General features: G+C 45.9%; 3 protein-coding genes and 1 non-coding gene across 9 annotated transcripts; 1 reads left to right on the top strand and 3 right to left on the bottom strand.

The window, feature by feature from the left end:
* Positions 1 to 36,616: 36,616 nt before the first annotated feature.
* Positions 36,617 to 36,726, bottom strand: TRNAL-CAA (transfer RNA leucine (anticodon CAA)). Its single transcript has 2 exons — positions 36,689 to 36,726; positions 36,617 to 36,662 (listed from the first exon to the last, which is right to left on the bottom strand). It is a non-coding gene; the product is annotated as a tRNA-Leu (tRNA).
* Positions 36,727 to 104,624: 67,898 nt separating this feature from the next.
* Positions 104,625 to 374,334, top strand: LOC147717608 (butyrophilin subfamily 1 member A1-like). Of its 4 annotated transcripts, none has more exons than XM_086924390.1 (8): positions 104,625 to 104,930; positions 257,598 to 257,678; positions 260,675 to 261,022; positions 321,823 to 322,107; positions 345,100 to 345,216; positions 358,115 to 358,135; positions 358,259 to 358,285; positions 373,354 to 374,334. In XM_086924390.1, the coding sequence occupies exons 1-8, from the start codon at positions 104,825 to 104,827 to the stop codon at positions 373,863 to 373,865; spliced, it is 1,497 nt and encodes a 498-aa protein (XP_086780516.1). In that variant the 5' UTR covers positions 104,625 to 104,824; the 3' UTR covers positions 373,866 to 374,334. The 4 variants fall into 4 exon arrangements, with proteins under 4 accessions (XP_086780516.1, XP_086780519.1, XP_086780518.1 ...); XM_086924392.1 differs by lacking the exon at positions 104,625 to 104,930 and adding an exon at positions 239,094 to 239,164; XM_086924391.1 differs by lacking the exon at positions 104,625 to 104,930 and adding an exon at positions 239,106 to 239,282 and having other exon boundaries at positions 257,599 to 257,678.
* Positions 374,335 to 432,739: 58,405 nt separating this feature from the next.
* On the bottom strand, positions 432,740 to 495,590 carry PYHIN1 (pyrin and HIN domain family member 1). Its single transcript, XM_086919867.1, has 5 exons — positions 495,362 to 495,590; positions 442,452 to 442,495; positions 434,518 to 434,955; positions 433,082 to 433,297; positions 432,740 to 433,003 (listed from the first exon to the last, which is right to left on the bottom strand). Exons 1-5 carry the CDS (start codon positions 495,588 to 495,590, stop codon positions 432,740 to 432,742), a joined length of 1,191 nt encoding a protein of 396 aa, XP_086775993.1.
* An 8,678-nt stretch (positions 495,591 to 504,268) lies between these two features.
* LOC147717606 (uncharacterized) lies at positions 504,269 to 575,472 on the bottom strand. Of its 3 annotated transcripts, XM_086924387.1 has the most exons (10): positions 574,517 to 575,470; positions 561,079 to 561,402; positions 558,278 to 558,361; positions 546,204 to 546,395; positions 543,805 to 543,870; positions 543,212 to 543,265; positions 525,459 to 525,524; positions 524,643 to 524,696; positions 508,148 to 508,170; positions 504,990 to 505,397 (listed from the first exon to the last, which is right to left on the bottom strand). In XM_086924387.1, the coding sequence occupies exons 1-10, from the start codon at positions 574,916 to 574,918 to the stop codon at positions 505,127 to 505,129; spliced, it is 1,536 nt and encodes a 511-aa protein (XP_086780513.1). In that variant the 5' UTR covers positions 574,919 to 575,470; the 3' UTR covers positions 504,990 to 505,126. The 3 variants fall into 3 exon arrangements, with proteins under 3 accessions (XP_086780514.1, XP_086780513.1, XP_086780515.1); XM_086924389.1 differs by lacking the exon at positions 508,148 to 508,170 and having other exon boundaries at positions 505,119 to 505,397; XM_086924388.1 differs by lacking the exons at positions 525,459 to 525,524; positions 543,212 to 543,265 and having other exon boundaries at positions 504,269 to 505,397; positions 574,517 to 575,472.
* Between the last annotated feature and the right edge of the window lie 1,244 nt (positions 575,473 to 576,716).

The raw sequence follows: 576,716 nt of genomic DNA, 5'->3' as shown, positions 1-576,716 counted from the left end.
GCTCAAAATCGGTAGAATTCACTCGGTATTTACCATGGATTGCAATCAGGTGGTAACCAACTCCAACCCATATAAACAGTCCCAAAATGCATTGCAACTTGCAGGATGGCAGCTTTCTATGTCATTGCGAGGCGGCTACGGCTACAGCAGGAAGGACAGAGGGAATGGCTAAGAAATGAACAGGTCTACAGACAGAGGATAACCCTGTTCATGCTCACTGAGGCTGAGATCCTACAGAGATACAGGCTGGACTCTGACACCATACTTGAGCTCATCAGGGACCTTAAGCCATACTTGGACCACCACACCCCAAGGGCACACGCCATCCCTGCGCACGTCCAGGTGCTATGCAGCCTACACCTGGTAGCGTCTGGTAGCTATCAAAGTGGAGCAGCAGCAGCAGGAGGGGTGAGCCAGAGCAGCCTGTCAAGGTTCTTCCACATATTCCTTGACGCCATGATAGACAGGATGGACCAATACATCTCATTCCCTGCAACCCACGCAGAACTGCTACAAACCAAAGCGGACTTCTACCAGATGGCACACTTTCCCCAAGTCATCGGTTGCATAGATGGCACGCATATTCCGATTTGCCCACCAGCGGACACCGAATACATATACCGCAATCGGAAATCGACACACACCATCAACGTGCAGGTGATCTGCAATGCCAAGTGCACCATCACAGACCTGGTAGCAAAATTTCCAGGGAGTACCCATGACTCCTATATATTCCAACAGAGCGGCATATATGCACGGCTGATGGCTGGCGATTTTGGAGAAGGATACCTCCTAGGTGAGCCACATCATCAGACCCCCATAACACATAGTAGGTAGGTGTAATACATGTATGCATGTGTCTAATGTGACCCCTTTCTCTTCCAGGCGACAGTGCATATGCCCTCCGCTCATTCATACTCACCCCCTACCTCAACCCCTCCACACCCAGCCAAAGGAGGTATAACCGGGCCCACATACGCACCAGGAATGTTGTTGAACGGACCTTTGGCATCTGGATTAGTAGATTCAGATGCCTGCACAAGAGTGGAGGTGCAAGGCAGTATACCCCCATCACCTGCTGCAAGATCATAGCTGTATGTGCAATGTTACACAACCTTGCGGTCAAGAAGGGCACTGAGGTGGAGTTGTCTGACTACGAGGACTATGACGACGACGAAGCTGTGCCACTGACACAGCCAGCTGGGGTGTGTACGCCATGTGATGGCAGATACAGACGTGAGGAGATCACTGAGAACTATTTCTGACTGAGTACAGATGCAAAGACAGCTAAATGTTGCTTGGAAAATAAAATTTTTAATAGTGATGCACCACAGTTACATCACTGAAGTGCATCAAAAAATGGAGTCTGTCAAAACAAATAAAGTCCAGGGTCCTGGTATGATCATCCCCCCTTGCCAGCCTATTTTTTGGCCCGCTTTCCAGACCCACTGGGGTGTCCCCCGGCCCCCTCCGAATGGCCTGCAGCATCAGCGGATCGCCTGGTGCTCCTCCTTGGCTCTGATGCAGCGCTGGCCGGGCTGCTGCGGCTGCTGCTGTCTCCAGCATCACCCAGGTCCAGGGCAGGATTGGAGGCGGCGTTTGAAATTAACATGGCCTCCATGGCCGTGGTGATCCTGGCCATCCCCCTGGTCAGCTCAGCCGTTTGCTGACTCTGCACCGACTCCTGATTTGCGCTTCGAATGCACAGCTGGGCGGTCGCCGCTGCAAGGCGGGCCATGGCCCGGTTGAGCACCCGGGCATCCCTCCTGCGCGCAACCTCATGCTCCTCCTGCCTGGCAGAGGAGTGGGTGATGGCAGTGGTCAGCCTGCCCAACCCTGCTGCCACCTCCTTGTTGCTGTCCACAACAGCCTGGAACCCCTTCACCAACTCCCCCATCTGCAGGTTGTGCTGCAGGAGCTGGCGTTGGCAGGCCATGGTGGATCTGGCCTGTTGGCGCTGGATTTTGACCATCTGGCCCTCCAGGCCCAGGAACACACTGCCCTCCCGTGCTGGTGCAGCAGTGGTGGTGGTGGTGGTGGTGGCACGGCGTCTGGCACTGCTGCCTCCGGCCTGCTGAGTGGGCTGGGGTGCCACTGGTGGTGGTGTGGTGCTGGCCGGTCCCGGAGCCCCTGCTCCCAGGACAGGTGGAACGGGTGGCAAGGCCACGGTTGTGGCAGGAGCTGTTGTCGGCGGAATGGTCTGCCTTGTTGGGGAGTTGTATGGTGAAAATTGCAAGGGGGGTGAGCTGGGCAGTACTGGGGAGTGCACTGCCTGGAAATCAATCACCAGGACTCCCTCCATTCCAAGCCCTGGGGTGTCTCCTTCCTCATCCTCTTCCTCCTCCTCCTGGCCAGGCTGGCTGGTGCTCGGCCCTGCCACTGCAGTATGTGATGTCGAAGCTCCCTCTGCTGCCACAGTGGTGCCGCCTGATGGTGCCCCTAGGTACAAAGAAGCATTTGTAAACTGAGTGCCGATGTATTACAGTCAGTACAATTATGGCATTCCACATGTCCTTGCATCTCCTTACACCGTGTCACACTGTTTCCTGTCTTGTGATTCTGCACTGACATATTTGGCTAACTTCTGCTGACTACATGTACCATGATGCTTGTCTCTTGTATGTTGGTGACAGTACAGTGCTGGTGTTTGCCTATGCATTGTGTCTAATGGGGAGGTGTCTGGTAGGGTGTGTCATGATGCACATGCTTCTTACCTGTAGCTGTGGCCATCGCAGTGCTGTCCAGGGTCCCGATCCCTACAATGCTCTCCCTCTCGATGGTGCTGGAGACAATTTCCTCCAGCTCGGTGAGGGGTGGCGCCGGGTTCTTGCCTCCTCCGGTGAGTCCAGCCTGCCTTTGGAGGTCGGCCAGCTTCCTCTTGGTGAGGCTGCGGAGGTCATAGAACCTTTTCTTAAGTTCCTCAATGGACCTGGGGGTGACTCCAGCAGCATTGACCTTCTGGGCGATGTCTGCCCACAATCGCCTCTTGGTGCTGTCTGGCACGTTGAGGGACAGCTTGCCAAAGAGCTGCCGGTGCACCCTCACCACCTCCTCAACCAGCACCTGTAGTTCTGTGGTGGTGAATTTGGGCTTCCTCTTTTGGGAGGACTTCTGGCTTCCTGCCTGATCTGCCATATTCTCTTGCTCCTGCTCAGTCTGCAACCTCCTTCTCCCACTGCTGCTAACTGTGTGTTGGGCTCAGGCAGGCTTTCCAGAAACTTCTAGAAACTTCTTAATTGGCTGCACCTGCCAGGGTTGCCGCTCCCTGTTTGGGTGGGGGAGGGGGAGCCACCTCATTGGCTGAATCGCCTATTGCCGAGTCTGCTTTTACCGATTCGGTAAAATCCGAATCGGTAAAATCCGATTCGGTATTATCCGATTCGGTAAAAGCCGAATCGGGTCATGCAATGCATTCCTATGGGCTTTTTCGCCATGGGTCTATGATTGCCGATTCGGTTTTTACCGAATCGGCTTTTACCGATTCGGTATTCGCCGAATCGGAAATATCCGATTCGGTGGTAGCCGATTCGGTATTTTCCGATTCGTTGTTGGCCGATTCGGTAATTTCCGATTCGGACCGAGCTGAATCGGAACGTACCGAATCTCATTACCGATGCCGACCGAATCGGTTTTCAGTCGGTATTTTTTTCCTACATCTCGTTTTCCGATTTCAGAATACCGATTCGGCCCGCCTCGGTATTTTGAAATCGGAAAATCCCGTTTACCTACATCGGGCCCCCTGCCACCTGTGTGGTCATATGTAACAACAACGGTGCCGCCACAGCTAAAAAATGTGCAAAATACTTTCCTTCCCACCCCCTCCCACGTCGCTTCCCCCAACTTTTGACATGACGACATAACCCCTCCCCTCAAAACTTAAACCCACTACAAAAATACAATATGATACCCTTTGGGGTGGTGGGTGCCCAACCAACTGAAATAACCTCAAACGCGGCTGCAGACATTATACTACTAATTTTACCCATCCATGGGTGTAGGCCCGATCCATCAGAAAAGTATTCTATACCAGTTTCTAAATATCACATCAACGACAGTGCATTTTACAACTCAGAGTGTGTGCCTCCCGCCCCCGCAACCCAGCCACCCAGTACGCTTACTGAACAAAATATCTACAAGAGTCTTACTCAGAGGTCATCAAGTCCCATTTTGCATTGTAGAGGAGAAGACTGAATAAATCGTTTTTCATTTGCTACGAATGTCTCCAGTCACTGAACCCCACGTTGCGAATGAGGATATGTCAGTCATTCTTAGCCAATGTACTCACAGAGTCAGTGTTCGCTTCAGGGCTTTCATTAGTTGGAGTATGAGTCTGTGCCTTCACATAGCCTTTCAGTGCCTTCTGGACGTTACCTGGGTCTAGATACACCTTTGATTTCCCATTTACAGTGACCTTGAGACGGGTGGGATAAAGGCATAGTTGATGTTAATTTACCTAAGCTTCCATTTGACAGGTGCAAAGCGCTTGTGTGCCTCCTGTACCTGGGGGGTTAAATCTGGGTACAGCGACAGAGTGGAGCCTTCATAGCTGAGAGACCCAAGCTCCTGCGCTCTCCGCAGAGCAGCATCTCTGTCCCGGTAGTGGAGTATGCAAGCAATAATGGAGCAAGAATGAGGGGCCCTCAGAGGGGGCTTGGTAGCCCGCGTTCGATGTGCCCATTCCACTACTAAGATCGCAGGAAAAGAGTCTCGACCCAGGAGTGTAATAAGTAGATTCTCCACAAAGAGCTCCATACTCCCCGCCGCAGTGGACTCTGGTAGTCCAACAATACGTATATTGTTGCGCCTCGAACGCGCTTCAAGGTCCACTGCTTTTGCCTGCAATAATTCCACCATTTTCAACACTTGCTTTTGAGAGCCAGATATCTCAAAGTTGTGATCCTTGATGTCTGATACATGCCTCTCCACCATGTCAATCCTTTCAGCATGTTTATCTAGCCACTCGGATATGCGATCCATCCGGTAGGAGAGGGAGTCTATTTTCCCATCAATGGTAGAGAGGCTCTGCTGCATGGCTTCTAGTATGTGTCGTAGGTCGCCTCCTGCCTCCAGACCAGTGGCGCCCTGTTCTCCCAAGTCAGAGTCTGCACCATCTTCTCTTATTCTAGTAGATTTACGCTGGTCAAAATGCAGTTTTGATTGGGTTGTGTCTGGCTTCCACATGATGCGCACCAAGCCCGTGGGAGGGATCCTCGTCTGACAGGCCACCAAGTGACACTCTCCTCCCCAGCAAAAGTGTGAGCATTAGATTTAAAATTGCCCCTTTATCAGTGTGCTCAGCGATGTGCCGCCACTTCTGTATAGGCGCAGGCAGCGCCAACTGTGAATGAGGAAGGAACACGCAGTGCCGTCGAGGCCCCCCTGAGAACTCGGAAACGCACCACGAAGCAGCAGGCACAAAGGGGCCATAGAACAAAATGGTGCCCCTCAATGCCGATCAGCACCTCCACGGACCGCGGTGTGGTAACAGCAAGGAGCGTCCATTAACATAAGCTATCCGACACACCTCAGGAAAGCCTGGCAGAGCAGACCCCACACTCCCCAGGATGACAGTCCGCCAGCACCAGTTCACTCATCTCTACTTTTCAGCAGAACGTGGCTTATTCCTCATCCGCCTATAAGCAGCACGGGCACCCACCCCCAGCAGCGCCACTCCTTTATGGGCATCAGTCGATCGCAGGAGGCGAATCCAGACACTCTTTGTTCCTTTGTTGGGCCCCTTAATATCAGCGTAGGCTGCAGGTCCTTCGCTCCGGCACCACCCCACAGCTAGGCCGGATTCCTTCATGACCCCTAGGGTACGCAGCACTCCTCTGCAGGCACTCCGCCACAGTCAGGCGCCACTTACTTATTGCAGTGGGGGAAGCGCCGGCACATCCTAAAAGTACAGTGTGCCCCAGCGGAGCCCGGCAGCACAGGCCCGCACAACCGCGACTCAACCGCCACCTTGCTGTGGCAGCATGCGGTGCAAAACTCAGTCCACGAATTAAAAGCCCGGGGCGATCACCCCCGGCCTTGCCACTTGTCGCAAGCCCAGCTCGACGGCAGGGAGCCGGTCCAGTGTTTCCGTCCTCTTCTCGCTGGGCTCTACAGAGTCAGCGAGAATCCCGAGGCCTCTCTCACCGGTGCCTCCACCACAGCAAGACCAGTTTCTTTCAGCAGCCTGCGCACCTGCAGAGCCACGCTACAGTAGTATCAGCGCGTAGCCAGCAACCAGCACTGCATTTTAGGCATAAATGCCGACGTCCACAGCCATAGATGAAGCTAATAATTGAAGGGTTGCAGCGGTGTGTATCGGAGCTCAGCTACTGCATGGCCATCTTGCGGCCAGGCAAGCTCCGCCCTCTTTAGTGACGAATATTTGTGGCTTTGCCATCCCTCAAACAGTTTCAAAAGCAAACTAACACCCCACAGAGTATTATACCTTGCACCTGAAGGTTTCTTCTAAACAAATACCCTTCATAATCCTGCAAACTAACTGTCCTTTGCCTACTGACACCCTCTCAACCAGGGAATGACTAGCAGCGACCGCCGACCTATAGCAGTTAATAGTCCTGTAACTCAAACTTTTCTTAAACTCTGCAAAAAAAGTTGCAATCATAATCAATCAATCATAATCTAATCTGCTAACAGCAGATATGGATCCTCTATGGCCAATTCCATCACTGACGGGTACCAAATCTGAGTTATCCAAAGCGGAGTCATAAGAACTAATTGCATTTCTGTCTCCTCACTTGCATTAATACTCTCTGTAGAAAACTGAGTGATTGCATACCCTTTCATACCCCTCCAATCCAGACTGAAAGCATCTACTGCTATCGCACCCAGATCCAGTCTCCAACTCGCATACACTCTCAACTGATTGGTCAACCATGACACAAACAAATCTACTTCCAAAGGACCCAACTTCTTTTCTACCATTTGAAATATCCTCCAGTTTAGTTCCCAGTCGCTGTAATCCTGAAAATATCTTGAATTCCAGTCTGCAGCCAAATTCTCCTTCCCTGGCAAACATTGCGCAGTCACATTCACTTTCAATTCCATGTAAAACTTCCAGAAGTCCTTCGCCGACTCCGACAACTTCCTCGACCTGCTCCCTCCTAGCTTGTTTACATACGTAACTACAGTTATATTGTCCATCTTCAAGAACACCGAACTTCTCAATATCTGATCCCTGAAACTCTGAACTGCCAACATTCCTGCCTTCAACTCTAAGCAATTTTTGTGCTCCTCCCTTACGCATATCTTCCATCTTTCTCCATCTGCTGTGTCTCCAATCTTGAGCCCCAACCTAAGTTGCTCGCCTCCATTTCCAACACAAAATCTGGACATGTCCCAAAAATTGCACGACCATTCCATGCCGGTAAATTCTCCAACCACCACTTCAATTCTTTCTTTGCTTCCACATCTAGCTTCACTCTGTCTTCATACCAAAGACCTTTGCTCAGTCCCATATGCTTGAACCTCTGCAAAGCCCTGTAGTGTAACGGGCCCGGAAACACTACCTGAATTAAGGAAGACAAAATGTCAATTATTCTCGCCAATTGCCGCAAACTCACTTCTTCTTTTCTCAACAATACTTCACTTCTCTCTTTATCAAAGTAATCTTTTTCTCCGGCAACTCTAATTTCCTTTTCACTGTGTCAACTACAAACCCCAAAAACTCCATCTTTTGGGTTGCTTTCATTATCGACTTCCCCATATTTATAACAAATCCTAGCTCTCTGAAAAGATCCTGTACCATCATCACATTCTCTTCCAATCTCATAACATTTTGATCCATCAACAAAATATCATCCAGGTAAACTATCAGCCGTAGCCCTATCTCTCTTAAATAACCTACAACTGGCCTCAGAACCTTCGAGAAGCACCATGGTACCGATGATAGACCAAATGGAAGCTGTGAACTGGTACCACTGACCTCTCCATCTGAATTGAAGATAACGCTGACTCTATTCTGCCTTTGGTGTTGAAAAATACGTATCTTTCAAATCTATTTTGGCCAGCCAATCGTTTTCCATTAAAATGTCTCTTAAAAGATGGATCCCTTCCATCTTGAAGTGTCTGTATATCACAAAAATATAAAATTCTCTCAGATTTATTACTGGTCTCCAACCCTTTTCTCTCCACTTAAAACAGGGTACTTACAAACCCTTTCTGATCTTTTGACACCTTTACTATAGCTTCCTTCTGTATCATCTCCTCTATCTCTTGTTCCACAACTTCCTTTATTTTTTCCTAAAAGATAATTTCTCTTGGTTCTTTCTTCTGAAAGGGCTCATACAAAATTCTATCATATACCCTTTCACAGTTTCCAGCACCCACATATCTCTTGTTAATTTCTCCCGTTCTTTTACAAAAACCTTAGTCTTCCTCCCGTATTTTTCTGGATAAAAACAGTTACACTCCTCTTACTCACTTTGTTGTCCTGCTTGAGTTCCTGTATGGGAACCTAACCTTCCCCGCCCTCCTCTGTTCCTCCCTGCTCTCCCCCGTTAAGCCTGAACCCCTGAATACTCCTCTTCCTGGGAATATCCTACCAGATAATACTGGCCATTGGCGTATGGGCAGCTGAAAGATTGACCCGTCTTCCGGCCCTGCCATATAAATTCCAATCTCCAAACACCTTCTTCATTGACACATGCGCCTTGTCTAATACAGTAAAAGTCGGCACATGTGTACCATATGACCTTATTAGTCCCTCGCCAACAACAGTGATTTTGATTCTTCACTAGACTCTTTTTTTAGCAAAATTGCCTAATTTCGGCTAATCCTAAATAGCACTGCCTTTTGCCTCTCAGCAATTAATGCCGCATTCACGTTCCCAATAAAATATATCGACCTTTGGCTCCCACCTCGCAACAAGTTAATGTCCATATCTGTCCCATTAAAATAGGATTCCTCCACCATATCAAAGATCCTGGCTACAGGTCCCAAAATATCTAGTAACTTATCCTCGTATTACTTTAAGGAACATTCTAATCACTTCCTAGGATCACGCCCCAATTAAAAAAGATAAGTGATGAGGGCAGGATCCAAGTTCAGGGTCATGGTTTCCTTCACGTCAATTACTGGCTTTGAACAATCTCTCCGTATGAGATTTCTCTCAGATCTCTCCAAGGGGCGTCTTATCCAATGTTATATGTACTCTGCCACGTGACCCAAAAGGCACCATTCAAAGTTTCTTGGATGACATATTTGTGCTCGGTTAAATAAATTATTACCTAACAGATCTTTTAATTCTCTTTATACAGATTTGTTTGAATTGTTAAAATCAGAGAACTCTTCCTCATTATAACCCAAATCCAAAATGTATTCATCTGCATCATTCTGCCCCTGATCTGACCAGGTGGGCTGTTCGCCCTTCTCTCTTGCAGGGTTTGCCTGCCTATCTTTTGTGCCGCTTGGGACACCTGAAACAGAAGCTCCTGCTTTTTTATTTAACATTTCACTTTTATTATATATCCTCTCACTGTGTTTTGTTTTTTCAAACATTTTCCTCCTGGTCCCCTAATGTGACCTACTTCTTTCTCAGACAAGGTCCAAAACTCCTCCTCTTCTACGGCCTCTATCCTTCTCTTATATTTCTTAATTATCTTCTCTACTGTTTCCTGAACTCTGTCTCCTATTTCCTTTGCTATTATTCTTCTAATGACATTCTCCTGACTCTCCTGACCTAAATCCCCATTTTCACTCATATTTGTTTATTATATTTAAATATAATTTTCCATAGCCGTTTTATGCTTTCTTAAATAACATTTTGTCTGTTTAACCTTTTTATTGACTCTGGCTGTCTCTTCAACTCTTATTCCTGGCAACAGTCAGTAAAAACTGTCACCATTTGCTAATTTGTCACGCCTTGCTAGGCATAGGCAACCTCTGTGCCTTCAATGCACAATGTCATCTGTAGGCTTAACAAGCCCAACCAACCTTTGAAACCGTACGCATCCCTGAGACGCTCTCTAAACAGGCTTATTCTACCTCTGAAGGCAGACCGAATGTTGAGCGTCCAGAACGCGTCTCAAACCTTTACTGAAACGCGCGGCTGACACCACGAGGAAGATCTGACACCGCGAGGAAGATCTAACACTGCAAGCTGATTTTAGAGGATGCCTTCTTGAGCTTGAACCTAACAGTAAAATTAAATTTAATCTGAATAATTCGCCCTCATTTTAATATTCTCCTATATTTTTGAAAAATTGGATATCCCTTCATTTTGAACAAGCATTTGCAAAGCAATAGGTCTCGCATTTCCAAGAGTTTAAGCTATTGGCATTGTAAATGATAATGCCTTTTATTTATCTTTTTAAAAACCAACACATGAATAAAAGGCATTGTCATTTACAATGCCAAGAGCTCAAACTGTTCCAGATACAAGACCTGTTGCATCGCAAATCCTTGTTAGGTGTGTTATTAGGGGTTACTTGCATCCACATAACCAAGAATATTAAAATCTGTTGATAGTACATTACACTAAATTGGTAAAGGATTAGGTATAGGGATGAGACAGTTGGGAAGATGAATAACTTTGTGGGACAATGTGAGAAAGTTTCATGGTTGTAAAAAAAAAGAAATCTGCTGTTATTATGCTAGGATTCTTCGAGTTGTTCTGGAATTATATGTAGACGACAGGCGCTAGGCAATGGGGGTAACTTGTTGGGTGCTTCTATTGCGTTTTAGACGTGGCAATCACTACTTCCGCCACGAGAGATAGAGAGATTTGATCACACAGAAGACCGTCCTAGCATGAAACATTACGAAATATAAAGTGAGGATGTGGTCTTATGACCAGAACCTACCAACTTTGGACCTGGGGAACAAGGTTTGGGCCTTAAAATCAGCAGATCTTTCGGTGATTACTTACAAATCACGTAATCACCCTGGGCTTAGCAATTACGAATGCAACCTTATATAATGTAACTGGTACTAACTTTTGTAAGGCGCTCCAGTTTTTTCAGGTCCAGTTTGCGTTGTATAAAAATAAACAAACTAGGAGTCCTTTTACCTTGTTCTCCTCGGTACTTTCCTCTACGGGCACCATGGTGTGCGCCAGGTGTTCCCAGGACTCTTGGCATACCAGGCAGAGGACCTGCTGGTCCTGTTGGCAGTAGAGCTGCAGCGATTTGTGGCGCTTACTGCAGCCACAAGCTTGGACATGTTAGCAAGGTGTCGGTTAGGTCGCAGTTTCTTCCAGCGGGACACCCTGCGGCACTACGGGCACGGGAAATTGCACTGCAGGCCCCGCCAGGCGTGGTTGATGCTGGACCGGCAGAAGCTGTTGCCGCACTCCATCAACACCAGGTCCCGGAAGGGGTCCAGGCAGACTGGACATGCAGCCTCCTCCTGCAGTCTGTGCAAGGAGTCCGGGATGGCGGTGGGAGCCATGACAAACAGAGCTCCTCCACTGTCAGCTCAAACAAGTGTAAACAAGAACATGAGTGAGAACCTCAGATGCAGCACGTAGACCACCCACTAATCCACAACCAACGTGGTGGCCATCTGGGAATTCCCAAAGTTAATGTTTATAGAAGAGGAATCCAAAGAACACCTTCGCTATGAGCTTGCTACCCTTGTAGTACATAAAAGAAGGAGAATAATCAACGGCATGTAAATAAGAAGCGATTCAGCTAAAATATGTATCGTGAATATTGTTACACACACGTCTGAAGTAATTACTATTTTCAGTGAGAAAACACTAGTAGAATTGAGACAGAGGCTAAGTGAATGCGCACAGAGCACGCCGCAAATAAAAACAAGAAGCAGCCACCATTGTTGAAGCCGGTGCACCAAGTGATGTGTGGGGCAGGATGTAGAAGAAAGTGAAAGTGAAAGCGCGACATGCGCGCGCTGCGCTTAATCCCAATGAGAAGAAATTGGATGCACGCCATTCGTGTGCACCGTAGACGTGCACATCTCCTGTCCGGGCAGACACGGCGCGCAGGAGACAGGGAGGCAACAAAACATGCCTCCCTTCCAATGAAAATCACGCATTTTGGACCCGCGCCAATCAGAAGCATGGGTGAAGCTTTCACCCTGCTTCCGAAGCTAAGACAACGACAATAGATCTCGCAAGCGGACAGCGAATGCGCTGCATCGCTAGGTGAGACCTAAAAACGTGTAATCCTATATTCCTAATATAACCAAACTCACTACAAGCCACAATCGCTCCTATGACCTGTAATTTGGGTTTAGATTCCTTAAATTCATATACATCCACACTAATTACACACCTCAATCAACTGTATTCAAACATTGGCTCTAATTCAATTTAAATCAATCTAAAATGTTAATATATAACTAAAACAGTAACAAGTAAAAAGAATACTTTTCTACTCAGAAGCAGCGAACAAAAGAGGATGACCCTGGAATGTTGGGTGTTTATGTTTTATTGGGAGTTCTGATTTATTGTGACTTCATGTTGTTCACTGGAAGATTTTAAAGTGCTTCTCTTAAGTGGTTAATAAAAGGTTATGCATAATGCTAGCCTTCTGTCTTGCCATAAAATATAGTATGGTTGCTTGGGAGATCATAGTAATAATGTTTGGGGTGAGCCAGGAGGTGTAGAGGACGGAGGAGTCTAGAACGGATTACTTTGGAGATCAGAGTAGTAGAAAGGGTTTGGGTTCAGAGAGAGTTAGGATAGAGGATACATTGATAGAGGTGTAGGGTGATGATAGGTGTAGGATGATAGTAGGATGGAGTAAAGCTTTTGAGAGAGTAATTCTTGTCTCTTGTACAATAGGATTAAAATAATAATATAGATACATGATTAAATAGTACAGGAATATATGTGTAAGGAATAGAATACATTGAGATTTATGTGTTTTGTTTTTGTGGAGCAGTGAGAGGAGATATTACTGTTGTTTTCTGTGAAAGATTTGTATATGCAGTACTGCTGGTGAGTGGTATTTGAATAGTACACGGGTGGTGATGTGTTTTGGAGAGGAGTATGTGGGGATGTACCATGTTACAACGCATACCATTACAACTACCTACCATTACAACGCTACCATTACAACGCATACCATTACAACGCATAGCGCTTAGAGGTGCTGGATAGTGGTAAGTATAATTTACTATTCCAACTCCAGTCCCCGTGGACACTAGGGAAGGTGTTGGATAGTAAATTAAACTTATTCCCTATCCTAGAGCGCCCCCCAGCGCAATGCGTTGTAATGGTATGCGTTGTAAAAGTTGCGTTGTAATAGTAGGTAGTTGTAAAAGTTGCGTTGTAACAGGTGTATACCGACTCGAACAGGCCCACGCAGGCATCTACCCATGACCTCTCCTCCTAGCCCAAACAGGCAACTACCCATGTCTGCACCGCCTAACCCAAACACGCAACTGCCCTTATCCATGAGCCCTAGTCTTAAAATTGCCCCATTGGCCAATGGAACCCCAGCCTTAATCCTAACCAATCTGAACCTTAACCCTAAATCCTAGAGCTAATGGGAGACCTGGCCCTATTAACGAATTACAGCCCTAGCCCTAACAGCCAATCAAACCTAAAGCCCTAATCCCTATGTCCAATAGAAAACCCTTGCCCTTGTAGCCAATCAGAACCCTAGTCCAAACAGCCTATGCAGCAACCCCTCTGACAATAACCACATTCAACAGCGGTCAGCACTTGTAGACCACTCAGCACCAAGCTTTTGGTTGACATCTACAAAATTATTGCACCACATCCATGTCATCTAAGCACTCATAAGCACAAAATACATCAGACCGGAAGTTGAATATTAGTAAAGTAATTACACTACTAGGACTTTTAGACCTGCTCTGCTACTTACCCAAAAGCATGAAAGATCATTAAGCGAGTCGATAATCTTTCACACGTCTTTTTTTGTGTTGGGCATCTCAAATGTTTAAGGACAAGACAACAGATAGATCTTTTTGTCACTTGCAGTTCATAAATTGCATTCCTTCTAATATAGCATAGTGAACTATGAAGGAGATATATGACTCCTACACCTTGTAAACCGCATTGTCTTATGTAACAATACTGTACATTAACCCCTTGCATGCTCATGATGGCACCCGACCATCATGCGTCACGGTGGGCGTGTACAGAGGATGGCTGGAGGCGTCCAAATCCTGCCCACTTTTAAAAACACCCACTCAGCGCATAAATTCACCACGCATGCAAGGGGTTAATTTACAAGCTTTTATGATTTATTGTCAATGTAAAATGTGTGTAAGTGCTGTAAAGGTCTCTGACATTCTATATTGAGTCGCGTAGTAGTGCAATCAAAGAAAAAAAAATCATCCATGTAAATACTTGTACAGACCATCACATCTGACATTCACACAGCGCAAGCATTTGTCTTATATACAAGGATTGAACAAAGTCAAAATCCTGCCTTCAAATTGTACTTTCCCTTAAGGACTTGTAAAGTGATAACGAACTGTGTGCCTTTGTTTCCCTCTATTGCATTGGAATCTTTGTGTGAGGCTTCAGATAGCTCCCTGACAGGATTTTACTGGAACAAAAGGAGGTCTGATGGCCATTTAGGCCAGGCCTTGTCTAGAGATGAAAAGCCCCCACATGCCTGCACGTACTTGTCAAAACAGAAAGCAGTTAGTTACTTGGCCAGAGACATAGAAGAAGTGACTCAACTCAAAACACAATTTGTAAGTCTATATAGAGGCAGTTTATGAGAGGTCTGATAATCAATAGGGAGAGGATGTGGCATAACGGCCACTGCCAACTTTGTCACTGGGGAACCAGGTTCGTGTCTTGGCGTCGGCTCAACATCCTGTGATTCTGGGCGAATAAATTAATCTCTCCGTGCCTACCAAAAATTAATGTGTCCTTGTGTGATGTAACTGGTGCTCATGTAAAGAGCTCCAATACATGCAGGTGGAGTTTGTGCTATATAAACCTGCAAACAAAAACTCCATCTATAATCAATGTAAACAGATACATAGTGAGGGCTTTGATTACCCACCATTCGCAGTAACGCCAACGCGACGTACCCTGGCGTGCTGTCAGCGTCTCTGGCGATTCACCCCGTCATACCGCTGCTGGAAAATTGTTGTTATTAGCGGTAAGACTTGGATGATTTACATTCACTCCCCCTATTATTCCCCTCTGCCCAGGCTCCTTCATTAAAACTGCCACATTTGTTTTTAGAACCATGTGGCTCAGTTATTGGTGAACGAGCGAACACGCTGCTTCAAGTTTACCCTTACGTGGCTACATTTCCAACTTCTCCACCTACCGCCTTATTCCGAGGTAAGCCAAGTACGCCTGTGGGGAGCATAACACCAACCTCTCCAATTTACACCAGATTGTCCCGCTCACCCGTGGTTCCTCTTTTCCAGGCATACAGTAAGTTTGGCGTAGGCTATTCTGGGCGTGTCAAGTCAATCCCCCAGTCCATAGGAACATTTGGTGGACTTTAGACCCGGGTGTTACCCCCTGTAGGTAAGCGCTCCTTGAGCTTGTGGAAAGGGGCGACCACTCGGTCCCCCCGAACGTATGGTGGAGTACCCCGATCCCCCGGGAAGCCATTTTGGGCGGGAGGCGCGTCTCGGCTGGTATGCCCGAAGCGGCGTAGCCGGGGCGCGCCTTTTCCCGCCCAAGAGTGGGTTGTCCTAGACACTGAAGCCGTTAGCCACGCCCCTGGAGGCGGGAGGAGGCGGGTTTACGCCCGCCCAAAGAAGAATAAAAGGAGCAACAATCCAAGGAAGCATCCTCTTGTTCCTGTGCTCAGAAGCTGCACCTCCTCGCTGCACGTGAGCTCGAGACGGAACGAAGAGCCAATTTTGAAATTTGTAATTTCTCTCTTTTCTTTTCCAGCACTGCAAATCGCGTCAGGACCTTTCACCTACGTGGGGAAAATGCCGGGCAAGAGAGTCGCAAAGAAGGTCAGCACCGACCAGATGCTCCGGATGTTGGTGAAAGACATGGCAGAGATGAAGAGAAAAATGGCGGCCAGGGACGGTGCGGGAAGGCCGAAAAGATCCAACCCGGCGGAGGCCCCGGCCGGAAGAAGGAAGAGGGCCAGGAAGGGGTCAAATGAGGACGAGGTCCCAGTTCCGGAGGCTCCCCCGGCGAGCCCTCCTAGACCAGCGGAGATTCCCGCGCCGGCTCCTGCCGAGGGCCAGCGGATCCCCGTTGTGGTTACCCCAGTGAACGAGGGGGACATGCCCCCGGAGTTGGCCGCCCAGCTGGCGGCATGGTTGGGTAATAGCAGCGGGGGTCCTGTGGCTCCGGGGGACACGGCCGAGGAGGCCAAGCAATTAATGAGGCAGTTGCGGCAGTCACGGGAGGCCGCGAAACCACCTTGTCCGTTTGTTTCCCCGCAGGCTCCAGTAGAGCAACCCGCAGCTGGCACGAGTTCGGCAGCAACGGCGGTTACAGCTTCTAGCTCAGGTAAGCAGCTAATGCCGATTGCGGGGAAGGGGTCAGTACCCTCGAGAAGGGAGAAATTGGCTCAGCATATCCCGATGGAAATCAAAGAACGGATATGGGCTGAGAAATATGTAAACATGTTCTCCTTGCTAACTGATCATTACGAGATTGAGCATGTGAAAGTCCAGAAAGAACTTATGCATCCGAGTGTTTGGCGCGCAAAAATGGCCGCCTTTAGAGTCGATGAGACGATAGGTAATTGGGGTAGAGCATTTGGCATATTCACTTCGATTATGGGGGAACGGAGACCTGATTTGTTGACCGAGTTACCTGTGTACCAGTCACGTATTATGGAATTTTCTCAGACATATGCGGGCAATGAGTGGTTTTGCTATGATAATATTTTTCGTAAGGCTAAAGAGTTCGATACGTGCCTGACGAGGGATTGTTACGACTCCATTTCTTGGCAAAAAATGGAGAACTCAGGCATGTTAAAGGCGCCATTGTTGGGGGGGGGGGGGCGGGGGTGAGTTTTCCCGCCAACCATCCGGGGCGCCCTTTCGGGCAGGGGCAAGTAATGAGCATCACCCAAGGCCGAACGGCAATACAGGTAAAAAAGGGGTATGCTGGAACTTTAACAGGGGAAAGTGTACGAGGCCCCAGGGGTCATGCAAGTTTAGGCATGACTGTGGGGGGTGTGGACAGTCCTCGCATCCCGAGACCATGTGCAGAGCCAAAACGGGTGATAACGGAAGTAGGGGAAGCGCCAAACAGGTCTGACATAGTCCGAGGGGCGGCTTTACCTACACCAGTTGATACCATGGCAATGATTCCTTGGCTCAGTGAATACCCTGATCATGTCTCCGCTGGGGTGTTGCGAGACGGTTTTTCCTATGGTTTCCGCATCCCGGTGGGGAATTTTCAGGGTAAAGCACAGTGTAGGAACCAACTATCGGTCCTACATAATACGGCAGTGGTGCAAGCGAAGATTGGGAAAGAGGTAGCCCGGGGTCGGGTTGCGGGACCATTCAACATGCCACCAGTTCCTAATTTTGTTTGTTCACCCTTGGGAGTGGTCCCCAAGAAGGACTCGGGTGAGTTTAGACTGATACATAATTTGTCAGCCCCGAGAGATTTGTCAGTTAATGATGCGATAGACCCAGAGCTTTGTTCGGTGCGGTACGCATCCTTCGATGATGCAGTCGCCATGTTGAATCGCCTGGGGCCCGGAGCGCTGATGGCCAAATCTGACATCGAGTCCGCGTTCCGGTTGCTCCCGGTACACCCGGACGATCAGCGTCTCCTGGGCTTCATGTTTCAGGGGCGCTATTACATGGATAAATGTATGCCAATGGGCTGTTCCATATCTTGTGCTTATTTTGAAAAATTCAGTTGTTTCCTGCAGTGGGCATTCACAAGAATGACGGGTTTTCAGCATGTTATGCATTATCTAGACGATTTTCTGTTTCTGGGGGCTGCCGGGGACACAGAATGTGCACAAGCTTTAAAAGAGTTTTGTGATCTGATGAGACAGTTTGGTGTGCCACTGGCGCCAGGCAAAACTGTGGGGCCATCAACTTCGCTCGAGTTTCTTGGAATAGAGCTCGATTCCGAAGAAGGTTGCTTCCGGTTGCCAGAAGAAAAGGTGCGGAAATTCAGGGCTTCGCTTGAGGCATGCATTAGAGAAACTAAGGTGAACTTGCATCAATTACAGCAGACTGTGGGTCAGTTGAATTTTGCCCTTAGGATAATGCCAATGGCCCGCCCCTTTTCCCGCTCGATTGCACAAGCCATGGTCGGTCTTAAAGAGGGGCACCACCGCACGAGGCTCTCGGCTGAGATTCGCCAGGACATGCGCATTTGGTTGGCATTCCTGGCGGATTTCAATGGTCGGGTTGTCTGGACCAAGCCGGCGGTGTCCTCCGAAGAGTTGGGGCTGTGGACAGATTCGGCGGGGAGTATAGGCTTTGGCGCCATATTTGGCAATCACTGGTCGGCGCAAACATGGCCGTCATGGTGGCACGAGTGTGGACTTACAAGTAACATTGCTTTTCTCAAACTGTTCCCTATTCTGGTGGCTTTGAAAACATGGCCTGAGGGGTTTAGGGATCACTCTGTGGTGTTCTGGTCTGATAACATGACTGTGGTTGAGTGTATCAATAGTCAGGCAGCACGATGTAAATGGATTCTGAGGTTGCTCAAAGAAATTGTTTTACTATGTATGCAATTGAACGTGCTCTTTAGAGCGAGGCATGTGCCAGGGGTGCTGAATCAGGCTGCTGATGCGCTTTCTCGTTTCCGTATGCAGGCCTTCTGGGGTTTTCTGCCCACAGCGGACCCGGTGGCGGCACCATTCCCCGAAGCTCTCTGGTCTCTCGGTGCCCCGAACTACAAAACCTCGTGGGAGAGAGTTTAGCACCCAGGACAAGGAAGGCATATGAAGGGGCGTTCCGTACCTATTGGTCCTTTTTGGGTTCTGCTAGGAGGGAGCTTTGGGGCCAGGAGGAATTGGTCATAGAGTTTTTACTGTCATTACGCAGGGCAGGCAAATCGGTGGCTACGGCCCAGAGGCATCGGGCCGCCATTTCCTTCATGGCGCGGGCCCATGGTATCCAGGATCCTACAGCGTCTTTCGTAGTACAGAAAGCGCTGCGTGGGTGGCAACGCCTTGAGGGTCGCAGAGTAGACGAAAGGCACCCGATAGGTCTGGATAGGTTGGCCCTGTTACTGTCCGTACTCCCTGCAACGTGTTCATCCCAGTCGGAAACAGTGTTATTCCGGGCCGCTTTTGCATTAGCATTCCATGGGGCTATGCGGGTAGGCGAACTGGTGGCAAGAAACAAGCAGGATACGGGGGGTGGTTTGTGCCGAGAGCACATTCAAGTAAAAGGGGAGACGATGATTGTCTTGTTTGTCAGGTCCAAGACCGATCAGGGGGCGATCGGGGACAGTGTAGTAGTCAGGCGGATTCCCGGATCTCCCATGTGCCCGGTGGCATGCGTTGAGGAGTATTTAGCGCAGAGGGCGGCATCATGGGGGGGGACATTGCTGAGGCACGCAGATGCCACCCCACTGACAAGGTTTCAGTTCCAGCGGGTGCTTGCAATGGCAATTTCGGCCGCGGGCTTGAACCCGGGCGAGTTTGGGACTCATTCCTTCCGGATAGGGGCTGCTACAGAGGCTACAGCCAGGGGTCTGAGTGTGGAAAAAGTGAAACAGTTGGGGCGTTGGTCCTCGAATTGTTACAAAAGGTATGTGCGGTTGCACATGTTGTGAAGCTGATATTATGTACTCACGCTTCTTGTTTTTGTTTGGTTACAGTTTCGCAAACCTACGAGGCGGGGCGGACTGTGCAGTCGACCCGACACCTGGGAACCAGCGGTCAGAGATCACCGGCTGAGGAAAGAGTGGTGTGGGTCGTGGGCCACTCATACGTGAGGCGTGCCGCGGACGTATTCAAAGCAGGTGACATGATTCACACGGCTGGGGAATACGGGTACAGGGTGACCTTCTACGGAAGGGGCGGGCTCTGTATTGACCAGTTTCAGCATTTTCTCGAGGGTTTGTTAGGGCGGACAAGGTCACCGCCATCTATACTCATAGTACATCTTGGGGGCAATGATTTGGTGACCACTGGTAGACGACTGCTTCTCGAGGCGATACTATCCACAGTAAGTTGGTTGGCGAGAAGAGTTCCAGGGTGCACGATTGCATGGTCCCATATGATTCCACGGAAAGTGTGGCGGGGGGCTAATTCAGTGTCTGCATTAAATCATTCTGTGAAAAAGGTGAATAACAAGCTGGGTAGACTGTTCCGTACCAGTACATTGCATTCGATTCCTCATGGTTGTATCAGGGGGGACAATATGTATCTAGAAGATGGGGTACATTTGTCCCAGGTGGGGAATTCCTTACTCATAGGAGACCTCGTAGCCTGGTTAAGGAGTTTACAGCATGACCTTTAGGTAGGAGTTTTGTGGGGGGTCCGGATAGCCGGTCAACTATCCGGCCTGTGGCGGTAAGGTTATGATCGGTGAGCAGTCATTGGAAGATCCCTAGGGGGGGGGCGTCACCCATTACGGATGGGAGCGCCCGGGGGGAGGTGGCCATTGGCCCCTCAACGGGGAGGCGGTCCCTTCTAAAGGACGGGACGCCTAAAGGAAAGGGAAGGCGGTCAAGGCCCCTCCCTGGATAGGAGGGGCTACGGGCCCCTCCTGGGAATTTCCCGGGGCCAGGACATCTGCGACGGCAGATGTGGTAAGTTGTGTGGGGTGGGGAGGGGGGTCTACGCTACCTTCTAGACACCTCACACGAGTCCTCGGACGACCACGTAGATGGCGTCGAGTTAACAGGGGCCCCCGTCAAGACAAGGGAAATTGGTATGGCACATGAGGTGCAGTCCTCTGTGCGGCCGCCCCTCACAAGTGAGGGGGGAGTTCTGGTTTAGGGATCTGACACCGGTTACGACCTTGCCGTTGGCCCTTAACGTTAGGATGTACAATTTCAATTTGAAATGCATTTTGTAAGGATGTTAGTATCGGCTAGGAGAACCTTTGTATTAGATATGTGTTAAGGTTAGCCAAACATCGTAATGTGGATATGAAATTGTACATGATATGAAACTGTTATTTTAATGTTTTGATTTTGTTTCATATTTTAATAAATACGGCCGGGAGGGTAACTCCCTCCCGCCTTCCAAAAGCTCAGAACTGTTTCCGGTTTCCCAATTCTTGGGGAGTTTGTTGAGAGGGGGTGGCGGGTATCTCAGCCATATGGAAAGGGGCGACCACTCGGTCCCCCCGAACGTATGGTGGAGTACCCCGATCCCCCCGGGAAGCCATTTTGGGCGGGAGGCGCGTCTCGGCTGGTATGCCCGAAGCGGCGTAGCCGGGGCGCGCCTTTTCCCGCCCAAGAGTGGGTTGTCCTAGACACTGAAGCCGTCAGCCACGCCCCTGGAGGCGGGAGGAGGCGGGTTTACGCCCGCCCAAAGAAGAATAAAAGGAGCAACAATCCAAGGAAGCATCCTCTTGTTCCTGTGCTCAGAAGCTGCACCTCCTCGCTGCACGTGAGCTCGAGACGGAACGAAGAGCCAATTTTGAACCCACCCACCATCCCCTGAAGACAGCAAGTTGTTGTGGTATAAAGTCTTTTTACGTAGTTGTTGTTTTCTTGCAGGTTGTTTCTGAATAAAGTTGGTGATTCGGTTGCAATAAAGTGGATAATTCTTTGCAGTATGCTTTATTAAAGACTTGCATCAGAGTGATTAGTAATGTTTTAGAGGGTTGATACTTGAGCTGTTTAAAGTAAGAATGTCTTTTTCTCTTTATTATTTAATTTTGTCGTATTTATTTGGTCGGGCGGTAAGGTCATGATCGGTGAGCAGTCATTGGAAGATCCCTAGGGGGGGCGTCACCCATTACGGATGGGAGCGCCCGGGGGGAGGTGGCCATTGGCCCCTCAACGTGGAGGCGGTCCCTTCTAAAGGACGGGACGCCTAAAGGAAAGGGAAGGCGGTCAAGGCCCCTCCCTGGATAGGAGGGGCTACTGGCCCCTCCTGGGAATTTCCCGGGGCCAGGACATCTGCGACGGCAGATGTGGTAAGTTGTGTGGGGTGGTGAGGGGGGTCTACGCTACCTTCTAGACACCTCACACGAGTCCTCGGACGACCACGTAGATGGCGTCGAGTTAACAGGGGCCCCCGTCAAGACAAGGGAAATTGGTATGGCACATGAGGTGCAGTCCTCTGTGCGGCCGCCCCTCACAAGTGAGGGGGGAGTTCTGGTTTAGGGATCTGACACCGGTTACGACCTTGCCGTTGGCCCTTAACGTTAGGATGTACAATTTCAATTTGAAATGCATTTTGTAAGGATGTTAGTATCGGCTAGGAGAACCTTTGTATTAGATATGTGTTAAGGTTAGCCAAACATCGTAATGTGGATATGAAATTGTACATGATATGAAACTGTTATTTTAATGTTTTGATTTTGTTTCATATTTTAATAAATACGGCCGGGAGGGTAACTCCCTCCCGCCTTCCAAAAGCTCAGAACTGTTTCCGGTTTCCCAATTCTTGGGGAGTTTGTTGAGAGGGGGTGGCGGGTATCTCAGCCATAAGCGCTCCTTGAGCTTGTAGTTTCCATGCATTCATAAGTTTTCTTAGCGGTTACACTCATGGTCTTTTTCTTCTCTCTTTTTCTTTTCTTTTCCATTTCTTTAGTTGTTTGGATCATGTTTTTGGAGTACTAGTTGTGGTGGCATTAATTAGATGAAAGTTTATCATCCTACACTGGTAAGCTGCAGCATATTTCGGGTGTAGTAGCGCTTCCAGTTTCTTGATCCCTGAAGAGCTAAAAGACATTTTTTACTTTTTTCACAGGCTTTGTTTTGGTCCTGAGGAGAATCCCTCAAGTTGAAGGTATTCGAAACGTGTAGACCCTCGGGTCTGCCATGTTGCTTGTTTTTGCTAATTAATGTGTTTGCAATTATTCTTGTGGCAACACCACACCTAAACTTGTTGTGTACAGTTTTTTCCTGAATGAATCTAAAACAGAAGAAAAAACAGAGGTAGTTATTTTTGGACCCCTCTCACCAGCTTGGTCATCATGCTGGTGGCCACCAGCCTTTGGAGCACCTCTCAGTCTGACAGATAAGGCCAGGAACTTGGGAGTCATTTTTGACGATGGTCTTAACTTCATGGATCACGCACACAAAGTAGCAACCACAGCCCACTACAAACTTAGAATGATTAGGAAAATCAGCCCGTTCCTGCCAGAGGCAACGACTAAAACACTGGTTACCTCTTTGGTCTTATCGTCCCTTGATTATTGTAACGGCCTATTCCTTAATGCTCAGGTTAGGGTCACGACGAAGTTACAGGCAATACAGAACGCCGCAGCACGTCTGCTCTCTGGAACACCTAAATTCGCTGCCATATCAGATACCATTAAAAAATACCACTGGTTGACGATCCGTAATAGAATTAAGTTTAAATCACTATGTATAGTGTACAAGGCACTCAACGATCAAGGACCTCACTTCCTGAAGGACCAATTAAAACCCTACAAACCTTGTAGACAGCTTCGTTCCACCACCCTTAACCAGCTAGTGATCCCACGGTCCAAAACATTGTCCTGGGGTGACCGACGCTTTTTAGTGGCTGCACCCAAATTATGGAACACTCTGCCTCAAAACATTAGGCTAAGCCCCTCACTTCTCCAGTTCCGCAAGCATTTAAAGACATGGCTTTTTGATCAATAACATTCACCAAATTCCTTTGGAGCTTTTAATACTGACCTGAATTTATGCGAATTGTTTAGCGCCGAGACGCCTGCGGGTATTCGTTCGCGCTTTATAAATGGCAAAAATAAAATAAATAAATAAATAAACATTGTTTTGATTTGAATATGGTGTATTTTAAATTTATTGTAATGTAGATAGTGTTGTTGGCAGACTCATTTCTCCTCATTTGGTTTATCCATTCCCCACTTGAGTGAGCTTTTGTTTGTATGGATGTGTGAGGTATGATTGTGAAACGCTTGATTAATGTGTTGTGAAGGTATGTGTGATTTTTGTCAATGTCTAGTGTCCACTTCCACTGTTGGTTTATAATCTAATTGTGATCCTTGTCTGATTTTCAAATGACTTTCTAGAGAATATTTGTTTAAAAAAAGAGCTACTAAATAGCATTTGGTTGCATTGTACAGTCGTCTTTGCAGTCCGGGAAACTTTGGTTTAAACTAAGATATCAGCACTGGCTGTTGTTCTATACAAAGAAGGCACAGGAAAGTCACATACCATGCTTAATTTGTAAAAGAGAAAGTTCGGGGATCCAAATTTCTCTTAAAACATGCTGATGACCCTGTCATATGTTTGGTTGCCGAATACAAAGGATGTTTACACTTAATTTCACCTCGTACCTCTTTAATCCCTGCCCCTTGTTCATCCCTGCATTACCCCTTTGTCGCTATTTTTCCATATTTCTGTTTCTCATTCTTTCCCTCTTTGCTTTCTTTTCCTTCCCTTTTCTGGGTCAGACTATGATTAATAAAAAGTATGTCCTGGTCCTCAAAAAAGAGTGCTGCGGGCCCCACGTGCAAGCACTGGCACACCTGCCAAGTGTCATGTTGGTGGGGGGAGGCGGTTTAGAATAACACTTTTGGACAATATATCCGCATCACCAGACTAAAGGAGTATTGTCACGTCAATCAGCTGAGCTAAAATAACAAGATGACAGCATGTTCGAGCTCTCTAGTTCTTAACACAATGTAAACTCACAGCCAATCACAAGCCTGTTTACAGATTGGCCCACCATTCTTAGAACCCGTCCTTGATAGGAGTCAGTGCTGCCTGGTCAGCTCCTCCCTCACACTGGTCTGCAAGGCTTAAAAAGTTACATATGGGTTGTGCTAACATGAATCAGTTCCAATCAATCAATCAATCAATCAAGGGTTTATAAAGCGCGCTACTCACCCATGAGGGTCTCAAAGCGCTGGGGGGGACGAGGGCGGGGTGAAGGGGCGACCCCAGATCAGTCAAAGAGCCAGGTCTTTAGGTCCTTCCTGAACGTGTTCAGTGTCGGAGAGCGTTTGATATTCACAGGGAGCTTGTTCCAGGTCTTACCTGCGATGTAGGAGAAGACTCTTTCACCTGTACCAGGAGCGGCTCCTCCATTAGGGCAGAGGAGCGTTGCCCCACTGCTTTCTCGCAGTGCTAAAAGCAGAAACATAAAATGGTAAAATGCACTGCGAGAAAGCAGAAGGGTATGCCTGGTTGGGGGCGGGCGGGTCAGGAATGTGTGACTTGCCCAATATTGCGGGCCTTGACTGTTTGGTTGGCCCTCCGGGGCCCTTCCGTTACTTTACTACGGCCCTTCCTTTACTCAGCCTACATGGAGAAAATGGTTTTCCCATAGGCGCCTGGCCGGGCGCCGTCCCCACCAATCATAACGCTGCCATTGCAGCTCCACTAATCATGATCCATCCGACCATATAAGACATCATGTGCCCTCAGTCATTCCTCTTTCTTCCGCTGCACAGCATCAGATAAGTCATAAATTCTCTATACTTTTACATTTTATGTGTATTTTTGATCACCTCTCACAGTTTGTATTTCAGGGGTAGGCGGTTAAACAAGGTCAATGCTTCCCTTTAGTTTACAGTAGTCCGAGTGGAGTGGGAGCGGGGCGCGATCAGAGTAAGCGTGGCACTCAGACACAGGGAACCATGTCCTCTTTGCTTGTCGAGCGCTGCGCGTGCGCGCTGTAGCGCACCTTTATTTATTTGCAGTCAGCCTCGAGCAAAGCACACATGCGGGCTGACCTCACTTGTGAACAATCATTTGCAATGCAATAGGTCTTGCATTTACGAGAGTTTAAGCTATTGTAATTTACAATGGCAATAGCTCAAACTCTTGGAAATGCAAGACCTATTTCACTTCAAAGAAGCGGCTGCCATTGTCCGGGAAGGCTTGAAAGTGAAATCACGCATGGTAAGGAAAGCACATCTTGCCTGCAGTAGAAGAAAACCATTAAAGAAACGAGGGCTTACAAACTAAATAAGGCATACTGTTTCGCAACAGAAGTAAAAGGGCCTATCGCCAGGGGAAGTTACAAATGCAGACAAGGCAATACCAAGGAGGGACCAACAAGCCTAATAATGACTCTCAGGCCAGCGTTTACGACGGACAATGAAACAAGCCAATAAAAAATATGGGTGGAGAGTGGGCGGGCTTCAAAGCCATACTCCAAAGCTGCATGATTCACAGCAGAGCATGCACTGCCCAGACTTGCCCTAAAAAGTAGACTCCGGTCCCATTTATGCCTGATGGGGTTGCCAGAGAGTTTTACCTGGGCCCTGCCTCAGGTGGGATTACAGGTGACTCCCTTCACCCTCTAATACCTGGCCTAGCAGTACTCACTACTTATATTTTACCTGTCTCTGGCTCTTTCACCCTGTCTTCCTTCAGATACCAAAACACACAAGATGATGGACGGAATGTTGCACATTGGCAAAACATTCACCCCCCGTCACAGATCTGGGTTTAATCCATCGTTATTTTGCTCACCACGCCACCCCAGTTCAGACATGGCCATATGCAAATCAGTCTTGACCCTGTGCCTCATAGGAACAGCCCAGCCTGAACTACCAAGCCATGTCTTCCCTGGACCAGAATCAAGCATCCTAGGACTGGTTCCTGGCTATCAGCCGTCATCAGCCAGGATAGCTTGACTCCAGTGGCATAGTGAGCACGGGACCCACATCTGGGCATACCCTTCCCACATAGGACGAACAGCAAAACACACAAGATGATGGACGGAATATTACACATTGGCAAAACATTCACCCCCAGTCACAGATCTGGGTTTAATCCATTGTTATTTTGCTCACCACGCCACCCCAGTTCAGACATGGACATATGCAAATCAGTCTTGATCCTTTGCCTCATGGGAACAGTCCAGCCCGGTGGATTTAGGCCCAGATCTCTGTACTGGGATGAATGTATGACATTGTTCTGCATTCTGTCCATCAACTGTTGTTTTTGCATTTGTCACCCCGAGTGGGACGGGCATGCTCAGACGTGAGTCCTGTGCTCTCCATGCCACTGGAATCAAGCTATCCTGGCTGATGAGGGCTGAAAGCCTGAAACCGGTCCAAGGATGCTTGTTTCCAGTCCAGGGAGGACCTGGCTTGGTAGTTCGGGTTGGACTGTTCCCATGGGGCACAGGGTCAAGACTGATTTGCATATGGCCTGGTTCAAACTGGAATGGCATGATGAGCAAAAAAACTGTGGATTTAGGCCCAGATCTCTGTACTGGGGTGAATTTATGACATTGTTCTGCATTCTGTCCACCAACTGTTGTTTTTGCATTCCTTCAGATATCACCTGCACATTCTTGGCCTCTTCTTGAGCTTGGTACCCAACAGAAATATGGCCCAATTTACCAATATGATGATTACTTTGCAGAATATGCAGATATACCTTATGAACATCACATGAAGGAAAGACTGGTGGGGGAACTGGACAACAATGTGCAAGACTCCGTTAAAATAAGCCTTAATTTGGGCTCTTCGTCCTTTTACCCAGCCACTCATACGTTATGGCAGGAGAGAACTGATAGCAGGCCCTTCCGGGAATCCCTCCCCTCAAGAGGTAAAGTCCAATGAACCTGGACATCTTCGAAAAGGGACAGCTAGATGGCCTCACACTGAGGGATTGCAGCAGATGGCCAATTCGGTACTTTTGGACCATGAGTATGGTGCTACTGGAACGCTTCTGACCTCTCCCAAGATAAAGACCACAGCACAGAGGACTCTTCCTCCCAATCCTCTGCTTTAGAACAATCCCAAGATAAATCCCTACCTGCTACCAAGCGGAAACGTAAAACCCATCACTCCACTGTAAACCCGGATGGACTCTGCAAAAAAATCTATTCTTCAATCTGGATGACATCATCCATCCACGGTCAACGGATTAAGTCCCCTGTCCTGAAGTGGTGGACTATGTCCAAACCTGCTTGCACAAAGGCTTAGATAGAGAGGTTTGCAACACATTGCGCTTACAATGCCCGGGCTCCTTCCTTCCTGTTAAGGTTGCGGACAACTCTGACCTAGATCCTAATTTGGTGAAAATCTTGAAAAAGTTTGCCAAAGATCCCAAAACAGAGATTGTCTGTGTATGTCGCGCTGCACGGACAAGTTCCTGGACCTTTTGGGCCCAATCACAAAGATTCTGGAAGTAGTTATTTAGGCCAAGGACTCAAAAACGACAGTAGACTCAGATTTCCTGCTAGAATTGTCCCAAAGGTGCAGTGTGTTTTCTTGGCCATGCGGATTGTGCTATTTCTGCCGAAAGGCGGATATCCTTTTTAATGAGAATCAATCCTAAAATTGCCTGATCAGCAACTTCCAAAGCAAGCTCTCTAGTGCATGGCCTGCTGTTTAGTGACAAATTTGTAAAAGATTTGGGCATATATGTGGCCACTTTCTCAGCATTAGATAAGGCACAGTCTTTGACTAAAAAAGTCTTTAACAGTGGCCTTCTTGCAAGTACCAGATGCTTCAGGGGCTGGGCGCCGTACCATGGTGTCACACAGCCCTCTCCCAGAGGTTACTTCAACAGAGGAAGCGGAGGGTCTTCCTATTCTGGCTCAAGCAACTTCTATCCCTCTCACACTCGAGGAGGCCGAGGCTGCTTCTACAGGATAGCTATCATGTAGGACCCGTAAAATCGGATCCCACATATACAGTTAAGGGTCATTCCATGTTCTGACATTGCTTTGGGGGCTGACTCAGATTTTTCCTTCACAATTGGAGGAAGATTACTCAGGACATTGGAGTTCTGGAATCAGTGTAATGTTTCAAGTTGAAATTCTATGCGACCCCCTCTCAGGAGGTTCCCCCACCTCCTCTCCTTTTTTCCCAGAAAGAGAGTATTTTTATAGACGCAGAGATCCAAGGGATGTTAAGAAAGGAAGCAATAAACCCCACTGTGCCTCATGCCAGGGGCTTTATCAGCACAATATTTCTTGTACAGAAAAAAGGACGGACTTCCGCCTAGTTCTCAATCTCAGACAATTAGAATTGAGTGGCCTATCACCACTTAAAAATGGAGGGCATCCATCTTCTCTGAGATCTCTAGCAGGAAGGGGATTGAATGGTATGCCTCCATCTGCAGGACGCTTATCTGACAGTTCCGATTTTCTCTCTGCACCAGAGATTTTTTTCAGTTTCATTAGCGTCACCTGTGGTACTAATTTACCACTAATTTATTTGATCTCGCCTCAGCCCCTTGGTACTTCATCAAGCTTCTATTCCCCGTGGTGCAGGTTTTCAGAGACAGGGAAATGTGTTTGATCGTCTACCAAGACGACATGCTCATCATGACTCAACATCAGGAAACTGTCCTTCTCCATGTCTCTTGGGCAATCAAACTTCTCCAAGACTTGGGCTTCATTATCAACAGCGAGTAGTCTCTTCTCACCCCATCACAGAATATAGAGTTCTTGGGATTCTAGGTGGACTCAGTATTATCCCACCTCAAGCTCCCTCCTCCAAAAATTATATCAATCAAGAGCGAATTGAGATGAGCTCTTGCCTCTCAGTCAATATCCTTGAGGATTTTAGCCAGACCCGTGGGACTTCTAGCATCTTCCATTCAGACTATCTTGCCGGGTACCCTTCATTATCGGGCTCTGCAACTCCTCAAAATTTTAAATCTCCAGAAAGAGTGGTCTTACTCGGATCACATACTTTTGTTGGATTAAGCCAGAACGGAGATCCTCTGGTGGCTAGACCCTATGGATGACAAGATCTGCAATGCCAATTTTGCCTCTGTTCCAGGAGTGATCATGGAGTCGGATGCCAGCAGATGGGAGTGTGGAGCGCCATGCGAACCAGTGGAGATGGGGTCCCGATGGTCTCTGAAGGAACTTCATTTTTATATCATTGCCTCAAGTTCCTGGCTGGTTCTTTTGCGGTGCGAACACTGAATCCCCACAGGGTGAAATGTTGCATCCTTCTTTGGATGGACAATATTATGGCAGTGAGATATGTTAACAAGCTTGGAGGTATGCAATCTCACCTCCTAGCGAAAATTGCCAAGGATTTTTGATACTATTGTCTGAAATGTCAAATTGCATGGACAACAGAGTACATTCCGGGTCGAACTAATATTATGACAGACTGAAACTCTCATTTTTTCTGTGACTCCAGCAACTGGGGGCTTCACACTCACATATTCAGTGCACTTAACCTATTATACGAGTTCCTGTATGGTGGATCTTTTTGCATCGCGTCTGAATACATGAACTTTTACAGTTGAATGACGGACCCTATGGCATCAAACTCACGGGTTTTCTCCAGTCATTGAAGGAGAGATATGCTGCAGTGTGACGTAGATGGGTACATTGGTGTAGTGGAAGGAGTGTCGATCCCTTGGGGTCGTGTGCAGATGATTGTCAATTTTTTACCCCAGTTGTTATCTCAAGGATTAGCCTATAGGAGGATCATCAACTATAGCTCCTCTATCTCGGCTGGTCACCCGTAGTTAGGGGGTAAACCTATGGGGGGAATTCCATTAGTATGCAAACTCCTTAGTGATATCAGGGTGGTTTCTCCCCTCAAACTGAAGTATTCGGTCCTGGGGGATGCTGATGTGGTTCTTCGGTTCTTAAGGACATGGCCAGCAAACGAAAATCTCACGAAACAGCTGTCAGCTAGACTAATTCTTCTTCTGTGCCAGTTTCATGTAGAAGAGTGTCCAATGTAAAAGCTTTGGATATAACAGGTAGAGTATTTCCTGCTATGGTGTCTCTTTTCAAATATCCAAGTGCACTAAGACTAATTTATGCTGGGTTAGTTATCCAGCATTTCCCGACAACCAGAAATTGTGCCTGGTGAAATGCCTTAGAACTTATGAAGATTGTACCTGTGAATTTCGCAGAGACCAATCGGAATAATTGCTTACTTCTATTCAAAAACCTTTTAGTTCATTTTTAGCTGCAACCCTAGCCCGTTGGGTCAAATGGTTGTGGGCTGAAGCAGAAATCAATGTGTCCCACTTTGAAGCACATTCGGTTCCAGGGTCCATGGCCTCTAAAGTGATCTCTGCAGGGCTGGAGGATATTCTGGGGGCTGCAGACTGGTCTTCGGATTCCATTTTTAAAATGTTTTATCACAAAAGTATTGTGGATGTGGCTTCGACTGTGGTGTCACAGCTTTCAACTAGCCTAATCCAAAGCCTCCGGTCCTGACACAGAATAATTTTCAATTCTATTAAGGACACGGAGGCGACGATTGTTCCACCTAAGCGCTTTTGAATATGTATGGCATAATGCTTATTGTTGATGATATATTTGACTATATTATCAATCTGATATTGATCTATTTTGACCGGTCCTATATTTTACTTTGTCTATGTCTGAGATGGAATTTTACGACTAAGGGCATGATTTAAATCTTGGCGGTAATGGTCCCACCGTCCCTTTTTTGACTGATTCATCGCCCCCCTACTTTATGGTCCACTTGCTCTATTTAGATGTTGGTGGGTCTATGGACAAAAGACATCCAGAATTCAGCCAACTCTGCCAGGAATTCTCACCCGTGTCGATGGCGTCATCAGCAGAAGTGGCTGTTGACGGGAGTCCAGCCAAGATGACCGGCAAACTAATCATGATTTGGCTTTCCATTGAGGCAACTGTGGTGGCAGTACCTCCTACTTTGATTTGGCAGAATCGAAGGAAATGAGGTAAGAATGTACATTTTTACTGTTTCCCTCTTCCATTTCCGTCTTGAAACCCATTGTTCACATCCCTTCTATGCTGCTCTGACTCCACCACGACACTAAATGACTCAGTTGTTGCCCCGGATCTAAGGTAAGCTACTTTTACAATTGTCTTGCTATGAATCATGTGTTGACAATTGTTGTAGCTTCGTGTATTTTTGCATTGCTCATAAATACAATTCTTTCTTATGTGTAATGCTGTAGTGTTTATTTTCCAATTCATTAATGTAAAATGAACACACCTGTATTGACACTTAAAAGATTATTGTTTTTGTGGTGCTCGGGGGATGTTGTGGTGTCTGTGGATGTACTTTCATTAGTTTGTGTATGTTGTTTGTATGGCATGCAATATGTAACAAAAAGGGGCATAACACATTACCTACATATGTTTTTGAGACAAACACAACATATATGTGTATTGACACGAAAATAAGTAGTACTCCACTACTCCAAGGACTCACTCCATCAGCAAAACGCTGCTAGGACAGCGCCAGCACAACAGGGACATCTACATAGGCTTGGCGCAATACCACCAGCCTGAAGGCAACTGAGCCAGATTAAGGGATATAGATCTCCTAGAAGTCTTTTTTCAAATCTCTATCACAACGTGCTGTTTGTGCTCAGACTCGCTTGGCACTTATCACGGTGCCTTGAAGGGCTCATACATGTTCCTGGTGATCATGCCACCACAATATAAATTGGAGTTCAGATTGACTCTATGAGGACCCTTGATACTACTTGGAGATATATATATATCCCATAATGGGACAGAGAGAAGACAAGAGAAGAGAAACAAGAACTTTACAATCTCCTTTCATGTTTTTTGATCTACGAGAAAACTGGCCCTGAAGAAGTTCATATTGTGAATGAAGCGCGTTGGCTGTCCTGTGTTGTCATCAAAGAAAAATTACGATTTTTGGAACACATATAACTGGTTGGACTGATACAAACATTGGACTTTTGATATTGCGGTGCATGCCACATGCTTGTGTTGGATTGTTCTGACTAACAGGTCATACCTTTGGCGCAACAGGTGCTGTGTTTGTGCATGTGACAATACACATTTGTTAGGAATATTGGGACAATGAGGGCGGTGCGATTTTGGTCCTTTAGCTCGCTGTTTTATCTTGTTTCATATCAGAAGGATTGAAGCAGTAGGCAACAAGGGGGTCGGTGGCTGCGGGGCATTGTAAAGATTCCTTACACCATCAGTTATTAGAAACCTATTAATTCAGTTCAAGAAACTTGTCCCTCCCTGGCCCTTGTACTTATAGGAGTTCACAAACAGGCAACACCCTCCTGTAGGGGACTAGTCTGTCATTTACACTATTACCTGCAGAGCATCATAACCAGGCCACAACTGCCTGTATTGCCACAGTCTGTACTGTACAGCAGTGATTCTTAACCTATTCACTTGTGTAGGCACCACTGAATCATTACTGGAACCCGGGGGCCCTACTGAATCATTACTGGAGCCCGGGGGCCCCACAGAATCATTACTGGAGCCCAGGGCCCCCACTGGATCATTACTGGAGCTCAGGGCCCCCACTGAATCATTACTGGAGCCCAGGGCCCCCACTGAATCATTACTGGAGCCCAGGGCCCCCACTGAATCATTACTGGTACCCAGGGCCCCCACGGAATCATTACAGAAATCCGGTGACCCCTGCCCTAAGCAATTTTTTGTGATTTGAACCACAGAACAAACAAAAACAAGTATACACCAAACAATTGCTCACATTTTGAAATATTTTGTTTAATTCACAATCACATATAGAAAAAGCTTTCGAATTTTCAATTTGGGTTCTTTATTTGTATACTTTATTAATGTTAATGTATTCATGTTCATATTATTTAACTTTGTAATACAGTCACAGAACTCCTGAATAGGTCTTGCGGACCCCAAGGGTACTCGGGCCACAGGTTAAGAACCTCTGCTGTACAGTATTCTCTGGGGGATCACCCCCTGAGTAGGTCTCGCGGACCCCAAGGGTACTCGGACCACAGGTAAAGAACTTCTGCTGTACAGTATTCTGTGGGGGAATCACCCCCTGAGTAGGTCTCGCGGACCCCAAGGGTACTCGGGCCACAGGTTAAGAACCTCTGCTGTACAGTATTCTCTGGGGGATCACCCCCTGAGTAGGTCTCGCTGACCCCAAGGGTACTCGGACCACAGGTTAAGAACCACTGCTGTATAGTATTCCCTGGGGGACATCAGAGCCAGTGTTGATGCGGTCTGTGTAATATTACCTGTAGCACAATCACACCCTGGCACAACCCCACTTTATTGGCCCAGCCTCTCCCTTAGAGTATTATGCGATGGATGTCAGATGCACGTCCCACACTCTATTGGGACAGTCTCCCATTTTCAGTATTACCTGTGTGATCTGACAGGCTCACCATGGCCGCCTGTATGAGCCTAGTCTCACTTGTTCAGTATCACCAGCGCTGTGTCTTGTTCCAGTGACTATGCCACCCACAGTCCCTCCCTGGTGACAGCACTGGCAGATTGTAGCACCCGCAGGTACTGGCCCAGTCTGCACTGCACATGCTGTACCCACCTGTCTACACTGCACATGCTATATCCACCGGTCTGCACTGCACATGTTGTACCCACCGGTCTGCACTGCACATGCTGTACCCACCAGTCTGCACAGCATATGTTGTTGTACCCACAGGTCTGCACTGCACATGCTGTACCCGCCGGTCTGCACTGCACATGATGTACCCACAGGTCTGCACTGCACATGCTGTACCCTACCGGTCTGCACTGCACATGTTGTACCCACCGGTCTGCACTGCACATGTAACCACCGGTCTGCACTGCACATGTACCCACCGGTCTGCACTGCACATGCTGTACCCACCGGTCTGCACTGCACATGCTGTACCGGTCTGCACTGCACATGTTGTACCCACCGGTCTGCACTGCACATGTTGTACCCACCAGTCTGCACTGCACATGATGTACCCACCGGTCTGCACTGCACATGCTGTACCCACCAGTCTGCACTGCACATGCTGTACCCACGGTCTGCACTGCACATACTGTACCCACCTTTCTGCACTGCACATGTAACCACCGGTCTTCACTGCACATGTTGTACCCACCGGTCTGCACTGCACATGTACCCACTGGTCTGCACAGCACATGTTGTGCCCACCGGTCCTTACAGCAGGACATAGGTCGCTGTTCTGCTCCAGTCTGTACTTTATCTGTAGTACCTTAGCGGCAGTGCCTGACTGAGCTTCCTGTCTTGTTCCAGTCCCCATGCCTCACACCGTCTGTACCTGGGGGCTGTACTGTGGGGTACGGTACCCCACGCCCTCCCAGCCTGCACTGCACACTCTCCTCCTGCAGGAACTTACAACAAGACCACAGCTTCCTGTGTCAGCACAGTCTGTACGAAACAGTAACTACCAGTGGGACGTCACATCCAGGCCACAGTGCCCTGTATTGGGCCAGGCAGTACTGAACAGTATTACCCGTGGCACACGTCATAGCCAGACCACAGTACCCTGTGTCAGCACAGTCTGTACGAAACAGTAACTACCAGTGGGACGTCACATCCAGGCCACAGTGCCCTGTATTGGGCCAGGCAGTACTGTACAGTATTTACGCGTGGCACACGTCATAGCCAGACCACAGTACCCTGTGTCAGCACAGTCTGTACCAAACAGTGTCTAGCCGTCTTACTACACTGCCATGCTGGCGCTCTGCGCACTGCGAGGCTTCACGTCTATCCTGTAGCACTGTTCGTTGTACCAGTCTGCCCTGTGCTGTTTATACTTTGATGCTTAACATCAATTCTCGAGCTCTCTGTTTTGCCCTGTCTGCCCTGTGTCACTCTGCCCCTTGGATACTTCTACATCTCCATGGGGCTGGTCTCTGCCATGTGCCAGTCTATTGTGCCAGTTTGTTCCGTGCCAGTCTGTACCTGTGATACTTTTACACCGCCTTGGTGTAGCTCTTTGCCCGGTGCCAGTCTGTACCTTTGATACTTCTACACCCTCATGGTGCAGCTCTTTACCCTGTGCCAGTCTGCCCTTCTGAGACATCCCCTGCCAGTCCCTCAGGCTCACACGCGCCCTTTAACTCGCTCTGTTACCCGGTGGTTCCTTCACTCTCTTCGGCTGTTGTAGCTCACTGTAGCCCGGCTGTAAGGCGCTATGTGCTCAGTCTGCCCTTCACAGTCTCTTTGCGGGAATCTGTGCTTCTCATGTCCCTGAATGCAGTGAAAGATGGAAATGAGATACAGAAAAACACTGTCTTGTTTTTTACAGCCACACATTCGTGCAGTGAAGCGCCCGCACAGGCGCACAACAATTTTACTTGCGAGGGGTGACAGGTTGCAGTAAGGACTAATAGTAGGTAGGGGCGCGCGACTTCAGAATATTTCTCTAGGAGTGTAGACACTAAGAAACCGCAGCTGGAAGCTGACAGACGTGCACCTAGAGTTAAGGCCATTAGGTAGAAGCAAAGTATGTGAAAAAAAATATTTACCCTTATTTCACCAAACAATAATTCCTCATACAGCCGATCAACAAAGGACCTGCAGCATGCACGAGAAAGACGCCCGGCTAGCTCAGTCGGTAGAGCATGAGACTCTTAATCTCAGGGTCGTGGGTTCGAGCCCCACGTTGGGCGTAAAGATTTTTTTTACAGTTTATTCACGAATTCACCCTTTCCCCTTTATCTGTGAGGCTAAAAAAAATATATATATAGTCTGCTCTTTTTTTTTGTTCTGACTCGCCCTGAGCACAAACCTTCATCCTTTAAGGCGCCTCGGAGTCGGGTTTAGCCACGCCTTCTCTTAGCGCGTATTTTATAACTAACATACAGAAATGGTCGTTTTTAGGGAGGATTCATTGGTCGTTCTTTCGCTGTAAGGAATTAAAGACTGGGGTCCACGAAAATTATAATTAAAATAGGTATTGAAAAAAAAAAAGAAAAAAGGATTGTGTCAGAAGTGGGATTTGAACCCACGCCTCCAATTGGAGACCAGAACACCCAGCTGGTGGGAAGAGTCAGCTCTTGAGTCTGGCGCCTTAGACCGCTCGGCCATCCTGACAGCTGGGTAGGAGGGAGGCCGGGTGATCTCATCACATCGTCGGGAGGGATACACGTGATGTTTTTGAGCTTCACTTCGCATTCAGACTCTCGCGCCTCAACAATGTCGGGTCACGCTGCGTTTTCAGTCGTCTTCTTCTGCGGCACGTGTACTGAATAGTATTCAGTGTTTAATAAATCTGTTAATTTAAAAACTGCTGCAGAGATTCCACGGATGCCTCCCCCCTTCGGTCGCTCGTGCAGTTCGTGACTGGATCCCAGATTTAGCAGTCGGACCCAGTGCTATAAAAGCAGTGGTCGAAGTGGGGAAAAAAAAGTAGGGGAACTGCGGGTGGAGAATCAGGGGGCGGGAACAACCGAAGATTGAATCAGTGGGCGGAGTCAGGGGTGTGGCTAGAAATAGCAAAACATACCAATTTTTTGTACGTTTAGCATTTCACTGACCAGTTACAGCTTATAACGTTATTTAATTAAAAGAATGGATATGTTTATTTGAGGTTTAATTCAGGAAAAAGCAAACACTCATAGGGAATACAGGTTTATGTAAAGCATGTGAAATATAAGCAGGAACAACATGTTACCTTAATGCTTTTACTCTCATTGTTCAGAAATCCATGATTATTTTTTGTCTCAAACATTGAGGTCATGAATGCAGGGCTCCTCCTATACACATGTGTTAAGCAGGGCTCAGAAGAGAAAGGGACTCTTCAGGAGAATCTAGACTCACGGAAACCCACAAAGGCTCCTTCATATTCATGTCAGCCAGCTAGCTGCTCAATCATAATATAGTAAAAAGAACAACTGGTGGACAGAATGCAGAGCAATATCATACATTCACCCCAGTGCAGAGAGATGGGCCTAAATCCATTGTTTATTTGCTCACATGCGATTCCAGTTTGGACCCAGCCATATGCAAATCAGTCTTGATCCTGTGCCCAATGAGAACAGTGTAGCCCGAACTGCCAGGCCAGGTCCTCCCTGGACTGGAAACAAGCATCCTAGGACCGGTTTCGGGATTTCAGCCCTCATCAGCCAGGATAGCTTGATTCCATTGGCATGGAGAGCACAGGACTCATGTCTGAGCATACCTGTCCCACTCGGGGTGACAAATGCAAAAAGAACAATTGATGGACAGAATGCAGAACAAGGTCATACATTCACCCCAGTTCAGAGATCGGGGCTTAAATCCATCGTTTTTTGCTCACCATGCCATTCCAGTTTGGACCCAGCCATATGCAAATCAGTCTGGATCCTGCGCCCAATGTGAACAGTCCAGCCCGAACTGCCAGGCCATATGTATTCAAGTGTCCTTTCATTGGGGAAGTGAACACAAAGCAGTACCCACTGAACTATACACATAACATATTGCTCTTTGATATGCATGGTACATGTTCTTTGCAGCAGGCATATTACCCCTCTGCACTTTGCACTACCTTAGATGAGTAAAATAGCCACTAGACAAAACCTGCTCCCATCTCCCTCCAGCAGGTACATTGATCACCAAAGTTATCTTGGCACTTGTATTGTTGACCGAAACCTGCTGAATATACAAATAACTTTGCAGTGTTTTAAAAACTCCTGCACTTGTACAAAACCGGTCCCACCAAACTAAACTGGCCCCCTACCCTTCCAGTCGCCCTGGGAAACGCCTACTCCTGCCCTTTCACTGCTCCTGTCCAGTCAGTACTCCTGCTCATGCTCGATCAACACTCCTGCTTCGTCAATTCCCCCAACCCCTCCCTTCTCCTGGCCCGTCACTTCTCCTGCCCTGTTCACCGCTCCTGTCCCGTTCACTGCTCCTGTTCTGTTCACTGCTCCTGTCCTGTTCACTGCTCCTGTCCTGTTCACTACTCCTGTCCTGTTCACTGCTCCTGTCCTGTTCACTGCTCCTGCCCCGTCACCTCTCCTGCCCGTCACCTCTCCTGCCCCGTCACCTCTCCTGCCCCGTCACCTCCCTGCCCCGTCACGTCACCTGCCTGTCCTGTCACCTGCCTGTCACTTCTTGTGCCCGGTCACCTCTCCTGCCCCGTTGCCTCTCCTTCCACGTCTCCTCTCCTGCCCTGTCGCCTCTCCTGCCCCATCACTGCTCCTGCCCCGTTCACTGCTCCTGCCCCGTTCACTGCTCCTGCCCGTTCACTGCTCCTGCCCGTTCACTGACCTGCCCCGTTCACTGCTCCTGCCCCGTTCACTGCTCCTGCCTCGTTCACTGCTCCTGTCCTTTCACCGCTCCTGTCCTTTCACCGCTCCTGTCCTTTCACCGCTCACATCCGGTTACTGCTCTAGCGCATGCCCCGTCACCTCTCCTGCCCCGTCACCTCTCCTGCCCCGTCACCTCTCCTGCCCCGTCACCTCACCTGCCCATCACCTCTCCTGCCCGTCATGTCACCTGCCTGTCATGTCACCTGCCTGTCATGTCACCTGCCTGTCATGTCACCTGCCCAGTCACCTCTCCTGCCCTGTTGCCTCTCCTTCCACGTCTCCTTTCCTGCCCTGTCGCCTCTCCTGCCCCATCACTGCTCCTGCTCCGACACTGCTCCTGCCCCGTTCGCACCTCCTGCCCCGTTCACTGCTCCTGTCCTTTCACTGCTCCTGCCCCGTTCGCTGCTCCTGCCCCTTTCGCACCTCCTGCCCCGTTCACTGCTCCTGTCCTTTCACTGCTCCTGTCCTTTCACTGCTCCTGTCCTTTCATTGCTCCTGTCCTTTTCACCGCTCACACCCGGTTACTGCTCTAGCTCATGCCCGTCACCTCTCCTGCCCCGTCACCTCTCCTGCCTGTCACCTCTCCTGCCCAGTCACTTCTCCTGCCCCGTCACCTCTCCTGCCCCGTCACCTCTCCTGCCCCGTCACCTCTCCTGCCCCATCACCTCTCCTGCCCAGTCACCTCTCCTGCCCATCACCTCACCTGCCCATTCCATCACCTGCCTGTCATGTCACCTGCCCATCACTTCTTGTGCCCGGTCACCTCTCCTGCCCTGTTGCCTCTCCTGCCCTGTCACTTCTCCTGCCCTGTCACTTCTCCTGCCCTGTCGCTTCTCCTGCCCTGTCACTGCTCCTGCCCTGTCGCTGCTCCTGCCCGTTCACTGCTCCTGCCCTGTTCACTGCTCCTGCCCCGTTCACTGCTCCTGCCCCGTTCACTTCTCCTGTCCTTTCACCGCTGCTGTCCTTTCACCGCTCACACCCGGTTACTGCTCTAGCTCATGCCCAGTCACCTCTCCTGCCCTGTTCACCGCTCCGGCCCCGCTCATCCCTCCTGCCCCGCTCACCGCTCCTGCCCCGCTCACCGCTCCTGCCCCGCTCACCGCTCCTGCCCCGCTCACCGCTCCTGCCCCGTTCACCGCTCCTGCCCCGTTCACTGCTCCTGCCCCGTTCACTGCTCCTGCCCCGTTCACTGCTCCTGTCCTGTTCACTGCTCCTGTCCTGTTCACTGCTCCTGCCCCGTCACCTCTCCTGCCCCGTCACCTCTCCTGCCCAGTCACCTCTCCTGTCCCGTCACCTCTCCTGCCCCGTCACCTCTCCTGCCCCGTCACCTCTCCTGCCCAGTCACCTCTCCTGCCCCGTCACCTCTCCTGCCCCGTCACCTCTCCTGTCCCGTCACCTCTCCTGCCCAGTCACCTCTCCTGCCCATCACCTCACCTGCCCATTCCATCACCTGCCTGTCATGTCACCTGCCCGTCACTTCTTGTGCCCGGTCACCTCTCCTGCCCTGTTGCCTCTCCTTCCACGTCTCCTCTCCTGCCCTGTCACTTCTCCTGCCCTGTCACTTCTCCTGCCCTGTCGCTAATCCTGCCCTGTCGCTGCTCCTGCCCGTTCACTGCTCCTGCCCGTTCACTGCTCCTGCCCCGTTCACTGCTCCTGCGCCGTTCACTGCTCCTGCCCCGTTCACTGCTCCTGCCCCGTTCATTTCTGCTGCCCCGTTCATTTCTGCTGCCCCGTTCACTGCTCCTGCCCCGTTCACTTCTCCTGTCCTTTCACCGCTGCTGTCCTTTCACCGCTCACACCCGGTTACTGCTCTAGCTCATGCCCTGTCACCTCTCCTGCCCTGTTCACCGCTCCTGCCCCGCTCACCGTTCCTGCCCCGCTCACCGCTCCTGCCCCGATCACCGCTCCTGCCCCGCTCACCGCTCCTGCCCCGTTCACCGCTCCTGCCTCGTTCACTGCTCCTGCCCCGTTCACTGCTCCTGTCCTGTTCACTGCTCCTGCCCCGTCACCTCTCCTGCTTCATCACCTCTCCTGCCCAGTCACCTCTCCTTCCCCGTCACCTCTCCTGCCCCGTCACCTCTCCTGCCCCGTCACCTCTCCTGCCCCGTCACCTCACCTGCCCCGTCACCTCACCTGCCCGTCATGTCACATGCCCATCACTTCTTGTGCACGGTCACCTCTCCTGCCCTGTTGCCTCTCCTTCCACGTCTCCTCTCCTGCCCTGTCGCTTCTCCTGCCTTGTCTCTTCTCCTGCCTTGTCGCTGCTCCTGCCCTATCACTGCTCCTGCCCTATCACTGCTCCTGCCCCGTTTACTGCTCTTGCCCCGTTCACTGCTCCTGCCCCGTTCATTTCTGCTGCCCGGTTCACTGCTCCTGCCCCGTTCACTGCTCCTGTCCTTTCACCGCTGCTGTCCTTTCACCGCTCACACCCGGTTACTGCTCTAGCTCAAGCCCCGTCACCTCTCCTGCCCCGTCACCTCTCCTGCCCCGTCACCTCTCCTGCCCCGTCACCTCACCTGCCCATCACCTCACCTGCCCGTCACATCACCTGCCCGTCACATCACCTGCCCGTCACTTCTTGTACCCGGTCACCTCTCCTGCCCTATTGCCTCTCGTTTCACATCTCCTCTCCTGCCCTGTCGCCTCTCCTGCCCCATCACTGCTCCTGCCCTTAATCATCCCCATAAGGTCACCAATCAGACTTCAGAACATTGGAATATTTTCTTAAATCACTAACAGACTCCTAAATACTGGGGTCAAACGCCGGGGCTGTCATTGCTTGAGTTGGAAAAGATTTGTCTGCACAGATGGCGTCATTATCAATGGGGCTTTGCAGGGGGGCGAATCTGTTAGTACATGCAATTATTAAATCTGCCAAATCATGTGCACATGGGTCAGGAGGTGGTGTAAATACTGCTTCCAAATATGAGCTTACTCGTTTGGTTATGGGTGCAAAACCACTCTTGCCCTTGGGTTTCTCAAACATCTTTGGAATGGTGTGTGTTACACCGGGGCCTGTATGTCAACAGAACTAGAAGTGGCGTGAGAACGGCCCCGGTGCACCTCCGGGCCGAGATTGCCGGGAAACAGTCTGGTAGGCATTGATGAACGTTGCTTCCGCAGGTAAACACTGTGAATATTACTGCCACAAAACCCAACTAATAGCAGCTTTAAATTGGCATGTAAATTTGCTGGCAGCGTCCTCACAAATGAGGTGTGATCACGGGCTCAGAGCAGCCGCAGGGCCATCAGAGTAGCCGTTTTCGCACTATGCTACACTGATGGCCCTTTCAGTCTCACTTTGCAGGCCCATTAGACCCAGCGGGGAAGGGGAGGAGGTCGGGCGCAGTGCAGAGGCCTTCTGAATATTCACGTTGCACCACTCATGCGTGAAAAAAAGGTGTACTTTTAAAGTATGGCAATTTTACAGTCCCCGGTACGCTCTTTCAAAACTAAGAAGTAGGGGAACGGACTAACATAATTTTAAGAAGTAGGGGCACGCCGTGCCCTTCCGTCCCCGCCCACTTCTAACGCTGTATAAAAGGGAAAAAATAAGTGCAGGTACTCGTTACATTGAGCTAGGGGCGTGGCTAGTAGGCGGAATTAGAGGCGAAGTGAGACATGATGATACAAAAACAATTCAATAGGGCTTGCATTGCAATGGATAATGGGCTCAAACTGTCCGTATGGGTAAATTAACAGCTAAACCCCCAAAAAAGCCAAGCCATCGACCCGACTTTTAGCACTTTCAGGCTAATAATCAGTGTGCTCTAGGAGGAGAGACACTCTGGCACTTACACTGGTTGCGAGACAGAACAAAACATGAGAAATTATAAATCTAAACAAAACGTGTTAGCTTGTTACACAAAATGAAGGCCAAACACCACACCAAATGTTCATGTTTCCTTGTTTAAAAAAATATATATTTGCAACTTCTTAATATCATAACAAATCTAATGTTCCTACTTGCTTGCATTTTGCGCAATCCTTAGATATTCAAGAGTGCACACATACAAACAAGCATTACACACATTTCTTTTCACATACCCCCTGATTCTGTTCCTCTCAAACATACACTCTCCTTTTCACATCTCTAACCTCGAAATTCTATGTCAGGACGGAGGCTCCGATTATGCTTATCTCAATTTCTTTACTGAAACACAGCAGCCCATCAAAACACAGTAAAGAAAACAAAAAAAACGACATTACCCATAAACCCTGGGCAACCTTAGAGTACATAAACAGTATATAAAGAGTCATAGAGGTCACAACTTCCTCTTTCTTTGCTGCTCCGCAGCCAGTTAAGTGCTTTTTCTCTACTATTACTATTTGTGCCTTTCTAATTGTTATAATCAAGCGCGCTTTGTTACTTGCATTTTGCGCTATCGTTATATGCAAATTGAACCATTCCGGTACCTGTGCTTGCGCTGTTGCTCTCTGCGCTTTGCCTTGTTGCCGTTTTTGCCTTACGCCGCTTCTCGGCGTGGCTTTGGGGGTATGTGCACCCCCCCCCGGTTGCAGGCTTGCTTGCTGCGCCTGTGGTTCTTTCTGTGGAGCGGGAGCGGGGCTGAGAGACGCGCGTCCTTCTCGCGCGTCTCCCATTTTCGGCAGGCACGCTCCGCGCATGCGCAGTAACACCGGTTGTTTTGCCTTAGCGGCCGACGGTGGAACTGCGCTTTCAGTCCTTGTGTGGAGACTTCTGACAGGACTTTCGAGCGCAACGAGCAAATCTCCGTCTGGAAGATAAGTTATTTTGGCTTTCAGCTTTTGCCGTCCTGCCTGTCCGTAGGCCCCTCACGCCCTGGTTTATTATAGAACTAGGGTTGTAAAATTGTGGAATAGGCTCTGCCTAGAGTGTGACAGCAAGCCCTCCCTCCACATTTTAAACTATTTTGTCAGGTTGCTTCCTGCTACATTTTGGCTTGCTTTGGGGTGTACACTCCCCTGCATTGCCCTTTGGGTGTTAATATTTTACTTCTCCTCCTTGGGCATATTTCCTTTACTAAAGGACGAAATGGCTGACTATTATGAGGATGAAGAGGATTATTATTACGCTGAGGAAGAGCCCGCAGGCTCTGAGGGTGCTGAGTATATGGATCAAGCCTTGTACCAGGCTATAGCCCCTCTCAAAAGGCATTTGTCTGAATATGCCACACAGCAAGGCTGGCTACCTAAGTCAGGACGTTCAAAGAAGTCACCTAAGAATCCTCATATGGCGGATTTTGTTAAATTGGCTAAGAATCTGTCCTCTTCCAAGACTTCTAAAAAATCTTCTACGTCTGTTAAGGCGCAACAAGTTTCTCCCATGACTGAAGATTCTTCTTCCACTGACACTTCTTCAGACCCTGTGGTTCCGCCTCCTAAGAAGAAGGCTCGCATGGAACATTTCGTAGATGCCCCTTCAATTCCTCAGGTGTTAACCTTTGACCCGGATGACATTATCCATCCCAATTCTTCTGCCTGGCTTCCCTCCCCTGAGGTAGCAGAATATGTGCAATCACACATTCGTCGGCCTTTTGATAAGGATGTTCGCGCACGCTTGCGCTCTGAGTGTTCCCGACCGGATCTTACAGACAAATTAGCGGATACTCCCAAAGTTGATCCAACTATGGTTACCTCCATGCTCAAGTATGCCAAAGACCCGAAAGAAGGTCTGGACAGATGATGTAGGTCCTGCCAGGACAAGTTATTGGATCTTTTGGGTCCTTTGACCAAAATTTCGGACTTGTCGTATTGTGCAAAAAAATCTAACACAATGATTGATCCAGAAGAATTAGTGGGATGGTCTCAGAGGGTCATCTGCATTCTGGGCAATGCAAATTGTGCCCTGTCCTGCGAGCGTCGCCTCTCCATTCTGATGAAGTTGGACCCTAAGTTGACGGATCTCGCCCCTTCAGAATCGGGTTCCATGGCGCAAGGGTTTCTCTTTGGTCCTCCTTTTCTGAAAGAATTAATTAACTTTGTGGTGACGTTCAGTGGCCTTGACAAGGAGCAATCCAATCTGCGTTGTGCCTTCCGTCCGGTTTTCAGACGGGCCGGACGAAGGGGACGTTCGTCCGGCCAGGGAGGTAATCAGCCTACCCAAAGAGGTGGTCAGTCCCAGAGAGGAGGCGGACAAGACAACTATGGCTCTGGCAAATCCAGATTCTATCCTTCACGCAAAGGCAGAAACAACTACAACAAGGGCGGCTACGGAGGTGCCCAAGGAGGACGTCAAGATTCCTCCAACTCAGGTGAGCTTGATTCTGGCTTCCGAGGTTGTTTTGGGGGGCAGACTGAAAGATTTTCTCCACAATTGGCGGCTAATCTCCAGCGATGCCTGGGTGTTGGAGATGGTGCAAGGCTTCAAACTAGAGTTTTACGAACGCCCTCTCCAACACCGCCTTCCGTTACCCCTTGTTTATTCCCAACTAGATCAGGACTTCATCTCAGAGGAAGTCGAATCTCTTCTGGCGAAAGAGGCCATCATTCCTTCTTCCCGTCATCCCGACGGCTTTGTCAGCAACATTTTTCTAGTGGAGAAAAAAGGGGGAGGTTCCCGTCTGGTCCTCAACCTCAAAGATTTCAACGGCGGAGTTGTATACCGTCATTTCAAGATGGAGGGTATCCATCTTCTTCGAGATCTTCTTCAAGAAGGGGACTGGATGGTCCGTCTGGACCTGAAAGTGCCGATTTATGTTTCTCACCGTCGCTTCCTTCAGTTTCAGTGGCTGGGGAAATGGTTCGAGTACACTGTCCTCCCTTTCGGTCTTTCTTCCGCTCTATGGTGCTTTACGAAGCTCATGCGTCCAGTGATAGAATCTTTGCGGGCCCGTGGAGTCCGTTTGATTGTCTATCTCGACGACATTCTTTTGATGGCTCATTGCCCTCTTCTTCTGCAACTTCATTTACAATGGTCCATAGAACTCTTACAATCTCTGGGATTTCTTGTCAATCCTCTGAAGTCAGACTTTCAACCCTCGCAGAAGATGGACTTTCTCGGGTTCCGTATCGATTCGGTAGCCTGTCTGCTCCTTCTTCCTGGTCAGAAGATCAGAGCGATCAAACGGGAGTTGCGCATGGTCTTGTCCAAACAGGTGGTCTCTTTGCGGTCAGTGGCTCGGATCGTGGGTCTGTTGTCCTCTTCAATCCAAGCCATATTTCCGGGTCCCTTACACTATCGCGCTCTTCAGCGCCTCAAGATCAAGCATCTTCAGAAGGGTCTTCGTTACTCCGATCTCATCCCTCTTTCAGAGGATGCTCGCTGGGAGATGTTGTGGTGGCTGGACCACATGGAGTCTTGGAACCGTTGTGCGCTGTTCGGGAAGACTCCAGACGTGGTTATCGAGTCAGATGTGAGTCTTTGGGGACGGGGAGCCCGGTGAGGTTCTCTGACGACGGGGGGGCCGTTGGTCCCAGGAGGAATTATCCCTCCACATCAATTGTCTAGAGCTTCTTGCGGGCTCTTTCGCGATACGTTGTCTTTCCCCTCAGGCGACGAACTGTTGCATTCTCCTCCCGTGGACAAAATCTCAGCGGTGAGGTATGTCAACAAGCTCGGGGGCACGAAGTCCAAACTCCTGTCAGAGATCGCGAAGGACTTTTCGCATCTATGCTTGCAACGCCAGATCACGATTATTGCAGAGTACATTCCTGGTCGCGACAATCGTATAGCGGATTGGAACTCTCGCCATCTGTGGGATTACAGCGACTGGCGACTTCACCCTCGGGTGTTTCGGACTTTGGCCCGGACTTGGGGACAATGCCACATGGATCTCTTTGCCTCTCGCCTTAACAGACAGCTTCCCCTGTTTTACAGCTGGCGTCCGGATCCGGACGCTCTCGCCACGGATTCCTTTCTCCAGTCTTGGCCGCCTCTCCTGTGCTATGCGTTTCCTCCCTTCATGATGATTCCCAGGGTTCTGGCCCTCACGAGGCGTTTTCTCTCGGAGATCATTCTCATCACTCCTCTTTGGAGGGCTCAGGCGTGGTTTCCAGTTCTTCTGGAGATGAGTTGCTTCCCGCCGCTCCTTCTCCCCAATAGGTGGAACCTTTTGCTGGACCCTCTGCTGAAGCCCCACCCCCTCATTCTTTCGGGACATCTCCGTCTTGTGGCGTGGCGGATTTCGGGGGACACTGGCAAGTCTCAGGCCTTTCTTCAGACGCTGCCCGATTTATCGGTGAAGCTTGGGCCCCCAACACACACGAACGTTATGCGTCAGCTTGGAAACGGTGGTGTGATTGGTGTACACAACGGTCAGTGGATCCCTCTTCTGCAGATGTCACTTGCTTCTCTGCTTCTTCTGGTTTGGCATACAGAACGGTAAATAACTTTCGTTCTGCTATTTCTGCTGGTCATGTTCCTGTGGACAGTAAACCTATTGGGGAGCATCCTTTGGTTTCCAAATTACTCAGAGGCATTCGGATGGTAAAACCTCCTTGCCCTAAGTATGTCGCATTATGGGATGTCTCCGTGGTTTTGCGTTTCTTGAATTCCTGGCCTGCTAATTCCTTGCTTTCTCGTAAGCAATTGTCGGCCAAATTGACTATTTTGCTATGCCTGTTGTCCTGCAAGCGCGTGTCAGATGTTCGTGCTCTGGATCTTGCCGGGCGCACTTTCTCTCCGGAAGGTGTTTCATTTACCATTTCTCGCCGTACTAAATGTAACACGCCTTCTGTGTCTTATCCTTCTTTTCCACACAATCCGAAGCTGTGTGTGGTACAATGCATTAAGGATTACGAGGCGAGTACTGCACTTTTTCAACATGATTTGCAGGGTCAACTGCTTATAGCTTTGCAAAAGCCTTTTAAGCCTGTCTCTCCCGCTACCTTGGCACGTTGGGTGCGCTGGCTCATGTTAGAGGCGGGCATTGACGTTTCCGTCTTTGGGGCCCATTCTGCTCGGGGAGCCATGGCTTCTAAGGCTTTTTCCTTGGGGGTTGGCCTCCAAGATATCATGAAGGCCGCTGATTGGTCTTCGGAATCTGTATTTAAAACGTTTTATTTCAAACCTATTGTTGATGTTGCTTCTGTTGTGGTGGCTAAGCTTTGAACAAGCATAATCGGAGCCTCCGTCCTGACATAGAATTTAAAATTCGTGCCAAGAATTTTCAATTCTATTAAGGACAGGAGGCGAGGATTATCCCACCCTTATTTACAGTCTTTATATTGTATTGATATATGCATTATTGCTATACCATTATGTTAATTATTCTATGACTTTTTTCCCGCCCTGTTTTGAACTTTGTACTTCTTCCTTTTGGAATGGCCTTTATGGCTCTGTTTTTATTTCCTCCAGGCTCGGACCTTAAATGAGATGTGTTGTGAGTTTCTCCTATTCGTTGGTCTACTGTTGTTCCTGTGGCTATGGGAGGTTCCTTCGCCCCTTCATCCGGATGATGACTTCTCCGTGGGACGTCCTTAATGGATTGCTGGACTTACCGTTGTTCTTCCTGTATGGTTCTGGACAAAGAAAGAGGAAGTTGTGACCTCTATGACTCTTTATATTCTGTTTATGTACTCTAAGGTTACCCAGGGTTTATGGGTAATGTCGTTTTTTTGTTTTCTTTACTGTGTTTTGATTGGCTGCTGTGTTTCAGTAAAGAAATTGAGATAAGCATAATCCTCGCCTCCTGTCCTTAATAGAATTGAAAATTCTTGGCACGAATGTTAGCAAATTTTAAATCTCTCCCGCGCTCACTTCTGTCTCATTCTGTCCAACTCTTTACCCCAATTGTATCCTATCATTCTCTCTCATCACTCTTTCTACTTCTAATCTGCCCTCTCCGCGCCTCTCTACCTCTTTCCATGGATCTCTTCCTTATCTCTATCTGTGCGTAGCCCTTCTGCCTCTCCTTTCTTTTTCTTCTTTAAACTCACTGCTCCTCCCCCTCACTCTTCACCTTCACTCACCCCCATTTTCCCTCGGCCAGGGCTGGAGAGCTTCACCACCATCAAGGACTGAATGTCCCACCAGGGGGGCTGGTGGGGTGCCAATTCACACGGGCAAGTGAGTCAGGTGAAAGACAGGCCGACCCCAGTGGGAGGCTAAGTGGTGAAAATCACTTTTTGTAACAGTGTTTCTCCATGGACACAGGATCGACGCCTGGCAGGGGGTGGTGAGGACAAAGCGAGCGTCCATCCGGGTAGTAAGGGAGCAGCGGCCCTCTTGCCCCTGCAGCAGGCCTCCAATAGGACGTTCAGGCCCACCAAGAAGCTTGCCACAACTGCATAATACAGACACAATTCAGAAAAGGGGGTGGTGATGAACAGAGTGTCTGAATTAAGCAGACCACTCTTACCCAGTCCAAAGATCAGGGCTTGATCCATCACCGTTATTTATCTCACTGCACCATCCCAGCTCAGAACCTGGCTATATGCAAATCAGTCTGTCCCTGGCCCAGTGCATCATGGGAACAGGGCAGACTAAACTACCAAGCCAATTCTTCACCAGAAAGGAGACAAGCTACCGGGGACCGGTTTCTGGCATTTCAGCCGTCTTCGGCCCGACTTGCTTGAATCCTGATGGTGCAGTGAGAAAGGGACTCATGTCTGAGTATACCCTGCCTCACCTATAGTGGCCAAAAACGATTCAGAAAAGGGGGTGGTGATGAGCTGGGATGGTGCAGTGAGCTAAAAAACGGTGATGGATCAAGCCCTGATCTTTGGACTGGGTAAGAGTGGTCTGCTTAATTCAGACACTCTGTTCATCACCACCCCCTTTTCTGAATCGTTTTTGTCCACCATAAGCGTGGAAGGGTATACTCAGATGTGAATCCCTTGCTCATTGCACCATCAGGATTCAAGCAAGCCGGGCCGAAGACGGCTGAAATGCCAGAAACCGGTCCCCGGAATCTTGTTTCCTTCCCAGTATAAGAATTGGCTTGGTAGTTTGGTCTGCCCTGTTCCCATGATGCACTGGGCCAGGGTCAGACTAATTTGCATGTAGCCAGGTTCTGAGCTGGGATGGTGCAGTGAGCTAAAAAACGGTGATGGATCAAGCCCTGATCCTTGGACTGGGTAAGAGTGGTCTGCTTAATTCAGACACTCTGTTCATCACCACCCCCTTTTCTGAATCGCATAATACAGACAGGCGGCAGCAATCAAAACGGCATGCACCAGTCCAGTGCCCACCTTATAAATCCGACCCGGAGTACCGCTACTCTCCTTGACAGCAGAGAAGTGCCGGTACTCGGCTCGGTAAATTTAAGAGGGGCCGGTACTCAGTACCGGTGAGTACCGGCCCATATAAAGCACTGGTCGGACCAAGTCCGGATCCCTACCCCGACTGCTACTTTGAGCACATTGAAGCCACGTGCTAGGCGCTACTCTCGGCAAGAGGACATTACGTGAGTGCCTGGGTGATGAAAAGGCATCCCTGGTGCTCCTGAAGGGGGCATCCAGCCCTGCAGCTGGTATTTATGGCTGCCATGAAGGCTGGGTTGAGCTACCCTGGTGAAAGGACCTCGAGCGTGCATGGGTGTTGGAAGGGCCCATGTAAAGTGGGCACCCAGCCCTGCAGCTGGTATTCACGGGAGCCTCGGGGTCAGGCAGGGGCTGCTCTCTGGAGGAGTGTCTACGGACACCTGTCCATGAGACGCTACCCATCAGCAAAACAATGTATCTCAATCAATCAATACATTTGTAGAGCGCGCTACTCACACGTGAGGGTATCAAGGTGCTGAAGGGAGGGGGGGTGCCGCTACTGCTCGAATAACCAGGTCTTGAGGTGTCTCCTGAAGGTGAGATGGTCCTGGGCAAATCGTAGGTGTGCGGGGAGGGAGTTTCATGTCTTGGCTGCCAGGTAGGAGAACGATCTTCCTCCGGTGGTGGCTCTGCGAATCTGTGGGACGGTGGCGAGGGCGAGGCTGGTGGAGCGGAGCTGGCGGGTGGGGGTGTAGAACGAGAGGCGGTTGTTGAGGTATTCTGGGCCCATGTTGTGGAGCGCTTTGTGTGCGTACGTGAGCAGCCTGAACGTGATCCTCTTGCTGACGGGGAGCCAGTGCAGGTTTCTGAGGTGGGCGGATATGTGGTTGTGGCGGGGGATGTCGAGGATGAGTCGTGCGGAGGCGTTCTGTATGCGCTGGAGCTGTTTCTGAGGTTTGGCCGTGGTTCCTGCATATAGGGAGTTCCCATAGTCCAGTCGGCTGGTGACGAGGGCCTGGGTGACCGTCTTTCTGGTTCTGGTGGGGATCCACCGCAAGATCTTTCGGAGCATGCGTAGGGTGTTGAAGCATGAGGACGAGACTGCGTTGACTTGCTTGGTCATCGTGAGGGAGGAGTCCAGGATGAATCCCAGGTTGCGTGCGTGGTCCGTGGGTGTAGGTTCGGTGCCCAGCGTCGTGGGCCACCAGGAGTCATCCCAGGCGGAAGGGAATTGTCCGAGGATGAGGACCTCTGTCTTGTCCGAGTTGTGCTTCATCCATTCTGCGACATCTTTCATTCCGTCCTGGAAGTTGGCTTTGGCCGTGAGAGGGTCTTTGGTGAGGGAGAGTATCAGTTGGGTGTCGTCGGCGTAGGAGATGATGTTGATGTTGTGTTTTCGTGCGATGGTGGCGAGGGGGCTCATGTAGATATTGAAGAGGGTTGGGCTGAGTGAGGAGCCCTGGCGTACACCGCAGATGATCTTAGTGGCCTCGGAGCGGAAGGGAGGGAGGCAGACTCTCTGGGTTCTGTCAGAGAGGAACAATGTGATCCAGTCCAGGGCCTTTCCTTGGATCCCAGTGTTGTTGAGGTGGGATATTAGAGTGCGGTGGCAGACGGTATCAAAGACTGCAGAGAGGTCCAGGAGGATGAGAGCGGCTGTCTCTCCGTTGTCCATCAGGGTCCTGTGTCATCGGTGGCTGCGATGAGGGCGGTTCCGGTGCTGTGGTTGGCCCGGAATCCGGACTGGGATGGGTCGAGCGAGTTGTTTGCTTCGAGGAATGCAGTCAGCTGTTTATTGACGGTCTTCTCGATGACTTTAGTCGGGAAGGGGAGAAGAGAGATGGGGCGAAAGTTCTTGAGGTGTTTGGGGTCCGCTGTTGGTTTCTTCAGAAGGGCGTTGATTTCTGCGTGTTTCCAACTTTCAGGGAAGGTGGCTGACGTGAAGGAGCTGTTAATGATGTTCCGGAGGTGGGGTGCGATGATGGTGTCGGCTTTGTTGAAGATATGATGAGGGCATGTGTCGGAGGGGGAGCCGGATTGGATGGTGTTCATGACGCGGGTGGTGTCTTCCGTGCTGATGGGCGTCCATGCACGGAGGCTGGTGGTGGGGGTCGTTGGTTTGGTGGCTGGAGGCGGAGTCTGGGGTCCAAAGCTGTCGTGTATGTCTGCGATCTTGTGGGGGAAGAATGCGGCAAGGGAGTTGCATTGGTCTTGCGACGATGTGATGTCGTTGCTGGCGCTGGGGTTGGAGAGCTCTTTGACGATGCTGAAGAGTCCCTTGCTGTTGTGAGAGTTGATGTCCAGCCGCTCTTTGCACGATGTCCTTTTGGTGTGCGGATCATCTGGTGGTATTCGCGGGTGGTGCTCTTGAGGGCTGTCATGTTTTCTGATGTCCGTTTGTGACGCCAAGCTTTATCGAGGGTTGGGCATGTTTTCTTTGCGATTTTGAGGGTGTCTGTAAACCATGAGGTTTTTCTGTTGCTAGTTTTGCCTGGGGATTTCTTCAGTGGGGAGAGGTCATCGGCGCAGTTGGTGATCCACTGTGCAAGATTGTCTGCTGCGTCATTGGTGTCAGGGGTGTCGACAGGTGGGTTCTGGCTCAGCGATGTGGTCAGCTGGTCTGTGGTGACTTTGCTCCAGCATCTGCAGGGGCTCTGTAGCGTGTGGTGGTGGGATGTGGTCTTCTTGAAGGCAGCAGCGGTGCGTCCATTGGGGCGTAGGGGCGTAGCCCCGCCAGCCACCATGGACCCGCATCGCGGCTGCCGTCCGCAATCCTATCCTGGTATTTTCTAAATTAAATATCGCATTATTGCAAGCAACAATCAGCCGCCGGCGGGAATTGCGCAGGGGAGGTGGCCTGCTGCAGCTTGAGTGACAGTCCACACTCAGGCTGCAGCAGACCGTCCCGCTGGGGAACTTACAGTGCGCATGCTTGAGAAAGTTGAAAACTTTCTCAAGCATGCGCACTGTAAGTTCCCCAGCGGGACCCAGGGGTGCTTGTTTGTTGCCACAGCCCGGGTTTTCAACAGCCGACAGGGCGAGCAGCAAATGTGCCGATTGGCTGGTCCACCGGCGCAGCATCCCGCTGCCATTGGATGCCGCGCGTGGGGGTGGCTCGGCATTTGTGTAGGTGCCTGGGTGGGTGGGGTACGGATGCCAGTGCGCCTGCAGCTCAAGGGCCCGGGAGCGATGTCTCCACTCAACGTTCGGGGTCTGGGACTGGCTCTGCGCTCGCCTCCGGTAAGTGTCATTATCAAGGTTCACATATGAACAGCGTCAGCTTTTCTTTTACATTCCTGGAATGTTTTCGATGACCGCTTCAGAATCAAGCCTTGGGTCGGATTCAGCAGTGGATGGACGCTGGTTTTGTATTTACCTGCCCCACCCCGCCCCATTCCACCGTCCATTACGTGTTTCTGGTGCAGGCAATATGCATTGAGTCTTTCTCCATTATGTTCATCATTATGAACATTTTCACGGGAGAGGTCGTGTCCTTCCCATGGAGCGCCTTCAATGCTTTGCCCCCTAATGAGCGTCATTTCTCTAGTTTGGACCTTCCTTTGTCATTCATGTCTTTGGCAGTTAACTTCCTAATGATGACGTTTGCAAAGAACAGCGCCGCAGAATCCCAGGAAAGTGCCAGAACGGTACAAGCACACCTGACAGTCGGACACAGATCTCACTTTGTGTCATGCAGAATTTAAGCGCTAATCCGGCTGAGGCAAGGCCTCACTCCTTTTGTCAGGAACCATCAGTCGCGCTCTACAAGGTGCTTATTAAAAGTTTAATTTATTCTGTACCTCTCGCCCAAAGATTGTAAAAACTCACGTTTATTCACGTGCAGGATTAGGTGTTATGTTGATGCAGCAACCTAAAGTGATTTTATTTTGCCATTGAATGAATTGAAGTTTTGAGGAATCGAATATTGTTTTTAAATTCCAGATTTTAGGCGGAGGGACGCTGCCATGATGGCAGGCCATGATTGGAGGGCAGCCTTCCGTAGATGCCAACTCTGTACTAAACACTGCAAACATGTGCAACCACTTAAGAGTTCCTTCGGTGGTTCACCGCGGATCTGCGGAAAACCACAGTGAACAAACTCCTCCTGTGGTGAAGAGAGTCCTTAAAGTCAGTCCTCCCCGAGCCAGCAGTGGTCTGCTCCATACCTCAGCAGTACTGCACCTTTCTTGGTTGTTAATGTTAAGCCATCTTATGCACTGCCGAGCTTGCTTTATTTTTTGCTCTGGTTTAACACTGGCGTGTGAATTTGCATTTTCACTACCTTTTAGGGATACATTTTCTGTTGCTATAATACTTTTAATATGTTCCTCGATCTCTCCCATCCCTGACTCGGTCAAAAAGTTAGTACCACTGTAGTCTTAATTCATTTTTCCCACAGAAGTCCGTTCCCTTTCATCTGCTGAGGGCTAGCTTCTACTGTGTTTTAGAGGTAATACTGATAGGCTTCCTTCCCACCTTTTTACTTTGGTTCAGGTCTTTTAATTTGTCCCACGTTGTACTTTTCAGCTGTCTCTCTTCTCTACCAATTGTAGCTTCCAATCCAGGCACAATACATTCTGCCCTTCTTTCGGTCACGACATGGGTAATATCAGTGTCGGGGAAAACGCTTTTTAAAAGCCAGGCACCATGTTGTTAATCTAATGTTGCATCAAATCTGTTACTTGCCTTTCTTAATGTTGAGAATTTTATGCTCACTTAACCTAAGAGTGAGTAGGCCATTTTGAGTTGTCAGATAAAATCTGGGTATCATTTACGGTATCAGTGACAGTATTTGTGAATACTTTACATCCTTTGTGCTGCATAATATGATTAGGACTTTAGTTTATTCTCGTTGGGGTCTGAGGCTCTTTTCTCACCCATAATATACATTTACCCCTTTAACAGCTTAGTATAATAAGTAGCTGTTTACTTTTGATGTTTCCCAGCAATCAGTGAGTTCCTTTTAATGGCAGCCTGTCTTCTCCGCTCTTTCTGAGAGGGTCACACTGGGATTATAAGAGATACACTCCAATCACATCTGCAGCACTATCACAAATCTTATCCCAGAATAAGGTGGGCCCTCATTTCTCCCTCTTAGGGCTTCCTCGGAGTCTGCCAGACCATGAGGCTTACCAGAACAGAAAACCACTCCGCACACACCTGCATCTTCCATCCCTTCCTCCCTCAAGCTCGGACCGCCCTTAAGCTCTACTAAGGCCATAGGCACGTGAAAGACATCAAGAAGGTAGTGATGGCGCCATGGTTCTTGATAGCTCTTGGCATTGAAAGCACAGCATAAAACACACGATAAGGTTTCTTGTAGGTAGAAGCCTATATTAAAAATCAGAATCTGCTTAACTCTACTCCACAGTGAAAAACATGGAGCCCTCTCCTACGCTGCCCACAAGTGTATCTTCCCTCATAGCATAAGATTACTACCCCAGCAAATAAGTCTTCCCTGGCCTGATGCTTTACAGCTGCCCTCGATAGGAAGCCGTAGAATCTTTAATGAGGGCAGTACGCTCTGGAATGGCTTGCTTACCAGAAGCTCTTCTTTCTGAGCATATATTGATCTGCTCAAGAGCACAAGAGCCCTGTTAATGTACTGAGACCTCTTCCCCTACCCTCTCATATGTCTCACTAGTCCAGCAGGATTCAGTGTCAGTGACCACACCTCTTTTCTAGAAAGTATATGCCCGAGCAGATCTGATTCCAAGGTGAATGTTTTACAACACTCCCATGCTTTCCAGCTAGGTCTGCACAACAGAAACACATTTGCGTACGTAAACCTATGTCACTGGACTCTTCAGGCTCCCCAAATGCCCAAGCCTAAACTGTAAAGGGCTAACTGCATGACTATTCTAGTCATTCTAGTGTCGTCATTATTCCTTAGGGGCTGCTATCTTTCAACATTGTAAAGTGCTTCGACTCAAAAGTTACATGTTTTAAAACGCCATTCTTACATATATATTATATTTCATCCATTTGTCTCCTGGGTAGAGCACGATCGCGCAAAGTATCAGTGTTTCACCCTTCTTTTTTTTCTGTGCGGCGTTTAGGTTGCACCGCCAAAGATCCACGGGATATCAGACAGACAGACCCCCTTTGCACAGGCTCGCTCCATGAAATATGTAGCGCTTTCCGTCTCTAGATTTAACTGTGGTTAATGCATGATATTTTTGAAACATAAACACACTGTTTACCCTGGAATGCTTCTTATCATATCCTATCGGTTTATTCTGCTGGCCAACTCTTAGACATTTTCCCACAAAGAATTGAAACGCCAGGTCTGAGACATTACAACTTAATTAAGCTTAGGAGGCCTTAGATTTACGCTTAGCAGCATATGGTAAATAAACAAAGTCTGTAGCTTAATGGCACTTGTGGGTGTGACTACATTAGGAGCCTTCTTGGAAATAAAGAGGGCGAGGAATCAGACGCATTTACACACAACAAGGGAACATGGCTTTCTAATTCCATAGCAGACTCGTAATAGATTTTGTTTTTAACTCTTCCATGCCAGCAATATGAAATACTCAATCTGAAAATGGTGCTATGATTGTGGTGTCGAGTTCAATGTGCTGCAACTCTAGGCCCATATATGATACTTTTATGATCATGCTGCATGCTCTGCCATGGTCTTGGGCGTGTGTGACCTGAGGTAAGAGGTAGGAGGGCCCAATTTGTGGTGTGAGGTGGGTCTAGATCTGTGTATGCTCAGAATAGTGATGAAACACAAACATTTCCCTCACTACAGGCACTGCTGTATTGCAGGTTTCTTGAATACCCAGGCAGGGATGCATATTAAGGGCAGTATCTGCCTTTGATTTATGAAGTGAGTTGATGACAGCATACCTTTCAATGTGGCATGCAGACCAGCCAGGTTTATCATTTATATCAATTTTGTCATGTTAGATGTTGTATTTACTACAGGTCCCGTATTGATTATATATTTCTCTCCCACCATATCTCCCAATCCCTTACCCAAGCGGAGATTGGTCCCATTGTTTTCTCTGATCACGCTCCTGTCCTGGTCAACATTGATTTTTTACCCAAATCCAGCGGTCCTAAAAGATGGCGCTTCAACAATACCCTCCTCACTGATCCCAAATTTACCACCTCCTTTATTGAATTCACCAATGAATTTTTTGTTATTAATGAGACCCCATCCTTGCCTGCTCACACTGTCTGGGACGCTTTCAAAGCAGCTGCTAGAGATTTTATCCTCAGACATGTTGCGGCAAAACGTAAAATTGCTCGTCAACGCACTAATGATCTTCTGTCTCAGATTAAACTCCTAGAGCACTCCTACTATACCTCTCATACTCAGGAGACTCTGACAGCTCTCATCACTGCAAAAATGAATTATAATAAACAATCCACTGATGATGCTTCCCTGTACCTCCTGAAATCCAGTTCGAAATTTTATGGTGGGAAAAATAAGGCGGGGAAAATTCTCGCCAATTATTTGAAAGTCAAACAAAATAAGTTGAATGTGGAGTCTGTTTTTGATATCAATTCAGTACTGCAACATAAAGATGCTGACATCCTGGAGGTATTTTCTCAATTCTACTCTGCACTTTATTCTTCTGGCACTCAACCCTCTGCTCACTCTATTTCCACTTTCTTATCCAGCATACACCCCCCTTCCACCTTTCCTGTTGATTTGACCTCCCTTGAGATTCCCCTTACCATTCCCGAACTCCGCACTGCACTTCATTCACTTAAAAAGGATAAGGCTCCCGGTCCAGATGGCTTCACCGTCGAATTTTACCAACACTTTGCAAACCTTCTTCTACCCAAATTATTCCACCTTCTTGATTCCTTCAAGACCAGCGATGCCTCCTCAGGCACCTTTTCAGATGCTTACATCTGCATCATACCGAAGGAGGGCAAGGATCATCAACATTGCAAGAACTATAGACCGATTTCCCTTGTCAACATTGACTATAAAATATATGCTAAATCTTTAGCCATTAGACTTGATCCTTTTCTCCCAGATCTCCTTGGTCCTGAACAATCGGGTTTTGTTAAGGGCCGTTTTATTTCCGACAATACCAGGCTCCTTTTTAATGTCTTATCTAAATCCCCACGATTCAATGGTTCCTTAGCTGCTATTGCCCTGGACGCCGAGAAGGCATTTGATAGGGTAGAATGGTCATTTCTTTTTTCCGTGTTAAAATGGTTTGGATTTGGCCCTAACTTCACTTCCCTTATATCCCTCCTTTATGCAAACCCTAGAGCAGCGGTGTGTGCCAATGGTCTCATTTCTTCATTTTTCCGTCTCAATAGAGGCGTCCGACAGGCTGTCCTCTCTCCCCATTTCTTTTTAATCTCGCCCTGGAACCTTTCTTATCCAGAATACGTCAAAATCCGAACATTCATGGCTTCCCTCTTGCTCAATCGCAAGTTAAACTAGCTGCCTATGCGGATGACATTTTACTTTTCCTTTCGGATCCGTCTGTCTCTATCCCCGCTTTCCTCGCTGAAGTCCACACTTACTCCCATCTCTCTGGTTATAAGCTCAATAGTGATAAGTGCGAAATCTTGCCTCTCACCAAATTCACCTTTAAACCCGATTTTGCTGCATCCACTTTCACTTGGAGTCCAGCTCATATCAAATATCTCGGTTTGTACATCACTCCTTCTGTCCCAGATACTATTTCATTATGCCTTACTAAATGCTCTCAAAAATTGTCTGACCTTACTTCTAGGTGGCACCCCCTATACCTTTCTTGGTGGGGTCGTCTCGACACTATTAAGATGATGTTGTCCCCAATTGTCCTTTACACCATTTCTAATTTACCGATTTCCATTCCTGCCAAATTTTTCACTAAAATAAATTCCATACTCTATGTATTTTTATGGTCTGGTAAGAAATCGCGTATGTCCTTATCGCGTCTCCGCCTCCCCAAATCGGAGGGTGGGGTTAACTTCCCAAATTTTCCTGCTTACCATAAAGCTTTCCTTCTGAAACAGGCAGCCGTTTGGCTTACAGACCCTGCGGACCCCCTTCCTCTATGGGCTGAACTTGAACGCCTTTCTCTTTCTCCTTTTACCTTTGCTGAATACTTATCCTTCTCGCGCAAGCCCCAATTCCTGTCCAGTCCAATTCATAAACATACCGCGAAACTACTTTTAGCCCTTACTCCGGCTCCTCCGTCTTCAACTACAGAACTTCTCGCCACCACGATTTGGTATAATAATAGCATTCTTATTAAATTGAAACCCTTTTACTGGAAAACTTGGCGGCAGCGTGGTTTAATCTGGGTCTCCCAACTTTTCACTGGATCTGCCTTCACCCCTTTTCCAACTCTTCGTCAACTCTTCTCTCTCCCTGCCTCCTTTGTTCATAAATACACCCTACTCAAAAATGCAGTTATGTCTGCCTATGACTCTCTCTCTACCTCTAATTCGACTACGCCCTCTATCACTCCCGTCTCTTCTCTGCACACTCAACTACGCTCTAACCCATCAGCTTCCTCCATATACCATTCCTTTTACGATCCTCCATCACCTAGGCCTAAATCCAAAGTTGAGGAGCAATGGGAATCTGATCTCGGTGTCTCGTGGCCCACATCCCTGTGGGACAAAATATGGACCAAACTTCGCAAATCTTCCAGGGCAGCCTCTCTCACGCAAACCCTTTTTTTCCTCTACAACCGCCTTCTTTACACGCCATCTCTCCTCCACAAACGTTTTCCCCTGACCTTAGACCTTTGCTGGTCTTGCTCTAACCCCAATGCCACACTCTTTCACATGCTTTTCACATGTCCTCCTACGCATGCTTTCTGGACTAAAGTCTGGAATCAAATCAATTCTATCTTCCATACCTCCATCCCCTTTTCTATCACTGACATTTTCCTTGGTTCACTTTCCTCTTCTTGGATTGATGTTGATGCAAATGTTCATATTGTTGATTTATTATTGGCTGTTGCGTTCCAGCAAATTACTGTTAATTGGAAAGACTCCAAGGGCATTACTTTTAAAGCTTGGTGGTTTAATGTATGTTATAACCACAGACTAGATACTGCATTTGTTTATCCCACTTCCCTGGCTCCGAAAAGGCTTGCATTATGGCTCCCCGTTACCCTTTACCTAGATGCATGTGCCAAGCGCTCCTTTCACCTATCCCCAGTTCAACAAGAAGTTTCGAAACCCCCTTGAATAACCTTTTGTTCCTTCTTATTCATTAATGATTATTTATCTGCATATTTGTGCATTGCCTCTAATGTTATGTAGTTTTAATGATTGTACTTTTTAAAGTTTTAGCCTCATTGTTATCTCCCTTTCTTTTTTCTCTTCCCTATCCTCCCTTTCTTTTTTATCCCTCCCCTCATTTTATTTCATCACACTTTTTATAATGCTCTCAGTTAATATTCATGCTATTCCTGTTGTTTTCTCTTTGTATATTATGTTGCCATTATTCAGTTATCTTAATACATTTTTCTTTGAACTAAAAAAAAAGATGTTGTATTTACTACAGGTTGTGATTCCTACATAATTGATTAGTGACGTATTGGTCTTGCTGAGGATGGAGCAATGGAGATTGGGCAAAAGATGATGGCTATGACAGCAAGTGTCCTATTATTTAATTTTGGCAATTCACCTTTGCATTTAGATCTCGCCATGCTTTTGGATGCATGAATGATGCAGCGATTGACAAGGCATATCTAATTGTCAAAAGACAAGGGATACATAAAGGGGAATTTAGAGACACCTTCGCAGATCCATTCTGCAATGGTTTTTTAGGATATACTTGACATAACTTTCATATTGTTCATATTCAACTTCTTACTGAAGTGCATATTGCTCCAAACTGTCATCCCTTTCTGGTCCATGGCTATGCATACACACAAATTAGAAGATGTAACACACTAGTCTAGCAATCAACAGTGAGGGACTAGCAATTTAAGAAATCAGCATGTTTTCCATCCAGTGGAGTTATGGTAGAGTCATTTACATGTTCACGACTGCTATACAATCAGCCAGTCTCTGATTCCTGTATCTAGCAGAAAGGGTATGAAACCAGCATGAAAACAGAGTACACATTACATTACCAAGGGTTCATTCCCTGCCCGTAAAGGCACATTGCCTGATCAGTCAATGTGTTTACTGTTACTGATCATCTGTTTTCCTCTCCATATTGTTGTGATGTTAATGCTATTGGTTTTACTGGAAATTGTGTTGTATTTACAGAAGTGATATAGTTGAAGTAAAAGGCACTTTACGCCCATTCCCAACCCCACCCATCCATGGGTTGCGGAAGCTAATTAGCAGACTGGGAGCATTGCTTTTATTTTCCTTTAGTGTAATAGGCTGGCTGGTGAAGTACACTTCCCATAGTGTGCAGTCACTTCAATTTGCCTTTAGGTGACTACCTGGCTTGATGGTGGTTTTCTATTTGATTTCATGTAACTCCTTGTCTTGATGAGTGCATTGGTTTTAGTTTGTTTGAGGTAACTGCTTCACATGCTGGTTTCATCACACAGCTGATACCCACCCTGAGAAAGCCAGAGCTGCCCTGTTAGTGGTATCAACACCAGTGCGCTTAGGTTCCTTACAGCTCCTTCACTTGAAGTGGGTTACCACCTACCCGTTACTTTTTGTATCCTGCTCGTACCAAGTCAGACCCAGACCAGTCCTCACAGTTGCTCCGGATTAATGGACATTGTCATGTCATCTCAGGCGCGATGTAAAGAGTGAGCTGAGGACTCTTTTGGCTCAAGAACCAACTAGCTGGTGACCCTTGTGGTTGTTTAAAGATTTAAGATCAGCCTGTAACTCAGTCTTGAGCTGGGTCGGTGACCTCGATTACAAAGTGGCTGTGCCAGATGTCCCATTATGACCCCTTTTGCCTGCCTCCCCTTCAGGCGCACAGGGCATAAAACTGGGGGGTTCTCAACCCTGCCAAAAAACTGAGGGGTGACCCTAAGAGCACAGCTGCCATCCTATCAGGGGTGGGATGCTTTGGTGTGCTGGTCTGGTTTTCTGGGTGCATTGGCTCAAGTTTTTTCCCATGTAATTGATTGGGTGTCTTGGTAAGTTGCTTTTATGTGAATGTCTGACTTATGACTGTGCATTCCTTTCAGTGTGCACTTGCTTCAGTTTACTTTTGAGTCACTGTCTAGTTTGCTGGATGTATTGCTTTCATTTTTCTTTCATTAAACTGTTTGACTTGCTTGGTGCTTTTATGTTGGTGCCAGCATGCTGAGGTGTACTCTTCTTCAGTTTAAATGTATGTGACTGGCCTGTTGACTAGCACCCTGCTTTCAAAGTGAAGGTTCACAGGTTCACACTTGCTTTAGTTTACTTTTGTATGGTTGACTGCATGCACTGTTTTGCTGGATGCATTGCTTTAAGTTACTACTTGATGCATTGCTTTCAGTTTGCTTTAAAGTAATTGCCTCTCATTTTCCCAAAGCTTTGTGAAGGCTGTTTCCCAACTGCGTGCAACTTCTTCTACTCTTAGAGCTGAGATTTTCATGAAAGTCTTATAGTCTGAATTCAGCACCTGAGCGTAATAGGACGAAATGTATGAAGCTCTGTGGTTATACTGAATAAGCAGCTACCTATGTTATGCCATCTATTAATGTAATAACCGCACTTTCACAATTGCTTTATTAACCTTCCTGCTTTCTCAAATTTGCTTGAAAATGCACGATTTTTCTTCTTTTTTTTCAAATTTTTCTTGGGGGGGGGGGGGGTTATCGCCCCAAACCGCCCTTTTGGGGTTCGGGCTCGCTCGCTACGCTCGCTCGCTACGGTGCTCGATGCAAATCGCTTTGCGCCCCACCACTTTGAAATGTCACCCACCACCCCTGCTTGAAGGTGAAGTGGATGCAGCTGTGGTCGGTCCAGTGTAGTCCGGTGGAGTGGCTGAAGGCAACGTGGCTGCTGGCAGAGAAGATGGGTCGAGCATGTGGCCGGCGTGGTGGGTGGGGGTGTTCACCAGTTGCTTGAGTCCGAGGTTGGCGAGGTTGTCGAGCAGGGTGGTGGTGTTGTTGTCGTTGTTTTTCTAGAGGTGGGAGTTTAGGTCCCCTAGGAGGATGCACTCTGGTGAGGCTGGGCTGATGAAGTCGGCGATGGTTTCGCTGAATTGTGTCCGTGGGCCCGGGGGTTTGTAGATGAGCATTCCTCTGAGTGTGGTCTGGGGGTCGGTGTGGATCTGGAAGTGGAGGTGTTCGGCGGCAGTGAGTGTGTCTTCGGCGTTGGTCGTGACGCTGATGGTGTTCCTGTAGATGATGGCGATTCCTCCTCCAGTTTTGTTGACGAGGTCCTTCCGGGTGATTTTGTAGCCGTCTGGGATGGCTATAGCGATGTCGGGGGCCGAGGAGGCGTTCATCCAGGTTTCCGTGAGGAAGGCGACGTCTGGTGCTGTTGTATCAAGGAGTTCCCAGAGTTCGACGGCGTGTTTGTGGACAGAGCGGGTGTTGAGGAGGATGCACTTGAGGTGGTTGTTGTTGTCGTTGCTGTGTTCGGTGGGCGGGGTGCAGGTTTGGAGGCAGGTGAATTTGCATGCTTGGCAGGTGAAGGGTCCGTGGGTGCGCTTCGGGGTGGCTTGGTGGCAGGCGGCAGGTCGTCCTGTGTTGAGTGCGGTAAGGGTGGTGGAGTCATACCTCAGTCGGGTGCCCTGGTGACGGCTGGGGCCAGAGGTTCTGGCGCTGGGCACAGTCCAGGCACAGACGGGCGCAGACGGGCTTGCCTTTGGCGAGCCAGCAGCGCGCCCGCTGCGCGGCCGCTGTGCGGCCTCCATATGAGGGGCTGTGGGAGGGAGGAGCAGCTGGGAGGCACAAAGGGCACAACAGTGGCAAAAACAGTACAACGGGCAAGCAATCCAAACAGGGATACGGTAACCAGAGGAGACAAAGGGCTTACACAGTCACAGACGCCGGCAGCGGCAAGAAAGAGGCGGCAGTACTCAGCGGGGGTAGCGTCACAGGAGGACAGTGTGGCGACCTACCTGAGGACAGGGTCAAAGGTCGCTCCCTTCACTGCCGCGCGGCCTCCATATGAGGGGCTGTGGGAGGGAGGAGCAGCTGGGAGGCGGGAGCGGGGCGGCGAATGGGACAGCGTGGGGCGGGGCCGCAGTGGCGCAGCGGCGGGAAAGCGGAACAGCGGGCAGAACGGGGGGCGACCTACCTGAGGACAGGGTCAAAGGTCGCTGAGACATTTCGGCGCTTCATCTTGTGTTGCACATGATTTTGTCACGTGAGCAGATAAAGTTTCCTCAAATAATTACAAGCCCCGCAGCAGGCTAGATCTTTCCTTAAGAAGTATTGTATAGATCTTATGGAAGAAGGCTGTATTTGTAATATTAATGCCACCTGTGGCGCGAAGAGCTTGCCATGCTCGTCACTAACCAAGTACAGCCCGTGCAAGAGACATGCTGAGATGTAGCATTTAAAAGTTATAACCCGAGCTGCCTAAGACCTTTCTGGGCAATGCCTATCAGAGGGCAGCTGGCTGGTTTGCTAACCACATCTTGGGGACATTCAGAAAGCTTCCCTGGCAATGCATTCCACCCATTACTTACCATTGGCTTTGTGATTTGTAACTTTACATTTACAACAGAAAGTAGCTCACATCCCTCCAGAAACAAAATTGACAAGCCCCACCGCTCTTACTCTCTCCCTGTCCCCAGAGACCGTGTGTTAGCAGCCAACCAACCCAACCCATATAGAAGTAGTCTGACCTCGCTAGCAGTTCCGTCCTTCACTACAACCCCGACCCCTGTGTTAACATAACACACCTAGCCCGAAAGGAACCTGTCCCACCGCCAACTTAGATGAAATGCCTTCTACCACGTCAACCTACCCCAACCCCCTCACCTCGCCCTACGTAAAACCCCACGGCCTGAACTCCTTCTCGATCAGTCTCCCCCTCAACCTTTCACCCAAAGCGAGAAAAAAAACTCAAACACAAACTGATCAGACAATACCCTAAATCACTATTTGCTGACATATATCATTGCTCCTCCAAAGGTCAAGTAAAAATGGACCTCATTTTTCACACGGAAGGGCCCGAAAAGTGGAATTCCATCCTTAGAGCACAACTCCACATTACCAAAACCACCAATTCTCCCCATAGCTGCAAACTATCATTCTCTATCCCTAACCGCACGTTGCATTGTGGGAACACCTCTGTGACCATTTACTCCAACGGCACAGTCCTGATTCAAGCCAACAATGTCAACCCTGAGTCATTTGATCTCCTCTTTCCCTCTCTGAGGACTAACGCCATTCACAAACAGTCCCCCCTCCCATCGCTCCCCTTCTACCCGGACAACCAGTCCCCCCAACAGAACACCCACACCATTCTTGCACCCGCTGTCACAAACCCTTATGATCCACCTCGAAACCATTTCCAACTCCTCTACCATCAAGAACAAGGCACCCCTTCCAGCACTGGTCCGTCCCCTCGAACAGCCCCTTGTGCATAACCTCCTTCAAGCATTACCAGTCGACCTCAATACTCACTCTAAGTTTCCCAATCACCCTCCTATACCCACCTGAAAAAGAAAACAACTACCACAACATGACCATCCTCACCCGCACCTAATCCCATAACCATAACTGACAAAAGAACAACTACCAGAAGAAAACACAACATTGTCAGATCTTCGCCCCTCCGAGAAGACCCCACCACAGAATCCTCCCACCTCCCCCCAAGAAGAGACCGGGCGCCGGCTCTCCCTGACTGATAGCCAAGTGGCTATTATAATACAGGGCCTGATCGACATCCTAAGCAACCTCCCATTCCATAAGCCCCCCTTAAACACCCACTATACTCCCATCATCTCCAACCACACACACCAAAGGCTCCCCAAGGCTCCGCGACCCAGCTGGACCTCATCCCCCCTCTCGAACCATACACCGAGACCTAATAGAACTATGGAACGTATGTCTTCTGATGAAGCGACCGAGCTGGCCTCCTCGTACACCACCCCCTCTACTCACATCCCCCAATCCTCGATTCAGGTAATCACTGGATTCAGAAGTGATCACTCCATTCCGAAACCCCCTAGATCCCCAGCCTCCCTCATCAACATCCCTACTGCTCCCCTAACAAAGGAACCAAAAAAAGGGACACCCTTTAGCAACTGCATGCTCATAAACTGCAGATCAGCCACTAAACATGCCACAGAGCTAGCTGAATCCATCCTCAACCATGACATTGAAATAGCCTTCATCACCGAGACCTGGCTAAATGATACCTCTCCTCCAATCATGTATATGCTGGTACCCTCGGGCTTCTCTATCATCAACAAAGATAGAAAAGACCACAAAGGGGTGGGGCGGGGGTTTAGAAATCATTCACAACAACAACCTGTCCGTGACCGAAATCGATACTTTCAACCATAACTCCTTCGAATGTTTAGCCGTCAACATTAACACCAGCAACAATAAACTACTACACTGTCCTCTCCTAAACCATCCTCCAGGCAACACGTTCACGGAACACCTTTCAGACCTGGTTGATCACTGCTCTCTCCGAGATAGCAACAACCTAATTCTGGGCGACCTCAACCTGCACTGGAATGATAAAACAGCGCACCAATATAAAACCTGAGCAAGCTATTACATTCCAACAACCGTACCCAGCACTGCTTAAAAGAAACTCATAACAAAGGAGCAATCCTGGATCCTGGATGCCATCATCGCCCAACATGATGCAATCACAATAGACAACATCCTACTGGTCGACTGGTCAGACCACCACTTAATCCTATTCCACATCTTCTAACCGATCATGTGTCAACCTCCCACCAAAGACCCCCCACATGGACAAGAAACCTAACACAGATCAACATAGTCGACTTAGAAGAAAAAATAAGCACCCTTCTGCCCATCTCCCCTGACGGTCTCTCAACAACAGAACTCACATCCCATTACAACACAACTATGTCCTCCATCCTAGACCAAGTAGCCCCCCTGAAACTGAAAAAATCCAGGCACATCCTCTCCAGATCCTGGTTCAACAAGGACCTTAACGACGAAAGGAGGGAACTTGGAGCCACAGAACATCTATGGAGAGAGAATCCCTCCTCTAGCCTCTGATAGAAACTCAAAACAGCAAGAAGAAAGTACAAAACACATATTAATAATGAAAAAAACAACTTTTTCTGCACCGCTCTTGATAATGTGAAAAACAAGCCAAAAGAACTCTTTAACATCATCAAGCAACAATCTTGCAAGTCCTCTGCAACCCCAGTCCTCCAAAGACCTATGTGACAACTTCGCCAACTTCTTCAACGACAAAATCATCAAGATCGAGCTATCACTTGACATCAACCTCAATATTGCCTTCAAAAACTTAGCCCCAGTAATAAGAATCACCTCTAGCTTGGGCCCCACAATAGCCTGGAGATCCTTCGACCCTGTACCTGAAGCTGAGATTCTCAAATGAATCTCTTCCTCCAAGCCCTCATCCCACATCCTCAACCCTGTACCCACCCAACTGCCCAAAAAGCTGAAACTCTCCCTTGCACCACTATGGTGTGAAATCATAAATTGCTCCTTAAAAACTGCCATCATACCAGACTGCCTCAAAGTCGGCCAAGCCACACCACTACTGAAAAAGCCAAGCCTAGATACCAATGACCTGAACAACTTCACACCTGTTTCCAATCTCCCCTTTCTAGCCATAATCCTAGAAAAATGCGTTCTCTGTCAACTGAATGAGCGCATTGACAATATCAACCTGCTAGACCACCAACAATCGGGCTTCAGAAAAGGCTGTAGCACCAAAACTGCGATCCTTAACATCGTGGATGGCATCCTCAAGTTCCTTGACACGGACCAATGCGGCCTACTCATCCTCCTAGACCTTTCGGCAGCCTTTGACACGGTGGATCACAATCTTCTAATCAAGGCTCTCAAATATCGAGTAGGTGAAGACGAGGTGGTCCATCAATGGTACTCCTCCTTCTTTCACAATCGTTCCCAAAGGATAAAAATCAAATCCTTTACGTCCGACCTACTCGCCGTCAACAGAGGTGTCCCCCAAGTATCAGTACTCTCTCCTCAACTGTTCAACATATACATGGAACCCCTCACCACCATTCTGACAAAAAGCCAACATCACCTTCCATCTGTATGCAGACGACACCCAGATATACTTGGAAACCTCCTCCATTAACAGCATTCTAAGACTCAATAACACTCTTAAAGAAGTTCAACGCGGGCTATCAATAAACCACCATAAACTCAATCAAGAAAAAAACAAAATCCTCCTCATCTCCAACAAAGAAGAAAACCCGCAAATCGTAGAGTGGCTGAAAGCAATCGATGCTCTCAACAGTAATCTCAATCTGGCTAACTCGGTAAAATCACTAGGAATCACCCTCGACCAAAAACTAAGCATGACCAAACGCATTAGGATCTCCGCGAAGAGTGCCTTCCTCGATCTGAAGCTTCTCCACAAAATTAAACCCTTCACCCCACCCATGGACCTCAAACGAGCCACCCAATCACTGGTGTTATCTAGACTGGACTATGGGAATGCAGTCCTCTCCGGTACAGCTCTCTCCCACTTAGCGCCACTCAAAACAACTCTCAATGCTGCTGCCAGAATGGTCACCGGAGTCAAAAAATATGACCACTTATCTTCCGCACTCAGAGAACTAAAATGGCTCCCAGTGGAACTGTGTGCCACCTTTAGAACTGCCTGCCTCACACAAAAGCCCTGCACACAGGGAAACCGGAATACCTGGCCTCCAAAGTCAAGAAAGCCGGCCAGTCAAGAAACTTCAGGAGCTCCAACACCCTCTTACTCATCCCTTGGAAAACAGGCAAACAAAAAAATTTGGCACGTTCTTTCGCAGGAAACACACCCAAAATCTGGAAATGCATCCCTGTTGTTATCAGGACTATCCCCTCCTTTATAAAATTCAAAAGACTCCTGAAAGACCTCTACCTCAACCGTGCCTTCCCGAAGTGAAATCCGAAACACACAAGCCTGCACTCTGCAGCCACCAGGCAATGCTCCACCACTCCCTACCTTATCCCGCTCCCTAACTCCCTCCTCGTGCATCGCCTCTCAGAGGAAGACTCAGCCCAAGTTTTGTGCACGCATCAAGACTACCTCTGGACCTCTCTACCTCAATGCGCACCTCGGACGCACAGCACACTGGAACTTTTGAACTCTTATGTTTACTTTTGTCTCGTTTATGTGATTTCTCTCCTATCTGCTGTAAAGCGCTCCGCTACCTTTCGGGTCTAGCCAGCGCTATATAAAACCTCTTAAATAAATAAATAAAATACTTGCTTTCTATTTGCTGGCTCTATTTGTTTTAGGCTGTCCAGCTTAAACTCATCCCTTTATTTGCTCAAACCCATTTACTGTATGCTTTCACCAGTGCTTGATTTCTGTAAACACAGCAATACCAAAGGGGATGATGGACGGAGCGTTTGAGCAAATCAAACACTCACCCCCAGTCAACTGATCTGGGTTTAATCCATCACCATTCTTTTGCTCACTCCACCACCCCTGTTCAGACATGTCCATATGCAAATCAGTCTGACCCTGTGCCTCATGGGAACAGTCTAGCCCGAACTGCCAAGCCATATCTTCCCTGGACCGGAAACAAGCATCCTGGGACCGGTTTCGAATTCATAATCCTCATCAGCCAGGCTATCTTGAATCCAGTGGTAGAGTGAGCAAGGGACCCACGTCTGGGCATACCCTGCCAACTTAGGGCAAACAAAGCGATACCAAAGGGGATGATGGACGGAGCGTTTGAGCAAATCAAACACTCACCCCAAGTCAACTGATCTGGGTTTAATCCATCACCATTCTTTAGCTCACTCCACCCCCCCAGTTCAGACATGGCCATATGTAAATCAGGCCGACCCTGTTTCTCATGGGAGCAGTCCAGCCCGAATTGCCAAGCCATGTCTTCCCTGGATCGAAAACAAGCATCCTGGGACCCATTTCGGTTTCATAATCCTCATCAGCCAGGCTATCTTGAATCCAGTGGTAGAGTGAGCAAGGGACCCACATCTGGGCATACCCTGCCAACTTAGGGCGAACAAAGCAATACCAAAGGGGATGATGGATGGAGCGTTTGAGCAAATCAAACACTCACCCCCAGTCAACTGATCTGGGTTTCATCCATCACCATTCTTTAGCTCACTCCACCACCCCAGTTCAGACATGGCCATATGCAAATAAGTCTGACCCTGTGCCTCATGGGAACAGTGCAGGCCGAACTGCCAAGCCATGTCTTCCCTGGACCGGAAACAAGCATCCTGGTACTGGTTTCGAATTCATAATCCTCATCAGCCAGGCTATCCTGAATCCAGTGGTAGAGTGAGCAAGGCCTTTAAATCTTGTTCCTATCTTGTCACATCTGCTGTGCAATCAAAGACAGACATCAAATGTCAGGCTCTCCCTTCCAGCGAGCTTGGTGTTTACTTTTCTTTCTCTGAATTGAAAGTGAGAGGATTAATATGACAATCATGCTGGCTACTGGGGGTGTGCGTGAGGAAGGCTGTACAATATTTTTTTCTAGTACACAACAAAATTTAAATATCTGTAAATGAACAGTGCAGATATTTCAGAATATATCAGAATTAGAAAAGCACAAATTAAGCAATTTTTTGGGTAATTCTGAAGTGTGGTGGAAACAAATATTTTAATATGGCCATCGCCTCCACAGACTATATTGGAGACATGAACTTTCACCTTGACAACCTCAGCGACGCCAACTCCACCGCCTTCCTGACAACCTCGCCAACATCAGACTGAAACAGCTTGTCACCACCCCTACCTACAAGGCAGGACACAACCTCGGCCCCATCTTCGCAGGTGGAAACATCAGTTTCAGCCACACCACACAGCTCTTCTGGACTGACCACTGCGTACAATTCTCTTTCAACACCGCCACTGCTCTCAAACCCACTCCTCGCCCTCCGTGAAGGAACTGGAGCAAGGTCACTGAGGAGCACCTCAACTCCACCTTCAGCCGCCACCCCCTGCCTCTTCCGACGCCAACTCTGCAGCCAAGGAACTATACCACTGGATCCCATCTGCGCAGATAAGATCGTACCCCTCCGCACCACTGACAGACAATGCCTTCTGAAGGCCACGTGGTTCACCACTGACCTCCAAGAAGTCAGACGCTCCTGCAGACGTCTCGAAAAATGATGGAGAAACAGTAAAACCACAGAAGACCTGACCACCTACAATAATGCCATGACAGACTACCACCAATGCATAAGATCCACAAAGAAGACCATCATTCAGAACAAAATCCTCACCAACTCCAGCAACTCAAAGGAACTCTTCAACATCATCCAGTAATTCACCAAGCTCCACAGCGAAGTAACAGACATCACTTCCTCCCAAGACCTCTGCAACAAGCTGGGCTCCTACTTCCACTTTAAAATCAAAGCCCTCTACGACAACTTCTTTGAACAGACTCCAGAAACCACTACCCGAAACACAGATGACTGCCGTGAGGAGTTGTTAGCACACAAGCTTAAGATTACCCTAAGGACACGATCGCAGCTTCACTCACGTTCCCCTCACGGCACCCTCTACATATGAAAACCACCACTACTGGTCCCCATAACAATACGTTGAGTGTGCCAATATCTTGGGACTTTTTACTAGCTAGCCTGTGAGATATTCACCAGCAGCTCGGTCTACTTTTATCTCTTTTGGCTACATTAAAGAATACCGCTTTGGCATGCCGGAGTACTACAGAACCGGCAGCCCGGCGTTCTTTCAAGAATAACAATACACGGATACCGCCCAAAGCCCAGCTGGGTTGCAATTATCACCGGCAGCGCGATTACAAAGATTTATTCGTCGATATTTAGCCCTGAAGAATGCGCAGAAGTACTTTCCACATGCGACGAAACACATGTCGGCTGGTTTCTGTTGTGGCTTAATGTAAATCGCATTAAAGATACAACAACACTACTGCAGCAGGATTATGGATCTTTCTTGATTGAATTAAATTGTTGTAACACTATTACATACTATCTATTATCTAGTTGTGTGCCTAGGTCTTGTTAGTAATTTGTTCATTGTTAGAGATTATTCCTCGCATAAATTGGTGGGTTATAGGGCTTATCCACTCTCCTAGTGGCACCAATCAACATCTCTTGTATTTTTATTTGCGTCATGTAGCAGAGCACCCGTATATCCTAGCGTCTAAAAACCCTGTGCTTAGAGGCTCATTTACAGACTCCAGAAACCGCCCATCCCTCCAGCAACGACAGCCGGCCCACCATCACCGCCGGTACCCTGGTCACCATCGAACATACCACTACTACCATGAAGAGCACCCACTGAGGAACCCCCATGGACTCCTGCCCTCCACAAATCTTCAACAAAGCTGCTGCCGCCATTGCGCCTCAGCTATGATGCACCATCAATGCTACTTTCAAATCTGGCACTTTCCCAGATGACTAGAAACGCAAAGAAGTCAAGCCCCTCCTCAAGAAACCCTCAGCAGACCCGACGGACCTGAAAAACTACTAACCCATCTCTCTCCTCCTCTTCGCAGCCAAAGTCACTAAGAAAATTGTCAATGCCCAGCTGACTAACTTCATTGAAGGGAATTCCATCCTCGACCCCTCCCAATCCGGATTCCACAGAAACCACACCACCGAGACCATCCTCCTCGCCACCACTGACGACATCTGCACGCTCCTCGACTAGGGCCACACCGCAGCCCTCATCCTACTCGACCTCTCCGCAGCCTTCGCCGCTGTCTCCCACCGCACACACGCAGCCAGACCCCACGACGCCGGAATACAGGGAACCACTCTCGACTGTCTCCGCTCCTACCTTGCCAGCAGAACCCAAATGATCAGACTCTTGTCTTTCCTCTCCCAACCCACAGAGATCAACTGTGGAGTACCACAAGGATCTTCTCTCAGTCCCACGCTCTTCAACATCTGTATGGCCCCCCTTGCCGCCATCATCCTGATGACACCCAGCACATCCTCTCCCTCATGAAGGACCCTGAAAACACCAGACTCGGCTTCCAAGAAGCAATGAAAGACGTTGCAGCTTGGATGAGCAGCAGCTGTATGAAACTTAACTCGGAGAAGACAGAAGTCCTAGTTCTTGGACCCTCCGTGTGGGAAAACAACTTGTGACCCTCCGCCATCAGCACCCCCAACCCCTACGGACCACGCCGGAATCCTCGGCATCATACTCGACTTCTGCCTCACCATGACCCGACAGATCAACGTTGTCGCGTCCACCTGTTTCTACACCCTCCGCATCCTTCGGAAGACCTTCAAGTGGATCTCCCCTGAGGCCAGAAAGACTGTCCCCCATGCACTCATAACAAACAGACTGGACTACGGAAATGCCCTCTGTGCTGTAATCAACAAATCCCTGCTACGCAAACTCCAGCCCATCCACAACACCGCGTCCAGACTCATCCTCGGCATCACACGGCATGAGCACATCACCCAACACCTGCAACAACTCCACTGGGTCCCCATCGAGAAGAGAGTCCCCTTCAGCTACTCACCCACACCTATAAATCCCTCCACAACAGCGGACCCACATACCTCAACGAAAGAGTCTCATTTCACGTACCCAAAAGGAACTTCTGTTCCACCGACCTGACCCTAGCAGAAACCCTGTGCATCTGCAGAACCAGAACGGGAGGTAGATCCTTCCTACATCGCAACCAAAGCCTGGAACGAGCTCCTAGTGAACATAAGACGCTCCCCCACTCTGCACACCTTCAGGAGTAGCCTCAATACCTGGCTGTTCTACTGAACCGGAGCTACACCTCCCCCTGCGCCTTGAGACCCTCAAGGGTGAGTAGCATGCTTTAAATCCCCTGATTGGTTGATTGATCAAAACAAGTCAATACACTAGGTGATGCAATTTCCACACATTATCATTTGTGCACTGTTAACTTTTATCAGTAATACTGTATGTCTGTGCAAATGTAATAGTAATTGTAATTGAAAATATTTTATCTGTAATGGCAGTGTACTACCACACTATGCATACTCCACCCTACGCCACTCCACTCTGTTCTGCACCACTCCACTTCATGCCACTACACTCTACTCTGTACCACTCCACCCCACTCCACACTGTGTCACTCTACCCAGTGCCATGCACTTTACTCTGCTGTGCACCATGTCACTTTACACCACTTCACTCTGTGCCACTCCACTGTATGCCACTCTACTCTGCAACACTGTACTATATGCCACTGCACTCTACGCCAATATACTCGACTCTGTACCACTACACTCTATGCCACTGCACTCTCTGCCAATCCAATCTACGGCACTTTAATCTACTTTGCACTCTACACAACTCTACTCTATGCCTCTGTACTGTACCACGCACAAATCTACTCTACTCTGCACCAGTCTACTCTATGCTACTGCATTCTACACCACTGGTCACTGCCACTACACTCTACTCTGCACCACTCCACTCTACCCCGCACCACTACACTGTATGCCACTGCTCTCTATGCCACACTACTCCACTCTGCGCCATTGTACTCTACGCCTCTGCACCGCTCTACTCTACACCAGTGCACTCTACGCCAGTGCATTCAATACCACTTTACTCAAACCCAATTCACTCTGCACCACTGCACTCTACTGCAACTACTCTGCACCACCACACTCTATGCAACTCTACTCTACAACACTCTACTCTGCACCACAGCAGAAGGATAAGGGTTTCACAAATGTACATTTCTTGCTATATATACAGTAGAGAACTTATAGAATGTGCCACCCAATGACGAGACTATAGGAGAGAGCCTACACAGCTGCTTGCTCTCTGAAAGCAGTTTGGTTTAACACACAGAGGTGTTGCAACTAGTGGGCAAGGGAAGCAAGCAAGGCTGGCTGACCACACGTTGATTTGCTTTTCAAAAGTGGAGCTAGATGATGCATTTGTTTTGCAGTCTATTCCAAACAAACCAGTAAGACTTCCTGTAAAAAGTTCTACTGGTGTAGCATGAACACCTAGCCCCTTGTTCCTTAAAATTAATGTAGCACCTGCCACAGACAGTTGATGCTGCTCAGGAAAAAATGAGAAATACAGTAACTTTTGGCATATAGGGTATATATGCAAACAAAATGATGCCACTCTTATACACATTGTGCATGGAATTGGGGTAGCATATTGTTGGACTTGGCCCTACTTGTAGGAACTGTTTCAGGATTCCCGGGGCAATCTGTGTACTATGCTCAAATTATAACAATACATTTTTTTTCAACTGGTGTCCTGGAGCTTTTTAGGCTACTGTTGAACCCCCAAATTGAGCACCAAGTGCACCTGTTTAGCATGTGATCTGCTGGACTGTGAATTCAGGCCGTTTAAGGTTTATTCCCAGCGGTAGTGTGAAGTAGAATCTTAGAAATTAAAGTATTCCATACCAATCAATAAATCATTGTTCAGCCCGTGCTTGACTTAAGAAAAGAAAGTATCTTAATCCGACATACATCAATTACTATTCAGGAAATAGCAAAGGGCCAAAGGAAAACAAGCATTGGCATTGCCAATTGGTCTCGCGTTGGTGACCGTATAAGTGTTTAGTTATCCAGCACAATATCCTTGGTGCAACAACATCAACTGTTGCATGGCTAAACACTTATAAGGTCCCAAAGGCTAGACCTATTGGCTATGCCAATGCTTGTTGTTGAAGTGTTTCACCAAAGTTGGTGCAGGTTAGTGCTGTTAATCTCTAGGCACATGTTTCTGGATATTATCTTTTATCAGTAGAGATAAAAACAAAATTCATCTGGGGTTGCTGAGAAAGCTATCATGGTCCTCTCAGGTCTCTGTATCTCTCCCTAGGGCACTGGTGCTTCTCCAAGAGCTCGTCATCTCAGTGGCTTATGGGAGCCATTTTAAACAGAAGGGGGATGGGAGCACACTGCTTTACCACAGCACTCTACGTCACTGCACACTATGCTACTGCATGCTACGCCACTGCACACTACGCCACTCTACACCAGTGGCAGTTCGCCCATTGAGGGTCCAAGGGCATCGACCCACAAACAAATGACCCAGGCTTACCTCATCTCCAACTTTTCCAGCGCGAGCGCTACACTTGCAGCGCATGCCTTGAGGCAGCTTCTGATTTTAAAAATACCCGTTTTTGTATTTTAGTTAAAAACTTCGTTTGTTAGTTATTCCCTGATTTTACCTGCCTGGCCTCGCATACCCCCACCTCTGCCATCTCACTTGCACTCTAATTGTGGTATCTCACCGTGCTTTGCGGGTCCCTCGCCCCTGACTCGTGGCGGCCATCTTGGGTGAGTGGGTTCCAGCGCGCCTGCAAGTCCTCTCTCCATTTCGGTAGGAGAGTACTTAGGTAGCCATGCTAACGCGCAGCGGGGACGCGCAGCGGGGACGCCGGACTAACGCCGGAGTTACGCCAGAGTTCAGCCCGTCTGTGCCCATCCGGGCCCAGACGGGCTCAGGGCTGGTTCTAATGCCCGATTCTGCGGAGCCACCTCACACTTGTATAAGGTACAGGCGGGAGGAACTCTTGTCTTGGCGGTCTTCCAAACTCACCACATGCAGGTTCGCCCAGGAGGGAGCTTTACCGTTCCTGCCCTGCAGGACTTGTACTGTGGGCCAGGCTACGGCTCTTGCTAAATCGGTGCTCTCCATAGCCTTGCTGAACTGCCGTTCCCTACCTTGTCACGCCACTGAAATCAACTCCCTCATTTTGGATCACGAGCTGGATGTGTTATTCTTAACTGAGACCTGGATTTCCTCCAGCTCGGGCCCCGACATGGTTAGAGCGCTCCCTCCAGGTTTCCTTATCTCTCATCTGGACAGGCCTGTGGGGCGGGGAGGAGGAATTGCCATCCTCTACAGGGACTCGCTTGTCTGTAAGGTTCAGGATGGAGGGATGAGCGACTGTGAGAGCTGTCAGTTCTCTCTACGCTTGTCACCCACTTCGTCCATGGCTGGACTTTTGGTTTATCGCCCACCTGGGACCCTGGGGAATTTTCTCAATTCCTTCCTAGAAACCACCGCACTCCTTGCCTCCTCTACTTGTAACCTTATAGTTCTAGGTGATCTTAATATCCACCTTGACGACCCCTCTAACTCTCTGGGAGTAGATCTGCAAGGCGATCTCAAAGCTTTCGGGATTAACTTGGCTAATTCGGGCGCCACACATGGGAAGGGCCACTTGTTAGACCCTATATTTTCTAATTCGGACTGCCTCAAAGCCCTACCAGCCTTGGATTTGCCTTGGACAGACCACTTTATGGTGCCCGCCCAGTGGCAGTTCGACGCCCCAGTCGCACCGACCCCCAGGGTATACACCGTGGAAAGAGCCTGGTCGAGACTCCCAGTGGACTCCTGGGTGGTACATCTGGAGGCGTCCCGGCCTCCCCCAGGGTCTAACCCGCTAATTGCAGATGAGAATCTTAACAACTGGCTTACCAACTCACTGGATGCTCTCCTCCCCAAAAAGAAACAACTCACTAGGGGTAAGAGAGTGGGATCTGCGCCCTGGTATACACCTGAGTTGAGGACACTGAGGAAGGGCTGTAAGAGGCTAGAGCGGACCTGGAGGAAAGATTGGAGCAAAACGAGTCGGACAGAATATCGGGCCGCTCTTAGTACCTACAAATCTGCTATTCGGGCAGCTAAATCTAGGTTCTTTGAGGAGAGAATAGGCTCTGCGGCCAACTCCTCGAAAGAATCGTTCAGGGTCATTAAAGAACTTCTGAAAACCCCCGAACCTCAGGTCATTCACGAGCACCCACGTGAGAAATGCTCTGAACTGGCCTCCTTCTTTAAAACCAAAATTGATAACATCTTGGCATCCCTCCCTCGGCTAGCCGAGGAGATCCCCTCAGGTGGTAACCCAGGGCCTCAGCCCAGAGTGCGATTAGTGGAGCTGGCCTCTCTTGGCCATGTCACCGTGGAAGATGTCCTCACGGTCTTGACGACCATGAAAAGTGGCTCTCCGAAAGACCCTGCACCTATGAAGTATTTGAAGCAGGTGGCCCCTACTATCGGTGGCCCAGTGACGGACCTCATAAATCTGTCCCTCACCCAAGGAGTGGTGCCTCCTAGTTGGAAAGGAGCGGTTGTTAAGGCTCTGTTGAAAAAGCCTAACTTGGACCCAGCCGACCTTGCCAACTTTAGGCCTATTTCCCTGCTCCCCGGACTTAGCAAGGTGGCGGAGAAGCTGGTGAACAGGCGCCTTTCAGACTTCCTGGAGTCCAACTCTCTTCTGGGCGACTCCCAAGCGGGCTTCCGGCCCGGTCAGGGGACCGATACTGCCTTGCTGGCAGTCGTGGAGAATGCCAGGAGCATTTTGGATTCAGGGGGATCGGTGGCAGTGATCCTCCTGGACCTCAGTGCGGCATTTGACACCGTAGACCATCAGGTGCTTCTCCAACGGCTGTCGGGGGTGGGAGTCTCCGGGATGGCCCTCGAGTGGTTTGCTTCCTTTTTGGAAGGCCGGACGTTTGAGGTGTGGGAAGGCCACGATAAATCAGCTTCGGTACCTCTCCAGTGTGGTGTGCCACAGGGCTCATCGTTGAGCCCTACCTTATTTAACATTTACATGGCCCCTCTGGAGAGTGTGGTACTGCCTCTGGGTATCAAGATCGTCAGCTACGCTGATGATACTCAGTTGGTGGTAGGGCTTTCCCAGTCGGCTTACCATCCCGACCGGCTGCACACGTGTTTGGATAAGATCTTCACGTGGATGTGTAGCTCAGCACTCAAGCTTAACGGCTCCAAAACGGAACTGATGCTGCTGGGGAACTCCTCTCCCTCTTTATCATCTAGCAGTTGGCCCAGCTGCCTGGGAGCAGCACCCACCGCCAAGCAGGAGATCAAGAGCTTGGGGGTCTGGTTGGAGCAGGACCTCTCCTTTAAGACACACGCTAAAAAGACTGCAGGCGTGTGTTTCGGTCTGCTCCGATCAGCCCGGAAGATCTTACCTCTCCTCCCAGTGGCCTCTAGGAGGTTACTCATTCAGGGGCTTATCATCTCGCGGCTAGACTTTAGTAACGCGTTGTTTCTGGGTGCTCCAGAAGCCACCCTAAACAAACTGCAGCAAGTGCAGAACGCGGCCGCTAGGCTCCTGACGGATCTTCCTAGGCGTCAGTCAGCTCGCCCCGCGTTGAAGGCGCTGCACTGGCTCCCTGTCAGAGAGAGGGTGAAATTTAAGGCACTGTGTATGGCCCACAAGATTCTGCAGGGGAAAGGCCCACCTATCCTTCGGGATATGGTTCAACCTTATAAGGCCTCCCGCTCTCTCCGTTCCGACCACCAACACCTGTTGCAGGTTATGAGGGTAAGGAAGGCACGAACTGGGGGCAGAAGATTCTCTATAAATGTGGCCACCCTGTGGAATTCTCTCCCTCTCTATCTGCGCGCGGAAACGAGCTTTTTACGCTTCCGCAAACTTTTAAAAACCCACCTGTTCCCTGCCTAATTTTTTTGTGCTTAAGGTTGTGGCATTTTGTCTCTGGATGAGCGCGGGGATGCCCAAGGGTAACCAGGCGCTATATAAAACTCTTTAATAATAATAATAATAATAATAATAATAATAATAACTAGCTGCTGACATGATGTGACACCTTTACAGTATGTGGTTGTTTCCAAATTAACGTGCAACATCATACCAGCAACAAAGAGGGCTTCACTGTCCCTTTGGAACTGCGCATGTGTAAGGTGTGGTTTTCTCCACCCCGCATCGAGCATTCATAATACATAACCGACTTGAAGCAGTTGCCTCTGGCAGTGCTGAATTTCTGCTAATGAGGCTTCGGTGGGGCTTGTCACTCTTCATCCCTATAGCCTATCAGAAGTCAGGATAGATGATGGGGGTCTTCCTCCAGCACTATACTGACATCTGATATGGCAGTAACTCATGTTCCAGGCCCTGCAAAGCTAAAGTCTCGGGGTGAACGACACATGCTTTGATGGGGGAATTTTGACAGTTCTACTTGAGAAAAGTTTATAAAAAGTAGTGGGAAAGTATTAGAACTCACCTCGGCCTTTGGCTTCCCTCAAAATCATACATCTATGCATGGACCTTAGAAGGGTGACATTATTTATCTGATGCCTGCCGTATTTCTCAATGAACCTTACATGCAGACCACGGCGGTGAAAGCGTAGTCCCAAATCAGTTCATCGGATGAGCGCATCTTAAAATGTGACATGGTGCATGTCAGCTTGCTAATAATGTAATCATGCACCTTGCAGGCATGAGCCGACTTCACGTGGTTAGCCAATGCAAAACTGCTGCTGGGCTTTTACACGATTTTCATGGCAAACATTCAGACAAGAAAAACTCCCAGGATAGCAACCATCTTTTAATCGGAATAACGTTCTAGCAAAATCATTTTACAGAAAAGGTTCCAGACAGAAAACCTACATGGGAGCGAGCCTTCCAGAGGGAAAAAATCAATCACAACAAGTACCTTCCAGAATATGTAGCCACCAGAGGGGCGAGCTGCTAGAAATAGATGCTTCCAGTGGGAGAAGGTAAGTGCACCTGAGCGCTGCAGAGATGCTTCAGATATATACCTATAGCAGAGGGGCTTGTGTTTTCACCATTGCTCCTTTCTCTGCACGTTGTGAGGGGTCAGTTTGTCTAACGTAGGTGAGAGGGCTGGATTCCTGTAACTCCACCGAATGGCACCAGAGCAATGAAGGGTTAATGGTGATGAGGTGCTAAAGAGCATGTTTCATTAATTTACAACTAATAGTGAGCAACACGAGGCATACGACGAAACAGTATCATACTCTCCTTCTTAATAGGAACCATCCACACCTTTTAGAAGTTTAACAACTTAAGAAGTACACCTCCAGCATGCTGTGTATTATGGACAATTAAGTATAAGCATTGTGTGCGTGGAATAGCATGAGAATTGCACTGAACTTAAATTGAGTTACATGTTCTGATATTTATTTGGTGCCGAACCATTGAGGATGTTATAAAAGGAGTCCGTTAATATCTTGAGTGATTTAATATGCAAGGGCAAAAGCAGGGCATGGCGAGGGTGCAAGTAATAGTTACTTTAGGGAGAATTTCAGTGGTTTTGTTAGTTTAAATTGGTATGTTTTATATGACTTTGTCACCTATGACATCCCTTCAACCTTTGTTTCCTTTTTTTTCCAGTGAATTTCTAACGTTTTGTTAATTTAAAGTTAGACAGTCTAGAATTCCTAACTATAACGTCACTTTAACCTTTGTTTTTTTTCAGTGAATTTCTAGGGTTTATGCAATGTAAAGTAAGATGTCTGTTGTAATGCATGGAAGGGGCTTGCCTGGCATTGTCTGTTGTGCTGCCCATGTCCAAGCTTGCTGCCCTAACCCCCCTCCTCCTTGCCCTTCATTGTCCAAGTTCATACCCTTTCCACCACGTCCAGCCCTGTGTGGCAGTTTCCACCACTTACAGCCTTGTGTGCAAGTTGTTCTGCCATTGCCCTTCCCGCCTGCCCTGCACAGTTAGCTTGCTGCCCCCTACCCACTGCCTCCCTGCCCTCTGTTGTCCGAGTCCATGCACCTGCCCTCTCCCTCCTGCCCTGCATGGTCCAATGTCCTGCCACTGGCCACCAGGTAGCTTGATGTCCCTGCCACTCCTCCTGCCCTCAGCTGCCCGAGCTATGCCCCTATCATTGCCCTCCTACTTCACCTCCGTGCTTAGCACACTGCCCCTATCCTCCTCCCCCCTGCCCTCTGATATATGTGTGCATGCCCCTGCTCCTTCTCTTTTGTCCATGTTCCATGGACCTGTCACTGCCCCTCCTGTCTACTTGAGTGCTCTGTTGAGATACCACTGCCCTTCCTGCCTGCCCAGTGAGAGCGTGGTCTGTGGGGATGTATGAAAATGTGTGCGTATGAATGGGATATATGTGTATGGGTTATTAGAATCTATGTCATATGTACTTGTAGAGCAGGACATACCTTTCAACATATGTGATACAGTTACATGTCTAACACAAACATACAACCACTTTTTTTTTAAATTCTTCATAAATGTTCATATTATTGAACATGTTTCTACACTTTAAATTTGTCCAACTTATATAATTGACTTTATTTTTCTGTTATATATATGACATTGTGTCTCCCAACCACTGGGAGCAAGAGTATTGCTGTGTGTAATGTGACACTTGAAATGGGAGAAAATTAAACTGAAGCGTTAACTTTATGTTCATGTGGATTCCATAAAACTCATCATTAACATTTTCTCCCATTTCAAAGTGTTGCATCTACAAAAAGCAGGCATCTTGGACCTAGTTGCCTATAGACATTTTATTTTGAACATCACAGTGTTGCGGGGATTCTGCACATTTACAGAACTATGCACAGGGAACCAGGACCTCGGTAGATAGTGGTGTACCTCAGTACCGATAATCCCCAAAACCGACTAGCAATAGCGTCTCATTCGTTCCCTGACTAACAGCGAAGCTACCAATGATTAGACAACCCAGAACATGACACTCCCGACTCTTTCAGGAATCTCGGGAGCAAGACAACTCTTTCGCTCACTGTTGCTAAGTCATCCTGTGCCCTGGGAACCCCCCAACTTTTTGCTGACTGGAACTGGTGGTAACTGACTCTGACTGACCCGGGGCTCTGTTTAACCAGGCCCAGGGCCAGTGCCAAACTAAAAGGAACACATTAGAATACAGTTAAGACACCCAACATACATTAGGGTACACTATGGTATGGTGGGGTACCCCTGTAATTGGCATGACCTACCCCATAAGCCCCTAGTATGTAATAGGGCAGGGGATTGAAACTACCTAGAAGTCTCCAGTATTCTGGGGCATGGCAGTTTAGAGGCCAGTAGATTTTCTGCACTAGCATGTGTGCAGTGCTGAAGCCTGAGGTCAGTTTAAAAGCAGCACTGGTGGCCAGGACATTTTTTAAACCTTAAATTGTGCCCAAACTCGACTTTGGGAGTAGGGGCCCTTAAAAATTAAAAACCTACCATGTTGATGCATATTAGGGACCCCCAGGGTCACCCCTAGGTATCCCAGGGGTGGGGGGTCAGTTATCTATAAGGAGCGCCCTTATAAAATGAGTTTGTATATGCCTGGTTAAAGTGAAATTTTACATTTCACTCCCCAAATTGTATTAAAGAGCTGCTCAAATTCGACTTTGATGCTAGAAGAATTGGGAATGGATGATCTGCAATATTTCTACAGATTCAGAACCCCTGAAGTCTCCCCTAGTTGCACAGGGGGTGGGGGTACTGTAGAAATTAGGGAAATACTTATCAAATATGTGTTTATAAGCCCTGTTGCTAGAAAACTGGCCAAAGTTATTTTCCCCATTGCAAACCCCATGACCTATAGGTTAACATGGTAAGAAGTTATTGATTAATAAATATTGATAGGAGAGGACTAGCCAGACCATTCAAAGACTTCCCAGAATGATAGTAGTAAATCCAACAATATTATATTGTTGAATTTCTCCTAAAGTATACATACAAGAAGTTTCTTGTTTGTAAGTCCAAATTCAGCCTTCAAGTGGTCTGCCCTGATTGGTCAGAGTTAAGTGGGTTAGCCAGGCTGCTTTGAAGAGTTGATAAGGAACCCCTCAGGTTAATCACTCTGCTGGCAGGGCAGTGTGCTGGTCTATAGGAATACTAGGCCAGGGGGTGGAGTCGTAAACCATCCTCTTCAAAGGCAGAGGGGAGGCCTGGGTTCCAGTTTCACTCTGACACTCTTGACCCAGAGTCAGGGCTAGGTTTAAGGAAGGTATGTGCAGATGGTAGGGGGATAGTCCATGGAAATAAGCCATCCCAGGCGGTGTGTTTAGCTAGCTCGTACCTACTTGCTGGAAAATCAGCCATTATGGATTTGGAAGAATGATGCACTCTGGGACAAAATAATGCCACACTCTACAGGATGTGGTCATAACTATGAGGAATCATCCTGCTCTCATTGGTCAGAAGTGACCTGGTGCTTGACCCAGAGAATTTTGAATAAGTATCTGAGAGGGGCAGAGCCCTCCAGATCTGCTGCTGAAGCAAGAAGTGCCCTGCTGAAAAGATTTTGCTGTGCAAGGAACTCTAAGACCTGACCTCTGAAGACTGCACCAAGTGAAACTGCAGCCCTGTGGATTACCTTGCTGCCAATAGACAAGAGTGGAACTCCCTGCAAGCTACAGGTTAGCAGAGCTCACATGGACAGCCCCACAAAGAATTCAAAGCCTGGAGTACCAGTGGATTTGTAAGGGTTTTGTTCAAGTGGATTGCGGAATTCAAGTTTCACACTTTCAAGGACCCTCTTGGAGATTCCAGAACCTTGGATTGTGTGTTGGATACTTTGGGACCCGCAAGCAGAAATCCAGGAAGGTGTTCTAACTGGATCCCCATTGCTGAAGAAGGCGGCCCACCACAGTGGTGAGAACATTCTTCAGAACAATTATAAAGGTGTGTCCCTGACAGAGAAAACAAAATGACTAAAAGGGGCACTGTTGATTTCTAAGCACTAGAAAGTGACTCGTTTTTAAAAATTAATATCTCTGGTTCCCTACAGTGGATTCTTTTTGTTTTGGTGTCATTTAAAAGATAAACATATTACCTATTTTTATAAATTGGTGATGGATTTTTATTTTGTGTTGTGTCTTAATTATTTACTGAAATGGTATTTTTAAATGCTTTACATACCTGTCTTTGAAGTTAAGCCTGTCTGCTCGAAGCCACGTTACCAAGGGTTGAGCAAAGGAATAATTTTCTAAGACCTATGCTGGGTCCTATCATGTGTTAGTGGCCTTATTTCCAGTGGCAGACCTACATTTCCCCTACCAATAACCCCCTTTCCAACACTCACTCACTCATACTTTCCCACAATCAGAGTAATCAGAGCCACTGTATAGTTTCAGATGCTTATTTTAACAAACGTGCTCTATGGTGCAGTACACTTGCCGTTACTAGCAGCAAAATTATCAGAACCAATATTGTCAGCATTGTCACAATTCCATAGAATACAAACGGGGATATAATTTTATAAAGACAGTGAAAAAGAACTACAATACCAAACCGCCCTCCCCGTGCTGAGATATAGTTTATTATAAAAAAGAAGACCTCTGGGCTTTGTCAGCAGACCCCACACCTCAAGGCAGAGGTCTTCAAACTTTTGGATGCTGAGACCCCCCTGTCAACATTTTGAGGCGCAAGGACCCCCTCCTGACAAAAATTTCTAAACCTGTAGGCAGGGCTACTAGAATTATGAGGCAGGTGAGGACCAAATTATGCGACAGGCTTGACTGAATTGTGTGGGAAGAAAATGTAAGTGATGTTATGTGATGCCGTGTATTTTGGGATAGCATTGCTTCATTATTTTGACATTTTTTACACACAGTAACACTGAGGAAAGATTTCACCCCATCAGTTCCCGTTTATAACCAAAATACAGCAAATAACATCAGAAAGATTTCTAGTCAACCTTTGAGAAGGGCCTTCCACTCCGCAGGAATATGTGCTGCCACATTAGAAGCTCACCTGGCCATGGCCAGGAGAAGCCAGGGTCCCTTAAAAACCTGGCGGTTTTGTGCAGAGTTAAGCAGTTTACCCAAGCAGCTTTCCTCTCACTCCCTCCCTTCCATCCCTCTCTCCTAACCCCCGATCCCTCTCTCACTTTGCAGGCCATTTTCTTTCACCCCTTTTTACAACTTCTGAACTCTCCCAATTCAACCTCTCACTTCACCTTTAATCACCTCTTGCCATTCTCTCTTTTCACTGCCCTCATCTCTAACAGTCTCTCGCATTTATCTCATGGCCTCTCTGGCCCTGTCACCTCCCGTGCTCCTCAGCACTTCTCATTCACCTCGTCTCTCCATTCAAATTTTTGTCTATTTGTATCTTACACCTCTCCAGTCCCCCCATTCAACTTTCACATCTCCCCTTTGTTCTAACAGAAGCCCTCACCTTTGGCTCACACTCACTTCTTGCATGTCCACACTTCTCTTCGGCAATTCACATTTCTCCTCATCCCTGACCTCTTCAATCGAATTCTCTCACTCCCTTGCTGTCCTCTCTCATCCTCTCATCTCTCCTCACCAAGCATACGGGTTGGACCCGTATGCTCCTCTCGGCCTGTGCCACTTTGCTTATTGTTCCCTAATTCAAGAAGGCATGAGTTGTCTGTCTCACTATTTTGGTGCAGGCCGCGCAGTTATGGAATTACACCCTCCTTTGTTTTGCTCCACCAAGAATCTATTATCCTTTAGGAAGATATAAAAACCTTTCTCTATGCTCTGTAGGTTACCCCATTTGGCTGGTTCTCCTTTTCCTTCTGTGTGTTTCTCATTTGCCTACAGGCAGCAGATGGTTATTAGCCCCAGGACATCTTTTGGTAACATTAGCGCACTACAAATGTAAATAATAATATAGCCAGAAGCAGGGGAGTCACTAGACCAGAAATTCAGAGAGGAGTAACACTCCCAGCCAGGGCTGGTGCTAACACTGGTCGCACACGGTGCAGCAGTCTTTTTTGGTGCCCCACCCCCGTTTCCTCCTTCTCCATGAATTCCTTCACTGCCACTCAACAACAATGCACCTCATCTCTCTATAGCACCTTTCTGACAAACATTTCATTTTTTGATAGCGCTACTCATAGTTTGCTCGCACTCAGTTCTGTGATCTGCATAGTACACGTTCTCTGTAGCAGGAAGATTAACCCTCTGCACACTGTGTGTGTGACAAGAGTGCCCATGTGAGTGCACGGTGAGCGATGCAACAGTGCGAGAGTAAGGTAAGAGGAGTGTGCAGGGTGAGTGAGGTGGCGTATGAATTTATGAATTTGGGCGCGAATGCAAGTTCAGAATGGGACAAATTAATGTATGATTACTGATGGGCTTGTTTGAGTAAGTTGCATATTGAGCAGTGAGGGGGACAGGTGAGTGAAGTGTCACATGAGTGCAGGATGAGTAGTGTACTTGTGTGACTGCAGGGTGAGGTATAGTGTGAACAGCGCAAGTGCATTGTGAGTGCAGAGGGATCACTGTGAGTGCAAGGTGAGTGGGTGAATGGTGTGAGTGCATGGTGATGAGTGTGAGTGCAGGGTGAGCGTGAAAGTGAAGGGCGAGAATGATGAGCGAGTTGTCTGAATGCAGGGCGCATTCCAGACACTTGAAGTAACTCATCATGTTATTGACGGCGGCGTAGGGTTTAAGATCTAAGTTAAACTATTGCGGCATTAATCGAGGATCCAGGGTGGAGGAAATAAATAATGTGCTTATCCTGCAACAAACTTACAGTCCTATAGTTAGGGTTGCCAGCGGATTATTTTGATGGCCCAGTCGGTACAAAAATAAACAGTCACCTAAAGCTGTATTTTCAGCATTTATCTGTGCATACTTCGAACAGCAAATATAAATAGAAAGCACTTTTAATTGTGTTCTAGGGCTGCCTCAATGATCCATGACTGATGAAGAGAAAAAAGACAGAAAAGTCACATAAGGAATGCATACATACTTTTGTATTTAAAGATCTATTTAGTGTCAAGAGGAGGTCTTTCCAGGCTCTTTAAACAAAATAGGCAGGCATTTTTCTTTTGGCAACCCTACTTTATATTCCTTTTCATTAAATGCATTCTCACAGTACAACAAAAAATTGTAAAATACAAATGTAAGGAACAGGCAGAGTGGGGGCCCAGGGGGTACTGGAACCAGGAAAAAACACTACGCCTCTGTAACAAGTTTACAAAGACATGTAAATATGCAAATGGTCTTTAAAGACCTGTGAAAAACTCAGTGTGCAGGAGAGGACTCCAGACACTGCCCAGCCAAGCCCCCAGCAGCTCGAGTTTCACTGCAGCAGCAGCCAGACTGAGACACACAATGAGGGAGGAGGAGGGCTGAAGCCCTTGGGCATCAGCAGAAGTGTGACTGTGAAGGCGCGACCCCCTTGGCATCACTCCACGCCCCCCCTGGGGGTCGCGCCCCACAGTTTGAAGACCCCTGCCTCAAGGCCTATATGAAAGGTTTACATCCCAGGACAAGCACAGCTATTCTCTCTGGAAAGGTTCCCCTCCAAGTGTGTGAACAACACGCTTAGCTAGCAATATTAAAGCATACGACTTTCAGTAGTGCAGCTGTGTGTCATGTTATGTCTAGGTGCGAGGGACTGACTAGAACAAAATAACAAGGGGCATTGTTGATCAACCTTGTACAGTCTGTGCAGACTAAACCTCAGAGCACAGCAGAGACCGTGAAAAGCAGACAGTTCTCATGTGAAAAGGGCACAAGCAAAGTCTTGCAAAATAAAGGCATATAGTGCCGTGCGCAAAAGCAGCCTAATGGCAGCGAAGCTCCTGCTAACTTAGCAATGTTGACAATGAACCCGCTGTCCATACTACAATTGGTCCATCAATCTTCCCATTTTATAAGTTATTTGATATTGATAATTGACTAATGTGTTCTCCATTGTTATACACCATTTGATTGGTTCTTAATGAATGCAGAGGTAGGTCCAGAGAGACAGATGCATGTATGTACCCAGAGGCAGGTACAGAGAGACAGGCTGCTGGATGCAGACAGACAGATGCATTTATGTAGCCAGATCGTTGCATGTATGTACCCAGAGGCAGGTCCAGAGAGAAAGATGGGTACATGAGACAGGGGCAGAGCAAGAGGTAGATAAAGAGAGAGAGGTGCATGAGTGGAGTCTGAGGCAGAGGCTGTGAAATTAAATTGACACTGAAACCTCCAGTCCCTGGTTCCTAAAGAGAAGGCATAGAACGGGCCAGCACAGAGTAAAATAACAGCCTGGCTAGCTCTGTCGGTAGAGCATGAGACTCTTAGTCGCAGGGATGTGGGTCAGCCCCATGTTGGGCGAAACGTTTCAGTACACTTTTCGTGAACACTCCTCTTTTTCACCTATATTAGTGAGACTTAAGAAATACCCTTCCTGCTCTTTGTCTCATGATCTCATGATCGCTCTCTTTTAGGACTCCTTCACACTGCGCTCTCCACCCTGGTTCAGAAAAGGGGGTGGTGATGAACAGAGTGTCTGAATTAAGCAGACCACTCTTACCCAGTCCAAAGATCAGGGCTTGATCCATCACCGTTATTTATCTCACTGCACCATCCCAGCTCAGAACCTGGCTATATGCAAATCAGTCTGTCCCTGGCCCAGTGCATCATGGGAACAGGGCAGACTAAACTACCAAGCCAATTCTTCACCAGAAAGGAGACAAGCTACCGGGGAGACACCAAAGTCGAGAAGGGCTCAACCCCATCTCATTTGGGCCCATTCTTAGCTAGACACAGACACCTATACTCAGGCGCACAACTACAGTTGGGTCGAGGGGGCTTTAACCCTCCCATCAGGTTCCCTGGGCTAGGCTGGCTGGGCTGGAGCTGTTGGCCTGACCTTCAGCCACAACAACAAGGTATCTTTGCCAGGACAGTTGCAGCCCTGACAGTCCTGTGTGCGCCTTTATTGCTTTGACAACCAAAATACGAATCCATGTTATCATTATATAACATGATTGCTTCTTTCCATAATAAAGAGTTGTGCCTTGCTATTTAAATTGAACGGGTGAGTCAAAGCTGCAATTATCACACCGCACACCCACCAACAAATAATAGGAGGGGAACCCAGAAACAATCTCACTCTAACAAAAGAACTAGAATAAATACCCATCAAATGGCAGCTAAAAGATAGACATTTTTTTGCCAGAGGCATTTTTCCTTCCATATAAGTCTATAAAGTTAGCCTTGCATATTAAAGTACAACACACATTTTAAAAGCATCTTGTCTCATGTTTTCTTGGTGCTGTGAAGACAGCGATATTGTGCAACACTAATTAAACATAAAGTGCCATTAAAGTGCACAAAGGATATATAGCTTTTTGACATCAAGGAAACAAGAACGCTCCATTGTTTGCAGACATCTACACACAACCTGCATAATTGTTGAATTCCATTAGGAGATTCTCAAACTTTCATCTTTCTGGGACTGATAACATAAACATGATTTAGTTAAGGTCAGCACACGTCACTTGCACGGATGCAAAATTGGAGCAGGACCAAAGCTGATTTGTATATCACTGTTTCCAGTCACAGGTCACATGGTGGGCAAAAAAACACTGGACTAGAATGCGGCTCCAAGCAGTTACCAGAGGGTGAGATTAATTCAAGGCATTCCATCCATCACTTTTTTGCTTTCTTCGGTGTGACACTCAAAGAGCGACGGGTGTGCCCAGACCTGGGTCCTATTTTCAAGGTGTTACACCAATCAAGCTGTACCTTACTGTTTAGGCCCAAATAGGCCAAAACTGGTTTAAGGTTACTTGTGTTCCCATTCATAGGGCTCCCGACCTGGTAATTTTGTCTAGGCTGCTCCTATCTCAGCAGGACCAAGAGTGATATGCATATTTTCTGTTCTGTTCTGAGATGACATGGTGGACAAACAACAACACAAATGGACTGGAACATGGGCCCAAGTAATTACAAGTGACTGATATATTTCAAGCATTCTACCAATCATTTGCTTGCTTTCTGTAAAATCTGATATATATTTGTGAAAATTAAAAGGCTACATGAATGTTGCTGGAGTTTGCACCCTGGCCTGTTCCACCAGCCAAAAAGCCATGCAGCTGTTAAAGGACTGGTCGCAGTAAATATGGTGACCATGTAGCGGCAAGTATTCCCTCCAGCAGGGTGGTTACTTTTCTGGCTTTGGGTGATCTACATTTGATGCAAATACCACTTGCATCCCACCCTGGGATCTCCTTTATCAGAATTTCTGGTGGCAAGCATTGCAAGCAGTGTGGTGGAGGACTGGGGAGATGGTAGATGAAAGATTGATGAAGAGAGCAAAAACGTTTCCCAGTGGAGAATATGGCTGAGGAAGGTCAAAAGAGATACTAGTACAAGGGACTGTAGGAGAGTAGGATCTGCTTTTTATAGTTACCCCCACTTTTTGCTGCTGTTTCACTGTTTTCGACTTAGATTGGCTGGGACCCTGTTATCCAGGACCCCAGCCTACCTGCTTTCTCCTCTAACTTGATTGCATGTACTTTAGGTACACTCCAGATTGGATAATGGGTACCCTTACAAGTCCCTATTATATGGTATACTATGTACCCAGGGCATTGGTACCCCAAAAGCCTCCCAGGGGCTGCAGCATGTATTATGCCACCTCTGGGAGACCATTCAAAATGCTACTGCAGCCTGTGTAAGGTGGTGCATGCACCCCTTACTTAGATATAGGTTCACTATATCTACCTTATATCACTGCACATATAAACCTATCAGTCACCCCTATGGCAAGCCTTATCAATCCTGAAGGCAGGGTGCTGAGTTTTATGTGAGAGGGTGCCCAAGCATGAGCAGAGTCCCTCTGCAGCCTTCGTAATCTATTATCCGGGGTTGTTCTGTGATGCAGTCAACCATATACTCTTAAATGCATTATAACCTCGTGGTAAATGCTAACTTTAAAACGACTGCAAGGAAACATTTCATGTTTGGTGTCAAAAACCTTGGAATCATATCTCCCCACCAGTAACTGGTAGGAGAGGTATGATTCCACTCTCCTAAAGGGACATATGCGACACACCGTTACACCTGGTACCAGCTTTCTCGACCATGGCTTCACACAATGGATGCTGCCAGCCACAGACACGAGTCTGCCCTCCTGCTGCTGAGCCAAGCTCGAGCAGAGGAAGGCTTGACAATAGGCTTCCTGTCACAGGGAGGTGTAACCACCTCCCAGACAGGCTTTAGTGTGTTGGGGGCCGGGTGGGTGCACTCTCAGAGTGCTTTGATGTCTGCACTGGGGGCACATTTAGTGTCCCCGTGCATAGTCCAGCTCGAACCGGTTGCAGGAACCATTTGCTCCTGCTCTGGCACGAAACTGGACAAATTACATGGGTATAGCCACCCCTTTGGCCTGAGTCTCCCATAGGTGGGTCCCCAGAGTTTGTCCCACCCCTTCCTTGGGTATAAAGTAATTACCTCTAACTACAGGACTTTAGAATTTTCCTGGACTAAACCCTGCTACAGAAACTAAGTACTTCGACGATCTGCATGATGCTGGACAACTGAAGAATCTCCCTTGGAGAAAAGGAGTTACTCCCCTGCTAAGCAGGTACCAAAACGCATCTGACCGGTTTGCATCTCTGAAGCTCCTGAGGACTCTGAAGATTTCTGCAACACAGGAGGTGGGTTCCCGAGGTCTCTGAGGTTGATCTGCGTTCTCAGCAATTCTGATGCCCATATCCCTCGTGGGGACCATGCAACCTGAACCCCTGTGCACCGTGCTTTTTTGCAGCAGCATATGCTTTCCGGTGACCCCTCAGGCTGTGCTTTGAACTAATTGTAGTCCTGACCCCGAGCAGTGTTTCCACTGAAGATTACCGGCCTACAGTCCACGAGTTTTCCGTGGGATGGTATTTCGTAATTCATCTCGAGGTCCCTTCTCGATCCCTGATCCATTGGCTTGTGAGTCCCTGTGAAGGTAACTTTAACTTTCCGTGGGCTTTGATGGTTGCTCCTGATGTGCCCTGACTCTCCATTGCTTGGAGAGTTCCCAGAACCTAGCTGATACTCAACGAAGCTGATTTCCTCTGACCACGTGGGTTACAGTTGCCAAGCCTTGCTGGTGTTCCATTCGAACAATGACCCCCCAGCACTCGACATCCTTCATGGGACAGCTCACCTCCAGACTTTGGTCATCCTCGACATCTCCTGGTCCCCGTGGCTGCAGAGTCAAACATCACGTCAACTCACTTGAAGCACCCGACATCGGTGGGCATTCGTCTACCATGCCCCTGGTTTTATTTATTTATTTATTTTATTTTTACCGTTTTGTATAGTGCTAGCTAGACCCGTAGGTATCAGAGCGCTTCACATACATATTGTGCAAAACTGAAGGGCCTTACATTACCTAGAAGGCTGACTGTAAGTAATCAAACCACGGATAAAGAACACAGCATGAACAATAAATAACTGTGCAACGGAGGTGGAGAGAAAAAAAGAAAACAAGGTGATTAGCATAGTCCATTCACCAACAATCCTTGAATGGGAGTCAACTGGGGATATTGAGGTCTAGGTTAGTTGACGTTCAGGAAAGTATTTGTTAAGGAGATGGAGTTTGAGGTCCCTTTTGAAACAGGAGAAGGAGGGGTTGCATCTGAGGACTCCAGGGAGGGCGTTCCATATCCTGGGAGCGTGCCAGAAAACGATCGGTATTGGGTGGTTTTCTTTTTCATTTTTGGTGGAATGAGAAGGAGTGAGTTGGAGCTTCTCAGTGTTCTGGCTTGACCTGATCTTACCAGTTTGTTGTTCAGGTAGTTGGGGGCCAGAGAGTGGAGGGTTTTGTGTGTGATGCAGGCCAGCTTGTAAATACATCTCCCTTCCATGGGAAGCCATTTGAGGGAGTTGAGAGCTGGAGTGATGTGATGAAATCTTTTTACTCCAGATACAAGTCGAGCGGCCATGTTCAGCACTGCCCATAGAGGGGCTAGGTGAGCTTTTGGAGTCCCTGTAAGGATGGCGTTCCCGTAGTCGATTTTAGAGAGAACCAGGGATTGAACTTGAACTTCCTTGAGGTCATCATGGGGAAGAAAAAGTTTCAATTTCTTGAGGTGTTTTAGAGAGAAAAGAGCACTTTTTGCAGAGTTTTTGATGTGGGCCTCCATTGATAGGTTCTTGTCAAGGGTGATGCCTAGAGACTTAGTCGGATAGAACGAGGGGGCAGTTTAGGGCAACCAGATTCTTGACCCACTTTAGGATAGGACAATGGTTGCTTTTTGGAGACAATAGGATCAGTTCCGTTTTATCTGGGTTGAGTTTTCAGTGATTGAAGTTGAACCAAGTTTGGATCTCCGTTAGAGTGGTATTGAGGTGTTGGATGTCATCGGAGGACTTGATTTTGAAATAGATTTGGTTGTCATCCACGTAAAGGTGGTAACTCACTCCAGGTTTTTTCAAGATGATGGTGTTGTGAGGGCCTCCATGAAGAGATTGAAGAGGTACGGGGAGAGGATTGACCCTTGTGGTACCTCAAGTGTGACTTTTGTTGGCTTCGAGAGACAGGAAGTCACCCTGAAGTGACCGACGCTCTGTCCCCTCTGCTTTCAGGTTCTTCCCATCTCCGATCCAGGCTTGGATCATACCGGACACTTTTCCTCTTCCCGGCAGCAGCACTTTTCAGCATCACGCCATTAAAAACTAAGAAGAATCTCAACATCACTTTACACCTATGCACCCGGCTTCCCTGGGTTAGGTAACACAAGTACTCCGGTGCTTACAGGGGTGCTGGCCTTAGAACCTTCTATGTTTGAAAGGGTTTGCTCAAAGTCTTCTCCAAAGTGTCCTTAATCTTTAAAATTCCAACAGTGACTTTCCCATTTAGTTGTACAGAGCTCGCGTCTGTGTTCTCACACTGCACCCGTCCTCCGTGGGTCCCCAGTGTCACTATTTTGGGTGGTTCCTTGGGGTCCCAGCGATTCTATGTCCTCTGGGCACTGTGTCTGGTCAGGTCGTGGTTGCTATACCACTTTCTTAGTATATGGTTTGATCTCCCCTTGGAGCCTGCTGTGTATTGTGCTATTTACTGTTGTTCTAGTGATTTAATATTGTGTACTTTGTTCTCTAATCTCAGAAAGAGGTTAGTAGACAGTGTTTAGTAATAGATACATATATTTTCTATATTTCTTGTGTGGTTCTCCTTTCATTTGGTCATTCAAGAGATTCCGATGTGGTAAAACAAGCTGCTTTACATTGCTTCGATACTTAGCCTGAAGGCTGCTCTCCATAGCTACCACTAGGATAGCTTTCAATAAAAGTTGTCTTTAACCTAATCATCAATAAGGGTTGTTTGGACTGGTACAAGGTGCCCACTATAATTAGTGGTCAACATATACCTGGCCAACTTCTTACAGGGACTGTAGGGGAAGTTGGAATCATTGTAAGAGTAAAGGAGGCAGCAAAAGGATGAACATTGCTAAACGGAGTCGAAGGAGGAAAATGTCGGTGGTAGAGTTGAAGGAGGAAGTATGAGTAGGCCAATCACTAAAGAGCTAGGTAAGGGGAGAAAACGTGCCAATCTGTTGTATGATGAAGAGCAGAGGAGTGACTCAGAAGGATGTGGAAGGGCTTGCTGCTCTGGGACAACTGGGTTGTGACTCATTGTCAGTGAAATTGCTCTCCCACCCTCACAGCTCCACCATTAAGTGAAGTGCCCCTGCCCCTGCACTTATTTCTGCCCATTTTCTCTTTCACTTCCTCTGCTCCTTCACTCGTTTTCACTCGTTTTTCTACCCTTTCCATCTTTCACCTTTCTGCCCTTTTCTGCATCTCTGCTCTTTTGTGCCTTATTTCTGCTTATTTTCCCTTTTTTCTTTATCCCTTCTTTCCTCCCTTTACCTTTCCCCGTCGCTGCTGCCCCCGCGCCCCCCCCCCCGCGCGACCGGCCCAATCCAGCTCCTCTCCCCGCTCCCGCCTCCCAGCTGTCCAGCCATCCCCGACCCCTACTTAATGGTGGCCGCGGGCTGCGGGTGCGCCGCCGGTGCGCATCAAAGGCAAGCACGTCTGCGCCCATCTGCGACCCGTCCGCGACCAGCACTAGGAACCCTGGACCTCCGCCCCGCCAACGCTACGACCCAGCAGCACTCCACGCCCTCAACCCAGGCTGCAACAACAACTGCAAGCTAGCATCACCAGCCGACACCCATGGACCCTTCAGCTGTCACCGCTGCCGGCACACCTGCAGCACCGCCAAAACACGGATCCAGCACAACCCGCCCACAAGAACACAACCGAACCGAAGACCCTGCAATGCATCCTCCTCAACGTCCGATCCCTCCACCAACACGCCACAGAAATCTGGGACCTCCTCGGCAGCACCACCCCGGACATAGCATTCTTCACCGAAACCTGGACCAACGCCACCTCAGGACCGGACATCGCCATCGCCATCCCCCAAGGATACAAGATCTACAGGAAGGACCGCCCCACCCACCCAGGATGAGGAATCGCCATCGTCCACAAATCCAGCCTCCGCCTGAGCACACTTCCTGACGAGTCCACAGAACTGATGGAACACCTTCACTTCAAGATACTGGCCAGCCCCACTGCCGCCCTCCGAGGAACCCTCATCTACCGACCCCCTGGACCCCGCGGACCCTTCGCCAACTCCATCACGGACATTATCTCCCCGCAGGCCATCGCATCCACCAACTACACCCTGCTGGGAGACCCCAACTTCCACCTCGACAATCAACTGAACCCCAACACCACATGCCTCCTGGACAACCTCCACAACATTGGCCAGATCGTGACCGAGCCCACACACTCAGCAGGACACACCCTCGACCCCTCTTCACTACAGGAAACTCCATCACCTTCAGCCACACCACCGAACTCCCATGGACAGACCATCGTTGCGTCCACTTCACCTTCAGAACACCCACCATCCACAGACACCAGCACCTGCTTCCACAAAGAAACTGGACCAAAATCACCGACGACCAGCTCATCTCCTCACTCGTCAACTCCACCCCAACCATCGCGGAAAACGACGACCCCAACACCGCAGCCCATACCCTGCATAGATGGATCTCGGACAGCACCAACACCATAGCCCCCCTCAAGAAAAACAACAATACCCGTGCCAAGAAAGCCAGATGGTTTACCACTGAACTTCGAGAGTCCAGGCGCACATGCCGCCGCCTCGAAAAGGCCTGGAGAAACACCAAATCCACAGAAGCCCACAACAACTTCAGAGCCGCCACCAATGCTCACCATCAACTCATCAGAGAAACGAGGAAAAAAGCAATTGAAGACAGAATCTCCACCCACGCACACAACAGCAAGGAACTCTTCAGCATCATCAAGGAGTTCGCCCAACCCACCAGCGAGTCTACCGACATCCCTCCCTCACAAGACCTCTGCGACAAACTCAGCACCTTTTTCCACCACAAAATCAAGAGCATCTACGACAACTTCGACGAAGACAACCAACACACTAAACCCTCACCACCCACCCCCGACACCCGGAAACCAGCGATTGATGACTGGACAGCCCTCACCACCAAAGACACACTGAATACAATGAAGTCAATCCACTCAGGGGCCCCCACGGACCACTGCCCCCACCACATCTTCAACAGAGCCGCTGACACCATCGCACCCATGCTCTGCCACACCACCAACGCTCCCTGGTGACCCCCTCGTTCCCCGACGACTGGAAACACGCCGAGGTCAACCCCCTCCTAAAGAAACCCTCAGCGGACCACACCGGCCTAAAAAACTACAGCCCCATCTCCCTGCTCCCTTTCCCAGCGAAAGTCATCGAGAAAGCCATCAACAGCCAACTCGTCACATTCATTATAGAACACAACATCCTTGACTCCTCCCAATCTGGCTTCAGAAAAAACCACAGTATGGAAACCACCCTCCTCGCCGCAACAGACGACATCCGCACCCTACTGGACAAAGGAGAAACAGTAGCCCTCATCCTCCTAGACCTATCAGCGGCGTTCGACACAGTCTCCCACCGCACCCTAATACGCAGACTCTACGACGCAGGAATCCAGGACAAGGCCCTCGACTGGATCTGCTTGTTCCTCTCCGGCAGGACGCAACGGGTCAGACTCCCCCCTTTCCTCTCAGACCCCACACCTACCACTTGCGGAGTCTATTAAAGGGCATAAAGTGCGTAAAGTGCAAGCTAAAGATTTATGTGTAAATGTGCAAAATGTCGATCCTTGCATATATATGATATATATGCTGCATTTTAACAATTACTCAATAACTGTCTTTTTTTTTAAATGATACAAATGTACTTTACAGTGATTGGTTTCTGTGATAGAGATTTTACATCAGCTATGTACCTTTTTAATAACTACAACAAATATGTATGTTCACAAAAATAAGGGCTTGGCATGTTCCGAGTAATTGACATCACAGTATACATGGAAAAAAATCCAAGAAAAAACCATGACAGTATACAACCAAAAATCTATGAGATTTACCTATGTTATACATAACACACCCTCTTTTTATTTTTTCCTTTGCTAACAACTTACACTTTAAAACAAATGAATTTTGAACGTTTTTTGAAATGAAGAAAGATGGATTATTGTATTTAGAAACTTTTTCATCAGGATTTTGTCTAGTCTGTTTTCTAAATTAACGTGTGTTTTGCACTAGCACTTTAAAAGAGACATTCTAGGCTCCAGGACTCTATCGTCCAGTAAAAGGCTCAGAGCCAAAATGCTTTGACCGTCCTCTATCGTTTATGATGACACTGTTTGAATAATGCACTTTCCATTTATTGGATAAGTGAAGAGATAGATCATATCCCAGGACTTTCAGCCAGCTATTAGATGCCAGTTTAATTGGACATTCGGTCTCCAAAGGCCAAAATATTTCATTCCAGAACCCCTGAACCAGAGGGCACTGAGTGATTATATGCATCCAATTAGCAGCCAGTTGATTTAAACAATGGAAGCAGCAACTGGACTGGTTAGGGTTAATCTGGGGGAGCAACTGGGGGGTTCTGTATGTAATGTAATGTAATGTAATAGGTTTTTGTATAGCGCTACTATCACCCTACGGGTATCCTGGCGCTCAGACAAACACGGAACAACTGTACCTGCGGCTCAAGTGATGATAACAGATTGACTAACTTCTAGGAAACAATAGGGTTTTCAAACCCTTTCTAAAATCCATCAAGGAATCAGCTAACCTAAGATTCAGTGGCAGCCCATTCCATAGGTGTGCAGCTGCTACACTGAAGGCTCTACCCCCCATTCTGGATTGTTTAAATCTGGGAACCCATATTAAGCCTGTGTTAGCAGACTCTAAGTGTCTGGAAGGCTCATACCAGTTGAATTTATCCTGCAGGGGTAATGGTCCATATCCACAAACCGCTCTGAAAACAATGCATAATGACTTGAAGCTTATCCGCTCTTTTATTGGCATCCAATGGAGATCCCTCAGTGCCATAGTTGTGAAGGAGCTCCATGACTTATTCAGAGCCACCTTAGCTGCTGCTGACTGCACCTATTGCAACCCCTGGATGATATATTGGGGAGCCCCCAGATATAGGGAGTTGCAATAATCTAGCCTGCGTAGCACTATACTTCTCACTACCATTGTTCGGGAATCATCTGGCAGTAAAGGGAGGGTCTTTCGCAGCATGCGGATTAGAACAAAACAGACTTGAATAGTTTTGTTAGCTTGGGACACCATTTGGAGGTCGGCGTCCATTAGTACTCTGAGGTTTCGTACGGTATTAGTCGGGCTTAGAGAGTCTTCCTCTGGAGTGAGCCTGAACTCAGTCGGGAGGTGCTTTGGAATTTTTGCAGCTGAGCAATACATCACCTCAGTTTTCCCCCATTAAGTTGAAGGGAGTTACCTCTGAGCCAGCCAGCCGTTTTCCGCATACACTCCTGGAAAACCTCAAGCGATGTCTCCTGTTTACCCTCTAGAGAGAAAATCAGTTGGGTATCATCCGCGTAGTTTATCACGCTGATACCAAAAGACTTAATGATGGACAATAAAGGTCTCAGATAAACGTTAAACAGGATGGGATTTACTGATGATCCCTTTGGAACTCCATAATGGACAGGAATGACTTTTGATGTAAACTGTCCTAAAGTCACTGTCTGTTGGCGACCCAGGAGGTATTGCAGCCACTCAAGAGCTCTTCCTCTCACCCCGTTGTTCCACAATCTTTGTATCAAAACGGCATGACTCACAGTGTCGAAAGCCGCCGACATATCAAGAAGGACAAGGATCAACGCGTCCCCTCTGTCGGCACGCAGTCGAAGGTTATCTATCCCTGTGGTCAGTCCGGTTCAGTACCATGTGCTGGTCGAAAACCAAACTGGAATTCGTCCAACAGCTGGTTATCCTCAAGATGTTTAGACAGGATGCTGCTAACTGTCTTTTCCAAAATATTTATTGGGAAGGGGAGAAGAGAGACTGGCCTAAAACTAGCTGGTAGTGTAGAGTCCAGCAATGTTTTTTTTAGCAGCGGAGAAACCGTTGCTTGCTTCCATACAGCTGGGACCACGCCTTCTTCCAAAGACTGGTTGCAGATTTTATGAAGCCATGGGAACAGGATTATACCAAATTGTTTCCAAATTCTGGGGAGACCAGGGTCTGACGGGGAGCCTGATGAAATACTGTGAGCTATGCTAGCAAAAGAGTCCTCCGTAAATAATTGAAAAGAAGTTATCAAGGAGTTGTCACTTAACTCAGTTACTGGCTCATCCAGTTCAGTGTCTATAGACTGAATATTATGAGGGGATAGATTCCCGACAATGTTAATAATCTTCTCCTGAAAATAGCACGAAATATCTTCACAAAGCTGTTGTGAGGCAGTTGTCTTGTTACATTGACTAATGGGCGAAGTAATGTCCTTACAAATCTTAAAAAGAGTTTTTGTGCTATTCTTGGAGTTCAGGATGGTAGTGGCATAAAAATTAGCTTTTGCTTTTGCAACGGCTATTTTATAGTTAAGCTGGACTAACTTAAAGTATTTTTTATCTGAATCTTCATACTGTCTTCTCCAGTTCCTTTCTGCCTTTCTACGGAGAAGTCGAAGTGCTTTTAGATCCGCATCAAACCAGGGGGCTGAAGTCTTTTCCTTATTTTTAATTTTACATGTTGGTAATAAGCGGTCTAAATTCCTAACTATAGTGCTGCAGTACTTTTGATAATTTTCCCCCACCGAATCAGTGGGGGTTAGATGGTCATGCTCTTCGACCAAAGCTTGCGCCACATTGTTATCCAGTCTAGCCCATTTCCTATCCAGTCTAAATGTTGTCGTGACCCTTTTTTCTTCCTGTCAAACATATATACTAGTGTTAAAAAGGACCAGTTAATGATCGGTCCATGTTTGTGGTAGAATGTCTTGTACTGATGTATCTACCTCATTGGCAAATATTAGGTCTAATATATGCCCCCCTTGATGGGTGGTCTGATGTCCCAACTGTTGAAGATTCAAATTAGCACAAGTCTGCTGTAAATCTCTCTGGTGATTCCCCGAATTCCCATTCTCCCGAAGATTAAAGTCCCCCAATATAATTAATCTGGCATGGGTCAGGGCTAAATTTGTGATGATCTCATAGAAATTCTGATAGTGTGTTAACTGTCCCAGGGGCCCACACTGCTCCTGACAATAGATTTCCTTTAGTTCCCTGTATAATAAATCCCAGCAGTTCGATTCCCCTAATTTCATCTAGAGCTAAAGGAACACAATTCCATTTCTCCTTGAAGATCATCCCCACACCACCACCTCTACCCGTCACTCTGGGGTTATGCATTGATTTATATCCAGTTGGGCACGCCAAGCCTAGTTCGACTGTGGAATTGTCATTAGTCCAAGTCTCTGTTAGAAACATCATGACAAGATCTAGATCTTCTACCACACAGGATATGTCAGAGTAATGTTTAATAAGTGACCTATAGTTAATTAGACCACAGCTTAGGTGCTTACCGTTAGCTGTTGTCATATTAAACGGCGTTGTCTCTCGGTTATCGATGGCCAGTAACTCTTCCCTAGAATAGGGGATCCGATGTTGGTGAGTTGTCGGGACCGAGTTAGGTCATTTTGGGCAGCATGGCCGGCGCTAGGCGCGGTCGAGTCGCGGTCGGGCGCAGACGGGCTTACCTCTGGCGCGCCTCCGGTGCGCCATCGTATAGTAGCCATTTGCTAAAAAATAGCATCCAACACCAATTAGCTCCACGTAACACGCTAAAATTAAGTTTATTAACCTCAGTCCACATTCTAGTTGTTAATTCCAACCCTTCATGTTTTTTCCCATTTTGTCATTGCTTTCTGAGTATGGTCTAGACCTATCTTAGAGGCCAAAAGTTTTTCTCATTCCCCGGGTCCCCTATCTACATCTGCTTCAAATAGCACAAGCACCATATTTTACTCTTGTTTATTTGAACCAGATCCAAATTACTGAGAATACAGCGATCTATAAGAGCCAAGGAGAAGGAAATCATTTTGGATTAAATAGCGATTTCAGAAATTTTGAGCCACCTTTCCACCACCAGAAAGTCAGATACTTTCCTAAACTCAGCTTTGACCCATTTTCAGAATATTTCAGATGAAACTTTAGTCCCTAATTCAGATGCGAGTTGGGATAAGAGGGTTGCAATGTTAAAAACAGGAATTGCTTATCTTCTAAAAAAATCCATGCGTTTATGAAGAAACCACTGCATGCTCTTATAACAGATTTTTGGGCGAGATTTAGTTATTTTTTGCAGATAGCATATCTGATGTACTGTTCAAATTAACAACATAAAGTAGTTCTCAAATCTTTCTGCATGCGGTTCTAGTTTGAACCTAGACATATATTGTGCAAAGTATGCAAAATAATAATCTCTAAGATTAGGGAGCACTAGCCCACTATTCTCCAAATCCTCATATAAAGTGCTTAGTGCAATTGAGGGAGGTTCTTTTTCTCCAAATAGAGGACGTAAACATAGATTTGATCTTTTTGAAGAAGGATGCAGAATAGCTGAAAATAAGAAATTGAACACCGGGAGTGCAGACATGTTAATCAGCGAAATGCTCCCCATAATGGTTAATGAAAGAGAGTTCCAGCGTGAAAATAAATCCTTTACTTTTAAAAGCAGGCGGGAGAAATTTAGATCATATAAATCTGCAATCTGGGGTGAATTCCTAAATAGCTCTTAGGACTGAGAACTCGAACATGGGGCAATATCCATGTGTAAAACATCTGGCTTACATCTACATAATATTATTTCACTTTTAATTTTATCAATTTTATACCCACTGAGACCTTCATAAAGTGTGAAAATCTCAAAAACCTTCGCCTTATCAGAGTTGAGAATTAACATTATATCATCTGCGTATAATTTTAATTTCCCCATGGATGGCAAAGGGTAACGAATATCAGGGTTATCTCGGATTGCAATGGCCAGTGGCTCGATAAAAATGGCAAATAAAATGGGGGACAGTGGGCATTCTTGTCTGGTGCCTCGCTTAACACTGATTTTCCCCACCTCACCAGAATTGACAATAATGCTGGCTTCTGCATTGTGGTACATTCTTCGTATCAACCCCATGATCTGGGGGGGGGGGAGAGGGGTATGCCAAATCTAGAAAAAATACAAAATAATGTCTCCCAGACCACAAGGTCAAATGCTTTCTCGGCTTCCAACAAGAGCACTAGGGCCGGTATAGTCTTGGTTTCAAAGTAATCCAGTGCTTCGGCTAAATAGTGTGTATTCGTCCCTAACTGTCTCCCTCCAATAAAGCTGTTTTGATCAGTGTTTGATGCTGTTGTGTTAAATCTGTTAGCTAAAAGTTTTGTGATAACTTTGTAATCCGAATTTAATAATGTGATTGGATGATATGAGTTGGGATTCTCGCCATCCTTCCCCTTTTTAGCAAAGCTTACCACATTCCCTTTAACTCCTTCAATGCTGGTGACAAAGCCAGCTCGTCATGGGTGTTACCTGCGCTGCGCGCATGACGAGCTGGCTTTGTCACGTAACGCGCGATTTTCGAATTTTCAGCGTGCAGCGGGAAAACCCGCTAGCGCGCATGCGGTTAAAATACGAAGCTTGAATCCTTTTGCATATAAGTGCAATTTAAGAATACCGATTTTAAATAATAAGCCTCGCTTAATGCCCGTTTATCCTGATCAAGGTTTTTTAGATTAGGAGCTGAAGGGCTTCTTAACCACATGGCTGCTGGTCATTTTCCCCCCCTGTGCTGGAAAATGCCATTTTGCTGGCACCATGACGAGCTCAGCTCGTCATCAGCACACGACACCCGTGGGTGATGACGAGCTGAGCTCGTCATCAGCATCGAAAGGGTTAATAAACTTTCCTAACATTGCTGCACGCTCTGTTCTAAGGTTTGCTTTAGTTCTTTCTTTTTATAAATGTCGCCATCTTTACCCTTTCTCAACCCCCAAATGTATGCTTTTAATGAATACCAGACAATATGAGGGGGAGTGGTTCCATGATCCGATTAATGGTAAACATCGTTTACCACGAAGTTTTCACCACGCAGTACCTTTAGCACGCATCCCTTACAACGCAAGTCGTTACCACGACTTGCGCTGGAGGGCGCTAAAGGTTTAAAAATAGTTAATTTACTATCCCAACACCTTCCCTAGGGTCCACGGGGACTGGTGTTAGAATAGTAAATTATACTATTCGAAATCGGCACCCCCAACGCAAGTCGTGGTAACGACTTGCGTTGTAAGGGATGCGTGCTAAAGGGATGCGTTGTGACGGTACGCGTTGTACCGTCATTTCTTCATCTCTGTTTTACAATATAAAACTCAATTTTCTTCCTGACAAACCTGTTTATTAAGAACCCATCGCCTAGGATATACTAAGAAGTGAAATTTGAACCCACGCCTCCATTCGGAGACCAGAACACCCAGCTGGTGGGAAGAGTCAGCTCTTGAGTCTGGCTCCATCCTGACAGCTGAGTCATGCCATTAGATCTGTGAAATGGATACACGTGATAGCGCTTTCTTCGGTGTTAATCGGCTGCCTTTCGCGCCCACAAACTTCCTCTCCCCAACGATGTGCAAGGAGCTGAGGCTGAACTTCCCTCTGGTTAACCCTAATCCTCGATTTGCACAGCAAGAAAGAACAGCACAGTCAAGCTGCGTTTCCATTGTCTTCTTCTGTTGCACGTGTACTCTGTGGTCTTCTGGGCGCTACGTCTGATATGGCGTTTACAGCTGAAGAGATTCCACGAATGACCTCCTCTGGCAGCATGTGGATTTAGTGATGGGATCCCAGATGTACAAGTCAGACCAAGAACGGATCCCTACCCCTGACTGTTATGCCTAGAGGCCGGGGCTACTGTCAGCAAGAAAAAGAGCAGGTGGGCGGGCAGGTGATGAAAGGCGCCCTGGTGTTCCTGGAGGGGGCACCCAGCACTGCAGCTGGTAAGTGAAGGCACACAGACGCAGAAGGAAGCAGGTGCGCAACGCCCATTGGGCTCAAAGAGCTTCACCCCCCCCCCCCCCCCCCTTGTGTTTGTCAGCCCGACTGAGACAGCTTCCTGGGCACACACACAGCTGCACCCGAGTATTTCACAGGTCTTTAAAATACCATTTGCTTGTTAATGAGGCTTTGTTGCTTTTCACCCCTTCTAGAGCATCTGCGTCTCCACTCTGCCTATTGCTGGAAGAATTAGCCCCCACCTCTGAAATTTGACTCTAGTTGAGCCTCTGGAAGGAAGCAAATAGACATGCGCGCAGCAGTGGGTCCGGACTGAGGCAGTGGGTCCAAAGGTGGGTCCATGAGACTGGGCCGAGAGAGATGAGAGGAAAAAGATTCGCACGAGTGGAGTCAGAAGCAGAGGCTGTGAAACAGAGGCGTAACGCACAGCCCCGTAGCCCCCCAGGTGTGGCGGCACCCAAAGGGCTCAAGGGCCCCACTCAGAGAGGAGGAAAAGAAAACTCTGTAAAGAGACATAATCTTTAACAATAATTTAAAAGAAGGCCAACTGGATGGGTCCCTTCACGCTGAGATATACTTTTCATGGGAACTATGGAAAGTGGGGCCCCTCCAAGGGGAGGCGCAGGAGCCCATCTCTGCTGCCAGAGATCGCCCCGCCCTCCTGTCTCATGCTCTCCAGCTACCAAGTTTCCCAGGTCCATGCGTGATGTGCTGCGTAGGCTCTGGTGTTCCTTCTTTGAATTCTGGGACTGGTAGCTCTGTTTAATAATGGAATAAGAGTCCCAGAATTCATTAAAAAATATATATTTTTATTAAGAATTTCTGGTGCGTTACAAAAGAGTAAAAAAAAAGAAACATATATAATTCATTATTCATAACACTCGATGTCAATCTGAGTTCAAGATTTTAAAAAGAGATATACAGTTGCAGGTTCAGCACAATTAGAATATCAATCACAGGATAAAACAATGTTAATAGTTAAGACGAAGCTCTACTGGTAATAACATTTTGACCATGGGAGGCTATATCAAAAATTAAAAATTACAATCTTTGCTTCCTCCATTCTGTAAGTGGGGCCCAAATGCGGCTTCCCAGCTCCCGCATTTTTTTGCCCTTCTGTTCATAAAGGCATGCCTCTATATTATGTATACCCAGTAATCTGTTAAGCCACATTTGGAATGAAGGGGCGGAGGTGTCTTTTCAGCCTGAAGAGATTAGGATCCGCATTACCGCTACTGATATAAAAACAAGGGCTTCCTCATCTTTCTCGAGCCTTAGCTTCTCATCTATGCCCAGTAACATCAGAGTTGGGGATAGATCGATCTTATGACCTAGCAGCCCCTCCATAAATTTTTCAATCTCGTCCCTTATTGGGGCTATTGCGCTACAATGGTAGAACATATGTAATAGGTCTGCTTGTCCCTCATTACATCTGGGACAGCAATCGTCCTCCCTAAACCCCCAAGAAAATGATTTTGCTGGTGTATAGTATAAATTAAATAATGTTTTATAATGCTGGGCTCTTAGATTTGAAGACCGAAAGATTTTTTTATTCAAATTTAAGGCCAAATCCAAATCTACATCAGGGTTGGACAATTTGCTTGCCAAAGCAGATTCAGTCTTCTCCAGATCATCTTGGATTCTCATCAGTAGAAGATTATAAACTACTTTTATTTTATTACATCCTTTGGCTAATTAGTCTAATAAGGGGAAGTTACCCGGATGTACCAGTTTGGGCCTTAATGCTTCCAAAATACATTCAATTTGGGCATATAAAAGCCAATGGGAAGATGGAACAGAAAACTCACATTGCAGGGCATCAAATCTCACTATTTCCTTGCCTTCCATGATATCACCTATAGTGTTGATACCTAGCCCTCTCCAGACCTGAAGGTTACCTTCTACGCACAAATGAGAAAAAAGGCTAGAATTGCAAAAGGGTAGAAATACATTGACCTTAGGAACATTAAAGAACTTCAAAACTGTCTTCCATATACTCCATGCCCCTTCCAGGATCTTTAGCCGTGCCCTCTTATAATACCTACGATCAACTTCGCATAATAATAGGCCTAATGCCTTCCTCCCTAGTAAAAGCTCGAAGATCGATGGAGGACTCTGAGTTTCAGTATCTAGAGGGTCCATTTTAGGCTGAAACAGGATTACCATTTGTGTAAGAAGACATGTCCAATGATATAATCTTAGGTTTGGTAAGCCCACCCCCCCCTTTCCATAGAAAGTGACATATAATTAGTGGAACGCCTGATCTTGCCGTACTGCCAAATAAATCTTATGAATACAGTTTCCAATTTCTTCATAAGTCCTTCTTCGATGTACAAGGGTATGGCCCGGAACAGGTATAACACTTTAGGAAACATTGTCATCTTCACCGCGTTTACTCTCCCGATTGATGAAAGATGAAGCACATCTATCCGTTTCAACTCTGTTTCTATTGATTTAATAAGAGGGAGATAGTTTTCATCCAATATTTTTTCAATTGAGGCATTTATTCTAACCCCTAGATATACTGCAGCCTCGACATATCTGGGGTCAGATTTAACAATATTTTTTGTACAAATTACCTGAGTTTTGGCTTCGTTCAATAGATAGCCTGAACGGCTGCCAAAAGCCTTAGCCAATTCAGCAAGAGTTGGCATTGCCTGCTGAGGATCGGTAGTGATGACAGCCAGATCATCAGCATATGCCAAGATTTTATTTACATGACCATTTAATATTACCGGGCTAATCCTTGGGCACCCTAACATTTTTTGTATAAACGGATCAATATAGAGTGAAAAGAGGATCGGGGAGCAGGGACACCCCTGACGTGTACCTCTCTGGATGGCAATCTTATCTGATCTTTCACCCATGACGACTACCCTGGCTTCGGGTTCTCTATACATAGCTTTGAGGGCGCCAATAATTTTATCCCCAAAGCCTCTACCTGCCAAAATAGACCAAAGAAACTTCCATACCATCCTATCAAAGACTTTTTCTGCATCGAGCAGGATCAAGGCCATCTCCCTCCCCGTAGCAGCATGAGTATCGAACAGAGCAATTGCTCTCCTTGTATGGTCCGTCATGCCACGACCAGGAATGAACCCATGCTGCCATGGGGAAACGAGTCCGCCTATGATCCTGCCCAACCTTTTAGCCCAGATCTTATAATACAATTTTGTATCCGCATTTATCAACGAGATAGGGCGTAGGTTTCCCTTTTTTATGAAAGATTACAATATTGGTCTCTCTCCAAGAATCTGGAATCTCACCAGAATAGGCTATACCATTAAATAGATCCACAAATAATGGGGTAATTAAGGTTTCAAGACATTTGCAGACCTCCAGGGGAATCCCATCGGGACCCGCAGCTTTACCCGAGGCCAGCTTCTGTAGTGCAGCAATAACCTCACCACTGGTAATGTCTCTATCCAGTTCTATTCTAGCTGAATCGTCTAATCGAGGGCCATTATCCCACCCCTCCTTCTCCTGTACTCCATCCCTATCTTGCTCCTGATGTAATTTTGGTAATAGTTCTTGAATACCTGTAAGATTTCTTTGGTCTCGGTAAATTCTTTGCCATTTTCTTCTATTCTGGCAATTGTATTTTTTGCTTTTTCCTGTCTGATCCTTAGTGCTAAGACTCTACCTGCCTGTTCGCCAGTTTCGTAACGTCTGGCTCTGGATGTTTGGTATTCTGCCGTAACCTTCTGTGTTACCACCCTCTGGAGTTCAGCTTTAACGCTTATCAGCTTCATTTGGCTCTCGTTTCCGGCTACCCCTGAGCTATATCTTTAATTTGCTGTTCTTCTGCCTCAGTTAATTTTGCCATTAGCCTCTCCATCTCCTCTCTATCCTCTCTTCTCAATCTAGCCGAACAGCTTATGGATTCGCCCCTTAAGGCCGCCTTAAATGCTTCCCAAACCCCGTTCCGTGAGGTGCTGTATCTGTTAGCAGCGAAAAATTCATCTGCCCATTTGGTAAGGTGCTCCACAAATCTCTTATCCCCCAGTAGCTTCCTTTCAAAGGTCCAGCTGGTCCTTTTCCTGACTAATTTATCAAATTCATAGGTTAAAATCAATGGATTGTGGTCTGAAATTAGTCTGGAAAGTTTTGTTTTCCCGACCTTTTTATTTTGGGAGAAGAGATGAAGAAGTAGTCCAATTTTGTATACCTTTTATGGGGACTTGAAAAATATGTTGCCCCTGGATCATGTGGTTTTTTAACCGCCCAGACATCCCTCAATCCATGAGAACTAATAAGAGCCTTTACTGCCCTAAAAACTCTTGGTTTCCGACCTAAATATGGCAAACTATTGTCCCAATCTGCTGAGATATTGAAGTCACCACAGATTATTGTGGGGGTGGACCAGCCAGCTAATTCTATTTCTAAAAAAATCGTAGATTTCGGGATCATCACTGTTTGAGCCGTAGACTGCACATAATGTGAGGCCCATTTCCAGTTCGACAATTACCCATCTACCCAGTCTATCTGTCTTCGCCCGTTTCATCCCTCCCAAAGATATACGTGCCAGGATTGCGACCCCCCTGATCGTCGAGGATTGTGTAGAACAGGCCAGTAGCTCAAAACCACTGAGGAACATTAAGTTCCTTTTGGCCCATGGGAGGTGAGTCTCTTGGAGGGTAAGAATGTCGATATTGTTGTATTTTACAAAATGAGCTAATCTTTGATGTTTCCTCCAGTCATTCAACCCCCCAATGTTAAGCGAGCATATTCTAATGTTCGCCATCCTAACAAATTAATTGACCAACTGCGGTACCCTGAACCTTGATCATACTGTTCTTAATAACTTTCTGAATTGTATAAGAGAAAAAACCAAAATCTAACCAAACGCACCATTTTTCTTAATTTTTCTGAGTTTCTCCCCAACCCCACCCAACCCTCCCTTGAACTCCAGCCCCTCCATCCCACCCGCTATTCCCCAAGGACCCCCTGAACACCCTCCCAGAAACCCACTCCGTGAAGCGCTCAGACCTAGTCTGTGCACGTGATGGTCATGCAGTGCGTGCAGTGAGGCCTAAAACTGAAAACAAAACTTGAGAATTCCTGTATGGCCCAACAAACCAATAATCATATTAAATCTTTCACAGCCAAATAGACCCGCCCCCCCTAGTTCTCGGCCTATGTCAGCAAGCTTTCCAATTTGAAAGACATTAAACCCAGCCTTCATTGTGCCTTGAGTCTCTTATCCGACAGAGTCTAAATACTCCTTAGCTGAAGGAAAATATAAAGTCCTCCCATCATGGATTACTTTTAGCTGAGCCGGGTTTATCAGATAGGTGTGAATCTTTTTGTCCTGAAAAGGCTTTATCATTTCCTCAGGCGCCACCTTCGCTCTACAGTTGAGTGGCAGTAATCCGGACGAACAAAGAAAGATACCCCCTCACTACTTCTCCTGGCGTCGGGTCTGGCCTTTTCCGCTATTGTCTGCCTTAAAATGAAATTACCAAGGAATATTAGAACTGCTCTAAGTTTGTCCCCTTCTTTTGCATTCCTTCGTATTTTGAAGGGTGTACAGTGTACTCTCTGCAGCTCAGTGGACCAGTTCCAGCTAGAGAGGTCAGGGAACGCTTTCTCGAAGAGCTTTATCATAAATGCCCTTATGTCCGAGCCCTCGATCACCTCGGGGATTCCCAGGACCCTTAAGTTGTTCCGGCGTTGCCTGTTTTCCATCTCCTCGAGCTTCCATTGAAGGTCTATACCTGGGCACAGTGGGCATCAACCTTACTTGTAGCAGCAGCTACCTCGGCCTCGGTTGAAACCACTCTCTCTTCCAGGTTGGAGATCCTGTCCCCGATGTTAGAACAGGCTTTAGATAGCTTCCTGACCACCCCTTGCATTTTTCTCATGGCGGCCTGAGATTTCTGATTGTCTTGCCTCGTTTCCTCCCTATGGGCCAGAATCTCCTGATGGATTGTCTCCATAAGAGACACATGGTGAAGTTCCTCACGGGCGCTTCCCTGCAGAGTCATGACCGAGGAATGATCCCAGCTCAACTCTTGTTGTGAATGGGCTTGGGGCTTCATAATCGCCTGAGTTTTAATCACAGTTGCAGGTAGATCCAGTTCTGGGTCACTCTCTGTATCTGGATAAGAGCTATGTTTCTCCTCCTCCTCCGACCAACTAGCGCCACCTGAGGCTGAATAGAAAGCTTTGCTTGGAACTTTCTCCTTTACATTACCACCTCGACCTGTAGCTTGGTCCACTTCTGCTCTCTGGAAATCATTCTGAATATCCGTATACTCTGTATTTTCTGTGACCTCCTGCTTTAACACTTCTACCATTTTTTTTAATTTTTTTTTTATTTATGTTATTTCTAAAGCGCGACATTCATCCCAAGGGATATCAAGGCGCTAAAAAAGAAAGAGAAGGCTGCTGAGGTTTATTCAGGAGGGCTTAGTCTTTGGGGAAGAGGTGCGTTTTAAGTTTTTTTCGGAATGAAAGAAGGTTTACGGTATGTCTCAGGTCAGTCGGTAATTCATTCCATCGTTTGGCCGCCAGGTGGGAGAAGGCCCGTCCTCCTGTCCTTGTTTTGTAGATGCGCTTAGGTTTTGCCAGGGCTGAGTTGGTGGAGCGCAGGTTCCTGTTTGGAGCATAAAATTCAATTTTCCCCTGTAGGATTGTAGGGCCTGTTTTGTGAAGGGCTTTGTGTGCATGACAGAGCAGTTTGAACGTGGCCCGCTGACGCATCGGCAGCCAGTGGAGTTGTTTTAGGCATGCCGATGCCGAGTCACGTTTGCCTTTGTTGCATACCAGTTTGGCAGCCTGGTTTTGCAGAACTTGTAGGCGGGAAAATAGCTGCTCGTTCATCCCCTCGAATAGAGCATTACCATAGTCCAGACGGCTGACTAGGAGGGCCTGGGTGATCGTACGACGACAGTCGAGTGGGATCCAGGTGAAAATCTTGGCGAGGAGTTTCAGGATTGCAAATCCCTTGCCCCACAATATCCGCACATGATCTTTCATGGATAGTGCGTCATCCATCATAATGCCTAGATTTCTGGCGTATTGTTTCGGGGTCGGGGCTGTTCCCAGTGACGATGGCCACCATGATGTGTTCCACGATAGTTTGGCACCTCCGAACAGCAGGATTTCCGATTTTCCAGCGTTGAGTTTGAGGCAGTGGTTACGCATCCAATCCGCCATTTCGGAGAGGCAGCTGTGGAGTTTATGTTTGGTTGTTTCGGATTTTTCAGATCTTTCATCCATGGTCACCATCAACTGCGTATCATCGGCGTATGAGCAGATGCCGATGCCCCACTTTCTTCCGATGTTGGCCAATGATGATACATAGGCATTAAAGAGAGTGGGGCTTAGGGAGGCCCCCTGTGGGACTCCGCAGCCAATGGGACGGGGTTTGGAATGGAATTGGCCCATGTGCACTGCTTGGGTGCGGTTGCTCAAAAAGGATTCAATCCATTGCAACGCAGTGTCCTGTATTCCTTTGCTCCGGAGAATGTTCAGAAGGCATTTGTGCGACACCGTGTCGAACGCTGCCGACAGGTCTAGCAGAATCAGAGCCACCGAGCCTCCTTGGTCGGTGATGCATCTGACACTGTCCGACACTGCCAGCAGCGTGGCCTCAGTGCTGTTGTTGGATCTGAATCCGGTCTGGGTGGGGTCCAAAAGTGCGTTTTCCTCCAGATATTTGGATAACTGTGAATTGACTATTTTTTCCAGTGCTTTGGAAAGATAGGGGAGTTGTGAGATAGGTCTATAGTTCTCAGGATTGAGAATATCGGACCCAGCTTTCTTCAGGAGGGGGGTTACAGATGCGTGCTTCCAGCAATTAGGGAAGGACGCGGAGGTGAGGGACTGATTGAATAGTTTGGTGATGAGTGGGCATAGAGTCGGAGCAATTTTGGAGAATACGAAGTGCGGGCAGGGGTCTGCGGGGGAGCCAGATTTTATTGCTCTGAGGACTGTTAACACCTCATCTTCGGAGAGTGGTTGGAAATTGGATAGACGAGGGGAGTTGTCTGAGTCTAGGCGATCATTGTCGTAGCCGGATACAGATGGGCATAAGTCCTTGCAAGGGGGGACAGGATGGGAAGGGGTGAAGGTTGAATAAATTTTATTGATTTTGTCGGAGAAGAAGGTGCTAATCCGTTCGCATGCTTCAGTGGAAGGGGTGAGGATTTGCGAGGTGCAAGATGGATTGCTGAGCTCTTTCACGATTTTAAATAACTCTTTTGCAGAGTTATGGTTTTCGTTTATTCGTTGCACGAAGAATGCCTTTTTTGCCTCACGGATGGCAAGGATGTATTGTTTCCTTTTGGCAGTATAGTTGGCTCTGGTTGTAGGGTCTTTCGCTTGTAGGGTCTTTCGCTTGCCCTCTACTGATTGTCTGCAAGGGAATCTGGTCATCACCAGCCAGTACTTGAGTTACAGAGCACGGAGAGGAAGTCAGAGCTCCTTTTTCCAGATTTGAGGCTGTTTCACCTTGAGAAATCATGACTGCTACAGCCTGCTGCTTCTCACCAACCCCCGGCGTATCCTCGATCAGAAGCGGGGCACGAATAAGGGGCAATTCATTGATTTCAATAGTCTGAGACTGATTCTCCCTGGATTGTTCACCCGCGTCTTTCACCTCTTTAACCTCTTTCCCCTCCTTCTCCTTACCCACTTTGGCAAACATGTCAGCAATGGCCGTCTGACGAGTCCTCCCTGCAGTTTGTTGCCTCTTTTTAGCCTGGTCTGCCGGGGGTGAAAGATCTCGCCGTGTCCCCTCGCTCTCTTCAGTCTCCTCCCGGGCGGCTTTTTTCTTTGAGTGTGCTGCATTCGATGCCGCGTTTGTTTTAGGAGCCATTGTCTCTTTCTCTTTCTCTTTCCGTGACTTCCTTCCCCTGCTGCTGCTACGGGCTATGATCAGAGCTCCCCGGCGTCCACCCGCCTCTCCAGTCCTTCCTCGCTACTCGCTCTACTCCGCCAGCTCCGCCAGCTCCGAGCTCGACTTCCCCCACTGCCTCTCGCAGCACGCCCGTGGCCGGGAGTGAAGACCGCCAATGTTGAAAGCAGCGCCCGCAATAATTGCCTGGCAGAACCCCGACAGGTAAGAGCTGCCAGCATGCCGGTTGTTTCGTAAAGGAGTGTATCCTTCGGTTGCGATAACGGGAGGGTTTCTTTGCCGTGAGAAGTTACATCTCCTGTGGGCTCGCTGACAACCTCACTGCACTGCTGCAACGGCCACGACTACGCAGCCGCCATCTTGCCGAGTCCCAGAATTCAAAGAAAAACCTGGACTGGTGTGGTAGAGTTGCGACAGACTGATTCTTGACGCTAGGCCTTTTTCAGGCACAGAAAAATTTCCCAATAGGCCAGTCCGACCCTGCCTCCCGCCAAGACTAGAAACACTAGATCAATACTGCTGGTTTATTTATTTAGTGCATTTTTATAAAGCGCAGACATTACTCGAAGGTGTCAGAGCGCTGTACAATAGAACCAGTTATGTTACAAGAGAACAGTGTTACACAATAAAACATTACAAAGATAAATAGGAGACTTAAAAGGAAGAGTACACAAACACAAAATCCAACACAGCACGCAAGGGTGTGGAATGCACAAGAAAAAATACAAATTTACAATGATGAGCGAACTTCCAAGAGGGGCCTGAGAATAAAAGTCTTAGTTCTGAAAGTGTCTTTGGAAGAAAAGAGATTTGAGGTCAGCTTTGAAGATCCGGGTAGAGGAGGTGGCACGGAACAATGGGGGAAGCGAGTTTCAGATTTTCACCGCATTGCCTGAGAAGGATTGCGCCATTGATCTTTCCCTTTTTAAGGGGGGGGGCTCAAGCAGAAGCTCTTCCGCATTGCGAGAAGGTTGAGAGCCTCCGGACAATTTCCGGACTGGTTTGTCAGCCAGTGCTACTATTAGAACATTGAAAAGATAAAAAATAGATAAATGATAATTAATATGTACATATTTTGTGCCAGATTTACTGAACTTTGATGCGACACAGCAAGGGAAGTTACTACGCGGTGTTGTGTCAAAGGGAGAGATCAGGGAAAGGTACATTTAAAGAAGAATGGCAGACATGTTTCTTAGAGTTCTACAAGACACAAACAGCTTCCAAGTGGCCCTGTCTTGCATGTGATGCTTTCAAACAATCGTAGCCTTTCATCCGACAACATTTTGCATTTTGGGACCCATATTTTTATTTTTACCATTTTGAGAAAGGGTTAAAATCCCAGCTTGCAAAGTGTTTTCTACAAACCACCAGGACTGGCTGGGGTGACTGAATGTGTCAGCTTGGCTGCTGTTCCCTTTGATAAGGTCTCATTTAGGTCAGGGGCTGTGTTATCAGTAGTCCAATAGGTGCAGTGGTACCAGGGACCAGGGTGAGAGATGCCATTTTCACCTTAATTCTAACAGTTTATTTGTAACAAGCCTCAGGATCAAGGGGCCATTTTCTTTGCTTGCATTGGGGCCTGTGGCAGTCTTGCTACTCCATCAATGTAGCTTGTGCCCCTGGTATTTCTTTTTCGTTGACTGCTCGATCTTCTGCGGCCCCCGCCGAACCTCTGCTGTGTTAGCTATGAACTTTTTAGGTCGAGACCTGCGTAGGCTGCGCTTGCGCAGTCTCGCAGGGGAGATCTTATGTTTAGAGTGTGAGGGCTTGAACCCGCCCCTCTTCTCCATTGGCTGGCTTCCTAAATGGAGGCCAGCCATTGGAGGAGAAGGGCATCACTCCGTTCAAGCCCGGATTCGGGGGGGTGTTTTTTACTTTCTTTCTCTTTTCTTTCTCCCCCAAATCCAAAAATGACGCTGCGTCTCTCCGAGGCATTCTTGCTTCGCCTCGGGGAAACGTGGTGGTGTCATGGCGGAGCTCTCTTGTTACTTCAGGGTTACACCGACGCTGCTAGCTGTCCGAGAGCCCGTCGCTCATCTGCTCAAAAACCCGCCACAGGGGCACAGACCCAGCCAGGGGCCTTCCAGTACGGAACCAAAATCAGCTTGCCCTCTTTTCCCGTTCCCATTATTTTACGTTTGACGGCCTTGGCTGTTGGTATGGGACGGGGCAACGGGTAATTTCTGTGGGAGATGTGGTCGGGTGAAGCGGTGCCACTCTGCGGACGGTGGCGAAGGGGTCCGTTACTACACCCGCCAAAGTCTCCCTAAGGAGCTTCCCCTGAACACTTGGCGACTCAAGTGCTGTGAGTGCAGGAGCAGTACTCGGCTCCTGCTGAGTGCACAACTCTGAGTGATCCATGGAGCCGGCCCGGCTAGGACCGGGTGCAGCTTGCGGTCCGCCCGGTGTGGCCCACACCGAGCACAGAGGGAGCTGCCCGCCAAAGGATGGTCAGCAGGAGCCATATGCAGGAGTCATGATGGCGGCTTCAAATCCAGGGACTTCTACCGGTATACTCATTTGCATCCCGCCTCCACAGCCTCAGCACAGCACGATACAGCAGACACCAGGAGGACATCATGAAGTGAGTGGTATCTGCTGATTCAGCACTTTTGTGTTGGTTGAATTGGGCTGAACTGAGTTGTTCACCCCATGTGGAGACAGGAGCTTTCTACTCTGAAGGACACAGAGTCGAGCACCATGAAAGATACCAGTGAGCATAAAATTCCAGCGTTCAAAAAACCGAGAACACTGGCAATTAGCGTATTAATATCAAGGTGGAAGGAAAGATTGATAGTTCTGCCTCAGGCAGATCTAGTGTTTAAAAAACAACTTTCTTTATGCTTACTGTACGGAAAGCGCAGCAAAAATGCTCAAAGTCCAGTGAAGTGTGTTTTTTCCCCCCAACCCTGCACTACACTTCAGTGGATTGTAAACAGCGTAGTGATTGCAGAATCAGTTTACGTTGACCATTTCCCTGAAGGCTACACCCGCTCCAAGCACCTGCGATTGCTTCCTCTGTTCTCCTGGCACATCTAGTGTTATTGTTGCACAATGCCAGTGAGAGTTACATTCTGATTTTTTTTCATGTACACATTTAATTTGAGAAATTACTCGCAAGGCACAGTTTAGAAAAATGTGATAGTTGCCCAAGACCCTGCAATATTCTCTGCACTGTTGGATTTGTTCAATTATCGAGCCTTCTTCTGTCATCAGCCACTAGACATTCACATATGCCTCTGCTTGACACGATAACATGGCCGGGGCTTGATGACACAATTTATGTGTCGCTTGACCCATGATGTGTTCCTGGGATTTCTGAAGCCTGTTTGAGCAAGACATAATTCTCATCCCTCAGCCCAGCGCAAAGCCCTTAAACGCCTCGTCAGGGGTAGTAAGAACTATATGAACACAATTGCAATGTTCTCCCACTTTTAACATGCAGTTCGATTTCCGGTCCAGGCTTTATTGCGGACCTTCTATAAGAAGTCGTTTTCGCTTTTCATTATGCACGCAGCACTACAACTCCCATAATGCAATGTGCAAAGCAGACATGGAAACTCTATTCATGCCTGACAGGAAATAACCTGAGATTTGTTTCCTATTACAAGTAGGGCCCTGAGTATCGTGGGGCTGACTGAGTGTGCCGGACAGACACACGCCCTTTAATAACACCGCAGCAGTCCGGACAGGAGCAAAACAGATAGTTTGTCTTCAGGCTCTGTAGCTATTCAACTAACAGAACGCATGGCTAGTTTTTACTGCAATAAGGGATCTAGATTTACATTGTAGCCTGGGATACTCTTTTTTTTGTTTACCCGGATCAGAACCTATCACAAGAGCCCCATGTATTTTATTTGCAAACGCCAAACCTTTTTTTTTCTTTTTGATATATTATCTGATTAGGGGTGTTTACACTGTAAAACACAAAGCAGTGGTTTAGTATAGGTAATTAGGCGCCACTTAGAGAGTCTCACAGTTTGATTTGGTGTAGGTATTATCTCTTACGGTGCTATAAGGCAGAAGGAACCACATATCCTTCCAAAATGAGCATAAGCCTCTAACAAAAACAACTCCTTAGCACACGTATATCACAATACAGTTATGTTTAGGCGTTGCCACCCCTTTGACACAATCACAATACGTAGTTCTTGGTTAGTGCACGTATTATATTTATTCTTGAGTTCTGGAAGTTCTCCACACAGACGACACGAGCTTCGTCGAGACTGGGAGTATAACCCAACGACTTTTTCAAGGCTATTTCCAGATCTGTTACACGCACTGCAGTTGTTACAGCCATAAAAGCCCTTCGTATGCTTATCCAGCCAAGTTTCTTGGGTTTTTACATTCGGGTAACTTAGGCTCAGTAAGTTTCTGATTGTCTTGCCCTTTCTGTATGTCAGTGTTGGTCTTTCAGATATGTGTCCCTTGAGGGCGTTATCTGTCTTTAGCAGATGCCAGTGTTTAGTTATGCATTTCATTAGTATCCCAGACCAATTATTATAACTGGTAACTAATCTTATTTTGTCATCTTTCTTTTTCTTCTTTGATTGTTCCTTCAACGTGTCTACTCTTTTAATCTTGTTTATCCTGAGTTCAGCTCGTTTAAGAGTGTTCATATTGTAGCCACGCTTCCTAAATCTATTCAGAACTCCTTTTTTGTTCAGTTCAAATTCCTCTTCTTTACTGCAGTTGCGTCTCGTCCGTATGAGTTCCCCATACGGAATTGCTCGTATTTGGTGTGCAGGATGAGCGCTAGACGCATGCAAGAGTGAGTTGCACGCTGTTGGTTTCCGATATAGTCTGCTGTGGATTTTATCATTTTCAGCAAAAAGTTCTATATCTAAGAATGGTATTCTTGTTCGACTAAATTCCATGGTGAATTTAATGTTAAATTAATTATTGTTCAGGTATGCATGAAATTCTAGTAGTTTTTCTGAGGTACCTGTCCAGATCATGATACAATCGTCTATGTACCTGCCCCAGAAAAGGATTGAGTCATTCCATTCCGTGCCCAATGAGCCCCAGACCCTCAGTTCCTCGAACCAACCCATCACTAGGTTCGCGTACGAGGGTGAAAATCTGGAGCCCATGGCCACCCCTTGAAGGACTGGGTTCTGTAGGACCCAGCGGTGCCAGGGCACAACACCTGAAACCTTCGTGGGTAACCTGCTCCGGCGTACGAATCACAGAGACACGGGACACTTCCTTCGGCGTCAAAGATTCAAGGTTTATTTACTGCAGGGAATACAGATATCACAGGAAGTACATCGAATGTAGTTCGGGGAGACTGCTTCAAATTGGTTCTGTAGATCGCTCCTTTTATACAGTTTTTACCCATAAGGTAACATGGCACACAAAAGTTTACAACCCGGTTCCCACCATCATCCCCCAGAGGGGTCGCTTTGGTCGCTTTGAAACACTCAAGGTCCGGAACATAAGTGCGGAAACATTTGGCGGTTCCCAACTGTAAAAACCCATCTTCTCAACATTAGTGCATTCCAATCGGTAATAAACAGATCGAAATAGGAACAAAGACAGGTGCAGAGGAAGACGGAGACAGTGGGGAGATCGGAAAGGGTGTAAAAGGGGAGGTATCGGGAAACACGAGATACAGGCATAAAAGGGACGTGCCTAATGAGATGCACGGCTGAGACAATAAGTCCGTGCAGCAAGATGAGCCTCGAGCGGCACCATCTGCCTTACAGTAACATCCCCCTTGTCATAAAGACACTTACAAAGGACATGTGTCTTCCGCAAATATCTTGGGAGTCCCAGGGTCGCGAAGCGGACAGCGTCCGTTCGCTGGCTACTTGAGGGCAAGAGACAAAATGGATGCCGTATCTAAGATGGAACCCGTGGGTACAGATAAAAAAACCCACATAACAAACGAACGGTTTAAGTTAGCACAGCGAAACTGCGCACACTTACTAAACTCGTCATTTGCGGTTCTTAGATACCAGACTCGACCATATTCGTACGAGTCGAAAACACCACTTACAATTGTCACGGAACCTCAGACGCTCCTTTTGCCCTCATGTAGGCAAGCACTAGTCGGAATCATATTCGATATTCATCAGACCATCGAGATGTTGCTATAGCATAGCTCTGTCCAATCGAGTCCCCTTGGTAACAGGTGGCTGTCTCATACACGTTGTAGCACAGAGACCACATAAGGCAGGACCACACTGCACACAAAGGCAACACGTGAACAGGAACACCACAACGACTCCGATGATCATCAGAATCTTCCAACCCCAAGTCGACATCAGGCCCCAAAACCATCCAAGCAACGTCCAATCCCCTACGTCCACGTGTATGGATTCGGAGATCTTATGTAACCTAGAGATGGCTTGATAAACAGTTGGAGCGTTATCCGGAATGAAAATGCAGCAGCTCGAATGGATCACCTTACATACCCCACCTCGATCTGCTAAAATGACATCAAAAACAATACGGTTTTGTAACGTCATAAGTCTCTCCGCCTGAAGTTCAGTGGTGATATTACCAAGGGCACTGGCAGTAATATTAGCTGTCGATTCTACCACTCGAGTCAACTGTCTCAGGTTCCTACTATTAACCATAGGTCCCCAAAACGGGAGGAAACCCTTGAAAAAGTCTCCTGCCTCTTGACCGGCAGTATCCTCTTCGCTAATTACGCCTCTCACGACTCTAGTCTTGTGATAATCGGCATCTACAGTGAACGTTGGAGGCAACAGATTTGCAATGAAGCATGAGCCCATGAAGTCAGCGGGCAACCATGCATATGCACGATCATAGCAGATAAAGTATGTACCCTTGGCAGCCAGAAACACAGGGGACGAGAACATTGGCAGAATGTAATTTTCAGTGCAAGCACTTGCTCCAAGTCGGGCTTGTGATCTTCGGCCACGACCCATAAGACAAAAATTACCAGTGTGGGGTACGACCCATATTGGAGGCGAGCTTTTAAGCTGTTTTTCGCTAGTGAACGCACTATATTCACCTCTACTTAGGACCCTATAGGCTTGTACCTCTTCTTCAGGAATAAGCGAGGGATCATAGATATCGCTATCTAAATCCTCTATTGCTATTGACAAAGGTTTTTGATACGAAGTAGGACCAGAGTAGGGAGAACGTGGTTCTCGAATGGGGTGGAAACCCAGTGCGCTTCGAAACATTGTCTGAAATGCTCGAGCAGACCCTTGGGAACTATAGGGTAACACCAGATATGGAATTCCCTTATCCGTAGTATGTGGCATCAATCCACACACCCAACAATTAGTAGTGTTAACCACTAACTGATGCTGATGAAGGAGCTGAATAAAGGAATTGTTGCGGAATTCTACACGTCTAGCCTGTTCGTGTTCCGGTAACATATGAAAGGAATGAGGAGAAACAGTAGAGGTAAGGTTAGGGTCAGAAGTAGGAGTAGGTGTAACAGAAGGTAAGAAGTAAAACATCATGTAATACACCCCACCCACCAATAATGCAGAAGCAGTCAAAAACAATACAAACAGTTGGAATATAAAACATTTGGTACGACTGAGTTGTTGCAGCTTGAATCTATAAGCTTGTGCTCCTTCCAAATCGTTCAGCTTCGAGAATGCCATTCCCTACGACCGTCCGCAACGTTTCTTGACGCACTTCGTTCCGTGTAGCAATAGTCAATCACCAGGAGTTCCCAGGAACCGACGGCCTTTAACCTAGCGTCAAGACCTACTATCCAGAAGGAAGTACGCGCGCGGCCCTACGGCCTTCAACGCATAATATGTATATATATATGCAAAAAACAAAGTCTCTCAGCTGTGGAAGCAAAAAGTATAAGGAATGAAGCTTAATATATATATAGGAATAATTTACAGTAATATGAATGTTCAAAACTGATCACGGAAAACGGGATAATGCAGTTGTCAATACAACAAAGCAGGATCTTTTTATTAGTTCTTAGTACGAGATCGCAGAAAGTATCGGGTTTTCCCAGGACGTGTCTGTTCGTCAAACAAAGGATCCGTTGAAGAGACAGCGTCCTGCTGATCAGTTGGGTGTTCTGGTCTTGAGTCCTTTGATGACAATTGTTCAACAGAGTCTTTCTGCTGCGCTGAGGATTCTCCAACAGGCTGCGCGTCGCTGAAAGGTACAAACGCTGGCAATGCTTCGGTTTCAGTTGATGCAATGCCTTTCCTTACCCACGGGTCTGCCGGCAAAGGGATAGGGACCTTTTTGGTATGGGTGGCATGCACCCAATTCTTACGTCCCTCGAGACGAACGGCAGTCCTCGTGGCCAAGAGCACCTGATAGGGTCCAGTAAACCTCGGGTCCAGGTTATTCTTGCGTGAAAAATTTCTCGTCACCACCCAATCTCCGGGCTGGAGCTGGTGGCCTGGACCCTCCGTCTGCGTCGGCAATGCGTCGTAAACCTGTTGGTGAATTAACCTCAGTTTAGCAGTCAAGTCATGTAGATAATCGATCAACATTGGATACTCAAGATCAGAAAACATTCCTGGCCTAGGAACCCCCCACACATTCGCAGGACGGCCGAACACTATTTCATAGGGACTAAGCCCTACTCGGGAGTGTACAGTCGCCCTAGTTGACAGTAATGCTAAAGGTAAAGCGTCAGGCCACGAAAGACCAGTCGTAGCCTGAATCTTCGCTAGCTTTAGTTTAAGGGTGCCGTTGTACCCTTCAACCAAACCAGCTGACTGGGGATGATTGGCGCTATGGAATTTCTGATTAATTCCAAGGCCCTTACACACACTCCTCATCACACTACCCACAAACTCACTTCCGTTATCTGAACACACGACTCTAGGCATTCCGTACCGAGGGAAATATTCCTTCAGTAAGATTTTCGCAGTAGACAAAGCGGTATTGTCTTTGAGAGGATAGGCCTCGATCCATCGGGAGAATGCGCAAACCACGACTAAAACGTATTTCAGGTTATTGCATCGCTCCATATGGATGAAGTCCAATTGTATCACCTCAAAGGGACATGAAGGGGGAGAAAAACTGCCAGGAGGAGTTGGGGTTCCTTTGCCAGGATTGTACATCATGCACACCATACAATTCTTCACCAGACGTTCAGCACATTTCGTGATACCATCATTCTTCCATACAGGAGACAACAACTTACAAATACCTTTCGCGCTAATATGTGCTAACCCATGCGCCATTGTCACAACGGCCAGCACATACGCATCGGGCAACAACCATCTTTTCTGATCCGACAAATCAATCCAACAACCATTCGCATCCAACTTTCCCGTACTTTCTTTCCACTTCGCCTTTTCAGTCTCGGTGGCCTCATTCTGAATTTCTTTCACACTCTCAATAGTGTCTTCACACATGCTCGATTCTGTAGGCCACCTAACCGAACTCGTCACATACATTCGAGTGCTAAGGTTCCGGGCAGTCTCCTTAGCAATCTCGTCTGCAAACGCATTACCACGACCAACATCGTCCGTCACCTTACGATGCGCACTACATTTAACAACCGCTACTTGCTTAGGCAACGTCAGTGCATCCAAAAGATCATTCACAAGCTGTCCATGCTGAATCTTCGTACCATGCGACGTCAAGAAACCTCTCTCTCTCCACAATCGTCCAAAACTGTGTGCGACGCCAAATGCGTATTGGCTGTCGGTAAACACACTCACACGTTTCCCTTTTGCTAACACACATGCTCTAGTGAGAGCAATCAATTCTGCAGCTTGGGCAGAATTCTGATTCAACCTTGCAGTCTCAACAACAGTATTCAACGTTACAATAGCATAAGCAGTAGTCACATCACCATTTGGCAACTTAAAACATGACCCATCCACATACAATGTACCATCCGGATCTTCCAATGGGGTGTTTTTAAGGTCCACTCGACCTTTTGTTTCCTCTTCAGTCCTCAAGTAGCAATCATGTTCTGCTACTTCATCTGACTCTGTGCTAATTGGTAACAAAGTTGCCGGGTTCAAAACATTACAACGTTTTATCTGAATGTGGCTTGCCAACAACGTCAACTCGTACCCAGACAACCTCGCACTCGTCAAGTGCTGAGTTTTCGTACGATTTAAAAGAGTATCGACCGCATGCGGAACCATCACCGTAAGCATATTATCCATGACCAATCCTGCTGATTGTCGGATGGAGACCGCAGCTGCCGCTGTTGCTCGTAAACAACTCGGCAATGCTCTAGCTACTGGGTCCAAGGTCGAGGAAAAATATGCACATGGACGTTGCTTACCACCAAAAGGTTGCGTTAAGACACTCAAAGCACAACCTTCCCTCTCGTGAACATATAATGTAAACGGCTTGCTATAGTCAGGAGTACCTAACACAGGAGCCGAACACAATGAATCACGCAATTCAGAAAAACTTTTCTGACATTCTTCCGTCCATGGTAAAGGAGTTGTAAGATCCTTACACGTAAGAGCCACCAATGGTTTCGCTAGCAATGAAAAATTAGGAATCCATTGCCTGCAGTATGACGTGATACCTAGAAAGGCACGCACATCTCTTTGGGTTTTTGGCACAGCCATTCGCGCAATCGCTGCAATCCTCTCTGGGGTCAACCTCCTTCCCTCCTTTGACAATAAGTGACCTAGATAGGTTACTTCTTGACAACAATATTGGAGTTTAGAAGGTGACACCTTGTGATTCAACTCACAGAGATGTTGCAGCAACGACACTGTAGCAATTTTGCAAATGTCCTGAGTATCGGCAGCCACCAATAAGTCGTCGACGTATTGGATTAAGGCCGCACCAACCGGCAACCTAAACGCATCCAGTTGACCCTTCAAGGCTTGACTGTAAATCGATGGACTTTCACAGTAGCCCTGAGGAGCGCGTTTGAACCGGAAGCTGCGTCCACCGAGAGAGAAACCGAAAAGGTCCCTGCTCTCTTCGGCAATCGGGATGCTGAAAAACGCATTTTTCAAGTCAATCACCGAAAACCACGATGCAGAAGCTGGAATCAGAGTCAGTAGCGCCGTGATGTCAGGCACAACAGGGAATTGAGGAACCACAATTTTATTCACTTCCCGTAAATCGATAACAAAACGATAAACAGGCGGTTTGGAAGGATCCGTACGTTTAAGAATGGGCAGCACAGGGCTGTTGCACACGTTTCCCCGAGTCTCTTCAATAACATCTTTCTCGATCAGATCATAAATGATCGCTAACAATGCTCGTTCACCATCAAGGGAGATCCGATATTGGGGAATACGTGGCAATCGCACATTAGATTTCAACTGAACAACATAGGGCGAGATATCAAGTAGGCCCACGTCATTCGGACCCGTTGCCCACAAAGACGCAGAAAGAGAACTCAATTCCGGTGGGAGCTTGTCGAGAGACAAGTACATGGGAGAGACAACCCTTTCTCCTAACGTAAGCTTTACACCCGCAGGAGAACAATACAGAGTTGCATACAAACGTTTAAGCAAATCCAGGCCCAAAAGATTTTCGCCACAACCAGTAGTCAAAATTAACGGAGCCTGAAGCTCACGTGGCCCAATTGTAAGGGGCAAAGGGCGCGAAACTGGATTGCTAACGGGGGCGCCAGAGAATCCAACGGAAACATTTGTTAAGCCAGACAAAGGTGCGCCAGGGAGTTTCGAATGTTGAATGGAACTTTTCGCTGCACCAGTGTCCAACAGAAAAGGCTCAACGACGCCCGATGTAGCAACTGCGACGTAAGGCCCTCTCTGATCAACCGGAACTGATACCACTCCCTCTCCTTGTCTTTGGCTGTCCTAGTAATTACTGTCGTCAGTTCCCTGATCGACGTAATAATCGTCTACATTGTACTGCGCAGATCGTCCTTGCGATGATCCACGTTGATCGAAACAATTATTATTATTAGAGGAGTTATCAGAACGATCATTCTGAGCACCACGACCTCTACCACGTGATGCCTGCTGCGAACCACCACGACCTCCTCTAGATGAGTTACCACTATTACGTTCATTCAAAACAGGGCAATTGAATTTAATGTGTCCCTCCTGTCTACAATAAGCACATTGATTGTACCCTAACGATGACCTTTGGGAGGAGGAATCATTACGTGGCTGCGATCGATTCGATTGCGACTGCGACCTATTCTGTTGGGATGCATTCTGATTTGAACGCGGAGGATATGCTTGCTGAAGCAACACTTTAGTTTTTAGTTCTTTCGTCTTTTTATCAGCACGGTCGTTCTCCTCTTTCTCTCTATTCTCATAATATTGTGCTGTAGCCAATATCTGAGCTGAAGTAGAAACGGCCCATGCACTTTCCGAATTCTTTAATTTACTGCTCAAATCGGGCAATAAGTTTGAAACAAATTTATCCACAAACAATCGCTGACCACCCTCAGTACCCATATCCTGTCCACTATGGTCAATGAATGCTTCCTCGAACCTCGTAAAGAAGTCGGAAACACTCTCGTCCTTCTTTTGCTTACAGGCTGACAATTTGTCCCAATTTACCCTCATGGCTGGCATAAGAGTTTTCATTAATGTTATTATTCGTTGAGGAAGATCAACAATCAGTTGGTCGGGTTTAGCAGCAGCCGTTTGTCCGGCATCTGCCGCTACAATGGCAGCCCAAGCACCACCTAATTCATTCGGATGGTTTTCATGACGAATCTTAGCCCATACCGGTTGCGGTACAACATTGCCGAACAACATGTCGATATCGGCGAGGTTCATTACCGTAGCATCCACGAGCTGCGATAATTCCTTGTAATACCCTGTAGGATTTTTGCGAGGGTCAGGCAAAGATTGCTTCACCTGTAACACTTCCGAGCGTTTCCATGGAAGATGTATCCATATTCTCTGAAAATGCCCCACTGTCGTCGGAGGTTGAGCATTAGGATTAGGTGGTATCCAAACCGGTGGGACTTCGCGCATGGGATATTGGCCAGACTCGTCCGGCTGTGGTTCAACATCCTCGACAAACAATGCATGAGGTATCGGAGCGGGGCGAAAAGATAGCAACCGCTCAATAGCACGTCGAACATTAGTATCCACTATCAGTCCATTTGAGAACTGAAGCTGAAGATCAGACAAAGCGGCCAGCACCTCGTCAGGCGCATCAGCCGATATCTGACCGCGAAGGAACTTACACATTTCATCAAACACGTATCTTTGGGTAGGTATATTGAATTGACAAAATGTTTCGAGTACAACACGGGGCGGATTTCTAAGAGGGTTTACTATCCAACCCATCGCCATATTATATAGCGCAACACGTTCTCTGTTTCCAGGAAGCTGACTACGTCTCTGAGGACCATCGGAGCTAGCGGACCCATGAACAGGTCCAAGCGAATGAAAGAAACTAGCCGCTAGAGGAGTAGTACGAGAACGAGTTGAGGGAGAAGTATAGGACACAGGACTAACAAGTGAAGGAGTAGAAACAGTAGCAACAGCAGGAGTTAACAAAACAGGAGCAGCAGCGGGAGCAGGAGTATGTGGAAGCGGAGGAGCAGTAGGGATAGAAACAGGCAAAGAAGCAGGAACAGTCGGAAGAGCGGGTGCAGGCTGAGGAACAGGCGGAGGAAGAATAGGCGGAATAATAGGTACGGCAGGAACCACAGGAACTGCAGCTGCGGTACCCTGTACGTACGGAGGTGGCGACTTCATGAGATAAGACATTAAAGGATCCTCAACTGGCTCTTCCTTCTCGTCCGACTCCGTAGGCAAAGCAGGATAACATTTATCTACGGCCATACGCTGTAATCTATCAAACACTTCCTTATCCTTATCCTCCTTATTACGCTGGAACTGCTCTGCTTTCTTCACTATGGTAGCAACATTATCTCGCTGATTACGTTTATTCTGTCTGATTTCCTTCTGTCGGGCTTCTTTGCGCCACAACCGAAAGGCATCAAACATGGCCGGCCTTGATTTTCTTTCGAACAATTTAATTTCTAAATTATCTAAGATCGGGGCCTCGAAGCTACCATGAGGTGGCCAACGAAGGTCACCATCTTTCTTCGTGTATTTAATCCAATAATCATTAAAGGTAATCGGGCCTAGCCCATGCTTACTATATAGTTCATAAGTGGGAGTTCCAACCGGAGGTATCGGACACGAGTCCTCCAGTCGGGAATCCGTACCACAAGGTCTGAAACAACTAAACAAAGTACTGCGACCAGGCATCTTGCACACTAGCCGAGTTTCACAAACTTCAAGGGTTACGGGATTTACCAAGTCCCAGCAAAGAAACAAAACCCTCGGTTTTTGGCGGCTGCAGTCGTCAAACAACACAACAAAGTACGCTAGCAAAGTGTCACCGACAAAAACACTCACACAGCGTTAACAACAAAAACACTCGCTAAAGTGTCAACAACCAAGAACTCTGGGAGCGACCCACAAATACTTAACTCAAAGATCAATGGCGTCACCAGGAAGGCCCGTCTATCGTCTCGCTCTACCAAGGTCTACGCCAGGCGCCAAAACAGGTCTACAGTCAGGGCAGCAGTCCGTCGCAGCCGTCAGGAGGCGGGAATCTTCGCGGGAAAAGTCTTCGGGCCACTTATTTCGACAACAGGATCGATGAAGCGGAGTGCACCTTCCCTCGGAGATTTCACACGAAGTTCCTCACGATCGTCGGGCTTGGACCGGTACCACTGATGCAGCCCCACGTTGGGCGCCAACTGAAGGACTGGGTTCTGTAGGACCCAGCGGTGCCAGGGCACAACACCTGAAACCTTCGTGGGTAACCTGCTCCGGCGTACGAATCACAGAGACACGGGACACTTCCTTCGGCGTCAAAGATTCAAGGTTTATTTACTGCAGGGAATACAGATATCACAGGAAGTACATCGAATGTAGTTCGGGGAGACTGCTTCAAATTGGTTCTGTAGATCGCTCCTTTTATACAGTTTTTACCCATAAGGTAACATGGCACACAAAAGTTTACAACCCGGTTCCCACCATCATCCCCCAGAGGGGTCGCTTTGGTCGCTTTGAAACACTCAAGGTCCGGAACATAAGTGCGGAAACATTTGGCGGTTCCCAACTGTAAAAACCCATCTTCTCAACATTAGTGCATTCCAATCGGTAATAAACAGATCGAAATAGGAACAAAGACAGGTGCAGAGGAAGACGGAGACAGTGGGGAGATCGGAAAGGGTGTAAAAGGGGAGGTATCGGGAAACACGAGATACAGGCATAAAAGGGACGTGCCTAATGAGATGCACGGCTGAGACAATAAGTCCGTGCAGCAAGATGAGCCTCGAGCGGCACCATCTGCCTTACAGTAACATCCCCCTTGTCATAAAGACACTTACAAAGGACATGTGTCTTCCGCAAATATCTTGGGAGTCCCAGGGTCGCGAAGCGGACAGCGTCCGTTCGCTGGCTACTTGAGGGCAAGAGACAAAATGGATGCCGTATCTAAGATGGAACCCGTGGGTACAGGTAAAAAAACCCACATAACAAACGAACGGTTTAAGTTAGCACAGCGAAACTGCGCACACTTACTAAACTCGTCATTTGCGGTTCTTAGATACCAGACTCGACCATATTCGTACGAGTCGAAAACACCACTTACAATTGTCATGGAACCTCACCCTTGTTTTTGTCTGTACCACTTGTCCTTGTATAAGAACACATTGTTATCCAAAATAAGCTCTATCATTTCCACAAGCATCTCGGTATGTAACCAGGAGCTAGCGGTTCTTTTACTTAGCATTTTTTTGATTGCAGTTAAACCTGTTTCCCGTTTCATACATGTGTATAGTGATACCACATCTAAGGTGACTAATGACATGGTATCATCCCAGGCTAAGTCGGCCGTTATACCCAGAATATGTTTTGAATCCCTGATGTGGGATGGGAGATTTCCAACCAGTGGTTTCAAAAAAAATTCCACATATTCAGATATCCTTTCGGTAGGTCCACCAATGCCCGAAATAATCGGTCTGCCTGGGGGAAAGTTGTCAGTTTTGTGGACTTTGGGAAGAGTATATATACATGGATATCTTGGACGATCAACTCTGAGATACATGTGTTCATTGTCGTCCAGGAGACCCAAGCCATGCCATTTTTTAAGATGTAGGTTGATATAATCAGTAAGCTTCCACATCGGGTTATGTAGTAATTCTTCATAGCATTCAGGGTTGGCTAGTTGTGATAAAATTTCCGTTTCATAGTCACTAGTTCTCATGACCACCATATTGCCCCCCTTGTCAGCTTCCCTGATTGTCAGTGCTTCATTATCGCTCAGTTCTTTGAGTGCCATTCGTTCCCTATGTGTCAAATTGTCTTTTTGTATGTGTGATGCTGTATCTCTAAAATCATGTTTGTCTAAGTCTGCAATTACGAGTTTATGAAATACATCAATGCTATTTCCCGCCGTTAAAGTCGGTGTCCACTTGGACTTATCTTTAAGATTGCTAGATATGTTATAGTCAATGTGTATTTCTAGGTCTCGCATTAACATATCCATTGTAACAGCCTCATCTTCACAATCAGTAATAGATATCAGTAATCTGGTATTCTATATATCCTCAATCGACTGTTCATTACATATCAATACACCATGGTCTGGTTGCAGATCTTTATTTATAGGCTTATTCAAATCAAATTTTTTTTTAGTTTAAGACGTCTTATAAATTTAAAAAGATCAATTTTCGTGGTACACACATTTCCAATATCATTGGGACAAAAACTCATACCTTTCTGTAATACAGAGATCATATCTTTAGACAAAACAGCATCACTTAGATTCATCACAGCTACATTATCTACTTCTTCTGATTCGCATTCCATGACCTGGTTCTCATTCCTCATTCCAGTTATTTAAAAAAAAATCTATACCTGTGAGTTTATAAACCTCCCATGTCCAGGGTGTGAAGGCGCCACCTTCAAAATTTTACCTTTTCCGGTGCACTCATTTATCGTCCACCTGGTGCAGCATCAAATTGGCTAAATAACATTTCGGAACTTCTAGGCCCTTTTATTATGAATACTACCAATTTTACAGTCATTGGTGATCTAAATCTTCATCTGGACAATGAGCACTGTACTAAGGCTACTGAACTTATTGATGACTTTATGTCCCTCAATCTAAGTCTCAAAAACTCTGGCTCTACTCATACTGCAGGTCATTTATTGGACCCAATTTTCTCAAATATTCATAATTTAAACACCTTTCCAGCTCTACCTATTCCCTGGTCAGACCACTTTCCCATCAAATTCTCTTTTCAAATACCAACTTCCAATAACTCTCTTACGGCTCAACCCCCCACGGTGAGAAAATGGAAAAAACTCGATATCAATATTCTCAATACCCTATTAGAAGATACGATTCCATGCACCAATTCAGGAGTACAAAATCTATCAGCTTCTGTCCAATCATGGATTTACAAAAGGGGGTGGTGATGAACAGAGTGTCTGAATTGAGCAGACCACTCTTACCCAGTCCAAAGATCAGGGCTTGATCCATCACCGTTATTTATCTCACTGACCCATCCCAGCTCAGAACCTGGCTATATGCAAATCAGCCTGTCCCTGGCCCAGTGCATCATGGGAACAGGGCAGACTAAACTACCAAGCCAATTCTTTACCAGAAAGGAGACAAGCTACCGGGGACCGGTTTCTGGCATTTCAGCCTCTTCGGCCCGGCTTGCTTGAATCCTGATGGAGCAGTGAGAAAGGGACTCATGTCTGAGTATACCCTGCCACACCTATAGTGGCCAAAATCGATTTACAAAAGGGGGTGGTGATGAACAGAGTGTCTGAATTGAGCAGACCACTCTTACCCAGTCCAAAGATCAGGGCTTGATCCATCACCGTTATTTATCTCACTGCCCCATCCCAGCTCAGAACCTGGCTATATGCAAATCAGTCTGTCCCTGGCCCAGTGCATCATGGGAACAGGGCAGACTAAACTACCAAGCCAATTCTTTACCAGAAAGGAGACACCCTAAGCGTGGAAGGGTATTCTCAGATGTGAGACCCTTGCTCATTGCACCACCAGGATTCAAGCAAACCGGGCCGAAGACGGCTGTAATGCCAGAAACCGGTCCCCGGGAGCTTGTTTCCTTCCCAGTGTAAGAATTGGCTTCTGTAGTTTGGTTTGTCCTGTTCCCATCATGCACTGGGACAGGAACAGACTAATTTGCATACAGTCAGGTTCTGAAACTGGGATGGTGCAGTGAGCTAAAAAACGGTGTTGGATCTAGCCCTGATCTTTTGACTGGGTGAGAGCTTTCTGCTTAATTCAGAGACTCTGTCCCTCACCACCCCTTTTTGTAAATATTTTTGTCCACCCTAAGCGTGGAAGGGTATTCTCAGATGTGAGACCCTTGCTCATTGCACCATCAGGATTCAAGCAAACCGGGCCGAAGACGGCTGTAATGCCAGAAACCGGTCCCCGGGAGCTTGTTTCCTTCCCAGTGTAAGAATTGGCTTCTGTAGTTTGGTTTGTCCTGTTCCCATCATGCACTGGGACAGGAACAGACTAATTTGCATACAGTCAGGTTCTGAAACTGGGATGGTGCAGTGAGCTAAAAAACGGTGTTGGATCTAGCCCTGATCTTTTGACTGGGTGAGAGCTTTCTGCTTAATTCAGAGACTCTGTCCCTCACCACCCCTTTTTGTAAATATTTTTGTCCACCCTAAGCGTGGAAGGGTATTCTCAGATGTGAGACCCTTGCTCATTGCACCATCAGGATTCAAGCAAACCGGGCCGAAGACGGCTGTAATGCCAGAAACCGGTCCCCGGGAGCTTGTTTCCTTCCCAGTGTAAGAATTGGCTTCTGTAGTTTGGTTTGTCCTGTTTCCATCATGCACTGGGACAGGAACAGACTAATTTGCATACAGTCAGGTTCTGAAACTGGGATGGTGCAGTGAGCTAAAAAACGGTGTTGGATCTAGCCCTGATCTTTTGACTGGGTGAGAGCTTTCTGCTTAATTCAGAGACTCTGTCCCTCACCACCCCTTTTTGTAAATATTTCTGTCCAATCATGGTTCTTAACAGCCATTGACTCTTGCCTCCCTAAGACCAAGCTAAAAGGCATAAACCAACGTCCACCCGCTCCATGGTTCAATGATTCTCTAAAGCTTGAAAAGACCAAATGTAAGAACGCTGAGTGTCAATGGAGAAAGTCCTACTCCATTGAAGCTAGAAATGAATACAAAAATCAATTAACACAATACCAAAAGTTGTGCAGTAGAGCAAAAGCTAATTTTGTCTGCACTAAAATTACTGCAGCCTTAAATCAAGCTAAAACGCTCTTTAAAACAGTTAAAGAGCTAGCCGGCTCAAATACCTCACCAACTCCACCTGATTTAAATAAAACTCAATGCAATCAACTAGCCGCATTTTTTGTCGACAAAGTTGATAAAATCTATCAGGCCATCCAACTTAATCAGAACAATCATGAGGAAGATCATTGTGACGTTAATAATCCTAACAGACCATGCATTCAAGGGACTACTTTTGCTACCCCTTCTGATAAAACTTCCACCCCCTCACTAAGTGCTTGGCCTATACTCAACGTTGACACTGTCACCGAACTTCTAAGCACGATAAAATCAGGCTCACCAAATGACCCTCTACCTTGCCCCATCTTAAAATTACTTAGTAGAAAAGCTTTATCCACCATTACAAATCTTCTAAATAGCTCCTTGCAAGAATAATGTGTTCCTCAGGAGTGGAAGCATGCAATGATCCATCCCCTTCTAAAAAAAAGCTGATGCTGACCCGAAGGTACCCGCAAATTTCCGACCAATATCTCTCCTACCTATTTTTGCCAAAATTTTAGAAAAACATGTCCACCGTTGTCTTTCAAATTATATAACGACACATGATCTGTTACCTCCCCATCAATCTGGCTTCCGAGCAGGTTTTTCAACAGAAACCACCCTCCTAGGTGCAACAGAAAACATTCGTTCAATGATAGATAAGGGTGAAACAGTGGCACTGGTGCTTCTAGACCTCAGTGCCGCATTTGACACTGTTTCACATGCGGTACTAATAAAAACTCTTCGCTCACTAGGCATCTGTGGCCCTGCTTTAAATTGGATTACATCCTTACTCGAAAACAGAACATTTCAAATATTTTCTAATTCTGTGTGCTCTGATATCCACACCTTCAAACATGGAGTCCCACAAGGCTCAATTTTAAGTCCACTACTTTTTAATCTATACATGAGCCCTCTTGCAAAAATAGCTAAGGAAACCGGACTAATAATGTTCTCCTATGCTGATGATTCTCAGCTTCTCTTTTCCCTTCCACCAACAGGCAATAATGATCCATCTACATTAAGAGTAGGACTTACGAAAATCGCTGGATGGATGAAAAAAAACTTCCTGAAATTAAACGGTGAAAAAAACGAATTTATAATCCTGGGAAGAAATAAAGAACTCTGGGGACCCCAACACTGGCCCCCGGAAATGGGCTCTCCTCCAATTCCAACTAACCAGGCCCGAAACCTAGGCTTTGTTGTTGATGACACACTCAGTATGCACCAGCAGGCCATTAAAACATCAGCCACCTGTTTCGTCATCCTGAAGTGGCTAAAGAAAATCTGCTGGATGCTACCGGATCATACTAAAAAAACTGTCATTAACGCCCTAATAACATCAAGATTAGACTACGCCAATGTGCTATACTTGGGGTCCAACAAAGCCACAGTCCGCAAACTGCAAACTGTGCAGAAGACAGCTGCAAGATTGTTAGGTAAAATTCCTATCCATGCACCCACTACCAAACTCATACGTGAATTGCACTGGTTAAAAATTGAGAACAGAATCAAATTCAAATCATTATGCTTCATGCATAAAATCTCAACAAACAAAGCTCCTAAATACCTACGAAATCTGGTACAATGTTACCTTCCATCTAGGACGCTGAGATCTGCAACAGCGAATACATTTGTTGTGCCCAAAATAAAACTATCACGCATGGGAGGCAAATCCTTCGCATACCTTGGTCCCTCCCTGTGGAACTCCAAGCCACAAGCTGTGCGCTCAGAGGCTAATTACATCAAATTCAGAAAAGCCATAAAAACCTGGCTATTTAACGTCTAAGTCAGCTGTCCAATTTCTCTTCACTGAATCACAAGCGCCAGGAAACCCTTTGTTGGGTAGCTGTTTGCGCTATACAAAATAAATAAATAAATAAATAAATGATCTGGACAGGTACCTCAGAAAAACTACTAGAATTTCATGCATACCTGAACAATAATGAATTTAACATTAAATTCACCATGGAATTTAGTCGAACAAGAATACCATTCTTAGATATAGAACTTTTTGCTGAAAATGATAAAATCCACAGCAGACTATATCGGAAACCAACAGCATGCAACTCACTCTTGCATGCGTCTAGCGCTCATCCTGCACACCAAATACGAGCAATTCCGTATGGGGAACTCATACGGACGAGACGCAACTGCAGTAAAGAAGAGGAATTTGAACTGAACAAAAAAGGAGTTCTGAATAGATTTAGGAAGCGTGGCTACAATATGAACACTCTTAAACGAGCTGAACTCAGGATAAACAAGATTAAAAGAGTAGACACGTTGAAGGAACAATCAAAGAAGAAAAAGAAAGATGACAAAATAAGATTAGTTACCAGTTATAATAATTGGTCTGGGATACTAATGAAATGCGTAACTAAACACTGGCATCTGCTAAAGACAGATAACGCCCTCAAGGGACACATATCTGAAAGACCAACACTGACATACAGAAAGGGCAAGACAATCAGAAACTTACTGAGCCCAAGTTACCCGAATGTAAAAACCCAAGAAACTTGGCTGGATAAGCATACGAAGGGCTTTTATGGCTGTAACAACTGCAGTGCGTGTAACAGATCTGGAAATAGCCTTGAAAAAGTCGTTGGGTTATACTCCCAGTCACGACGAAACACGTGTCGGCTGTGTGGAGAACTTCCAGAACTCAAGAATAAATATAATACGTGCACTAACCAAGAACTACGTATTGTGATTGTGTCAAAGGGGTGGCAACGCCTAAACATAACTGTATTGTGATATACGTGTGCTAAGGAGTTGTTTTTGTGTGTGCACACTGGAAGGAATCGCAGATGTTTACTTTAGCCCGGAGCAAAATAAACAGAATTAATTAAGCAACAATACACATAAGCTGTTAAAATGTCATATCACCATGAAATCCGGCAGCAGGCAAAGCCCAAAGCACCAGACCACCAACACCGTACTCGAAATAAGGACCAGAAAGTTGATTGAAACCAACAGCTAGTTAGTTTTGTGTGTTCTGCCTTGGAAGGAACCCCAAAGGGCAAAGGCAGATCAGGGATGCTCAAGAGAGCCCAGGACTGCCTGCTCGTGCCCGCGAGCCACCTATTACTTGGAGCATCGGAGGCTCCACAGGAGGGGGGAGTCCCGCAGGCAGCCACAGCGCGTACGAAGCTTTCAGGAATCCCAGCAGGAATCCCAGAGGCAGGGCTCCCGCAGCCGCGGTGCGAGCCCTGCGTGTCCAGTCGTCGAGGGACGCCTAAGAGCTCCAGTGAGTGGGGTTTGGTGGGGGCACAGTGCTGGTGATCGTGAGAATGAGCAGGAAACTGACGGCAAGAGTGTGGTGTACAGTGGCATTGAGCTCTGACAGCTTGAGACCAGGACCAGATGGTATTCAAGGCACTGTGTCAATACAAGGTGCTCCTGGGCACTTTTTTTTTTTTTTCACAACAATTTTATTGATAAAGATGAGCATATGAATTAGAGTGGCATCCCACATTCAGGACGATACCACCAGGCATTTTTGTTACAATTACAATATAGATCTGAGCGTTGAAGCAAGAAACCAATGTAATCAAGGATACAAGGAAACAGTAACCCCACCTTCACCTTCTTAGTTACCTACCCACCCAACTCCCAGAGCCCTCCCTGGAACCCGCCCTAACCCCATGCATGTGTGTACGAACTGTGTTGACGTAGGTTCTTGACGTGTCTATTGTGCGTGTGGGAATGGGCTTCGCCGGACCACCTGGGGCTAAAGGTCCTCCTCTTGTTCCGCCGGGGGGTCTAGTGTCAAACCTCTGTAGTCTGCCCATCTCTTCCATATTTTAAAATGTTTACGAGGGCATCCTCGTGCCTCAAAGATTGGTCTCTCCAGACCCATACAGAAGTCCATACCAGCCTTCCATGCACTCAGGGGGGGAGGCCTCACGTCCTTCCATGCTCGGGCCAGGTCTCTTTTGGCTACTACTAGCCCCAGGAGGAGGAGGAGTAGGTGTCGCTTATAGATATTACCACCAACCCCTTCCAGGATGTGCAATAGACCCAGACGGTGAGTACGGAGGAGGGTCCAGCCCAGCACCTCCGACAGGCAGCCCCATACACCCCTCCAGAAGCCAACCAGTTTGGAGCACGACCATACTGTGTGGAGCAACGTACCCACCTCTGCCCCACACCGCAGACACTCCGGGGACCCAATCAGGCCCGCCTTCCACAGACGCTCTCGGGTATAGTAGGCCCTATGAAGAATCTTGAATTGTATGAGCCGAAACCGTATCGCGATAGCCGAACCCCTCGGGGATTCTAAGGCCTCCCGCCAATCATCCTCATCTAACGGACCGATATCTGCCTCCCAGGTCGTCTTTAGTGGAAGAAGGGTGGAGGAACAGTGGGTGACCATAGTCTGGTAAATGCATGATACTTTCTTGTCCCCCAGGTCACCCATGAAGACCTTTGCTTCGATTGGGCTGAATTCAGGGAGTGAGTCAAGGTTGGTTATACTGGGCGTCAGTGCATGCCGGAATTGTAGATATCGAAAAAATTGAGATTGGGGCATATCGAATTCGGTACTGAGGGCTTGAAAGGACTTGAGAGTCGTCCCGGACATCACATGACCTAGCTGCGATATACCTATTGTGTCCCAGCCATCAAAGCCTGATAATTTAGACAGTTCGGGTAGTAAACCGTTGCGCCATAGTGGCGTTTCCGCGGTCAGTCTGCCCCACCAGCCCATGCGACGCAAGGCCTGTCGCCATATCGCAAAGACAAGTTTAGTAACCCTCGGCAACGACCGACGTAGTCGGGGTGAGTATAGGATGGTGTGGAGCGAGTTATCTCCCATCAATGCACGTTCTAGGGCATAGGCTGGATCCCCACCGTCACCATACCACCATTCATTTAGAACAAGGAGATGAGCGGCTTGGTAGTATGACTGTAGATCCGAGGTGGCCAAGCCCCCACAGTATGTGGACAAAAAGCACGTGCGCAGCGCCACTCTGGCGGCACCTCCAGCCCAAAGGAAGCGACCCAGCACTGAGTTGACCTGCCGAAACCACTGGGGTGGGATAGGATGTGGATGGTTCTGTAGTTGGTAGAGTAGGCGCGGGAGTGCAACCATCTTGAAAATAGCAGACCGGCCAAAGATTGATAGGGGCATTCGAGACCAAGTTTTGACATCCGCCTGGACCCGCTCCCAGACGGGCAGCAGATTACACTCCCAAGCAGTATCCGCCGAGTTGGATAGAAACACCCCGAGGTATTTCAGACCAGCTGTGGCCACTTGCAGTTCCGAGGCCCAGGGATCCGTCACCGTGCCTCCAGGTAGCACCCATAGGGTCGATTTACGCAGGTTTAGATATAAGCCTGAAACCTCCCCAAACAGTTGCATGACCTCCAGGACACGTGGGCCGGAGCGCTGCAGATCTGTAAGGAAGAAGAGGACATCGTCCGCGAATAGCGCAATCTTATCTGACAGGGTGGCATTCCACACAAAGCACCGTATCAGCGCATCATTGCGCACTCTGGCAGCCAGGGGCTCCATGGCCAAGGCAAATAGATATGGGGAAAGAGGGCACCCCTGCCTAGTCCCCCGGCCAATGCGGAACGTCTCCGACACCGCCCCAGCGACGCGCACCGAGGCTGTGATGTCTGTATATAGTAGCTTGATATATGATCGGAAGATTGGGCCTAGGTTGAGCCAAGATAGTAATGTAAATAGGTATGACCAGCTAACCGAGTCGAAGGCCTTGTTGATATCGGCCAATAAGAGCGCCACCTGGTCCCCCAAGGCTCCAACAGCGTCGATCGCCGCCTGTGCCCGTCCGATATTATGTTGCGTCGCCCTGTGGGGCATGAAACCTGCCTGGTCCGAATGGACCAGGTCTGTGATGTATGGAGCCAGACGGTTCGCCAGGGCCTTGGCCAATATTTTGGCCTCGATATTAATTAGGGAAATGGGTCTATATGAGTCATTGCTACCCGGGGGTCTACCAGGCTTCTGAAAGACTACTATTTCCGCATGGCGCCAGTCCGGGGGCAGTGTACCCCGTGCTCGTGCCACCTCAAGTACTCTGCGATAGTGTGGCCCCAGCTGTACATGAAATTTTTTAAAGAATTCACACGGGTAGCCATTCGGGCCAGGAGCCTTACCAGCATTGAGTTGCCCCAGAGCGTCTCCCAGGTCCTTCGCTGTGAGGGGTGCATCTAGGGCCTTCTTGGTCTCGTCCGACACCTGTATGGGCGGCAGTTCTGCGAGAAACTGGGTTAAGGCGCCCTCAGGCAACTGGTCACATGAGGCGTATTGGGCCTTAAAGTACGTGGCGAAGCTCGCGGCCAACTCGTTGGGGTCGGTCAGGACTTCCCCATTATTGTCTGTGAGACCCGGTAACATGAGGGGTTGGAAGTTGTGTTGGCATAATCTGTGGAGCATTGAGCACGACTTGTCCCCCCATTGATATACCCTACTTCTTGCGGCCAGCCACGCCTGTCTGGCTTCATCCATCAATAGGGACGCGTACGATTGCTGTGCCTGCAGAAGCAGCCGTAGTCCGATCTCATCGCCACCCTCGCAGTGTTCCTGTTCTAGGGTCACTACTCGCTCAGCCGCTTCCGCAGTCTGTTCTCGGCGTCGCCGACGGGCCTCCGAGCACCATGCAATATCTACTCCTCGTATTGTAGGTTTCATAGCCTCCCACACCACTTCTACATCAGCCCCCTCTATCAGGTTTTCCCGCCAGTAGTGGTCTATGTTTTCTCGCAAATGTTTAGTATATGCCGGTTGCAGGAGATGCCACGAGGACATCCTCCATCTGAACGGCTGTCGTTTCCTAAGGAGGTCCACGTTAACTGAAACTGGGGAGTGGTCGGATAGGCCTCTCGGCAAGATGTCAGCGCTCTTCACCCCACTCAAGCATTCTCGAGGCAGAAACACATAATCTAAGCGTGAGAATGACCCATGTACCGCTGAGACATAGGTATACTCACGGGTTGCAGGGTGCATATGTCGCCAAGCATCCACCCAGCCCAGCCCCTCACTCATTGCATGTAATCTGGTGGGTGGAAAGGAGGGGGGGGGGGTTTCGGTCACCTCCTGACGCCTCCGGCGATCTACACATACTTCCATCACGTCATTCCAATCTCCCCCAATTACTGCCAGGGACCCGGAGACGTCTTCCCACACTGCAAACAGCCTCTCAGCCAGGGCCCACTGCAGGGGGGGGGGCGTATACACTCCCAAACACCACCGGTTCCGTGCCCACCATGCCCTTAACAAACAAGTAGCGACCCTGGGGATCTACCCATTGCTTCTCATGGACGTATGCTATCCTGCGGTGTATCAATATGGCCACTCCCCTGGATCCCCTGGAAAACCCCGCATGGAAAACCTGCTGATAACCAAACCTCTGCAGGCCCAGCGCCTTTGTGCCCATCATGTGAGTTTCTTGAAGCAATAATACATCTGCCGCTTCCTTTTTCCCCCAGCGTAACACTGCCCCACGTTTAATTTTGTCTAGTAGACCCCTGACATTCCACGTAATCACCCGCATAGAGTCTTCAGGGAGTCTACGAGTCGATTCAGCCATAGTCTATTGGAGTCCACCATGCGAGCCCCCCATTCCAGCGCCACCCACCGCATGTCACACGGACCATCATTACGACACACACATGCATTTTACTACCTACCCCAGAAAAAGCCACCAATCCCACAGTCCCACAACCCCCAACAGTTCCCAACCCCAACTCAGCAGCCACATCCCTGACCGCCCATCCCCTGCCTCCCCCCACCCTATACCTCAAGTAACTATGAAGTACCTGTCGCGGCATGGGCAGTCCCGAGACCAAAACAGAGGGCTCGGGCCCACCCATACCAATGGATCCCAACATCCCAAAAAGGAACAGTGAACTCACCCCCCCTCCCTCAGTGTCCCTCTCTCGAATGGGAGAGTGGTAGCCTCTATGATGTAGTCCCCGAACCCCCACCCCATAACCCCATCTACGATCAGGAGACAGAAGCAGCATTGTCTCAAGGCTGCAATACAGCTAGTGATACAGCGGGTCTCAGGCGACCAGGTGCACCCATCCAGGATTCACAGCAGTAACAGCAGAAGAGGGAGCCGAGGCCCCGGAGTCTTTAATGATCCGTGCCAGATTGTTCTGAGTCCTCGGTTCTTCCAGTGTCCTGTGTGCCATCGGCCGAGGCTGCGCGCTTGCGTGATTTGGAGCGTTTGTTCCGTCCGTGTCTTGACGTCCGGTCTCTTTGTGCCTGTGGCGAACCCTCAGGAGAGCCCGGATTGAGCCCTGGTTGTGAATTCGGTCTGACCTGCACCGTTTCATCTGTCCATCTAAACAGGTCCTCCGGTGTATCAAAGAACAGTGTCCGTGACTGGAAGATCACCCTCAGGCGCGCCGGGTACAGCAGGGAGTATTGTAACTTGAGGCCTCTCAACTTTGCCTTGGCTGCCACGAAAGAATGACGCTGCTGCTGGACGAGTTTGGTATAATCAGGGAAGATTAAGATTTTTCGATTTTCATAGAGGAGGGTTTCCTTGTTTCTAGCTTCCCTCAGTATGGCGTCCCTGTCGTGATAGTTCAACAGCCGAGCGATTACCGCCCTAGGTCACTCGCCCTCAGGTGGTTTTTGCGTCAAGGCGCGGTGTGCTCTTTCAACAATGAAGCAGGCAGATAGCGACCCTGGGGGCATCCATGATTCTAGCCACTGTGTGAGGAATTGTTCCATGCTGCCCTTCCCACAGCGCTCCGGAAATCCAAAGAAGCGGAGGTTGTTGCGGCGTGCCCGCCCTTCGGCATCTTCCACACGGAGCGCTGTGATCCGCTGCGCAGTTTCCATCGCTGCCATTTTCTTTTTAAGGGTATTTACGTCTTCTTCCACCACTGACACCCTGGATTCGGCTTCCGTGATTCGCGCCACGGCGTTTCTCAGGTCCTAGCGCAGCAGGGTCACATCTGCGCCAACTGCCCCTATCTTGGCATCCAGCATGTCTCTTGACTGGGTTATGGCCGCCATAAGGGCTGCATTGTCCGGCCCCCCTCCAGGCGGGCCACCCCACGATGGTCCAGGGCCCCCACCGGGCCCCGTAAATTTGTCGATCGTCACTTGCTTAGTGGAGCCGCTACCTCCCCTGGTCATAATTGCAAGGTCGTTAGGACCACCTGATAGTCGCTGGCCCCTGGGAGGGGGGGGAGTCTCTGGCAAGTCACTTCGGTATGACCCAGTGTTGGGTATAGAGCAGGGCGAACTTCAGCCACTGCCCCCAAAAGCTGCCCCCCCCGCCGCCGATGGTCAGGGCTCTCTGTGACCAGTTTCGCTCTTCCAGATGGTGCGTGGCCCACTGCGTCTCGCTCCACCGCACCGGTGTCCCCTCTGGTCCGCGGGCCCGGGGGGGGGGAGGGGGGGGCCCGGGGAGGGCCACTACTCACTGTTGCTGCCAGCCGGTCTGAAGATTCACCTCGGTACGCCCACCGCCGATCAGGATCTCTATGGCGTCCGTCCCCCTCCGACGCCGCCGGCCCCGGGCAGACACCGGGCCGCGAAAATCGAGGTCCCGGCTGCGCCTGGGCCACCAGGCCGCCTCTGCTACTCCGGTCCGCTCGTCACGTCCACACCTCTTTCAGGCCCAGCCAGGCCCCGGGAGAACAATCGCCAGCAGTCACTCGGCCTCAGGGCAGGCGGACGCCGCGGCCGTCTCCGGGTCACAACGCTCTCCACAGCTGCACCCAAAATCGAGGCCCCGGCTGCTCCGCAGTCCACTAGGCCGCACCCCTCACCTCGCCGCCCAGCTCCGCCCGGGAGCGCAGGATCGCCACCGAACACACCGGATGGTCACTGGCGCCTCCGGTAATATTAGCCCCGTTTTGGTTGCGGGTCTCGGGCTTGGGGACCAGGATAAGTCGTCGGATTAATGGCGGGCCGGCGGGAGCTCTAGCAAGCTGCGACCGCCATCTCCGCTTGCGTAGCCACGCCCCCCCGGCACTTTTTTTTTTTAACATTAACTTTTTAATTGAGAGTGGAAAGTGCTTTTTTATGTCCTTTTTGTATGAATTGCAATGATTTTAATTAATTGTGCAAATAAACATATCTATCTATCTGCTGTCAGTACTGCACATGTCTCCTGTAAGAGAGACTTGCACTTCTTATTCTTAAGTATTTCACATTTTCTCCTGCTCTACCTTTACTTGCTAACACTTGCTGATTTAGGCAGTGTGCTACCCCTATTGACTACCAATTTGCTTTTGTGTAGTCTTGAAAGCATGTAAATGAGCACGGCTGGGCTTGATAGACCTAGCCTGAGAGTGGCAGAGGCACTAGGTTTCTTTTTTTTATTTCAGTAATTTTTTATTGAAAATTATATTTACATGGTGTGAGACATATACATGGTGAGTAATTTGAGTAACAGACAGGAGGGGAAAGAGAGAAAGAGAAAACGCCCAGGGGGGGGAGAGGTTCACAGTAATATAGGTCCATCCTTTTGGCATTTAATAGTTCTGACTCCGGCTGCTCCGTTCTGGCCGTCCCCTCCGATCATCGTTCAATTGTCTCTCGCCCGGTTGTCGGTTCCCAGCTCCCACAGTGGCTAAGAATGAGAGAGAGAGAGATAGTAGAGAAGCACAGGGTGGGGGGAGTAGGAAGTGTACTGTTCAGGTGCACTGTCTTGTTGTTATTCTGTGACAGAGTTGGGGCACATATGGTTCCTTTGGTTGCGTTGCTTGTTGCTACGGCTATGGCGGCTTGTGTGAGGACATGTAGTTGTCTAGCGAAAGCCACATTTCGCACTTCTTGTGTGTCAGTGGTGTATGTTTGGCTGTTATGGTGTCTGCTCCCCTTAGGAATGTGACCCAGTTGAACCATGCCTTGACTGTGGCTTTCGCTGTGTCCTTCCAATTGTTCAGTACTGTTTTGACTGCTGCCGTCAGTAGTAGGTCTAACACGTCCCTGTCCTCTTTGGTCTTGATTGTGGGGTCCATAAACCCTGTGGCCAGGCTTTGGAACTCAAGTTGAAATGAGGTGCCTGTTATGTCGTTTATCAGTGTGCCTATCGTTTTCCAGAACTTCTTGATTTTGGTGCAGTGTAATAGGAGGTGCGCTAGATCGCCTGTTTGTTTGTTACAGTTCCAGCAGGAATCGCTTTCTCGGATTCCCATAAGGCACTAGGTTTCTATAGGCTGATCTTGGCCATGTGCCCCGACACATGGCCAAGATCAGCCTATAGAAACCTATGTTCGTGGGGCTGAGCACCAATTACTGACTCTTGAGTGCGCTGTTCTGCCGTTTCTGAGCCAACACTAGGGCCGGCTTTAGCGCTGGTGGCACCCAGTACGACAATGTTTGTTGGTGCCCCCTAATGACTACCTCTGCCACGGATTACCACACTACCACCCTTTAACAGTGCCCCTCAGGTATCCATAACCACACTCTCTCTCAGACGCATTTAATTAGTTTTTAGAACCGCCACTACTCACACCAGTGTAGGGTGTCAGAGCACTTTACATCACACACACTGTTTGCTATTCTCTATATATTAGATACCCTTGTTTGTCAGCATTGTTTGCAGGTTATAATTTGAGTCAGAGTACAATGCTGTTCAGTATGTAATCCAGTGGATTACTCCAGTAGTTTGCTCCCAAGGGCTGGTACATGTTGCTAGTAGAGGATTGGATAGGCGCTTAATTGTCCAGGGTACTTCCCTATGGGGCACTTTTCTTCATGGTGTTTTGTTTTGTCTAGTGTATCGATGGGTGGTTTCCATTAACCCCTTTGCCGCGGCGCGAATTCCGCCGCGGTGCCGGGGGCTAGGTGGTGGGCGTGTCGCTGCGGTGCTCATGATGGCTCCCGGCCGTCATAAATCACGGTGGGCGTGTGCTCATGACGGCCTGGAGCCGTCCAAACTCCGCCCACTGATTAATTCTCCCGCACAGGCAGGGAATGAACACCATGTGGGCGGAGTGGCAACGTTCTGACGGCTCCCGGCCATGAGCACACACCTACCATGACTCATGACGGCTGGGAGCCATCATGAGAACCAAAGAGGTTGTAGGTGATGTGCATGTCTGCAGGTTCCTTGGCGATTCTTAACCTATACATCTTTGAATGGGTGCTTGCTTTGCATGGGTAAGGGTATATTTTAGGGTCTTTGTGATTAGAATTAGCATCATTTCCTTTGCAGAAATTTTGCGAAATGTCCACGAAATCATTGAAATTATGCAAAATCCTGGTTTTATCCTATTGCATTATTTTTTACAACAAAATGTGCCTTTGCATTTTTTTGGGCACAAGAACTCATATCACACTAAAAAAAGCAAAATTGCTCCTGGCACCAGTAGCTCACTTAGGTACATTCTCTCTTTTTACCCAACCAAAATTTAAGTTATGCGAGGTGGTGTAATCTCAGACCTTTTCGTTTAACAATCATAATGGAAAATGCAAGAAGTCACCTGAGATTATGCTAGTGTATGTGAAATTCCACCCTAGCCTAATTGAGATCCAATCATGGTGCTAGTCTAAATATTCTGATTTATGTTATCTTTTTAGGTTGTAGGTAAATATATTTTGTAGTTTATATGATTCTTTGTTGGTCTTTCTGCTGTGTGGCACTGTAGTGTTTAGATTGTCAGAGTACATTATTGCTTTTGTCTTTTAGTTTCTTTTTGTGAATGCCTAGGTGGGGGTGTGTCCTGAATTATCATAGTGTTTGTGATGCAAGTGTCTATGACAGAATAAAAATCATTGCCCACCTAAGTTATATTAGTTCAGTTAGGACAGAGTCAAATAGTTTTGCGAAGGGACTTTCTGGCTTTAGGATTACTGTAAATAAACTCTTTGGGAATTGTTCCTGGCTCTGGCATCTCACAAGTGAAACGTGCAGCCTGGTCAGTTCACTAGCCAACAAATAAGGCTCGGGTGTGAACAGGGGCTAAACTGCACTGGAGAGTTACGACCCAGGGGGTACAGAACACAGTGAACAAAACAAACAAAGCCTCCTTAACCAGTTTCAAAGGGATGTAAATGGCCTGTGAAAAAAATCACCCAGCGGAGACCACAGCATCTCAAGCTGCAGCACCTCAGGCTGAGACACACGGGGGAGTGGGGAGAGCTATGGGCGTTGCATGCATGATCACAGGTAACTGGAGGCAGGTCACAAGTGCAGGGCCATTATACATAGCGCTTTCGCACAAATGGCCCTGCGAATCACACAAGGGAGAGGGGAAATTGTTTTGTCCCCTCGTCCCCACACCGTTGTCCCCCGCACTACAAAATCTGGCATGATATATCCCCCGCATCCCCCACACTTCCTACGCCCATGCTCAAAGAAGTACACAAAACATGCTGACCAAGGCTTTTCAATATTTATTGAAGCTTTGTGATGTTTGCATTAAATATGTGGTTGTATGTCAGTACAACGCATGCTTTTACCCCGCATGCCATTACAACGCGGGGATTACAACGCAAATCGTTACAACAACTTGCGTTGGTGGGCGCTGAATAGTGGAATAGTTTAATTTTCTTTTCCAACTCCAGTCCCTGTGGATATTAGCGAAGGTTTTGGATAGAAAATTAAACTATTCCCTATTTAACAGCGCCCTCCAGCGAAAGTCGTTGTAACGAATTTCGTTGTAATCCCCGCGTTGTAATGGTAGTGCGGGGTAATAGTTGCATCGTAAAGGATGTTCCAAAAATATGTGCCCTGTGATAACCAGTAGAATGAAACAGATTGGTGTAATCAGCATTACAAGAACAAAGAAAGGCTGAACATTTCCACCATTGTGCTAAGACAGTGAATATATGCAGGCATAAAAGTACTGAGTATAGTTGTACTCCTTCCTAGCGCTCCCTAACCTAGTATTGCCTACAGTGGGTGATCTGCCAAATCCCTGCCAGTGTGGACTAACTCCTCGTTACATGTGGGTAAGTGTCATCAGGTTGTCTGTCTAGGTGTAGAGCTGGACATCCCGTTTGTTGGTATGCAAGAATCAGCTGAGCTGGAACTCCGACATATGTTAACCCCGCAGTGTCAGCTGAGTGCTCCTCTGCCAAATAAGGAAGTGGTTGTGTATTTATAACACTAGAACCCATGTGGCCATGTCGCAACCCCTGTCAGGCTGTAAGTGTTAATTCGAGTTGGATAGCGTTGTTGCCTTTTGAACAACAACATAAATAACATTTACGTAGTAAACTTCATCCCTTTACTAAATATTCAAGGTATCCTGATAGAGTGCCTACAAAGTGGAAATGTAATCAATTTGTATTTAGAGAATATTATTGTGCATGTTCACGCCCGCAAATGTATGTAAAAAGCCACTGTGTGTAAAAGAGAAGGCAACTTAACCTGTTTGCTGCTTCGAATATTCTGCGCCTGTGCGGTGTGTTCTATTAAGCGGGCGGGACCGCGTCGGCCAACGGACGTGCGCAGCACTACGGAAGTAGTACTCGCACTGGCCGTTGGCCGACAGAAGCAGCAAACAGGTTACGAAACGTGAGTGTGTAAAATGTCAACGTTTCTAACCAGGCCGATACTGACCATGTAACATTTGAAGCCTTGCAGCAGCTGGGTATCTTTGGAAGAAAGATAGGAATGCTTGACAGATTGCTACCCCTCTTCACTCAAAAATGTTTTTCAGGTCCTGGATTACCATCCTCAAGGTATGGAGATTGGCGGATGGCACTCCAGGAACCTGACTGAAAACGTGCTGGGTGTGCAGCCGAGCATACCTTGGACCATTTCTTCAGAGTCTCTCCCTTTGGCTCACTGCACCCCACTTATGTTTGCCCACCCAGGGTTGAACGCAGATGGAGTGCTTCAGGTTTGAGGTAGGGTCAGGTATTGGAGACTCCGTAAGCGTTAGGTGCCCAGAGTGTTTAATCTGACCACTACGGAAAAGGTAAATTTAGATCAGCGGGCAAAAGTAACCATTTCTGAGGGGAAGAACACAAGTTTGCTTGGTTGTAATGAGCATTGGGTGCTGATGCGTGTTTCCTGGCAGTGCTTTGGGAAAATTGTGAAAACTACAGTCAGCTGTTGTTCCAGCAAATTGAAGAGACACTGACTTTCTTTCTTGTTTGATGGTTGCTTTTTAGCCATTTTACCCAAGTGTCCGTATGAGGAGCTGGTCACAAAACAATAATTATGATAATTTCTGGTGTGAGGGACCAGGCCATATCTGATGTGTCTTGTGACTATTATATGTGAGTCCCAGTGCTGGAAACACATTTGTCAAAGTTTTTGATTTGAGCCCCCGGGTGGAATATTTGGTGATGTTATTGCTAGCAAACTAGCCAGAGGTTCTCCTCTGAAAGATACGTCTGCACAGCTGTGTGTCGAGAAGAGTTTTACAATATCAGGGGATTGTCCAGATTATATTAAGGTGCTCTGTCAGAGCTATCAGGCCCATCTCTGCACTGCTTTGTCAGACAGTGTCTGGAGATCCAGTTCTGAAACAACAGCAGTATGCGCAGGTCGAGAAAGAGGTAAAGGAAAGAGGTGCATTGTAAATGTCATTTGTGGAGCCGAGAGCACTGCAGTATCACTGGTGCTGCTGGTCAAGGCTCTAGTTACCTGTCTAACAGAGATCTCAGTGGAAAATGAGGGCCTCGTTTTTGAGGAGGTCACGCAGTCATCTTGCTGCACTGCACTGCGTGACAGGGAAATATCTAGAATGCGCCGTATTTCAGGCACTACAGCAAATTCTTGTCCTTTCCCTTGCTCTGGCGCCCTTTTGGCAGTCTAACGCCAATGCATGCACCCTTGCTCCATGGTACAAGGGTGCCTGGTTTGCATGCAGGATTGGTTTTGTGCAGGAAGGACCACCGTCCTGCACAAAACCTTCCTTGAAGGCATATTTCTCTTAGTATGTGTGCTGCAGATTGCTGCACACACAGAAAGAGGAAGAAATGAGGAGAACTTTCTCCTTGTTACACCTTCCATGAGAAGGTGTATATTTTTTGCACCATCCCCAGGTGTACAAGTTATTGTTAATCTGGGAATGCGTCAAATCCATGGGAGTTGCGTGGAAACACCCACTGGGGTACCAGTGACATTAGAATTGAGGAGTGTAAAGACAACGGGCTGGTGCCTTTACCATCTCTTCGTACGGAGCTGTGAGTGTTCTGGAAAACCACATACTCAATATAGTTGTTTATTCAGTAGACTACTGATTCATTTTTGGCAGTCCTACTGTACGTAGATGATTTTACTCTCCTTTTGTGAACCTATTGATTAAACCTGGTAAATGCCAGCTTCATGAGCTGGACATGAATAGCCACACAGAAGATCACACAGTGCTTTGAAACACACGCCTGACAACTGCTGTTAGAAATGTAGACAGGCACTGCGTTGGGAAGGTATGTCTGGCCAGTCACCCATAGGCTCATTTCTGTATTGTTAGTTGTTTCTTGTGTTGTCATCATGGTTGCAAGGCACGCAATCTTTTCCTCTGGTCAGGAGTCCATTTCATGTTATTTCCTGTAATATAATTGCCTGATTAAAGATCATGTGATATCATTTCAGGTGATGCTTTAACTTGGCTAATTAGTGCTGTATATGTTATCTATGAGGCAGTGGGATGGCTCTTCTCTGTGCTGCACATACTTTTTGGTGAAGGCCTGCACCGATGTCTAGCAAGAAGTATCAGCAGTATTTTGTGAAATGGAGACCTCCTGCGGCATATTTCTGGTTTGCATTCTCTGTTAAAGAGGGTGGCTAGCACAGCTCCTTTCCATGCTATATCGATTGAGAGTGGGGAAGACACTGCTACTACTCCTGGCCATATATGATTTGTCCAATGATTGTTTCTTTGCAAAATTACTTCTTTTGTCCTTTCTGTGTGGAGGAAGCTTACAGAACTCATTCATGTGCAGTGCCTGTTCTGGAAAGCATATTTCACTGATGATGCTAAAAGTGATCTGTGTGAAGGAATGTTTTACAAAACTCAAACCTAGCTATGAATCAACAGAGTACTGAACATTTGTTGAGGGTTTGCTATACGATTTATAAGAGTGTGTACAGTAAGTGGCGATTACACAATACATTTCATATTTTTAGGCAAAGGAGATTATGTGATTTGCCCAGACTCACATAATGTTGAGTCAAATGCCAATGCTGGGATTCCAACCTGGGGTCCCCAAGTTCCAAGGGTAGCAACCGAGCAGTGGAATTTTAAATAAACAAGGTAAACATCACAGTCTGTGTGGGTATATAATATATGTATAATATAGTTCAGGTATTCACATGCAGCCTTCCTGACCTTTAATTGTGGCCCCCTGGTGAACAGCAGCACTGGGATGCTGTTGACTTGACAAGGCAGCCACATTGAGAAAGCTGTGAAACAAACAGGCATGTTTTATTTACACATTAACTAAAGTAATCTTAAAGAAAAGGTGTCCTAGACAACTTATTTTTAGGAACACCTTTAGTTTGAAAGACATCCTGCACTAAACATGATAAACTCTCTGCAAATTTCAAAAAGTTTATTTTATTAACATGATTGAGCGTTTTTACCATAGTAGGTCAGATTATGTCACTGCATTGAGAGGCATTTATTAGCAATGATAGTTTTAAAAAATGATTGTGGAAACCTTTATGCCGCCCCCATTCTGATAACAATGCCATCAGTGTACGAAGTGGCAACTCATTTCGTCAGGTGCACCTTGTATGTAGCCTTGGTTGTTATATAATTGTAATAACATTATCGTTTATTAAATAAAACACAAGAGAAGGTTTTGTACAGCACACATCCTGAATTCATATACTTTAAGGAGCTCTCATATATCGTAAAGAAGAAATAGGAGGCAAAGGTAAATTAACCAATTGCCTAGGATCACACATTTTCGGCAAGTGCAGAAGCCAGGATGAATACAAGGTTTACAGGTTTCACATGTTAAATCCGGCCCCCGATGAGTATCGCTTTCTCTTTCACATTTTACATTAGAAGTTAATGGTTTGACTTTAATTCTTGGTGCATGAGAATAGAGCGTTGGTGGCAGACAAAAGTCATGTGAAGCCTCGGTTTGTTGCCCACACCGTGCATCTGCTTCGCGTCCCCCTATTCCCACCTTTCATCACCCTAACCCTCGCATTGCTGGCATCAGTTCGGCCCTCGGGCTTGCCACAGACAGTACTTGACAACCCAAGGGGAAATGTTTGCGAGTACCCCTGATATAGTGTAACATAACAAAGATATTTATTACTATGATTTTGTGTGCATGTATACAGTTTAAATATATATATATATATATATATATATATATATATATATATATATGTACACATATATATTCATATTAATACATTTAACATATTAAAAATCAATAAAATGTAAAATACATATTTTTTATTAATTATATATATACACACTAATGTTAATATCAAAAATTAATTTAAAATATTTGTATTATGTTACACTGTATACAAATATATATATATATATATATATATATATATATATATATATATATATATATATATATATATATATATATATATATATATATATTTGTTTTATTGGAACTTGTCCACCACAATGCCTTTCGACCAACTCAGCTGTCTTGATCACATGACATGCCCATGCTTACAACTCTGTTGATACACCCTTGCATTGTACACTAAGGTAAACAAAAAAGAAATTTCCTCACTCTGTTGCCGTGATTAAACATACATCTCATACCAGATATTCTCATAATGATTGAGGTTATTTATCAAATCAACTCATAATAATTCTGTAAATCATCATCATCACATGATTCTTGAGTCTTTCAAATTTACTCATGATTCAGGGATTACAATTCTTGTTCCTTTTGTTATATATCATTGCTGACAATAATTAATACGCTACAACAACAAAACCAATATTACACCATAGTGGCCTTGTTCATGGTTATTTACAACTCATTAATCCAATGCATTAATGTTAATTAAGCTTTATTACATATAACAGCCTCACGTGGTCACATTTATGCATAGTGCTTACTCTTATTTATCCCACATGAGAAATGTATTTAAAAGAATATTGATAGTTTTGCCCCTACACATGGATAATTAGAATATTTCTTTCAGAGATAAAATTAGATCAACAGCCAAAGGTTTGCTGAAACAATTATTTTTTTCCTTCCCTTCATTCAGCGCGTGGTCATGACGAATGGATAATATTCCAAATATTTAATAAAACTTCAAAACAGTACCCTGATCATCCCCAATTACACAAAACCAGAGCTACATATTCATTTGCAACCTTGAATGTAGCTCTTCCCCCATATTGAGGCTATTAGGGGCTTTGCAGTCCAATTTTATGATATATTTAATTTCTAGTACCCTCAATTGCTTTGCTCAGTCTCCTCTCCCATTTGGTCGTATTGCATCTATCACAAAATATTTGATACTTTTGGGGTCTTCATTATGATAGATCGCACAACGATGAGTCACCGGATAGCTTGGATCATTATTTATGATAGTACACACGTGCTGAAGAATTCTTATATGTGCACCGTCAATGTGGTGCTACCAATATATCTAAGCCCACACTTGCAAGTTAGAACATACACAGCATATTCTGTTCTACAATTGAATGATCCTTGATAGAGAAACATTTGTTTATGCAGCAGAGAGGTGTATGTCCAACTATTTAGACCTATGCTACATGCTTTGCATCTCAGAATTCTTTTTAAACTTGGTTTGGGTTTTAATCCCCCCACTCTCTCCACAATTTCTCGACTTCTACGTACAGATGTGTCTTTCAATGAGGGTGCTTGTCTAAAAGATGTTTCTGGACTTCTGAGTACAGGATCCGCCTTTACTATATGCCTATTTTTTTATAAGTATCGTATCCTTCCCATGAGTTCTGTATGTTGTTGTGAATTTTATCTCATTTTTGTTTGTGCCTGTGACTTTCTGCTCTTTAGTATGTATGGCAACATAATTGTCTCCCCATCCAAATTGTTTGCTGATGCCTGAGCTTTCTTGATTACATTGGAACTATAGGCCCCTGTAAGAACTTCTCTTTCATTAATTCTTGACAATGAATAGTCTCACTTTGTGTGCTACAATTGCTTCTAGCTTGGAGCATTTCCCCATATAAAATGCTTAATTTAGCGTGTTTTGGATGAAAACTCTTCACATGTAGTGTTGTGTTTCCAGTGTTTCCTCAGGCCATCCTCATGGCAAACGCTGGTATATAGCAATCTTACATCCAGAGCCATTAGAACAAAGTCATCCTCCCTTGTATATCATACATTTGGCGCAAAAAGTCACCACTAACTTTCACGTATGAGGGCAAGTTTCTCACGTGCTCTTGCAGGAAAAATCTATATATTTAGAAGAGTTTACAAGAGGCTACCTCGGGCTGAGATTATAGGGCGAACTGGTAGTGTGTTAGCATTCTTATGCATCCTCAGCGGCTCCCAGCCTGCAGCCAACAACCCACAGCTGCGCCTGGAGGTGCTAGAAATACAATGCAGCACTCCTGCAGCGCGGGAAGTTCTTTCTTTTTTTCTTCTGCCCGCACTGCCTGGGGGTCAGGACTATGGGTCCCAGCATCCTCAGCGGCTCCCAGCCTGCCGCCAACGACCCACAGCTGTGCCTGGGGGCGCTAGAAATACAACGCAGCTCTCCTGCAGCGTGGGACGTTCTTTCTTGTTTTCTTCTGCCAACACTGCCTTGGCCAGGACTGCGGGTCCCAGTATCCTGAGCGGCTCCCAGCCTGCTGCCAATGACCCACAGCTGCGCCCAGGGGCGTAGGAGACACAAACATTCTGGGGGGGGGACAGGGACAACCTTGTGGACTTTCCAGTGAACCTATACAAATCACTGCTCGTTAAACAAATACAATTGCATACTTTCTAAGTGAAATTTTGAGAAAAGCAGGCATGTTGTCACAGTTTTCATGTATGCTTTATTGTTATTTACATTCATATAGTAATCAGACAAAATGTTAAAGAACCATGTAAATGAATCTTGCTGCACCAAGCAAACATAGGTCGCTGACTTAGGGTGGGGGCGTTGTGTTTGCAAGTGCATTATGATTTCAAAAGTACCTGCTGCTGCATTCCTGGTCTCCAGCAATTTTCAGGCAACAATAAAAATGTGAAGATAACTTTGGTGATTAATGTTTTTTATTGAGAGAGATCGGAGGTTTGTCTAGTGAAAGTTTTGACTCTTGGTAAGGTAGACACAGTGGGTTAATATGCCTGCTGCAAAGAATGTGTAGCACGCAGATCACAAATTGCATATCATGTAAATTGGTCAGTGAGTTACTGCTTTTGTCTGAGAGATTATTTTGGTATTTGCAGTTTATAAGTTAAAATCCTAACATTGAACAGTGGGCTATTAACCGTCATCAAAGAACTGCAAGAAAACTTCAAGGTATAGATTAGAACATTATGATTTTTCCCCAGTCTTTCCTTATCATAAAGTTGGAAAATGGGTTCATTAGGATATAAATCATTTCTGATTATTAAAGAGAACCCCCCAACCATGGTGTTATGTTTTAAATTCTGAGTTTGTGCTTCTTTAGTGTTGCAAAGCCATCCTGTGCCTTCCCCAACGTTTTGCTGACTGGTACTGGTGGTACCTGACTCTGACTGACCCTGGCCTCTGCCTGAACAGACACAGGGCCAGTGCTATTCTGAAAGAGACACTTAAAGATACTGTGAAACACCTACATACACAAGGGTGCACTATGGATTAGGGTACCCCTATGATTGGCATGACCTCTCCTCTAAGGCCCTAGTTCATAATAGGGCAGGGAGATTAGAACTACCTTTAAGTCCCTAGAATATAATAGGGCATGGCAGTTTAGAGGCCAGCAGCCCTTTCTGTGTTTGCATGTGTGCACTGCTGAAGTCTGAGGTCAGTTTAAAAGTAGACCTGTGTTGTATGACTGCTTTTAAAATGCAAATTGTCCCCAAACTCGACTTTTGGGTTTGGGGAACTTATAAATTGATCAACTACAATGCTGGGTCAAAATTAAGTTAGGTAGAAAAATGTTTTCAACTTAACTATGGCTGTATCATATTTGCCACATAATACATCGTCTGCTGCATAATCTAACAATTTGACCCAAAACAATTTTGTAGCTCAAACGGATAAAAAATTACTAAAAGAAATGTGACTTATGTTTTGTGAAGTGCAGGGCCCTTTGCAAAGGTTGACTGGTCACCTTTCCCTCTGCTGCATTTGTATGTTACACAGGTACTAATGAGGCAAAAGCTTTGCAGAGGCTGTTAGTATGTATAAATATTTTAAAATAATAAAGTATCATAAAATGCACCGCATCACACTGCAGCCTTTTTATTGTTGCATCATTTAGTCAACACTGCAACATAATTTTGCCTCCATTGCTGCATAACTCCAGTGGCCTGAAAGAAGGCTGCACATGTTAAAAGTGTTTGTGCATGAAGCAGAGACCATGCAGTTTACAAACTTAGGGGCTGATTACGAAGGCAGGCGGACTTCAGTCCATCCGCCATCGAATCGGGGAATGGGACTGCCTGCCTTCAAGGTGGCGGCCCCACGATAGGCATTACAATGCGACCGCCACTATGGCGTTCGCCGTGCCTATCTTTTACATTGCAGCAGGTGCCGCTGGCTGCATAATCTGCTGCAATGTAAAAACTGACATGTTACATATATCACTGCACTACGTGCCAGGCACAATTCGGTGCCTGCCACATAGTGCAGTGATATGAAGGGGGGCTTCTTAGATGCCCCCCAGGTCCCATATCTGGAGGCTGGGGGAAAGGGGCCCGCTATGGGCCTCCAATGTCCCTTTCCACCAAAATGTCATGGTGGGTGAACTGCCATGGATAGGCTGGTGGGTAAGGGGTATCGTAATCCTTACTGTGGTGCCTGGTAGGTACCACCAGCATTGTAGGAACCACGAGCCCCTCCTCCGCACTGGCGGGCTCAAGGAGCCAGTCGGGTGCGTGGCGGTTGGTATTTCCGACCACCAGGGAACCCCCCTGCCATTGTAATATGGTTGGCATAGATGCAGTCACCGGTGGCGGTGGGACCGCCACTGACGGGGTGATGTGGCAGTTCCACCTCCATTATAATCTCCCCCTAAGTTTGGTGTGCATGCAAATTCTACTTTGCCAACCCCTGGTACGTTGCACCACTACTGCTGAAAAAGGCCAATGGAGGTACCAATGGATGCGGTGGACTGGCCTCAAGGATCTTGTGACCTCAGTGACAGTCACTCTCAATCTAGGGTATGCTTCTTCATATGCCTGCTCGCAAGACTGGAGGTGAACTGCAATATGGATTGTGGTGGACAGGCCTTCACACTTGCCACCATTAGGGTCCACCTGCGGGTGCTAAGACACCAGGGCTTCTAAGGTCTATCGGTCCTTCTAAGGTGTAGCATCGGAATGAGCTCAGTCAGGAGTGCGATCTGGTGGACTTGTCATGAAGGCTGAAAATGGTGCGCCAGTTCCAAATTCAGCAGCTCTGGCCAGAGTGCCACATCCTCTCCCACACTGAACACCATAGTGCCCCACTGAAAGAAACTTGCACTGCCTTCAGCTACAACCCAATTGTGCTGAAACTAAATTCAAATTATGCACTAGACAACAGTAAAATGCTGCCTGAAAAAAAATGAAGAACACCCTAAAAAAAGCAAACACTCATAAGGCATGCAAGAATAAGCAAATCATGTGAAGTGTATTCAGGAACAACATGGTTACCTTAACAGTTTTAAACTCATTATTCAGAAATGTAAGTGATTTTTCTTGAGAAATTCAGGACATGGCTACAGGACCAGGAAGGGACCCGTTTCAATGTCCATTGCTTATATCCTTTCAAAATGTAAGCAGTTTGTTTAAAAAAACATCACACCCCCGAACACAGAGCTGCAGTACACATTGTATAAGCTAAATTAATGAAAACAGTTGAAAACGATTGTATTAAACATTTCCACTTCAACCATCAACCAGGTATTGCAGTCCTTTTAGGAATGGTTCACTTCCCCACCCTGGGAAAACAATGTTGTTCAAAGAAGGAAGAAAAAAAGAAAGTGCTTTCACTGGCAAACTCTGTAAAGTGGTTTTAATATGTGTGGATGTAAATAATAATCTGCCTGTCTGCTGACCACTCTGTATTGCTTAATTTAGGTATTTCATTTTTTTTCTCTCCGTCCTGAGGTTTTTCTTTGGAATTATAAAACGGTCAGTAAATGAGGAAATATCCAGCCAAAGTGTCCGCCTATTTTGGATCCATTTTACAGAGAAACAAATGAAGAAAAGGAGCTGCAAGAGAGAGTAATAAGAGCTCTTGAAATCAGAACTTAAGCAGGAGCGAGACAGAGACAGAAATGGGTATGAAGGAAAAGAGACAGTTTTTCCCCCTTCTCGGACCGCCTAGCCTTCTTGCAGCCTAACAAAGGGTAGAGGGCGGGTGGCCTCTTTGACTCCAGGCAGGTCAAGTGCAGGGCCATTAGGTAGCGCTTTCACGCGCTAATGGCCCTGCCACAGACAGGAGAGAGAGGGGAAATTCTTTTGTCCCCTCGTCCCCCCATCCCTGTCCTCCGTGTCCCCCCCACTCCAAAATCTGGGGAGGATATATCCCCCGCGTCCCCCACACTTCCTACGCCCATGGCTGCGCCTGGAGATGCTAGAAATACAAGGCAGCACACCTGCAGCAGGGGATGCGTGTGGGCAGCGCCCGGGCAAAGCCTGGGTAAGGGCGGGCCCTGATCCTTGCCAGGAAGAGGCAGGGCAGGGCCACTCCCCTTGGCTAGGACTTTCTTTTGGAAACCACGGATAAGACTTTGCTGGTTTATTCTTCCCAGTGTGGGACGTTCTTTCTTGTTTTTGTCTGCCCGCACTGCCTTGGGGCTAGTACTACAGGTCCCAGCCGGCTGCCAATGACCCACAGCTGCACCTGGAGGTGCTCAAAATACAACGCAGCACACCTACAGCAGGAGATGCGTGTGGGCAGCGCACGGGCAAAGCCCGGTTAAGGGCGGGCCCGTCCTTGCCAGGAAGAGGCAGGGCAGGGCCATTCCCCTTGGCTAGGACTTTCTTTTGGAAACCGCGGATAAGACTTTGCTGGTTATTCTTCCCACATGCTGTCTGGTCCGTGCTGAACTGTGCTCAGTCACTTACTACTAACTGGCTCTACCTCAGCGGAGCACTAGGTGGTTCACAGGGAGGAGTTTCTGCAGAGGTGAGAAGGAGAGTGCCCCCTAATCACTCTGAGGGAAGAGTTTTGCCTATTACACCCTACAACAGTTAACTGGGTTGCTTTTGAGACATTTTTGACAATTTCTGTTGACTGTTGTACGATTAGTTTGTATTTACTTAACTCTATCTGGCACAGATCTTAAGGGGCGGGGATTAATTACTCGCTAGAACCACGAGTACACAGCTTGAAAGCTGCTTCCCGCTTCACCCGTTAATTCTACTCTCTGCATATCCTGTGGTTTGTTGATTATATTAATCCCAGGTGCTTGTTCTGTGGTTACTAGCTGGGAGGTTATACAGGGGGTCTGCTAAGGTTTAACAATGGGGAAACACACCTGCTCTGTTAAACAGCTTCAATCCCAAGCAACACCCTCATCCTCATTGCCCCCAACCTCAATCGATAAAATCTTAAAAAGGGCCATAGGTGCGGTAACATCAGAAATAGAACTCACCGAAAGGCGATTGTCACTCACCCCAGATCTTTGTCTCCTGCTGTTAGATCAATTTACTTCTAAAACAGCTACCCCACCTTCTACACCTAGGGCAACCGTGCCTCCGCCATCCCCACGACAAGAAGCCGCACCAAAAATTGCAACACGGAAGGGGGGTGCTGCTTCTAGTCTACCCAAGAATGGGAAGCGTAAGCAAGTAAGTGTGGGGAGGGGGGAGGCAGCCAAAAGCAAGAAAGTTAAAGATGGGCCTACAACCAGCGTGGAGCCTGTGGACAACCCTGATGTAACTGTAGATGACACTGTTAACATTCAAACTGATATGGGTTATCCACCTTAGATGCAGAACTTGTTAGCGAACTACCTGACCCAACTTAGAGCTATTGTGAAGGAAGAAGTTGCGCCCTAGCTGATCAAATACATAATTTGGTAACATGGAGGGAAACTAGGCAAGCACACATATGCACCAGTCTTGGGGGCCCTACTCGGGCCAATGATCACACTCAATTGAGAGGCAAAACCACCCTGGCGTCCACGCAAAGTTCAGGTGTACAGCAGGCACAAGATCACATTACCCACACAGCATCCAGGAATGTTAATTGCGAGGTTGGGTATGACAACACAACACACAACATGCGGGGCATAAGCAAAAACAATATTATTCCAATAGGGCCGAGAGTAGAGAAATGCCAGAAACCGGTCCCCGGAAGCTTGTCTCCTTTCTGGTGAAGAATTGGCTTGGTAGTTTAGTCTGCCCTGTTCCCATGATGCACTGGGCCAGGGACAGACTGATTTGCATATAGCCAGGTTCTGAGCTGGGATGGTGCAGTGAGCTAAATAACGGTGATGGATCAAGCCCTGATCTTTGGAGTGGGTAAGAGTGGTCTGGTTAATTCAGACACTCTGTTCATCACCACCCCCTTTTCTGAATCCTTTTTGGCCACTATAGGTGTGGCAGGGTATACTCAGACATGAGTCCCTTGCTCACTGCACCATCAGGATTCAAGCAAGCCGGGCCGACGACGGCTGAAATGCCAGAAACCGGTCCCCAGAAGCTTGTCTCCTTTCTGGTGAAGAATTGGCTTGGTAGTTTAGTCTGCCCTGTCCCATGAGGCACTGGGCAAGGGACAGACTGATTTGCATATAGCCAGGTTCTGAGCTGGGATGGTGCAGTGAGCTAAATAACGGTGATGGATCAAGCCCTGATCTTTGCACTGGGTAAGAGTGGTCTGCTTAATTCAGACACTCTGTTCATCACCACCCCCTTTTCTGAATCGTTTTTGGCCACTATAGGTGTGGCAGGGTATACTCAGACATGAGTCCCTTGCTCACTGCACCATCAGGATTCAAGCAAGCCGGGCCGACGACGGCTGAAATGCCAGAACCCGGTCCCCGGAAGCTTGTCTCCTTTCTGGTGAAGAATTGGCTTGGTAGTTTAGTCTGCCCTGTTCCCATGATGCACTGGGCCAGGGACAGACTGATTTGCATATAGCCAGGTTCTGAGCTGGGATGGTGCAGTGAGCTAAATAACGGTGATGGATCAAGCCCTGATCTTTGGACTGGGTAAGAGTGGTCTGCTTAATTCAGACACTCTGTTCATCACCACCCCCTTTTCTGAATCGTTTTTGGCCACTATAGGTGTGGCAGGGTATACTCAGACATGAGTCCCTTGCTCACTGCACCATCAGGATTCAAGCAAGCCGGGCCGACGACGGCTGAAATGCCAGAAACCGGTCCCCGGAAGCTTGTCTCCTTTCTGGTGAAGAATTGGCTTGGTAATTTAGTCTGCCCTGTTCCCATGATGCACTGGGCCAGGGACAGACTGATTTGCATATAGCCAGGTTCTGAGCTGGGATGGTGCAGTGAGCTAAATAACGGTCATGGATCAAGCCCTGATCTTTGGACTGGGTAAGAGTGGTCTGCTTAATTCAGACACTCTGTTCATCACCACCCCCTTTTCTGAATCTTTTTTGGCCACTATAGGTGTGGCAGGGTATACTCAGACATGAGTCCCTTGCTCACTGCACCATCAGGATTCAAGCAAGCCGGGCCGACGACGGCAGAAATGCCAGAAACCGGTCCCCGGAAGCTTGTCTCCTTTTTGGTGAAGAATTGGCTTGGTAGTTTAGTCTGCCCTGTTCCCATGATGCTCTGGGCCAGGGACAGACTGATTTGCATATAGCCAGGTTCTGAGCTGGGATGGTGCAGTGAGCTAAATAACGGTGATGGATCAAGCCCTGATCTTTTGACTGGGTAAGAGTGGTCTGCTTAATTCAGACACTCTGTTCATCACCACCCCCTTTTCTGAATCGTTTTTGGCCACTATAGGTGTGGCAGGCTATACTCAGACATGAGTCCCTTGCTCACTGAACCATCAGGATTCAAGCAAGCCGGGCCGATGACGGCTGAAATGCCAGAAACCGGTCCCCGGAAGATTGTCTCCTTTCTGGTGAAGAATTGGCTTGGTAGTTTAGTCTGCCCTGTTCCCATGATGCACTGGGCCAGGGACAGACTGATTTGCATATAGCCAGGTTCTGAGCTGGGAAGGTGCAGTGAGCTAAATAACGGTGATGGATCAAGCCCTGATCTTTGGACTGGGTAAGAGTGGTCTGCTTAATTCAGACACTCTGTTCATCACCACCCCCTTTTCTGAATCGTTTTTGGCCACTATAGGTGTGGCAGGGTATACTCAGACATGAGTACCTTGCTCACTGCACCATCAGGATTCAAGCAAGCCGGGCCGACGACGGCTGAAATGCCAGAAACCGGTCCCCGGAAGCTTTTCTCCTTTCTGGTGAAGAATTGGCTTGGTAGTTTAGTCTGCCCTGTTCCCATGATGCACTGGGCCAGGGACAGACTGATTTGCATATAGCCAGGTTCTGAGCTGGGATGGTGCAGTGAGCTAAATAACGGTGATGGATCAAGCCCTGATCTTTGGACTGGGTAAGAGTGGTCTGCTTAATTCAGACACTCTGTTCATCACCACCCCCTTTTCTGAATCGTTTTTGGCCACTATAGGTGTGGCAGGGTATACTCAGACATGAGTCCCTTGCTCACTGCACCATCAGGATTCAAGCAAGCCGGGCCGACGACGGCTGAAATGCCAGAAACCGGTCCCCAGAAGCTTGTCTCCTTTCTGGTGAAGAATTGGCTTGGTAGTTTAGTCTGCCCTGTCCCATGAGGCACTGGGCAAGGGACAGACTGATTTGCATATAGCCAGGTTCTGAGCTGGGATGGTGCAGTGAGCTAAATAACGGTGATGGATCAAGCCCTGATCTTTGCACTGGGTAAGAGTGGTCTGCTTAATTCAGACACTCTGTTCATCACCACCCCCTTTTCTGAATCGTTTTTGGCCACTATAGGTGTGGCAGGGTATACTCAGACATGAGTCCCTTGCTCACTGCACCATCAGGATTCAAGCAAGCCGGGCCGACGACGGCTGAAATGCCAGAACCCGGTCCCCGGAAGCTTGTCTCCTTTCTGGTGAAGAATTGGCTTGGTAGTTTAGTCTGCCCTGTTCCCATGATGCACTGGGCCAGGGACAGACTGATTTGCATATAGCCAGGTTCTGAGCTGGGATGGTGCAGTGAGCTAAATAACGGTGATGGATCAAGCCCTGATCTTTGGACTGGGTAAGAGTGGTCTGCTTAATTCAGACACTCTGTTCATCACCACCCCCTTTTCTGAATCGTTTTTGGCCACTATAGGTGTGGCAGGGTATACTCAGACATGAGTCCCTTGCTCACTGCACCATCAGGATTTAAGCAAGCCGGGCCGACGACGGCTGAAATGCCAGAAACTGGTCCCCGGAAGCTTGTCTCCTTTCTGGTGAAGAATTGGCTTGGTAATTTAGTCTGCCCTGTTCCCATGATGCACTGGGCCAGGGACAGACTGATTTGCATATAGCCAGGTTCTGAGCTGGGATGGTGCAGTGAGTTAAATAACGGTCATGGATCAAGCCCTGATCTTTGGACTGGGTAAGAGTGGTCTGCTTAATTCAGACACTCTGTTCATCACCACCCCCTTTTCTGAATCTTTTTTGGCCGCTATAGGTGTGGCAGGGTATACTCAGACATGAGTCCCTTGCTCACTGCACCATCAGGATTCAAGCAAGCCAGGCCGACAACGGCAGAAATGCCAGAAACCGGTCCCCGGAAGCTTGTCTCCTTTCTGGTGAAGAATTGGCTTGGTAGTTTAGTCTGCCCTGTTCCCATGATGCACTGGGCAAGGGACAGACTGATTTGCATATAGCCAGGTTCTGAGCTGGGATGGTGCAGTGAGCTAAATAACGGTGATGGATCAAGCCCTGATCTTTTGACTGGGTAAGAGTGGTCTGCTTAATTCAGACACTCTGTTCATCACCACCCCCTTTTCTGAATCGTTTTTGGCCACTATAGGTGTGGCAGGGTATACTCAGACATGAGTCCCTTGCTCACTGCACCATCAGGATTCAAGCAAGCCGGGCCGACGACGGCTGAAATGCCAGAAACCAGTCCCCGGAAGCTTGTCTCCTTACTGGTGAAGAATTGGCTTGGTAGTTTAGTCTGCCCTGTTCCCATGATGCACTGGGCCAGGGACAGACTGATTTGCATATAGCCAGGTTCTGAGCTGGGATGGTGCAGTGAGCTAAATAACGGTGATGGATCAAGCCCTGATCTTTGGACTAGGTAAGAGTGGTCTGCTTAATTCAGACACTCTGTTCATCACCACCCCCTTTTCTGAATCGTTTTTGGCCACTATAGGTGTGGCAGGGTATACTCAGACATGAGTCCCTTGCTCACTGCACCATCAGGATTCAAGCAAGCCGGGCCGACGACGGCTGAAATGCCAGAAACCGGTCCCCGGAAGCTTGTCTCCTTTCTGGTGAAGAATTGGCTTGGTAATTTAGTCTGCCCTGTTCCCATGATGCACTAGGCCAGGGACAGACTGATTTGCATATAGCCAGGTTCTGAGCTGGGATGGTGCAGTGAGCTAAATAACGGTCATGGATCAAGCCCTGAACTTTGGACTGGGTAAGAGTGGTCTGCTTAATTCAGACACTCTGTTCATCACCACCCCCTTTTCTGAATCTTTTTTGGCCACTATAGGTGTGGCAGGGTATACTCAGACATGAGTCCCTTGCTCACTGCACCATCAGGATTCAAGCAAGCCGGGCCGACGACGGCATAAATGCCAGAAACCGGTCCCCGGAAGCTTGTCTCCTTTTTGGTGAAGAATTGGCTTCGTAGTTTAGTCTGCCCTGTTCCCATGATGCTCTGGGCCAGGGACAGACTGATTTGCATATAGCCAGGTTCTGAGCTGGGATGGTGCAGTGAGCTAAATAACGGTGATGGATCAAGCCCTGATCTTTTGACTGGGTAAGAGTGGTCTGCTTAATTCAGACACTCTGTTCATCACCACCCCCTTTTCTGAATCGTTTTTGGCCACTATAGGTGTGGCAGGGTATACTCAGACATGAGTCCCTTGCTCACTGCACCATCAGGATTCAAGCAAGCCGGGCCGACGACGGCTAAAATGCCAGAAACCGGCCCCCGGAAGCTTGTCTCCTTTCTGGTGAAGAATTGGCTTGGTAGTTTAGTCTGCCCTGTTCCCATGATGCACTGAGCCATGGGTCAGCCTGATTTGCATATAGCCAGGTTCTGAGCTGGGATGGTGCAGTGAGCTAAATAACGGTGATCGATGAAGCCCTGATCTTTTTACTGGGTAAGAGTGATCTGCTTAATTCAGACACTCTGTTCATCACCACCCCCTTTTCTGAATCGTTTTTGGCCACTATAGGTGTGGCAGGGTATACTCAGACATGAGTCCCTTGCTCACTGCACCATCAGGATTCAAGCAAGCCGGGCCGATGACGGCTGAAATGCCAGAAACCGGTCTCCGGAAGCTTGTCTCCTTTCTGGTGAAGAATTGGCTTGGTAGTTTAATCTGCCCTGTTCCCATGATGCACTGGGCCAGGGACAGACTGATTTGCATATAGCCAGGTTCTGAGCTGGGATGGTACAGTGAGCTAAATAACGGTGATGGATCAAGCCCTGATCTTTGGACTGGGTAAGAGTGGTCTGCTTAATTCAGACACTCTGTTCATCACCACCCCCTTTTCTGAATCGTTTTTGGCCACTATAGGTGTGGCAGGGTATACTCAGACATGAGTCCCTTGCTCACTGCACCATCAGGATTCAAGCAAGCCGGGCCGACGACGGCTGAAATGCCAGAAACCGGTCCCCGGAAGCTTGTCTCCTTTCTGGTGAAGAATTGGCTTGGTAGTTTAGTCTGCCCTGTTCCCATGAGGCACTGGGCCAGGGACAGACTGATTTGCATATAGCCAGGTTCTGAGCTGGGATGGTGCAGTGAGCTAAATAACGGTGACGGATCAAGCCCTGATCTTTGGACTGGGTAAGAGTGGTCTGCTTAATTCAGACACTCTGTTCATCACCACCCCCTTTTCTGAATCGTTTTTGCCACTATAAGTGTGCCAGGGTATACACAGACATGAGTCCCGTGCTCACTGAACCATCAGGATTCAAGCAAGCCGGGCCGATGACGGCTGAAATGCCAGAAACCGGTCCCCGGAAGATTGTCTCCTTTCTGGTGAAGAATTGGCTTGGTAGTTTAGTCTGCCCTGTTCCCATGATGCACTGGGCCAGGGACAGACTGATTTGCATATAGCCAGGTTCTGAGCTGGGATGGTGCAGTGAGCTAAATAACGGTGATGGATCAAGCCCTGATCTTTGGACTGGGTAAGAGTGGTCTGCTTAATTCAGAGACTCTGTTCATCACCACCCCCTTTCTGAATCGTTTTTGGCCACTATAGTTGTGGCAGGGTATACTCAGACATGAGTCCCTTGCTCACTGCACCATCAGGATTCAAGCAAGCCGGGCCGACGACGGCTGAAATGCCAGAAACCGGTCCCCGGAAGCTTGTCTCCTTTCTGGTGAAGAATTGGCTTGGTAGTTTAGTCTGCCCTGTCCCATGAGGCACTGGGCCAGGGACAGACTGATTTGCATATAGCCAGGTTCTGAGCTGGGATGGTGCAGTGAGCTAAATAACGGTGATGGATCAAGCCCTGATCTTTGCACTGGGTAAGAGTGGTCTGCTTAATTCAGACACTCTGTTCATCACCACCCCCTTTTCTGAATCGTTTTTGGCCACTATAGGTGTGGCAGGGTATACTCAGACATGAGTCCCTTGCTCACTGCACCATCAGGATTCAAGCAAGCCGGGCCGACGACGGCTGAAATGCCAGAAACCGGTCCCCGGAAGCTTGTCTCCTTTCTGGTGAAGAATTGGCTTGGTAATTTAGTCTGCCCTGTTCCCATGATGCACTGGGCCAGGGACAGACTGATTTGCATATAGCCAGGTTCTGAGCTGGGATGGTGCAGTGAGCTAAATAACGGTCATGGATCAAGCCCTGATCTTTGGACTGGGTAAGAGTGGTCTGCTTAATTCAGACACTCTGTTCATCACCACCCCCTTTTCTGAATCTTTTTTGGCCACTATAGGTGTGGCAGGGTATACTCAGACATGAGTCCCTTGCTCACTGCACCATCAGGATTCAATCAAGCCGGGCCGACGACGGCAGAAATGCCAGAAACCGGTCCCCGGAAGCTTGTCTCCTTTTTGGTGAAGAATTGGCTTGGTAGTTTAGTCTGCCCTGTTTCCATGATGCTCTGGGCCAGGGACAGACTGATTTGCATATAGCCAGGTTCTGAGCTGGGATGGTGCAGTGAGCTAAATAACGGTGATGGATCAAGCCCTGATCTTTTGACTGGGTAAGAGTGGTCTGCTTAATTCAGACACTCTGTTCATCACCACCCCCTTTTCTGAATCGTTTTTGGCCACTATAGGTGTGGCAGGCTATACTCAGACATGAGTCCCTTGCTCACTGCACCATCAGGATTCAAGCAAGCCGGGACGACGACGGCTGAAATGCCAGAAACCAGTCCCCGGAAGCTTGTCTCCTTACTGGTGAAGAATTGGCTTGGTAGTTTAGTCTGCCCTGTTCCCATGAGGCACTGGGCCAGGGACAGACTGATTTGCATATAGCCAGGTTCTGAGCTGGGATGGTGCAGTGAGCTAAATAACAGTGATGGATCAAGCCCTGATCTTTGGACTGGGTAAGAGTGGTCTGCTTAATTCAGACACTCTGTTCATCACCACCCCCTTTTCTGAATCGTTTTTGCCACTATAAGTGTGCCAGGGTATACACAGACATGAGTCCCGTGCTCACTGAACCATCAGGATTCAAGCAAGCCGGGCCGATGACGGCTGAAATGCCAGAAACCGGTCCCCGGAAGATTGTCTCCTTTCTGGTGAAGAATTGGCTTGGTAGTTTAGTCTGCCCTGTTCCCATGATGCACTGGGCCAGGGACAGACTGATTTGCATATAGCCAGGTTCTGAGCTGGGATGGTGCAGTGAGCTAAATAACGGTGATGGATCAAGCCCTGATCTTTGGACTGGGTAAGAGTGGTCTGCTTAATTCAGACACTCTGTTCATCACCACCCCCTTTTCTGAATCGTTTTTGGCCACTATAGGTGTGGCAGGGTATACTCAGACATGAGTCCCGTGCTCACTGCACCATCAGGATTCAAGCAAGCCGGGCCGCCGACGGCTGAAATGCCAGACACCGGTCCCCGGAAGCTTTTCTCCTTTCTGGTGAAGAATTGGCTTGGTAGTTTAGTCTGCCCTGTTCCCATGATGCACTGGGCCAGGGACAGACTGATTTGCATATAGCCAGGTTCTGAGCTGGGATGGTGCAGTGAGCTAAATAACGGTGATGGATCAAGCCCTGATCTTTGGACTGGGTAAGAGTGGTCTGCTTAATTCAGACACTCTGTTCATCACCACCCCCTTTTCTGAATCGTTTTTGGCCACTATAGGTGTGGCAGGGTATACTCAGACATGAGTCCCTTGCTCACTGCACCATCAGGATTTAAGCAAGCCGGGCCGACGACGGCTGAAATGCCAGAAACCAGTCCCCGGAAGCTTGTCTCCTTTCTGGTGAAGAATTGGCTTGGTAATTTAGTCTGCCCTGTTCCCATGATGCACTGGGCCAGGGACAGACTGATTTGCATATAGCCAGGTTCTGAGCTGGGATGGTGCAGTGAGCTAAATAACGGTCATGGATCAAGCCCTGATCTTTGGACTGGGTAAGAGTGGTCTGCTTAATTCAGACACTCTGTTCATCACCACCCCCTTTTCTGAATCTTTTTTGGCCGCTATAGGTGTGGCAGGGTATACTCAGACATGAGTCCCTTGCTCACTGCACCATCAGGATTCAAGCAAGCCGGGCCGACGACGGCAGAAATGCCAGAAACCGGTCCCCGGAAGCTTGTCTCCTTTCTGGTGAAGTATTGGCTTGGTAGTTTAGTCTGCCCTGTTCCCATGATGCACTGGGCAAGGGACAGACTGATTTGCATATAGCCAGGTTCTGAGCTGGGATGGTGCAGTGAGCTAAATAACGGTGATGGATCAAGCCCTGATCTTTTGACTGGGTAAGAGTGGTCTGCTTAATTCAGACACTCTGTTCATCACCACCCCCTTTTCTGAATCGTTTTTGGCCACTATAGGTGTGGCAGGGTATACTCAGACATGAGTCCCTTGCTCACTGCACCATCAGGATTCAAGCAAGCCGGGCCGACGACGGCTGAAATGCCAGAAACCAGTCCCCGGAAGCTTGTCTCCTTACTGGTGAAGAATTGGCTTGGTAGTTTAGTCTGCCCTGTTCCCATGATGCACTGGGCCAGGGACAGACTGATTTGCATATAGCCAGGTTCTGAGCTGGGATGGTGCAGTGAACTAAATAACGGTGATGGATCAAGCCCTGATCTTTGGTCTAGGTAAGAGTGGTCTGCTTAATTCAGACACTCTGTTCATCACCACCCCCTTTTCTGAATCGTTTTTGGCCACTATAGGTGTGGCAGGGTATACTCAGACATGAGTCCCTTGCTCACTGCACCATCAGGATTCAAGCAAGCCGGGCCGACGACAGCTGAAATGCCAGAAACCGGTCCCCGGAAGCTTGTCTCCTTTCTGGTGAAGAATTGGCTTGGTAATTTAGTCTGCCCTGTTCCCATGATGCACTGGGCCAGGGACAGACTGATTTGCATATAGCCAGGTTCTGAGCTGGGATGGTGCAGTGAGCTAAATAACGGTCATGGATCAAGCCCTGATCTTTGGACTGGGTAAGAGTGGTCTGCTTAATTCAGACACTCTGTTCATCACCACCCCCTTTTCTGAATCTTTTTTGGCCACTATAGGTGTGGCAGGGTATACTCAGACATGAGTCCCTTGCTCACTGCACCATCAGGATTCAAGCAAGCCGGGCCGACGACGGCAGAAATGCCAGAAACCGGTACCCAGAAGCTTGTCTCCTTTCTGGTGAAGAATTGGCTTGGTAGTTTAATCTGCCCTGTTCCCATGATGCACTGGGCCAGGGACAGACTGATTTGCATATAGCCAGGTTCTGAGCTGGGATGGTGCAGTGAGCTAAATAACGGTGATGGATCAAGCCCTGATCTTTGGACTGGGTAAGAGTGGTCTGCTTAATTCAGACACTCTGTTCATCACCACCCCCTTTTCTTAATCGTTTTTGGCCACTATAGGTGTGGCAGGGTATACTCAGACATGAGTCCCTTGCTCACTGCACCATCAGGATTCAAGCAAGCCGGGCCGACGACGGCTGAAATGCCAGAAACCGGTCCCCGGAAGCTTGTCTCCTTTCTGGTGAAGAATTGGCTTGGTAATTTAGTCTGCCCTGTTCCCATGATGCACTAGGCCAGGGACAGACTGATTTGCATATAGCCAGGTTCTGAGCTGGGATGGTGCAGTGAGCTAAATAACGGTCATGGATCAAGCCCTGAACTTTGGACTGGGTAAGAGTGGTCTGCTTAATTCAGACACTCTGTTCATCACCACCCCCTTTTCTGAATCTTTTTTGGCCGCTATAGGTGTGGCAGGGTATACTCAGACATGAGTCCCTTGCTCACTGCACCATCAGGATTCAAGCAAGCCGGGCCGACGACGGCATAAATGCCAGAAACCGGTCCCCGGAAGCTTGTCTCCTTTTTGGTGAAGTATTGGCTTGGTAGTTTAGTCTGCCCTGTTCCCATGATGCTCTGGGCCAGGGACAGACTGATTTGCACATAGCCAGGTTCTGAGCTGGGATGGTGCAGTGAGCTAAATAACGGTGATGGATCAAGCCCTGATCTTTTGACTGGGTAAGAGTGGTCTGCTTAATTCAGACACTCTGTTCATCACCACCCCCTTTTCTGAATCGTTTTTGGCCACTATAGGTGTGGCAGGGTATACTCAGACATGAGTCCCTTGCTCACTGCACCATCAGGATTCAAGCAAGCCGGGCCGACGACGGCTAAAATGCCAGAAACCGGCCCCCGGAAGCTTGTCTCCTTTCTGGTGAAGAATTGGCTTGGTAGTTTAGTCTGCCCTGTTCCCATGATGCACTGAGCCATGGGTCAGCCTGATTTGCATATAGCCAGGTTCTGAGCTGGGATGGTGCAGTGAGCTAAATAACGGTGATCGATGAAGCCCTGATCTTTTTACTGGGTAAGAGTGATCTGCTTAATTCAGACACTCTGTTCATCACCACCCCCTTTTCTGAATCGTTTTTGGCCACTATAGGTGTGGCAGGGTATACTCAGACATGAGTCCCTTGCTCACTGCACCATCAGGATTCAAGCAAGCCGGGCCGATGACGGCTGAAATGCCAGAAACCGGTCTCCGGAAGCTTGTCTCCTTTCTGGTGAAGAATTGGCTTGGTAGTTTAATCTGCCCTGTTCCCATGATGCACTGGGCCAGGGACAGACTGATTTGCATATAGCCAGGTTCTGAGCTGGGATGGTACAGTGAGCTAAATAACGGTGATGGATCAAGCCCTGATCTTTGGACTGGGTAAGAGTGGTCTGCTTAATTCAGACACTCTGTTCATCACCACCCCCTTTTCTGAATCGTTTTTGGCCACTATAGGTGTGGCAGGGTATACTCAGACATGAGTCCCTTGCTCACTGCACCATCAGGATTCAAGCAAGCCGGGCCGACGACGGCTGAAATGCCAGAAACCGGTCCCCGGAAGCTTGTCTCCTTTCTGGTGAAGAATTGGCTTGGTAGTTTAGTCTGCCCTGTTCCCATGAGGCACTGGGCCAGGGACAGACTGATTTGCATATAGCCAGGTTCTGAGCTGGGATGGTGCAGTGAGCTAAATAACGGTGACGGATCAAGCCCTGATCTTTGGACTGGGTAAGAGTGGTCTGCTTAATTCAGACACTCTGTTCATCACCACCCCCTTTTCTGAATCGTTTTTGCCACTATAAGTGTGCCAGGGTATACACAGACATGAGTCCCATGCTCACTGAACCATCAGGATTCAAGCAAGCCGGGCCGATGACGGCTGAAATGCCAGAAACCGGTCCCCGGAAGATTGTCTCCTTTCTGGTGAAGAATTGGCTTGGTAGTTTAGTCTGCCCTGTTCCCATGATGCACTGGGCCAGGGACAGACTGATTTGCATATAGCCAGGTTCTGAGCTGGGATGGTGCAGTGAGCTAAATAACGGTGATGGATCAAGCCCTGATCTTTGGACTGGGTAAGAGTGGTCTGCTTAATTCAGAGACTCTGTTCATCACCACCCCCTTTCTGAATCGTTTTTGGCCACTATAGTTGTGGCAGGGTATACTCAGACATGAGTCCCTTGCTCACTGCACCATCAGGATTCAAGCAAGCCGGGCCGACGACGGCTGAAATGCCAGAAACCGGTCCCCGGAAGCTTGTCTCCTTTCTGGTGAAGAATTGGCTTGGTAGTTTAGTCTGCCCTGTCCCATGAGGCACTGGGCCAGGGACAGACTGATTTGCATATAGCCAGGTTCTGAGCTGGGATGGTGCAGTGAGCTAAATAACGGTGATGGATCAAGCCCTGATCTTTGCACTGGGTAAGAGTGGTCTGCTTAATTCAGACACTCTGTTCATCACCACCCCCTTTTCTGAATCGTTTTTGGCCACTATAGGTGTGGCAGGGTATACTCAGACATGAGTCCCTTGCTCACTGCACCATCAGGATTCAAGCAAGCCGGGCCGACGACGGCTGAAATGCCAGAAACCGGTCCCCGGAAGCTTGTCTCCTTTCTGGTGAAGAATTGGCTTGGTAATTTAGTGTGCCCTGTTCCCATGATGCACTGGGCCAGGGACAGACTGATTTGCATATAGCCAGGTTCTGAGCTGGGATGGTGCAGTGAGCTAAATAACGGTCATGGATCAAGCCCTGATCTTTGGACTGGGTAAGAGTGGTCTGCTTAATTCAGACACTCTGTTCATCACCACCCCCTTTTCTGAATCTTTTTTGGCCACTATAGGTGTGGCAGGGTATACTCAGACATGAGTCCCTTGCTCACTGCACCATCAGGATTCAATCAAGCCGGGCCGACGACGGCAGAAATGCCAGAAACCGGTCCCCGGAAGCTTGTCTCCTTTTTGGTGAAGAATTGGCTTGGTAGTTTAGTCTGCCCTGTTTCCATGATGCTCTGGGCCAGGGACAGACTGATTTGCATATAGCCAGGTTCTGAGCTGGGATGGTGCAGTGAGCTAAATAACGGTGATGGATCAAGCCCTGATCTTTTGACTGGGTAAGAGTGGTCTGCTTAATTCAGACACTCTGTTCATCACCACCCCCTTTTCTGAATCGTTTTTGGCCACTATAGGTGTGGCAGGCTATACTCAGACATGAGTCCCTTGCTCACTGCACCATCAGGATTCAAGCAAGCCGGGACGACGACGGCTGAAATGCCAGAAACCAGTCCCCGGAAGCTTGTCTCCTTACTGGTGAAGAATTGGCTTGGTAGTTTAGTCTGCCCTGTTCCCATGAGGCACTGGGCCAGGGACAGACTGATTTGCATATAGCCAGGTTCTGAGCTGGGATGGTGCAGTGAGCTAAATAACAGTGATGGATCAAGCCCTGATCTTTGGACTGGGTAAGAGTGGTCTGCTTAATTCAGACACTCTGTTCATCACCACCCCCTTTTCTGAATCGTTTTTGCCACTATAAGTGTGCCAGGGTATACACAGACATGAGTCCCGTGCTCACTGAACCATCAGGATTCAAGCAAGCCGGGCCGATGACGGCTGAAATGCCAGAAACCGGTCCCCGGAAGATTGTCTCCTTTCTGGTGAAGAATTGGCTTGGTAGTTTAGTCTGCCCTGTTCCCATGATGCACTGGGCCAGGGACAGACTGATTTGCATATAGCCAGGTTCTGAGCTGGGATGGTGCAGTGAGCTAAATAACGGTGATGGATCAAGCCCTGATCTTTGGACTGGGTAAGAGTGGTCTGCTTAATTCAGACACTCTGTTCATCACCACCCCCTTTTCTGAATCGTTTTTGGCCACTATAGGTGTGGCAGGGTATACTCAGACATGAGTCCCGTGCTCACTGCACCATCAGGATTCAAGCAAGCCGGGCCGCCGACGGCTGAAATGCCAGAAACCGGTCCCCGGAAGCTTTTCTCCTTTCTGGTGAAGAATTGGCTTGGTAGTTTAGTCTGCCCTGTTCCCATGATGCACTGGGCCAGGGACAGACTGATTTGCATATAGCCAGGTTCTGAGCTGGGATGGTGCAGTGAGCTAAATAACGGTGATGGATCAAGCCCTGATCTTTGGACTGGGTAAGAGTGGTCTGCTTAATTCAGACACTCTGTTCATCACCACCCCCTTTTCTGAATCGTTTTTGGCCACTATAGGTGTGGCAGGGTATACTCAGACATGAGTCCCTTGCTCACTGCACCATCAGGATTTAAGCAAGCCGGGCCGACGACGGCTGAAATGCCAGAAACCAGTCCCCGGAAGCTTGTCTCCTTTCTGGTGAAGAATTGGCTTGGTAATTTAGTCTGCCCTGTTCCCATGATGCACTGGGCCAGGGACAGACTGATTTGCATATAGCCAGGTTCTGAGCTGGGATGGTGCAGTGAGCTAAATAACGGTCATGGATCAAGCCCTGATCTTTGGACTGGGTAAGAGTGGTCTGCTTAATTCAGACACTCTGTTCATCACCACCCCCTTTTCTGAATCTTTTTTGGCCGCTATAGGTGTGGCAGGGTATACTCAGACATGAGTCCCTTGCTCACTGCACCATCAGGATTCAAGCAAGCCGGGCCGACGACGGCAGAAATGCCAGAAACCGGTCCCCGGAAGCTTGTCTCCTTTCTGGTGAAGTATTGGCTTGGTAGTTTAGTCTGCCCTGTTCCCATGATGCACTGGGCAAGGGACAGACTGATTTGCATATAGCCAGGTTCTGAGCTGGGATGGTGCAGTGAGCTAAATAACGGTGATGGATCAAGCCCTGATCTTTTGACTGGGTAAGAGTGGTCTGCTTAATTCAGACACTCTGTTCATCACCACCCCCTTTTCTGAATCGTTTTTGGCCACTATAGGTGTGGCAGGGTATACTCAGACATGAGTCCCTTGCTCACTGCACCATCAGGATTCAAGCAAGCCGGGCCGACGACGGCTGAAATGCCAGAAACCAGTCCCCGGAAGCTTGTCTCCTTACTGGTGAAGAATTGGCTTGGTAGTTTAGTCTGCCCTGTTCCCATGATGCACTGGGCCAGGGACAGACTGATTTGCATATAGCCAGGTTCTGAGCTGGGATGGTGCAGTGAACTAAATAACGGTGATGGATCAAGCCCTGATCTTTGGTCTAGGTAAGAGTGGTCTGCTTAATTCAGACACTCTGTTCATCACCACCCCCTTTTCTGAATCGTTTTTGGCCACTATAGGTGTGGCAGGGTATACTCAGACATGAGTCCCTTGCTCACTGCACCATCAGGATTCAAGCAAGCCGGGCCGACGACAGCTGAAATGCCAGAAACCGGTCCCCGGAAGCTTGTCTCCTTTCTGGTGAAGAATTGGCTTGGTAATTTAGTCTGCCCTGTTCCCATGATGCACTGGGCCAGGGACAGACTGATTTGCATATAGCCAGGTTCTGAGCTGGGATGGTGCAGTGAGCTAAATAACGGTCATGGATCAAGCCCTGATCTTTGGACTGGGTAAGAGTGGTCTGCTTAATTCAGACACTCTGTTCATCACCACCCTCTTTTCTGAATCTTTTTTGGCCACTATAGGTGTGGCAGGGTATACTCAGACATGAGTCCCTTGCTCACTGCACCATCAGGATTCAAGCAAGCCGGGCCGACGACGGCAGAAATGCCAGAAACCGGTACCCAGAAGCTTGTCTCCTTTCTGGTGAAGAATTGGCTTGGTAGTTTAATCTGCCCTGTTCCCATGATGCACTGGGCCAGGGACAGACTGATTTGCATATAGCCAGGTTCTGAGCTGGGATGGTGCAGTGAGCTAAATAACGGTGATGGATCAAGCCCTGATCTTTGGACTGGGTAAGAGTGGTCTGCTTAATTCAGACACTCTGTTCATCACCACCCCCTTTTCTTAATCGTTTTTGGCCACTATAGGTGTGGCAGGGTATACTCAGACATGAGTCCCTTGCTCACTGCACCATCAGGATTTAAGCAAGCCGGGCCGACGACGGCTGAAATGCCAGAAACCAGTCCCCGGAAGCTTGTCTCCTTTCTGGTGAAGAATTGGCTTGGTAATTTAGTCTGCCCTGTTCCCATGATGCACTGGGCCAGGGACAGACTGATTTGCATATAGCCAGGTTCTGAGCTGTGATGGTACAGTGAGCTAAATAACGGTCATGGATCAAGCCCTGATCTTTGGACTGGGTAAGAGTGGTCTGCTTAATTCAGACACTCTGTTCATCACTACCCCCTTTTCTGAATCTTTTTTGGCCGCTATAGGTGTGGCAGGGTATACTCAGACATGAGTCCCTTGCTCACTGCACCATCAGGATTCAAGCAAGCCGGGCCGACGACGGCAGAAATGCCAGAAACCGGTCCCCGGAAGCTTGTCTCCTTTCTGGTGAAGTATTGGCTTGGTAGTTTAGTCTGCCCTGTTCCCATGATGCACTGGGCAAGGGACAGACTGATTTGCATATAGCCAGGTTCTGAGCTGGGATGGTGCAGTGAGCTAAATAACGGTGATGGATCAAGCCCTGATCTTTTGACTGGGTAAGAGTGGTCTGCTTAATTCAGACACTCTGTTCATCACCACCCCCTTTTCTGAATCGTTTTTGGCCACTATAGGTGTGGCAGGGTATACTCAGACATGAGTCCCTTGCTCACTGCACCATCAGGATTCAAGCAAGCCGGGCCGACGACGGCTGAAATGCCAGAAACCAGTCCCCGGAAGCTTGTCTCCTTACTGGTGAAGAATTGGCTTGGTAGTTTAGTCTGCCCTGTTCCCATGATGCACTGGGCCAGGGACAGACTGATTTGCATATAGCCAGGTTCTGAGCTGGGATGGTGCAGTGAACTAAATAACGGTGATGGATCAAGCCCTGATCTTTGGTCTAGGTAAGAGTGGTCTGCTTAATTCAGACACTCTGTTCATCACCACCCCCTTTTCTGAATCGTTTTTGGCCACTATAGGTGTGGCAGGGTATACTCAGACATGAGTCCCTTGCTCACTGCACCATCAGGATTCAAGCAAGCCGGGCCGACGACGGCTGAAATGCCAGAAACCGGTCCCCGGAAGCTTGTCTCCTTTCTGGTGAAGAATTGGCTTGGTAGTTTAGTCTGCCCTGTTCCCATGATGCACTGGGCCAGGGACAGACTGATTTGCATATAGCCAGGTTCTGAGCTGGGATGGTGCAGTGAGCTAAATAACGGTGATGGATCAAGCCCTGATCTTTGGACTGGGTAAGAGTGGTCTGCTTAATTCAGACACTCTGTTCATCACCACCCCCTTTTCTGAATCGTTTTTGGCCACTATAGGTGTGGCAGGGTATACTCAGACATGAGTCCCGTGCTCACTGCACCATCAGGATTCAAGCAAGCCGGGCCGCCGACGGCTGAAATGCCAGAAACCGGTCCCCGGAAGCTTTTCTCCTTTCTGGTGAAGAATTGGCTTGGTAGTTTAGTCTGCCCTGTTCCCATGATGCACTGGGCCAGGGACAGACTGATTTGCATATAGCCAGGTTCTGAGCTGGGATGGTGCAGTGAGCTAAATAACGGTGATGGATCAAGCCCTGATCTTTGGACTGGGTAAGAGTGGTCTGCTTAATTCAGACACTCTGTTCATCACCACCCCCTTTTCTGAATCGTTTTTGGCCACTATAGGTGTGGCAGGGTATACTCAGACATGAGTCCCTTGCTCACTGCACCATCAGGATTTAAGCAAGCCGGGCCGACGACGGCTGAAATGCCAGAAACCAGTCCCCGGAAGCTTGTCTCCTTTCTGGTGAAGAATTGGCTTGGTAATTTAGTCTGCCCTGTTCCCATGATGCACTGGGCCAGGGACAGACTGATTTGCATATAGCCAGGTTCTGAGCTGGGATGGTGCAGTGAGCTAAATAACGGTCATGGATCAAGCCCTGATCTTTGGACTGGGTAAGAGTGGTCTGCTTAATTCAGACACTCTGTTCATCACCACCCCCTTTTCTGAATCTTTTTTGGCCGCTATAGGTGTGGCAGGGTATACTCAGACATGAGTCCCTTGCTCACTGCACCATCAGGATTCAAGCAAGCCGGGCCGACGACGGCAGAAATGCCAGAAACCGGTCCCCGGAAGCTTGTCTCCTTTCTGGTGAAGTATTGGCTTGGTAGTTTAGTCTGCCCTGTTCCCATGATGCACTGGGCAAGGGACAGACTGATTTGCATATAGCCAGGTTCTGAGCTGGGATGGTGCAGTGAGCTAAATAACGGTGATGGATCAAGCCCTGATCTTTTGACTGGGTAAGAGTGGTCTGCTTAATTCAGACACTCTGTTCATCACCACCCCCTTTTCTGAATCGTTTTTGGCCACTATAGGTGTGGCAGGGTATACTCAGACATGAGTCCCTTGCTCACTGCACCATCAGGATTCAAGCAAGCCGGGCCGACGACGGCTGAAATGCCAGAAACCAGTCCCCGGAAGCTTGTCTCCTTACTGGTGAAGAATTGGCTTGGTAGTTTAGTCTGCCCTGTTCCCATGATGCACTGGGCCAGGGACAGACTGATTTGCATATAGCCAGGTTCTGAGCTGGGATGGTGCAGTGAACTAAATAACGGTGATGGATCAAGCCCTGATCTTTGGTCTAGGTAAGAGTGGTCTGCTTAATTCAGACACTCTGTTCATCACCACCCCCTTTTCTGAATCGTTTTTGGCCACTATAGGTGTGGCAGGGTATACTCAGACATGAGTCCCTTGCTCACTGCACCATCAGGATTCAAGCAAGCCGGGCCGACGACAGCTGAAATGCCAGAAACCGGTCCCCGGAAGCTTGTCTCCTTTCTGGTGAAGAATTGGCTTGGTAATTTAGTCTGCCCTGTTCCCATGATGCACTGGGCCAGGGACAGACTGATTTGCATATAGCCAGGTTCTGAGCTGGGATGGTGCAGTGAGCTAAATAACGGTCATGGATCAAGCCCTGATCTTTGGACTGGGTAAGAGTGGTCTGCTTAATTCAGACACTCTGTTCATCACCACCCCCTTTTCTGAATCTTTTTTGGCCACTATAGGTGTGGCAGGGTATACTCAGACATGAGTCCCTTGCTCACTGCACCATCAGGATTCAAGCAAGCCGGGCCGACGACGGCAGAAATGCCAGAAACCGGTACCCAGAAGCTTGTCTCCTTTCTGGTGAAGAATTGGCTTGGTAGTTTAATCTGCCCTGTTCCCATGATGCACTGGGCCAGGGACAGACTGATTTGCATATAGCCAGGTTCTGAGCTGGGATGGTGCAGTGAGCTAAATAACGGTGATGGATCAAGCCCTGATCTTTGGACTGGGTAAGAGTGGTCTGCTTAATTCAGACACTCTGTTCATCACCACCCCCTTTTCTTAATCGTTTTTGGCCACTATAGGTGTGGCAGGGTATACTCAGACATGAGTCCCTTGCTCACTGCACCATCAGGATTTAAGCAAGCCGGGCCGACGACGGCTGAAATGCCAGAAACCAGTCCCCGGAAGCTTGTCTCCTTTCTGGTGAAGAATTGGCTTGGTAATTTAGTCTGCCCTGTTCCCATGATGCACTGGGCCAGGGACAGACTGATTTGCATATAGCCAGGTTCTGAGCTGTGATGGTACAGTGAGCTAAATAACGGTCATGGATCAAGCCCTGATCTTTGGACTGGGTAAGAGTGGTCTGCTTAATTCAGACACTCTGTTCATCACTACCCCCTTTTCTGAATCTTTTTTGGCCGCTATAGGTGTGGCAGGGTATACTCAGACATGAGTCCCTTGCTCACTGCACCATCAGGATTCAAGCAAGCCGGGCCGACGACGGCAGAAATGCCAGAAACCGGTCCCCGGAAGCTTGTCTCCTTTCTGGTGAAGTATTGGCTTGGTAGTTTAGTCTGCCCTGTTCCCATGATGCACTGGGCAAGGGACAGACTGATTTGCATATAGCCAGGTTCTGAGCTGGGATGGTGCAGTGAGCTAAATAACGGTGATGGATCAAGCCCTGATCTTTTGACTGGGTAAGAGTGGTCTGCTTAATTCAGACACTCTGTTCATCACCACCCCCTTTTCTGAATCGTTTTTGGCCACTATAGGTGTGGCAGGGTATACTCAGACATGAGTCCCTTGCTCACTGCACCATCAGGATTCAAGCAAGCCGGGCCGACGACGGCTGAAATGCCAGAAACCAGTCCCCGGAAGCTTGTCTCCTTACTGGTGAAGAATTGGCTTGGTAGTTTAGTCTGCCCTGTTCCCATGATGCACTGGGCCAGGGACAGACTGATTTGCATATAGCCAGGTTCTGAGCTGGGATGGTGCAGTGAACTAAATAACGGTGATGGATCAAGCCCTGATCTTTGGTCTAGGTAAGAGTGGTCTGCTTAATTCAGACACTCTGTTCATCACCACCCCCTTTTCTGAATCGTTTTTGGCCACTATAGGTGTGGCAGGGTATACTCAGACATGAGTCCCTTGCTCACTGCACCATCAGGATTCAAGCAAGCCGGGCCGACGACGGCTGAAATGCCAGAAACCGGTCCCCGGAAGCTTGTCTCCTTTCTGGTGAAGAATTGGCTTGGTAGTTTAGTCTGCCCTGTTCCCATGATGCACTGGGCCAGGGACAGCCTGATTTGCATATAGCCAGGTTCTGAGCTGGGATGGTGCAGTGAGCTAAATAACGGTGATGGATGAAGCCCTGATCTTTTGACTGGGTAAGAGTGGTCTGCTTAATTCAGACACTCTGTACATCACCACCCCCTTTTCTGAATCGTTTTTGGCCACTATAGGTGTGGCAGGGTATACTCAGACATGAGTCCCTTGCTCACTGCACCATCAGGATTCAAGCAAGCCGGGCCGATGACGGCTGAAATGCCAGAAACCGGTCTCCGGAAGCTTGTCTCCTTTCTGGTGAAGAATTGGCTTGGTAGTTTAATCTGCCCTGTTCCCATGATGCACTGGGCCAGGGACAGACTGATTTGCATATAGCCAGGTTCTGAGCTGGGATGGTACAGTGAGCTAAATAACGGTGATGGATCAAGCCCTGATCTTTGGACTGGGTAAGAGTGGTCTGCTTAATTCAGACACTCTGTTCATCACCACCCCCTTTTCTGAATCGTTTTTGGCCACTATAGGTGTGGCAGGGTATACTCAGACATGAGTCCCTTGCTCACTGCACCATCAGGATTCAAGCAAGCCGGGCCGACGACGGCTGAAATGCCAGAAACCGGTCCCCGGAAGCTTGTCTCCTTTCTGGTGAAGAATTGGCTTGGTAGTTTAGTCTGCCCTGTTCCCATGAGGCACTGGGCCAGGGACAGACTGATTTGCATATAGCCAGGTTCTGAGCTGGGATGGTGCAGTGAGCTAAATAACGGTGACGGATCAAGCCCTGATCTTTGGACTGGGTAAGAGTGGTCTGCTTAATTCAGACACTCTGTTCATCACCACCCCCTTTTCTGAACGTTTTTGCCACTATAAGTGTGCCAGGGTATACACAGACATGAGTCCCGTGCTCACTGAACCATCAGGATTCAAGCAAGCCGGGCCGATGACGGCTGAAATGCCAGAAACCGGTCCCCGGAAGATTGTCTCCTTTCTGGTGAAGAATTGGCTTGGTAGTTTAGTCTGCCCTGTTCCCATGATGCACTGGGACAGGGACAGACTGATTTGCATATAGCCAGGTTCTGAGCTGGGATGGTGCAGTGAGCTAAATAACGGTGATGGATCAAGCCCTGATCTTTGGACTGGGTAAGAGTGGTCTGCTTAATTCAGAGACTCTGTTCATCACCACCCCCTTTCTGAATCGTTTTTGGCCACTATAGTTGTGGCAGGGTATACTCAGACATGAGTCCCTTGCTCACTGCACCATCAGGATTCAAGCAAGCCGGGCCGACGACGGCTGAAATGCCAGAAACCGGTCCCTGGAAGCTTGTCTCCTTTCTGGTGAAGAATTGGCTTGGTAGTTTAGTCTGCCCTGTCCCATGAGGCACTGGGCCAGGGACAGACTGATTTGCATATAGCCAGGTTCTGAGCTGGGATGGTGCAGTGAGCTAAATAACGGTCATGGATCAAGCCCTGATCTTTGGACTGGGTAAGAGTGGTCTGCTTAATTCAGACACTCTGTTCATCACCACCCCCTTTTCTGAATCTTTTTTGGCCACTATAGGTGTGGCAGGGTATACTCAGACATGAGTCCCTTGCTCACTGCACCATCAGGATTCAAGCAAGCCGGGCCGACGACGGCAGAAATGCCAGAAACCGGTCCCCGGAAGCTTGTCTCCTTTTTGGTGAAGAATTGGCTTGGTAGTTTAGTCTGCCCTGTTCCCATGATGCTCTGGGCCAGGGACAGACTGATTTGCATATAGCCAGGTTCTGAGCTGGGATGGTGCAGTGAGCTAAATAACGGTGATGGATCAAGCCCTGATCTTTTGACTGGGTAAGAGTGGTCTGCTTAATTCAGACACTCTGTTCATCACCACCCCCTTTTCTGAATCGTTTTTGGCCACTATAGGTGTGGCAGGCTATACTCAGACATGAGTCCCTTGCTCACTGCACCATCAGGATTCAAGCAAGCCGGGACGACGACGGCTGAAATGCCAGAAACCAGTCCCCGGAAGCTTGTCTCCTTACTGGTGAAGAATTGGCTTGGTAGTTTAGTCTGCCCTGTTCCCATGAGGCATTGGGCCAGGGACAGACTGATTTGCATATAGCCAGGCTCTGAGCTGGGATGGTGCAGTGAGCTAAATAACAGTGATGGATCAAGCCCTGATCTTTGGACTGGGTAAGAGTGGTCTGCTTAATTCAGACACTCTGTTCATCACCACCCCCTTTTCTGAATCGTTTTTGCCACTATAAGTGTGCCAGGGTATACACAGACATGAGTCCCGTGCTCACTGAACCATCAGGATTCAAGCAAGCCGGGCCGATGACGGCTGAAATGCCAGAAACCGGTCCCCGGAAGATTGTCTCCTTTCTGGTGAAGAATTGGCTTGGTAGTTTAGTCTGCCCTGTTCCCATGATGCACTGGGCCAGGGACAGACTGATTTGCATATAGCCAGGTTCTGAGCTGGGATGGTACAGTGAGCTAAATAACGGTGATGGATCAAGCCCTGATCTTTGGACTGGGTAAGAGTGGTCTGCTTAATTCAGACACTCTGTTCATCACCACCCCCTTTTCTGAATCGTTTTTGGCCACTATAGGTGTGGCAGGGTATACTCAGACATGAGTCCCTTGCTCACTGCACCATCAGGATTCAAGCAAGCCGGGCCGACGACGGCTGAAATGCCAGAAACCGGTCCCCGGAAGCTTGTCTCCATTCTGGTGAAGAATTGGCTTGGTAGTTTAGTCTGCCCTGTTCCCATGAGGCACTGGGCCAGGGACAGACTGATTTGCATATAGCCAGGTTCTGAGCTGGGATGGTGCAGTGAGCTAAATAACGGTGACGGATCAAGCCCTGATCTTTGGACTGGGTAAGAGTGGTCTGCTTAATTCAGACACTCTGTTCATCACCACCCCCTTTTCTGAATCGTTTTTGCCACTATAAGTGTGCCAGGGTATACACAGACATGAGTCCCGTGCTCACTGAACCATCAGGATTCAAGCAAGCCGGGCCGATGACGGCTGAAATGCCAGAAACCGGTCCCCGGAAGATTGTCTCCTTTCTGGTGAAGAATTGGCTTGGTAGTTTAGTCTGCCCTGTTCCCATGATGCACTGGGACAGGGACAGACTGATTTGCATATAGCCAGGTTCTGAGCTGGGATGGTGCAGTGAGCTAAATAACGGTGATGGATCAAGCCCTGATCTTTGGACTGGGTAAGAGTGGTCTGCTTAATTCAGAGACTCTGTTCATCACCACCCCCTTTCTGAATCGTTTTTGGCCACTATAGTTGTGGCAGGGTATACTCAGACATGAGTCCCTTGCTCACTGCACCATCAGGATTCAAGCAAGCCGGGCCGACGACGGCTGAAATGCCAGAAACCGGTCCCTGGAAGCTTGTCTCCTTTCTGGTGAAGAATTGGCTTGGTAGTTTAGTCTGCCCTGTCCCATGAGGCACTGGGCCAGGGACAGACTGATTTGCATATAGCCAGGTTCTGAGCTGGGATGGTGCAGGGAGCTAAATAACGGTCATGGATCAAGCCCTGATCTTTGGACTGGGTAAGAGTGGTCTGCTTAATTCAGACACTCTGTTCATCACCACCCCCTTTTCTGAATCTTTTTTGGCCACTATAGGTGTGGCAGGGTATACTCAGACATGAGTCCCTTGCTCACTGCACCATCAGGATTCAAGCAAGCCGGGCCGACGACGGCAGAAATGCCAGAAACCGGTCCCCGGAAGCTTGTCTCCTTTTTGGTGAAGAATTGGCTTGGTAGTTTAGTCTGCCCTGTTCCCATGATGCTCTGGGCCAGGGACAGACTGATTTGCATATAGCCAGGTTCTGAGCTGGGATGGTGCAGTGAGCTAAATAACGGTGATGGATCAAGCCCTGATCTTTTGACTGGGTAAGAGTGGTCTGCTTAATTCAGACACTCTGTTCATCACCACCCCCTTTTCTGAATCGTTTTTGGCCACTATAGGTGTGGCAGGCTATACTCAGACATGAGTCCCTTGCTCACTGCACCATCAGGATTCAAGCAAGCCGGGACGACGACGGCTGAAATGCCAGAAACCAGTCCCCGGAAGCTTGTCTCCTTACTGGTGAAGAATTGGCTTGGTAGTTTAGTCTGCCCTGTTCCCATGAGGCACTGGGCCAGGGACAGACTGATTTGCATATAGCCAGGTTCTGAGCTGGGATGGTGCAGTGAGCTAAATAACAGTGATGGATCAAGCCCTGATCTTTGGACTGGGTAAGAGTGGTCTGCTTAATTCAGACACTCTGTTCATCACCACCCCCTTTTCTGAATCGTTTTTGCCACTATAAGTGTGCCAGGGTATACACAGACATGAGTCCCGTGCTCACTGAACCATCAGGATTCAAGCAAGCCGGGCCGATGACGGCTGAAATGCCAGAAACCGGTCCCCGGAAGATTGTCTCCTTTCTGGTGAAGAATTGGCTTGGTAGTTTAGTCTGCCCTGTTCCCATGATGCACTGGGCCAGGGACAGACTGATTTGCATATAGCCAAGTTCTGAGCTGGGATGGTGCAGTGAGCTAAATAACGGTGATGGATCAAGCCCTGATCTTTGGACTGGGTAAGAGTGGTCTGCTTAATTCAGACACTCTGTTCATCACCACCCACTTTTCTGAATCGTTTTTGGCCACTATAGGTGTGGCAGGGTATACTCAGACATGAGTCCCTTGCTCACTGCACCATCAGGATTCAAGCAAGCCGGGCCGACGACGGCTGAAATGCCAGAAACCGGTCCCCGGAAGCTTTTCTCCTTTCTGGTGAAGAATTGGCTTGGTAGTTTAGTCTGCCCTGTTCCCATGATGCACTGGGCCAGGGACAGACTGATTTGCATATAGCCAGGTTCTGAGCTGGGATGGTGCAGTGAGCTAAATAACGGTGATGGATCAAGCCCTGATCTTTGGACTGGGTAAGAGTGGTCTGCTTAATTCAGACACTCTGTTCATCACCACCCCCTTTTCTGAATCGTTTTTGGCCACTATAGGTGTGGCAGGGTATACTCAGACATGAGTCCCTTGCTCACTGCACCATCAGGATTTAAGCAAGCCGGGCCGACGACGGCTGAAATGCCAGAAACCAGTCCCCGGAAGCTTGTCTCCTTTCTGGTGAAGAATTGGCTTGGTAATTTAGTCTGCCCTGTTCCCATGATGCACTGGGCCAGGGACAGACTGATTTGCATATAGCCAGGTTCTGAGCTGGGATGGTGCAGTGAGCTAAATAACGGTCCTGGATCAAGCCCTGATCTTTGGACTGGGTAAGAGTGGTCTGCCTAATTCAGACACTCTGTTCATCACCACCCCCTTTTCTGAATCTTTTTTGGCCGCTATAGGTGTTGCAGGGTATACTCAGACATGAGTGCCTTGCTCACTGCACCATCAGGATTCAAGCAAGCCGGGCCGACGACGGCAGAAATGCCAGAAACCGGTCCCCGGAAGCTTGTCTCCTTTCTGGTGAAGTATTGGCTTGGTAGTTTAGTCTGCCCTGTTCCCATGATGCACTGGGCAAGGGACAGACTGATTTGCATATAGCCAGGTTCTGAGCTGGGATGGTGCAGTGAGCTAAATAACGGTGATGGATCAAGCCCTGATCTTTTGACTGGGTAAGAGTGGTCTGCTTAATTCAGACACTCTGTTCATCACCACCCCCTTTTCTGAATCGTTTTTGGCCACTATAGGTGTGGCAGGGTATACTCAGACATGAGTCCCTTGCTCACTGCACCATCAGGATTCAAGCAAGCCGGGCCGACGACGGCTGAAATGCCAGAAACCAGTCCCCGGAAGCTTGTCTCCTTACTGGTGAAGAATTGGCTTGGTAGTTTAGTCTGCCCTGTTCCCATGATGCACTGGGCCAGGGACAGACTGATTTGCATATAGCCAGGTTCTGAATTGGGATGGTGCAGTGAACTAAATAACGGTGATGGATCAAGCCCTGATCTTTGGTCTAGGTAAGAGTGGTCTGCTTAATTCAGACACTCTGTTCATCACCACCCCCTTTTCTGAATCGTTTTGGCCACTATAGGTGTGGCAGGGTATACTCAGACATGAGTCCCTTGCTCACTGCACCATCAGGATTCAAGCAAGCCGGGCCGACGACGGCTGAAATGCCAGAAACCGGTCCCCGGAAGCTTGTCTCCTTTCTGGTGAAGAATTGGCTTGGTAATTTAGTCTGCCCTGTTCCCATGATGCACTGGGCCAGGGACAGACTGATTTGCATATAGCCAGGTTCTGAGCTGGGATGGTGCAGTGAGCTAAATAACGGTCATGGATCAAGCCCTGATCTTTGGACTGGGTAAGAGTGGTCTGCTTAATTCAGACACTCTGTTCATCACCACCCCCTTTTCTGAATCTTTTTTGGCCACTATAGGTGTGGCAGGGTATACTCAGACATGAGTCCCTTGCTCACTGCACCATCAGGATTCAAGCAAGCCGGGCCGACGACGGCAGAAATGCCAGAAACCGGTACCCAGAAGCTTGTCTCCTTTCTGGTGAAGAATTGGCTTGGTAGTTTAATCTGCCCTGTTCCCATGATGCACTGGGCCAGGGACAGACTGATTTGCATATAGCCAGGTTCTGAGCTGGGATGGTGCAGTGAGCTAAAGAACGGTGATGGATCAAGCCCTGATCTTTGGACTGGGTAAGAGTGGTCTGCTTAATTCAGACACTCTGTTTATCACCACCCCCTTTTCTGAATCGTTTTTGGCCACTATAGGTGTGGCAGGGTATACTCAGACATGAGTCCCTTGCTCACTGCACCATCAGGATTTAAGCAAGCCGGGCCGACGACGGCTGAAATGCCAGAAACCAGTCCCCGGAAGCTTGTCTCCTTTCTGGTGAAGAATTGGCTTGGTAATTTAGTCTGCCCTGTTCCCATGATGCACTGGGCCAGGGACAGACTGATTTGCATATAGCCAGGTTCTGAGCTGGGATGGTGCAGTGAGCTAAATAACGGTCATGGATCAAGCCCTGATCTTTGGACTGGGTAAGAGTGGTCTGCTTAATTCAGACACTCTGTTCATCACCACCCCCTTCTCTGAATCTTTTTTGGCCGCTATAGGTGTGGCAGGGTATACTCAGACATGAGTCCCTTGCTCACTGCACCATCAGGATTCAAGCAAGCCGGGCCGACGACGGCTGAAATGCCAGAAACCGGTCCCCGGAAGCTTGTCTCCTTTCTGGTGAAGAATTGGCTTGGTAGTTTAGTCTGCCCTGTTCCCATGATGCACTGGGCCAGGGACAGCCTGATTTGCATATAGCCAGGTTCTGAGCTGGGATGGTGCAGTGAGCTAAATAACAGTGATGGATGAAGCCCTGATCTTTTGACTGGGTAAGAGTGGTCTGCTTAATTCAGACACTCTGTACATCACCACCCCCTTTTCTGAATCGTTTTTGGTCACTATAGGTGTGGCAGGGTATACTCAGACATGAGTCCCTTGCTCACTGCACCATCAGGATTCAAGCAAGCCGGGCCGATGACGGCTGAAATGCCAGAAACCGGTCTCCGGAAGCTTGTCTCCTTTCTGGTGAAGAATTGGCTTGGTAGTTTAATCTGCCCTGTTCCCATGATGCACTGGGCCAGGGACAGACTGATTTGCATATAGCCAGGTTCTGAGCTGGGATGGTGCAGTGAGCTAAATAACGGTGATGGATCAAGCCCTGATCTTTGGACTGGGTAAGAGTGGTCTGCTTAATTCAGACACTCTGTTCATCACCACCCCCTTTTCTGAATCGTTTTTGGCCACTATAGGTGTGGCAGGGTATACTCAGACATGAGTCCCTTGCTCACTGCACCATCAGGATTCAAGCAAGCCGGGACGACGACGGCTGAAATGCCAGAAACCGGTCCCCAGAAGCTTGTCTCCTTTCTGGTGAAGAATTGGCTTGGTAGTTTAGTCTGCCCTGTTCCCATGAGGCACTGGGCCAGGGACAGACTGATTTGCATATAGCCTGGTTCTGAGCTGGGATGGTGCAGTGAGCTAAATAACGGTGATGGATCAAGCCCTGATCTTTGGACTGGGTAAGAGTGGTCTGCTTAATTCAGACACTCTGTTCATCACCACCCCCTTTTCTGAATCGTTTTTGCTACTATAAGTGTGCCAGGGTATACACAGACATGAGTCCCGTGCTCACTGAACCATCAGGATTCAAGCAAGCCGGGCCGATGACGGCTGAAATGCCAGAAACCGGTCCCCGGAAGATTGTCTCCTTTCTGGTGAAGAATTGGCTTGGTAGTTTAGTCTGCCCTGTTCCCATGATGCACTGGGCCAGGGACAGGCTGATTTGCATATAGCTAGGTTCTGAGCTGGGATGGTGCAGTGAGCTAAATAACGGTGATGGATCAAGCCCTGATCTTTGGACTGGGTAAGAGTGGTCTGCTTAATTCAGACACTCTGTTCATCACCACCCCCTTTTCTGAATCGTTTTTGGCCACTATAGGTGTGGCAGGGTATACTCAGACATGAGTCCCTTGCTCACTGCACCATCAGGATTCAAGCAAGCCGGGCCGACGACGGCTGAAATGCCAGAAACCGGTCCCCGGAAGCTTGTCTCCTTTCTGGTGAAGAATTGGCTTGGTAGTTTAGTCTGCCCGGTTCCCATGATGCACTGGGCCAGGGACAGACTGATTTGCATATAGCCAGGTTCTGAGCTGGGATGGTGCAGTGAGCTAAATAACGGTCATGGATCAAGCCCTGATCTTTGGACTGGGTAAGAGTGGTCTGCTTAATTCAGACACTCTGTTCATCACCACCCCCTTTTCTGAATCTTTTTTGGCCGCTATAGGTGTGGCAGGGTATACTCAGACATGAGTCCCTTGCTCACTGCACCATCAGGATTCAAGCAAGCCGGGCCGACGACGGCAGAAATGCCAGAAACCGGTCCCCGGAAGCTTGTCTCCTTTCTGGTGAAGTATTGGCTTGGTAGTTTAGTCTGCCCTGTTCCCATGATGCACTGGGCAAGGGACAGACTGATTTGCATATAGCCAGGTTCTGAGCTGGGATGGTGCAGTGAGCTAAATAACGGTGATGGATCAAGCCCTGATCTTTTGACTGGGTAAGAGTGGTCTGCTTAATTCAGACACTCTGTTGATCACCACCCCCTTTTCTGAATCGTTTTTGGCCACTATAGGTGTGGCAGGGTATACTCAGACATGAGTCCCTTGCTCACTGCACCATCAGGATTCAAGCAAGCCGGGCCGACGACGGCTGAAATGCCAGAAACCAGTCCCCGGAAGCTTGTCTCCTTACTGGTGAAGAATTGGCTTGGTAGTTTAGTCTGCCCTGTTCCCATGATGCACTGGGCCAGGGACAGACTGATTTGCATATAGCCAGGTTCTGAGCTGGGATGGTGCAGTGAACTAAATAACGGTGATGGATCAAGCCCTGATCTTTGGTCTAGGTAAGAGTGGTCTGCTTAATTCAGACACTCTGTTCATCACCACCCCCTTTTCTGAATCGTTTTTGGCCACTATAGGTGTGGCAGGGTATACTCAGACATGAGTCCCTTGCTCACTGCACCATCAGGATTCAACCAAGCCGGGCCGACGACGGCTGAAATGCCAGAAACCGGTCCCCGGAAGCTTGTCTCCTTTCTGGTGAAGAATTGGCTTGGTAATTTAGTCTGCCCTGTTCCCATGATGCACTGGGCCAGGGACAGACTGATTTGCATATAGCCAGGTTCTGAGCTGGGATGGTGCAGTGAGCTAAATAACGGTCATGGATCAAGCCCTGATCTTTGGACTGGGTAAGAGTGGTCTGCTTAATTCAGACACTCTGTTCATCACCACCCCCTTTTCTGAATCTTTTTTGGCCACTATAGGTGTGGCAGGGTATACTCAGACATGAGTCCCTTGCTCACTGCACCATCAGGATTCAAGCAAGTGGGCCGACGACGGCAGAAATGCCAGAAACCGGTCCCCAGAAGCTTGTCTCCTTTTTGGTGAAGAATTGGCTTGGTAGTTTAATCTGCCCTGTTCCCATGATGCACTGGGCCAGGGACAGACTGATTTGCATATAGCCAGGTTCTGAGCTGGGATGGTGCAGTGAGCTAAATAACGGTGATGGATCAAGCCCTGATCTTTGGACTGGGTAAGAGTGGTCTGCTTAATTCAGACACTCTGTTCATCACCACCCCCTTTTCTGAATCGTTTTTGGCCACTATAGGTGTGGCAGGGTATACTCAGACATGAGTCCCTTGCTCACTGCACCATCAGGATTCAAGCAAGCCGGGCCGACGACGGCAGAAATGCCAGAAACCGGTCCCCGGAAGCTTGTCTCCTTTCTGGTGAAGTATTGGCTTGGTAGTTTAGTCTGCCCTGTTCCCATGATGCACTGGGCAAGGGACAGACTGATTTGCATATAGCCAGGTTCTGAGCTGGGATGGTGCAGTGAGCTAAATAACGGTGATGGATCAAGCCCTGATCTTTTGACTGGGTAAGAGTGGTCTGCTTAATTCAGACACTCTGTTCATCACCACCCCCTTTTCTGAATCGTTTTTGGCCACTATAGGTGTGGCAGGGTATACTCAGACATGAGTCCCTTGCTCACTGCACCATCAGGATTCAAGCAAGCCGGGCCGACGACGGCTGAAATGCCAGAAACCAGTCCCCGGAAGCTTGTCTCCTTACTGGTGAAGAATTGCCTTGGTAGTTTAGTCTGCCCTGTTCCCATTATGCTCTGGGCCAGGGACAGACTGATTTGCATATAGCCAGGTTCTGAGCTGGGATGGTGCAGTGAGCTAAATAACGGTGATGGATCAAGCCCTGATCTTTTGACTGGGTAAGAGTGGTCTGCTTAATTCAGACACTCTGTTCATCACCACCCCCTTTTCTGAATCGTTTTTGGCCACTATAGGTGTGGCAGGGTATACTCAGACATGAGTCCCTTGCTCACTGCACCATCAGGATTCAAGCAAGCCGTGCCGACGACGGCTGAAATGCCAGAAACCGGTCCCCGGAAGCTTGTCTCCTTTCTGGTGAAGAATTGGCTTGGTAGTTTAGTCTGCACTGTTCCCATGATGCACTGGGCCAGGGACAGCCTGATTTGCATATAGCCAGGTTCTGAGCTGGGATGGTGCAGTGAGCTAAATAACGGTGATGGATGAAGCCCTGATCTTTTGACTGGGTAAGAGTGGTCTGCTTAATTCAGACACTCTGTACATCACCACCCCCTTTTCTGAATCGTTTTTGGCCACTATAGGTGTGGCAGGGTATACTCAGACATGAGTCCCTTGCTCACTGCACCATCAGGATTCAAGCAAGCCGGGCCGATGACGGCTGAAATGCCAGAAACCGGTCTCCGGAAGCTTGTCTCCTTTCTGGTGAAGAATTGGCTTGGTAGTTTAATCTGCCCTGTTCCCATGATGCACTGGGCCAGGGACAGACTGATTTGCATATAGCCAGGTTCTGAGCTGGGATGGTGCAGTGAGCTAAATAACGGTGATGGATCAAGCCCTGATCTTTGGACTGGGTAAGAGTGGTCTGCTTAATTCAGACACTCTGTTCATCACCACCCCCTTTTCTGAATCGTTTTTGGCCACTATAGGTGTGGCAGGGTATACTCAGACATGAGTCCCTTGCTCACTGCACCATCAGGATTCAAGCAAGCCGGGACGACGACGGCTGAAATGCCAGAAACCGGTCCCCAGAAGCTTTTCTCCTTTCTGGTGAAGAATTGGCTTGGTAGTTTAGTCTGCCCTGTTCCCATGAGGCACTGGGCCAGGGACAGACTGATTTGCATATAGCCAGGTTCTGAGCTGGGATGGTGCAGTGAGCTAAATAACGGTGATGGATCAAGCCCTGATCTTTGGACTGGGTAAGAGTGGTCTGCTTAATTCAGACACTCTGTTCATCACCACCCCCTTTTCTGAATCGTTTTTGCTACTATAAGTGTGCCAGGGTATACACAGACATGAGTCCCGTTCTCACTGAACCATCAGGATTCAAGCAAGCCGGGCGGATGACGGCTGAAATGCCAGAAACCGGTCCCCGGAAGATTGTCTCCTTTCTGGTGAAGAATTGGCTTGGTAGTTTAGTCTGCCCTGTTCCCATGATGCACTGGGCCAGGGACAGGCTGATTTGCATATAGCCAGGTTCTGAGCTGGGATGGTGCAGTGAGCTAAATAACGGTGATGGATCAAGCCCTGATCTTTGGACTGGGTAAGAGTGGTCTGCTTAATTCAGACACTCTGTTCATCACCACCCCCTTTTCTGAATCGTTTTTGGCCACTATAGGTGTGGCAGGGTATACTCAGACATGAGTCCCTTGCTCACTGCACCATCAGGATTCAAGCAAGCCGGGCCGACGACGGCTGAAATGCCAGAAACCGGTCCCCGGAAGCTTGTCTCCTTTCTGGTGAAGAATTGGCTTGGTAGTTTAGTCTGCCCTGTTCCCATGATGCACTGGGCCAGGGACAGACTGATTTGCATATAGCCAGGTTCTGAGCTGGGATGGTGCAGTGAGCTAAATAACGGTGATGGATCAAGCCCTGATCTTTGGACTGGGTAAGAGTGGTCTGCTTAATTCAGACACTCTGTTCATCACCACCCCCTTTTCTGAATCGTTTTTGGCCACTATAGGTGTGGCAGGGTATACTCAGACATTAGTCCCTTGCTCACTGCACCATCAGGATTCAAGCAAGCCGGGCGGACGACGGCTGAAATGCCAGAAACCGGTCCCCGGAAGCTTGTCTCCTTTCTGGTGAAGAATTGCCTTGGTAATTTAGTCTGCCCTGTTCCCATGATGCACTGGGCCAGGGACAGACTGATTTGCATATAGCCAGGTTCTGAGCTGGGATGGTGCAGTGAGCTAAATAACGGTCATGGATCAAGCACTGATCTTTGGACTGGGTAAGAGTGGTCTGCTTAATTCAGACACTCTGTTCATCACCACCCCCTTTTCTGAATCGTTTTTGGCCACTATAGGTGTGGCAGGGTATACTCAGACATGAGTCCCTTGCTCACTGCACCATCAGGATTCAAGCAAGCCGGGCCGACGACGGCTGAAATGCCAGAAACCGGTCCCCGGAAGCTTGTCTCCTTTCTGGTGAAGAATTGGCTTGGTAATTTAGTCTGCCCTGTTCCCATGATGCACTGGGCCAGGGACAGACTGATTTGCATATAGCCAGGTTCTGAGCTGGGATGGTGCAGTGAGCTAAATAACGGTCATGGATCAAGCCCTGATCTTTGGACTGGGTAAGAGTGGTCTGCTTAATTCAGACACTCTGTTCATCACCACCCCCTTTTCTGAATCTTTTTGGCCACTATAGGTGTGGCAGGGTATACTTAGACATGAGTCCCTTGCTCACTGCACCATCAGGATTCAAGCAAGCCGGGCCGACGACGGCAGAAATGCCAGAAACCGGTCCCCGGAAGTTTGTCTCCTTTTTGGTGAAGAATTGGCTTGGTAGTTTAGTCTGCCCTGTTCCCATGATGCTCTGGGCCAGGGACAGACTGATTTGCATATAGCCAGGTTCTGAGCTGGGATGGTGCAGTGAGCTAAATAACGGTGATGGATCAAGCCCTGATCTTCTGACTGGGTAAGAGTGGTCTGCTTAATTCAGACACTCTGTTCATCACCACCCCCTTTTCTGAATCGTTTTTGGCCACTATAGGTGTGCCAGGGTATACTCAGACATGAGTCCCTTGCTCACTGCACCATCAGGATTCAAGCAAGCCAGGCCGACGACGGCTGAAATGCCAGAAACCGGTCCCCGGAAGCTTGTCTCCTTTCTGGTGAAGAATTGGCTTGGTAGTTTAGTCTGCCCTGTTCCCATGATGCACTTGACCAGGGACAGACTGATTTGCATATAGCCAGGTTCTGAGCTGGGATGGTGCAGTGAGCTAAATAACGGTGATGGATCAAGCCCTGATCTTTGGACTGGGTAAGAGTGGTCTGCTTAATTCAGACACTCTGTTCATCACCACCCCTTTTTCTGAATCGTTTTTGGCCACTATAGGTGTGGCAGGGTATACTCAGAGATGAGTCCCTTGCTCACTGCACCATCAGGATTCAAGCAAGCCGGGCCGACGATGGCTGAAATGCCAGAAACCGGTCCCCAGAAGCTTGTCTCCTTTCTGGTGAAGAATTGGCTTGGTAGTTTAGTCTGCCCTGTTCCCATGAGGCACTGGGCCAGGGACAGACTGATTTGCATATAGCCAGGTTCTGAGCTAGTATGGTGCAGTGAGCTAAATAACGGTGATGGACAAAGCCCTGATCTTTGGACTGGGTAAGAGTGGTCTGCTTAATTCAGACACTCTGTTCATCACCACCCCCTTTTCTGAATCGTTTTTGCCACTATAAGTGTGCCAGGGTATACACAGACATGAGTCCCATGCTCACTGAACCATCAGGATTCAAGCAAGCCGGGCCGATGACGGCTGAAATGCCAGAAACCGGTCCCCGGAAGATTGTCTCCTTTCTGGTGAAGAATTGGCTTGGTAGTTTAGTCTGCCCTGTTCCCATGATGCACTGGGCCAGGGACAGACTGATTTGCATATAGCCAGGTTCTGAGCTGGGATGGTGCAGTGAGCTAAATAATGGTGATGGATCAAGCCCTGATCTTTGGACTGGGTAAGAGTGGTCTGCTTAATTCAGACACTCTGTTCATCACCACCCCCTTTTCTGAATCGTTTTTGGCCACTATAGGTGTGGCAGGGTATACTCAGACATGAGTCCCTTGCTCACTGCACCATCAGGATTCAAGCAAGCCGGGCCGACGACGGCTGAAATGCCAGAAACCGGTCCCCGGAAGCTTGTCTCCTTTCTGGTGAAGAATTGGCTTGGTAGTTTAGTCTGCCCTGTTCCCATGATGCACTGGGCCAGGGAGAGACTGATTTGCATATAGCCAGGTTCTGAGCTGGGATGGTGCAGTGAGCTAAATAACGGTGATGGATCAAGCCCTGATCTTTGGACTGGGTAAGAGTGGTTTGCTTAATTCAGACACTCTGTTCATCACCACCCCCTTTTCTGAATCGTTTTTGGCCACTATAGGTGTGGCATAGTATACTCAGACATGAGTCCCTTGCTCACTGCACCATCAGGATTCAAGCAAGCCGGGCCGACGACTGCTGAAATGCCAGAAACCGGTCCCCGGAAGCTTGTCTCCTTTTTGGTGAAGAATTGGCTTGGTAGTTTAGTCTGCCCTGTTCCCATGATGCTCTGGGCCAGGGACAGACTGATTTGCATATAGCCAGGTTCTGAGCTGGGATGGTGCAGTGAGCTAAATAACGGTGATGGATCAAGCCCTGATCTTTTGACTGGGTAAGAGTGGTCTGCTTAATTCAGACACTCTGTTCATCACCACCCCCTTTTCTGAATCGTTTTTGGCCACTATAGGTGTGGCAGGGTATACTCAGACATGAGTCCCTTGCTCACTGCACCATCAGGATTCAAGCAAGCCGGGACGACGACTGCTGAAATGCCAGAAACCAGTCCCCGGAAGCTTGTCTCCTTACTGGTGAAGAATTGGCTTGGTAGTTTAGTCTGCCCTGTTCCCATGAGGCACTGGGCCAGGGACAGACTGATTTGCATATAGCCAGGTTCTGAGCTGGGATGGTGCAGTGAGCTAAATAACAGTGATGGATCAAGCCCTGATCTTTGGACTGGGTAAGAGTGGTCTGCTTAATTCAGACACTCTGTTCATCACCACCCCCTTTTCTGAATCGTTTTTGCCACTATAAGTGTGCCAGGGTATACACAGACATGAGTCCCGTGCTCACTGAACCATCAGGATTCAAGCAAGCCGGGCCGATGACGGCTGAAATGCCAGAAACCGGTCCCCGGAAGATTGTCTCCTTTCTGGTGAAGAATTGGCTTGGTAGTTTAGTCTGCCCTGTTCCCATGATGCACTGGGCCAGGGATAGACTGATTTGCATATAGCCAGGTTCTGAGCTGGGATGGTGCAGTGAGCTAAATAACGGTCATGGATCAAGCCCTGATCTTTGGACTGGGTAAGAGTGGTCTGCTTAATTCAGACACTCTGTTCATCACCACCCCCTTTTCTGAATCGTTTTTGGCCACTATAGGTGTGGCAGGGTATACTCAGACATGAGTCCCTTGCTCACTGCACCATCAGGATTCAAGCAAGAAGGGCCGACGACAGCTGAAATGCCAGAAACCGGTCCCCGGAAGCTTTTCTCCTTTCTGGTGAAGAATTGGCTTGGTAGTTTAGTCTGCCCTGTTCCCATGATGCACTGGGCCAGGGACAGACTGATTTGCATATAGCCAGGTTCTGAGCTGGGATGGTGCAGTGAGCTAAATAACGGTGATGGATCAAGCCCTGATCTTTGGACTGGGTAAGAGTGGTCTGCTTAATTCAGACACTCTGTTCATCACCACCCCCTTTTCTGAATCGTTTTTGGCCACTATAGGTGTGGCAGGGTATACTCAGACATGAGTCCCTTGCTCACTGCACCATCAGGATTTAAGCAAGCCGGGCCGACGACGGCTGAAATGCCAGAAACTGGTCCCCGGAAGCTTGTCTCCTTTCTGGTGAAGAATTGGCTTGGTAATTTAGTCTGCCCTGTTCCCATGATGCACTGGGCCAGGGACAGACTGATTTGCACATAGCCAGGTTCTGAGCTGGGATGGTGCAGTGAGTTAAATAACGGTCATGGATCAAGCCCTGATCTTTGGACTGGGTAAGAGTGGTCTGCTTAATTCAGACACTCTGTTCATCACCACCCCCTTTTCTGAATCTTTTTTGGCCGCTATAGGTGTGGCAGGGTATACTCAGACATGAGTCCCTTGCTCACTGCACCATCAGGATTCAAGCAAGCCGGGCCGACGACGGCAGAAATGCCAGAAACCGGTCCCCGGAAGCTTGTCTCCTTTCTGGTGAAGAATTGGCTTGGTAGTTTAGTCTGCCCTGTTCCCATGATGCACTGGGCAAGGGACAGACTGATTTGCATATAGCCAGGTTCTGAGCTGGGATGGTGCAGTGAGCTAAATAACGGTGATGGATCAAGCCCTGATCTTTTGACTGGGTAAGAGTGGTCTGCTTAATTCAGACACTCTGTTCATCACCACCCCCTTTTCTGAATCGTTTTTGGCCACTATAGGTGTGGCAGGGTATACTCAGACATGAGTCCCTTGCTCACTGCACCATCAGGATTCAAGCAAGCCGGGCCGACGACGGCTGAAATGCCAGAAACCAGTCCCCGGAAGCTTGTCTCCTTACTGGTGAAGAATTGGCTTGGTAGTTTAGTCTGCCCTGTTCCCATGATGCACTGGGCCAGGGACAGACTGATTTGCATATAGCCAGGTTCTGAGCTGGGATGGTGCAGTGAGCTAAATAACGGTGATGGATCAAGCCCTGATCTTTGGACTAGGTAAGAGTGGTCTGCTTAATTCAGACACTCTGTTCATCACCACCCCCTTTTCTGAATCGTTTTTGGCCACTATAGGTGTGGCAGGGTATACTCAGACATGAGTCCCTTGCTCACTGCACCATCAGGATTCAAGCAATCCGGGCCGACGACGGTTGAAATGCCAGAAACCGGTCCCCGGAAGCTTGTCTCCTTTCTGGTGAAGAATTGGCTTGGTAATTTAGTCTGCCCTGTTCCCATGATGCACTGGGCCAGGGACAGACTGATTTGCATATAGCCAGGTTCTGAGCTGGGATGGTGCAGTGAGCTAAATAACGGTGATGGATCAAGCCCTGATCTTTGGACTAGGTAAGAGTGGTCTGCTTAATTCAGACACTCTGTTCATCACCACCCCCTTTTCTGAATCGTTTTTGGCCACTATAGGTGTGGCAGGGTATACTCAGACATGAGTCCCTTGCTCACTGCACCATCAGGATTCAAGCAATCCGGGCCGACGACGGTTGAAATGCCAGAAACCGGTCCCCGGAAGCTTGTCTCCTTTCTGGTGAAGAATTGGCTTGGTAATTTAGTCTGCCCTGTTCCCATGATGCACTGGGCCAGGGACAGACTGATTTGCATATAGCCAGGTTCTGAGCTGGGATGGTGCAGTGAGCTAAATAATGGTCATGGATCAAGCCCTGAACTTTGGACTGGGTAAGAGTGGTCTTCTTAATTCAGACACTCTGTTCATCACCACCCCCTTTTCTGAATCTTTTTTTGGCCACTATAGGTGTGGCAGGGTATACTCAGACATGAGTCCCTTGCTCACTGCACCATCAGGATTCAAGCAAGCCGGGCCGACGACGGCATAAATGCCAGAAACCGGTCCCCGGAAGCTTGTCTCCTTTTTGGTGAAGAATTGGCTTCGTAGTTTAGTCTGCCCTGTTCCCATGATGCTCTGGGCCAGGGACAGACTGATTTGCATATAGCCAGGTTCTGAGCTGGGATGGTGCAGTGAGCTAAATAAAAGTGATGGATCAAGCCCTGATCTTTTGACTGGGTAAGAGTGGTCTGCTTAATTCAGACACTCTGTTCATCACCACCCCCTTTTCTGAATCGTTTTTGGCCACTATAGGTGTGGCAGGGTATACTCAGACATGAGTCCCTTGCTCACTGCACCATCAGGATTCAAGCAAGCCGGGCCGACGACGGCTAAAATGCCAGAAACCGGTCCCCGGAAGCTTGTCTCCTTTCTGGTGAAGAATTGGCTTGGTAGTTTAGTCTGCCCTGTTCCCATGATGCACTGGGCCATGGTCAGCCTGATTTGCATATAGCCAGGTTCTGAGCTGGGATGGTGCAGTGAGCTAAATAACGGTGATCGATGAAGCCCTGATCTTTTGACTGGGTAAGAGTGATCTGCTTAATTCAGACACTCTGTTCATCACCACCCCCTTTTCTGAATCGTTTTTGGCCACTATAGGTGTGGCAGGGTTTACTCAGACATGAGTCCCTTGCTCACTGCACCATCAGGATTCAAGCAAGCCGGGCCGCTGACGGCTGAAATGCCAGAAACCGGTCTCCGGAAGCTTGTCTCCTTTCTGGTGAAGAATTGGCTTGGTAGTTTAATCTGCCCTGTTCCCATGATGCACTGGGCCAGGGACAGACTGATTTGCATAAAGCCAGGTTCTGAGCTGGGATGGTACAGTGAGCTAAATAACGGTGATGGATCAAGCCCTGATCTTTGGACTGGGTAAGAGTGGTCTGCTTAATTCAGACACTCTGTTCATCACCACCCCCTTTTCTGAATCGTTTTTGGCCACTATAGGTGTGGCAGGGTATACTCAGACATGAGTCCCTTGCTCACTGCACCATCAGGATTCAAGCAAGCCGGGCCGACGACGGCTGAAATGCCAGAAACCGGTCCCCAGAAGCTTGTCTCCTTTCTGGTGAAGAATTGGCTTGGTAGGTTAGTCTGCCCTGTTCCCATGAGGCACTGGGCCAGGGACAGACTGATTTGCATATAGCCAGGTTCTGAGCTGGGATGGTGCAGTGAGCTAAATAACGGTGACGGATCAAGCCCTGATCTTTGGACTGGGTAAGAGTGGTCTGCTTAATTCAGACACTCTGTTCATCACCACCCCCTTTTCTGAATCGTTTTTGCCACTATAAGTGTGCCAGGGTATACACAGACATGAGTCCTGTGCTCACTGAACCATCAGGATTCAAGCAAGCCGGGCCGATGACGGCTGAAATGCCAGAAACCGGTCCCCGGAAGATTGTCTCCTTTCTGGTGAAGAATTGGCTTGGTAGTTTAGTCTGCCCTGTTCCCATGATGCACTGGGCTAGGGACAGACTGATTTGCATATAGCCAGGTTCTGAGCTGGGATGGAGCAGTGAGCTAAATAACGGTGATGGATCAAGCCCTGATCTTTGGACGGGTAAGAGTGGTCTGCTTAATTCAGAGACTCTGTTCATCACCACCCCCTTTCTGAATCGTTTTTGGCCACTATAGTTGTGGCAGGGTATACTCAGACATGAGTCCCTTGCACACTGCACCATCAGGATTCAAGCAAGGCGGGCCGACGACGGCTGAAATGCAAGAAACCGGTCCCCGGAAGCTTGTCTCCTTTCTGGTGAAGAATTGGCTTGGTAGTTTAGTCTGCCCTGTTCCCATGATGCACTGGGCCAGGGACAGACTGATTTGCATATAGCCAGGTTCTGAGCTGGGATGGTGCAGTGAGCTAAATAACGGTGATGGATCAAGCCCTGATCTTTGGACTGGGTAAGAGTGGTCTGCTTAATTCAGACACTCTGTTAATCACCACCCCCTTTTCTGAATCGTTTTTGGCCACTATAGGTGTGGCAGGGTATACTCAGACATGAGTCCCTTGCTCACTGCACCATCAGGATTCAAGCAAGCCGGGCCGACGACGGCTGAAATGCCAGAAACCGGTCCCCGGAAGCTTGTCTCCTTTCTGGTGAAGAATTGGCTTGGTAATTTAGTCTGCCCTGTTCCCAGGATGCACTGGGCCAGGGACAGACTGATTTGCATATAGCCAGGTTCTGAGCTGGGATGTTGCAGTGAGCTAAATAACGGTCATGGATCAAGCCCTGATCTTTGGACTGGGTAAGAGTGGTCTGCTTAATTCAGACACTCTGTTCATCACAACCCCCTTTTCTGAATCTTTTTTGGCCACTATAGGTGTGGCAGGGTATACTCAGACATGAGTCCCTTGCTCACTGCACCATCAGGATTCAAGCAAGCCGGGCCGACGACGGCAGAAATGCCAGAAACCGGTCCCCGGAAGCTTGTCTCCTTTTTGGTGAAGAATTGGCTTGGTAGTTTAGTCTGCCCTGTTCCCATGATGCTCTGGGCCAGGGACAGACTGATTTGCATATAGCCAGGTTCTGAGCTGGGATGGTGCAGTGAGCTGAATAACGGTGATGGATCAAGCCCTGATCTTTTGACTGGGTAAGAGTGGTCTGCTTAATTCAGACACTCTGTTCATCACCACCCCCTTTTCTGAATCGTTTTTGGCCACTATAGGTGTGGCAGGGTATACTCAGACATGAGTCCCTTGCTCACTGCACCATCAGGATTCAAGCAAGCCGGGACGACGACTGCTGAAATGCCAGAAACCAGTCCCCGGAAGCTTGTCTCCTTACTGGTGAAGAATTGGCTTGGTAGTTTAGTCTGCCCTGTTCCCATGAGGCACTGGGCCAGGGACAGACTGATTTGCATATAGCCAGGTTCTGAGCTGGGATGGTGCAGTGAGCTAAATAACAGTGATGGATCAAGCCCTGATCTTTGGACTGGGTAAGAGTGGTCTGCTTAATTCAGACACTCTGTTCATCACCACCCCCTTTTCTGAATCGTTTTTGCCACTATAAGTGTGCCAGGGTATACACAGACATGAGTCCCGTGCTCACTGAACCATCAGGATTCAAGCAAGCCGGGCCGATGACGGCTGAAATGCCAGAAACCGGTCCCCGGAAGATTGTCTCCTTTCTGGTGAAGAATTGGCTTGGTAGTTTAGTCTGCCCTGTTCCCATGATGCACTGGGCCAGGGATAGACTGATTTGCATATAGCCAGGTTCTGAGCTGGGATGGTGCAGTGAGCTAAATAACGGTCATGGATCAAGCCCTGATCTTTGGACTGGGTAAGAGTGGTCTGCTTAATTCAGACACTCTGTTCATCACCACCCCCTTTTCTGAATCGTTTTTGGCCACTATAGGTGTGGCAGGGTATACTCAGACATGAGTCCCTTGCTCACTGCACCATCAGGATTCAAGCAAGCCGGGCCGACGACAGCTGAAATGCCAGAAACCGGTCCCCGGAAGCTTTTCTCCTTTCTGGTGAAGAATTGGCTTGGTAGTTTAGTCTGCCCTGTTCCCATGATGCACTGGGCCAGGGACAGACTGATTTGCATATAGCCAGGTTCTGAGCTGGGATGGTGCAGTGAGCTAAATAACGGTGATGGATCAAGCCCTGATCTTTGGACTGGGTAAGAGTGGTCTGCTTAATTCAGACACTCTGTTCATCACCACCCCCTTTTCTGAATCGTTTTTGGCCACTATAGGTGTGGCAGGGTATACTCAGACATGAGTCCCTTGCTCACTGCACCATCAGGATTTAAGCAAGCCGGGCCGACGACGGCTGAAATGCCAGAAACTGGTCCCCGGAAGCTTGTCTCCTTTCTGGTGAAGAATTGGCTTGGTAATTTAGTCTGCCCTGCTCCCATGATGCACTGGGCCAGGGACAGACTGATTTGCATATAGCCAGGTTCTGAGCTGGGATGGTGCAGTGAGTTAAATAACGGTCATGGATCAAGCCCTGATCTTTGGACTGGGTAAGAGTGGTCTGCTTAATTCAGACACTCTGTTCATCACCACCCCCTTTTCTGAATCTTTTTTGGCCGCTATAGGTGTGGCAGGGTATACTCAGACATGAGTCCCTTGCTCACTGCACCATCAGGATTCAAGCAAGCCGGGCCGACGACGGCAGAAATGCCAGAAACCGGTCCCCGGAAGCTTGTCTCCTTTCTGGTGAAGAATTGGCTTGGTAGTTTAGTCTGCCCTGTTCCCATGATGCACTGGGCAAGGGACAGACTGATTTGCATATAGCCAGGTTCTGAGCTGGGATGGTGCAGTGAGCTAAATAACGGTGATGGATCAAGCCCTGATCTTTTGACTGGGTAAGAGTGGTCTGCTTAATTCAGACACTCTGTTCATCACCACCCCCTTTTCTGAATCGTTTTTGGCCACTATAGGTGTGGCAGGGTATACTCAGACATGAGTCCCTTGCTCACTGCACCATCAGGATTCAAGCAAGCCGGGCCGACGACGGCTGAAATGCCAGAAACCAGTCCCCGGAAGCTTGTCTCCTTACTGGTGAAGAATTGGCTTGGTAGTTTAGTCTGCCCTGTTCCCATGATGCACTGGGCCAGGGACAGACGGATTTGCATATAGCCAGGTTCTGAGCTGGGATGGTGCAGTGAGCTAAATAACGGTGATGGATCAAGCCCTGATCTTTGGACTAGGTAAGAGTGGTTTGCTTAATTCAGACACTCTGTTCATCACCACCCCCTTTTCTGAATCGTTTTTGGCCACTATAGGTATGGCAGGGTATACTCAGACATGAGTCCCTTGCTCACTGCACCATCAGGATTCAAGCAAGCCGGGCCGACGACGGTTGAAATGCCAGAAACCGGTCCCCGGAAGCTTGTCTCCTTTCTGGTGAAGAATTGGCTTGGTAATTTAGTCTGCCCTGTTCCCATGATGCACTGGGCCAGGGACAGACTGATTTGCATATAGCCAGGTTCTGAGCTGGGATGGTGCAGTGAGCTAAATAATGGTCATGGATCAAGCCCTGAACTTTGGACTGGGTAAGAGTGGTCTTCTTAATTCAGACACTCTGTTCATCACCACCCCCTTTTCTGAATCTTTTTTTGGCCACTATAGGTGTGGCAGGGTATACTCAGACATGAGTCCCTTGCTCACTGCACCATCAGGATTCAAGCAAGCCGGGCCGACGACGGCATAAATGCCAGAAACCGGTCCCCGGAAGCTTGTCTCCTTTTTGGTGAAGAATTGGCTTCGTAGTTTAGTCTGCCCTGTTCCCATGATGCTCTGGGCCAGGGACAGACTGATTTGCATATAGCCAGGTTCTGAGCTGGAATGGTGCAGTGAGCTAAATAACGGTGATGGATCAAGCCCTGATCTTTTGACTGGGTAAGAGTGGTCTGCTTAATTCAGACACTCTGTTCATCACCACCCCCTTTTCTGAATCGTTTTTGGCCACTATAGGTGTGGCAGGGTATACTCAGACATGAGTCCCTTGCTCACTGCACCATCAGGATTCAAGCAAGCCGGGCCGACGACGGCTAAAATGCCAGAAACCGGTCCCCGGAAGCTTGTCTCCTTTCTGGTGAAGAATTGGCTTGGTAGTTTAGTCTGCCCTGTTCCCATGATGCACTGGGCCATGGTCAGCCTGATTTGCATATAGCCAGGTTCTGAGCTGGGATGGTGCAGTGAGCTAAATAACGGTGATCGATGAAGCCCTGATCTTTTGACTGGGTAAGAGTGATCTGCTTAATTCAGACACTCTGTTCATCACCACCCCCTTTTCTGAATCGTTTTTGGCCACTATAGGTGTGGCAGGGTATACTCAGACATGAGTCCCTTGCTCACTGCACCATCAGGATTCAAGCAAGCCGGGCCGCTGACGGCTGAAATGCCAGAAACCGGTCTCCGGAAGCTTGTCTCCTTTCTGGTGAAGAATTGGCTTGGTAGTTTAATCTGCCCTGTTCCCATGATGCACTGGGCCAGGGACAGACTGATTTGCATAAAGCCAGGTTCTGAGCTGGGATGGTACAGTGAGCTAAATAACGGTGATGGATCAAGCCCTGATCTTTGGACTGGGTAAGAGTGGTCTGCTTAATTCAGACACTCTGTTCATCACCACCCCCTTTTCTGAATCGTTTTTGGCCACTATAGGTGTGGCAGGGTATACTCAGACATGAGTCCCTTGCTCACTGCACCATCAGGATTCAAGCAAGCCGGGCCGACGACGGCTGAAATGCCAGAAACCGGTCCCCAGAAGCTTGTCTCCTTTCTGGTGAAGAATTGGCTTGGTAGGTTAGTCTGCCCTGTTCCCATGAGGCACTGGGCCAGGGACAGACTGATTTGCATATAGCCAGGTTCTGAGCTGGGATGGTGCAGTGAGCTAAATAACGGTGACGGATCAAGCCCTGATCTTTGGACTGGGTAAGAGTGGTCTGCTTAATTCAGACACTCTGTTCATCACCACCCCCTTTTCTGAATCGTTTTTGCCACTATAAGTGTGCCAGGGTATACACAGACATGAGTCCTGTGCTCACTGAACCATCAGGATTCAAGCAAGCCGGGCCGATGACGGCTGAAATGCCAGAAACCGGTCCCCGGAAGATTGTCTCCTTTCTGGTGAAGAATTGGCTTGGTAGTTTAGTCTGCCCTGTTCCCATGATGCACTGGGCCAGGGACAGACTGATTTGCATATAGCCAGGTTCTGAGCTGGGATGGAGCAGTGAGCTAAATAACGGTGATGGATCAAGCCCTGATCTTTGGACGGGTAAGAGTGGTCTGCTTAATTCAGAGACTCTGTTCATCACCACCCCCTTTCTGAATCATTTTTGGCCACTATAGTTGTGGCAGGGTATACTCAGACATGAGTCCCTTGCTCACTGCACCATCAGGATTCAAGCAAGGCGGGCCGACGACGGCTGAAATGCCAGAAACCGGTCCCCGGAAGCTTGTCTCCTTTCTGGTGAAGAATTGGCTTGGTAGTTTAGTCTGCCCTGTTCCCATGATGCAATGGGCCAGGGACAGACTGATTTGCATATAGCCAGGTTCTGAGCTGGGATGGTGCAGTGAGCTAAATAACGGTGATGGATCAAGCCCTGATCTTTGGACTGGGTAAGAGTGGTCTGCTTAATTCAGACACTCTGTTCATCACCACCCCCTTTTCTGAATCGTTTTTGCCACTATAAGTGTGCCAGGGTATACACAGACATGAGTCCCGTGCTCACTGAACCATCAGGATTCAAGCAAGCCGGGCCGATGACGGCTGAAATGCCAGAAACCGGTCCCCGGAAGATTGTCTCCTTTCTGGTGAAGAATTGGCTTGGTAGTTTAGTCTGCCCTGTTCCCATGATGCACTGGGCCAGGGATAGACTGATTTGCATATAGCCAGGTTCTGAGCTGGGATGGTGCAGTGAGCTAAATAACGGTCATGGATCAAGCCCTGATCTTTGGACTGGGTAAGAGTGGTCTGCTTAATTCAGACACTCTGTTCATCACCACCCCCTTTTCTGAATCGTTTTTGGCCACTATAGGTGTGGCAGGGTATACTCAGACATGAGTCCCTTGCTCACTGCACCATCAGGATTCAAGCAAGCCGGGCCGACGACAGCTGAAATGCCAGAAACCGGTCCCCGGAAGCTTTTCTCCTTTCTGGTGAAGAATTGGCTTGGTAGTTTAGTCTGCCCTGTTCCCATGATGCACTGGGCCAGGGACAGACTGATTTGCATATAGCCAGGTTCTGAGCTGGGATGGTGCAGTGAGCTAAATAACGGTGATGGATCAAGCCCTGATCTTTGGACTGGGTAAGAGTGGTCTGCTTAATTCAGACACTCTGTTCATCACCACCCCCTTTTCTGAATCGTTTTTGGCCACTATAGGTGTGGCAGGGTATACTCAGACATGAGTCCCTTGCTCACTGCACCATCAGGATTTAAGCAAGCCGGGCCGACGACGGCTGAAATGCCAGAAACTGGTCCCCGGAAGCTTGTCTCCTTTCTGGTGAAGAATTGGCTTGGTAATTTAGTCTGCCCTGTTCCCATGATGCACTGGGCCAGGGACAGACTGATTTGCATATAGCCAGGTTCTGAGCTGGGATGGTGCAGTGAGTTAAATAACGGTCATGGATCAAGCCCTGATCTTTGGACTGGGTAAGAGTGGTCTGCTTAATTCAGACACTCTGTTCATCACCACCCCCTTTTCTGAATCTTTTTTGGCCGCTATAGGTGTGGCAGGGTATACTCAGACATGAGTCCCTTGCTCACTGCACCATCAGGATTCAAGCAAGCCGGGCCGACGACGGCAGAAATGCCAGAAACCGGTCCCCGGAAGCTTGTCTCCTTTCTGGTGAAGAATTGGCTTGGTAGTTTAGTCTGCCCTGTTCCCATGATGCACTGGGCAAGGGACAGACTGATTTGCATATAGCCAGGTTCTGAGCTGGGATGGTGCAGTGAGCTAAATAACGGTGATGGATCAAGCCCTGATCTTTTGACTGGGTAAGAGTGGTCTGCTTAATTCAGACACTCTGTTCATCACCACCCCCTTTTCTGAATCGTTTTTGGCCACTATAGGTGTGGCAGGGTATACTCAGACATGAGTCCCTTGCTCACTGCACCATCAGGATTCAAGCAAGCCGGGCCGACGACGGCTGAAATGCCAGAAACCAGTCCCCGGAAGCTTGTCTCCTTACTGGTGAAGAATTGGCTTGGTAGTTTAGTCTGCCCTGTTCCCATGATGCACTGGGCCAGGGACAGACTGATTTGCATATAGCCAGGTTCTGAGCTGGGATGGTGCAGTGAGCTAAATAACGGTGATGGATCAAGCCCTGATCTTTGGACTAGGTAAGAGTGGTCTGCTTAATTCAGACACTCTGTTCATCACCACCCCCTTTTCTGAATCGTTTTTGGCCACTATAGGTGTGGCAGGGTATACTCAGACATGAGTCCCTTGCTCACTGCACCATAAGGATTCAAGCAAGCCGGGCCGACGACGGTTGAAATGCCAGAAACCGGTCCCCGGAAGCTTGTCTCCTTTCTGGTGAAGAATTGGCTTGGTAATTTAGTCTGCCCTGTTCCCATGATGCACTGGGCCAGGGACAGACTGATTTGCATATAGCCAGGTTCTGAGCTGGGATGGTGCAGTGAGCTAAATAATGGTCATGGATCAAGCCCTGAACTTTGGACTGGGTAAGAGTGGTCTTCTTAATTCAGACACTCTGTTCATCACCACCCCCTTTTCTGAATCTTTTTTTGGCCACTATAGGTGTGGCAGGGTATACTCAGACATGAGTCCCTTGCTCACTGCACCATCAGGATTCAAGCAAGCCGGGCCGACGACGGCATAAATGCCAGAAAACGGTCCCCGGAAGCTTGTCTCCTTTTTGGTGAAGAATTGGCTTCGTAGTTTAGTCTGCCCTGTTCCCATGATGCTCTGGGCCAGGGACAGACTGATTTGCATATAGCCAGGTTCTGAGCTGGGATGGTGCAGTGAGCTAAATAACGGTGATGGATCAAGCCCTGATCTTTTGACTGGGTAAGAGTGGTCTGCTTAATTCAGACACTCTGTTCATCACCACCCCCTTTTCTGAATCGTTTTTGGCCACTATAGGTGTGGCAGGGTATACTCAGACATGAGTCCCTTGCTCACTGCACCATCAGGATTCAAGCAAGCCGGGCCGACGACGGCTAAAATGCCAGAAACCGGTCCCCGGAAGCTTGTCTCCTTTCTGGTGAAGAATTGGCTTGGTAGTTTAGTCTGCCCTGTTCCCATGATGCACTGGGCCATGGTCAGCCTGATTTGCATATAGCCAGGTTCTGAGCTGGGATGGTGCAGTGAGCTAAATAACGGTGATCGATGAAGCCCTGATCTTTTGACTGGGTAAGAGTGATCTGCTTAATTCAGACACTCTGTTCATCACCACCCCCTTTTCTGAATCGTTTTTGGCCACTATAGGTGTGGCAGGGTATACTCAGACATGAGTCCCTTGCTCACTGCACCATCAGGATTCAAGCAAGCCGGGCCGCTGACGGCTGAAATGCCAGAAACCGGTCTCCGGAAGCTTGTCTCCTTTCTGGTGAAGAATTGGCTTGGTAGTTTAATCTGCCCTGTTCCCATGATGCACTGGGCCAGGGACAGACTGATTTGCATAAAGCCAGGTTCTGAGCTGGGATGGTACAGTGAGCTAAATAACGGTGATGGATCAAGCCCTGATCTTTGGACTGGGTAAGAGTGGTCTGCTTAATTCAGACACTCTGTTCATCACCACCCCCTATTCTGAATCGTTTTTGGCCACTATAGGTGTGGCAGGGTATACTCAGACATGAGTCCCTTGCTCACTGCACCATCAGGATTCAAGCAAGCCGGGCCGACGACGGCTGAAATGCCAGAAACCGGTCCCCAGAAGCTTGTCTCCTTTCTGGTGAAGAATTGGCTTGGTAGGTTAGTCTGCCCTGTTCCCATGAGGCACTGGGCCAGGGACAGACTGATTTGCATATAGCCAGGTTCTGAGCTGGGATGGTGCAGTGAGCTAAATAACGGTGACGGATCAAGCCCTGATCTTTGGACTGGGTAAGAGTGGTCTGCTTAATTCAGACACTCTGTTCATCACCACCCCCTTTTCTGAATCGTTTTTGCCACTATAAGTGTGCCAGGGTATACACAGACATGAGTCCTGTGCTCACTGAACCATCAGGATTCAAGCAAGCCGGGCCGATGACGGCTGAAATGCCAGAAACCGGTCCCCGGAAGATTGTCTCCTTTCTGGTGAAGAATTGGCTTGGTAGTTTAGTCTGCCCTGTTCCCATGATGCACTGGGCCAGGGACAGACTGATTTGCATATAGCCAGGTTCTGAGCTGGGATGGAGCAGTGAGCTAAATAACGGTGATGGATCAAGCCCTGATCTTTGGACGGGTAAGAGTGGTCTGCTTAATTCAGAGACTCTGTTCATCACCACCCCCTTTCTGAATCGTTTTTGGCCACTATAGTTGTGGCAGGGTATACTCAGACATGAGTCCCCTGCTCACTGCACCATCAGGATTCAAGCAAGGCGGGCCGACGACGGCTGAAATGCCAGAAACCGGTCCCCGGAAGCTTGTCTCCTTTCTGGTGAAGAATTGGCTTGGTAGTTTAGTCTGCCCTGTTCCCATGATGCACTGGGCCAGGGACAGACTGATTTGCATATAGCCAGGTTCTGAGCTGGGATGGTGCAGTGAGCTAAATAACGGTGATGGATCAAGCCCTGATCTTTGGACTGGGTAAGAGTGGTCTGCTTAATTCAGACACTCTGTTCATCACCACCCCCTTTTCTGAATCGTTTTTGGCCACTATAGGTGTGGCAGGGTATACTCAGACATGAGTCCCTTGCTCACTGCACCATCAGGATTCAAGCAAGCCGGGCCGACGACGGCTGAAATGCCAGAAACCGGTCCCCGGAAGCTTGTCTCCTTTCTGGTGAAGAATTGGCTTGGTAATTTAGTCTGCCCTGTTCCCAGGATGCACTGGGCCAGGGACAGACTGATTTGCATATAGCCAGGTTCTGAGCTGGGATGTTGCAGTGAGCTAAATAACGGTCATGGATCAAGCCCTGATCTTTGGACTGGGTAAGAGTGGTCTGCTTAATTCAGACACTCTGTTCATCACAACCCCCTTTTCTGAATCTTTTTTGGCCACTATAGGTGTGGCAGGGTATACTCAGACATGAGTCCCTTGCTCACTGCACCATCAGGATTCAAGCAAGCCGGGCCGACGACGGCAGAAATGCCAGAAACCGGTCCCCGGAAGCTTGTCTCCTTTTTGGTGAAGAATTGGCTTGGTAGTTTAGTCTGCCCTGTTCCCATGATGCTCTGGGCCAGGGACAGACTGATTTGCATATAGCCAGGTTCTGAGCTGGGATGGTGCAGTGAGCTAAATAACGGTGATGGATCAAGCCCTGATCTTTTGACTGGGTAAGAGTGGTCTGCTTAATTCAGACACTCTGTTCATCACCACCCCCTTTTCTGAATCGTTTTTGGCCACTATAGGTGTGGCAGGGTATACTCAGACATGAGTCCCTTGCTCACTGCACCATCAGGATTCAAGCAAGCCGGGACGACGACTGCTGAAATGCCAGAAACCAGTCCCCGGAAGCTTGTCTCCTTACTGGTGAAGAATTGGCTTGGTAGTTTAGTCTGCCCTGTTCCCATGAGGCACTGGGCCAGGGACAGACTGATTTGCATATAGCCAGGTTCTGAGCTGGGATGGTGCAGTGAGCTAAATAACAGTGATGGATCAAGCCCTGATCTTTGGACTGGGTAAGAGTGGTCTGCTTAATTCAGACACTCTGTTCATCACCACCCCCTTTTCTGAATCGTTTTTGCCACTATAAGTGTGCCAGGGTATACACAGACATGAGTCCCGTGCTCACTGAACCATCAGGATTCAAGCAAGCCGGGCCGATGACGGCTGAAATGCCAGAAACCGGTCCCCGAAGATTGTCTCCTTTCTGGTGAAGAATTGGCTTGGTAGTTTAGTCTGCCCTGTTCCCATGATGCACTGGGCCAGGGATAGACTGATTTGCATATAGCCAGGTTCTGAGCTGGGATGGTGCAGTGAGCTAAATAACGGTCATGGATCAAGCCCTGATCTTTGGACTGGGTAAGAGTGGTCTACTTAATTCAGACACTCTGTTCATCACCACCCCCTTTTCTGAATCGTTTTTGGCCACTATAGGTGTGGCAGGGTATACTCAGACATGAGTCCCTTGCTCACTGCACCATCAGGATTCAAGCAAGCCGGGCCGACGACAGCTGAAATGCCAGAAACCGGTCCCCGGAAGCTTTTCTCCTTTCTGGTGAAGAATTGGCTTGGTAGTTTAGTCTGCCCTGTTCCCATGATGCACTGGGCCAGGGACAGACTGATTTGCATATAGCCAGGTTCTGAGCTGGGATGGTGCAGTGAGCTAAATAACGTTGATGGATCAAGCCCTGATCTTTGGACTGGGTAAGAGTGGTCTGCTTAATTCAGACACTCTGTTCATCACCACCCCCTTTTCTGAATCGTTTTTGGCCACTATAGGTGTGGCAGGGTATACTCAGACATGAGTCCCTTGCTCACTGCACCATCAGGATTTAAGCAAGCCGGGCCGACGACGGCTGAAATGCCAGAAACTGGTCCCCGGAAGCTTGTCTCCTTTCTGGTGAAGAATTGGCTTGGTAATTTAGTCTGCCCTGTTCCCATGATGCACTGGGCCAGGGACAGACTGATTTGCATATAGCCAGGTTCTGAGCTGGGATGGTGCAGTGAGTTAAATAACGGTCATGGATCAAGCCCTGATCTTTGGACTGGGTAAGAGTGGTCTGCTTAATTCAGACACTCTGTTCATCACCACCCCCTTTTCTGAATCTTTTTTGGCCGCTATAGGTGTGGCAGGGTATACTCAGACATGAGTCCCTTGCTCACTGCACCATCAGGATTCAAGCAAGCCGGGTCGACGACGGCAGAAATGCCAGAAACCGGTCCCCGGAAGCTTGTCTCCTTTCTGGTGTAGAATTGGCTTGGTAGTTTAGTCTGCCCTGTTCCCATGATGCACTGGGCAAGGGACAGACTGATTTGCATATAGCCAGGTTCTGAGCTGGGATGGTGCAGTGAGCTAAATAACGGTGATGGATCAAGCCCTGATCTTTTGACTGGGTAAGAGTGGTCTGCTTAATTCAGACACTCTGTTCATCACCACCCCCTTTTCTGAATCGTTTTTGGCCACTATAGGTGTGGCAGGGTATACTCAGACATGAGTCCCTTGCTCACTGCACCATCAGGATTCAAGCAAGCCGGGCCGACGACGGCTGAAATGCCAGAAACCAGTCCCCGGAAGCTTGTCTCCTTACTGGTGAAGAATTGGCTTGGTAGTTTAGTCTGCCCTGTTCCCATGATGCACTGGGCCAGGGACAGACTGATTTGCATATAGCCAGGTTCTGAGCTGGGATGGTGCAGTGAGCTAAATAACGGTGATGGATCAAGCCCTGATCTTTGGACTAGGTAAGAGTGGTCTGCTTAATTCAGACACTCTGTTCATCACCACCCCCTTTTCTGAATCGTTTTTGGCCACTATAGGTATGGCAGGGTATACTCAGACATGAGTCCCTTGCTCACTGCACCATCAGGATTCAAGCAAGCCGGGCCGACGACGGTTGAAATGCCAGAAACCGGTCCCCGGAAGCTTGTCTCCTTTCTGGTGAAGAATTGGCTTGGTAATTTAGTCTGCCCTGTTCCCATGATGCACTGGGCCAGGGACAGACTGATTTGCATATAGCCAGGTTCTGAGCTGGGATGGTGCAGTGAGCTAAATAATGGTCATGGATCAAGCCCTGAACTTTGGACTGGGTAAGAGTGGTCTTCTTAATTCAGACACTCTGTTCATCACCACCCCCTTTTCTGAATCTTTTTTTGGCCACTATAGGTGTGGCAGGGTATACTCAGACATGAGTCCCTTGCTCACTGCACCATCAGGATTCAAGCAAGCCGGGCCGACGACGGCATAAATGCCAGAAACCGGTCCCCGGAAGCTTGTCTCCTTTTTGGTGAAGAATTGGCTTCGTAGTTTAGTCTGCCTTGTTCCCATGATGCTCTGGGCCAGGGACAGACTGATTTGCATATAGCCAGGTTCTGAGCTGGGATGGTGCAGTGAGCTAAATAACGGTGATGGATCAAGCCCTGATCTTTTGACTGGGTAAGAGTGGTCTGCTTAATTCAGACACTCTGTTCATCACCACCCCCTTTTCTGAATCGTTTTTGGCCACTATAGGTGTGGCAGGGTATACTCAGACATGAGTCCCTTGCTCACTGCACCATCAGGATTCAAGCAAGCCGGGCCGACGACGGCTAAAATGCCAGAAACCGGTCCCCGGAAGCTTGTCTCCTTTCTGGTGAAGAATTGGCTTGGTAGTTTAGTCTGCCCTGTTCCCATGATGCACTGGGCCATGGTCAGCCTGATTTGCATATAGCCAGGTTCTGAGCTGGGATGGTGCAGTGAGCTAAATAACGGTGATCGATGAAGCCCTGATCTTTTGACTGGGTAAGAGTGATCTGCTTAATTCAGACACTCTGTTCATCACCACCCCCTTTTCTGAATCGTTTTTGGCCACTATAGGTGTGGCAGGGTATACTCAGACATGAGTCCCTTGCTCACTGCACCATCAGGATTCAAGCAAGCCGGGCCGCTGACGGCTGAAATGCCAGAAACCGGTCTCCGGAAGCTTGTCTCCTTTCTGGTGAAGAATTGGCTTGGTAGTTTAATCTGCCCTGTTCCCATGATGCACTGGGCCAGGGACAGACTGATTTGCATAAAGCCAGGTTCTGAGCTGGGATGGTACAGTGAGCTAAATAACGGTGATGGATCAAGCCCTGATCTTTGGACTGGGTAAGAGTGGTCTGCTTAATTCAGACACTCTGTTCATCACCACCCCCTTTTCTGAATCGTTTTTGGCCACTATAGGTGTGGCAGGGTATACTCAGACATGAGTCCCTTGCTCACTGCACCATCAGGATTCAAGCAAGCCGGGCCGACGACGGCTGAAATGCCAGAAACCGGTCCCCAGAAGCTTGTCTCCTTTCTGGTGAAGAATTGGCTTGGTAGGTTAGTCTGCCCTGTTCCCATGAGGCACTGGGCCAGGGACAGACTGATTTGCATATAGCCAGGTTCTGAGCTGGGATGGTGCAGTGAGCTAAATAACGGTGACGGATCAAGCCCTGATCTTTGGACTGGGTAAGAGTGGTCTGCTTAATTCAGACACTCTGTTCATCACCACCCCCTTTTCTGAATCGTTTTTGCCACTATAAGTGTGCCAGGGTATACACAGACATGAGTCCTGTGCTCACTGAACCATCAGGATTCAAGCAAGCCGGGCCGATGACGGCTGAAATGCCAGAAACCGGTCCGCGGAAGATTGTCTCCTTTCTGGTGAAGAATTGGCTTGGTAGTTTAGTCTGCCCTGTTCCCATGATGCACTGGGCCAGGGACAGACTGATTTGCATATAGCCAGGTTCTGAGCTGGGATGGAGCAGTGAGCTAAATAACGGTGATGGATCAAGCCCTGATCTTTGGACGGGTAAGAGTGGTCTGCTTAATTCAGAGACTCTGTTCATCACCACCCCCTTTCTGAATCGTTTTTGGCCACTATAGTTGTGGCAGGGTATACTCAGACATGAGTCCCTTGCTCACTGCACCATCAGGATTCAAGCAAGGCGGGCCGACGACGGCTGAAATGCCAGAAACCGGTCCCCGAGAGCTTGTGTCCTTTCTGGTGAAGAATTGGCTTGGTAGTTTAGTCTGCCCTGTTCCCATGATGCACTGGGCCAGGGACAGACTGATTTGCATATAGCCAGGTTCTGAGCTGGGATGGTGCAGTGAGCTAAATAACGGTGATGGATCAAGCCCTGATCTTTGGACTGGGTAAGAGTGGTCTGCTTAATTCAGATACTCTGTTCATCACCACCCCCTTTTCTGAATCGAGAGTAGAGAAGGGCTGGGAGGGGAAGAGAGCTCAGTAGGTAGGACAGAAGTAATGATCTAGCCTTCTATACATTTACCCCCAGACTCATCTCCTTATGTGGTCATATTGACAGGAGTACCAGAATTTAAAAACTGTCAGAGGGAGACACATCTGGACCTCAGGAATAAAAGCCTGTTTTGGTTGGCAAGATATAGACGGCTCCCCTATGACAGTGCAGGGGAAATTTCAATAGTCCAGAGAGGGGGTTGGGTGGGAAATAGAACAAAACAATACAAGGGGACTGTGTGGTCATCAATTTTATTTATCCCCCGACCGTATATAGGCTAATAAGTCAGAAACACAGTCCCCAAGAGTCCCCCAATGAGTTTGGGTCTTTCCATTGGACTTTTTTTATTCCCACTGCTATATACCAGATAGGGTCAACACCAACCTAGATCCTGGTAGGTGGCCACTGGAACATCATAATGTTGGCCTCAGGTATCCATCTCCCAGACCCCTGTTCTATAACATTCCTGTAACAAACAGATGTGGGGTTCTAGAAGAAGTGAGTTTGAGTTTGAGTTTAAGGGTTTTGTAGAGCGCTCGTACACCTAGCGGTTTCTTGGCGCTAAATGACTACTGCTACTCAGGGGGCAGGAAGATTTGGGGAAGTGACTGTTGAAGAGGGGAAGGCTTGGGTAAAGAGAAAGGTCTTGAGACCTTTATGGAACAGAGGGTACTGGGAGCAGGTTCTCAGGTAGATTGGGAGGGAGTTCCAGAAAGCTGGGGCCGTGGTCGAGAATTTGGAGCCCCCCCACTTCTTCCGTTTGAAGCGAGGGACCACGAGAAGGTGGTGGGAGGAAGAACGGAGTTCTCTCGATAGAAAGTAGTCATGAATGGCTGTGTTAATGAAAGAAGGGGCAGAGCCTGTCCGGGCTTTAAAGATGGTGCAGCCAAGCTTGAATAAGGCGCGCTGCCAGACAGGGAGCCAGTGCAGGGAGACGAGGAGGGGTGTAACATGGTGTGATTTTGGTAAATTAAAAACCAGCCGAGCGGCTTGGTTTTGGACCAATTGGAGACGCCTCATGAGGTAGTCAGGCATGCCATGATAAAGGGCATTGCCGTAATCCAGGCGAGATGTTACCATGGCCATAAGTATTAGCTTGAGCGCATCTGAGGAAAAGAATCGTGAGACTTTACGTATTGTCCTGAGGGAGAGAAAGGCTGAGGAAACAACGGCAGAAACTTGAGAGTGTAGGGGGAGTTGATTGTTAATTTTAAACCCAAGAGTTTTGACGGAGGGAACAGGAATGGGTGGGGAGCCTAAGGAAGAGGGCCAAAAAGAAGAGGACCAGGGACTGGAGCAACCACCTGTCAACACCAATTCCGTTTTATCGGGATTGAGTTTCAGGTGGTTGAAGTTCATCCAGTCCTGGATGAACGTCATGATGAATTGAAAGTTAGAAATTGACTCGGGGGAGGAAGAGAGGGAGAAGATAAGCTGGAGATCTTCTGCGTAGTTGTACACAGAGACCTCCATCTGCTGTAAAGCGAAAATAAGGGGGGCAATGTAAAGGTTAAATAAAAGGGGGGACAAAGAGGATCCTTGTGGGACCCCGCACTGGATGGGCCGAAAGTCAGCTCAGTACTCCCCAAGGCGAACCGCCTGAGTCCGACCGCTCAAGAAGGAGGATAACCATAACAGGGCTGTCCCTCTGATTCCCGCCGCCTCGACACGTGAAAGTAAGATGGTATGGTCCACCGTGTCGAATGCGGCGGAAAGATCCAGAAGGACCAGGGCCTGAGGTTGATTAGTGTCCATTCCCTGTCGTAGGTTATCCAGGACGGATATAATTACGGACTCAGTTGAATGAGCTGGGCGGAAACCGGCCTGTCTCGGAGCCAGGACACTATTTCTTTCCACAAACTCACTCAAGGTTTTGACTACATGACGATCCAGTACCTTTGCCAAGAAAGGCAGAAGAGAGATGGGGCGGTAATTGGCTGGATCCGAAAGGTCCGCCCCAGGTTTTTTTAAGATCGGAACGATCACTGCCGATTTGAGTGCAGGGGTAAAAATACCCTGGGACAGCGAGCTGTTAAGAAGCGTAAGGGGCGGTGAGGGGCAGTGAGAGTAGATCTGCTTCAAAATATAAGCAGAAATTATAAACAAACAATGGTCCTAAACCTATAAATTATAATATTTGATCAAATCAAAAATGAATCAATGTTCAAATCAAAAGCAACAATGATCAGTCTGCTATCTGTAACTCAAAGACTATATTATCTTTGAAAGGAACCTTACACCACGGTTAAAGAAAATATATTCCTGTTTAATTTTTCTGTATTCATTTTTTACATTATTTTTGTCGATAAAAACACATAGGTTGCCCCAAGACAGGAGGGTGCAAAAGAAAAGATGTGATCCAGAAAGTGAAAACAAGTGAAGAGGAGAAAAGGAATTACACAGTAGTGACTAAGAGATGGTTTGCATAATTTTACAATCAATACTGGACACAAAATTCGCCGTATTGAACACCTGGCCAACAACGTAGTTCATATGATTGTGATCAACAACATTTGTAGTACATAAGCATAAATATTCTCAGTCTTGCACTGTCTACAATGTTGGCAAACAAATGGTCCTAGGTACATATATTGAAAGTGTCGACGTTTCGACTCGACTTATTCCCAACCGGTGATTTGGACCTGGGGATTGCGAGTCTTCATCAGGACAAAGAGCAAACGAGGCAACCAGGGGATATTGAATAACCCCTTCGTAATAGAGAAAACGGTGTAGGGTGATCCGAATATACCACATCTCAACAGGAGTCCTTGAATTCATATCTTGGTCCATGTCCGAGTGACGCTATTTCATATGTGACATGGTAGGCGATACCTTATTGCTGGGAAAATCAATGCCCCCAAGTCGGTAATTTGTGAACTTCCACTCCGGAATTCAACGAACACTGAATTAAAATATACTGTTTTTCAGATAAGCAATGGCAGTAGTACTCCGATTCAATTTGGAAGGAGCCGCTATATTGGTGATATCAGCCGACGGCATCCTGCAGCACCGTGAGGCTCGGATGCAGACTATTTTTTCGTACGGAAGAGCGGCTTTCTAAAATCGAGTAGGAGCATCCTCTACATTAGCATGCCTGGACATCCGGAAGCACCGTGAGGCTCGGATGTATACGCCGGTATCACCAATATAGCGGCTCCTTCCAAATTGAATCGCCAAGGCCAAGTCTCTCTCCTGGATTATATTCTAGTTGAAACTAGGTTATGGCAAAGGGTTCTTGACTTCGCTGTCCTTCCAAGGCACGACAGCGATCACAATGCTTTGCCCATAGATTTGAAGATGCCGGAACTTGGAACTGCTATGGTCAGCAGTACCCCCCGGATAATAGACTACTACTCTTCAACAATAGGAGAAGATTAAATCAGCAGTCACCCGAAAAGCTGACCACACAATACACAGCAATTGTTCCAGTCCTACTAGAATTTGAAGAAGCTGCCACAGTGGCAGGTAACTCACTTTCCATTAACAGAGGTGCAAATTTGCATGCAGATCTGGCTTCTAAATTGGCAGATATATTCAATCCAAAGATACTCTCTAAGGTGAAAAAATGGGTTACTCAATCCTGAATTAATGATAATTGCCGCAACAAGAAACAGGCTCTGCTAGAGGCCATCAAAGCTAAGAATACGTTTCTAACTAAACACATGCAGGTGTTGTATAAACAGAGTATCCGACAAGCAAAACAGACCTGGGAACTGAATAGACGAAATGCCCTAAAAACTGCCCTAGCCAATAAAGATATGAAGGAATTCTGGTCTATACTCAGCGCAGGCAGTAGTGAAGGAAGGCCAGCAATAGAACCAAACACAGCTGTAGAAGCATGGAAAGTAGACTTCCAGGCTTTATATACTATGAAGGAAACATTTGGCTGCAATGAGGACATATTCACAACCCTGCCAAAAGCCAATTGAGAAGAAGCCCCCGAGATTAGCTTTAAATGCAATAAACAAGCTTCCCTCTGGCAATGCACCAGGATTGGACAAGCTACCGGGGGCCTCTTCCAGGAAGAACCAAAAATATGGGGACCCTACCAATGGGTTTTATTTAATGCTATCATAAAAGGTATGCCTATCCTAGACACCTGGGCAGGGCAGAAATCATCCCAGTTTTTTAAAAGGTCTCACCACTTCTACCTGCAAACTACAGACCGATCAGTTTGATTGATGTCATGCAAAAACTGTTTGCACAAGTACTTCTTGATTGGCTCCAGGGGTAGATGGAAGAACATGAAATATTGAGTCCTTACCAAGCCGGATTCAGAAAGAACACCTCCACCGTTGACCAAGTATATAGATTCCAACTTTTTTTTCGGGGGAAACAGTGAGAAAAGAGCCTCTATTTAATTTTTGTGGATCTGAAGGCGGCCTTGAAATTGGTGCCCAGAGATAAATTATGGGGGTACTTAGAGATCTGGTGATCCCCCCTTACCTTTTGAGTATGCTCATGAGATTGCACAAAGGCAATTATACCCAAGTAAGGTGAGGAAAAGTCAGTGAACTAACTCCCCGATTCCTAGTTGACAGAGGAGTAAGGCAGGGGTATGTGCTCACACCCCCCCCCTGTTTTGCCTATTTGTCAACTCTATGAGGTAAAGGACAATGACTCCCTGAAGTTAGGAAGCAGAAAGGTCCCATCAATGATGTTTGCGGACAACACCATCTTAATGTCAAAGCCGGCCATGGGTATCCAGAGGGTTCTTGATAGCTTTGCCATTTTTTGTAGCAGTAGGGAGCTGGAGATTAACACCAAAAAGACAAAGTTCATAGTTTTCAACCCAGCCAGTAAGTCCCACTCCAACCCTTGTCTAAATGGCACTATGCCGGAAAAGTTGTCGGTATTCGAATATTTAGGTGTCACTGTGACAGAAAATATGGACAGGGGACCACAAATAGCGAAAGCTAGGCTCAAGCTAGCACAGACTGTAGGAAGGTGGATATCTGACTATGGTTACTTCCAACTTTTTGTCTAGTGTTTAGATGGTTTTTGACTTAGTTGGCCTAGGATCATGCTATTCAGGGCCCCAGGCTATCTGCTCTCTCTGTACAATGGACTCCATGTACTTTAGGTGCATCTCCAATTGGATATTGGGTCACCTTATGAGTCCCTGTATAGTGTACCTTAGGTACCCAGGGCATAGGTGCATCCAAGGCCTACCAGGGGCTGCAGCATGTATTATGCCACCCCTGACTGGCCATCCACATTGACACAACTGGCTGATCACTCAGCTGGGGCAAGGTCGTGTAATCACCCCTTGCTTAGGTATAGTATCCCTATACCTACCATTACATATTTACCTATAAGTCACTCCTATGGCAGGCCTTGACAATCCTGAAGGCAGAGTGCTTGGTTTTATGTGATATGGTGCTCTAGCATGAGCTGAGCCTGTCTGCAGCTTTCGGAACCATGTCCTTATAGCTGTTCTATGATATAGTCATACCATATACTCTTAAGTGCATTATAATCCTTGCGGTTATTGCTAACTTTGGTTTGGCTTTATCGAAACATGTCGTGTAAGGTGTCATACGCTTTGGAATACTACCCCCTTGCCAGTTCTGGCGACGGGGGTAGCATTCAACCCTTCTAGAGGGAGAAGACATGTAGTTGTAGCTTTACCCGGTTAAAGTTAAACAGAGCCTCAGCATCACAAAATGGATGCTGCTGCCACAGACACGAGTCTGACCTCCTGCAGCTGGGAGCCCTTCCAGCGAGGGAGGCCTAGACAATAGTTTTCCTGCCTTGGGAGGTGCTAGCACCTCCCCAGACAGGCCTTAGTGTATTGGGGCAGGGTGGGTTGAAAGAAATGAGACACTGCCTGGGGCACACAAGGTGCTCCACGCATAGCCCGGTTCAAACCAGTTGCTGAGGCACTCCAGCCCCAGCTCTGGTGTGAAACTGGACAAAGGGAAAGGGGTATAACCACCCCCTTCCCAGGTCCCACCCATAGGAGGGACCTTGCAGGTAATCCAGCCCCTCAGATTGGTATATAGGTAGGAGTTGAGTCTAGAGACTTTGGATTACCCTGAACTGAAACTCTGAAACAAAACTCTGGACCTTAGACATTCTACTGCAACTAGAAGACTGAAGAAATCTCCCTTGAGGTCAAGGAGTGACCACCCTGTGCAAACAGGCACCATCAGTGACTTGCCGGTTTGCTTTGTCGAGGCTCCCGCCGGAACCCGAAGACTTAGCGACGCAGCCTCTGGACTTCCAGACATCTCTGACCCGGATCCACACCCACAGCAAAGCTGAGACCCGTGGCGGACACGAGAGACGTCGGACCGGACTCCCTGCAGTACCTGTTTTTTGCTAACTGTGCAGCTAATGAGGCATCCTCGAAGTTGTGCATTGGGACCTGAGAAGCCCCAAACCTGAACCGTAAGTGCACCGACGCCCAGCCCTCCACACTCCACGAGTGCTGCGTGGGGCCTGTGCTTGCATTTCTCCTCGACGCGTCTTTGCGGTTGCTAGCCCGTTGGCTAGTGGTCCTCCTGAAGACATCCTTTTGAAACAACACCACTTGCCTAGTTGCTCTCCGCTTGCTCCTGCTTTCCTGTAAAGGGGAAGCTCCCCAGACCTTGCTGGTCTGAACAGAAGCCAATCTTCCCTTCCTGCGTGGGTTGCCTTTGCCAAGGCTTGTTGACTCCAATCCGGAAGCCGACGCCGCCAACAGCGAGACCCTGGTTCCAGCCTGGTCACTGGCTAGTGACCCAGACTCTGTCCGTATTGCTTTCTGTTCAACCTTGCTGGTCTGAACAGAAGCCAATCTTCCCTTCCTGCGTGGGTTGCCTTTGCCAAGGCTTGTTGACTCCAATCCGGAAGCAGAGGCCGCCAACAGCGAGATCCTTCGTGGGACAGTCCGTATCCAGCTCCTGGTCGTCATAGACGTCTCCTGGTCCACGTGGCTGCAGAGACAAGCTTCACTTCTTCACCTGATTGCATCTCGACATCACCTGGTTCCGTCCTGGTTCCAGCCTGGTCACTGGCTAGTGACCCAGACTCTGTCCCTCTACTTTCAGGTTCTTCACTGCTTGGATCCACCTTTGGATCCCTCTGGACATCTTCCTCCTGGTCGCCTGAAACATCTTTTTGCAGATCTCCATAGGATTCGACGACGAAACCCGACACAAAAGAACACCTATGCACCCGGCTTCCCAGGGTGAGGTAACTCGAGTACTCCGGTGCTCCTGTGGGTATTAACTATCCAAGTGTCCTAGTTTAACTGAGTTTTCCCGTAGTCCATCCGGAAGTGCCCGAAATCAACTACTTTCTAACTTTTACGTTCCCATTGAAACCCTAGAACTTGCGTGTGTGTTTAGACACTGCACAGGCATCCTGTGGGACTCCTGCTTCCTAACCTTTGGTTACTCAGTGGAGCCCCAGCGATTCCCTAGGCCTATTCACCTTTCCTGAAGGGGTTGTGTTGGAAATAAATACATATATATTTGATATATACCTTGTGTGGTGTCCTTTCATCTGGTATTCAAGGGGTTATTATTGGTAAAACAATTGGCTTCACATGCTCTCTGAAGTGTTAGCCTAAGACTGCTTTGTCCATGCTACCACTAGGATAGCTGGTCTATAAGGTTGACTTTACAACCATCACCATAAGGGTTGTTTGGACTGATACAGGGTGCCCACTAGAAAAGTGGACATCACATATCAGGGCAACTTCTCACACAGAAACACTGGGGGAATTGTAAAATTATATAGAAATTCCTTTCACAAACCTGCTGGTCCTATAGCCGAGATTTATAAGGTACAAGCCAGGGGCGCAACTACGTACGGGGCTGAACTATGCGGTCACTGTTGTCCTAAGAATAGTTTTATGAGGCAGATATTGGGCCTCCCCCCCAGTACCCGCTTAGTCCCTCTACGGCTGGATTTAGGAATTAGACCGATTGGTGATGAGATTGGTCTCAGACCCTTAACTTTTTGGCGTAGAGAGCGTAAGTGACCCCAGGACAGGCATTATATCGGTCAAAAATGAAAGAGCTATTGAGGTTTCTGGGTTTAGAAAAAACCCTGTGGTTTGCATACGTAAAGGATGAATGCAGTAGGCTGGGAAAACCAAGTCTCTGATGTAACCCAGAGGAAGCGTGTCTTGCAACCTCATGTTCAGAATTGTTAAAAACGTATAGATTGAATACATTTGCAGCCATCCCAGGTAGTTCAGGTCTAGGTCATTTGACAGCCGAATTCCTGTCAATCAAAGATGAGTATGCAATAGAGCGCTTCCTGGATGATATTCAACCAATCCTGGCAAGGAAATTATACGTCCAGTTTAGATTTGGTATCCTGCCGCTCCGTTCCCTCTCCTGCAAATGGTCTAAACCTGCGTTACGAGGGTGCCCTGCCTTCAATTGTGAGGAAGAGTCAGAGCTTCACGTTTTTTTTTGTCCTGGCTACAAATCAGCCAGGCAGCGCTGACTTATCCAGCTGTGCAGGAATTTAGGATTTGTGCAATGTAAGGGGGCATTTAGAGTCCTGAAGTTTGACACTCGCAAGTCCATTGTTTTTGCTGTATCCAGATTTTTAACTTCAATGTGGCGCATGAGCTGGCCCGATCTTAACCTGTTATCTCAGTCCTAATTGTATATACTATTTCCATTCGCTAACATTTTTATCCAAATTTGTAATCTTTTTTATTGTTTCAAATCCTAAATTTGCTGAGTTTTTAGTCTGCTAATAGGAAGAGTACATTTTTTTATCTTTGAGGTGGCCTTCTTTTCAAGGCGAAAGATTCTTGATTGAGAAAGGGTTTGAGACACAATTTGCCAGGATCCACCACGTTATGACCTCTGCATTGTTTTTTAACATTGTTAAATTAAAAATACTTGCGTAGCCACCAATGATTGTTCTCGTTTTAAATGGCTTTCTGTGCAAGCATTCTCTTTGTAAGCACTTTTATGGTCCTAGTTGACCGAAATTAAGTTTTTGGGAATTGAATGGTAATTGTTTTTAAGTTTATTGTACTCTGTGGACTCCGCATCCCAGAATGCCTCCTAATGGGCAAGACGGATAATTGTATCTAAACCAGATCTGAAAAAGGATTCACTGACCGTGAACAAGACTTGTTGGAGTTGAAACGTGTTGGTGTTTGCTAGATGCTGAAAAAAATTGTACAAATATTTGATCAAGATTGGCGTGCAGCGGTTTATCTCTTGAACCTTTTGCTTATCAAATAGAGCACGATATTATGGTCAACAATATTTTCAATAAAAATAATTATTTTTTTAAAGTATTATTGAAATTCAGGCTGATAACATAGGGCATGTCACACTGGTTGTAATAGGTCCCTGACGGGTGTTAGGGTTAACTTTATTGGCAGACCCCGTAAGCATACTTTGCCCCTAAGGTTTGTTACGCCACTGGTCCCACAGATTCGGTCTGGATGGTTCACAGTTCACTCGGTGACAGCCATTACAACGCGGGCATAACAACGCACTACCATTACAACAAAAAATTTTACAACACATAATCCATTACAACGCATGCTATTACAACGCATTCCATTACAACGCAGGTGCTTTTGGCTGCTATTACAACGCATGCCATTACAACGTAAGTATGGGTAAGTATTTAATTGAATTAATTGTAATTTTTTAAAATACATTTTTTATTAATTTAAATGTAAATGTAAATCCGTATTTGTAAAGCGCAAACTACTCACCCATACGGGTCTCAAGGCGTTGGGGGCCGTCGTGGAAATTAAGTGAGCTATTGCCCAGAGTCACATGGTGCTGAGCTGAGCTGCCGCCGGAGTTGGGGATCGAACCGTGAACCCTGTGCTCCGAAGACAGCTGCCCTGGCCGCTGCACCACAACTCTCCATATATACAAGTTAATATTAATTAAAAAAATTAATTATATTACATTTAATTTAGTATATAATTTAATTAATAGTCATTATTTTTGCAATTTTTAAAAATATAGTAATTAATATTACTTTTTAAAATTGTTTTATTAAATTTAATTTAGTATTTAATTAATATTAATTTTAAAAATAATTTTATTAAATTAAATTTAGTATTTCATTCTAATTAATATTAATTATTAAAAGAATTATATTTGATTTAGTAAGGGTAAGTATTTATAATAATTAATATTCCTTTTTTAATTAATTGCATTTAATTTAATTTAATTTAACATATTAAAAATTAATTTAAATTAATTAAAATATAAAAAATATATAATCTTTTTAAAATTAAACCCCTACATTATCCAACACTTACCCTACTATTACACCCCCCTGGAGTTAGAATAGTAATTTTAACCCCTACACTATCCAACACTTACCCTACTATTACACCCCCCTGGAGTTAGAATAGTAATTGTAACCCCTACACTATCCAACACTTACCCTACTATTACACCCCCCTGGAGTTAGAATAGTAATTGTAACCCCTACACCATCCAACACTTACCCTACTATTAAACCCCCCCTGGAGCTAGAATAGTAAATTTAACCCCTACACTATCCAACACTTACCCTACTATTACACCCCCCTGGAGTTAGAATAGTAATTTTAACCCCTACACTATCCAACACTTAGCCTACTATTACACCCCCCTGGAGTTAGAATAGCAATGTTAACCCCTACACTATCCAACACTTACCCTAATATTACAACCCCCTATAAAATTTTATTAATATTAATTTAATTAAAATGTAATTTAATTACAATTTATACATTAATTATATTTAATTTTATTTTAATTTCATGTAAAATATTTTAAATTAATTTAATTTAAATATATTTTATGAAATTAAACCCATACGTTCACTTTAATAAAAAAAAAAAATACTTACCAATACTTACTTTGTAATGGCATGCGTTGTAATAGCACCTGCGTTGTAATGCCATGCGTTGTAATAGCATGCGTTGTAATGGATTTTGCGTAGTGAAAGTTTTGTTGTAATGGTATGCGTTGTGAATGTATACGTTATAATGTCATACATTTGTTCACTCTGCCGGGTACAGGAGACTCTTTGCCATCCCTATTCGCTACATACCCTGGACAAAATGTAATTAGACAAGCTAAATCTCACAGTTCTCTGCAACAAGCAATAATCTTTTTCTTATAACAAGCACTTCTTGATAAGGCACTTGCAGAGTACAAACAAACATGAAACATGCAATGCATTTGTAAAAGAAACGCCTTGAGTCACTGAAGCCTAGGCCCAAGGCATTATTTAGTCCAGACAACGGTTCAAGGTATTGAGAAATTACAATTGTACAAACAAATAATAGCAGTAATCAATTATTTAAGACAAAGAGCATCTGTGCACACATACAAAAGTGAAACATAGAAAAACAAGAGAAAGGCCCACATAAGAAATATTTAGAAAACTATACAACATGTATTTAATATATAGCAAAAAACAAGTTTATAACATTGAGCTCAGGAATGTATATTGGTACACATAACATTTGTTATAAAATACAAGACCAGACAGGTGGCAAACAGAAGGGATCACATTGCGGAAGGAGTTTCAGAACAACACTGAAACCATAACAAACAAGACAATGCGTCCTGCATTAATTGCGGCCACAGTTGCGTCGACGGCGTTTCGACCTTTGTTATGAATACATGGTCGTCATCATCAGGACATAGATTTAGCTGAGCATCCAACAAAAAAAATTCTAGTCACACGATGGTTGATTGTGACAAATACCATTACCTTTATACATCACCAATGCTTAATAGGAAATCTTAGTGCAATGGTGGAAGGTAGATAAATTTTTTTTTTAACTTCTATCGATATATTTGTTACTCCAGTGGCTGCTTGGAAGAATCATGCAAGGCTTAACCACGGGTAAGGCAAACAAATCTCCTCTATGCTTCCGTCAAGTGTGAGGGCGAAAGCGTCCCTCACGCGGCATCAAAGTCTGGAAGCCCAAGGCACGTCATCCCTGAGGAAAAATGATGATGACCCACAAATACAGTTAGCATGAAAGAATACAAAGATTATAATAGTTATATATATGACTCTTCTTACATGTAAATTCAGCTACCTAACGTTAATTGATTAATATGATGCACATAGATTAACAATGATATCGAAAATTTGAAAATATGATGCAGATGTGAATGAAGCACTAGATTGCACTGCACCACTGTTCATGAGCCATCCGCTTACTGACTGGCGCCCTAGTCTTTCTGTTTTTGGAGAATATAAAACATAGGTTGTTGCTTCCCCCGACCTCCAGTCCTCCCATAGTGGCGTGCCTCTTTCCCCTACCCCCTAACGCCAGAAAAAGCGTTATGACACGGTCAGATTTGTTAATATATTGGGTTTATGCCAGTGCTTTAAATGGGCCGGTACTCACCGGTACTGAGTACCAGCACTTCCGAATTTTCTGGCCCTCAGTACCGGCACTTTTCTTAGGTCAAGGAAAGTACCGGTACCCTCATTGAGAGCACAGCAGGCTCCGGTTAGGAATGTCCTCCAGCCAACTCAGGGCAGATGCCGCTCTTCTTCGGGGGAGCTTGCAAGACACTGAGCCCCTCAGTGGCATTTTGCAAAGTCGTTCACTTCACTTGAATGGCCACAGACTGCAAGGGTCTGAGAGGTCTAGACATACCCTGCACAGTTGATTAGGTGTGCAAAGGCTATCAGCTTAAAGTTTTAAGGCCCCCAACCTCCTTCCTCCATCAGGCATGTGAAATGAGCTGGGGCTGGCAGTCAGTAATCCTGTCCAATTTAGGGAAATACACTGGCCATGCTAAAGTGAGGGGCAGCGCCACGCAATGCTCTAACTTCCCCAAAGCCGTTTTTTAGTTCTCGCCTATTCCATTCCGCAAGGAATGGATAGGGGAGAATTATAGTGGGCAAAATAAGTTCTCAAACCATTGGGCGGATTTCAAACAGTTCACGTGAACACAAGCACGCGCTTTTCCCTCGCTCCCGAGCCGCCTGCCTCCGAGAGCTTCACTTCAAAGGGCTCCACTGCCCTGCCCACTGCTTCACACTTCACGGCCGCCAGGCCGTGTCTCCCATTTCTCCTTCCCCGCCCCCTGCATCACACTCAGAGCTGGCTATTAAGCCTTGTCCTCTCACTGTTCACGCTGATCGCATTAGCAGCAGCTGGCTCTGCAGGCTTTTTGTTTCATTTTCGTAGTGCTTTCCACAAACATCAGTTATATTACACAATTACAGTTTCATGTGTTTTTGTAGACACAGGGAGATTAATCGGCAGCTCAGAACATTACTTAAATGTCTTTAACAGAGGTGCCTATTAATCTCCCCGTGTCTACAAAAAATATGAAACTAACTGTGTAATGTTATTGGTGCTTGTGGAAAGCACTAGGAAAACGTAGGCTTTGGTGTCACTGACTAACGCTGCTTGTTTCCTTTGGGTGAGGGCTTGTTTGTTACGTCACCACGGAGCTTCAAAGTGAGCGCTCTCACCTTCCGGATTGGTGTTGAGCCATCCCCCACCCACCGAGCACGAATGCAACATTTCCCTTCACCCACCCTTTCCCTGTGCTCACTCTATGCACTACTGGTATGTAGGTCAATACACCACACTTCTCCCACCTCTAAGCACTACAGGCTACATTACCGAAAGTGCCATGTTGACGGTGCCAGTGCCTAAAAAGCTACTGTATTGAAGCATGCTAAACAGCACACGTTCTCTTTAGCCTCACGTTGCACTGCTGGATTGCTTCCTCGTGATGCCTTTGCCCTTTCAATGGAAGTTGCTTAGATTCGACACGTCCGGGGCTGCAGGGGTTTGGAATGTGATCCGAGAGCTCTTGAGATGCCGCCTGTAGCAGTCCATGGCCCAGGGCAGATTCTCCATTTCCACCTTTCTTGTCCCAGACAGTGGCAGCACTACTGGTACGTAGGGCATTACACCGCACTTATCTCACTTCTAAGCACTACAGGCTACATTACTGATACAGACTTTAGTGATACAATTTTCACCTTTTTCAAATGTCCTCTGCCTTGCTAGGCTTGTGGCCTTCAATTCCCTATATTTGAGCAGAGCGGGTTATCGGCCTCTGCCATTTGCCCCCACACAGTCACTGTTAGAACATTATTTTGAAATGACTAGACTTCCATACCACCTAGTTAGTTTTAAAAAAAAAACTTCCCAAAAGGCAGTGAGACAGCTCTCTGATCTCTCTGATTAAAGTATGTTTGTTATTATTTTTTTTTTTTATTTGGCACATGCTGTGCAGCCGAAATACAATTTGGAAATATACTCATAGTGTGGGAAATGTGTAATACATATTGACGGGCTAGTGGCAATGAACATCATAGAACTGTGAGATAGCTTGCCTGATAATGGTAGGGAATAGAGGCAAGCGTGCAACACCCATTAGACTAAAAGGGCTTCAGCCCCTCCCCCCGTCGTGTGTGGCAGCCTGGGCTCAGACAGACAGCTCCCGGGCACGCACACAGCCGCACCCGAGTGCTTCACAGGTCTTTTAAGGACCATTTACATGTTAATGAGGCCTTGCTGTTGTTTCACCCCTTCTAAGAGCCCCTGCAGCTCCACTCTGCCTATTGATTAAGGATTCAGCCCACCCCCCTAAATATTTTCTTGGCCCTCCCTCCCACCCCCCTGAAATTTGGCTCTAGTTGCGCCTCTGAATAGAGGGTACCACTTCCATACAGAAACGACTCCACTGAATAGACAAGTGCAATATGCACACTGGCATGACTGTATTTATGCACTTTCTTTTACAATTTCTTAATCCTTTGAAGATATTTGTACAGATTGCCCTATCCAGAATCTGATCTCAATACTGGATGAACATTTATTGTGGTTGTCCGTATTAGTCTAGAACTCTGAATCATGTGTCGAAGAATGAGCAAACATGATTTTATAATCATGGCCACTACAAAAATGTAATTTGTGGATGTCGAATTTCCATGTATGCCTCACACACCTCATAGTCTGGTGTCTCCTACGCAGTTATCAGATTTGAAGGGGAAAAAGTCAGTTTCCAGCTCAGGCTGTTTAAAAGCTACCAAAATGTATGCACATGGCGTGCGTGCTCTACCAGACACTTCACAAAAGTTAGCTGGCCACTGTTGGGGCGGAAAACTCCTCTTCGTGTAAAGACATGTGCCCCTACCCTAAGTCCAGCTCTCCAGAGAAGGTGTCCTGTTCAATATACTCCCCGGGACATTCTTTGCTATGGAATTGGCTGGCACCTGTTAAATCCCATTAAAGCTACGTCTTAGCCAACTTGCCCTAAATTTTGCATGTGGTGCAACTTTGTTTTTTTTGGGCCTGCCCCTCCTGTAATAAGAGCTTGCTGCAATCACGATCACTGAGAAGTAATGGCCTTGGAGAGCCAGTAATTGATAGTTCATGAAGTTGGAACCCCATTTCATTCTCCTGAGCAGCGCCCTCACTCTATCCATCCATCTATCGCCCTCACTCTATCCATCTCTCGCCCTCACTCTATCCATCTATCGCCCTCACTCTATCCATCTATCGCCCTCACTCTATCCATCTATCGCCTTCACTCCATCCATCTATCTATCGCCCTCACTCTATCCATCTATCTATCGCCCTCACTCTATCCATCTATCTATCTATCTATCTATCTATCTATCTGTCTATCTATCTATCTATCTATCTATCGCCCTCACTCTATCTATGTATCTATTTATCTCCCTCAGTCTATCTATCTATCGTCCTCACTCTATCCATCTAACTATCACCCTCACTCTGTCCATCTATCTATCGCCCTCACTCTATTTATCTATCTATCGCCCTCGCTCTATCTATCTATCTATCTATCTATCTATCTATCTATCTATCTATCTATCTATCTATCTATCTATCTATCTATCTATCTATCTATCTATCTATCTATCTATCTATCTATCTATCTATCTATCTATCTATCTCCCTCACTCTATCCATCTATCTATCGCCCTCACTCTATCCATCTATCTATCTATCTATCCATCTATCTATCTATCTATCTATCTATCTATCGCCCTCACTCTATCTATGTATCTATTTATCTCCCTCAGTCTATCTATCTATCGTCCTCACTCTATCCATCTACCTATCACCCTCACTCTGTCCATCTATCTATCGCCCTCACTCTATTTATCTATCTATCGCCCTCGCTCTATCTATCTATCTATCTATCTATCTATCTATCTATCTATCTATCTATCTATCTATCTATCTATCTCCCTCACTCTATCCATCTATCTATCGCCCTCACTCTGTCCATCTATCTATCGCCCTCACTCTGTCCATCTATCTATCTATCTATCTATCGCCCTCACTCTATCTATCTATCTATCGCCCTCACTCTATCTATGTATCTATTTATCTCCCTCAGTCTATCTATCTATCGTCCTCACTCTATCCATCTATCTATCACCCTCACTCTGTCCATCTATCTATCGCCCTCACTCTGTCCATCTATCTATCGCCCTCACTCTATTTATCTATCTATCGCCCTCGCTCTATCTATCTATCTATCTATCTATCTATCTATCTATCTATCTATCTATCTATCTATCTATCTATCTATCTATCTATCTATCTATCGCCCTCACTCTATCTATCTATCTATCGCCCTCACTCTATCAATCTATCTATCTATCTATCTATCTATCTATCTATCTATCTATCTATCTATCTCCCTCACTCTATCCATCTATCTATCGCCCTCACTCTGTCCATCTATCTATCGCTCTCACTCTGTCCATCTATCTATCTATCTATCTATCTATCTATCTATCTATCTATCTATCTATCTATCTATCTATCTATCTATCTATCTATCTATCTATCTATCTATCTATCTATCGCCCTCACTCTATCTATCTATCTATCGCCCTCACTCTATCAATCTATCTATCTATCTATCTATCTATCTATCTATCTATCTATCTATCTATCTATCTATCTATCTATCTATCTATCACCCTCACTCTATCTCTCTGTCTATCTATCGGCCTCGGTCTATCTATCTATCTACCCCGTCACTCTATCTATCGCCCTCACTCTATCTCTCTATCTATCTATCGCCCTCACTCTATCTATCGGCCTCGGTCTATCTATCTATCTACCCCGTCACTCTATCTATCGCCCTCACTCTATCCATCTATCTATCCCCCTCACTCTATCCATCTATCTATCGCCCTCACTCTATCCATCTATCTATCGCCCTAACTCTATCCATCTATCTATCGCCCTCACTCTATCTATCGGCCTCGGTCTATCTCTCTATCTATCTATCGCCCTCACTCTATCCATCTATCTATCGCCCTCACTCTATCTATCGCCCTCACTCTATCCATCTATCTATCGCCCTCACTCTATCTAACGCCCTCACTCTATCTATCTATCTATCTATCTATCTATCTATCTATCTATCTATCTATCTATCTATCTATCTATCTATCTATCTATCTATCTATCTATCTATCTATCTATCTATCTATCTATCTATCTATCTATCTATCACCCTCACTCTATCTATCTATCTATCGCCCTCACGCTATCCATCTATCTATCGCCCTCACTCTATCCATCTATCTATCGCCCTCACTCTATCCATCAATCTATCGCCCTCACTCTATCCATCTATCTATCGCCCTCACTCTATCTATCTATCTATCGCCCACACTCTATCTATCTATCTTCTATCTATCGATATCCCTCACTCTATCTATCTATCGCCCTCACTCTATCCAACTATCTATCGCCCTCACTCTATCTATCGCCCTCACTCTATCCATCTATCTATCGCCCTCACTCTATCTAACGCCCTCACTCTATCTATCTATCTATCTATCTATCTATCTATCTATCTATCTATCTATCTATCTATCTATCTATCTATCTATCTATCTATCTATCTATCTATCTATCTATCTATCTATCTATCTATCTATCACCCTCACTCTATCTATCTATCACCCTCACTCTATCTATCTATCTATCTCCCTCACTCTATCCATCTATCTATCGCCCTCACTCTATCCATCTATCTATCGCCCTCACTCTATCCGTCTATCTATCGCCCTCACTCTATCCATCTATCTATCGCCCTCACTCTATCTATCTATCTATCTATCTATCTATCTATCTATCTATCTATCTATCTATCGCCCACACTCTATCTATCTATCTTCTATCTATCGATATCCCTCACTCTATCTATCTATCGCCCTCACTCACTATCTATCTATCTATCTATCGCACTCGCTATCTATCTATCGCCATCAATCTATGTATTTATCTATCGCCCTCACTCAGATAGATAGCCCTCACTCTATCTGTCTATCGGCCTCCCTCTATCTATCTATCGCCCTCCCTCTATCCATCTATTGCCCTTCCTCTATCTTTCACCCTCACTCTATCTATCTATCGCATCACCACATCATCACTCAGCGCCACCACAGCATCACTCCGGGGCACCACAACATCACTGTGCGCTACCACAGCATCACTGAACGCCACAGCACCACTCGTCGCCACCACAACACCACTCAGCGCCACCACAGCATCAATCTGTGCAACCATTCAACAACAACTAGTTCAAATATGTTCTCTCAATGTTTCAAGCTTTATTACAAATGTCACAAAAAGATGTTAATAGTTCACTTCTGTTCTTGGAGTTTCGTCACAATAAAATACATAGAACATAATCTTCACAAAAGTTAGTTACAAAATTTAAGCTATTGCCATTCTAAATTACAATACCTTTTATTTAAGTATTAATAATTAAAAAAATTAAAAGCCATTGTTATTTGTAATATCAATACATCTAAGTCACATAAATACATTACATACTGCATTACAAATGCTATAGATGTCACATTTGCCAAAGTTAAAACTATTGGCATTGTAAATGACAAAGCTATTAATTTCGCTATTTTCAAAACCAACACATAAATAAAAAATTTGTCATTTACAATACCAATAGATCAAACTTTCCTAATGCAAGACCTATTGCATTGCAAATGCTTGTTTTCTTCATCTTTTTGTTCAGCACAGAGGCTGCTTTCCTTTGTGTGCCCCTCCAAAACTATTCCCTGCCTTTTAATGACAACATGACTGACCTGGGTGTAAAGTTAACCCTTCAGTGCTTAATTTGTGCCTGTGGTTTCCGGTGCTCAGCACCAACACTTATTTTCCAGGGCCGGCACTATGGCTGTCTTTATGTGGGCAGCTGTGGTGCAGATAATTTTTAAAAGAATACTGCACACAGCAGGTTTGCTGTATCTTCCTAAATTATCTTCCGAGCTGCTTTCACTTTTATCCTTTTCGTCAAAAGGACTGCACCCTGCCCGAGCCTCTAATTGGGGATAATTATTGCTAGGGACTGGCTCGTGACTCAGCTGGGGCAAGGCAAGCTTGGAAACAGCAAGCCCAGGACGAGGAAGGAACGCGACAAACAAACGAAAATGTGTACATTATGCTAGCCTGTGTCAAGACAGAGCCAACGTCTAGGCCCACACTACCACTACAAATCCTATCTCCAGTGCTTAATTTGAGCTGGTGTTTGAAGGCGATGCCCAGTAGAACCTATTTTGAGAGATTGGGTCAGAACGAGAGAGAAAGGTAAAAATGGGTAAAGATGCAAGAAGGTAACAACTAGAAAATGGAGACAAAGGCAGGGCCGTTTCTGCCATTAGGCAAGACTAGGCGGCTGCCTAGGGCGGCAAAAGGAGGAGGGCGGCAAAAAAAATGCTTGCTTGAACGTTTGTTAAATAAATATACCCGTTTTTATTTGTGCTGTACTCGTTAGAATAAAGTTTGACCTCAAAATCGAGTGCAAGGAGAGAAAAGATAAGTGGACTCTCTCCTTAAAATGTAATGGTAATACTTTTTTCATCAAAGCTATGTATAAAAATATGTGAGAAAGAAAAGAAGTTAAACACTTGACGATTTTCTGAAAATAAGCCAAAAACACACAAACATTGTATATGAAAAATAAACTGAAACAAATGATAATTGGGTCTGTGTCGCCTCAGCTACGAGGCTCTCCCTGTGACAGGAGTTGGCGCATGAACAATGTGCAGTGGGCTCATGGCCGCAGCCTTGTCTTCTGTGTGTTTAATGCAGTATTTTAATGACAAATTATAAGATAATGGAGTGGGCGTCATCACGTCGAGCGTCCATTTGTTTGACCTTGCTGCTCCCAGAATGCTGCTGGGTGTTACAGCGCCAAGCCAGTGGCGCTAATGCAAAGTGTTGGTAATTCCACCACGGTCTCTGTAATCAATTGGTCAATTGGTGTCTCTTGAACGCTATATTTTGGGATAGTAAGGTGGGAGTAGGGCCTTCGTTTGACAGCTTTATTAATCCAGCAGCTTTCAGGTGAGCACCAATATTTGCAGTGCATGGATACACTCAGGTTGTACCACTATAGAAGTTCAATTAAATAAAAAATAGTTAAGAAGCGTAATGCAGTGTTGCATAACCCCGTAACATAATTAAAAAACCCTGCAAGTGTTTTAGCAGAAGTTTACATATTTAATATTTATAAATGCGGATAAATATTGAACAAAACTACATTTTAATAAAATTAGAAAAGCATAAATATTGATGGAGACAGTCAAATAGTCAAATATAAATAATAAGTCCATAAAACAGGGAACCTTATACAGTATCTGGTCTCCAACTAAAACCAAACAGATCCCATGAATCGCGCCTTTAATCTTTGACCATAGTACACCACAGATTCAAGGGCAATTTGGAGGCCAAACATCACATCTAAAAACTAAAACTTATGTCTGGTAATGAGGGCTTTTCCGGGGGTCTGCATACTAATGCTAGCGTGTGCTTCTCCATGCCTCTCGCGCGGCACACTCGTGTCATAAATCAGGGATTAGTAGCACAAGAGGGGTACAAAGTTCCCCGGGGAGAGTGTGCAAGACAAGTGTGCGTGTAGCGTAGAAGAAGGTAAAAAGGGAGGGGGGATTCTCTTTTTGGAACTAAAACCCTCACACACCTAGCAAGCTAGATGTCATGCTTCATAATATGGGTTCTGCTCCTCATCAGACTGGCGCTGCAATGTCTGACGGGCACCCGCAAAGGGGCTCTTTATCGGAGATCTTTTGTTCCAGCCATATGGTGCTTGCGGGTGAGAGGGCGAGTGAAAAGGTGTAGTCGTGAAGAGTGGTGAATTAAAAAAGGTGGGTCAGTCCACAAGGAACTTTATTAGCGTGGCTGACTCCCTTGATTAAAATAGGTGGGAGGGGAGATATGTGCTGAGAAGGTACACAGCAGAATATCTGCAACCCTCTGGTCAGGTCAACATGTTTCTTGCCGACATACAATTCTTCAGGACCTAAGTGCTCAGTACTACACAGTGAACAATTAATTAAATGTGAATTACAACCTTATTCCTTGAGGTCAATAAGTAAGCAGGCCGGCAGGTCCTGCTATTGCGATGTGACCCTAAGTGATTCCCTAAGGCACCTCGCAGTCTGCTCCCGTGGGACCTGCACCCATGAGTCAGGTACCCAGTCGGTGTACCCAGTCAGGTACCCAGTCGGTGTGCGGTCCTGGTGTGGTCCTGGTCACCAGTCGCTCCAACGTCCTGACCAGACTCTGTGGGGGTAGGTGTTTACGGATAGGACCGCAAACCGACTGGGTACCTGACTCGTGGGTGCAGGTCCCACGGGAGCAGACTGCGAGGCGCCTTAGGGAATCACTTAGGGTCACATCGCAATAGCAGGACCTGCCGGCCTGCTTACTTATTGACCTCAAGGAATAAGGTTGTAATTCACATTTAATTAATTGTTCACTGTGTAGTACTGAGCACTTAGGTCCTGAAGAATTGCCATGTTGGCAGGAAACATGTTGACCTGACCAGAGGGTTGCAGATATTCTGCTGTGTACCGTCTCAGCGAATATCTCCCCTCCCACCTATTTTAATCAAGGGAGTCAGCCACGCTAATAAAGTTCCTTGTGGACTGACCCACCTTTTTTAATTCACCACTACTTCACGACTACACCTTTTCACTCGCCCTCTCACCCGCATGCACCATATGGCTGGAACAAAAGATCTCCGATAAAGAGCCCCTTTACGGGTGCCCGTCAGACATTGCAGCGCCAGTCTGACGAGGAGCAGAACCCATATGATGAAGCATGACATCTAGCTTGCTAGGTGTGTGAGGGTTTTAGTTCCAAAAAGGGAATTTCCCCTCCCTTTTTACCTTCTTCTACGCTAAACGCACACTTGTCTTGCACACTCTCCCCGGGGAACTTTGTACCCCTCTTGTGCTACTAGCCTTCCGGACATGTACACTGGACCCCGTTAAATATCGTCTGCTTACGGTGCCCCCTTTGTTGATAAATCAGGGATTCTCAGCGCTATCTCTGCAGAAGCAGACATCTGATGCCTCCGGCTCTCAAGTGAAAGAAAAGTGTATTTTGAAATACTTGACACGTGAGTGACTGCACTGCTTGGAAATAAAGATGGTGCAAAGCAATGGACTACACTGATGGGCAACCGGTCGCCAATTAGACGTGCAGCCAACAAGGGATGCAACTAATCAGAGTGGCAAGATGGCCGGAAGTAGCTGCTGTTCTTCGCTGCCTGCATTCTTAGTTCAACGTGAAGCGAGAGGGTGAAGCATTCTGGGATTGTGGGTCTGTGTATCTGCCTGTGTTGGGTGTGATTGGAGGTGGTAGAGGCCAGTACCCCTACTGTTCTTCCAACTCAAGCCCATGATGGCATAACTTAGTTAATACCCTCAGAACAGGGAAATAACACTTACATAGCCACAATAATTGATACAGATGACTTACTTTAATACGGATTTGACAGTCCAGACTAGATAGAGAGGTACCAAAGCAGGCCTCTATTTCCTAACACCTGGATGACAGGGGGAGAGAGTGATGGTAGTAAAAGGGAGGGGGCGGCATTTTCCAAATCTCGCCTAGGGTGGCAAAACACCTAGAAACGGCCCTGGACAAAGGGAAAAAGTAGGAGAGAAAGGAACCTGCAAAACGGAGATAAAGAGGGAGAGAGTTTCTGGTGGTAGATGAAACAAATGTGAACCTCGTATTTGGCAGCGATGGAAACGAGGTTCTGAGATAAAACTTTGAGCCCTGGCACATTTTTTTTTTTTTTTTTTTTACAAATGAAGTACTGGCCCTTCCCATAGAGAAATGAATAGCAGGGAACGCTGAAGCAGTCCCAGAATGAGCTCCATGACAACTGGCAAATGGATTTGGTTGAAGGTAAGTTAAGATGAACATAGAAGGAAGGGGGGGGGGTGAATGTAAAGAAGTGAGGTGACAGGTGAAGTTAGGATTGCCACTTTTTTCACATATAAAATGCCAGATATTTGTTGAGTTCTGAAATCATGAATGGGCTTTGAAATTGTATTTCAACACAAATTTGTGTACAGTCAAAAATCCTGTGCATTTCTTAACTCTAATAATCGTTTATACATACATATTTATGTCTGTGTGCTTGCCGACCTATGTGTGCCTATTTTTGTGTGATAGAAAAGAGAGAAAAAGAGGGAGGGAATCAGGACACTCTCGGGAGATATTTTAAAGGGAATGGGTGGAATGCTTTTGTGTACATGTCTGCTTGTTTCGCTCTCTGTGTGTGCGCACACTTGAGTTTATATAGTATTGTGCCAAACAACAACAAATAACATATGGCATTAAGAAGCAGCAAATATTACAAAACAAGGAAATGTTAACATATCATCCTGTTTGTTTTTCATTTTGTGTAATGAGTTAACCTGGTTTGTCTACATAAACGCATTTCTCATGCGTTTTGATATGTGCTGCAACTGGTACAGAAGTCATTATGTAATCATCATATTGCCCTTAGCCCGCCCCTAGCCCCGCCCATTTGCCACACCTCCAACTCATTTTAATGAGTACCTGCACTTATTTTTTCCCATTTAAAGCACTGGTTTATGCCATGTTGTAGAACAGTGTGACTGCTGTGCAGCCAGGCGCGGCCTGTGCAGGTAAGAGCAGTGAGGCGGGAGGGAGGGAGGGTTGGGAGGGGAGTCGACGAACGACGACGAGGGAAACTCGTCGGCGATGCAGCAAGTAAATATAAGTTTCCCTCGTCGTTGTATGTCGAGTGCCACCCCCACCCTGGCCACCGCGCTTACCTGCATGGGCCGCAACTGCTGTGCAGCACGGTTGAAAGTAAAAAAAGAAAAGAAGCAATATGACGCGACCAGCGTTTACTGCGACAAAGCGCATGTTTTCTTTATAATTTCAGCCATGCTGCATAGTAGCTATGCTGCTATATAATGTGACTGAAAAGAAAACATTGACAAAGCCAATAGACCTCTCATAGACGAGACTAATTCATAAATGCCAATAGGCCCGATTCAGGTGGGAGACTACTGCTGATTTTATGGAGCAAAAACTGCTTACTTTTAGCTGTCTCCCACCTAACATTGCCTCAGCATCCATGCAAGCCAATGGAGAAATACATTCCCCTGATTTATTTTTCCCTAAAATCTCCCACTTCCCAGTTTGGAAATGTTGGCATGCATGTCATTGGTTTTGTCAATGCTTGTTTATTGAAGCGCAGGAGCCTATTCTCTTTCCCAGTCTGATCCTGAGCACACTCTAGATCAGAGTTACGCAATGGATTAGACATGATAAATATGATGTCCTTTTGGCCGCTATGTCTGAAACCGCCCGGCGAGAACGCTTCCACTTTCGTTTTCGACCGTGATGAGGAAGTCGGGAACCTGGGCTGCCTGTCCCAACAAGAGCAAGGACGCACAGGTACATGTTGGCTCCAGGAGCTTGTTCCAAAGGCAATCGAAGATTCTGGTAACATCCCTCCACCGAAGACCGACGTCTCGTCGCTGATGTCTGAGGGGCTTCGCCAGCTCATGCCAGGAAAGTAAAACAGTTACATTATTCAAGCAGAGCAGCAAGAGAGGGGAAAAAATGGGTGCGACAGCTGAAGGGCGGGGGCGCGAGGAAAATAGGGAGAAAGAACTGCAGAGTTGGGAGGCAGAAATAAAAAGTAGAGGAGAGTGGGGACAGAGGAGCAAGAGAATTAGAGAGAGACAAGGTAGGACAAGGGCAAAGAGAGGAGGGAAGAAAGAAAGTGAATACATAAGAGAAGAGGTGGAGAGACGGAGTTTGGCAGCGAGGCTCCTTGTTGCCAGGGTAACCAATTGTAGACTTGTTTGTACTAAATCCTGGCACCAGGTGCGTTCCTCCCTGCCGCGCTCAGTGGAATCCATGCTTTAAATGCACAGGTGCTATCAGGTACTCTGTACCTGGATTCCCTTAATTCGGAAGGGATAGTACCGACACTGCTCCAATGCTCTTAATGGGAGAGTTCCGGCACTTCTCAGCAGCTAACAGGTTGTCTGTGACAAGGAGTGCCTGCACTTCTATATTTTCAATTCTAGCACTGAATGGAATCAAGCTGAGACCAGGGCCAAATGCACTGGGGGCCGAGCTCTGGGTGCGCTGTTTTTAAATGTCTTATGAGCTTTAAAGTAACTGCTGCAGAGTTACATGCACACTCAGAAATTTTCAGACAACAATAAAAACGTCAAGGTAACTCTAGTTAGGTATGTAACTGTTACCACGCAACTTTTAGCACGCATACCATTTCCACGCATTTTTTACAACGCAGGACCCTTTACCACGAATACCTTTACACGCATTACACTACAACGCAGATACTATTACAACGCATACCGTTACAACGTAAGTATAGGTAAGTTTATTTTTTTTAAAACATTTCTTAGGGGTATTGGGTTTGGGTTTTGGGGTACAGGGGTATTTTTAGGTTTCAGGGTTGGGTTTGGGTTTTGGGGTACAGGGGTATTTTTAGGTTTCAGGGTTGGTTTTGTGTTTTGGGGTACAGGGGTATTTTTAGGTTTCAGGGTTGGGTTTGGGTTTTGGGGTACAGGGGTATTTTTAGGTTTTAGGGTTGGGTTTGGGTTTTGGGGTACAGGGGTATTTTTAGGTTTTAGGGTTGGGTTTGGGTTTTGGGGTACAGGGGTATTTTTAGGTTTCAGGGCTGGGTTTGGGTTTTTGGGTACAGGGGTATTTTTAGGTTTTAGGGTTGGGTTTGGGTTTTGGGGTACAGGGATATTTTTAGGTTTCAGGGTTGGGTTTGGGTTTTGGGGTACAGGGGTATTTGTAACATATATATTTACAAATTAATAAATAATAATTAATTAAATTATTTAATAATAAAATAATTATTAATTAATTAAAATATTTAATTTATTATTAATTACATTATTTTAAAATATTATATACTTACCTATACTTACGTTGTAATGGTATGCGTTGTAATAGTACCTGCGTTGTAGTGTAATGCGTTGTAAAGGTATTCGTGGTAAAGGGTCCTGCGTTGTAAAAAATGCGTGGTAATGGTATGCGTGCTAAAAGTATGCGTGGTATCAACATATATCCCTCTAGTTATTAATGTACCTGCTGAAGAGAGGGCAATTCTAGTCTAGTCGCAGTTTTAACTCTCCATAAGGTAGAACTTGTGGCAGCTGGTGGTGGAAACGGGGGTTGAGCAGAAAAAAAACATTTACCTTCTCATAGGCCCCGTCTCTCCTCCACTTCTCTGCTCTGCCTGACTCCAGTACGGAAGAAGCTGCAGGAAGGACTCGGCACACAAGCTCCCCTTAGCCAATCATAACCGCGCAAAGCACTATTGTGATTGGCCTGAGCATCGTGGATCAGTGCTTAGATCAGGACAGGGAGTCTGTGCATATTCCCCACCAGGCTGTCCATTACAGCCTTGTGTGGAATATGCAAAGTGTGCATGGCTGCTTGGCACACTGAAACGGCCATTCAAGCAGTCATGCGCACTTAGTGTGCACAGTCGAGCCACCAGCCCCGTCCCGCCCTAACCCAACCCGCAGCAACCAAAAATAAAACCATAATAACCTTGTTATTATCGTTTTATAATTCCCCTTTTCACGGCTCTAAGAGCAGTGGGGCGACGCTCATCTGCCTTAGCGGAGGAGCCGCCACTAAGTGGAGCAGAGTGTTAATGCTGCACAAGCGCATATACCCTGCATCGCAGAGTTGTATTTTATGTAGCTGGCTCAGAGGGTTACTGCTTTTATCACGGAGAACCTTTTGTGACGTGAAGTTTATATGTTACAATCCTAATATGGCACAGTGAGCTATGACCTGGCATCAAAGATTTGCATGACATGTTGAGTAATGATTTGCTGTTTTGATTTTTACTTGTCTGTGTTGTGTGGTCGGATTGAATTGTTGCACAGGATCAGCACTGTGAGTGGATGGTTGTAGGTAATGGCCAAAAGGGCTGCAGAGTCCTGCAACGCTAGTGTGTAGTACCAATATCTGTGGCACTTCTTCAAGGGACCGCATGTGTAGTTGTCAACAGAGCACAACACCCCCTACACCCATTGGGGTAAAAGGACCTCCGTAACCCCTGTTGTGTGTGTCAGCCCAGGCTGCTGCAGCTCCCAGGACACACACATATCTTTAGCTGATATGTGTTGAGCAGCTCTGGAGATGGGGCTTCATTGGAAGCTCCTACAAAGGAGAGGTGTGGCGCAGCGGCCAGAGCGGCTGACTCCGGTGAGGCGGCCAGAGCGGCTGACTCTGGAGCGCCGGGCTCATGGTTCGATACCCACTGCAGGCAGCAGCTCAGCTCTCCATATTGTGACTCTGGGCAGTAGCTCAGTGGCATAACGGACACCCCCGTAGTGTAGGGGGGGGCACTCTTCTGTATATGAAGGGGGCCCCCTCAGCTTGTTTGTCCAGGGTGTGTGTTTTCTGTAAGGCAGCTGCAGTTTGCAGCCTGCTTTGAGCTGCTCTACACTGACAGGGGCTGACTCAGAAGTGAAGAGAAAAAAAATAACAACTTTGGTTTCTCTTTCACTGCGAGCCTGCCAGGCCCCTTACAATAACAGATACCCCATCCCCCTTCTCCTCAAAGATAGCGTCTTCCTTAGAACACTGCTTGTCTGAGAGTAGAAGAGGCTGCACAGAACTTATTGGAGCAGAGATAAAGTTGCAGCTACCTTTAATCGCAACAGACAAATATATCCATCTGTTCACAATTTAAAATTCTGCAAAAAGGCCCCAATAAGGTTCTGAAATAGAACTTTATAAGAAATCATTGTTAGTCATTTGAATATGGCCATTGTTTCTTTGTCAGTCAGGGGTCACCAGGGCAGCTGTAGAGCACACTTAAAGTGTTTTCTTCCTACATTGCCTGTTTAAAAGATTAACTAAAAAGGGGAAAAAATACCAATCTGAGTTTTCTAATTGTTGTACCGGCGGGGACAATAAAATGCAGCTCATGCCCATATAAAACCAGTTACGTGGCAACCATAGGAAGATGATGAGTGCAATTGCAGAAACATAACCAGGACTCTACGTAGGGGCAATGGAGGGGCAAAATATAGCTGGAATGTTGTATGAGTGATGAAGGATGTGGAGGGGTGATTGCATATGAGTTATTGTGGTAGGTGAGCGCTAAGGAAGTGGACCCCCTCCCTCAAAAGGCTCAGGGATAGCATTTTTTTAAATAGTTAAATGCAGGCATGGTGTCCTCTGCACCCAAGGGGAGTTGTTGTGTGGGGGCGTAATATATGTAAATCCAAGCAGGTAAACTGAAAAGGTAATTCAATAACAAGTTTTATAAATGTATTAGCCAAATCAGCAATTACCCATGCCTGCGTGGACTATCACAGACATCTGCACTATTTTCTCTATGCGTTTTTTATTGTATGCATGGTCTAGAATATCACTAGTGGGACTATCTGTAGTGTCCTTAGAAGCAAATTGTAGGGGGGCATACATTAGGCCATAGTTAAACTGGTGGCTGTACCTCATGATATAAAGTAGCCCCTGCCAACCATTATAAGGATATAGCAACTCACTGAGGAGTTCCATGACCATATAGCTGAACGAGGCCAAAGGTGACTTATTTATTTATTTATTTATTTATTTATTTAATTTATATAGCGCGTTATAACCACCGGGGCCTCTAAGCGCTGATTGTCCAAATTACAATATCATTATCATCTACTGCAGCTCGTACTTTATTCCATGTAATATATGGTCACACCATTACCTTTCCCACAAGCCACTTGAATCCTTGGTGTGTAGCTAGTGGTGTAACAATAGCCCCCGCAGCACCCATGGTGCGGAGGGTCCCCGAGCTCCAGGGTGCCCACTCCTGCACTGTGCACGGGCGATGAGGTCCCTGCCCTTAAAGCTCCAGACTGGGTCCAGGGCCCCCTCTGTGAAATTTGCAGGGGGCCCCCTTAGGTTTCGTTACACCACTGCAGTAGCTCACTTAATCTCACTGATGACCCCCCAGTGCCTGGATATCCTCAAGGGTGATACTTTTGTGCTTTACAAATCTGGAATTACAGAGTATTTGAAGAGCATAAAAAACGGTGGGAACTCTGATCCTGAGTTGAATGTCTGCCGGGCCGCAATAAATAATCTGCAACTATCTTGTAGACCTTTCAGCTTCAGGCAAGCACATATAAAATATAAAGCACACACCTTGAATGAAAAAAAATTAAAATAGTGGGAAATGCATACTTTTATCCTTTGAAGCAAAATTGGTTAATGGAGTAACTGGAGATATCTCTGTGTGCACCCAGACAGTCACACAACTGAGTCCTGATTCGGCACCATCCAAGGGACTGGGGGGGCCTTAACATAACAAACTTTAAAATATTCCAAACAGCATGCATAGCAAAGCAAGGCCTATACTGGCTCACCCCCAAAAATGACTACACCCCGGCCTGGCTCTCACTAGAAAGAAGACTGCTAGGGGGCATGGAACCCATAGCCATACTTACTGCAACCAAACACCCAGCAATCAAACACAACCCCATCCTAAGGAACACAAGAAAGGCCCTTCTCAAGATAGACAAGTCACTGGACATAAGCGTTAAGAACACCCAACTGGAGGCCATATGGCACAACCCCAGAATCAAGTACAGGAACAGAACATTAGACATGCACACATGGTACAGACATGGCATCTCCACAGTAAGCCAACTACAACACCGAGGGACACAGACCACGTTTGACTCACTCAAAGAAGAACACAAGCTAGACAACATTGAGCTGTACAACTTTTTGAAGATCAGAGTCGCAATTAGCAAAGCAGACATCAACAAACATATACCCTCAATCCTGCAATAAGCCGTCAACCTAAACAGACTAGGTCACCAAGTAGCGCACCTGTACAAAGCCCTGAGCCCCAAATCCTCCAAACTTAACAACAAGGTCACATCCTATTGAAAAACACTAACAGGGAGGGAGCTCACCGAGGACGAAAAGACCGACCTCTGGTCTTCCGCGTCAAGAAGGAAGGTAACCACTACCCTAGACCAAACACAATTTTGGTTGATACACAAGGCATACTGGACCCCCGCCCGCCTCGCCTCCATGGATATCCGAGAAAACGACTCCTGCTGGAACTGTAACAAACAAAAAGGAGACCTTGCACACCTCCTCTTCCACTGCACCAAGGTCAAAAAATTCTGGAACCCGATAAACACACTAATCAACGATATAACAGGAGCTACACTACTACTTGACTTCCATTACCTAGCCCTAGGGTATATGGATCCATCAATCAAATCCAGAGAGGACAGGGACCTGATTGACCTCCTGCTGACAGCGGCGGTCAAGACGATACTGAACAACTGGAAGGACACAGCAAAAGCCACCTTTAAAGCCTGGTTCAATTGGGTTACCTTCCTAAGGGGAGCAGACACCATACCTACCAACCACACATCGAAGGCACAGAAAAAGGGCGTAATGTGGCTCTCACTAGACAACTACCTGTCCTCACACAAGCCCCCGTAATCACAGCAGTGGACCATAAGCGACACCTCTGAGCCAGAGACCACTACACAGCACACACCGACCCCTGCCTATTCTGACCTACCCTGTGCTTCTTCACTCTCTATCCTCTCTTTCTAAGCCACCAGGGAAGTGGGGCCAAATGGTCACGGGAGAGACAATCGAACAGGTGGGGCAAAGCCGAGAGAAGCCACAAGAGGAAACGCGGACGACTGGACATATAGCCTGCGCGCCTACCCACTACCCATCTCCCCCCCCCCCCCCCCCCCGGGGCGTTTTTGTTTCTCTTCTTTCCTCTCAGTTACTTCCCATGTATATCCTTTGCACCATGTAAATATAATTTTCAATAAAAAATTACTGAAATAAAAAAAAAGATGTGATATTTTTCTACACAAACCCGTCTATAACTGTTAGTAGATAGGGCTTAAAACACATTGGGTGGTTGAATGGGAACATCCATGTACCACACATGGTACGTTACCTTGATGCAAAGCAGTGCTAGCACTACTTTGTGTTACTTTATGGCTGATTTCCTGCGCAAATATAGTTTTTCAGTTGAGTAAAACACAAATCAACTGTTTGTAATGGTTGACGCATACCGGATGCAAATTGTTAGTAAATGTGTCCCTATGTGTTTAACATAAATCACAAGTGAGTTAAAAATATATATTTTTAGGAATACGCAATCAGACTACACTTAACACAAACCATTTTTAATACATTTCCATTAGAAGGATGCACTACAGAACACATCTCATACCACCCTTACATTACCTCTCAGAAAGAATACACCATTGTCACCACGAAGCCTCAAATAACTCCATCAATTAAAACCAAACACTGGCTGCCAAGCACCCTTTAGGTTTGCTGATTAACCAATTGCACCCATACATTTCTTTCAGTTAGTAGACACCCTGGCAAGAAGGTTTGTTTCTTCTTTCGCTGCCTGGCTTTCCCTTGGCTTTACAGAAAAAGAGACCCTCCCCTTCTTTCCTTTAAGCTGGAGCAGCTGAAGGTTGTATCTTTTTTCTAGTTTTTTTTTCTAAGTATAGAAACTGTTATTGTGAAAATTAAAAAAGATTGAGAGTATCGTTCCCAATAGACCCCTCCCATTTCAACCACTGAGGTCTTCCAAAAGCCATTTACTAATAGAGAAAGGTTTGTCTGTTTTTCATTGCTTCTCATGCATCATGGTGTTGCGGTCTGTCTGCGTACTCAACTCACTTAAAAGATGTGCATATAAGGCATGGGCCCTGATTGAGAACCATGAAGAGCTGAATTCCCATGTGGGAATCCATTCCAAACAATTATAACAGGTTTGATGCTCCTGCACCCAGATTTACTTGGTGCGGGAACAACTAATACGATTTTACTGACCGGAAAATCACTGTCGGAAATGGTTTTATTGTAGCTTGGACCCTTTCCATGGCTCCCTCCCAGACTTCAGACAAAGCATGGGAGTGGCGCCGGCCACCACTCTCTGCTTCTCCCTTCACCCTCCTCAGCTCCCTTCATCCAGCCTTAAAACACCCCCTGCACTCTTTTATCACAATACCCCGCAGACGTTTACCACCTGCTGAAAGTATTAAACCCTGCAGAAAAGGGACACTATGCCGAATACCACCAGGTCAATCTAGGAATTCCCCATTCCAGGGGGTTCAACTACTAATGCAGATTTTGCACCCCCAGTGCATTGCATCTTGTAATTGTGGCTATGCTTGGATACTTAAAGTGCTTGAGGATAGATCCAACTGGGATGAAAGGCCTAGTTATCAAATCCCACCACTTCAGCAAATACACTGCAGGATAATTCATCACACGTTAACTTCAATAAAAAGACAGCGAATACAAGATTCCATCATTTCTTGTATGTATAGGGTTTCAATAAATTTAGAAGGTGCCCTCAGGCACTAAATGTAAAGTGAAACACACAGGAGAAATGAGGTAGGGTCAGAGGCCAAGGTTTAAAGACCAACTGGAATATGCAGCCCCAAACTAACATGCAAATACAAAATATGTACCAGCGTCTATAGAAAAAAGAGAACACAGGGAAAAACTCCTTAACAAGATCCCAAACGTGTGATATGATAAAGTAACATATAAATGTATATGTGTGGATTCCCATTAATCACCAAACCTGATGATAAGCTTCATCATTTGGGTATCCTTTGTGTGTGGTATGGCAAACCAGCTCTATATGTATCAGAGCTCTCGAGTGTCAAAGGATATATTTAATCTAGATGAGCAGTATATAGTGTATGGGAACAAGCGTTATAGTACAGTGCAAATAGTGAAGTGAAGAAGAATAAATCTAAAATTGATGCGTGAACAAACTGTAGGATTTATTATTGTAAGTCACGATCAAAGTATAAAAACAAAAACAAAACACTAGGACCAGTTTTAACAAATAGCTGTCCTTAGCAGGAGTGGACAACATGTTTCAGCACTAACAGGCCAAAGATACAGCCTTGTGCTTTCATCAGGACCTTTACAGAAAATAAAGCTACTGCTAATAACAATTCACAAAAAAAGGATATATTGTGAGTATAACATCTCACAGGTCAGAATTCCTCGCGATGTTCACAGTTTTCTGAAAAAAATAACAACATAAAACATATTTGCAACATGAAAAAGGAAGAAAGATCGATTGTTCTCTATAGGTATGTGGCTCAGATATTATGCCATCACAAATACACCCACTCAATGGGGCAACATTCCATCTTACCTTAATAGGATGGAGGACAAAACCACCCGCTCGGTACCCCCAGAGCAGAAATGATGGGTTATGGGTCTTGTACTTTGGAGATGGAGCCTTCTCAACTGAAGGATAACTTGGGTCTCTGGCGCCTGACCTATGGGTAGACTAAGGGATAGCTCAGTTACTTGAAGTTTCAACATGTTATTTAAGTCTAACCAGAGGCACGCCTCTCCTACCTAAAGCAAACACCTCTATGATCAGTTTCTCGGAATAAGACAGATGTAGAATTTGCTTGAACCTATACCTTGTGTGTTTTTTTCCAGGATGGTGTTTATGCAGGGGCAGTACAGCAATTCTCCCCATGTGTAGTCTTGGCCTCACTGAATTCTGCCGCTTCAAACTAGTGTAGTTTGGCAGCAAAATGCTTGTGAAACCTTAGTCTGATGCCAAACTAAAGATGTGTCTGTCAAAAGCGGCTTAACTGTGATATTGGGTTTAATACGTTATCAGCGCAAAAGCAGTGCACAGTGAAAAACTACCTTGTGCACTATTTGTTCCAGGGTTACAATGAAAAACAGATAACTTTGTTGCCTGCCTCGTTTCTCTCTTGTGGACCACTCAAGGTTGTCTCTTTCTCTTCCCAGGCCAGGCTAATTGCTATGATAAGTATAGAAATTTAAGGACAAGCATTATAGAGAATGTGGTTATTCTTTTCAAAGGAATTCTGGAGAACCTTGTAACAAATGTTGCATTTTATAATGTACATTGGTCTGCAGGATTTAAAAAACCTAGATACTAGATATTTTAGTGAACTTGTTATGATAACGTCGGCTACTAAGTGGCCCTATTTGTATTTCTGTTAGAGGCATCGCTTTGCAGGAGATTGCCCAACTGCCACACTTTCAATGTGTTCTGAGGGTTGAAGAAATACATGTGTCCTCTGTATGCGAGAACTCCATTTGTTGCAAAGTTTGTTCAAGGTAACTACCTTTTTGTCAGTGTCTTAGGGCTGGTGACTTCCCCCATGGATGTAGCTCAGTCAGCTTTGGTGAGAACTGCTTGATGTGTGGTGCTACAACAGCTATTTTGTTTTGATTTAGAATAGCACAGATAACTGGCAGAATAATTGACTGGTGGTAATATTGCCAACTAATTGACACTCCCTTATTCAATCTCAGGAAGAATGGGAGAGGCATTAGGAATTAAACCTAAGTCATGAGAGTCGCATACTATGTTAACACACCACGCTCAATGTTCTGGGACCTGTACATGTGTACGGCCTCCAACAAGCATATGTTGCAGTGCAAGGGAGTAGCCAGAAAATTAAAATAACCCCCACTTTGAGCCATACCGCTAGTCATACGGAGCATGCATAGTCAGCAACCCCAACCCTCTTTAGAAGAATTCTATTCACACTTTCTTCCTTCTTCCAACCATCTATTCATGCTCTCACCCTTCCATCTATCCATCCATCAACCTGTTCTTCCTTTTATCGTTTCATCCACTGACACATCAACTTTTAGTCTCTTCAATCCATTTATCCTTTCACCATTTCATACATATATACATTCATTCTTTCACCTACCAATATAGCATGTATTTCTCCATATTTCCACCTATCAATCATGCCTCTCTTCCCTCCTCTATCTTTTCACATATCTGTCCATACACTCAGACTTGCACTTATCGATTGTTCCACACTTAAGTATATCCATTCATCTTTCCTCTCTTCTTCCTTTTGCACTTCCGCCTATTGTTTTACATTTGTAGTCTCTCCTTCCTTCCACCCTGTCATCAATGAATTCACACTTTCTTACTTTAGCATTCTTTTTTATAAAGGCAGTCAGTTCTAACAGTATACTGGAATGCTTGCTTTTTATTCTTAGTTGTGTGAAGCAGATGCTTTAGCCTTAAAACGTTTGTGGCATTTCCTGTTCACGCCTCAGTACCTTTCTTTGTGTTATAGGCATTATCGGATTGATTTTATTCAACCTAACCTATTTGGTCATTATTATAAAATTCTAAATGTTGTAATAAACAATGCATGTTAACAATAAAAATTAATATACAAGAACAATGCTATATTGTACTACTAAACAGGCAGCCACAAGTGCAGTTACCTGACAGAAAATAGGGTCATGATTTGAATGGTGCAGCAGGTGCAGTGGCACCTGGCCCAAAAGTTGTCAGAACTCCTCTAAACACCCAATACTGCTATATTTTACTACTATACAGGCAGACACACTTGCAGTTATCTTGCAGTTAAAAGGGACTTGATTTGAATGGTGCAGCAGGTAGTGGCACTGGGGCCAAAAACTCTAGGGACCCTACTAAACACAGAATATTGCTAAAGTTTACTTTTAAACATGCAGTCACAAGTGCAGTTATCTAGCAGGCACTAGGGCCATGATTTCAATAGTGGTCAAGGTGAAGTGGCACCGGGGCCAAAAGTTGTCAGAACTCCTCTAAACACCAATTGTTGTTCTATTTAACTACTAAATAAGCAATAACAAGTGCAGTTACCTTGCAGGCACTAGGGTCATGATTTCAATGGTGCAGCAGATGCAGTGACACCGGGGCCTCAAGCTCTGGGAAACTCTCTAAACACCAAATATTTCAATATTTTACTACTAAACAGGCAGTCATAAGTGCAGTACGTTACAGCACATCGGGTCATGATTTGAATGGTGCAGCAGGATCAGTGACAGCAAGGCCAAAACTTGTCATAACTCTTCTAAACACCAAATGTTGCTAAATTGTACTACTAAACAGGCAGTCGCAAATGCAGTTCTCTTGCAGGCACTGGATGCATGATTTGAATGGTGCAGCAGGTGCAATGGCACCGGGACCAAAAGTTGCAGAACGCCGCTATGCACATAGTATTGTCATCACAGCAATTCTTTTTTTCCCTCTTCCATTTTTCAAAATTTTGCTATTAGTTATCCACACTATACCACTAGTAACAGCACAATATATTGCCTTTTTGTACATACACATTTTAACACTTTGAGACGTTTACCGCGGCGGACATTCTGCCCCGGTGCGGCCGTTCGATGCAATGGGCGGGGCTGCGTGGGGCGTTGGTCGTGCGCAGTACCCAGGAGGTAGTGCTCTCGGTGGCTAACGCGAGCACGCAACGGGTTAACTGACTTTCTGTAACTTGTATTGTGCAACTGCTCAGCAGGCTACAACTTTCAACATAAAACAGCTTATTATTAATCACATCGGCAAAATCTAATGCATTTTCCAATGCTTGTTATTATTTTGCTTTTTATGTGCATGGGCTTGTCAGCCCCAGGTCACAGCCCTCGAGTCATAATGTTCCCTAACAGTCTTATTTATTAGCATTTGTCTATAAACCTGACAAATCAGGCTGTGGAAAGTAAATAACATCTCCTGCATCAAAATAATCCACACGTTTATTGCAGGAAAAGGGAACTCCAGACACTGAAAGCAGCTCAAGCAGGCAGTTAGCTAACTGCCTTTAGAGCTCCACATTCAAGTACAAACATTCCAACATTCCACAAGAATATACCATAACACATGTCAAATAGAAGAATGCAGAAGATAACAAATGCATGCTTTCATAAATATAACTGATATATACCACATATCCCCTTCCCACGAAAAACACAAGACAAAAACCTAAATCCAAAGGAATAAGAAAAGGTATTACAAGGAAAAATCTCAGTTAGGATTATTGACTACAATTCTGTTAAAATTCCAAATCCTACCATTGTCCAACTTTACAGCCCCATCAAACACTTTGGTCACTTGATGAAGTCTAGCGAAATGTGAAGAAATGCGTGATCCATTTGGTACTTTCACCTTTACCATGTCTCCCACCTTAACAACAAGGGCAGAGACTGCTTATGGGAAGTCATACCTTTTTTCCTTCCATCCTGCATGCAACATTCTCCAGCCTTTTCCATCTCAACCATCTCATGAACACTCGAGCCTGAAGTGTTGGTCATGTTTACCCAGGGTGGACACATATCAGTACATGTCTTCGTAACTCAAATGGAGAAATGCCCATTGTGGAGTGAGGAGTAATCCTATATTCCACCACCCTATACTTCACCATTTTGATCCAATCATGTTCTCCCAGTTTTGCAGTTTGAAAAATTTCTTTTAGTACTCTATTAAATCGTTCCAGCATCCCATTTGTTTCTGGGTGGTACAAGGCACACTTATTGTGTATAATACCTCTCGCATTCAGAAAGATCTCCATCTCTTTTAAAGTAAACTGTACTCCATTGTCTGTCAGGATACACAGGGTTTCTTTCCATAGAGAACACCGTAACTAAAACCCTGCTCATTGAAGATGTGAAGATATCTTGCACTACACTGACCTCAGGCCATGTTGAAAGCATGGCTATTAATATCAACAAATACTTATAAGTACCATCAAAGTGCTAAAGTCCCACAATTTCGCACACTAATTCTTTCCACACCCCTGCTGGAATCTCGTGTCAAATAAAAGGAGATGACCTGATTTTCTGTTTTTTATCACTCAAGCGGCACTAATAACAAGCTCTTACAATCCTCTCCACCTGAATGTCTGTACCAGGCCACCAGTAATTTGCTCTTAGTAGTTCCTTAGTCTTGCATTTGCCTTGCTGACCTTCGTGTGCGAGCTACACCAATCGATTTCTCACACGACACAGAGGAACTAACCTTCCACCTCTGACTACTAGCTTGTTGCTAACAGAAAGCTCATCCCAAACCTTCATAAAACTCATGAAATCTGTTCACTATCTGGACCTACACTACCATCCTCAATGGCTTCTCTGACCTTTGAGAGAATTTCATCCGTATTATTTCACTCAACCACTCAGACTCAGAAACACAGCCCCAAGAAACTTCACACACCCTGAACTCATCTTCTTTCCCCCAAGTATCTTCATCTTCCAAAACACCTAAAGAATCAGTGATCAACCTCGATAAACAATCTGCAGTTTTATTGTCAATTCTAGGAATATACGACACAGAAAAATGAGAATTCTGCAATATGTCATAAAAAACATTATCCAACCCTTTCTTACCAAAAACCTCTTGGAGAGGCTTATGATCAGTTTGAATCACAAACCTCATGTAATAAAAATAGTTTGAACTTCCTTACTTCCCAGTACACTGTCAAAGTCTCCTTTCCTACGGTGGAGTACCAAACCTCTACTCCTTTCAATGATATCAAGGCAAATGCAATTGTAACTTCACTACCATCCCATCTCTGCCTCAACACAGCACCCAAACCTTACTTGCTTGCTTTCATCGCAAGAATTAAAGGCACCCCAAACAAAGGTCTTCAAAGACTGTGTAGAAGTTAAATTACTTTTGATATTAAAATACTCTTCTTTCCAGTTTTCATCCTAAATGAAGTGGGTCCTTTTCCTGAGCAACAAGTTTGACTGGCAAAATTTGAGATAAACTAGCTATAAAGTTGGCCATACCCCACTAAACTTGTACTCTTTCTTGGAGGGATGCGGCAAATTTCCAATGGTTCTGACAAGTTCAGTGTTACTTTCAGCCATTATAACATGACCCAAATAAGTTATTTGAGGTTGACAAAACTTGAATTTGCTGACATTCAAAATAATACCTTTAAGACTTAGAACAGGCTACACTTCCCTGACCTTGTCTAGACAAGAGTCAAAATAATCCATGAAGATCAACAAGTCATCCTGAAAAAACCTCACTCTACAAATTGTAACTAATACATCTGTCATGATCCTATGGAAAACAGATGTAGCCGAGCAGAGATTGAATGTCATCTTGTAAACCAGAAAACACTAAATGGAGTAACAAAAGCAGTTAGATCCTTGGATTCTTCACACAAGCAAACCCGGTGGTAAGCAGAGGGTAGATCCATTGTGGTGAAGGCCTTAGCATCCCCCAATAGGATGACCATCTCAGAAATGTTTCATAAGGGAATCCTATCCTTAATTACTTCTTTAAGGTTCCTTAGATCAATGCAAATTCTGAACTCACCAGAATTTGTGGTGGCAACTACTACAGGTGCGACCCATTGGGAAGCTTCTGCTGTTTCAATTATCCTCGCCTAACATAATCGATCCAAATCCATCTTGACTGCACCCTGCAGAACAAACAGGATATTCCTAACATTGGACACAATGGGCACAGCACTGTCCTTCAGTATAATGTGATGCACAAAGCCCTTAATGCAACCCACTTTTTCAGAAAACACTTCTGGAAATTAACGTAACAACATCTCTGGAATGGTATCCACTTCTCTGATTTGGACCTGGGGATAAGCATTGGGATCAAGATAAGTGCCCAAAAGCTTCTAACAAGGCCTACTCAAAACAGTGCCCCCTTCACTAGAACACATATTTTACCATTAGTGGTATTACCTTGAAATCTTATTTCTGCCTCATACTACCTCATCAATTCAATTGTTTTTCATCCATAACTGTACCGATTACATATGGCTCACACAGATTGACTTTCCCTCAGAAGTACTGTGCATAATCCTTATATGAACCAAAGAAAGCCTTTTCCCTAAATCTATCATCATAGAAACAGAGATACTATTGAGAGCTACAACATTGGAAGGGTGATCACAATTAACAATAGATATGCAATTCACATCATTATCAATTTTAAGCACAATATCTGTTTCTTCGGAACACACCTCCATCACTTTTTATTTATTCAGAGTGGATTTGCAGCATTTGGCTAAATGCCCCTTTTTGCCAAAGATTATACACAAAGGTTTAGTGGCAGAACAGTCCTTGAAATTAGCCAAGAGATTGCGTTTACCACATCTAAAGCTTGAAAGCGTATTTCTCTTTTGTTTCAAGGAAACATATTGTACAGAATGAACAGGTCCTTTATGCATAACATAGACTGTTCAACACATTTACCAATTACTAACTCCTCATTAGGTTTGGGTTCATTCTTGGACCAGAGTTCTTCTCTTATCTTATCATATTTACATTCCAACATGAATTGGTCCCATATTCTTTTTTCTGTACTGTCTCCAAAATTACAGGAAGAAACTAGTTTTTTAAAGTGGGTACAAAATCTTCAGTGGATGCATCCTTCCCATGCTTTTTTTTTACCAAAGTCATATATCTGTAGAATAATAGATACTTTAGGGAGCAAATGAATATCCAATTTCTTGATGTCAATTTCAACTCATTCAAAGATTTTGTAGCGTCCTCATCTTCACTCTAACTTTCAGTACTAGGCAGTTTCTCAAATGATTATTTCCTTTCCGCTGCTCTTAAACAATGAATAAGCATAGAAGTTTTCTTTTCTGGAGACAAATATGAACCACACACTTTTAAATAATTTACGAAGACTTCCATTTAGACCATGAAAGAATAGGTTCACCCGGGGAAGCTAATAAAAATGGAGGAGGGGAAATATTTTGCATGATGGAAGGAATAAGAAAGAAGAAAGAAAAACACAAAACACAGGAGAGCACAGGAATAATAAAACACAAATATCAACAAAAAAGGAGACTTGAGAAAAGAAGTCACAAACAAATAATAAATTCAAAAATTCAAAACATTCAAATATGTTACACCGGTACACGAACATGTACCCAAAATCCACCTAAAAGCAATCAATGCCGCACCAAAAAGAGAATCTTTCCTCAGAAAGAAATGCCAAGTATTTATTGTAATTCAATTATCGACAAGCTGTGCCAGAATATGACCTTCAAAGAGGTAGCAGGTGCACTCAAATGATAATCCAATTTCAGGAAAGCATTGGGAGCAGAAGATAGCAAGTATGAGGCCTAGAAGAATGCATGGGAGCGTAAGGGGTGAGCATAATGCAGTGAGAAATCCGGCAATAAAGCAGCAGCAAGTGGGGCCCAGCACAAGGGAGGAGCGAGGCAAAGAAGGCGGCAGCCAGGAGTGCTTGCAGGCACAACCACTACGAAATGAATTAATTGAAATTAATGTATTTATTGACTGTACAATTAATTAAAATCATTATAGTAAAAGCAAGCGACAAATAGAAAAATAGAAAGACTAAAAATAGTAAAACTTCAAGTTGTGTTTGGTAAATGTGCCGCCCCCCACCGCTGGCGACCGCTCACTCAGCCGCCACCTGGGTTTGTAATCGTAGTCATGTGACCTTGCGCAGGTTTTTGGGGCCCCAATGATCCATAAAAGTAGTCTACTTAAAACGTTTATAAACCGTTCACCTTGGCACTTCAGTTAATGTCCATAAAATAGCGCAGTCTTGATAGGAGGGTGGGGGGTTAAAAGAGGATCACCGTCGGATTCCAGTGTGAGTTTGTGCTCCGTCAAGGTCCGGGGTGGCATGTTTCCTGTTACCAGATTGCTTTATTTTACCTAGCCTCTGGGAACGTTCCCCCACTGTGTCCGATAAAGTGTCAGTTCTGGAGGGATGCTGTCTCGCCACAAGAGGTGTCCCAGAGTGCTTTCTATTTGTTTCCTATTAATCTTAACTCAAGAAAATGCTTCTTTCAGCAGTTACCATGACAGTCTTCTAATCTGCTACTGCTTTCGGACATGGAAAGGCCATCGGAAAGTGACTTAGGGGGCCCCTAGTAGCGCCCTCTTCCCTCTTGGCCTTCGGCTATGGAGCCTGGGGGGGGCTAAACATCCTTGCGCTGTGTGGCAGGAACTACATGGTGCCTGCCACATGGTGCAGGAATGTTTAGAGACATCAATTTTTCAATGGCAGCCTGTGCTGCGGACCTTTTCCGCCCGCCGCACAAGCTGCCATTGAAAAATTTATGTTTTCGACCGCCGATAGGGTGGTCGCATCCAAATGGTGTGTTTCCAATCCGCAACGGTGTTGGGCAGACATCGTAATTAGGCCCTATATGGGTTAGTCGACAGCCATTTTCAGTGTTTTATCTCTTGAGGAATTACATAGATGACAGTTATCTTCTCCAAGACGCAGAGCAACCAGAGAGCTAGAAAATGTATTGAATGTGACGATTTGATACCATGATTGGATAGGGTGAACTTGAGGGTGGGATATCAGCAGCGTCAAAAATACTTTGCAAAGTTTAATTCCTTCAGTGGAGCATCTGCAGTGGTGGCTCTTCTGAAAGGACAGAGATATCTGCCTGCCTGGCAGAAATCTCTAAATTTGGCGGGCAGTACACCAGGTGTAGGGAGGCTCCTGCCATGAATAATGGAGGTCTGCTGTCCTTTACAGGCCTCCGTCTCCATGCTTGTTAAATTATTAGCAATCATTTTCTGATCTGTCGATATCCATTTTTTGATGTGACTGATTAGTACATTAGATGCATTGAAAAAAATGAAAGGCTGCAGTCTCCAATTTGCACATGCCAGTTTACGAGCTGCACATGGTACACTGGGCCCTAAGCGAGGGATCAGAAAGGACATTGCACGTGAGACAGCTTCTTGGTAGCCTTTTGGGAGATGCACTTCTCCAGTAGAAGGAAAATGCTGAACAAAGGGCCTCAACAGTAAAAACTAGATTAGTAATAACACCTTTCTGCGTTCTCTTCTGTATCCGGGTCACCTACAACACAACAGTCAACACAGCATTTCTTTTGGGAGGGGTCCTGCTCTCTTGGGATCCTTCTTTTTCCAATTCTCTCAGTTCATTGCAATTATCCTTGTGTCCATGTGGCCTCAACCATCTATTTTTGAAGTTCTGAATGTTCCCTGTTTGTTCTTGCAGGGCCTCCAGGGATGGCATTAAACACCTGCTCTCTTCATCTCTTCTGGTTCATGGTCCTTGATCTTTTGGCCTCCACTTCAGGTAGGAACTCTTCCTCCTGCCAGCTGAAAGAAGAGAGACACTTAGGAAGCACCAGAGGGGCTTTGTCTTCAGGGGTTTGGAGGGTGGAACTGTAGTAGTATTTCTTTTTATTTTGCTGTGAGTTTTAGGGGCTTCTTCCATAGTTTGATATAGTCTTCAGTTCCTGGGTCCTTCAAGTTCTTGTAAGTCCATGTCTTGTAAGTTCATGCCTTTGTACTTCAGGACCCCCTGACAGTTGCCTAGGAGATAGGAGGGATTTTTAGTAAAGAGAGGCTTATGGGTAATGCTGGATTACACTGTGGGCTCTGGGTTCCATGCTGGGAATGAGATGGGGACCACCTATAGAAGGTAGAAGCATCTAGAACCACATACACAGTGGGTATAGTTGTGAGTTCTGGGGACATCAGTGTGTGCCGAGGGTTTCCCTGTAAGTCCTTGGATTCTGCACTACTTCCAGCTCCACATACTTGTATAGTTGTGAAAAAGTATGAAAAAACAGAAGCGTCCTGTCCACTTCCAGCACTTTATTGTGCTTCGATCATGTTTCTACAGGGACCTCCGCCCTGGACTATAGAATTTACATTTTCATGAAGTAATGAAGATTTGTACTTAATCTGCACAGTATCACAAATGCACTGAAAGAAATAGCTGTAGGAAGCTGGCTTTTTATGTAGTAGTGCCAATGTAAAGGCACCCCATGCACAAAGTACCGACGACCCTTATTGGTTTATAGGGTTTAAATTAATAATCCTAAATGCTCTATTTGTGGTATGGCGGTCGAGCAAATTAGTCTTATCAGGGACAGAGCACTTGCACAAGAGCTTGGTTAGCAGGCTTCAGAGCACTGTCAGAGAAGAAAACCAGCATCTGATAGCTCAAATGGGGGCAAGAAGTGGGAGAAATCTGCTTCCTTCAATAGCTGACTGTGCAAAGAGAAAGGACCATGAAATAAGCCCTATTCATTCAAGAAACATACAATATTACATGCACACACAGCTACACACATGGAAGCAAAGCATAGTCATGCTGAACGACAGCTATGTACTGAATGCTACACAAGCCTACATTTTTATTCACTGTCATTCACTTAGTTCAACGATTAGATAATAACATCTGTTGTTAGGCGTGGATAGGACTTACAGAAGTGAGGTATGACGTGCTATAGAGAAAATATGTTTCATATTAAATGAGGTTCTCTTTATTTGAGCCCATGTCAAAATCTAAAATATATTTTTAAGTTTACTTTTACTTTAGTTTTTATACAGCACGATATATGTCCATATGCCTCTAAGAAGTTAAAACAAACCAGCACTAAGGTACATGTTCTCATTACATACACATTTGATTTACTTTTTATTTTGAGGGCAAACTGTGTCTCTGATTCATTGATGATAGCTTGATTAATCTCCACAACGGCCCCCACAACGCTAAGGATGCCTGGTCTCCACCTTGGGGGTGCCCAGGAGTGGACGCCTCACAGGGAAAGCCAGGATGGGTTCCACAGCGCTATTCGTACAAGCGCCTTGAGACCCTTGAGGGTTAGTAGTGCGCTATACAAGTATCAATTTACATTTTTTTACATTTACATTGTTTCAGTCGTATCGATGTCTCCTAATGACTTTGTGATGAGAGCTTACATTTACTCTTGTGTTTTGCTGTAGTTAGTTAGCTTGTTGCAGGATACCCTGCTTTTTCTGCCTGGATAAGGGAGGGAGGTGATATAGCAACAGATATCTTCCCTACTTTGACGTCATTACGAGAGGTCAGTAAATAGCGTTATATTTATCGCATCAATGAATTCCAATGGAAATTATTGGGAGCGATTAGATCGCACTGATCATAATTATTGCTAATGGAAAGGAGCCATAATATGTGGCATCAGCTGCTTAATGCATCACAATTCGCATGTCCCTGCATCTACTGAGGTCTTTTTTGCTAGTAAATTCTAGCAGGTTTGGCCTGCAGAAATTTATTGGGAGATGCAGACTTTATCACACTCATGAGCTATTCTCACAACTTGTAAATCCTGCACAACACTTATGGCGCTAAGAGGACATTGCGCAGGGCTTGAAATTTTCCAGGCACCTGTAATCAGACCCATAATGCAGACATTTTTCCTAAATTTCATGGATTGGCATGGTGGAGTTGTCTTCTACACTGTTCAACTCAGCTCTGCTCATAGTATGAGTTAGCTGCTGGGCTCCTCATACCTCCTTAATGGGTGTATGAAAACAAAGAGTGCACGGTGAGGATAGGCCGAGTTTGGGATACCTCTTGAAGGCAGCAGGATATGGTCGTAGGGCGTCCTCACCCCTAAAGAGGCACTCTATTTTGGCCTGAAGCACTTTGCCCACGTTGGAATATTAAAGAGCACATTCTGGGACCCTACGACAACCCATCCTTCCTGCAGGTTGATCCTGCACCCAGTGCGGAACCCACAAGGTGAGAGGGCTGGGAGGACCTTTATTGAGTTTCCCAGTTAGATGAACCAATCAGGGAGATTTTACCTTGGGTTTGAAACTGACCCTAGGGAACCACACTTTGGCAGCTTATAGGGGCTAGTTAGAAGTGCTGTATCAGAAGTTGGGTGCACACCAACAAGTTGTAAATTGTGTACTTATCTGGAAATATCCACTACCAAAAAGGGCAGTGTGAGGCCACCATTCATCCACTTGGGTAGATGAGGGAAAGAGGCGATCTAGTATTGTTGGTATCATGAACAACTTCATTCAAGAAGCACTTTTATTTTTAGTCAGCTAATATGGCATGACTGCAGAAAGTGTCCTTGGCTTGGTAAGGTTGGTGATCCCCTGTGGTGATGCACTCCTAAACCCGCAAGTGACTGACCCTGGAGGTTTCGATTCTGCTGGACAACTGGCTGACCTTCTTCTTGTTCTATTAGGTTGCTAGCAAGTCATCTGCTGTCCACTCCAGAGTAGAGAAATGCTGGTATGTGTTGATAGTGTTCCTGACTGCCTCTCTGTTCTCTTTTGCAGCCAAGTTCTCTGTCCTCGGGCCCCAGTTTCCCGTTATTGCTGTTGTTGGAACGGACACCATCTTGATGTGTCGCCTTTCCCCGGCCACCAATGTGCAGGATCTGGAGGTGAGATGGGTGAGTGACCGTCAAAACTCCATTCTGAGTCTGTATCGTGGTGGCAAGGAAGTGGACGTGCGGCAGATCCCACAGTACCAGGGACGGACGCAGCTGGTGAGGGATGGCCTAGAAGGCGGCAGCATTGGGCTCCTTATCCGTAGTACGCAGCTCTCTGACGAAGGCGAGTACCGCTGCTTCGTCCAGTCTCAGACCTTCTATGACCAAGCCACCCTGGAACTGAAGGTTGTAGGTGAGTGAAAAGTGACGGCATCCAAGAGAATTGGCAGAAAATGCTGGCAGTTTCAATAGAATATATGTATTGCTATCAATGGTAATGTCAATGCCTTACCTCCAGTCAGAAGGGTCTATGCTTGTTTGGCTGTTTGCATTGATTGTTTCCTTGATATAATTTGGCGCTTTACACATTGTGTCTAGTGGATGTTGTATACATTGCTTTCAATAGGTAATTATAAGCATGGCTTCCTTCGGTGTTTTCGTACACATTGCTGGTATGGGTATTGTAAGCATTGCTTCCAGTATATGATTGTATTCATTTCTTCCAATGAGTGATTTTCTTTTCATTACATTTCTTCTTAGTGCTGTTTATACCCATTTCTCCAAAGGCGGTTCAAATGCATCATGCAATACTTGCCATCAGTTCTAGTTGCTTCCAGTGTATGAGTGTGTGCATTAATTCCCTGAGGCTATTGCTTCTAAGTATAGCTTTCAATGGTGGCCAAGAAACATGGCTGACACGACAGCTCCCAGCCGGCCCACCTAAAAATCCTACTTCATCCTGTAATCCCGAATGTGCCATAAATATTAAGCAACCTGAGGTGTTTTCAAATACAAACCTAGCTGCACCTTCGACGGACGGATGTGGAGACAGGGGGTGCTGGGCCACTCGTGCAGAGTGTGTGGCCCCTCTCTGCACAAACCCCACGTGACGCGGCTGTCGCCTACCTTCACGCCTGACTCTGTGGCATGAATATGGAGACCGGGGTCTGAGTGGGCCTCGAGCAGGGCTTGGTCTGTGAGGCGGAGCGAAGGAGAGATGGGTGGGATGGCACCGGCTGTCTGGCTGACCCCGTGGACTGCTGCTTGTGGGGACAGGCTGGTGGCCCTGCCCCTGCCCCTTTGTGCTGGCTCTCCTTTGCTGTGCGTAGAAGGACTGGGCGGCGTGACACAGGCACCATTGACGGTTGAACTCAGTAGAGGAGAGGCTGCAGCGCCATGAGTGCTGAGATGACCAGAAAGGTCGCTCCCAAGGTACAGATGCAGCGGAAGGAGATGAAGTATCCCTGAGGCCCGCGCGGTGGGAAGAAGGTGAGCTGGGGCTGCGTTGTTGTCCACTAAAAGTTTCGGGCCTGAACGGCATAAGAGGGTCCACCGGCAACTGTGAAGAATAACAAAGCTGTAGGGCCTGCGGAGGCTAAAGAGCGAGACAACCGGGCGGATGACAAGGCTGGGGGTGCCAATCCGCTCATACCGAAGTGTATTGCCCGCTATTGAATCCTGTGAGGAGCGATGAATTAAGACTTAACTCGGGTTCCCACAAGGGAGCCCTGGACCCCAAAGGAAAAGCGGGGATGCCTGGACGCATGGCACCCTCCTGAACTTGTGCACACAGGAGCTAGCAAAGGGTAGACATAGCAGCGACGTGGACATTGGGCCCAGGCTCTGAACAACACAGCCAGACTCATCCGTACGGGGGAGCCTCCTGTCTCCCTGCAACATCATACTTGATCCTCCTCACTAGCATCAATAAGGAGGGGGGACCATGGGCTGCACTCCCCTTCAATAGTCAGCCAGAGAAGCGGAGACACAGGGCAGAGGCCGGCTGGGGCCAGCGGGCTGCTGACCTCCTGGGCAGGAGGCTAGTGGTCACTGACTGGTTGGAGTGCGGTGCAGCTTGTCCCGGCGCACGGAGGTGGGGAGGCACTGCCCAGGCAGTACACCACACCACCCCCCTCAATTCATCATGCAACAAAAAACCGGGGGAGATGAAGACGACGTGGAGAGTAGTGCCGAGCCCTCGCATGCTAAGCTTCTGGCTGATATCCAGGGTTCACGGAAGGAACTGGAGAACCAGATAGAGGCAGTCTCAGTCGATGTCAATCTTCTGCGGGCAGACCTCCGCAAAATAGCCGACAAGTTAACCCTAGCAGAGGAAGACATCTCAGACCTTACGGGAGACGTGGCTGCCTTGAAGAGGCAGGTAGCTCAAATATGCTCCACAACGAAGGCCCTGGAATGCCGAGCGGAGGTATTGGAGAGCCGAGTCAGGCACAGCACAGCAACATTCAAATGCTGGGCTTTCCCGAAAGGGCAGAGGGGAGATCAGCAGAGCAGTTCCTCGAGCAGTGGATCAGAACTCAACTGCGCCCAACAGGCCTATCAGACCTTTTTTTTTCATCCTCGTTGGCCTGCTCGCCGCCCTTTATACAACAAAACCACTTTGGGCTTTTGACTTCATATACTGGCTGAACAGGAAAAAGACTTGTGCAATGCTATTTAGAGATCGAGCCCTCCTCTAGGCACGACCCCATTTATATGTAGGACAGAGAGTCTACCTCCCGAGCGTGTCCACCTTAACCTCGAATCTTCACTGTGCCTAGGAAGACTTTTACCAACCGAGATAGGCGAAGGCTTAATCATTGGATATTATATTTATTTTAACAAAGACAAAAACAGAATCCCTCACCCAAAACCTAACAAAAATGGGGTCCAAAATCTGTACCTCTTTTTAGTCTGATCCGAAATGTCTAACTTAGAGATAGCTTTCATGGCTCGTAGCCAGTCCAGTTCTGTCGGGGGGGGGCGGAGAAATCCATAGTTTACAAATCTCTCTCCGTGCCAGCAGTATAGCAAAAAACAAAAACTTAGCATTATCATCTGTGGCCTTACCTTGCAGATCCATTCTTCCTGATATAACTAGCTCAGGGCTTACCTTGATCTGCAAACCTAGGACTGTTGACATACGGCTACTCACGGCCTCCCAGAATTCTCTTATCTTCGGATATAGCAGAAACATGTGAAGATCATCCTCATTAGGACTTTTGCATTTAGGGCACTACACCACACCACCAGAGCTAAATTTAGAAAGTCTTTGAGGAGACCAATACGCCCTGTGAATCGTAAAGAAATGATTCCGCCTTAAATTTGCAGGTTTCACTATTTTATAAAGCATAGAAAATTTTTTAAGTTGTCTTTATTGATTTTGCAACATAATACAAAACAAAGGCTCAGTGTACCAACTTGTAGCCAGTCATAGCACATACATAACACATATTACAGGTGTAAGCATATTATTCCTGTTTCTAGTACGCATTTCAATTTCCCACAGTAATGTCATTTTATCCCAGATGCCAGGGCATGTTCCAACGACAAAACAATATATAGCGGCAGGGGTATCTGAAAAAAAAGAAACCAATTTAGGCAGTACATTGCATATCCCCAAACAGACCGCATTTTGCACATACAGAGCCAAAAGGAGCGTCATCCATTGGACACATTAACCATCTCATTACATCGTCCCATATGAACAGATAGAGCAGGTTTACAAACCCAGCGGCCCCTCATTTTGACCCTCATCTTGCACTTCGTGGTCTATAGTCGACCTTGTACATTCCAAGAAAGGTTCCCATACATCAGTCGGGCGGGACGCGGAAGGCATCTGCTCCCAAAAGAGTGTTAATTGAGTGTGCCCATAGGTTACATCCGCTAACCAATTTTTGAAGTCTGGGACCCGTTTCCTACCCCAGTGGATAGCAACCTGCCTGCGAGCATAGAGCAGTAAAAGGGCATGTAACCTACGCCTCTTGGGCACCGTGTCATGCACATACCCCAAAATACCCAGCAACAGGGACGACGGGTCGTCCCTACCAATTATCTGATGCACTGCGCGAAATATCTCACCCCAGAATAATTGCAAGTGCGGGCATTCCTAAGCCACATGAAGAAAGGTGCAAAAACCACAGTTGATGGACAGAATGCAGAACAATGTCATACATTCACCCCAGTACAGAAGTACCGACGGAAAGAGCGGTGTTTCCCCCTTTTGTCCCTGAGCCGTGGCCAGGTGGGGTGAGGTCTGTACATCTTCCAAGCTGGAAACTTCTCCTGACTTGGAAAGGTGAAGAAAATGATGCGGATACCTAATGGATTCAGGTGATCTCTGTATCAGTTTTACTAAATATGGTTTTGAGCACAGTTTTTGTTACTTTATCACTTGGTTTGCAGTAGCTATCGGTATAAATGGTCCTGATGAAAGCAATGACATAATGTGTCGCTAATTGCTGAAACATGTTGACCTCACAGTACATCTAGACAATCCAAAAAATCTTGTGGTTGTCACTGACTACTTTTTAACATTGGTAGAGTGGGTAGCACCAGAATAAAATTCTTTTCAGGTACCCCCTCATCCAATTTTAACACACACTTTTTCCTATTCTTTCACACTTTATTTTTTGCACTGCAACATTAGTCACCCCCCTTGAATACTGTAACATCCTCGTAAGTGAGAAGTAAGACCACTGTAGTTCTGTCTGATCGGGTGAGAGCCATTTTATGATCTAGGCACTCCCCGTGAAAGACAAGTGGCACCTTCAATGGTGGTCTTTAAGGAAACCCAAATGATGAAGAGCGGTTTCGTGTGGTGACTGATGGGCATCCTTACCTGACCACTTTGTGGGTTTGGTGTAGGGGTGCCCTTAGAATAAACAGTAGGAGTGGGGTTTTAGTTCTTTGTTAGTTTATATTTGGCGTTCACCTCTTCCTTTTCAGTCCCATTGTAGTTTATTGTATGCATGGGACATATTGGAGCTTGGTCTTTAAAATCCCTCTCGACCCTAATAAAGTTATTGTTGTAGTTTATTCTTCTTGGATAGTACATTTCCAGTACATATTTAGCATGTTACTCTTTAGAATATCGGTACTGTGTGGCTCAAATTCTGCAAGATATTGAATTTCAGGAAAATACTTCAGTACTCTGTTACGAGTCTTACCAAGCCCTAAACTCACCCATAGAACTCCCTTACATTTAGAAAACAAACTAGTTGAGCTTAACCAGTCTACACATTCATAGGAGCCTAAATATCTGTGAGAAAGCATTTTCAAACTAAAACTGTACAATTTCTTCGTAAGACTCTTATCTGCTGAAATCTCATCCCACTTCTCTTTCATGTCAGTTTTCTCTGACTTTGTTATATAAGATGTAACATACCGAGCAACAGCAATTGAGTTGTCTACAACAAACTGCACATCCATGTTTGCATTCCACATCTTCAGAATCACAGGGCTGTTGTCATTAATGTAATAGGAGGCCTCTGTTCTTCTTAGGTTATATATATTTTTCAGTGATTTCCTTGTAAGTGTCTGTCTGACTGCAGACAAAAAGCTGTTGACTCTTCCTTGTGAGATGACAGGTCATGGGAATCCAAAACGATATCTTGTATAAAATTTCCCTTTTGCTCTGTATCTTCGCTTGTTGTCTTAAAATGTTGTCATAACTCTCCTTTGGGATTCAGCAAGTTATATATTGCTCAATAAAAGACAACTCAGACTCATCACTGCCTGTTCCAAACTTTGGGGCATCTTTTACCCACAACAGCATGTGAATGTGGGGAGCACCTCTGGCTTGGTACTCTTTACGCCAAAATAAATCAATCACTTCACCAAGAGGAGGTTTTGTTTTGTTCAAGATGAAAGCCACCATTGCTTGAAATCTGTCATTAAAATATCTGCAAACATTTGCAGGGTCGAGTGAGCCCAATTATCCTGGTGTCTTCAGATGAATGTCTTTTGTATTTGAATTTGCCTCCTCCAAGAATTCTAGCAGGTCATCCCAGGCATATTCAGCACAGCTCAGAGTCAGGAACCAAGTAGGTGCTCCAAGGTTCTTCAACATGCACTTGATTTCACCATGATGCCAATACCAATATTCATTAGTAACACGCTGACATGCCATTAGGTTTATTAAATTGTATTCCAAGTGCTCATCTTTTCCTTGAACTTTTTCCAAATGTTCGCCTGCAGGTATATATTATGCAAATTAACTCATGTTGTTAGAATATGATTCATAGCATATGAGAGGCCAGACAAGTCACTCTCAAATAATAGGTGAAAGATATACGGAATGCACTGATGAAATCTAGGGTCTTCTGAATAATGTCTACTACATCTATACTCAGCTGCAGGTATTTGCACAGACCCCTTTTCTTACCTGCCACCTACTGCAGTAGGAAAAAGATGTGGGAAACACTGAGCTTTTAAACCTTTTTCCCCACACACCTAATGGAGTTCCTTTAGCTCATTTGAAACAGCTCAATGGCATCACCAAAAACCTCTTTAGAATGCAAAGGGTGGATGCTATAATGTTAATAAATTTCTTCTGTCCTGTACTGATCGACCTTTTCAATCTGACCTGTTGATGGAAATGTCTGACCCTCCACATGTGTGGTATCTTGCAGGCTTTCCACATTTCTATAGTAAACATTGTTTTGTACCAGATTTATAGTTGCTTTTGTAACTTTGGTAACATCTACTAACTCCTGCCATATCTTCTTGTTCTTGGTAGGCACACCATTTACAAGAATTACTAGTCCTTCCTCTAAATCTCTATCTAGCCCTACCATTTCAATGTTTTTCTTGACATCTAAAGGCAAATACACTATTCTACCTTTTAGACCTTTTTGCAGGTCTGTTGGGGGTAACTTGCCTGTCTTTGGCTCCATAAGTACTATAGCCTGAAATGGATGTATAGTTTGGACAAGAATGGACTCATAAATATTTAAACCTTGAAGTGCTTCTGGAATGGGAACCAGTTCTAACTTGTTATGCACAGCTCTAGCAGGCATTTTATTATCCTCTAATTTATTGTAGCAGTACTTGCATATAACTTACCGTGTGGACAAGTGAAATCTTTATTCTACAAAGATATACAGTGCAACCTTTTGCCAGTTATCATTATTCTCTATTTCACTTTTTAAATATAAGTCAATAGTACGCGTTTGATTGTTGTCGTGAGTGCGTCAACAGCATATACCAACATACTCTAGTTTTTCAGCAAATACTGTCTTACATTTTTTAATCTCTTTCAAAACTATCAACTGTAGTACCAGTGTCCTGTTCTACATCTCCTCCTGTCATCAAGTCTTCAATTTCTACACAGTCCTGTTCTAGATCAAAGAAACGAAACGGCACATCATCACAAACCTTTTCTACCTCTGCCATAGTACCATACAAAAGTGCCCTAAACATAAAGCAGGAGCTTTCACATAATACCGCTTCCTAACTAAAGTTTGCATTGTTGAATGGTGTACAGCTAACATCCTAAAATGACAAAAGGTGCTCTGGCACACTTTCTTTCATAAACAAGCTAGTGAGTGTCCCTGCGAGTGTGTATGCTTTCTCAGCTTACAAGGATCTTAGGGCCAGGTGTATTAAGCGTGTTTCCTGTTCGCAAACGGGCTGATTGGCAGAACGGGAAAAAGCCTTTTGGGTTGTATCATCCTAAAAGGCTTTCACAAAATAGGGAATCACAAATTTTGTGATTCCCTATTTTGCGAATGCATTGAAGGAATCGCAATTTGAGATTCCTTAAATGAAATGCAGGAACCAAAAATAAAATTGCTACCTGGCTTTAAGGAATCGCAAATTACCACCAACTTCAAGTTGGTGATAATATGCAAATTCCATGAAAAATGCACCTTTTCGCATTTTTCAAGGTGCCATGTGGCATACATACATGCTCTTAGGGCATGTATGTGCACCACATTTGCACACATGCATATTTCAGGGGTGCAACATGGTGTCCATCTGGCACCCGTGCACCCTTGAAATTGCATGCACAATTTGCGAGTACCTATTGGGTACTCGCAAATTGCACATGCAATTCCCATTCATTCCTATGGGCCTTGAGGCCCATAGGAATGAATCGGAAGCCATTCCTTATTTGCCACTCACAATTTGCGTGTCGCAAATAAGGAATATGTAGGAATCGCAATTATTATTGCGAAACCTACATACAGTGCATTTTGCGATTCCATAACAGCAATTCGGTAAAATTTGCTATTATAGAATTGCAATATCTAATATTGATACATCTGGCCCTAAGCCTTGTAAATTACTTATTTTGTGTTTTAAACTTTGCATTGGAAATATACATAGGAATGTTCTAAATATATCAATAGATTGCTGTCTAATACTACAAACACAACTACAATTCTATTTGTATGCAGGTCCCCAACTACGCCTCCCTTGTACCTCTTCTGCAATAACTTCTACATTTCGAGGTACCATTACCTCTTTTGCTATGGGACTGCCATTCTTTATTTTATGCAAAAGAAACAATTGATGGAAGGCATGCTGGACAATGCAAACATTCACCCCAGCCACAAAGATCTGGGTTTAATCCATCATTCTTTTGCTCACTACACCACCCCAGTTTGGACCCAGCCATATGCATATTAGTCTTGAACCTGTTCCTTGTGGGAACAGTCCAGCTAGCCTGGCTGAAGAAGGGTGATGCCCTGAAACCGGTCCCAGGATGCTTGTTTCCGGTCCAGGGAGGACCTGGCTTGGCAGTTACGGCTGGACTGTTCCCACAAGGAACAGGGTCAAGACTGATTTGCATGTGGCTGCGTCCAAACTGGGGCGGTGTGGTGAGCAAAAGAATGATGGATTAAACCCAGATCTTTGTGACTGGGGGTGAATGTTTGCATTGTCCAGCATCCCGTCCATCAATTGTTTCTTTTGCATATGTCACCCTAAGTAGGAAGGGTATGCCCAGACATGGACCCGTGATCACTACACCACTGGATTCAAGCTAGCCTGGCTGATGAAGGGTGATTTGATTCCCTTAAACCGGTCCCAGGATGCTTGATTCTGTTTCACGAATCTTCACAAATGTTTCCCAAAAAAGGGGCCCGTTTTATCTAGTTCTGCATGGGAAGTTTTGGAGTATTCCGTCAAGCGGGGGCAGAGAAAAAGGGAGGGGGGTTAAAATGTGGGTTTCCCATGTAATTTCATATAATAATTTTGAACACGACAACACCCCAAACTGCTGGAAAGAATTACACCAAATTTGATAGAGAGCTAGCTCTTGGTCCAGAAAGATTAGGTTGAGGCTAGCAGGGCAAATGTGCTGCTCTACGAGACAAGCTGTTGCTACTCTCAATCCATTGGCCACGCCCACTGCTTCCCATTTGTTCTTTTCTTTGCCTGTGAAATATGCTTTCTTTTTATTTGTTAAAGGCTGCTCGTTGTCCCGCAATTGGGTGGGTTTTAACTTTGGTGGCGACTGCCCCTGTCACACATTCCCTTACTTTTGGCTTTACTTCTCTTGTGTTTTTTTGCACTTTTTTTTTTTTTTGCGTGGAATGGTCATGTGCCTGCCTGCCTCTTCTCCTACGTGTGGCACTTCATCTTTCTTCATAGCTGCCAGCTGTCACGCATACCTTTCTTGGATGGTCAGCGAAGGTGCCATTTCAAATTAGCAAAAAAACAAAGCATCCAGTAACAATAACCCCTTTTAGCCCGATAAGCAAGTCTCACCCCAAGTAGCTGGGATTACAGGCACACACCAATGCGCCCAACGAAGGCAGATTGCTGGATTACAATACTAGAGTTTTGGCAGCATCTGATGTCACTGTTGTTTCATGGTCATTCATTGGATATCATTTAGACTTACAGGTCCTTGTGCGTAATGTTTACTACCCTTAGCAATAGACGTATCCAATGCCCACATAAATATGTGCAGTTAGCGGCCATGTTTAAGTAGGGTTGGGAGTGCCAGTATCCCAACACTGCCCATTCTCCCACTGGGCGATAATAGGAAACACAGCAAGACTGTCAAACCTGCCTTACTAGAAACTATGTAGAGTGTGAATGGAGCTGGTTACTGACAGTCTCTTCTAAAACCAAGTTATAGAGGAGGCTGAGGTTGTAGTGAAGGCAGGGCCCTACTTGCGCACATTGCTATGTTAGCATAAGATTATTTTACCGGCACTTAAACTCCCATTGTCAGACCTGCGCGGTACAGAATAGTTCTGCCCTTGTGGATAGTCTTGTGTGTAAAAGGTTTAAGACCACACTTGACATATCCAATGTTTTTTTTAGCCATAACCTGTCCTCTATTAGTAGTTAATGGACAGCTTTCACCTGTGGCGGCAAAAAAAAACATTTCCGAAGATTAGCTATAGGCTATAAGTCCTGGCGTCTTTGCCGCCCGCATAGTCTCTCTTTTGGAGACTCTCGACCCTGATGCATGCTCGTATGTGGACAACATTTATCTCACAGACGACAAATTATGGACGTTCTGTGTCACGTTGACCGTATCATCTGTATGTTTGCGGACTTCTATTACAAATTTACCTTTGCAAAATCACACATTGCAGAGTTTACAGTGTTGTTCTTTGGCTATGAGCGCATTATTGAAGGTCGAGGTTTGGCACCTCACTTCCTGGAGAAATGCGCACAATTGCGCACTCCTACAACTCTGAAAAAACTACAATTTTTACTGGGTTTTTTGAATTTCAGGCGTACTTACATTTCCCATTATGCCCAGCGTATCAAGCCGCTTTATGCCTTGTTACACTTACTTACTCCAAATCTTGCTGGCTGCCTGAACATTCTGCAATTTTGCAATCTTTGCAGTCTGATCTTCTTGAATCTAGATTCTTACTGACTCATGACAACCACACCAACCAGGTAATAAGAATTGTGCCTATTGCTTACAAATCTCACTTGTACACTTCGGCTGAAATGCGATTTTCCACTGTGGAAAAAGTGTTGACTGCAGTTCAGATGGCGATTCTGAAAGAACGAGCGCTGTCGCAGGGGAAACACATGTTGGTTGTTACACTGTATCCTTCCTTGGAGGCAGTGATGAAAGCCAGTGTACCCAATTCAAAAGCTTTGCATCCTCAGTGGATATAATGGGCCACATCTTTGAAGTCTCCGAATGTCACTTTTTATTTTGTATTTTTTTTTTAAACAATTTTTATTGCAGATACATGTAGTGCATAATCATTCTTATCCACATTCCCTCTTTGACATGAACAAGGCATAGGTCGTTAAATAAAACATTACACAGCCGTCACACCCATATCCCGGAGGACGGGCGACGTTATTCGTAAAAGCGTTGTAAGTAGAGTATGTGAGAACAAACGCAACTATGCAGCAGGAAGTCCTTGCATCTGCTTTTCTATTTTCACCCCCCCCCCTCCACTCAGTCCCCAACTCATAAACTATTATGTCCCCCAAAGGCCACAACACAGTATCAATACAGTTTTTCTAGAATTGTTGCATCCCTCGTCCCACAAGGCAGTATCTCACCCATGCATGCCCTCATCAGTTAGTGTCTGTATGCTCCAGACCCCTTATCCCGCCCTATTCCGTCTAAGTGTACATCATCATTTTACAGTCGAAGTGTTCATCTATCACAGGTATGTCTGCCCGTCCCATCTACCATCTCAGGTCCCTCCACTTTCCCATGCCCACTGGTCCGCTCACAATCGCTTTGGTCCTCTCAGAGACCCCCGTCTAGGCCATGATATCGTCTCCATTTACCCCATACTTTGCGGAATTTCCTCGGACAGCCTCTCGCATTATATGTAACTCTTTCTGCCGCCATGTAGGTATCTAAACCCTTCCTCCATTCCCCCACTCGAGGCGTGTCAGCCACTCCCCACTTCTTAGCTACGTCTCTTTTGGCCACCACCAAGGCCAGCACCAGAAATATTAGTTGTGGGCGGGGCAGATCTATGTCATTGGTCTTTCCCAGTAGGATCAGCTTCGGTTCTAGTGGAATGTCTATCTCCAGTATTTTGCTTAATTCATTGGTGATCTCCCTCCAATAGGCCTGTATACGCGTGCATGTAAATGTAATGTAAAAACAATTTATAAAGCGCAACATACACCGGTCGGTTTCTTGGCGCTGTTCACTAAATCAGGAGGAGACAAAGAAGGGAGGGCAAGGGAGCTTATGTGTAAGCACCGTGGAAGAGGTGAGTCTTTAGGAGAGACCTGAAGTGAGGGTAAGAGGGGGAAAGTCTAAGTTCCGGGGGGAGAGAGTTCCAGAGTGAGGGGGCCAGAAAAGAAAATCTGAGGCCTCCGTGCTTTTTGCGTCTGAACCTGGGCGTCTGAAGGAGAGCATGGTGGGAAGATCGAAGGGGTCTGGAAGGGACGTACGGGTGCAGAAGCGACGAGATGAAAGAGGGGCCGATGCCGGCCAGGGATTTGTGGGTCAAGCAGCCTAGTTTAAATTGACAACGCTCTGATACAGGAAGCCAGTGCAGGGCTTTAAGTAAAGGACGGACGTGGTGATGTTTGGGTTGGTGGTAGATGAGGCGTGCTGCCTGATTCTGTATCATCTGAAGTCTTTTGATTTGGTATTGCGGGATACCTGCGTACAAGGCATTGGCATAGTCAACCCGAGAGATGACTAATGCCAGCAACGTCAGGGTGAGGGCTTCGGTGGTCAGAAAATGGGCAATTTTGCGAATTTTTCTGAGCTGGTGGAAGCAGGAAGACACTGTAGCACTGACCTGATGTTGCATGGAGAGATCATGAGAAATGTAGACCCCCAAGATTTTGACCTTGTCAGCAGGGTGGGGGGAGGGGCCAAGGGCAGGGGGCCAGAAGGTGGAGTTCCAGGGGTTGGATGGGCCTCCGACAAGAACAAGCTCCGTCTTGTCGGGATTGAGTTTGAGATGGTGAGTGCCCATCCAATTGCTAATATGACAGAGGGTAGACTGGAAGTCCTGAGCCGCATCCTGCGAGGAGTCAAGATTGAAGATGAGCTGAATGTCATCTACATAGTTAAATGCAGTGACATTCCTTCCCCGGAGGGAGCAGATCAGGGGGGTAAGGTACAAATTAAAAAGAAGTGGGGACAGAGACGAACCCTGTGGCACACCGCAGGTGAGTTTCATCCTGTCAGCCAAAAAATGGGAGAGTCGGACAGATTGGTGGCGGTTCGTCAGGAATGAGCGGACCCAGTCAAGGGCCGTCCCTCCGATACCAGCCTCTTTCACACGGTCGACCAAGATGGTGTGGTCGACCGTGTCAAAGGCCGCCGACAGGTCCAGAAGAATCAGGGCTTGGTGGGTGTTTGAATCGGCGCCTCTGCGGAGTTCCTCCATTACAGAGAGAATGACCGCCTCTGTCGAATGGGCGGGTCTGAACCCGGCCTGTTGGGGGTCCAAGAAGTTGGAGTCCTCAATAAAAGAGCTGAGGATACTAGTTACATACGTCTCGAGTACCTTGCTTAGGTAGGGAAGAAGGGAGATGGGGCGGAAGTTGCCCATAACCGTAGGGTCGGCAGTGGGTTTCTTTAGAATGGGAACTACCTCTGCGTTCTTAAATTGGCTGGGGACCTCTCCGAGCAGGAGAGAACTGTTCAGGAGGGCCAGAGGAGTAGTGGGGCAGGCTGAAAAAGCAGCCTGGAGAATTGCGGGGGGGCAGCAGTCTGTGGGGGAGCCAGAAGAAACTTTTTGTTAAGCAAGGCGATGAAAACGTCTTCTGATAAGGGGGGGAAACTGAGTCAGAGAGTGAGAGTTGGTGGAGGGAGCAGCCTCAGTGAGGGGTATAGTCAGGGGTATGGAAGAGATACTATTTTTGATTTTGCTAATTTTATCTATGAAGAAGCAGTTGAGGGAATCGCAGAGTGCCTGAGATGGAAGGGGTTTGATGGTCACCCTATCTGGATGTGAGAGTTCTTCTACAATGGCGAAGATGTCTTTTGATTTTTTTGCCGAGTTGAGGATTTTGGTGGAAAAGTAGGTGGTTTTGGCGGCAGAGATTGCTCGTTTATATTCTCCCAGTAATTTTAGAAAAGGTGGTTTTTCTAAGGGATCATAACTTCTACGCCAGCGACGCTCGGCTTGGCGGAGACCGAGTTTTAAAGATTTAAGGTTGTCAGAGAACCAGCGATGTGCGTCGTGAGGGCGCTTGGTTCTGATTAGCTTGAGGGGGGCGACCTTGTCACTGGCGGATTCTAGCCAATTAACGAGTGCAGCTGCTTGGGAATCAATAGAACCAGAGCTGGGCGGAGCTGACGATGTTAGAGAAGTAAGGAATAAGTCAAGGTCTGCTTTGTTCCAGTTTCTGGCCAAGAGGCTAGTGCCTCGACTGCGAGGGGGCGGAGGAGGGACGGGGAGGAGGAAGGAAATTAGATGATGGTCTGACCAGTGACAAGGTATGATCATGAGTGACTTAATATCGAGATTATAGGTCCACACTTGATCTAGGATATGGCCCTTGGAGTGAGTGGGTGAGTGAACGTGTTGAAGACCATTGAGCCCAGTTAATAAGTCAGTAAAAGCCAGGGATTGCGGGCTTTCATGGGCGTCTGACGGCCAGTAGTTAAAATCACCCAGGACCAGAAGTTTAGAGTTATTAATTGTGAGCTGGGAAAGCAAGTCACCAAAGTGAGAAGAGAAATTGGGCATGGGATGGGGGGACGGTATACCATGACACAGATTAAGGGGGATACAGAGGAATCAAGTCTAATAGCTAGGCAGTCCACCTGAGGAATAGTGAGTAAAGAGAGGGAAGTGAACCTGAGGGGAAGTTTGATAATGGCAGCTACGCCGCCTCCTGGTTTGTCAGCAGGCCGATTGACTTGGAGTATGTAATACCCCGGAGGAATGGCGGCCAAGATGTCAGGGGATGAGTCCTCATTCAGCCAGGTCTCGGTTAGGAGAAGGATGTCAGGTCGGTCTGAGTCCAGGAGGTGGAAGATGTCGAGTTGGTGACTGACTAGTGATCGAGTATTAAGATAAATAATTGCTAATTCCATGTTAGCGGATGTCTGAGCAGGCAAGGGGTTGGGAGGTGGGGGAGAGACTATGGGTTCAGAGGTGAGGAGGGACGGAATAGTCTGAATTTCAGGAAAGGTGCTGCGGGCTTGGTAAATACCTAGATGACGCAGGCGTGAAGAGCTGGTAGTGTCCAATGGCCGGAGTGAATGTAGAGCAGTCAAGTCCCCGGGAGCGTAGGAGGTGATGAATTGGGCAGAATGACATGGCCCGGGCCCCGGTCGGCCGCGGACGGGCGCAGACGGGCTTGCCTTAGGCACGCCTTCGGCGCGCAAACGGCACGCCCGCTGCGCTCGTCTGCTGCGCTTCCGGTATGGACACATCCTATATGCTGGTAGAAGGGCGGAGTAGGGAAGGGGCGTGGCCTAAGTGAGTGGGCGTGGCCTAAAAACCGCGAGGAAGGCGGCAGTTCTAATCAAGCCAAGCCTCGCCCTCTGCAGCGCTAAATCTGCTGTTCAGGGGTCTTGAGTGGCAGGCAAGTAAGTAAACATGACCATATTATGTGTAGGAAAGTCCCGTTCTCATGTCTGCATCGCACGCAGCTAGGGTCCGTCACCCTCCCCATCTTACATAGTCTTATCCTGTCATAGTATACCCTGTGCAAGATCTTAGACTGGATCAACCGTAGGCTCGATTTGATTGCTACTTCTCTAGGGTGCATCAGCACTCCCCCCCCAATCCACCTCATCCATTTCACCCACTTCCCGCTCCCATGTGTCTCTGAGGTTTACCAGTTTGTTCGGTCTATTATTCATGATAGTTTTGTAGGTTAAGGAAACCGCCTTCTCTGGGATCCTTTCTTGTAGTAAACGGCCCTCTAGTGGTGCGTATTCGGGGAGTGGCTCTCGCATTGTCTCTTCTGCCATATAGGCGTGTCTGAGTTGTATGTTTTTAAAAAGTTGTGATTGTCGCAGCCCAAATCCGGCCTGCAGGGAGGCAAAGGGTTTCAAGGCGCTGTTCTTAACGACGTCTCCTAGTGTGGAGATACCGATATCGTCCCACCCCCGGAACCCCTTCAGCTTGTGTAATTTCTTAAGCCATGAACATTCCCATAACGGCGTCTGCTTCGTAGCCCTGTGTGTCCATCCGGTTGCCTTCGTGGCTCTATTCCACGCCTCTAATGTAATCCTCGTGGCTGCCAACAATGTGGCCTGGCTCTTTCCCTCATATATGTAGTGTATGCTTGAGTGCGTGCTCATTTGGTGCCGTTCTAGATCATATGTGGGGTGAGTGACAGGCGCATGGATCCAGTCATTAACGGGAGCTAAGTGTTCCACCCAATAATAGGTCTCCAGGTCGGGAAGGGAGATCCCCCCCTAATATTGGTGTCTCTGCAACGTTCTCAGCGCGACTCTGGGGTGTTTCTCCAGCCATAGAAATGACCGGAGGTCCGCGTGTATGTTTTGGAGTGATTTGGGTAGTATCTGGTAATATTCATTTTGAAGGGCGTAGAGGAACTTTGGGAGCGATGTCATTTTGAACATCACTGCCCTACCAAGCAGTGTCAGGGGGAGAGATTGCCACCTATCTGCATCCGCTTTGGCATTACGCACGATCCGTGCAATATTACGGTCATAGGAGAGGTCTTTTTCCGCTGTGATGAATATCCCCAGATACTGGAAGCCTATTTCGGTCGTCTGAAGGTTTTGTGGCAGCCTAGGCCATTCCTCGCGTCCTCGGGGGTCATAGAGTACTGACTTGTGCCAATTACTCCGGTATCCTGACCTCGCACCATATTTCGCCAGCTCATCAAACAGTGCCGGTATTGAGCTCTCGGGACTTGTGATGTAGAGGAGGACGTCATCTGCGTAAAGGGACAGTTTTTCACTTGCCGTGTCTGTTCGGCTGATATAGAACCCCGTGATCTTCTCGTTTTGTCTGACCGCGGAGGCCATTTGTGTGGGTGTGTGATTGTTATATGGGTCAGTGAGTGGCACTGTTGAGAGTGACTGGAGGTGTGAGTGAGTGGCTGTGTGAGTAGGTGTATAGGTACGTGAGTGGGTGTGTGAGTGGCTCCATGAATGAGTGAAGTGAGTGGGTGGGTGTACGAGTGAATTTATGAGTGTATGAGTGTGTGAGTGGTTGTGTGGGTGAGTGAAAGGTTCTGTGGATTATGCCACGAGTGATATTATTTGAGATGTTATGAGTGATTTCATTGACCCTGTCATGAGTGATACAATATGTGAGGTTATAAGCATTGCATTCCAGGTTATAGCTAGCTCAGGTAACAATACCTGCAGAATTTCTATGGTTTTCTGTGTCTAAAATCTGAACCTAACTATAACTTCCCTTTAACCTTTCTTTTTTTTCAGTGAATTTCTAAGGTTTCTTTACATGCTATTTCTTAACTATAAGGTTCCTGTAATCTTTTTTCTCTATATATGTGTATATATATATATATATATATATATATATATATATATATATATATATATATATATATATATATATATATATATATATATATATATATATATATATATATATATATATATATATATATATATATATATATATATATATATATATATATATATATATATATAATTACCTACTGACAGTCACCAGTAGGTCGTTATATTGAGGACCTAGATTCTATAGGAAACTAGCCTTGTCTTTGGGGCAGGTTGATGAAACTTCACAAAATTTTCCCAAAAAAGTGTGCCGGTGGGTCTCATTGTGCATAGAACGTTTTGGGGCAATTCGTTAAGTGGGGCCCGAGAAAAAGAGGGAGTAAAAAAAAGTGTGTTTCTGATGTTAATGCCCTTAGGAATTTTAGACCTGATTACAGCCAGGACCGTTGAAAGGAATTACATCAAATTTGGCAGAAAGCTAGATGTTGGTAAAGAAAGTGACCTTTATGTTATTTGATGTAGTACTTGAAATTTTAAAGGGAAAACAAATGTTATACCTAGCCACGCGGATCCTCCACAAATCCTTTATGGATCCTACTCAGATTCGTGAATCCACTTGCCAACAGCAATACTGTGATTGGCTGTCCACAACCTCAGAGGAAAGTTGCTGCTGCCATTCTCTCCATCAGGACTCAGGGCCATATGTATCAACACATTTCCCCATAGACACAGAATGGGTAAGACCCTTTGATACATCTGGCCCTGAGTTCCCAGTGGGGGAAAATAAAGTTAAAAAGTGATAAAAGAGGTCAGGGTAGAGGTACCCTGACCCCGTGGGACTAATGAAGAGGTCTGTGAGGGACCCCTCATGGGCAAGAAATTGTCTAAAACCCTTTTTTTGTTAACCACACAAGGAGCCGTGGATCCTCCCTGGATCCTCACAAATTCAGGTGGATTCAGGGATGATCCAGGGATCCAGACCCCAATTAAAAACAAGCATTGCATTGTTTTTGGAGTTAGAGCTCTTGGCATAGCCAACAGGTACCAGACAGAAATTGGTACTTTGCATGTACCGAGCAGAGCTTAGCTCCATAAAATGACCTGAAAGCCTAAAACGAGGTTTATATCCTACAAAATAAAAAGGCAGACCTGGAAGACCAGGAGGACCCGCAGATGTATTGGGATGACCGGGGGGGGGGGGGCGGAGCTAGCTCGCAACCAAGATGGCTGCTTGAGCCGAGAGCTCCCCCGTCTCACAAAATATCCTTCATCTATCCTGCGCTTGTAACACTCACCTGCTGTCGGTGAAACGCATTGTGCGGCCTGGCAGCACGGACCATGCCTGGAGCCCATGGTCTGCATCAAAGGGCGGCGCTGCTGCCTGTGCGGTGGCGGCGGCTCGACTTAGCCGGTGGGACCCTCGGCGCTAGGGGACCCAGAGAGGATCGACTCCCTTCCTTCTGCCTGCTGTGTCGCTACCGGACAACGAGGGCTCTGAGGTGGCATAAGAGGCCCCGGAACTCCTGGCGGACTGTGGGGCCTGCGCTGCGGAGCGCATGGTTGTGGCCGGCGGGGCCGCCTGCACCTGGGAGCGTGACTGTCCCCCCCACATTTGAAGAGGAGGGGTGCTCTGCGCGGCGACGGAGGCCGCGCAAGTCTCTGGAGTGATGCGGCGGCGCTTGTGCCACTGCTCATCCGTGGCGGCTGGAGGCCGGGTGATTGCCCTGAAGTGAAGCGGCCTGGAGAGACGTGGTGTGGACGTGTGACTAGGAGAGTTGACTGGGTACGCGGCTGCGGCCTAAGTGGTCACACCCTCCCTGTCGAGGGCTGAAGACGTCGTTAGTGAGTACGCGCTGAGTTGGCAGGGGTCTGGACGACGCGCTGGGTGTTCCCCTGGAGCTGGTGAGTAGTACGGTTGCCCGTGGGCCTATACCAGGGAAGGCGCAGAAGAAGACATTTGTGGAGAGTCGGGGAGGCGGTGGCGCCATATATAGATCTGTCAGTAGCGGTCAGGGGGTGCCCTTGAGTGCCTTGGGGATTTGCCTTACGCTCCAGACAACGTGGTGGCTCGGTGGCGGACCACCCCCCTGAGCTGAGAGACTGGCTGCCTGACGCTGCAGAGACGGGATTCCTGGAGGTGGTGGTATTTGCCCCACTGTGTGCCTGCTGACCGCCCGAAGGTGCTCCTGAATTGTAGTGCTGAACTGGGTGAACGCATTAGAGCTCTGCTGGTTCAGACCCACGTATGGATGAGTGACTGGCTGCGGGCAGGAAGAGCCACGGCAAGAAGGGACTACGGGGCAACTGACGGGACACCCCTGCGACAGTGCCTCTGCGACAGGGGCTGGGACATAACGAACTGGAGGGCGGCCTACCAAGGGGTTTTCCTCCATTCCAAGACGTAGAGGGTCATCTAGAGCCGCCAGGATGGGGCGCACAGATCGGATACAACCCAAACTATACTTTAATCCTAAGAGACCCAAAACCGGTGAGTCCTCAATAGGAGAAGGTCCTAGGGAACAGGAGTCCGTGGAGGAGCTTCCTCAACAAGAAATTTGTAGTCTGTTATTGGCTATGGAAAAGAGTCTGCAGGGGGGGATTGCCTCGCTGGGAACCAAGATGGACGCCTTCACCTATCGAATGGACCACATGGCAGAGAGGCTAGACAAACAGGTGGAGAGGATCGACATGTCGGGTCGCCACCTCACTGAGGTAGAGGAGGCGCAGACCTCCCTGGACTCTGAACATAAGCAGTTGAGCAGAGTGATGCAATTATTGCAAGACAAGACAGAGGATTTAGAGACTCGCTCCCGAAGGTGCAATCGGCGCATTACAGGCCTGCCAGAAAATACACAGACCGGGAATATGGAGGTGCTCGTTGAGAAGGTATTAAAGAAACTACCAGTGAGATGGCCTTCTCGGAAATGTTTGTGGTTGAAGTTGAGAGGGCCCACCGCTCTCTAGGCCCGAGACCAAAGCCGGGAGCACCCCCGAGGCCTGTGATCGCTAAACTGCTCAATTACAGGGACCGTGATGTGTCATTAAAACTAGCGAGAGAGAAACAGCCGCTACAATACGAGGGTTCTGTCCTTTCATTGTTCCCGGATTTTACCGTAAAAGTGCTGGAGGCACGGAGGCAGTTTGTGCCGATGAAATGCCAACTACGAGAGATGGGCGCAGACTATGCGATGCTATATCCAGCGAAGCTACAAGTTAATAGACAGGGGGAGCCCATGATCTTCATGGATCCTAAGGTTCTTCAGAAGGCTCTCAAAGACTGGCGCAGAAAGGGGAGTCCCTCCCCGAATAGAGAGGCGGAGACGCGGGGGGGTTCCCTGGACAAGCAGGACTAACAGTTATACTCATGGATGGGTTGCTCAGCTTGAACTGAATTGCGCAGATGGTTTGGACGAGGAACACTACGAAAAGTGTGACATGATGTCCCCTGCGCATCTCATTCTAATAGGCAGGGTGATACTGTATGGGCTACGAGCTGTGAGGGAGGGCGCGGGTTGTAGTGATGGCAATGACACAACAAGAAGACGAGATGACAGTTGGTCATGATATGCAAGTGTATGCTGCTCTTATTCAGAGGAGTGGTTGAAATTACGCAAAATGCAGCATTTGGGCGCACTAATGGGTGAGGGGATCCAAAGGACAATGAGGCTGCGCCTGAAGTCGACTAAAGCCTCAGCTGAGTGCACGCTTGCACTCCCCATGATTAGTGCGACCAGGAGTAAGGATTGTGATTACACGTGGGATATCATGGCACTGGGACGGGGGAGGGGTGGGCGGCTATATGTCTTTATTCTGTATAGTGATTGCTGTTTTGCTGGTTACCTGCACCCCGCGTGAATTCCACTGTGCTGGTATAGTTGGTTTTATTTTCTCTTTTTGGTTACAGGGGTTTGGGAGATGGGACGGGAGGGAAGGGAAGTTTTTTTGGGGTGGGGGATACTCGCAGCCTAGTTGGGGATGGGCAGGCGTGGGAGCGTGTGGGGAGGGGGGAGGGGCGACACTGCGGTGTGTCGCATGGGCTGGGGGTGAAACTTTGAAAGGGAGGGGGGGTTTCCTGGGTCATTAGACACGGCAGCGGTGAGATGTGATGCATGTACATGTGTGCAGACCACATTGCGGAGACACATACACCGACAAATTTCACACGGGATGACTCCACCAGGTGAATCTACGGATACACTGACATTGATAACATGGAATGTCCGGGGTCTTAATGACCATAGGAAGGTTAGGAAGGTTTTACTTTCGAGACATGACGTCGACATCGCACTCCTACAGGAGATGCATGTGGAATTTTAGTTTACGAACTGAACATCATCTGCGCCAGCTTGTCACCCACGTACAACGTGCACGACAACCATTTTAGGTATCATGGTCTCCCTGTCCACGATCGGTTGCCAGCGCGCCCCTCTGACCCAGCAAGCATCCTCCGCGCACCCTGGCTCCCCCTCCCTCCCTCTCATGAGCGTGACCCTTCCGCATGACCCTGTCCCTGGGAGTCACGCCAGCGCCTGACCAGCACCTCCTCTCCTCCCATGAATGCCCCTCTGTTGATAAACCTTCCCTCCGCACTGGATTGTCCACGCGGCATGAATACCACTCCTTTGATGACCCCTCACCCCGTGTCCGACTGTCCACACAGGTCCGAGGCCATTGCCTAAGCCGGGAGATACCATTTACTGCCCCTCATTGTATGGAATCGCCCCTCTTCAAAGGACACACTGTTGATCAGGGCCTCCCCACCCCCTGGGATATGATCAGGCGCACACATCCTAAGACTTGGCGAAACACTCAGCTGCGTGATGACCCCCTCCTCTTATCAGCAGGTTGAGAACCTCTATTGTGGAGGTATATGGGGGTGGGATTGACACGAGGATTACGGGGATGTGTCTTTCCTTGTTGTTCACAATGTTCTGATTGTAATAAAGAAAGGTCACATGCCATAAACCAGTGTATAAGAGGCCAGGCCTCCGAGAGGCTGTTAGAGCACCTCGAGACGATACCTTGTTGTCTGATCTGATGTGTTCTGCTCCGTCGGAATAAAACTTCTGTTTCCTGCCTTCTGGTCTCCGGCGCCTGCCTCATTGCTTGGTAATTTGAATGGTACAAGGGCGGTTAACGCCGGGCACATCTTGAAAAAGGTCATAGCCCTACCTTTTTCTACAATTGGCGTCCCAAAGCGTGGGGCCCATCAGTGACACGTGGATCCAGTGGGAGAGGTCCCGACGACAGAGTGAACGACTGCAACGATCGGGAGAGCTCGTGTCCGATAGACCCTCGTCTGACAGCCGATCATCCGACCTTCACTAGTTCCGAACAGACCTCTCTCGAGTGATCTACGGTCCTGACTGGGAACCATCAGGAGTGCCACGAACATCACGAAGAAGAGAGGACGATCGGGCGCTGGATTCAGAAGACAGGAAACCGTCCATGCGGTCCGGGTAAGGTCGTGTAGACACGACGAACTGAGAAAAAATTGTTTGGTTTGGATAATACTAGTATTACGCTTTGTTGAAACCCTCTGGAGATTCACCGTCTGCAAACGGAGAAAATAACAGGCTCTCTCTTTGCAAGCAGTGAAGGATAGGTAACGCAGACTTTTGTCCCCATTGTAATCCGTCGTGCCTATCTTCCTCCCCCACTGTTGTCCCGAACTGTCGTTCGTGGATTATTGTCTGGAGATTCTTTGTCTGCAAACAGGGAAGAACAAGGTTTCTCTTTGCAGGTAGAGAAAGGGTGGGTAACGCAAACTTTTCGTACCCACTTATTCTCCCCACTGATTGTTTGATTGACCGAACACTGATTGTTCGGTATTGGTTCTTTTGAGGTATTCACGGCCTCCAAACAACGTAGAATAGAAATATTCTGTCTAGTCTTTGTCCGCCGTGATAAGATAGGTAGTGCAGACCTTTGTCCCCGTTGTAACCCGTCATGCCTATCTTCTCCCCACTGGTTGGTAGCCTGTACAGCCCGGACCGCTTATTAGAGATGAATCATCCAGCTCCACTGGAGGGCACCCCTAATAAGGACATGTTCACTAAGCATGGACTAGTCGCTATAGCTTATACTAAGTTATGGCATAAATATACAAAGAAGAACCCTGAAAGTCAGTGGCCACTGATAGGTTCCTTTGACGATCATAAAATAAAAGCATTAGAAATAGCGCTCCAGAAAAATAAGACTACGCCCACTATGCTCGATAGTATCGGCATGTGGCGCAAAGAAACGGAACAACGAAAGAAAAGAGAAGAGGCAAAAATAGGGAAAGAATTACGAAAGGCAGCCCACCTAGCCGCAAAGCAACTAGAAGAAGAAATAAAAGAAAGAAAGGAAACTATGCGAAACCAAGAATCAGGGTCGACAGGCCAATGTCCTGTTAGGACCCCCTCTGCGCTCTACCCTGAATTGCCCTCCAAACAGCGGGCGAACGATGAGTTACTACTAGGTCCCCCAATTATCTACATGCCCCCTCCGTATGCCCCCTGCCAACAACACTCACAGGCCCTAAATGCAAACGAGAACGACCTCAGCGCTAGTGCACCGGCCCTCACGGCCTCCGCACCAGCCACATTAACAACATCGTCAGACGACCCTGAGGCTAGCAAACAACCACCAGCCAGACCAAATAGGTTGAGCAAAGATGAGCGGGTTGGGATCGACAAAATAGCAAAGACCTTAGTAGAACGAAGGGAGAGCGAAGAGTACACAATGAACATATATAATTCACATGCCGACAGCCACAGGCGGCATTTCATTTTGCGATTCAGCTACCACACCCTGAACGCATATGAAGATAGGTCCCAAAGTAAGGGCCCCGCTAAACTAACAACGCTGTATAGGAAGATTGATGTTGGAGATGGGACTGAATGTGAGGCGACGGAGCTCTTCACGCAGATGCTTGAGGTCCTCCGCCACCTCACGGAACAAAAACCAGAAGCCAAGGTTACAGTCCCTGAAACGACCTCAGTAGAAGTAGCCAATACTATGATGCCCATCAGAGAGGCGGCCCCTTGCTGGATCCCGCCACGTGGCCAGGGAACAAGCGATGATATTAATAATGCAGATGCAAAAGGGAGGGTTGTGTATAATTGGGTTTACCAACCATGGGACCGACAAGATATCCTAAGCTTTAAACAAACTCTGCCCGATTTAAGAAAGAACCCGACAGCATTCTATACCGAATTAGGCACAGCCTTGGGTTCGACGATAATGACTTTAGCGGACATTGACTTGTTCTTCGGGTTATGCCTGCCGGCTGACGTGTGGAAGCAAATCCGGAAGGCTGACCACACGGATCTGTTTGGACATACCTGGGACCAACTCGGTAAATTAGATAGACAACGAGAACCTGGAAGGAAACCAGTAAAAGACATACTAGAACTCCCAGACAAAATAGTTCAGAAATTAAAGACACTGATCCCAGAAAGAAAGGTAGACTGGTCGATAGTCACGGCCTGTCGACAGAAACCCCAGGAAGATGTGTCAGAATACTTCTCCCGGTTCGAGACAGTGTTCTCCGACTACAGTGGCCAAGACATGACCACCGCAACCGGACAGCACCTGTTTGTACAAAATTACGTAAAAGGCCTAACACAAGAGGTCTCCCAAAAGCTGCAGACGAGTGAGAGTAGTTGGGGGGCCTCCAAACCCGCAGCTATCCTTCAGATGGCTCAGTATTACGAGCACCAAAAGAATGAGAATGATAGGGCGTCCGAGAAAAAGAAGAAAGATTTAAAAGAAAGGGTAATGATAGCCCAGATACAAGGTATAACGGTAGGACGGGAACATCAAAGGGGGAACTACCAATCAGCCACCCCCAGAGATCTACCTCCTAAAGATCACACCCCCACACCCCACACTGGACGTAGAGACATTAGCAATGACCAATGCGCCTTCTGCAAAGGGTTCGGCCATTGGAAATCCCAGTGTCCGGTTCTGCTAGAGATGAATAGAAATAGGGACTCCAGGGATGTGGCAGGTGGTCCGAGAAATAGAGTACAAGGACGAGGGCACACCAACGACACCAACAATGACAGATCAGGGAGACTGAACACATTTGACCGTCCCCGACAGAACCAATATCAGCTGTCCGAAGGTGAAAATGCCCCCGACTTTGCATAGGACTGCCAGGGGCAAGGGAGGGATCCAGTCGAGCTCTGTGTTGACCAGCAAGGTCCTTATGTCACCGCTAAGGTCCTGGGTACAGGGTCTCCATTCTTGGTAGACACTGGGGCGACACGTAGTGTGTTATCAAAACGACTGATTCCAAGGGCACCCTTGTCTGGCTCACACATAACGTCGATAGGTTTCGATGGAACGCCCTCCACTAACCCCCTGTCCGTACCTATTACCTTTGACCTAGAAAACAACACCACTGACGCGACATTTCTGCTCTCCTCCAACTCCCCTGACGCCATTATGGGCATTGACTTACTGAAACATTTTCGAGCCACTATTAGGTGTTCCCCAGATGGAATCCGAGTCATCCTGTACGACAACCCAGACATGCCCAGATCCTGCCCCTCACGACACATCAGCTCCATAACTGACGCTGACCTGTCCTTGCTTGACACCCTGCCTCCGTACCTATGGGCCAAAAATGACTCTGATGTGGGACGAATGATGATTGACCCTATTCATATAACTGTAAGACAGGACGCTATGCTCCCGAAACTCCCACAATATCGGATATCCCCAGAGGGCGAGAAGGCACTGGTAGCGATCATTCAGTCTCTGGTAGATGCAGGAGTGGTTGAATAGGTGGTCAGCAACGTCTGCAACAGCCCAATCCTACCTATTGTTAAGAAGCAAGGTGAAGGAGATGAGAAAGCGTACCGCTTTATCATCGACCTGCGAGAAATTAACAAAGTGGTTGTACCCCAATACCCTGTAGTCTCCGATATCACCACCATTCTGACCCTCATCCCGTCCACTGCCACCACCTTCACTGTTATCGACCTTAAGAATGCGTTTTTCTCTATCCCCATCCATCCAGACAGCCGTTATCTCTTCGGCTTCACTTTAAAATCCCGCTCGTACCGATTTTGTAGAGCTCCCCAGGGGTACACTGAAAGTCCCAGCATTTACAGCCAGGCCCTCAAAAGGCAGCTGGATGCCTTCCAGCTGCCAGATGGAGTGGTGTTGATCCAATATGTCGATGATATCCTTTTGGCGGCCGACACCACCCCGCTTGCAACGACAGCCACCGTCCAACTCCTACACTTTCTTGCAGAAAATGGCCATAAAGTCTCCAAAAAGAAGTTACAATTCTGCCAGCCACAAGTGACTTACCTAGGCCATCTCCTGTCCAAAGAAGGGAGGAAACTTACACCCGACCGAATCCAAACCATCCTAGACACCCCCATCCCAAAAACACAAAAGCAAGTCCGCTCTTTGGTTGGCCTAACCTCTTTCTGCAGACAGTGGTTACCTAACTTCAGCCTCATTGTAAAACCCCTACTTGCCCTATTAACCAAAGATGCCTCCTTCCCGCTCCCTTGGACCCCTGAGTGTCAAGCATCCTTTAAGGAATTGCGAGATGCCCTCTGTTCGGCGCCTGTCCTAGGAACCCCGGATTACTCCAAACCCTTCTCCCTCTTCACTCACGAAAGGGAGGGGTGTGCATTATCTGTCCTAACTCAATCAATTGGTCCTAAGCAGCGCCCTTGTGCCTACTTCTCCGCCACTCTTGATCCTGTAGCCAGAGCCTTACCTGCCTGCCTTCAAGCAGTAGCTGCCGCTGCTGTCTCTATCCGTCAGAGCGAGGGAATTGTACTTTCCAACTCCCTCACCGTGCTAGTACCCCATGCTGTCGACACCCTCCTGAACCAAACCAAGACTCAACACCTGACTAGCGCACGACTGACAGGGTACGAACTGACGCTACTTGCACCCCACATCACACTAAAGAGATGCACAACTTTGAATCCTGCCACATTGTTGCCCCTGCCTGAAAATGACCCCGACGTTCCCCCCATCCACGACTGTGTGACCCTCACGGACGAACAAACTAGGAGTAGAGTTGACCTCCGAGATACTGCTTTCACTGATCCCGATGGAGAGCTATGGGTAGACGGCTCATGCATCAAACTCCCAGATGGCACCACTTCAGCTGCCTATGCAGTCACGACAGCCCGAACAGTAGTTGAGACAGCCTGCATCACACAACGATCTGCCCAGGCAGCAGAGCTGATAGCCCTCACACGAGCATGCATCATAGCCACGGGGACCACCGCGAACATATACACAGACAGCCAGTATGCCTTCGGGGTGGTCCACCATTTTGGACTCCTGTGGAGGGAGAGGGGATTCCTGACGTCCCACGGCACCCCAATCCTCCACGGAGATCTAGTCTCCGCCCTGATTGAAGCAGTTCTCCTCCCCAAACGATTGGCGGTGATCAAATGTCAGGCACACAAAAGGGTGACAGACTTAGTCGGACAAGGGAATGCACTGGCCGACATCACTGCACGAACCACAGCTGAGAATAGGACGGTGACACGCATGTATGTGACCAGGTCACAAGCAGAGAAATGGAGTAACACAAGGGTAATGATCAGAGATATTCAGTCGGCCAGCACCCCTCACGAACTGACTAGGTGGGCAAGGGTGGGTTTGAAGGACGAAGAGGGCTGCTGGCGAACGAAGGATGCAAACAAGTGGTTGCTGCCCGACTCATATCTGATCCCCGTACTGACGATGGCACATTCCCCCGCACACATAGGATCTGCACCCATGATCGAGCTCATTTCCAAAGTCTGGCACAACGACAAAATCCCCGACTCAGCCAGACGCCTAGTCCAGCAGTGCCTTATCTGTCTGCAACACAACCCCGGGAAAGGAACTGTGGTACCCCGGGGAGGGTTTGGGACCCCCAATCACCCCTTTGAGGTCCTTCAGATGGACTACATCCAACTAGAGAGATGCCAAAGCTTGAAGTATGTACTAGTCATCGTATGTGCCTTCAGCAAATGGGTAGAGGCCTATCCAACCCGTGACAACACTGCCATGACTACTGCCAAAGTACTACTGAAAGAATTCTTCCCTCGCTATGGCCTTTGTCGAATTTTATGGAGCGACAATGGCCCCCACTTCATAGCTGAGGTTATCCAACTAATCCTAAAGGGGTTGGGGGTGAAGCAAAGGTTTCATGCGGTCTTCCACCCCCAATCCGCCGGTCTGGTGGAACGCCATAATGCCACACTGAAGTTAAAATTGTCAAAAATAGTGGCCACCACTGGACTTAACTGGCCGGATGCCCTCCCACTGGCCTTGTTATCAATGCGCTCCACTCCCACCAAGCACCACTTGACCCCCTACGAGGTCGTGTTTAGGCGACCGATGAATCTCTGGACTGCTCCCAAACCGACCTCCATTCATGACGTCCCAGACGTCCTACTATCTGATTATTTGTGCAAATTAACTAAAACGCTGTCTGTCATTCATCAACAGGTGCAGCAGGCCATCCCCGATGCTTCCAGGGGCCCCGGCCACGACATCCAGCCGGGAGATTTCGTCCTAATATGAAATTTTCAGCGGACCAAGAGTCTGGAACCTCGGTGGACGGGCCCCTGGCAAGTGCTGATTACCACCCGAACGGCGCTTCGAGTGGAGGGGAAGAAGCACTGGCTGCACGCACATCACTGCCGGAAGGTCTCTGCAAACTTGGCCACGACAGAAAACGTCAACACCCAAGAAGAGCTCCTGAACAAAGACCGACCGACATTGAACTGTTATCCCGATACTGAGGCACTCGAACTTGCAAAATTCTCTGATCCCACTGTGCCATCCAGAGAAGGGTATTTCCTGCGTCGAAAGGAGGGAGTTTCGGCTAAGTAGGCCACGGACTAAGTTGAATCTCAGAACGGTGACCTAAGCACAATCAAGGGTTACCGGGAGAGAAGCTAAACGAAGTCTGTGGTTCTGCCCACTACCGAGCCCCTTGAAAGTGATGGAAGCGCCAGATGAGAAGATGATGGAAGCGCCAGATAAGAAGATGATGGAAGCAACAGAAAATACCCACTATAGAAACCCAAAGACTGACAATTTGCACAAATCAAAGACAATAGCCCTCTTTATTGTCTTCCTCTTCTGCCTCCTCCTCATGACCTCCTTCTGGATTCTGGAGGAAAGCACACCGGCTCATGAGGCATTGCTACCTACTGCACAACCAACACCCCTGAAAGAGCATCACCTAGTCTCTCTGTCGCCTCAGCTGCGAGAAAGGCGCAGGGAATTCTGGAACAATTCTTTCGTGCAACTGTTGCACCAACACAACCTTGCCGCAAATGCTACCAACTGCTGGATCTGCGGGTTGCTCCCGCATGCCGCTGGACACTCCATCCCCTTCATCCCTTCTCCTTTCTCAGTTCACGGCTCCTGCCTCGCCTGGTTGATCCTCATGCAAGAGAGCCACAAGGACAACGCCACCTCCAGCCAGACGGTGTCGCACTTCTACTCTGGTTTCTGGCTGAACAAAACCGGAAAGACTTCTGCTGCCCTGTGTCCTGCTAACGGGCGCCACCTTCCTTAAAGACATTCCAGCCAAAGAACGAGTCGAAGTACAGGTGCTCCACAATCCAGCCAGGACCACCTTCTCTCATCTGCAAAAACAAACTACCGCTACTCTGACTGTGGCCCTGTCTGTTATCAATGTCACAGGTCTTGTGTGTCTCGAAGGCCATGGAACGCAGCTGGTGGGTCACAGTGCCTGCCGAATCACCAGAACATTGGACTCAGTTGACCCCCCTTCCTTTGTTGCTTCTCCGAATATGTACTTTGTGTGTGGCACCAAAGCTTACACCAGGCTCCCGAGAGGTTGGAAGGGCGCCTGTTACATCGCCTTCGTTCTTCCACCCACATATGTAGCCCCTGCCAACCATCACCGGCAGAGGCGTGCAGACGACATTGGACAAGCCGACTCCACCGGAGCACAGTTCCTAGATGCAGCAAAGGGACTTGTTCCTCTGTGGGGCCCAATGGCAAACAGCCGCGCTATCCGACACCTGACCCAGGCAGTAGAAACAACGATCAACATCACGGCTGGCATCCTCGCTAACAACACGGCTGAGCTTCAAGCGGTCCGCCTTGTGACACTTCAAAACCGCCTTGTCCTAGACGTGGTCCTAGCCGACCGAGGAGGAGCATGCCGCATCATCGGATCCAGCTGCTGCACCTACGTGCCAGACAACTCGCCTTCAGTCTACAAAGCCATTGAACACCTCCACAGACTTTCCTCGGAGGTTCACCAAGAGCAGGAAGGATGGTCGCTTGGGAGCTGGTTTTGGGACACTTTGAAGGACTGGGGTTGGAAGTTGTTTTCCTTCATACTGATACCTGTTGTGATATTATGTGGGTGTTGCTTGGGTGTTCAATGTCTACCCCCCCTTGTGCAGTTTCGTTTCTAACTGTATGTGCCCAAAGACTTTGGACCTCCGAAATGAGCACCTGAGTCCCCTCTATGAAGTAGAAATACGCGACCTTATGGGGATAAATCCGAACTGACAAGTTGGCGAGACATGTTAAAAGGGAGGACTGTGGAATTTTAGTTTACGAACTGAACATCATCTGCGCCAGCTTGTCACCCACGTACAACGTGCACGACAACCATTTTAGGTATCATGGTCTCCCTGTCCACGATCGGTTGCCAGCGCGCCCCTCTGACCCAGCAAGCATCCTCCGCGCACCCTGGCTCCCCCTCCCTCCCTCTCATGAGCGTGACCCTTCCGCATGACCCTGTCCCTGGGAGTCACGCCAGCGCCTGACCAGCACCTCCTCTCCTCCCATGAATGCCCCTCTGTTGATAAACCTTCCCGCCGCACTGGATTGTCCACGCGGCATGAATACCACTCCTTTGATGACCCCTCACCCCGTGTCCGACTGTCCACACAGGTCCGAGGCCATTGCCTAAGCCGGGAGATACCATTTACTGCCCCTCATTGTATGGAATCGCCCCTCTTCAAAGGACACACTGTTGATCAGGGCCTCCCCACCCCCTGGGATATGATCAGGCGCACACATCCTAAGACTTGGCGAAACACTCAGCTGCGTGATGACCCCCTCCTCTTATCAGCAGGTTGAGGACCTCTATTGTGAAGGTATATGGGGGTGGGATTGACACGAGGATTACGGGGATGTGTCTTTCCTTGTTGTTCACAATGTTCTGATTGTAATAAAGAAAGGTCACATGCCATAAACCAGTGTATAAGAGGCCAGGCCTCCGAGAGGCTGTTAGAGCACCTCGAGACGATACCTTGTTGTCTGATCTGATGTGTTCTGCTCCGTCGGAATAAAACTTCTGTTTCCTGCCTTCTGGTCTCCGGCGCCTGCCTCATTGCTTGGTAATTTGAATGGTACAAGGGCGGTTAACGCCGGGCACATCTTGAAAAAGGTCATAGCCCTACCTTTTTCGACATGCATCTACCTCCAGACAGCCACATTCTGCGATATAGGGGCTTTTTAGGCAATATACACGCGGCGGGATTTACATCACAGGCCAGGGGGGTACTCACATGGGTCACCCCGAAGTCGATGCTACAGCTGACACCACTGGAGATGGACAGGGATGGGCGGTACACAATTACAAAATGCTGCAGGAAGGGTATGGAGCTCTGCAAAATGAACACCTACGGTCCTAACTATGATCACCCTGTCTTCTATTCTGATTTAGCAGTTAAGATTCTGACGCATTCGCGGGGGTGTTCTTTGGGGGGGGCAACTTTAATATGACGAGACAACCCAATATTGACAGATCAGACACGCCTGAACGACGCTCCTCGGCTTCTGCCAGGGCGCTGGAGGCGCAAATGACCCGCCTGGACTTACAAGATGTATGGAGACACCGACATCCCACATTAAGGGGATACACTCCCTATTAGATGGCTCATTTAAGGAGGAGTTAGCCGTGGCCATTGAGATGTTTTTTGACACCAACATGCGCACTGTGGACTTGTTCCAGACTGTTTGGGAGGACTTTAAGGCGTACATCAGAGGGATTATCATTTCTAAACACTCGGGGGTCCTTAAGTCAATTTGAGGCCGGTTACAGATTTTAGAGTCCAAACTGCGCAACGGGGTGAGGCTCTTACCCAGGAACTTGCCCAACCTCTGCGCGAATACCACGAGGCGGCTGACTCTGAAATCAAACACTTGGGAAAGTACGCTACTGTGAGATCATATGGTGAGGGGGAGCACTCTGGGACGGTGCTCGCGCAACTGATTAGGCAGTGCAGGAGCAGGATGTCGATACCAGATATGAGACCCTCTTCGATGGACGATGCGCTAGGGTGTACAGGTTGCGGAACGATTCCGCGAGTATTATGCGACCCTGTATGTCTCCCGAGGCCCTGCCCCTGAGGAACGCATTCTAGACTACCTCTCTCATATTGAGCTTCCCTGGCTCTCTAATGTGCGCCGCGAATTTCTAGTACGCCCGATTAAGCGAGAGTAAATCGTATGGACAGTATCTGCTATGAGGGCTGGGAGTGCGCCGGGAAGTGACAGCCTTACTGTTGCCTTTTACAAGGCATTCGCGGACCTTCTGATTCCTCGGTTACTCACCCTATTTGAGCACATGGCAGACACGTTCACTAAGCGGCCCACTATGCGCGAAGCGATATTGGTAGCTATTCTTAAACCAGGAGAGTCCCCGGGGGACTTCGCCTTGTATTGCCCCTTGTCACTATTAAATGTAGATGCAAAAATATTCACTAAATTGATCGCTAACCGCCTCAGCCGCATGGTCACTTCAATGGCCACCCTAGAACAGGCAGGATTTGTTCCTACACGCAACCTCACGTATAACCTTAGGACGGTGTTTGTAGCGTTTCAGCAGCGTTTCAGCATACACGTCCAGAGGTCCTGGCTGTTGCGGTTTTCCTGGACATGGAGCAGGCCTTCGACTCGGTCGAGTGGCCTTTTCTGAGACATGTCCTCAGTCGGATGGGTGTGGGTGCGCTGTTTCTTCAGCTTCTAGCTACACTGTACACCTCCCCTACGGCTCGTATACAATCGGATCACTGATCACGGACATACAGATAGGCAGAGGCACGAGGCAGAGCTGCCCCCTTTCCCCTATCCTGTAGGCACTTGTGGTTGAGCCGCTTGCTTGCGCCGTACGTGAATATCACGGGCACAGGGGTATACGGTTTCCCACATATAATTTGATCGTCTCCGCGTACACGGAGGATACTTTATTATATGTTTGTGACCCGAAGGTACACTTATTGGCGGTCCTGCACGAAGTGGTCTTGTTTAGCACTCTCTAGGGCATCCATGTAAATTGCAGCAAGTCCCTCATATTTCCGCTCACACCGGCTACGAAGAGGTTTGACTCGGAATATCCTATTCAATGGACCACAGATGCGGTACGACTTCATACAGACTCGGAGATAGTTCTGCGAGAGAACTACCGGGTAGCTGTCTCCAAGCTGGTGGATGATGTTGAAAGGTGGATAACTTTACCACTGTTGCTGTTGGGCCGTATCTCACGAATGAAAATTATTGTGTTGCCCCGTTTTTTATTCCTGTTTTGTAACATCCCTATGGTGCTATCGAGCCTATTCTTTCAACAGCTGCAATCGTTGATGGTTGATTGGCTTGGGCTGGGAAACAGCCTAGAGTGGCATAGATAATTCTTATACGCCCGTATGCAGCGGGCGTACTGAACGCCCCTGATCTAGAACTTTATTATCGAGCGGTGCAGGGTGCGCCTGCTTACCACTGGATGCATGACCCAGCAGACATTCCACACATACGCATTGAATCGATCGTTGCAGACCCGGTACCTCTACCCGCCCTGCTGGCTCTATCTCGAGACCGGCGTACGGGTATTCTGGACTCAGTGAATGCAGTCAATCATGCATGGTATCATGGATCCGAAAACTCCTCTTGCTTGGTGTTGATGGTTGGCCCCATGTAAGGACAAAGGACATGTTGAACATACACCATATGGGCGACCTGTTTGCAGGGGCATCGCGCGCACCTGGAGTGAGATTGAAACAGAGGATGTTTCCTATCCGCTGTTATCGCACTTCCAGTTCCACAGGGTGAGGCATGCGCTTAGGGATATTTTAGGGGAGGATATGGCAGAACCCCCTGTGGTTACGGCTTTCGATTACGTCATTGCCGCTAAGACCCCCGCTAAACTAATAACCAATCTGTATCGTATAGCCCTGGTGGAGAGGGCGGCGGACTATGCAAAACCGCGTTTGGCATGGCAAGCCGACTTAAATACGGATCTGATTAAAGAGATATGGCAATACTGCTGCTCGAGTACGAGGAGAATTTCTCTAAACGGTCGTCACAGGCTAATACATTTTAAATACCTAAACAGGACTTACTTAAAGGTACAACTAAAAATACATACAATTAATTTACTTTAAAAACATTTGCAGTTAAAAAAAAACACTCAGTTACTGGATGATGTCATCAGTGATGTCATTTGAGATGTCATCAGTGATGTCATCAGCGATGTCACTGCCCTTGTCATGATTGATGTAATATGTGAGGTCATAAGCAGTGCATTGCGGGGGCGAGTTATACTTTCCTCAGCTAACTATAACTACTGAATTTCTCTGGTTTTGTATGAGTGAAATTTCAGTACATTTTGAAGGTTTTTTGCAATGATATTTCCTAATTATAACGGTCCTGTAACCTTTGGTTTTGTCAGTGAATTTCTATGGTTTTTATAAGTAGCGATGGTGTTTGCAGAGTGGTGAGAAAAGGGGGCAGGCCTCTGACCAACTCTCAGGAATCCTGCTGTGCCGAACTTACCGAATGTACCAGGAAGGCTTCTTGGTCCCCAAGGTCCCTTAGCATCCAAAAGAACTTCACTCCCCAACCATTAGTGTGCAAGGAGATACATTTGCAGAGTGGTGGAGAAAGGCCGCCTATGTCCGGGAAAGTGCCAGGAGGCACTTAAATTGCAGCCAGGACTCCTGCAGCATGGACTTTTGTGGACTGTTGGTTTGCTGCTGGTCCTGTGCCACAACGGGAAAAGGAACGCTCTTGGTCTTGTGCCACGCGGGAAAATGGAGTGCGAGCCCCGCGAGTCATTCTAACGGGCGGAGGGGGGCAGAAAACTACATCCCCCAACAGGCCCTGTGGCGTGCTCGCCGCCTACATCCAGGAAAGCGCCAGGAGGAGCTTAAATTGCAGCCATGGCTTCCACAGAGCGGGCCCATCCGAGCCCGTCAGAGGCTGGACCACCTCCCTTTGATTCCACACATCGAGTTGTACATCATTCTTTAAACAAGGTATTTATCTGACTTTTTGCATCCCAGGGTTCAGCACTCAGGGTTCAGTATCAGAGAGCATCAACACATTTTGATGGCGAGGAGGGTGTCCTGGATTGGTAGAACCAGGAAAGTCTTTTCAGGGGAATGCGTGATCGTCACGCTCAGACACCCTGATCATGTGCGCAAGATTCTCTCTCAGAGCAGCGGGTTCCATTCAGCTAAAGTGGATTCAGGGCTTGAACCACTCCCGCTGGGTTTCTTTTACAGACCACTGGCCAACTCCAGTCAATGATATTGTCATGTGGGTCAACAGGAGGGTGTAGCTTGATGGGCTAACTAAGTGCTGACAAATAACGCCTTTGTCTTATTAAGAGACCTAAATGACATTGATTGACTACACCTGAGGAGGAGGCAGATAGAGTCATTGATACTCCCCTGACCAAAACAGATATAAGGGGGAGGGGAGATGAAATCAACCTGGGGAAATCTGTAGTTCAAACCACTCGTCAGCATAAGGATCCAAATGACCACATGGAAGGTTGTACGAAAGAGACATCCACTAGGACTTGTAGCCCCTTGGCAATAGCCAGTGTAGAATGGCTTAACTGGAGAGAAACAAAAATAGTCTCCTGGAACATAGCAGGCCTATCCATCAAATTTAAGAACGTGCAATGGCTGCTACATATAAGGGAATTTCAGACAATAAGTTTGCAGGAAACATGGGAACCAGCAAACAACATTTTTTTTTTCTAGAAGGATACAAAACCTTCTTTTGTCCGGCGCACAAGGCAGCTTCTGGGAAAGCGAGGGGAGGGCTGATTATATTTATAGACCTTACACTACAAGGAAGATGGTCAGATTTGGCATGGGACTCGGAGGTTGCTCAGGGTCTCACATTTTTTAATAAAGGTGATAGGTTATTTTTCACAATCTTTCATGATGCGACGCCACATGCACAGGGTTCCACCAGCCTGTATGAACTGAATACCAGCCTCACCTAGACACAGGAGCGAGGGCATATGGCGCTACAGTTGATCTTAGCGGGCGACTTTAATTGCCATTTGTGCCCAAATTTGAGGGTAACTCAGGGGAACTGGTCATCATGCCGCTCTGCGACGGTCCACACATGGAGCACACACAGGAACTAAGTGGTCTATTAGATATGCATGCGCTAACACATACAATGGACCTAATTGTTGTTAAACAGGGTAAAACGGTTCACCCCTCCTTCAAGGGAAGAGGACTGTGCCTTATTTATTGACTACATCTTTGTCTCTGTATCACTCAAAAACTGTGTATCTAGTTTTAATATCGGTACAGTGTCTTTAGTGATCACAATCTCTTGGCCTTATGTCATGTTGATGCACGCAGCCATCCAGTACCGCACAGGTTAGGGGGGAAGGGGGGATGGTTGAGCCTTTTATGACTTTTTTTTAAAGAAGGCGAGCAGGTTATCTTGAAGTGTCTAGATCTCGAAGTGGAAGGGAAGTGTCTAGATCTCGAAGTGGAAGGGAAGTGTCTCGATCTCGAAGTGGAAGGGATGGAATTAGTTGAGGCTTTTAGGAGTGTCGCCCAAATAGCTGATAGTTTGCTGAGAGCCCCAGCTCATGTGGTCAAAATGGACACCCCAAGTTGGTTTGATCCACAATGCCCGCGTGCACTTAGAGAGCTGAAAGCTGCCCTAAAGATCTCACCAAGAGAGAGGGACCGGGTGACCTCTTGCCGCAAAAAATATAGACTAGCTGTAAAGGAATGCTAGGGTCAATTGCAACAGCAAGCCTGGGAAGACCTTACAGAGGCAATGGCATTAAAGGACTCCACTGCCTTTTGGAGAGTTATAAATAAGCCCTGTTTCCATCACGCTAATAAACCTGGGTAAAGCAATAACATTCTGCCGACACAATGGCATGATCATTTCCAAGGGCTCTATAATTATCATCCAAGTTCGGACCAGACCCAGGAGCGGAACTTGGAGCAGAACATACCCCCACCTATATTCTCTTTGGGTGAGGTAAAAACAGGAATTGGGGGCCTAACAAGGAACAAGGCCCCAGGCCCTGATGGGATTCCACCGAAACTTTTTATAGATAGAGTGGATTTATGGGTGCCTCTCCTAACTAGGGTCTTAAATGCAGCAGCGGACACAGTAACGCCGGCATCATGGTCCACTGCTACGATCGTCCCCATTTTTAAGAAAGGTAATAAGGACAGCCCACAATGTTATCGGCCAATTTCCCTTATTGATGTGTTGGCGAAGGTCCTAGTCCGGATGGTTTTAAGTCAGTTGACAGATTGGGCAGAGGAGCATCAAGTCAGGGAACTCTACCACTTATCAATGCCTCAATTTATATCTTATTACAGCCAAATACACAGTGGTCAACCCAGGGACGATGTATCTGGCATTCATGGACCTGACCACAGCCTTTGACAGAGTAAAACGTGGGAAACTGTGGGCAATTATGGGTGGGCACGGGGTGGATCCGGGGCTCAATAACATCTTAAAGTCCTTAGATCTGAACACCATGGCTGCGGTAAGATATAATCAGGATGGCAAGATTACAGAATCCTTTAAGTGTTCCAGTGGGGTCAGACAGGGTTGTATATTAGTCCCTTTTTTGTTCACCCTGTCTATAAATGGTCTTGACCACGTACTGAGTACCATACAGGCATATACACCCAGGATAGGTACCCGCGGGATTTCGGTTCTGCTTTATGCGACGATACATTACTCCTCGCCCGAAACCCTAAAGGTCTGCAGCTCCAGATAGATGGTTTTGTGTCATTTATGGAGAATCTGGACCTATCACCTAATCTCGCAAAATCTTATGTTATGGAAGTGGGGAAGAAGCCAGGTAGATCCTATAACTATGCAATTGGCTCTCATTGCTGAGGAAAGGTTCAGTCCTTGTCATATTTGGGGATTTTATTTGATGGTCGATTACATTTTAAATATATACCAGACGAGAAGTGTCGGGCTATGACTAGGTGTACTGGATCAATAATGAAATTCGAACACAGGTTAGGTCATGTGGGTCAACAGGAGGGTGTAGCTTGATGGGCTAACTAAGTGCTGACAAATAACGCCTTTGTCTTATTAAGAGACCTAAATGACATTGATTGACTACACCTGAGGAGGAGGCAGATAGAGTAATTGATACTCCCCTGACCAAAACAGATATAAGGGGGAGGGGAGATGAAATCAACCTGGGGAAATCTGTAGCTCAAACCACTCGTCAGCATAAGGATCCAAATGACCACATGGAAGGTTGTACAAAAGAGACATCCACTAGGACTTGTAGCCCCTTGGCAATAGCCAGTGTAGAATGGCTTAACTGGAGAGAAACAAAAATAGTCTCCTGGAACATAGCAGGCCTATCCATCAAATTTAAGAACGTGCAATGGCTGCTACATATAAGGGAATTTCAGACAATAAGTTTGCAGGAAACATGGGAACCAGCAACCAACATTTTTTTTTTCTAGAAGGATACAAAACCTTCTTTTGTCCGGCGCACAAGGCAGCTTCAGGGAAAGCGAGGGGAGGGCTGATTATATTTATAGACCTTACACTACAAGGAAGATGGTCAGATTTGGCATGGGACTCGGAGGTTGCTCAGGGTCTCACATTTTTTAATAAAGGTGATAGGTTATTTTTCACAAACTTTTATGATGCGACGCCACATGCACAGGGTTCCACCAGCCTGTATGAACTGAATACCAGCCTCACCTAGACACAGGAGCGAGGGCATATGGCGCTACAGTTGATCTTAGCGGGCGACTTTAACTGCCATTTGTGCCCAAATTTGAGGGTAACTCAGGGGAACTGGTCATCATGCCGCTCTGCGACGGTCCACACATGGAGCACACACAGGAATTAAGTGGTCTATTAGATATGCATGCGCTAACACATACAATGGACCTAATTGTTGTTAAACAGGGTAAAACGGTTCACCCCTCCTTCAAGGGAAGAGGACTGTGCCTTATTTATTGACTACATCTTTGTCTCTGTATCACTCAAAAACTGTGTATCTAGTTTTAATATCGGGTACAGTGCCTTTAGTGATCACAATCTCTTGGCCTTATGTCATGTTGATGCACGCAGCCATCCAGTACCGCACAGGTTAGGGGGGAAGGGGGGATGGTTGAGCCTTTTATGACTTTTTTTTAAAGAAGGCGAGCAGGTTATCTTGAAGTGTCTAGATCTCGAAGTGGAAGGGAAGTGTCTAGATCTCGAAGTGGAAGGGAAGTGTCTCGATCTCGAAGTGGAAGGGATGGAATTAGTTGAGGCTTTTAGGAGTGTCGCCCAAATAGCTGATAGTTTGCTGAGAGCCCCAGCTCATGTGGTCAAAATGGACACCCCAAGTTGGTTTGATCCACAATGCCCGCGTGCACTTAGAGAGCTGAAAGCTGCCCTAAAGATCTCACCAAGAGAGAGGGACCGGGTGACCTCTTGCCGCAAAAAATATAAACTAGCTGTAAAGGAATGCTAGGGTCAATTGCAACAGCAAGCCTGGAAAGACCTTACAGAGGCAATGGCATTAAAGGACTCCACTGCCTTTTGGAGAGTTATAAATAAGCCCTGTTTCCATCATGCTAATAAACCTGGGTTAAGCAATAACATTCTGCCGACACAATGGCATGATCATTTCCAAGGGCTCTATAATTATCATCCAAGTTCGGACCAGACCCAGGAGCGGAACTTGGAGCAGAACATACCCCCACCTATATTCTCTTTGGGTGAGGTAAAAACAGGAATTGGGGGCCTAACAAGGAACAAGGCCCCAGGCCCTGATGGGATTCCACCGAAACTTTTTATAGATAGAGTGGATTTATGGGTGCCTCTCCTAACTAGGGTCTTAAATGCAGCAGCGGACACAGTAACGCCGGCATCATGGTCCACTGCTACGATCGTCCCCATTTTTAAGAAAGGTAATAAGGACAGCCCACAATGTTATCGGCCGATTTCCCTTATTGATGTGTTGGCGAAGGTCCTAGTCCGGATGGTTTTAAGTCAGTTGACAGATTGGGCAGAGGAGCATCAAGTCAGGGAACTCTACCACTTATCAATGCCTCAATTTATATCTTATTACAGCCAAATACACAGTGGTCAACCCAGGGACGATGTATCTGGCATTCATGGACCTGACCACAGCCTTTGACAGAGTAAAACGTGGGAAACTGTGGGCAATTATGGGTGGGCACGGGGTGGATCCGGGGCTCAATAACATCTTAAAGTCCTTAGATCTGAACACCATGGCTGCGGTAAGATATAATCAGGATGGCAAGATTACAGAATCCTTTAAGTGTTCCAGTGGGGTCAGACAGGGTTGTATATTAGCCCCTTTTTTGTTCACCCTGTATATAAATGGTCTTGACCACGTACTGAGTACCATACAGGCATATACACCCAGGATAGGTACCCGCGGGATTTCGGTTCTGCTTTATGCGACGATGCATTACTCCTCGCCCGAAACCCTAAAGGTCTGCAGCTCCAGATAGATGGTTTTGTGTCATTTATGGAGAACCTGGAGCTGTCACCTAATCTCGCAAAATCTTATGTTATGGAAGTGGGGAAGAAGCCAGGTAGATCCTATAACTATGCAATTGGCTCTCATTGCCGAGGAAAGGTTCAGTCCTTTTCCTATTTGGGGATTTTATTTGATGGTTGATTACATTTTTTTTTTTTTATAAATCTTTTTATTATTTTAAACAAGAAAAAAAGGAACAGACATATCCGGTGCCATACATACATATGTTGATAATAGGGTGAACAGGATTGACAGCAGGATAAACATGGAGCAACAGAAGAATCCCTGAGAGGCCAACAGTAATGAATACGGAATAAGACTTGCAAACATACAATCAATAGACAATTTTAATGCGGACCCTCAGGACCCTCCCACCCATAAAATCAAAACAGCAGAAGAATCATGGCAACCAGACACTGGAATTCGAAAAACAGAATCAGGATATTTCGACAATATTGCTAGTATAGGAAAAACTTAAAAAGAGATTGAAAAAAGGGAAACCATATTAGCGATAACAGAAAGAAAACAAAAAACCCAAGCCCCCACCCTGCACCCCTGCAACAGCTATCGCCTGAACCCCCACTAGCAGTGTGCCTGTCGCCCCAACTAACTAAATTCTAAAAGTAGAAAGAGAAACTGTGGGGGAGGGCATTTCCATATAAGCTCTCGGTCCCCTTTCCCCCTGCCAGAGACAAGCACCCCCTATGATGAAAAGTCAATAATATCTATAATCAACAGAAGAGAAATTAGGGGGAGCCAAGATGCACCGCCCAACCTCCCGCGAGACCAACAGCCACAAAATCTACATCCATTAAGGCCGTAATACCAACCGCAGTCGATCACTCTCAGCCCTGGCCCTTCCGAACCATTATGTGAACCCCTCCCTTTACTTCAGCAGGAGAGACAAAGTGAAAAAAGAGTCTGAATAAATGCAGTACAATACAATTCAAAGTCAGCAGGTTGCCAAGAACTTCAGCAGCACAGGAACACTCCTTCATGGACGGATAGTCCCAATGTAGTTTTCTCCAAGATCGGAAAGTCACCAAAGAGGGAAAGGATGGAACAGAAGTCCAAGGACAATCGCCCACAAGATTCTCCGGGAAGGGAACGCAAATTGATTCTCCCAAAGTCAGCGATGATGTTAGGTATGCCGATATGTTCAAAACACTGGGTTCGGGATTTTCCAGGAGACCAACCAAGGGCTGCTGCTCCTCTTGTCGCACGGGGCTCCCGTTCAGATTCAAGATGGTCGTAGCTGAAATCATAGCTTGCGGTAATACTTGACATGTAACGGGGTCCGGTTCTACGCACTCCATCGCCAATAAGCCCGTCATCATTTTGTGAATCAGGGCATCCACATGGGAATGAAGTGCCCTGATGGCTGCCAATATCGTCTTTAGCGACGGCTCACTCTCCGTCCGGTCCATTTCTCCACGCTCAGCAACGATCATGTTCACCTCCGCCGGGGAGATGGCTTCTTCGGGGGGAACGACAGGAGCGGAACAGACAACATCAGAGGGGACTGGTCAGTTTCTGCGGCAACAATATGTATCTCGCTTCGAGAGCAAAGACCCCGACTCACCGAACACCGGCCGGGCCACACCGGGTCCGCGGGTCAGGGACCTCCACCCCGATCACTGTAGTGCCGAGTCACTCCACACTCACTGTTGGTCTGGCAAGATGAGCGCCGTCGAGATTGGGTAAAGAAAAACCCTCCACCTTGGTGGACCGGACCCTGACTGCCACTCACGGCTGATGTTTTTCAACTTCTACACGGCCAGATCAGAACTCGAGGCCCTGGCTCTCCTGCTGGATTAGGCCGCAAACTTCAACTCAACGCAGCTCCGTCACCCAAGCGAATTAAGTTTTCGGAATTGAACCATCGGAGTGAGCATCGGTTCATCTACACGGAGGCCGGGCGTAAAATCAGGATTATCGACAGAATCTTCCGGCAGGATACGGAGGTCGGTGGAGCCGGGAGCCTAAGCGGCCATCTTGGTTGCTAGCGTAGCTCCTCCCCCGGTCGATTAAATTTTAAATATTTACTAGACGAGAAGTGTCAGGCTATGACTAGGTGTACTGGATCAATAATGAAATTCGAACACCGGTTAGGACGCTGGACCCCAGACCAGATTTTAAAATTATATAGCTCCATGCGCTGTACTAAAGTGCTATTCGGAAGTGAGGTACGGGGCTTTATTGAGGCTAACAAGTTGCAAATCGAAGAGAACATGTATTTTAGAAGTCTGTTAAAAGTCCCACAGAGTACGCCAGCGGATATTATGCATGAAGAATTTGGGGCCAGATATATTACTGACATGAGTGCAGTTAAACGCCTAGTCTGTTGGGTAAAGATCTGGGCAAACGAGGAGGCGGTCTTAAGCAGGCTGGTTACACAAGACTGTCTTTCTCTCGATCATGGGCTTAAAATCACTTGGTTAAGATATGTGAATGAGTCCTTTGAGAAAATGGGATGTGCAGAATTATTCACCAACCCTTCCATTATGAGTATGCAGGAGAAGGCCTTGGTCAAGGATCGTTTTTTTAAGCATTCTTCGACACCCAGTGGGAACAGAGAGTTTGCCAAGCCGTCGGTGAGAGAACATCAACTAGTTAAGTCTACCGAGGGCATTGAACCATATCTGTCCTGTCTAAGCAGTGCTCACGATAGATTTTTAAAGTCCCGGTTTAGGTTAAACCTTTTGCATCATATACTAGCGGAACCTGCACGGTTTACATCGTCAATAGAAATGAAGGGGCCCTGTGGCTGCAATCACAGGTCCCCACAGGACACCCATCACTTCCTTTTACAATGCCGATTCTATTCACATCCGAGAAGACTTTTCCTGAAGGGCCTCCTAAAGGATGCAAGATTTAGACAAGCGCATGTGGTTCTGCTTTTTTTTTAAAACTGGCTCCAGAAGTTTTTACACTTTTTTGTATTACTAATATTTTAAGGGCTGCATTTAGATTAAGGACTACAAGGGGCAGCGGAAACCCATAGTCCTCCTGCTTGCCACTCTTTTATACTGTTTTAATAAAAATTTCTCTGAATTTTCTAATGGCGTGCTATAGGCTCAAATCAAGTCTGAAAATGAATTAGATGGATGAGGGACACGAAATATGTGATGTGTAAACCCCATACTTATTTGTCGAAGACATATTATATAGAACGTAACTTTTTTTGACAATCAATTTTATTAAATTTTGAATGTAACAACAAACAGCACCATTCAGAGCTACATTGTACATTGACAGAGTAGGGAGAAAAACACATCACAGTGACATCAAGGCTACACAAGTAAATCAATAATGACGTATCCACGTGTATCTGAAGAGCGGACCACTCCATCTCAGTCGTCTATTACCCCGACCCATTTGCCCCACATGCGGCGAAATTTCTCAGGACATCCCCTGGCTACATATAGAGTCCCCTCCTGCGCAGCACACCAATCCACCCCCCTGCGCCAGCGCCCTAGAGTGGGTGGGGTAGTGTCCAGCCAATGAGCAGCAATGTCCCTTTTTGCAATCACCAATGCTATATTGAGGAAGAGCTTCTCAGCCCTGGAGCCGTCCAATCCGTCGGTGATGCCCAGCAGAACATGTATGGGATCAAGAGGCACCTCCCAGCCCAGGACACCTGTCAGGTCTTGTGTTAAAGATTCCCAATACCCCTGTATCGCAGTACACAACCAGTACACAACCACACCATATGGTAAAAGTCGGCGTGGGGGTGGGAGCAGCGGGGGCAGTAAGTGTCAGGCCGAAGCCCAGCGCGGTGAAGACGTAGGGGTGTAAGATAGGCAGATTGCAAAAAAGTTACTTGGACCAGGAGGAGCCCCGCTGATACCGCAATCGTTCTAGGGGCCATCAGGGCGTCCCTCCAATCCTCATCCTCCAGAGCCCCAAGCCAGCCCTCCCATTTTCCTCGAGTAGGGAAAGGGAGTTAGGGGTATTGTTGGTGAGTGAGCGGTAGATCTGAGAGATCCCACCCTTCCCCAGATCACCGGTCAGAACTTACGTCTCGGGCGGGCTTTATTCAGGCAGGGAAGTGCCATCTGGAATGTGAGAGTGAAGGGTGTGGTGCAACTGCAGATATCAGAAGAATTGAGAGGGATGGAGCACTCACAGCTAGAGTTTTCAAAGCGCAGGGACACCTTTAAATGAAAGACAAATTCAATCTTCTCGCATGCCTCGCCTGACGCGTTTCCAAAGAAAGGCAACTTGTGGAACTTAATGTGTACGGCCCAGCCAGGTCGGGGATTGCACCTTTGCAGGATTCATGGCAAGTCCTGTGGCGCGAGATGATTTTGCACTACCTTGGAACAGCAAGATGTGCTTTACTTATGGGGGCACTTTTAATGAATGAACATTTGACTGAATAAAGAAGGTATGTTGCTTATAATTACAAGTGTCCTTTGTTTCTGACCCACATGGGTTTAATTTGCCCTCCAACTCCCGTGATGCAACATTTCAAATGCCCGGATGGGCGTGATACTTAAAGAGGGGATAATCAGTTGGTGGAGTTTTGAAACAATCACTGCAGAGCATGCGGCCTCTGAGGAAAGAGTCTATCTCTGAAACGCGTCAGGCGAGGCATGCAAGAAGATTGAATTTGCCTTTCATTTAAAGGTGTCCCTGGGAAAGCGTAGTATTTTGAAGCGCCCCGCGGCGCGAACCGGGAAGCGTCCCGTTAGCGCCAATGTCGTGAATGAAAACATGATCTTGAAGTATCGCGTAGCCGCGTCCGCGTGATAAGCACGGCGTGAGCGCACCCGGAAGCACTCGAGCGAATACGATCGCGCAACGTAAGCATCTGACGCGCTTACGCGACGCGCCCCGGGCGCGCCCGGGGGCGCGTAGCGTAAGCGCGTCGGGTCATGTGACCTGAAAATAACACTTTTCATTGGTTCATAACAGTTTTGGTTTAATAATTTTGCCAAGTTTGGTTTCATAATGATGAAGCCCCTGGTCTTGTGACCTGAAAATAACACTTTTCATTGGTTCAGGACAGTTTTTTTTTCCAAATGATGAAAGACCCCACCTTTTTTCCTTATTCTGACTTTGTCCTTTGACTGAGGAAGACCTGTTTGAACATCTTTGTGAAAAAATATTTTGTACTTTAAAATGGCTACAGTAGCAGCAGCAGCTGGAGCATCTCAGCCACCACCACCACCACCACCAAGAGGACCACCACAACATTACATTGGTGGTCAAGAAGAGGAGGAGGAGGTAGAGGAGGATGAAGAGGGGAGAAGATGGCTTCATGAAGACAATATCCCATACAAACCAAGGCAGCACATTGTATGGGAGTTTTTTTCTATACCAGAGGGCAAGAAGAAAGTCAATGCGCCCAAGGTGACTTGCCTAATCTGTGGCATGGAACTTTCAAGGGGTAACCCGAACAAAAAATATTCTTTCGGTAATAATACCATGGTTAGACATATGCAGCGCAAGCATCCGAGAAACTATTCTGCTGCAGAGGTGAGAGAACTGGCCAGCAACCCTCACCAATCTTCAACCACCACTTCCAAAAGAAGGCAACCCACTCCATCGGGACCACAAACAAGGGAGACGATCCCTTGCATACAACCACGGTTTGGGGAATACAGAGTTACTTGTATATTTTGTAGTAAAACCATCACCTATGGTGAGCAGTGCATAAAGCTCATCCTACTTGCTGGTGACAACCACAATTGCCCCAAAAAACCCTAATTTTTTCCTGATTTTTTTTTGCTCCTGTTGAGCCATTTTGAATTCCCTGTTTTTTGTTTCTCCCCATAAAAAATAACCAAAAAAAATACAAAATAGTTCATAAAAGCCAAAAAAAGTACAAAATGTTAAAAAAACATTAAAAAAATATAAAACAACAAAAAGAAGAAAAAAACCAGTTCTTTTTAGAACTACCTCCAATTTCTAAAAAAAGGCTAAATTTTTAAAAAACTCTATCATTCTTTTTTCCACATGGAACGCTTCCCGGTCTGCTCCCCGGTGCGGGTACCGGGCGCTCCCCCCGCGCAAATCAAAACCCTAAGGGGTCAAGGGGGGTCTACTCTGCCCCCTTATGGTCATTTCCCCCTTTGTTTTTCCCACTCTTGTGTCTCGATCCTACCGAGACACAAGATGGCGGCCGCTCCGGACTGTTTCGAATGTTTACAGACACCCGAGAGCCAATCAGCTTTCCGTGCGCACCTCGCGTGGCGCGCCCAGAGCGCTCCCCGGTGCGCGTACCAGGGCGCTGCCATAGATATATATATTTTTTTGAACCTAAATTACTCAAAAACCACTGGAGCACATATCTTGAGACATAGCAAAGGCACATCGGGCTACCAGTCCCTACAATTTTGCCAAGTTTGGTGGAAATCCATTTAACCGTTCGGGCTAAAAGTGAGGTCGACCGCCCTATGGAAATTAACATGGGGAAAACACGTTTTGGGACCCCCCTTTTATCTCGGCCCCGCTTGACGAATCCCCCCCAAACTTTCAAGGAAGGATCAGAGCTCCGCGAGGCAAATTTGAGGACATTTTCAGGCAGATTCGTCAACCGGCGTCAAAGTTATTCACAATAGAATTTTGAGATTTTGCTTTGAAAAAAATCCTAACTATAACTACCTACTGGCGACCGCCAGTAGGTAATATATATATTTAACTGTGAGGGACCCAGCCGAATGACCCGTAAGAACTATCAACAATGCAGTCGACTTTGCTGTATCACAGCTCATGTGGGGCAAGAGTAATGCCCCTGAATTCGAAAAGGCACCCGCGAGGAGATGATGATTCTTAGAAGATAATAACGAATCTTCCATTCCCAGGCAACCTCGTTGACTCAAGGGCGGAAGCCTGGACCTCTAGTGACACCCCCCCAAGCGGGAATTCCCAATTGAGTTAACGTATCTGTAGAATAGCAGAATGAGTGTCATGTTTTCCTGATATCCATTTCTCTCTCTTGATAATCTTTAGTTACTCATCTGTTCAATGTTTTGTCAGGAATGGCACCATGTGTTGTGTAGGGGGTGCGTATTGACAGGGGGGATTTGCCGATGGGCTTGTGCCGCTAGTGTGGGAAGGGGCACAGGGAACTGTGGAAACGTTCTTATTTGTATATTGCACTAGGCTATCAATCACACACAACATGTACAATTAAGCGAAAGACCGAGGGACGCCCATTCACACAAAAGTCACATATGGAGCATTACGATGCAAAGAGCGCACCAAGTAAAAATAGAAGCGTGCAATACAGCTTCCTGTCTTGGAACTTGTGGGGTCTGGGAGACCCTCGTAAAGGTAGGCAATTTTAAATTACTTGGACAGACATAACATCCATGTGATGTTACAGGAGACACACCTAGACCCCGGCAGATCGAATAAATTTGCGGCGCAATGGGCCACGCATACATGTAATGCATCCTACTCCATGTACTCTGGGGGCACTGCCATTTTGATCAAACGCGGGACACCATATCACAACACGGGCTCACACCAGGACCCACAGGGGCGGTATTGCCTGATGTGGGGGAGAATTGCCACTCACTCCGTTACACTGGTTAATTGCTATGGCCCTTACACCGAAGATGCCTTGTTCTATAATATACTTTGGGGCACCATTATAACAGTCGGCTCCACGCACCACATTTGGGGGGAGATTTCAATTTAGCACTAGATCTGAGCAAAGACAGATCAAGGAGTGAGTTAAAGCAACATGTAGCTGCGGGAAAGCACCTTAAGGGCATCATACAAGATAATTTATTGATAGATGCATCGAGAACACTACACCCAGTGCGCAGAGAGTGCATGTTCTGTTCCAGTGTACGTGCTAGCTGGTCCGCGATAGACTACTGGCTAATCTCCAGGGGCCTGGGGCTGAATTTTGCCAGACCAATCTGGATTTGTGCCAGGGAGGGCAACCTTTCACAATTTGCACACCCTCTTCGCATTAATACAGGATATAGATCCCGAGCTAGATGCAGTGGCAGTCTTTTTAAACGCCATCAAGGCGTTTGACTCCCTGGAGTGGGACTATGGGGAAATGGGAGAATCTGTTCATCCCTGCATTGCGTGGCAGACATGTCAGGGTGCCTGCCATGCGGTGTAGGAATGAACAGGGGGGGCACCATAGGTGCACCCTTGGCCCCCAACCAGAGGCCACAAGGAGAAGGGGGCCCTCCTAGGGGCCCCCAAACTCACTCTCCAGCAGGCTTTTCATGTCGTAAAGCCCGGCATGGAAAGCCTGATGGAAACCAAGCATTGTAATCCCAACGGCGAAAACGCTGTCCATTGGGATTACGGGCTAGACTCCGACTGGCCGACGGCTCCTGGAGCTCGTCAGAAGCCAGCCTTAATGACTGGCGGGTTTAAATTCCGACAGCCTACCTCGTAATTAGGCGCTCGGAATTGAAACCGCGATGAGGCGCGGAAAGCCTCTGAGCTGTGGTTGGAGACTTTCCCGGGCTCATTGTAAGAAGGCCCTTAGTGTTTTAATACGTTTTTACTTAGATGTGTCAGGTTAACATTTTGAGAAACACTGCATATAAAATTCTGCACAGTAATCTGTATCACAGCATATAGCTCACTAATTCTTCTGAGTACATACAAAAAGTGTGTGACAGGTTACATGTATAATTCATCAGATAGTTCTAAAAGAGTACATATTCCTCACTAAAACTTGTAAATACATGTGTTTCTGGTTGAGTACAACTATACTCCCTGGATGACTGGGAGAGTGCATAAATAGTCCCTGGGTAATATAGGGGGTGCCTGCATGATTCCCTGAGTATTTAGGAACTACATTGATGATTCCATATCTGCCTTTGTTAGTGCCTGTGTATTGTCATGACTATATTGCTACTATCTGGGTGATTGGATGAACACATAGGTGTTGCCTGCATAGTTCAATGAGTGCATAATTTCTGCCTGTGTGATTGGAAGAGTGCATGTGTAGGGCCTGGGTGATTGAATACGTCTAGATATCACACTTGATATATAATTGCTTACATGGCTCTCTAAGAGCATACATTGCTCTGTAACTCATTGCGAACATACATTGGTAAGTTTCTAAATCTGAAAACAGCAATTATCACTTTTTCAAAGTACAAAACTTTTTCTAAATGGCATACCTACATCATTTTGCAAATATTTCTTGTGTCTTTAAAACATATATTCAGCATTTCTCAAAAGAAAAGTTACATGCCAAGTGAAGCTAGCACAAGAACTCTCATGAGACATTCTGCACTATTAACCCTCCTCAATTTTAAACACTGCATGTTTAAAGAACTACACCACCCTGATCATATACATGAAATGTTCAAAAGCCTTAAAGAACATAGATCACCATGTAAACATATGTGATTTCATAATAGACATACACATTTAGGCCATCTTTCCAAAAATATATAGTTCTCTGCATCTTTAAGTAAGCTCAAGAGTCTCATCGTACATATAACTATCTACAACCACAAAAACCATATCTCACCATCTAAGTATATGCAAACCGGTAATATAAGTTGAAAACCACATTGACAAATACTATCTAATACATACCTAATAAGTATTACTATGTTATAATTCATATACAGAGCCAGCACGTCTCTTCTCACATGATACTTAGACATTTAAAACATTTCATTTTTAAAGGAATTGCTCATAGAAACTGTCAAAAGTACTAACATCTTAAACACATACTCTCTGCGATTTACATTTTATCTGATATATTTTTTTCACATCACTGTGATACTCTTTTAAATCAAACTCCCATTTACATCTTCATTTATAATGTTCATTTTATAAATAATTAAAAAGTTATATACATACCAGTGCATTGAGTTTGTAGATTATATTGTTGTTTTAGCTCTTTCTGGATAGTTTTGACACTTACGATTTTTAAAAACTAAGCACAAGAATAATACACCAATCTCATAGAAAGCAACTATAAAATGGCAACTTTCTTCAACTTTCCACTCTATGATCATGACAAAGGCAGCAAATGAAATAATGTCTTTCATTTTAGACTACGGCATCTCCACTTGTGAATGGTTAGCATCTGTTAACCCTTTCCCTCTGTTTCATAACGAGGTTCCTGTCTGTGTGCTCGAGAGGTTTTCGCGATGATCGCTAAGTAATTGCAAAAAAAGACAGCCGTCCAAACCGATATTTAGCTTCAGCTTTTTTTAATTTAAATACTGAACAACAGTTTATGACATAGTCCTGAGTTGGAAATTAAAGTTTGCCATTACTTGCACTGTAAAAGGAACAAATGATGGACTGAATGCTGAACAATGTAAACATTCACCTCCAGTCACAAAGATCTGGGATTAATCCATTGTTCTTTTTCTCAACACTCCACCCCAGTTTGGACTTAGCAATATGCAAATCAGTCTTGACCCTGCTCCTCATGGGAACAGTCCAGCCCATGGGGAGAAGGGTCAAGACTGATTTGCATATGGCTGGGTTTAAACTGAAATGGCATGGGGAGCAAAACATCCATGGATTTAGGCCCAGATCTATGTACTGGAGTGAATGCTTGACACTGTTCAGCATTCTGTCCTTCAATTGTTCTTTTTGTATTGGTCACCTCGAGTTGGACGGGTATGCCTAGAAGTGGGTCCCGTGCTCGCCATCCCACTGGAGTAAAGCTAGCCTGGCTGATGAGGGGTGAAACCCAGAAACCAGCTCTAGGAGGCTTGTTCCCGGTCCGGGGGGGAACTGGCCTGGCAGTTCCGGCTGGACTGTTCCCAAGGGGAGCAGGGTCAAGACTGATTTGCATATGGCTGGGGTTAAACTGGAGAGGCATGCAGAACAAAAAAACAATGGATTTAGGTCCAGATCTCTGTACTGGGGTGAATGTTTGACATTGTTCATCATTCTGTCCATCAATTGATCTTTTTGCATTACTTAGATTGTGTCACAATTCCTCAACATAAAAAAAAATTCTGTCTCTTGAACACCCTTTCCCCCAATACACTCTTAGCCCAGTGTACCTAGCAACCCAGAGGAACCAGTAGGAATATCACGCGTGATTGAAAAAATCAATTTTGGACACTTAACTTGTGTCCCTAACACACCCATCTCTCAAGCATGGGATCAGAGTATTTCCACCCTGACCCATTATGTTAGCTTTCACATAAAATTTCTGCCCCAGAAACCGTTCCAAGATTATAAAATGGTAGCTGCAACTTTCTGTTCAGGTTGCGTCCAGCCAATCAGAGCATTCCCGTTTGTGCACGCAGTAGTAAATCATCATGAAACTGTTGTGAAATATCTGCCGCCAGAGATATATCTATAATTTTTGGCTTAAATTTGTCAAAAACTACTGGACTAATTTGCTCCAAGTAACAAAAAGCACAATCAGCGTAACAAAATCTACCTTTCTGCCAAATGTGGTGTAATTCGTCCTGCAGTACGGGCTGCAGGTTTGACAATGCGTTCATATAGCAATTAACATTACAAATGCACCCTTTTTTTGCACCCCTATTTCTCGGTCCCCACTGCATGGATCCCCCCCAAACTTTACATGACACACAGAAACTACTTTGACACTTTTTGGGAAAATTTCATGCAGATTGGCCAAATGACGCCAAATTTTTGGCATGTCAAAAAATGATTTTTCTATGGAAAGTAGATCCTAACTATAACTACCTGTATATCCTACTGGTGGTCACCAGTTGGTAGATCTACTTTCCATAGAAAAAGCATTTATTGACTTGCCAAAAACGTAGCTGTCATTTCGCCAATCTGCATGAAATTCTCCTTTCGCATTTGGTGGAACCTTTCTAATAATCCGTCATCCAAGATTCATTCTTTCTTTGATCTTTGATTCATTCTTTGTTCGTAAAATAAATAGCTATATATATATATATATATGAAGGAACATCCAGTTATCCCGCACTTATATTTAATCCCTAAGGTGCATAAGAAACAGAATCCTACCCCCGGGAGACCTATCATCTCCGCAATCAACAGCATGGGGGAAAATATTTCCAGGTATATAGATTTTTATCTACAAGAACATGTCCAGGGGTTACCCAGCTACATCAAGGACACTGGAGATTTTTTGTCCAAATTGGAGACTATACCGTGGCAAAATGACTGGTGCATAATAACCCTGGACATTGAATCTCTATATACGTGTATTGAGCACCACACAGGAATTGAGGGTATCAGACACTTCCTGGGACGTAAGTCATGTGCATACTATAGCCACAACAAAATGATATGTGATCTAGTACTGTGGTGTTTGAATAATAACTTTTTCATGTTTGGCAAGGACATATGGAGACAGATACGAGGTGTAGCTATGGGTTCCTGCTTCTCTCCCAGCTACGCGTGCTTGCACGTGGGGCTGTGGGAGGAGCAGGAACTTCCAGGCGTTTCTGGTTTTGAGCATGTTAAATATTGGATGCGGTTTATCGATGATATTTTTTGTGTATGGGAGGGTGATGTCAGCAGTGCTCAAAGTTTTGTAAATACACTCAACAAAAACAGATTCAACTTATTTTTTACTTCCAACATCAGTACAAGCACTGCTGAATTTCTTGATGTATCCATCAGTATCGTCAATGATCATGTTATCACTGCCCTCCACAGAAAGTCCACTGCTGGCAATAGTATCCTTCATGCCAGCAGTGGCCATCCCAAACATGTCATCAATAGCATCCCGTTGCGGGAATTACTACGCCTTAAGCGAATATGTAACACTCAGGCGAAATTTGAGGAAGGGGCGTCCGCAATGCTTGCGAGACTGGAGGCAAGAGGATATAGTAAATCGTGTCTTGCCACCGCATTGAACAAAAGTGGGGATAGAACTAGAGAATCCCTACTATCAGCTAAACCCCTTGCTAATGACACAACCCCCAACCCGAGTAGACTTATAACAACTTTCAGCCAGCAGCACCGTAAAATTAAATCCACCGTCAACAAACATTGGGCAGTCCTTAAAACAGATGCAGTGTTACGCAATTTAACTCCCGAAAAACCTGTGATTACATTCAGGCGCGCATTCAGTATGCGCAATAAACTGTCACGGTCCAGTCCAGAAATACCTAGGATGGATCAGTGGTTCGGGAGAAAGGGCTTCCACAAATGTTCCTCCTGTCGGGCGTGCAAGTTTGGACAAAATACCACCCACTACCGCACTCCGTTTTCCGATACTGATTATTCCATCCGCGTCAATTACAACTGCCGCACGGAGTTTGCGGTATATGTCCTAACTTGCACATGCGGTTTACGCTATGTGGGCAGTACCGGCGCACAGGTGCATGTGAGAATATTGCAGCACCTCAGGGCCATTGTAAACCACGATGGTGCATATCCAGTGGCGCGACATTTCAACATCAGGCATAATAGGGATTTATCATGTCTCACCTATTTTGTTATTGACGCCGTGGCCCCTCCTTAAACGAGGAGGTGACAGCGAGAAATTACTGCGCCGGTTGGAAACCCAATATATCATCAAACTCGACAGCAAGCAACCCAACGGGTTGAATGCAACGGAGGATCTTCATAACTTCCTTTAGGGACATTCAATTGTCAATGTTTCTCTGCACAATAATGTACATAGTGGGTACAACGTGAGCATAATTGTAGATAGTATGTAAATATATGAAATCCTGTTATACAGCACCTAATATTAGGTCTTTTGTAGTCCGATTTCTGTACAGTTCTGGTTGTTTTTGTCTTTTAGACAGTTCAGTTTTCCTTGTAAAACAAACACATGGATTCTCTTTTTTTGGGTGATTTTTTTTCAACACTTGGTATTGACTCATGCACTTTGAACATAATTTTTTGTGGGGTTACACAACCCTTTGGCGCAGATAGTTCCCATGTAATCATGATTTGAGTCTCACAAATAATGTATATATGTACATATACTGTGACGCATATGGAGAATGGCGATCAGATTTTGTTGCATTATTGTATTATACACGTAGGTGCTGGTTTTGGTGTTTTAAAGTCATTATGTGTACTGGTTATTAACAACTCAGCACAGTGCAATATTGGGATGTAAATTTCAACAGTTTAAATTGCAATGACACATTTCCTTTTGAGATTGCATGCCTTGTATATTGGAATGGGGTATATCTTTGGATCCAGTCCTACCATGATATATATGAACTCCACGCATTCATGCGGTCATTGTTTATTTTGGGTGCAGCAAATAACAGCCTACAGAATGAGTTTGCATACAAATCATCGACGAGGTTATATTTTTCATATGTGTCCAAGCAAACTATTTTAATGAATATTCACGCATTCATGCGGTTATTTACAATGTTTAACTTTCAAGTTACATAGTAACTCATGCAAATAGGTTTAATGATACAATGTGTGTATTATTATTTTGCTTTGCAAAACTGTTACAACCATGGAAGGTTACCATGCACTGTGCCTTTAACCAATTTGAGGTTGTTTTAAATTTTTACCATGTGACTCACGTTTGGAGGTGGGACCCGGATGGGTGTGTCTCCACTGCAAAGAATATAAAAAAAAGTTTCCACTTTGTGCAATGTGGTGTGTGAACAAGACTACATCGTTAGTCGAAACGTTGCATCTTTTGGAAGGCACAGGAACGAAATAAACATCTTGCCTGGAAACACGTGGGGTCTGTCTCTTCTCTCGCCGCTCTGTAGTGGAGGTTGGAAGATTTGTGCAGATATATATATATATATATACATATATATACATATATATATATATATATATATATATATATATATATATATATATATATATATATATATATATATATATATATATATATATATATATATATATATATATATTCAGCTCCACTGTCACAAAATGACCGAACCAGCACTCTCGTTAGGTTAAATCAACTATGATTTATTGCGCAAAATTGGTAACAACGCGTTCAGCCTTCACTTTCGTCAGTGTCAGCTGGCGTCTTGTGAGGCGGAAGTTACTATTGGCAAACCATTTACACAAAATAAACAAAGGACTTTAACTTTCAGTTTTGGTTGCCATCTTAGAATGGCTAATTCATAGTGAGATCTTGTGTTTGACTTGTTCCTTATATACAATATATACAACAGACAACGTATGGCAAATTAATTCATTCAACATTTTCGTTATTAAGTCCTGTATGGGTTAAATTAGTTGCCTCAAAATCATAATAACATCATGTGATATTCATTGTTTATACAGTTAGTCGCCATATCAAAGGTATAACAACCCAAATGAATAGCCAGTTACTTTGATGGTCCTATTTCAAGTTTACCATGATCCAATATATACATATTTACATAGGTTTACTAATTAGGCCCTGGATGGTCTGGCATTGGATTTCACAGTGAGAAACCTTCTCAAAGTTGATACTTTCTGTGTCCAAATGAAGCCTCCACATATACCTATATGTAGTTCATATGTTCTTAAATCAAGGATCCCTAGTTACTAGTATTGATGGTAACCAGATAAATTCTTATTCTTGTTGATAATCTTTCTCCCCTGAAAAATGAGCTGCTCGTAAAGAATTTCATTGAAATTATAAGTGGGTTATGAGTTCCTCCCCTGCATTTAAACCCTTTGGTGACTTAGTCTGTAGTTCGATGATATATCTAGACTCTAGACGTTGTAGTTTTTTCTCCTTGTCACCTCCCCTGATGTCAAATGGAATACAGTCTAGACAAAAAAAAGGTTAAAAGGTTCCTATCGCTGTTGTGATAGTTGGCAAAATGCCGGGCCACCGGATAATTCTCATCTCTGTTAGCGATGGCCCTTTGATGTTCCAGTATGTGTTTTTTAACCACATTCACTGTACTCCCTATGTAGCGATAGCTACAAGGGCATTCCAAACAGTACACTACATGAGTGGTAGAACATGTCATAAATTTTGAGATCTTTGTGCGGAACTTCTTATCTGAAACTTGAAATGTTAAAACCCTCCTGCTTGAGCTGCATGCCTTACACTTCCCGCATGGATACGAGCCGTGCAGAGCCTGCAGTCTTGAAGTTGATCTTTCCTTTGCAAGATGGCTTTTTACAAGTTTATCTTTTAATGATCTTGTTTTTCTGAATGTTATCAAGGGGTAATCTGAAAGTTCTTTTCCTATGGTGTTATCTGATTTCAAGATTTTCCAGTTTCTACGCATTATTGTTCTGACTTTACTTGCTGCGGAGGAGTAATTGGTGATCAATCTTAGATCACCTGCCCCTTCTTTAGATACTCGACCCCGTGTGTCTCTCAGCAGTGTTAGTCTGTCCACTAATTCTGCTTTTTTTGTGGCCTGTTGTAGTACTTTCTGTGAGTAGCCTCTTGATCTGAAGCGTTTTATGCTGTTATTTGCTGTCTCATCATAGTCCTCCTTTCTAGAGCTGTTTCTTTTTATTCTTAATAGTTCCCCATAGGGGATACTATTCACGAGGGTAGTAGGGTGGCAACTTCGTCCATGAAGGACTGAGTTCCCAGCCGTGCTTTACCTATACAAAGCAGTTTGAATCTTTCCAGACTCAATGAAAACTCTAAGGTCCAAGAAGTTAACCTCCTTGCTCATTTCATGGGTGAATGTTAGATTTAAATCATTAGCACTGAGGGCCGAGATATATCTTTCTGCTGAAGTCCTGGATCCCTTCCAAATAATAAAGAGATCATCGATGTATCTCCTCCAGCAGATCACCCTGTCCACCCATTTCCCCTTGTCATCGGCCCAGGCCACCTGCTTCTCCCGCCAGCCCATCAAACAAGTTCGCGTAGCTGAGGGCTAATCAGGTGCCCATCGCCGTACCTCTAATCTGCCTGTAACGTTGGCCCTGAAAAATAAAGATGTTATTGTTCAGACAAAATGCAATAAATTCCATTATCATTTCACTGTGTTCCAAATATTTGGCCAAACGATGTCCAAGAAAAGTTCTCACTGCCGCCATTCCATCAACATGTCTTATGCTTGTATATAGATTGGAAATATCAAGCGTTATCATAATGAACTCATCTTCCCAGCTATCATCTTGAATTTGCTTAAGAAAGTCTTTAGTGTCCTTCGTATAGGAGCTCAATTGTGTTACCCAGGGACCCAAAAAATAATCAATACATTTGGACATGTTCTCAGTTAGCCCCCCAGTTGACGACACAATTGGTCTTCCTGGTGGTCTAGCAGCATCTTTATGAACCTTCGGCAGATGGTAAAATGTAGGTAATCTTGGTTCTTTGTTTTGTAGAAATAGAAATTCTTCCCTGGACCGAATCCTTTTTCCATACCATTTGTGGATTAGATTGTCGTATTCCTGGATGCTGGATTTATACTCTTCCTCCGTGGTTGGTGCACAGTTGTCTTTGTCTTGTAATTGACGAAGTGCCTCTCTGAAGTAGTTGTTCCAGGTTTGTACAACGACATTTCCCCCTTTATCGGACGGCTTTATTATAATTGAATTGTCTTGTTCCAAACTTTGGATTGCTTTTCTCTGGTTTGATGATATATTCCACTTCATTTTGCCTTTCAAATTTTCTTCTTGTTTTGATAAATTCTGAAGTTCTTGAGTCACTGTTTCCGCAAAAATATCAATCGCATCAACTGGGGACTGGGGGCAGAAGCATGATGGTGGTTTGAATACACTTTGTTTCTTTATTTGGGTTATCCCTAGTTCAGCTGCTCTTCTTGTGTTGTCTATTTGTACTGGCTGTTGGGTACTGTTTTCACCCCTGAGTTCCTCTAGTATAGCCATGGTTTCTCGGTCCCGGAAGTTAATGTCCATCGGTTCTTGTACTTCAGTATGTCTGCTTGCCGCACCCCTCGATGTTTCTCCTCCTTGGATTCTCTGTTTGAAAAATTTCAACAACTTCAATTTTCAAATAAATTTAAATAAGTCTATTTGAGTTTGGGTATACTCATAACCGCTTGTTGGGCAAAAAGTTAAACCCAATTTCAGAACATTTTGCTCATCTGATGTCAGAACTCTTATGGAGAGATTGATGATTGTTAAATCATCGATTAATTCCTGTTGGTTTGTGTTTTCCGGTTCCTGAGTTGTCTCGTTCTGCTTTCCATGCCTTCTTCCCCCCTCCTTGTGATGCGTTTGTGTTCGCTTGTTGTTCCGGAGGGCGGCCCTTGCCTCCCCTCAGCCATGATTGACGGATAAGATCGAACTCCTCGCGAAAAGAAGGCTGCAGTCTTAGTCCTTTTCCGGAGCTTCCGATTGTTCAGCGCTTGTGACCTCCGACTCCGAGGTGTCTCTGACCTCTACTGCCTTATGTGTTCTTGTTCTCAAGTTGCGACGTGGAGCGTCATACTTTCTTGCGAACGTGAGTATTCTCCCCTGTTCGTAGTCGCGAGCGTCACGTTCGAACGTTTGTTGTTTCCTTTGTTGAATCTTCTTTTCATATGTTAGCCGTTTTTTCATTGACTCTTTCTCTTCATCATGTTTCACTTGTTCCACAGATTCAAGAATCTCCTTTTCTAGTGATTCTATATCTTTTAAGGCCTTTTCTCAGTCTCTCCAGGCAAATTTGATCAGGATTTTCGTATGCCGGTATTGTATAGATGCTATAAACTCTCGTAAAGTCTCTCCAATTGGTGGTATTTATTCCTCACATTCGAATGAGCAGCATCTTGTGTCTGGGTCGAGTCCTGTGTGTTTCCCCCAGGACGTAATTTGAATATGCCAGTCGCCGCCTCCCGACGTGCTGTTTCACTAAACATTGAATAGATCTTAATTCACTGCGCTTCCTAACTCGCTCGTGCCGTTAGATAAGTAAATGCCGTCGGTTCTCCTACCTCCGTCTACCGAGACACTGTAAGCTCCGTTGATATCGCTCCGCTTCCTCGGGAATGGTATTGATTCTACGGCTTTGTACGGCGGTGCAGACAGCTTTCTTTTCTTTATCGCTGCTCCTGTAGTCGCCGTTTTGAAATCCACACTCAGTTCGAGCGGGTGCTCGGTCCAGCGGTGGCGAGCCGCTAACGTATTCAGCTCCTCTGTCACAAAATGACCGAACCAGCACTCTCGTTAGGTTAAATCAACTATGATTTATTGCGCAAAATTGGTAACAACGCGTTTCAACCTTCGCTTTCGTCAGTGTCAGCTGGCGTCTTGTGAGGCGGAGGTTAATATTGGTAAACCATTTACACAAAATAAACAAAGAACTTTGACTTTCAGTTTTGGTCGCCATCTTAGTCCGTGCATATCTCCAGAAAAAAACAACCGATCCTGTTTCGGTGGATATTCCTATAAGATAGAACACAACTGTTTTACACATAGACCTCTCACATTCATCTCACACAGCCCCGGTATGTTTGCGGGTAACACACCCTGTACTCTCACTTCTCAAGCCTGCTCACCGGTTCTTTTTGTGGGCATCCGGTTACAGTAGTATCAAACCAAGTCTCAATAAAAAAAAATCATAAAGCCCACAATAAATAGTTCAGGATACGGGGTAAGCAGGTAAGTACGTAGATTCGATTTCTCCAGTTGTCCAATCAACTATACAGCGCTTTTTCCTCCAGTATATCCAGTGTTGCGCAAAAAAGAGAAAACACCTTGAACCATGAAGTCAATGTCACCCTTGCCCTACAAGTAATTCCAATGCGGTTTCCTCACCGCCTTGCCCATAAATAAGAAGACAGTCTTTGGGGAATTGAAAACAAATAACGTAAGGAAAGGCATCCACGGTTGGTTCACTGCTTCCCCTTGAGCCATAATTGGCACGCGTATGCCGTCCGGTGTAACCACTGTTAATTAAAGTCTTCTTAAATAACAAACGGGACGCCTGCACTCACCCTTCCGGTGTGTGATACGAACCTCAGCATACGTCAATACCAGGACTGGAATTAGCTCTGCCGAGCTAGATAACGCGGCTTCTCGCTCTCCATTCAAACACGCCGCCAAAAGCTCCAAACCGCCAGAATTACACACGCTCACGTGTGCGCGCCGCGTCGTCTTGTAGACGCGGACTCCTCCTCCTCCGTTATGACTCCTGGGAATTGTAGTTTATCTGTTAGGTACGCGCTTATGGTCGCGAAATCCTGACACTTAAATATATTGTCAATATTGTACTTTTGAACCAAGAATGTAAAGTTCATGTTTTTAAACCTTAATATTATGTCACAGAAGCTGATTATGAGCTAGGTTCTGACTGTTATTTTCCATTCTCCAGCACTTGGCTCTACTCCAAACATCCATGTGGAGAGTTATCAGGCAGGCGCAATCCGACTTGTATGTAAATCAGGTGGCTGGTACCCAGAACCAGAGGTAATGTGGCAAAAACATGGTGGTGAGAGCTTACCTCTGTCCTCCGACTACCTCAACACTCCCCTGCAGGATGGTCTCTTCCAGGTGGACAGCCCCCTACTGATAACCGGAGAATCCAGCAAGGACCTGTCCTGTGTTGTTCGCAATCGGTTCACAAACCAATCGAAAGAGGCTGTAATATCCATTGCTGGTGAGTGAGTCTAGATCTAGGTTTTAATGCCCTGGATAGGTTTCCCTTACTACAATAGCTCCTCCAGGAGTAGAGCCTAGTTCAGGTGTTTGTTTTCATCTCAATGTCTGTGTTTGTTCTCTTTGTGGAGCCTTGCACTGTCATTTCATTTCATTGCCATGCCTGTAGTTTTATTCCATATGCAGAGCCTAGTGTTGGCATTTGATTATATCTCCAATATTGTGCTTTTTTTGGCTATGTGGAGTCTAGCGCATGTATTTTGTTTCATATCCATATCTTTACTTTTGTTCCATGTGCTGGTGTTTGGTTTCATCTCGATGTTTGTGTTTTAAATGACAATCCAGAGCCTACCACAGAAATTTGGTTTCATTTCCATCTGTGTGAATTTGTTCTTTATGCAGAGTCTAACATGGGCATTTTGTTTTATCTCGATGTCAGTGAATTTGTTTTTTATGCAGACCCTAGCATGGGCATTTGGTTTCTTCTCCATGTCTGTGAATTTGTTGTTATGCAGAGCCTAGCTTAGATGTTTGGTGTCATCTCCATCTATGTGAATTTGTTCTTTATGCAGAGCCCAACATTGGGATTTGGATTCTTCGCCATGTCTGGGAATTGTTTTTTTTATTCACAGCCTAGCATGAGCATTTGGTTTCTTCTCCATGTCTTTGAATTTGTTCTTTATGTAGAACCTAGCATGGGCATTGGATTTCATCTCCATGTCTGTGAATTTGTTCTTGTATAGAAGCTAGCATAGGTGTTTGAAGTCATCTCCATCTATATGAATTTGTTCTTTATGCAGAGGCTAGCATAGGTGTTTGGTGTCATCTCCATCTATGTTAATATTTTCTTTATGCAAAGCCTAGCATAGGTGTTTGGTGTCATCTCCATCTGTGTGAATGTGTTCTTTATGCAGAGCCTAGCATAGATGTTTGGTGTCAAACCCATCTATGTGAATTTGTTCTTTATGCATAGCCCAGCATAGATGTTTGGTGTAATCCCCATCTGTGTGAATGTGTTCTTTATGCAGAGCCTAACATGGGCATTTGGTTTCATCTCCATTAATTTATTTTCTCTATAGAATGTAGTACCGACTACTGGTTTAATCTCCTGCATTGGTTTCACCTCTGTGACTCTGTTCTACATGGAGAGTATAGTGAGTAGTATTTGGTTACCTCCCCAGTCTTTGCTCTTATTCTCGCTGCAGAGACTAGTGGAAGCTCTTGATTTCTCCTAGGTTAATCTTATTTTCTAAGCAGAACCTAGCTGTTGTATTATACTTTAGAAAGTATATTAATGCACATCACAATGGGATGATGGAATGTTCTTTGGGGGAATTTATAGTGATGATTAGAATGTTTGGGGCAATGCATTCCAGCCATTGAAGAGACAGCGTGTATTCAGTTTCTTGCTTGGGAGTCTGTATATTTGAACAACTTGTATTAATTCAAATAAATATTGAATACTTGAACTATATTGTTGTTATGAGCCCAAATGTACCCCAATATAGGCCTAGGTAGTTGCACGACCTTTTACCTACATTTGTCCTACTTTGTTCTATATAACGGCTTTGGTACTGACTTTTACCTAGTTAGGTGCTGAATCATTGTCATGTCGTTTTCTTCGAAAACTGCCCTCATTTATCATGCATGAGGATTCTTAATATCACAGCAGGATTACCATCTTATGTATAATAACTTTGAGTCACCACTATCATCATCCTTGGCTGAGAAACCCACAGTACCATGAAACATCTAGGTAGAACCCCTGAGGGTACCTTTTGGGTCTATACGTACCACATCTTGTTGTGCAAGTTAGAGGAGAAACTTCCAGGCTGACACAAGATGCTGAAGTCCGTGCCCGCGGACAGTCCAGCACGCAGTGGTCTGACATCCCTCGTTGGGTGTCCAACTCGAGACCTAGACGGGGGTCCTTTGTTCTCTCCCATCAGGTAATAGGGTTTGCTCTTTTCTACGGGGATTCTTGGCTATACACCTACATACATGCTAGGTACACTTAGGTACATCCAGTTAGGGTTTGTATCGTAAAGAGTACTCATGATTACCTCCAAGTATCAATATGCCTGCATATATTCATTGTTTAACACACTATCTTCACTCTGCTTTTAATCTTGCCAGTATGATGACCTCCCCTTAATAAAGTCGTGTCTTGGCATCACACTAGGCAATTTTAACACACATACACCTTTTTCACCACTTCACAAAATTTCTTTTTAGCACTGCAACAATACTCCATCTTCTACCCACCTATACTTTTTGCTGGCTCTCTATCACTGGTGGATCTGTCGCTAGTCAGTCAAATATTCTTTATTCGATAAAATTAATATCATAAAAGACAAGGTACAATTATACAAAAAGTTACAATCTAACAAATTTCAATACAGTACATTTTTTCCATCAATGTTAAAAAATACAATACATATTAAAAAGAGAAATCTTTTTCTCGCTAGTATTCCTCTACATACAATCAAGGAGGTACTTAGCAGATACCAGTTCTTAACAAAACCCAGATGACGAGACTTCGCCATTGGGTGGGCTGATGCGTATTATTTCACACTTTTCTTGCTCTCCTTACACAAACTACTTGTGAATGTACTGATTCTTTGTAGCTTTCTCTTTAGACCCTTAGCATCCCTATTGCACTACTTCAACCTCCAAAAACTCTGAAAAACTTACAATCCATTTTAGGATTCCTAAATTTTGGCAGAACATACATTTTGGATTACGCAGAAAATTTGAAACTTTTCTATGATTTAATCAGTCCTGATTTTTCAGTCCGACATTGGACACAGGAACCTTCAGAAACTCTCTATTCCTTGCAAGCTGACATGATAGCTTCCAAACACTTACACACACGTGTAAACATCACGAATTTGGTGATCTGTGTAATCACGGATCAATCCGGGTACACTTACCTAACCTTCAAAGAAGACGAAGCAGTACTGATTGCATACAAATCTCATTTGTACACAAATGCTGAAATGAGTTATGCATCAACTGAAAAAATACTGACAGCAGTACAGACTGCTGTAGTGAGATGCATTCAATAGGAAAAAGCTTTCTTTTTTAATATGCACCAATCTAAATCCAAATTCCTATTCTCTTTCCCAAAACAGTACCTATGGATACATTCCACGCCCTGATGAGAATCCGATGATTCACACATTGGTATTCGAAACGCGTTGGCATTTAACATCCATGTTTTCGCCTAAAATCATTGGCTTGTCTCAATTGATGTTGGATTTTTCCTGTATCTAGACAATTGCAACACCACAACAAATAGTGTCACAGGAAGTTGGGCTGGTACTGATTAAAACGTACCCCCCACACGTTCATTATCTGATTTGACTGCATGAAAGTCTGTCCTTTACTGTTTTTCGGGATAATTACTGATTACTGTGTACAATGTATATGCACGTTTTGTTGATATGTTCATTATAATTTATTTAATTGTTCACAAACTTGTTTGTTGTGCTTTTTCCCCTGCAAAATATGTTTGCAGTGTGTTCAATGTGAAGTTGACTATGTATCCTTCTCTGTCGTAAGTAATGTAAAAATTCTGAATTGTTCAAAATATTAGACATAAATCAAGTGTCTGAGATTACTAACAGTGTGGTTTTCTCTTTGCTACTCATTGATTGTTATAATGATGCATATAGAGGCATAGGTAAAACCCCCCCTTGTTTGGTAGTGAGAGAAGGGGCACTAGCTCAGGGGAAACGAATACACGTTGTGACTCCAGTACCAACCTTAGAGGCTGTTACAAAACCAAGCATTCCAAACGCGAAAGCACTGCATCCAAGATGGATACAATGAGCTAAGTTTCTCACTGCAACAGATGTGGACTACAAATGTGATTCTACATTAAAAACACAAGCATTCCTACAGTACAAACAAGAATATCCTCTCCCCAATGAAATAATGCCTCTAGATCAGTCTGAATACATCATTTACACTGACGGATATGCACACCCTGCTGTAGGAAGTAAACAGCAATATAGTGCCGCATGTGCGATTGTAAAAGGACGTTAGCGGGAAGGCAAGTTCCGTCCTAGCAATACGCAGACGCAGTCTCTAGGAGATTACACAGCACAGCTGGCAGAGCAAGAAGCCCTTATACTGGCACTTAAAAATACGGATCGGGAATTCCCCACACTAATTGAGTGTGATTCATTTTACTGTGTCCAGTCATATAATGAATATCTCAATTTTTGGGTACAGAATGGGTTCAGAGATAGAAAAGGTTGCAAAATAAAGCACAAGTTGCTTTGGGAACAAGTGGCGGAGCTGAAAAAAGGCTTGCCACAGGTTCTCGTGATTCATACGCTGAGTAATCAGTGTGTTGGCATACACCTTGAAGGGAATTCTTTGGCTAAGGAAGCCACCAACGCGACAGTGAGAACTGCTGCCGTGGCTGCAATCACTCGTTCTACCACGGTGCAGATAATGGTAGCTGTCATCACTACGTGTAATAACAGCTCAGCCTTACCAAACGGTTTTCCACTCAAGTACTCCTACAAGTTAGATGCACAAAACACGTCTGTAAAAACAGAGAGGGACCCAGAGACCCAAAGGAGTAGGGTACCAAAAGACAAGTCTGTCAGAAATAATCCCCTTTGGGTGAGTATGAGAGTAAACCACAAATTTCTACCAAACAAACAAATATACATGCAACAAGGAGCAATAAATGATTAACATGAATCAGACATACAAAAGACCTTGTACATTTTATTCATAAGAAAACAAATTAAAAAACAGTACATTGTCAGAATAAAAAATTCATAATAAAATGTGGGACAGTACAAAGGGAAAATGGTTCCAATTAAAAAGCAGAGAGAGCCACCAGTGTTATAGTAACATGTGGTTAAGTAACTCCAGATCTATGAATTCCACAATTTTGTAGGAGTTTCTTATCTCTTGTGGCCTAGTGCTCCTCCACCAGAGCATCGACGCGTTTCGGTTTATGGCACATACACTTCCAAAGCCAAAAAACCTTCTTCAGGAAATAACAATAAAATATCCCACAGAACCACAATGTCTGTAAAAAACAAATACATACAATAAGATATACAAACTCTTGATTGTCTAATTGTAAATGCAACAACATGTAATACAATACTGCTCCTTAAACAAACACAATGTCACAAACCATGCACATATCTGTGGAAAAACATCGCATATATTACACAAATAAATATACAATTTTTGATATGCCTGTTACATGTATACTAGTGCATATAGCCGAGATACCCGCCACCCCCTCTCAACACAATCCCCAAAAGGAGTGAAACCGGAAACAGTTCTTGAAGTTTTTGGAAGTGGGATGGAGTGACCATCCCGGCCGTATTTATTAAAACAAAATTAAAACATTAAACGTTTCATGTTATGTACAATTTCATTACCATATTGCGATGTTTGGCTAACCTTAACAGATTCTCTAATACAGAGTTTCTCCTAGCCGAACTAGCAACCTACAAAACATTTCTTGACATATTGAAATTGTACAACCTAACGTTTAAGGGCCAACAGCAAGGTCATAACCGGTGTCAAGATCCCTAACCGGACTTACCCCTCCCACTTGGGATGGGCGACAGCACGGAGGCGTACCTCAAGTGCAACTACTACCAATTTCCCTTGACTTGACGGGGGCACCTAAAACTCGACGCCAGTTAAAGGTCGTTCGAATACTCGTGTGAGGTATCTAGAAGGTATCGTGGCCCTTATCCCAACCCCACACAACTTACCGCATCTGCCGTCGCAGATGTCACTGGCCCCGGGAAATTCCCCAGGAGGGGGCTGTAACCCCTCCTACAAAGGAAGGGGCCTTGACCGCCTTTCCTTTACTTCCGGCGACCCATCCTTAGAAGGGACCGCCTCCCCATTGAGGGGCCAATGGCCACCTCTCCCGAGCGCTCCCATCCGTGTTGGGTGACGCCCACTCATAGGGATCTACTAATTAGTGCTCACCGATCATGACCTTACCGCCACAGGCCCGGATAGTTGACCGGCTATCCGGGCCCCCCACCAAAACTCCTAGCTAAAGGTCATGTTCCAACGTTTTTAACCATGCTAAGAAGTCTCCTATGAGTAACTCATTTCCCACCCGAGACAAATGCACACCATCCCCCATATACATACTGTCATCATTAATACAACCGTGCGAGATAGAATGCAATGTCCTGGAACGGAACAACCTACTCATTTTGTTATTAAGTTTCCTAACAGAATGGTTCAAAGCAGGGATCGAAATAGCCCCCGCCACACTTTTCGTGGGATCATATGAGACCACGCAATTATGCACCCCGGAACTTTCCTTGCCAACCAACTTACGGTGGAAAGCATTGCCTCCAGGAGAAGTCGTCTACCGGTGGTGACCAAATCATTGCCCCCTAAATGTACTATGACTATAGACGGCGGTGACCTCATCCGCCCTAACAAACCCTCAAAGTAAGCTTGAAACTGGTCAATACAGAGACCGCCCCTTCCGTAGAAGGACATCCTGTACCCGTATTCCCCAGCTACGTGAATCATGTCACCTGCTTTGAATACGTCTGCGGCACGCCTCACGTATGAGTGGCCCACGACCCACACCTCCTTTCTCACAGCCGGTGATGTCTGACCGCTGGCCCGGTGTTGGGTCGACTGCATAGTCCGCCCCGCCTCGAAGGCTTGCGTAACTGAAAACCAAACAAAAGACAAGAAGCGTGAGTACATTGTTACAGCTTCACAACATGTGCAACCGCACATACCTCTTATAACAACTGGAGGACCAACGCCCCACTCGTTTTACTTGTTCCACATTAAGACCCCTGGCTGCAGCTTCAGTGGCAGCCCCTATCCGAAAGGAGTGGGTCCCGAACTCACCCGGGTCCAAGCCTGCTGCGGTAATTGACATCGCGAGCACCCGCTGAAACTGAAACTTTGTCAGTGGGGTGGCGTCCGCGTGTCTCAACATTGTCCCCCCCCATGATGCCACCCTTTGTGCTAGGTAATCCTCTAAACACCTCACCGGACACATGGAGGACCCTGGAATCCTGCGAATGACTATGCAGTCTCCCACCCCACTTTGATCGGTTTTCGACTTGACAAAGGATACCGTCATAGTCTCACCCCTGATCTGAACGTGTTCCCGGCACAAACCCCCCGCCACATCCCGCTTGCTCCTTGCCACCAGCTCACTTATCCTCATAGCCCCGTGAAATGCAAGCGTAAAAGCGGCTCGGAACAAACAGGCCTCGAACTGAGACGAGCATATGTCGGGGAGTGTGGCCAGCAACTGGGACAACCTATCCAGACCTATCGGGCGCCTCTCATCTACTCTGCGACCCTCAAGGCGTTGCCACCCACGCAGCGCTTTCTGTACAGCAAAAGACGCTGTCGGGTCCTGGATATTATGAGCCCTGGCAACAAAGGAGATGGCAGCACGATGCCTCTGGGCTGTAGCCACCGACTTCCCAGCCTTACGCAAGGACATCAGAAAATGTACTACCCCATCCTCATGCCCCCAAAGTCCCCCTCTCTCAGTCCCCAAAAAGGCCAAATAAGCCCGAAACGCCCCTTCGTATGCCTTCCTCGTCCTTGGTGCTAGACTCTCTCCCACGAGGTAACGAAGTTCGGGGCACCGAGAGACCAGAGAGCTTCGGGAAAGGGTGCTGGCTCGGGGTCCGCTGAGGGAAGGAAACCCGAGAAAGCCTGCATTTGAAAACGAGACAGTGCATCAGCAGCCTGATTCATCACCCCCGGGACATGTTTTGCTCTGAATACCACGTTCAGTTGCATACACAGTAAGACAATTTCTTTAAGCAGCCTCAAAATCATTTTACAACGTGCTGCCTGACTATTAACGCATTCTACAACGGTCATATTGTCAGACCAAAATATGACAGAATGATTTTTGAAACCATCGGGCCAGGATCTGAGGGCCACCAAAATAGGAAACAGCTCAAGGAAAGCAATATTACTCGTCAGCCCCTCATCGTGCCACCATGTTGGCCACTTTTGTGCCGACCATTTTGTGCCGAAGATGGCGCCGAAACCCATGCTTCCCGCTGAATCCGTCCATAGACCCAGCTCTTCAGAGGACAAGGCCGGTTTGTTCCAGACGACTCGACCATTGAAATCCGCCAAGAATGCTAACCAAATACGCATGTCTTGGCGGACCTCGGCCGATAACCTCGTGCGATGGTGACCCTCCTTTAGGCCGACCATCGCCTGTGCAATCGAACGGGAGAAGGGGCGGGCCATCGGGATCACCCTTAAGGCAAAATTCAACTTCCCCACCAATTGCTGCAATTGATGCAGCGTAACTTTAGATGCAGTGATACACATTTGCAGGGCTGTCTTGAATTTCGATACTTTGGAAGCTGGTAAACGAAAACAACCCTCACTAGAGTCCAACTCGATCCCGAGGAACTCGAGGCAAGTCGTGGGACCCACAGTTTTACCTGGTGCCAACGGCACGCCAAATTGATTCATTAAAACACAAAATTCAGTCAAGGCCCGGGCACATTCATCATCCCCAGCGGCCCCAAGGAACAGAAAGTCATCGAGGTAATGCATCACATTCCGAAAACCTGTTTTCTTCGTGTAAACCCATTGCAGAAAACTACTGAATTTCTCGAAATAAGCACAAGATATCGAGCACCCCATTGGCATACACCTGTCCATGTAATACAAACCTTGAAACATGAATCCCAACAAACGTTGGTCATCCGGGTATACCGGGAGCAAACGGAACGCTGACTCGATATCTGATTTCGCCATCAGCGTCCCGGGCCCCAGGCGATTCAAAATGGCTACGGCCTCATCGAATGATGCGTACCGCACCGAACACATTTCTGGATTAATTGCATCGTTTACAGAAAGGCCATGAGGGGCTGATAAATTGTGAATCAATCGAAACTCACCCGGGTCCTTCTTGGGGACCACCCCTAAAGGAGAACAAACAAAGTTCGGTACCGGGGGGACAGGAAACGGGCCGGCTACCCGACCTCGGGTAACCTCTTTCCGGATCTTATCCTGTACTACAGTAGTATGCTGCAAGACGGAAAGTTGATTTTTGCACGTCCCGACACCCTGAAAGCTACCCACCGGGATGCGGAAACCATATGAAAAACCGTTTCGTAGCACCCCAGCAGAAGTACGATCTGGGTATTCGCTGAGCCAGGGAATCATTGCCAGGGTATCAATCGGGGTTGGTAAAGGCGCCCCTCGGACTATATTAGACCTGTTTAGCGCCTCCTCTACCCCCATTTTCACCCGATTTGGCTCTGCACGAGGACTCAGGATGGGGTGCCCCACAACCACTACATTCGTGTTTGAACTTACAAGATCCCGGGGGCCTAGTACATTTGCTTCTGTTGAAATTGAAACAGCACCCCCTCTTCCCTGTATTGCCGGCGGGTCTCGGGTAATCGTCTGTACCCGTACCCGACCGAAAGGGCGTCCCCCCATTTTGGCGGGAGGACTCACTAACAGCACTCCCCACCAATGGCACTTTCAACATTCCCGACTCTTTCATCTTATTCCATGTTAAAGAATCGTAACAGTCCCAGGTTAAACTTTTGTTATGCTCCATCGCTTTCCTGAAAAGGTTGTCATAACAGAACCATTGGTTACCTTGGTGTGATGTCGAGTACCCCATAATTCGTGACTGATATACTGGAAATTCAGGGAGCAAATCAGGCCTACGTTCCCCCAAAATTGCCGTGAAAATTCCCCAAGCATTACCCCAGTTACCAATATTTTCATTCACTTTAAAGGCGGCCATTTTTGCGCGCCAAACACTCGGATGCATCAGATCCTTTTGACCCTTAACAGTTTCGACTTCATAGTGATCAACGAGCAGGGAGAAAATGTTAACGTATTCCCCCGCCCAAATCTTTTCCTTTATTGGCAAAGGAACATGTTGCCCCAATCTTTCTCTACGAGAGGGTGTTGACTCATCCCTTGCAATCGGCAATGGCCGCTTACCTGCACCGGACGCTGCTTCCGTCCCTCGTGGCTTGTCTATCGCCGCATCCGGCGCGGGCACCTTGGCTGTATCACGTTTCTCGCGCAACTGCTTTATGAGAGCTTGCGCTTCGGTAGCCATGGCGCCCCCATCACTGTCCCCCAACCATGCCGCTAACTGCGCCGCCAACTCGGGAGGCATATCTCCGGCAGACGTCGGGGTGACTATCACGGGAATCGGATTCCCCTCATCCGGTACCGGGGCCGGTACCGGGGCTGGCGCCTCGAGCGGAGAACAGGGAACCGGGACGTCTCCCCCGACCGGCCCCCTTCTCGGCCTCTTTGGCTTCCCTCCGGCCGGTGGACGCCCCGATCCCTCCTCGCCGTCTCGCTCCGCCAACCGCTTCTTAATTTCGGACATGTCCTTCATGAGTGCCCGAACCAACTGGTCAGTCAACATTCTCTTTGCTCCTTTCTTGGGCATCCTTTCGACGAAGTATCTAAAAGACAAAGAGAGAGATTAAAACGCTCAAAATTGGCTCTTCGTTCTGTCCCGAGCTCACGTGCAGCGAGGAGGTGCAGCTTCAGAGCACAAGAACAAGAGGATGTCTTCTGGTCTTGCGTCCCTTTTTATCCGTCTTCGGGGCGGGCGTATACCCGCCCCTGCCTGCCCCTGAGGGCGTGGCTGGCTGCGTCGGTGTCTAGGCCAGCCCACTCTAGGGCGGGAACGAGCGCGCCCCAGCTACGCCGCTTCGGGCATACCAGCTGAGACGAGCCTCCCGCCCAAAATGGCTTCCCGGGGGGATCGAGGCACTCGGCCATAAGTTCGGGGGGACCGATTCGGTCGCCCCTTTCCATATGCATCATACCAGTCACTACGACTCGGTGTACATATCGGGCATTAATTTGTAAAGATATCTCTACACCTAACACGGCCAGTGTTTTAAAGTCCAATGAGAGATGCGAAAGAGAATAAATATCGATTATATACCCTTATTAACATTTTGAAAGAAATATTGATCATTTACCTTCGTGGAAATTCAAAAAAAGGTTGTCTTAGTTATGGCCACTTCTATTACTTCGCCACCTTCTCAGTGTGTCTATAAAAAAATATTCATCGTCACTATAGACACCCTCTAAATATCTATGTAAAGCAATTCATCTACTATCATTTGGACGGAATACATTAGAGATGTGCATACAAGGAAAACACCTTATGCAATCAAATGCACGGGTAGCTTGGAAATACGGGATGTATTGGCATCTTGTTGCTCAATATGTCCCCTAGTAATGTAAGCAACCAAGCTATAGAGTGCCGATGGTCCTAATATGATCCAATCAAGACTCCATTAACCAAAGCGATACTATTCTAAGGAAACATGTAAAAAAATTGAACATAAAGTGATTACAGGTACGGCTCAGTGGTTATCTATGGGCAGGGTGAAGAACATTATGTAATGTTGGAGTCAAAACAGCGTTTAAACGTGAGATATCTGCGCTAAACATATATAAATAATACTACGTAAATCTGGGTCAAAATGATAGTTAAATATACCTCAGGATAGTAGTCCGATGCGCATAAAACTATGCTGCATCAAAATGATGAAAGACGACAAAAAGTCACGTCTTCAAGGTTAGTCTTCCTCCAGGTCAGACCGCCCGCAGTCTACAAAAGATATAAATAATACGGAAAAACTCCCGGTTAGCACAATACCGGTATCGTGAAACTTAGCCAAAAGGGGTCCCTATCGTATTCTCACCCAAAAAGCACGTACCTGCAGGTCGGATAGACGAAATAGTAACGTGGGGTACTGCGTGGTAAGACCTCCGCTATTACTAGAAGTTTGATGTAGGGCGGTTTATATCCGAAAAAGACGCGCGTTTGGGGTAAAGCACATCCGGGTTAGAGACAACTTCCGGAGCGGCAGAAAAAATAAACAAAGGACTACTTAAAGTCAAACGTTCTTCGTATTAACGGTGCTTGAAAACAAGCATCCGGCTATGTCGGCTTTATAGAAAACAAAAAGCGGACTACTATCTGTGAGTTGTCATGTCCGCATTGAGAAATAGGATTCTAATCGGAAACAAAAGGCGGACTATTATCAGTCAGTTTTCATGTCCACATTGATAGACAATGTTTAGAGTCGTCTATAGATCTACACGCGACACGGCCTTAATATGCACCATGTTATCTTGCCATTTTGCCTGCTATTATCGGTCACAGCTTACTAATTAGAACAATTACTAGGCATAAAAATGCTGGATGGTCAACAATATGTGTACCATCTTAGTAGTGACTGACCTATACAAATAATTTGCACAGGAATGGATGAAAAGCCACCTGTAACATTATAGATTAGTTACTCAACATAAGTGTCTTGAAATTGAAATGGTCAATAATACAATACATACAATATATCAATAACAATCTGTACATACATACATGTTTGTTTATTAGTTCTATCACGATTAGCGAATTTACACAAACAATCTCTTTTCTTTAGTTTTCAACCTGACATATGCCGGAATACATTATGTTGAAGACATAAGAGACTAATTATTTAAAAAAAACAATTATCAAAGGAATTTTTTCACAACATTGTTACTTTAGAAAAGACAATACAACAATATTATCTCTATAGTTTTTTGTAAATGAATAAGCATATACAAATGTATCTACAAAAAGTCTTCAGTATACTTGAAAAGCCTACTGAGGGTTAATTAGTGTATGAAAAATCTCACAATAAAGGACAAATATTACGCTTTTGATACAGTGATTCTTATATTTTTAGTAAAAAGCTCTATGTCCATTAGTTACTCATTGAATCAAAGGTTACAGAAATTGATCCTATTTCTCACATGTCAGACAACATCTATTTTAGTTCTAAACCGGTCTGATAAGGCGTTCCCATTCCTCTTTTGAGTTCAGACCATTTCTAACGGTATTGAGGATGGATATATACCACTGTTCACGTGATCATCTTAGAAAAGGAAGAAATTGAAAAGTTAGAAAATTAATTAAAAAGCTGTCCCTCTTTAGAAGAAGCCAAAAGAAAATTAGAATACATCAATAGAGATGTTGAAGGGTACAGTGAATACCTAATTAATAAGAAGACCAATAAACTAAAGAAAGACATAGAAAAATTCTCGGTAGAAAAAGTCTACCCTTTTTTACAAGATGATTATTACCAGCAAAAAAATGAACCTTACTGGGAAAGACCACAGAATAGACAAATTTACAATAGGGGAGGAAGAAATCAAGTTACTTTCTCAGAATCTTCTGGGTCTAGCAGTGAGGATGATTGTCCTCAGAGAGAGGAGCAACCAGGCAGGAATTTCCAGAAGGAACAGGGTTCTTTTTTAGGATCACGCCCGAAGAGGGGACAACGGTACAATGGGAACTCAGGGAGGGGCCAGTACAACCGGGCCCCTCCTCAACAACAAGAATACATGAGCACGAGTAGCAAACGTTATTGGAGACCGGCCGAATACCTATAATAAATCTATCTGATAAGACGCTCAGTGATATAGAAATAGACGTACTAAGTAGAGGTCTTAGCTTTGTTCCTTGTACTCATGTAGATCAATTCCAGCTAGAAAAGGACATGCGTTCTTTCTTTAGAAAGGTCAGGCTAACACGTTTCTTTGAGGACAAAGAACCGAGAGTACGTGCAAACGTCTCCGGATTTAAACCAAAATCTTCTTTTACTCCCACGCTAACAATGGTGGGCAAAAATGTAGAAGCCTTTGAAACTGCAGTAGAAAGCGATATCCATAATTTGGTTTGCAAATTAAAAAAATCAAATGCCTACAATATTAGCATATAGGAAAGATCTGCCCTTAACTCTCTCAAAGATGATAACTCCCTTACTATTAAACCAGCAGATAAGGGAGGGGGGATTGTTTTATTTAATACCTGTGATTATGATAACAAAATGTACAAACTGCTTGAGGTTAAAGAACATTATATACGTACCAACGGCAGTAGTATCACTAAGGTCTCTAAGAACTGTTTAGACCTCTTAAATGAAGCGAAGTTCAAAAACTGGATATGTGATGAGGAATTTAAATTTCTCAACAACTGTGAACCCAGAATCCCAGCAATATATGGGCTGCCAAAGGTCCACAAGGACCCAGTGGACCCCCCGATGAGACCAATAGTAAGTAGCATTGATTCCCTATTGGAACCTATTAGCAAGTACGTAGACCACTTTCTCAGACCCATGGTTTGTGATCTGAAATCTTATGTCAGAGATTCTGCCCATATGATAGCACTAATAGAAGGAAAAACGTTCTGTAGGGAGACTCAATGTCTGGTTACCCTAGACATTGAGTCTCTATCCACGAATATTCCGCAAAAGGACACAGTAGAAGTCATTGATAAATTATTGGAATCCCAAGACCTAGGAGGTGCGAACAAAGAGTTTATCGTGAGATGCATTGAGCTTATTTTATTCAACAATGTTTTCCTCTTTAAAGATGAGTTTTTTAAACAGTTAAAGGGCACCAGCATGGGGGCCACCAGTGCCCCTAGTTTGGCATGTCTATATGTAGGAGCCTTTGAAATGAAACATATTTATAATGAGTTAGCGCCTTTTTTTGAGAATGTAGCGGGCTGGTACCGCTACATTGATGAAATTTTTTTGTTTGGGAAGGCTCCTCCGCCCTACTGAAGGAATTTCTCTGTTGGCTTAATCTGGGTGATTTGAACCTGAGATTTACATCATCATACAGCACATCTAGTGTGGATTTTTTGGATATTACCATCAAAGATGTAGGGGGTATACTAGAGGTTGAACTTTACACAAAACCCTCTGCCAAAAATACCCTCTTACATTTTACAAGCTTCCACCCTAAAACTCAAAGAGAGAGTATTCCCTTCAGCCAGTTTCTTAGGCTGAGACGGAATTGTTCGAACCTTAATGATTTTTATAAACACTCTGAAAATCTGAAAAATAAATTTAGAGATAGGGGCTACCCTAAGAAACTACTATCACACTCATTCAAAAGAGCCAGGTTCTACGATAGAGAGGCACTCGTCAGTAATAACAAAGAGAAAAAAGAGAAAGAACCCCTCAAAAAAATTGTATTTGTTAGCAAGTTTTCAAATATAAGTAATCAGATTAAAAACGTTGTAAACAAAAATTGGCATATCCTTAATCACGATGAGCAGAACAAACTTGAGAGACCAATGTTTGCATTTAGGAAGAACAAGAACTTACGTGATCTTTTAGTTCACACGTATAGAGAAACACCACAAATATGTCAGAAAACTCTTGATAATACTCCGGCAGTAGGAAACTACAAATGCGGAAACTGCAATATGTGCCCGCAATGTATACAAATGAAAGAGATCAATTTCAATGGAAGAAAACTGACTTCAAAAAGTTTTACGAACTGTAGGAGCAAAAACATCATTTACCTTCTACAATGCCCATGTGGTTTGGGCTATGTTGGAGAAACCGGTAGAGAAGCAAAGACAAGGTTTCAGGAACATAGGTCAGCCTTAAAAACCAAAAAGATCACTGCACCTTTAGTGGAACACTTTTTGAAACTGGGCCACAGTGAGAATGATTTCACCTGGTTTATTTTGGAAAAGGTGTTCATTGGAAAGAGAGGTGGTAATATGCAACTAAAACGAAAATCATGTGAACAGTGGTATATATCCATCCTCAATACCGTTAGAAATGGTCTGAACTCAAAAGAGGAATGGGAACGCCTTATCAGACCGGTTTAGATCTAAAATAGATGTTGTCTGACATGTGAGAAATAGGATCAATTTCTGTAACCTTTGATTCAATGAGTAACTAATGGACATAGAGCTTTTTACAAAAAATATAAGAATCACTGTATCAAAAGCGTAATATTTGTCCTTTATTGTGAGATTTTTCATACACTAATTAACCCTCAGTAGGCTTTTCAAGTATACTGAAGACTTTTTGTAGATACATTTGTATATGCGTATTCATTTACAAAAAACTATAGAGATAATATTGTTGTATTGTCTTTTCTAAAGTAACAATGTTGTGAAAAAATTCCTGTGATAATTTTTTTTTTAAATAATTAGTCTCTTATGTCTTCAACATAATGTATTCCGGCATATGTCAGGTTGAAAACTAAAGAAAAGAGATTGTTTGTGTAAATTCGCTAATCGTGATAGAACTAATAAACAAACATGTATGTATGTACAGATTGTTATTGATATATTGTATGAATTGTGTTATTGACCACTTCAATTTCAAGACACTTATGTTGAGTAACTAATCTATAATGTTACAGGTGGCTTTTCATCCATTCCTGTGCAAATTATTTGTATAGGTCAGTCACTACTAAGATGGTACACATATTGTTGACCATCCAGCATTTTTATGCCTAGTAATTGTTCTAATTAGTAAGCTGTGACCGATAATAGCAGGCAAAATGGCAAGATAACATGGTGCATATTAAGGCCGTGTCGCGTGTAGATCTATAGACGACTCTAAACATTGTCTATCAATGTGGACATGAAAACTGACTGATAATAGTCCGCCTTTTGTTTCCGATTAGAATCCTATTTCTCAATGCGGACATGAAAACTCACAGATAGTAGTCCACTTTTTGTTTTCTATAAAGCCGACATAGCCGGATGCTTGTTTTCAAGCACCGTTAATACGAAGAATGTTTGACTTTAAGTAGTCCTTTGTTTATTTTTTCTGCCGCTCCGGAAGTTGTCTCTAACCCGGATGTGCTTTACCCCAAACGCGCGTCTTTTTCGGATATAAACCGCCCTACATCAAACTTCTAGTAATAGCGGAGGTCTTACCACGCAGTACCCCACGTTACTATTTCGTCTATCCGACCTGCAGGTACGTGCTTTTTGGGTGAGAATACGATAGGGACCCCTTTTGGCTAAGTTTCACGATTCCGGTATTGTGCTAACCGGGAGTTTTTCCGTATTATTTATATCTTTTGTAGACTGCGGGCGGTCTGACCTGGAGGAAGACTAACCTTGAAGACGTGACTTTTTGTCGTCTTTCATCATTTTGATGCAGCATAGTTTTATGCGCATCGGACTACTATCCTGAGGTATATTTAACTATCATTGTGACCCAGATTTACGTAGTATTATTTATATATGTTTAGCGCAGATATCTCACGTTTAAACGCTGTTTTGACTCCAACATTACATAATGTTCTTCACCCTGCCCATAGATAACCACTGAGCCGTACCTGTAATCACTTTATGTTCAATTTTTTAACATGTTTCCTTAGAATAGTATTGCTTTGGTTAATGGAGTCTTGATTGGATCATATTAGGACCATCGGCACTCTATAGCTTGGTTGCTTACATTACTAGGGGACATATTGAGCAACAAGATGCCAATACATCCCGTATTTCCAAGCTACCAGTGCATTTGATTGCATAAGGTGTTTTCCTTGTATGCACATCTCTAATGTATTCCGTCCAAATGATAGTAGATGAATTGCTTTACATAGATATTTAGAGGGTGTCTATAGTGACGATGAATATTTTTTTATAGACACACTGAGAAGGTGGCGAAGTAATAGAAGTGGCCATAACTAAGCCAACCTTTTTTTGAATTTCCACGAAGGTAAATGATCAATATTTCTTTCAAAATGTTAATAAGGGTATATAATCAATATTTATTCTCTTTCGCATCTCTCATTGGACTTTAAAACACTGGCCGTGTTAGGTGTAGAGATATCTTTACAAATTAATGCCCGATATATACACCGAGTCGTAGTGACTGGTATGATGCATATGCACTAGTAAACATGTAACAGGCATATCAAAAATTGTATATTTATTTGTGTAATATATGCGATGTTTTTCCACAGATATGTGCATGGTTTGTGACATTGTGTTTGTTTAAGGAGCAGTATTGTATTACATGTTGTTGCATTTACAATTAGACAATCAAGAGTTTGTATATCTTATTGTATGTATTTGTTTTTTACAGACATTGTGGTTCTGTGGGATATTTTATTGTTATTTCCTGAAGAAGGTTTTTTGGCTTTGGAAGTGTATGTGCCATAAACCGAAACGCGTCGATGCTCTGGTGGAGGAGCACTAGGCCACAAGAGATAAGAAACTCCTACAAAATTGTGGAATTCATAGATCTGGAGTTACTTAACCACATGTTACTATACAACTGGTGGCTATCTCTGCTTTTTAATTGGAACCATTTTCCCTTTGTACTGTCCCACATTTTATTATGAATTTTTTATTCTGACAATGTACTGTTTTTTAATTTGTTTTCTTATGAATAAAATGTACAAGGTATTTTGTATGTCTGATTCATGTTAATCATTTATTGCTCCTTGTTGCATGTATATTTGTTTGTTTGGTAGAAATTTGTGGTTTACTCTCATACTCACCCAAAGGGGATTATTTCTGACAGAGATGCACAAAACATACTGTATGTTCAAATTTCAGGAGTGGGGGGATAGAGTAATACCAAACATGGATCGCAGGTTAGGTTTCATTCTAAGTGCACACTAGGGTCTGAGTTCAGCACATGCAGGTACTACTGCAAGAGTTTCACTACTGAAACAATGTTATTGATGTTCAGGTCTTACCAAACAGACCAAGGGCTTCGACCTTAAGTCTGACATCTGCCAGCAGATGAAGGGTTCCACCGAAAAGCGCCAGCCACAGACACCACTACTGATATCAGACAGACCTCTTGAATGTGTCTATTTGGACCACTGCCGCTCCTTACAATCTGACAGGGCTTACAAGTACATCTTGGTGGCAGTGGATTCATGCTCTATACTCCTGTGGGTTTGGCCCCAGCACTCGGCGGATGCTCAAACTGTTATAAAGGATTTGCGAGTCTTCATGGGGACATACGCAATTGGCACATTACATTCTGACCGTGGCCCTGCGTTTAGCTCTCGAGCTTACAAAGAAGCTAAGGGAAGTTTGGGTGTGGTCTTGCGGTACTCCTCTCCATATCATCCCAAGGGAAATTCGATTATGGAGGGGATAAACCAGGACTTAAAGCAATCCTTAACAGCGAGGGTATTAGTTTTGGTGGAAGTTGGGTCACTCATTTATATGGGGTCCAGAGGGCACTTAATAACATGCCAAGAAGTTCCCTAGCTCGCTGTAATCCATATGAGGTCCTGTTTGGGCCTAGAATGTGGGTACCCAACCTCGATTGTGGCAGCACAGTGGTGGATGAAAAAGCTTTTGACATCAGCGATCGTTTGGCTCTTTTATAGGACCTCTATGAAATCCGGGCATTACAAAGCAACGTCCAAGTAAAACGCACCGCCACTTGGGAAGTGAAATTTGTTCCAGCAAGTCCTGCCTGGGTCCCAAAGATCAGGGACCTGGTCAGAGTAAAGATTGGGGACAAAAAATAATTTGGGCCATCTTACAGAGCACCTGCATCGGTCCTGGCAGTCGCAGGAACAAGAACAGCACTTCTTCTGCCTTTTGCCAGCAAAAAAGAAAATAAATTCGTCTCCATTGATCTGATCAAACCAAACTATGTGGCAAATGCTGAATAGCAGGTCTTGTGGGTTCAAGGGTAACCATCAATCTCCTCTCGCTACCATACAGGAAGTTCAGACAGAAAGACAAATAACATTCTAAGAGTCTACTATATGAAGTAATGGAGTTACCAACAATGGAATGGAACTCGTGCCTATTGAAATTGAACAGCAACAAAACACAAATGAAACACAGATTCGGCCTATTACCAATATCTATGTGAATATGTCTCGAAATCAGTCATCTGCCCGTTCTACACAACCTGCTGAGCTACCAAGGATAGATCAAAAGCATCTGGCTACTTTATTGATTTTTATACCTTTTCTCCAGATCCTAGCGAACTTGAGTCACCGCCAGCTTCTGTTTCCCACAAAGAAAAAATATATGATCTCTACCTTTGGCTGAAAAATACTTACCTTGTTTCCCCCTGATTTCAGCTCTGGACTGCAATTGGTCTACTTTTCCTACTCCTTTGGATTGGTGTAGTGACTGCCTTATTCCTGCTTCTAAATGGACACTATTTCCCAGAATGCTCTGCAGCACCACATGTGAACTTGGTCCTGAAACTACATACATCATCTCTTCGTGAACAACGAGACCTGTCCTTTGTGAACATTACAGCAGTTACCGTTCTTGAAGGGATAGTTTGGTATGGGGTTCATGTGATGTATTTGGCCCCACTAAACTTTTGAAAATACCACATTTTTTTACATTTTCTTTGAATGATATCATCACCACCGATATGTTCTCAAATGATTGGGATTTTGAAACTGTAAATTCTATGCTGTCTGATTTTGAACAATCTGCTGCATTCTCCAGTAACGAATTGTATGATGATACATCTGATTTTGACACCATGCCATCATTTCTTGCACAAAGCAAGTATCCCACATAATGTTTTCACTTAATATCAATGGGAACATTGCCCAACACCGCCTAAAGGTAGTTTACATATGTTTGCACAGAAGTTTGCTTATTTTTCTAGGATCAACACCTCAGATCCAGCATCTTATTATTATAAGGTTGCGCCTACATCTGCAAGGAAAAATATGCTCACTAACACAAAACAAATATACTCTGCTTCATTTAATTTCCAGCTGTCTTTACAGGGTTTTAACTTTTGGACAGACACAATAGACACAAAATCAGTCTGGGAGATAAAGATTGGCAAGTTCAGGGAACCTCATACCACAGCAGAATATTTTCCTGAACAACACAGTGCAACAGACTGCTTGTCTTGGATTAGCCAAGATTAAGGACTTGAACACACCTCGGATTCCCTCACTCACACACTTTGAGGTATGGCCTTATTATACACAACATAGTGAGGATACGCTAGATGACATTATACATGATGGTTCATAAAATTCCTCAGACCCCAATTAGAAAGGATGGTTGGTTTGGCTAATTGGCACAAATGGATGTCAGTCAAGATTTAGGGGTACCACCGATGGGTTTAGTATCCATAGGCCTGACCAGCACTACGTACAGCGAGAACTCCAGGGGTGGTGACATCTTACAGTGTTTGGAAGTTATACCTAGAGCGGCTAAAAACATCAACACTGTCCCAAGTGAAACAACACTTGTCCTTACTATCAGATAACATGGATCTTAGGGATTTTTTGTTAGGTTCCCAGAAACCTCATCAGAAAGCAACAGGAGGCTGTTGTGAGATGACAGGATTAATCTAGAAAAGGCTTTGGCAGTGGTCGACAATGGTATGACCACACTAACATCCAGGATTTATTCACTGTCTTCTGCAATAGATATAATAGAGCAGGAGGTGTCTATTTTTCAGCATGGCAACTGCAATGGCGGTCCATTCTATTATTGAGCTGTACGCTACACTCATTGAGCTCTGGTCACGTGTCCTGGTGGTGTATAAACAGTAAGTCTCTGTTTTCTACATATAACCTAACACAAAGACCGACGACAATGGCACAACGAGATGCAAAATATTCAATGCTGCCCATTGAAAAATTGGACCAATTACCTTTCACCCTGGCTGAGTCACCCTCCACAGAATGGTTAATCTATGGCCATACATGGTGCACCACCGCCCTCGCCAACCCCCCAAACCCCACGGACCACGCCAGAAACATCAGCATCAGCATCATACTCGACTACTCCCTCACCATGACCCGACAGATAAATGTCATTGCCTCCACCTGCCTCTAACACCCTCAGGATCCTTCCCAAGACCTTCAAATGGATCCCCCAGAATCTGCACGTTTTCTGGACAACATAAACTGATGGTTTGGTGCCAAGAATGGGTCTGGGCATCCCTGCTGGATGTGTTGTCCTATAGACCAGCTAGCTCACAGTGCCACCATAAGCACCCCTAGGCTTACCAGGGAGCGATTCGTTTCTGGTAACCACTGAACATGAGAACCCTGACCCCTCAGGGATCGCAGAAACAGTACAGTACTTTTCGCTCAGTCACTCGTGCTTACTTTCTCTCAGAGAGAAATACACTGTGGGGCGTTTTCACTAAGTATTTATTGGACAGCTCCATTCTAGTAAAACATATATGTGCTGCAACAATCAGGAGACAGCAGCAAATGAAAATGAATACAAGCACCAAAATTGTAAATAGTATGTAGAGTTCTACCATGGTGCAACACAGTGAATATATTCAGGCATATAGACAAGGCAGTAATCAAGGGTACTCCTACGATGCGGACCCTACCTAAGTGTACCTAATATGTACATAGGTGTAAAGCCAAGAAACCCTTGGGAAAGACCCCAGCCCATTACTTGATGGGATAGGAGAGAATGGAGGACCCCTTCTTGGTCTCAAGTTGGACACTCCTCACGGAGATGTTGGACCGCTGCGTGGTGAAGCCTCAGCAAGCAGGACCCACGGTATTAGCAGAGGTTCTTCCGCAAGCTACCTATTGAAGGTAGCCTTGAGAGTTCTACCTAGATTGATGATGTTATAATTGTGATTATGCAAACCAGCCAGTTCTACCTAAATCAATAATTGCAATTATGCAAAATAGCCCTGCCGCTCATGGATGAAGATAGCAACGACTTTTGTACTGTGTATGTTAATTCTGTTATGACCGTCATGTGCAAGGGATTAAGAAATGATTGTAAGAACCCTCATGCATAATAAATGAAGCCAGTTTTGGAGAAACGAATTGACATTTGGTATGACTGTAACTAGGTAAAAGGTCACCGCTGGAAACGTTATTATGGAAAGTCAGGACAATGTAGGCAAAAGGCCTCTTTTCTACATAGGCCTAACTTAGGCAATATAACATTATACTGCTAGGATTCACCTCCATGTCTGTGCTCTATGTTTCACCTCCAAGTAAGTTATCTTAAACTGCCAGGATTCACCTCCATTACTGTGCTCTTATACTTCTATGACTCAGCTCTATGTATGTGCTCTTCAGCCTTATGCAGGTCCTGTGCTTTGCCTCCATGTACGCTTGTACTGCAGAGATTCACCTCCATGTCTGAGCTTGTATACTGCTAGGATTCACCTCTATGTTTGTGCTTTTATTTTATATGCAGAGCCTTTCTTCAGAAAAATCTCCCCCTCGGCCTTGGGGCTCGCAATTATTCTGGCGACTTTGTCGGCCTTTTCCCCACTGCTGGTGTGTTTCATCTTTAAAGAGCACAAACAGAAAGGTATGCGAGGCATGGAAGGGGGTGTGATGGGAGAGAAGGGGATTTAGGGAGGAAAAGAGAGTACGGGGGAGAAAGGGTAGACCACGTGGAGAAGGAAGGGGTGCCGGGGAAGAATGAGATGAGGACAGAAAGGATTGGAAACGGAGAGAGCACAAGAAGGCAAAGAAGAGGGGCGAAAAGATGGGGATGGGTTAGTGGAGGGATGGTGCAGAGGAAATGGGGCGGGACTGGAGGAAGAGAGGACCGCAAAGAAGATGTGGATGGAAATGAGGAGGGGAGAGAGGATAAGGAAAAAACAGGGAAAGGGGAGAGAGGATGTGGAATAGAGAGGGATGGGAGATGGGGAAGGGCGAGAAGAGGGCAGAGGTGATTATGGTGAGGGAGAGGGGGAATGTCAGAGGAAGAGGAAGGGCTTGATGGTTGAGAGGATGCCCACGTTAAACAATCTCAGTATGATGATGGTTAGCTGAGTAGGCCCCTTTGGTGTCCTTCTGCACCTGGCTAGGCTCCGAGTTCCACTATGCGACCAGCAAAGGGGGCTGTGGCACTAAACAGCTCCCATTGCATCTGCTGCGTGTCACATAGCGCTAGCTGTTAGGAAGGGTCGCCATCGGTTATACCTCCGCTCTGCCTCCCTGGTTGAGATGACTACCCTCTCTTTGCTTTGAGGCACGTCCCCTCACTCTTACCATTTATTTATTTATTATTATTATTTATGTTCTTGTATAGCGCAAGAATCGACCCCTTACGAGGTATCTCCGCGCTTTGCTCGCAAGATGGAGTAGTTGCTATAGAACAGAGAATGTGGATGAACACTGATGATTGGTAATATTTAATCTTCCAGGAATAATACAGTTTTTAGTTTCTTCCTGAAAGAGGAGTGATTGTAGGTTTGTCTGAGGTCAGTTGGAAGATTGTTCCAGAGCTTGGGCCCTACCAAAGAGAATGCTCTGCCCCCTTGTCTGGTTTTTTTGACAAGAGGGGTTTTGAGTAGCAATTGATTGCTTGACCGCAAGGCTCTGTCAGGTTTATAGACAGGTAACTTTTGGACCAGGTAGTCAGGACCTTTCCCGAACAAGCACTTGTGGACAATGCAACAGATCTTGAATTTGGTGCGCTGTCTTATTGGCAGCCAATGCAGTTCACGCAGCAGGGGTTTAGAGGGAGTTCTGGGGGGGCATTCAGAACCAGTCTTGCTGCAGTGTTTTGGACTACTTGGAGGCGATTAATAGCACTCTCATTGGCTTGAATAAGGAGTCCATTACAGTAATCAATTTTGCTGATCACCATAGTCTGCACTAGGGTCTTTCTGTAGCTGTCAGAAAGGTAGGGGAAGACTCTTCTTAACAGGCCGATGGTGTGAAAGCATGACCCAGCAACTGCATTCACGTGTTCCTTCATGGTAAGGTCCCGATCCAGCTTCACACCTAGATTTTTTACTGTAAGTTTAGGGGTGGGTACTGGTCCCAAGTCAAGGGGCCACCAGTCGGGGGACCACAGTAAGGATGCTTTCCCAAAAAGCATTAGCTCCGTTTTTCCAACGTTGCATTGGAGGCGGTTGACAGCCATCCAATTGGAGATGGCCCTCATTCCTTCTGCAAAGTTGTCCCTAACGTTGGAATTGAAGGAATGGAAAGGATAGAGGAGCTGGGTGTCGTCAGCGTAAGACACCGGGGTGAATCCATATTTTCTCACAATCTCAGCGAGGGGGGCCACGTACACATTAAACAATGTGGGGCTTAGGCATGAGCCCTGTGGCACCCCCTTCGTGAGCACCCTGGAAGCAGAGCGATATGGTCCCAGGCTGACGGATTGTGAGCGCCCGGACAGAAAACTCTCCAACCAAGAGAGGGCTTGACCTCCTATGCCCACTCCCTGTAGACGGCTCGTGAGGATCTTGTGGGACACAGTATCAAATGCGGCCGACAGGTCTAACAGCACCAGAATCATTGAGCCTCCTCTATCCTGTGACATCTTGATGTTATCGGTCACGGTGAGGAGAGCAGATTCGGTGCTGTAGTTGGGCCTGAACCCAGATTGGGAGTGGTCCAGGCCCCCTGTCGCCTCAATGAACCTGGACAAGTGGATGTTAACATGTTTTTCGGCCAATTTACTCAGGAGGGGCAACAAGGAGATGGGACGGAGGTTAGAGAGTTCTGTCCATGGGGAGGTGGTATTTTTACGAATCGGATTCACCACTGCCTCTTTCCATTGTTGGGGGAGTTTGCCTTCTGTATAGGAGAGGTTCAAAACTCTCTGGATAGAGGGACAGAGGTCGGTGCAGAGCATGTTCATCACTCTGGGGGGAAGAAAGTCGAGAGGGGACCCTGTTTTAGTGGTATTTAATAAGGATTTTATCTCGTCCTTAGAGATTTCCGGAATCTTAATGAAAGTTTCAGTATTGGTTTGTGGACAGGGAGCGTCAGGCGTCTCTGTATTATTGGGGTGTTTGGCCAGTATTTTTTTATAGATGATATCAATTTTTTCCTCAAAAAATAGGGATATTTTGTTGCACAGATCCTGCGAAAAAGTGTCAGGACTTTCGCAGGCTGTGGGGTTGGTGAAACTTCTTAGGATTTTATAAAGTTCTCTGGTAGAGTTGTCTGCTCCGTCTATTTGGGACTGTAAGCTAGTTTTCCTAGCCTTTTTTATGTTATTGTAGTAGGAGGAGGCAGCTTGCTGATAAAGTTCTTTACTTTCGCTGGAGTGGTTCTTCCTCCATTGTTTCTCAAGCTTTCTACACTTTTGTTTCTCAGTTTTTAGGGCTTCAGTGTACCAGATTTCTTTTTTGTTATTGGTGGTTGGTAGTTTGACCAGTTTTTGAGGAGCTAAGAGGTTTATTGTATCGAGGAGGGAATCGTTAAGTTTGGCCAGGGCCAGATCAGGGGTATCAGAGTCGGAAAAGGTAGGAGTTTTCCATGTTTTTACAAATGCTTCCGGGGATATCTTGTGCCAAGGTCTACGTTTAATACTCCTGGAGGCAGAAGGTTCGGGAGGTTTGGTGAGTTGCATGAGGGAGAACTCCAGCATGCTATGGTCAGTCCAATATACTGATTTGGGGGGATGACAGTGAATTGAGGGATCATTGGTAAAAATGAGATCTAAGGTGTGGCCTCCTCTATGGGTGGGACCACTATTTCGTAGGTGTAGGCCAAGTAAAGCAAGGTCCTCCAGTAGGAGTTTGGCATCAGGGTCCTCTGGTATATCTACATGGATATTAAAATCACCAAGTAGGATGAAATGCTCTTTGGCTTTCATATGAGGGGCAAGAATTTCAGTGAGGGCCAGGGTGAAACTGGAGTCAGTTCCTGGGGGGCGGTAGACTAAAGCGCCTTTCCAGTGATGTTTATTACTGGTGTTTATTTTAAAAATCATAATTTCCATAGAGGGAAGAAGAGCTTGTTCTAATATGGAGATATGCAAACTGTCTTTATGTATTATGGCAGTGCCGCCACCTGTTTTTATCGGGCGGTCTTGCCTCAGGATTTTATATCCTGTGGGGATTCCAGTCATAACAGATGGAATAGTGTGGGGTTTTAGCCAGGTTTCCGTTAGGAAACATATTTCCGGTTGGTGGCAGCTAATGGTATCCCATATTTCAATGCAGTGGCGTGGAAGGGATCGAACATTCAGCAAGAAACTTTTCCAGCCTTTATGTGTGGCTTTAGGAGTAGGAGCGTGCCCTGGTATCAGTGTGTTACAAGTGGTGTGAAAACCACACTTATCACATGAGAATGGTCCTTCTGGGTAGGGCCAGCCACTATTTAAACATTGGTAGAGATCATGTGGGCGAAGCGAGTGTAGAAAATCAGAAGAATACCTGATATGAGAGTCTGTAGAGGAGACCAGGACAGGGGAGGGGTGGGAGGTCATGAGAGCAGGGTGGGTGGCCCCTGGTCCCGTCCTGTCGCGGACGGGCACAGACGGGCAGCTCTTTGGCCGGTCTTCGGCCGGGCTGCGCGCGATCGCTGCGCGCTCGTGGTCCTGCGAGGGCTAAATAGCCTCAAGGAAGTTGTGCACTAGAGCGCTAACCGCTCTGCGTGCAAGTTCACCGGAAGTGCCTGCCGGCCTCACCGAAGAAATGCAGGGAGAAGGCTAACAGTCAGTCATGGCGTGTGGTGCAGGGGGGATTGTGATTTTTAAAAACACAGTTTTAACCACAATATCAAAGTGCAAATTTTAAACACACAATACTTTAAAATGATTACAAATCACCGCGCACAGCGCAATTGATCCTTACTGCTCAGGTTAGTCACAGAACGGGTCGGAGACACTGCCACTGTCTCCATTGGACTCAGGTAGGCGTGTCACTGTAGCTAACTTTAAGGTCCCTCTATGGAAAGCTGACAGTTCCACAGGTAAATCAAACACACAAGAGGTGATAAGAGAAATGCTTGAAAATAGACTAAACCACTGGCAATCAATCTGAGTAGCACTGCAACCCATCGTTTCTTGCCCAGTGTGCCAATCTCGAGAGAAGCCCACCTTATGAGAATCAGCACTGACCCGGCTCCTCTTTGAACAGCCCCCACCAAACCCCGAAGATAAATCCAAAGGTAAAATGACAGCGGTTGACAAAATCTGGGTGACGCATCATGGCAGCTATTTTGTGTTCTTACAAGAGATGGCAACACCCCTATCTTGCCTCTTACCCAAGGCTTTAAGTGGGATGAAAAAACTACGAGTCTCTCAAAGGGGCTTGGCCAATGTAATTAAAGGCTTGGCTTAAAAACACTTAAACTTAAAATCTGTGCTTAGTCGCCCGACTGGGGCTTTGCTGGTTCTGTCATTTCATCCAGATATATGATATGTAACGTCATGCCCACAACAAAGTCAGGACTATTGGCTTTGTCAATGGTTGTTAGTTGCATAAGATAAGTAAGCAGCAACTATGGCTTGTATATAATATTGAAAATGCTTCCACCTAAAACCCTGGTGACACCAGGGCAATGTTGCTGCTCCTGAGTTTCATAAAGAGAAGGGAAAATCAGAGGGAAAATGACTCTTTAAAGGATTTCCCTTCCCCTACAACGCTCACCTGGCATTACGTCATGCCGTAACTTTTCCACTTGTGAGAAGTGAACAGTGCGAGCACGCGCACATCGATGTGCTTGCAGTCTGGAAAAAAATGGACTGTGTGTGCCAGGCCACAAAACAAAGCTCGATAGGGACCCGTTTTGAGGTCTCCTTAAAAATTGCCGGTGCTCAGCACCGGCAGAACCCAGCCCACTTAAAGCCCTGCTCTTACCCTGTATTTTGCCTACATAGCCCTCTTTCCAACCTCTAACCTGCACTTAAATCCACAGTTAGAGAAGTAGCTTCGGTAGGAGTGGGGGGGTTGGGGGGTGTCTTAAATACCCCTAATAATTGTATTTATTGATGAATAGTTGGGTACAAGTGCTTTCAGGTCGGTATGGTAAAATGTCTGTCAGATTTTACCTGTGGTGTTTGCATGCAAGCACTGACAAAAGCACATACTCTCTCTCAACTCAGTTTTGAAAGAACTCAAAATGTTGGTCATTTGACAAAATATTGTGTTTCTCTCACTTAGTACTTCCACTGAGCCGCATTCCTCTGCCTTTCCACTGCCCCTTAAGCCCCCCTCATGCGCTCTGCTTGTCTTATAATGTATTTTAACATTTTATGCCAGCATGATTGTTGGAAAATCCGAAGCTCACTCCCCAATCTTAGTATAGAAGCTACACCCCTGCCTCCAATTCTCCCCATACGAATCTCGCCATACATTTAGTGTTCACTGCACAGAAGCCATAGATTGACCTCATTATCCTAAAAGGCTCATAGTCCTCAAACTGAATCTAACCATGGCCGATCCTCTCCATCCCTTCAATTGACAAATCCTACATCTCTTTTTTTTACTCATCTTTTAGCATTATCAGATCCTGATGGCTTTAGTGCTCCTATCGAAGCACATCTAGGCACTAGCTCTATCCTCTCTTTTAACAAAGATGCACTACAATGCAACTAAGTTACTCTCATCTAAATGCACTAAAAGTACATCTGCGCAGTCCCTACTGTTCTGTAGTTCAGTAAGTGTGAGCCTTAACTGAGCACACCACATCCCACCTATACCCCAGCACACTACCTGAGGTCTCTTCAAGTCTAAACCCACTGTCCTGCCCGACCTTCATTTCTCTCCTTGCTTCTCCACCTGTGTTAGAAGAGTAGTCGCAGAGTCACATGTGCATCCTCTTATTGTTCAGTCCCAGCATACAATCTGAATTGCATTGGGGTGTGCGAGAAGGGGGTGCGGTCTGAGGCAATACACACGCCATCCTTGCCATGCTTTTCTGCAAGCCTTGTATTTTACCGTCATAACAGCCACTTGGTCACCTCAAATACCATCATCCTTCTAGCCCTTAAAGTTCCTGCAACATCCTTTTCTTCGAAACCTCCTCCTTTGGTTCCAGCCCAGGGAAATAGTACGAATGTGAATGAGACAAAGCATCAGCGATGCATTACCCACATCAGGAATGTCTTTCATCTAAAAAATAATATACAGGGTCATGCAACTATGCACAAAAACCTTCAACAATCTCTAATTCTTCTTACATCTTGCTGCCTGCCTGTCAAATAATAAACCTATTGCCTCTTTGCAGCAGCAGGTACAGAATGGGGGTGGCGAGGTGGGGGTGGTTGGTTTGGAGGGAGGTGAAAGAAAAAAAGAAAAAACCCACTTACCTCCTGTTGGGCCGCCATCCCTCCATCTCTCCTCCGGTGTTGTCTTTCCTCCGGGAAGCACCCAGGCTCCCATAAGCCAATCACAACGCTGCTGTCACCATGATAGCAGCGTCGTGATTGGTCTGAACGCCGTGGTTCGGCACTCAGATGGGGACTGAGAGCCTGAGCATGTTCTCCACCCAGGCTGGGCATTACAGCCCGGTGGAGAACATGCTAAGTGCGCATGACTGTTTGGCCTGCCCAAGACTGCCGGACAAACCGCCATGCGTACTTAAATGCAGGACCGACTCCTCCCCTGCTGGCTCTGAGACAGCATAGCCCACCCCGCAAAATTGGCTCTGTAAGGAAAAATAAAATGATAACGACGTGTTATTATCATTTTATTTTTCCCTTTTTACACTGTTGAAAAGCAGTGGGGGGATGCTCCTCCGCCTCAGCGGAGGAGCCGCCCCTGCCTCTTTGTCAATGTTCACCAAGATCTAACTTCAAAGCACCAGTACCAACACCTAAGAAAAGGTCCACAAAATGCTACCCTAGGCCCCTCTGACAACTAGCTCTCTCGCCGCTTTCATGTACTCTGCGTTCCTGGTCAATCTAGCCAACAAGATGCTCAGGACATGCCACATGTCAAAAAATGTGCACCATCCATTCTGGCTCATCTCACGGTCCACATCATTAGGTCATCTTCTAAGATAAGGGCCACACCCTCAGATCTGTCTTTACCACCACTTTCAAGCAAATTCTATGGTGTGGAAGAACTACGAGACCTGAAAATCTATGTCAGCCTTCTCACAATGCGGGCAGGCGTAAGGACGGGTAGGTGCTGAGAGCCAGCACACCAGCGGAAACTCCCATTTAGGTGCGGGGTACCTTATGAGCTAGCCCATGGAGCAGCTCTCCTCATTATTTTAGGTTCCTTCAGGAGCGGTTCAACTATTTAGTTGCAGCCTTGTAGTGTTTCACAGACTGGCCCGCCCTGGTCAGCAAGGGTCTTTCAACCCCTTCACTCACTTGCTCCACCACACCACAGCTTGTTTGGTCCTGATGAAGCGCCACGGATCGTTGTGACCAATGAGGTGCGAAACATGTTGACCTTCCAGTTACTTGGGCACATTACGCCTGTTGGAGTAACTCATGACCTTTGGGGTCTTTTACTCTGACAAGGGTACCTCACAATAAATATATCGACTCCTGGTATCCCTTAGCCAGTTTTAACTTTTTACACATTCACCCTTCACATAGGACTCACCCTCACCCCACACACCTGCACACATCAGATGGCTGTTCTATAAAAGATCTTTGCTAAAGTGACCCTTCGGGGGACCAGTAGGGCATTGCAGCGCCGGCCTGATGAGGAGCAAACGCTTGATGATGAAGCATGACATCCTTCGGTAGGTGTGAGGACAACAAGAGACAAGACATGCGCTTGCCTCTTACATATGGGTTCTAAACCTAGGTACCTCCTTTCACCGTGTTTTCCCCTACTTCTGGTGAGTGGGTGACTTTAGCACCCCCACTTTTGGAACAGTTACCCCGCCATTTGGTTTCATGATTAGCCTCAGGATCACGGGTACTGGACCATAACTAGCTCCTAGTCCTCCCTCTATTTGTTGAGCCGTCCCACACAGCCCTTCAAGCAAAATCCAAGTGTTCCAACCCATTTTGCACCTTCTTCAGCTCCAATTTATTAACCACAATACTTCCTTGGAAAGTCTAAGAGTAGCTTCACATTAGAAAAAGTTATGCTTCTATAGTGACTGAATTTATTTCCGTGCCAATTATGGTGATGCTGGCACTCCCCCTCCATGATCTAATATCCGAACTTGAAACTGAAACAAACCTGCTGCAAAAAGAATCTATGCTGTTCAAAAAACCCTGCATGAAGACTACCACTCCATCAGCAGTGCCTTGTCAACAAAGGTGTAACTTTCAAAATGCATCCTTGCGGACTCGATAATTCTCGCCTCGGTGCCTACTCTAATCATGGGTCCCACGCTGCAACTCTGGGCAATAGCTTGCTTAATCTCCACAACGGCCCCTACAACACTGGGATGCCTGGCTTCACCTTGGGGGTGCCCAGGAGGGGCATCTCACAGGGAGAACCAGGAAGGGTTCCACAGAGTTATACAGCGCCGGGCGCCCCGTTGGGGCAGCTGTGCGCTTTATAAAATACACTACATTTACATCCTTGCCATCTGAAAATCATGAGGGTGAAGCAGTAGCAAAAAAGGCAGACTTAGTTTTGCTTTAGGCCATGTCTGAACCCACCCAGATTCCCTCACAACCTGCACTCAATCATCTAAACTGACTTCCTGACCCATTCCTTCTGGCCAGCACAAATGAGGAATGATGTTAATCTCTTCTATGTCTTTAATGGGGACCACATCCAGAGGTTAGTAACCCTTTGAGGTCCTCCACCTGCTGTTCTACTAAAGTGCTTACAACGTCATCGACATCTTCATGCACTTTTTTTTCCTTCTATTTCAGGCAACTTCAAATGATCTGCTCATCTGCCCACTGCCCCATGTAATCTACAGCCATGTTTAAAATCCCCCTGTAGTGCTGCCTCTTGGTCTAGGTAAAAAAAATACACAGGCAAAAGTTCCAAACCGCCAATTTAAGTGGAGTATTAGCCTTTACAGATATCCCCTTGCCTACCTGGCCTCTCACGCTGTAATGTGCTGACATTTCAAGCCCTGTGGCAAAAACTAGTTGGAAGCCCTTTTGTAGACGCTCTTATTGTCAGCCCATGCTGCACTCCCTGTCTGCCCATCTCTTCTTGCCAAACCCCTCCACTTCTCTGTGGGTGAAGTCCCACATAAAGGATTGTTAAGGTAAGTGGAGTGCCTTTGCGATATGCACGGTTCACATTGACAGCGTCTCCTATACTTATCCAGTTCCCTGAGAGCGCATACTGATCTTCATCCTCCTTAACTCATCTAATCCTGCACAAGTATTGTGAGGCTTCCTATTAATGTTTATATAGTTGAAAATGTGACACACCACTGTGGGTAACATTTGCATTAAACACTTGCATAAATCAGAATTTCTATTGCCCAATTTTCTGTTGCTACCAGAACTTGGACTGAATGTCACTTCTCTTCATTGGGTCCCTTTTTGCATGCTCCTAATTATGGAATACATAACAAATGGGTACCACCTCCACGTTGCATATTGTGGGCCTGTTTCACAACCTGCCCTTTGTAGTAGTTTTTGTAATATTACAGTAGTACTACAAAACATACTACAAAGTGCTATTCACAAACTCTTCTTTTGTAGTAGCTTACACTTTTGTAGGAAGTCCTTACCTCTACTATTTTCCATGGGAGGATGTTGCAGTACCTTTGGTTGGCCATGTGTAGTGCTGGACTTAGTACAGAATTGTAAGCTACCACAAAAGCATACATTACTACAAAAGTGCAGTTTGTGAACGCCTAAAGTAGTAAATGTACTAAAAAGTGTAAACTTACTCAAAAGTGTAATATACCTTTGTGAATCAGGCCCTTTGCCTTTAGTGGCCACAGAGCTGACAAGAGGGGAGGTGATTTTCCCAGGTATGGCATTATTTATACCTTCAATACTCCTTTTTCATCACCTTCTGCAGCCATAACCACATGCACTGCTTGTCTTTACCCAGCATCTCACCCATGCCCCATCATCCATGGATATCCCTACTTCATTCTTGAGCTTCTTAGTGGTCCTTGTGCTTTCTCCCTCCACAACATTCCTCCCTTCTGTCACCCCGACACTGACGCCTACACCACTTCCGGCCACTGCACCCCGCTGCACCCTCCCATGAACTCCATCATTTTCCTTTACGTTTCCTCAGTGAGCCGACCTTCTCTCTGTCACTATTCTCTGATTGCTCTCCAATTTTCTCTCTGCTTTATGCAGGCTGTAGTTTCTCTTTCCCCTTCTGTAAAACACCAAACTCTCTTGCTCTGTAAGGCACATTTCCCCTGCTCATGGTCCCTACTGCTGTCCACAGTGGTCACCTGACATTCCCTCCCTTCAGCTCAGTGGTGTGACATTAGCCCATTCAGCCCTTGGCTTGCAATGGGCCCCCTTCAGCACTGTGCACAGGCATCGGGCCCCTGGTCTGAGACCTCATCCTTCCTCCAACCTGAGCATTTTCCTATTGCCAGCAAGTCGCAGAGACATAAGTTCAACTTACCTGGAAGCTATTGATCTAACCGTCGTTGATCCCCTTCTATTACTGAGTACGTCTGCCCTGTCCTTACCCTCCTACTTCTTATTGTATGTCTAAGTGCCTATCCTTCGAAGTAGGCGGCTCGGCGGCTCGGCGGGTCCTGAGTCCAAAACATTTCCATGGACTTGACAATTCTCGCTCCGGTGCCTACTCGATTCATGGGTTCACACTCTGCGACTCTGGGCAATAGCTTGCTTAATCTCCACAACGGCCCCTCGCGGTGGGATGCCTGGCTTTCACCTTGTGGATACCCTGCCGGGGTATCTCACAGGGGTATACCAGGACGGGTTCGCTAAGCAAGCGCTTAGATACCGGGTCGGTGATTTGCGCTATATAAATATATGTACATTTACATTTACATTTACATATCAGAGCCGGCATTAGTGCTGGTGGCGCTTGGTGCGACAATTTTTGATGGGCACCCTCAGTGACCTCCTTCTAAACGGGTTCCCTCACTACCACCGTCCAACTGTGCCCCTCATCTCTCCATAGACCTTCTCATACATATATTGAATTCCTTTTATAGCACTACTCATCGCAATGGTGTCTGAACACTTTAAATCACACCCACACCCGTGCACACTATACAGAGACAATGAATCATATAAGTGTTGCGTAAATCAAAACACAATAATGACAACAAGAGTGTGTCTCCCCCTTGGGTCCCTGGCTATTGATCCAAAAATGATGGACCCAGACTAAACAGACCAAACAAAGCAATAGTTATATCCTAATTGGTTGTGCACCCTATCTCATCTTTTAAATATTCACAATTTAATACAAAAACTATTTACAAGTACACAACCCGACCAGCTCAGGCTAACAATTGTTTGGTGAAAAAACAAAGGTCTACGCATTTTTGGATAAATAGCCTGGGACCCAAGGGGGAGACACATTCTTGTTGTCATTATTGTGTTTTGCATGGTAGTTGTGGGTGAATGAGGACTGTGATGGGAATTAGTGAGTTTGATTGGGAGTGAATTTAGTTGTAGACTGTGTTGTCAATTACTATTTTTCTTTTGCTTTAAATTTTTTGTCGTGGTCAATTTTGAGAAAAAATATGTGGTTGTACATGAAGTACTATGGTGTATTTTCATAAATACGATATGTAAAAAAGAATAGGTGCTATTGAAATAAAAGCTGTTGATTAGCGCATGACTGTATGGATTCATTGACCTTACGCCCGGGAATATGTTCTAGAAATGTTTATCAGTATTGGCAGTTGGTTTAACCCCTTAAGACATTTCAAAATACATCGCCCCCCGAGCTAGGCGCCTGGTGCCATGGCACCGGTTGCACCATCTGAAGGCTGACCCTGGAGTATATCCGCTCAACCTCAGTACAGACCCTCTGTTTCTTCTTCTAGCTGGCAGCAATTCTAAGGGCTGAAGTACCACCCACCCTTGCGAACCCATCACACATGTGGAAAAAAACAAAAAATACACAAAATATAAAAAACCATGCCCAAACGGTTCATCAAAGTGGCCCAACCTTTCTTTTTAGTTGTGATATCACAGTGACTATCACAATACTATACTGATACCAACAAGTCACGTCATAAGAAACTGTTCCAAAGGTGAGTGAGGGAGAGGACGAGACAGATCCTTTGATGCTCCGGGGCAGTCGAATGGAATAAGCTGGTTGCTGCGCATCCGTCCAAAAACATACCAAAGCCCCACCCATGCTCAATACCCTGGCCAATCCCAGGGCGACTTTTCAATTAGATAGACTAAGGTTTCTCCACGCTTCCCCCTCGGTAGCGGAGTGAAAGGGCAAGCTGATAAGTGAGGATAGTACGAGGTAGGACTAATAGAATGCGTAGGAAGATGTGCAAAGGAAGGAGACTGAAAGGGAAAGGAGGAGAATGTGAGGAATCCAGCAGGAGATGCACCCTGGGTCCTAGAAAGGCAGTGGGTGGAGGGGCTGGGATGTTTGGCCACCTGTAATGCACCATGCCCATCTGAACCGTTTTACTTCTTTTTTTTCTAGTTTTCCTCTCCAGAGAAGTCGGTGAGTCTTGTGTGTGTGGGTGGAGGGAATGGGTCTGTAATATAGTTTCATTTTTGTGCATTGTATCAGCATTTTCCTGATCTTAGTTTGCAGCACTGACGCTTCTTTTTCTCTTTATTTTAGATTTCAGAAGGGCTGCCATGAAGCCAGGTAACACGCCCACTCGTAGGAGTTAATACTCCGTTATCGATAATCCCCTGCCCCACTAACGATCACTGTCTCCCACCCTCTGTCTCTCTGGTCCCCTACTTCATTTGTCTATCCTGCACTCTCCTTCCTCCCTTTGCTCCCCCAACTAACTGCTAAACCAACACTTTCCCACCATGGACATCGATTCACCAAAATGCCAGGGCAGCGAAAGTAACTTCAAGCATCCCTGGATGACTTCCCAGGATGAATACACAGTGCTTAACTTGTGTAATAATGAGTGCCGGTGCCCAGATCACTGCTCAGGAGCCCGCGGACGGGGCTCTTAAATGTCAGAATACCAAAGCAGCGTAGTTCTGAATCCGCCTTTTGCCTCTTAAATCCACTGCCAGACACTCCCTGCCCCTTTTTTGGAATTGGAATTGGAAGGTTCTTATATAGCGCATGGCTACTCGGAAGCATCCCAGCGCTTGAAGAAAGATGGAACTTGATGCAGAGACTAGGAAAAGAGAAAACTGATTTATGGCCTAAGAAACAATGATGTTTTTAGTTGTTTTCGGAACACCAGAAGGCTGGGTTCTAGACGAAGTGATAGTGGTAGGGCGTTCCATAGTTTTGCTGCATTTCGGGAAAAAAGGCGGTCCCCAGACCGGACTTTGTTGGTCCTGGGCGTTATGAGGAGGTTTTGGTGGTTAGACCGAAGGTGCCTGGTTGGGATGTATGGTCTGATCATGTCCTTCAGAATGGGGGGGCCGTTCCCATGGAGAGTTTTGTGGACCAGACAAAGAGTTTTGAAATGGATTCGCTCCTTTATTGGGAGCCAGTGCAAGGACCTCAATGCAGGGGCTGCGGTGTTACGACGGCTGGTTCCGGTAAGTAGCCTTGCTGCAGAGTTTTGAGCTATCTGCAGTTGACGGATGACTGAGGTGGGGGCTCCTAAGTAAAGAGCGTTCCCATAGTCCAGCCCCTTAGTGCCAATATCAGCCCATACCCCAAACCGCTCACAACAATTTCCCAAATAACAGATACCACACAATGTTTTTGTTGGAGAAAGTTGTTGCAGCTTTATTTGTATAAAAATTATGCCAACATGTTGGGTTATCTTACCGTCCAATATCTTACCGTCCAAAACATGTGAATCACCGGCTAGCAGACTTTGTAAATGATAATAACCTTCTGCATCCCTCCCAGTCAGGGTTCGGAAAAGGTCACTCCACGGAGTCCACTCTTCTTGGGGTCACGGAAGCTATCCGCAAGGAATTGGACAACGGCGGTATGGCGGCACTCATTCTTTTAGACTTGAGTGCTGCCTTCGATACGATCTCCCACAATACCCTGGTGCAGGCGCTAGAGGATATAGGAATAAGAGGGAAAACGCTGAGATGGCTGGAACAATTCCTTTTACATCGGACATTCCAGGTGTTTTCCAAAAATAACTCCTCCGATATCCTGGATACCATCCACGGGGTATCACAGGGTTCTATATTGAGTCCGCTGCTGTTCAATATTTACGTTACCCCTCTAGCCTCAATTGCAGAGGAAATGGGCCTCACTATTTATTCCTATGCGGATGATACACAACTTGTGTTCTCCCAAACAGCCACCGACAAATCTATTACCTCTCCTCTTCGCTCTGGCCTCTTGAGAATGGCAGACTGGCTGGACTCTAAGAAATTAAAATTGAATGGGAAAAAACAGAACTGCTCCTCTTAGGTATTCATAAGGATCTGTGGAGCCCCTCCCATTGGCCAGTAGAAATGGGCCCGACCCCGAATGCAGTACCATCTGCTCGCAACCTAGGGTAATAGTTTATGACAACCTGTCAATGCAACCACAAACTGCCAAAACGGCCTCAACATGTTTTGTAATCCTTAAATGGTTGAGGAAAATTTTGTGGCAACTCCCGGAAGGGGCACAGAGAACAGTAGTACAGGCCCTGATAGGTTCTAGATTGGACTACGGAAACATCCTTTACTTAGGAGCAAACAAAGACATCACAAATCGACTTCAGGTCATACAAAATGCTGCAGCCAGGCTGCTCCTCTGTCTTCTTGGGCGCACAAGCATGACGGAACATCTGAAAAAATTGCTCTGGCTGAAAATAGTGAACAGAGTGATATTTAAAGCACTCTGTTACATGTTTCGGATTGACAAGAAGGAAGCTCCTACATATCTATGTAAGCTGGCTCAGAAATATATCCCTTCCTGGAACCTTCGATCCCTGTCTCAGGCTAAATTTGTTGTGCCTAGATACAAACGGGCACGTTTGGGTGGACGCTCTTTCACCTACATGGCGCCGGTTCTGTGGAATTCACTTCCACTCAATCTTCGTCTTGAAACAAGCTATCTCCAATTCCGAAAGGGAGTTAAAGCATGGTTGTTTAACCAATAGTGTCCACGGTTCTTCCGATCAGCTAACATAAATCCAAGGCGCCGGGAAACCCTCAGGGTAGCTGTTGCGCCATACAAATGTAGTAAATAAATAAATAAAACAAATCTTACCGGCAATCCAGGGTCAGGCCGCCCCTCGCGACCTGCCCACCTGTTGAGCCATAAACCCCCCTGTGGTGTTAACCGCGGGGGCGTTGTCAATATTGGGGGGGGAAGGTCTAACCCCCTCCCCCCGGCGGACCTCCAGTCCACCCCTTGCTTGCGCCCCTCCTCCTCGGGGGCGGAGTGTTGCAGGCAACCCCCGGTTGCTCAGGTCCACAACCGCCCGAAGGACTAACGGGGCACCGTCACTCCTCCAGGATCCCACTGAGGATCTCCCTGGGGATAATTGGCTCCCGCACCCTTACTGTGCTCCTGTAGAGGGTACCCCTCTGACCTTCCAGCGTTGGATCGCCCTGTAACTCCGCCTGCAACACAAAGCAAAATAGTATCAGATAACTACCCCCCCCCCACCTGCTGCCCCATAGCCGGGTTAGCGGTAGGGAGGGAAAACAGCGTCCGGGCAGCACCGCTCATCTGAGTTAACGGGGGAGAGGGTCTGTCCCCGCGGCCGGTCAGGGGTCAAAGAGGGCGTCAGGCCCGCAACCCCGGGCCATATACCTTCGGCCCTGACCCCTCCCGGAAGTGACATCATTGGGGACCCTCCGAGTCCCGAACATTAGACCGCTCTTTGGGGTCTGTGCCATCCTGTGGCACTAAGGGGGGCAGCCCTCATAGGTGGCCCCATTCGGTGTCCCGGGGCAACCTGTCATAGTGCCAATATCGGCCCATACCCCAAACCGCTCACAACAATTTCCCAAATAACAGACACCACACAATGTTTTTGTTGGAGAAAGTTGTTGCAGCTTTATTTGCATAAACATTATTACAACATGTTGGGTTATCTTACGGGCGATCCAGGGTCAGGCCGCCCCTCACGACCTGCCCACCTGTTGAGCCATAAACCCCCCTGTGGTGTTAACCGCGGGGACATTGTCAATATTGGGGGGAAGGTCTAACCCCCTCCCCCCGGCGGACCTCCAGTCTACCCCTTACTCGCGCCCCTTTCCCTCGGCAGGCGGAGCGTTACAGGCAACCCCCGGTTGCTCAGGTCCACAACCACCCGAAGGACTAACGGGGCGCCGTCACTCCTCCCGGATCCCACCAAGAATCTCCCTGTGGATAATTGGCTCTCGCACCCTTACTGTGCTCCTGTAGTGATCTTTTAATTACCTTGCTGCTACTAGTGCTTCCACTAAAACTAACAGGAAGAGGGCCATCCCCACTTCTGATAAGTGTATACCATCTTCGTCAAAGCACCCTGTGCATTTTGCATGTAGCAACCCTTGTCTAATAAAACCAAATCCACGTTGCTCAGTGAATTTGCGCATAGCGCTGTTGACCCACCTGCAAGAGGTCTCCATCGTCTCCCCTGTCCTTGCGCCCTTACAAATAAAGCCATGGGGTAATTTCGGACCACCATAACTCACAGGTCCCCAGCAAGTTGCTCAAATCTCACAAAGTGCTCCTTATCATGTGCTTACAACAAGGGGTGGTGAGGGACAGAGTCTCTGAATTAAGCAGAAAGCTCTCACCCAGTCAAGAGATCAGGGCTAGATCCAACACCGTTTTTTAGCTCACTGCACCATCCCAGTTTCAGAACCTGGCTGTATGCAAATTAGTCTGTTCCTGTCCCAGTGCATGATGGGAACAGGGCAAACCAAACTACAAAAGCCAATTCTTACACTGGGAAGGAAACAAGCTCCCGGGGACCGGTTTCTGGCATTACAGCCGTCTTCGGCCCGGTTTGCTTGAATCCTGATGGTGCAATGAGCAAGGGTCTCACATCTGAGAATACCCTTCCACGCTTAGGGTGGACAAAATATTTACAACAAGGGGTGGTGAGGGACAGAGTCTCTGAATTAAGCAGAAAGCTCTCACCCAGTCAAGAGATCAGGGCTAGATCCAACACCGTTTTTTAGCTCACTGCACCATCCCAGTTTCAGAACCTGGCTGTATACAAATTAGTCTGTTCCTGTCCCAGTGCATGATGGGAACAGGGCAAACCAAACTACAAAAGCCAATTCTTACACTGGGAAAGAAACAAGCTCCCGGGGACCGGTTTCTGGCATTACAGCCGTCTTCGGCCCGGTTTGCTTGAATCCTGATGGTGCAATGAGCAAGCGTCTCACATCTGAGAATACCCTTCCACGCTTAGGGTGGACAAAAATATTTACAACAAGGGGTGGTGAGGGACAGAGTCTCTGAATTAAGCAGAAAGCTCTCACCCAGTCAAGAGATCAGGGCTAGATCCAACACCGTTTTTTAGCTCACTGCACCATCCCAGTTTCAGAACCTGGCTGTATGCAAATTAGTCTGTTCCTGTCCCAGTGCATGATGGGAACAGGGCAAACCAAACTACAAAAGCCAATTCTTACACTGGGAAGGAAACAAGCTCCCGGGGACCGGTTTCTGGCATTACAGCCGTCTTCGGCCCGGTTTGCTTGAATCCTGATGGTGCAATGAGCAAGGGTCTCACATCTGAGAATACCCTTCCACGCTTAGGGTGGACAAAAATATTTACAACAAGGGGTGGTGAGGGACAGAGTCTCTGAATTAAGCAGAACGCTCTCACCCAGTCAAGAGATCAGGGCTAGATCCAACACCGTTTTTTAGCTCACTGCACCATCCCAGTTTCAGAACCTGGCTGTATGCAAATTAGTCTGTTCCTGTCCCAGTGCATGATGGGAACAGGGCAAACCAAACTACAAAAGCCAATTCTTACACTGGGAAGGAAACAAGCTCCCGGGGACCGGTTTCTGGCATTACAGCCGTCTTCGGCCCGGTTTGCTTGAATCCTGATGGTGCAATGAGCAAGGGTCTCACATCTGAGAATACCCTTCCACGCTTAGGGTGGACAAAAATATTTACAACAAGGGGTGGTGAGGGACAGAGTCTCTGAATTAAGCAGAAAGCTCTCACCCAATCAAGAGATCAGGGCTAGATCCAACACCGTTTTTTAGCTCACTGCACCATCCCAGTTTCAGAACCTGGCTGTATGCAAATTAGTCTGTTCCTGTCCCAGTGCATGATGGGAACAGGGCAAACCAAACTACAAAAGCCAATTCTTACACTGGGAAGGAAACAAGCTCCCGGGGACCGGTTTCTGGCATTACAGCCGTCTTCGGCCCGGTTTGCTTGAATCCTGATGGTGCAATGAGCAAGGGTCTCACATCTGAGAATACCCTTCCACGCTTAGGGTGGACAAAAATATTTACAACAAGGGGTGGTGAGGGACAGAGTCTCTGAATTAAGCAGAAAGCTCTCACCCAGTCAAGAGATCAGGGCTAGATCCAACACCGTTTTTTAGCTCACTGCACCATCCCAGTTTCAGAACCTGGCTGTATGCAAATTAGTCTGTTCCTGTCCCAGTGCATGATGGGAACAGGGCAAACCAAACTACAAAAGCCAATTCTTACACTGGGAAGGAAACAAGCTCCCGGGGACCGGTTTCTGGCATTACAGCCGTCTTCGGCCCGGTTTGCTTGAATCCTGATGGTGCAATGAGCAAGGGTCTCACATCTGAGAATACCCTTCCACGCTTAGGGTGGACAAAAATATTTACAACAAGGGGTGGTGAGGGACAGAGTCTCTGAATTAAGCAGAAAGCTCTCACCCAGTCAAGAGATCAGGGCTAGATCCAACACCGTTTTTTAGCTCACTGCACCATCCCAGTTTCAGAACCTGGCTGTATGCAAATTAGTCTGTTCCTGTCCCAGTGCATGATGGGAACAGGGCAAACCAAACTACAAAAGCCAATTCTTACACTGGGAAGGAAACAAGCTCCCGGGGACCGGTTTCTGGCATTACAGCCGTCTTCGGCCCGGTTTGCTTGAATCCTGATGGTGCAATGAGCAAGGGTCTCACATCTGAGAATACCCTTCCACGCTTAGGGTGGACAAAAATATTTACAACAAGGGGTGGTGAGGGACAGAGTCTCTGAATTAAGCAGAAAGCTCTCACCCAGTCAAGAGATCAGGGCTAGATCCAACACCGTTTTTTAGCTCACTGCACCATCCCAGTTTCAGAACCTGGCTGTATGCAAATTAGTCTGTTCCTGTCCCAGTGCATGATGGGAACAGGGCAAACCAAACTACAAAAGCCAATTCTTACACTGGGAAGGAAACAAGCTCCCGGGGACCGGTTTCTGGCATTACAGCCGTCTTCGGCCCGGTTTGCTTGAATCCTGATGGTGCAATGAGCAAGGGTCTCACATCTGAGAATACCCTTCCACGCTTAGGGTGGACAACAATATTTACAACAAGGGGTGGTGAGGGACAGAGTCTCTGAATTAAGCAGAAAGCTCTCACCCAGTCAAGAGATCAGGGCTAGATCCAACACCGTTTTTTAGCTCACTGCACCATCCCAGTTTCAGAACCTGGCTGTATGCAAATTAGTCTGTTCCTGTCCCAGTGCATGATGGGAACAGGGCAAACCAAACTACAAAAGCCAATTCTTACACTGGGAAGGAAACAAGCTCCCGGGGACCGGTTTCTGGCATTACAGCCGTCTTCGGCCCGGTTTGCTTGAATCCTGATGGTGCAATGAGCAAGGGTCTCACATCTGAGAATACCCTTCCACGCTTAGGGTGGACAAAAATATTTACAACAAGGGGTGGTGAGGGACAGAGTCTCTGAATTAAGCAGAAAGCTCTCACCCAGTCAAGAGATCAGGGCTAGATCCAACACCGTTTTTTAGCTCACTGCACCATCCCAGTTTCAGAACCTGGCTGTATGCAAATTAGTCTGTTCCTGTCCCAGTGCATGATGGGAACAGGGCAAACCAAACTACAAAAGCCAATTCTTACACTGGGAAGGAAACAAGCTCCCGGGGACCGGTTTCTGGCATTACAGCCGTCTTCGGCCCGGTTTGCTTGAATCCTGATGGTGCAATGAGCAAGGGTCTCACATCTGAGAATACCCTTCCACGCTTAGGGTGGACAAAAATATTTACAACAAGGGGTGGTGAGGGACAGAGTCTCTGAATTAAGCAGAAAGCTCTCACCCAGTCAAGAGATCAGGGCTAGATCCAACACCGTTTTTTAGCTCACTGCACCATCCCAGTTTCAGAACCTGGCTGTATGCAAATTAGTCTGTTCCTGTCCCAGTGCATGATGGGAACAGGGCAAACCAAACTACAAAAGCCAATTCTTACACTGGGAAGGAAACAAGCTCCCGGGGACCGGTTTCTGGCATTACAGCCGTCTTCGGCCCGGTTTGCTTGAATCCTGATGGTGCAATGAGCAAGGGTCTCACATCTGAGAATACCCTTCCACGCTTAGGGTGGACAAAAATATTTACAACAAGGGGCGGTGAGGGACAGAGTCTCTGAATTAAGCAGAAAGCTCTCACCCAGTCAAGAGATCAGGGCTAGATCCAACACCGTTTTTTAGCTCACTGCACCATCCCAGTTTCAGAACCTGGCTGTATGCAAATTAGTCTGTTCCTGTCCCAGTGCATGATGGGAACAGGGCAAACCAAACTACAAAAGCCAATTCTTACACTGGGAAGGAAACAAGCTCCCGGGGACCGGTTTCTGGCATTACAGCCGTCTTCGGCCCGGTTTGCTTGAATCCTGATGGTGCAATGAGCAAGGGTCTCACATCTGAGAATACCCTTCCACGCTTAGGGTGGACAAAAATATTTACAACAAGGGGTGGTGAGGGACAGAGTCTCTGAATTAAGCAGAAAGCTCTCACCCAGTCAAGAGATCAGGGCTAGATCCAACACCGTTTTTTAGCTCACTGCACCATCCCAGTTTCAGAACCTGGCTGTATGCAAATTAGTCTGTTCCTGTCCCAGTGCATGATGGGAACAGGGCAAACCAAACTACAAAAGCCAATTCTTACACTGGGAAGGAAACAAGCTCCCGGGGACCGGTTTCTGGCATTACAGCCGTCTTCGGCCCGGTTTGCTTGAATCCTGATGGTGCAATGAGCAAGGGTCTCACATCTGAGAATACCCTTCCACGCTTAGGGTGGACAAAAATATTTACAACAAGGGGTGGTGAGGGACAGAGTCTCTGAATTAAGCAGAAAGCTCTCACCCAGTCAAGAGATCAGGGCTAGATCCAACACCGTTTTTTAGCTCACTGCACCATCCCAGTTTCAGAACCTGGCTGTATGCAAATTAGTCTGTTCCTGTCCCAGTGCATGATGGGAACAGGGCAAACCAAACTACAAAAGCCAATTCTTACACTGGGAAGGAAACAAGCTCCCGGGGACCGGTTTCTGGCATTACAGCCGTCTTCGGCCCGGTTTGCTTGAATCCTGATGGTGCAATGAGCAAGGGTCTCACATCTGAGAATACCCTTCCACGCTTAGGGTGGACAACAATATTTACAACAAGGGGTGGTGAGGGACAGAGTCTCTGAATTAAGCAGAACGCTCTCACCCAATCAAGAGATCAGGGCTAGATCCAACACCGTTTTTTAGCTCACTGCACCATCCCAGTTACAGAACCTGGCTGTATGCAAATTAGTCTGTTCCTGTCCCAGTGCATGATGGGAACAGGGCAAACCAAACTACAAAAGCCAATTCTTACACTGGGAAGGAAACAAGCTCCCGGGGACCGGTTTCTGGCATTACAGCCGTCTTCGGCCCGGTTTGCTTGAATCCTGATGGTGCAATGAGCAAGGGTCTCACATCTGAGAATACCCTTCCACGCTTAGGGTGGACAAAAATATTTACAACAAGGGGTGGTGAGGGACAGAGTCTCTGAATTAAGCAGAAAGCTCTCACCCAGTCAAGAGATCAGGGCTAGATCCAACACCGTTTTTTAGCTCACTGCACCTTCCCAGTTTCAGAACCTGGCTGTATGCAAATTAGTCTGTTCCTGTCCCAGTGCATGATGGGAACAGGGCAAACCAAACTACAAAAGCCAATTCTTACACTGGGAAGGAAACAAGCTCCCGGGGACCGGTTTCTGGCATTAAAGCCGTCTTCGGCCCGGTTTGCTTGAATCCTGATGGTGCAATGAGCAAGGGTCTCACATCTGAGAATACCCTTCCACGCTTAGGGTGGACAAAAATATTTACAACAAGGGGTGGTGAGGGACAGAGTCTCTGAATTAAGCAGAAAGCTCTCACCCAGTCAAGAGATCAGGGCTAGATCCAACTCCGTTATCATGTGCAGCAGGCCCCTGCTCCCCAGGTAGGGGTTTTACACATCGTTCATTATGTACACCAACCAAATTCTTCAAACACTGCAAACATGATTACACCGACTCCAGGTTGCACAACAACAGCATATCAAAATTCGCAGTCAGTGCCTAAACCTGCCTCTTAAGGACGTATGTAATTCTTGTAGCAACTTGACTCAACGTCCTGCTTGTTTTATGTGTTCCACTGGTAAGCCTGCCTGGAAAGCCGTGGATGCTGTCCCTGTTCCAAAGGAGGGGCTGCAAAAGCACTTGCCCTGGAGCTTGTTGCCTGCGAATACCAAACACTTACATTATGCGCTGTACTTGGTATTTGGTCAAAGTGTACCATCATGCATGCATCCGGAGGCCCCTCGCCAGGGTGTGGGGGGGGGGGGGGGGGGGGGGCGCAGCGCCAGATATCTCGCAACTAGGTGCACTGGGCAGTACTTGGCACTTCCAACCTGTTTAACAATATAACTTTTCTTGCCCTTTCCTGGTCCGTTTTAGACCTCCTCAACCTTAGAGACAGGACCTCGCCCGTCAGGACAGCACCCGTCTGCACAAGGCTACTCCTGGTGTGTCCTGTTTGGAACTCGCCACTAGCTCCCCATTCTCAATGAACCACAAAAAGCCAGCGCAAAAGTTGCTGAAAAGAGAGCTGCCTCAAATGCGGCGTGAGTGGCCCTCTAGACCCAGTGACCTACAGCCTGTTCCTTCAAAGGCCTCCTTAAGCTCAAGCAAGGACATGTCCTTTCCTCCTCTGGACAGCTGTGCTGCCCAGTAACCAAAATCCGCTATCAGTTCTGCCGCTCCACAGGACTGTGAACTGTATCAGAAATGCCCCATAACCTCTCAATCAACACTGCAAACTGTGCTATGGAGATGTCCCTATTATGCTCCATCCTCTCCACTTCAGCACTGTCAAGGCCAGTCGCACCCTCCTGGGAATGGCTCACTTGCGCCCCCTGCACAAAGCAAGGCCTATCTATGTGTAGCCCACAAGCTTGCATTTATACCAGACAGTGTATCAGGGTTTTGTTGACACAGTTTGCTTGACTGCAGAGTGCACATTGCTCTGTCCCGGATATGATTATTCTCTACTCCGTTTCCGGCTGCCAAGCTGCTGACCTTGCCCGCTCCAACTCTGGGCGGACTCAAAAGAGGTTATACTGCAAACATACGCAGCTGCTGTTGCTAAGGATGTTCCTATACCGAACTGGTAAATTCGGTGCTGTACTATATCACTTACACATGGTACAGCCCCCTTGGCACATCACATAAACTTTACAAACCTAGGAGCAAGTCAGAGCTGGCTACCCCAGGTCCATGCTGCACCGCCTTACTCTCAGGAGCTCCACCCCATGGAGCATACGTCCCCTCTCCCCTGCTGTGTGCAAACCCTATAGTGTGTCACAAGTACTGACCTTCAGACAACTTCTGGAAAAGACCCCTGGGCACCCTCCTAAAGATACCATACTAGTTTTCTGCCCATCTACCCTTGTGGTTAACCCTCCTGTGACCTAAGAGCTGAGGCCAGTATTCGCCTAGGGTACTTGAGCACAACTGGGGCTGAGGTGTAAGGAGGTCAAGGTAATAGCTCAACCGCTACACTGAACACTGCTTCTACTCTCCCCTCCAAGAAGTCAGAACCGGGTTGACACATTGCCCCGCTAGGGCACTTAACCAGGAAAAGCATTCAGGCTCCGAGCCCGGAGCACCCCTGGCCATTCCTGCTTCCGTTCCCATCTGTCCTTCTAATAGTGGTTCCTGTGTCCTTGATCCGATTATTCTTAAATTTCAAAACAGGTTATACTTCAATCCCGGACAGGCTAATCCAGAACCCCACACACTGGCCCCAGTGTGTTCTTCCACTGCTCCCGCCCTGAAACCTGGCAGGCCAGCCTGCTAGGCGTAGTTTGACCATAATAGAATGAAACCTGTGCGTTTCTGGAAGAAATAACAAATCCACGCAAACAGCCCCCAACCAGCATTGACAGGTAGGCCTATTGCTCGCTCGATTTCCAGGCTCAGAGCCCCTTGCTTGTGCACCAGTTGCTGTTCAAAAGAACACATTCCCTTATTGCACATGGGGATGCATGATATGCCCAGATACACCAGTTGTTTAAAAGAACACGCATTTCATACTTCCTTCGGGTGTAACCTGCGCGCCCAACAACAGGGACAGTAATGACACCTGGGGAGAAACTGGCTCCTCAGACCCTAGTACACTGCCCCCATTGTGCTATGACCCTTCTACCTATTGATAGTTCAGGTGGCCCATCATGTGAGTAGGGCGGTTCTCCAGCGCGGATCCTGCATTTGAGACATAAAACATCCATTAGAAGCCATGCCCCCCTCATATACCAAATGGATTCTCTGCAAAGAGACAGGGGCCATCAATGTCCCCCATGCTACCAAGGCTAAGCCTTTTTGTCGGATATGAGACTAGTTTACTAACTTGATCGCCAGGATCAGAGCCCCTTACTTGCGCCCCAGTTGCTGTACAAAAGAATACATTCCTTTATTGCACATAGGCTGCAAAATATGCCCAGACACATCACATGTGTAAAAGAAAACGCATTTCAATTTTGTCCCAGGGCATGCATGAATTGCCCACTGTCTCCCACTGCTTACCGACAGAACACCCCAATTATTGCACAGAAAATCAACAAATTGCCCAGGTTCATCCGATGTTTCAAGAGAAACATCCAGTTATTGTACAGGAGCTATCTGCTCATTTCAGATTCGCCAGATGACTACGAATGTACTACTTCCCTGGGGTGTAACCTGTGTGACCCACAACAGGGACAGTCCTGACACCTGGAGAGGCCCTGGGGGTCCCAGACCCTAGCACACTGCCCCCAGCGTGCCATGACCCTTATAACTGTTGATAGTTCAGGTGAACCCTCATGTCAGTAGGGCGGTTCTCCAGCACGGTTCCTGCATTTGAGACATAAAACATCCATTAGAAGCCCTGCCCCCCTCCGTATATCAATATGGATTCTCTGCAATGAGACAGGGCCATCAATGCCCCCCACGCCACCGAGGCCAAGCTTGTTTGTCAGTTACAAGAACTAGTTTTCCCACAATACATTCTTGTAAGGAGTTGGGTGTGGCACATCCTTGCGTACCTCCAGTGCCTGCTGCAGAAGTGTAGCGTCCTGAAACTAAGTCAATTATTCACATGTTAAGTTTGATAATGACCCGCCGGAAATGACATCACTGGGGACCCTCCGAGTCCCGAACACTAGACCGCTCTTTGGGGTCTGTGCCATCCTATGGCACTAAGGGTGGCCGCCCTCGCAGGTGGCCCCCTTCGGTGTCCCGGGGCAGCCTGTCATTACTCTTGCAGGTCCCTGCTTTCCTGTTGCGCTGTCTCTTCGAGATGCGATACATCTTCCCTGAAGAGCCTTCTGTTTTCTGCTAAGCAAAGGGTAGAAGCTGCAGAAAGAAAGGAGGGGTCTGCAGAACCCTGTTTTCTTTCTGTTTCTGCCAACCCCTTCATGACACGTTAGTGGAAGCAGGGCCTGAGACAGGGGTTCAAAGAGCACGCGGTTTCCATGGCTACCATTTATTGACTCCTACGTGCCCTGCACCTTGCCAACCCTGAGAGTCTCCCTTCTCTTAGCTCAACTAGTCCTGGCAGCATGTGCACAACTGTAAGTCATGACTGCGTTCTCTGCTGACCCTGCCTTCTTTCTCAATACCCTGCTTGCACCAACCCACTTCCTATTTACTCTGCATTATTTCACTCACTGCCAACCCTCTGATGTTCTGTTCCAGGTTTTAGTGTAAAGTAAAGTTGGAAAAGACATGGATGAAGGTCCACGGTCCCGACATTATTGGCTGGGCAAGAAGGCATTGGAAGAGGGCAGTGGTCGTTCTCACACGTGGGGAGCAGGCCAGGCACACACCCATTTTGCGTAGGAGACAGGAGGCACAGTTAAATAGGAAACATAGTTTAAGACTTAAAATAACCATTATACAGACAGATATTCAATAACAGAAAAATCAAACAAAAACAGGGTGTATAAATGAAACCTGCTACCCATGATAAACAAATGTTATTGTTTGTGTATATGGATTTGTAAAGCGCAAGTAATCACCCGAGGGGTATCAAGGCGCTGGAGAAAGTGTGTAGATCACCTGCAAGGTCTTAGTTGAAGAGCCAGGTCTTCAGCTTCCTGTAAAATTCCGTAAGTCCCTTAGGCATAAAGAAATAGTGACATATATATGCATGTATGGTCATTTCTAGGGTGTGAACCTAGGTGGAGGGCAGTGGAGTGCTTAATAAGCGTAGAGATATGAGTTGTGCTCATTTACAATAAAGTAGAATGACCATGAAGAGGTGGGTTGTCCTTGGGGAATTGCAGGAGAGTTGGGGCAGTTCTGATGTCGGTGGGCTGTTGTTCCAGGTACTAGGATTGTAGATGGAGAAGGTCTTTCTTCTGGCTTTACCTTTTTTGTAGTTTCTTTTCAGTGTAGCAATGTCTTGGAGTTTGGTTTGCCACTGTCTTCCTCAGGTGGATAATTCAGAGTGAGGGTTGCAGGGGTACCATTCCTCGAGGTCTTCTATGTGATGCGACCGGTCTTGAAAATGGCACAGGCTGGTAGGAGTACTCAGTGTAGTTCCTTCAGGTTATGGCTGTTATGGTTGAATGTTTTCATGTCTTTGATGATTCGTGGCACCGCTTTGAAGGAGGCCAGTGTTAGTGTCAGTGAGATTGCTGAGCAAGGTGTTGTGATTGTCCAGGTGCCAGGATCTGTTGTTCTGAAGTCAGTTTCTAAAAGAAAGGTTTTCACTTTCTTTAGGAGGCATAAGTGGTACCATGTTGTCTTGGCTTTCTTGGCAATCTGTTGGTCGAAGGAGAGGTCAGTGTCTACAGTGGTTTTAAGTGAATTATGTTAGGTGTTAGAAGGAAGTAACCCTACACTTTTATTAAAGACAGACAGGCAAGAAACTGTTTGCTGCTATTGGTGAGCAAGAGGAATTCTACCTTGCTTAGTTTGAGATGTAGGTAGATGGTGGTGATCAACTTTGATTTTGCAGGTTTTGTGTATTTAATGCTGTGAGTGGTGGAGATGTTCAGCTAGAGCTGTGTGTCTACCTGTACTGGATGGCTCTGCATGAGAGTAGATTTACAAGGTGTTCGGTTAAGAGGTAGGCTGGTTTACCATGCCAGAGAATCCCACATACGTAATGTTATTTATTTATTCAATGTTTTATACAGTACAAAATTGTCACCTTATAGCACGCAATACCTTTATTGTTGATTCTGTGATCCCTCTTGATCGTGTTCTGATTTTTCACATTGCTTAATACCCAGATTTCATCCACTCTCCCCACTTTGCCTGTAATTTTGATTCCACTCTTTCCTTCCTTTCTGATTCCACTCATTCCTTCCTTTCGGATTCCACTCATTCCTCCCTTTCTCCTTCCAGAGACTGTGACTCTTGATCCAGAAACGGGAAACCCTGAGCTCATTGTGTCTCCTGATCTGAAGAGTGTCACCCGCAGTGACGTGAAGCAGGATCTTCCGGATGGCCCCAAACGATTTAGCTCTGCTCGCTGCATCCTGGGGTCCAACACTTTTACCTCAGGGAACCACTACTGGGAGGTACTAGTGGAGAGCGCTGGTGATTGGGCCGTCGGTTGCACCAGAGAATCTGTTACCAGGAAGGGACTAATAACTCTGACCCCAGACGATGGCATCTGGTCAGCTGGTGTCACTGGTGGCCAGTACCAGGTCCTTGCCAACCCCCGTCCTCCACTATTCTTTAACAAGACCCCCCAAAAAGTGGGCGTGTACCTGGAGTATGAGAGGGGGTGCCTGTCCTTCTACAACGTAGATGAGGAGATGGATCATATCTACACCTTCCGGGTCCGCTTCACTGAGATGGTCATGCCCTTCTTCTGGGTCGGGTCCGGGGTGGAAATTAAAATTTGTCACTGAGCACAGGTATTTACAACCTATTTCAGCTAACAGAGGCTTTGAAGAAAACACCCTAAATGTACTATTAGAAGACTCATCAATAGCACCTCAAGATGGGGGCAGGGCATTGTTATCTAAGCTGTTCTTGACGACAAAATGATAATGTGTTTCTGGGAGGTTTCAACCTCCATAGGGGCTCTTTGAATAACATAGCTTCTGAAAAGGTTCAATCTTTCCTCGAAAGACATGATCTTTGCCAGTTTGTCTCTAAACCTACTCTTATCAAAGGTTAACTCTTGACGTACTCATTGCTAAACTTGACTATCTCATTCTCTGACCCTATGACTGTTGAATAGTCAGATTGTTTGGTGGTCCCTTTCATTAACCTAGATATGCTTTGTAGGTCTGTATCTCCACCCCTATGTAAGATGACAAACTTAAACTGTGACAACTTCCCGGAGATGATTAGAAGACTAACGGCGCTATTCACAAAGATAACTTTAATGTTAAAAAATGTAAGCATAAATAAAATTAAAAGTAAATGTAACTTTAATTTTTAACAAAATAATTACATTATTTTAAATTAATTCTATACTTAACTTTTTGAAATTTGTAATATATATTGAATACATTAAAACCTTTCACTTTAGGTCGGATTTTTTTAACTAAATCTTTTAAAATAATGATAATTTAATATATTTAAAATTAAATTAACAGTGCTGTAGCATGTTTGTATGTCCTTCTACATTTCAAATAAATATATAACATTAATTTACATTAATATTTACTTTCCGTAAAAATATTTAAACTTTTTTTTCCCCAAATATAATAACAATTTCTTTACTTTTCCTTATACCAATCCAAACAAACTTTATTCAACATATTAGCCATAAAAGCGTCTTACAAAACATATTATAAACCACAGAACATATGTAATTTAAAAAATCTAGTTCAAGAGCCTGTTTGATCGGTATATGTTAAAATAACTACTAACATTAAAACAGATTTAAACCTTCTTTAAAAACACAAGCTTGTATTAGGTTTGTTATCAAAAGATAAAAACATCATCAAATAATTAAGATTATTCTCTACCTCACAAAGCAACTCATTAGCTTTCTTTCTTTATACATGTATGTACAAAATGAGCAATTATGAACACACCCTTGTTAAACTGCATTTGAACTTAATCTTATGGCCCATGACCACCCCAAGAACTTTATTATTATTATTATGTTTCTTATATAGCGCCTGAATCAACCCCCGAAGGGGTATCTTCGCGCTTGCCTTGGAAACCCGTCCTGGCTTTTCCCTGTGAGATAGCCCCTACAGGGCATCCCCAAGGTGAAAGCCAGGCATCCCGCCGCGGGGGGGCCGTTGTGGAGATTAAGCAAGCCTATTGCCCAGAGCTGCAGAGTGTGAACCCATGATTAGGTCAGGCACCGAAGCGAGAATTATCGAGTCCGTGGACTTTTGAGCTCAACACCCTACCGCATCGGGAATTGAACCCTGGTCCCGGGTCTGACCTCTGCTTCAGGGTCTGCCTGCTCTAACCAGTGAGCCACATTTCTCCACTACTATGGCAACAACAATAGTAGCTGAAGAAGTGTTGGAGCGTAGAATACTTAATGCTTCATTGCTCCTTCTGGTGCCTAATAGATTACAGATTGGCACCAGCCAAACACGTTGAGGGTCAGCAAAGGCGGGGCATGCAAACAATAGATGGGCAAGTGTTTCCACTTTGGCCTGACAGGCAGGGCAGGTGATGTTGCCTCCTAATGCCCATCTGGCAGTAAAAGCTCTAGTTGGTAGTGAGCCAACCCTAAACTGAAAGAAGAGTTTCCTGTCATGCAGCTTTGTGATTAAATCCCAGTATTTTTCTAGCATGGGGGTCATTTTAACTTCCAAAAAGCCACCGGTTAATGTGGATGATTCATTGCTTCCCTATGTATTGTGTACTACCATTTCCCAATACTTTCTCTTTAGGGTCTCTTTTGAGGGGAATGGGGAACATAATGGGTCATCCCAGAATGCTGACATGCCCATGGATACTAGGGTGGCTCTAACCTCCTGCAACCATTTGATTCGGTGAAATGTATCAGCCTTTAGTATGTCTTTAAGGCCTGCAGCATACAATGCTAATTCAGGTGTACTCCAGATTCTCCGCCAATATAATAGTGGGCGTAGTTTGGCTATATCCGCCAGTGGTTTCCTTCCAAGGTCATGGAGTAGGGGGCACACATGGGTACTTTGTGGGAGAGTCGTAAACTTTCGTAAGAACCTATTTTCGACTACAGTGAGCTTTGACAGGTTCTCGCAGCCCCAGAGTTCTGCCCCATTCAAGGCTGAACTAACCACCTTCATATAATTTATCTGAAATACTGGGCTAATAGGTTTCGTGAGTGAGGTGTTATACTCGAGGTAAAGCACTCCAGCTAATTGCTTTCCTTATACTTTACCGTAGGGTGATCTCGCCCTGAGGGAGGGTGGATGCTCCTCGAACTGCCCTTCCCCTGTACATAGTTATGCGGAGGTGCTTGTGAGGGTCCAGTGTTTGTTAACAATGTAACTGTCAGGAGGGGACAGAACAGAAGGTGTTCTCTTTAGGGACCATTTCATCTCTAGATGGCTTATTATTATTATTTTGAGTTTTATATAGTGCTAGCTAGACCCGAAGGTATCAGAGCGCTTTACATGTTATGTGATAACGCTTACAAGAGGTACATGAGGGGATCCATAGGAGTCATAGTTGAACAATACAGCATTAAGTGGTTATAAAGTCACACAAGTATAACACAAGGACGCATTGAAACACTAATATTTCTTGGTAGCAATATTATGGGGTCTTTCATTTGGGGGTTTCAGGGGCCTTCTTCAATTAGTAGCAGCAGCAGTTGTTTTAGCAGCTGTGTTACTAGTAGAAGTAACACCAACATTTTAAGTTCTATAATCAGTGGTAACATTAGTAGTAGTGGCATTAATACCAATGGTGCTAGTAGTAGTGGCAGTGATATGAGTAGTAGCTGTAAAACTAGTAGCACTAGCAGCAGTAGTTGTACTAAAATACTAAGTGGTAGCAATAATATCAATAGTAGCATCAGCAATCACACTAATACTACTAGTAATAGTAGCTGCAGAAACATAAACAGTAATAGCACTAACACCCTCGGTGATAATGGTATTAGTAGCAATAGTAGTAATAATAGTAGCAGCAGTACTAGGAGTAGTAGTTGTAGTAACAGTAGCACTAGAAGTAGTACCAGGTGTACTATTAGTAGTAGTAGTGATAATATCAATAATAGTAGCAGTGCTAGTCAAGTCCTCATTGCTTCTTAATAAAGCCTTGGAATTTAGGTCGAAGTGACCCCACGGGCAACCCAGCCTGCCCCTTTCTCTGCCCTCATCAAGAATGTACCTCTAACTTACTCACAACATTTCCCACAGTTTGATCCTGTAGAACAAGACGATACAATTAAATATGACTTTTAGCAAGGAGGAACATGGACATCTACAGTGAAGTAACATGATCCAGAAGAAGACAACCCTAAAGCAGTATTCAGGTACTCCTGTAGTTAAAAATAGTCTGAGGTCCAATATTAACCAATTTTAATTGCCATATTTGTAAAATAGTAAAACAGCTTTGTGATTTGAGTAAACTCTTGGAATTTATTTCTGCCACACTTACATATATAGGGAGTTTGATATTTTTCACATCTTCATTATAACTTTAAGGGCAAAGGCTGATTTTGAGGCTAAATAGTGTTTTGTGTTGTTTCTTCTTCAGCTACACCCATGAAAGTATAAACCTCCTAATCATGTATGAATGTAAACTATGCTGGGGACCTATCCAAGGAATATGTCTTTGGTGCTCGTGTCCTATATTGAGCCTGCATTTAATGGCAACTAAAGCAAAGGGCAACACCATATAAAACACCCGATTTGCTCAAGATCAATCAGTTTGGTGAAGTAGTTGAGTCAAGACTGAGATGCAGGGCTTCTTGTTTCAAGCACAGTGGTTTGCAGAGTGGCTTGTGAAGTAATGGTGGAAAGATGGCCTCCATAGGTTAGGGTCGCCTTGCTAAAGAGGGGCAGTTGGGAGATATAAGCAGATATATGAAAAGCCATAAGCTTAGTCCCATACATTTGTCAAGCTGCTCCCCTCCCAAGAACAGAAGAGATGCCTAGTTAGTGAGCATCTATATTTGTCCTGGTTTCCCCTCCTTCTACCCGCATCAATGGTTTGACATTGTCAGTGAGCATCCAAGTACCTTAAAATGTGAAAAGCTTTGCACTTACAAATAAATAACTCTCCTGTGTATTTTGCTACATATTCAAATACCTTAATAAAAGTGAAAAGTCATACCTACACATGTACATGTTAGAAATGGGCCTGCTACATTAATGATTAACCTGTTAATACATTTTTAAACACTGAAAAACCAGTACTTCCAGCAAATATTTGTGGCACCAAAATGTATAAACGATGATAACCACTGATTTCCAAAATTTGTGAAAAAACGGAAAAATACCCATTGTAGTTCACAAAAAATAAATACTGAATACAAGAACACTACATAAATGTCAGAGTTTATCACTGTTCTAAGTATTTGTCAGTAATACAAACATGCCAGCTTGGGGGTAGTGGCATGGCCGCACTGTGATGAGGAGGTCAGTTGCAGAATAGGTGAGGCAGTGGCTTAATGCAAAATGACCACCTCCCCCTGTAGAATTGAATGAGGGGCCGAGTCTCCCATATCCTACAAATATTCATTGGCCTTCAGGTGAATAGGGTCTCTCTAAAGGATTGGAGCCTCCTGGAGGGTGGGGCACCTCTGCACCAAGGGGCTGTAGGTGTCTGTGTTACGCCCCTGGAGTGAGGAGGCGTCTGTGGTGGTGGTGGGGGGGGGGGGTGGGGGGCAGAAAGTGATTTGTGGTTACAATGTATGGCGCCCTTGCAGCGATTGGCAGCAGCGCACATTGCCAACAGTCTCCCTAATATTTTTGTACCCCTGCTCTCAGGGGTTATGTAGCATCAACAAAGATGGCGGCCCGATGAAGATGTATGCTGGGCAAGTTTTGAGAACTGTGTACTAGAGACCCAAGTAAATTCCGGCATGAGTGATCCAAGTGCAGCTGGTCTCATCTCGTGGAAGAGAGTTACAAGGGATCAGCAGAGCCTGGAACCAACTGCTAGTTTATCTCCCCTTCATGGACTCTGAGGAAACATTAAAAAAATGTTTAAAGACCTGGCTCTTCCTTGCTCCAGATGCGCCTGCCGCGCCCTAATTTAAATCACTCCATCTGGTTTCATGTTAGAGTTCCGCAGTGTCCCATAGCATAGCACCAGGATGCTCAATTACGAGTGACAGTGCGCTTTAGAAATGCAATATTCATTCATTCATTCAGTATGAAGCTGAGCAAGTGTAGGAGTAATAGAAGAAGAGTATTAGGGAGAGGTTTGTCCTCGAGTTAGGAGTTAGCATGTTAGGGTGATTGGCATTATGGCATAGGCAGGTTTTTGGAAGGAGTGGTTTGGTTGCTGGTGCTTTAGAGGATGCAACCAGCGGTCCTACCAGGATCCTATGGAACGTTTAGAAGGGTTGAGCTGATGGGGAAGTTAACAGTAGTGGAGGTTGGGTCAGAGCATGTTCTGGCGTAATTTCGCATTTGTGTTGCATAAGCAGTGCGGTTGCTGTAGTGTTTTTGCATGTGTGGCTTGGCAGTGGGATCTGAGGGAGGGGACATTAGGAAACAGCAACAGAGATGAGAGTGTGGGGTGATGGGATAGAAAGTACATTTTGATGTTGAAATTAAAAATTGCAGGTGAACAAAAATGTGAGCGATAGTTAACAGCTGATTGGAAGTTGGTGAAATGGGTGGATGGAATAAAAGACAAAGCAGGAATAACAGTCCTAGTCCGATAGATCCCATCAATAAACGTGGCGACCATTATGCCAGAGAGAGGAATGGTAGTACAAAGAGTTAAAAACGAAAAGCATGAATACTTGTGTCTTACAGTATTTGAGTTTCTGCTATCCTCCAACCCCTGGAGAAATCCCTGACCATGCCCTGTCTGCCCTTAGAATCTGAATTGTACAAAGGAAATGCCTTTGGTATGCAAAAGGAATCCTTTGGACACTGTGAGACACAACTCACGACGAATACTGCCCAGGAACCACTGACTGCCCAAAGAAAAGTCTCACAAACATTGGATGACATCGGTTGTATGACCGAACAACTCGGGGAAATACTTTGCATGCCTTTACAATGCACTTTTTACCCCGCATTTTTTTAGAACGAATTTGCTTATACAACGCATGTCTTTACAATATATATATATATATATATATATATATATATATATATATATATATATATATATATATATATATATATATATATATATATATATATATATATATATATATATATATATATATATATACGCTCCAAGTTTCTTTTACTTTGGCAAAAGAATGGACGGCACTCCACAGCTCTCTTTCAAGACTCTTAAGGTTTATTCAAAAATCAAAACAGGACGCGTTTCGGCATCACGCCTTCGTCTGCTGTATACATATATATCAAGCTCCAGAGTTGCCCACTCGTAGGAAGCACTCGGACCACTGTTTGAAGTAACACTCCTTTATTGGTATAGACAGTGTTCATGCAGCAATTCTTTAAAGGCAGCTTGACCCTCTGCCTGACGCGTTCCGGAAATTATTCCTTCTTCTGAGGTGATAGGTTCAGTGCAAATGCCGCAGGTCCCAGATTAAACGTGAGTGATGGCACGCCCTGATTGGGCAGTTCAAATTTCACAGTGCCTTGCATGCTGGGAACCGTAGTTGCTCATTAGCATTCAATGATTGCGCTCTGCAAATAAAAGAGAAAACTCCAGGTGAGTCTCGGCACTAAGACTGTCCTTAATCCATAACAGGGCCCCAGTTGTCGGCACAATCCATATAGCACCGGCCATGGCCGCCTGGGATTTGCGGGGTCGGTGCGCTCCTCGCGCCTGGGCTGACGTGTTTTACATCAAGCTCCAGAGTTGCCCACTCGTAGGAAGCACTCGGACCACTGTTTGAAGTAACACTCCTTTATTGGTATGGACAGTGTTCATGCAGCAATTATTTAAAGGCAGCTTGACTCTCTGCCTGACGCGTTTCGGAAATTATTCCTTCTTCTGAGGCAATAGGTTCAGTGCAAATGCCGCAGGTCCCAGATTAAACGTGCGTGATGGCACGCCCTGATTGGGCAGTTCAAATGTCACAGTGCCTTGCATGCTGGGAACCGTAGTTGCTCATTAGCATTCGATGATTGCGCTCTGCAAATAAAAGAGAAAACTCCAGGTGAGTCTCGGCACTAAGACTGTCCTTAATCCATAACAGGGCCCCAGTTGTCGGCACAATCCATATAGCACCGGCCATGGCCCCCTGGGATTCACGGGGTTGATGCTCTACTCGTGGCTGGGCTGCCGCGTTTTACATCCAGTTCCAGAGTTGCCCACTCGTAGGAAGCACTCAGACCACTGTTTGAAGTAACACTCCTTTATTGGTGTGGACAGTGATCATGCAGCAATTCCTTAAAGGCAGCTTGACCCTCTGCCTGACGCGTTTTGGAAATTATTCCTTCTTCTGAGGCAATAGGCTCAGTGCAAATGCCGCAGGTCCCAGATTAAACGTGTGTTATGGCACGCCCTGATTGGGCAGTTCAATATATATATATATAATCCCACTGCGTTTTCCTTCCAAACCACCACACAGCGGCACACAGATTCCGCGGCAGTCAGTTATTTAAAGACTTCGATTTATTAAGTATTTAACCAAATATGCAAAAAAACACAAGAAGTCCCTAGATGGTGGGGGTATATACCCTACAGTGTAGACTAACCCTACCAGAAGGCTCAAGGGGTATCTACACTGTCAAGGACAAGATAGTATTTCACTTAACATACACAAAATTTTCAAATACAAGCTAACAGTCAGTATAGGAACCCTGTCTATAAATCATCACATTAGTTATGAGACTATAAACTTTACCAGTGTAAAAAACAGTTTATTAAAAACAATACAGTTTAAGTTTGCAATCATAAAACAATTATACATTTAAATAGACATCATTTATTAAAAAAAACCAAAAGGTCGACGCGGCGTTTCGGTGTCTTGTGTTGATTGTAACACCTTACAAGTATTTAACCAACATTACTTCTGGCAACCCAAAAAATAGAATTAATGAAACGACCAACGCGTTTCAGCTGACGCCTTCAACTGGGTGTGTGTGTATATGTATATATATATATATATTCACAGAAAACTCCAAACGCCACTTCCAACCACGTAGATTAGCGAAGCGTCAAGCAGGAGACGGACCACCAGATTAGGTAACAATTCTTTTATTCCAGGTTTAACGTTCGTTTCAGGAAATGCATAACGCGTTTCGGGCTGCAAGCCCTTGTTCACATGCACAAGACTGTTTGTTACATTTTTACATTTATAATGCCAAGTGATCAATGGTACACGCCCCTCCCACACATCATGTAGTCATAGACATAGTAAACATACTTTTTATCGCAACATGTGCAAACAAGCTATAAGAATAGTATGAATACTTATATTTAGACATAAAATCATTGTCATATATTTGTTGCTACACAGGTGTATGGAATTGAAGCACCGGGGGCGGGCGGACTTGAAACCACAAGTTTTAAGAGAAGTGGAACATTGGCCAGAGCGCATACTTACCTGTGGAGGCTTTTTGGCGCTGAAGACGGCAAGACATCAGCCAGAAATGCATCCGCCACATATGTATACAATAAAAGCCTCCTGAAGTTTCCCCGAGGGTCTCTGCTCTTCTTTGCTTGAAGAAGGTTCTCTGCACGTATCTACGCGTCTGTCTGTGGCGCGCTTGCAGAGACCCCGCCTCACCATCTTGGGCTCGGAACACACAGGCACGAACTGTTAAGTTCTTTGCTCCCAAAGGTATTTGGATGTTCCTGAGCCCGCCACCGAGACAAGGGGGAAGCAGTTCGGCAGGAGCGAGGTCACTCGGACCCCGCATTGGGCGGCGGACACAGTTCTGCAGCCCCTGTCACAGTGAACCCTGGACTCAAAGGAGGAGGCGGTACGGGGAGACGGAGGAGATTTTGTTGTGGACATTGGAGCCAGTTAACGCATCAGCACGAGGTTGGTGTGTCCCAGGGCGCACTTTGGCCATTCCTCTGCATGGACGCCCGGTGGGTGGTAAACAGCAATCCGACCCCCCAGCAACAACAGCCAGAGTCTCTCCACGAGGGATTCTGGGATGTGTAGTTTTGCCGCAGCACAAGGGCTGCTACACAGGTGTATGGAATTGAAGCACCGGGGGCGGGGCGGACTTGAAACCACAAGTTTTAAGAGAAGTGGAACATTGGCCAGAGCGCATACTTACCTGTGGAGGCTTTTTGGCGCTGAAGACGGCAAGACATCAGCCAGAAATGCATCCGCCACATATGTATACAATAAAAGCCTCCTGAAGTTTCCCCGAGGGTCTCTGCTCTTCTTTGCTTGAAGAAGGTTCTCTGCACGTATCTACGCGTCTGTCTGTGGCGCGCTTGCAGAGACCCCGCCTCACCATCTTGGGCTCGGAACACACAGGCACGAACTGTTAAGTTCTTCGCTCCCAAAGGTATTTGGATGTTCCTGAGCCCGCCACCGAGACAAGGGGGAAGCAGTTCGGCAGGAGCGAGGTCACTCGGACCCCGCGTTGGGCGGCGGACACAGTTCTGCAGCCCCTGTCACAGTGAACCCTGGACTCAAAGGAGGAGGCGGTACGGGGATACGGAGGAGATTTTGTTGTGGACATTGGAGCCAGTTAACGCATCAGCACGAGGTTGGTGTGTCCCAGGGCGCACTTTGGCCATTCCTCTGCATGGACGCCCGGTGGGTGGTAAACAGCAATCCGACCCCCCAGCAACAACAGCCAGAGTCTCTCCACGAGGGATTCTGGGATGTGTAGTTTTGCCGCAGCACAAGGGCTGCTACACAGGTGTATGGAATTGAAGCACCGGGGGCGGGGCAGACTTGAAACCACAAGTTTTAAGAGAAGTGGAACATTGGCCAGAGCGCATACTTACCTGTGGAGGCTTTTTGGCGCTGAAGACGGCAAGACATCAGCCAGAAATGCATCCGCCACATATGTATACAATAAAAGCCTCCTGAAGTTTCCCCGAGGGTCTCTGCTCTTCTTTGCTTGAAGAAGGTTCTCTGCACGTATCTACGCGTCTGTCTGTGGCGCGCTTGCAGAGACCCCGCGTCACCATCTTGGGCTCGGTACACACAGGCACGAACTGTTAAGTTCTTCGCTCCCAAAGGTATTTGGATGTTCCTGAGCCCGCCACCGAGACAAGGGGGAAGCAGTTCGGCAGGAGCGAGGTCACTCGGACCCCGCGTTGGGCGGCGGACACAGTTCTGCAGCCCCTGTCACAGTGAACCCTGGACTCAAAGGAGGAGGCAGTACGGGGGGACGGAGGAGATTTTGTTGTGGACATTGGAGCCAGTTAACGCATCAGCACGAGGTTGGTGTGTCCCAGGCGCACTTTGGCCATTCCTCTGCATGGACGCCCGGTGGGTGGTAAACAGCAATCCGACCCCCCAGCAACAACAGCCAGAGTCTCTCCACGAGGGATTCTGGGATGTGTAGTTTTGCCGCAGCACAAGGGCTGCTACACAGGTGTATGGAATTGAAGCACCGGGGGCGGGGCAGACTTGAAACCACAAGTTTTAAGAGAAGTGGAACATTGGCCAGAGCGCATACTTACCTGTGGAGGCTTTTTGGCGCTGAAGACGGCAAGACATCAGCCAGAAATGCATCCGCCACATATGTATACAATAAAAGCCTCCTGAAGTTTCCCCGAGGGTCTCTGCTCTTCTTTGCTTGAAGAAGGTTCTCTGCACGTATCTACGCGTCTGTCTGTGGCGCGCTTGCAGAGACCCCGCGTCACCATCTTGGGCTCGGTACACACAGGCACGAACTGTTAAGTTCTTCGCTCCCAAAGGTATTTGGATGTTCCTGAGCCCGCCACCGAGACAAGGGGGAAGCAGTTCGGCAGGAGCGAGGTCACTCGGACCCCGCGTTGGGCGGCGGACACAGTTCTGCAGCCCCTGTCACAGTGAACCCTGGACTCAAAGGAGGAGGCGGTACGGGGGGACGGAGGAGATTTTGTTGTGGACATTGGAGCCAGTTAACGCATCAGCACGAGGTTGGTGTGTCCCAGGCGCACTTTGGCCATTCCTCTGCATGGACGCCCGGTGGGTGGTAAACAGCAATCCGACCCCCCAGCAACAACAGCCAGAGTCTCTCCACGAGGGATTCTGGGATGTGTAGTTTTGCCGCAGCACAAGGGCTGCTACACAGGTGTATGGAATTGAAGCACCGGGGGCGGGGCGGACTTGAAACCACAAGTTTTAAGAGAAGTGGAACATTGGCCAGAGCGCATACTTACCTGTGGAGGCTTTTTGGCGCTGAAGATGGCAAGACATCAGCCAGAAATGCATCCGCCACATATGTATACAATAAAAAGCCTCCTGAAGTTTCCCCGAGGGTCTCTGCTCTTCTTTGCTTGAAGAAGGTTCTCTGCACGTATCTACGCGTCTGTCTGTGGCGCGCTTGCAGAGACCCCGCCTCACCATCTTGGGCTCGGAACACACAGGCACGAACTGTTAAGTTCTTCGCTCCCAAAGGTATTTGGATGTTCCTGAGCCCGTCACCGAGACAAGGGGGAAGCAGTTCGGCAGGAGCGAGGTCACTCGGACCCCGCGTTGGGCGGCGGACACAGTTCTGCAGCCCCTGTCACAGTGAACCCTGGACTCAAAGGAGGAGGCGGTACGGGGAGACGGAGGAGATTTTGTTGTGGACATTGGAGCCAGTTAACGCATCAGCACGAGGTTGGTGTGTCCCAGGGCGCACTTTGGCCATTCCTCTGCATGGACGCCCGGTGGGTGGTAAACAGCAATCCGATCCCCCAGCAACAACAGCCAGAGTCTCTCCACGAGGGATTCTGGGATGTGTAGTTTTGCCGCAGCACAAGGGCTGCTACACAGGTGTATGGAATTGAAGCACCGGAGGCGGGGCGGACTTGAAACCACAAGTTTTAAGAGAAGTGGAACATTGGCCAGAGCGCATACTTAACTGTGGAGGCTTTTTGGCGCTGAAGACGGCAAGACATCAGCCAGAAATGCATCCGCCACATATGTATACAATAAAAGCCTCCTGAAGTTTCCCCGAGGGTCTCTGCTCTTCTTTGCTTGAAGAAGGTTCTCTGCACGTATCTACGCGTCTGTCTGTGGCGCGCTTGCAGAGACCCCGCCTCACCATCTTGGGCTCGGAACACACAGGCACGAACTGTTAGGTTCTTCGCTCCCAAAGGTATTTGGATGTTCCTGAGCCCGCCACCGAGACAAGGGGGAAGCAGTTCGGCAGGAGCGAGGTCACTCGGACCCCGCGTTGGGCGGCGGACACAGTTCTGCAGCCCCTGTCACAGTGAACCCTGGACTCAAAGGAGGAGGCGGTACGGGGAGACGGAGGAGATTTTGTTGTGGACATTGGAGCCAGTTAACGCATCAGCACGAGGTTGGTGTGTCCCAGGGCGCACTTTGGCCATTCCTCTGCATGGACGCCCGGTGGGTGGTAAACAGCAATCCGACCCCCCAGCAACAACAGCCAGAGTCTCTCCACGAGGGATTCTGGGATGTGTAGTTTTGCCGCAGCACAAGGGCTGCTACACAGGTGTATGGAATTGAAGCACCGGGGGAGGGGCGGACTTGAAACCACAAGTTTTAAGAGAAGTGGAACATTGGCCAGAGCGCATACTTACCTGTGGAGGCTTTTTGGCGCTGAAGACGGCAAGACATCAGCCAGAAATGCATCCGCCACATATGTATACAATAAAAGCCTCCTGAAGTTTCCCGAGGGTCTCTGCTCTTCTTTGCTTGAAGAAGGTTCTCTGCATATATATATATATATATATATATATATATATATATATATATATATATATATATATATATATATATATATATATATATATATATATATATATATATATATATATATATATATATATATATATATATATATATCCAAAAAATGTATGAAGAGAGCCACCAAACAGGTAAAGAGTAGCCACACATTTATTGTTGCAGGGAGCATTCAGGAACATCAAGTTGATATTCATAGTGTTAAGTCCAGCTAGTCGACGCATTTCGTGTTGACACACTTTTTCCAAGACACTGGACGCCGAGCAAGATCACGGCGGTTTCAAGGCACCACTTTCGAAATTCTTGGATCACCATCTGTTTAATTTTGTACTGTCCCTAAGATCATATATCAGAGACACCACTGATTTCATTGAAAAGGTGGAACTGTTGGAGTGGCAATCATCTTATATCCTGATTACCCTGGATATCACAAGTTTATATACTTGTATTGACCATGAACAGGGGTTACACGCAGTGGAATATTTCCTGAGCAAAAGAGAACTCAAATATGCAATGCATAATAGGATGCTATTGGAATTCATTGCATTTTGTCTGCGCAATAATATCTTTCTCTTTCAGGACACTATGTATCGCCAACTCTCTGGTACGGCCATGGGTTCCTGCTTCGCCCCCAGCTATGCGAATCTTTTCGTTGGCTGGTGGGAGGAGCAGGTAGCCTGGGCCCCCAGACTTGCCACATGGAACACCAAGGTGGTAACCTGGAGCAGATATATAGATGATCTGTTCCTGGTGTGGAATGGTACAGTTGAGGAAGCGAACCAATATATTCAATTGCTCAATGAGAACGAGTATCATCTGAGATTTACCAGTGAAATCAGCAGGGACAGGGTCAATTACCTAGACCTAGAAGTTAGTGTCAGTGAGGGACGCATTTGCACACAACTTTACCGCAAGCCCACGGCCGGGAATAGCGTTTTACACGCTTCCAGCGGCCATCCTCGTAAATTGATTAATAATATCCCATACGGGGAATTTTTGCGGTTAAAGCGCAACTGCAGCCAAAATACTCATTTTGAGAAAGCAGCTGGTGAATGCATGGAACGATTTATAATAAGAGGTTACAGCTCTTCTCTTCTTCAAGACACCCTTAACAGGGTTAGGAAAATACCACGTGCTAGTCTCTTTGTCAAGAAGAAAGGCCCTAACATTGAAGGTAAATTTCTCATAATAACACCATATGCGACTGATTCCTTCAAACTGCGATCCATTTTGTCCAAACATTGGCACATTTTAAAATCGGATCAGATTGTAGGGCCTGATATTCCCAACACACCACTTATTACATTCAGGAAGGCCAGATCTCTAAGAGATCAAATAGTCTACAGCTATTTGCCATCAATTAAGAAACCAGTAGGAACTTTGAAAGACACCAAAGGTTTTTTCTCTTGTGGAAAATGTAAAGCTTGTGCTTCAAGTAAAAGGACATTGACATACCAAGTCCCGGGTAGAAAGGATGGGAGGAGAATAACAAAGTTTATGTCATGTCACTCTGACTTTGCTGTCTATTGCCTAATGTGTCCCTGTCTGTTACGGTATGTAGGGAGTACCATTAATCCTGTCAAGTTGAGAATACTAGAACACATGCGGGCCATTGCGAATAAAGACTTTACGTATCCCGTGGCCTGACATTTCTCCTTGAAACATAACAGTGACAGGAATCTTCTCAGATATTTTTGTTTGGACCAAGTCGAAGAGAATCCCAGAGGGGGCAATAGATTGCTCACACTCAGGAGACTTGAGTCCCGGTACATTATTGACCTGGAGACTAAAGCACCTGGAGGCTTAACCTCATAGCTGCTATTAAACATTCCTCCCCAGTGCTGCGCTGTCCATTAGAACTAGTGCTGAATGGACGTTCAATGGTCGTGCGCAGCACTGGGGAGGTAGTGCTGCCGTCGGCCAATGCACCGAGGCAGCACTTAAGGGGTTAAATATGGGAGAAGAACTGGCCTCTCATTTGGGTTAACTGAGTGTATTAATGTGCTATGAGTTCTGTTTAGCTGAATACTGAGTCTCCAATAACAATTTTATAGTTTGATTATCTGTGCAATATTTTCTGGAAATGGTCTGAGTGTTTTTGTTTTGTGATGGACGACATCATCACTACCGAGATCGAGCTAGATGATTTGCTTTAGTTTCTGCCCACATTGTAGTTTTGGCAGTCCTTTTGGGCTGCAATTGCCGATCCACGGCAAGATTGTGTTCGACCTGACCACATTATAGTTTTGTGTTTATGTCGTAAGTTGGGTAATTCTCAACAACATATTGTTGTCTTGGCCATGAAATGTATTATGTTTATACAGTATATGGTTTTGCTTTTTAGACAACAATTTAGCCGATACACGGCAGTATTAGGATGTGGCATATTGACTAGCAATCTAGTGTAATATATGTTGAATTTATACATTCCAAGATGGCGCCCCGCGCTGCGAACAAGAATTAGTCCTTTGTTTGTTTTGAAATGTCTCACAAACATTTATAATGGCGCTGCGCACGTCTTACCGGATGTAAACATTGAGAAAGGGAGGGCTCTCCCGAAACGCGTCTGTCTTTGAATAAACTGTCCTGCTAAACGAACTGTGCCGTGCTTGAGAGTGCTTATTCTTCCTGGAACCCGGCTGGGTATTTTCAGGATTTGGGAGCTTGGATATATATATATATATATCCAAAAAATGTATGAAGAGAGCCACCAAACAGGTAAAGAGTAGCCACACATTTATTGTTGCAGGGAGCATTCAGGAACATCAAGTTGATATTCATAGTGTTAAGTCCAGATAGTCGACGCGTTTCGTGTTGACACACTTTTGCCAAGACACTGGACGCCGAGCAAGATCACGGCGGTTTCAAGGCACCACTAAATAATGTCAACCACCGCCCTGGTGGGCGTGTCCTCAATGAGGCATGATGGTCCTCGTAGTGCACTTACTTGCTCCAGTGAGAGCTGTGACTTTGCCCCGCAAATTTATAAACAATGAAACCCCAGTGGGTGGTGAAATTTCAACTGTAGTCACCGTTGCTCTCTTATCCTGCCGCAATAGGTGCCCGTTTCCATTGCGGCAGCGGCGTTTGGCGTTGTCGCTGGAGTGCTTTGCAGCACCGGGGATCTCAGCGCGGCCCAGACAGGCCGCAGAAACATACAAAAAAGTTGCCTGCTGTATGAAGAGAGCCACCAAACAGGTAAAGAATAGCCACACATTTATTGTTGCAGGGGGCATTCAGGAACATCAAGTTGGTATTCACAGTGTTAAGTCCAGCTAGTCGACGCGTTTCGTGTTGACACACTTTTGCAAAGACACTGGACGCCGAGCATGATCACGGCGGTTTCAAGGCACCACTAAGTAATGTCAACCACCGCCCTGGTGGGCGTGTCCTCAATGAGGCATGATGGTCCTCGTAGTGCACTTACTTGCTCCAGTGAGAGCTGTGACTTTGCCCCGCAAATTTATAAACAATGAAACCCCAGTGGGTGGTGAAATTTCAACTGTAGTCACCGTTGCTCTCTTATCCTGCCGCAATAGGTGCCCGTTTCCATTGCGGCAGAGTCGTTTGGCGTTGTCGCTGGAGTGCTTTGCAGCACCGGGGATCTCAGCACGGCCCAGGCAGGCCGCAGAAACATCCCAAAAAGTTGCCTGCTTTATGAAGAGAGCCCACAAACAGGTAAAGAGTAGCCACACATTTATTGTTGCAGGGAGCATTCAGGAACATCAAGTTGGTATTCACAGTGTTAAGTCCAGCTAGTCGACGCGTTTCGTGTTGACACACTTTTTCAAAGACACTGGACGCCAAGCAAGATCACAGCGGTTTCAAGGCACCACTAAATATTGTCAACGACCACCCTGGTGGGCGTGTCCTCAATGAGGCATGATGGTCCTCGTAGTGCACTTACTTGCTCCAGTGAGAGCCGTGACTTTGCCCCGCAAATTTATAAACAATAAAACCCAAGTGGGTGGTGAAATTTCAACTGTAGTCACCGTTGCTCTCTTATCCTGCCGCAATCGGTGCCTGTTTCCATTGCGGCAGCGTTGTTTGGCGTTGTCGCTGGAGTGCTTTGTAGCACCAGGCACCTATTGCCAGCACCGACATACACTTTTAGGACCACCTCCCGCCACAAGTTCTAGAATTGCGAACTTTAGAGCTGGGGAGCATTCAGAAACATCAAGTTTGTATTCACAGTGTTAAGTCCAGCTTAAGTCCAGCTAGTCGACGCGTTTTGTGTTGACACATTTTTTCAAAGACACTGGACGCCGAGCAAGATCACGGCGGTTTCAAGGCACCACTAAATAATGTCAACCACTGCCCTGGTGGGCGTGTCCTCAATGAGGCATGATGGTCCTCGTAGTGCACTTACTTGCTCCAGTGAGAGCCGTGACTTTGCCCCGCAAATTTATAAACAATAAAACCCAAGTGGGTGGTGAAATTTCAACTGTAGTCACCATTGCTCTCTTATCCTGCCGCAATCTGTGCCTGTTTCCATTGCGGCAGCGTTGTTTGGCGTTGTCGCTGGAGTGCTTTGCAGCACCAGGCACCTATTGCCAGCACCGACATACACTTTTAGGACCACCTCCCGCCACAAGTTCTAGAATTGCGAACTTTAGAGCTGGGGAGCTACGTTCGAATCTCGGCATCAGCTCAACATCCTGATTCCAGGCTAATCTCTTTGTCTCCCCATGCCTACCACAAATGAATGTGTTCTTCTGTAATGTAAATTGCTCTCATACCATGTTGGCGAGTTCGCGCTCTATAATATTGCAAGAAAAATAAAGTAGGGAAACTCGAGTTCACACACTACTGAACGCGCACTCCCAAGTGCATCAGCAGTGCACTGTGAATCGGAGCGTTTCACAGGCCTGTCACAGATAAGAAATGCTATCAAAATGAAATCCTACAAAACAATATACTACTGGCCGGCAGCAATTCATACCCGGACAACGTCAGGACGGGCTGCTAGTATATATATATATATATATTTACTGAAAAAAACATAGGTTTCAGGCACGTTATAGTCCGAATTTAGCATTTAAAAAACCTTAGAAATTCACTAAAAAAACATAGGTTTCAGTAGCGTTATATTTAGTTGGACATTTCACTCATACAAAACCATAGAAATTCCCCCGTTATAGTTAGTTCAACTAACTATAACTTGCATACCCGCAATGCACTGCTGATGATGTCACATGTTACATCACTCATGCCATGGTCAGTGACATCACTCATGACATCACTGATGACATCTCAAATGACATCACTGATGACATCATCCAGTGAATGTGTGTTTTTCTGAAAATAAATATGTTTTATATATGTATATCTGAAGGTCGGTGGAAGAATAAATGGTTATATGTGTCTAAATCGATGTAAAATTGATTGTATAACTGACTGATTAAGTGTATCTTAGTGAATACATGGGTTAGTGAGTAATGTTTAAATATGTAAATATCTGTATCAGTGTCTCACTTTGTGTATAAGTGGCTGAATGGGTTGGTGAGTAGCTACATGAGTGTCTGTATGGGTTATTAGTTGGTTTTTTGAGTATCAGTATGAGTGTCTGAGTGTCTGTATGGTTCGGTGGGGGGTATTACTTAGTGCATAGATGCATGAATGAGTGACTCACTGTTTGTATGTGTTGAAGACAGCATGTGTGCAGGACTGTATGGGTGTGTTAGTGAGTGAATGACTGTCTCAATAGTGTCTTTATGAGTAACTGCATATGTTTTAAACTAGTATATGTGAGTATTGGTGTATATAATTGAGTATATGTGAGAGTGAGAGATTGGAAGAGTTCCTGCATAAATAAGAATGTGTTTCTATAAGTGATTGTTTAAGAGAGTAAGTATGAGTAAGTTTCTGTGTAAGTGTGGTTGTGTGTGTATAACTGTATATGCAAGTAAATGGATGTTTGATACTTTGTTTGCATGTGTGACTATGTGTGTGAGTAACTCTATGGATGAGTGGTGGTGTGTAACAGGATGTATAGGTCTATGTGTACATATGATTAGTGAGTACATGTATGAGTGACTGTATAGGACTGTTGGTGAATGAGTGGATGTGTGTGTGTGTAGATCTTAGAATTACTGAATAGGTGTGTTGTAACTGGTATTGGTATGTCCATTGTTTTGAAAATGTTAGTTTGTATTTTTGAGTGTGTGTATCAAAGGTTATATTAGGGTGAGAGGAGGTCTGCCACTCTATCACAAGGATGATGTCATCGGAGATGTAATCAGTGATGTCATTTGAGATGTCATCAGTGATGTCACTGACCATGTCATGAGTGATGTAATATGTGACGTCATCAGCAGTGCATTGCGGGCGCGCGAGCTATAGTTAGCTGAACTAACTATAACGAGGGAATTTCTATGGTTTTGTACGAGTGAACTGTCCAACTAACTATTTACGCCCCTGAAACCTATGGTTTTTTCAGTGAATTTCAAAGGTTTTTTAAATGCTAATTTCGAACTATAACGTGCCTGAAACCTATGGTTTTTTAAGTGAATTTCTAAGGTTTTTTAAATACTAGTTTCCAATCTATGCCTACAGGGGTAGGACATGTGAAGAAAGAAGAAAAAACGCACAGCAAGAAGCAAAAGAAATGCAGAAAGAAGCAACAGAAGTCCACAAAGACGAAGAAAAGTGCAGGAAGAAGCAAGACTTGCAGAGAGAACAAACAGAGAAGCAGAAAGAGGCCTTATTGCAAAATCATCCTGTGCCCACAACTTTTTCAGACGGGTACTGGTGGTAACAGACTCTGACTAACCAGGCCTAGAGCCAGTACTATGCTAAAAGACAGTTAGAATACAGTGAAAACACCCACATACACTAGGGAACACTATGCGTTGAGGTACCCCTGTGATTAGTATGACCTCCTCTGTAAGGCCCTAGTACATAATAGGGCAGGGGGATTAAAACTACCTCTAAGTCAAAGGTACAGAAATATGTTGCTTTAACTAGTAGTCGCGTTCGCAGAGTGGTGAAGAAAGGGTCCTGGACATCCAAACAACTCTCAGGAATTCCGCTGCATAGGACTTACAGGAGGTACCAGGAAGGGATTCTTAGCCCCCAAACTACCTCAGGACTAAATTGGACTTCATCCCCCATCCCATAGTCTGCCACGAGGCACGTTTGCAGAGTGATAGAGAAAGGGGGCCATGGCCTCCGAAGACGTCTTAGCAATCCCACTGTGTGGGACTGGAGGTAACAAGAGGGGTAGCTGGCTCCCAAGGACATCCTTGGGGGCCAACTTCCCAAACTATTACCTCCGGTCAGTCCCACACAGCAGCATTGGTAAGTACTCGTACCAGGCCATGCCCACTTTGCCCACCATTCTACAAACACACTCCCTGAGACGCTCTTGGATGGGGATTGAAGTCCCCTTCACTGCTGGGGGTCCTTTAGGGGCCAACTAGCCTACCTTTTACCTCCAGTAAGCCCCACGCAGTGGGATTGGTGAGAGCTAGACAAAGGCCATAACCCCTTTCTACACCACTCTGCAAACGCACCCCCTGGTGCGTTGTAATTTGGAGGATTAAGTCCCCTTCAATCCTGAGGGTCCCTGAGGTCCAACTAGCCCACCAGGTACCTCCAGTAACCGCCACAGAGCTGCGTTGCAGCGAGGTGTAAAAAGGGGCGTGGCCTGGACCACCTCTCTGCAACGCAGGCCTGTGGCACTTACTGGAGGTAGCTGGTGGGATAGTTGGACCTAGGGGCCCTCAGGATTGAAGGGGAATTAATTCCCCAACTTAAAAAGTGCCACAGGGCATATTTGCACACATGTCACCACAGGCGCATTGTAATTTGGAGGATTAAGTCCCCTTCAATCCTGAGGGTCCCTGAGGTCCAACTAGCCCACCAGGTACCTCCAGTAATCGCCACTGAGCTGCGTTGCAGAGAGGGGAAAAAAGGGGCGCGGCCTGGACCACCTCTCTGCAACGCAGCCCTGTGGCGCTTACTGGAGGTATCTGGTGGGCTAGTTGGCCCCCAGGGACCCCAGTATTGAAGGGGAATTAATTCCCCATTGTAAACGCACCTCAGTGAGCGTTTGCAGAGTGTTGCTGTGAGGGGGCCTCTGGCACGATCCCGGGATTAAAAAAAATCTTTTTTTTAGAAGGGGGGCTGTGTGGCCCCCGTTCTTTTTACTTTTTTGGGGCCCTGAGGACCCCATCCCCAAGAGCCTTACCCATATTTAAAAAAAAAAATTTAAATGGGAAGGGGGCCGCGTGGGCCCACCTCCTGTGGCCAGTTCCAGCCCTGGGGACCTCATACCCCGGGGCCTGGCCACATAAATATATGTTTTTTCTAATGAAGGGGGGCTGCGTGGCCCCCCTCCTGAGGTCTCTATTGGCCCCGGGGACCCCATCCCCGGGCCGGCCTTTATTTATTTATTTATTTTTTGGGGGGGAGGGAGGCCTTGTGGCCCCCCTCCTGGGCCACTTCTAGCCCTGGGGACCCCATCCCCCGTGGCTGGCACTCTCCGTTGGAGACAGTGGGTGGAGCCCCAATGCACCCACGATCCCTGCCAGCCCCCCGCATCCTGTGGGAGCCGGCATTGCTTTTCCTAACATGCAGCTCCTCGTGTGGAAAAGCATTCTGGTTTGGATTTTGGAAGAGAGAGGGCTCCGGCTCTGTCATAGCAAACTGCAGTGTACCGGGGGTGGGCACCCCGTGACACTGCAGGAGCCAGCCCTGGTGGGTGGCGGTCCCCAGGGCCATCACTGGCTCCAGGAGGGGGTCCGTGCGGCCCCCTCCCAACGTGTGTGAAGCCCCGGGGAGGTGGTGGTCCCCGGGGCTCGGGGGTCCATAACGGACCCCCTCATTTGAATAATTAGTGCCCCGGGAAGGTGGCGGTCCCCGGGGCATGTGAGGGGCTTGAGCCCCCACACACGTTGTTTAAAAAAAAAATAGAAGCCCCAGGGGTGGTGGTACCCGGGGCAGCGGGGGGGGGCAGGTGCCCCCGCAAATATTTTTAAAAAGCCCCGGGGGTGGCGGTCCCCTTGGCAGTGTGGGGGGATTGTGGCCCTCCCCCACGCTTTTTTGTTCACTGCCCCCGGGATCTGGCCCACCCGGTGGCTAATTATTAACAAAGTCCGCGCTTCGTTTTTTGTTATTTTCGTGGCAGGATACGCAGACCCCGGATTTTGCCGATTTGTTTTAAAAAAAAAATGCTTTTTATGGTTCTGGGGGCCCTTGTGGCACCCCCTGAGCAGGCCTAGGGGGTCAGGGTGTTTCAAAGGTTCCCGCCTTTGTTTCCCTGTTTTCTTGTGCCTAGGTTACCGAGGCACAAGATGGCTGCCAACACTTCCTGGTTTGGAGTGTTGACAGCCAATTCGAATAAAGCTCGTGGTCGGGAGGGTCCGCGGATCCTTCGTGCCTCTAAATATCGAAACTTTTATTTTTTGATTTTCTCAGCAACTGCTGAACGGATTTACACCATTTAACAAAAAGAGTTCTTTAGAAAACAAGGGCTAACTTTTTGCCAAATTTGGTGTAATTTCGTTCAGCAGTTCTAAAGTTTCCTATGGGAAGTTACATGGAGAAAACACGTTTTGGGACCCCCTTTTTTCTCGGTCCCCGCTTGCTGAATCACCCCGAAATTTTCAAGATAGAAGCTGACTGGAGTGGGCCATAAGTTTTGAAAATTTCCTGAAGATTCGTCAACCGGCGCCAAAGGTATTGGGAAACGAAAACTGCTTTTTGAATAGAAACAAGGTCCTAACTAGAACTACCTACTGGCAACCGCCAGTAGGATATATATATACATATATATATATATTTTTAAATGCATATATGTATATTTCTTTCCTGGATTTGGGAGAAAATCGAGCGACAGCATATATGTCAACCACATATAAACCACGTGACTCCTCTGGATCTCTCGGTGTTACTCGCACACATGCAGCACACCAGCAAACAGGAAGGAGACGGACCACGTCACTTCAGCATATCGATGTTATTTATTCAGTACAACAGAAATAAGCATGGGCGAATTTTGCGAATCTCGCGTTCGCGAATTTTGCGGATTTGCAAACTCGCAATCCGCAAAATCCGCGAATTCTCGCGAATTTGCGGATATTTTTTGTGTTTGAGCGGGTTTCTGCCAGTTCGCGAGGGTTTTGTACAATGTCGCAAACTGCGAACTTACCTGTCGGGTCGCAAGTTTCGCGAACTTGTTGTTTCTACGTGTCCAGCCTGTTTGGGACACTCTTCTTCATCACTGCCACTCTCTGTCACCACTGCCACTCTCTGACTACTCATGCCACCCTCTGGCCCACCCATGCCACCCTCTGTTTCATCACAGCACCCTCTGATTGTCCAGTCAGTGTACATTATTGTGGCAACGCAAGCACACCTTCCCTGCCTCAAGTGACCTGAATTAATTTGGGGCTGATTAATGTGTCACAGAATATTTTTTTAGCTGGCACCTGCTTCCTTAGTGCTTCCTGATAAGTGATCTTTTGCACTTGCTAAGTGCTTTCATTGTTGCAAAATTAGTTACAACACCTGCCCTGCCCCAACTGACAATAATGAATTAGGGGCTGATTAATGGATTTGAACTTCCAGCCTGGCTCCTGCTTGTCTCCCTTAGCTGTAATTCAGGACCTTTGTGGCATATGTGTAACTATTCTGAGGTTCAGAGCAGGGTCACATAATAGTTGCAACTGGCAACTGAACTCTGGAGGGGCCCCTCAGGAAGCACTACAGGAAATGTCTACTAATGATGAGCCTGAACTTTTGAACCTGGTAAGTAGTTTCAGTTTTGCTAAGATCGTATTTCTGCAATTTTGCACTTATTTGCGGGGCGCGAAGTTGTACTGGGAAGCCGCGAACTCACGCGAACAGTGCGAGCAAAATCCGCTGCTCGCGGATTTGCGGATTTTGCGGGAGATTCGCGAATCTCGCGGATTGCGAATTTACCGAAAATCCGCAAAATCCGCGAGCGAAACGGATTTTCCGCTCATGCTTAAACAGAAAGCAGCTACGCGTTTCTGGCAAGGTATGCCCTTGTTCACGCTTCATCCATACTCTTATACATCCTCTCATTCTTCAATATGTAAAACATATTTAAACCTTACAAAAACACACAGACACTGGATGATGTCATCAGTGATGTCATCAGTGATGTCACTGACCGTGTCATGAATGATGTAATATGTGACATCATCAGCATTGGATTGCGGATGCGCGAAATATATAGTTAGTGCACCTAACTATATGTCGAATTTCATTGGTTTTATAACAATAAAATGTCCAGCTAACTATATAGGAGGAATTTCAATGGTTTTTTATATGTTAATTCCTAACTATATAAGGCCTAAAACCTATGTTTTTTTTAGTGAATTTCATTGGTTTTTTAAAGGCTAATTCCTAACTATATATAGTGTATAACCTATGGTTTTTTCAGTGAATTTCATTGGTTTTTTAAAAGCTAATATATAGATATATAAGGGCAGAAACCTATGGTTTTTTCAGTGAATTTGCAAGGTTTTGAAAATGCTAATTCTATTAGCGGATAACGTTTAAATATGTTACTATCCTTGTGGGACCACCTGAGCAGCCCTAGGGATCCGATTTTTGATGCATGAACGATGGTTGGATGCATGATGGATGAATGATTGTTGGGTGGATGCATGGATGGATGCATGCATGATAGATGGGTGAATGGATGCATGAATGATGGATGGATGCAGGATGGATGGATGGGTGGGTGGATGGATGTGGTGCATGAATGGTGGGTGGGAGGGTGGGTGGGTGTTGTATGGATGCATGATTGTTGGCTGGAACATGGATGGATGGCTGGTGAATGCATGATGGTTATTTAAGCACAGTAGTGGCTGAAAACCATAGCTGGCAAGGTTTCAGATTGCTGTGTGTGGCATTTTCATAAATTCACCGTAATTATGAGTGACATTTCAACAAATATGAGGGACACTTTGTCGCAACCAAAATCAAGCAATGAAAAACAGGAAAACATATAAATATGAGCAGTTAAACCCATTTGAGCAACAAGACATTCTAAGAAGATGTTAAAACTGCTGGAAAGCAAAGCACCAGAAAGTGAAGCACCTAGTCCTGTTCTAAACTGTTCGTACTGTTATACAAAACGAGGACTCGTGTCTGCACCAGTCATTTATAGTGTGTGCTATGCCACTGTAAACAAAAGAATGTTTCTGTAAATTTTTGTGGTCAGTTATTGTAGTGGGTTAGATAATCTTTTTAAAAAAACTGCAGTTTGCTTGCCACTTGCTCACCTCAGGTACAGAGAATAACGACTGCTGTAGTGGGGGATAAACAGAGAGGGAGGCGGATAAGGACTGTTTTTCATGGGTCCTCCCACTTGAAAGCAGTAGCATACCTCAACGTTCGCTGGGGTATGGAATGTAGCCACACTGTGGTAGTAGCGCGGGGGTAGCCAGGGACTGAGCCGGCCAACGGCCCGTCCTCTCTCGGTGCGCAGGCAGCTAAAGAAAAGGACAGAAAGCCCGCCGGCAGGCTCTCGCCTCCCGCGCGGTCTCTGCCTGTCTCCTCCCTCAGTTTGAGGGAAAGTGCTGTGACCGCGCTCCACTGACAGCACCAGAGGGAGGCGGCCAGCGCTCCCTCCGCGGCAGGCACCGGACCTCCCTGGGCTGACATGACGGGCTGACCTGCTCCCGAAGCGGACCGAGCCGAGTCATGATGAAGGGCGGGGGCGGGCATTGCCGGCCGGCCGCCCTGGGATTGGCCGGCCGGCCCCAGCACTTCCGGGTCACCGCGGACAGCGCGGCGGCCCGATTTTAGGCAGGCAGGTGGGGACCAAAACGAGTTGAGCAGTCAGCGGGGCAGATGACGCTTCTCTTACAGGTGGCAGGGCTCCCTCCCATCACGGGAGCCCTGCAAAGTCAGCCGCCATCTTCCTTCTTCCCCCTCGCGGCGGGGGCGGGCATTTCCAGCCGGCCGCGCTGGGATTGGCCGGCCGGCCCCAGCACTTCCGGGTCGCCGCGGGCAGCGCGGCGGCCCCATTTCAGGCAGGCAGGCGGGGACAGTGCGCGCACGCGTGCGAGCTTATAGATATATAATTGATTTTAAATGCAATTTTCTCAGCAAATACTGGACGGATTTACATCATTTAAAAAAAAGCGTAATCTGCGAACCAGTCTCTTCCATTTTGCCAAATTTCAAATAATTCCGTTCAGCCGTTCGGGCTGTAGCCGAGTCTAAAGGTCCTATGGAAATTAACATGGGGAAAACACGTTTTGGGACCCCCCTTTTTTCTCAGCCCCCACTTGACGAATCCCCCCCAAATTTTTCAGGGAAGGAGCGGAGCGGAGCGAGCCATCTTCTTTGAGAAATTTGCGAAGATTCATCAACCAGCGCCAAAGTTATTCCCAATAGAATGTTGGGGATTTCCTATGGAAACAGATCCTAACTATATATACCTACTGGCTACCGCCAGTAGGTAATATATATATATATATATATATATGAGTTCTACTTCCTTCGCGGTTGCCGGGACACCCAAACAGCGGTGCAATTCAGGGGCAAACGTTACCCTGTAAACAGATTCAGGCTCACAGCGCGTAGTCAGCACGGCTACGCAAATTCACTCTCCCAGACAGACAAGAGATCACTCCCAATCCTTCTTGTGCATTTTCAAAGTTTCTTTAATCCATCGTGTGCAGCATCGTGAATATAAACAACGAAAATAACCCCAACGCGTTTCGGCGAACCTTCACCTTGGTCACGGGTTCGCCGAAACGCGTTGGGGTTATTTTCGTTGTTTATATTCACGATGCTGCACACGATGGATTAAAGAAACTTTGAAAATGCACAAGAAGGATTGGGAGTGATCTCTTGTCTGTCTGGGAGAGTGCATTTGCGTAGCCGTGCTGACTACGCGCTGTGAGCCTGAATATATATATATATATATATATATATATATATATATATATATATATATATATATATATATATATATATATATATATATATATATATATATATACATATATATATACATATATGCTGTCGCTCGACTTTCTCCCAAATCCAGGAAAGAAATATACATATATGCATTTAAAAAAAATATATATATATATATCAAATTCCACAGTGTATTACATTTATATATATATATATATATATATATATATATATATATGAATAAACAATCCTGCTTCCATAGAAGAAGGCACGTGCACGAGGCTGTTTATGATACAACACTCTTTATTTTCTTAAGTCACCCTCGATCCCACGACCAAAGAGACGCGTTTCGGCTTCACAGAAGCCTTTGGCACTCTGATGGGCGCCATAACTAGGTGAACATAAATAGCCGTTCCAATTAAAGGCATGCATTGAAATAGAAACAACAGTAAGTGTTTTTGAAATGCACAGATGTAAATACATTGCAGTGTGTACCACTGAACTTCAGACAACGTGGCTGGTACATCACATAATTTTACTCTAAATTCAATATATAAAAATGCACAGTGCAGTTAATGAATTTGCAGCCTAATGCTAAACCAGCCTACGTAATACGTCTTTTAAACAACTTGGGCATCCAAACGTGTGTGCATGAATAATTTAAACACTTAGAATATCGCCCGCCTAAATGGGACCTTATTAAACACTAATAGTGCACCGCCCATCACTCAACGTGTGCCGCCTTAATGTAATAGAAAATAATAAATACATAATATATTAAATGTAAAACGTGCTGCTTAAAGTCCTCTTGTTGTTGAGACAAAGCAGCCTCTGACCCCTACGCTGGAAGGACAGATCCATCGAAGTTCGACCTGTCACGAAAACAGCAGAAACAGTGTCCACATGAATCCAGTAGAATTACCATCGTACTCAGATAATCCGCAAGGCGCAAAGGGCCAAAGTAATTGAACCAGCAGCCCGGGGCCTAATTAAACACATATTGTGGATTTTCGTTGTTTGTGGTAGCCACCAGGTGCAAACTAAAATCCCTGCAGGACTACCCTTCCCACAATGCAACTTGGGTGAACATGAGGAGGGAGCCGATGAGCACCGCTGATAGCCGTTTCCCAAGGCAGCCTCCAGGCCACCCTTACCGCATGCCTGCCAAGTGGAACAAGCGCGGTTCACATGAGCTGCTTTATGGCTCACATGATCAGTTTCCTGGTGTAATAATGAAATAAAAGATGGACTGCTAGTAGCCAACTGCTTGCCGCTCAGTTTATTGTTTGGGATCCATGATTAAGGGAGTGATTCCTGAAACGCGTCGGATCAGCATGGAGGAGGGGACGAATATGTGGATCACTGCCAGTTTGACAAGGGGCCTTTATCCTTTCTGCCCGTGAGTGCCGGCCTAATGGGTAACTATTTTGTTTATATATATATATTACCTACTGGCGGTCGCCAGTAGGTAGTTATAGTTAGGACCTAGTTTCCATAGGAAATCCACAACATTTTATTTGGAATAACTTTGGCGCCGGTGGTCGAATCTTCGTGAATTTCTCAAAGAAAATGGCCTGCTCGGTTCCGCTTCTTCCCTGAAAGTTTGGGGGTGATTCGTTAAGCGGGGGCCGAGAAAAAAGGGGGTCCCAAAACGTGTTTTCCCCAAGCAATTTTCCATAGGGACCTTTAGCCAGGGCTACAGCCCGAACGGCTGAACGGAATTACACAAAATTTGGCAGAGAGGTAGAGTTCTGTTCGCAGATTGTGCTTTTTGTTAAATGTGTAAATCCGTTCAGTAGTTTCTGAGAAAATTGCAAGTAAAATCATAGCGGTATCTAGAGACCGAGTACAGTACGTGTACTGAAATCTGTTCACTTACAAGCACGAGCTGCATGCTGATTGGCTGTGAACTGTCTGTCAACACTCGAAACCAGGAAGTGTTGGCGGCCATCTTGTGCCTCGCTAGAACCAAGTCACAAGAAAACAGTAAAACAAAGTTGAGAAATATGGGAAGGGGGTAGGGTAGAGACATTCTGACCCTCTAGGCTTGCTCAGGGGGTCGTACATGGATGTTTAGGCTCTATTTTTTATTTTTATTGTTTAAAGAAAAATCGCGGCTTACGTGTATGGAAATACGTACAATTACGAGCAGGAGCTGAATGCTGATTGGCTGCCAATACTCCAAACCAGGAAGTGTTGGCAGCCATGTTGTTTGTCGGGAGAGCAGAGTCACAAGAAAACAGTAAAATAAAGTTGAGAAATAAGGAAACAGCGCAGGGTAGAAACATTCTGAGCCTATAGTCTTGGTCAGGGGGTGGTACATGGATCTTTAGGCTCAATTTTTATTTAAAAAAAAATAAAAAATGGCGGGGTACTCGTGCAGTACTTGTACGCGGTGGAAAAGGTGAAAAAAAGGTAGAAGTCCATTTTATTCATTAGGTCTCGGGGTGGCCAATTACGGGGGCAATTTTTCTGCATAAGGGGGGCTTGTAAGGTGCCCCGAGCACTGGAGAACGGCACTCCTCTGGTTTTATTTTGAAGTATGCGGGGGGTTTCGGTTCTACTCCCCACAGTCTCGGTGAGCGGCACCCCTCGGGTCTTTTTAAAAAATATATATGTTTTGAGCTCTGTCTCTCTCCGTACAGGTCGCGGGGAACGCCACATTTCTGGGGCAGTGATATGTAAAATGACCTTCCAGCTCCGGGTACCTGCATTGTCTGGAGTTTTTTATTAATGTTGGGAGGGTGAGCTTGATAATACATCCTTTTAAATTCCCATAGAAGCCTATGTTCTGGTCTTAACATGGGTTTCTATGGGAAATAACAAGGCCGTATTATGAAGCTCATTATAGCCGTTTTATCGGCAGTTTCCTGCCAATAAAACGGCGATAATTTTAACACAGGTCCTTGATAATATGCACCTAAGTTTACTGGTCATACGCGTATTTACGAGCAGGAGCTGCATGCTGATTGGCTGTCAATACTCCAAACCAGGAAGTGTTGGTAGCCATGTTGTTTGTCAGGAGAGGAGAGTCACAAGAAAACAGTAAAACAAAGTTGAGAAATAAGGAAACGGGGCAGGGTGGAAAGATTCTGAGTCTATAGTCTTGGTCAGGGGGTGGTACATGGATCTTTAGGCTCAATTTTTATTTTTTTTCAAATGAAAAATGGCGGGGTACTCGTGCAGTACTGGTACGCGGTGGAAAAGGTGAAAAAAAAGTAGAAGTCCGTTTTATTCACTAGGTCCCGGGGGGAAATTACAGGGGCAATTTTTCTGCATAATGGGGGCTTGTACGGTGCCCCGAGCACTGGGGAACTGCACTCCTCTGGTTTTATTTTGACGTATGCGGGGGGGTTACGGTCCTACTCCCCGCAGTCTCGGTGAGTGGCACCCCTCGGGTCTTTTTAAAAAAAAATATATGTTTTGAGCTCTCTCTCTCTCTCTCCCCCGTACACGTCACGGGGAACGCCTCATTTCTGGGGCAGTGATATGTAAAATGACCTTGCAGCTCCGGGTACCTGCATTGTCTGGAGTTTTTTATTAATGTTGGGAGGGTGGGCTTGATAATACGTCCTTATAAATTTCCATAGAAGCCTATGTTCTGGTGTTAACATGGGCTTCTATGGGAAATAACAAGGCCGTATTATGAAGCTCATTATCGCCGTTTTATCAGCAGTTTCCTGCCAATAAAACTGCGATAATTTTAGCACCGGTCCTTGATAATATGCACCTAAGTTTACTGGTAAACAAAAAGAGCAATGGGCCATATTATCAACAAAAGGCGATACATTATCGTCGCTTTTATTGGCAGGAAACTGCCGATAAAGCGGCGATAATGGGCTTGATAATATGCCCTTGTGAATAACCATAGCAGCCCAGGTTAACATCAGAACTTGGGCTGCTATGGGAATTTACAAGGGCCTATGGTTTTTTATTAATGTTGGGAGGGTGGGCTTGATATTACGTCCTTGTTAATTGCCATAGAAGCCTATGTTCTGGTGTTAACATGGGCTTCTATGGGAAATAACAAGGCGTATTATCATGGTCACTATCGCCGTTTAATCAGCAGTTTCTTGCCAATAAAACGGCGATAATTGTAACACCGGTCTTGGATGATATGCACCTAAGTTTACTGGTCAAAAAAAGAGCAATGAGCCATATTTTCCACAAAAGGCGATACATTATCGTCGTTTTATTGGCAGGAAACTGCAGATAAAACGGCGATAATGGGCTTGATAATATGCCCTTGTGAATAACCATAGCAGCCCAGGTTAACATCAGAACTTGGGCTGCTATGGGAATTTACAAGGGCCTATGTTTTTTTTATTAATATTGGGAGGGTGGGCTTGATCATACGTCCTTGTTAATTCCCATAGAAGCCTATGTTCTGGTGTTAACATGGGCTTCTATGGGAAATAACAAGGCCGTATTATCATGGTCATCATCGCAGTTTTATCTGCAGTTTCTTGCCAATAAAACGGCGATAATTGTAACACCGGTCTTTGTTAATATGCACCTAAGTTTACTGGTCAAAAAAAGAGCAATGAGGCATATTATCCACAAAAGGAGATACATTATCGTCGTTTTTATCGGCAGGAAACTGCTGATAAAGCGGCGATAATGGACTTGATAATATGCCCTTGTGAATAACCATAGGAGCCCAGGTTAATACCAGAACCTGGGCTGCTATGGGAAGTTACAAGGGCCTATTATCAAGCACATTATCGCCGCTTTATCGGCAGTTTCCTGCCGATAAAAGCGGTGATAATGTATCGCCTTTTGTTGATAATGCTCCTTCATTTCTATGATAGTATGTAAAGCTTTCCTTTTTTTTGGTGTAGCAGTTGTACTCTCTTCGCATGCTAAGTGTCGTTTCGAAGCCCACGTTTTCTTTTTCTTCAAGTTCAACAAGCAAACCTTTTTTTGCATCAGTTAGTAAATCTGTCACTTTCTTTCCCGGTTCGTGTGTGACATCCACTGCTGTACTTTTGTACAGTATTAATAGTCATATTTTTTATATATTTATTTGAAAGGTAGTGCTGAGGCGGCAAACGTTGATTATGTACTCCGTCCATCGCCATTTTCGTAGTTTCTCACTGTTGTTTTTATTATATCTTTTAGTTAGAACTCAGTAGTTTTCAATCCTAGTCTTGAATATCTTACTATAGTATTTCAACATTATTTTTATTGTGGGCCGTCATACCCCTCCCACACAAAATAAAAGAAGTATGCCGTTTTTTTAAATTAACTTTTATTAAACAATAAATATAAACAAAACTCAATTATAACTATACTAGCAGCCCGTCCCGACCTTGTCCGGGAGCAACAGGCTTCCCCGACCCCCGCCCGCCCCGACATTGTCCAGCAGCCCGGGCCCCCACCCGGCCCGTCCCCTGCCTGCCCTGATCCCCGTCTGCCCCGACATGGGTCCCCTTACCTCAGCCGCCGCTCCTCCGGCCTGTCCGCTGCTGATATACTGCTTTAAATATGTCTGTTTTTCTTTGCAGAGGTGTACAGCGACCAATCCGTTCTACAGAGTGTACATTGGCTGGGAAAGCTTACATCATAGCTAATCTTTTTGGCCTAGAGGTGTGTTAATGATTGCTGTTCACCATAAAAACACGGGATCATTCTCTTTTCTCCTGCAGTCCGGGCCCCCGCCCAGCCCGTCCCCCGCCTGCCCCGACATGGGTCCCCTTACCTCAGCCGCTGCTCTTCCCGCCTGTCCGCTGCTCGCACCACCACTGTCCTGTCCGCTGCTCCTCACGTCACCGCTCCTCACGTCACCGCTCCTCCCCGTGCCATGTCCGCTGCTCCCTTACCTCAGCCGCCGCTCCTCCAGCCTGTCCGCTGCCTGCACTGCCGCTGGCCTGTCTGCTGCTCCTCACGTCACCGCTCCTCCCCTGCGCCATGTCCGCCACTCCTCGTCGCGCTCCTGGACGCCGCTCCTCCCCGCGCTCCTGACGTGAGCAGGCACATCGCGGCCGGCGCTACTTCGGAGGGACTACTTTTTTTTTTTTTACTGTACATTTTTTAAATAACGTTTTTAAAAAAAATGTATATAGCCTATCACCATCTACACACCCTGACGATTCCAACGGTGTATCGGGTGTGTGGATTGGCGCTGTGGTTCCCGAGTTTACCCGCCTCAAAGGCTGAAAGTTCTTCCTTTATTATAGTAGTATAGATTAGAACTGGAAAAATAACTTAAACAATGTTATAAACAAATTGTGAAATGGATTCCAAAAGGTGTCCGATTGGTAATCTGCAAAAGAAACAAGCATTGCAATGCAATAGGTCTCGCATTAGGAAAGTTTGAGCTATTAGTATTGTAAATGACAATTTTTTTATTTATGTGTTGGTTTTGAGAATAGCGAAATGAATAGCTTTGTCATTTATAATGCCAATAGTTTTAACTTTCGCAAATGTGACATCTTTAGCATTTGTAATGCAATATGTGTTGTATTTACATGACTTAGCTGTATTGATATTACAAAGAACAATCACTTTTATTTTTTACAATAATTAATAGTTAAATAGAAGTTATTGTAATTTATAATGGCACTAGCTTAAATTTTTGTAAATAACTTTTGGGAAGATTATGTTCTTGGATTTTCGTCACAATAAAATACAATGAACAGAAGTGAAATATTAACATTTTTTTGGTGACATTTGTAATAAAGCGTGAAACATTGAGCTAACATATTTGAACCAGTTGTTGCGTACCAGACTTTAACATCAGCCAATCGCGCTGATAAAGAGGTTTTAATGCGCACGATTCCAACGATTGTAAGTTGTGTACGATCGAATTTTGAGCAATATGTTCCTGTGACGTGCAGCAAGTTTTCCCTGTTGGAAAACACGATAATGGATGCCTATATAATGCGATATGTGATATTGCTCCGAGCTCAAAACTGGATTTTTGGCCCAATCATAAAGAGAGCGTCGGGGTTCAATTTTTGGAAGCCTGATTCTTTTTGGGGGAAAAATGAACTTCACCCGTAGATGTATTGTTATTTTTAGGTATAAAACTAAAATGTTGGGATTATTTATGTGTGTAAACTGAAACCATACATACATACACACTTCACCACCGCCCACGTCCTGTAAACTGTGCCCCAACTCGAAATCTATACTCTAAAATTAATTTACTCGCCAATAGTCTCACAGGCATATTTGCTCTGTGACCGCGGCGGCTGGGACACGCTAGTAGCCAGAAGGAGGCGTGTTCACGACAGGCTGGAGAGTGAGCGCACAGGTTCCATGCAGCGACGGAGGCCTGGCGCACACCGCCTCCCTGTGCCGTGGGTCTCGACCCCTTTTCCTCTTCCCAGTGTGCGCACCGCGGGGGCCTGTTTCCTACGCTGGGGGCTCTGCAACCGCTGCTTTTCTGCGATGTTGGCGGAGGCTGGCGGGGATGCGCCCCCGGTCTGGGGGAAGCTGCCGGTTTTGCAGCCACTCTCGGTCCTTCCCCTGAAGCCGGGCCCGCCTTCCCACCACTGCCTCCTCCACCCGGAGCCTCCGGAGCTGCAGAGGAGCCTGACTCTAGACGGGCTGGAGTACGAGGAGGAAGAGGTGGTGATTCCGCTGACCGCTCCGGCGCCTAACTAGTAAGTACAGAGATTCGGGGGGATGGCAGATCTCCCGATGCATGGGGCGGGGGTGTGTGTCTGTGTGTGCGTGGAGGGGGGTAGGGGGCGGCGGCGTGTGTATGCGTGCGTGTCTGTATGTGTGTGGGTGGTGGGGGGGGTGGCAGCGTGTGTACGTGTGCCTGTGTGGTGTGGGGGCTGGCTGTGTGCACACGGGAATATGAGGCACGAGATGGGCACGGCGCCGTGCGCGCCCACGGGGTTAAATCTGCGCTCGTGCCCCTCTCGTGTCTACATTCCCAGAAAAGGGCAGCAATAGGTCTCGAGCAGACTCTGCTTGACCTAAAAAGAAAATTAGAGTTTAGAATTATGTAGATGTGGGTAAATGAGCTGAAGCATTACGGGGCATACTATCAAGAACGGCGATAAAATTATCGCCGTTTCAGCGGCAGGAAACTGCAGCTAAAGCGGCGATAATGGGCTTGATAATATACTGTTGTGAATTCCCATAGCAGTCCAGGTTCTGGTGTTAACCTGGGCTACTATGGGAATTCAGAAGGGCATATTATCAAGCCCATTATCGCCGCTTTAGCAGCAGTTTCCTGCCACTGAAACGGCGATTATTTTATCGCCGTTCTTGATACTAACCGCCTTCATCAAGCCGAAATGGGCTCGCAAAGGGCCAGATTCTGAGAATCTGGCCCTTTGCGAGCTCTATTTTTGCATTTGGGATTCATCATCCCAAATGCAAAAATCTGTAATAGCGATTTCGCTATTTTGCGATGAATTACATTTAAGGAATCTCAATTTGAGATTCCTTAAATGCAATTCATCATCCATTTTAAAATTGCGAATTCGCAATTTCGGCCCGCTATTTACCGCGAGGTCAAACCTCGCAGTAAATAGCGAAAACTTAGAAAAATGCTATTAAAAGCATTTTTCTAAGTTGCATGTTGCACACACACATGTCCTTTGGACATGTGTGTGCACAACACCTGTTCGTATTTACTTTTAAGGGGTGCTACAGGGTGTCCTTTGGACACCCCTGGCACCCTTTAAATCGCAATCTTATTTGCGATTAGCAAATTGCTAATCGCAAATAAGGAATACTCCCCATTCATTCCTATGGGCCTTTTGGCCCTTAGGAATGAATGGGAGTTATTCCTTATTTGCGATTAGCAATTTGCGAATCACAAATAAGGAATATGTAGGAATCGCTTTTGTTTTTGCGATTCCTACATGAATGCCGTTTTGCAAGTCTGGAATAGCGATTCCTTATGATTCGCTATTTCAAACTCGCAAAACGGCACTATGATGAATCAGGCTGTGTGTCCCTACAAGTTTTGGTAACTCTACGGGTTTACCTGTGCAGTGTGATTCGTACATTCCAGTTCTGTTATAGTGCCGCGTTCAAGTGGTGTCTATATGGAAGTGCCTACTGCGTTACTGACGCCCGTTATGGCGACTTGTTTCTAATGCATTCCTATGAAGGCTTTGTACAGCTAGGCCTCTGTGCTTACCGTTGTATAAACTTTGCGGGTAAACATTTCAGGCAGTTGGTGTCACAACTTATTCTGAACAATTCTTCTACACGTCTACACGTCCAAGACAGCAGTGTCTAAGTTTAAGAGAGAAAGAGAAATGATGTCACAGAGAGTGAGAGAGAGAAAGAGAGAGAAAACAACATTAAAACTGTGTCGCAGAGTCTGGAGTTGAGATTTTTTATTGAAAAGTCAGGCGTAGATTTACTAGCTCCTTGTATCACTTTTCCCATGTTAAAAGTGACTCAAAAGTGACGTAATAAAGTTGTGGATCTGTTTGTCAGACTGTTGTAAGCTATCTGTTGTCACTGCTCGGAGGTAATTATAGATTTTGCAGAGAAGCTGCTGTACAGTACGCACTCTGGGCCATAATATGAAGCCTGGTCGACAAAATTATTTCCACTTTATCGGCAGGAAAGTGTTGCTAAAGTGGCGATAATGGGTTTGATAATATGCTCTATGGAATTCCAATCGAAGCTCATGTTAGATGTCCTTCACATCTAATATCAGCTTCGATTGGAATTCAATTGCTGTTGCTCGATAGGCCGTGGTTGCTTCTGAACGATGTTTGCTGAAGGAAACAAAAGGACATTTTGATTAGTCATCGTAAACTGAGTTGCGTAACTATCAAAAGTGAATTTTAATGTGGGTTCTTAATATTCCGTAGTTAAGACTGTTGCAGCTCCAGCAAACAAAGGAAGATCAATAAGGTAATAGAGGCCTGGGACGGCCTCGTGACGCAGAAAAAAAAATACTAACATGGACGCCCAATTAATAATAATAGAGGCCTAAGCACGTGGCGTAGTACAGAAATACGAGATTAGAGGTATATAGGACCTCGTGACTTATAAAGAAATATTTCAATTATGTAAGTACAATTTAAAACCATTGAGGTGTAGGAAAGCCATATGAAGGATAAAAAAATAGCATTATGCATATACAATTTACAGTGGAGGCTGATGTTGTGACGTCTTCTCTTACCTTTGCTTCTGTCGTCTTTTGTCGTGTCTTGAAAGCCTGCGGTTTCGCTGAGTCTGAGGTGTTTTCGACAGTCTGTCTGTCACCGCAGCAGAGGCAGGCAAAAGAGAGCGTGCTCACGTCAGTGCCCGCATTATATGGGAACCACGGGGGCTGACCAAACCAAGCCCAGGGCCGTCATTGGTAGCGTTTTCGCGGTCTGCAAGAATGATGGCTCTGGGGGACATGCCATTGGGTAATGTATTGGTTTGCAGGCTAAATGATAGCAAGCATGCTAGATGGTGGCATGTGGGTAGTGTGGGCGGGCGTGCACCGTGCATGTGCAAGTATGAGTGTGTGCACTAACAAATAACAACAGAGAGAGATGGGGGCGGTGTTATAATGTACGCAGAGGCAGGCCCAGAATCGGATCTGCAATGAGTCAGCACTTCTAATCATTCTTCTTAGCGCGCCCTGAGCTCTGATTTGTCATTGAGGGCTATCACACCATAGTTTGTACTGCTTATCATACTCAGCGTGTATCCGCGAATACAGTACGAATATGCTTTGACGTTGGAGAAGTGTGGCTCACTGGTTAGAGGAGGCATACCCTGAAGCAGAGGTCAGACCCGGGACCAGGGTTCGATTCCCGACGCGGCAGGGTCCTGAGCCCAATTGTCCACGGACTCGATAATTCTCGCTTCGGTGCCCACTCTAAGCACGAGTTCACACTATGCAGCTCTGGGCAATAGGCTTGCTTAATCTCCACAACGGCCCCCCAGCGGCGGGATGCCTGGCTTTCACCTTGGGGGATGCCCAGTACGGGTTATCCCACAGGAAAAAGCCAGGACGGGTTCCCAATGCAAGCGCCGAGATGCCCAAGGGTAAGTCGAGCGCTATATAAGAACACACATACATACATACATACATACGCGTCGCATTAAAGCTTCGGTGTGACATCATGTACGGTGTTCTGTATGCGAAAGGGGGCAATGTTTCTACTTGGTTTAAAACATGTATGTATTTAATGTACATACTAAGCGCAGACATTTGGGATAACTATGATTTTTTTAATACTTGTAATAATCATATATTACTTTTAAAAAGAATTACACAAATCGCGGTAGAACATCATGCGTACTCGTATTGAAAGAGCTGCGCAAGCGCATCATAAGCGTACGCAAAGCCATGTGACTTTAAAAGGAGAGATTTGATTGGTTCATAACTTTTCCTGTTGTGACTGTTAAAAGTTCCGTCCCATAATAATTATTCGACTTTGACTTTCTAAGAAGAAGTATTTGTTCTGAGAATCTTATCAAATAGAAGGAAGATCACCATAATAAGAGCAATGGAGTCATCTTCCAGCAGTTCTTCAGAGGGAGATTTCATTCCTGAAGAACCTCCAAAGAAGAGGAAAGAAGATCTAATTTGGAAGTTTTTCACTTTTCCAGAAGGTCAAAAAAAGGTTAATGCTCCAAAAGTAACCTGTAAAATTTGCGAAACAACTCTTTCAAGGGGTGATCCATGTAAAAAATACTCCTTTGGCACAGCAAATATGGTGCGACACGTGAAGAACTTGCACCCCAAGAACTTTGCTCGAGCTGCAAGACCGAGGTTGCACGAGAACCCACCTGCTTCTGCACCAAGCACATCAACTGCGGCAGCAGCATTTTCAGCAAGCAGTCCACACCTACATATTGATTCTGACTTTGCTAAAGTTATAATTCTATGCATTTATTGCGATAAACTTTTGTGTTATGGGGAACAGTCTATAGACTTGATGAAAGGCAGGATGCAGGATCATTGCTGTCCTTGACATTAGTTGTTCTTTTTTTCATTCTTTTGTTCCGTTTGGAATTTGTTGAGAAAACACAAAAAAAATACAAAACAAAAAAAAGTTCTTTTTAGAACTACCTTCACTGGTCAAAGAAAGAACTATATTTCTATGTTAGTGTGTAAAAGTTTGTCAGAATGAATGTGTAGTTCATAAAGGAATGAATGAATACGTACTAGTGTATGGAGAATGTGAAAGTGCAGAACTATAAGGAACTGCTACAGCATAAATCTATAAGGTGTTTATCTATAGTATACTGTAGTATGTCCGAAGCACTTGAATGTATCATATGTACATAAATATGTTACAAGTCTATGTTTCAATTTGTGCTGCTGGTGAAAGTGCCTGGGTGAATTTGTATGTGTTGGGGCGGATTTACAATCCCCTTTTGCCTCTTTTAAACAGCCGTTGCATCACTTTTGTGACACAGCGGTGGTGCAAAAGATGTGCCATGGTGTGTGCTATTAACAATGTGACGCATCTGGAAGGTGTATTACATTGTACAGCGCTGCACCAGAAGAGGCTTTCTTGTGCAGAAGGGGGTGCCTCCTAAAAGTGACTGAGTGAAATGTATAACATTTTATTCAGTGACTTTTGAGCTTATGCTGCGTCAAAACCTTGCACATGCTTGAAGCAGGTGTAAGGATTGATACAGCATTGTGAGCATAGGGCCCCAGGAGAATTGATGGAGCTGTGTTATACTTGCAACCGACGTCAAGCAATAATTCATCCAAAAATTACTTTGCAATTTCGTTTTGTTATTATTTTATAATAAGAATATGAAATATAATCTAAAAAATAAAATAAATATAAATATTTATATTAAAAATATAAGAAATTAGTATAAAAAGAAAGACATAATAATTAATACATTTATAAATTATCATTTACAAAACCTATGAAATTCACTGAAAAAACCATAAGTTTCACACACGGTAAATAGTTAGGAATTAGCATTTAAAAAAACCTTGCAAATTTATTGAAAAAACCACAGGTTTCACATGTTATAGTTAGCTTAACATTTCTCTCATACAAAACCTTTGAAATTCCTCCCTTATAGTAACTTGCGCGCCCGCAATGCACTGCTGATGACGTCACATATTACATCACTCATGACATGGTCAGTGACATGCCGTAACGGTGGGAACAGTTGATGATAAAAGTTTATGAAGAGATATCAAAATCTAAGAGGAGGAGAACCTGCTCAGATTATCAACCCTAAATTTAAATTCCTATAATCATCGAACACAGCACATGTATGGGTAACTTTTTTATTATCTTCTAAGAAGACAGCTGAAACATTTGGTGTTAAGCATTCTGTAGGATATCACAAGAGACATCATAGGGACTGTTGGGTACATCAACTCGGACAACAACATGGATTGCATGGTGATTTGGCCGCACACCCCCGCCCACGAAGCCCAGGCCGTCAGCACCTTCGAGTGGATGAAAATGAAGATGAACCCTACAAAGAAAAACACAGCGTCCGAGTACGGGCTCTTCAGCCCCGCCTGCACTATGCGCACAAACTTCAGCATCAAGCAGCTGACCGAGCTGGAGAAGGAGTTCCACTTCAACAAGTACATGACCCGGGCCAGGCGCATCGAGATCACCAATTCCCTGCAGCTGAACGACACTTAGGTCAAGATCTGGTTCCCTACCTAGGCCGACTTCATGGGCCCTCACGAAGATCCCAGAGAGGATCCACAGCGCCATCACCGTCCTGCTCACACCACATAGGAGGCACTTTTGACAACTAAGGCAAGTTTCTTTTTTCCTCCACCTTGGCTGCCTTGCATTTTGATAACTCGAACTTCAGTCGGTGACTTTTATTTTTCTTTTCTTTTTTACTTTCACTTTATTTATTTTACTGGCCCTGTATGTATTTAAATGCTATGGACTCCTCAACATAGTTGTTTAATTTAAAATGGCCGCTTGCTGGTGTGTTCCCATTACCCTATGACAACTGAAAGAGGACCATAGTCCCTCTAATCACTAAACAGAGTAATAGGACTCACCAATGCTGGACACTCACAAAGGACTATATATCCGGGCAACTTGTCATACTAAGGATTCGGCCATCTTGGAATGTCCTCATTACATTGCTTTAGACTGATCTCTCACATAGGTACCCCAAAGACTAGACTTATTGACCACCTCCTGGTTCTCACTCTATTCTGGCGGAGTAGGAAACGCATACATGACCGACTCCCGGTGGAGCTGCTCCGACAGCTATAGGGGAGACTGGCTCTGGGACACCGCTATGGTCGTCACCTACCCAGTCGGACTTTGGACATTTGTCTTATTTTCTTCCCCGCTGCTGTCTCCTCCTGTGGTTTACCAGCTTTCCCCATTCTTTCTTATCTTGATTTTCATGTTCATCTGTTTTTTTGGAACCTTATGTAAAGCCGTTGAGACGACATGGCCATTGCCCGGTGGAGCCGCTTGGTTCGGCTATAGAGGAGTCTGGCGCCCGCGGCCGTCACCTACCCAGCCGGACAATGGTGCATGTCACTCCTCGTCCTTTTGCTGCTGTCTCTTTATATCTTCCTCCGATGACCTCCTCTCCCTCTCTCAGAACCCCTTTTCTTGTCCCCATCTTCCTTCTCACCCTCTCCTCTGATCCTGACCTGTCGTCTTGGTCCGTCCTTTGTCAGTTCCTTTCTCCCTGCTCCCACTCATTCCCTTGTTTCCCTTCTCCCTCTTTTCCCTGACCCCTATTTTCCCTCGCTCCCATTGCTCCTTAATATCTTCTGTTTTTGTAATGATCTAATCATTAGATGTATTTGTATAACCTTGTTTTTCCTCTTCCTCGCAACGATCTTTCATGTAAATTTTGTAACGTTTGTAATATGCTAAATGCTAAATTCCTCATGTAAAGCGCTCTGATACCTCCGGGTCTAGCAGCGCTATATAAAACTCTTACAATAAATAATAAATAAATAAGTGTCTGACCTTCTATGTTTGCAGGGGCAAGAAAGTTAGACAACCAGTGTGAAAAGAACATTTTAACCAGTTTTTTGTCCTCAGGCAATGGACTTGATGTTAATGTTTTAAATGCTTTACGTCTACGTAAGGATTCTTCAGAGTTGGTCTATGCCAGATGTTTAGCATATCGCCATTTAGATAAATGTAGTTATCATAAAAATCTGGCATGGAACCGGCATTCCAGGATTTTGGAGAACCCTGATCTGTGTCAAGGTTGTTTTAGATCTCTTTAGGCAGAGGCCTTATGTTAAGATTTAAATTGTATTAAAGCATGTAGTTTTGGTTTAAAACATAAAGGCATTTTCAAAGGCAATTGGCCCTTCATATTAATTATGATTATGTTTCCTTTCATTTAGGCCAAGTGGTGTTTAATGTCAAGACTTCATGTCATTGTAAAATGCCTTTATTGGTATTGCTAATTATGTATGTTAGAGACTACAGGAACACAATTTGTTAATCGTGCATTACAGATAAGATAAATATTTAAGATTTATGGGGGTAATTCCCCCCATGGCGAATCCTTAGGGTAGATGATTTGCACCCAGGTTATCTGTGAGGTGCCATGGAGCCTGCTGTACAGGGTTTGCGCTTATAAAGTATGCTGGGTAGGCGGATGCATCACCCTTCAGGACTAATGAAAGTAACAAGAAGTTACTTACTGTTTGGTATACTGTTTTCCCAGTTGTATGTGCATATTTCACATTTTACACGTAGTATTGCGCTGTGTGAGCATTACATTATTTTCCCTTTTTAAAAATAAAAGCACTGACTGTACAATATTTTGAGTGTTACTCTTTGCTTGTTTTATAATGGGGGTAATAACAATATGGGTACCCCAATACACTAGTGGACAATGACTCATTTGAGTCCCTGAAGCACCTTCATGCCTTTGGGCCCTCCAACCTGTACACGCCCCAGCCTATAGTGCCCACTGAGGTGTGTATATCCATAGATTCACAGCCTGGGTACTTCCAGACAGGAAGAAGCTGCACCAGCCCACAGGAGAATCTCTGAGAACACACACTGTCATTTGTGTAGGATTCTGCAATTGACAGTGTCAAAGCCGTTGATAGATCTAGAAGGATGAGAGTCCGTAAGCCAGTCATTGATTGCTGTAGTGATATTGCTGTGGGATGAGCTGAAACCAGCCTGGTAGTGGACATTTCAATATATACTGCCTGAAAGAGTCCTCTTATTCTTGGCCCAGTACTCCAGAGAGGTAGGGTAGTTAGGGATCACCCTACAGTTAGAAAGCTCAGTGCAGTTGACTAGCAGTTATTTTTTTCTATTAACAGGCGCACTCTTTAAACAGGCCGGAACTTTAGTAGTTATGAGGCTAGGTGGATGCAGTATTATTTGTTTTACCATTTCTGAAAGGCTAACATCTATTGGAGAAGCAGAGGTTTTACCATCATTGATTAAGTCACCTCTTTCAAATAGATTGAACACAGCTCTCGAAGTCTACTGTTGGCATTCATACTACACCTTATCAGATTGAAATTTTTAAGTTTGCAATCTTCAGACCAAGTTCATTTACCTATTTTAACTGGGCTACTCTCCACGAATAATAGCTCTGAGGATTTAATAAGATTTGCATTGTTGTTCAGAAAATTGACACCCAAGCCAATTGAATTACTAACAGGGTCCACATTATACATGTGGCTCATTTTCGTTCATTGTGCTGGGTCACTTTTTAAAAGATGTGCCCAGCGCAATGAACGAAGATGCACTGTATTGGGGTGAATGCACTGCCGTCAGGACAGCCTTGAGCGGGCGCTGCCCTGGAGAGAGCACACTCATGTGGAAAAACGGAGCGACTACTTCAAAGCCGCTCCGTGTTTTCACAGTGGAGGCAGGTTGCCGCCTGCTCTTTGAAGGGGGATCAGAGATTGCCTTCACAGGCGGGTGCAGTCAGTGACTGCACCCGCCTGCAAGGGAATGTCTAAGTCCATAGGACCACCTTCCCCCCTCCAGAGGGCTTCTTTTAGGGGGCACACTGTCAGTGCACCTCCTGAGAGCTTCTTAGCCCTCACCCGCGACTGTAATATGGCGCGAGTGCAGAGACAAAGGGATTCCCTCATTTTCATGGGGCATGCCCCCACGCAAATGAGGGAATGCCCCCTGAAGACAGCTCTGGCGCATTATGTGCGCCAGAGCTACTGGTTTTATTGATGGGGCCGCACAATCCGACCAACTTGAATCTCCAGTTGGTAGTCTTAAAAATTTCACCCCTGTCACTCTGGCCCAAACCAGAGAAGCTATTCTATCCTGCAAATCCGGTTCCCCTTCCGACCCCTGCCCTCCCAAGATTCTCCATCAAATCATAGATGTAGTGAACCCTACCATCAATGACATAGTCAACTTGTCACTTAGTTCCGGATCTGTCCCTCGCATATGGAAAAAGGGTGTTGTCAAACCACTCATGAAGAAGGCTAACAAATCCCCAGTGGACTTGACCAATCTCCGCCCAATCACCCTTCTCCCCGCTTTGGGAAAAATAACCGAACAGTTAGTTTATAAAGAACTCAAAATCTACCTGGAAACCCACAATATACTTCACCCTCAACAATCCGGCTTCCGGCCTAAACACTCAACTGAAACAGCTCTGATCGAACTGACTGACACAATCAAAACGCTGCAAGATCAGAGGAAGAAAGCCATTCTTATACTTCTCGACCTCACAGCAGCGTTCGACACCATATCCCACTCTATCCTGATCAACAGACTGATGGACATAGGGATTTCAGACACAGCCCTATCATGGATAAGATCATTCCTCAGCGACAGGTCCCAAACTGTCGCCCTTGGCCCTTTTCAAGAAAAAGGTCTCCTCTGGAGTACCCCAAGGGTCCATCCTGAGTCCCCTTCTTTTTAATATTTACCTCATTCCACTCCTTGCCTTGATTGAATCATTCGGCATACCTGTCACCTCGTATGCCGATGATACTCAGTTGATCGTACCCCTAGAGGACAACTCAAACAAAGCTGAGCTCAATCTTAAAAACTGCTTAACTGCGGTCTTCCAATGGATGGACACTAACCACCTCCGATGCAACTCTAGCAAAACAGAGATCCTCCCCATCGGAAAGAACACCTCCTTCTGCCCAGCCCTTTGGTGGCCGGATAACTCTGTTGCCCCTCCCCAGACCGTCACAACAGCTAGAAACCTAGGTGTACTGTTTGACTCTGATCTATCATTCGACCAACACGCCAGGAATGTTGCAGGTAGATGCTTCGGTATAATTAAATCTCTCAGAAAGTTCTTCGACTTTCTCCCTCTTGAGGCCAGAAAAACCGTAACAGTAGCCCTCATAATCTCGCGCGTTGACTACTGTAACGGCCTCCTGGCTGGGACTAAAAAATCCACTCTGACCAAACTCCAAAGCGTCCTTCACACGGCTGTCCGCTTGGTCCTAAAATTACCCCGCAAATCCTCAATCTCTGCAGCTCTAAAAACCCTGCATTGGCTAACCCTCCATAAAAGAATACTTTTCAAAATACTTACCGTTGCCTTTCGGGCGTTTAACAACACTGGTCCTAAATACTTAACCAGACGCTTCCCACACTACAACCCGAGTCGTTCCCTTCGTTCTGCCCAAGACAATCTCATGTCCTCCGCCAGGTACAACTTGAAGTTAAAAGGTGGAAAAACTTTAAGCTCCCTGGCCATCAAAGCTTGGAACAGCATGCCTAAACACTTGAGACAACAGACCCTAGAGAAGCCTTTCAGAAAACTTCTTAAAACTTGGATTTTTAACCTTCCCGACGACTCGACCAGAGCCGCCATCTAGCCTCCCTTGCGCCACATTTGACCGGGCATTCAGGATTTTCAGCGCCATGATGCTCCCTCCGGAGCGAACGCTGCGCTTTAGAAATACCCCCTCAAATATCAAATATCAAAAAACAAGCGTCTGCAGCTCATCCTGTAATACCAAAGTGTCCAGGGGGGGCGCACCCGCGCCGCACGGCCACCAGCTGCTGCGTGTGCCCCTTGCCTGCCCCTGCCTCGCTGCTGCCTCGTTTGCCGGCTGCCGCCGCTGCGAGTGCTTTTTTTTCCCTTGTTTTGTCATTAATTTGTGCTTGTCTTTTTTTGGTGTTTAAACTCTGTTTTTGCCGCTTTTAGCGGTAATTTGTGCCTGTTTTTGCCTGTTATCGTGTTTGCTCTCCTTCCTTGTTGTCCGCCTACCGCGCCGCCCCCCGCCCTCCCTTCCCGCCACCGCCGCTTGTCCCCGCCCCTTTTGTCTTCTGTAACCCTCCCCGCTCCCGCCTCCCAGCTGCCCCGCCCACCCGCGCACTTGGCCTTAAATGGCGACCGTGCGACGCAGGTGAGTGTGACCCACTTGTGGGACACCCCCGCGCCGCACGGCCACCAGCTGCTGCGTGTGCCCCTTGCCTGCCCCTGCCTCGCTGCTGCCTCGTTTGCCGGCTGCCGCCGCTGCGAGTGCTTTTTTTCCCCTTGTTTTGTCATTAATTTGTGCTTGTCTTTTTTTGGTGTTTAAACTCTGTTTTTGCCGCTTTTAGCGGTAATTTGTGCCTGTTTTTGCCTGTTATCGTGTTTGCTCTCCTTCCTTGTTGTCCGCCTACCGCGCCGCCCCCCGCCCTCCCTTCCCGCCACCGCCGCTTGTCCCCGCCCCTTTGGTCTTCTGTAACCCTCCCCGCTCCCGCCTCCCAGCTGCCCCGCCCACCCGCGCACTTGGCCTTAAATGGCGACCGTGCGACGCAGGTGAGTGTGACCCACTTGTGGGACACCCCCGCGCCGCACGGCCACCAGCTGCTGCGTGTGCCCCTTGCCTGCCCCTGCCTCGCTGCTGCCTCGTTTGCCGGCTGCCGCCGCTGCGAGTGCTTTTTTTTCCCTTGTTTTGTCATTAATTTGTGCTTGTCTTTTTTTGGTGTTTAAACTCTGTTTTTGCCGCTTTTAGCGGTAATTTGTGCCTGTTTTTGCCTGTTATCGTGTTTGCTCTCCTTCCTTGTTGTCCGCCTACCGCGCCGCCCCCCGCCCTCCCTTCCCGCCACCGCCGCTTGTCCCCGCCCCTTTTGTCTTCTGTAACCCTCCCCGCTCCCGCCTCCCAGCTGCCCCGCCCACCCGCGCACTTCGCCTTAAATGGCGACCGTGCGAACGCGCAGCGGTCACGCGCAGCGGGCGCGCCGATTGTGCGCCGAAGGCGCGCCAAAGGTAAGCCCGTCTGCGCCCGTCCGCGACCGGATCGCGACCAGCGCCAGGACCCCTGGCCCACGAAGACCCCGACCGACCCGCCTGACGTACTCAGCCGCCAGCCTCATCGCTCTCAACACCGGCCGACTCCCAGACTGCCACCAAGCCACTCCAAGACGCACCCACGGACCGTTCAGCTGCCACGCCTGCAAGTTCTCCTGCATCCGGCCCAGCCCCGCACCAGCACCGGTCAAGTCGAACTCCAGCAGCACCCACCTCAAGTGCATCCTCCTCAACACCCGCTCCGTCCACAGACACGCCATCGAACTCTGGAACCTTCTAGACGCCACAGCCCCTGACGTTGCCTTCCTCACGGAGACCTGGATGAACGCCTCATCAGCTCCCGACATCGCCATCGCTATCCCAGAGGGCTACAAGATCGTCCGGAGGGACCGAAACGCCAACCAGATGGGAGGAGGCATCGCCATCATCCACAGGAACACCATCCGTCTCACGACCAGCACCGACAACACCCTGACCAGCGCCGAACACCTGCATTTCCAGATCCACACCAACCCGAACACCACCCTCAGAGGCACCCTGATCTACCGACCCCCTGGACCACGCACACAATTCAGCGAGGACATCGCCGACTTCGTCAGCCCGCATGCCCTCCCCTCCGCTGACTACATCCTCCTGGGAGACCTCAACTTCCATCTGGAGAACAACAACGACCACAACACCAGCACCCTGCTCGACAACCTCGCCAACCTGGGACTCAAGCAACTGGTGTCCACCCCCACCCACCTCGCCGGTCACACACTCGACGCCGTCTTCTCATCCAGCACAGACATCGACTTCAGCCACGCCACAGAGCTTCAATGGACGGACCACAGCTGCGTCCACTTCACCTTCAAGAGAACGACGACCCACCAACACCAGCAACACACCGCCCGCAGAAGCTGGAACAAGATCACAGCAGACCAGCTCGCCACCTCCCTGAGCCAACACCCTCCTGCCAGCTCAGCGAACCCCAGCCAGGCCGGCGATAACATCACGAAGTGGATCAGCAACTGCGCGGACGAACTTGCCCCGCTGAGGACCCCGTCTAGCAGACCCGGCAGCAAGAAGGCCCCATGGTTCACCGACGAACTCAAGAGCTCCAAGAAGAACTGCCGAGCCCTCGAGAAAGTCTGGAAAAGGGATCCGACAACGGACAACAGGACCTCCTACAAACTTGCCACCCGGAAACACCACCAGCTGATCCGCGCCGCCAAAAGAACAGCATTCAAGGACCGGTTGGACAACAACGCACACAACAGCAAGGAACTCTTCAACATCGTGAAAGAGCTTTCCAACCCCAACGCAGGAAACAACGACATCACCCCATCGCAAGACCTCTGCAACTCCCTCGCCTCATACTTCCACAACAAGATCACAGACATACACAGCAGTTTCAACAACCAACCAACGCACACCACGACCGACCAGCCACCCCCCCCCACCACCACCCTCCACGCCTGGACCCCGATCAGCACAGAAGACACCATCCGCACGATGAACTCCATCCACTCCGGATCACCAACCGACCCCTGCCCTCACCACATCTTCAACAAGGCTGACGCTGTCATCGCACCCCACCTGCGAGACATCATCAACACATCCTTCGACACCGCCATCTTCCCCGAGAGCTGGAAACACGCCGAAATCAGCGCTCTACTCAAGAAACCAACAGCGGACCCCACCGACCTCAAGAATTACCGCCCCATCTCGCTTCTCCCGTTTCCAGCCAAAGTCATCGAGAAGACCGTCAACAAGCAGATGGCCGCCTTCCTCGAGACGAACGGATCCCTCGACCCCTCACAGTCCGGCTTCCGAGCCAAACACAGCACCGAGACCGCCCTCATCGCCGCCACCGATGACATCCGAGCCCTGATGGACAATGGAGAAACAGCGGCCCTCATCCTCCTAGACCTCTCCGCGGCATTCGACACGGTCTGCCACCGCACCCTAATACGGCGCCTCAGCAACATCGGAATCCAGGACAAGACGCTGGAATGGATCATCTCCTTCCTCGACGGAAGAACACAGCGAGTCCGCCAACCACCGTACAAGTCAGAGGCCTCCGAAGTCATCTGCGGCGTCCCCCAAGGATCATCCCTGAGCCCCACCCTCTTCAACGTCTACATGAGCCCCCTCGCGGCCATCGTACGCAAACACCACCTCAGCATCATCTCCTACGCCGACGACACCCAGCTGATCCTCTCCCTGACCAACAAACCCGCCGCCGCCAGAGCCAACCTACACGAAGGGATGAAAGAGGTAGCCGAGTGGATGACGACCAGCCGCCTGAAACTAAACTCGGACAAGACGGAGGTCCTCATCCTGGGCTCCTCTCCCTCCGCCTGGGACGACTCCTGGTGGCCTCCCGCCCTGGGCACCGCACCCAAACCGACAGACCATGCACGAAACCTGGGCTTCATCCTGGACTCCTCCCTCTCCATGACCAGGCAAGTCAGCAGCGTCTCCTCGGCGTGCTTCAACATCCTACGCATGCTACGGAAGATCTTCTGGTGGATCCCCACAGAGACCAGGAAGACCGTCACCCAGGCCCTCGTCACCAGCCGACTGGACTACGGCAACGCCCTCTACGCCGGGACCACCGCCAAGCTCCAGAAGAGACTCCAGCGGATCCAAAACGCCTCAGCCAGACTCATCCTCGACATCCCACGATCCAGCCACATCTCCGGACATCTCAGAGACCTTCACTGGCTCCCCATCAACAAGAGAATCACCTTCCGCCTCCTCACCCACGCACACAAAGCCCTACACGACCAAGGCCCGAGCTACCTCAACAGCCGAGTCAACTTCTACGCTCCCAAACGCCACCTCCGATCAGCCAACCACGCCCTCGCCGCCGTCCCCCGCATCCGAAGAGCGACTACAGGAGGAAGGTCCTTCTCCTACCTGGCCGCCAAGACCTGGAACTCCCTCCCGTCCGACCTGCGCCTGACCCAAGACCACCTCTCCTTCAGGAAGAAGCTGAAGACCTGGCTGTTCGAGCAGTAGCGGCACCCCCCCCCCCCCCCAGCGCCTTGAGACCCTACGGGTATGTAGCGCGCTTTATAAGTGTCACTGATTGATTGATTGATTGAAAGTGGGCGCACATGCCCATTGTGTCCCCAGGGCACTTTGTGTAATACGGTCCCTGGATGTACCTGTGATGTCTTCAAGCTAGAGTGAGCTGCTTTCATCCATTTTGCTCCAGAGATCATTCTGCTCTGACCCTAGGTCTGACCGAATTCCAGCTATGATTTTTAATGCATTGCATAGAGTTCTTGTGTTCTGTACATGACGGTCAAACAGGGATCAGGCCAGGAAACTGACACTGGGTCAGGTGTATCCAGATTTTGTTTAGTAAAGTAAAAACTAGTTTTAAAACATGAGTGGCTGGTAAATTTTCTCTTGGACAGGTTGATCGTCATATTATCAATGAAATGTTGAGCTTGATGATTTGGGCTACTGTTTACCCACAGAGTAAAGTATTATAGTATGATCGCTGCTTAGGCTTAAGTAGTGTTGCAGCGAATCTATCAGGAAAATTGTCAGCAAAATACAATTTCCAAGATATCGCAAGGCCAGCATAAACTGCTACCAGGGTTAGCAATATTTCAGTTCCTCCTAAATTACAAATGTTCTTTCAGTACAATGTAGTCCCTGGCAATACTGGCCAGGCTACCAGTCTTTCATTTAAATAAAAAGGCATTGGTATCCTTTTAGTATCAAGGCACATGTTTCAGCTATGTTATGTTATGTGTATTTGTAAAGCGCACTATCACCCCTGATGGTATCCTGGTGCGGAGCAGGTGTTTGTACCTAAAGGTCAGGTCATCAGCTTCTCACATAATTCAAGAAGAGAGGAGGAGGCTCTGATGTGTAGAGGGAGGCCGGCCCATGCTTTAGGAGCGAAGTAAGAGAAAAACATTCTCCTGATGCGTTATGTTCATGCATGGGATGCGTGCGAGTGAGAGTTCTGCGGAGCAGATGTGTCTAGGTGGTTGGTGAAAGAGATGCGACTGTTCAGGTAGATGCCTTGAATGTGTGTTTCAGGAGTTTCAAATGAGCGTGTGTGTATATCAGGAGGCAGCGGAGCTCCCGGTGGGTGGTGTGAGGTTAGTTCTGTGTGGGAGGTTGAGGATGAGTCTGGCTGCTGGGTTCTGGATAGTCTGTAGTCTTCTAGCGAGTTGCTTGGTGATCTATCCATTAAATACACAACATCTAAGTTATGGTCTGCTATTAAATTATGAATTTTAAAATCCTACTTGGTGACTACCTGAGCACTGAGAAGGCCACACACCAGTTTATCCTTTAGCATTGTCCCCTTCAGTGTACAAATACAAATTCTACATTCTTTCAAAATTGTTTAAACTGTTTTCAGGCCATGTTGCACACAACACTCTACATTACAAATGCCACCAATGGCCATGACTTGATCCAAAGCTACATCAGCTTCAGCATCTGAATTCAAAGCAAGAGGACTATAATTTCAGCATCTTATACGTTCCTGCTTAACCAGTTTCTAGCCCAAGTGGGACCAGGCAGGCTTTATTCTGGCAGCCCTGTGGCGCCAGCTGTGCAGAGTTTGCGTTTATAAAGTGATGCTGGGCAGGCGGATGTGCCACCTTCCAGGACTGCTGAAAGTCCCACCTACGGAGGGGGTCAGGCAGTGAGGCACCTGGGAAAGAAAGGGTGAAAGGTTATAGGCACTGAATCACACAGCAACAAGAGTTATAAAACACATGAATTTTTTTTTTAAGTAATTCAAAATTCACATGAATGTAGTGGTATCCTGGTTTCAATGGACCCCATTACAAACCAGGAAAACCCTTGTTCAAGCCTTGATAATAAGTCATATTGACTATGGCAATGCCTTAACGGTAGGAATTAATGAAAACCTCATAACTAGGCTCCAGGTAGTGCAGAACTCAGCTACATGCCTGGTCTTGAATCTTCCCCTCTGTCTCCTTCGGAGCCCACCTTCCGTTTTCTCCATTGGCATCCGATTAAAAAACGCATCCTCTTCAAACTTCTTTGCCTGGTCTGAAAAACTCTCGAAGGGTACAGCTCCCTTTACCTTAGAAACAAACTTCAGCCTTACATCCCGGCCCACCAGCTTAGATCCAGTGATCTATTACTCCTATGTCCCAAACGTATTCTAACAACCAGGTTTGTGAGTTTCTCTTTCTCTTACCTCGCCCCGCATCACTGGAATCAGCTGCCTTTGTCGATTTGTGCCTGCCCTGACTTCAACCTATTTTAAAACTCTTGAAAACCTGGTTATTCACCTTATCATTTCATCGCGTACTGTGTGACATCCCAGCTGTAATGGCGCCAAAATAAATAAATACAGTGTGTTGCTGTAGTCCAGACGGCTGTTGATTAGGGCTTGCATGACTGTTTTTCTCATGCTAACGGGGAGCCATTTGAAGATTCTTCGGAGCATGCAAGGAGTGAGGAAGCAGGCAGAGGAGACTGTTGATCTGTCATCTCAAGGAGCGTTTGCTCTTCAGGATGATGCCAATGCTGCGGGCATTGGCTTTTGGTGTAGCGGTGGGTCTGAGTTCAGTGGACCCCCAAGTGTCATTCCAGACTGAGGTTTGGTTGTCAAAGATCAGTTGCGACGTTCTTCAAACAGGTATGGACGCTTGTCTTGGTGGTGGTGGGGTCTGCTGAGAGAGAAAGTTGAGCTGAATGTCATCACCTTAGGATTTGATGTTGATATCGTTGATTCTGACGTTGTCGGCTAGAGGCATCACGTAGGTATAGAAGAGGGTGGGGCTGAGTGATGAGCCTTGAAGAGTATACGAAGGTTTAAAAAAATCTGCACGATATTGTGCAGCGCATGGGTCGCACTTTATCCACATGCAGCCTATTTTCAAACTGAATACCCAATAGAGAAAGAACACTGAGAGGAACAGTAAGAAGGTGAAGAGCTGATTTTATATTGCATTTTACCAACTCAGCACCAGGTCCTATCCTCACCATAGCTTAGAGCCTCATCTAATGATGTAAATTGAATTGCTGAATACTCCCAAGCAACAAATAATTGACAGAAACCCCTCCAGGCCAAGCAAAATGATAGAATAACCTGAATTCACCTGCATTTTTCTTAGGAACAACCCACAATGAGAAAAACATCAAGTTTGCCAACGGCCGTGACTCAACCGGGTGTGTCATTCTCCCTTCCTTGACCTCCTTCTCTAGCTTCAGCCTAACTACTTGAAGGAGTGTTTAGCAGACTTAAGTTTTCAGCAAACCTTCTGACCCTGGGATCTTGATAACCAAGTCGAAACCTGTCTCAAACCCACATTTCAAATTCAACGCTTCAACACTATTGGGATAAACAATAGCCACCCATTTAGGATCTCTAGTTTACCTGGCATAAAAGCCCTTGTTCCCAGGCATATAGGACCCCCTGCCCCCACTGTTGTGATTGAGTCAAGTAAACGTGATGAGTTTCAAGTAGTTTTATTCAAGATGGTACACTAGACAAGAAGATTATAACAAGACCCCACCAGGAGCAGCCAGCATGCTGCTCAGCCCAGCCAGCTGTGACGTTTTGACTCCAAACATTCTGTAGGATGACATCATAGCAGGATTCCACAGAGAGGGCAAGGATAACATTGGAGTCAAAATACACCATATCCCCCTTTCTTCTATATATAAATAAAACAACAATGAGGGACAAGAAAGAAGAACCAAAGATGAGAAAAAAACGGAGGAAATAAGAAACATTAAGCCATTGAATGAAGTGAGCAACAGGAAAGGATAAGAGAAGCAAAGAAGAGAGCCAAACCAAGATATAAGAACCATCCTCCCTTCTGTACACAAAAGAAAAAGAACGAAATAACTTCTCCAGAAGAAAAGGAGAACAAGCATTTGCAATGCAATAGGTCTCGTAGTAGTTAAGTTAGAGTTTTTGGTATTGCTTGGCATAGTTTTTGGGTACTATATTTTGTTAGTAGAAGTAGATATATTTGTAGTACTATTATAGTTGTAAATGTATGATGGAGGTAGCATATAAACAAATTATATACAGTATATGTATATTTCAGAAATAGTATGTTAACAGACAGATAGTAATTGGGAGATAAGTATTGTTAGGGTAAGGAGGCAGTAGGTTGAGAATGGTTGTGTGAAAGGAGGTCTTAGGTGTTAGTTATTGTTTTTAGTATGATGCAAGGTGGTAGGTGGCAGAGAAAGGCAGTGAGGAAGGGTATTTTTATTGAACAATAACTTATTCAAGGAGAGATAACTTGCTCAAAGTTTACTGTTATTAAAAAGTCTGGGGGAAATTTTATAGGCAGTGTACCACTCTCCTCTAGGCAGTGGTGTACTTACATTTGTATGCAAGGATGTAAATGGAAATAATTGTATAATAACTACTTTTTAGTAAATCATAGTATTCACATATGAAGTATAATAAAGTATAACTTACCTTAATAGCTTTGACTTATTGCTTTAATGTAGCAGTTAAGTTGCTTACTATTATGTTTAGGAGGGAACTTTGTTGAAGGTATCAAGCATATTTGTGATGCCCATGTATACAATTGCAGTCCTGTTAATAAATTGAACAGAGCAAGTATGAGGTACAAGAGTAGTCAATGACATGTTAAAATCAATTATCTACGTAAACACAAAGTGACATGGTAACTTTTATTTTAGTTTATATAGTGAAGTAAAGTTGTAGTGAGGAGCACATATAATTAAGTAAAACAATACCTTCAATACACTGAATTTGATTAACTTGTAAACTTTGAATGCTGTCTAGCAGGTATTTATAGTATAGTACAATACTATATAGATATGTAGTATTTTTTTAGTTGTAAACCTATTATATAGGTAGCATATAACTATATTATATACATTTTATATGCAATTTTAGAAATATTATGTCTACACATTAACAGTAAATGTAAGTTAAGTTTTGTTTGGGCAAGGAGACAGGAGGCAGAGAAAGGCAGTGTGGGAGGAGGTCTCAGATGTCAGTTATTGCTTTTAGTATCATTCAAGTTGGGTAACATTAGTCAAAGAAGAGATCTTTATTTAAAGTATTCAAGATATTGTTTAGGTAGCAGGTTTACAATTTTAGTCTTGTATTAAATTGTTGACAGAGTTAGACTTATGTAAAAGAGCAGGTAATGGCAAGCTAGTATTAGTTAAGCGCTTAACAGTGTCATGTTAACTTTTATTTTTAAGTTATAAAGTATAGATATAGTTTAGTAACGAACAAGTAATATACAACTAAAATATTACCTTTATAAACATACTTAGTTATAACTTGTAAAGGTGAAATAATATGATGTTATAAATACTGTGCATTAGGATGCTGAGGATAGTTAACACTTTAAGTGCTGCCTTGGTGCATTGGCTGATGGCAGTACTACTTTTCTAGTGCTGCGCATGACCTTGATGCGCATTTAGATTTAGTTTCAATGGACAGCATAGCATTTGGGAGGAATGTTCAATAGCATCTATGATGTTTATGGTATTAAGTAAATAGTTAAGTAAGCCAGTTGTTATGGGGAAAACTTTGTTTGTGCTATTCAAGATTGTTTAAAATGAAGTTGTACTGCAGTAATAGACTTAGCATTTTGTTAATTATTTTCTTTATACTGGTGGAAGTTTATCTTGGTAGTAAAGATGCAGGTCCTATACACTTTCATAATAAATAACTTTAGCATGAAGAGATAAAATGCTCAAAGTTTACTGTTATTAAAAGTTTGGGGGTAATTTTTCCAGGGAGTATACTACTATCCCTTAGCCAGTATGATGTACTTACATTTTGATGGCAGGATGTGCATGGAAATATTTGTAAAAACTACTTTGTATATATTTACAGTTTTGACACATAAACTATAACATAGTATAACTTACCTTAATAGGTGTGACTTATTGTTTTTCTTTAGCAGTCAAGTTGCTTACTATTATGTTGGGAAGGCAATTCTGCTCAAGGTATTCAGCATATTTGTAAAGCAGCATGTTTACAATTGCAATCCTGCCAATAAACTGAACATAGACAAGTGTGATGTACAAGAGTAGTTAATGACAGGTTAAAGTCAATTATATAGGTAAACACAAAGTGACATGGTAAGTTTCATTTTGAGTTCATATAGTAAATACAGTTTGTAGTAATAAACACATATAATTAATAAATAGCATACCTTTAATACACTGAATTTGATCAACTTGTAAACTTTTGGTAGTCTAGTAGGTGTTTATATATAGTACTATATATGTAGATATAGTAGTATATACTATATATCTAGATATGTAGTAGTATTATAGGTGTAAACCTATTATTGTTGTAGCATATAACTATATTGTATACATTTTATATGCAATTTCAGAAATATTTAGTTGATACATTAATAGTAAATGGAAGATAAGTGTTGTTAGGGCAAAGAGGCTGGTGGGAGAGAAAGGCAGTGTGGAAGGAGGTCTTAGGTGTTACTCATTGCTTTTAGTACCATTCAAGTTTGGTAATATTTGCCAGAGAAGGGAAGTTTCAGGAAAGTATTCAAAGTATTGTTTTAGGTAGCAGGTTTACATCATTAGGCTTTGTATTAAATTGTTGACAGATCTAGACTTACGTAAAAGAGCAGGCAATGAATGGCAAGCTAGTATCAGTTATAGAGTTAAATATAGTTACATGGTAAAGTTTTATTTTTAGGTGATAAAGTATAGACATAGTTCAGCAATGAACAAGTAACATACAAGTAAAGTAATCTTTTTATACACATACTTAGTCTTAACTTGTAAAGGGCAAATAATACAATGTTATAAATACATGCATTAGGATGCTGAGTATAGTTAACTTCTTAACTGCTGCCTTGGTGTATTGGTTGATGGCAGTACTATCTTCCTTAGGTTGTACTAGAGAATAGATTTAGCATTTTTCTAATGATTTTCTTTGTACTGGTGGAAGTTTATCCTTTGTAAAGATGCATGTCCCACACACTTTCATACAACAATAACTTTAGCAAGAAGAGATAACTTGCTTAAAGTTTGTGTTATTAAAAAGTGTGGGGGGAATTTTTCCAGGGAGTATACCACTCTCCCCCAGCAAGTATATTGTAGTTGCATTTTGATGGCAGTAGGTGCGTTATAAGTAATGCACAATTAATTTTTTAGCAAGTTACAGATTTGACACATAACTTTATAACATAGTATAACTTACCGTAGTAGGTGTTAGTTATTGGTTTTATTTAGTAGTCAAGTTGATTACCATTATGTAGAGAAGTGAACTTGGTGTAAAGTATTTAGGATATTTCCAAGGCAGCATGTTCTATTGCAGTCCTGGTATTAGGTAAGAGCTTTTAGTAAATCAATGGATATGACAGGCGTTAGTAAAAGTAATAGTGGCATTAAATTTGCAAGTTTGACAGGATTAGAAAAGGTGCACCATAAGAATGCAAAGGTAAACTAGTTTTTTAATGACACATTTTTGATTTGAACTCACTTTTTTGTCACTTTTTTTATTAATTGTAAATATACAACATGTAAACGATCAATAACACTCAATTTCTTTAAAACTTACTATTTAACTTCACAGTTGCCAATGTTACACTTAGAAAATGTAAGCAAACGTATAACTATAGATTGTATACAAAAATATGTTATAAATACATGCATTAGGATGCTGAGTATAGTTAACTTCTTAACTGCTGCCTTGGTGTATTGGTTGATGGCAGCACTATCTTCCTTAGGTTGTATTAGAGAATAGATTTAGCATTTTCTAATGATTTTCTTTGTACTGGTGGAAGTTTATCCTTTGTAAAGATGCAGGTCCCACACACTTTCATACAACAATTACTTTAGCAAGAAGAGATAACTTGCTTAAAGTTTGTGTTATTAAAAAGTGTGGGGGGAATTTTTCCAGGGAGTATACCACTCTCCCCCAGCAAGTATATTGTAGTTGCATTTTGATGGCAGTAGGTGCGTTATAAGTAATGCACAATTAATTTTTTAGCAAGTTACAGATTTGACACATAACTTTATAACATAGTATAACTTACCGTAGTAGGTGTTAGTTATTGGTTTCATTTAGCAGTCAAGTTGATTACCATTATGTAGAGAAGTGAACTTGGCGTAAAGTATTTAGGATATTTCCAAGGCAGCATGTTCTATTGCAGTCCTGGTATTAGGTAAGAGCTTTTAGTAAATCAATGGATATCACAGGCGTTAGTAAAAGTAATAGTGGCATTAAATTTGCAAGTTTGACAGGATTAGAAAAGGTGCACCATCAGAATGCAAAGGTAAACTAGTTTTTTAATGACACAGTTTTGATTTGAACTCACTTTTTTGTCACTGTTTTTATTAATTGTAAATATACAACATGTAAACGATCAATAACACTCAATTTCTTTAAAACTTACTATTTAACTTCACAGTTGCATATGTTACACTTAGAAAATGTAATCAAATGTATAACTATAGATTGTATACAAAAATTACTTGAGATTTGTATAGTAAGTCACATACAGTTATTCTAATAAAAGCATTGCAAAAAGTGATTAGCAATTTAAAGTAATTTTGTTATCTAGTTTTGTATGAAACACATCTTAAGCGATATATATATGTATTGTCTTATTAAAACGTGTGTAAAGTAACATTGTAAACATTATTTGTATTTATAGTAGACAACATTTTTAGTAATTTCCACACAGTAAATATTATAAAAGCATTTCAAACCGTTATTTGCACTCAAAAGTAATTTTGTGATTTAGTTTTGTATCAAACACTTTAAACAATATATATATATATGTTGTGTCATTTAAACTTGTGCAAAGCAACATTGTAAACATCAATTGTATTTTTAGTATCTAACATTTGTTAAATATGGTATAATTGCTGACATTATATGTTCTCAATGATGTTTGTGATAGATCCATTGCAAAATGTTATCTTTACATATAATGGTAGATATTTCATTAATGTGTCTGCTAAGTTGTCTACATCATAGCTTATATGCAAAAAGTCCATTAAAGTAGTATTGTTAATTTCCATGGATTGGAAATCTTCTGTCCCATTTACTTGTACTGTTACCATGCTTGTTTCATGATGTAGTTTGTCTAATCCATAAATAGTTACGTTAAGGTTTTCTTCGGGTGGTTTTATTACCTGCAAAGATACTGTTTTAGTATTTATTCATTTACTCATATTAACTAACTATTAATTGCAATGTAAAATTTTACTTACCTGTATTTTTGTATGGCGGGTTGTGTTTAAAATCTTTTCTTTGTTAAATTCATGTACCGTTACGTGCGATAAATGTACATATTGTCCAATTACTATTGGGAAGTCAGCTGCCTCTCTCCATAGAGTAATTTTCACAGAGTCCGTAGTATCTTTGACAGTGATACTTTTCAATTGTGTTTCTTGGCCTCCAACGAATATATTTTTTGTTTGTTCTTCCTGTAAAATAGTATATGTTCATTATATATTTTTTACTTAGTAACACGGATTGTGCTGGTTTTTGCTCAATTTGAAATATGATTAGTGTTGACATGACAGTCTTTGCAAACAAAACAACTAAATTTCACATATTTATTTGTTGGTAATAATTGTTTTTTTTCGTTTTTGTGTTACTTTCTTTTGTTACAAGAGTTGTATTAATTTACAATCTTTAGTAATTGCATTTTGTATGTGCAATTTGCTGTTATAGAATGCTATAGCTATGAAAAGGATATGCTAATAATTCAATTATTAGTTTACTTACCTTTTAATTTTGCTGCTTACAGTCTATATCGGTTATATTATAAATTTGTGAGATTTAGGTGGGAAATGAGTTTGTTGTGGGCTTCGTAAAAGTGGTAATTTGTGTTGTGTGTTCTTGTCTATATGTTAATGCATTAATAGCATTATTAGCATTGTGGTTGGTATGCAGATTTTACTGCATGCCACAATGCTAATAGTACAGGAAGTAGCTACTGTTATAGGTACAACTTCATATATGTTGTGACACCTGTTTTATGGTGGGGGGTATTGTTTAATGATAGGGTGATTAGGTATATTAAGTTTGCTCTTCATTGTCATTGGTCTCATAGTTTAGTAAATAGTGTAGTATAATTTATATTACTTACCTGTTATTAAATGGTGCACACTTTTGTTGTGATATGTATAGTATGCATAGTATTATATTGTATCTGCATATATGTTTACGTAATGCAAATACTTAGCAATAAGTGTAGTATAGTATTTAGCTTACTTACCTGTTATTTAATGGTGCATACATTAGTTGTATGATAGTTTTAATGCACAATGGTTGCATAATTTATTTCCTTAGTACCCTTAGTAAATGCAATTTCAAAGTATTAGCATATGTTGTGTAGTTTGTGTATCTTTATAAGTTGTAGATTACTTACCTGTAATTTTTTGGGGAGAGTAGCAATATTAATGTAAATAATTTTACATAGTAACACAGATATTAATTATAAGGAACAACATATGTTGATAGTTTTTCTAGGCAATTATTGGATTTGCATGTTTTAAAACATTTTAGTACTGTAATACATATTTTTATTTGATGATAGATACATTTAGTAACATGCAAGTTTTAACTTTTTAAAAGTGTACCTTATTTGGTAGTCAAAAAATGCAGTAGTATAAATGATAAGCATAAAGATATAGCTCACCTCAATTATCGTTCCGGAGACGCTTAGGAGTGTTTTTACACTCACTTCTCTCACTGTCTTTATTGGAGACACTGGTGGAGCTGGTGGTTGCAAAATATTAATTGCTTCTTGAATTATTTCTGCAGGTATCTCAATTGGTGGCATTCTTGAAATCTTACTTTGTTTTGTGATAATTAGAGTGTCATTTTTCAAAAGGTAATTCCGAATTAGCATTCCATATCCTTCTTTTGTCTGTGCATAATAATCTTCATTATAGCAAGTAGCTTTTAAAGATGATGTTTGATCTGCTAATGCCATATGATACATTACTTTATTTTCTTGCTTTGCATTGCGATAGTATGTTTTTCCAGTACAGTGAATTATATTGACACGAATTGCTTTTTGGTATGACTTACTTTCGTCAGGTTTGTTGTCCTTTAAATCTTGAATGGAAATCATCTGTAAAAAAAATGCAATTATTTAATATGGTACCATAATTGTAAAATTGTCACATTATAACTGTCTTTAATGCATATAAATTAAATAGCTGTCCAAATTGGTTTATGATCACTGTAATATGACTCTAAAGTTCCATAATGTTGTATGTTTGCATTTGTAAATATATGATCTAATATAGAATTGTAATCTGTTGTAAGTGTGTTTATTTTTTGAACACAGTTAAAGTTTGTTAACATGTTATCTAATAATACATTTGTACTGTGTGTTGGTTTTTGTAAATCAACATTGAAATCACCCATTATAACATATTTATGATTTGGAAAATTATGTAAAATTGTTGTTAGTATTTGAAATAGTATTTGAATGCTTACCTTTGGTGGCTTGTAGATTATTACAAATAGGTAGTCATTGTTTTGTATTTGTTTTGTAAATTGCAAAATGTCAATTTGTTTTTCTGTTGTAAAAATTGGTTGTATTTTGTGGTTTGTTTTATAATATACTATAATCCCATGATTTGTTTGTTTGTCATGGTATTTATCAAATATTAGCATATTGTAATTTGGAAGTATAAATGCATCTGTACTTGCTTTATGTGTTGTATTTATTTCTGTGAAACATAAAATATCAGCATTTAATATGTTACTGTCAGCTGATATGTATTTAAATTTTTTTTGTAGTGAGCGTATATTTTGTACAATGACAGTAATGCTGTTTTTAAAGTGTGATATTTGAGTTATGGATATTTGTAGTGGCATATATGTTTTTAATCGGAACATTTCTTCATGGACCTTTGGGTGTATTGCAATTTTTGTTTCATCAAAGTTTTTTATATAAATATTTTGTAATGATTTAGCTCTACTAATAGCTACATAGTGTAGGTGATGTGTTTTTGTATTATTAAAGTGTATATAAAGTGGTTCAATTGTCTCACCTTGTGTTCTATGAATTGTCCTTGCTGATGATTGCCGTAATGGAAATTGCTTTCGTATTATAGTTAAACATTTTTTAGTGTATTGAAAGTTTCTTGATATAGGCAATATTGGTGTCCACTCATGTGATATATTAGCATGGTATAAATGTTTATTTTGTTGCCTTGTACTTTTACCAATATTTTTTTTATCAAAATGTATCCATACTATAATAGGTATGTTATTTGTACAATCAACATATTCTATTGTTCCTGTTGCTCCATTTGTTAATCCATCATTGACTGCAAGATTTGCAGTTAAATCATATCGAAGTTTAATTGCAATATGTAGTGTGCTTGCTAATCCCATTGTTTTTGTAGAGTCTGTTGGTAATTGCTTTAATATTTTGTCTTTTACTTCTTGACTTACGTCTGAAGCAACTGTGTCTATTGCTAATGTGGTATAAACTGCATGAGATTGCATATGTTGTAATAATACTGTGTCATTTATTTCATTCACTTCTTTGTTAGTACCCATGATATATGGTATACATTTTTTAATACTTTGTGGAGGTTCTATTTCTCGTGATTTGATCTTTGTGATATCATTTTTTGTGTGCTTTCCTACTCTTAATCTGTTGAGCATTTCTGCAAATGGCATGTCATTTAGTTGTCTCATTATTTTTGTAAGCTCATATATTTGAAAATGTGTTCTCCACAAGTTAGTGCTTAATGGCCCATACAAATGTTTTGAATTGTCAAATATGTATGTATCAAATACGGGCTTTAATTGATAGAAATCTCCAATTGCTAATATTGATATTCCTCCAAACGGTTGGTTAGAAGCTTTTATTTCTTGCAGTCTATTGTGTATGAAATTAAACATATTTGCACCTACCATTGATATTTCATCTATTATTAGTACTTTTAAATGCATAAGCTTACTTTGAAGTATGCTTCTGTTTTCATGAGTTAGTTGTTTATATGTTAATGTTTGTGATACTGGTATTTTGAAAGTACTGTGGAGTGTTTGTCCTTGTATATTATGTGCTGCTTTACCTGTTGGTGCTGTTAGTAATATATGAACATTTTCTGGATTTTCTCCGGCTTTAGTATTGTAGTAGCGTAATAATGTTTGATGTAGTGCTGTTATCAGGAAGCTTTTTCCTACTCCTGCACCTCCAGTACAAAATGTATAAAAAGGTACTTTTTGTGTTTTAATTGCATTTAGATGGTGATAAATGAAGTTTATTTGTTCTAATGTTAAATTTAGCATTAGGTCATTGTATTTGTCTTCTGGTAACATATTATTTATTAAGGCTTCTTCTTCTGTAGTACTTCTAATTCCTAAATCCAAAGATATGTCGTACTGTAATTCTTGATCAAATAGGGCATTGTCATTATGTAAATCATCTTGTATATTTATCACTGGGGATAATGGTGGTGTAAGGATTGCATCATTTTCTGTTGATATATTACTTTTGCAAAGTATTTGATGTTGTTTATTATATATATAATGGTTTGCATCAATATTTGTTTGCAATTCTAGATATCTTTCATAGTATGTATCTTTTGTACCAATTATATTATTCTCTATTCGCCAGGGATAAAATAGCAATAATAACTCTCTATAATAATTTTCAGGATCATTTAATTTGCTGAATCTGCAGTATCGTATAATTTTTTGTTTTGTGCGTTCAGTGAATGTAGTATTGCTTTGTTTATTAACTATGTTATTAATTTCTATTTCTTCATCATCCGAGCTATAAAAGTTGAGTTCTAAAAGTAAGTTATCATGCGTGTTTGTAACCTTTTTTTTTTGCAGTTTGTTTTTTTGTATTGTAATTAGATGCGTAGTCAGCTAGTGTAATTTTTTCCAATGTTAATGGACGTGTGCTGTATTTTACAAGTATATTGTCAAATTGTATATCAGTTGACGTGTCTGGTAGTGAATTTATTGTATTTATGTCTTTCATTAAATATGTGCGTTTATCTGGTCTATTTGTATTTATAAATACAAATGATCGGGAAGCTTTTCGTAATGGTATTTGTAGTATTAGATAAGCTGCCTCTTGTGCACTAATTTCAGTACAATTTAAGAATTTATTTCCTATGTGTTTTAATTGTTCTTTAATATTTGGATTGTGTTGTACTTCTTTTGTAGCTTGTGCAATGATTTTACTTAACCCTCTTTGAGATTTACTAATATAAGAAACAATATATACAGCACATGCATATGCATCTAAAACGTATTGTATATCTATGTTAGCTTGCCATGCTTGTAATATTATGTTGTTGTAGTTATTTATATAACACTCTGCTGGAGTTCTTTTTAGAGCTATAGTTGTTTTTTGTAGTCGATATTGTATGCATGTTATATATTGTTCTTCAGTTAATTTCATGTGTTGCAAAAAATCATCAAATGTATAAGTGGCAAATTCTTGTGTGTGCATTGTTGTATGGATTAATTGTATGTGTTCTTTTATGAGATCATTTGTTGTTTCTAATTGCAATGGTTCTAATATAGTAGTATGTCGCATAGGGTATCTTGGATATTGGTATTTACATGTTTTTTGATGTTTTATGCGACAGTTTTTAGTATGTCCATGTTTTTGCAAGGGTATTAAATGTTGTATATCTGAGTTTTCAGTTTTTTCACACGTTATATGTTGATCAATAAATTGTGTTACTTCATCATTGTTAGCTTCATTATATCTAGGTGCATTATGTATCCAAAGTAATGCATGTATATGTGGTGACCCACGTTGTTGAAATTCTACTCTGTAAAAATAATCTACTATTTTACCAATAGGATTACTATTATGTAATAATATGCTATTGAATAATTTTCGTACTTGGTAGTCGAAATGGCGAGCACATATAATTGGATTTTGTTGTATTAGTGTACATTTGCTTTCCCAAGACATATCAGCAAATTCTTCATGAGTGCATTCTTTGTTACCATTGATTCGTAATAATATGTTAATTAGATGAAACCATCTTGTTTCTGCCGCTGACAATGTTAGGAAAAAAGTTGGTACTCCTAATTGTCTTAGCATTGCAAATATTTCTTTTTTACAATTCTCCCAATATGGAGGTGAGCTGCGTATTGTCTTTAAAATTTTGTATCCTTCATTATATTGTAGTATTCCTTCTAAATTTTCTTTTATGTGTTTTACTGTTATAACTTGCCCATTGTTAAAATGCTTTCTAAGTGATATGAAAATTTTGTCTTGTATTTGTTTAATTTGCAATTTTTTAAGTTTAAAAAACATATTTGTTACTGATTGAGCTACTCTTTTGTCACAATTTCTAAGTTCAGATTTACAAATTGTACTGTAATGTACTGGTACATGTCTATCTTCATTTGCTGGTCTACGTTGTCCGGCAAATATTGTTGGGAATGCTAAGTATTCTGAATCTTTATCTTCATATAAACCTCTTGGTATGTTATGTTCAGCAGGTGCTAAACTTAAAATATTAATGCTATCTGTTGTTATTGTTTCATTATTTAACATAGTATCTAAGTTACCTGCTGGTATGTTATCTGAACTGCTTGATGTATTATCTGTTTCTGAAGTGTGTATGTTGTCATTTGTCATTTCTGGTGTATATTCCCAATCTTTGTTTATTGTTATTCCATATTCTTTAAATAATGCACTATTTCTTGCTAGATAAATGGCTGCTTTTTTTACAATGTTAGGTCTGACATTTTCTAAATGTGTGTATGATTTATAACTTAATTTTCGTTTTAATTTAATGGGTATTGTCATGTTATCATGTGTTTGTCTAGGTAATATTGTAACAGTAGTCATTACATCAGCTGGTACATTAACAACAGCACCTGATAACGACTTTTGAAAACCACGTGGCAATGTTCTTATTTGTAGAAAAGGTATTCTTGGTGAAACTAATCTTTCTTCTAAGTTATGTAGGTATAGTTCAGGTGGTATATCGGGAAATTTCATTCCATTATATACTGAACTTGGAGGTATTTTCTTTTGACTAATATATTTGTAGCATGTGTTACATATATGGTCAGTTTTTTTGTGAACTTATATCACATTGTATAAATGTTTTGTGGTTTTTAATGATATGTGTTGGTCTTACTGTTTCTTTATGCCACATTTGATTACAAATAGTGCAAATATATTCTGGCCCTGATTGTATTTCTTGGTGAAATTTGGCAATGATATTTGATTGTAATGTGATGTTTTCTATAATAGCATTATGTTGTGTATTATTTGTTGGTGTGTGTTCATGTATAGTGATGTATTCTTGAGTTAAAGTGTCAGTATGTAAGTTTGCGGTAGTAGTTTGTGGTAGTAACGATACTTTTATTGTGTGTTCATGAATATTGCTTTGATTTTTTTTGCCAGCATTATCACTGTTTCTTTTTGTAGGTGAAGATATAATAGTTTTATTTGTAATGTGGGATGCTTTTGCAGTATGTACAATCATATGTTTAGGTGTATTTGCTGTAGTTTTATGTTTCTTTCTTTGAATTGTCTTTTTTAAAGAATTTTTTTGGATTGTATGTATATTAATTGGCACTAATTGTATTATAATATCAGTATTTTTAGTACACAGTTCAGTAATAATAAGATGTAATAGATATTCTATTACTTTATTTGCTGTTTCTATTCTTATGGCTGTACTTGTTAATTTTATATATATATGTTCTATTAGATCTGTTGTATTGCAATTATATATAAAGAAAGATTTACTTGTTTTGCCTATTGTAAATATTTTGTTATTTATCAATAATAATATAGCATTATATGTTGTCAACATATCATTTAATACTAGTGCAGTTTCTTTTTGTAAAGTATTTTGCACTGATATGTTATAATAGCAATCTGTATAAAATGTTATTGCAGATATTATATTATTGTGATCTATGTAGTTAGGTATGTCTGCTATTTCTATTTTCTTTTTGCCATAAAATATTTCTATTTCTGTTTGTAAGTTGTAACTTAATTGCATTATATTATTAAGGTCTTGTTCAGTCCACTTAGATGCATTGTGAGTGCAGTTATATATGATTGCAAATATACTATTTGCAATGTAGATGTTATGTTCTGTGTTAATTTTGTTTTCATCATTATTCATTTCATCTGACTGTATTTTAATGTTAATATTACATGTGATTGCTTTAGATGTAATATTTTCTTTTGCCTCAAAGTTTTGTAATTCTTGTATATTAATAGGGACTTGTAATTCTTGAGTTATTGCTGAAGTTGTTAATATACTGGCTTTGACTGAGTCACATATTTGTTTGTTTGTTGTGTTTGTGTATGTATTGTGATCTATGCTTTTTGTTTGTGTGTTTTGTTTTGTGTGTGTTGTACTTTGTTTTATTATTCGGTTTTTTACAGTGCTTGTATTTTTTGCTTGTATATTTAAGTGTTGTTCTATAGCTGTTTTATTGATGTCTTTGGCATTATGAGGTGTTGGTGGATTAGCATTATCGTGTATACTATTGTGTGCAGTTTTTTTTTTTTTTCTTAATATTTTTGGAAGTTTCAGTATTTGGTCGTTGTCTCTTGTTAGATGAAGACCGGTTGTTGCTAATATCTGTAATTTTTTTTTCTGTACTTGATGTAAGTTCTTTTGTTACTGTTAGTATATTTCTTGTAACCAACTTTGTAGATACAGATTCTTGGTAAGATGTACTTGCACTAGCGTGTAATACTTTAGTTTCATTTGTAGTATGCATAAAGTATTGTGATTCTGTACATGGTGCTTTTTTAAGGTAATTTTGTTTTGCCTTTTTTAATGATTTTTTGTTTATGCTTCGTATTTTTAATCCAGTTAATTCGAATGGTACATTATCTTCATTATTTTTTTTAATTTGGTGAGCTAAATTGTAAATGTAGTTCATTACATCAGGTAAAGTTTTTTTTTGTAAAAGTATACTTGTTCCATGTGGATGTGGCATTCCATTGCTGCCTCTACTATGTGAATCAAAGATATAATAATGATCTTCACTTTTTATAATAGATATAACGTATATATCCATGCAGAGTAATACTCCTGAATTTATTAATGATATTGTTAATGCTGTTTGTATGTCTGGGTATAATGTATCAAATTGTTGTAATATATTTCCGTAGTATGGTTGACATGTTTTTATAGAATATATGTTGTTTGTATGTGTAATATATTTAGGTAAATCATCAGGATGCATAAGATCTTGTTTATTAAAAATGTGCATATCTTTATATAAAGCATCACCTAGATCCATAATGTAATGCAAATCTTCTTTGTTCCATATTTGTGCTGGTTTTTCAAAGTTATGAATAATAGCAAATGTACTATTTGGTAAACATTGTTTGCCTTTTGATATAACTGAGAATTTGTCATGTCCTTGATGGTAATCCGCTTGTATTATTTTGTGCATGTTTTAATCCTTTATATAATATTTGGTGTTATAAATTATTAGTAATACTTATGTTGTTAGATATAACAATTAGATTTGTATGATATGTTTTAATTTAGCTTTTGTTTATTTAACAATGTTAATTGTAGCTATGATGGGTATTGTTAGTTAACATAGAAATATATATTAGTTAAATAAATGTCTTACCTTTGTTGTTTTCTTTTTTGGTAATATGCTGCTTTGGTAATATTCTGCAGAAGTAAGTAAATGGTAAAATTAGTATTATAATAATATTTTAATTTTTATACAGATAATGCCATTTATAGACTATTAGCCACATCATTTTTACAAGGGTAATATAATAATATCATTTTTTAGGTTTTGCCTCGCTAAAAAGATGCATTCTGTGCATTTTTTTTGCGCAGGCAAAAACCTAATAAGTATTGTGTGTGTGTTTGGGTTGGCCCTTGGCATTCATTGGCTGGCTCCATAAATGGAGCTTAGCCATTGGATTAGGGGCTTGTTTGGCAATGCCAGACCAGACATGGGGGCGTTCCTGAGATTATTTGGCTTTTGCTGATGTCACCTGACATTGGTACTGCCCCTGATTCTGGTCTGGCATTGCCAGCACCTGCCTTTCTGCTCTGGCTGTCTTCTGCGTCTTTCCTCCTCCTCTTGACCCCTTCTGCCCTCTAACTCATTAATACCTGCTGCAGTTCAAGAATGCTTTTGAACCTGGAGGCCAAATTAATGACAGACCATTGTACAAGAATCCTATGAATGTAGTGCTTAACTTTCTGTATATTTAAGATCTGAAAGCATTTGATCACATCACTGGGCAGTGGAGACAATGATGTCTGGTTTGCAGAATACACCATTGAAATCAGAAATTTGCCTTTGACAATTAATTATGACGTAATGCAGCTAACACAAATGTAATGTGTGAAACTGCAGATTGTTATGTTCAGCTAGAATTTTAGGACTGTTACTTTGCACTGTGAAATACTTTTTTTTGCATCTCCAAGCACCCACTGCTTCAGGTTGGAGCATTAGAGTGCAGAGTCAAAGTAGAGCTTCAGAGTGGTGCTTCTACGTGGAGCTTCAAAATGGAGCTTCAGAGTGGAGCTTCAGAGTGGAGCTTAAGAGTGCAGATTCAGAGTGGAGATTCAGAGTAAAGCTTCAGAGTGGAGCTTCAGGGTAGCTTCAGAGTGCAGGTTGGAGCTTCAGAGTGGAGCTTCAGAGTGGAGCTTCAGAGTGGAGCTTCAGAGTGCATATTCAGAGTAGAGCTTTAGAATGCAGATTCAGAGTGGAGCTTCAGAGTGCAGATTCAGAGTGGAGCTTCAGAGTAAAGCTTCAGAGTGGAGCTTCAGGGTAGCTCAGAGTGCAGAGTGGAGCTTCAGAGTGGAGCTTCAGAGTGGAGCTTCAGAGTAAAGCTTCAGAGTGAACATTCAGAGTGGAGCTTTAGAGTGCATATTCAGAGTGGAGCTTCAGAGTGCAGATTCAGAGTGGAGCTTCAGAGTGCATATTCAGAGTGGAGCTTTAGAGTGCAGATTCAGAGTGGAGCGTCAGAGTGCAGATTCAGAGTGGAGATTCAGAGTGGAGCTTTAGAGTGCATATTCAGAGTGGAGCTTCAGAGTGGAGCTTCAGAGTGGAGCTTCAGAGTGGAGCTTTAGAGTGCATATTCAGAGTGGAGCTTTAGAGTGCATATTCAGAGTAGAGCTTTAGAGTGCAGATTCAGAGTGGAGCGTCAGAGTGCAGATTCAGAGTGGAGATTCAGAGTGGAGCTTTAGAGTGCATATTCAGAGTGGAGCTTCAGAGTGGAGCTTCAGAGTGAACATTCAGAGTGGAGCTTTTGAGTGCATATTTAGAGTGGAGCTTCAGAGTGCAGATTCAGAGTGGAGCTTCAGAGTAAAGCTTCAGAGTGCAGATTCAGAGTGGAGCTTCAGAGTGCAGATTCAGAGTGGAGCTTTAGAGTGCATATTTAGAGTGGAGCTTCAGAGTGGAGCTTCAGAGTGGAGCTTCAGAGTAAAGCTTCAGAGTGAACATTCAGAGTGGAGCTTTAGAGTGCATATTCAGAGTGGAGCTTCAGAGTGCAGATTCAGAGTGGAGCGTCAGAGTGCAGATTCAGAGTGGAGATTCAGAATGGAGCTTTAGAGTGCATATTCAGAGTGGAGCTTCAGAGTGGAGCTTCAGAGTGAACATTCAGAGTGGAGCTTTAGAGTGCATATTTAGAGTGGAGCTTCAGAGTGCAGATTCAGAGTGGAGCTTCAGAGTAAAGCTTCAGAGTGGAGCTTCAGAGTGGAGCTTCAGAGTAAAGCTTCAGAGTGGAGCTTCAGAGTGGAGCTTCAGAGTGGAGCTTCAGAGTGGAACTTTAGAGTGGAGATTTAGAGTGGAGCTTCAGAGTGCAGATTCAGAGTGGAGCTTCAGAGTGCAGATTCAGAGTGGAGCTTTAGAGTGCATATTTAGAGTGGAGCTTTAGAGTGCAGATTCAGAGTGGACATTCAGAGTGGAGCTTTAGAGTGCATATTTAGAGTGGAGCTTCAGAGTGGAGCTTCAGAGTGGAGCTTTAGAGTGCATATTTAGAGTGGAGCTTCAGAGTGGAGCTTTAGAGTGGAGCTTCATAGTAAAGCTTCAGAGTGAACATTCAGAGTGGAGCTTTAGAGTGCATATTCAGAGTGGAGCTTCAGAGTGCAGATTCAGAGTAAAGCTTCAGAGTGGAGCTTTAGAGTGGAGATTTAGAGTGGAGCTTCAGAGTGCAGATTCAGAGTGGAGCTTCAGAGTGCAGATTCAGAGTGGAGCGTCAGAGTGCAGATTCAGAGTGGAGATTCAGAGTGGAGCTTTAGAGTGTATATTCAGAGTGGAGCCTCAGAGTGGAGCTTCAGAGTGGAGCTTCAGAGTGCAGATTCAGAGTGGAGCTTCAGAGTGCAGATTCAGAGTGGAGCTTTAGAGTGCATATTTAGAGTAGAGCTTTAGAGGGCAGATTCAGAGTGGAGATTCAGAGTGGAGCTTTAGAGTGCATATTTAGAGTGGAGCTTCAGAGTGGAGCTTTAGAGTGCATATTTAGAGTGGAGCTTCAGAGTGGAGCTTCAGAGTGGAGCTTCAGAGTAAAGCTTCAGAGTGAACATTCAGAGTGGAGCTTTAGAGTGCATATTCAGAGTGGAGCTTCAGAGTGCAGATTCAGAGTGGAGCTTCAGAGTGCATATTCAGAGTGGAGCTTTAGAGTGCAGATTCAGAGTGGAGCGTCAGAGTGCAGATTCAGAGTGGAGATTCAGAGTGGAGCTTTAGAGTGCATATTCAGAGTGGAGCTTCAGAGTGGAGCTTCAGAGTGGAGCTTCAGAGTGGAGCTTTAGAGTGCATATTCAGAGTAGAGCTTTAGAGTGCAGATTCAGAGTGGAGCGTCAGAGTGCAGATTCAGAGTGGAGCGTCAGAGTGCAGATTCAGAGTGGAGATTCAGAGTGGAGCTTTAGAGTGCATATTCAGAGTGGAGCTTCAGAGTGGAGCTTCAGAGTGAACATTCAGAGTGGAGCTTTTGAGTGCATATTTAGAGTGGAGCTTCAGAGTGCAGATTCAGAGTGGAGCTTCAGAGTAAAGCTTCAGAGTGCAGATTCAGAGTGGAGCTTCAGAGTGCAGATTTAGAGTGGAGCTTTAGAGTGCATATTTAGAGTGGAGCTTCAGAGTGGAGCTTCAGAGTGGAGCTTCAGAGTAAAGCTTCAGAGTGAACATTCAGAGTGGAGCTAGAGAGTGCATATTCAGAGTGGAGCTTCAGAGTGCAGATTCAGAGTGGAGCGTCAGAGTGCAGATTCAGAGTGGAGATTCAGAATGGAGCTTTAGAGTGCATATTCAGAGTGGAGCTTCAGAGTGGAGCTTCAGAGTGGAGCTTCAGAGTGAACATTCAGAGTGGAGCTTTAGAGTGCATATTTAGAGTGGAGCTTCAGAGTGCAGATTCAGAGTGGAGCTTCAGAGTAAAGCTTCAGAGTGGAGCTTCAGAGTGGAGCTTCAGAGTAAAGCTTCAGAGTGGAGCTTCAGAGTGGAGCTTCAGAGTGGAGCTTCAGAGTGGAACTTTAGAGTGGAGATTTAGAGTGGAGCTTCAGAGTGCAGATTCAGAGTGGAGCTTCAGAGTGCAGATTCAGAGTGGAGCTTTAGAGTGCATATTTAGAGTGGAGCTTTAGAGTGCAGATTCAGAGTGGACATTCAGAGTGGAGCTTTAGAGTGCATATTTAGAGTGGAGCTTCAGAGTGGAGCTTCAGAGTGGAGCTTTAGAGTGCATATTTAGAGTGGAGCTTCAGAGTGGAGCTTTAGAGTGGAGCTTCATAGTAAAGCTTCAGAGTGAACATTCAGAGTGGAGCTTTAGAGTGCATATTCAGAGTGGAGCTTCAGAGTGCAGATTCAGAGTAAAGCTTCAGAGTGGATCTTTAGAGTGGAGATTTAGAGTGGAGCTTCAGAGTGCAGATTCAGAGTGGAGCTTCAGAGTGCAGATTCAGAGTGGAGCGTCAGAGTGCAGATTCAGAGTGGAGATTCAGAGTGGAGCTTTAGAGTGTATATTCAGAGTGGAGCCTCAGAGTGGAGCTTCAGAGTGGAGCTTCAGAGTGCAGATTCAGAGTGGAGCTTCAGAGTGCAGATTCAGAGTGGAGCTTTAGAGTGCATATTTAGAGTAGAGATTTAGAGGGCAGATTCAGAGTGGAGATTCAGAGTGGAGCTTTAGAGTGCATATTTAGAGTGGAGCTTTAGAGTGCATATTTAGAGTGGAGCTTCAGAGTGGAGCTTCAGAGTGGAGCTTCAGAGTAAAGCTTCAGAGTGAACATTTAGAGTGGAGCTTTAGAGTGCATATTCAGAGTGGAGCTTCAGAGTGCAGATTCAGAGTGGAGCTTCAGAGTGCATATTCAGAGTGGAGCTTTAGAGTGCAGATTCAGAGTGGAGCGTCAGAGTGCAGATTCAGAGTGGAGATTCAGAGTGGAGCTTTAGAGTGCATATTCAGAGTGGAGCTTCAGAGTGGAGCTTCAGAGTGGAGCTTCAGAGTGGAGCTTTAGAGTGCATATTCAGAGTAGAGCTTTAGAGTGCAGATTCAGAGTGGAGCGTCAGAGTGCAGATTCAGAGTGGAGATTCAGAGTGGAGCTTTAGAGTGCATATTCAGAGTGGAGCTTCAGAGTGGAGCTTCAGAGTGAACATTCAGAGTGGAGCTTTTGAGTGCATATTTAGAGTGGAGCTTCAGAGTGCAGAATAAGAGTGGAGCTTCAGAGTAAAGCTTCAGAGTGCAGATTCAGAGTGGAGCTTCAGAGTGCAGATTTAGAGTGGAGCTTTAGAGTGCATATTTAGAGTGGAGCTTCAGAGTGGAGCTTCAGAGTGGAGCTTCAGAGTAAAGCTTCAGAGTGAACATTCAGAGTGGAGCTTTAGAGTGCATATTCAGAGTGGAGCTTCAGAGTGCAGATTCAGAGTGGAGCGTCAGAGTGCAGATTCAGAGTGGAGATTCAGAATGGAGCTTTAGAGTGCATATTCAGAGTGGAGCTTCAGAGTGGAGCTTCAGAGTGGAGCTTCAGAGTGAACATTCAGAGTGGAGCTTTAGAGTGCATATTTAGAGTGGAGCTTCAGAGTGCAGATTCAGAGTGGAGCTTCAGAGTAAAGCTTCAGAGTGGAGCTTCAGAGTGGAGCTTCAGAGTAAAGCTTCAGAGTGGAGCTTCAGAGTGGAGCTTCAGAGTGGAGCTTCAGAGTGGAACTTTAGAGTGGAGATTTAGAGTGGAGCTTCAGAGTGCAGATTCAGAGTGGAGCTTCAGAGTGCAGATTCAGAGTGGAGCTTTAGAGTGCATATTTAGAGTGGAGCTTCAGAGTGGAGCTTCAGAGTGCAGATTCAGAGTGGAGCTTTAGAGTGCATATTTAGAGTGGAGCTTTAGAGTGCAGATTCAGAGTGGACATTCAGAGTGGAGCTTTAGAGTGTATATTTAGAGTGGAGCTTCAGAGTGGAGCTTCAGAGTGGAGCTTTAGAGTGCATATTTAGAGTGGAGCTTCAGAGTGGAGCTTTAGAGTGGAGCTTCATAGTAAAGCTTCAGAGTAAAGCTTCAGAGTGGAGCTTTAGAGTGGAGATTTAGAGTGGAGCTTCAGAGTGCAGATTCAGAGTGGAGCTTCAGAGTGCAGATTCAGAGTGGAGATTCAGAGTAAAGCTTCAGAGTGGAGCTTCAGGGTAGCTTCAGAGTGCAGGTTGGAGCTTCAGAGTGGAGCTTCAGAGTGGAGCTTCAGAGTGGAGCTTCAGAGTGCATATTCAGAGTAGAGCTTTAGAATGCAGATTCAGAGTGGAGCTTCAGAGTGCAGATTCAGAGTGGAGCTTCAGAGTAAAGCTTCAGAGTGGAGCTTCAGGGTAGCTCAGAGTGCAGAGTGGAGCTTCAGAGTGGAGCTTCAGAGTGGAGCTTCAGAGTAAAGCTTCAGAGTGAACATTCAGAGTGGAGCTTTAGAGTGCATATTCAGAGTGGAGCTTCAGAGTGCAGATTCAGAGTGGAGCTTCAGAGTGCATATTCAGAGTGGAGCTTTAGAGTGCAGATTCAGAGTGGAGCGTCAGAGTGCAGATTCAGAGTGGAGATTCAGAGTGGAGCTTTAGAGTGCATATTCAGAGTGGAGCTTCAGAGTGGAGCTTCAGAGTGGAGCTTCAGAGTGGAGCTTTAGAGTGCATATTCAGAGTAGAGCTTTAGAGTGCAGATTCAGAGTGGAGCGTCAGAGTGCAGATTCAGAGTGGAGATTCAGAGTGGAGCTTTAGAGTGCATATTCAGAGTGGAGCTTCAGAGTGGAGCTTCAGAGTGAACATTCAGAGTGGAGCTTTTGAGTGCATATTTAGAGTGGAGCTTCAGAGTGCAGATTCAGAGTGGAGCTTCAGAGTAAAGCTTCAGAGTGCAGATTCAGAGTGGAGCTTCAGAGTGCAGATTCAGAGTGGAGCTTTAGAGTGCATATTTAGAGTGGAGCTTCAGAGTGGAGCTTCAGAGTGGAGCTTCAGAGTAAAGCTTCAGAGTGAACATTCAGAGTGGAGCTTTAGAGTGCATATTCAGAGTGGAGCTTCAGAGTGCAGATTCAGAGTGGAGCATCAGAGTGCAGATTCAGAGTGGAGATTCAGAATGGAGCTTTAGAGTGCATATTCAGAGTGGAGCTTCAGAGTGGAGCTTCAGAGTGGAGCTTCAGAGTGAACATTCAGAGTGGAGCTTTAGAGTGCATATTTAGAGTGGAGCTTCAGAGTGCAGATTCAGAGTGGAGCTTCAGAGTAAAGCTTCAGAGTGGAGCTTCAGAGTGGAGCTTCAGAGTAAAGCTTCAGAGTGGAGCTTCAGAGTGGAGCTTCAGAGTGGAACTTTAGAGTGGAGATTTAGAGTGGAGCTTCAGAGTGCAGATTCAGAGTGGAGCTTCAGAGTGCAGATTCAGAGTGGAGCTTTAGAGTGCATATTTAGAGTGGGGCTTTAGAGTGCAGATTCAGAGTGGACATTCAGAGTGGAGCTTTAGAGTGCATATTTAGAGTGGAGCTTCAGAGTGGAGCTTCAGAGTGGAGCTTTAGAGTGCATATTTAGAGTGGAGCTTCAGAGTGGAGCTTTAGAGTGGAGCTTCATAGTAAAGCTTCAGAGTGAACATTCAGAGTGGAGCTTTAGAGTGCATATTCAGAGTGGAGCTTCAGAGTGCAGATTCAGAGTAAAGCTTCAGAGTGGAGCTTTAGAGTGGAGATTTAGAGTGGAGCTTCAGAGTGCAGATTCAGAGTGGAGCTTCAGAGTGCAGATTCAGAGTGGAGCGTCAGAGTGCAGATTCAGAGTGGAGATTCAGAGTGGAGCTTTAGAGTGTATATTCAGAGTGGAGCCTCAGAGTGGAGCTTCAGAGTGGAGCTTCAGAGTGCAGATTCAGAGTGGAGCTTCAGAGTGCAGATTCAGAGTGGAGCTTTAGAGTGCATATTTAGAGTAGAGCTTTAGAGGGCAGATTCAGAGTGGAGATTCAGAGTGGAGCTTTAGAGTGCATATTTAGAGTGGAGCTTCAGAGTGGAGCTTTAGAGTGCATATTTAGAGTGGAGCTTCAGAGTGGAGCTTCAGAGTGGAGCTTCAGAGTAAAGCTTCAGAGTGAACATTCAGAGTGGAGCTTTAGAGTGCATATTCAGAGTGGAGCTTCAGAGTGCAGATTCAGAGTGGAGCTTCAGAGTGCATATTCAGAGTGGAGCTTTAGAGTGCAGATTCAGAGTGGAGCGTCAGAGTGCAGATTCATAGTGGAGATTCAGAGTGGAGCTTTAGAGTGCATATTCAGAGTGGAGCTTCAGAGTGGAGCTTCAGAGTGGAGCTTCAGAGTGGAGCTTTAGAGTGCATATTCAGAGTAGAGCTTTAGAGTGCAGATTCAGAGTGGAGCGTCAGAGTGCAGATTCAGAGTGGAGATTCAGAGTGGAGCTTTAGAGTGCATATTCAGAGTGGAGCTTCAGAGTGGAGCTTCAGAGTGAACATTCAGAGTGGAGCTTTTGAGTGCATATTTAGAGTGGAGCTTCAGAGTGCAGATTCAGAGTGGAGCTTCAGAGTAAAGCTTCAGAGTGCAGATTCAGAGTGGAGCTTCAGAGTGCAGATTTAGAGTGGAGCTTTAGAGTGCATATTTAGAGTGGAGCTTCAGAGTGGAGCTTCAGAGTGGAGCTTCAGAGTAAAGCTTCAGAGTGAACATTCAGAGTGGAGCTTTAGAGTGCATATTCAGAGTGGAGCTTCAGAGTGCAGATTCAGAGTGGAGCGTCAGAGTGCAGATTCAGAGTGGAGATTCAGAATGGAGCTTTAGAGTGCATATTCAGAGTGGAGCTTCAGAGTGGAGCTTCAGAGTGGAGCTTCAGAGTGAACATTCAGAGTGGAGCTTTAGAGTGCATATTTAGAGTGGAGCTTCAGAGTGCAGATTCAGAGTGGAGCTTCAGAGTAAAGCTTCAGAGTGGAGCTTCAGAGTGGAGCTTCAGAGTAAAGCTTCAGAGTGGAGCTTCAGAGTGGAGCTTCAGAGTGGAACTTTAGAGTGGAGATTTAGAGTGGAGCTTCAGAGTGCAGATTCAGAGTGGAGCTTCAGAGTGCAGATTCAGAGTGGAGCTTTAGAGTGCATATTTAGAGTGGAGCTTTAGAGTGCAGATTCAGAGTGGACATTCAGAGTGGAGCTTTAGAGTGCATATTTAGAGTGGAGCTTCAGAGTGGAGCTTCAGAGTGGAGCTTTAGAGTGCATATTTAGAGTGGAGCTTCAGAGTGGAGCTTTAGAGTGGAGCTTCATAGTAAAGCTTCAGAGTGAACATTCAGAGTGGAGCTTTAGAGTGCATATTCAGAGTGGAGCTTCAGAGTGCAGATTCAGAGTAAAGCTTCAGAGTGGAGCTTTAGAGTGGAGATTTAGAGTGGAGCTTCAGAGTGCAGATTCAGAGTGGAGCTTCAGAGTGCAGATTCAGAGTGGAGCGTCAGAGTGCAGATTCAGAGTGGAGATTCAGAGTGGAGCTTTAGAGTGTATATTCAGAGTGGAGCCTCAGAGTGGAGCTTCAGAGTGGAGCTTCAGAGTGCAGATTCAGAGTGGAGCTTCAGAGTGCAGATTCAGAGTGGAGCTTTAGAGTGCATATTTAGAGTAGAGCTTTAGAGGGCAGATTCAGAGTGGAGATTCAGAGTGGAGCTTTAGAGTGCATATTTAGAGTGGAGCTTCAGAGTGGAGCTTTAGAGTGCATATTTAGAGTGGAGCTTCAGAGTGGAGCTTCAGAGTGGAGCTTCAGAGTAAAGCTTCAGAGTGAACATTCAGAGTGGAGCTTTAGAGTGCATATTCAGAGTGGAGCTTCAGAGTGCAGATTCAGAGTGGAGCTTCAGAGTGCATATTCAGAGTGGAGCTTTAGAGTGCAGATTCAGAGTGGAGCGTCAGAGTGCAGATTCAGAGTGGAGATTCAGAGTGGAGCTTTAGAGTGCATATTCAGAGTGGAGCTTCAGAGTGGAGCTTCAGAGTGGAGCTTCAGAGTGGAGCTTTAGAGTGCATATTCAGAGTAGAGCTTTAGAGTGCAGATTCAGAGTGGAGCGTCAGAGTGCAGATTCAGAGTGGAGATTCAGAGTGGAGCTTTAGAGTGCATATTCAGAGTGGAGCTTCAGAGTGGAGCTTCAGAGTGAACATTCAGAGTGGAGCTTTTGAGTGCATATTTAGAGTGGAGCTTCAGAGTGCAGATTCAGAGTGGAGCTTCAGAGTAAAGCTTCAGAGTGCAGATTCAGAGTGGAGCTTCAGAGTGCAGATTTAGAGTGGAGCTTTAGAGTGCATATTTAGAGTGGAGCTTCAGAGTGGAGCTTCAGAGTGGAGCTTCAGAGTAAAGCTTCAGAGTGAACATTCAGAGTGGAGCTTTAGAGTGCATATTCAGAGTGGAGCTTCAGAGTGCAGATTCAGAGTGGAGCGTCAGAGTGCAGATTCAGAGTGGAGATTCAGAATGGAGCTTTAGAGTGCATATTCAGAGTGGAGCTTCAGAGTGGAGCTTCAGAGTGGAGCTTCAGAGTGAACATTCAGAGTGGAGCTTTAGAGTGCATATTTAGAGTGGAGCTTCAGAGTGCAGATTCAGAGTGGAGCTTCAGAGTAAAGCTTCAGAGTGGAGCTTCAGAGTGGAGCTTCAGAGTAAAGCTTCAGAGTGGAGCTTCAGAGTGGAGCTTCAGAGTGGAGCTTCAGAGTGGAACTTTAGAGTGGAGATTTAGAGTGGAGCTTCAGAGTGCAGATTCAGAGTGGAGCTTCAGAGTGCAGATTCAGAGTGGAGCTTTAGAGTGCATATTTAGAGTGGAGCTTTAGAGTGCAGATTCAGAGTGGACATTCAGAGTGGAGCTTTAGAGTGTATATTTAGAGTGGAGCTTCAGAGTGGAGCTTCAGAGTGGAGCTTTAGAGTGCATATTTAGAGTGGAGCTTCAGAGTGGAGCTTCATAGTAAAGCTTCAGAGTGAACATTCAGAGTGGAGCTTTAGAGTGCATATTCAGAGTGGAGCTTCAGAGTGCAGATTCAGAGTAAAGCTTCAGAGTGGAGCTTTAGAGTGGAGATTTAGAGTGGAGCTTCAGAGTGCAGATTCAGAGTGGAGCTTCAGAGTGCAGATTCAGAGTGGAGCGTCAGAGTGCAGATTCAGAGTGGAGATTCAGAGTGGAGCTTTAGAGTGTATATTCAGAGTGGAGCCTCAGAGTGGAGCTTCAGAGTGGAGCTTTAGAGTGCAGATTCAGAGTGGAGCTTCAGAGTGCAGATTCAGAGTGGAGCTTTAGAGTGCATATTTAGAGTAGAGCTTTAGAGGGCAGATTCAGAGTGGAGATTCAGAGTGGAGCTTTAGAGTGCATATTTAGAGTGGAGCTTCAGAGTGGAGCTTTAGAGTGCATATTTAGAGTGGAGCTTCAGAGTGGAGCTTCAGAGTGGAGCTTCAGAGTAAAGCTTCAGAGTGAACATTCAGAGTGGAGCTTTAGAGTGCATATTCAGAGTGGAGCTTCAGAGTGCAGATTCAGAGTGGAGCTTCAGAGTGCATATTCAGAGTGGAGCTTTAGAGTGCAGATTCAGAGTGGAGCGTCAGAGTGCAGATTCAGAGTGGAGATTCAGAGTGGAGCTTTAGAGTGCATATTCAGAGTGGAGCTTCAGAGTGGAGCTTCAGAGTGGAGCTTTAGAGTGCATATTCAGAGTAGAGCTTTAGAGTGCAGATTCAGAGTGGAGCGTCAGAGTGCAGATTCAGAGTGGAGATTCAGAGTGGAGCTTTAGAGTGCATATTCAGAGTGGAGCTTCAGAGTGGAGCTTCAGAGTGAACATTCAGAGTGGAGCTTTTGAGTGCATATTTAGAGTGGAGCTTCAGAGTGCAGATTCAGAGTGGAGCTTCAGAGTAAAGCTTCAGAGTGCAGATTCAGAGTGGAGCTTCAGAGTGCAGATTTAGAGTGGAGCTTTAGAGTGCATATTTAGAGTGGAGCTTCAGAGTGGAGCTTCAGAGTGGAGCTTCAGAGTAAAGCTTCAGAGTGAACATTCAGAGTGGAGCTTTAGAGTGCATATTCAGAGTGGAGCTTCAGAGTGCAGATTCAGAGTGGAGCGTCAGAGTGCAGATTCAGAGTGGAGATTCAGAATGGAGCTTTAGAGTGCATATTCAGAGTGGAGCTTCAGAGTGGAGCTTCAGAGTGAACATTCAGAGTGGAGCTTTAGAGTGCATATTTAGAGTGGAGCTTCAGAGTGCAGATTCAGAGTGGAGCTTCAGAGTAAAGCTTCAGAGTGGAGCTTCAGAGTGGAGCTTCAGAGTAAAGCTTCAGAGTGGAGCTTCAGAGTGGAGCTTCAGAGTGGAGCTTCAGAGTGGAACTTTAGAGTGGAGATTTAGAGTGGAGCTTCAGAGTGCAGATTCAGAGTGGAGCTTCAGAGTGCAGATTCAGAGTGGAGCTTTAGAGTGCATATTTAGAGTGGAGCTTTAGAGTGCAGATTCAGAGTGGACATTCAGAGTGGAGCTTTAGAGTGCATATTTAGAGTGGAGCTTCAGAGTGGAGCTTTAGAGTGCATATTTAGAGTGGAGCTTCAGAGTGGAGCTTTAGAGTGGAGCTTCATAGTAAAGCTTCAGAGTGAACATTCAGAGTGGAGCTTTAGAGTGCATATTCAGAGTGGAGCTTCAGAGTGCAGATTCAGAGTGGAGCTTCAGAGTGGAGCTTTAGAGTGGAGATTTAGAGTGGAGCTTCAGAGTGCAGATTCAGAGTGGAGCGTCAGAGTGCAGATTCAGAGTGGAGATTCAGAGTGGAGCTTTAGAGTGTATATTCAGAGTGGAGCCTCAGAGTGGAGCTTCAGAGTGGAGCTTCAGAGTGCAGATTCAGAGTGGAGCTTCAGAGTGCAGATTCAGAGTGGAGCTTTAGAGTGCATATTTAGAGTAGAGCTTTAGAGGGCAGATTCAGAGTGGAGATTCAGAGTGGAGCTTTAGAGTGCATATTTAGAGTGGAGCTTCAGAGTGGAGCTTTAGAGTGCATATTTAGAGTGGAGCTTCAGAGTGGAGCTTCAGAGTGGAGCTTCAGAGTAAAGCTTCAGAATGAACATTCAGAGTGGAGCTTTAGAGTGCATATTCAGAGTGGAGCTTCAGAGTGCAGATTCAGAGTGGAGCTTCAGAGTGCATATTCAGAGTGGAGCTTTAGAGTGCAGATTCAGAGTAGAGCGTCAGAGTGCAGATTCAGAGTGGAGATTCAGAGTGGAGCTTTAGAGTGCATATTCAGAGTGGAGCTTCAGAGTGGAGCTTCAGAGTGGAGCTTCAGAGTGGAGCTTTAGAGTGCATATTCAGAGTAGAGCTTTAGAGTGCAGATTCAGAGTGGAGCGTCAGAGTGCAGATTCAGAGTGGAGATTCAGAATGGAGCTTTAGAGTGGAGATTTAGAGTGGAGCTTCAGAGTGGAGCTTTAGAGTGCATATTTAGAGTGGAGCTTCAGAGTGGAGCTTTAGAGTGGAGCTTCATAGTAAAGCTTCAGAGTGAACATTCAGAGTGGAGCTTTAGAGTGCATATTCAGAGTGGAGCTTCAGAGTGCAGATTCAGAGTGGAGCTTCAGAGTGCAGATTCAGAGTGGAGCTTCAGAGTGCATATTCAGAGTGGAGCTTTAGAGTGCAGATTCAGAGTAGAGCGTCAGAGTGCAGATTCAGAGTGGAGATTCAGAGTGGAGCTTTAGAGTGCATATTCAGAGTAGAGCTTTAGAGTGCAGATTCAGAGTGGAGCGTCAGAGTGCAGATTCAGAGTGGAGATTCAGAATGGAGCTTTAGAGTGCATATTCAGAGTGGAGCTTCAGAGTGGAGCTTCAGAGTAAAGCTTCAGAGTGGAGCTTCAGAGTGGAGCTTCAGAGTGGAGCTTCAGAGTGGAGCTTTAGAGTGGAGATTTAGAGTGGAGCTTCAGAGTGCAGATTCAGAGTGGAGATTCAGAGTGGAGCTTTAGAGTGTATATTCAGAGTGGAGCCCCAGAGTGGAGCTTTAGAGTGCATATTCAGAGTAGAGCTTTAGAGTGCAGATTCAGAGTGGAGCGTCAGAGTGCAGATTCAGAGTGGAGATTCAGAATGGAGCTTTAGAGTGCATATTCAGAGTGGAGCTTCAGAGTGGAGCTTCAGAGTGGAGCTTCAGAGTGGAGCTTCAGAGTGAACATTCAGAGTGGAGCTTTAGAGTGCATATTTAGAGTGGAGCTTCAGAGTGCAGATTCAGAGTGGAGCTTCAGAGTAAAGCTTCAGAGTGGAGCTTCAGAGTGGAGCTTCAGAGTAAAGCTTCAGAGTGGAGCTTCAGAGTAAAGCTTCAGAGTGGAGCTTCAGAGTGGAGCTTCAGAGTAAAGCTTCAGAGTGAACATTCAGAGTGGAGCTTTAGAGTGCATATTCAGAGTGGAGCTTCAGAGTGCAGATTCAGAGTGGAGCGTCAGAGTGCATATTCAGAGTGGAGCTTTAGAGTGCAGATTCAGAGTGGAGCTTCAGAGTAAAGCTTCAGAGTGGAGCTTCAGAGTGGAGCTTCAGAGTAAAGCTTCAGAATGGAGCTTCAGAGTGGAGCGTCAGAGTGGAGTTTCAGATATATATATTTAAAAAGTATTTCCTGATTATTATGTGCAACAATAATGCAACTGTGTTTTTCTGAGTGTTTAGACTGGTAGGTTCCCTGGTGTAGTATGTACATAGAAATTTCCTGTTATTGCTAGGCGAGTGCTCAATGCTATGACCTATCAACTCCCTTGTGTCTCCTATTAAACTGCATAACAAATTCAAACTGTGTTCTTAGTGTTGATGATTAACTTTTGGTTTCTCTAATAGGACAAATGATCTAAATTGTTTACAAGTGGAAAGGCAACATAAATTGAAATGCATAAAAAGAGCATGTTTGTAAAAAATGGAACATTACTTTTTGAAGTAGGCCTATCAAAACACCACCACTACCAATCTATTACAATGACTTGATGTCTAAATTATACGAAAAATAGAATGCAAGCACTTCAAATAATAGATTCATGAATAACCAGAATATGGCACAGGTCTTTTATTTACAAAACTGTTTCATAAGCAACACAAAACTATATGCCACATGTTGATTGTGCTATTTAGTATCACATTGAGCCCTGAATCTCGCACATTTTAACACACAGGGATGTATTTGTGGTTTTTTATCATGTCATGCTCATGCAACGTGAGGCATGTGGAGCCTTCATTGAAGTTTAAAAAACAATTGAATGAACATATTGATATTTTCCAGTTTTCTACACTTTGTTATATTTGTAAAGATTCCCAGATGTTGACCTCCTTCTCCCTCTGTCACCCCCCTGATCTCTCCTCCATTCTCATCCTTAGCCTTTAAAATTAACTCATGTGTACAAACTCAATAGACAGTGCACTACAGGCATAGATATTCTCTAACAGAACAGTAGAACGCTTCCTATAGAGCCTGGCTGCTACAGCAGATTATCAGTCTATTTTTAAGAAACTTTACTGTTTTCATCAAATAACTACATTGCGACTATGTAACCTCAATTTCAATCCAAAACCACCATTTACCATGCATCCAACACATTGCTTTCAGCAGGCCTCCATCTAACATGCAGAAATTCTCTTTCTCCAAGTCCGTAGTCTGTACCCATCCGTGGCATTTTCATTTAAAAGACAACTTAAAAACTCTCCTTTAAATTCTGTGTATAACATGTTCATATATACTGACCGCAATGTTAATGTGTTTAGCTATGTGCATACTATGTATAATGTCTTTTCTTGCCAACATTACCTGTCGCAAACTGTTTGATAACCAACACAAAACTATATTCCTCAATGATTGCGCTATTAGGTAAAGACATTGAGCCCTGAATCTCGCACGTCTAACACACGAGGATATACTTGTGATATTTTATTTAGTGATTCTCATGCAATGCGAGGCAGTGGAGCCTTCATTGAAGTTCAAAAAACAAATGAATGAACATATTGCTATATCCCAGTTTTCTCCATTTTGTTATATTTTCAAAGATTTTAGATGTTGACCTTCCTCTCCCTCTGTTACCTCCCTGATCTCTCCCTTATTTTCATCCTTAGCCTTTAAAATTAACTCACAAGTTCAAACTCAATAGACAGTACACTACAAGTACAGATATACTCTAATAGAACACTAGAACGCTTCCCATAGAGCCTGGCTGCTACAGTAGACCATCAGACTATTTTCAAGAAACTTTATCGTTTTCCTCAAATAATCACATAGCGACTATGTGTCCTAAATTCGATGAAAAACCACCATTTACCATTCATCAAATACATTGCTTTCAGTAGGCCTCCATCTAACATGCAGAAATTCTCTTTATATTTGGTATATGTCATATTTATTTTTTATGTGTATCGTAACATAAATGTTATGAAGATTTTCTTTTGTGTGGTTGCGCGGCGCTTTATGTGCTATCTTGCTTGTATTTTACTACCGCGATCAGTAGCCAATCACATGTGTCGAATTGCATCACGTGATGCAACGTGGTAATTGACGTAAAGTACGCAAACTCTTTAATACGAGTTTCGTGGCGTGTGAAGGAGTTGGCTGTTCCCGATGTTTTTCTTAATCGTAAGTAATATATATTTTATGTAATTACTGTTTAAAATGCATGCATTAGATAACTATTGTATACTTTTACGTTAATGTAATTTTTAACGTTGATTTTAATTATTATTTGGTTTTCTCCAATACGTAAGAGTACACGCATATAGCATGTTGTAAGCATCGCATATGTTAATTAAGTTTAAAAAGAATGCGTGCTAAAAAATGTTAGTATGCTGTCATTGGGTATTTATTTGTACGTGTATTTTGCTGTTGCCAATGTATTTGTGCTTTTTTCTGATTGCAAACGTATCATTATATTGCTAACTTCTTTGTGCTGTATGGTAACGATATTTGCAAACAGTATATGTTAGTTGTTTTATATAAATGCAATATTGACGTATTTTAGTAAGTTATGTATGTCGATGCATTTGCAACGTGCGGATCGACGTAAAGTAGGCTAATTCTTTAGTAATATTTACGGTCTTTGTTAAAGATTTTAACTGTTCGTGATTTGACTATTAATAGTAAGTAATATATCTTTACATTTACGAAGGTATTTAAATGGATGCATGAAATAACTGTACAGTAAATAATAGTATGTAAGTGTTGTTCAAATGCCAATAATGAATATGTTTTGTGTAGGATGTTCCGTTAAATATATGCCACGTGAATCTTTTATTTCTAAGGTATAAACACGTCATATTACTCTGACAATGGTGATTTCTATCGCTGCGTGGCGTTACGTATCTAAAAGCATCGCATTTAAAAATGCCACTTGAATCTTTTATTTTAAGGTATTTTGTTAAAAAACATATACGCATGTATAAACACGTCATATTAGTCTGATAATGGTGATTTCTATCGCTGCGTGGCGTTACGCATCTAAAAGCATCGCATTTAAAAATGCCACGTAAATCTTTTATTGTAAGGTATTTTGTTAAAAAACATGTACGCATGTATAAACACGAATATTACTCTGACAATTGTGATTTCTAGCGCTGCGTGGCGTTACGTATCTAAAAGCATCGCATTTAAAAATGCCACGTAAATCTTTTATTGTAAGGTATTTTGTTAAAAAACATATACGCATGTATAAACACGAATATTACTCTGACAATGGTGATTTCTAGCGCTGCGTGGCGTTACATATCTAAAAGCATCGCATTTAAAAATGCCACGTAAATCTTTTATTTTAAGGTTTTTTGATAAAAAACATATACGCATGTATAAACACGTAATATTACTTTGACAATGGTGATTTCTATCGCTGCGTGGCGTTACGTATCTAAAAGCGTCGCATTTTTTGAAGTGACGTCTTTTTAGTAGCCAATCACTATTGCCGTGTTGTATCACGTAATGCAACGTGCGGATTGACGTACAGTACGCTAAGTCTTTACTGCGCTTTTAGGACTTTGTCGAAGATTTCAACAGTTCGTAATGCGAGTATTAATAGTAAGTAATAACTTTTTTGATATTTGTCGGTATTTAAATGGATGCATGAAGTTACTGTACATTAAATATTAGTATGTAAGCGTTGTTCGAATGTAATGTTTCTCGCGCATATTTAGACGCATGTGTAACTTACTGCTTTCTTACTGTCATAAAAATGCTTCTTTGATAATTATTCGGAGTAAATACTTAAAAATAAATTTTAGCAGTATGCGAAATACAGTTTTAAAGTGGTATTACGTAAATTGTGTAGAACATCGAAGCGTGCTGTAAAAGTTTAGAACGATGCAATGCTTGTAAATTGCATAACATAAACTGACTTGTATGCACAGTATCGTGCGTTTCAAATGTAAAATCGCGATGCTTAGCAAAATAGTTACATGTATAAAAGCATTAAGATTTATTTTTTAAGCATTGCTAGTTTAGAATACCGAAGCGTGCTGTAAAACTTTGCTATGTCGTTAAAGCGTATTTTACATTTCCAAAAGTGACTTTTACACGAACGCGTGAAGAAATGTTTCCTAAATAACAATGCTTGTGATTATATTGGTATGTTTATTTATATATATGTGATGCAGTTTTTACCCATTGCTACTTTATGTATGCTTGCAACAGCGACGGATCGTGGAGGCAGTTACGGCGGGGCAAGAGGGTGGAGAGGGGGAAGGGCAGGGCGGACGTTGCTAGGTACTGGCATATGGATAATTGCAGGTAAGTAAACAATTTAATCAATAAAACGAATTTCGTAGTGCTCCTTGGATCGCAAAATACAATGCAGTGCGAGGTGCAAAATTTGTTTTATTAATTAAATTGTTTACTTACCTGCAATTATCCATATGGCGTTTTTTAGCAACCTCCGCCCTGCCCCTCTCCCTCCCTACTTTCCTGCCCTACCGTAACTCCCTCCACGAGCCGTCGCTGACTTGCAAAATATCTGACTTATAAAATTACGTACAAACAATCATTGATATCACTGTAAATATATAGCGAAGCTTGTTCAAATATTGGCTGTCTGGCGATTTTTACTTTGTAAAAGTATTTTCAATTGCATTTGTATTTCGAAATAACTGTCGAACACCTACTTCTATAAGTATTTTCAATCGCATTTGTATTTGTTAATAATTGTCGAACAGGTACTGCTATGTGAAGCATCGTATTTGTTTTTGGGAATGCGTTTGCGAACATTAATAACGATCCTATGTTCTGCTAATTCCAAATTGTACCGATGTAAATATTGCCGAGGCGAATTGCAAGGAATATATTAAGTTGCGCAGTTCCATTTTGCTATTTTGCTTGCGGAAATATATAATTACATACTGGTTGTATACTACCTTAGCTAACCTTGTCAAAGATAATTCTTGCTACTATATATAATTTTTTAATAGCATGAATTTAACTTCAAAAGTAAAGAATAATTTTAAACTGCGTAACCACTCACGTTTTATGGTGTTCAAATTTCTTGCGTTTGTTCCAAATTACGATTTTATTTCCTGTAGTCGTAAACGCCTTAGCCAAGTACTCCAAGTAATTTTGCTGTAAGGAAAATGTTGCAAATAATTATATGCACGTACATATAATAAGTTATAAGCTTTAAATAACATTCTAAAGTCGGACAGTCATAGTAATTATTAGGTATATTAATTTAAAGATGCTTTTTGCTAAATTCTGTATAGTTATAATTTAAGGCTATTTTTACGAAAAAGTCTTTTAATAAGTCAAAAAGAAGCTTACCTTTTGCAATAGCAATTTGGAAATAATTCCAAATGTTTGTAAATGCGTAGTCGAAGTTTAGGAATAATCACAGAGCGCAATCCAAGAGAAGTTTGCTGACGCCAAGTACCAATGTCTGTACCAACTCTTTTGGGTTTCAGTTTAAGTAGGATCTTCTTATCTGATAAGAGTCTCCAAGGGCAATAAAATACAAAGGGTTGTTTAGAAAAAAATGCATAGGGTTAGTGAGAAAATGGGTAAGTGCGAAAAAGGCTGGCTGCTAAATGTCAATGGAAACGAAAAGGGCAAAGGCGAACGTTAAAGTTGTTGCAGTTTCGTTTCTTCAAATCGGTCTACATTTTAGGAAATCTAAGTTAGTTTCTGTTTTACCCAAAGCATAATATTATATGCACTTATTCGTTCTTAGTATATTAATAAATATGTTAACCTTTTTCAAAATAGCACAGTAAAAAAATATAACATGTAAATACATCGTATATTAATAGACGTATTCGCATTAAATATGTGCAGTTAAATAGCTGCTTATTTATGAAAAGTCTGCACGTGTTCACATTTCTTTAAATCTAGTTAGTAAATATGTGCAGTTAAATAGCTGCTTATTTATGAAAAGTCTGCACGTGTTCACATTTCTTTAAATCTAGTTAGTCACATTAATATTTAAGTATTTCTGACAAATGTACTGTTGTCTCTGAGTAATGTGCTCTATATATAAGTAATGTTGAGTCATTTTTCGGATGTGTTTGTATTCCTCAGTGATGCGATCGTGTTTATAACTAATGTGATTTGTTCGTAATGTATTTGAGTCCTTAAATAATGTAATGCTTTTTGAGTATGATGTTGTTTTATGTTTGATTAATGAGGTGCTAATTTTGAGTGATATGGAATGTATCGTAATAATGTGGGAATGCTTATAAATGATGTGGCAGTATTATTCATATATGATATTAGTCTGAGTAATGTAGTTATATCTCTAAATAATATCATAGTATTTTTTAATTATGTTACCATGTTATGGTCTTGCTGGGTATTGTGGACAGTGGTAAAGCAGAGTAATAACAAATAATGCAAGTATTAATGCAGAGTGGAGATTGAGAGAGCAAGTGGTAATGTAGATATTTACTGTAATAATAGTGCATAATGCAGATGTGTAGTGCAGATTGCAGATTAGTAGTGCATATTAAAGAGTAATAATACAGAGTGCAAAGTAATATGCAGAGAGTAGAGTTGTAATGAATAATATTAGAGCAGAGTTGTGTACAGAGTAGTAGCAGAATGGTAGTGCAAAGTGGTGGCGCAGAATGGTGTCGCAGAATGGTGGCGCAGAGTGGTGGCGCAGAGTAGTGGCACAGAGTGGTATCGCAGAGTGGTAGCACAGAGTGGTAACGCAGAGTAACGGCACAGAGTGGCGGCGCAGAGTGGCAGCACAGAGTGGTGGCGCAGAGTGGCAACGCAGAGTGGCAGCGCAGAATGGCGGCACAGAGTGGCGGCACTGAGTGGTGGCGCAGAGTGGTAGCCCAGAGTGGTGGCACAGAGTGGTGGCGCAGAGTGGTGGCGCAGAGTGGTGGCACAGAGTGGTGGCGCAGAGTGGCACCGCAGAGTGGTGGCGCAGAGTGGCACTGCAGAGTGGTGACACAGAGTGGTGGCACAGAGTGGCGACACAGAGTGGCAGCGCAGAGTGGTGGCACAGAGTGGCAGCACAGAATGGCAGCGCAGAGTGGTGGCGCAGAATGGCGGCGCAGAATGGTGGCGCAGAGTGGTGTTGCAGAGTGCCAGCGCAGAGTGGTAGCACAGAGTGGTGGCGCAGAATGGCTGCGCAGAATGGTGGCACAGATGGCACCGCAGAGTGGTGGCGCAGAGTGGTGTCGCAGAGTGGTGGCGCAGAGTGGTGGCGCAGAGTGGTGGCGCAGAGTGGCGGCGCAGAGTGGCGTCGCAGAGTGGCGTCGCAGAGTGGCGGCGCAGAGTGGCGGCGCAGAGTGGCGGCGCAGAGTGGCGGCACAGAGTGGCAACATAGAGGTGACACAGAGTGGCGGCACTGAGTGGCGGCGCAGAGTGGCGGCGCAGAGTGGCGGCGCAGAGTGGTGGCGCAGAGTGGTGGCGCAGAGTGGTGGCGCAGAGTGGTGGCACAGAGTGGTGGCGCAGAGTGGTGGCGCAGAGTGGCACCGCAGAGTGGCGACACAGAGTGGTGGCACAGAGTGACGACACAGAGTGGCAGTGCAGAGTGGTGGCGCAGAGTGGCAGCGCAGAATGGCAGCGCAGAGTGGTGGCGCAGAATGGCGGCGCAGAATGGTGGCGCAGAGTGGTGTCGCAGAGTGCTAGCGCAGAGTGGTAGCACAGACTGGCGTCGCAGAGTGGCGTCGCAGAGTGGCACCACAGAGTGGCGGCGCAGAGTGGCGGCGCAGAGTGGCGGCGCAGAGTGGCGACACAGAGTGGTGGCACAGAGTGGCAACACAGAGTGGCGACGCAGAGTGGCAGCACTGAGTGGTGGCGCAGAGTGGTAGCCCAGAGTGGTGGCACAGAGTGGTGGCGCAGAGTGGTGGTGCAGAGTGGTGGTGCAGAGTGGTGGCGCAGAGTGGTGGTGCAGAGTGGTGGCGCAGAGTGGTGGCGCAGAGTGGCACCGCAGAGTGGTGGCGCAGAGTGGTGGCACAGAGTGGTGGCACAGAGTGGTGGCGCAGAGTGGTGGTGCAGAGTGGTGGTGCAGAGTGGTGGTGCAGAGTGGTGGTGCAGGGTGGTGGCGCAGAGTGGTGGCGCAGAGTGGCACCGCAGAGTGGTGACACAGAGTGGTGGCACAGAGTGGTGGCACAGAGTGGCAGCGCAGAGTGGTGGCACAGAGTGGTGGCGCAGAGTGGTGGCGCAGAGTGGCACCGCAGAGTGGTGGCGCAGAGTGGCACCACAGAGTGGTGACACAGAGTGGTGGCACAGAGTGGCGACACAGAGTGGCAGCGCAGAATGGCAGCGCAGAGTGGCGGTGCAGAATAGTGGCGCAGAATTGTGGCACAGAGTGGTGGCGCAGAGTGGTGGTGCAGAGTGGTGGTGCAGAGTGGTGGCGCAGAGTGGTGGTGCAGAGTGGTGGCGCAGAGTGGTGGCGCAGAGTGGCACCGCAGAGTGGTGGCGCAGAGTGGTGGCACAGAGTGGTGGCACAGAGTGGTGGCGCAGAGTGGTGGTGCAGAGTGGTGGTGCAGAGTGGTGGTGCAGAGTGGTGGTGCAGGGTGGTGGCGCAGAGTGGTGGCGCAGAGTGGCACCGCAGAGTGGTGACACAGAGTGGTGGCACAGAGTGGCAGCACAGAGTGGCAGTGCAGAATGGCGGCGCTGAGTGGTGGCACAGAGTGGTCGCACAGAGTGGTCGCACAGAGTGGTAGCGCAGAGTGGTAGCGCACAGTTGTGACGCAGAGTAGTGACGCAGAGTGACGCTGCAGGGTGGCTGCACAGAGTGGCGGCGCAGAGTGGCGGCGCAGAGTGGCGGCGCAGAGTGGCGGCACAGAGTGGCGGCGCAGAGTGGCGGCGCAGAGTGGTGGCACAGAGTGGTGGCACAGAGTGGCGACACAGACTGGCGGCACAGAGTGGCAGCACAGAGTGGCAGTGCAGAATGGCGGCGCTGAGTGGTGGCACAGAGTGGTCGCACAGAGTGGTCGCACAGAGTGGTAGCGCAGAGTGGTAGCGCACAGTGGTGACGCAGAGTAGTGACGCAGAGTGACGCTGCAGGGTGGCTGCACAGAGTGGCGGCGCAGAGTGGCGGCGCAGAGTGGCGGCACAGAGTGGCGGCGCAGAGTGGTGGCGCAGAGTGGCGGCACAGAGTGGCGGCGCAGAGTGGTGGCGCAGAGTGGTGGCACAGAGTGGTGGCACAGAGTGGTGGCACAGAGTGGTGGCGCAGAGTGGTGACGCAGAGTAGTGGCGCAGAGTGGCAACGCAGAGTTGCAACGCAGAGTGGCGGCGCAGAGTGGCAACGCAGAGTGGCAACGCAGAGTGGTGGCGCAGAGTCGTGGCGCAGAGTGGCGGCGCAGAGTGGCGGCGCAGAGTGGCAGGGCAGAGTGGTGGCGCAGTGTTGTAGTGCAGAGTAGTATTGCACAGTGCATAGGGGTAATGCAAAATGGAAGTGGTATTGCAAAGTGGTAACACAGAGTAATATCACAATGTTTGGAGCTTCATAAAAACTCCCTCTTCTTTGGAGATGGTGTGAAGCAGTAATAGTTTGTGTGAATGTAAACTGGAAAATGCAAGTTTAAGGAGTTGATAGCAACTCAGACTCAAAAGCATAAAGATTTGTGTGTAGTTAAAAAGAGTATAGCAATGCATTGTTTAGAGACAGCAATCCTAGGCCTAGTAGGAGAATAAGAAGGCTTAGGTGCAAAATGCATTTTTGAACAGGGCGAAAAACATAGTTAAGTTATAGAGCAATGCAAAAAGGAAATATATGATGTGTAAGGAGAGCAGTCACGCAACAACAGGTAATTAAGAACTGGTGTTATCAATGCTAAATGTAGTAACAATGATTCTGGGCATTGCTATGCGTGATTTTATTTAAAGTATGATAAACGGCGTTGTTACAAATAGTAAAAGTAAACATTTGTTTCACAACATCTCAGCTTGCTGACAGCTACAGCACATCCTCTAAGTTCTTGCAGGTGTACATTTCAGACAAAAGCCAACCCTAATGTTTAATGCAAACTACCTGATCTTTGGGTATAATGTGGAGCAACAAAGCTGCAAGCATACCCACGAAATGTAATTTACCGAAATAATTTTGAACTGTGTAGGAGAAGTTTAACGATAAATATAGAGTAGCTACATACTTTGTATTATTAAATAAAACAATGCTTTTAGTAAAACGAAAGCCGAAAAAAGCAACGTGTGACACTCCCAAAACAGAAAGCAGACATGGCGCCTGGAAAGCGTCTTTTTAAGTATCGTTGTGACATGTAACACCACCCTTGCACAACAAACAGGAAAAACGAATTAGCATGTCACACTTGGTACTCCCCTCTATTTACAACTTTGGTTGTAAAGTAACATCAACAGAGAAATCCCACCAGGCCAGCCTCTGAGAATAGGAACTTTTAACTGAACTACATCTGGATTGTGTTGCTGTTTTTCAAATTCATGCTGTAATGGAAAGGGGCGACCAATTCGGTCCCCCCGAACGTATGGCCGAGTGCCTCGATCCCCCCGGGAAGCCATTTTTGGGCGGGAGGCGCGCCTCAGCTGGTATGCCCGAAGCGGCGTAGCTGGGGCGCGCTCGTTCCCGCCCTAGAGTGGGCTGGCCTAGACACCGACGCAGCCAGCCACGCCCTCGGGGCAGGCAGGGGCGGGTATACGCCCGCCCTGAAGACGGATAAAAAGGGACGCAAGACCAGAAGACATCCTCTTGTTCTTGTGCTCTGAAGCTGCACCTCCTCGCTGCACGTGAGCTCGGGACAGAACAAAGAGCCAATTTTGACCCACCCACCAGCCCCTGAAGACAGCCAGTTGTGTTTAATAAAGTTGATTAATTTTGCTTCGGTTTTCGTATACAGGTTGTAGTGCCATGTGAATGTTGAGTTAATAAAGAATGGTCGTTTTGAGTATGTTTGCCATTAAAGATATTCAGTTTAGTGTTGAATTTTTAATGCATGCTCTTTCGGTCATAGTGGCCAATGTATTCGTAGGTTACTTTGCACTGTCGTATTTATTTTGGTAGGCGGTAAGGTCATGATCGGTGAGCACTAATTAGTAGATCCCTATGAGTGGGCGTCACCCAACACGGATGGGAGCGCTCGGGAGAGGTGGCCATTGGCCCCTCAATGGGGAGGCGGTCCCTTCTAAGGATGGGTCGCCGGAAGTAAAGGAAAGGCGGTCAAGGCCCCTTCCTTTGTAGGAGGGGTTACAGCCCCCTCCTGGGGAATTTCCCGGGGCCAGTGACATCTGCGACGGCAGATGCGGTAAGTTGTGTGGGGTTGGGATAAGGTCTACGGTACCTTCTAGATACCTCACACGAGTATTCGAACGACCTTTAACTGGCGTCGAGTCTTTTGGTGCCCCCGTCAAGTCAAGGGAAATTGGTAATAGTTGCACTTGAGGTACGCCTCCGTGCTGTCGCCCAGCCCAAGTGGGAGGGGTAAGTCTGGTTAGGGATCTTGACACCGGTTATGACCTTGCCGTTGGCCCTTAAACGTTAGGTTGTACAATTTCAATATGTCAAGAAATGTTTTGTAAGATACTAGTTCGGCTAGGAGAACCTCTGTATTAGAGAATCTGTTAAGGTTAGCCAAACATCGCAATATGGTAATGAAATTGTACATAACATGCAACGTTTAATGTTTTAATTTTTGTTTTAATAAATACGGCCGGGATGGTCACTCCATCCCACTTCCAAAAACTTCAAGAACTGTTTCCGGTTTCCCTCCTTTCGGGGATTGTGTTGAGAGAGGGTGGCGGGTATCTCGGCCATAGAACACATGTTACAGCAACGTGTTCTAAGCATATTAAATAAAGTTGCTTATGTACTTTTAATGCTACTGACTTCTGGGTAATTAGCATGCTACAGTGCTACGTTTTGCATGCTCTTTTAATTATATTTCCCAAAAGTGTACCACAAATAAATGGCATGCTTAAATTAAATGGAAGCTTTTGTTGTAAAGCACGCCGCATAACACATGTTAGAACACGTTCTTATGAGCATATTAAATAAAGTTGCCTATGTCTTTTTAAAGGCGGTAACTTATGGCAAATTAAGTTAGACTTAGCATACTACAGTAGCACATTATGCGTGCTATTTTAATTATATTTCCCAAAAGTATTTCACGAATGAATGCCACGCTTACATTAAATAAAAGCTTCCATTCAAAAGCCCCTACGTCTTAATTTTGTACCTCGGTCTTCCTATGAGCCAAAGTCTGTTAGATATACAGGCCGAACACCAACTGCATCGAGTTTTGGCTTTCTCTCATGTGACACCCATGCCCTCCCTCTCGAATTCATAGCTAAACAATTGCCGTGAAACAAAGAAAACAATGTGCATACTCTAACATTAATTATGAAAGTATAGCACTTCTGTATACAATTTTAACCCAACGCAGGTTTTAACCAGACCTGCAAATCAATGTGCATGCAAACAGTTATAATGGCGCCAACAACATGCAAAGCACGATTAGACGCTTGTTATACAAGATTTGCAAATGAGTCTACGGGAAACCTCTAAAACGGCGCCAACTACAATATAAAGCCTTTAAAAAAATCACTGTGCAGGAAACGCCTACTATGGCGCCATAGACAACGAAAGCATTGCAAATTACTCTGCTGGTAACTCCTAATCCTGTGTAAAGACTAAGCAAAGCACTGTTAAACACATAGGCTTACTCCAAAAACTCGTGCTCATTTTGCACTAATCGTGCCCATTTTCCGCTAGTTACTGCTTTGTAAAAAAATAAAGCACGACATGCACTCCATTCAAAGTCCACCTCACTGTTTATATAAACTTAGCAGTAATCAAAAACACACTAAGTTTAATAAATATCGGCAAGTGTAGATTGATATTGCAGAGTGATAGTGCAGAGAATTAGTGTATAGTAGTAGTACATTGCACAGAGTGGTAGTTCTTAGTGGTTCTGCAGATCGCATAGTGGTAGTACAGACTGCAATCTGCATTGAATTATGGCTTCCCTTCTCATGCAAAACCCATGCCCTCCCTTTTGAATTGATAACTGTTTTTTTACACACATGCTTTAACAACACATGTTAGAACACGTTGTTATAAGCACTGGTAGGGCAGACTAGTAGCGCAGGCTAGTAGTGCAGACTGGTACTGCAGACTAGTCGCAGACTGGTAACGGAGACTAGTAGTGCAGACTGTTAGTGCACACTAGTAGGCAAGTAATAGTGAAGCGTTGTAGTGCAGAGTAGTATTGTACAGTGCATCGGGGTAATGCAGAATGCAGAGTGGTACTGCAAAGTAGTAGCACACAGTAATATCACAATGTTTGGAGCTTAATAATGGCTCCCTCAGCTTTGGAGATGGTGTAAAGCAGCAATACTTTCAGTGTGAATGTAAAGCGCAAAATGCAATATTAAGAAGTTGGTGGCAAATCAGACTCAAAAGCATTGAAATCTGTGTGTAGTTAAGATAAATATGGCAATGCATTGCTTAGAGACAGCAATCCTAGGACTAGTAAGAGAATAAGAAAGCCCAGGTGCAAAACGCATTTTTAAACAGGGCAGAAAACATAGTTAGCTTTACATTTTAGACAAAAAAGCAACCCTGGTATTTATTGCAAAGTTCCTGATGTTTAGGGATAATGTGGAGCAACAAAGCTGCAAGCATACCCACAAAATGCAATTTGCCGAAATAATTTTAAACTGTGCAGGAGAAATGTAATGAGAAATATAGAGTAGCTACATAGTTCGCATTATTACAGAAAGCAATGCTTTTTGTAATACGAAAGCCGAAAAAGACAACGTGTGACAATTCCAAAACAGGAAGCAGACATGGCGCCTGTAAAGCGTCTTTTGAAGTACCATTGTGACATGTAACACCACCCCTGCACAACAAACAGAAAAACAAATTAGCATGTCACACCGGGTAGTCTCCTCTATTTACAACCTTGGCTGTAAAGTAACAACAACGGAGAAATCCCAGCAGGCCAGCCGCTAAGAATAGAAACTTTTATGTGAACTACATCTGGATTGTGTAGCTTTTTAAAATCATGCTGTAACAACACATATTACAGCAACGTGTTCTAAGCATATTAAATAAAGTTGCGTATGTATTTTTAATCTTACTGACTCCTAGCTAATTGGCATGCTACAGTGCTATGTTGTGCGTGGTCTTTTAATTATATTTCCTAAAAGTGTATCACAAATAAATGCCACGCGTAAATTAAATGTAAGCTTCTGTTGTAAAGTTACCACGTCTTAATTTTGGTCTTCAGCCTTCCTACGAGCCAAAGTCTGTTAGATATAGAGGCAGAACTCCAATCTGCATTAAATCGTGGCTTTCCCTCTAATGCGACACCCATGCCCTCCCTTCAGAATTGATAAGTGTTTTTTACACACATGCTGTAACAACACATGTTACAACACGTTCTTATAAGCATATTAAACAAAGTTGCTTATGTCTTTTTAAAGCAAATTCCTTATGGCAAATTAAGTTAGATATACTACAGTGGTACATGATGCGTGCTCTTTTAATTATATTTCCCAAAAGTGTATGACTGTACGGGAAACGTCTAACACGGCGCCAACAACAATAAAAGCCATTCGAAAAATCACTCTGCAAAAAACGCCTACTATGGCGCCATAGACAACGAAAACACATAGGCTTACACCAAAACATCGTGCCCATTTTGCGCTACTTACTGTTTGAATGAAAAAAAGCACGACACGCACTCCATTCAAGAAAACGATGTGCATACTTTAACAGTAATTATGAAGAGATGGCACTTCTCTATACAATTTTAACCTCACGCTGGTTTTAACCACACTTGCAAATCACTTCCCATGCAAATAGTTATAATGGCGCCAACAACATGCAAAACACGATTAGACGCTTGTAGTCCAACACTTGCAAATGACTCTACAGGAAACCTCTAACACGGCGCCAACTACAATAAAAGCCTTTCTAAAAATCACTCTGCAAAAAACGCCTACTATGGCGCCATAGACAACGAAAACACATAGGCTTACACCAAAACATCGTGCCCATTTTGCGCTAGTTACTATTTGGATGAGAAAAAGCATGACACGCAGTCCATTCAAAGTCCGCCTCACTACTTATATAAAGTCAGCATTCGGTAAAATAACAGATAACATCGTGTCAATTTTGCGATAGTTACTGTTTGGGGAAAAAAGCACAACAACACGCACTATAATGAAAGTGCAAGCTTAACAAATGTTGGCAAGTAATTGCGACGAAATGCAACAAACGTGTAGCATTAAAAACATCATGTACCAGGACGCACATGCAAAAAGTTATAATAGCGCCAACAACATGCAAAACACGATTTGACGCTTTACAAACCTCTAACACGGCGCCAACTACAAAAAAAAGCCTTCCGAAAAATCACTCTGCAGAAAACGCCTACTATGACACCATAGACAACAAAAGCATTGCAAATTACTTTGCTTAAAACTTATAATACTGCGAGCTTTTGAAAAACGCACCCGGACGTACCATAGACAACAAAAGCATTGCAAATTACTTTGCTTAAAACTTATAATACTGCGAGCTTTTGAAAAAAGCACCCGGACGTAAAATGTATAAATCTGCAATGACTGCTGAAGCGCACGGTCTTGTGAACGCACACAGTAAAATGTACGAGCTTTTGAAAAATGCACCCGGACGTAAAATGTGTCAAATCTGCAATGACTGCTGAAGCGCACGGTCTTGTGAACGCACACAGTAAAATGTACGAGCTTTTGAAAAATGCACCCGGACGTAAAATGTGTCAAATCTGCAATGACTGCTGAAGCGCACGGTCTTGTGAACGCACACAGTAAAATGTATCAAATTTGTAATGACTGCTGAAGCGCCCGGTCTTGTGGACGCACACAGTGAAATGTATCAAATGTGTAATCACTGCTGAAGCGCGCGGTCTTGTGCGCGTGGCCAACGGAAATCGCCTCCTTGAAGAGGCAAAGCGCGCGACAGACACTGTCTCCTGGGAAGCATGGTCCCTGACATAAGATCTCGGCGAGTACAGCGCTGACGCGCTGTATCGCTACGAGACCTAAAAAGAACCACAAATAACTGCCCCAAAACATACCCATTGGCCAGAACAGGAATGTAAGAATGCAGAAGAGGAATGAAACAACAAAACTCAGGATTTACAGAAAATGAAAAACACAGAGAAAAAAAAACACAGGAGAAAACCAGAAGAAAGCTAAGAATCCACACGAGACACCAGAAGAAGACATCGCCTAGAGAACAGAAATGAAGAAATAAACCAAGGAAGATGAGGAAAAGTATAAGGATAATCCTCCCCCAAGAGAAACACCATCATCAATACAAAATGAAAAATATAATATAAAGACAACAATGTAGAGAGTTCAATAATATAATGACAAACCATGTGTGAAGGTTGGGAGGACTATAACCTACATGTAACCCTTAAAAAGACAAGGGTTTAGAAGTAACTGATGGGACTAAGACCCATAGACGCTATAGTCCTTGTAAAAATGTACATCATAAAAACAAAAAGAGATTGAGCAAAGTCACCAAATACATATGGGTAGAAACCATATAATACAGAGAGGTGAGCAATGTCAAAAAACAAATACGGATAGGGACCCATATAATAATGTAAGTGATGTCAGCAAACAGATATGGATAGGGACCCATATAATAATGTGAGTGATGTCAGAAAACAGATATGGATGGGGACCCATATAATAATGTGAGTGACGTCAGAAAACAGATATGGATAGGGACCCATATAATAGTGCGAAAAGGACTAAAACCCTCGCATAGGTCCCAGGCGGAAGACAGAGATAAGTTGTGCACATGTCACGTGTACGAATATACAAAGAGCAGATAGGACTGAAACCCTCTGCGATTCCTGTGTAGGGAAAATTAAAACATGCATGGACTCTTGCCCGCGTGTACCACGATAGCATGTAGGACTAGGACTTCGTCACTCCTGAGGCACAGCCGGGAGAAAAACGCTCGTAATTGTTTTAAAAAGGAAAAATTACTCACTGTATTTACTTGCTTTTAACTGCACTGCCACTCACTTTGGGCACTTCTCTTCTCTGAAATCCTCACCAACACCCTGCGCTGCGGATTTTAGCGCTGCCGTGGGCAGAGGAGCTCTTCGTCGTCATTTCGCGCCAAACCATTGGCCACGCCCACTCTTGTGAGGCCACGCCCACCCCGCCCCAGTCCCTATAAAAGCCGCGCTAATATACTAGCCGCGCACTAGGACTTCATCACTCCTGAGGCACAGCCGGGAGAAAAACGCTTGTAATTGTTTTAAAAAGGAAAAATTACTCACTGTATTTACTTGCTTTTAACTGCACTGCCACTTACTTTGGGCACTTCTCTTCTCTGAAATCCTCACCAACACCCCGCGCTGCGGATTTTAGCGCTGCCGTGGGCAGAGGAACTCTTCGGCGCCATTTCGCGCCAAACCATTGGCCTCGCCCACTCTTGTGAGGCCACGCCCACCCTGCCCCAGTCCCTATAAAAGCCGCGCTGATATACTAGCCGGCACTAGGACTTCGTCATCCTGAGGCACAGCCGGGAGAAAAACGCTTGTAATTGTTTTAAAAAGGAAAAATTACTCACTGTATTTACTTGCTTTTAACTGCACTGCCACTCACTTTGGGCACTTCTCTTCTCTGAAATCCTCACCAACACCCCGCGCTGCGGATTTTAGCGCTGCCGTGGGCAGAGGAACTCTTCGGTGCCATTTCGCTCCAAACCATTGGCCACGCCCACTCTTGTGAGGCCACGCCCACCCCGCCCCAGTCCCTATAAAAGCTGCGCTGATATACTAGCCGCGCACTAGGACTTCGTCACTCCTGAGGCACAGCCGGGAGAAAAACGCTCGTAATTGTTTTAAATAGGAAAAATTACTCACTGTATTTACTTGCTTTTAACTGCACTGCCACTCACTTTGGGAACTTCTCTTCTCTGAAATCCTCACCAACACCCCGCGCTGCGGATTTTAGCGCTGCCGTGGGCAGAGGAACTCTTTGGCACCATTTCGCGCCAAACCATTGGCCACGCCCACTCTTGTGAGGCCACGCCCTCTCACACCCTTCTTCAATGTGCATTCCCCGGACGCGCAGCGGACGAGCGCAGCGGGCGCGCCAAAGGTAAGCCCGTCTGCGCCCGTCCGCGACCGAACGGGGCATGGGGCATGTCACCCTGCCCATATTACCCAATACTCCTCTGCTGACCTGCTCGACCTACATGCCCCCTGGCCTCTAGCCCCTACTGCCCGTTCGCAGCTTGAGCATTTGGGCCTGGGACACGCTCGAGAAGACTTTCCTGAGCTTGATGCCTGCATGGCGTCTCCCCCTCTTCGGCACATCTCTCACCCCCCCCTCCCCACCCCCCCTCACATCACCCCCCAGCCTCGAGCTTAAAGTGAGCTACCTCAACACCCGCTCACTAGCAAAACATCAGACGGAAATGTATCACCTTCTAGAGACCGATAGTCCCAACATATTGTTTTTAACTGAAACCTGGCTGCATGACGGATCCTCCCCCGACATATTAGCCGCCATTCCGCCTGGCTATTACATCCTTCAAGCCAATAGGGCCTCCGGCAAACCCGGAGGGGGAGTGGCAGCCATCATTAAGCTTCCAATTAGATTTTCCATCCTCACCGTACCTTGTATTCCTCAGGTCGACTGCCTAGCACTCAGACTGTAATCCTCAGTGTCACCTCTTATTTGTGTCTTAGTCGGCCGCCCTCCTCAGTCCGTGCCCGATTTTCCGTCTATGTTCGGAGATCTTTTATCCAAGGTAGTCATTAACAACTCTAAAATCCTAGTCCTCGGAGACTTTAACTACTGGCCCCAGGATGAGAAGGAAAGGGCCTGTTCTGTGGCCTTCTCCGACCTGTTAAGCAGCCTGAATTGCGGTCAACATGTTAACAGTGCCACGCATACGAAAGGCCACACACTGGACCAGGTCTGGACCTCCAACTTAGAGATCTCGGCCCCCCTCATACTGCTGTGTGTATGGTCTGACCACTCCCTTATTTCCTTTTCCCTTAAAGCTCCTACCTGCCCCAGCAGGCCCCTGGAAGCCAATTTCTCAGCCCAAAACTGGAATAAAGCTGACATCAGCCAATTCATCGACCTACTCAGCACCTCCCTCCCCCCTGACTCCGACTCAATAGACACTCAAGCTTCTAACTTAAGCCACTGGCTTGAGTCCGCCAGCGACGTGGTTGCCCCCTCAAACGGGTTAAAATTAGACGCCCTCATGACGCTCAGAAATGGTACACCGAGGACCTTAAAGTCTTAAAACTCGGACTCAGACAAGCTGGCGCAAAAATTACGCCCCTGAAGCTAGGCTAGAGTTCTTAACCCTACTTAAAGGGTATAAGTCTTCCATTGCGCTAGCCAAAACCATGTACTTCTCCAACAAAATTGTAGAGTCAGCTAACAAAGCTAAAAACATCTTTTCGATCGTAGAGGAGCTATCTCACCCTGACAGGGTCTCCATCAAACCCCTCCCTTCTCAGGGGCTCTGTGACTCCCTCAATCACTTCTTCGTTGGGAAGATTAAGAAAATCAAAAACAGCATCTCGGTGCTGCCCCTATCTGACTCCTCTGGGTCCCCCACCGACCCCCACGCTGACCCTCTTAACCCCCACTCTCTCACTCAGATTCCCCTCATTTCGGAGGCGGATTTCCCCGTCCTCCTAAGCAAAGTCACCTCAGGATCTCCCACTGACTGTTGTCCCCCCAAGATCCTATGCAAGGCCTTCACTGCCTGCCCTGCCCCCCATGGCACTTCTGAACAACTCCCTCACTTCTGGCCTAGTTCCTAGTACCTTCAAGGCAGCCGAGGTAGTGCCTATCTTAAAAAAACCAACAGCTGACCCCACGATCATGAGCAACTTCCGCCCCATCTCCCTCCTCCCTTTCCTTAGCAAGGTGCTCGAGTCCTAGTCACTAACATCCTGAGCTCGTTTGTTGAGCAGTCTCACTTTCTTGACTCCCAACAGGCCGGGTTCAGAACCGCCCACTCTACAGAGATGGTCATACTCTCTGTTATGGAAGAACTACGCAGGGGAGCCGACTCTAACACCAGTCAGGCTCTGGTGCTCCTGGATCTGTCGGCCGCCTTTGACACGGTCGACCATGTCATCTTGGTCGACCGTGCCAAGCGGGCTGGGATTGGGGGCACTGCCCTTGACTGGGTCCGCTCGTTCCTCACCAGCCGCCAACAAGCGGTCCGGCTATCCCAGTTCTCTGCGGACAGGGTAGGGTTGACTTGCGGCGTGCCACAGGGCTCCTCTCTGTCCTCACTCCTTTTTAACTTATACCTCACCCCTCTGATCAGTTCCCTCCGAGATAAGAAAGTCACAGCGTTTAATTACGCGGATGACATCCAGCTAGTCTTTAACATCGACTCCTCGGACCAGTCAGTCTCCGATTTTCAAGCCACCCTCTGCCACATCAGCAACTGGATGGGGGCAAATCATTTGAAACTCAACCCCGACAAGACCAAATTGGTTCTTGTCGGAGGGCCTTCCAATCCTTGGAACTCCAACTTCTGGCCCGCCAGCCTGGGCCTACCCCCCTGCCCAACTGACTCGGCCAAAAGTCTGGGGGTGATCATCAGCAAAGACCTCTCGATGAAACCCCAGATAAATGCCACTGTCTCTTCTTGCTTCTTCCAAGTACGCAAAATCCGGAAAATCGCGCGTTTTCTCACCACAGAAGCTCTCACCTTGGCCCTCTTGGCGTCAGTCGTCTCCAGAATTGACTACGCCAACTCCTTGTACGTAGGCATCCCTGACTACCAACTCAAACGTTTGCAACTTGTTCAGAACCAGGCGGCGCGCCTCATCTTCCATCAACCGAGGCACCACCACATCCACCCTTTGCTAAAATCCCTGCACTGACTCCCGGTTTCTGAACGCTGCAAATTCAAGCTAGGCTGCCTTGTCTTTAAATCTCTGGCCGGCCCAGGTCCTACGTTCATCTCCTCCCTCATTCATCCTTATGTCCCCTCCCGCAATCTGCGCTCGGCTCACCTGGCTCTACTCATAGTCCCCAGAGTCAAGCGTAAGAAATAGGGAGGCTTAAGATTCTTGTTTCTAGCTCCATCTCTCTGGAACGCCCTTCCCTTGGACATAAGGTCGGCTTCGCTCTACACCCACTTCAGATCCCTCCTTAAGACTCACCTATTTCGCTCTGCGTACAATTAAAATTAAAATATTCTCCTCTTTCCTGGTCCCTCTTACTCCCCTCGTTTTCACTCGGCTATTGCTATCTTCTCCCCCGCACTGTCCAGGAAGCTGCCTTACTGTCCTTTTGCTTCAGCGCCAAGAAACTGTATAGTGTATGCTGCGCTTTATAAATGCCTTTCACATCACACATCACATCACATCACATGTAACTACATGGTGTATGCCTAGGGTCCATGAACATTCAAACCTGTGAAGAAATAAACATGAGAACAACAGCATATTGTGAAAAGGAAAAAACACTGGCAAAAACATTTGTATTAGAGGTTAAAACGTAATGACCATGACATGCAACCCACGCCCGTGAGCGGCTACTCACCCGAGCAACAATTGCGTGAAGCATCCCTTCTGAAAGGGTAACAATAATCACAGTATATGTGTGATTATAAATGTACAGGGATTGTTAACCCAAAATGCAAGAAATAAAACATGAACACCAACAAATCCCTTTAGAACAAACCTTCAGACTCGAACGTGCTCACAACATAAGTACAGATGGTTGAAGGTGTAGTAAACGACATGACAATAAAGGCATAATGAAACTTAATGCTGTGCACAAGAGAACAGACAGACAGTCTTATTATTGAAACGTAATGCTGTGCACAAGAGAACAGAAAGACAGTCTTAAAAAGTGGTGTTCCTGTCACTGCAGTGAAGAGAAGCACAGGTATGCAAAGAAACCATGAAAAGACGAACATGTGCAAGACGACTCGCAACTCGTGGGCTTGTGAAGCGACCTTCAACCAAAAAGAGAGTTTTATAGCAGAGCGTCCCTTCACAAAGTGCAGGATGCCCGTAAGAAAAGAGCAGAGGATACAATAAGGGCTAGTTAAAATCTTTTGGTTGGCGCAAATACAAATAAGCAGTTTGATGGCGTAAGCAATAGAGCCAAATACGAGTGCACCAGAACAAGTTAGCATTAGAGGTTTCACCATTCCTCCACAGAATAGTTCCTTGAAACTGTCACTATCCACCCCATAGTACCAACACTACCTCAAGGCTTGTTGCGAGTACTCGCGGTTGCAGGCTGACGCATAATGACATCAATGACAGAAGGAGGAAACCACACAGTGAAGACAGGCTTCATCCCTCGCCGTCCCTTGTCATTGGAAGTCATTTTCAACTATAGCCAAACTTTATTGAACGGAAATGAACACCTGATTGGCAAGGAACTATGCAAGGACATGGCGTGAACAGGCGAAACCCAATATGCAAAGATATGCCAAACTCAACATGGCGGCACGTACCCTTAAAGACGCGCTAGATGGTTTGCGGTAAAAGTGTGTGTCCAAGCGCCTTCCACAGCAATGAGCTTGAAGAGCGTGTGCACGTCACAGAAGACACCACAGAGGCATCCCAAAACATCACAGAGGCATGGTAAGTATGGTGAAACTGCGCGTGTTGAGTGTGTGCACGCGGTGGAGGGGCTCGAGGGATTTGAATGTGAGCAGTGCAACCACCATGGAGCACCCGTAACCCCTATTGGCTCCCAAAACACTGAAATAAAATGCCCTACACACCGGTAAACATGGAAACTCAGTCTCCGATACACCAAATATACCGGCTCTGAAAAGATGTTGCAGCATACACAAGAAGACGTTCTGGCCATAGCTCCTTTCTCTGGCTGAGTAAAACTTAATGCTGAACAGGCAGTTAAATTGTCATGTGCTTATCTAGGTTCCTGATCGATACTGTGACCTTATGCCCCTATTCGGCTATAAAGCCCTTTTTATTCCCTATATTGGCATAACCGTTCAAGTACGATTTTCTGAAAAGTCATCTCTGGCCTCACACGAGCAAAGCCACAGAGCCACATTCCAGCATGACTCTCTGCTACTTCCTTTGCGACCAATTAGTGCAATGACAGAGCAGCAGTCACTATCTGATATTCCTAGATAACACTCCGAGTTCTTCAACAAGATAAAAACTTAGCAAACCTGGAAATCCCCGCTTGCTATGTTTTGATTAGTAATAGAACTCTAATGAGCAACTGATAGCTGCCACTTCCTAGTGACATCTTTAATTGACGTCTTATGTCCAGCAAACTTGCGTCAAACCCGGCACCTGTCAGGTATAAATATTACCAACGTTGCCTTAAGCAATGTGCGTTGCCTGTTGCTGATGCCAGCTGCCTGCATGACCAGTGTTGGTAAAAACTAGCACTCTGTCGCTGCAGCCTGCTATCCTGTGGTGGTGAAGCTACTGATTACCATTATCGCCGCTACAGCGCGAACTGTGGTTCAGTACGCTTGAGGAGCCGTGCAGCCGTCCTCTGCGAAGACATCCAGCCCAGCTGCCCGCGGACGCTGTCACCCCTCCTTCCTCCCGACGCGCTGAAGAGAAGCCGCTGCCTTTCTCGTGCAGAGAAATCCAGTCCCGGCGCTTCCGGTTCACCCTCGCGGGTGACTGGGATATCGAGAAGAGACCCCTGAAGGAGATACCAATCCTCCATCATTCTATTCAGAGGTATGGTGTTGACTAAACCCTTAGAAGAGAATTCTTGAAACAAACCTTGGCAAAACCAACTTAACTTAAGCTACTTACTTACTCCCCTTCTCACGTGTTAGGCTTAGGTCAGGCACACCGGGGTAGGCTTAGTTAGAAGCACCAGTTGAGTATGTTAGCCTAATGTATATATGACTGTATATATGTTTTATTACTTTTAAACCATTGTATGGCTAAGAAACCATATCAATGCTTTTACAGTTCTATTTCGCAATTCTTATCTTACTGTACGTACTTTTTATAATAACAGTTATTGCAATTGTGGCAATACATTTCTCTTGTACGAGAAGAAAGACTGTTCAATAAATGTTAACCTTTATTGATACACGCCCGTCTCTCTATTCTCTACATACTGTGAAAGTAAACTGCACCAGACTGACTGAGTGAAATCTATGTCTATTGTTTCACACGACCCTAGAGATCGACTCTTGATCTGAGGAGCAAAGTTGTCATGTTGCACGGTTGTTGGAAAACTGAATCCCTTCTTGTCTGTGCCAAGGAAGCTGATCACTTCCTATGCAGAGAAGAAAGTTTCCAGTGACCTCTGAGCTAGTTGGTAACACAACCCAATTAAGTTTAGCATAGTCAGTGGAGGCCTGGAATATCCGCAGTTCCACGTCGATACTACTGTTTATGTTATTCCAATGCGCAGGGCCTAGTGGGAAACTAGGAACTACACTACATGGCGCCCAACGTTTGGTAAGGCGATAAACTAACGTAAGACTTGTAAAGTAACTCAGTCGTGCATATTTCACACCCCTTTCACCCGTAAATACTCCAATAGACGTCTGGAGTGGGTGAAAGGTTAAAATCCGCCCGACCTTAGTAGGAAGAGATTCCTATGTAAAGCTCCGGTTTATTCAACGTTGAAGGATACAGTGTTCCAAAATATTGTGCATCTAATCTTTGTCTCCTTGGAGACCTACTCTGCAAAGCCTGCATTTTTAAAATGACAGACAGTGAAGAAGAAAGGGAAGCAGCTAGGCTGGCTTCCATACTAATAGAGGAGGACTCGAGTCTCCTACAAGCAGACCCGGATGCTATTATCATCCCGGTCCAGTTAAGAAGATCTATAACTTTAAAACTTATAGAAAACGGACTGACACCTCAAGGTGGTACAGTAATTTTCGTGATAGAGGCTCACGAGTATCGGCAGACAGAGGTATTCTATTCATGGATAAACTTTCCAGCGGTAAACGCTATAACACAAGAGTTTCACTATTACAAAATAGAGGAACCTCCGGGAGAGTACGCTCCTTTCGAGGAGATTGAAATCCCACTTAAATTTCAAGAGCACCTGCTCTGGTTTAATGGCGCCCTAAAACACAATGATCACATAACCAGGCTCGGTCCACTAGGTAGACCAGGAGCCACGTGGCCGGTTCTAGCCAGCTACACACCACATCCTGACATTGCAAGAATGTCCAGAGAAGAGCTGTTAGCACAGCTAAACACATTAATAAAAATACATAGGCAATTAGTCCAATATGTAATACGGACTGCAACAGTCCAGCCAGCTGTTAATACACCACAGCTGACCCCTCATCAGGGGAACACAAATAAAATTACACCACAGAACATACAGTCATGTCTTGGTAAAACACCCGTAAAACGGGAACAAATTCCTTTCTGGTTAGCCCAGAAAATCACTCAAATAGAGGCAGTATTTCCTGATACTACCCCTATTGAGAAACACAGAATCTTGACCATCTGCCTTCCTATGGGAATCGCACCACACGTGGAGGACTGCGACACTTGGGGTACAGTCTTTGCTTCCATTTACACAAAAACACACGGTGTTCCGTCTATGGCGGTAATACCAGACGTGCTAAAACAGATTCAAAATGAATTCGGTCCAGAGCCCGCTTTAAATCTAGGTATGAAATTACTGAAAGATTTCAAGCAGGTCACGGCTATATTATTAGCCAATGTAAAGGGAGAAGCAGCATCTGTGGCGATTCGCCAGAAGTTGAGGGAAACAGATATAAAAGATCCTGTTGAGCTTGCAAAAATCATAGAAAAATGCTATGAAGAATTAGGTAGAGACAGCTTGGGTGGAAAACCAGTTAAGCCCCAACTGCTCGAAAATCCTGAAAAATTATTTATTAAAAATAATTTAAACACTCCTAAAAAGAGCTGGGATGGAAATAAACAATCCACTCCCAAGGAAAAAGTTTTCCAGTCCAGAGGAAGGTCTCCTCGACGGAGGGAAAGAACTCCGACTCGAGAACGCCAGTCTCCCCAGCGGGAGCCCTCTGAGAAAAGATATAACCTTAGAAATAGGGATAATATAAAAAAACCTGATAGATATCAAAGTATTGATACACGTCCCTCTCGATCTCTTCCACAGAATTCGGAAAGAAGAGGACGGTCAGACCCAGGAGAGCACACCAAGTCCAAAGACAAGGAACCTGCTCAAAATAAGAAATCTCAATTTCAGAAAAAGAAGGTAGCCAGTATTAGAGTAATCAACCATGCCGAGAATACTGAGGACACAGTTGAAAAACGGGGAGTGGGCATTGACAATGTTGGACAGTGCAGCAGAGATCAGTATAGCGCGCAAGAACTTGATGAGTCATCTGGAGACAGTGGACACAAATGAATACATTCAGGTTGAAACTGCCGACGCCAGACTTAGCGAGCCCCATAAAATATACGAAATAACATTACGTATAGAGGGTGATAAGACTAGGAAAATTAAGGGTCTATTTTGGGATAAGCTCTCAAAAGGCTATGATATTCTGTTAGCTGAAAAAGATTGGCCCCCGGAGTTTGTCAGGGAGTGCCCTCGTGGCGAAGAGGTAATTATGCCTGCCTTCTCGAATCACATACCGATTCACAAAAAATACACATATGCAAGGAAATGGGCAGTAGCCCAGGCACCTGCATTATATAAAAATCATGTAGGATGGGATGAGGATTCTCCGCCTCACAAAATCCAACTAAAAAGTGAACCAACTGCCCAACGGCAGTATCCCATAAAGCAAGAAGCTAAAAAACAAGTCAGGGAGATCTTAGATCAACTTGAATACCAGGGGGTGATTGAAACATGCACCTCTCAAATGAACAATCCTTTGTTTCCTGTCTCCAAGCCAGACAATTCATATCGTCTAGTTTTGGACTACAGACACCTTAATACATGTTGCAAAACTTTTGCAGTACAAAACTCGCATAGTGCAGCCCTAATGAATAACATAGTTAGGAAAAAATACAAAACAACATTAGACATTTCTAATGGTTTCTTTTGTCAAAACATTGCACCAGAAAGCAGATACTTGACCGCTTTCTCCGCATTTGGGTCGCAGAAAAAATTCTGTCGACTCCCACAGGGGTTCAAGAATAGCCCAGGACTATTCTCAGCTAGGGTAACAGAGTTACTACAAATCTATGATGATGAAGCATTATCTTACGTAGATGATATTTATCTCACAGATGATGACTTGGATACTCACTTGAAAAGAGTGAACACCATTATACTTGGGTTCGCAGCAGAGGGTTACAAATTCAACTTTAAAAAGTCCCGAATTGCCCATCTGACAGTACTGTTTTTAGGGTACGAATTATCAAGTGAAGGGAAAAGCCTAGCGGACAACTTCTTAGAGAAGTGCGCTGTACTCCAAGCTCCAAAAACGCTGAAGAATTTACAATCAATACTAGGTTTTCTGAATTTCGGAAGAACTTACATCCTAAATTACGCAGAGAGGGTTAAACCTCTCTACGAACTAATTAAACCTGATTTAAAACAAATCAATTGGACTCAAAAACACACAGAAATTTTGAGATCACTGCAAACAGACATGTTAGCAAAAACAAAACTAGATACACGTGACAACACACGTGATCTTGTAATCCGAGTCATCCCAGGAAGATGCGGATTCACATACCTAACCTCTAATGAGGGAGAAAAGGTACCAATAGCTTACAAATCACATTTGTACACAAAGGCTGAAATAAAATTCAGTTCAACTGAGAAAATTCTAACTGCGGTTCAGACTGCTGTAGCGAAAGAAAGGCCCCTAGCACAAGGTAAACGAATAATTATCGTAACTCCTATACCGGCTTTAGAAGCGGTAACTAAAGCAAGCATTCCTAATGCTAAAGCTTTGCATCCGAGATGGATTCAGTGGGTTAATTCTCTTGCTGCAACAGACGTAGTTTACGAATTTGATCCTAACTTAAAAACACAGGAATTTTTACAATATGAATATGAATATCCTCTGCCAATTGAAATCCTGCCTCTCGAAGAGTACGGAAGTATTATATATACTGACGGATCAGCACAACCCGCAGTTGGGGGTAAGCAAGCTTACAGTGCTGCGTGCGCGATTGTTAAAGGTCGCTGGCACAAAGGAAAATTTAGACCATTGGTCACTAAAACACAATCTCTAGGAGATTGCTCGGCTCAACGAGCTGAATTAGTAGCATTTAAGATGGCGCTAGAAAATACTGATCGCGAATTCCCCACACTAATAGTGTGCGATTCTTTTTATTGCGTACAATCTTATAATGAATACTTGCAGAATTGGGTGGAAAATGGTTTCAAAGATGCAAAAGGTGGCACAATAAAGCATAAAATGCTTTGGGAACAGGTAGTTCTTTTACAAAAAGAACTACAAAAGACTCACGTGATACATACACTGAGTCATCAACGTGATGGCGTTCACGTTGCAGGGAATTCATTGGCTGATGAAGCCGCGAAGGCAGCTGTGCAAACGGCTTCCGTAGCCGCGATAACTCGGTCACAAACAAAAATAGACAGCGATATTCTACAAGCTGTCAGTGCGTCAGTAAAAGATGATAAGAAAACACTCCCAAAAGGCTTTCCGATAAAGTACTTGTACTTAACGGATACAAATAATGTTCCTTTTGCTCGAATCCCTGGAGTGGGGGATAGAGTAATTCCAAACAGGGAACACAAACTAGGAACTACACTACATGACAATACAGCCAAAGCGGAAGCAACTAACTCGGCTTCCGTAGCCACAAAAAATCGTACAGATAAGTATATAGACGGGGAAACCATGCTGGCAGTAAGAACGACCGTAAAAGGCGACTGTGCAGCACTACCCGTAAACTATCCACTCAATTATGCATACACAATTGATGCAAACTCCGTTCCTTTTGCTCGAATCCCTGGAGTGGGGGATAGAGTAATTCCAAACAGGAGCAGGAGGGGCTTCCTCCTACTGGAAGCACACATGGGGTTGGGTCTGAAACACCAAACAATCAAAGCCTCTCTGAAAGAATTACAATCAGAGTACTGGTGGCCAGGAATGAGTATAGATATTCAATGTTTTGCTCAAAATTGTGAAAACTGCAACAGAGATCGCAGTAATGAACAGGCCAGGGTAGTTTCAGGATCCCTTCTAGACAGCATAAGGCGGTCTATCTGCGCAATCAAAGAAGAAAAGCGCGTCCCAGTGTACAACGTTTAAGACGAAATACACTTAAATAATGAGGCCTCCAGCACTCGGCTGACGCTAGAACTGTTATAAAAGATTTGCGAGTCCATATCGGCATATACGCAATTACCACGTTCCATTCTGACCAGGGTCCTGCTTTTAGCTCTCGAGCTTATAGGGAGGCCATGGCCAGCATGGGAATTGGGTTGCGGTATTCTTGTCCGTCGCACCCCGAAGGGAATAGTGTGGTAGAAAGAAAAAACCGGGATATAAAGCAATCTATAACAGCGAAGGTATTAGGTTCAGGCGCTGGGTGGGTCAAACATTTAATAAGTGTCCAGACTAGTCTTAACAACATGCCAAGAAATTCTCTAAAAGGTTTCAGCCCATACGAACTATTGTTCGGAATTAGAATGAACGTTCAGGACCTCGATAGTCAGATGTCAGTGGTACAAAAAGAAACAAAGCAGTTTGAAGTAAAAGACCGTTTGGCTGTTTTACAGGAACTGAATGAAACAAGAAAATCATTAAGCAACATAAAGTTAAAGCAACAGCCAAATACCACTGACGAGGCACCACCCGCAACAGCCCCAGCAAGGCCTGTCTGGATTCCAAAGATTGGGGATCTAGTCAGAGAAAAGATCGCGGTTAAGAAGGAATTTGGGCCTTCTTACAGAAAAGCAGTACCTGTCTTGGCAGTCACCGGAACAAGATCAGTTGTGCTACCGCCCCTTGCTGGTAAAAAGGAGAACAGAATCGTGTCCATCGATCTGGTAAAACCACAAGCATGTGGCCTATAATCAACAGTAGGCCCAGTGGACTCCCAAGAAACAACAGAATACCCAAACTTGCAACAATCCAAGAGGTTCAAACTGAAAGACTCATCACATTCGATCAGCCTGCAGTGCACAATGAAGGACTATGCAATAATGCCATGGAACTCGTGCCTCTTGAAACACAAATTGAAACAGTTCGTCAAGAAACAACACCAGTCTACACTAATGTGGCATCAGAAAGTGCTACCGAGAGACAGATTGAAAGAACAATCCCATCAATTGACAGAACTGCCTCTGGTTATTTCATCAACTTCGACAACTTCTCTGAAGATTTAAACGACCCCGAAGTGATGCCAGAAACAAAAAAGTCTTTTAAAGAAAAAGCAACGGAACTCTTTCATCAACTGAAGGAAATCTACCTTGTTTCCCCTTGGCTAGAGTTCTGGTTCGGTCTAGGTGTATTTTTCCTCCTGCTTTGGCTCATCATGGTACTATGTTTGGGAAAATTCATTGAAGGAAAATATATTAGAATGGACACAGCAAGTCAGAACATCCACCTAGTCCTGAAACCACACAGATCATCCCACGTGAAGAAAAGAGAACTGTCAACAGTAAATGTCACAGCAATTCCAATACCTGGTGGGGTAGTATGGGAGAAAACAGACTATGAGATCTATGGTCCGGTCGAAATCCTGAAGTATCCTCATCAACTAAAGGTTTCCTTAAGTGACTTTGTTACACCTAGTACATTCTCTGATGATTGGGACTTTAACAGTATTAATGACATGATGTCTGATTTAGTTATGTCAGCTAGATTCACAGATCATGATTATTTACAAGGTTCATCTAGTTATGAGCAGTTATTCTGTTACACCCACTATGGGGATCATTACTTGCATAAATCTGCACAGCCTAGAAATGTTTTTATGTATAACCAATGGGAACATTGTTCTACACCACCTAAAAGCAGTTCTAAAGCATTTTTTGAGAAATTCAGATATTTTTCAGGGTTTAACACCAGTGATGCAGAAACGTTTTATTATAAACTGTTAGATAAAACAGGAATGAAAACGATGCTGACAAATTCTAAATTGATATATTCAGAAGCATTTTATGACAAAATGATGACATTTGGTTTTGATTATTGGAAAAATAATATTGAAACGAAAACAATTTGGGGTACAAAAGATTGGCAGGTGCAAGGCTTAGAAGCACTGTTTAGAACCTGCATGATACCAGAACAAATGTTATTTTTAAATGACACTGTACACCAAACATCCTGTCTTGGCCTAGCTAAGAACAAAGAAATGAAAACACCGTCTATACCAAAGCCAATACCTGAAAATGCAACTGCAGATAATGAGTTAGACGTGTCACACATTTTACATTTCAACAGAACACATCCTGATTGGAAAAAGTGGTTAATCTGGCCTACAGACACAAATAACTGTCAAGATAGGTTCCTGAATAAAACACAGGGTTTAAAAATGACCAGATTAGACTCAAGATATTCCCAGAGACAACATCCAGGAATAATAACAACATACAGTGTAGGGAAGCTCTGCCTTGAATGGCTAACATCATCCACACTGGCTGAAATTAAGCAACACTTGTCTTTATTAAAAGATGGTGCTGATTTGCGAGATTTCATTCTTGGACCACGCAAACAGCGTCAAAAGCGTTTCATAGCGACCAGCATCTATGCTGCTTACAACGAGGCTTGGAAAGTAAAGCAAATTGAAACTGCAGAAAAGATACGAGAAATTGATCGTATTAATTTGGAGAAAACACTTTCTGTGGTAGACAATGGGTTAATGACTCTGTCTTCCAGAATATATTCTTTGGACAATATTGTATCATCTGCCTTTGATGTGATAGACAGAGATTTGCTAATGTTACAACATGGCCAGTCTCAATTACGCTCTATTATAGAACTAGGCTGGACGTTGCAAAATCTTCGTTCAGGCTATGTGCCTTGGCGTTTAATCAACACAACGTCATTATTTTCCATTTTTAACCTTACTGATAAACAGATCAGTTTGGCACAGAAAGGAGCAGACTATACAATCTTGAGCATCGAGAAACTCGAGAGATTACCATTGACAATGTCAGAGAGTCCTGTCATTGAATGGATAATACACGGGATTATCACAATTCCGATAACAACTTTCCGATTTCATAAGTGCCTTGAATACATACCTGCTGGCCAATATGAACAATTGGGTAAAGGATACTTAAAATCCGAATGGAAATTACCATACACTTATTCTTGCTACAGTGACAGCGACAAAAATGTATTTCTTAGTGGTGACAACTGTAAACACTCACTAAGCGGTATACTTTTGTGTCAGGGTATTAATTTACACGGAGCATGTGATGGAAATTCAAACAACCTTTCATGCCACCAGCTAGTCACACCTGCAACTCAGATAGAGCCCTTCTTTATGCAACTCGCAAACGGGAGTTACATTCTAAGAACGGATCACAGGTGCTGTGGCCTCGCGCCCGGACTAAGTTATCTAGTAGAAGTAACGTCCATGGTCAAATGCTGTATGCAAGCATTGTTCCCGAGCGGGCCTCCAGACATAGTGACTCCCATCTGGCCTCGTCTGAATCTCTATTCTATACGAATTGATACATTAAGCAAAATGAAATCTGTGCTTTTACAGACAACAGTGCCTATAACGTCATCTAAAGAGACGTATGATCTTCTAGTCGCAAGGACGGCTACTGAGGTTCATGACCTTTTATCAACAAATTGCCCCGTGCATTTCGTACAAATGCTCGAGCAACTCCTTAACATGTCTAGTGCCACGAGCATCCCAGGCATATTTAAGACAGTCTTTACAGGACTGCTAACACCCTTCCAGGCAATTTTGGGAATATTTCCTAATTTTGTGCACTCCATTTTTGGTGGTATTCCACTATTTTTTGGACTCATCGCAGGGATTCTATTTTTGACCCTCCTGCTTCGATATGGCAAGCCTCGGCTCAGACATAGCTCCCATGGGAATGGAAGAGACAATCCTAGCAATGCGCTACAGGGACAGGATAACTAACGTCCTCGGATTGGCCAGGCTGAGAGATCTAAACATGACCTGGTTCCTTTCATTCAGACCGATATGGCAAAATTGCATTTTACCTGTGCTACGGTGTATGCTTTGCGGCGATGAATGCGTGTTGGACATCTGTCTTTCACTTCCATCAGCAGTACCAATGGACGTCGATACTTTGCTAAGTCCAATAACGGCTCACGCATTGTGTTGTCCCCAGCGGCTACCAATCCTGATGACGGCATTCGTGGAGACTCCTGTACTACAGCCAAGTGGTAACAGTGGAGCGAGTGACAAAAGCAACATCATCCAGGTACGACGTGCTGTGAGCATTGCTGGTCCTGACTTCGATGACGGCAATCATTCTCACACCTGCCAAGTTACAACGCTATCTAATTTGGTTGAACTATCACCTGATTTTGTAGACCAATTCTTTGCGAGCCTGTCTGATACGATGTTCTCACCCATAGAGAAACAATAACTTTTGAAAAGCTTTCCGACACACAGCGTTCCTATGAACTCTGGATTCGGCCTTCAGTTTGATCAACAAAGAACTGCCAGGAGCTTTGGTAAAACTGATTTTTTCTTTGAATTGGACAATTTTTCAAATATTGACCCTTTTCTTTTTTGGCACGAACAATTCTTTGCTTAACGTAAAAACTATTCTTAGAGAACAGAAGCTTCACACTTCTATTTCTAAAAACACATCTAGAGACATAACAACATTACACCAGCCTCTAGCACACATGTTATTACAATGCATTTTTATGTGATGATTTATCTCGCATTTCTTCTGTCAGAGATACTTCATGTGTAATTCTTTATGCATAATCGTTCATTGATTTCATATGCAATAATTTTTGAATGATTACTATGCTTTAAAAAACGTACAGTACCTAAATTCCATGTATTACAAGTACGCCTATTTCGAATGCATTTATGTATTTTGGGGTGGGCAATGTTACACATGCATCTAATTGCTTAGTTTTAGTAATTTTGATGGACATGAATTCGTGGAGTGGGTGTCATGTGCTTATCTAGGTTCCTGATCGATACTGTGACCTTATGCCCCTATTCGGCTATAAAGCCCTTTTTATTCCCTATATTGGCATAACCGTTCAAGTACGATTTTCTGAAAAGTCATCTCTGGCCTCACACGAGCAAAGCCACAGAGCCACATTCCAGCATGACTCTCTGCTACTTCCTTTGCGACCAATTAGTGCAATGACAGAGCAGCAGTCACTATCTGATATTCCTAGATAACACTCCGAGTTCTTCAACAAGATAAAAACTTAGCAAACCTGGAAATCCCCGCTTGCTATGTTTTGATTAGTAATAGAACTCTAATGAGCAACTGATAGCTGCCACTTCCTAGTGACATCTTTAATTGACGTCTTATGTCCAGCAAACTTGCGTCAAACCCGGCACCTGTCAGGTATAAATATTACCAACGTTGCCTTAAGCAATGTGCGTTGCCTGTTGCTGATGCCAGCTGCCTGCATGACCAGTGTTGGTAAAAACTAGCACTCTGTCGCTGCAGCCTGCTATCCTGTGGTGGTGAAGCTACTGATTACCATTATCGCCGCTACAGCGCGAACTGTGGTTCAGTACGCTTGAGGAGCCGTGCAGCCGTCCTCTGCGAAGACATCCAGCCCAGCTGCCCGCGGACGCTGTCACCCCTCCTTCCTCCCGACGCGCTGAAGAGAAGCCGCTGCCTTTCTCGTGCAGAGAAATCCAGTCCCGGGGCTTCCGGTTCACCCTCGCGGGTGACTGGGATATCGAGAAGAGACCCCTGAAGGAGATACCAATCCTCCATCATTCTATTCAGAGGTATGGTGTTGACTAAACCCTTAGAAGAGAATTCTTGAAACAAACCTTGGCAAAACCAACTTAACTTAAGCTACTTACTTACTCCCCTTCTCACGTGTTAGGCTTAGGTCAGGCACACCGGGGTAGGCTTAGTTAGAAGCACCAGTTGAGTATGTTAGCCTAATGTATATATGACTGTATATATGTTTTATTACTTTTAAACCATTGTATGGCTAAGAAACCATATCAATGCTTTTACAGTTCTATTTCGCAATTCTTATCTTACTGTACGTACTTTTTATAATAACAGTTATTGCAATTGTGGCAATACATTTCTCTTGTACGAGAAGAAAGACTGTTCAATAAATGTTAACCTTTATTGATACACGCCCGTCTCTCTATTCTCTACATACTGTGAAAGTAAACTGCACCAGACTGACTGAGTGAAATCTATGTCTATTGTTTCACACGACCCTAGAGATCGACTCTTGATCTGAGGAGCAAAGTTGTCATGTTGCACGGTTGTTGGAAAACTGAATCCCTTCTTGTCTGTGCCAAGGAAGCTGATCACTTCCTATGCAGAGAAGAAAGTTTCCAGTGACCTCTGAGCTAGTTGGTAACACAACCCAATTAAGTTTAGCATAGTCAGTGGAGGCCTGGAATATCCGCAGTTCCACGTCGATACTACTGTTTATGTTATTCCAATGCGCAGGGCCTAGTGGGAAACTAGGAACTACACTACAAAATGGCAGAGGTTTCCAGGAGACAGTAGATACCACACAGTGAAAACGTCAATGAGTGGCAAGGAACACCGTATATCAGGCACAAAGAAGGCACCACACAAACAGAGGTAGCAGTAAGCAAGCAGTACACTTCCTCCCCAGTTTGCAGACGATGATAAATTGCAGGCTACGTAGCTTTGAGCCAAAAACACACTTCTTCCAGCCAGCAAAGTGTAGGCTTACCCTCACTGAAGAACAGGATGCAGATGTCGTTGAATGCCAGGCTTACCCTCATAGAAGGCACAGCAGAGACGCCTAGAGATGATGGGGAGTAGACACCCAAAACTGAAAGGGCAGCTCTAGAAGTAGCACTTCCCCAGACGCACAGGAACAACTGGCAGACTAATGTGGTCACTGGTGGGGTCAGGATGCCAGTTGGAGTAACTTGAGTTGCAGTGGATTCTGTATTTTTAAAGTTGCTTGAGGTTCTTGAAGAGGTGACAGACGCAGGTTTGCTTCAGGATCATCGCCAAAAACTTGTAGTGATTGAGTCAAGTACGCAAGATGAGTTTCAGGTAGCTTTATTCAAGATGGTACAATAGACAAGAAGATTAAAACAAGACCCCACCAGGAGCAGCCAGCATGCTGCTCAGCCCAGCCAACTGTGAAGATTTGACTCCAAACATTCTGTAGGATGACATCATAACAAGATTCCACAGAAAGGGCAAGGAAAACATTGGAGTCAAGATACAACCCCCTTCAATGGCCTCTGCCACTGAAATTAGCATGCTGTAATTCTGCGTGTCTGGCCCCACATTTTGCAAACTTGTGCTTGTATTTACATTGGTTCCATGGGAAAAAACCTATTGAAGCTAGGCGTGGGCGGAAAATCCGTTCCGCTCGCGGATTTTGCGGATTTTCGGGAAATCCGCAATCCGCGAGATTTGCGAATTTCCCGCAAAATCCGCAAATCCGCGAGCAGCGGATTTTGCTCGCACTGCTCGCACTGTTAGCGTGAGTTCGCGCCCCGCGAATAAGTGCGAAATTGCAGAAATACGATCTTGGCAAAACTGAAAGTAACTACTTACCAGGTTCAAAAGTTCAGGCACATCATTAGTAGCCATTTCCTGCAGTGCTTCCTGAGGGGCCCCTCCAGAGTTCAGTTGCCAGTTGAAACTATTATGTGACCCTGCTCTGAACCTCAGAATAGTTACACATATGCCACAAAGGTCCTGAATTACAGCTAAGGGAGACAAGCAGGAGCCAGGCTGGAAGTTAAAATCCATTAATCAGCCCCTAATTCATTATTGTCAGTTGGGGCAGGGCAGGTGTTGTAACTAATTTTGCAACAATGAAAGCACTTAGCAAGTGCAAAAGATCACTAATCAGGGCGCACTAAGGAAGCAGGTGCCAGCTAAAAAAATATTCTGTGACACATTAATCAGCCCCAAATTAATTCAGGTCACTTGAGGCAGGGAAGGTGTGCTTTGCTTTGCCGAAAATAATGTACACTGGACAACCAGAGGGTGTAGTGATGAAACAGAGGGTGGCATGGGTGGGCCAGAGGGTGGCATGAGTAGTCAGAGAGTGGCAGTGGTGACAGAGAGTGGCAGTGATGAAGAAGAGTGTCCCAAACAGGCTGGACATGTAGAAACAACAAGTTCGCAAAACTTGCGACCCGACAGGTAAGTTCGCAAATTGCGAAATTGTAAAAACCCTCGCGAACTGGCAGAAACACGGGCGAACACAAAAAAAAAAAAAATCCGCAAATTCGCGGGAATTCGCGGATTTTGCGGATTGCGAATCCGCAAATCCGCAAAATTCGCGGATTGCCAATCCGCAAAATCCGCTCATGCTTAATTGAAGCTCCAGCACCCCCCTGGGTTTGTACTTCTATATCTGCTCCAGTTCCCCACTCTTCCTGAGGTGGGACCCCTCTGAAAGGGCTGGTACTGCAATGCTAATCCGTTTGCTGTATGCAACGTGGTAGGTGGTCTTTAGGGATACAGCCACTGAACCTGTAATGGTTTTGAAACAATATTTGCCCTGAATTCTTTGTCATAATGTAACCAGGCAAAACCACCAAAATCCATATGTGCTTTTCGAATGATGCCCATATATTTAAATATTGATGCTGATCTCTCTGGACATTTTTCACAACAGATGCTGGCATAAATGAGGCACGCCGAAGACGTAGGCCCACATCCATCATCCCGGGATTTTGCGAGTTCTAAAGTGCGAAAAATAGAGATTCGCATTTTAGAATTCGCAAAACGGGATGCATGAATATTTTCGCTAATTATTTGCGATTTGGTAGAAATCGCAATTTCTACCAAATCGCAAATATTATGCGATTTTCAAAGTGCGAATTCGCAATTCACATTGATCCTATGGGCCAAAAGGCCCATAGGAATCAATGGGAATTGCGAATTCGCACTTTGAAAATCGCAAATCCTGATTGCATTTCAAGGGTGGTGAGGGGGGTTCAAATGAACCCCCCCTGCACCCATGAAATGTTGTTTTCGCATCATGTTGCACACACACATGTCCTAAGGACATGTGTGTCCGTAACATGAATGTTTAAAAAATGCATTTGCTGCGTTTTTAACACTTTTTGCAAATTTACCGAGTGGTTCAACCACTCGGTAAATTTGACACCCTAATTGCGAATTCGCAATTTTAAAACTAATCATTCATTGCTTTTAAGAAATCGCAAATTTGCGATTTCTTGAAAGCAATCGCATTTTTAGAAATCGCAAAAATGTTGCTATTTCTGAAAATGTATGATGCATTCCAAAAATGGATTTTGGAATCGCAAACGGCCGATTTTAAGGAATCGCACCGTTTGCGACTCCAAAAACCCTTGATGCATGTGGGCCTATGTGTCAGTTGTCGTGGGCACGCATAGCCTCTGAGCCAGATCCCATGTCTCTTCCTGGACCCCTCCTCTGATTGCAATTCTCTGTGAAACTGCTTAAATGCATCAACAAACTTCACTTTCCATTTATTTTCCTATTGTCACATTGAATAGGTGTACCCCTAAAGGCATAGAAACCCCCATGTAAGGTATTCTTTTTAAAACCTCAGATTTGCTGCTTGATTAGGTGTCCCCCAATGTTTTGTCTTTTTCATGTCTTACCACTGTACCTCCTCACTTTTTGTTGGTGTTTTCTTTACCTGAAACTTCTTTTGTACACACCTCCACATAACTGGAATCAGTGCCTATCCCCTTATCTTCGGTGTTGGTTCTCACCCTCTTATCCACTAAGTCAGTATTTTTGACTGTATTCCTCTCCCACCTGCTCCACCATTTCTTCTCACCTGTTCTCAGCCTTGTCACTTCTGGTGACGTTCTCCTTCTTCCAGTGTCTTCCTTGTTTGTCTTCCGATAATTCTCCCCGTCCTGAAATACATCACTGTTTTGAGAGACATTAGTGTTTCCCCCGGTCCACTTTTTCTCCAGCTCAGTAACATTAGCTTCCTGCCTGTGCAGAATTGTCCCTTCTTCTAGCTCTTCATCATCTTTTTCATAATACAGTTTGCATTCCATCTATCTTACCATCTCATAAACATTCACACCAGGATGCTACCCATCCCCCACTCCACCATCAAAAGATTTCTAGTTCATTTTGCTCCCTGATTGATATGGGGCCTGTGTGGTATTTCCATCCCTCATTGTCAGGATGTTTGCGCAGAACCTCTTTCTCTCTTCTAGCCTGTAGTTCCAGGTCACTGTTAAGCTGGCCGGGTCATTTACACCACAGCTACTGACCTTCTGCAGTGTCTTCCCGCTGACATCCCCAAGCTGCGGGATCTGTGGTCCTAGGCCCTACCCTACTATCAGAAATTTCATCTTGTTCTTTCTCTGTACTATCATCCCATCCACAACCATCTTCCTTGTGGTGTACTTAACTGTCTTACTTGTGGTACCTCATTGAGCCTCACTAAAACATTCTCACAGCTGATAGACCATTGTGTGCTCCTATAAGTGACTGTCTGACAATCCCCACTAACATTTTTTTTAGCTATTTTTGTTGTACCAGAGGCTTCGCTTTTAACAGCATTCTTTTTAATTTTGATGCATTGCTTTTATTATCCTCATTTGCCGCTGAATCACGCTATACTTTTCTGGATGCGCCAGCCCTTCACTCTTACCTGGTGGTGAAATCTGCCAGGTCACATAGAGACACGATGCTGACCTGTGTGAGAAGACCACATGGTGCCCCTTGGAGCTGTAAACAGTAGAGGTGCTCTAGTGCACCAATGTTGGGAGGTCTGCATCGAATACCACGCACCACCACTACACCCGGGTGCAAAGAGGATATAACCAATGGTGGGCCATGCCTCCCTGCATCACAGGCTGGAGGATGTTGCACTGGCCAGGGTGAGGCCCCTGAGCTGCGCCAAACTTGTGTGGCGGGAGTGCAGCAACTTCACGCCAAAGCGGGCCCTGTTGCATCACCTGCATTCGGAGGTTCCCCCGCGTACTTGCCGTCGACTGCTGTACCCTGGCTTGTGAAATCCCACCTAGCTGAGGCTTCTGCTAGCTGAGTCACAGATTTGGAGAGAGTGCAGCTGATTGCACCACAGCGTCAATGCCCAGGTGAGGAGAAGGTGGGACGCGTAGCAGAGGAGGCACGGGGGGCGAGTCGGGACCAGGCATAGCATCTGTGGGTGACGTACCCCCAGTGGCAGCTCATCCGCTGTGGCAGAAGAGCGTCACCCCACTGCTTTCAATCAGTGCAAGAAGAGGAAACATAACATGATGATAACTCACTGATGTACTCATGCTATGTATCCTTTTAAGGGCGGGGGGGTAGTGGGGGGGTGGGGCTGCACTTCCCACGAAGCAGGGCAGGGGCAGAGTGGTATGCTCACTTAAGTGTGCAATGATTGGTCGGCTCTCTCAGGACACCCAAAGCAGTTATGCACACATCTCTGTTTGCAATGAAGGCTGCATTACAGCCTGCATGAAGAACATGCACACCCCTCCAGCCCCTGGCTGAACGCCTCGGCATGGCGACGAGAACAATCACAACATCGCATTGCAGCATTTTGATTGGCTTAGGGGAGGGATCCTGGTTGCCTGCTTCCTGCTCCTGGAAGCAGACATAGGAGAGCAGGAGCACAAAAGATGCGGGACCTGGCCTCGAGGTAAGAATTTAAATAAATATATATTTACAATCCCTGCTCCCTCTGCTTTCCTGCCCCGCCCAGGGTCCTTTCCCGAGTTTCCCACCTCTCAGTTGTCCAGTCCCCCATGCAGCAATACATAATGGCAGCCCTTGTGCAGCCATGCGCAGCGGGCATACCATTGGTGCGCCAAAGGCAAGCCTGTCTGCGTTAGTCCGCCCCTGGACCGCGCCCAGCTCCAAGGACCCTTCCTCTTGGACACTCCACTGCTACAATGCCAGCACCCTCTTTGCCATCAACCCTGGATGCCACACCGCCTTGCATCTAGCAACACTGTAGAATTCTCTTGCACCCTGCGCCTGTCGAAACTGCAAATGCACCATTGCCTCCTGCCGCCCAGCCAAACAACAGCGCAGCCGACCAGCTCAATCGCATCCTCCTCAACGTACGGCCCCTCCACAAACATGCAACTGAAATCTGGGACCTCCTCTACACTACCTCTTCAGACATTGCCTTCTTCATGGAAACCTGGAACAACCTCTGCTCTGGACCAGACATCGCCATCACCATCCACGACGGCTACAAATTCAGTCATAAGAGCCCAGGAGGAGGCATTACCATTGTCTGGAAAAGCCACACTCCGACTGACTACGCTCTCTAATGACCCGACGGTGACCATGGAACACCTCCACTTCCAGATCCGGACCAACCCCAGCAGCACCCTCCGCGGCAACCTTATCTACAGGCCCCCCGGGATATGAACCGCCATTCACTTATGCCATTGTAGACCTCATTGCACACCAGGCTCTCCCATTCACCGACTACATCCTACTCGGAGCTCTCAAGTTCCACTTGGACAACCCCAGTGATCAGAACATCATCCAGGGTCACCTCTGGTTGAGGTAACTGTACGCGCTTTATAAATTCTGTATTATCCCCCTCCTGGGGAACTTCGCCAATATCAGACTCAAGCAGCTAGTCACGGCAGCAACCCACATAGCCTGACTCACGTTTGGGGAATTTCAACTACAGCCTCACCACAGAACTCTCGTGTACCGCCCATCATTGTTTACATCATGCCTACACCACACCCACTGTACACCATTGCCATCATTGCCCCTCGTTGCGTCTGGATCAAGGCCACTGAAAAGCTTCCCGTCAACACCCTCAGTACCACCACTTAGCCAACACTTACAGACGCCAACACCACAGTGCACAACCTCCAGCAAAGGATCTCCAACTGTACCAACACCCTGGCACCCCTCAAGAAAAGACCATGCAAAAACACTCCAAGAAAGCCAACTGGTTCACTCCCGTCCTCCACGAGTCCAGCCCCACCTGCAGGTGTCTTGAGAAGAGATGGAGCCACAACATTTATCAACTCCGCAACACAGTCAGGCGTGAACCATAGCACAAGGGTGGCTGAATTGGCGCATGGCAGTCAGTGTGCGCCAACCTAGGGGAAAAAGACAGGGGGGCTTATTCATAAACCCCTTCTGACAGTTTCACCCCGCCGGTGCATCATTTCCTTGACGTACTTGCAGCATGATTCTTGCACCACGTTGCGCCGTATTTCCACATTCTACCTGCATCAGGTATGATGTATGCAGGTTGGGCATTCCCATGCAACAAAGCCTCACAGGAGTGGTCAGTGAAATCCATCAGATTTCACTGCAACAATTGTAGGATGTCACTCTGTCAGTACCTTAAGCCTGCCTCATGGCTGACGTGAGGGTGACGTAGTGCCACAGGGATAGGCTAGCCCTATGCATTGCTAAAGTTGCATCATGCTTGGCCCACATCTTCAGCAATGCATGACTTTTGCTCTGATGGATACGTCAGGATTCAAGACGCATCTGTCATTAATAGAGACATGGAGCGCTGTACAGTAAATACAGGGCATCCATGCAGTCTCTAGAATGGCGTAGTGAAAAGTGTTGCAACGCTGTTTTGTTGCAGCGATGCAACACGTTTCATGAATGAGGCCCAGGAATGAGCCCCTTCTTACTGATGGTGCGCATTCCTGCCCTGCAGTTTTGTCGCAGGGCAGCGCAGCAACATTCCTTGTAGTGCTGTCCAGCATCAAAAACTTCTGAAATGAGACCCCAAGTGTTTGCACCATTTTTAAGACCAGCTATGTTCTGGTCTTAAAAAAAGGTCTCTAACTGCAGTTAGAGGCAGTTTTTTTGGTTTTGCACAATACAAGGAATTCCTTGTAAATATCGCAAAGTGGGGTTAGGGGCAGTTTTCACACTGGAACGCCTACTTTGCATCTCATTTTCATTAACTCATGCTAACAGAAGTGGCAATCTTACAAATTCACGTTTTTGCCAGAAAACAGCCGCTAACTGAGGTTAGCAGCAACTTGTAAATAAGGCGACAAAAAAAGCAGCTGTAACATCAAATAATTGATGCTACGTTCCGTTAAATCCTTGTACATATGCCCCTCCATGTCTTAAATATGATGCCTCAATTGACAATTTATCACAAATATGAAAGACGTTTTAATTTCACACCGATCGATTTGAGGGATTAATTCAAAACGAGCAGTATTTTCCTTTGTAGGAGGTTTTGTATATTGACCTGTTAGTGTATGCCTATTGTAAATGTGATCTGAAGAAACCCCATTTGACATCTTTGTAAAGACTTTCTGTATGAGAAATGTCTATGCTTTAATTTGAAGAATTTATAGTTCAGTTTCGCGACTTGGATGGGGCATGTGGTGAAATTTAATATATTTCTTGTGTTTGGCCCTCACGTAGAGCACGGACCAGGTACTTGTCTCCTTCCACTGCTCAGATTTTTGGAGCATTTTTTTTATTTTTCTAGAAGCACATAATAGAAGTACTTGTGTTTTCAGGCTATCTGCCCTGTTTTTGTTGCTTCTTTTCCCTTTCACCCTTCTGCCCCCATCTGTTTCTTCTCTAACCTCGCCCTCCACCCCTGTTTGTAAGTGGATCTCTTCAATCCCTGGCAGCACAGCACCCAGGATAGCGTGTTGCATGGCTACACACTTACAAGGTCCAAAAAGCGAGACTTATTGGCTATTCCTATGCTTGTTTCTCCTGTTCCTGCTGATACCTGTGGAACTAAATAAAAGTTTGAAAAAAAGGTGAGGTAAAAGGTTAGGGACAGAGTTTAAGCTTTTGGAAGGAATTTAGACTGGAGCTGGTTTGGTGGGATCAAATAAATAATTTGGGCTGATTTTCTTTTGTTGTTCAATATGCTTTATACTGAGGGAAATCAAGAGGGTTCTAAGATGAAGAAATGGAAAGAGTGGTGAATAAACCAGGAGGCATGCTGATCCACTTTCACTGTACCACAGTTGTATGGCTGCACCATGGGATAGCTGTGAGACATGTAATATGTTTGCGGCTTGTGCTATTTTTTCTGGTGTAACAAGACAAAGAGCAATCCGATGGGGTACTACATCCAAATACACATGCAAAAGATGCTTTCTCTCTCAGGGAATTTATGTCAACTGTATAATGTCAGAGCGTTCTCTCAGCTTCTTGGCTATCTGTGAAGTGGCTGACACCACTTAGTGTATGTTGTGCTTTACAAAATATGAAATAAAAGTGAAGTCTTAGACACATAGGGCCATATGTAGGTAAATGGCATTTACCGAATCGTAAATACCGAATTTTACCGATTCGGTATTTACAATTCGGTAAATGCCATGTAGGTAATAATTATTTAAATATTACAGAATCGGTAATATTTGGTCATTACCGAATCGGTCGGTACAGTCGGTAACGGCCGAAATCGGCCGTTACCGACCGGTATTTTGCCACCTACATATGGCCCATGATGTCCTGTGAATGTCAGTGTCCTCCTGGGGCTGTATTACACAAAGGGAGCACTGCCCTGGATTCTTCAGCGGCTCATCATTAAGTGCGCCAGGCACAAACCAGAGGAGTGCACCCTATTACAACAAATGTGCTGTTCCTCATCATCATCGAAAGACTTTATTTGGTTTTACAGTACTGTAAAAGAGGTAAGCACATGAATCGTATATGACAATAAACGGGATAAAAGGTACTATAAAATACTCCCTTTACAGACTCTTGGAAATTCAAAAAACAAATAAAAAATCACAGTGAACTTGACACAAAAATAGGAATACATAAAAGGGACAAAGCTAAACGAATTTCAGTATTTAAGTGATTTGTCCTATCAAAACAGAGCTAAAGTGCTAGTGACTGTGTAACTTTTGTTTTGTATGTCAATTTTACAAATATGCAACCCAATTACACAACAATTTCCATTTTAAAACCCATGCCCCAAGTAACCGATAGAAGGATAAAAGTTTAAAATAATAGTTTAAAAAACAATTATTAACAATCCAAAGTGCTAGTGCAGGGTACACGCCCGACTGGTCTGATCATTTAGAGCTCAGTATATTTTATTCGCACCAGTCAGGGAAGTAGATAGAGCCCTCCTTCTAATCGCCCAGAATTGACCCTGAAATTTTGCTGTTGCACAAGCATAAAGTTGTCTCTCATCTGACTTTAAAATACGTAGAGCGTCTTTATGACTATGTGTCCCAAGTTGTCTATATACCAGAGTTAGCCAGTTCCTTCTGGTTCTGGCGTAGGCAGCACAGGCAAAGAGTACATGGCCTATTGTTTCATTGGGGCATGGACAAGAGGGACAGCCCTTGTGCTGTGATGTATTTGTCAGCCAAGTGTTAGTAAAAGCATTGATGGGTATACAGTTTTCTGTCTTCCGGCACTTTCATAAAATCAAGATAACTTTCTAACCGGCTGCCAGATTTAATATCAGTGAACACATCCGTTAAGCAGCCATGGCGTATTTTCAAGAAATTCGTCTGTTCTACCCATGTCCAAAACTGTGATTTTAGTATGTCCCTAGAGTATGTGGGCGGATGTCCTTCTAGCTCCTTAGGCACACCTATGTCTGCCCGGGTGGTATTTATATATTTAAAGCACCCAATTTTATGGTTAATGTCCAAAGCAGAAACTTCTGTATAAGCAGCAGCGTAGGACGTCAGTTCGGGGGTTGTGACCAATCTATGCCACTAAAGCAATGGACGTAAGCTTGCCTGGTCATTGATAGACTTGACGCCCATGTCAAGTTTCAAGGGAAGGAGGAGAGTGCTCTGTGGAAGTGATACCAGACTCCTAAGAAACTTGTTTTCTATTGTTGAGAGGATGTTGACGTTTATGGAACCCCAGAGTTCTGCCCCATAGAGCACACTACTCACTACCTTGCAACTATACAGGTTTAGTACAGGGGCTACAGGCCTGGTATAAGAGAGGCAGTGCTCCCGTCCCATGGGAATATTTCAAGGACGCCCTCTCTAAGGGCCCGATGTAGGTAATTACATTTTACCACTTCTTAAATACCGAATGATACCGAATCGGTATTTAAGAAGTGGTAAAATAGAGGGGGGGGATGTAGGTAAAACAGACTCGGTAAATACCGAATCGTTAAGATTCGGTATTTACCGATTCTATAAATACCGAATCGGTAATGCCCATTGATTCCAATGGGCATTGAAACCCATAGGAATCAATGGGCATTACCGAATCGGTATTTACCGATTCGGTAAATACCGATTTCAGCAAGGGTGCAGGGGGTATCACTTTGACACCCTCTAGCACCCCAATTCCGGACTTGTGTGCCATGTGGCACACAGACATGCCTTAAGGGCATGTCTGTGTGTCACATTGCACAGGTGTGCATGCACAGATGTGCATGCACACCTGAATTCGGTATTTTACCACCCAATAGGATTGGGTGGTAAAATACAGATTCTAAAGGGCCTGTGGCACTCTTAGGAGTGCCACCTACATGTGGATTTACCAAATCGGTAAATATACCGATTCGGTATTTTACCGATTCTGTAAATTTACCAATTTGGTAAATTTACAGAATCGGTAAAATATAGGCCCCCTACATCTGAAAACCCATTTACCGGTCGGTAACGGCTGAATTCGGCCGTTACTGGCCGGTAAATGGCCACCTACATCGGGCCCTAAGTGTTTCTTCCATGCTATTCCCTCGGACAGCTTGATTCCCAGGTAATCAAAGGAACTCACTTGTTCGAGCGGAACATTATCAAGGACCAGGTTACCTTTAAAGGATTTGTGGGGATTTAGCATCATCAACTTTGGTTTAGTGGTGTTGATGACCAAACCCCTCTCATCACAAAAAGTCTTAAAACAATTTAAAAGTTTTTGTAGGCCTATGGGAGTTTTAGACGCCAGGAGGGTATCGTCTGCAAACAATAAAGTAGCTCTCTCAGCTTCTTGGTTATCTGTGAAGTGGCTGACACCACTTAGTGTATGTTGTGCTTTATAAAATATGAAATAAAAGTGAAGTCTTAGTCACATGAAGTCCTGTGAATGTCAGTGTCCTCCTGGGGCTGTATTACACATAGGGAGCACTGCCCTGGATTATTCAGTGGCTCATCATTAAGTGCGTCAGGCACAAACCAGAGGAGTGCACCCTATTACAACAAATGTGCTGTTTCTAGTACAGGCACAACTCTTTGCCTGCACTAGAAAGAGTCCATTTGTGAAAGGTGGACTCAGTGTTTGAAGAGATTGCTCTGCCTTTCACTGCCGGTGGTGGATCCACCTTCCTTCTCAAGGGGATTCCTGGGACTCTTCTGCCCCTGCTCAGGACAGCACACTCACTGTGTGCCACCTTGTATGTTGTACAGCCAGCGCACCTTCTGACAACGCAGACACAAAGGCAAAGCGCTCCCTCATGCAGATATGCAAGCAAACGTTTGTCACCATGCTGGCATGATCCATATTTCAGAAGGGGTCGCAAAAGCATCTTCAGCCTCTTGCCTCAAGAGTGTAAACAAATGGTGCAAATGTCCATTGTAACTACAGCCCACTTTGTGTATGTGCTTCCGTGCTCGAGGGAGGAGTCTGATGCAGTTAGCGTTCCGTTAGCACCACGCCACTTTGTGAGCTATGTGTTGGATCCTGGGCTGATTGAAAGAGCAGCTGGCGACAAGGGGCTACAAGCAAGGAGGCCGTCATGATCCCAATGGGTGCATCTGAAATGCAACTATGTGGAATAAAGCCCTATAGGCTGTCCTATATACTAGGTGTCTCGGCGTCATCCAATTTACATCTGGGGCAATAGTGTTGTGTGGTTGGGAATATGCATTGCAACCAGTGTGGGGTAAGATAACTCTTATGCAGGACCATATATTGAATGAATTTGAATTTGGTGTTACGTGGGATTTTTTTGGGGTATGCCAGAGTCTTGTTCCAGTCCCCATCCGACAGGTCCGCGCCAAGGTCCATGGACCATTTATTGCGCAAGTTCATCAGTGGGATTCTAGTGTGGGTAGTAATCCCTTTGTAGAGCCACTTGGTGAGATGACGGCCCTCTCCCATCAAGTAATGCATAAAAACCAATCCGTGCCTAGGAGGTTCCTCTCTATGTGGGGCCCAATGTTTCTTTATATATTGCAGGACTGCAGCGTGTGTTAAATATAACGCATCAGTGTCTTCCTGTCGCCTGACAACGTTACCATGATCCATGAGTGCACCTTCATCAAATAAAGCACCCACTGGGGTCACACCTCCCTCCGCCCAAGGCAGCAGCCGTCTTCTGGTAAGGGGGCCTGTGGGGGTGGGTATGCCAGTATAGATGAAGAGTCCTCCTATTGCCCTATTCATCGCATATCAGGAACAGTGTGGTACTCAGGGTCATTAAGTCAGCCAAAAAGGTCCATCAGGTGGGAAATGGTAACCACTTCCTGCGCGCCATCACCATTTCCTCCACTCTTATCTCACTCTTTTGTATCCAAAACCTTGCTTGCTATCCTTTCTGTTTTATTCCCATCACCAACAGGGTACAACTTCCGATATCCAACAAATGCACCAGTGCATTCTATGTTTTTGGCAACATAGGTGGCCACTCGTGTGGGCAAAACCCACATAGGCACTAATAGACAAGAAGTCAACCTTCCATTGAGCTCTTAGAAGTACAGACACAAGAGCAGTCAAGTTCTTGACACAACCAAGGCTTGGATGAAAAAGTAGATTTTTTCCAAAGAGTTGTCCCTTCTTTCATAGAACCTCCATACAATATCTGTCCTTCAGCCCCCACAACAGTGTCTGATGATGAAGAGGACACCTTCTTCCCAACTCTGCAACTTGCACGTTTTTTCTTGTTCGTTGATGCAGACAATATAGGCCCAATGACTGCTTGGTGGTAAGTTGCATCCGTTCTAGAGAGAGACAACATGAGACACTTAGAAAGAAGAAGCCACTTCATGAAATTTCCAAAATAGCCCTTAAACAATGTGTAAGGTCTTCTACAACATTGCAGACGTACATTCTAATACAAGTGGGGTACACATATCAACACTGGGTGGGTGAAATTTTCGCAAGGCTAAGCGGGACCCCTTGGGATTTACACTTACAGATTAATCAAATGTCTCTGCAGCAGTAGCCTTCAGAAATTTGAATTTCACAAATTTCCGCAGAAAGCCAGTTATACGTCTCTGTAGCTAATCTATTTGCTTTTGGGTTTTAATTTTTATTCCTACTCTACCTTATTGTTTGTTTTTGTTTCTAAAAAAAAAAAAAGAAAAGAAAGAAAACCAAAAAGGACATTGGGTTAGGCAAACTGATATATTAAATACTTTGTTTGCTGGTGTACTGTTTATATACATTCATTATTAATCTATTTTATAATTGGCCGAGATAATAAAATCCATATTACATTTTCTAAACAGGGGGATCACACATATTTTATAAACTAGTCTATCAAATACCACTATTTGAAAGAGAGGTTGTCTAGATGACTGACGATTCAAACGAAGTTGGACGATTGAAACGAAGTTGTACGTGAAACGCTTAAGTCGCCATGTTAGTTCGGGATCGGTGAGTGAGTGCGCAGGTTTGAGTAAGCTCAGAATGAGTTGTACGTCCTGTGGAGAAGGCTGCTTAGTAGAGCAGCCTGACGCAGAGAGATGAAGGCCATTTGTCAGGTGCAGTCATCTCTTGCTTTTTAATCTTAACAAGGAAGAAGAAATTCTGATCCTCACAGCGTTGACACACCGGGGGTCCCTAAGTAGTAGTGAGTGGGGGATTTAGCTGCTGTGGTCAGTTAAAGGACTTATGACACTAAAGAACTCTAGGTCAACCCTTGACCGCTAAGAACCTTGCAAAGTAGTGTTTATTTGTTTCTTTGAGAGCAATTGAATACTTCCTGATAATGAAGTGCTGGAGTTCCCATCTGCAGGCTATCTGTGTTGTCTACAATGTTACTCCACCCTATGGTCGGCCTACTTCATTTGATTTAATTGAAAGTTGAACTGGAAGTGGGTTGCAACTGAATTCTTGAACCATGGAGCAGAATAAGATGGAGTTCATTGTGGCAGAAAACATACCAAAGGTGAGAGCCCCGAGTGTCACAGATAACTTCATCCGGAGTAACATCTTGGTTCACTTGCCTGGGGAGCATCTGATAAACTAGTTTTAACCAGGGACCACTATTTATACTCGACAAAAATCATCATGAGATGATTTTGGACATGATGAAAGATCAGGAAATACAATTTAAAGGAGGTTCCTTCATGGTGAAGATGTAGGTTTTCTTACTCACATGTTGGTGGAATGTCAAGTGAAACTTTGTGAAAGCATCCTGCTGAGTCGTGCTTCGTTAGTCTTGATTCAAGAGATCAAATGACCTTGAAATTACTTTTCTTCAATAGCTTCTTTATCAAAAATTGCTCGTTTAAAGGTTTAATGGTGACTAATTCATTCCTACTTAGAAGCTTGAAATCTTCATCAGAAATGTCAGTTGATAACCATTTTCATATTAGTATGTTTTAAGATTCATTTGAAAATTATGTTTTTACTCCAGTGAAATGATTCACACATTAAGAAAAGTGTATACCCCGAAATAAAAGGAAACTCTAGTAGTCGAAGTACAGATACCCACTTCCTGAGAGCTATTGGAGTCACAAACACAGATACAAACATCCAGAGAGCTATTGAGGTCACACACACAGATTCAAACGTCCAGAGCACTCTGAGGGTCACAGACCAACATCCAGAAAGCTCTCGAGTCAGAGACATAAATACCCATATCCAGAGAGCTCTGCAAGTCACACCCAGAGCCCTCTCAGAATCGAAGACATTGTTACCCATATACAGAGTGTCACACACAAGGATACAAACATCCAGAGAGCTATTGGAGTCCCAAACACAGAAACACTCATACAGAGAGCTCTGAGGGACACCGCCCTATATCCAGGGAGCTGTGGGAGTCAGAGGCACATCCAGCGAGCCCTATATGTCATGGACATAGACATCCACATCCAGAGACTTCTCAGAATCAAAGGCATTGATACCCCATCAAGAGAGCCTTGGGTGTCACAAACACAGATACATACACCCAGAGAGCGCTAGGAGCCACTGACACCGATAATTAGATTCCAGACACCTTCAGATATCAGACACAGAAACCCACATCCAGACATCTCTGAAAGTCAGAGGCACAAATACCTGCACCCAGAGAGCAAGCAAGGAACCCACATTCAAAGAGACAAGAGGCACAGATATCCACACCCTGAGGTTTCTAGGAGTCACAGACATAGATGCCCAGATATAGGTAGATCTAACCTAAGCCAGAGAGCTATGGGCGTCACAAACGCAGATACCCAAAAGGTTCTCGGTTTCACAACACAAATGCACACATCAGGATACATAATTGAATCAAAGGCTTAGATGCCACCACCAAGTGAGGTCCTTGAGTTACAGACACATATACCTACTACCTCCTCGGGTGAGTGCAAGGAGGAGTAGAGGACACAGAGTAGACACCCTCATCTACAGAAACCAAGAGTCAGAGTCTCCCAAAAGTCACATACAGAGATCCCCATATCCAAAGAGCTGTAGGAGCCAGTGTCACAGAAACCTTCTGCAACAATTCACATTGCATAGGACTGAGCGCTCAAAGCTAACTCACCTTCCATGCAGGCATCGCTCAAACTGTTGTGAATAAAAGAGAATATCATGGTTATGAGGTGAAAAGTGAGAGGCCGGTGACACAGACAGAGCACCATATTTAAGATATCTGGGCACACACATTAATAATAAAATAGATCCTTCAGTGGATCAGCCAAAAATACATAATTTCAAGAGGTGGCCAAGATGAGAGGCTGAGGACTACAGTTTACATTAAAGATACCTGAATCCCAAAGAGGTGAATGAGCACATCTCCCAAAAGTTACCTGGAGATAATGCTTACTGAGTAACAATCAAATCCTGCCAGAGACAGCCATGAATACATTTGATTTAGTGTGGGTTACTGGAACACCTGGCTCCGAATATTGTCTCATTTTAGTGCAGGATATATGAAAAGGCATAATTGCAGGTAGAAGCATTATGGTGATTAAAATTATGTCAATACATGTACATAATATAAAAATTAGCAACATGATTGATGGCAATCTGTGATACAATCTGAGGTGCAATTAATTTATTCAGTTCCCTTCCTACCCATTCCTAGATATCGTCTACATTATCACCGAAATCTTGCCAAGGTTGGGAGCCTTCCAAACAGTGCACACACACTCCTGCTCATCCTGTTTGTATGTTTCCAGCCTTCTCCTTGCCTGTAGGTCAGGCCACTCCCAGTCTCTATTACATTTTCATTGTAGTGCAAAGAGTCTGTGAGTATGTCACCGCTGCTACCTCGACACAGACTGTTCCTTAAAAGCTTTTTCTCGAATGTCACAGGCATATTTCTCCGCGAGAGGCTCGAGCACAGTCTTTATATAATAGCTTTCAACATTATTTTGAGAAAAGTAAACTCATGACCTCTGATGTAGAGTGTAGAAAAAGAGTGTAAATTTGCTTGCTCATTCATCTAAAGCTATTGCGTTTTCCCAATAACCATTATATTGCATGACACATATAATACGGATCCACTATCGACGTATAATAAAAATACTGTTACATGTGCCGTTACCATGGAGATACAACAGGGACAATGTAGGGACACTGTACCTCCACACTGTCTGGATATGGCGACTTTGAGACATGCTTCCCCACATGTCAATTCCCCACTGCTAAGAAAAATACTACGAGTTCTATGAATCAGCTGATGGAGAATGTTTGTGGAATGTTGTTTCAAGCACAGCAGGCCTGAATCTACCCACCTAATGCAGAGAGTAACCTACAGAAATGGCTAGCAGACATGTGGAATTGAGCACTCCCAACGTCCAAGTCTCGCTGTCCTGGTTGGGAAGGCAATGCAATTTGGTACCATATGTTTTGTTTTTGTACTTGGATGTATGTTTTTGGAAATCATTCTTATTAGGACGTATTAACTTGGATTGGATATAAAAACTCTCCATTTTTGACTATGTTACATTTTATTCAACAATAAATGCATTGATTGATAGATTAGGGTTTGTAGAGCGCGCAGCAACCCGGAAGAGTGCCCTGGTGCTAAGCTTGCATGTCTCTTTGTCTCCTTTTCCTTGAATCTACTGGGCACACGCATATCAACAAAATACATTCTTTAACTGTAGGAAAGTATTGAGAAGCAGTACACAGAACATAGAAAAAGTTGAGAAGTATGAACAATGGGTGTAAATTCAATAAATTGTATGAATAATGTTTTCTTGTAAATGATAAAACACATTCTTTAAATATTTTTACAAATAATTTCAAATAAAATTCTCAAATGGGACAAGAGATCTTTTAGCTTGTTCCTTGGACCCGATGAGCACCTCATTCTTTCATTCATATACGCAAAAGCACACATGATAGTCTGCAGGAATGGAAGAAAACACATAGGGGCCGATTAGGTGGTCAGTCGGGGCTCAAGGATCCCTTCGGGGCAGCGGGCAGAAAGTAATCCCCTACCATAGGGTGGTGCCTGCTCAGGCACCGCCATAGGGATTACGATACACGTTTCAGGTAGCCTTTCACAGGCTGTCAGAAATGGACTTTGTTGCCTCATCCCTCTGCGGCCTCCGCTAAGAGGCCTGGGAGCACCTGTGGTGCCCTCCCCAAACATCAGTACCCGTGTGCCAGGCACCCCATGGTGTTTACAACCGCCTCATGGGTGGTCGCATCCAAATTCGTTGGATGGAACCGCTGACTATTAGTCAGTCGCTTTTAATTCCGACACAATGCTTTGGTCCGGCATCATAAGGAGGCCCATATATTTTCTCTGCCTATAAAAGCACTGACTTGGCAAAATTTGACACTAGAAGAATCCTAATACCTTGGAGAATCGATTTCATCCTCTTCCATAAATACAATTCACCGTTGTCTTGGACTGACCAAGCTTAGTAACACTTTGGTCTGAACAACTAAGAACTGGGTAACAGGGCAACTAACCATGGACATGTCCAAATACAAACTCTTGATTCTGACCAAGGTGCAACATGGAGAGACAACTTGCATTTGATCGATGAAGTCCTCTGCGTTCGGCATTAAAGGTGAAGCAGCCATTCTAAATGGCATTACAAGGCACCAAGGGGCACCTGGGCCAACAATTTTAAATCATGGTCACGGTCGGACAATTCACACTTTACCTCATAAGAAGCATAAAACTGCTGCATCCCAGGCATGGATCTAAGTGGTGTAAGGTATTCTACACAGAAGAGACTAGGTGGCATCCATTTAACTACTCCCCTTTAAAAGCAGACCCTAATCGCCTTAAGTGATCGCTGGTTTCTACATCACCTCATCCGTAAATTTCTGAGAGGTGCTACTTAGTGGGTGACACAATGAGTGCTGCAGACAGGCTAGTAGCATCCAATTTACAGGCTGTGAGTACATGTAGTACAAGGGACTCCCAAGTACATTAAGTGTGCCAATTGAGAATAAACTAATTTCACCATATTTTCAAGGAGAGACCAAGCGATTTTGCATTGGTTAGCAGTGGTAGAGTGAAGAGTCCTAATGCCAACAAAAATAATTTCAGAAAATGGGAGTTGTGAAGGCAGAAAGTTTGAGAGGAGTACACACCTAAGATGTCAGGTCTAACAGAGTGGTGAGACATTGGGAGAGAAATGGATTTACCCAAGATCATTTCATTAGGTGAAGTTGTGTTTTACATGTTCGGGACATATAATTGATCTGGTCATAATCCAACAGAAGAAGGTATATGATGAACCTTAACTCTAAATCGTTATAGTTTCTTTTGGCGCTCTTTCATCTCAAAATTAATTCACATAACATCTTCTGTATAGTTTTATTTAAAATATCCATCTTTATTAGTTTGTTGAAATTAATACCAAAATCAATGAGAGGGGCGGGAAACAGTTATGTGGGAAAGGCCCTCAGTTTCCCCGAACGTATATTCATAAACCAAAAGTGGAGGGTTTCTCCAAAACAGTCATTATGCCCTCTTCCTTAGTACTCACCAGACACAGTACATGTGTTCTTATAGAACCCTCACCCACATGCTAATCATGTGGCATGCTTCATCATCGGGTACTCACCTGGTGAGGTACTCACTGCCAGGTGGGCTCAACCTCCAACTGGGACGGAGCACTTTGATATTCTCTATGTTCTTAATGGGATCTTAGGTAAAAAAAAAAGGTTACAAATATCTCCAAGGAACCCTAACCCAATTTTTAATAAAATGGGCCCTGTGACATGGTTAACAACATAACATGACACAAAAAGGCATTTACTGAGCCAGGGAACCCTCGCCCCATTCTTTAATAAGAAGGGACCTGTGCTATGGTTAAAAACATAATATGGCACAAAGAGGCATTTACTGAGCCAGGGAACCCTAAACCAATTCTTTAATAAGAAGGGCCGTGTGATATGGTTAAAAGCATAACATGAGACTAAGGCATTTACCGAGCGGGTGTGTCTATTCTAAGTCGACATGTTTCATCTGCTTCACAAGATGTACAGATTTCATCAGGCCTCTAAGACCCTTGTATTCTTCACCTATAGTGAGCAGGAGTGAAGCCTCCGCACGCATTCCATGCAAGAGATAGTTACACAACCCTTCTACACAGGGTGAGTTAACTGAAAACTGGGGATTATCCACTTCTAGAATCCTAAAAAAGGAGAAGGAACACTGAAACGAAAATGCACCTGTATTGGAATATGGGTAATTTAAACAATGAAACTGTGCAGTGCCCTACACACTCTAAAACAGTGAGGTCTCTAACCTTAGAGATACCATTATCTAAAAGCCAGGATAAGGGACCTGGTGTGACTTAAAGCACCTGTAACAGTCAGTGTTCAAAATATCATGCAGTCATCTCATTATCCAAGTGTATTCACCCAGCGCATCACAGATCCACACAAAGAAATACATGAATGAAAGCCATCAGGTTTTTTAAGTGGGGGACCTGAAGCTAGCTATAACTTGGAGGAGAGTTCACCTATACAGCTGCATGCGAATACTAGAATGGGGCAATGAAAACTATATCTATAGGAAAATGTCCATGAACTATGAAAACCTAACTGGAAACATGAACTATGAAAAACTATTTACATGAACTATCAGCCTTGAAGAAGAGGGTTCCCCCCTCGAAACACGTTAGCTGGTTGTAATTAGTCTAAACAAACCAATAAAGATGGATCTTTTACAAAAGTATACAGAAGATGTGATGTGAATAAAGTTTGAGATGAAAGAACGCTCAAAAGAAACGATTATTTATTTATTTATTTAGAGGTTTTCTACAGCGCTAGTCAGACTCGAGGGTATAGGAGCGCTTTACAACATGATGAAGAGGAGACAAAACACAGAACAGTGCCATGGTTTGCAAATACAAAAGAGTTCAAATTTTACAGTTCTGCTGAGCGTCAAAGGTGTGTCGATGAGGTAGAGAAGTCGAGGGGTCCGAGTAGAAGCCATGAGGTAGAGGGGTCAAGAGGTAGTCTCAAAGCCTAGGGGAGGCAAGTCTTGTGCTGTAATTTTCTCTTAGCGGTGCCGACCCAGGGGTTGAAAGTTCAGGGAAGGGCAAGGGGTAGGTAGTGGTTGTACGATTTTTGATGTCTGCCCGGAGGGGGAGTGAAGTCAGGTGACTGCCTGGAGGAGGCGTGAGCGTCACGTGATTGCATTCGGGAAGGCGCTGTTGAGGTAAAGGGTTTTTAGGAGGCTTTTGAATTTTGGAAAGGCGGGGGTGTTTCTGATGTCGACTGAGATGGCGTTCCAGATTTTCGGAGCGTTTCCTGCAAACGAGCGGGTTGCAGTCTTTTGTTTCCGCATTTTCAGGGGATTGAGTAAGAAGGAGTTGGAACTCCTGAGGCTTCTTGATTGCCCAGCTTTCTTGAGTTTGGAGGCAAGGTATTCCGGTTTCCCTGTGTGCAGGGCTTTGTGTGTGAGGCAGGCCGTTCTGAATCTGGCCCGCATTTCCACTGGGAGCCAATTTAGATCTCTAAGTGGTGAGATATATGGTCAAATGTTTTGATTTTTTTGACCATTCTGGCTGCTGCATCGAGGGTGGTTTTCAGTGGGGCTAGGTGGGAGCGAGCTGCACCGGAGAGGACTGCATTCCCATAGTCCAGTCTGGACAACACTAGGGCTTGGGTGGCTTGCTTGAGGTCAGTAAGAGGGATGTGGGGTTTGATTTTGTTGAGGAGTTTCAGATTGAGGAAAGCGCTCTTGGTGTGCTTGGTCACGGATACTTTGTGGTCAAGGGTGATTCCCAGTGATTTGACCGAGGTTGGCCGGTTGAGATTTCCGTTGAGGGCATCAATAGCTTTCAACCAATCAACGATTTGCGGGTTTTCTTCCTTGTTGGAGATGAGGAGGATCTCAGATTTTATGGCACGACACGGAGGCCATATTATGCAAATCTCCTTTATTACCACAGCTCAGTAGCAACAATTGAAGAATATAGAACTTAAATGAACATTCTGAGTAAGAATAAAGTCTCTTAGAAACCATCTCTCAGCCTTCTTTGTTGCTGCTGCTCAGAAAGATAAGTAGCTCTTACTATACCCTCTCACTTATTTGGTGATTTTAACTAGATTTTAATTAATAATTGTACCTTTACTGGTAATATCATTGTAGATGTTTACTACATGTCTTTTTTCTATTGTCTCTCTTATATACCTTGCTTTTATCTCGTTGTATAACACTAACTTTTAATATGCTTACATATTAATATTACGCTTTATCTGGTAACTTGTACCTTCTTCATTTTTTCACTATGTCCCCCTCCGGTTCTATTTCGGACCGGTTTCACCCCTTTTACCGCTTCGCAAGCTCTGTTGTCCTTTGAATACACATACGCGCGCCACCCATAAATCGTATCCTGACTACATGGGCTCACCTCCGTGATTTTCCCCAACGCCCTCTCCAAGCGTAGACACCTCTCCGCTTCCACTCGCAAGCCGCTCTGCACCTTTTCACGGACTTCTCCGGCCCCCTCGTTAACGTTACTCGAGAGGGGCCGGATTAGAGGAATACAACTAGAAACGGCAGACGCACGCGTAAAACGTGCGTGGCGGCCATTTTAGGACCTTGGGCAAGTCCTATTCTTTTACATTAAAACCTCCATTTTAAAACAATGGTTTACTTTACTGTCGATACAATGACAGTTTACCGACACACATAACGTGCCCTTTCACAAATCAACAACGTTTTTTCACAGCGCTTCAACTACGAAAGATTCCTTCACCGATCTGCCTAATAATTAACCCTTATTCGACCATAACTACTATTACTAATATTAACCCCTTTTTCTCAACTAAACATGTCAGAACCTATCCCTAATATCGAGAGTCACTTAGAAAAATTGGTTAACAAGGCCTTTGAAAAGGTCCTTGACTCAATCGACGATAACATTAATAAAAGGCTTGAGGCCTTACACTCCCCCCTCCCATCTACCAGTGGTACTCAATCCGGAGCAAAAGGTAAGGCTCCCAAAAAAGGGCATTAGGAGGTATAGACCACAAAGATCCAAAGAAGCATAAAGCAACCTCCGCCCCTTCACGCCCTCGGGGTGGTGACAAAAATGGTGCCTCAGGCACCCCATACGGGCAAAATGAAGGCCCAGAGCCCCCTACTACTATGGATATCGATGATATCTCAGAACCTGAAATAGACCTGTCCTATTCATCCGAATTCGACACCGATGAAGATGAATACCAAAAAAGACGAACAGGGAGCTCAGAAGGGACACCTAAGGTCCCAGAGAAAAACATAGCCCTACTAGACCCCTTTGGAGACCCTATGTTCGACCCACTCCTAATTAAACACCCCTTGTCCCCCGAGTGGACCCCCTCCCAACACGTCGCTGATTACTTAACTTTCTGGCTTCGCAGGGAGATTCCACAAGAAGTCAGGGCAAAACTTCGATCTGAATGCCCTAGACCCTCCCTACCTAATAAGATAACCACAACCCCCGAACTTGACCCCAAAGTGGTGGCTTTTATCTCAAAAACCTCTCGAGACCCTAGAAAAGGACTAGATAAGGGCCTTAGATCTTGCCAGGATCGCCTACTAGACTCTATTGGTCCTATAACAAAATGTTCGAGATGGCAGAAACAGCTTATCTCGAGGACCGACAGGTCGACCCTAAAGAACTGAGGGAATGGGTCCAAAGGGCTATATGTTTAATTGGAAATGCCAATACCGCCTTATCTATTGAGAGAAAAAAGGGAGTCCTCTTCAAAATCGACCCTAAATTAATCGAACTAGCTAAGAACGATGGCGATCAAACTACCCAAGGTTTCCTCTTTGGGGAGAAATTCATCAGAGATATGGCTAGATACGTAGGAGCCTTTAACTCCATTCAAAAATCTCAAAAAGATTTAAAGAGAGTATTCCAAGATCGTGTTTTTACTCGGGCCGGGAGAATGCGGGGTCGTTTTCCCGGCCGAGGAAACTCAAACTCAAGACCCTTCATGTCTCGTGGTGGTGGCAGATTCAACTTTAACAACTCCAACAACTTTGGACAATTTTATCCCCAAAGACAAAGACCCCGGGGAGGAAACTTCAGAGGCGAGAGGAGACAACGCTCCTTTTCCACAGGTAAGAATCTTACCAGACCCTTCAGATACCCCTCCAAAGGTGGGAGGGAGACTACTCCAATTTGCTGGAAACTGGAAACTGGTGACAAAAGACCCGTGGGTACTCAATACAATAAAGGGCTACAAAATAGATTTTATAGCGACTCCTTTTCAAAGAAAAGCCCCAAGAGAAATAACATTCTCGGGCAAAGACAAAATGTTAGTCTCTCAGGAAGTCCAAGAACTCCTAAAAAAAGGCGCAATAGTCGAATCCTTTTCCCCAGGATTCCTCAGCAATATATTTCTGGTCGAAAAGAAAAACAAAGAACAAAGACCAGTGATAAATCTGAAGGAACTAAATCAATGGGTGATTTATCAACACTTCAAAATGGAGGGAATTCACCTCCTAAGGGACGTGTTAAGGAAAGGAGACTGGTTGACGAGACTCGACCTAAAAGACGCCTACCTAACGATTCCTATTTGGGAACCTCATCAAAAGTTTCTACAATTCACATGGCAAGGCCACCTATATCAATTTTGCAGCCTGCCTTTCGGCCTCTGGTCCTCCCCCTGGTGCTTCACCAAAGTACTCCGACCCATCGCATCCTGGTTGAGACAAAGAGGAATCAGGATGATCATTTACCTCGACGATATCCTTATAATGGCACAGTCAAAAAAGACTGTCTCCTCTCATACAGATCTCACGATACGTCTTCTACAACACCTAGGTTTTATCATAAACCTAAAAAAGTCTTGTATAATTCCTTCTCAACAAACCCAATTCCTAGGGTTCTTGGTAGATACTGTAAAGACAGAACTCCGTCTCCCCAGCGACAAAGTGAGGAAAGTCAGAAAAGAACTGAGGAAAACACTTCTTATGAAAGTCTTTCCCCTGAGATATCTAGCCAAAATCCTGGGCCTTCTTTCCTCCACAACTGGGGGTCGCTGGACCCAACAAGAAAAAGAATTGCATATCAATTGCTTAGAGTTACTAGCAGGCTCGTTTGCAATTCGCTGTTTTACTCAAGACTCAATGAAATGCTGCGTAACTTTACGAATGGACAACGTGTCTGCAGTTCGCTATGTCAGCAAACTGGGCGGCCCTCATTCCAAAGACCTGACAGACTTGGCGAAAGGCCTATGGAACTACTGTTTGAACAAAGGTATTTCAGTTGTAGCGGAACACATTCCCGGACTGAAAAACGAAGTTGCAGATTGGTGTTCCAGGAATTTCAAGGATTCCAGCAACTGGAAATTGAACAGAGATGTATTTCTGTCCATTCAATCGAAGTGGGGTCCATTCAAAACAGATCTATTTGCAGACCGTATAAATACCCAACTAAAACAATTCTTCAGTTGGAGGCCGGACCCTCAAGCCATGAAAGTAGATGCCTTCCTACAAGATTGGACAAACCTAGCACCTTATGCCTTCCCCCCTTTTTCAATGCTCCCTCGTCTCCTTCTCCACGCTCGACGTTACAGTCAGAGCATGGTAGTGATAGCCCCTCTCTGGAGATCCCAAGCATGGTTTCCCATCATCTTGGAAATGAGCATAGATTTCCAATTTTAATTCCTTCCTTCACGGAAATCCTTCTAGATCCAGAAGGTCATACACATCCCCTGATAGAGCAGGGCCTTCTAATTCTGACGGCATGGAAGATTTCAGGAGACAGTGGAATGTCCCTGGACTTTCGTCAAATGCTTTCAGACTCATTTCAGAGTCTTGGGCACCCGGAACAAGGAAAGCTTATAGATTGGCATGGAACAAATGGGTTCGCTGGTGCCTTCAACGACGTTACGATCCCGTTTCAACTGATCTAGTCAATGTTATCAACTTCCTTTCGGATCTTTTTACTTCAGGTCTTTCTTACAGAACTGTTAACGTTTATAGATCCGCAATTTCAGCCGGTCATTCTTTAATTAATGAAACATCAGTTGGACAAAATCTTCTTACTAAAAAGATAATGAGAAGCATGAGGGTTTTAAACCCTCCTGGCCCTAAATATTCCACCCTGTGGGACGTCACTCTTGTTCTTAGGACTTTAGCGTCATGGGGAGATAACTCTTCTCTATCGCTTAAACGCATCTCTTTTAAGATTACTGTCTTATTGTGTCTGGTGTCTTTTCGTAGAACTTCTGACGTTAAGGCTTTAGACATTTCTACTAGGGCCTTTCAACCCGAAGGAGTTTGTTTCTTCCTTAAGAAAAGAACGAAGACCTTATCCTCTTCAATTTTCTATCCCTTTTTCCCTGAAAATGATAGACTTTGTGTGGTTAAATGCTTAAAGGAATATGAAAAAAGAACTAAATATCTTAGAATGAATGAATCACAACTAATAATTTCTTATAGATCTCCTCATAAAGGAGTCTCTTCCCCTACTTTAGCCAGGTGGGTTAAGAATGTCATGCATGAAAGTGGTGTTGATGTTTCTGTTTTTGGTGCTCATTCTTTAAGAGGTGCTTCAGCCTCTAAAGCCTTCTGTTTAGGAGGAGGATTACAAGACATCCTTAGGGCTGCAGATTGGTCTAATGATTCTATGTTTAGAGCATGTTATTTTAAACCTATATCTAATGTGATTGATAATGTTCTTAATGCACTTTAAACTTGCATAATATGGCCTCCGTGTCGTGCCATAAAATTTAGATTTTTCACAGCCTGCTGGGCAGAAAATCTGGATTTTATTAAGGACACGGAGGCTAATATTATCCCACCTCTTTCTTCATACCCTCCCATTTGTATGAAATTACGATGTGTACCTTTTTTCTTTCAGAATAACCTGATCCTGGATTTTATCTATGGAGTTCTGGATCTTCAAGTTTTGGATCCTCAAGTTTATCTCATGTTGATCTTTCTTCGCAGTTCTTGAACAAAGAAGGCTGAGAGATGGTTTCTAAGAGACTTTATTCTTACTCAGAATGTTCATTTAAGTTCTATATTCTTCAATTGTTGCTACTGAGCTGTGGTAATAAAGGAGATTTGCATAATATTAGCCTCCGTGTCCTTAATAAAATCCAGATTTTCTGCCCAGCAGGCTGTGAAAAATCTAAATTTTCCCTGATTGAGTTTGAGGTGGTTCGTTGATAGCCATTCTTGGACTTCTCTGAGAGTATTGTTGAGTCTTCGGATGTCGTTAAAGGAGGAGGTTTCTAACTAGATTTGGGTGTCATCGGCATATAGATGAAAAGGGATGTTCGCTTTCTTCAGAATGGAGGTGAGGGGTTCCATATATATGTTGAACAGTTGAGGGGAGAGAATGGATTCTTGAGGGACACCTCTGTTCAAGGGGAGGAGTTTGTAGGCAAAGGATTTGATTTTTACTCTTTGGGAGCGGTTTTGGAAGAAGGAGGAGAACCATTTCAGGACCACTTCGTCTGTACCTACCCGCTCTTTGAGGGCTTTGATGAGAAGACTATAGTCTACAGTGTCAAAGGCTGCTGACAAGTCTAGGAGGATGAGTAGACAGCAGTGGTCTGAGTCGAGGGAGTTGAAGATGTCGTCCATGATGTTGAGGATTGCAGTTTTGGTGCTGTAGCCTTTTCTAAAGCCTGATTAGTGATGGTCTAGCAAATTAATGTTGTCAATATGATTGTTTAGTTGACGGAGAATGCATTTTTCTTGGTTTTTGGCAAGGAAGGGGAGGTTAAAGACAGGTCTGAAATTATTCAGGTCGGTTGAGTCTAAGCCTGATTTCTTCAGAAGTGGAGTGACTTGACCGACTTTAAGGCAATCTGGTATGATGCCAGTTTTTAGAGAGCTGTTTATGGCACCAGGGTGAGTTTTAGCTCTTTGACCATTTGCGAGGGAATGGGGTCGAGGTTATGAGACGATGGCTTGGAGGAGGAGATTAAATTGGGGATCTCAGATTCTGTGATGGGGATGAAGGAAGACCAGGTTGTTGCCGGTCGCCCTCTCGTGGTAGTTTCAATTGTTGGAGAGCAGTCTATGTCGGGAGGATGGAGGTTAGTGTCCAGTGAGAGTTCGATCATGGTGATTTTTTCGTTGAAGATATTGGCGAAGTTGTCACATAAGGCTTTAGAGGGCTGGATGAGGGATGTCGCTGGCTTTGACGTTTGTTTTTTGATGATGTCAAAGAGTTCTCTTGGTCTGTTTTTGGCCTTGTCCAGCGCGGTGCAGAAAAAGTTGGATTTTTCATTATTGATATGTTGTTTGTACTTTCTTCTTGCTGCTCTGAGTTCATCGTAATGACTGGAGGAGGGATTCTTTCTCCAGAGATGTTCTGAGGTTCTGAGTTGCCTTCTTTCCTCATTAATGGCCTTATTAAACCTGGGTTTTTTCACTTTCAAGGGGGCTAGTTCGTCTAGGATGGAGGACATGGTAACATTGTAATGGGATGTGAGTTCTTCAGTTGAGCGGCCTTCCGGGGAGATGGGCAGGAGGGCGGACATTTTCTCTTCTAACTTACCTGTGTTGATCTGTGCTACGTTTCTCGACCATGAGGGGGGGTCTGAGATGGAGGGAAGAGACAAGATCTGTTGGGGGAGGTGGAATAGGATATGGTGATGGTCTGACCAGTCGACCGGTAGGATGTGATCTATAGTGATTGCGTCATGTTTGGCGATGATGGAATCCAGGGTTGCTCCTTTGTTGTGGGTTTCTTTTGAACAGTGCTGGATTAGGTTGTTGGTATGGAGTAGGTCATTAAGGTTTTGCACTGGAACACTGTTCTTATCATTCCAGTGGAGGTTAAGGTCGCCTAGGATGATGTTGTTGGTATATCGGAGAGAGCAGTGCACGATTAGGTCTGATAGGTGTTCCGTGAACGTGAGGGTGTTGCCTGGGGGATGGTACAGGAGGTGGCAATGCACTAGATTATTGTCGGTGGTTTTGATGTTGGCGGTAAGGCATTCGAAGGAATTGTAAGTGATGTTATCGTTTTTAGACACCGATAGGTTATTTTTGTGGATAATTGCCACGCCTCCGCCTTTTTGGTCTTATTTATCTTTATTTATGATGGAGAAACCCGGGGGTACGAGCTTATCCAGGATCAGAGGAGAGGAGTCATTGAGCCAGGTCTCGGTGATGGAGGCTATGTCAATGTCATGGTTGAGAATGGATTCTGCCAGCTCTGTAGCATGTTTTGTGGCAGATCTGCAGTTAAGGAGCAGGCAGATCGTACGGGGAGTCCCTTTATCAGGTTCCATAGGGATGGTGATGAGGGAGGTTGGGGGTCTGAGGGGTTTCTAGATAGAGTGTTCAAATCTGATCCCAGTGATTACCTGGATAGTGGATTGCAGGTCGTGGGGTGGAGGGGAAATGTAAGAAGAGGCCAGCTCGATTGCTTCCTCCGCGGACATGGCTTCCATAGCCCTCTTTGGTCTCGAGGCCTGGGAATAGGGAGGGTAAATTGATTGATTTTGGGACGGGGTTGGGAGGCCTAAGGTGGGTGTGGGGGGGGTATGGGGCTGGAGTCGGTGTTGGGAGGGGTTGTGGAGTGACGCGAGGTTGGTTAGGATAAGATTCTGGCCCTGTAATAAGGTGGAGAGTTGGCTTTCATTGCGGGCAAGTCGGGAATCCGTCTCTTGACCGGGGAGGATTGCAGCTGGGAGTGATCTCTTTGGCGTGGGGGAGCGCTGGCAGAGTTGTGTTGACTTTTGTTGTTGGTAGATGTGTCAGTTTGGGTTATGGGGTGTGATGTAGGATGAGAGGAGAGGGAATGGGATGGGGAAGTCTATTTTTCTTGCTAGGGTGTAGATGACGGGGAAGTGGAGGTTTGGGGAGTGGATTGCTGGCGCCAGGAGTTAAATGCGGTTGGTTCCGCACCAGGGGTTGCTCTGGAGGAAGAGGGAAAGCGGCGCGTGTCATTGGAGGTGGGGGGATTGTCGATGGTCAGAGGATGCGCTACGGTGGTTATGATAACAGGAGGCAGAGTGGGGGGACAGTTCGGTGTGGGGGGTTGACTTCCCCGGAGGATGGGGAGCGGTGGGAGGGGGGGTGGTGTGTGGGGGTTGTTAGTTAGAAGAGAGGGGAAGAGGAGGTCAAAAGCCTCTAGGTTGGCATTGTTGGCTTGGATCAGGACTGTGCCGTTAGAGTAGATGGTCACCGAGGTGATCCCGCAGTGTGGCAGGGGGAGGGGGTGTAGAATGAGAGTTTGCAGCTGTGGGTCATCTTGGTCATTTTGGTGATTTGGCATCTGTCTATCAGGGAGGAAATCCAGTGGGCGGGCCTGATTGTGTGGCATATGAGGTCCATTTTTATTTGGCCTATGACGGAGGAGTGATATAAGTCAGCAAAGAGGGATTCAGGGAATTGCCTGATTAGTTTATGTTTGAGGGTTTTTTGATTTCGGAGGGAGGTTGGGTGGGAGGGTGATCGAGAAGGAGTTATGGCTGTGCTGTTTTATGTAGGGTGAGGAGAGAGGATTGGGGGAGGGTGTCGAGGAGGGAGGTATTCTGACTGGGGTGATCGTGAGGGTTAGTGTAGATAGAGTCTTTTGTGGTGGGCTAATCTGTAGCTAGGGGGGTGGGGCGGCTAGACCCTGCGGAACGGGGCTGTTTGCGGCGGTTAGGGACAGGGCTGTTGGCGGAGGGCACTTAGTCTAAAAGTAAGGGTGGAGGGTATTGAGGGGCGATCGTGTGAGACAGGGGTGATCATGGGGGATAGGGAATAGGGTAGGTTTAGTCAAATTAGTTTTAGGAGAGGAGTGGGCGGGGGACTCCTAGGGGGCGGGAAGGGTTTAGGAGGCAGTTAACAAGGCTTGTGTGTGGTGCAGATTTCCTGTGCTGACTTCAGGGGGCCCCTGAGGTGGTTGCGGAGTATCGAGAGATGTAGGGCTGGATGTGTCATCCTATTAGAGTCAGGCGCGAAGAGGCGATAAACTTAGGGGCTCCGGTTCAGGAGCAGGCAGCTAGGACAGAGAGGGCAGGTTCAAGCGGCTGTCTCTAGGGTTTGTAGCACTGCATAGCTCGTCTGCGCCTCCTTCGGGGTGCTCTCAGAGGATTCGGATATCAGGAGATTCTGAATAGGCAGTCCTGGTTGTGCCGCCCTTTTTAGGTCAGGCAGAAAGGAGAGGACAAAATAAGCGCTTCAGGTCCGTTAGTGAATGCCAAGGCAAGCTGACAGGGACAAGGAGGCAGTCTCCAGGTATCGAGGTCCGGCTCTATTCGCCTTCGTCTGTTTCAATATGCTCCCGGAGAGATTGTGGCCGACAGATTTAGAGAGAGCCATCCTTGCTGGGCCGCCATTTTAAGGTCAGGCGGGGTGCAGTGACTGTTTTTTTGGCTCCGGTTCAGGGCAGGAGCTGTTGGGGGAGTGATTGGAGACAGGAGGAGGTCTCTCAGGCTAGTGGTGGGCGCGACTCCCCAGTGCCTGGTCCCCAGAGAGAGTGAGGCCGGTGACTACCGGGCAAGTTGTCCTGGGACGGCCGCCATTTTGGGGTCAGGCGGGCCTCTGAGGCTGGGAGTGCAAAGCAGGAGGCAGGGTTGCAATGCAATGGCAGGAGCAAACTCAGTGTCTGGCGAGGCTCACTTTTGCGGTACACAGAGCCCACAGTGAGGTTGCTGCCCGAGAAAATTACTCGGAAGGCTGTCCTTGTGCGTCCGCCATAGTTGGGACAGGCAAGAAGGAGAGGAGGCAGTTTTAGGCTCCGTTCGGCGAGGGGGCCGCTTGGGGCGAATCAGAGGCAGGCGACAAGTCCCTGGGGCTAAAGGCCGGCGCGACTCACCTGCGCCTCGGTCGAGGAGCCCTGCGAGAGGTTGCGTCTGGGGTCATCAGGCCGGAATGTCCTGGCGGGTCTGCCATTTTGAGAGCAGACACGGTGCGGGGGAGAGATGTGATCATTTGCGCACCGAATTGAAGCTTGATCCTCTGGGGCAGCTGACTTCTTCAGCTGCTGATGTGTAGAAGGCGCCCCGTGGCTGCTGGTGTCGCTGGATTCGGTTGGCGCTCCTGCTGCTCCGGGAGGAAGTGTCCTGGGGTCGAGAGAGGACATGGGGGCGCCGATCACCTATGGGGCCACAGAGAGTGACCGGAGAGAGATGCAGCGGAATTCCTTGTCTTCCATTCACGAGTCAGGCAAATCTGTCACGGTGAACCGGTGAGTGTGCGATCTTGATTCCAGGAGCTGGGTGGGAGGTATCAGGAGTAGTTATTTTCTTGTTTTTTTGCTCATCTGTGCCCGGAGCTAGATCTCGAGGCTCCCACCCTGTGGCCATCTTGACCAACCGATAACAATAAAAATTTAGAGTTATGGTTCACCATATACCTCCTTCTGTTGGGTTTTAACTCAAATGTGACCAGTGGGGCTGGTCTAGGAGGTGAAGGTACGGGCCATATACCCATAGCCCCCCATGTATTGATACTGGAATATCCTGAGTAGAGATCTGCCTGTGCGATTACACATTTGAGGACAGATACTGCACTGAAAGCCAGACTGGCGTGTATTTTTGAGCAATTTTTCTGACAATTCACATAATTATGCACAAGGAAATTATGGACATTTTGCTTCACTAAGATGCTTAACATATGAGTACAATATGTGTTTGTGAGCAGGACTTACCTGAGGACAGCCAGCTGCACTCCTCGAGTTCTTCTTGCTCTGCTCCGTCCGCTCCTAGGGGAAGGAAAAAGGAATGGTAAGATATAAAAGTGGAAACAAAAAGTAAACAGTAATCTGCACAAGACCGGCAAGCAGGAAGGATCGCCCTTGTGCTATGTCACTATGTTCACTGGGAGAGGAGAAGGAGATATGACGCAAAACAACCCCCATTGGAGGATGAATATGCCGAAGGAGGCTGAACATAAAATTACGTGAAGTTGTACAGACCACAGCGGAGTATGGGGACATGACAGGGAGCTAAAAAGAGTATAGAATGTCTACAGTCCAAGTCGGCCCACATGGGGCATCACAAAGATGCTCTAACAGAATGAGGAAGCATACTGGTAGGACCCAACTCTCCAAGTCCCAGACCAGCCAAGGTCAACGGAGGGGTCATGGATCAGATGTGGGTGTTTTCTTGGCAACTAAGCACCCAAGTGAAGTGCTCTAAAAAGATATGTTGGGGAAGGAAGAGGTCACAACTAACCTTGAGGCTCCAATGTGCAACCGTGATACCCTCAGGCTCAAACACCCAATCTAGGGAATCGCTAGGATAGAAAATTACCCAGGGCCTGATTCACACAGGCCTCCACATTCGCGGGGGAGACCCGCAGTCGTGGGGGAGTCTCTGCAATGAATTCTCATTGAGGAGATGCCCCCCCGAAGAGAGGACTCCCCCACGACTGCGGACCCTCTGGCATGAGTGCAGAGCCCCACTGTAAATCAAGACCCAGTGTTTCTTTTGACATCTTTATTTTACTTTCTACTAACACTTACCATATACTCTTTTAGAGGGTCTACGTTGAAAAATGCCTCCGCCCACGGGTGTTTCATCCCCATGCTCTAAAAAACAGAAGAAAATAAAGCTTTACCCAGTTGGCTCTTCTCCCAAGAAAGGATTGTACGCCTGAAAACCGAACCCTAAAACTGGTCACATAAGTAGTTACAAAATAGTTAAGGAATCAGTAAACCTTCTTACGTCCTCTAAACCTTCCAGTTTCCTGGTGAAATTTTGCAGTTATCTTTTAGCAAGATGAAACACTGGCATGAGCTCATCATTAACAGGGCGGTGGCAGTTTGTTTCCGCATTTAGTAACTGTCATAGAATGAATGTTCCACTAATCTTTCAGCCGGATACAACAGGAGTGATGCTAAGCTACCACTACCCCTTCTATGGTATTCTCTGAGTTATGTATGAACCACTCCAGAGATATACCACAGCGGGGGAAAGGGTAAAAAGAGACAAAGGAAACAATAAAGTTGTGGCAGAGAAATCAATGAAGAACATGAAGTAGAAGTTGGAACGTCACTTCTATTCTTGCTCTCGGTTTCCTGCATACAAGACAAAAGGAACATACAGTGAGTGGAACCTACCCTGCCTTCCTCTCATTCAATATCTCAATACTCAAGCATACACTACACTTACATAGTAAAGGCACAAAAAGTAAAAATAAAATAAGAACCAAAAATGTTGACTTCTTAGTAAAGTCCGGATTACTGCAAGGACTCCACCAAGTAATTTACCCAACCATATAGAATTGTCAATGAGTAGTACTTTGCTGCCAGACGGATTCAAGCTGCCTTGTGAAATTGAAGATAAAACCCCTTTTATCTTTTCTGCAGCTCCGTGAAGGCCGGTGAAATGATCCTTGAATTGTATCTACGCGTTTTCTCCTCCAGCTGATAGCGTAAATTCAAACAATAGACCTCCCTCGCTGTTTTCCGACAATAGCCCCCCTCGGACTTTGCCTTGACGCACTCCGAGTCTCTCTCGATGTAGAGTACCATAAAAGTTCAAGTGATGCAAGAAAGATAAATGAACACGGCAGCCGCCGTGTTCGCGCTTCAGAGCTAACTCCGAAAAGGAAAGTTGCGTACCTCAAACGGTTCTGACACGCCTAAGTGAAACCGCTGAATGCATGTCAATTCAAACAGCGAAGACTCCAAACGATTCCGACTGAACACGCGTCTCCATAAACGAACTCTTCCTCCAACAAGTCCCGAATCAAAATACTCAGGTGACAAGCACCGGAGTGATGCGGAAAAGGAGCTTAGATAGCAAAACGGAGAAAAGAGAAGTAGGACTAAAGTTACAAGCATTCTGGGACATGTAGTCCCGAACCCTATTTCTCATAAGCTATAGCCTAGCTGTGACAGAACCCCCTCTCAAAGTCCGACGTCTCGGCAGACCACCAGGCTTATGAGGGAACAAGGTATGGAATCGCCGTAACAGGCCAGGACAATGCAAGTTGCGTTTAGGCTCCCAAGTCCTTTCCTCTACACCATACCCCTTCCACTCTATGAGGTACTGCACTCCGCCCCTCACTCTGCGTGAATCTAGTATGGAGTCAACCTCGTACTCATCCTCCCCGTCCACCTCCACAGGAGGAGTTCTTGCTGGTACTCTAGAACCAGGGAGGCATGGTTTAAGAAGCGACACATGGAACACTGGATGTATGCGCCATTGCACGGGAACTCGTAACCTCATGGCCACTGGATTGATGATTCTCTCAATCAAATAAGGACCCACATATCTAGGTTGTAATCTAACAGATCCCTTGATCCTCAATTGTTTAGTTTGCAGCCACACCTTGTCCCCCACTTTATACAGAGGTTCGGGAGCCCTTTTCTTATCAGCATATACTTTGTCTCTGGCCGCTTCTAACTGAACTTTAGCATCCAAAAGGACCTGTTTGAGATGTGCATGATGGCCATGGATGGTAGGATTGGTAGAACTACCAGGCAACTCCAAAGGTAACATATTAGGATGATAGCCGTTCATACAAAAGAAGGGGGAACAACTTAATGATGAATGCTCGGCATTATTATAAGCAAACTCAACCGTCCACAGCAGAGTTCTCCATTCCTCACCATGTTGCAATGTGAAACAACGTAAGTACTGCTCTAAGGTTTGAGTCAATCTCTCACTTTTACCATGGGTTTGAGGATGGTAACTAGTGGACAGTCTAGCGTCTATTTTCAGGATGGCACACAACGCCTTCCAGAATCTAGACGTGATTTGAGACCCCCTATCTGTGATGAATACTGATGGGATTCCATGCAGCCTGATTACATGTTGCAGTATGTCTGTGTAAACAAGAAGAATCCTACTACTAGTGTGAGGAAAAAGGGAGGGGAAGCACTCAGTGTTGTGTAAAATACCCCTCACACACCAACAGGCCCCTTGGTGTCATGCTTCATCATCGGGGTCTTCGCACCCCGCTAGAGGGATGCGGCACGCTGCGACCTACGACTACGTGGGAGCGTTGACAGGTGTTAACTATGTGTGGTGTGTGTTGATTGTGAGTGATAAGAGGATTAAATGTGAGTGGGAATCGTGGTGAGGAAATTAAAAAGTACCTGGCTAGTGGGAAAAATGAAAAAAACTTTATTTCGTACCCCTAGCTGGTGCTATTAAAAGGTGTGCAGAAAAAGACGAGGTTGGTTTGTCTTAATTACGGACAAAACCTCTGGTGTGCGTCGACATGTTTCGGTACGTGTGCACCTTCTTCAGGACGGGGCACAACTCCCAACCCTACTCACGTATTTCTAAAAAAAGGGGGGTAATTATTTTTAATGAAAAGTGAAATCACTCATTTCAAGTTGGCTACAATGTGCCTACAGCGGTTCTTGGGATCATGTATTTACATGTCCTGCAAAAAAGGAAAAAAACCATTAGGTTTGGTTACCATGAGGTATTGGCTCAGACAGGTGCAGTCACCTGGAGCCCCAAACAAAGAACAATCTGTAAAGGAAAAGACATACTAGACACACAACACATAGGACACACTTAGGTTTTTTGTACTTATTGTTTTTCAGACATACTCGTAGTCTTTGATGTCTACTGCATCATGAGCAAGTCCTGAGCATCAAGGTGGGTAGGTGGATCCACAATCTACAATGATAGAGAGGTGGACTCAGTGCTGTTACTTATATTTACTTCTTACCTCATCCATCTACCTAGAGAGGCTGGATTCTGTGTGGAGAGAATACTCACGGAATCCGCCTGTATTGGCCTCCTTCTACCACCCCGTGCTGCTCCGCCGTGAATGAATTGCGGACGTATTTGGTGGTATTTAAGGAGAGGCTAGGTGTATTGTCATTGGTTAATTGCCGGAAGTCACAGGGACCATGTATGACGACTATCTGTTTTCGCCTTTATGCATGTGATCTAATTAACTTTGACATGTGACCCATTGTTGTTTGTTCATTACCGGAATGTCCATGTATGGTCTTTCCGTTTCTTGGCCAATCATGTGCTATTAATGGGTCCGGCGCTGAATAGAGGACAGAAAAGGGGAGCGCCGTTGTTTACACGACTGTGTATCATGTGTGCATGCGCATGAGTTGTTTCCCATTGGTGTCTATGCGCATGCGTAATAGCCGGTTGGAGGTAGTGCATGTTCAGAGATGTGATTTGTAGCGTTGGCCCTTGTGGGCAGATACCAGCCGTAGTGGAATTCCTGGAATATGTAGGCATGACCACCCGACCGGTCAAAACAAGAATTGGTGAACATAAATCAAACATACGCTGTAAAAAATCAACAACCAAAATGGCATCACATTTCCTGTCACTACAGCACTGCATAAATGATCTTCGCTGGACTGTCATTGAGCGACTACCTTCGGAATCAGGCCTGTTCCAGAAGGAACAACGTTGGGTGTTCCGCCTGGGTACCCATATCACGGGACTAAACGATGACATACCGTGGAGCCAAATCACTTGACCACTACGGCTGGTATCTGCCCACAAGGGCCAACGCTACAAATCACATCTCTGAACATGCACTACCTCCAACCGGCTATTACGCATGCGCATAGACACCAATGGGAAACAACTCATGCGCATGCACACATGATACACAGTCGTGTAAACAACGGCGCTCCCCTTTTCTGTCCTCTATTCAGCGCCGGACCCATTAATAGCACATGATTGGCCAAGAAACGGAAAGACCATACATGGACATTCCGGTAATGAACAAACAACAATGGGTCACATGTCAAAGTTAATTAGATCACATGCATAAAGGCGAAAACAGATAGTCGTCATACATGGTCCCTGTGACTTCCGGCAATTAACCAATGACAATACACCTAGCCTCTCCTTAAATACCACCAAATACGTCCGCAATTCATTCACGGCGGAGCAGCACGGGGTGGTAGAAGGAGGCCAATACAGGCGGATTCCGTGAGTATTCTCTCCACACAGAATCCAGCCTCTCTAGGTAGATGGATGAGGTAAGAAGTAAATATAAGTAACAGCACTGAGTCCACCTCTCTATCATTGTAGATTGTGGATCCACCTACCCACCTTGATGCTCAGGACTTGCTCATGATGCAGTAGACATCAAAGACTACGAGTATGTCTGAAAAACAATAAGTACAAAAAACCTAAGTGTGTCCTATGTGTTGTGTGTCTAGTATGTCTTTTCCTTTACAGATTGTTCTTTGTTTGGGGCTCCAGGTGACTGCACCTGTCTGAGCCAATACCTCATGGTAACCAAACCTAATGGTTTTTTTCCTTTTTTGCAGGACATGTAAATACATGATCCCAAGAACCGCTGTAGGCACATTGTAGCCAACTTGAAATGAGTGATTTCACTTTTCATTAAATATAATTACCCCCCTTTTTTTAGAAATACGTGAGTAGGGTTGGGAGTTGTGCCCCGTCCTGAAGAAGGTACACACGTACCGAAACATGTCGACGCACACCAGAGGTTTTGTCCGTAATTAAGACAAACCAACCTCGTCTTTTTCTGCACACCTTTTAATAGCACCAGCTAGGGGTACGAAATAAAGTTTTTTTCATTTTTCCCACTAGCCAGGTACTTTTTAATTTCCTCACCACGTTTCCCACTCACATTTAATCCTCTTATCACTCACAATCAACACACACCACACATAGTTAACACCTGTCAACGCTCCCACGTAGTCGTAGGTCGCAGCGTGCCGCATCCCTCTAGCGGGGTGCGAAGACCCCGATGATGAAGCATGACACCAAGGGGCCTGTTGGTGTGTGAGGGGTATTTTACACAACACTGAGTGCTTCCCCTCCCTTTTTCCTCACACTAGTAGTAGGATTCTTCTTGTTTATGTATCAGTGCCCGTGGAGTAGGAATCCTACTTTGTACTCTACCTCCCTTTTGTTAAAAAAAGCAGTATGTCTGTGGCCAGTTCTCCCGAAGTGGGTAACTTGCTTAACGCTACAAAATGACCCATTTTAGTTAGATGGTCTACCAACACTAGTATCGTAGTATTACCAAGACTGGGAGGCATTTCAACTATAAAATCTATCGATACTGTATGCCAAGGGGCCGGTGGAGTGGGTATTGGTCTAAGTAGCCCACTCGGTCTTTGATGGGAAGCCTTCGCTTGTGTGCATACAGAACATTCAGCGACATACTGGTCTATGTCTTTTCTCATGGATTCCCACCAGAAGTATCTCATAACATTCTGCAGTGTTTTTTGTTTTCCCAAATGACCACCCAAGGTGGAATCGTGAGTCCATTCAAGAACTTGCTGTTGTAGAACTCCTTTAGGCACATACAATTGTTTATCATGAAACAACAACTGGTCGATAATGGAATGGTGATTAGGATTCAATGCTACCCATGCATCTTTGTCCATCGTTTCGAGCTGCGTCTTCATAGCATCCAGAAAGTCAGCAGACGTAACTATAGCAACTTGGGCAGGTTGGAAGGTTGCTTTATTGAGGATAATTGGTGGTTCTGCAATATTGATGGTATCATTGTTTGTAATAGGCAGGTTACGTGACAAGGCGTCCGCCTTACCGTTTTGAGGACCTGGTCTATATTTGATGAGAAAGGTAAAATCAGAGAAAAACAAGGACCATCGCTGTTGCCTCGGGGTCAAAGCTCTGGCACTCTTCAAAAACAACAGATTCCTATGGTCAGTATAGATTTCTACTGTATGACGAGCTCCCATAAGATGATGCCTCCATTCTTCACATCCCTTCTTTATAGCCAGCAATTCTTTGTCCGATATGCTGTAATTTACCTCACTGGGAGACAACTTTTTTGAAAAGAAGGCGATGGGGTGTAATTGTCCCGTCTCTGGATGTCTTTGGGACAAGATACCTCCCACAGCATAATAAGAAGCATCGGTTTCTATTATGAACGGTTGATGTGCGTCTGGATGGCGGCGTAGAATGGGAGCAATCACAAAACATGATTTCAAAATTTGGAAGGCATGTTCTGCTGCTTCAGTCCGTAGAAAAGAGGCACCTTTTCATAGAAGATGTGTTAGATGTGTATGATGGTAGAAAATCCTTGAATAAAACGTCTGTAGAAATTGGCAAAGACTAAAAACCCTTGCAGTACCTTAACTCCCACAGGCGACTTCCAATCAATGATTGCATGTACCTTCTTCTGATCCATGCACAAGCCATTGGGTCCTATGACATACCCCAAGAATTCCACCTCCTGAGAATGAAACAAACACTTCTCCAATTTCACATACAATGCATGCTGCTGTAATCGCTCTAGTACTGCAATGACATGGCCCAGTTGTTCTCTCATGGATTTGGAGTGGATTAAAATGTCATTGATGTAAACGATACAAGAAACATCCAAAAGCCCTCTCAACACATCATCCATAAAATACTGAAATGCCGCTGGGGCATTACATAATCCAAAGGGCATAACAAGGTACTCGTAAAGCCCGAACTTCGTACGGAATGCAGTCTTCCATTCATCTCCATGTTTTATCCGCACCAAATGATAGGCTCCTCGGAGATCCAACTTCGTGAAGATTGTAGCTCCCTTCAGTTGGTCCAGCAATACTGGTATCAAGGGCAAAGGGTACCGATTCTTCCTAGTCACCCTGTTAATAGCCCTGTAATCTATGCGGGTTCTCAATCCGCCTTCACGTTTCGGAATAAAAAACAGAGGCGAGGAGGCAGGAGACGATGAAGGTCGTATAAACCCTGCAAGCAGCATTTTATCCAAGTATTGCCGGAGATATGTAGTTTCTGCCTCCGTAACCGCATAAATTCGGCTACAAGGGATGCTAGCACCAGGTTCGATGTCAATAACACAGTCATAATCCCTATGAGGGGCAATTGACTAGCTTCCTGTTCACTAAACACATTATGATATGTCCTGTACTCCTCAGGAATTGTAGTGGTTACACAAATATGATGTGTTCGACAGGCGTTAGCAAGTAATATCGCCGGATTCATGTCTTGTACCTCCTCCTGAATCTTGTTTCGGGTACAATTTTCCACGCAGAACAATGAATTCAATGATATAGTTCAAGTTCAAGTTCAAGTTCAGGAATTTATATAGCGCACTACTCATCGCCCATTTAACTAAGGGGTAGTGAAGCGTGAGCCATGGCATCCCTAGTATTCGTTGGAAATGCGGAGCATCTATGAGATCAAAACATATGTACTCATAATGAGTCTTTTCTGTCAACATCAGAATTTGAAGGGTGTGGAAAGTCACGGGACCAGAAGTCAAATCCGATCCGTCGACAGCCTTCACGGGCTCGGGTTTCTCCTTCCTGATGCATGGCACTCCTATTTTCTGTGCATATGTACGATCTATAAAGTTGCCTGTGGCCCCAGAGTCCAATAACGCATGCACAAGCACGGGTTCCGCCTTTTTCCATTCCACTGTAACACACACATTCATATGGGGTGCTGTATGTTGCATAGTGTTTGCTAAAGCAGGTAAGACCTCTCCTTCGCTTATTCTAAAACAAGGGGTCTCTGACTTGTTTGAGAATACCCGTTTCCCGACGTCTCAGATGGATATTCTACAGCAGGGACTTTGCGGGATTCTGGACTTTCTCTATTCTTCACCTGGAATTTAGCCTTACAGTCTTTGATGAAATTTCCCGGCTTTCCACAGTACATGCATAACTTTAGCAGACGTCGTCTATTCCTCTCTTCCGTACTCAAGGGACCTCGCACTCCACTAATCTGCATTGGTTCACTCCCGTTACTTGCAGGAGAGGCATCTTCGACCACTGGCTTCATTTTAGGGAAGAAGAATCTACTGTCTGTACTGTGTTTGTCTAGTTTCGATCTTGTAAACGATGGTCCAGCTGCACTGTCAGGTCTATCAACTCTTCACAACTGGTGGGCATGTGTACAACTTGTGCCAAGACATCTTTCAATTCACCCCTTAGCCCTTGGTAATACAACAACACTCTCTTTGCAACAGGCCAATCAGTTTCTATTACTAACCTGTTGAAATTAGTTATGTAAGTCAGTAAATCCTGCGAACCTTGTCTTAATGTAATGAGCTCCCTATCCAAAGAGAGTTGATGCGCCTTTCTATCAAACAATTTACGCATTTCATCACAGAAAGCGTTAAAATCATTCAATACAGGGTCGTTTCTTTCAATCAACGTAAAAGACCAGCTAGCAGCGTTCCCTCCTAAATAGGACATCATGAACGCTGTCTTAGTCTAATCATCTGGAAATACAGCTGGTTTACACAGGAAATGTAACTTACATTGTCCTAAAAAAATGCCAAATTTGTTTGGATCGCCAAGGAATCTCTCAGGAGGAGCTAAGGACAACTGGGGAGGCTGCAGTACCTGGATGGTAGACACCCCTCCTCCATTCTCCTGACCTTGGTTACCACCCAGGGACGAGGGGGGAGGCAATGTCCAATTTCTGATAATAGGTACACCCCTATTAGTAGTAGGACTAGTACGTGACAATCCTGCCATCTCTCTACGCATTACACCCACCTCGTTGAGCAAATCCTGGCCTTCCCCCCTAAATGCATCAACCTCCATTCTTAAGGTGGTTAGGGTTTCAAGCACAGTGGTGAGAACCGTATTTGTGTCCATCGCTCGGGTTGTATTTAACCGTGGGCTTGTCACTCTGTCATAGAATGAAGGTTACACTAACCTTTCAGCCGGATACAACAGGAGCGATGCTAAGCTACCACTACCCCTTCTATGGTATTCTCTGAGTTATGTATGAACCACTCCAGAGATATACCACAGCGGGGGGAAGGGTAAAAAGGGACAAAGGAAACAATAAAGTTGTGGCAGAGAAATCAATGAAGAACAAGAAGCAGAAGTTGGAACGTCACTTCTATGCTTGCTCTCGGTTTCCTGCATACAAGACAAAAGGAACGTACAATGAGTGGAACCTACCCTGCCTTCCTCTCATTCAATATCCCAATACTCAAGCATACACTACACTTACATAGTAATCTGTCTCCAACTCCTTAATGAAAAAGGCACAAAAAGTAAAAATAAAATAAAGAACCAAAAATGTTGACTTCTTAGTAAAGTCCGGATTACTGCAAGGACTCCACCAAGTAATTTACCCAACCATATAGAATTGTCAATGAGTAGTACTTAGCTGGCAGACGGATTCAAGCTGCCTAGTGAAATTGAAGATAAAACCCCTTTTATCTTTTCTGCAGCTCCGTGAAGGCCGGTGAAATGTTCTTTTAATTGTATCTACGCGTTTTCTCCTCCAGCTGATAGCGTAGATACAAACAATAGACCTCCCTCGCTGTTTTCCGACAATAGCCCCCCTCGGACTTTGCCTTGACGCACTCCGAGTCTCTCTCGAAGCAGAGTACGATAAAAGTTCAAGTGATGCAAGAAAGATAAATGAACACGGCAGCCGCCGTGTTCGTGCTTCAGCGCTAGCTCCGAAAAGGAAAGTCGCATACCTCAAACGGTTCTGACACGCCTAAGTGAAACCGCTGAATGCGTGTCAATTCAAACAGCCAAGACTCCAAACAATTCCGACTGAACACGCATCTCCATAAACGAACTCTTCCTCCAACAAGTCCCGAATCAAAATACTCAGGTGACAAGCACCGGAGTGAAGCGGAAAAGGAGCTTAGATAGCAAAACGGAGAAAAGAGAAGTAGGACTAAAGTTACAAGCATTCTGGGACATGTAGTCCCGAACTCTATTTCTCATAAGCTATAGCCTAGCTGTGACAGTAACATGCTCATTGAGGGAGTGTACTTTGGCTGAACATGCTCATTACTTGCAGGTTGCACTGGTGACATTGTTCTCTGGGATTCCTTCTGTCCAGGCCTTATACATGGGGAAGGAAGGTCTGGAAGCCCACCTCAACATGTAACATGTATGCAATGCATTGCTGGGTTTTGCTGATATGTTGTCTCACTGGACTCCATTCAGCTGGACCTCTTTGGGATTCTGCCAGGTGGGCTCAACGTCCAACTGGGACGGAGCACTTTGATATCACTATGTTCTCAATGGGATCTTGGGTAAAAAAAAGGTTACAAATATTTCCAGGGAACCCTAACTCCACTTTGTATTAAGAAGGGCCCTGTGATATGGTTAAAAGCATAATATGAGACTAAGGCATTTACCAAGCCAGTGTGTCTATTCTAAGTCGACGTGTTTCATCTGCCTCACAAGATGTACAGATCTCATCAGGCCTCTAAGGGCTAGATGTAGGTAAATAGTATTTACCGATTCATAAATACCGAATTTTGATAAATGCTATGTAGCTAAAAATTCGGTAAAAATTACTGAATCGTTAAGATTCGGTATTTACAGAATCAGTATTTTACCGATTCGGTAATGTCAATTACCGAATCGGTAAATACCGATTTGGTAAAAGGGGGAAAACATTGAAGTGTGGCATGGTGTCACTTTGACACCCTGCTGCACCCGTCAATTGTGTATGGGTGCACATGTGGCACACATACATGCCATAAGGGCAAGTATGTCTGCCACATCGCACTGTTGGAAAAGCAAAAAAAATGCTTTTTCAAAGGTTTTCATTATTTACCACCGACTTGTTGTTGGTGGTAAATAACGAATCCTTAACTGAGGAATGCACTAACTTGAGTGCTCCCTACATCCTGGATTCGGTAATTTACCGAATCGGTATGTTAAGAATTCGGTATTTTACCGAATCCTTAAATTACTGATTCTGTAAAATACCGAATCCTTAAAAAATGCCACCTACATCTAAAAAGCCCAATACCGGTCGGTAACGGTCGAAATTCGGTCATTTCGGCCGTTACCGACCGGTATTGGGCTACCTACATCTGGCCCTAAGACCCTTGTATTCCTCACCTATAGGGAGCAGGGGTTATGCCTCCGCATGCATAATGGTAATGGTAATGTAGTTTCTTATATAGCGCACGTATCACCACAAAGGGTATCTCGGCGCATGCTTTGGGAACCCGTCCTGGTTTTTCCCTGTGGGATAACCCAGCTGGGCACCCCCAAGGTGAAAGCCAGGCATCCCGCCGCGGGGGCCGTAGTGGAGATTGAGCAAGCTATTGCCCAGAGTTGCAGAGCGTGAACCCCTGATTCAAGTAGGCACCGAAGCGAGAATTATCAGGTCCGTGGACATTTGGGGTCCGAAAACTGCTGCGTCGGCAATTGAACGCTGGTCCCGGGCCGACCTCTGCTTCTGGGTCTGCCTCCTCTAACCAGTGAGCCACACTTCTCCATGCAAGATCAAGAGCTAGTTACACAACCCTTCTACACAGGGTGAGTTAACTGAAAACTGAGGATTACCCACTTCTAGAATCCCAAAAAAGGAGAAGGAACCAGGGGGTAGATGTATCAAGATTCCATTTTGCGATTTCTAAATACCGATTTTTAAGGAATCGCTATTTAAAAATCGCAAAATGGAATGTATGTAGAAAATCGCTATTTTTTAGAGATTTCTCACAGCTGGATTCATGAAGGTAAAATCGGCTCGCAAAGGGCCAGATTCTGTGAATCTGGCCCTTTGCGAGCGCTTTTATTGCATTTGGAATTCATCATCCCAAATGCAATATTCGCAAAATCTGAAATCGCTAAATTGCGAAGAATTGCATTTAAGGAGTCTCTATTTCAGATTCCTTAATTGCAATTCATGAACCATTTTGTTATTGTTATTGTTATATGTACTTCTAAAGCGCGACATTCATCCAACAGGATATCACGGCGCTACAGTTAAACAGTAAGCCATAGGCAAGATACCAGGGACTATTATTTATACTATTTAGGGAATAATGCAGTTTTTAGTTTTTTTCTGAAAGTAAAGTAACAATCAGTACATCGAAGATCAATAGGCAAGTCATTCCAGCACTTAGCGGCAAGGTGCGAAAAGGCGCGCCCGCCCATCCTGGATAATTTTATTCGTGTGGTGACAGCTTTAGCTGTGGCTTGTGAGCGTAGGTTACGAACTGGGGCATAGAGCTTAATTCTGTTCCGCAGGATGTAAGGACCAGTATTATGCAAAGTTTTATGAGCAATGCACAACATTTTAAAAACTGCTCTTTGCCTCATAGGCAACCAATGTAACGCTCTCAGGCAGTTTGTAGCAGAATCGTACTTTTTTTTATCGCAGACAGCTTTAGCTGCCGCATTCTGGACCAGCTGTAGTTTTGAAAATAAATAATCGGCCATACCAACAAACAGCGAGTTGCCGTAGTCCAGCCTACTAATCAGTAAAGATTGAACTAAAATCTGTCTGCATTCCATCGGAATCCAGGGAAAAACTCGCTTCATCATTTTTAGTATGGCGAATCCTTTGCCACATATTGTGGTAACATGATGCTTCATGGATAAAGTGGTGTCCATATGGATTCCCAGATTTCTAGCGGTCAGGGTTGGGTTTGGTGGGGTACCTAAAGTGTTTGGCCACCAAGAGTTGTCCCAGAGCTGTTTGGATCCGCCAAATAGAAGAATTTCTGACTTGTCAGCATTTAATTTCAAGTAGTGCCCATGCATCCAGTTAGATAGTTCTGACAGGCAGTTATGTAACCTATTTTTGGCGCCCTCTTCACCATTGAGGGTTACCATCAGCTGAGTATCATCAGCATAAGAGCAGATATTGATACCCCATTTATTGCCTATAGATGCCAGTGAAGAGACATAAACATTGAACAATGTTGGGCTCAATATTGCTCCCTGTGGCACTCCATATTTGATCTTCCGAGGAGTGGAGGTGAAGTTTCCTAAGCAGATGGACTGGGATCTGTTCGATAGAAAAGACTCCAGCCAGTACAGGGCTTTACCATGTATTCCTTTAGCAGCTAGCATATTTATTAGCAGTTTGTGGGAAACGGTATCAAACGCCGCTGATAAATCAAGTAATATCAGGGCGACCGTTTTGCCTTTATCAGTCTGCATTCGAATATCGTCCATCACAGCCAGGAGCGTTGTCTCAGTACTGTTATTTGATCTAAAACCAGTCTGAGAAACGTCCAGCAGGTTATTAATTTCTAGAAAGCTTGACAACTGTTTAGTTATCAATCGTTCTAAAACCTTTGATAGGTATGGAAGTTGAGAAATAGGACGGTAATTGGCTGGATCATTTATATCCGCGCCAGCTTTTTTTAGTAGGGGAATTACAGCTGCATTTTTCCAGATTTCTGGGAATTCGGCTTGATCCAAGGAAAAATTAAGAACTTTTGTAACTGCTGGACAAATTACAGGTGTAAGTTGGGAAAAGATATAGTGTGGACAAACATCCCATGGTGATCCTGATTTAATTTCTAACATAGCTTTGCTGACTTCTTCTTCAGAAAAAGGGCCGAAAGTAGAACAGCTAGCCTGCAGAGTAGAATCAACCTGATACTCTACATGGTTATGGCTATTATTTACAAAGGAAGAATAGATTTTGTCAATTTTTTCACTAAAAAAATCACTAATTTTAGAGCAATTTTCAAGTGAAGGAGTCAAGTTTGAGGTGAGACTCGGAGGGTTACAGAGTTCTTTTACTATTTTAAAAAGCTCCTTCGAAGAGTTTTTGTTGTCTAGTATTCTTTGGGAAAAATATTCTTTCTTTGCATTACGTATAGCTGTGTTATATACTTTTAGCTGATGTTTATAAGTAGCTCTGTCTTCGGACGTTTTGCTTAATCTCCATTTATGTTCCAGAGTGGTACATTTTCTTTTTTCAATCTTTAGATCGGAGCCGTACCATTTCTCTGAGATTTTTCCTTTAGGTCGATCTATTGTGCTGGACAGTGAACAATGACCCAGCGCCTTCTCAATGTTGCTAAGCAGTTGACGAATTTCTTCCTCACTAGAAGTTCCAGGACTAAGATTATAATCAAAATCTTTTGTAAATTTTTCCACAGAGAATTTTCTCCAGCATTTTGTAGACTTTGTCGACTGAACGAAGGGTCTTTTGTTCTTTATGGGTAGGTTCAAATTAAATTCGATCCTATAGTGGTCCGACCAAGTCAAAGGAATAATATTTGTAATAGTGATGTTGGAAATATTAGTGAAGATAAGATCTAGCATATGCCCCGCTCTATGTGTGGGGTATGCTATTTTCTGTGTCAATTGCATGATTTCCATATCAGTTGCCAGGCGTTTGGTTAGGGGATTGTTATGGAGATCAAAATGAACATTGAAGTCGCCAAGGACTATGATATTTTTATGTTTAAGACAAACAGGAAGAATTTGTTCCAGGAGTTGAGTGCTAAAATCAATCGTACTACTAGGGGGGTTATAAATAAGAGCACCTCCAAGGATCACCTGCGTATTAATAGAGATAGAAAAAATCAGGATATCATGCTTGCCTAGTTGCGTAACTATTTCTTGACAACAGGTAAAAGTGTCTTTAAAAATCATAGCCACCCCACCACCCCTCTTAATTGATCGATTTAAATTGACAATTTTATACCCATGGGGTAGTGCTGCCGTAATATCAGGGGTATTGTGCTCACTAAGCCAAGTCTCCGTGATATAAGCAAAGTCAGGTTTACTCTCCTGTAGCATATCCCATATTTCGATAGAATGTTTCGGAAGGGACCTAGCATTAACATAAATGCAAGAGAGATCTTGAGTAAGAGTAGTTTCAGATATAGAACACTCCGTGTCATTACTGTCCCATCTACAATTCCGACAGCTAAAAGGGCCCATGGTGTCTAGAGGACTTACTATGGCACAATGAGAATGATGTGATAGACTGGGAGTATTAAGATTGAGCAACTCTTCGCGGGAATATACCAGTGCAGATTTACCTGATATATCTTTAATTGGAGAAACAGGGGTTTTGGCCCCTGGTCCCGGCCAGTCGCGGACGGGCGCAGACGGGCTTGCCTTAGGCGCGCCTTCGGCGCGCAAACGGCGCGCCCGCTGCGCTCGTCCGCTGCGCTTCCTCCAGAGGCACATATTTCTTGATGGAGAGAGAGCTGGGGGGGAGGGTGTGGCCTCGAGGGGGCGTGGCCTCGGTGCACGCCGGCGATGGCGTCCGAGGATGTTTGTTTTGGCTGAAGGTCTGCTTTCAGCGTTGAGAATCCGCTGTACAGCGTTTTGCCAGGGAGGGTTGTCAATTCAGCAAGTGGTAAACAAAGTAAGTTTAAAATGATAATACAATCAATAAGTAATGCTCTGCAATTTTAAAATATTTCTGCTCCCGGCTTCCGCCTCAGGAGTAGTGTTTCTACAAAAGCGCTAGTAGTCAACGCCTTTTAAGCTGGTGCGGGGGGCGTGGCCTCGAGGGGGCGTGGCCTCGGTGCACGCCGGCGATGGCGTCCGAGGATGTTTGTTTTGGCTGAAGGTCTGCTTTCAGCGTTGAGAATCCGCTGTACAGCGTTTTGCCAGGGAGGGTTGTCAATTCAGCAAGTGGTAAACAAAGTAAGTTTAAAATGATAATACAATCAATAAGTAATGCTCTGCAATTTTAAAATATTTCTGCTCCCGGCTTCCGCCTCAGGAGTACTGTTTCTAGCATTGCGAATTAGCAATTTTTGGCCTCTATTTACAGAGAAGTCTGACTTTGTGGTAAATAGCGAAAACTTTGGACATGTGTGTGTGCACACCTGTGTAAATCACCATTTCAGGGGTGCTACAGGGTGTCCTTTGGACACCCTGGCACCCTTGAAATCGCTTCCTTATTTGCGATTCGCTAATTGCTAATCGCAAATAAGGATTGACTCCTGGGGAGTCAATCCTTATTTGCGATTAGCAATTAGCGAATCGCAAATAAGGAAGATGTAGAAATCGCTATAAATGTTTGCGAGTCTTTAATAGCGATTCCTTAATATTCGCTATTAAGGACTCGCAAAAGAGGAGCATGAGGAATCTAGGGGGTTAGTCTTCCTTATTTGCGAATTCGCAATTTGCAAATTCGCAATTTAGGAATAATTTCCCATGCATTCCTATGGGCCAGGAGGCCCATATGAATAATTATGAAATATTTCTTAATTTGCGAATCGCAATTTGCGAATTCGCAAATCGAGAATAATTTCAAGGGTGCAGGGGTGTCTCAAAGACACCCTGCTGCACCCCTGAAATTTACATGTGTGTGCATATGGCGCACATACCTGCCCTATGGGCAGGTATGTGCGTCACATGCCACCTTCACAAATGCTAAATAGGGCATTTTTAAATGAAATCGCAAAATACCACCAACTACAAGTTGGTGGTAATTTGCGATTTCTTAACCCACATTCGCAATTTCTAAAACCCACATACATCGCATTTAAGGAATAGCAAAATGTGCGATTCCTTAAATGCTTAAGCAAAATAAGGAATCGCAAATGTTTGCGATTCCTTATTTTGCGATTATTTGATACATTTCAAAAAATGCAAAAAAGCCTTTTGCGATTCGCAAAGGCCTAAATTCGCAAAATTTCAGCCTTTGCGAATCTCAAAAGGCTTGATACATCTACCCCAAAGAAACGAAAATGCACCTGTATTAGAATATGGGTAATTTAAACAATGAAACTGTGCAGTGCCCTACACACTCTAAAACAGTGAGGTCTCTAACCTTAGAGATACCATTATCTAAAAGCCAGGATAAGGGACCTGGTGTGACTTAAAGAACCTGTAACAGCCAGTGTTCAAAATATCATGCAGTCATCTCATTATCCAAGTGTATTCACCCAGCGCATCACAGATCCACACAAAGAAATACATGAATGAAATCCATCAGGCTCCTAGTGTTTTAAGTGGGGGACCTCAAGCTAGCTACAACTTGGAGGAGAGTTCACCTATACAGCTGCATTGCGGATACTGGAATGGGGCAATCAAAACTATATCTATAGGAAAATGTCCATGTTATGAAAACCTAACTGGAAACATGAACTATGAAAAACTATTTACATGAACTATCAGCCCTGAAGTAGAGGCTTCCCCCCTCGAAATATGTTAGCTGGCAGTAATTAATTTCAACAAACTAATAAAGATGGATTTTTTTTCAAAACTTTTTAGAATATGTGATGTGGATAAAGTTTGAGATGAAAGAACGCTCAAAAGAAACGATAACAATTTAGAGTTATGGTTCGCCCTATACCTCCTTCTGTTGGGTTTTAACTCAAATGTGACCAGTGGGGCTGGTCTTGGAGGTGAAGGTGCGGGCCATATACCCTTAGCCCCACTTGCATTTATACTGGAATTTCTTGGCTAGAGATCTGCCTGTGCGATTACACATTTGCGGACAGATACTGCACTGAAAGCCAAACTGGCGTGTATTTATTTTTTAGCAATTTTTCTGAAAATTCACATAGTTATGCACAAGGAAATTATGCTAATTTTGCCTCATTACGGTGCTTAACATGTGAGGGCAATATGTGTTTGTGAGCAGGACTTACCTGAGGACAGCCAGCTGCACTCCTCGAGTTCTTCTGGCTCTGCTGCGTCCGCTCCTAGGGGAAGGAAAAAGGAATGGTAAGATATAAAAGTGGAAACAAAAAGTAGACAGTAATCTGCACAAGACCGGCAAGCAGGAAGGATCGCCCTTGTGCTATGTCACTATGTTCACTGGGAGAGGAGAAGGAGATATGACGCAAAACAACCCCCATTGGAGGATGAATATGCCGAAGGAGGCTGAACATAACATTCCGTGAAGTTGTACAGACCACAGCGGAGTATGGGGACATGACAGGGAGCTAACCTTGAGGCTCCAAAGTGCAACTGTGATACCCTCAGGCTCAAACACCCAATCTAGGGAATCGCTAGGATAGAAAATTACCCAGGGCCTGATTCACACAGGCCTCCACATTCGCGGGGGAGACCCGCAGTCGTGGGGGAGTCTCTGCAATGAATTCTCATTGAGGAGATGCCCCCCCCGAAGAGAGGACTCCCCCACGACTGCGGACCCTCCGGCATGAGTGCAGAGCCCCACTGTAAATCAAGACCCAGTGTTTCTTTTGACATCTTTATTTTACTTTCCACTAACACTTACCATATACTCTTTTAGAGGGTCTACGTTGAAAGCTGGCTCCGCCCACGGGTGCTTCATCCCTATGCTCTAAAACAGAAGAAAAGAAAGCTTTACCCAGTTGGCTCTTCTCCCAAGAAAGTCTTGTACGGCTGAAAACCGAACCCTAAAACCGGTCACATAAGTAATTACAAAATAGTTAAGGAATCAGTAAACCTTCTTATGTCCTCTAAACCTCCCGGTTTCCTGGTGAACTTTTGCAGTTATATTTTAGCAAGATGAAATTCTGGCATGATGGCATCATTAACATGGCGGTGGCAGTTTGTTCCTACATTTAGTAGCAGGCTCATTAAGGGAGTGTACTTTGGTTGAAAATGCTCATTACTTGCAGGTTGCACCGGTGATGTTCTCAACCTAGACATTGTTCTCTGGGATTCTTTCTGTCCAGGCCTTACACATGGGGAAGGAAGGTCTGGAAGCCCACCTCAACATGTATCATGTGTGCGATGCATTGCTGGGTTTTGCTGATATGTTGTCTCACTGGACTCCATCCAGCTGGGCCTCTTGGGATTCTGAAAAACTATTTACTATTACTAAAACACTTCACGGTTGGTAACTATTCAGTGTTTTTGTTCTGCTTCCTGATCTGCTTTGAGGTACTTTCATGTGGCTTACGCGGACTATCTGCATTGGACAATCAGCTGTTCTGCCATTATTGGCATTTCATATAATACAGAGTCAACATTTTGAGTAAATCTCTATATGCAAAATAGGTCTGTTCTTGCAAGCACTATGTTGCAGAATCATTGCTGGATAATGGCGGGAGTCTTGAACCCTGGACTCCACACTCAGGGACTGACGTTGGCGTTCCTATTAAGGTGCCTATTTTCATAGGCAATGCCATGGAACCGCCAAAGAAAAGCCCACCAGACATGAGAAACACTTGTAATCTGGCAGGCTGCAGCAAGTCTTAGTGGGGGAGCATGGTGGTGGCATACCGCCTACTCCTATACCGCTAAAACTCATAATCAGGCCCTTAATACCTTTCTTGCACTAAAAATACTTCTGTGCCTAAATACATCTTTTGCTGACATTCCTATAGGCATCAAAGGACTGTGGGATATCAACCTGGCTCATGGGATAAGCGGGGGGGGGGGGGGGGTCATGCTCCAAGCCATTTGAACTTGCATTTGCCTGGTGTCCTGCACTTACATTTGGTTCTTCAGTTGAGGTTTTGTGTGATGAGATGGTGTTGATTTTTGTAGGGGTGTACTGAGTGAAATTTGTAATTTGGTTCAATATGTCATTATGAGAGGTGATGGCACTGATGTGAGTGGCTAAGCTAATTTTGAATGGCTTGGTTCTGTAGTTGATCAAGGGTGGGCATAGTGTTTTAGTTGTTTGTTGTTTTGGAAACAAGAATTGGGGTGTGGCCAGTGGTGTGTGTAGGATCATTGTCTTACTGGTGCACTCAAATGGCATCTAGGTTTTTGATGCAGGGGGAGGCTCCAGGGGACTTGGGTGATACTGGTGCATGGATGTTTAACACCAGGATAGGAGCGCCCTATTGTCTTTTGCAAAATATGTCGAGATCAAACCCAGAAGGAGGTTGTTAAAGAGCTGGTGGTTGCAGTCATGGCTAGTTGGCAGCATATGAGGGTCAGTGTGTGTGTAGGACAACTGTGTGGAGGTTCATCAGTGAACTGTAGATTAAGCTTCATATTCTTTCTTTTTGACCAGTTCTATACTTTGACAATGTGCTGCAGTTCTCTTTCCATAAGGAAAATGCATGCAGGTTGTGACTGTTGATGAGGTTGTGGATTTTGCCTTTGTTACTCACTGCTAATCTTGTTTTGAGAAAGATGCCGGGGCAACATGGCCGATGAAGGATGAGTGTGGCTCCTATATAGTGCTCAGTAATTTGTTCTTCTAGTAGGGTTTCTCATTCTAAAGGCTAGTGCTGTGTACGTAGTAGTTGCCCTCAGGAGGGAGCCAGCTGTACATTTGAAGGGCTTGATGTTGGAGCCATACCTTTGGAGGAACTATGTAAGGTGGAGGGATGTAGGGTCGCTGTGGTGTGAGGGTAGGTAACTGGGTTGTTTGGCTGCGAATGAGCTCCGGAAGGGAGTGTAATGTTGTGTCAGTGGGTGCACTGTGTTGTGAAAGTCTGTGGTGATAGGCTTTGGATGAGTGGTGGAGTGAGTGGCTCTGACGAATCATCTTAATAGAGTCAGTGGCTCAGTTTGTTGAGGACTTTAGGTGTGGCAACATAAGTGATTCTGTTGCAGTGAGTGAGCAGTTGTTGGCACTCACACTTAGGTGAATGCATGTGGGAAGGTGGGTAAGAGATGTAGGGGGTTGCACAACATATACTGAGTCACTGGTGTAAAGCTCTGGTAGGTTACATATGCTCTGGTGCTCACCTTGTTCAGTCGGAAAGACTTGAAGATGGAGCTAAGGGAATCATGTTGATCCAGGAGGGCCTTCTGCTTTGTGACAATACTGTGGTGAATTGCATCCAGCCGACTTAAGTTGGAGGACTTGCGCTCATGCAGAAGTGCACGAAGATCGCGGTACCTTGTCAGCATATTTGCCCGCTCGGCCCGTACTATTTTCTGTAGCATGGAAGGAAAACACATGAGAAGTGATGTCAACAGGATAGACACTGCTATGTACCAGGTCTGCATCAATTTCACCCACTCTCAATGGTGCCTTCCCAAACTGTAACCACACCACACTACCTGCACAATTAAAGCTAGATGCTTTACAGCTGATTGCAAACAGTCTGAGCTGTGGTGACCAGCACCTATTGTTGTTTATCTTGACCCAGCTTCATCTTATGTACTAACAACCCTGTTATACTACTGATTTCTTTTCTATGGTCCTATAGCTTGTGAAGAGCCTTCGGTAGAGTGACATGCTTCGACCTTTGGCCTTCCCACTTTGCTTTTGGTTTGTGTTTCTCATGTTGTTATTGTTTGCGCTAGTGGAATCTTCTGCACTGATCCCATGGAATGTAAAGCCTGCATCTGGATAATTGCTGGCTTCATGGGCGTCCACAGACATTTTTCCAGGGGGGGGCAAAATATTAACGTCATCACCATCCTCCGACATGATGTGTGCCAGGTGGGGCACACGAAACACTGGGGCGCAGAACTAGGATAGACTCAATTAAATGCCAGGAATCCAGGACATGTGACTGACCCTGCCATGGGCCAACAAACACCACCTGTAGGGAAAACGCTAAACTTTCTGACAAGGTGTTTTATCTCTGTCTGCTAGGTGTGCAGACTTCTGGGTCCTCGATCCAACACCAATCAAGGCTGTCTTCAGCACAATTCGATCAGAATACTTTAAAACCGCCTATGATTAAAGCACCAGATTAAATATACTGTAAGCACAGTGTATGTTAGGGATTATTTGTAGCATACATTTACCAATATTGGCTTCTTGGCGCTAGAATTCATGATAATAACTTTTATCCAAAGTTAAAGCACAACGTCAATGTTAGTAATAAATAATGCAGCAATCACACATGCTGGTGATTTGACAGTGTGTGCTCCCTTTTATCGTGCGCACGTTTAGGGATACAATAATGGCCTGCTCCCTTATGCGGAAGCCCGGCACAGTAAATGTGTGGCGCATGCAGCGCCCGCAGCTGCGCCACATCACAGGTCCAGGGATGCTGAGTCTTACACAGTGGTCGAAGTGGGGGAAACAAAGTAGGGGAACAGTGGGCAGAGATGCAGAGGGCAGGAATAACCCAAGGATTGGCTCTGTGGGTGGCGCAAGAGGTGTGGCTAGAATGCTCAGACATCCCAATTGTTTGTATTTGTTTGGCATTTCACTGCCCAGTTTAATCAACCAATGGATACACATGATTATTTAAGGTTATAATGAGTTATTGACATTAAAATATATTCACAAAGTGGGATATGCTTCTAATCACAGAGTGTACTAAATACGATAAAATGTGGAAACACAAGCAATTTGTCTCCGAGCCATGGAGTTTCTGTCATCAGCACTTCACCCTTTTTCAACAACAGCAGTTCAAACATGAATGGCAAAATATCCTAGTTTGCAAATGTTTTCTCTAAAATTCTGCCATATTTGCCTCCTAATGCAAAATCTGCTGCATGATCTGACCATTTAAACGAATAAATTGTTTGTAGCTCAAACATATCAAAAGTTAATATAAAATGTGACTTGTGTTGCTGCGGAGTGGATGGCCTATTGTAAAGGTTGACTGGTCACCTTTCTCACTGCTGCATTTGTATGCTACACTGGTACTAATAAGGCAAAATCTTTCCAGAAACTGTTAGCATGTGTACACACGTCAAAATATTAAAATATCTGAAAATATACAGCATTACGCTGCAGCCTTTTTTGAAATGCATAATTTAGTCAATGCTACGGCATAATGTTGTCATCCTTTGCTGCATACTTAATTCCAGTGGCCCCACAGCAGGCAGCACATGTTAAAAGTGCTTGTGAATGAAGCAGGGAGACTGTGAAGTTTGAGAACTTAGTTTGGTGTGTGCAAATCTAGCATTGCCTATCGCTGGTGAATTGCAGCTACTGCTGCTTAAACAAGGCCAATGGAGGTACCTTTGGGTGAGGCAGACTGGCCTCAAGGGCAGGGCCAGCCATAGCACTGATGGTGTCCTGTGCATTAATGTTTGTTAGTGCCCCCCAATGACCACCTCTGCCATGGATTCCCTCACTACCACTCTTAACTATGCCCCCAAGTCTCCATAACCACTCTCTCTCAGACGCATTTAATTTGATTTACAGCACCACTCATACCATTGCAGGGAGTCAGAGCACTTTACATCACACACATTACACAGAGACAATCAATATGTGTGTAAATCACTGTATAGAAAATGTTACATAAGATTAAGGACTACAAGGTGTAGGAGTCACATGACAACCAAACTAGTAGCCCGTATAGTCTTGTAGTGATAGGTCTGGAGAAACACAATACCCGGAATTTAAAACGTGATACCATGGTTGGGGGTTCTCCTTGATAATCAGAATTGATTTCTGTCCAAAACAACACTTTTTGGGACATTAGGATAATGAAAGACTGGGGAACGGTTTGGGGAACATAACGCTCGAATTTATACCTTGCAGTTTGTATGCAGCTCTTAGATGACAGTTTATAGCTCACTGTTCTAAGTTAGGATTTTAACTTATGAACTGCAAGTAACAAAAGAATCTCTGACAAAAGCAGTAGCCCACTGACCTATTTACATTATGGGCAGTTTGTGATCTGCATGGTACATGTTCTTTGCAGCAGGCACTTGACCCCTCCGAGCTACCTTTCCATGAGTCAAAACGTCCACTATACAAAATTCTGATCTCTCTCTAGGAAGAACATTAATCACCAGAGTCATCATGACATTTTTATTGTTGCCGAAAATTGCTGGAAGCCTGGAAGGAGGCAGCAAGCGTTTTTAAAACCATAATATACTTGTAAACATGATGCCTTCACCCAAAGTCAGCACCCGGTTGCGGTCACACTGGTTGCACCGCCCTAGAGCAGGCCCTTCTCAAGGGTCCTGTGAGCTCAGTGACTGTTGTTGTAGGGTGTGCTGCTTCATAGGCCTGCCCGCAAGAATGGAGGTGAACTTCAGTATGGATAGTCGTGGACAAGCCTTGAAGGTTAACCTACACTTGTCATGGTAGGGCCCACTTGCTGGTGCGAAGACACCAGGACTTCTAAGGTGTTGCGAAACCTTCTAAGGTCCAGCATGTGATTGTGCTCTCGCAGGAGAGTGGTCTGGTGGGCTGGTTATTAAGGCTGAACCTGGTTCCCAGTTCCAAATTCAGCAGCTCTGACCATAGTGCCACATCCTCTCCCCCACTGAACACCGTACTGCCCCACTGAGAAAAACTCCCACTGTTTTCAACTACAACCCAATTGTTGCCCGCTATAAACACCTGGATGCGCAATTTAAATTACGCACTAGACAAGAGCATTATGCGGCCTACAAAAAAAAAGGAACAACATCCTGGAAGAAGCAAATACTTATAGGGAATGCAAGATTTAGCAAACCATGGGAAATGTAAGCAGGAACAACATGGTTACCTTAATGCTTTTACACTCACTATTCAGAAATCAGTTAGTGCTTTTGCCTGAAAAGTTAAGGACACGACTACAGGGCCCTGAATGGACCCATTTCAATGGCCATTGCTTATATCCTTACAAAACGTAAGCAGTATGGTAAAAAGACCACATCCCTGGACGCAGAGCCGCAGCGCACATTTTGGTTTCCAATCCACACATTTTGGTACCTCCAGGATTAAATAGCGCTTCACTGGCAAACTCTGTAAAAGTGGCACTAATGTATTTCAGTGTGAATAAAATCAGTTTGCCCAGTTTGCTACCACTCTGTCTTACTTTATTTAGTTATTTATCTATTTTTCATATTTTTTGCCTTTTATTCCCAATGCTGCCCTTTGGAATTAAAATGTCAGAAAAATACTACATTTCCAGCAAAAGCGTCTTTCAGTTTCCGTTTATAAACTTTATTCGACAGTTTTAAAAAACGTCATAAAAGTACACAAGATAAAATCGTACAAATATCATAACGCAGGAAGAGTACATATCATCATATGTTGTTTCGAGGACATACAAAAGTCAGTAAATGGGGAACACAGTAAAACAACTAAAAAACCATACTCTTCCTTAGAGCAACAGATTTCAGGATAAAGGTTGCAGTAAAAAAACACAAATCCGGGCTAGCAAGCGAAAATAACAGTTTCATGGCATTTGAAGTAGAGAACACAGAGTATTTTTTAAACAACGGTTTCAGGTAAACAATTCGTAGGGCTTTATAGAGGGGGCAAATTAACATGAAATGAAGGGTACTTTGTTTGGTCAGTCCATCACATGGACAAGCAGAAGTTGGATAATTTTTCATCTTTGGGAAGGCCACAAGATTGTGGGCAATACCAAGTCTAAGTCTGGATAGTACGAATTGGTGAGATTGGCTATAGATTATTTTAAGGTAGGTCGGCAAACCAAGACCATCATTTACATTGGAAAAATAGAAAGCATGGGTTGAATAGTTACGTGTATCTGCTTTCCGTTTACCGAGTTTTACCCTCATGAATTCTTCTTTCAACCCCTTTTTAGATAAAGAAGTTGCAATCTCGGGATCTTTACGTACATCCAAATGTAAGAGTTCCTTAAAAGTAGTAGTCACATACTTTATCCATGGTATATTCGCAAATTTATCCAAAACCAAACTATCTTTGATAATGCACTTTGTGAAACTTGTTTCATCCTTCAGCCAAATAGACCTCCAAACCAGGAGGGGTCTCAATTCAATTAGATCGGCTATATGGTCCAACCTTAGTTCCTCGTGGGCCAGATAGTTGGATGGCGTAGGGGGTAAACAAAGTAGCCGTTTCAGAAACAAATTTTCCAATATTTGCAAGTCTTTGTTAGACCCGTACCCCCATACCCCCGATCCATAGAGCGCTATAGATAAACATCGGTGTCTATAAATATTTAACATTGCAGGAATCCTGCGGCTGCCCAATTTATTGGCAAAGCGAAAGACACCTAAAGAAGCCTTCCCCATCCTGGCTTTTATGTTAGTGTGTTCAGGTGCCCATGAGCCCAGACTATTAAAAGTAATGCCCAGATAACAAAAATTATCTACAGCCTCAATTCTGTTATTTTTAAAATAGAAAGACTTATGGTAATTCGCCTTTTTGCCACAGACCATTGTAAATGTTTTGGTGTTATTAATTTTAAGTTTTTTACCCTGAATGAAGTCATAAAAACAATTCATTAGCCGCTGCAAGCCAATTGGAGTTCTGGATAATAAAACAGTGTCGTCCGCGTATAACAACACTGGAATTGGTAGGCCCCCTGCTTGTGGTGCATCAGCCTGGACCTGTTTTAATTCATGTTCCATGGAATTAATAAAAAGAGAGAAAAGCAGGGGGGCCAGTACGCACCCCTGCCTAATGCCTGATTTTACCTTAATCTTGCTCGTGCACTCTCCAGCTGGACCATATCGAATCTGTGTGGACAAATTGGAGTATAACCTAGCTAGGAAATGGATAATAGCCGGGGGTGCCCCCATATCAAGAAGGGTTGTCCACAACAGGGAATGATTCACCAGATCGAAGGCACTAGAGAGGTCCGCAAAACAAAGGAATAGGGAACCGGATTTGGCCATAGTATATTTACCTATTAAAAGATTACGGTTAATACATTGGTCAATGGTCCCCAAGCCCTTTCTAAAGCCATATTGTGATTGTGCCAGGATATTATTATCAGACGCCCACTCCTCCAAGCGTAACAATAATACTCGGCTCATAATTTTAAGGGAGGAGTCTAGAAGGGAAATGGGGCGATAGTTTTTGGCCTCCCTTCTATCTCCCTTCTTGTAAATCGGGATGATAATGGATTCGCTCCAAGTTGCCGGGGTGGAAAGATCAGTGGCAGCATTGAAGACCTGGGTCAATAGGGGGCTCCAGAGGGCCAAATCATGTTTGTATATATCTACCGGGACCCCGTCGGGTCCTGGGGCTTTCCCACCTTTACTAGATTTGATTGCCATGTCCACTTCTCGAATGGTGATTCCCAAAGGCTGCGGACGCAGCTGGGGGTTCATATGGGTTTTATCATAAGTCTCCTCAGGTGGATCGAAGATTCCTGAAAAATATTTGACCCAGCTCTCTTCACTTACTAATGCGGTAAGTACTGGGAAATCATCATTCTGGAGGAATGGGGCATTAATAGTACTCCAGAACAATTTACAGTCCCGGAGGGCTGCGGCACAATCCAAATTATCCCAGGCTTGTTCCCGGAGTTCGTTTTTCCTACGTTTGAGTTCTGTGTTATAAGTTGACCTTAAGGTTTTAACTATTTCCCTATCTCTAGGGAGATTTGACAGTGCTTGCTTAAGAGTTTTTAGCGCTGTGGTACAAGCGCGGTCAAACCAGCCAACCTTACCCCGTTTAGATGTATTCTTATTATTAGTAAAGATTCCATTAATTATAGTACCAAGATCCTCAAAGTCCGTTATAATGCCCGTAAGAGGGGCATTGACTTCCAGACAGCGAAGTATCTGTTTGGAGCCGCCTACCACAACTGTGCTATGTAGTTTTTCAGATTTTTCGGTACACCACTTTATCCTGGTTCCGTTAGGCCTACTTGGGACGATATTGTCAACAACCCTGCCTGTGGGCATAATTTTCGGGCCCCACATAAGAATATACATAGTTAGGGCATTGTGGTCGCTCAAACAAAAATCCTTGGTAATTGGCACTGTACAAAATGGCACCAAAAGGGTTGAGATCAGCAAATGGTCAATGACCGACTCAGCGTCCCTCCCTCTAAATGTTGGAACGATATTGCCCATAATGTCGAGAGCTGGTTGGTGAATAACTAAATCAAATTTTAACAGAAGACCATTAAGGGCGGTCCCATATAGGGAGTGTTGGAAATGTGCTAGATTCTCCCCCGATTCCCCATCAAACCCACAAACTGGGGTTAGAGAGTGCGGGCATGTTCTAATGTTGAAGTCCCCTCCCCATATGATGTCATAAAATGAGTGGGGTTTGTTACAGATTTTATTTAAAAAGGCTTCCAGTTCATCCACAACCAGACTACTGTTAGAGTCAAATGTATTATTGTAGTGATTGATCAATAAGATGTTCCTGCCCTTTTTAGCTTTTAGTTCCAGAATTTGTGAATGTGTGCCCACAATTGCATATGTACCAACAGTTATCGGGAGATCAACTGATATCAAAACAAGCAGGCCCCCTTTTGCCCTCCCCATAACAGATTCCTGGGCAACACAATTGTATGAAACAAAACCATCGACATAAATTTCTGTAGTGGACCATGTTTCCTGTAAACATAAAATATCAAACCCAAGAATTAGTTCCCTCCACCCTAAAGCTGAAGCTTTCTGACGCCAGCCAGCTATGTTCCAGCTCACCATAGAATACCCTTGATCACTAGGGGGAGATAGCTCTTCAATGGGAGAGATCATGGTACATCCTTTATCATCAATAACCTCAACGGGTGGTGAAAAGTTGGACTCGTTTGATTTATCATGAGTTGGGGGGGTCCAAACAGGTGTATTGCAGGTTATTTTATCTCTCATTGCTGGTAGGGTTTGATATTCCACAGTGACTCCGCTATCGGCAAGGTTAGTCTCGTTGGGTAGAGGGGGGACAGTAGTATGGACATTGGATAGTCAGTCGACTCCTTCGAGCCCATCAAGACAACCATATCGATTATAATCCCAGAAGATGTTCTGCGGGGTCTGAAATGGGGGCAATCTGGTGTGACTTGGGCGAAAAGGCCTTCCCCTACGTTCGACCCTAGTCCACTCGTTGCTTCCATCATAGTACAAGGGGTTAGTCGGTGGTGGGAAGAAAAAGGAAACAGGGAGGGTCTGGATAGTGGAATCAGGTGACCTATTAACACCCGCACATATGTAAGATACTGTGCGTGGGTCTCTAAAACTGACAGTGATACAATCTCCCTTGATAGATTTAGGGGTTTTACCGATCCATGGTACCCTCCGCACCATGATGACTTCATTGTGCAGATGTGCCGGCAAGGGGCGGTTCCAATTAAGCCATTTAATAACTTGATTTTTAAGGGAATTGAAAGTTTCGGTTTCACCCCTGGCTAATGGAGGTGCACCTGCCAGGATTACCATAAATCGGTTGGCCTCCGGTGGGAGGTTGGGCCGTCTCGTTCTTGGAGTTTTAAGATCTTCTGGTTGCGGCCCTTGGGTATCCAGAGACATAAGTGCGGGTGGGATATGCAGACCTTGAGGGGGGCCTTGAGTAGACTGTGGGGCAACTAGGCTAACCGAGCTAGAGGCTTGGGGAGCGGGTTGTGTGCTTACGGTCATAGAAACAGGAATTTGGGGCACAATAGTCGGAGGAATAATGTGGAGAGAGGGCAAACTAGGAGGAGGGCCAGAACTATTAGGCTTAGTGGAATTAGCTAGAAGTATAGCAGTTGATTTCTCTATATTAGACATTCTGAAATCAAGCCTATCTAGTTTGGCCTCTAGAGGAAAAATAATCGATTTAAGTAAGATTGCTAATTTATCCATAGACATATCATTACTGGGTGAGCTCCCTTCCCCGTTGGAATTCAGCAATAAGGGTGCTCCGTCTGTTCTGGCTGTTCTAGCTATTTTAGATGTCCTCCCAGTAGTTTTTCCCTTGCAGTTATATTGTCTCTTCCGTTTCTTGGTGGCCCCTTCATTCCCCCCCTGAGTTGTAGGGATAGTAGGATTCCCATCATTAACAGCGGCAGAGGATACATTTGCACATTCAGATATATGGCTAGAATCAGCTATGGGGATGGAGGGGTTAGATATAACAGTAGAATCTATGCTTAGCGGGGGGGCTGAGTCTGGAAGCGGAAATAGGGCATCCGACAGAGGCAAGCAGTCAGAAGGTCTTTCAGGAGTTCTGGCATTAGCTAAAGGGCCCATACTCGAGCGTTTAAGAGACATAAGCTCCTTGGACAGTCGTTTCTCCAGAGTAATAATTTCTTTGTCAATGATGGTGTTAGCCCTAGTAAGAAACTTCTCCATACCTCCAGCGGCAGATTGAGATCCTCCTGCCAGCGAAGATTTACTCCTCGTTTCCCGGCCAACCATGGTCCACAGACGATCAGGCAGCAGGAAGAGGGAAGAGGTAGGGGGGTAGCCCGGTCCGGTCACTGCCGGGCACAAACGGGCCCGCTCTTGGCCCGGTCTTCGCCCGCTTCGTCGTCCGCGCGCGTCCCGCGTACGCGTTCCAGGCGGGGTTAAAATAGAGGAGGAGAGAAGGGGGCGGGAAGAGGAACCAGGTGCGCGCGATGGACGGCGCTAGCACTTCTGGACCTCGCAGTCCCGCTCCCAAGGCAGATGATGGTTTCCGGTTCTCCCCCTACCGTGGTGACCGAGCCGATGTGCTCCCAGGTCATAGGGTAAAAGGAATCGAAGGCTCCGCTGTACTTCAAGCCCCCAGGGCGTCCACAGGCACAGGACAAGAAACTCCACGCAGTTCGAGCGGCACCCGCGTCAGCGGGGGCCGCGAGGAGTTTTAAAGGTATCCAGCAGCTCAGAGCAGCTCAGAGGGAGAAGGGGGCGGGAAGAGGAACCAGGTGCGCGCGATGGACGGCGCTAGCACTTCTGGACCTCGCAGTCCCGCTCCCAAGGCAGATGATGGTTTCCGGTTCTCCCCCTACCGTGGTGACCGAGCCGATGTGCTCCCAGGTCATAGGGTAAAAGGAATCGAAGGCTCCGCTGTACTTCAAGCCCCCAGGGCGTCCACAGGCACAGGACAAGAAACTCCACGAGGTTCAAGCGTCTTTCTTTTTTGGATCCATTTCACAGGGAAGCAAATAAAAGAAAGGAGAGGAAAGAGAGTGAGAACCCCGTCTTGAAGTCACAGTTTTCATGGGCGTCTGCAGGGGGGGCAAGGAGGGTCGCTCCAGGGGGGGGCAAGCGCCCCTCCTTGCCCCCCCTGCGGACGCCCATGGCTGGCTTGTTTTACGGTCTCTCTTATTTGGGTATATATGAGCCATCCAATGTTTGGGTATAGCTTCTCATCACAGGTCATATGTACCTCAAAAAAACCTATGGTACACAATCAAATATCTTTTCTGCATCCATGGCAGGTATGGCACGTGTCTCCTATATTCCATGGGTTTTTCTGGTGGATGCATCACTTGTCTTATGAAAGTCTGCGATGACCATATAACCGCGGATTAATCAAGATCAGCACAAAAAAAAGAAATTAGGTTTTTCTACTGTATATGCTAAAATCTCAGTAACTATCCTAAGATCTAAATTGAAAAGTGCAACTGATTTATAGGATATGCAAGGGTCTTCAAGTTTACCCTCTTTAATTGATGTGTTTGCTTCTCTCGCGGAGGAGGTGATTGCTTTATAAAAATGCAGTGAATCCATCGGGACAGGGTGCTTAGTTTACTGGTAAATCTAATTTTCTCTCTGGCCATTCACAATCAAGTTGCTAATATTTTCCCTGGTTTTTATTTAGCTTTTTTATAAAAGTGTTGTTCAAGCCTTAGGACAGCTCCTTTTTACCTCTCTGTCAATAATGTATATTTGTCCCTTCGGTTAGTGTTGTGATTTCTCTGAGAGAGCTGATGGAGCTCAACATTAAAAGATGTTATTCTGCTGGTTTACGGTCAGCTTCTACTTTTGTTTTCGTCAAGTTCTATATCCTGTTTTGGTCTATCCCAGCAGCTGACCATTTAGACCTAATGAGCACTTTAACTGCATCTGAGAGTGTGGCATTTGATACTTCTTCCTTCTATTTAACAGAGAAGTAGTCATTATCTGACTAGCTAGAGCCTACTCATACCCCGGTCTTTTAGAAGGGGGTGGTTGAAACAACACGGGATCTGTTTATTGGGGCGCTGGAATCCTCCACTAAGGTTTCCTGGTTAGACATTGCAATAAGGTCAATATCTATCTTCACCATGGCACCCTAAAGGGCTCCTGTGCCCAGAACATATTATAATCTAGAGTTTGACCTATGGACACTTGAGAAAGAGGAGTAATCCTTATCCTTGGCGTGGATTGGCCTCCAAACATCATAAAGATGGCTATTCTGTGAAGGCAAATTGACCACCTTGGAATATCCTTAACCACTCCTGTTCTTTTATCCATTTTTCCCTGATGACTTTTAAGTGTGTTAGGAGAAACCTATCTTGGTTTTGATGATGAGTTTATGAAACTACTGGGACAGTGGCGACTGCCAACTACAGAGATTGGAGGGGCGAGGAAATTACATTAAAGAAATAAAAAATAAAGTAACGGTAAAACATTAAATAGAAGATAAAGTTACATACCATGCAGCACAAGTCCTCCTCGCTCCGTTCCTATTCTTCTTTCGTCACGTGACGTCCAGGGCCCCAGCAAACTCCCTTAACAATCCTGGTGCTTCTCTCTTGCTGTTAAGCAGCATGAGAGGCGTCAGGATTGGAGGGAGCGGCCTCTCTCGGCGCTCCCGAGGTTCACTGGAGGCCTGCACTTGCTCTCAACCCTGCTGTCTTAAGACAGCTGGGTTTAGAGGTTTAAAGTGCCCATGTCTGGCCGGCGAAGGGGACAAGCGCACTTTGAACTGAGGTAGCCAGGCAGCCCTCACTCCTACCAGGCCCCGACCAGTCCTGACACTCGGTTCGGGACAGGGTGACCCCAAAAAAATATGGTAATGAATTAACTGCAATACCATTTTATTTTTCATCTCTGGGGGCATTTTAGCGGGGCGACGCTCCTCCGCCATAATCGAGGAGCCGCCCCTGTTGTGCTGGTGACCCAGTTGACACCATGTTACAGTGATGAGAGTCCAGCAGCTAGCCACTAGGAGTTCAAACCATGAGGCCACACAAAGGCTCCATGGTCCAGGAGGATCTCGAGCTGAGCCAGAGCCCGGCTCAAGCCTCGTTCAGCTATTGACATGAAATAATGAAAGTACTTACCTTCAGCTTCCGCAAGGATGCTGGAGCTTCAGTCTTGAATCTGAAGCTCAACGTGGGATTGAACACTTCTTCTGTGTAGGTTACCTTTAAAAACAAATCAAGAATTTGGTGAGTAGATGAAGGTTTAGAACATTGCTCAGAGCAAATGTAAATAAAAAGGTAGCTGTCAAGATCATGTGACGGTGTCCTACGACTAGTTCACTAAGAAGATAGAAAACCAGTTTCAGGACCAAATATTCTCAGATCAAGGGTATGGCAGAGGCATGCACAGGTATCACCAACAGAGATGGATGACTCTGGGTCACCTCCAGACCCGGAGGACTGTTGAGGGATTGGCTTAGGGACATAGAGCCAGTCACCTCTGTGAATCTCTAGGATAGACACAGGGACATAGAGCCTGTCACCTTCAGGACTGGATGACTATGGGATGGCAGAGGGACACAGAGCCTGTCACCTTGTGGACCGGATGGCTCTCTGTGATTGGAACAGAGACATAAAACCTGTCGCCTTTAGGACTGGATGGCTCTCTTGGATTGGCACAGATAAATATCTTGCTATCTCCAGGGCCAGATGATTCTGCAGAATTGGCACAAGGACCACAGCCTGGTCCCTCTAGGAATGGATGACTCTTGGAGACTTACACGGGTCACAAGCCTGACGCCTCGAGGGAGAGACGATTCTGTGAGAATGGCAGCAGGAAGATGCATAGAGAGCCTACTACGTCTCAAACTGGATGACTAGGGAAATTGGCAAAGGGGCACAGAACCTTCTTCCTAAATCAATGGATCACTCTGGAAAACAGGCACAGGGAATATGAGTCTGAAATCTCGATGCCTGGTCTGATGGGTACTGACATAGGAACCAAGGGATGTCTCATTTCAAAGTGGAAAAAGTATATAGACTCTGCAACCTCTAGATAGCACAGAGGAGTGTTCTAGCCTCTATTATAGGATAGCTCTGAGTATTGGCAAACACATACATGGCCTGCCAAATCTTTAAGGCCAGGTGGTTCAGGTATTCACTGGATCATATAACTCTACACCTCTAGGACTGGATGGCTTTTAGAGCTCTATGGCTCATTTGGCTTAATGGGGTAAAGAAGAAACTGCCACCTATATGGCTCTATAGACTTCTCATGGCATTGGCACATATGCACAGACCGTGTTACCATTATGAGTGGAGGGCTTTGAAAATTAGTACAGGGGTAAAGTATTGTCCCATCCGAAGATGTATGGGAGGTTGCTTGCTTTTCATCAATGCCGCACTTGGTTACTAAAACTCACAAAAGGACTTCAGACTCACCATGTCAGGGAAGCACTAAACTGTTCAGCTAATCTAATACCATTGTTTAGAGTACTTAGAGTACAGAAAATATTTGGAAATCTGATCCCTGATGACCACGTAAACTATCATAAGATCACTGGACTGCCATTCTTGGGGCCGATTACTGAGGATACATCAGTTAATCCGCTCTAAAAAACATCAAAAGCAATACCGTCTAGCAGGTGTACCAGCGCCTCCTCCGATATCAAGGCAGCGAAACCTCTATCATCAGAAAGGTCAAGGATACATTTCAGGTCTCCAAAACTAGCATCAGCAGTCCTCTTGTCCTTCTAGATCCCTAAGGTGCCTTCAAAACCATTGAGGATAGACCTACTTGATGTTGTCTTACTCAGAATGACCTTCAAAGAAGTGGTCACTGCGTGGTTTGCATCACAGAGACAAGCTGGTCTGGATGGGCTGCTCCAGGTCCGAGATCATCCCCGTCACCTGAGGGTTCATGAAGCCTTCACCCATATTAGCATCAGTTAAATAACTCCTCTACCGTCTAAAGAATTGTTTCCCTGTCCCATTGAAGCTTGCATTACAAAGGACTACCTCAAGCTAAACTCCATCAATGGAGTCGGACGTCACTGCAACTCAACAACAGCTTCAGGAAAGACTCGCGAGCTTCACTCTACAACTCGTCAAAAGCAACATGGGCTTGGACTTCCACATAGACATAAACCTTAACTTACCCAAACTTCAGGGCACACAGGACAAAGACCGCCTACCACCATTTTAACCTTTCTGAAAGAAGTGGACTTTAATATCGCCATCCAGGCATTGGCCATTTACCATCATTCCAGAGGCAATACCGTGGTGGGAGGCATGCCCAAGACCCACCGGACAACCCTGAAAAGTGCTTTACATGCAGCAGCTTTCTTCATCAAAGATGTTCAAACATACTGTAGAATTCCAACATCTCTCAGGAATCGCCATTGATTCTCACAGCCTGCTTACATCACATTCAGCACCAGCTGCCATGTTTGCAAGGAAGTCAATTCAGAAGCTCCTTGAATGCTGACTTTTAAGAAAACGATCAGTGATGAAAACGTGCAGCAGCAGCCTTGCCAGACAGGAAACCAGGAGGAGAAGACAAGATGCAAGAGGTTCTCCTGTTCTCCTGAGAAATATCTGTTGTTGTAGAGAGGGCCATTATCTATGACATATTCACCAGCAATGCTCTGTACACACAAGTCCTAATAAACTAATCACCACATTACAGAAAATCCGGAGTAAGTATAAGCCAGGACAGACTTTCTTCAATTTCAAGAAAAAACTGGAAAACAGTATAACACATTTGGAGCCACTGCTCTCCCCACAGGGTCTACAAGACTTTGAAACTCAAAGCAGCACAGGCCACTTCATGTAGACCTAGTTGCAAAAGCATTAGATTAAGTACATAGAACTCATGTCATCTTAGCTTAGGTCATGGACACTCACAAACTCAAAACTTGGAGTAGCTACAATTAACTTACGTGGATACATGTATGTCTGGCCTCATCGTGACATGTGGGTCCATGCATTGACCAATGAGAATCTAGCTCCTCAGGATCTGGTTCGGCGTTGGTGATGTCATCGAGCTCACGCAGCTGACCAATAACCACGGCTGGTGACCACAGTGTGGCCTTGGGCATGGGTTTGCAGGTGGGGCACGACCAGGAGCGGGCCACACAGGCCCGACAGAAGGAGTGACTACAGGCAGGAGTGATGGGGTCAGCCACTGGACAGAGACAGCTCTCGCAGCTCACTACCTCATGGGTCGGTGAAGAACTTCCACTGAATAGTGAGAATTCTGATACCTGGAAGATAGCATGGATTGTAGATCCCAGCATGAAAGACAAAAAAAAGCATTTTAAGAAGAGGGTAGGGGTTCAGGAACAGGGAAGAAACAGTATTGCAAAATGTTTTGTTACTCCCAGTCTTTTACATTACAGGTAAGTAATTAAAATGTAGAGAAGTCAGTTGAGTACATTTAAGTAATGATACATTCAGGAAAAGGTAATTGTTAAAACCTAAAACTGTCAATTAAAAATGATTACACATTTCTATATTATAGTACAAGCATTTTGATAATAAATACATGTATATATTAAAATTAATTAAAACAATATTATTTTAAAAGAATACAAAAAGAGTTTTGAGAAAGGGGATTATATATGTTTGCATGCGTTTCTAAATAGATCTATACACATGTGTATTATGCACATTGTGGGTACCGTAAGTGGAGACTTATATGCAAGTTAATTATTGTAATTGCATTTATATAGGGCTTACTACCCCTGACGAGGGATCAAAAGTGCTTTAGGCGAGTACCATGCTACTCAGGAACCCAAAAAGGATTAGTGGTGAATCAGTAAATCAAAATATGAAATTAATTTGAACAGAGGACTATTAGTTGGATTGAAAAGGATAGTGGAGGGATAGAAGAGGGAAGGCTCTAGAAAATGTATATTTGGAGATCACAGCAGCAGGAGGAGGTTTGGGATGAGTAGAGGGAAGGGAGGAGAGTCAGAGGCAATGGTTTAGAGAGGCTTGTTTGGGAGAGATGAATAGTAAAAGAGGTTTGGGGTAATGCAAGGAGGGGTAGAGGAGGGAAGGGTCTATAAAGAGTTACTTTGAGTCATAGTTGTAGAATGAGGTTTGGGATGAGTCAGAGTGGAGGGAGAGGATATATCGAGAGAGATATAGGGTGAGAAATAGAGTAGTGCATTTTAGAAAAGCCGATTGAATTTTGGGATGTGTCAGAGAGTGGAGATAGAGGATATATTGAGGGAGGTACAGGGTATGATATAGGGTAGTGAATTGGAGATGCTGAATTAGGAGTAAAATAATAAATATTAAGACACATAATTATATGGAAAGTATAGATGTATAAGTAAGGTAATAAATAAACTCAGACTTTCAAGTGTTTCTGCACTTTAAGCTAATTTGTTTTTATAAAAAATGTTCTTCTTCAATAGTGAAGCAATTGTAGATGGATAGTTATGATAAAAAGGTACTTATTTATGCAGTGACCTATATACATATTAAACACAGAATAACAGAACTATAAGTAATATGTACATTTGTTAAGCAGAACTAATGAGTATCTATATATGTATAAAAAATGATTTGTATGCACATTTATACAAAGGAATACACATATTTAGGTACATATATATATAATAGAAATAACTGCTTACATACACAGTGATATGCTGTATATTTATGTTTCATCATGGTGATTATGTGGGGAAGCAGTCTTCTGAATATAAGGTAGTTGTCCGTGGATCTTATGTTTGGGGGTAAAGCGCTCCATAGTTTGGCTGCTTGAACAGAGAAGTTGTGCCACCTTTTTTTTATTTCTAGTATGGTGTAATTTTGAGGCAAGATGCCAATCTAGAGCTGAGATTCCTTTGTTGAATGTATTTGGTGTGTTTATTCCTGATGAATACCGGTCCTGTCCCATGTATCGCTTTGTGGGTGATAGAAAGCAGCTTGAAAATGGATCTTCTGCCAACTGGTAACCTACGTAGGGCCTTCAAGGCAGGTGAAATGCAGGCTTCTGGCTTTATATAAGAGTAGTCTGGCAGCAGATCACTGTAGTCTTTTTATAGTTGTTAAAGATGATCCGTGGTAGAGGCTATTTTCATAATTCAGTTTAGACAGCAAAAAAGAGATAATAGCCTGGTCCTTGTGTGGAAATCCCAGGTGGGGGAAGATGTGTCGCAGAGTTTCGATAGTAATGAAGCTAGATCTTGCTAGTTTGTCCACTTGGGTAATCATTGATAGCTTTAAGTCCATGGTAATTCCAACGTTTCTCACTTCCTTTGATACTTTAGGCAGTGTTCCCATATCATCAGGCCATGTGGCGAATGGAAGTATTCAATTTGAGTTAGCTCCATCTCATCCAATGATCAACAGCTCAGAGGCAAATTCAAGTTTGTGAGTTTCCAATGTCTTTGTGGTTTCCTAGTTTAAGCAGTATTTATGTGTTATCTGCATAGTTATAGCAGGGATGTGGAATTCCTATAGCACAATGCCCAGGACATATTGTTTGGGGTCAAGCGCAACAAGTATTCATGTGTATTTTAACAAGTAGGCCCAACCCCCTACAGCACAAGCCCTTTGGCTGTCAGTTTACAGTACCACATTATGGATCAGGGAAAGGCATTGCCTGCAGTTAAGGTAATATTTGTGTCCATGAGCTAATGCTGTTCAAACTTGTATTTATGGTTCATTAATGCAAAACCTTTATAATTAAGGTGAGCAATCTAAGTAAATGTAAGCTCATACTGTACTACTGACAGTGGTTCCAGTGTAAAAATGCGTACGTTTTCAATGTTTAGTAATACGAGGCTATGTATACTTCTCCCAGAATGCACTCTGATTAGATGCAAATATTTCCAGAAGCTTAAAAGCAAGATTGTTGATTCTTTGCTCTTAAAATAAAATGTTCACAAAACAATGCAAAAACATTTCTCTAAACTACTATAACGTTTTAGGCACTGTTTTCTTTGCAGCATCATTTAGTGAAATGTGTTGAAATATGCTAATATTTCCCAAAAATATTCATAATGGAAAATCAGTGTAACCAGTTTTAATAAGATTATGGGAAACATAAAAATTACCAAGCATTGGTAAAGTCAGTAGGTTTGAAAATGTTGGTCAGCTGTTTGGTATTGTCAATGCGTGACTTGTTTTGGCATGGTTTTTGTAAAACCTTATTGGTGTGGGAGCATTGGTAAAAGCAAAAATTGTTTTGGTCTCAAAAAGCACACCTTGCCAAAGTAGTTCCTGGCACTGAACAAAACAACTGTGTTTATTATGCTCCTTGTGAAAGAACAGAATGCTGTCACTCACAGAGAAGCTAGCCGACAGACAGAGAGTGAGTCACAGATTTTTTTTAAACAGAAATGGTTATGGTTATGCCAGACCTAATTAGGGGCCCAATCCATACTAATATAATAAAGAGAGAGCTTAAACCTTTCAGGCGGGTAATCTCAGGAACCACAGCACCAATCACAACACCCAATACAGCATTGGAAAGGGCAGTTGCAGCAGAAGGACATAGGCTATGCAGACGCCCACCATTTACATTTAAAAGGTAAAAGAACCGTGCCAGCAAAGTAGTCCCTTGTGGGCGTGTCTGCCTTGTGCTGTGGGCGTGTGCTGGGGGGCGTGACAAACGCTGGGGCGTGTGGTACATTCCGCCCTTCATGCCATGTCTCATATCATGTGCTAATCCCACCCTGCTCCCTTTAAATACCCCTGCACCCCATAATCATAACCCACCCTTACTCCTTAAAATACCCTTAAACACTAACCCATCTTAACCCTATAAATATACCCTGTACCCCAAAACTCAAACCTATCCCTAAACCCTAAAAATACCCCTGTACCCCAAAACCCATACCTCGCCCTGAACCCTATCAATACCCCTGTACCTCAAAACCCAAACCTACCCCTGAACCCTAAAAATACCCCAGAACCCAAACCCAGCCCTGAACCATAAAAATACCACTGTACCTCAAAACCCAAACTTACCCCTGAATCCTAAAATACCTGTGTATCCCAAAACCCAAACCTACCCTGGAACCCTAAAAATACCCCTGTACCCCAAAAACCAAACCTAGCCCGAACCCTAAAAATAACCCTGTACCCCAAACCTACCCCTGAACCCTAAAATACCCCTGTACCCTAGAACCCAACCCTATCCCTGAACCCTAAAAATACCTCTGTACCCCAAAACCCAAACCTAGCCCTGAACCCTTAAAATACCCCTGTACCCCAAAACCCAAACCTACCCCTGAACCCTAAAAATATCCCTGTACCCCAAAAACCAAACCTAGCCCTGAACCCTAAAAATAGCCCTGTACCCCAAAACCCAAACCTACCCCTGAACCCTAAAATACCCCTGTACCCCAGAACCCAAACCTAGCCCTGAACCCTAAAAATACCCTGTACCCCCAAACCTAGCCCTGAACCCTTAAAATACCCCTGTACCCCAACACCCAAACCTACCCCTGAACCCTAAAAATACCCCTATACCCCAAAACCAGAACTTAGCCCTGAACCCTAAAAATACCCCTGTACCCCAAAACCTATACCTATCCCTAAACCCTGAAACTACCCCTGTACCCCATAACCCAAAACTATATCTGAACCCTTAAAATACCCAAACACCCCAAAACATATACCTCAGTACCCCAAAACATATACCCCTATACCCATACTTACCTTATCCAAACATTAAAAAAACATGCTTTTACCTGGCACTGAACAAAACAACTGTGTTGATTATGCTCCTTGTGAAAGAACAGAATGCTGTCACTCAGAGAGAAGCTAGCCGACAGACAGAGAGTGAGTCACAGATTTTTTTTAAACAGAAATGGTTATGGTTATGCCAGACCTAATTAGGGGCCCAATCCATACTAATATAATAAAGAGAGAGCTTAAACCTTTGAGGCGGGTAATCTCAGGAACCAGAGCACCAATCACAACACCCAATACAGCATTGGAAAGGGCAGTTGCAGCAGAAGGACATAGGCTATGCAGACGCCCACCATTTACATTTAAAAGGTAAAAGAACCGTGCCAGCAAAGTAGTCCCTTGTGGGCTTGTCTGCCTTGTGCTGTGGGCGTGTGCTGGGGGGCGTGACAAACGCTGGGGGCGTGTGGTACATTCCACCCTTCATGCCATGTCTCATATCGTGTGCTAATCCCACCCTGCTCCCTTTAAATACCCCTGCACCCCATAATCATAACCCACCCTTACTCCTTAAAATACCCTTAAACACTAACCCATCTTAACCCTATAAATATACCCTGTACCCCAAAACCCAAACCTATCCCTAAACCCTAAAAATACCCCTGTACCCCAAAATCCAAACCTCGCCCTGAACCCTATCAATACCCCTGTACCTCAAAACCCAAACCTACCCCTGAACCCTAAAAATACCCCTGTACCCCAGAACCCAAACCCAGCCCTGAACCATAAAAATACCACTGTACCTCAAAACCCAAACTTACCCCTGAATCCTAAAATACCTGTGTATCCCAAAACCCAAACCTACCCCGGAACCCTAAAAATACCCCTGTACCCCAAAAACCAAACCTAGCCCGAACCCTAAAAATAACCCTGTACCCCAAACCTACCCCTGAACCCTAAAATACCCCTGTACCCTAGAACCCAACCCTAGCCCTGAACCCTAAAAATACCTCTGTACCCCAAAACCCAAACCTAGCCCTGAACCCTTAAAATACCCCTGTACCCCAAAACCCAAACCTACCCCATAACCCTAAAAATATCCCTGTACCCCAAAAACCAAACCTACCCCTGAACCCTAAAATACCCCTGTACCCCAGAACCCAAACCTAGCCCTGAACCCTAAAAATACCCTGTACCCCCAAACCTAGCCCTGAACCCTTAAAATACCCCTGTACCCCAAAACCCAAACCTACCCCTGAACCCTAAAAATACCCCTATACCCCAAAACCAGAACTTAGCCCTGAACCCTAAAAATACCCCTGTACCCCAAAACCTATACCTATCCCTAAACCCTGAAACTACCCCTGTACCCCATAACCCAAAACTATATCTGAACCCTTAAAATACCCAAACACCCCAAAACATATACCTCAGTACCCCAAAACATATACCCCTATACCCATACTTACCTTATCCAAACATTGAAAAAACATGCTTTTACCATTCATGCATTTACAACGAATTTCTTTGTAAATGTATGTGTGGTAAAAGTATATAAAATGTAATGCCATGCGTTATAATGGCATTGCGGAGTCATGGTACTTTCGTAATGAAAGTATGCAGAGTGATGCGGAAAGAAAGTTGCGGAATAATGGGTGTTTACCCTCCCCCGTAAGTACATTGGTGGCACGGCGGCCCACATCTCCAGCAACGTACCCATATTTTTTCACCACCCATTTGAAAAATGCACAGGTCTCTCTCATTGATGGCCAGCACCGACATACACTTTTAGACACACCTCCCGCCAAAAGTTCTACAATTGCGAACTTTAGAGCTGGGGAGGTACGTTCAAATCTCGGCATCAGCGCAACATCCTGTGATTCCAGTCATATACTTTGTCTCCCCGTGCCTACCACAAATGAATGTGTTCTTATGTAATGTAAATTGTGCTCATGCCATGTTGTCGAGTACGCGCTATATAATATTGCAAGGAAAAATAAAGTAGGGAAACTCGAGTTCACACACTACTGAACGCACATTCTTAAGTGCATCAGCAGAGCACTGTGAATCGGAGCGTTTCACAGGCCTGTCACAGATAAGAAATGCTATCAGAACGAAATCCTACAAAACAATATACCACTGGTCGGCAGCAATTCATACCCGGACAACGTCGGGACGGGCTGCTAGTTATTAAATAAAGTCTCAAAAGTGCACCCATGTCCTTGCAATAAGTGCAGATACACGACTTTCGTGAATTCACAAGACTTTATAGAAGTAGGCCAAAAAATAGTTCTCCTAGAAAACATTTGTGATCTGTATTTTATCATGAGCAAATTTGCAGGTGTAGATTTGTTCATGCGAAAATCTGAGTGTTTGCAAGTTCACTTTCCCTCCAACCACTTTTTTCCCAACCATGATAGACGTTTTTGTCTGCCATTATCAGGAGTAAATTTCCAACCTTTCTCAGTATGGGAAAGATTAGAGAAGAGTTGGTGAAAATCCTTAAAACATGCAAGAGAGTAGGTTTGTACAGACTCAAAAGGGTATTCCAACCCTGGAACTGTTGCTTACAATTACCTCCAGCGCCAGTATGTAGATCTGCGGAAACGTAGCAACATAAGAGAATTGCTAATATTCAAACTCAACTTTGGAAGGAGCCCTGGTCTAATCAGAGAGGCTATTTATGAGCTCTTATGTAATGAGATTGCTGCCATAATTTGTTGTTGCATTACATGGCACAAAAGGGACAAGTGAATTGTGTTACAGAACAAGTAGATTTATGAAGCAACCTGCCTCGTGGACAAGTAGATATTTTATTAAATTCCACACCCTCGTTATAGCATGTGAGGTGAAATTCATTGATCAGTAACTGCAATGACTTCATGTAGATGCTGAAAAGCATGGGTGAGATGATCGATCCTTGAGGGACTCCTGTTTTTGTGAAGTACGGTTTGGACGAGAAAGGGAGGGGTATGTATGACATTAGTTCTGTTTTTAAAGTATGATATGATACAGGCGAGGGCAGTTGACTGAATCCTAAAAAAAAATCTTCGGGTCACGTTTGACTGTAGGTTGACCTTCGACAGTCAAATTAATGGCCTTACTTCCAGCTTCTGGTCAATCCTTAAAATGATTCGGAAGGTGCGCCCCTTTGTGCCTTTGGAGGCAGTAAAGACGTTGGGGACTGCGCTGGCGTTTTCCAGACTAGATTACGGTAATGCACTGTATGTGGGGATTCAAACCCAATTCCTTAAAAAGATGCAACGCCTACAGAATGCAGCAGCCAGATTAATATTGAACATCCCTAAGCACGAATCAGTTGCTCAACAGTTGGAAGCACTGCATTGGCTCCCGGTTACGAAGAGGATTGTTTTTAAGACTCTTTGTATCACATTCAAGGCACTTTATGGAAGGGGTCCTGCTTACTTAACCTCACGTATAAAATACTATGCACCGTTCAGGAATCTCAGATCTGCACCTCATAGACTGCTGCAACTGCCCAGGTTTAAGCAGGTTCGATGGGGAGGAAGGAGCTTCCTGTTGGGAGCCGCCAAGTTTTGGAATCGTCTTCCGCTCACAATCAAAAACAGCTTGGATTTTCCAGCATTTAGGAAAAAAGTAAAAACTTGGTTGTTCCAAACTGATATCTAGTTCATCACACTCTAGCTTCTCACTCCCTGAGTCCTTAGCGCCAAGACGCCTCTGGGCATTCGTTGCGCTCTATAAATTGAATAATCAAATCAAATCAATCATATTTGGAAGTCTGAAGGTATGGCGTTATCTTCAATGAATTGTGACATCTGGGTGAATGCTGCTCATTCTATCAGTTTGCCCAGGAAACAGCCATCTGTAATTAGTTCAGCGGGTCCAGGATTGTTTTCTTTAGTAATGGACGTATTTATGACTTTTTTAGGCCTTCTGGAAAGATTCCCATAGTTAAGGAATCATTGATTCTTCTTACTGGTGTGGCAGTAGCGGTAGTTAGAAGAAATTTCTTGAAGGTTTGTGGTGGACATGGGTCAGTAGGGCTGCCGACAGGCCTGTTAGCTATGACCAAGTTCATAAATTCATTGTGTGACATTTGATGGAAAGAATGCAGAGGCTGGGTTAGTCTATTCCTGGCGGTTTTGTTTGGAAAAGTGTTGGTGCTGGTGGTTTTTCTTTGTTTTAAATAGGAGTCTGTGTCTGCTTTTGTTGTGTAATGATTGGCCACTTTGTATGTGAATTCTTGAGTAATGTGATGAGCTCCTTCTAGGCAATTTGGTTTACGAAATTCAGTGAAAATTTGTAGGAATTGTTTATTTTGCACATTTAGCATTATGGATTCTGTCTGAGTAGTATATTTTCTTAGCTTTTTGGATTGCTGACTTGTATAATCTGTTACGTTTCTGTAGGTGAAGTTTGTCTTGATTGGTGTTTGTTTTGAGCCAGGTGCGTTGCAGCGCTCTAATTTGCTGTTTTATCTCTTTTAGTTCTGTATTCTTCCAAGGTGCCTGTTTTCTTTTGTTCTGTTGTGTTGTTCTTAGCAGCATTAGGATATTAAAAGATTCCTGTAGCTTTTCTTATTGTTTTTGTACAGAATTTATTGCTTCTAGATCTGTATTGGCTGTTAGTTGTGTTTGTAGGTGTTCAAAATTGAGATGGTCGATAGGTGGATGCATGCACAGTGGTTTTAGGTGTGTTGCTTTGTGGGATTTTATGTAGGAAAGCAAGCAAATGGTGGTCTGGCCATGTGACCAGAGTAATCGTTTGAAAGGTAACTATTTCTGGATTGGCAAAAATGACATCTAGGATGTGTCCAGCAATGTGTGTGGGGTTGTGGACAATCTGATGTAGGTTTAATGCGTCTAGGCCAGTGATGATCGTTTTTGGATGGAGCATATTGTGTTTGTCAAACCAAATGTTTAGGTCACCAAGAATGCATAGGTTGGAGAGTAGTGTCATCAGGTTTAAAACTGTGTCTAGAAATGTGTCTGGGAATGTTGCATTGCTAGGTGGAGGTCTGTAAAGGAGTAGGAAGTTACAGGAGGAAGATGGTGTAGGGTTGCATCTGGTGAAGAGGGCTTTACAACCTTGTATGGAGATACCCGCTTTAGCTATATTTAATGTTTGTTTGAACATAACAGCTAGGCCACCTCCTCTTTTGGCTATACAATTTTGTGTGATAGTTTCATAGACTAGAGTCAAGGCTTCATGCAACACTGGAGGAATGTCATCTCCTAACCATGATTTAGTGAAGAGTAAGGTTGTGCGTCAGCAAGAAAGTCGCAGATGTGATAGTTTTTTTCTTTACTTGTTGTGGGTGTTGACACCTAGATGTTTGTAGTATATGTGTGGAATGCATTTGCTGTGAGTGTACAAAAAATGTTTGTGGATGTGAATAGGTTAAGGTGGAAGCTGGTGACTTGACTAAGGCCAGCATCTCTGGCCATATGCCCGACCAGGCCCAAACAGGCAAATTGCCCTTGTCCTCTCCACCCTTCGCTGAGACGCCCTGGCTGAGATGCCCTGAGCCCTGACCTTAAATTGCCCTAGTGATCAGGTGATCCCTTCAGCCAATGGGAATCCTAGCCTTAAGCTTAACTAATCACACTAGTCCTAAGCCCTATGACCAATAGGAGACCACACTCTTGTAACTAATCACAGCCCTAGTCCTAGCAGCCAATCAGAAGGCAAACCCTAAGCCTTAAGTCCATTAGAAAAACCTAGCCCCAGGAACTAATCAGAACACCAAACCTATTAGCCAATCAGAAACCTTACACTAAGCTCTAAGTCCAATAGCAACCCTCAACACAGGGGCCAATCAGAACACAAGACTTATCAGCCAATAAGGACATTAACACTGAGTCCTATGCCCAATACAAACACCAGATACAGGAGGCAATCAGAGCACAGCTGTAAGGGGCCTATGACCTTAAGCTCAGGCTATTGGGCAGGAGGCTGGGAGCTGCTCCTCAATTCAGAATCTCCTTGGAGACAGAGACTCAATCCACACTCTGGAGTTCCTGTTCAAACCTCTGCATTTTCCGCGAGTAAGGGCCAAATCTAAACCACTAACAATGCTGCTTTTCCCACATTTGAACAAATCATTCTCCAGGCCAAAACAAGTGCTACATACACTTTTTAAACACAGTTGAAACCCTAAGAGCAGATTTGTGTAGTCTCAAAGCACACCCTTCTAAGCCTCTGAGGTGTCTTTTGACTTGTGTTCTTTGCTAAGACCAAATGGGAGCTGGCAGTGGAGTGCTTTTCCACAAGCCTTAGTACAGTCTTGGGGAAAACTAGGAGGGAAATTTAAGAAGTCACAGGCAAGTGAAACAGCAGATTTTAAACTACAAAGCCAAAGCTGCCAATGTTTCAGGTTGCTTATGAATGGCATTTTCACAATTTCAGTGTAATTATGAGTGACATTCAACAACTATGAGTGGCACTTTCTCACAAGCGTAAATCAAGCAATGAAGACTCAGGAAACACATAAATATCAGAAATTACACCCATTTGAGCAACGATCTCCTCACATCCTATATCATTTTACATAAAATGGACAAGTGAATTGTGTTACAGGACAAGTAGATTTATGAAGCAACCTGCCCCGTGGACAAGTAGATATTTTATTAAATTCCACACCCCGGTTATAGCATGTGCTGTGAAATTCATTGATCAGTACCTGCAATGACTTCATGTAGATGCTGAAAAGCATGGGTGAGATGATAAATCCTTGAGGGACCCCTGGTTTTGTGAAGTACGGTTTGGACGAGAAAGGGAGGGGTATGTATGACATTAGTTCTGTTTTTAAAGTAGGATATGATACAGGCGAGGGCAGTTGACCTCTATGCTGGCTTTGTAAAGTCTTTGTATTACAGTGTCATGGTCAACTGTGTCAAAGGCAGCGGAGTGGTCCAAGAGAAGTTGTGCAGCAGCCCCGTTTTAGTAAACTGTGATCTTAAGGTCATCCTAGTTGGCATGAGTGCAAATTCTGTGCCTTTTCCTTGACGGAATCCTATTTGGAAGTCTGAAAGTATGGCGTTATCTTCAATGAATTGTGACATCTGGGCGAATGCTGCTCTTTCTATCAGTTTGCCCAGGAAACAGCCATTTGTAATTAGGTTCAGCTGGTCCAGGATTGTTTTCTTTAGTAAAGGACGTATTTATGACTTTTTTAGGCCTCTGGAAAGATTCCCATAGTTCAGGAATCATTGATTCTTCTTACTGGTGTGGCAGTAGAGGTAGTTAGAAGAAATTTCTTGAAGGTTTGTGGTGGACATGGGTCCGATGGGCTGCCGACAGGCCTGTTAGCTATGACCAAGTTCATAAATTCATTGTGTGATATTTGTTGGAAAGAATGCAGAGGTTGGGTTAGTCTATTCTCGGAGGTTTTGTTTGGAAAAGGGTCGGTGCTGGTGGTTTTCCTTTGTTTTAAACAGGAGTGACACTTTCTCACAAGCAAAAATCAAGCAATCAAGACTCAAGAAACACAGAAATATCAGAAATTACACCCATTTGAGCAACAATCTCCTCACATCCTATATCATTTTACACCTCTTTTGACCACTGCAGCTGACCTGATTCAGAAGGTATAAGCACCCGAAGAAAGGTTAAGTCGGGAGTTCAGTGTATAATCAGGCAGCTCAGCTAGCTACCCATAGATCGTTAGCAAGATAACACATTACTTGTGCCTAAGTTTAAATACAATTATGCCAATGTTTCTCTAACAACAAGGTGTTGTCTCATTTTGTGCCCTTGTGCTCCTTTATATAGGTTTGTGTATGTATCCGATTGGGAATACAGGTTTGGCCCTGGCTATGAGGAGGCAGACCAAGAGTCTCCATTGGCAGATATCTGCATTTGATACCTTGAAATGTGTTAGTCTAACGCCTGATGACTGGTACATGGCAGGCCTGCGAAGCCCACAAAGCAGCAGGTAAATGTAAGCAGTCACAGGCAGATGAAACAGCAGATTTTAATCTACAAAGCCCACAAGGCAACAGGTAATTTTAAGCAGTCACAAGCAGAGAAACTCCCTTTTAAACTTACAAGAACAAACAGCACAAAGTCTGTCTTCTTACCACCTTCTTGTCTTTGTTCACTGGGATGTTGGGTACAGGGAAGCTGTGGCTCACACAATGGAGGTATACCAGTATACCAGTTTTACTGTATTGAAAGGAGGAGCACAAGCACGTTGCCCCTAGTAAGCAAGGCTAAAGTGCACATATTTCTATAATCAGCAATAACAGGGTTCTGCAAAAAGGGCACAAACATTGTGGTGTCCCTGCAAAAAAAGGCACATTTCCCACACATATCTGTTCCAGGGGTAGGAGGCAGTGATAGGTGTCTGCAGGGGTGACTCTTTCCATACCTACAGAAGGTAGTGTGGCAGGTGTCTCAAGAGTTCAGCATTATCTGTGTCTCTTTCCATACTTACTCCATGGGCAGGAGACAGTGATGCAGTGGCAGTGGCAGGTGACAGGTAGGTTTAACCATACCTGTATCTCTATGCACTCTAAGGGTGTTTGAGCCTTATCTGTGTCTCTTTCTATACTTACTCCAGGGTTAGGAGACAGTGATAGTTCTCCCTAAGTTTTATCCTTACCTGGGTCTCTTTCCATATGTACTCCAAGGGTGTTGGAGTCTGAGCTTTGTCTCCAGAAGGCAGTAGTAGGTATGCCTAGAGTGAAGCCCTTACCTGTGTCACACTGGAAGGTATGCCTAGATTGAAGTCCCTACCTGTATCACTCTCATGGCCACCTCCAAGGGCTGCACGCTATGGTTCAGGTGATCAAAGTTCATGGTGCACAGGACGCAGAGTGCCCTGTGGTCCTCCATGCAGAAGAGACTCAGCTGCTCCTGATGGGTCGGGCACTTGCCTGGGGTAGCCTGCTTCTCGCGGTTCCTGTGCAGCTGCTGGACCAGTTCAACAATTCTCTGGAGCGAGCGGTTAGGCCGCATAGAAGTGCTCTGGCTCTGGGTCCGACACTGTGGGCAGGGGCCCATGGCCAGGCCTCCCCAGGTCCGAGAGATACACGCCCGACAGAAGTTGTGTCCACAATCAGTCAATACTGGCTCCCGGAAGTACTCCAAGCAGATGGGGCAGCTGACCTCCTGCTTCAGCTGGTCTGCAGGGTCCATGGTAGCGCCCTCTGCTGGCCTGGGCCGGAAGGGGAAGATCCTGGTACTGCCCTCTGCTAGCCTGGGCAGGAAGTGGCAGATTCTGGTTGCACCCTCTGCTGGCCTGGGCAGGAAGTGGCAGATTCTAGTAGTTCCTTTTGCTGACCTGGACAGGAAGGGGCAGATTCTAGTAACGCCCTCTGCTGGCCTGGGCAGGAAGGGGCAGATTCCGGTAATGCCCTCTGCTGGCCTTGGCAGGAAGGGGAAGATCCTGGTAGCGCCCCCTCTGCTGTCCTGGGCAGGAAGTGGCAGATTCTGGTTGTGCCCACTGCTGGCCGGGGCAGGAAGTGCTAGATTCTGGTAGTTCTCTTTACTGTCCTGGGCAGGATGGGGCTGCAGCACCAGAGGGAGCCCAGATCTTCAGATCCTGAACTGCCACTGGTCGGGTTTGCTGAGGTAAGGGCCCAGCCAAGCTCAGGCCTGGGCTCCAGCACAAGTAGACCACAGCAACCCCGGACACCAGCTCCTGGCTTCTTTCCGTGACTCGCTCTCTGCAGCGCCGATCTTCGTTCCTTAGTTCAAAGCTGTTGTTGTGCACAGCGGGCGTCTCCGTTTCCTGGTAGTGACGGGTGCAGAGAAGAGCAAGCGTGCTGGCTGTCTGCCAGGGTGCAAAGCAAACTCCCCACAGAGGCGAGTAGAAACCAGAGTGACTGGGAGAAGGAACTAGGAGACAGAGAATATGAAGAACAAGGAAAAGGCTGACACGCATGTGCCGACAGGCACAGCCTCCTGGCACCTGCTCCTGAATCCGCGACTCTATTTATAGATCTGAGAGCCTGGCTGAGCATCTTAGTTTCGATTCCCGGCTGCAAAAGAAAGAATATTGTGTGGTGTTGGGTTACCTAACAGGTGTGTGTTTGAGAAGGGGGATTGGTGGTGGCGGCTCCCTCTGCCCAAAGTCTGACCCAGGCGGTATGCCAAGAACTCTGAGAGATGCGAACGGGGACCGGTAAACCGAAAACAGGTAGGTAGACAGGAAAGTACCTATCTATAAGCAGAGCCTGATCTCATCTAGGTGAATGGTGACTGCCATTTAAGAGGGGGATACAAGTTTGAAAATAGGGTCACTATGTGGACGTTTATAGAGGCATTCTGTTTTTAGTTGGGACTCTGGTAGATATGATTGAACAGGGGTAAGCTTAAATATAAACATCAATGGGCATACAGAAAAACAGACCGAGAGCGTCAGAACAATAGTGACAAACAGAGACAAAAACAAACACTGGTTGTTGCAAAAATGAATGGTATGGTAGTCACAGAGCTGACAAAGCAGAAGTGCCAAGTTTCACTTCACTTATGTTTGACATTTTTCATTTCTTCAATTTTTCAGTGCATTTATGTGTAACATTCAGAGCCTTATGAGTGACATCATGAGTGACACCTTAACCAGAAGAACGCGGTTAAGTTCATGTAATGAGGTAAATATTTGGACTGAGCCCCTCGTAGGAATGTCTTTAAAAATCCCACTTTTTAAGGAAGTGCTAAAACCAGGGTAGAATCTAACAGTAGTTGAGACCAGACGTCCGTAGCAGTGCTATGCCTATAGGAGGAAAATTCCACTGGTGGATTTTCCTCCGGATTTATTACCACTTTTATAAATCTGAATATTCTGCATTATAGTCCATCCTGCAAACAGGCCCCATAGACTGTTGGCTTGTGTGCGATCTGAGATAGTGCCCTAGCCGCAATACCCACACGTTCCCTATTGTTACACAGCAGTAAACTCCTGACACACTTTTAGTTTCCCACTCATCCTTCT

Source organism: Lissotriton vulgaris, chromosome 5 (assembly GCF_964263255.1).
Source record: "Lissotriton vulgaris chromosome 5, aLisVul1.2, whole genome shotgun sequence".
Classification (NCBI taxonomy): Eukaryota; Metazoa; Chordata; class Amphibia; order Caudata; family Salamandridae; genus Lissotriton; species Lissotriton vulgaris.
This window is presented reverse-complemented; position numbering and strand designations above follow the sequence as displayed.

Coding starts and splice junctions, on each gene's coding strand:
- LOC147717608 (XM_086924390.1), top strand. CDS start 104,825: ATGCCTAGAGGCCGGGGCTACTGTCAGCAAGAAAAAGAGCAGGTGGGC. Junction 104,931..257,597: donor GGCACCCAGCACTGCAGCTG/GTAAGTGAAGGC, acceptor TTGTTCTTGCAG/GGCCTCCAGGGATGGCATTA. Junction 345,217..358,114: donor TAAAGAGCACAAACAGAAAG/GTATGCGAGGCA, acceptor TTTTTTTTCTAG/TTTTCCTCTCCAGAGAAGTC.
- PYHIN1 (XM_086919867.1), bottom strand. CDS start 495,590: ATGGAATGCAAACTGTATTATGAAAAAGATGATGAAGAGCTAGAAGAA. Junction 442,496..495,361: donor AGTGACAAGGCTGAGAACAG/GTGAGAAGAAAT, acceptor TTACTTCTGCAG/AATATTACCAAAGCAGCATA. Junction 433,298..434,517: donor TCTCCGGAACGATAATTGAG/GTGAGCTATATC, acceptor ACTATTTTACAG/GAAGAACAAACAAAAAATAT.
- LOC147717606 (XM_086924387.1), bottom strand. CDS start 574,918: ATGGACCCTGCAGACCAGCTGAAGCAGGAGGTCAGCTGCCCCATCTGC. Junction 558,362..561,078: donor CCAGACATACATGTATCCAC/GTAAGTTAATTG, acceptor TTGTTTTTAAAG/GTAACCTACACAGAAGAAGT. Junction 525,525..543,211: donor GTGCAGCTGGCTGTCCTCAG/GTAAGTCCTGCT, acceptor TCTGTTTTTTAG/AGCATGGGGATGAAACACCC.